The sequence below is a fragment of the Corythoichthys intestinalis genome, chromosome 13 (assembly GCF_030265065.1).
Source record: "Corythoichthys intestinalis isolate RoL2023-P3 chromosome 13, ASM3026506v1, whole genome shotgun sequence".
Classification (NCBI taxonomy): Eukaryota; Metazoa; Chordata; class Actinopteri; order Syngnathiformes; family Syngnathidae; genus Corythoichthys; species Corythoichthys intestinalis.
In genome coordinates this window covers 45,200,416-45,691,616 of record NC_080407.1, presented here as the reverse complement: position 1 = coordinate 45,691,616, position 491,201 = coordinate 45,200,416, and the positions used below count along the sequence as shown (strand labels likewise).

At 42.4% G+C, this 491,201-nt stretch overlaps 28 protein-coding genes across 44 annotated transcripts; 17 read left to right on the top strand and 11 right to left on the bottom strand.

Moving 5' to 3' along the window:
* Positions 1-3,604: 3,604 nt before the first annotated feature.
* gba2 (glucosidase, beta (bile acid) 2) lies at positions 3,605-19,144 on the bottom strand. 2 transcript variants are annotated; one of them, XM_057856194.1, is made up of 18 exons: positions 18,877-19,143; positions 18,251-18,669; positions 17,712-17,803; positions 17,532-17,647; positions 12,770-12,988; positions 12,466-12,705; positions 12,295-12,397; positions 12,071-12,224; positions 10,469-10,594; positions 7,135-7,319; positions 6,961-7,065; positions 6,778-6,885; positions 6,569-6,720; positions 6,394-6,500; positions 6,185-6,327; positions 6,017-6,132; positions 5,751-5,942; positions 3,605-4,129 (listed from the first exon to the last, which is right to left on the bottom strand). In XM_057856194.1, exons 2-18 carry the CDS (start codon positions 18,502-18,504, stop codon positions 3,926-3,928), a joined length of 2,616 nt encoding a protein of 871 aa, XP_057712177.1. In that variant the 5' UTR covers positions 18,505-18,669; positions 18,877-19,143; the 3' UTR covers positions 3,605-3,925. The 2 variants fall into 2 exon arrangements, with proteins under 2 accessions (XP_057712177.1, XP_057712176.1); XM_057856193.1 differs by having other exon boundaries at positions 6,961-7,319; positions 18,877-19,144.
* A 1,651-nt stretch (positions 19,145-20,795) lies between these two features.
* tesk1b (testis associated actin remodelling kinase 1b) lies at positions 20,796-30,795 on the bottom strand. Of its 7 annotated transcripts, XM_057855562.1 has the most exons (11): positions 26,803-26,966; positions 26,039-26,286; positions 25,464-25,585; positions 25,355-25,403; positions 23,563-23,709; positions 23,413-23,495; positions 22,677-22,767; positions 22,524-22,607; positions 22,362-22,448; positions 22,079-22,292; positions 20,796-21,871 (listed from the first exon to the last, which is right to left on the bottom strand). In XM_057855562.1, the coding sequence occupies exons 2-11, from the start codon at positions 26,219-26,221 to the stop codon at positions 21,546-21,548; spliced, it is 1,386 nt and encodes a 461-aa protein (XP_057711545.1). In that variant the 5' UTR covers positions 26,222-26,286; positions 26,803-26,966; the 3' UTR covers positions 20,796-21,545. The 7 variants fall into 7 exon arrangements, with proteins under 7 accessions (XP_057711545.1, XP_057711544.1, XP_057711542.1 ...); XM_057855561.1 differs by lacking the exon at positions 26,803-26,966 and adding an exon at positions 30,733-30,795 and having other exon boundaries at positions 20,796-22,292; XM_057855559.1 differs by lacking the exon at positions 26,803-26,966 and adding an exon at positions 27,608-27,655 and having other exon boundaries at positions 20,796-22,292.
* faah2b (fatty acid amide hydrolase 2b) lies at positions 29,746-39,575 on the top strand. Its single transcript, XM_057855555.1, has 11 exons — positions 29,746-31,471; positions 31,590-31,672; positions 34,276-34,412; positions 34,545-34,754; positions 34,818-34,937; positions 35,007-35,142; positions 36,759-36,876; positions 38,594-38,713; positions 38,773-38,884; positions 38,947-39,135; positions 39,195-39,575. Exons 1-11 carry the CDS (start codon positions 31,277-31,279, stop codon positions 39,368-39,370), a joined length of 1,596 nt encoding a protein of 531 aa, XP_057711538.1. The 5' UTR covers positions 29,746-31,276; the 3' UTR covers positions 39,371-39,575.
* Positions 37,943-51,812, bottom strand: nelfa (negative elongation factor complex member A). Of its 2 annotated transcripts, XM_057855553.1 has the most exons (12): positions 51,177-51,812; positions 45,712-45,921; positions 44,699-44,870; positions 44,474-44,635; positions 42,794-42,883; positions 42,598-42,725; positions 42,449-42,518; positions 42,275-42,363; positions 40,661-40,769; positions 40,259-40,584; positions 40,085-40,184; positions 37,944-40,019 (listed from the first exon to the last, which is right to left on the bottom strand). In XM_057855553.1, the coding sequence occupies exons 2-12, from the start codon at positions 45,919-45,921 to the stop codon at positions 39,835-39,837; spliced, it is 1,641 nt and encodes a 546-aa protein (XP_057711536.1). In that variant the 5' UTR covers positions 51,177-51,812; the 3' UTR covers positions 37,944-39,834. The 2 variants fall into 2 exon arrangements, with proteins under 2 accessions (XP_057711537.1, XP_057711536.1); XM_057855554.1 differs by lacking the exon at positions 51,177-51,812 and having other exon boundaries at positions 37,943-40,019; positions 45,712-46,593.
* nicol1 (NELL2 interacting cell ontogeny regulator 1) lies at positions 51,174-52,523 on the top strand. The gene is made up of 4 exons (XM_057855563.1): positions 51,174-51,430; positions 51,503-51,630; positions 51,687-51,775; positions 51,854-52,523. The coding sequence occupies exons 2-4, from the start codon at positions 51,510-51,512 to the stop codon at positions 51,920-51,922; spliced, it is 279 nt and encodes a 92-aa protein (XP_057711546.1). The 5' UTR covers positions 51,174-51,430; positions 51,503-51,509; the 3' UTR covers positions 51,923-52,523.
* A 3,274-nt stretch (positions 52,524-55,797) lies between these two features.
* On the top strand, positions 55,798-81,518 carry nat8l (N-acetyltransferase 8-like). Its single transcript, XM_057855867.1, has 3 exons — positions 55,798-56,246; positions 61,168-61,332; positions 67,458-81,518. The coding sequence occupies exons 1-3, from the start codon at positions 55,961-55,963 to the stop codon at positions 67,823-67,825; spliced, it is 819 nt and encodes a 272-aa protein (XP_057711850.1). The 5' UTR covers positions 55,798-55,960; the 3' UTR covers positions 67,826-81,518.
* Positions 81,519-100,284: 18,766 nt separating this feature from the next.
* haus3 (HAUS augmin-like complex, subunit 3) lies at positions 100,285-108,524 on the bottom strand. 2 transcript variants are annotated; one of them, XM_057856404.1, is made up of 6 exons: positions 107,868-108,524; positions 104,602-105,442; positions 104,306-104,515; positions 104,004-104,236; positions 100,728-101,013; positions 100,285-100,640 (listed from the first exon to the last, which is right to left on the bottom strand). In XM_057856404.1, exons 2-6 carry the CDS (start codon positions 105,409-105,411, stop codon positions 100,413-100,415), a joined length of 1,767 nt encoding a protein of 588 aa, XP_057712387.1. In that variant the 5' UTR covers positions 105,412-105,442; positions 107,868-108,524; the 3' UTR covers positions 100,285-100,412. The 2 variants fall into 2 exon arrangements, with proteins under 2 accessions (XP_057712387.1, XP_057712386.1); XM_057856403.1 differs by having other exon boundaries at positions 104,602-105,445; positions 107,868-108,521.
* Positions 108,286-113,679, top strand: LOC130929302 (prostaglandin reductase 1-like). The gene is made up of 9 exons (XM_057856405.1): positions 108,286-108,377; positions 109,991-110,117; positions 110,201-110,246; positions 110,377-110,436; positions 110,610-110,777; positions 110,843-111,116; positions 111,182-111,287; positions 113,229-113,347; positions 113,425-113,679. Exons 2-9 carry the CDS (start codon positions 110,012-110,014, stop codon positions 113,533-113,535), a joined length of 990 nt encoding a protein of 329 aa, XP_057712388.1. The 5' UTR covers positions 108,286-108,377; positions 109,991-110,011; the 3' UTR covers positions 113,536-113,679.
* A 2,486-nt stretch (positions 113,680-116,165) lies between these two features.
* txnb (thioredoxin b) lies at positions 116,166-121,107 on the top strand. Its single transcript, XM_057854000.1, has 5 exons — positions 116,166-116,329; positions 120,384-120,488; positions 120,565-120,624; positions 120,752-120,817; positions 120,888-121,107. The coding sequence occupies exons 1-5, from the start codon at positions 116,306-116,308 to the stop codon at positions 120,951-120,953; spliced, it is 321 nt and encodes a 106-aa protein (XP_057709983.1). The 5' UTR covers positions 116,166-116,305; the 3' UTR covers positions 120,954-121,107.
* On the bottom strand, positions 120,737-272,509 carry svep1 (sushi, von Willebrand factor type A, EGF and pentraxin domain containing 1). The gene is made up of 51 exons (XM_057853998.1): positions 272,364-272,509; positions 215,087-215,598; positions 214,391-214,956; positions 206,141-206,396; positions 202,504-202,680; positions 191,128-191,286; positions 190,870-191,049; positions 187,758-187,937; positions 187,449-187,643; positions 187,270-187,388; positions 187,055-187,184; positions 184,416-184,523; positions 177,806-177,937; positions 172,969-173,160; positions 172,769-172,890; positions 172,594-172,699; positions 172,347-172,523; positions 171,989-172,222; positions 171,756-171,917; positions 171,508-171,669; positions 169,744-169,905; positions 169,553-169,641; positions 169,384-169,480; positions 169,194-169,307; positions 168,913-169,026; positions 157,944-158,145; positions 152,761-152,918; positions 152,476-152,674; positions 151,354-151,529; positions 151,142-151,266; positions 150,950-151,079; positions 148,642-148,812; positions 145,925-146,098; positions 145,723-145,842; positions 145,425-145,601; positions 145,180-145,264; positions 142,570-142,761; positions 142,333-142,500; positions 141,012-141,684; positions 138,235-140,927; positions 137,922-138,156; positions 137,682-137,837; positions 131,763-131,826; positions 131,514-131,687; positions 131,263-131,439; positions 129,209-129,382; positions 128,708-128,878; positions 128,338-128,433; positions 128,184-128,279; positions 128,020-128,113; positions 120,737-121,368 (listed from the first exon to the last, which is right to left on the bottom strand). The coding sequence occupies exons 3-51, from the start codon at positions 214,889-214,891 to the stop codon at positions 121,338-121,340; spliced, it is 10,779 nt and encodes a 3,592-aa protein (XP_057709981.1). The 5' UTR covers positions 214,892-214,956; positions 215,087-215,598; positions 272,364-272,509; the 3' UTR covers positions 120,737-121,337.
* slc7a8a (solute carrier family 7 member 8a) lies at positions 237,177-270,038 on the top strand. Its single transcript, XM_057853999.1, has 11 exons — positions 237,177-237,569; positions 251,276-251,480; positions 257,849-258,000; positions 264,989-265,114; positions 265,573-265,726; positions 265,794-265,917; positions 265,991-266,094; positions 266,166-266,262; positions 266,338-266,487; positions 266,545-266,722; positions 269,875-270,038. Exons 1-11 carry the CDS (start codon positions 237,437-237,439, stop codon positions 270,021-270,023), a joined length of 1,572 nt encoding a protein of 523 aa, XP_057709982.1. The 5' UTR covers positions 237,177-237,436; the 3' UTR covers positions 270,024-270,038.
* Positions 272,510-272,639: 130 nt separating the features above from the next.
* gmpr2 (guanosine monophosphate reductase 2) lies at positions 272,640-276,196 on the top strand. The gene is made up of 10 exons (XM_057855463.1): positions 272,640-272,790; positions 273,038-273,140; positions 273,210-273,329; positions 273,391-273,474; positions 273,544-273,717; positions 273,791-273,872; positions 273,941-274,047; positions 275,207-275,249; positions 275,323-275,482; positions 275,557-276,196. The coding sequence occupies exons 2-10, from the start codon at positions 273,054-273,056 to the stop codon at positions 275,744-275,746; spliced, it is 1,047 nt and encodes a 348-aa protein (XP_057711446.1). The 5' UTR covers positions 272,640-272,790; positions 273,038-273,053; the 3' UTR covers positions 275,747-276,196.
* On the bottom strand, positions 275,844-279,428 carry cideb (cell death inducing DFFA like effector b). Its single transcript, XM_057855464.1, has 5 exons — positions 279,319-279,428; positions 279,126-279,240; positions 278,904-279,053; positions 276,446-276,636; positions 275,844-276,383 (listed from the first exon to the last, which is right to left on the bottom strand). Exons 1-5 carry the CDS (start codon positions 279,426-279,428, stop codon positions 276,254-276,256), a joined length of 696 nt encoding a protein of 231 aa, XP_057711447.1. The 3' UTR covers positions 275,844-276,253.
* A 1,496-nt stretch (positions 279,429-280,924) lies between these two features.
* tinf2 (TERF1 (TRF1)-interacting nuclear factor 2) lies at positions 280,925-286,980 on the top strand. Its single transcript, XM_057854420.1, has 10 exons — positions 280,925-281,171; positions 284,503-284,705; positions 284,764-284,874; positions 284,937-285,032; positions 285,101-285,211; positions 285,285-285,408; positions 285,473-285,842; positions 286,038-286,102; positions 286,660-286,733; positions 286,794-286,980. The coding sequence occupies exons 1-10, from the start codon at positions 281,138-281,140 to the stop codon at positions 286,899-286,901; spliced, it is 1,296 nt and encodes a 431-aa protein (XP_057710403.1). The 5' UTR covers positions 280,925-281,137; the 3' UTR covers positions 286,902-286,980.
* A 1,584-nt stretch (positions 286,981-288,564) lies between these two features.
* Positions 288,565-290,603, bottom strand: dhrs4 (dehydrogenase/reductase (SDR family) member 4). The gene is made up of 9 exons (XM_057854421.1): positions 290,379-290,603; positions 289,869-289,984; positions 289,617-289,794; positions 289,454-289,555; positions 289,315-289,385; positions 289,182-289,233; positions 288,980-289,114; positions 288,846-288,901; positions 288,565-288,735 (listed from the first exon to the last, which is right to left on the bottom strand). The coding sequence occupies exons 2-9, from the start codon at positions 289,979-289,981 to the stop codon at positions 288,621-288,623; spliced, it is 822 nt and encodes a 273-aa protein (XP_057710404.1). The 5' UTR covers positions 289,982-289,984; positions 290,379-290,603; the 3' UTR covers positions 288,565-288,620.
* Positions 290,604-290,734: 131 nt separating this feature from the next.
* efs (embryonal Fyn-associated substrate) lies at positions 290,735-305,935 on the top strand. Its single transcript, XM_057854418.1, has 8 exons — positions 290,735-290,897; positions 291,247-291,377; positions 293,569-294,756; positions 296,446-296,562; positions 297,093-298,019; positions 301,556-301,612; positions 302,006-302,263; positions 302,326-305,935. The coding sequence occupies exons 2-8, from the start codon at positions 291,366-291,368 to the stop codon at positions 302,509-302,511; spliced, it is 2,745 nt and encodes a 914-aa protein (XP_057710401.1). The 5' UTR covers positions 290,735-290,897; positions 291,247-291,365; the 3' UTR covers positions 302,512-305,935.
* A 1,679-nt stretch (positions 305,936-307,614) lies between these two features.
* acin1b (apoptotic chromatin condensation inducer 1b) lies at positions 307,615-341,420 on the top strand. Of its 2 annotated transcripts, XM_057854417.1 has the most exons (17): positions 307,615-307,782; positions 310,917-310,982; positions 311,061-311,172; positions 311,331-311,407; positions 315,350-316,327; positions 318,102-318,175; positions 323,612-323,726; positions 329,134-329,179; positions 329,250-329,392; positions 333,477-333,623; positions 333,705-333,852; positions 333,916-334,061; positions 334,133-334,240; positions 334,304-334,411; positions 334,482-334,839; positions 338,390-338,487; positions 338,558-341,413. In XM_057854417.1, the coding sequence occupies exons 1-17, from the start codon at positions 307,648-307,650 to the stop codon at positions 338,798-338,800; spliced, it is 3,102 nt and encodes a 1,033-aa protein (XP_057710400.1). In that variant the 5' UTR covers positions 307,615-307,647; the 3' UTR covers positions 338,801-341,413. The 2 variants fall into 2 exon arrangements, with proteins under 2 accessions (XP_057710400.1, XP_057710399.1); XM_057854416.1 differs by having other exon boundaries at positions 333,705-334,061; positions 338,558-341,420.
* Positions 338,982-350,516, bottom strand: ajuba (ajuba LIM protein). The gene is made up of 8 exons (XM_057854419.1): positions 348,599-350,516; positions 343,723-343,824; positions 343,588-343,655; positions 343,459-343,521; positions 340,147-340,277; positions 340,026-340,077; positions 339,895-339,963; positions 338,982-339,826 (listed from the first exon to the last, which is right to left on the bottom strand). The coding sequence occupies exons 1-8, from the start codon at positions 349,872-349,874 to the stop codon at positions 339,716-339,718; spliced, it is 1,872 nt and encodes a 623-aa protein (XP_057710402.1). The 5' UTR covers positions 349,875-350,516; the 3' UTR covers positions 338,982-339,715.
* Positions 350,517-351,293: 777 nt separating this feature from the next.
* mrpl52 (mitochondrial ribosomal protein L52) lies at positions 351,294-356,500 on the top strand. Its single transcript, XM_057855857.1, has 5 exons — positions 351,294-351,446; positions 351,667-351,736; positions 355,685-355,752; positions 355,832-355,896; positions 355,981-356,500. The coding sequence occupies exons 1-5, from the start codon at positions 351,413-351,415 to the stop codon at positions 356,134-356,136; spliced, it is 393 nt and encodes a 130-aa protein (XP_057711840.1). The 5' UTR covers positions 351,294-351,412; the 3' UTR covers positions 356,137-356,500.
* A 4,315-nt stretch (positions 356,501-360,815) lies between these two features.
* On the bottom strand, positions 360,816-377,631 carry mmp14a (matrix metallopeptidase 14a (membrane-inserted)). Its single transcript, XM_057855856.1, has 10 exons — positions 377,329-377,631; positions 367,149-367,297; positions 366,953-367,075; positions 366,567-366,874; positions 366,331-366,492; positions 366,134-366,273; positions 364,234-364,372; positions 363,996-364,146; positions 363,815-363,930; positions 360,816-363,743 (listed from the first exon to the last, which is right to left on the bottom strand). Exons 1-10 carry the CDS (start codon positions 377,404-377,406, stop codon positions 363,427-363,429), a joined length of 1,683 nt encoding a protein of 560 aa, XP_057711839.1. The 5' UTR covers positions 377,407-377,631; the 3' UTR covers positions 360,816-363,426.
* Positions 377,632-382,717: 5,086 nt separating this feature from the next.
* Positions 382,718-396,540, top strand: lrp10 (low density lipoprotein receptor-related protein 10). The gene is made up of 10 exons (XM_057856289.1): positions 382,718-382,851; positions 385,043-385,177; positions 385,252-385,284; positions 385,394-385,538; positions 385,604-385,797; positions 389,696-390,183; positions 390,256-390,692; positions 390,773-390,967; positions 392,750-392,879; positions 395,352-396,540. The coding sequence occupies exons 2-10, from the start codon at positions 385,123-385,125 to the stop codon at positions 395,961-395,963; spliced, it is 2,289 nt and encodes a 762-aa protein (XP_057712272.1). The 5' UTR covers positions 382,718-382,851; positions 385,043-385,122; the 3' UTR covers positions 395,964-396,540.
* Positions 396,541-396,658: 118 nt separating this feature from the next.
* LOC130929242 (ciliated left-right organizer metallopeptidase) lies at positions 396,659-402,391 on the top strand. The gene is made up of 12 exons (XM_057856290.1): positions 396,659-397,074; positions 399,248-399,299; positions 399,365-399,514; positions 399,579-399,686; positions 399,750-399,986; positions 400,050-400,233; positions 400,306-400,375; positions 400,436-400,532; positions 400,598-400,705; positions 400,796-400,924; positions 401,015-401,112; positions 401,194-402,391. Exons 1-12 carry the CDS (start codon positions 396,665-396,667, stop codon positions 401,357-401,359), a joined length of 1,809 nt encoding a protein of 602 aa, XP_057712273.1. The 5' UTR covers positions 396,659-396,664; the 3' UTR covers positions 401,360-402,391.
* Positions 402,392-403,146: 755 nt separating this feature from the next.
* rtn3 (reticulon 3) lies at positions 403,147-426,860 on the top strand. Of its 3 annotated transcripts, XM_057855894.1 has the most exons (8): positions 403,147-403,388; positions 404,615-404,659; positions 414,968-415,175; positions 415,410-415,548; positions 421,277-421,346; positions 421,673-421,719; positions 421,954-422,012; positions 426,074-426,860. In XM_057855894.1, the coding sequence occupies exons 1-8, from the start codon at positions 403,355-403,357 to the stop codon at positions 426,120-426,122; spliced, it is 651 nt and encodes a 216-aa protein (XP_057711877.1). In that variant the 5' UTR covers positions 403,147-403,354; the 3' UTR covers positions 426,123-426,860. The 3 variants fall into 3 exon arrangements, with proteins under 3 accessions (XP_057711877.1, XP_057711879.1, XP_057711880.1); XM_057855896.1 differs by lacking the exon at positions 404,615-404,659 and having other exon boundaries at positions 403,152-403,388; XM_057855897.1 differs by lacking the exons at positions 403,147-403,388; positions 404,615-404,659 and adding an exon at positions 410,014-412,627.
* A 2,491-nt stretch (positions 426,861-429,351) lies between these two features.
* zfta (zinc finger translocation associated) lies at positions 429,352-436,682 on the bottom strand. The gene is made up of 5 exons (XM_057853758.1): positions 436,100-436,682; positions 434,012-434,518; positions 433,453-433,770; positions 431,226-431,585; positions 429,352-430,053 (listed from the first exon to the last, which is right to left on the bottom strand). The coding sequence occupies exons 1-5, from the start codon at positions 436,212-436,214 to the stop codon at positions 429,617-429,619; spliced, it is 1,737 nt and encodes a 578-aa protein (XP_057709741.1). The 5' UTR covers positions 436,215-436,682; the 3' UTR covers positions 429,352-429,616.
* A 1,226-nt stretch (positions 436,683-437,908) lies between these two features.
* si:dkey-28a3.2 (uncharacterized) lies at positions 437,909-446,917 on the top strand. 3 transcript variants are annotated; one of them, XM_057853785.1, is made up of 6 exons: positions 437,909-438,177; positions 439,273-441,196; positions 441,264-441,704; positions 446,116-446,156; positions 446,227-446,276; positions 446,406-446,916. In XM_057853785.1, the coding sequence occupies exons 2-6, from the start codon at positions 439,313-439,315 to the stop codon at positions 446,672-446,674; spliced, it is 2,685 nt and encodes an 894-aa protein (XP_057709768.1). In that variant the 5' UTR covers positions 437,909-438,177; positions 439,273-439,312; the 3' UTR covers positions 446,675-446,916. The 3 variants fall into 3 exon arrangements, with proteins under 3 accessions (XP_057709768.1, XP_057709766.1, XP_057709767.1); XM_057853783.1 differs by having other exon boundaries at positions 441,261-441,704; positions 446,406-446,913; XM_057853784.1 differs by lacking the exon at positions 437,909-438,177 and adding an exon at positions 438,186-438,294 and having other exon boundaries at positions 441,261-441,704; positions 446,406-446,917.
* ecsit (ECSIT signaling integrator) lies at positions 446,786-450,898 on the bottom strand. Its single transcript, XM_057853789.1, has 6 exons — positions 450,800-450,898; positions 448,072-448,532; positions 447,786-448,009; positions 447,500-447,706; positions 447,305-447,410; positions 446,786-447,239 (listed from the first exon to the last, which is right to left on the bottom strand). The coding sequence occupies exons 2-6, from the start codon at positions 448,523-448,525 to the stop codon at positions 447,019-447,021; spliced, it is 1,212 nt and encodes a 403-aa protein (XP_057709772.1). The 5' UTR covers positions 448,526-448,532; positions 450,800-450,898; the 3' UTR covers positions 446,786-447,018.
* Positions 450,899-452,706: 1,808 nt separating this feature from the next.
* Positions 452,707-455,090, top strand: LOC130927780 (actin-related protein 2-like). Its single transcript, XM_057853790.1, has 9 exons — positions 452,707-453,044; positions 453,466-453,576; positions 453,633-453,791; positions 453,850-453,979; positions 454,039-454,175; positions 454,231-454,380; positions 454,446-454,591; positions 454,652-454,784; positions 454,850-455,090. The coding sequence occupies exons 1-9, from the start codon at positions 452,997-452,999 to the stop codon at positions 455,018-455,020; spliced, it is 1,185 nt and encodes a 394-aa protein (XP_057709773.1). The 5' UTR covers positions 452,707-452,996; the 3' UTR covers positions 455,021-455,090.
* A 2,046-nt stretch (positions 455,091-457,136) lies between these two features.
* Positions 457,137-490,071, top strand: sf1 (splicing factor 1). 3 transcript variants are annotated; one of them, XM_057853786.1, is made up of 14 exons: positions 457,152-457,407; positions 460,942-461,369; positions 465,677-465,925; positions 467,893-468,024; positions 471,939-472,014; positions 480,628-480,780; positions 480,856-480,945; positions 483,995-484,178; positions 484,250-484,365; positions 484,446-484,553; positions 484,628-484,820; positions 484,895-485,102; positions 488,958-489,122; positions 489,185-490,071. In XM_057853786.1, the coding sequence occupies exons 2-14, from the start codon at positions 460,964-460,966 to the stop codon at positions 489,505-489,507; spliced, it is 2,403 nt and encodes an 800-aa protein (XP_057709769.1). In that variant the 5' UTR covers positions 457,152-457,407; positions 460,942-460,963; the 3' UTR covers positions 489,508-490,071. The 3 variants fall into 3 exon arrangements, 2 of the variants coding, with proteins under 2 accessions (XP_057709770.1, XP_057709769.1); XR_009066519.1 differs by lacking the exons at positions 471,939-472,014; positions 483,995-484,178; positions 484,250-484,365; ... (3 more) ...; positions 488,958-489,122; positions 489,185-490,071 and having other exon boundaries at positions 457,146-457,407; XM_057853787.1 differs by lacking the exons at positions 465,677-465,925; positions 467,893-468,024; positions 471,939-472,014; ... (7 more) ...; positions 488,958-489,122; positions 489,185-490,071 and adding an exon at positions 462,275-465,665 and having other exon boundaries at positions 457,137-457,407.
* Positions 490,072-491,201: the final 1,130 nt, after the last annotated feature.

The window sequence follows — 491,201 nt, the reverse complement described above, 5'->3', positions numbered from 1 at the left end:
TCAGTCAACCATTGTCTTTGTTGATACTAGGGCTGCAGCGATGGATTATTTTAGTTGTCGATTAATCGATGAAATAGTTAATTAGTTAGTACATAGTAAAAGTCCGCTAGCTTAAATGCTATAAAACGCTAACGTTTTTTAATTTATTTATTCATTTTTACAAAGCTCTTAACAAATGGTTCAGACACATATTCCCTCCCAAAAAAAAAAACCAAAAAAAGCAGCTAAATATCCCAATAATCTAAATTACGAATGTATTACAAAAAACATTAGCTCAAACAAAAACTTTGCTTATGTTGGTCTTAACACGGAGCAGCTGGATTCAGCCATGTGAAATGAGGCAGAAAAGAGGGCAGTGTATCCACCCAAATCAATAAAACTAAAAGCAAACATTTTCAAAATAAACCATTACAACACCACTTTAATTAAACAAATACTCGAAGCAGCAAAATTTAATTTGAATCTTTTTTTTCCTAATCGAATACTCGAGTTAATCGATTAATCGTTGGAGCACTAGAGTGGACGCATAAGCGGATTTTAAGAGGGGGCCAGGGGGGGCCTGGCATGTAATTGACTTTCCTATACATATTAAAGTTGTAAAGCAATAAAACTAGGGCTGTCAAACGATTAAAATTTTCAATCGAGTTAATCACAGCTTAAAAATGAATTAATCGCAATTAATCGCTATTCAAACCATCTATAAAATATGCCATATTTTCCTGTAAATTATTGTTGGAATGGAAAGATAAGACACAAGATGGATATATACATTCAACATACGGCCCATAAGTACTGTACAGTGCCCTCCATAATTATTGGCACCCCTGAAAAAGATGTGTTTTTTTAGCTTCTAATATATATATATTTTTTTTTCAAATAATATGGGACCCTAATGGGGAAAAAAAGAGAAAAATCCAACCTTCAATACAAGTACATTCATTCAGTGGGGAAAAAATCCCACATAAAGAAAAAATTATTTGACATCAAATAATGTGTGTCACGATTATTAGCCCCCCTGGTGTTAACACTTTGTACAACCCCCTTTTGCCAACAAAACAAGGTCTGGGGACTGAGATGGCCAAGGGAGGAGCTTGATTTTGTGTCTGGGTGAACAATTTCTGTGTAGATTTGACCATATGTTTAGGGTCATTGTCTTACTGAAAGACCCAGTGATGACCCATCTTCAGCTTTCGGGCAGAGGGCAACAGATTTTGACTTAAAATGTCCTGGTATTTCAAAGCATTCATGATGCCATGCACCCTAACAAGGTTCCCAGGGCCTTTGGAAGCAAAACAGCCCCACAGCATCATTGACCCACCCCCATACTTCACAGTGGGTATGAGGTGCTTTTCAGCATGCGCATCTTTCGTTGCACGCCAGACCCACTTAGAGTGTTTGCTGCCAAAAAGCTCAATCTTAGTCTCATCTGACCAAAGCACACGGTCCCAGTTGAAGCCTGGGAAAGTGTGTATTTTTGTGTGAGACCAAGATTGTGGGGCACACTAGAAACTATCTGGTGCGCAGCAGATAGAATGTGGGGCACACTAGAAACTATCTGGTGCGCACCAAATTGTTTTATTTCTTTCGATGTGGTGCGCACCAGCCATTGATTATTAAGGAGCCCCGAAAAGGCCATCGACAAAAATAAAATAAATTTAAACAATCTGGTGCGCACCAGATAGTATGTGGTGCCCACTAGAAATTATTTGGTGCACATTATCTATCTGGTGTGCACCAGCCATTGATTATCACTTAGCCCCGAGAAAGACATCGACGAAAATAAATTTAAACAATATGGTGCGCACCAGATTGTATGTGGTGCGCAGCATGAGCTATGTGGTGCGCACCAGATAGTATGTGGTGCACGAGAAACTATCTTGTGTATACTATGTGGTGCACACTAGAAAGTATTTGGTGCGCACCAGATAGTATGCTGTGCGCACCAGACAGAATGTGGTGCACATTAGAAACTATCTGGTGCACAGCAGATAGAATGTGGGGCACACTAGAAACTATCTGGTGCGCACCAAATTGTTTTATTTCTGTCGGTAGTGCACACCATCCATTGATTATTAAGGAGCCCCCGAGAAGGCCATCGACAAAAATAAATTTAAACAATCTGGTGCGCACCAGATAGTATGTGGTGCGCACTAGAAACTGTCTGGTGCGCATCACATAGTATGCGGTGCACACTAAAAACTATATGGTGCTCACTAGAAACCACATACTATCTGGTATGCACCAGATAGTATGTGGTGCGCACTAGGAGCTATATGGTGCACATCAGACAGTATATGGTGCGCATCAGATAGTATGCTGTGCACACTAGAAACTATCTGGTGCACATCAAATAGTATGTGGTGCGCACAACATACTATCTGGTGCGCATCAGATAGTATGCTGTGCACACTAGAAACTATCTGGTGCACACCAGATAGTATGTGGTGCGCACAACATACTATCTGGTGCGCATCACATAGTATGCGGTGCACACTAAAAGCTATGTGATGCTCACTAGAAACCACATACTATCTGGCACCAGATAGTATGTGGTGCGCACTAGGAGCTATGTGGTGCACATCATAGTATGTGGTGCGCATTAGATAGTATGCTGTGCACACTAGAAACTATCTGGTGCACATTATCTATCTGGTTTGCACCAGCCATTGATTATCACGGAGCCCCTAGAGAGACATCAACAGAAATAAATTTAAACAATCTGGTGCGCACAAGATTGTATGTGGTGCGCACAAGAAACTGTCTGGTGAGTATCAGTATGCTGTGCGCACCAGAAAGTATCTGGTGTGCACCAGATAGTATGTGGTGCACATTAGATACTATCTGGTGCGCACCGGGAATTGGTTATTTCGCAGCTCCTAGAGGGACGATGACAGAAAGAAAAAAAACAATCTGGTGCACACCAGATAGTATGTGGTGCGCACTAGAAACTGGCTGATGTGTATCAGATAGCATGCAGTGCACACTAGAAACTATCTGGTGCGCATCAGATAGTATGCGGTGCGCACTATAAACTCAGGTGCGCACCAGTTAATATGTGATGCACACTATATATGGTGTGCACCAAATAGTGGGTGGTGCGCAGTAGGAGCTATGTGGTGCACACCAGATGGTATGTGGTGCGCACTGGGAGCTATGTGGTGCACATCAGATAGTATGTGGTGCACAATAGAAACTGTCTGGTGCGCACCAACCATTGATTATTACAGAGCCGCTAGAGCCACATCGACAGAAATAAAAAAATTTAACAATCTGGTGCGCACCAGATAGTATGTGGTGGGCACCAGATAGAATGTGGTACGCACTAGAAAGGTGGTGCGCATTAGAAACTATCTTGTGCACATCAGATAGTATGTGGGGCACACTAGAAACTATCTGGTGCGCACCAAATTGTTTTATTTCTGTCGATGTCCCTTGAAGGACCCCGTAGAATTTTCTGTGACAACATATACCGGTAAATGGTTTTCCACTAGGTGGCAGAAGCTTCAAAATTGAGTCGGAAAATTTCTTAAGAAAATATCAGCGTTTGGCGCCCTCTGCTGGACGTCGGTTCATGTTACCAAAGATAAAAATATACAAAACTGTAGTCTCTTCAGTGATTTATTCAGGATTGTCATTCAATTTAGGAGGTGGAAAACATTTAGGAGTGCTACATTAGATGGGCCAACACACCCCAAAAAAATTACGGACGTCTTTTACTCATTATAACAACAGATTATTTGAATGGTCCATCCACAAGCACCTGCAATAACGAACAGTACTCACGTAACGTGTGCTGACAGTGTTGTCGGAACATGATTTTGCAGGAAAAAAGGACAAAGAGAATTCAAGTAACGCTATTGTCCGTACGTTGCGGACAAACCTAACGGATAAAAAATTGGGTTTTCGAAAGGGACCGTGACGGAGCTCAAGAAGCAGAAACTTGAGGACCGAGACGCGAGCGGTCCAGAGCAAGCTGCATGGCCCAGATGCTGAGTGGTCTCATGTACGCCAGCGAACGGTAGATGGACTTTTCACAGTACGCTTCTGGCGTCTGAAAGGCCATGCCCAGCCGCTCCCACGCCGTGCGGTAGCATCCTTCAGCCGTGCGCATACCTTCCGCTAACATGCCCTGAGGGAGAACGTGAAAATACAGTGGGGCAGTAAGTATTTAGTCAACCACCAATTGTGCAAGTTCTCCTCCTTGAAAAGATTAGAGAGGCCTGTAATTGTCAACATCCATAAGAGAAAGAATGTGGAAAAAAAACCCAGAAAATCACATTGTTTGAGTTTTAAAGAATTTATTTCCAAATGAGAGTGGAAAACAAGCAAGATTTCTGGCTGTCAAAGAGATAGAACTTCTTCTAACGAGGCTCCACTCGTTACCTGTATTAATGGCACCTGTTTTAACTCATTATCGGTATAAAAGACACTTGTCCACAACCTCAGTCAGTCACACTCCAAACTCCACTATGGCCAAGACCAAAGTGCTGTCGAAGGACACCAGAGACAAAATTGTAGACCTGCACCAGGCTGGGAAGACTGAATCTGCATTAGGTAAAACGCTTGGTGTAAAGAAATCAACTGTGGGAGCAATTATTAGAAAATGGAAGACATACGAGACCACTGATAATCTCCCTCAATCTGGGGCTCCATGAAAGATCTCACCCCGTGGCGTCAAAATGATAAGAACGGTGAACAAAAATCCCAGAACCACACGGGGGGACCTAGTGAATGACCTACAGAGAGCTGGGACCACAGTAACAAAGGCTACTATCAGTAACACAATGCGCCGCCAGAGACTCAAATCCTGCACTGCCAGACGTACCCCCCTGCTGAAGAAAGTACACATCCAGGCCCGGCTGCGGTTCCCTAGAGAGCATTTGGATGATCCAGAAGAGGACTGGAAGAATGTGTTATGGCCAGATGAAACCAAAATAGAACTTTTTGGAAGAAACACAGGTACTCGTGTTTGGAGGAGAAAGAATACTCAATTGTATCCGAAGAACACCATACCCCCTGTGAAGCATGGGGGTGGAAACATCATGCTTTGGGGCCGTTTTTTCTGCAAAGGGACCAGGATGACTGATTTCTGTAAAGGAAAGAATGAATGGGGCCATGTATCGAGAGATTTTGAGTGAAAATCTCCTTCCATCAGCAAGGGCATTGAAGATGAGACGTGGCTGGGTCTTTCAGCATTAAAAATAATCTCAAACACACAGCCAGGGCAACAAAGGAGTGGCTTCGTAAGAAGGATTTCAAGGTCCTGGAGTGGCCTAGCCAGTCTCCAGATCACAACCCCATAGAAAATCTGTGGAGGGAGTTGAAAGTCCGTGTTGCCCAACGACAGCCCCAAAACATCACTGCTCTGGAGGAGATCTGCATGGAGGAATGGGCCAAAATACCAGCAACAGTATGTGAAAAGCTTGTGAAGAGTAACAGAAAACGTTTGGCCTCCGGTATTGCCAACAAAGGGTACATAACAAAGTATTGAGATGAACTTTTGCTATTGACCAAATACTTATTTTCCACCATGATTTGCAAATAAATTCTTTAAAAATCAAACAATGTGATTTTCATTTTTTTTTTTCCCACATTATGTCTCTCATGGTTGAAGTTTACCCATGTTACAAGCCTCTCTAATATTTTCAAGTGGGAGAACTTGCACAATTTGTGGTTGACTAAATACTTATTTGCCCCACTGTATCTGTATTTTGGCCCTCAGGGCAGAAGTTCGGACAAATGTTACCAACCTCGTGGATCATGGTGGCAGCCAGTCCATACACCACACCGATCCAAACCTCGTCGGACTGGACGCTGGAGCGGTCGGCCACACCCTCGGGCCGCATGCCGTTCACAGCCCCCATCTGACCGCCGCCGAAGCTCATCACGTTCAAGTCGAAGACCGATCGGAGAGCGGCCTTGATGTTTTCCTTGGGAAAGGCCTAGGAGATGGACTCCTCTGAATGGACGCTACCGATGTTATTTCTGGGAACTGTTGTGAAAAAAAGTGAGCTACCTGGTAGTCTCCATCGCCAAGCCCAGATGCTCTCAGGAACCACTGGCCGGCACACTGGTCTGACATGACGCTGTTGGAAAACTCTCTCCCGCTGCTATCGTAGTTGTAGTACTTGCCTGTTGAAATCCGGATAAATCGAAGAAATTTGAGGGAAACTTGGCGTCTTACCATTCCAAAGCAGTTTATCAAAAGCCACGCGGCCTCGGTCCAACAGGTCTCTGTAGCGTCGTTGCGCCGCCTCGTCATCGACCAGGCTGGCTATTTTGCACATGACGCACAGAGACGCTAGCCACAGCCCGCCGCAGTAAGCACTGCAACACAGAACAGAGACGTTGAAGGTCCAGGCAAAGCGTGGCGTCCCGCGAGTCTCCTCCGACCTTGGTCCCGTTACCGTCCAGCCATCGTAAGTCTGGTCGGCGAAACCAGAGTTCTCGATCAAGCCGTCTCCGTCCAGGTCAAACTTCAACTCTGACTCCATCACCGCCTGGAGGAAAACCGGCCAAAACGGGAGTCTAACAAGTTTTCAAAAAAGGACAAGAACATCAGCGCTACCTGGCAGATGGGCCACATGTCCGTAAGGTACTGCATGTCCTGGGTGAGATGATAGTCCCGGTAGACTTGCAGGACAAACTTGAGGTTCAAGTCCTTCCAATAGGCGGTGTCGTGTATCAGATAAGCGTTCACCCTTTGCCATGGCTCGTCGTCTACAAAAAAGTCCGACTAAGTTTGATTTTTCTGCTTTTGAAGATACGAGCATGTACCTGGATCTCCGATGTCGTGAGGCACCACGTTTTTGGCTTTGACCGCGGCGCAGCGTCCGCTCATCAGGTGCAATCTCTCAGTTAAATCCTGCTGAACCACGCTGCCGGCTAGGTAGAGATTCCCGTCAGAGAACACAGCCAAACCTCACCCCCCCCGTATGAAAACAAGACTAAAAACCCTACCGATATCGTACTGCACACTCAAAGCAAGTTTGGGCCACAGCATGATAAGTGCAAAAGACGCGTAAAAGTGCACGTCGTAAGTGTTGTACATTCTGTACTCCTGACCTGACGTGAAAAAGCATGTGACGTTTGAGCAAAGTTCCAACCGCTCGGGAGGAAGCGCACTCTGTTCACCTTCCAGGTAGGCAAAGCGACCGTACTCTTGGACAACAGGCGGCTGGGCCGGTAGCCCGCCGTCCCGGCTACGTACACCTCCGCTGACGTCCGCGTCCTCTTGCAATTCCGTCCACACCGTCCCCCCGTCGGCCACGAAGTACAGCTCGTTGAATAAGGCCGACTTGTACCAGGAGGGCAGCGAACTAAACATCCCATACCCAAAGTAAGACCTTGCCTCGCAGTTCAGAAGGTACAATCATGTGAAAAATTAGGACAGCCCATTAAATATTCAGTTCTTAATTAAGAAATTGCAGGAAAACAACAAAAATTAACATTGTTTTACTCATTAAATGCAAATTCTAACTTAGGAAAAATTTAGGACACCCTACAACGTACTAGCTAGTGTTACCCGCTTTGGTTGAAATAACTTCAGAGAGACACGTTTTGGAGCCATCTACCAGTGCTTGACATCGGTCTGAAGAACTGTCAGGGAAATTCAACTTTGAACTCCAAGAAAAGTGTCAACTCGATAGCTCAAATGAGAAATGAATCAACACAGCCAAGGATTGCCTGCTTCGAAGACTTTATAGAACATGAGGTATATATCCAGGGTACAATACCGTAGTGTGCTCCAGCCAGATGCTGTGAACACGCAGGAGTACAAAGGTTTACAAGGGTTTACATATGCTTGTTAAAAGGGAGTTGCTTACTATGAAAACGATACCTACTATGAAAGCAAAAACGAAACTTATTACAGCCCACCTCTAGTGATTTTCAGCTGAAAAACATGGTGAGTTACGACCTTGGAAAACTAGCGCTAGCTGGTCCAAGGGGGAGTAAAATCAGATAAGACAGTCCACAGAAACCCTTTGTATTATGTTCAAAGAAATAGGTAAAGCACACGAACATGGATACAGTCACAGCACAAATGAATATAGTATCACAGCAGTTATGTGTTTTATAAGCATGAATAAAATATTCTTTCACAAGAACATTTGCCCCACTCAACTAAGAAATACCTTCAACAGTGACTGACTGTTGAAGTGAGAGAAAACCCCATGGTGAGATCAACGAAGCTGTCTGAAGCCTTCAGAAAGAAGATTGGAGACGCTTATGAGTCTGTCAAGGGATTTCAAAAGATCTCGAATATAAAATCAGCCATTCCACTGTCCGGAAAATAGTCTACAAGTGGAGGACATTCAAAACAACTACCAACATGCCCAGGTCTGGCCATCCAAGCAAGTTCGCCCTGAGAATAGACCGCCTAGATGCTAAAAGAAGTCTCCAAAAACCCTCAAATGTAATCACGGGACCTACAGCAGGCTCTTGCTACTGTTGATGTGAAAGTGCATGCCTCTACAATCAGAGACTTCACAGGTTTAACCTTCATGTGAGGTGTGCAATCGGGGTGTGCCATCTTAGGCACCCCATGATTCGATTTTTGAACGATGATCACCGTATTGACGATGATCGCGGTTATCACGATTATCGATGAATCGTATATTACTGATTAATAAAGTAGCCAAACAAATTTATGTCCATTATTTATTTATAATATCCCTATGACTCAACAGGAACTATGGAAATATGCCCATTAAACAAAAAGCTGCCCTTACACTGGTGGAATGAATTCCACATTTTCTGGACACAAAGTGTCTTTAGAAATAAGACCTATTTTAAGCAATATACTTTGTTTCCACAGTGTTACCTCCCTTGTGTAACTTGGGAGTGACAGGTGGAAATCACAACTGCTCTTGATCACTTTTAACTTGTGGCGTTTATTGACGAGCACATAAAAAATAAAAAAAACAACACCGCCACACACACACTCATTACAGTGCGTGCACTTTCTTCTCTCCCTGCCCGCCCACGCGCACACACGCCTGTCAGCTCCCAGGCAGCACTTGCAACAATAGATTTCTGTACTATTTCACATGTTTGGAGTGTTACCGCTGTACTTAATCATGGTTTTACACGTTCTGCATATGAAATACACGTTAGCGAATTAGCTTGGAGCTAACTATAAACATCTCAAAAACAACAACAATAAAGGCTAAACAATACAAGAGGGTTCTTGTACTCACCTCTTATAGACGCACACAGGTCTTAGCAACACACTCAGGACATTTTTCAATTGAAATGCCTTAAAACTACTGCTGGACATCTGAAAGACAAGGAGCAACGAACTATCTCTCTTACCTTCTTGCTCTAAAAAATAACTTGCGCACAAAAGCGCAACCTCCGGATGTGCCTGCCTGTCTCATACACAAATTTATTTTCCAGTCTTTTAAAAAGGAGTAAATATCTCTCCCAGTAACCGGGAGCATCCATCATAACATTTTGCGTGTGTCCTAACGTTGTCCGGGCGTCAGACGTGTCTTGAATTTCGTTCCGCTACGAGTGGCTGTCATAAAGTTATGAGTGAAAATCATCTTTTTTTAACCTTTATGAATTGTAATCAAGTGTCGAATCGCGATGCATGTAATAATCGATTTTTTGGAACTCCTCTAGTCTGCAAGGAGGAAACTTTTGTTCTCCAAGAAGAACATACAGAGGCCAGACTGAAGTTAGCCAAAGTGAATGTAGACAAAGACCAGGACTTCTGGAATAATATTCTTTGGACATCAGAACATGTTTGGCGTAAACCTGATACAGCATTCCAGGAAAAGAACTTCATACCACTTGTGAAGCATGGAGGTGGAACTGTCATAGTTTGGGGATGCTTTGCTACAGCTGGACCTGGCCAGCTCACCATCATAGGTACTACCTTGGATTCTATCGTGTCTCAGAGGGTGCTGAAGAAACATGCGAGATCATCTGTGAAAAAATTCAGGCCGAAGCGAAACTGGACCCTGCAACTTGACAATGACCTAAAACATACCAGTAAATCCACAAAGGACTGGCTGTAAAGGAAGAAATGAGTCCTGGAATGGCCGAGTCAAAGCTCAGATCTTAATCCCATTTAGATGCTGTGGGGTGCTGTAGATGCAAGGAACCCTTATACATCTCACAGCTGAAAGTATTCTGCGTCGAGGACTGGGGGCAAACTTTCTTTAGACCGATGTCAAAGACTGGTAGATGGCTACAAAAAGCGTTAAAATTCATTAAAATTGGCCAAAGGGGGTAACACTAGCTATTAGGTGGTAGGGTGTCCTAACTTTTTCCTCAGTTAGAATATGCATTTAATGAGCAAAATATTGCAAATTTTTGCTGTTTACCTGCTATTAAATCACTTTCTTTTCCAGAGATAAAGAAAAACAAGATCAGACACTGATATGTGAACATTTCTTAATAAGTAACTGAATATTTAACGGCGTGTCCTAATTTTTTCACATCACTATAAATTTGTTACCTGTCCTGCAGTACCGGCGCTTGCCACTCCTCGATCTTCTTCTCCCACAGTTTGTAGTGCGTCAGGGCGTAGTGACTGAGCGAAGGGGATGCGTCTCCTTTGCTCCCAAAGTAACGGGTGTACCGCCTGGAAATGTGCACCCGTAAGAATGTCAGACACCTCCTTTCCAGGGGTCAGAAACCAGCCGCTTTGACCATCTCTCACCAAAACCATAAGACAAGTAGCCACAAAAGCTCTTAGACCAGGGCTGGGCAAGCTATTCCACAAAGGACCGCGGTGGGTGCGGGTTTCCGTTCCAACCCATCAAGAGGAAACCTTTTCACCAATCAGGTGTCTTGCAGTTGATCGCAGTCAGGTGCTTATGGTTTCAGCAGAAACCTCATGGGTTGAATTGTCTGTGCTCGATCGGTATGAACAAAAACCAAGACCCACAGCGGCCCTAGAGGAGGGGGTTCGGCGATTAATCAATTGAAACCGAGGTGTTTACAATTTGTTACCAAATTTTATATGTTTTAGAACAGTTGTCTACAAATTGAGAGAATTTGGCACTGTTGCTTCTCTCCCAAAAAATGACGCCAAAAGCTCAGCGCAGAATACTCAGAGGTAAAAAAGAATCCTAGAGTGTCTGCTAAAGACTTACAGAAATCACTGGCATAGTCCAATATCTATGTGAACACATCAACTATATGTAAAACTATGGCCAAGAATGGTGTTCATGGGAGGACTCCATGGAAGAAGCCACTGCTGTCTAAAAAAAAACATTGTTGTTCGTTTAATGTTCGCGAAAAGGCACTTGGACACATCACAGAAGTTTTGGCAAAATATTTTGTGGACTGATGAAACCAAAGTTGAATTGTTTGGGAGTAACACACAAAGTCATGTTTGGAGGAAAAATTGAACAGCTCACCAAAATTAACACCTCATCCCTAGCGTGAAGCATTTTGGCAGCATGATTTGGGGCTGTTTTGCTACCTAAGGGCCTGGACAACTTGCAATCATTAATGGAAGAATAAATTCAAAAGTTTATCAGGATGTTTTGCAGGAAAACCTGAGGCTGTCCTTCAGACAGTTGAAGCTAAAAAGACGATGGATGCTGCAACAAGACAATGATCCAAATCACAGAAGTAAATCAACTTCAGGATGGTTTCAGAAGAACAAAATACACCTTCTGGAGTTGCCAAGTCAAAGTCCAGACTTGAACCCCATTGAGATGCTGTGGCATGACCTAAAGACAGCGATTCATGCCAGACATCCCAGGCATCCGATTGAACTACAGCAGTTTTGTAGAGAAGAATGGGCCAAGATGAGTCCTGATCTTTGTGCCAGACTGATCTGCAGCTACAGGAAGCGTCTGGTTGACGTTCCTGCTGCCAAAGGTGGGGCACAAAATCTCAAATGTGATGGTTCACTTATTTACCCCCCCCCTTCTGTTATTGTATGCATACTACCCTCGTTAAAATATGAAAACCTATAAATGCTTATGTGTTTTTTGTGATTTTGACAAAGATCAGATCACATTTCATTGTGATTTTAAGCAGAAATTTTGAGAAATTCCAAAAGGTTCAGATACTTTTTCATAGCACTGTAGCACGGTCAAACTACCTGTGATGCTGCCTCTCGCGAGCACCGAAGCTGATCACGGGCATGTCCCACGCCAGACAGAACTCCAGGGTGTTCCGGGACTGAGGTAGCACCGGGCAACCGACAGCCAATGCCGCCGCCACCTTCTCCCCCTTGGGCGTCGGCGGACTGGAGCCTAAGCGGGCACACAGACAGAACCACCAGTCTGTGCGGGTTTCGCAACAAGCTATTGTCTAGACTCTGACCTGTGGGAGAATCCAGGCGTCCGTCAGTGATGAGGTCAGTCCATAGACCTCCGCAGGTTCCCTTTGGACTGAACGCGGTCTGATGGCTGACTTCCCTGTTCGGCTGAGAGGCAGTCGGAAAAATAAGAGACTTAACTTGGAACTGGGACATATCGTATACAAAAACCTAACCTGCTCTCGAGCCGCGATGCATAAAGTGTAAGGGTTGACTATTGCGGAATGATGCAGCAATACTCCAGACACGGCCTCCCCCTCCTTTTCAAGGTGAAACGGTTCATTCCAGTGCCCCCCGCCTTTATCGTCCTTGTGCCCGGACCCGTTGAGCATCGTGAACATGATGGTGACATCTAGAGCAAAGTCATTCTTGTTCTCCACGTCCCAAATGAACAGCGCCACCGGTAAAGAAGAGTCCTACCGCCAAGGAGACGCTAATTCTACCAACTAGCTTACATCCAGATGTACGTACGGCCCTTACCTGGTAGTCGTGAGGAATGACGGGGGAAACCTGTCTGCACGTCAGCGTCACGTTTTGCCCCGGGAGGTGGTACACGGTCCAGGCGCGGGGGTATAAGGCGTGATAGAAGGCATATTCGCCGCAGTAGCCCCAGTTCCAGCCTTGCAGGGTCGGGGGGCGCTCCACAGAGAGCACTTGTTGGTAAACCGTTTGCCCCTCGCGCCGCAAACACACGGTAAACTGAGAGAGACAAACAGCACTGAGTGGCGATGGGAATCGGTGAAGTTTGTCTAACAAAAGTACACTACTGGCCAAAGGTATTGGCACCCTCAGCCTAACACTTCGTAGCACAACCTTTAGACAAAATAACTGCGAACAACCGCTTCTGGTATCCATCAACAACTTTCTTACAATGTTCTGCTGGAATTTTAGACCATTCTTCTTTGGCTAACTGCTCCAAGTCTTTGAGATTTGAAGGGTGCCATCTCCAAACTGTCATTTTCAGATCTCTCCACAGGTGTTCTATGGGATTCAGGTCTGTACTCATTGCTAGAAGTCTCCAGTGCTTTCTCTCAAACCATTTTCTAGAGCTTTTTGATGTGTTTTGGGTCATTGTCTTGCCGGAAGACCCATGACCTCCAAAGGAGACCCAGCTTTCTCACACTCGGCCCTAAATTATGCTGCAAAATTTGTTGGTAGTCTTCAGTCTTCATAATGCCATGCACACGGTCAAGCAGTCCAGTGCCAGAGGTAGCAAAACAACCCAAAACATCAGGGAACCTCCGCCATGTGTCGGGGAAGTTCACTTTTGAACACCCAGACAAGTATCAATATAGGAGAAAAGAATCAGACTCAGCCAAGGATTGCCTGCTTCGAAGACTTTATAAACAAGATGTATATCAAGGTTACAAAATGATGTGATCCAGACAAGTGCTGTGACCACGCAGAAGTACAAGGTGATCATAAAAATTAAGCCTCTATATGAATAAAGGGTGAGGTACGATTAATCGATTAACTCGAGTATTTGATTGGAAAAAAATATTTGAATTTTGCTGCTTCGAGTATTCGTTTAGTTAAAGTGGCGTTGTAATGGTTTGTTTTGAAAGTGTTTGCATTGAGTTTTATGGATTTGGGTGGATCCATTGCCCTGTAGTCTGCCTCATTTCACTTGGCTGAATCCAGCTGCTCCCTGTTATGACTAATATAAGCCAAGTTTTTGTTTGAGCTTGTTTGTTTTTTTAATGCATTTGTGATTTAGTTTATAAGTATATTTAGCCATTTTATTGTGGGAATATGTGTCTGAACCATTTGTTAGGAGCATTCTTAAAAAAATAAAAAATAAAAAAAATAAAAACATTAGCATTTTATAGCATTTAAGCTAGTGGACTTTTGCTAAGTAAGTTAGCTAATTGTTCTTATATTGTACATAGATCCTCATTTATATATATATTTTATACCATTTGAGGCTCAGCTCGGGTATTATAATTTTTTATGTTCCTTATCCGATTATTCGAACTAAGTTATCGATTAATCGACTACTAAAATAATCGATAGCTGCAGCCCTACTTACTATGAAACGATACTTACAATGAAAACGAAAGTAAACCTATTACAGCCCAACTTTGGTGATTTTCCACAGAAAAACATCCAGAGTTATGACCTTGAGCACTGGCTTTAGCTGGGACAAAAGGGAGTAAAATCAGATAAGGCAGTCAACAGATACTCATTGAAGAATGTTCAAAGGAGCACAAGAACATGGATGGATACAGTCTCACAAATGAATATAGTTTCACAGCAGTTATGTGTTTTATAAGCATGAATAAAAAGATTCTTTCGCACCATGTTTGACTGTGGGGACCGTGTTCTTTTCTTTGAAGGCCTCATTTCTTTCCCTGTAAACCCTATGTTGAAGCCGTTTCCCAAAAAACTCTACTTTTGTCTCATCTGACCAGAGAACATTCTTCCAAAACGTTTTTGGCTTTCTTAGTTAAGTTTTGGCAAATTTCAGCCTGGCTTTTTTATGTCTCTGGGTCAGAAAGTGGGGTCATGCTGGGTATGCTACCATAGAGTCCCTTTTCATTCAGACACCGACAGATAGTACGTGTTGACGCTGTTGTACCCTTGGACTGCGGGACAGCTTGAACTTTTTGGGATGTTAGTGGAGGTTCTTTATCCACCATCCGCACAATCGGTCGTTGAATTTTTCTTTTCCGTCCACATCTAGGGAGGTTAGCCACAGTGCCATGGGCTTTACACTTATTTATGACACTGCGCACGGTAGACAAAGGAACATTCAGGTGTTTGGAGATGAACTTGTAGCCTCGATATTGCCCATGCTTCCTCACAATTTTGCTTCTCAAGTCCTGAGACAGTTATTTGGTCTTCTTTCTTCTCTCCATGCTCAATGTGGTACACGCAAAGACACAGGACAGAGGTTGAGTCAACTTTAATCCATTTTAACTGGCTGCAAGTGTGATTTAGTTATTGCCACCACCTGTTATGCGCCACAGGTAAGTAACAGGTGCTGTTAATTACACAAATTAGAGAAGCATCACATAATTTTTCAAAGGGTGCCAATACCTTTGTCCGGCCCATTTCTGGACTTTTGTGTAAAATGATAAAGATTTCATTTTTTCCCATTCTCTTTCGTGTTTTTTCGTTGCAAGCCAAATCAATGAAGATATTACCGTAATTTTCGCTCTATAAGGCCCACCTGACTATAAGCCGCCACCCACCAAAATTGACGCGAAAGCGGCATTTGTTCATAGATAAGCCGCAGCTGTCCTCCCTTTAGTATAAGTCTGTCATAAGACCAAATGAATCACCATGAAGCTTTGAACCAATTGGTGTCATTGCTTCAAGAAGATTCTTTTGGCCACCACTCCTCCTTTGGGGGACACAGTCAACCACTGATGCCACCTGCTGTCAACACTGTTGTTGTCCAACATGCCTCCTAGCATGCAATGCAGCACTACAGATGTAAACAACAATCAAAATTCATGTTCCGTTCTATTTATTTCATCAGTTGCTGTTCTAGTTGTTTCATTAATTGCTAGTTATGTTATTTGGTAACACTTTATTTGACGGTGGCGCCATAAGACTGTCATTAAACAATCATAATTATGAAATGACACTGTCATGAGCATAAATTAATGCTTATAACAGATGTCATTTAGTTTTATCCGGCAAATTATCTCACTTTTGAATGGATGTAAAAGATCCAAACTGGACATAAATGGACATAAAAAAGTTAGTGGCATAATCTGCCAGATGACACATAATGACATATGTCATAGGCATTCAGTAATGCCCATGACAGTGTCATGTCATAATTATGAAGGTCTTATGACAGTCTTATGACACCACTTTCAAATAAAGTGTTACCTATTAACCCATATAAATCAACAGATAAGCCGCACTGGACTATAAGCCGCAGGATTCAAAAACAGAGGGAAAAGTAGTGGCTTATAGTCAGAAAATTACTTGCAAAAGTACTTGCATTTTATTCATTTTCTGTTTTATTCCCATTTCTGATTTCAATTATTATCAGTTTTTTTATAACTCTATTTGTGATTTATATGTATAATTTCATTTCCTGTTTCAATTGTCTTTGTTTTTCGCACTGGACTAGAAGCCGCAGCTGTCCCCACTGTACTATGGGATATTTACAACAAAAAATATTAACCGGTAACACTCGATTTGACAGCGGCATCATATGATATAATACGACCAAAAGAACCCTCATGAAGCTTTGAACCAATTTGCTGCAAAGTTTCATTGCTTCAAGAAGCTTCATTTGGCCATCACTGCTCCCTTGGAGGAGACCGTCAACCTCTGCTACCACCTGCTGTCAACACTATTGTCGTCCAACATGCCTCCGAGTATCCATTTCAGTGCTACAGATGTAAATCACAATCTAAAATCATGTTCTTTGCTAATTATTTCTTCAGTTACTGTCCCAGTTGTTTCATGAATTGCCAGTTATGGTATTTGGTAACATTTTATTTGACAGTGGTGCCATAAGACTGTCATAAGACCATCTTAAGTATGACATGACAATGTCATTAGCAATAATGAATATGAATGCTTATGACAGATGTCATTTTGTGTCATCCAGCAAATGATCTCACTTGTGAATGGATGTAAAATATCCGAGCAAAAACTCAAAATCCTATCAGTACTTGCAGTTTAGACTAACTTAAAAACTCAAAACTTAACTAGAACTTAAAAATAGCTTGACACAAATGGAAATTCAATGGAAACACATGGAGAAAAACGCATAGCTTTCAAGTGATGTGTGTTATCAAGTGTTATTACATTTTTGGGTTGCGAAATTTGTTTTTTTATAAGATCTAGAAGTTTTTTGAGTTAAAGCAGTGATTTTTTTGGTCAAATCTGAGATACAACTGTACAACTGTTTTCAACAATATACATCGGAAATAAAGACAATAATTGACTGAAAATGGTTCACTTTTGGATTAAATGTCTTTTTTTTCTCATGTATATTAATAATTGCTCTTTACCTAAAAAAAAAAATGTTTTATCCGATTACTCGATTACTAAAATATTCGATAGCTGCAGTCCTACAATAAAATGTGACCTATTAACCCAAATAAATCAACAAATAAGCCGCAGGTTTTAAAACGAGGGGAAAAAGTAGAGGCTTATAGTCCGAAAATTACAGTGCTACCAAAGCATTTGTAATTGCAATCTTTTTCTGGGAGAAATTGAGAATTATCTGACAGAATTGCAGGGGTGCCAATACTTTTGCTTAGCACTGTACCTGATTAGCTGTCACGGTCTTGTAATGGTACATCCCAGGAGTGAGCTGCCACCGGCAGAACTCTCCCCTCCAGCCCCTGGTTATCGTACCTCCTCCGATACCTCCCAATGGCGCACCTGTCGAATGAGCCGGTTACTTCACCTGGAATAGCGACTGACAGTCAAGACGGCATCAACCCACCGTATATCTGCCGTAAAGGCTGCGCACGAAACATGTCGATGAACGGCGCCTTCCTTTCCACCTGAGTCTTCTTGTACCACCACCTGAGATACCTAGACGGGTAAAGAATAGGAACAAGGATACAGCTGTGATTCGAAATTTTCAACCAGACTTCCAATTAGGACTCAATTCCACCCGTCAATACAATCACACAATTAGGGCCCACCCGCACTCAACGGAACAGTTGGAACATGAGCGGTTACGGGGCTCGTTATTCCGCAGGGTCGACCGGGGACAGTGACGATGATTGTCATCCCGGTGCGGATCTGGGACGGCGATCCGCAAGCCGTGACCTGAATCCAACCCTCCTAAACGCTCTCTCTTCGAGCAGCCATCTGAAAACAAACCTCGCCGGCAGAATCGGCGGTCGCTCCAGTGTTTATGAGCGCGTTTTACAGAACTGTGCGTGTCGTTTAAACAGTTTTCAATCATTAACAACTGAGGAGATGGGTGTGTCCTGGAGATTTCATCGTGCAATGCGGTTAGGAAATGAGAATCACCTGATTCCAAGGCCGATGTGCTCCACGATGTTAGCCAGGGACACATCCTTCGCTTGAAAAGGCTTCCTCTTCTCCTTGAACTCGTGGGCTAAACAGATGCGCCACCCAGCCATGGGTACCCCGTACCCAGTCTCCTTGGCCAGGTACCTGCTCATGAGCTCCGCCGTGGATCTCTCCCCCCAATCTTCACCCATATCGGGGTCTCGTTTGTTGTCAGATTTACACAAGCTTTCACTCAACACTTTGTTTATCATGGAATTCCTCTGCCACGCGAGCAGGTTTACCCTCGTTTCTGGGTCAGAGGCGAGAAACTGATAAAGGTGTTTTTAAGTTGGAGGCCCAGGCGCCATTTTGCAGTTATTAAAATTCACATTTATGTCGTTCGCAGGATGGATGACCTCGTTCACAAACGGTGGCACCTGAAATGAGACGCAGAACTCAGTTAAAACGCTTTTGTCATGTCTTCATGGGTCAGAACTATGAACTAAAATCGAAGCTCCTCGAGTTAAAGGAGCAGCAACTTATTAGCTCGTAAGAATAGAAACCCGGCAAGTTTTTTTTTGTTTTAACTAACCCTTAAAAGATTAGCATTCTCTTTATTCAATGTAAATCACACTGTAGCTTACCTTCAAGCGGTACAGGAAGCCTTCAACCCCGGATAGCAGCCAGGAAGTCACAACAGTGTCTGACAACAAGCGAGAAACCGAGACCACCACTCAGGGCAAAACCATTTTTAGTCCAACAAAGGGGATGAAGCGTTTTAGCAACGCTCTTATTACCGCTTTTTTAAAATAACACCGACATTGCTAACAATGTTGACGAAAACCTTATATAACGTGTAGGTCACCAATGAGGTTTGAATAAGTTTCAAATAGCTCGAGGCTAAAAGTCAACACATGAAGTAATGAGCAACACCCCCGTGAAGTTACCATAGTAACATGCCGCTGATTAGCATGGGTGACACGGAAATGGAGACGAGCGCGCCCACTTGGCGGCCATATTGGCAGGGGCAACGGTTTCTCTTTGCTAATGCTGCACACGTACACGTATGCCATCGCTACAAAAGACGAAATATGTAATGTGTATGAAAATATTTTGACATGTCAAACAGAATAAAGCAATAGCAGTTTTTCCAGCTTCCGCCGCCTTGTGGTCAACCCGCCAAACAGCGAAACCGCGTCATCACCACCATATTGGATGTGGCGATACATACATGATTTACAGTGACATGCGAAACCAGGGGTCAGCAACCCGCGGCTCTAGAGCCACAAGCGGCTCTTTATGCACTGCTCTATTGGCTCCCTGGAGCCTTTTCAAAAATATTTGAAAATATTGGGGAGTGAAATATATTTTTTGTTTTAATATGGTTTCTGTAAAAGGACAAACATACAACAGAAATTAAATTTAAGCAATCTGGTGCGCACCAGAAACTTATCTGGTAAACATTAGCATTATATAGCATTTAAGCTAGCAGAATTTTGCTATGCAAGTCAGCCATTTGTTGTAAACATTGGCATTATATAGCATTTAATTTAGCAGACTTTTGCAATGCAAGTTTGCCAATTGTTGTACACATTAGCATTATATAGCATTTAAGCAAGCATACTTTTACTGTTGTTTCCAGTGCGCACCAGAAACTATCTGGTAAACATTAGGATTATATAGCATTTAAGCAAGCAGACTTTTGCTATGCAAGTTAGCCAATTGTTGTAAACATTAGCATTATATAGCATTTAAGCAAGCAGACTTTTGCTATGCAAGTTAGCCAACTGTTGTAAATATTAGCATTACATAGCATTTAAGCTAGCAGACTTTTGCTTTGCAAGTTAACCATTGTAAACATTAGCATTACAGTTTATAGCATTTAAGCTAGCGGATTTTTTTGACAAGTTAGCAAATCGTTGTACTCATTAGCATTATATAGCATTTAAGCTAGTGGATTTTCACGATGCAAGTTTGCTAATTGCAACAATTCAACAATTGGCTAACTTGCATAGCAAAAGTCCGCTAACTTAAATGCTATATAATGCTAACATTTATCAGATTGTTTGTAGTGCGTAGCAGAATCTGGTAAACTTTAGGATTATATAGCATTTAAGCTAGCAGACGTTAGCAATGCAAATTAGCCAATTGTTGTAAACATTAACATTATATAGCATTTAAGATAGCGGACTTTTGCTATGCAAGTTAGCCAACTGTTGTAAACATTAGCATTCCAGTATATAGCATTTAAGCTAGCGGACGTTTGCAATGCCAGTTAGTCAATTGTTATAAACATTAGCATTATATTGCATTTAAGCTAGCGGACATTTGCGACGCAAGTTAGCGAATTGTTGTCCACATTAGCATTATAAAGCATTTAAGCTAGCAAATTTTTGCTATTGTTTCTAGTGCCCACCAGAAACTATCTGCTAAAAATTAGAATTATTTCACATTTAAGCTAGCAGACTTTCACTGTGCAAGTTAGCCAATTGCAACAGTTTTGCCGACCCCTTGTGCTAAACGAACCGTGAACATTTTCAAATAAATAAAGTTTTATTATTCAATTCAACTTTTATTTCAATATTAAATAACAAGAATACGAACAGATAACAGCAGGAATTCAGTCGAAGTGCTTAAAGTGTCGATACAGACTGCGGGGCAACACAAAAAAAAAATTTGCCTAAAACTGTAGGCACGCGCAATCTTCACACACACAACTTTTTAAGACTTAACAGCACCAAACATTCCCAATAACACGGTCATTGCAACAAGAGTAGTAAGCTTAACATTCTTCGTCGTTCGCCGCCATCCCTCCCGCTTCAAATGAATTGGACGTCAAGTCGAAGGGAAATTTGTTCTTCCTCTGGCCAAGATGCACCCACACACAAATGAGTTTATCTCTAGTAAACGTCCGATCCATTTGAAGTGGGAGGGACGGTAGCAAATAAACGCCATCTCCAAATGGATCGGACGTCTAGCCAGGAGTTAAACATCGATCTGTGGCCATTTTTTTTTGGTCTGCTTCACTTGAATTCTCAAAATGGATGATGTAAAACTGAAAATGAAATGCAAGGCAAATACTATGAAATGAAAAAAAAATTGGTTATGATCCACAAAAACAAAGTGGATTTCGTTTTGAACTGTATTCACTCCCGATATATTGCTGCAATGAAAACTGTGCAAATTCTAAAGGTGGCGTTCACCCAGGCGTGCTTTACATGGGCTCCAGGTGGGCGGCACCCAGCGTGGGCGAGGGTGGCAAACTCTTCGGAGACAGCAGCCCACGTGAAGCGGCGCAGCCCCCGTCGAGGTTCTAGTAGGCGGTCCCGTGTGGCGTCCTGAAACACACGGAAGGGAAGCAGCCCGGACATGAGAGGACCTCCTCCTCCTCTGGGGACTTGGCGTCGGGTTCGCCGGACGGTGAGTGGCAACCGTTGTTGTTGATTCCCGTCGGGGCGGCGCCACGGCCCCCGGGTCCGCTCAGGAACACTTCACCGTTGTCTAGGTGAGACCAGCCTCGCTCTATGGGGGTGGAGATGTGCATCGGAAATGGGGAGAGTTTGGAGAAGGAAGACGAAGAGGAGCTGTCCAGCGTGTCCGGCGAGCAGGCGCAATCCATGGGGACGCTCTCGCTCTTTTCTTGGTCGAGAGAGAGACGTTCTAGAGACCGTGGAAGTCCCGAGTCCCCCGCCCCGCGCATCTCGCAGTCGCAAAAGCGCCGCGACAAACAGGGGGGCGGCGTGGACGGCAGCGAGCGGCAGCGCCGGAGACTCCCGGGCGACGCCTCGCCCCGGCGGGAATCCGGGGGCGGGGGTAGCGCAAAAGTCATGGAGATGACGGACTTACTCGGGGTGTCGTACAGCTTGATTTTGCCGCCTTTCAAGTCGTCGCGTCGCGAGAAGGGGTTGAACCGCGTCGGCGGTGTGGCGGGTTCCGCCGGCGGGCCCAGGGAGTGCCGCCGCGGGGGCCGCTGGGTGGACGGCGGGTCCTCTTCCGGGTGTCCCCTGCGCTCCAGATCAGAGGCGATCCGGGAGAACGACGGGCGTGACTCAGCGCTCATCTGGCGGGATGGAGAAAAGCAGAGTCAGGATGGGCCGGCTCTGGCGCGCCCCCGTCTCGTTTGACATACGTTACAGCAGGTGACTGCCAGGTTCAGGAAATCTGCGGGGCAGTCGCCCACCATCTGCGTGAAAGCTTCCACATGCAGACCAAAGTCCTTGGCGCAGGGGAAAAACAAGATACTCAACGGTAGAAGCAACGCATGAATTCAATTCTTCAACTGGTACCATACCTCAGTGCGTGGTAAGAAGTCGGGGTCCGCCTGGATCCTCGCGATAACTTCGCACAGGATAATCCCGTATGCAAAAACATCTACCTGCAAAACAAACAAAGGTTCTTCCCCTGGCCGAGATCCACATCAGAACCATCAGATTTCCCGACAGACCTTCTCGTTGTACAGCTCGCCGCGGAGCACCTCAGGAGCCATCCAGTAGGGTGAGCCCACCACGGCCAACGGCTCCAGGTTCGCGTTTTCGCTGCGCCCCAAAAGAAAGCAAGTCAGAAGACCAATTCGGAAACCAAATTGTTTTTGTTTTGAGAGTTGCGCAACTGCGATCCGAAGAAAAGGGAAGGAAGTCACTCAAGGGCGAGTAAGGACAAGCACGTGCCTTGACTGAATTTCACTTTTTTACCTGCAGACATCAGTATATTCCATATCCTTTACAGCTACAGCTCATTTTACTGCAGATTTTTTTATTGCCCTACGCAAAACACGTTCGAGCCACGCTAATACTACAATTGGATACCTCAAAACATTGTCCCATGGGCCTCAATTAGCCCCTGATCCACAAGTTTGAGACATGTCCTGTACAGTTGCAATAAAGAAAATCATAAATCATATGAAAGGGTTGCTATCCCATGTAAGGTTTTGCTGTCAAATGATGAGCTCAGACTGCAACCCTGCACAACCATTTATAGTGCCAATAAAATATGGCATCTACTATAAATGCCAGCGCAATAAAGAAGGACCAAACTTGAAACAATGGCCGCTGACTTCCCTATTTACACAAGGCTTCCACAAAAGACTGCTCAGCAGCATGACTGAGCCTCACCTTTGGCGCGATATGGACAGAGTCCAGATAAGAAGGAAGTGAAGGAATGCGCCAAGTAAACAAACGCACCTGTAATCGGGTATTTTCTCTGCCAAGCCAAAGTCTCCAACCACGGCGGAACACGTCCCGCTTTCCCAGCGAACTAGGCAGTTCTGCGCCAAAAGAAACCCGCAAAAATGAATGTCTAGCGCCGTCTCGGGACGGGTTAGTCGCGGACACCTTGGAGGTGAGGTCGCGGTGGAAGATGCCCTTGGCGTGCAGGTAACACAAGCCGCGGGCGATGTCCAGCGCTAGGTCCAGCCGCGTGCTCCACGACAGGTATACTTCGCTGTCCAACAGCTGCTCCAGGTTGCCGCCGTTGATGTACTGAAAACGAGGACTAACATCAACACGCCGGAACCAAATTGTTGGATGTCCCCAACACGGTAGTTCTAACTATCAAGACTGATCTCTGTCTGGAGACAAGCATCTTGGGCTGAACTCTCAAAAGTCTTAGTCTTGTTTTGATCACTGAGCGTTCTGGTTTATGGCAGTTCTTGGTCTCAGGACCATTGTCTCAACTCTCAAAAGTCTTGATGTTGTTTGATCTCTGAGAGTGGTAGTTTCAAGCAAGTTTAGGTCTTTTCTGGATTCCTTATGAGCTTTGGCTTCTGGCAATTCTTGGTCTCAGGATGCAGGATGGTCTCAACTCCCAGAAGTCTTGATGTTGTTTTGATCTCGGTGAGTGGTAGTTTCTGGCAAGTTATGGTCTTGTCTGGATCTCGTAAGAGCTCTGGCTTCTGGCAATTCTTGGTCTCAGGACACACCATGGTCTCAACTCCCAAAAGTCTTGATGTTGTTTTGATCTCTGCAAGTGGTAGTTTCTGGAAAGTTTTGGTCTTGTCTGGTTCTCGTAAGAGCTCTGGCTTCTGGCAATTCTTGGTCTCAACTCCCAAAAGTCTTGATGTTGTTTTGATCCCTGCGAGTGGTAGTTTCTGGCAAGTTTTGGTCTTGTCTGGATCTCGTAAGAGCTCTGGCTTCTGGCAATTCTTGGTCTCAGGACACACCATGGTCTCAACTCCCAAAAGTCTTGATGTTGTTTTGATCTCTGCAAGTGGTAGTTTCTGGAAAGTTTTGGTCTTGTCTGGTTCTCGTAAGAGCTCTGGCTTCTGGCATTTCTTGGTCTCAAGATGGACCATGGTCTCAACTCCAAAATGTCTTGATGTTGCGTTTATCTCTGCGAGTGCTGGTCTTGAACCCCACATTTTTAGAGTCTTGTTCTTGATATCAGAGTTTTGGTCTCTGGCAAGTCTTGTTTGAGGACCCACGTGTTTTGCTGTCTTGGTCATTGCGAGTGCTAGTTTCTTGCGAGTTTGGTCTTGTCTAGATCTTGTAAGAGCTCTGGCTTATGGCAATTCTTGGTCTCAGGATTATAGTCTCAACTCCCAAAAGTCTTGATGTTGTTTTGATCTCTGCAAGTGGTAGTTTCTTGCAATGTTTGATCTTGTCTGGATCTTGTAAGAGCTCTGGCAACTCTGCGAGTGGTGGTCTTGGAAACACATTTCTAGGGTCTTGTTCTGAGAGTTTCGGTCTCTGACAAGTCTTGTTCTAGGTACCACGTTTTTGGTGTCTTGGTCTTGTCTTGATTATTGCGCATTCTGGTTACTAGCAAGATTTGACCTTGTCTGGATCCCCAGGAGTTTTGGTCTGTGACAAGTCTTGTTCTTGGGACCACATTTTTTGGGTCTTGGTCTCCTCTACTTCTACATGAGTTCTGGTTTCGGGCAAGATTTGGCCTAGTCTGGATCTCTGGGAGTTTTGGTTTCTGGCAAGTCTTGCTCTCGGGACCACATTTTAAGGGTCTTGGTCTCCTGTTGATCTTCATGAGTTCTGGTTTGGCAAGATTTGGCCTTGTCTGGATCTTTGAGAGGTTTGGTTTGGGGTTCTTTGCAAGTCTTAGTCACTAATAGCATGTTCTTGAACACAACACTAAGACATCAGATCTACAACCGACACAGAGCAAGCATCCTACCTCAGTGAGGGCGTGGAGTTGCCCCTCGTGGACACACACGCCAATAAACCTGGAACACACGGATCTGCGTTAAAAAACGAACGGCTCACTCACAATTCGTCGGACTCACCTGAGAATGTTGGGGTGCGAGAGTCTGTTCATAAGCTGGACCTCCCTGAGCATGTTGGCCCGGTTGCTGGCCAGGATGTTCATCTTGAGCGCCATCACCTGGCCCGACACGCGATGCTGCACCTGGACAGCGTTTAAGAAAGCTGTTTGACAGCACCGCTACAGCGTTTGTTTACCTTCGGGCGAGGGAGCGGCCTCGCCGGAGACCCGGCCTACGTGTTGCCGCTCGTTTGCGTCAACCTTCCCGAAAGCACCACGCCAATTGACATTTACGTTTCAAAACCGGGTAACGCTCCAGGGAGCGGGAATCGGTAACGAAGTCTATCTTTAAAAGGAACCCGAGCTATGATGACTACGCCATTGTTGTTGACGTTGCAATGCACTCTGGTTGATGACGGATTATAGTTGCGGGCACTGCCGGGCTTCTGGAGTGTGACCATTTAGCGACATAAACATGTCATCTGTTTAGCTATTTCAATTTAAATATCATTGAGCAGGATTATTTATACCCGTGAATCCCTTTAAAGGGCAATTGCAGATCAATTCATCCATCCGTGCTTCCGGAGAGAAGTTCACCTTAAAGACTTCCGAGAAGAAACCGGCGCCGATCTTCTCGCAGCTGAAGTCGTCCAGGCGGGCCAGGCTGGACACAGCGCTGCGTAGTGCCCGGTAGGAGGACGGCCGGGTCCGGTTGTTGCCGTGCACGCTGTGCATCGGCGGCTCCCCCTCGCAGTCCTCTTCGGTTTCCGCTCTCTCCATCTCGGGACGGACGCGGTCACCCCATGTCAACCCGACACCCTCCACGGTTCCGGTCCAGATGAGAGCTGCGTGAGATTGACATTTCAATACAACTGACGAGAATAGACGTCACTTCCAGCCCCTCCCAGTTACAATGGATTGGACGTCTATTGCCGTCAGTGATAGCCAATGAGTCTTCAGTCGTAAAACAGCCAGATCGCGTGGCTTAACTTTTCGCACCTTCTGCTTTCACAGACAGAATCCGCATGAGATGTCATCGTCATCATCGTGACATTTGCATGCAGCGGTTATTGTTGGCGTTATCTGCTCTCAACAGATTGTTAGCGGTTGCACTTTGCACGCATACAAACGCTTTAAAATGGATCCGATTCCGTTCTAAACGCAGGGTGAAAAGCAAGAAGGGGCCGATTGGATCGATTTGCCTCCCAGGGAGCCCGACCGCAGGCAGTCCCTCGCCGCATACGGCGAAGGGAAATTGGCCTCAAGTCAGAAAGGCGACGCGAGCGTGCAGAAAACGTCACTCACCCGCAAAATCAATCGATTAGAAAAAACAAAAGCAGAAACCGGCGACGTCAGAGTACCGATGGAGCCTTAACGCGGCGTCCCTCGCTGTCGTCCATGCAAAGGACCCCGCGAGTCGGAACGGCCCCACTCGGCGTCGTCCTTTGCACACGAGGAGGGGAAGCGCCGGTTTTTATCAAAGGGGGGCGGGGCTGCTGCTCACGTGACTACACAACGTTTTCCCGTACGTGCTCGCTAAGCATCTTTAACGGCGAAAATGCGACAAAATATGACATTTTTACCTCCGCCGAGACGCTTGTGCTTTCATCTGAAGTCGTACGTTTGCTAGTGTTGCCACTTCCGGATAGGGCTGGTTCTCACGTGATCACCTTCAGGGTAAAACGCGAACTATTTATTTTTCTTTTTTTTTTTTTTGTTTAAATTTTTACTTCACCAGCAATGTTGGAAAGAATCCCTTGCAAAGAAGCGACAAATAAGAGTGAATTATTTTATTAATCTTACCGTGGCATGGTGACGCTTGTTTATGACGACATAAATAGGTCACTTTGAAAAAAGATGTTAGTACGATATTTGTCGCCTCTCGAATTAGCCGTTAAGCTACTTATATTTTCAAATCATTGTAGCATTCGGTTATTTTCATGTAAATTACTTTAAATAAAACGTGTTGTCACACGACGGCGTTTCCTCGACGGTTTGTTTTGGCGCCACTTCCGGGTAGAGCGTTTACGCAGTGAAGACTTCGTCATTTATGAATGTTACCGTTATTTATTATTGTATTTAATTACATTTATGGTCGGTCGAATCATTTAAAAACGAGTTGTTTTTGTTGTTGTTGTAAAAGCTGAAGGGGAAAATATACCGTACCCAGAGGCGCCGTCTGGTTGATAGACGCTTTTATATGACGTCATAAAGCAGCTTTTTTTTTTTTTTTTTTTTTAACTGAACCATATTCACACAAAACAAAGCACTTAACTATCAACATCAAACATTATAAATTGAGCAAAATCAAGCAACCAATTGTAATGACAACAACAACAAACACAAAAGAAAACAAAAGAAATCAACATTTTTTTTTTTTCTTTTGAGAGAGGACTTGCTAAACCAGCTTAAATTGTTTGAATAAAGAAAACAAATAAAGGGCCTTCCCATTGATCAAATTCAAGGCTTTGCAATAGATGGAGAAATCATTTCTCCAGTGAGCCATACATGGTTTGGTGTTAATAAAAAAACCTACACTTGTGAATAATAAACTTCTCCATAAGCAATATTACATTTAAACATTCTTCGTAGGGAATTTGTGGGAACTTTCCTTTGCCCGTTTCTTAATGTTTCTACAGCCTCTAAATGCACATTTCGCCATGTCACCGGCCATCAGTTAACTCAGCAGACTGATGCTGCATTCAAGGAAGGTGGGAAATAAGTTTCCAACATCTGATCTGGAAAAACATCATTATTTGATCGCTTATGAGAAGTCAGGTTTGCTGGAGGTCTAAATGGCTTTTGAAGGCCAAAATAAAAAACAACTTATGCCGAGCAGCCATCTTTGCTGTTTACGTTTGCTTGGAATGCTTTAAGTTCGCAACTGGTACCCTCCGAGCGGGAAAAGTCCGACTTCCCACCTTCCACGAATGCAGCGTGAGAACGAGTGACCGAAGCACTCCTCTTATTACACATCTAAAAAAAAAATAGTCCTGCAGAATGAAATGAATTACGGCAGTTTGGTGTGACAATGTTATGGCCGCATGGGTGTTTTGAAACATTGATCTGTGTTTTGAATTTATTTGACTATGTTGGATCAGTTGGTAGATCTGTTTCGTTTTTTTACTGGCATGCTATAATGGTGCCATTGACTCGCGCTAGCTTAGCCACTCCGGAGCCCTTAAACAAATAACTTGCAAACGAAACAGAATTTGTTGAAATCAAATCCGTCTACGAACTAAACCCCTGCTAACGCGAAGGTTAAGCCTAATGTCGAAAATCCTGAACTTCCGCTTTAAATACTCGAGTACTCTTTACTTAAATACTCATTACTTTACTACTCGAGTACCTTTAACTCATTACTTTACTACTCAAGTACTTGTTACTTAAATACTCAAGTACTCATGACTTGAATACTCAAGTACTTTAATACTTGAGTACTTAAAGTATTCGAGTACTCATGAATTAATACTCGAGTACCCATTAATTTAATACTTGAATACTTAAGTACTCAAGTAAGTATTCAAGTACTCATAACTTGAATACTTGAGTACTCATTACTTTTATACTCGAGTATTTGCTACTTAAGCACTTGTTACTTAAGTACTCAAGTACTCAAAACTTAAATACTTGCGTACTCACTACTTGTACTCAGTACTTGTTACCTAAGTACTCAAGTACTTAAAGTATTCAAGTACTCGTGTCATACTCAAGTACTCATTACTTTAATACTCAAGTACTTTAAGTATTCAAGTACTCATGACTTAATACTCAAGTACTCATTACTTTAATACTCAAGTACTTGAATACTTAATTACTCGAGTACTTGAAGTATTCAAGTACTAACTTAAATACTCGAGTACTCATCACTTATATTTGAGTACTTGAGTATTTGTTACTTAAGTACTTAAGTACTTGTTACTTAAGTACTCAAGTACTCATTGCTTAAATACTCGAGTACTCATTACTTGAATACACAAGTACTTGTGACCTAAGTACTCGAGTACTTTAAGTATTCATTCAAGTACTCATGACTTACATACTCAAGTACTCATAACTTTAATACTCCAGTACTTGAGTATTTCCTACTCAAGTACTTGAGTACTTGTTTCCTAACTACTCAAGTACTTTACGTATTCAAGTACTCACTACTTTAGTACTCAAGTACTTGTTACCTAAGTTCTCGAGTACTTTAAGTATTCAAGTACTCTTAACTTAAATACTCGAGCACTCATCACTTTTATATTTGAGTACTTGAGTATTTGTTACCTAAGTACTTGAGTACTTATTACTTAAGTAACAAGTACACAAGTAAAAAATACTCACCCACTCACTCACGGACTACCTTTCATTGTGTCAAAGTGTCATTTTGTCAGTGTTGTCCCATGAAAAGATATACTTAGATATCTGCAGAAATGCGAAGGGTGTACTCACTTTTGTGGTACACTGTAATAATCCCCAAGTATTTTACTTTCTTTTTTATCTCAACGTTGCATACAGATGGTAACTGATTATCATGTAAAGACAAAATCTCACATTTTTCAAGTTAAGTTAATCAATAGTCTGAGCAAGTGGGATTTGCATTTGATTAGCATTCTTAACAAATAAAGTTGCATCATCTGCTAATTGACTTATCACAATGTTTTCATCCAATACTTCCAGCCCCTCAATTTTACTGGTTTTGATTAAAATAGATAACATTTCAGCCACCATTATAAACAGTAACGTGGTCTTCAAAACCCTGTCGAATTCCTCTCTTGATACCAAACCGAGGGGAAGTACCTTGACCTAAGGCTACTGGACTATTCATCCCTTTATAAAGCATTCCAATCATATCTATAAACTTTTCCCCAAAAACCAAAGTGTGTTAAAAGTTTCTATAATAAAGGGGTGACGGCTAAATTGTACTGTACCCAGAAGCGCCGTCTGTACGTTTGTATGACGTCATAAAGCCGCATCATTATTTTTTTAAAGAAATTTGTCTCATTATCAGTTGATTAAAATGGATATCATTGTGAATAATACAATAAATAGCAATAGTTCATCAAATTTATTTGCATGATATAAAAAATTAACATAAAAATAACTCCTTTTAAACTTATCATTGAAAAAAGGAGTTTTTGTTGTTCTTATTGTCAACTCATTTTAGCATGTACATTAACTCGTTCACCACCATTGACAGTAAGTTTGCATTTAATGATTATGTTTCGCTGCAATGAGTTAGAAAATCTGTTTTATTAAGACTATATTTTAGCTTATCAGCTATTATATTCGGTGCTGCTTTCATTTACCTCGGATTTTAAAGTGGTGGCACTCTCTTCATGTAGACGTCGAGTGTCTGCATGATTCATCTGAGCTTCTGTGGGACGGAAAAAAACAAAAAACGCTTTCGTCACAGTATTGTTCCAGAAAATATTCAACATTTATTATTTACAGAAGCGTTTTAATTATTCATTAAAACAGAACGTCGGATAGATTGGCATCTAGTTCGTTATGCTTAACTCATTGACTGCCACTGTATGTGTCGTATTCAGGAAATAAGATTCAACATGGATTGGACGTCTATCACCGTCAATGGCAGGCGGTTGATGTTTCACCAACAGGTTATTTCTGCATATTATAGAATCTGTTGGAGGCCAGAATAATTAGCAGGGATGGTTCATTCAAGGTTAAACTGGTTAAATATTTCCAGAAATTAGCATATTCATTCTGTAAATTATTGTGGAAAGCCAGTTTCCGGTTTTTTTTTACACGAAACGCAAGGCGTATATAAAGGACTGATGTACTCCATGCAAAGTCGCGTTGCGGAGCTGCTTGGACTTAACTTCCGTCAACATGGCTCATCGGTCTCTGAGCGTCACCGAACAGCTCCAGAAATGGATCTATGACGCCTTCGTAGCGCTCGGTTTCGTCTTGTATCGCTTCGTGTATGCACGAGACACAGAGAATAAGGGGAAGCTCCCGCCCATCGGCAACCCGCTCCTGACGGTGTCAGCGACGCAACTCGCCGGGAGGATCCGAAGACGAGAGGTGAACGTCGGCCTACGTCTCGGATCAGCAAAAATCGCGTCAATCATACCAAACAATCCGGCTTTGGTGTTCATATATACTTCCGGTATTTCTTTTGATCCTGTCATCGTGTGTGCAGGTGTCTAGTGTGGAGGTGGTGCAGGCATACATTGACCGGATCCAGCAAGTCAACCCCTTAGTGAACGCTGTGGTCAAAGACAGGCACGTTTCTTCATGATTTGCTCCCTCATTAACTGCCTTTGACAGCAATAGACGTCCAATCCATTTAAAGTGGGAGGGGTTGGCAGGGCTCCAGAGTGGCTGCCACCCTCCCACTTCAAATGGATTTAAGGTCAACTTAGGATAAACTCATTTACCGTAATTTTCGGACTATGAATCGCTACTTTTTCCAACTTGTTTTGAATCCTGCGGCTTATTTGTTGATTTATTTTGGTTAACAGGTAACACTTTGACAGCGGCATCATGAAACATTGCATTGCTACGGATGTAAATAACAATCAAAATGAATGTTCTGTGCTAATGATGTCTTCGGTTACTGTTCCAGTTGTTTCATTAATTGCTAGTTATGTTATTTAGTAACACTTTATTTGACAGTGGTGCCATAAGACTGCCAAGCATCATCATAATTAACCCTATATTGCCAAATGTATCACATTTGTTACACTTAAAATGTCATGATTTTGAGATTAAGTCCGAATTTTGACATTTCTTTTTGAAGAAAAAAATGATGGATGCAAGTCAACACATGCATCTGCAGGTTCCATGAAAAAAAAAAAAAAACAGGATTCAGCAAGTTATAGATATCTGAGCGCTTATTACACATATTCATTTTGACTTTTCTTTTAACAAATTTGAAAAAAAGGTTTCATTAGGACCTTATTTTTCAAATTTTGGGATTCTCTGATAATTGCTTCATATTGCTGGCATTAAAGGGTTAAGATATGACACTGTCATATGCATGAATGAATGCTTATAACAGATGTCACTGTCATTTGGCAAATAATGTCAATAACTCCATTTATGTCCAGCGCGGATCATTGACATCCATTCAAAAGTGAGATAATTTGCCAGATGGCACAAAATGACATCTGTCATAAGCATTCATTAATGCTCATGGCAATGTCATAAATATGATGGTCTTATGACAGTCTTATTGCACCACTGTCGAAGTGTTACCAAATAACATAACTAGCAATTAATGAAACAACTGGAACAGTAACTGGAGACATAATTAGCACTGAACATGAATTTTGATTGATATTTACATCTGTAGCGCCGCAATGCATGCTAGGAGGCATGTTGAACGGCAAAAGTGTTGACAGCAGTTGGCAGCACAGGTTGACTGCATGCTTGGAGGCATGTTAGACTACAACAGTGTTGACAGCAGGTGGCAGCAGAGGTTGACTGTCTCCCCCAAGGGAGCAGTGGTGGCCAAATGAAGCTTTTTGAAGCAATGAAGCTTTGCAGCCAATTGGTTCAAAGCTTCATTGTGGTTCATTTGGTCTTATGAGTCTTATGGCACCACTGTCAAATAAAGTGTTACCAAATAACAACTATCAATTAATGAAACAACTGGAACAGGAACTGAAGGCATAATTAGGACAGAACATGTATTTTGATTGTTATCTACATCTCTGGCGCTGCAATGCATGCTAAGGAGGCATGTTGGACGACAACAGTGTTGACAGCAGGTGGCAGCAGAGGTTGACTGTCTCCCCCAAGGGAGCAGTGGTGGCTAAATGAAGCTTTTTGAAGCCATGAATGGCGGTTCATTTGGTCTTATTGCACCACTGTCGAATAAAGTGTGACCAAATAACATAACTAGCAATGAATGAAACAACTGGAACAGTAACTGAAGACATAATTAGCACGGAACATTAATTTTGATTGTAATTTACATCTGTAGTGCTGAAATACATGCTAGGAGGCATGTTGGATGACAACAGTGTTGACAGCAGGTGGCAGCAGAGGTTGACTGTCTCCCCCAAGGGAGCAGTGGTGGCTAAATGAAGCTTTTTGAAGCCATGATTGGTGGTTCATTTGGTCTTATTGCACCACTGTCGAATAAAGCGTGACCAAATAACATAACTAGCAATTAATGTAACAACTGGAACAGTAACCAAAGACATAATAAGCACAGAACATGAATTTTGATTATTATTTACATCCGTAGTGCTGCAATGCATGCTAGGAGGCATGTTGGACGACAACAGTGATGACAGCAGGTGGCAGCAGAAGTTAATAGTCTCCCCCAAGGGAGCAGTGATGGCCAAATAAAGCTTTTTGAAGCAATGGAGCTTTGCAACCAATTGGTTCAAAGCTTCATATTGGTTCATTTGGTCTTATGACAGTCTTATGGCACCACTGTCAAACAAAGTGTTACCAGATAACATATCTAGCAATTAATGAAAGAACTGGAACAGTAACTGAAGACGTAATTAGCACAGAATATGTCATTTGATATTTACATCTGTATTGCTGCAATGCATGCTAGGAGGCATGTTGGACAGCAGGTGGTAGCAGAGGTTGACTGTCTCCCCCAAGGGAGCAGTGGTGGCCAAATGAAGCTTTTTGAAGCAATGAAGCTTTACACCAATTGACTGCAAAGCTTCATGATGGTTCACTTAGTCTGATGACAGTCTTATGATGCCGCTGTCAAAGTGTTACCAGTTAACACTAATAATACAGTGAGGACAGCTGCGGCTTATCTATGAACAAATGCTGTTTTCATGTCAAATTTCGTGGGTGATGGCTTGATAGTCCGAAAATTACGGTATTTAAGTGTTTTAACTACCACTTTCCAGGTTCTCCGCCGCCCTCCAAGAAGCGGCGCAGGTCGATAAACTAATTGAGGAGGAACCAGGAGGCGAGGAAGTACTGGCGGATCGGCTGCCTTTACTAGGCGTGCCCCTCTCGGTCAAAGAGTCCTTTGGCCTTCAGGGTAACAAAACAGTCATACCAGCACCCCAAAACATTGTGTTCTTGGAATGCTGAACATTAAACAACTCAGTTACCCATTCTGAGTCATTAATTATTGACTTCTTCCCCAACCTTTGCCACTTACTGCTTCAAGGCATGCCCAACACCACTGGTATAGTGTCCAGACGAGGGGTGGTGGCCACGGCCGACGCGCCTCCCGTTGGCCTGCTGAAAAGGGCGGGGGCCATCCCGCTGGGCGTCACCAACACCAGTGAGGGCTGCATGTGGGCGGAGTCGCACAACCACCTGTACGGAATCACCTGCAATCCATATGATCTGGAGAGGATCCCTGGAGGGAGCTCGGGTTAGTCATCTGAAATCGCCACTGTAGTTTTGACCCACGTCACGCTAATTGCGCACCCGACAGGCGGGGAGGGTAGCTTGCTGGGCGCGGCCGGCGCCGTTATAGGCGTGGGCTCGGACATCGGCGGGAGCATCCGCATGCCGTGCTTTTTCAACGGAGTGTTCGGCCATAAAACCACCCCAGGTAGGAAACCGGAACTGAACCTATTCGGATCTCGCGTATGAACAGATTTTCATTTTCTGATGTTTGCAGGCGTGGTTTCCAATGAAAACCAGTTCCCCCCGTTCACCGGCAGACACGAGGAGTACGCCAGCGCGGGTCCAATGTGCCGCTATGCCGAGGACCTGCTTCCCATGTTGAAAATCATGGCGGGACCAAACGCGTCTATGTGAGTCTCCAGGTACAGTGGTATGAAAAAGTATCTGAACCTTTTGGAATTTCTCACATTTCTGCATGAAAGCACCATCAAATGTGATCCGATCTTTGTCAAAATCACACAGATGAACAGACAGTGTCTGCTTTAACTAAAACCATCCTAACATTTATAGGTTTTCATATTTTAAGAAGGATAGCAAGCAAACAATGACAAAAGGGGGAAAACAAGTGAACTCTCTGCCTAAGGAGACTTAAAGAAGAACTGAAACTACAAGTCAGGTGTGTGCCTAATTACTGATGAGTGGTTTAAAGCTGCCCTGCTCACTTTAAAACACACACCTGGTAAGAAATGTCTTGATGAGAAGCATTGTCTGATGTGCATCACGACTCAGTCAAAAGAGCTTTCTGAAGACCCGCGATCAAGGATTGTTGATTTGTATGAAGTTGGGAAAAGATACAAAACCATCTCAAAAAGTCTGGATGTTCATCAATCGACAGTCAGAGTCGTTGTCTACAAATGGAGAGAGTTTGGCACAGTTGCTTCTCTCCCAAGGAGGAGCCGTCCACTAAAGGTCACACAAAGAGTTCAGCGCAGAATACTCAGATGTAAAAAAAGAACCCTAGAGTGTCTGCTAAAGACTCACAGAAATTACTGGCACAGTCCAATATCTCTGTGCACACATCAACTATACGTAGAACTATGGCCAAGAATAGTGTTAATAGGAGGACTACATGGAGGAAGCCACTGCTGCAACATCAACGCATCATCCCCACCGTGAAGCATGGTGGAGGGACCATCATGATTTGGGGCTGGTTTGTTGCCTCAGGGCCTGGACAAATTGCAATTAACAGAAGAATGAATTCAAAAGTATCAGGATGTTTTGCAGGAAAACCTGAGACCGTCTGTCAGACAGTTAAAGTTAAACGGCAGTAATGATCCAAAACACAGAAGTAAATTAACTTCAGAATGGTTTCAGAAGAACAAAATACATTTTCTGGAGTGGCCAAGTCTAGAGTCGCCGCGGTGAACCCGCTAGGCCCCGACACCCTCCTTAACCGGCCCGTCTTCACAAGCAGGCGCCGCAACAGAGGCGCCGGATTGCGGGACCGGAGGGGGTCGCGGCGGAGCAATTTGTCTGGTTGATTCAAAGTCCAGACTTGAACCCCATTGAGATGCTGTGGCATGACCTCAAGACAGCAATTCCTGTCACACATCCCAGGAATCTGAACTGGACGACAGCAGTTTTGTAGAGAAGAATAGGCCAAGATTAGTCCTGATCGATGTGCCAGACTTATTTGCAGCTACATGAAGCGTCTGGTTGAAGTTATTGCTGCCAAAGGGGGCGGGGGGGCAAAATATTAACGGTGTATTTTCACTTATTTTCCCCCCTTCTGTCATTGTTTGCATACTACATCCTCATTAAAATATGAAAACCTATAAATGTTGGGGTGGCTTTAGTTAAAGCAGACTTTTTTTTCATCAGTGCGATTTTGACAAAAATCACATCACATTTGATGGTGATGTTATGTACTAATGTGAGTAATTCCAAAAAGTTCAGATACTTTTTCATTCCACTGTAGTATCTGTCTCTGCTGGGTCTGGTCGGTATTCATTTAGTTTTTGCGCAGGTTGCGCCTCAATGACGAGGTGGAGCTCAAGAAGCTGCGGTTCTTCACTGTACCAGACGACGGCGGATCTCCTCTGACGTCCCCTGTTAGTGAGGAGCTCAGACAAATCCAGAGGAAGGTGAGTCATGTGACATATCATAGTTGATAACAAGCCATGGCCAGCCAAAGAGCCAAGAGAACTGACTTTGTGGGGAAAAAAAACATTCTCAGTTTTATGGACCTCAAGATCATGGGGTGTTTCGGGCTATCACTCCAGACCCAAATTTCCTTTAGGCAGTTCTTAATTTGTAAATCAAAAGGTGCCAGAACGCAAAGTACATATGACAGTGCAGGGATGACGAGACGGGCACAGGTCCCAGAACATACGCAGATATGGTGTTGAAAACAACACTCAAATGCCTACTTGCCATGCTGTAGGACTTACAAGCCTCAATTTCAGATAAAATCCATGGACGAAAGACATTACAGAAAGACATTTTGGCATGTTGAAATACCGTTTGATCCTGATTGCTTGCTCCCTAAATGCCGCAAATTTCCATTTTTTTTTTTTTTTTTTTTTTTTATGTCAGGGGTGTGATTCGTTGGGCAAGCTTTTTTGTGCATCAACAAATCTCCGACTCTTTCAAATGACGTTTTGTTAATGAACTGTAAATTTGTTCTGGAAATGAATTCCGATCACGTCGTTTTCAAAGTATCGGAATTGGCAAAAAAGATATCGGACATGCCTTTTTTTAATATATATATTGTTTTAATTAAATCGTTTTCTAATTGTATTTAACGTTACAGACATAAAATGTTACACTCATCCAGAGTCTTTAGGCTTAAGGTAGGGTTATCAAATTTATCCCGATAACGGCGGTAATTAATTTTTTAAAAAATGTATCCCGTTAAAATATTTAACGTAATTAATGCATGCGCTGCACGACCCACTCACGCATTGTCGCGCTCAATCTGTAATGGCGCCGTGTTACCTATATATAGAGCTAAAAGGCAGCGTAAAATGAGTAGAGTGAATTTTGGCAGCCTTTGGAGGCTTTTTTTAATTGGCTAAAGCCTTATAATCCCTCTCCCTACGATTAGAAATAATGTGGGAAGCAATGTGGGGAAGCAAGGTAGTAATTTATCTTTTTCTTAACACCCTATGTTATTTCCCAACGCAGAGAAGATATATCAATTGGTAGCACTACGCACAGTCATAGTTGCACTTCCCATCATGCATTTGGGCATGGCTACAGTATCATTTACTGAAAGCTCAACAAATACACTAGATGGCAATATTTAGTCACAATATACAAAGTCACATTTATCCTTTAAGAATTACAAGTCTATCTATCCGTGGATCCCTCTCACAGAAAGAATGTTAATAATGTAAATGCCATCTTGAGGATTGTCATAATAAACAAATACAGTACTTATGTACTGTATGTTGAATGTATATATTCGTCCGAGTTTTATTCATTTTTTTCTTAATGCATTGCCAAAATGTATATGATCGGGAAAAATTATCGGGAATGATTGGAATTGAATCGGGAGCAAAAAAAAGCAATCGGATCGGGAAATATCGGGATCGGCAGATACTCAAACTAAAACGATCGGGAGCAAAAAAACATGATCGGAACAACCCTAATGGATATCAATTTTTTTATACATTTTTAAAAAACGTTTTTATATTATTGTTTTCTATACACAAGAGGTGCCGGATCTGCCCAAATGAGTCCCGGAACACAGGGAGGCCAACATCAAGAAGTGCCGGATCCTGTTGAACCCCTGCTGTTAGCGCAAAACAAGTACCGCACAGAACTTTAAACTGCTTTTCAACTCTTGTTCCTATTCAGGTTGTGGAGCGACTCCAAGCGGATCTAGGGGTGTCGGTCCAAGAGGTGCGCTTCCCCGAGTTCCGGTATGGCTTCCGAATCTGGGACGCCTACATGAGTCTTCCGGACAAAGAGGGCAAGGTGCGAGGAGATGTAGAACCGTACCCTGGCCGATTCAACGATTAACTCTCCACTTGCAGCCTCCGGTTCCGTTCGCCGTGGAGTTGGGAAAGCCGGGCCGGCCGGTGTGGCCCTTGTGGGAGGCGTTGAAAAGCATGCTGGGAAAATCCGACCATACCGTCGCCGCCATCAGTGAGCGCAGATCAATGTCTAAACAGAATCGTCTTCATGGTTTGACTCTACTTTGTTTGAAGGTCTAGCCATCATGGAGATGAAGTCGGCTTCCGGTCATTCCAGCTTCCTCATCAAGATGAAGGAAAAACTCCAGAAGGATGTGGACGATCTGCTGGGTACCGACGGGGTGCTTTTTTACCCGTCGCATCCTAGGGTAGCCCCCAAGCACCACCACCTGCTTTTTAGACCCCTGGACTTCGCCTACACTGGTATGCTAGAGAACCGTTGGTGGTCTTGTGTCGATATATAAATAGTTTTCTTTCCCTAGGGATCTTGAACGTTCTGGGTTTGCCGGTCACCCAGTGTCCTTTGGGGCTAAACAAGGACGGTCTTCCCATGGGGGTGCAGGTGGTGAGCGGGAAGCTTCAGGACCGGTTGCCCCTCGCCGTGGCGCTGTACTTGGAGAAGGCTTTCGGAGGCTGGAGGGAACCTCACGCCAGCTGATGTTTCTTTGAGTCGGAATGAGCATCACTAGTTGGATTGGACGTCTAGCGCAGTTGATGGTAGCCAAAAGAGTATGACACTGAATGTAACTGACTAAAATTTTAAATGATGGCGTAGTGCTATTCAAATCTGGGAACTTCTTAGGTGATCAGCTTTCGAATTAACGTCCTATTTAATTCAAATAAAGAGATTTTTTTTCTCAAGACTCCTAGTCATGCTTTGAATTCACTCCCAGTCGTACAAAAGTGTTAACAGTCTGCGGTCACTTTATTTTGTTTTGTTTGGAAAAAAGGGGAGGAAGCGCTCGACGCCGGAACAGAACGAAGGGGTGAACGAAAATAAGATTCCGCGTGAACTCGCGCGGAGGAAGGACCTTCTCTCCTTTAGTTTGGTCCCCGGGCGCTCGGTTGGGTTCCGACTCTTGAATGTGACGGTGATTGAGTGAAGTCCGCCTGTCGCAGCTCTCAGGATGTGTTGGTGATGGGCTTGTACTTTTTCAGGCGGGTCCACTGACCCGTGGAGTAGTTCATTTCGAAGACCGTGTCCACCAGCATGGTGGTGCTGCCGGTGCCGTCCGCTTTGGGTAGCACCTCCGTGTGCTCGCTCAGCTTGATCTGGATGATTTCGCCTTGCTCCGGGCATGGGTTCTCTGCCGGACAACGATTTAGTGCCACGAAAATCCGTTGACATTCGTGAAGAAACTAGCGTACGTACCTCTGGATCCTGCCATGAACCCCAAAATGAGGGCCTTCTCTGGTCTGGTGACCTTGTTGGCGGTCTTGAACATCTCCTGAGCTGCGTACATCTGGTCCCTCTGAGATGTGTGGAAAATGGACATGATTCACGGTTTGAGCGTTAATGAAAGCTAGCGCGCGAGCGACGCCGTACCGTTAGCGAGAGATTCTTCTTGGGCTGAGGTTGAGGCGGCGTAGGAGCGGGCGTGGGCGTCTGGGGCGTGCTGGGCGGCTGAGCCGGCGTCTCCGGTTGACCTGCGGTGGCGGCGGCTGGTGGCCCGTTACTGGCCGGCGTGGAGGCAGGCGTGCTGGGGGACGTCGGTGTTGCCGGGTTGGCGGCGGTGCTCGCGTTGTACATCGGCGTCCTCTGCTTGTACTGGCCCGAGAGGGAAGCGGCGGGGGCGCCTGCGCCCGCCGTCGCCGACTCCTCCGATTGGCGAGTTGACTGCAACGTATCCCAGCCTGAACCGCCCGCGTTTGCTTTAGGGGAGACCACACCATTACCGGCTTTGCAAAAGGGCTTCCCGTAATTGTCCAACATTCAAATTTGGCAGACCTGGTTGCGCCTCGGAGCTGGGAATGTACGAGGAGGAAGGAACCATGCTGGGCGTGGCCGGCAGGTAGCTGGTTGACGGTAGCGGGTTCTCATTAAGCGCCCCGAGTTTCTGCAACACAAAGGGACCTTCAGAGCTCCTTTCAAGATAGTCTTTACATTTCGTTGGCCAACCAAAATGACGTGTACATCACATATCTACGTACAGTACCTGACAAAAGTCTTGTCGCTTGTATACACATGGAGCTGAAGTGTCCCTCTAATATATTTGTAATCCATATTTTCTTACAAGAAATGGATAATTGTAATCCCATCAGGTTTTAGAAAAACATTTCGGTGCCAAACGAAACTGTTGAAAAGTGTTCTGATGTTTACAGCTTGGCAAAGCCCATTGAGATGCACACATTAGATTAGAGCTTCACCTGTTACCAATAATGGATCAATTAACTCTCAGGTGTGTATACAAAGAACCCCAGTGCACAAGACTGCCACATCAACCGCAACCTGACCTCTGACAAGATGCCTACGATTCCTCCCGAGACCCAAGTGTTAATTATCAAGAGGCTGAAGATCAGATCCACTGCAGATGTGGCAGACACTTTCAATGTGTCTCAGCGTCAGGTACAGAGGATATAAAAAAAGATATGAACAGACTGGAGACGTTTTTGACAAGCCCAGGTAAGGGAGACCCCGCAAGACAACAGCTCAGGAGGACCGGTTGTTGGCTGGAAAATCCAAAGCCAGTCCTTTTTCCACTGCAGCAGAGCTCCACGAGACCTGGTCACCTGAAGTCCCTGTGTCAACCAGAACAGTCTGGCGAATTCTGTCTAGAAATGGCCTCCATGGTCGAAACAGTGCCCAGAAACCAGCATTAAACAAAAGACAATTAAAAAACCGTGTGGAATTTGCCAAGGCCCACACCCTGTCAAAAGGATGGATGCTGGAAAAGTAGCAAAAGGTGGATTTTTCAGATGAATCTTCCATTGAATTACACCACAGTCACCGCAAATATTGCAGGAGACCTACTGGAGCCCGCATGGATCCGAGATTCACTCAGAAAACAGTCAAGTTTGGTGGTGGCAAAATCATGGTCTGGAGTTAGATCCAGTATGGGGGTGTGCGAGAGATCTGCAGGGTGGAAGGCAACATAAATGGTCTGAAATATCAACAAATCTTAGCTGCCTCTAACATTCCTAACCATAAAAAGTGACAAATTCTGCAGCAGGATGGTGCTCCATCGCATACTTCAATCAAGATTCTCCAGGACTGGCCAGCCCAGTCACCAGACATGAACATCACTGAGCATGTCTGGGGTAGGATGAAAGAGGAAGCATTGAAGACGAAACCCAAGAATCTTGATGAACTCTGGGAGGCATGCAAGACTGCTTCCTTTGATGTTCCTGATGAGTTCATCAATAAATTGTATGAATCCTTGCCGAACTGCATGGATCCAGTCCTTCAAACCCATGTAAGTCAAACAAAATATTAAATTTGGATCTCACAGTATCACTACTTAGAGTCAGGTTATTAGCAATGGTTTCAAAAAAATGGATACGCGACAAGACTTTTGTCAGGGACTGTATGTAAACCAGGTCTTCGGAGTCGAGAATCAAGCACCTGCGCAGAGACGAGGCCTGCCGCATAATCCGGTGTGGTGTTTTCCACAACTGCTTCTTCTTTGGCTGCTTTCTCGTCCGCTTCCGTGTCTAGAAAAGATTATGACATCCAAATTCAGATCTCTATACTTGACAGTCAAGTCCGCAAGCACGGTCTGAAGGAAAATGTAGTTACCCAAAGTCTTTCTCCGCCTTTTTGCCTCTCTTCCAGCTCCGACCATGTTCAGCTCCTTGATATCCAACAGCTAAAGAAGGAAAAACCACGATGAAAATTCCCAAATTAATGACACTGAATCTGGTTTTCGTTGAAAAACGAAACACGACCTTGACCCCCCGCTCCTTGCGAAGGGGTGTGCGCGCTGGGGCGATGGGGGTACGGTTGCTGGGGGGGCTGAACATACTCGGGGCTGTCGGGCTGCGAAATGGAGCCTTGGGGATCCCTTTGAGAGGCGCTAAAAAATTGGACAACAGATCTTAGTAATCAATCCGAAATCCGGAACTTTTCATCGCACTGACTCACTGGTGGTGTCAATCTTTTTGACTAAACCTCTCCCTTTGGCGTGAAAAGGCACTCCGGCAGTCTTCTTCAACTGCTGCGCAGTCTCTGTGGCTGGAATGGAAAACATTTAGCATTGAGCGCTACGTACAGTGGGGGCAAATAAGTATTTAGTCAACCTCTAATTGTGCAAGTTCTCCCAGTTGAAAATATTAGAGAGGCCTGTAATTGTCAACATGGGTAAACCTCAACCATGAGAGACAGAATGTGGAAAAAAAAAACTGAAAATCACATTGTTTGATTTTTAAAGAATTCATTTGCAAATCATGGTGGAAAATAAGTATTTGGTCAATACCAAAAGTTCATCTCAATACTTAGTTATGTCCCCTTTGTTGGCCCATTCCTCCATGCAGATCCCCTCGAGAGAAGTGATGTTTTGGGGCTGTCGTTGGGCAACACGGACTTTCAATTCCCTCCACAGATTTTCCATGGGGTTGAAATCTGGAGACTGGCTAGGCCACTCTAGGACCTTGAAATGCTTATTGCGAAGCCACTCCTTTGTTGCCCTGGCTGGCTGTGTGTTTGGGATCATTGTCATGCTGAAAGATCCAGCCACCTCTAACCTTTAATGCCCCTGCTAATGGAAGGAGATTTTCACTCAATATCTCTCGATACATGGCCCCATTCATTCTTTCCTTTACACAGATCAGTCATCCTGGTCCCTTTGCAGGAAAACAGCCCCAAAGCATGATGTTTCCACCCCCATGCTTCACAGTGGGTATGGTGTTCTTCGGAGGGAATTCAGTATTCTTTCTCCTCCAAACACGAGAACCTGTGTTTCTACCAAAAATTTCTATTTTGGTTTCATCTGACCATAACACATTCTCCCAGTCCTCTTCTGGATCATCCAAATGCTCTCTAGCGAACCGCAGACGGGCCTGGACATGTACTTTCTTCAGCAGCGGGACACGTCTGGCAGTGCAGGATTTGAGTCCCTGGCGGCGCATTGTGTTACTGATAGTAGCCTTTGTTACTGTGGTCCCAGCTGTCTGTAGGTCATTCACTAGGTCCCCCCGTGTGGTTCTGGGATTTTTGCTCACCGTTCTTGTTATCATTTTGATGCCACGGGGTGAGATCTTGCATGGAGCCCCAGCTCGATGGAGATTATCAGTGGTCTACTATGTCTTCCATTTTCTAATAATTGCTCCCACAGTTGATTTCTTTACACCAAGCGTTTTACCAATTGCAGATTCAGTCTTCCCAGCCTGGTGCAGGTCTACAATTTTGTCTCTGGTGTCCTTCGACAGCTCTTTGGTCTTGGCCATCGTGGAGTTTGTGGAGTGTGACTGACTGAGCTTGTGGACAGGTGTCTTTTATACCAATAAATGAGTTAAAACAGGTGCCATTAATACAGGTAACCAGTGGAGCCTCGTTAGAAGAAGTTAGACCTCTTTGACAGCCAGAAATCTTGCTTGACCAAATACTTTTTTCCACTCTAATTTGGATTAAATTCTTTAAAAATCAAACAATGTGATTTTCTGTTTTTTTTCCCCACATTCTGTCACTCATGGTTGAGGTCTACCCATGTTGACAATTACAGGCCTCTCTAATATTTTCAAGTGGAAGAACTTGCACAATTAGTGGTTGACTAAATACTTATTTGCCCCACTGTATAGTCCCCAAAATTTCTTTGAAAAGTTATACATTTCTGCAACAGCTCCGCTCTGAGGGTGGCGCTCTTGGGCTTCCTCTTCAGCTGGAAATGTTTAACCGGGGGCGTCAGGGGTCCCACCAGGGTGGTCAAGGCGCTCTTGTTTAGGTACTGGCACTCCAGAGGAAGCATGGCCGACGTCTCGCACTCCCCCACTGCCAAGAAAGATTGAACGGTGATAAATGGCTTCTCGCGCCCGCTTGGAAAAACGGCGTTACCTTTCTCCCTGAGCTCGCCGAGGATGTCCTGCACGTTTGGATTCTGCTCCTCCAGATCCAGGTTGAGGGAGCCCGTCTCCGGGAAGGATTTCAGGATGTCCGCCACCATCAGGACCCAAGGTTCCGAGTCCACCGTCGCGAGCTGGATGATTTCCGAGAGAGCTTCCTTCATCTAGAGGCAGCCAATGAGTTAGAAGTTTTTCTTCTCCTGGCCAAGATGCACATTACTTTATCACTAGAAAGGTTAGGGTTACGACCAGGGGCGTAGGTTTGCATTGGGGCTGTAAGGAAATAACACTACCAACTTTTCAGGATGTCACAATGTTTTTTATTCATTTCTTTTAGTGTTTCTGAATGCTAAAGAGTTGCGCTTTTGAAGTAATTCATTATTTTTTTTAAGCTTTTTATATGAGTTTGTTCTGCATGATAAAATGTCTGAGTGAGTGCTCGTCAGAGACTGGTGATTCCATACTTTTTGCTCGGGGTTGTATAAGGCACATCGGATTATAAGCCGCATTGTCGGGCAGGTGCGCCTTATAGTGCGGAAAATACGGTAAACATGAAGGCTCATTATGTATTTGCTGTGAACTTAGTCATTTTCATAGTAGGCTAATATAGCTAATATAGATACCTATAGTATGTGTTGCCTTATTTATAAGGCATATATAAGGGTTTTCAATTTTTTGTGGCTAGACATTTTTTTTTTATTATGACGTTATTAACTTTTAAATTATTATTATTATTATTATTTTTATATATTGTTTTGTCATGTCTCGTGTAATTCAGACTTTTGGACACAATATTTGATAATATGTGGGTCCCTCAGATTGGAAATGACGGTCCCGCCCCCTTGGTTTAGCTAGCGTGCTAATGCTAACCTAGCACACGGCTGTTTTGCATTGCGGTCCGACACTTTCGCGTCTAAACGAAGTGAGCAAAGTTGTTCCGGCGTCAAGGCAACCTTCTCGGGAGTGAGGTGAAGACATTCAAGTGTTAACAGGGATGGCGCTCACCTCGTCCACGGTCCGCCGGGGAAGATGCAGCATCCCCAGGAGCAACTTGAGCTTGACGGGCGGCGACAAGCTGGAAAAGCACAAGCGAATGTTGTCGATGACGGAGACGGTGAGCAGCGACGCGATGCTCGGCGGCGTCCACAGTTCGTCCGTGGAGCCCAGTTTGTTGTGAAGCCACAGGCCAGTGTCGCTGTCCTTCATCGACGCCATCTTGGAAAAAAGAAGTGTTTTAGTTCGGGCATTTTAATGGACTACTAAAACGGCAGTTAGGACCCCGCCCTCATCTTCGTGGAGGCCTTTGACGTTGACGCTCAAGTCATATTTCAGAACATTAGAAACCCGGGAAGCTTTACTGTATTTTATATTGTGCTAAAAAAAATAAATGATAAATGGGGACATTGTTTTTATGAGGTGATTCGCAAAACCAATGAGATGTATTGTTTTTGTTGTTTGTTTTTTTTGCTGTAACTTTATTGACCATGACAGCGAAACAACGTCAGGAACAGACAAGCCCGTCCGCGGGGGTGGGGTGCGGTGGGGGGAGGTGGGGGGAGAGGTGCGCAACCGGGTCTCAGGACCATAGAGGCCCCTGAATGACCCTTAATTTATTTTACTTTACGTTCACATTTTTTTTATATACTCATTGTCTGATTAAATATTATGTTCCACTCGATACATACTTAAAAACTTTAACATATTTGCTATTTAAAATATATATTTTTAGGGCTGTCAAAATGATCGCGTTAACGGGCGGTAATTAATTTTTTAAATTAATCACGTTAAAATATTTGACGCAATTAACGCACATGCCCCGCTCAAACAGATTAAAATGACAGCACAGTGCAAATGTCTACTTGTTACTTGTGTTTTCTGGAGTTTTCTCGCCCTCTGCTGGCGCTTGGGTGCGACTGATTTTATGGGATTCAGCACCCATGAGCATTGTGTAATTATTTACATCAACAATGGCGGGCTACTAGTTTTTTTTTTTATTGAAAATTTTACAAATTTTATTAAAATGAAAACATTAAGAGGGGTTTTAATACAACATTTCTATAGCTTGTACTAACATTTATCTTTTAAGAACTACAAGTCTTTCTATCCATGGATCGCTTTAACAGAATTAATAATGTTAATGCCATCTTGTTGATTTATTGTTATAATAAACAAATACAGTACTTATGTACCATATGTTGAATGTATATATCCATTTTGTGTCTTATCTTTCCATTCCAACAATAATTTATAGAAAAATATGGCATATTTTATAGATGGTTTGAAATGCGATTAATTAATTTTTAAGCTGTAATTAACTTGATTTAAAATTTTAATCGTTTGACAGCCCTAATATTTCTTCCTTTTTTTGCACAACGCCCCCCGTCCCCCATCCCTCTGTTTTAGCAGAGAATGGTTTGACCCCGCTGTGGCGCACTCAAGGCTACACAACGTACGCATACGCCCCTGAATGAATTATTTTACTTTACATTTACATATTTATTTAAATCATTGTCTGATTAAATATTATGTTCTACTCGATACATACTTAAAAACCTTAACTTATCAAATATTTCCAATGTATATATACTTTCCTTTTTTTGCACAACGCCCCCTCCCCCGTCCGTCTATCAGAGAATGGTTTGACCCCGTTCTGGCGCACTCAAGGCTACACAACGTACGCATATGAGGAGTTCAAGAGGGGGGCAGCTGTGTCATTGCACGTAATTGACTTTCCTATGTATGATTTTAAATTCAAGAGTTTCCCGGTAAAATATTGTCTATTAAAGTTGTAAACCAATAAACAAACAATGAATGAAGTGAACAAAAAAAGACATTTTTAGAATGGGTCAAAATTGTTTTTCGAACAGATCATGTGATTAGACCCTTAGACGGTCATTTGCTTGCTTAGCCAAAACCAACCGAGGACCGAAGAGGCAAGATGGATAAACAGATATACTTAACTAATGTACGTAATATGTAGCAAGAACCAAGGATTGAAAATGCGGACAATGAAACCCTAGAGAGCACCTTCAAAACGGTGAGGAGAGTTTCAATTTGCCCCACTAAAAACGCTAATTGTACAACAAAGCCACCACCAGTGTCTTGCCATTGTAGTTAGCCCCGTCAAAAATTGTATCCCATAGCCGCATAAATATCTTTTTCTACATTCAGCAGTACGTAGGTTACGTTATACGACAGACAAAAATAAGTTTTTTTTTTTTTATGGATCGGCCATGTTTTAAAACCTCATAAAATCAGTGCAGCGCAGTGGCTCCGCCCAGGGGATGCAATTTTTGACGGGGGTAAGTTGGCACGGCACCGGCGGCCGTACCATATTCAATGGATGAGTATAGCGGTCCTAAGCAGCCTGATTTAGAATTCCCCTCAAGAATGATGGGAAACAAAAAACTCTTATTATTAAAAATATTCTTGTAGTTCTGCAACGATTAATCGATTAACACGAGTATTCGATTAGAAAAAAAAAATTCGAATTAAATTTTGCTGCTTCGAGTATTCGTTTAATTAAAGTGGCATTGTAATGGTTTATTTTAAAAGTGTTTGCATTTATTTTTATTGATTTGGGTGGATACACTGCCTTTTATTCTGCCTCATTTCACTTGGCTGAATCCAGCTGCTCCATGTTAAGACCAACATAAACTAAGTTTTTGTTTGACCTAATGTTTTTTTTAGGGCTGTCAAACGATTAAAATTTTTAATCGAGTTAATTACAGCTTAAAAATTAATTAATCGTAATTAATCGAATTCAAACCATCTATAAAATATGCCATATTTTTCTGTAAATTATTGTTGGAATGGAAAGATAAGGCACAAGATGGATATATACATTCAACATACGGTACATAAGTACTGTATTTGTTTATTATGACAATAAGTCAACAAGATGGCGTTAACATTATTAACATTCTGTTAAAGCAATCCATGGATTGAAAGACTTGTAGTTCTTAAGAGATAAATGTTAGTACAAGTTATAGAAATTTTATATTAAAACCCCTCTTAATGTTTTCGTTTTAATAAAATTTGTAAAATTTTCAATCAAAAAATAAACTAGTAGCCCACCATTGTTGATGTCAATAATTACACAATGCTCATGGGTGCTGAAGCCCATAAAATCAGTCGCACCCAAGCGCCAGCAGAGGGCGAAAAAACTCCAGAAAACACAAGTTGGTTTTAATTTCAAAATAGTAATTATGAAGGAACTCTTCACTATTCAAACTAGGAACTATTTTCTCCACCAGAGGGCAGTCATGCTCTTTGGATGAATAATGCTTCATTTATGTAATTTTTTTTCTCTGTCGGAATTCAATGATTAAAACAATATTAATAAATTATTTGGCTTAATGTAATGGGTTATTGTACAGTATCATTATTACAACAGTCCATATAGATAATTTTGTGGTCAGTGAAAAAAAAAAAATCAAACATTGTAAGCAGTCACTCACAATGTTATCAATGACTTGATTATTCTTTTCTTACTTGTACTTGAAAACATTTTTTGACGACTACTTTTACTTTTAGTAACTTGAGTAATATTTTGAAGTAACACTACTCTAATTAGAGTAAATATTTTGGCTACTCTACCAAGCTCTGGTCAGGAATCCTTAACGTTGAGCCATTGACTTTATAATATAGGTATAATATATAGAATATAGGTTTTGAAGTCTATAGTTGAGCCTTTCTTTACTCACTTTGATCAGATAATAATGTATTTTGAAAATTATTTAGTGCTGACGGCGAGCGTTCCCTCCTAGTCCAAGCAGATTGGACGTCTATCTAAGTCAATGGCACTGAATTATTATCATTCAGTGCCAGCCATTCAAGTTAAAATGCATTTGACGTCAATGACAGCCATTCATTTGGCCACGTACGTCAATTCATTTTTTAAAAAATTGTATTTATTCTAAAAATATGAAATACACATGTAATGTTCATGTTTCAGTTCGTTTTTTAATTTAATTATTTAATTTGAAGTTTTAATCACGTTTCAATGCCACTGACGCAGTGGCGCCACCAGGGGGTGGCCACGGCCACCCGTATAAATTGGTTGGCCACCCCACTGTCCACCCTGCTTGCCAGTATATCGTTAGATTGTTGTAGCATCAGTTATGCATTTCATCCCAAATGAATGCATTTATTTTGTGTTGTTAAATGTAGGGCTGTCAAATTTATTGCATTACCGCGCGGTAATTAATTTTTCAAAATTAATCACGTGAAAATATTTATCACAATTAACGCATTCGCAGTACGACTCATTCACGCATTGCCGTAAACAGCCTACAATGGCGCTGTTTTAATTCTATACAGAGATAAGAGTCAGTCTCAAGTGAGTGGAATAGTTAAAAGCATTCATTGGGGCCGTGCTTTTAATTGGCAAAAGCTTGGTCATCTCTTCCACAGCAACTATAAATATTGTGGGAAGCGACGTGGGGAAGAATGACTGGAGTTGATCTTTTTTTTAACACCCTGTAGTGTACCCAACACAGAGAAGATAGAGCATTTGCAGCCACCACACACAGTCATGGTTGCACCACTTCCCATCATGCATTTGGGCAGAACAGTTTAGTCGGTACAGTATAATTTACTGAAAGCTCAACAAATACACTCGATGGCAATATTTAGTCACAATATACAAACTCACATTTATCCTTTAAGAATTACAAGTCTTTCTATCCGTGGATCCCTTTCAGAGAATGAATGTTAATAATGTTAATGCCATCTTGACGATTTATTGTTATAATAAACAAATACAGTGCTAATGTACAGTATGTTGAATGTATATATGTCCTGTGTCTTATCTTTCCATTACAACAATAATTTACAGAAAAATATGGCATAGAGATGGTTTGAATTGCGATTTATTACGGTTAATTAATTTTAAAGCTGTGATTAACGCGATTCAAACATTTTAAACGTTTGACAGCCCTAGTTAAATGTACACGGTATGCCTAATATATACATAACACAATAAAACAGATTTGTTGTGGAACTCAAAATGTTAACTGGACAGTTACGGACTATGCACATTAAATCATTAGTAACATCAAATATTACACAATACACCAAAGTATATCAGTAGCCGTGTCCTTAAGTCTTTCTGATAGTTTACCCCTGACCTTTTTACTGCAATAATATTGAAAACCTGAAATTATGGCTTTTAGTTTTGGGCACCCCAAGATTTTAAGTGGCCCCATCTGGCCACCACTATGAAAAATTTCTGGAGGCGCCACTGCAATGACGGCAATAGACGTCCAATCCATTTCGTGTTTCGTTTAAAATTTTTAAATTTTTGTTGGATTTCGATACCAATTTCACAGTATTTTGAAAAGGCAACCTATCATTTCACCGTTTTTTTGCGATTACAATTACAAAACATCCGATCGATGCATTTATAGGCTCAATTTTCATCGCAATATATGCCAATATTTGACGCGTCATTAACCGTCATCACATACCAGTGGCGTCGCAGAGCGTCTTTACTTTGCATCGCATAATTCCTCCGTCTTTTCTTATTGATTTTTCCTACACTCGAATAGCTACACTACACATGCAAATGATCATCCCTTTTAGTCCGACTAAATCTTTATGACATCATTTGGAAGACACTTCCTTTGAATCAATTGCGGGCCTTCGTGCGCATGCGCGAGCATCCCATCAAAAACATCTCCTCGCCTTGATCCGTTTCGAATACGACCAATTCCGACTATAGGTAAGCAAATCGCGCCTTTTTAATACTGTGAGGATGATAATGGGGTCAAAATAAATAAATAAACATGCGCAGGTATCGGATGATGACATCCGGAGGTATGATGCAGGCTGCGACGCTCTTGCTGGCGGCCCAGCTCGTCTTGTGCCACGGTGTTGCCGCCGATGCAGACCGGGAAAGCGGGACTGTCATCCCCGCAGAAAGTAGGTCCCCGAATTCCAAGCGATTTTGCTCAAATGACGCAATATTATCTCTTTAGGTCGCCCGTGCGTCGACTGCCACGCGTTCGAGTTCATGCAGAGGGCCCTGCAGGACCTGAAGAAGACCGCTTTCAATCTAGACGCCAGGGTACGAAAGTCCATTTTGCTCGGTTTTGTCTGGATTTGTATGAAAATGCTTTTTTTTTTTTTTTTGCGTGTGCGACAGACGGAGACGCTGGTGCTGAGGGCGGAGAGAAGAGCTCTTTGCGACTGCGCGCCCAGTTTGCTCCGCTGAAGACTCCACTAATGTATTGAGGTTTTCAGCGCCATTGATTGGACGTCCATCGCCGTCAATGGCACTGAAACACTACGATTCACTGGGCTTTCCTTAGCACAGCACTGTAGCATGAATTCACAGCACCTTTTTGTAAACGTAGAGTGCATGTATAGATTTTCAAGTGACGTCAGTATCGATATGTGGCGTTTTAAATATAATAGTGTGAAGAATATGTATGGGAGGGGCAAAAATAAAATGTGGATTTACTGTTTTTCCTCGATTGTTCTGTGTTTATGTAACAATGTCGTCGTAAATTTATCTGTATAAATTCCATTTAAAACGAGAAATACATTCGGTATTTGGATTTTTAAATTTGTGTTACAAAAAAAAACTTAACATTCTTATTAAAAAGTATTCTATTTGAAAATAGCCAAAAACAAAAAGGATAAAGCGGCATTCTTTACGTTTTCATATTAATATCAGGGCCGGGCCCAGCCTATACACAGACTATGCAGCTGCTTAGGGCCCCTGACCACCAGGAGGCCCCTAATCTGGCAATTGTTTAATTTGTGTTCTATTTTGTTTACTACGGTTTGCTTTATTTGACTTTTTTGAGTTTTGAGACTTGATTACAAGCTTTAAAAAAAAAAAAAAAGTTCATCCTTAACTTCTTTCTTTCCTCTTTTAGAAAAAGGTTTGGCGCTATCTACCGTAAGTTCTGACAATCATTTGGGGTGAGAAGTTTGAAGTATGCAGTGCAACAAAATCTGATTAATATACAAAATATGGACGTAAGGGTTGGATTGCATGTATGGGTTTCACAGTACACTGTGACAAAATGATGGGCCAAAAATATGGGCCCCTTTGCATTTTTTTGCTTAGGGCCCCCAAATGGCCTGGGCCGGCCCTGAGTACACCCCTCACATTTCTGCAGATATTTAAGTAGATCTTTTCATGGGACAACACTGACAAAATGACACTTTGACACAATGAAAAGTAGTCTGTGTGCAGCTTATATAATAGTTAATTTATTTTCCCCTCAAAATATAACCATTAATATATAAACCCCTGGCAACAAAAGTACACCCCTGAGAAACTACGTCCCCAAATGTCCAAATTGAGTACTACTAGTCATTTTCCCTCCAAAATGTCATGTGACTCGTTAGTGTTACTAGGTCCAAGTGTGCATAGGGAGCAGGTGTGCTCAAATTTGTAGTGCAGCTCTCACACTCTCTAATATTGGTCACTGAAAGTTCCAACATGGCACCACATGGCAAAGAACTCCCTGAGCATTTTAAAAGACGTACAGTGGGGGGAAACAAATATTTAGTCAACCACCAATTGTGCAAGTTCTCCAACTTGAAAATATTAGAGAGGCTTGTAATTGTCAACATGTGTAAACCTCAACCATGAGATACTGAATGAAGAACAAAAAACAACAGAAAATCCCATTGTTTGATTTTTAAAGATTTCCAAATTAGAGTGGAAAATAAGTATTTGGTCAGCTACAAACAAGCAAGGTTTCTGGCTGTCAAAGAGGTCTAACTTCTTCTAACAAGGTCTAACGAGGCTTCACTCGTTACCTGTATTAATGTCACCTGTTTTAACTCATAATCGGTATAAAAGACACCTGTCCACAATGTCAGTCAGTCACTCCGAACTCCACTATGGCCAAGACCAAAGAGCTGTCGTAGGACACCAGAGACAAAATTGGAGACCTGCACCAGGCTGGGAAGACTGAATCTGCATTAGGTAAAACGCCGCTTGGTGTAAAGAAAGCAACTGTGGGAGCAATTATTAGAAAATGGAAGACATACAAGACCACTGATAATCTCCCTCGATCTGGGGCTCCTTGCAAGATCTCACCCCGTGGCGTCAAAATGATAACAAGAACGGTGAGCAAAAATCCCAGAACCACACGGGGGGACCTAATGAATGACCTACAGAGAGCTGGGACCATAGTAACAAACTAATGAATGACCTACAGAGAGCTGGGACCATAGTAACAAAGCTACTATCAGTAACACAATGCACCGCCAGTGACTCAAGTCCTGCACTGCCAGATGTGTTCCCCTGCTGAAGCTAGTACACGTCGAGGCCCATCTGCGGTTTGCTAGAGAGCATTTGGATGATCCAGAAGAGGACTGGGAGAATGTGTTATGGTCAGATGAAACCAAAATAGAAGTTTTTGGTAGAAACACAGGTTCTCGTGTTTGGAGGACAAAGAATACTGAATTGCATCTGAAAAACACCATACCCACTGTGAAGCATGGGGGTGGAAACATCATGCTTTGGAGCTGTTTTTCTGCAAAGGGACCAGGACGACTAATCTGTGTAAAGGAAAGAATCAATGGGGCCATTTATCGAGAGATTTTGAGTGAAAATCTCCTTCCATCAACAAGGGCATTGAAGATGAGACGTGGCTGGGTCTTTCAGCAAGACAATGATCCCAAACACACAGCTAGGGCAACAAAGGAGTGGCTTCGTAAGAAGCATTTCAAGGTCCTGGAGTGGCCTAGCCAGTCCCCAGATCTCAACCCCATAGAAAATCTGTGGAGGGAGTTGAAAGTCGGTGTTGCCCAACTACAGCCCCAAAACATCACTGCTCTAGAGGAGATTTGCATGGAGGAATGGGCCAAAATACCAGCAACAGTGTGTGAAAAGCTTGTGAAGAGTTACAGAAAATGTTTGGCCTCCGTTATTGCCAACAAAGGTTACATAACAAAGTATTGTGATGAACTTTTGGTATTGACCAAATACTTATTTTCCACCATGATTTGCAAATAAAATATTTAAAAATCAAACAACGTGATTTTCTGTCTCTCGTGGTTGAGGTTTACCCATATTGACAATTACAGGCCTCTCGAATGTTTTTAAGTGGGAGAACTTGCCCAATTAGTGGTTGACTAAATGCTTATTTGCCCCACTATATGGTAATATTGACAACTTTCACTAAGGGGTGTACTCATCATCCTCAGAAAAGGGCTTAGCACCGCTGTCTCACCAAAAAGATGCATGGGAGCTCTTCATCATTGATGATCAAATACAAGAAAAGATAAAGTTTATTGCTGTTCTGTTTTGTTGTTGTTTTCAAAACTTTTTAAATGAATCATAAAAATATTACAAGCATGAAATCATTCTTGTGTGGCCCTAAATGTAATACTAATTAATATACAAGTGATTATTCTTCACCAAATTGGCATAAAAACACATTGGTTCTAATATGGGTCATTTTTGACCCACTTATGGAAGAGTGTAGGTCCAGTAACTTGTGCATTTTAGGGATAATAGCGACTTTACCGATACACATGATCCGCAATGCCTCAAAACCACCACAGGACGGCGCTATTGGAGAAGACAGGGATGCGCTCTGTCGCAGCGATGCGCCAGTCACCGCCGTCAATGGCAGCCAATGACTTATGAAGATGCGCCATCATTTCACTGTACTAACAGCATTTAGCCACTAGGCCGCAGTGCTGCAACTTTAGTTTGAAAGTGAACTAAAACCATGATGGACGTCAGCCTCTAACTTCAATTTGGAGTCAGTTGCAGCCAATTTAATTGCACTGCGATAGGTGATGATATTAGCTTCCGTGGAAGGGGGCGTGGCTGTTTGTAACTGCGTAAAAAGCGCTTTTCGCGCATTGACTGCAGTGCAGCAGTCGACGGAGGCTTCTGCAAGGGAACCACCTGAGGGCAAAGAAAGCGGCTTTTTCACGCTTCAAGGTGCGCAGGAAGCAAAAGTTGCGTTTGACGCAGAGCAGAAACACCCCTCCCTTCATATCGACCCAAATGGAAAAGAGCGGACGACACCCTCCTCCGCCATCAGCATCTCGCGGCTTCCACCAATCGACGCGCGGACCTCCCTGCCTCGCCACGCCTATAAATAGAGCTGGTGGCGAACCGGCGAGTCTCGGTCGCCAGAATCTCAGCAGAGCCTCCCCACCCCACACCCCTTTCGTCTCCACTCTCCTCCCCATCCATCATCTCTTCTTTTCACTTTCATCCAATTTCTTTGGAAATTACTTGGAGGGGGTCTACTCGGCGGCCACTTGCATGCATTGTTCGTCTCCCAAAATGGTTTGCGAGACTAAAATAGTTGCGGACGAACACGATGCTATACCCGGGAGCATAAAGGAGCCCATGATGTGGAGCGCCGGCGAGGCTAAGGACTCATCGGCCAGCAGGCGCGACGCGGTGTTGATCCGCGAGTTCGAGCGCGGAGACCAGGAGGAGGTGCGCCGCATCTTTTACGAGGGCATCATGGAAAGGATCCCCAACACGGCGTTTCGGGGGCTGGCGCAGCAGCCCCGAACGCAGTTTTTCTACGCTTTTCTCACAGGTAAGAGGAATCGTTCCCCCCTTAATCGTTCCACAGGTGTTTGACGCACCCAGTCCGAATTTGTTGCAACAAAAGACACGGGCGGACGCACTGCGCACGCGCGCTAACGGCGCCCAGGCCTGGAATGAATGAGCCAATTGGAACGGGAATCGAACGAACCACAGTTGCTTTTAAAACCAAGAAAATAATAAAAGCTGTTTTTACCTTAACCACGCATACTTTGTCAAATTACAACACTCAATCCAAGAACATTTTCACTGCTTTAACGTTTTTCATATATGAACTCATTGACCATTGACGGCGACCATAAGCGGGGTTTAAGGGGGGGCCAGGCTCCCCTTGGTGGCCAAAAAGTGTCATTGCATGTACAGTCCCTGACAAAAGTCTTGTCGCGTATCCATTTTGTAGAAACAATTGCTCATAACCTGACTTTTAATTATTAAATTGGTTTCAGAGATGCCTCATATGAAAGCTAAGACCCTCCCAAATAATGTTGAATGTACAAAAATTAGGGCTGTCAAACGATTAAAATTTTTAATCGAGTTAAATACAGCTTAAAAATTAATTAATCGTGATTAATCGCAATTCAAACTTTTTTTTCTGTAACTTATTGTTGGAATGGAAAGATATATACATTCAACATGCGGTACATAAGGACTGTATTTGTTTATTATAACAATAAATCAACAAGATGGCATTAACATTATTATCATTCTGTTAAAGCGATCCATGGATAGAAAGACTTGTAGTTCCTAAAAGATATGTTAGTACAAGTTATAGAATTTTTATATTAAAACCTCTCAATGTTTTCGTTTTAATAACATTTGTAAAATTTTCAATCTAAAAATAAACTTGTAGGCCGCCATTGTTGATGTCAATAATTACTTACACAATGCTCATGGGTGCTGAAGCCTATAAAATCAGTCGTACCCAAGCGCCAGCAGAGGGCAGCAAAACTCCATAAAACACAATTAACAAGCGGGCATTTCACTGTACTGACATTTAAATCTATCTTGAGCGAAGAATGTGCGTTAATTGCGTCAAATATTTTAACGTGATTAATTTTAAAAATTAATTACCGCCCGTTAACGCAATAATATTGACAGCCCTAACAAAAATATATTTGTTCCACTGAAAAAGATTTATCATTTAATCATCATCATTTAAGACACAAAGGTCAAATTTTGGCAAGACATAAGTTTTGTCGCCTACAGAAAGTAGTGTGAAAATTGATCAAAAAATGTACTTCAAATATAAAAATCTGTTACATAACAGGCGAATTAAGTAGTGGTGCTGTGAGATGCAAATTTAATATTTTGTATGACTTCCATGGGCTTCGGCAAGGATTCAAACAATTTATTAAGTCATCAGGAACATCAAAAAAAGCAGTCTTGCATGCCTCCCAGAGTTCATCAACATTCTTGGGTTTCGTCTTCCATGCTTCCTCTTTCATCCTACCCCAGACATGCTCAATGATGTTCATGTCTGGTGACTGGGCTGGCCAGTCCTTGAGGATCTTGATCTTCTTTGCCTTGAGGAACTTTGAGGTAGAGATTGAAGTATGCGATGGGGCACCATCCTGCTGCAGAATTTGTCCCTTTTTTTGGTTAGGAATGTAAGAGGCAGCTAAGATTTGTTGATATTTCAGACTATGTTGCCTTCCACCCTGCAGATCTCTCGCACACCCCCATACTGGATGTAACCCCAGACCATGATTTTGCCACCACCAAACTTCACTGTTTTGTGGCAAAAGGTGGATTTTTCAGATGAATCTTCCATTGAATTACACCACACTCGCCGCAAATATTGCAGGAGACCTACTGGATCCCGCATGGATCTGAGATTCACTCAGAAAACAGTGAAGTTTGGTGGTGGCAAAATCATGGTCTGGGGTTACATTCAGTATGGGGGTGTGTGAGATCTGCAGGGTGGGAGGCAACATAAATAGTCTGAAATATCAACAAATCTTAGCTGCCTCTTACATTCAATAAAAAGGGACAAATTATGCATACTTCAATCTTTACCTCAAAATTCCTGAAGGCAAAGAAGATCAAAATCCTCCAGGACTGGCCAGCCCAGTCACCAGACATGAACAGGATGAAAGAGGAAGCATGGAAGACGAAACCCAAGAATGTTGATGAACTCTGGGAGGCATGCAAGACTGTATGAATCCTTGCCGAACCGCATGGATGCAGTCCTTCAAGCCCATGGAAGTCATACAAAATATTAAATTTGGATCCCACAGCACCACTAGTTAATTCGCTTATGTTATATAACATATTTTTGTATTTGAAGTACATTTTTTCTTCAATTTTCACACCACTTTCTGTGGGCGACAAAACTTTTGTCTTACCAAAATTGGACCTTTATGTCTTCATTAAATGATAAATCTTTTTTCAGTGAAACAAATATATTTTTGTATATTCAACATCATTTGGGAGGGTCTTAGCTTTCATATGAGCCATTTCTGAAACCAATTCAATAATTAAAAGTCAGGTTCTGTGCATTTGTTTGTACAAAATGGATAAGCGACAAAACTTTTGTCAGGGATATATATGGCGGAAAACACTCAGGTGACTAATTCTGCTCTGAGACCCCCAATTTGGCCAGATTTCAAAATTGTCTTACATGCATGTTTGATACATTGTTGGAAAGCTTAAAATTATTTTCTGGGGGAAGAAAATTTTTGAATAGGAAAGCATTTTTAAAGAAAAAAAAATGTTACACCCTAACTTGAGGTGAGAGCATAATTAAAGACACCATGATTTTAACGAAATATTATCGCATAAAACTCAGTGGAGCATGTTTCACCAAGTGTCAAGACACAGCTTTTTGGGGATTTTATGGGTGAAACACAGTAATATAACAAGGGTCGCGATGCAGAAATCGCAGACATTAAGGAGTGGTCAAGATTTTCTTTTTCAAATATTTATCCTTTTAAACTTTGTTTTTTAAATTTTTCTTTGTTTGGATTGATTATTTGTCATCTAAAATATCGGGGGGGAAATGCGACAGTAACAAAAAAATACAATTAAGTGATAGTTATGAGGTAGATATCCGTGACCTATTTACAACCACTATTTTTTTTCATTTTGACATAATTTGTTTGAAAGTTTAAAATATACTAGTGAATAATTTTTTCAAGTCGTTTTTTTTAAGTAAATATTAGACATCAAAAAAAGATTCTAACATTTATTTGAATTTATTTGGGTTGATACACTGACCTCTAGTGGCAACAGTGAAAATAATATAACCCATTTCACAAGGGCTGGAGCTACCGATTATTTGAGTCATTTAATCGATCAACTACTTCGAATAATTGAGTAATCGGATCAGGAACATAAAAAAATAAAATACCTAAGCTGAAACTCAAATGGTATAAAAAAAACAACTAAATGAGGATCCAAGCTCAAAAAAAGAACAATTGGCTAGCTTAAATGCTATAAAATGCTAACTTGTTTTTGTTTTTTTAAACAATGCTCTTAATTGTTCAAACACATATTCCCACAAAAAATGTCTAAATAAACCTATAAACTAAATTACAAATGTATTAAAGAAACATTAGCTCAGACAAAAACTTATGTTGGTCTTAACAGGGAGCATCTGGATTCAGCTATGTGAAATGAGTTATGTCATATTCACTGTTGACACGAAAGTGGAGCATGTCCACGCAAATCAATAAAACTGAATGCAAACACTTTCAAAACAAACCGTTATGTCACTTTTAACGAATACTCGAAGCAGCAAAATTTAGTCTTTTTTTTCTCTAATCAAACTACTCGAGTTAATCGGTTAATTGTTGCAGCACTGGTGGATACACCACCCTCTAGTGGAAACAGTGAATACAACTCATTTCACATGGCAAAATCCAGCTGCTCCCTGTTAAGACCAACATAAGCTAATTTGTTTTTTTATGCAGTCGTAATTTAATTTATATGTATATTTGGCCGTTTTTGTTTTTTTAAGGCACATGTGTTTGGAAGAAGCAAAAAATAGCATTTTATAGCATTTAAGCTAGCGGACTTTTGCCATGTAGGTTAGCCAATTGTTCTTTTGTTGTACTGAGATCCTTATTTATTATTTTTTTTGTACCGTTTGAGGCTCAGCTCAGGTATTTTAATTTTTTATGTTCCTTATCAGATTACTTGATTATGCGAACTAGCTAGTTCAATGATTAATCGATTACTAGTCAATTTATCAAAATAGCTCAGAATCAAATTTTGCTACATCGAGTATTCGTTTAGTTAAGAGTGGCGTTATAATGGTTTTGAAAGTGTTTGCAATTAGTTTAATTGGGTGGATACACTGCCCTCTAGTTGCAACAGTGAATATGACATACCTCATTTAACATGGCTGAATCCAGCTGCTCCCTGTTAAGAGCAACATAAGCCAATGGTTTTTTTATGCATTTGTAATTTAATTCGTAGGTATATTTGGCCGTTTTTTTATTTTGTGGGAACGTTTGAAGAAAAAGTTAGCATTTTATAGCATTTAAGCTAGCTTACTTTGCTATACAAGTTAGCCAATTGTTCTTTTGTTGTACTTAGATCATTTTTTTTCTAATACTGTTTGAGGCAAAATTAGGTATTTTAATGTATTTTTAAATGTTAAATGCTCTTTTGAGAGTGCGATGTTAGTAAGCCCATATTTTCTCTCCTAAATTGATTCCGAAACACATTTAATGTTCGTAATCCGATGACTCGATTATTCGAACTAACGAGTTCATAGATTAATTTATGATATTATTAATCAACTGATTCCTAGCAATAAACATCAAATTATTTTAAGGATCTAAAACAGGTTTTGTTAACAAATTTTTAATTCAAATAGTGAAACAAAACAATCACTTGAGTTTGTGAGTCAAATAATTTTTTTTTTGTTTTTGTACAACTAACAAATGCTTTTCTGACAATTTTTGCAGTGATGTGCTTTTACGTGACCAAATCCTTGGCGCTCACCTGCTGCGCGCCGCTAGCGCTCATGGGCGCGCGCTACTACTACAGCGGGAAAGTCATCCACAGTTACCTGGATCACGCCTTGCACACGGACATGGCAGACATCGAGGCTTATTACATGAAACCCGCTGGTAAGGCTCGCGCGAGCAGTTGTGAGGGGTACGTAGCCCCTCCTCCCGGCATTTTTTCCTTTTACCTTCCCCCCACACTTCAAGGTCTGAGTGGAGGATGGTGGGAAGGGTCACCATTGATCCCGGCTCAGTGTTCAGGCATCAGCGCTCTGAGACAATGCAAAAAGAACTAGTGGGGACACAGCACTTGAACATCACTTTGGCAAAATTGGACTTTGAAAATGAAAAAACACCACCCTGATCAATAATTGCCACGATTAATTGACTAACCAACAACTATTTTGATCGTTTTAAGACATTTTTGACCTAAGAACTGTAAGAAATAATGAATAGCATACCCGATTCTGTGCATCCCCTCAGTAAAATAAAGTTTGTAACGCTACTTACAGTGGTATGAAAAAGTATCTGAACCTTTTGGAATTTCTCACATTTCTGCGTAAAATCACCATCAAATGTGATCTGATATTTGTCAAAATCACACAGATGAAAAAAACTGCTTTGACTAAAACCACCCAAACATTGATAGGTTTTCCTATTTTAATGAAGATAGGATGAAAACAATGACAGAAAGGGAAAATTAAGTTAGTGAACCAATCCATTTAATATTTTGTGGCTCCTCTTTGGCAGCAATAACTTCAACCAGATGCTTCGTGTACCTGCAGATCACTCCGGCATATCGATCAGGACTAATCTTGGCCCATTCTTCTCTACAAAACACAAAACTGCTGTAGTTCAGTCAGATTCCTGGGATGTCTGGCATGAATCGCTGTCTTTAGGTTATGCCACAGCATCTTCATGAGGTTCAAGTCTGGACTTTGACTTGGCCACTCCAGAATGTGTATATTTTTCTTCTGAAACCATTCTGAAGTTGATTTACTTCTGTGTTTTGGATCATTGTCTTGTTGCAGCTTTTTAGCTTCAACTGTCTGACAGACGGCATCAGGTTTTCCTGCAAAACTTTTGAATTCATTCTTCCATTAATGATTGCAAGTCATCCAGGCCCCGAGGCAACAAAACAGCCCCAAATCATGATGCGCCGTCCACCATGCTACACAGTGGGGATTAGGCGTTGATGTTGGTGAGCTGTTCAATTTTTCCTCCACACATGACATTTTGTGTTTCTCCCAAACAATTTGGTTTCATCAGTCCACAAAATATCTTGCCAAAACTTCTGTGGCGTGTCCAAGTGGCTTTTTACGAACATTAAACGGGCAACAATGTTTTTTTTAGACAGCACTGGCTTCCTCCGTGGAGTCCTCCCATGAACACCATTCTTGGCCATAATTTTACATATAGTTGATGTGAGCACAGAAATATTGGACTCTGGCAGTGATTTCTGTAAGTTTTTATCAGACACTCTAGGGTTCTTTTTAACCTCTCTGAGTATTCTGCGCTGAAATCTTGGCATCATCTTTGGTGCACAGCCACTTTTTGGGAGAAAAGCAACAGTGTCAAACATTCTCTATTTGTAGACAACATCTCTGACTGTCGATTGATGAATATCCAGACTTTTAGAGACCGTTTTGTATCCTTTCCCAGCTTTATACAAATCAACAATCCTTAATCGCAGGTCTTCAGACAGCCGTTTTCACCCAGTTATGATGCACATCAGACAATGCTTCTAATCAAGACAATTATTACCAGGTGTGAGTTTCATAGTGGACAGGGCACATTTAAACTACTCATCAGTGCACACACCTAACTTAAATTGTTCGGTAAAAATTGGTTTTAATCAATCTCTCTATCTATCTATCTATCTATCTATCTATCTATCTATCTATCTATATACAGTATATGTCTCCTTAGGCAAAGGGTTCACTTACTTATTTCCCCGTCCTGTCATTGTTTGCATGCTATCCTCATTAAAATATGAAAACCTATGAATGTTTGAGTGTTTTAGTTAAAACAAACTGTATTTTCATCTGTGTGATTTTGACAAAGATCAGATCACATTTGATGGTGATTTTATGCAGAAATATGAGAAATTCCAAAAGGTTCAAATACTTTTTCATACCACTGTAAAAAACAGTATAAACAAATAGCACACTGAGTGAGCCTGTGTTGGCTCTGATTTTAATGCGCCATTAAAATAATTGACTTTGTTCATTAGTGAGTTAACTAACCCAGACTTGGAAATAACATTACATTAAATCTGCTTGATCACACATTCATTTCCTACTATGTGAAAACAGCTAATTCTTAAGTCAGCATTTGTTGCCTATCTTTCAGTTCCTTTGACCATTCCTGATACGTTTCGTTTCAATAGTTTTGACAACCGTCGCGATCAATAAATGTCAATGGAGCCATGATTGAAAGCCTGGTTGTAACACACCGCGGTCACATTTTGCATCTGGCCGTAAGAAGCCCTTTGAACGCTCTGAGCAAGCGTTTAAAATGCTCCGGCACCCTCTAACTTTTGGAAGGATGTGAACTGGTTTTGAGTACTTCTTGTGCCTGTTCACACTACAAAAAAAGACATCCGGTTTTAATCTGGATGGGCTAAAAATCCGATTTTAGCTGCCAGTTTGAACAAGGCCGTACGGGAGGTAGTTTTATATCAGATTTGGACAAGGTGTGGCCCGGATCTGATTTGGACACTTAGAGTGTGAACAGTCAATCAGATTTTAGGAGGAATCCAATTGGAATCAAGTATGCCTCCAGTCTAAACACAGCCTTACAATGGAATAGTACTCACGACATTCACTACTCTTTCCTTGCCCCTCTTTGAGCAGCTACCAGGTTGTCTTTCTAGCTTTAATAACATTATTTTTGCTCTGGTTTCCACATGCCCACTAAACTCTTGTGCGTTCAATATCTTCTCCGAGTAGTGATCCTCTCATTTAACAGTTCATAAACACAAATGAAAGCGACAGTAGACCTAAAATATAATAAAAAGTGAAAATAAAGTACAAATATGATGTCAGTGAACCCATAGCAGATTACCATTAGCATTTGGAACATGCTGTTTAATCAAGTACAGTAATTTTCAGACTATAAGCCGCCACCCACTAAATTTGACACGAAAACGGCATTTGTTTGTAGCTAAGACGCACTGGACTATAAGTCGCAGCTCTATTATGGATATTTACACCAAAATATATTATCCGGTAACACTTCATTTGACAGTTACATCCTAAGACTTATGAGATCAAATGAACCACCATGAAGCTTTGAACGAAGCTTCATTTGGCCATCATTGCTCCCTTGGGGGAGACGGTCTACCTCTGCTGCCAACAATGTTGTCGTCCAGCATGCCTCCTAGCATGCATTGCAGCGCCACGGATGTAAATAACAATCCAAATTCATGTTCTGTGTTAATTATTTCTTCAGTTACTGTTCCACTTGTTTCATTAGTTGCTAGTTATATTATTTGGAACACTTTATTTGACAGTAGCGCCATAAGACTGTCATAAGACCATAACAATTGTCCGATTGGTATCAGATATTGCTGCAGTCTGAACGCAGCCCATAGACTTCATAATGTATTGACATGACACAGGGCGCGGGGCTGATAAATAGGCGTCAAAGCTGACCGAGTGGAATCACAGACAAAGAGCTTTTCCGGTGATAATTCGTGTGAATAAATGCTTAAATCCCCAAATTCTTTATAGATAATGACGTAAAACAGTCTTGATTCTTGGTTAAAAGCAATAAATAAATAAATAAAAACGTGCAATTCGCATTTATTTTTATGTAAGCATGTCGAAGTACGATGCTAGTCTGTCAGTCAATGTGGCGGCCGCCATATGTAAAGAGAGCTTTTCCAGTGAAAATTCTTGTGAATAAATGCTTAAATCCCTGAATTCTTTATAGATATGGACGTAAAACAGTCTTGATTCTTGGTTAAAAGCAAACAAAAAAAACGTGCAGTTAGCATTTATTTTACGTAAATATGTCGAAGTACATTGCTAATATGTTAGTGAATGTATCTAGCGGCCGCAGGATGTAAACAGAGCTTTTCCGGTGAAAATTCTTGTGAATAAATGCTTAAATCTCCGACTTCTTTTCGATATGGACGTAAAACGGTCTCGATTCTTGGTTAAAAGCTAAAAAAAAACGTGCAGTTAACATTTAATTTCCGTAAATATGTCGAAGTACAATGCTAGTCTGTTAGTGAATGTAGCTAGCGGCCACCTGATGTAAACACAGCTTTTCCTGTGAAAATTCTTTTGAATAAATGCTTAAATCCCCGAATTCTTCATAGACATGGACGTAAAACACTCTCGATTCTTGGTTAAAAGCAGTGTTGTTTTCGTCATTGATGACTATCAAGAAAATATTTCGTCAACGAACATTTTTTTCATGACGGTGATGAGACTATAACGAGCTAAAAACGTGTTTTGGGAGATGAAAACATAACGAAACTGATGCCAGTTTTCGTCTGACGAGACGACAACGAAACGAAAATGCACCACAGTTTCTTTGACAGGTTCACAACGTCGGACATTTTACGTGTAGTTAGCTTGCATCGTAGCAGTATTTGGTTTTGTCATTTATGTGACGTGCTGCTGGGCTTGCCCACACGGTAAGATTTGTTTTCTTATTTTGTCAGAGAATATGCAATGTTGCTTTAGCCTTGAAAGGTCTGTGCTGAGTGATCATCACACACTAAATGCAAGTCGTAGCGTTATCATAGCATTCGCATTAGGCTAACGATAATGGTAAGTGTCCTCTTTAACGCCCGGACAACTTTTGTTTTTTTTGTTTTTTACATAAACACATCGGTATAATTAATTGAAATAATGTACTGTTTTCCTGCCCAGTGTGTATTATCACCAAATTGGTATTGTCCTTGTAGACGCCACAATATGTACTCATCTGTCAATGTTCATTTCAAATAGTTTGAATCCTTTATTTTTTGGAGTAATTATTTGTTTTACAGACGAAAACATTTCGAGAAAAGTCGAATAATACTAATTTACGCTCGGGTTTTCGTCAACAAAAACTACACGAAGACAAACACTTTTTGAGAGGACTAAAATATAACTAAGACTCATAAGTATAATCGTCCAAAAGACTAAGACTAATATGAAAATTAAAAGGGCTGCCAAAAACAACACTGGTGAAAAGCAAAGGGAGTTACCATTTATTTTAGGTAAATACCGTATTGGCCCGAATATCAGACGGCCCTGATTATAAGACGAACCCCTCTTTTTCAAGACTCAAGTTTGAAAAAAAGACTTTTTCAACACCAAATACATTTTTATACAGAAAATTATTACAGTACATCCGAAACAAATGATTATAACAATATATTTGAGAGAAAAAGCATGTTATTTTGCCTCATTCAAATCTTAATATCTGAACATTTAAATATGTAAACTAAAGTGCAATCGCATTCTTAAATGAATGGCTTCTGGTTTTTGAAATGTAAATAAACCAATCTATTGTGATAAAACAACAAAATTGCAATAACTGCATTAATCATCAAAGTGAGGTCTAACTAACTGTAGTCTTGAAACAAATCTGAATAAGGAAAAACATTGCAATAAAATAATGCAAACTGGTTAAACTTGAGAGTAGCTGAGATCTGTCATGATGGAACATTACTCCTCAAATTCAGCATTCGCTTCAATGATATCTGGCGCCATCTAGTGTCGTGAATGGGTATAATGTCTAGACCCCGAATATAAGATGACTCCCACTTTTTCAGTCTTATTTCAATGCAAAAAACACCGTCTTATATTCGGGGCAATACAGTATGTCTAAGTACGATGCTAGTCTGTTAGGTATTGTAGCTAGCGGCCGCCTAAAGTAAACAGCTTTTCCTGTGAACATTCTTGTGAATAAATGCTTAAATCCCAGAATTTTTTAATAGATATTGTCGTAAAACAGTCTCGATTCTCGGTTGAAAGCAAAAAATGCAGTAGCGGCTAATTTCTCCCATTAATTTTTTTCACGTTTCAAAATGCATGCGTGGTACGAAAAATAGAATTCCCACCTTGAATCCTCAAACAAATCACTCCTGAGACAGTCCTTCCTGTTTGTATGCGGTACAGCTTTTGTACTTTTTCAATAGAAATCCGGCATTAGATCGGCCCCCTACTTGAATGCGAGGCACAGTGCATTACCGATCTGACCAGTCAATACATTATGAAGTCAATTCGCAGCCTTTGTCATTTCAGGCTCGTGTTTCTGGGTGGCAGTACTGGACGGTCGTGTGGTGGGCATCGTGGCTGCGCAAGGCCACGAGGACGACAACGCGGTGGAGCTACGGCGAATGTCGGTGGATTCTCGCTACCGCGGGAAAGGCATCGCCAAGGCCCTGGGTCGCCGCGTTCTGGAGTTCGCCGTGCGCAACAACTACGCGGCAGTGGTCCTGGGCACCACGGCTGTCAAGATGGCCGCACACAAGCTGTACGAGTCGCTGGGCTTCCGCCGGACGGGCCGCAACGAGGACTACCGGCTCCCGGGGACGAGCCGTTCGGCGCCCGAGAGGCTCTTCTTCCAGATCCGGTACAGCCGCTACCGCCTGCAGCTCCGCGAGGAGTGAGACGGAAAAAGCCGGTTGACCCTCCTCTCCTCTGACATTTTCTATTTATTTTATTTAACATCATCGCTTCCTTTTTCAAGTCACTAACCATGACTAAAATACTTTGCGTTGTTGTCGCTTTTCGTGTTATCTTTTGGACATTTCGCCATTTTCTCTCCATTTTGATGCAGTAGCACAGCGAGCGAGAAAGACTCCATACCGCCAACACTCGTTCGGTCTTATTAATCTGGAGGTGTCGGCAGACCTCGATTTCCCTGACCGTCCCCGTCCTCCATTTTTGCTTGAACCGTGAACTCAGCAATAGGTCGAGGTACCAGAAAGGGCGGAGTCTCACCGACACAAACATCGCATCGGCGCGACGAGAACACAAGGCACACGTAGAGGGGTATATCTTTTGTACATTTTATACCGGTGGTAGCGGTTAGCATGATCGGGGAGAATTTAGGACGTATCGATGAATCGGAGCGCGAGGAACGGTCGCATCTATCTCCGATCTAATATCGCACGGACTAGTGTAAATCCCTGTCGGTTCAAGACGCGACAACGAGCAATATTTACCATTTTCAGCACAAGATTTCCTTCGTTTTACATAGCAAAACCAGCGATGTTTATGACAAAAAAATATGTCATCGTATCTTTTTTAAGTCAACTAAGTCAACCGAAACCTCATGATGTGACCTAACTCGTCTTCCTGCCTCTCCCTACCTCATGTTTATCTCATTCACTGCCAATGACGGTGATAGATGTCGAATCGCTTGGCTATTAAAAGCTAAATAAGAACTGTTTAAGTGAGTTCCAGGAGTAGACACCCAATCAAATGGAACGAACGTCTATCGCCGTCACTGTTAGCCAATGAGTTAAGGCTGATTTACGTTTCTGCGTATCGGTCACAGCATTAACACCAACAAATTTTAACCCTACGCCCATAGGCGGAGTTTGGCTTTTGGGGCAGGGGGGCACAACATATTGATGATCTCGAAACGCAGTGTCAGCAATAAAATTAACTTACAAGAATATTTATAATAATAAGTTGACAATGAACTTTTTTTGTTTCCCATCATTTTTTAGAGGAATTCTAAATCAGGCTGCTTAGGCAATACCTTTCGCCAAGATAGTCAACCATTGAATATGGTACGCCCGCCGGTGTCGTGCCAATGTAGTTACCCCAGTCAAAAACGGTACCCCCTGGGCGGAGCCATATGGTGGTAGATTTGTGCCTTTATATTTCAATGCAAAAAAAGTTGCTTCAATCAAAATATATATTTTCCATCAAAAAAAATAAAAGTCGCTCCAATAAAAAAAAAAAAAAATGTTTTTGGCTGCAAAAAATGAATTTAAAATTTTTTTTCTTTGATTGGATTTTTTATTTTGGATTGAAGCAACTTTTTTGATTGAAAAATGTTGATTTGTGTTTGGGCCCCATTTTGGCTAGGATGTTTATGTCTTTATTATTCAATCAAAAAATAAGTTGCTTCAAAAAATATGTATTTTCAAAAAGAAAAATCACTTCCATAAAAAAAAAAAAAAAAGAAAAGAAAAAAGAAAAATTTCAATCGTAGAAAACATTTTTGAATGCGAAAAATATTTGAGATTGAAAAATTACATTTGAACACTTCATTTTTCATTGAAAAAGTTTTAGTTGATTGAAGCAATCCTTTTTGCATATTATGGGTAGGACATTTGTGTCTGAATAAATCAATCCCCAAAAAAGTTGCTTCAATTAAAAAAAAAAATATATATATATATATATACTTTCAGAGAAAAGAAAAACATTTGAAAAGTAGAATTGCCCTCCCCTATTTTTTTTTTTTATTATATGCAAAGTAAATGACCGTCTAAGGTGTTAGTTACATGATCTGTTCGAAAAATTATTTGGACCCATTATAAAAATATATTTTATTGTTCATTTCATTCATTTTTGTTGCAGTTTTATTGCTTTACAACTTATATATAACAGTATATAGGAAAGTCAATTTCATGCAATGACACTTTTCGGCCACCAGGAGGGGGGTCTTGCCCCCCTTGCCCTCCTTAAAATCCGCTTATGCCTACGCCGTAGCCTGACTAAAAAATCCTGACCACACTCGACGTCAACAGACTGTGATTGGTCTGTTCAGACCGTTGTTTCCGGTTCAGCACGACAACACCGCCATTCTCGAGCTAGAAAACTATTCGACAAGAGTCTCCCAAAACAGTACAAAGAAAAAGCCACGCCCCTTTAACGGCTTGGCGGTATATTACAGTTGACACAAAACTTCGAATGCTTAATGACGACGTATGGTCTACGCCATCGCTGCAATGCAGAAGCGTAAATCAGCCTCAAACCTTAAGTCTTAGACCCTTCCCCCGAAAACCTTTGACCTTCCCACTCCCTGGCCTTAGCCCTTTCCCACCCTTTCTGCATGAGCCCCTTTTGCCTGGCCACGCCGCTTTAATGACAACATTTTCGAAACCCCCCAACTCAGAAACCGAACCCTCTTCCGCACAGACTCACGCGATGCAACACTGCCCCAGATGAGATCTCGTCTGCCAGCCGACCAAAACGCTGAATGCAAAGAGCAATGCAACGCGGCATGCCTATGTACCCGGTGTGCCCTTGGCAGAAAATAAACATACAAAAAAAAAAAATGGTAGAAAAACTTATATACGTATATTCATATATGGGCCGTATGTGCAAATTGCTGTCTCCCTTACATTTTACACACTTATACAAACAAACAAACCCTAGCAAAAAGTATGGAATCACCAGTCTCGGACGCACACTCACTCAGACATTTCATTATTTAGAACAAACTCAGATAAAAAGCTTGAAAAAAAATGAATTAGTTCAAAAGTGCAACTCCTTGGCATTCAGAAACACTAAAAGAAACTGGAAACTGCAATTTCTGAATAAGTTACTCTGGGTCTTTGCTGTGTGGCGATACAGATCTTAGCCCCGCCCAGGTTGGTTTGGGGACATTGCGGGGACAATATCAGGTCGCTCCCTGTTGATTTGGGGACATTTGAGAGACACATCCTGGTCATATTAGGTAATTTGGGGACATTTGGGGGCGTGTCCTGGTCATATTAGGTAATTTGGGGACATTTGGGGGCATGTCCTGGTCATACCAGGTCATTTGGGGACATTTTGGGGGCCGTGTTCTGGTTATATCAGGTCAATTGGGGACATTTGGGGGCGTGGCCTGGTCATATTAGGTCATTTGGGGACATTTTTTCTGGTCATATCAGGTCATTTTGGGACATTTGGGGGGCGTGTCCTGGTCATAACAGGTCATTTGGGGATATTTGGGGGCGTGTCCTGGTCATAACCGGTCATTTGGGGATATTTCGGGGTGCATGTCCTTGTCATATCAGGTCATTTAGGGACAATTGGGGGGCGTGTCCTAGTCATATCAGGTCATTTGGGGACATTTGGGGGGCGTGTCCTGGTCATATCAGGTCATTTGGGGACATTTAGGGGGCGTGTCGTCATATCAGGTCATTTGGGGACATTTAGGGGGCGTGTCCTGGTCATACCAGGCCATTTGGGGACATTTGGGGGCGTGTCCTGGTCATACTAGGTAATTTGGGGACATTTTGGGGGCTGTGTCCTGGTCATATCAGGTCATTTGGGGACATTTAGGGGGCGTGTCCTTGTCATATCAGGTCATTTGGGGACATTTGGGGGGCTTGTCCTAGTCCTGGTAATTTCCTGTTCATCTGGGGACATTTGGTTTTTGCCATTGAAAATGAATGGGAAAATTGGATGTCCATGTTCGTCAATAGAATCGACTTCCATATGAGTCAGTGGAACCTGGGACATTTGGGGGACACGTCCTATTGATATCTGGCCATTTCCTGTCGATTTGGGGACATTCATTTTTTGCCATTGAAAATGAATGGGAAATTTGGACGTGCATGGCATCGATTTACATATATGTCAATGGAATCCAAGTACAGTGGCATCAATAGATTCGACAGACATGGCCGTCAATGGCATCAATGCACTGTAAATTCCATTGGAAGTGAACGGGAAATTTGAACTAACGTTGCATCCCATTAAAAATGAATGGGAAAGTTTTTGGCAAATTTCCGGGGAGCCGTAATTTTTTCCCAAATTCTGTATAGAACTTTAATGCCCCTCACCATCCCGGAATTTTTGATGTCCAAATGATGTGATTTGGTCAAAAATTGTAGGACTAGATACATTTTGAAAAAAATTTTTTTTTCGAAAAATATGTCAAAAATCTGCTTTCACGGGAGAACGGAAAATTTTTCGGGGTTGTTCGAAAAATTACCTGCGTTACACTTACACAATGAATAAAACATTGTGGTGGTCAGTAAATGTTACCTTTATAGAGCAAGTGCAGGAGAAATATAGAATAACTCCATTCGGAATCGCTCCATTTTTAGTAGAAAATACAGACACACCCAGTCAATTTCCTTTCCCTGCCTCAGATTAGATCTGCTCGACAGTCAGCAGTTAAAAACAGTGCAGTTATCACACCTTGGAGGGCTGCTGGACCAAGTGGATTCAGAAGAATCATGGCTCCAACATGAAAGATGTCTCTTGAGACCAAGGAGAGAATTATCAAACAAAGGAAACGATCATTGACCCTTAATCAGAAAAGAACAAGACTGCAATGGGCTAAGGAGAGGCAATCATGGACCGTGAATGACTGGATGAATGTTATTTTCAGTGATGAGTGAAGAATCTGCATTGGACAAGGTAATGATGCTGGAACTTTTGTTTGGTGCCGTTCCAGTGAGATTTACAAAGATGACTGCCTGAAGAAAACATCAAAATTCCCTCAGTCCTTGATGATATGGGGCTGCATGTCGGGCAAAGGCACTGGGGAGATGGCTGTGGTTAAATCTTCAATAAATGCTCAAGTTTACATTGAAATTTTAGAACCTTTCTTATCCATTCAATTGAAAATATGTTTGGGGATAATGAAATCATTTTCCAAGATGACAATGCATCATGTCACAGAGCTAAAACTGTTAAAGCCTTCCTTTGTGGAAAGACTCATCCAGTCAATGTCATGACCTGCAAATAGCCCAAATCTCAACCCTATTGAAAACCTGTGGTGGAAATTGAAAAAAAATGGTCCACAGCAAAGCTCCGACCTGCAAGGATTATCTGGCAACTGCAATCAAAGAGAGTTGGCACCAAATTGATGAAGAATTCTCATCAAGTCCATGCCTCAGAGACTGCAAGCTGTCATAAAAGCCAGAGGTGGTGTAACTAAATACTAGAGATGTGTTTTGATTTTTATTTCTTTGTTTGTTTCTAATGATTCCATATTTTCTTCCTTAGAATGGAGTGATTCCATATATATTTCCCTGCACTTGCTCTATAAAAGTAACATTCACTGACCACCACAATGTTTTTTATTCATTTCTTTTAGTGTTTCTGAATGCTAAAAAGTTGCATTTATGAACTAATTCATTATTTTTTCAACCTTTTTATCGGAGTTTGTTCTACATAATAAAAATGTCTGAGTGAGTGCTCGTCCGACACTGGTGATTCCATATTTTTTGCTAGAGGTTGTAGTACAACTGTTGTCACAATATAGCCATTGACAATGATATACGTCCAATTATGTGGCTCATAAAAATTAAAAGGTTATATAAGTTCATCCATTTGAAGTGAGAGGGTTGGTAATCCCTCCCACTTCAAATGGATTTGGACGTCAACTGCCGTCAATGGCAGCCAAGGAAAATGCAAAATTATACTCCATTACTATCAAAAGTAGTGCAAAATCAAATTTGACGACAGATTTCTCATTCAAAAACATACAAATAAATGAGTACATAGACTTCACAATGATATTGACGGGACACGGGGCCGATTAATATGGGGCCTGCATTGTTGGTGTGGCTGTCAAAACTGAGTGGAATCACAAAGAGCTTTTTCCGTTGAAAATTATTGTGAATAAATGCTTAAATCCCTGAATTCTTTACAGATATGGACGCAAGACAGTCTTAATTCTTGGTTAAACACCCCCCCCCCAAAAAACGTGCAGTTATCATTTATTTTACGTAAATATGTCGAAGTGCAATGCTAGTCTGTCAGTCAATGAGGCGGCCGCCATATGTAAACAGAGCTTTTCCGGTGAAAATTCTAGTGAATAAATGCTTAAATCCCTGAGTTCTTTATAGATAGGGACGGAAAATAGTCTCGGTTCTTGGTTAAAAGCAAAAAAATTAAATTAAATTAAAAAATAATAATTACCTTGAATCCTTGAACAAATCACTCCTGATACAATTTTACCTGTTTGTATGCGGTACAGCTTTTGTACTTTTTCAACACAAACCCGGCGTTAGATCGCTGCATGTGTCACTGCGGGTTGGCCCCCTACTTGAAGATGTGGTGCAGTAAAGGTGGGATATGACCCGTCAATATCACTATGAAGTCTATGATGAGTATCGATACTTTTGCAATCAAATATCGTGTATGTATCGATACATTTCTGTATTTTTAAAATCTCGTAAAGGTGCAGTCAAATCGTTATTTTCATGTTTACCTACATAATTCCTAGCATAACGTAAACATGCTAAATTTGACCCGCAAAATATGAGGTCATCACTCCGCTGTTTCCAATCATAACATATCTTAGTAAATATTGTTTCATCAAATACATTTTTTTTAGTGCTGCAACGATTAATCAATTAACTCAAGTAATTCATTTAGAAAGAAGATTCGAATTATATTTTGCTGCTTCGAGTATTGAAGTGGCATTGTAATGGTTTGTTTTGAAAAAGTTTGCGTTGAGTTTAATTGATTTGGGTGGATACACTGACCTCTAGTGGCTATAGTGAATATAACTTATTTCACATGGCTGAATCCAGCTGCTCCCTGTTAGGACAAACATAAGCTAAGCTTTTCTTTGAGGTATATCTGGTGTTTTTCTTTTGTGGGAATATGTGTTTGAACCATTTGTTCGGAGTATTGTGAGAAAAAAAAAGTTGGGCATTTTATGGCATTTAAGATAGCGGACTTTTGCTATGCAAGTTAGCCAATTGTTCCTTTGTTGTACTTAGATCCTCATTCATTTTTTATGCTGTTTGAGGCTCAGCTCAGGTATTTTGAGCTAATTCCTAGCATAACCTAAACATGCTAAACGTGGTCCGCAAGATACAGTATAAGGTCATCCCTCAGCTGCTTATAATCATAACATATGTTAGTAAATATTGAATTCCTGTTTTATTAAATACATTTTTTTATTGTTGCTGCAGCCATTGATTATTTTAGTAGTCAATTAATCTATCAACTAGTTAGTTCGAATAATCGAGTGATCGGATTAGGAATATATAATTTGTTGCAGAATACATTTTAGAAGATGGAAAACAAAGGCTTGCTAAGATTGTATTTTCAAAAGAGCATTAAATGTGAATACAAAATAAAATTCCCAAGTGTTTCTTCAAAACTATGCAGTGTTGCACTTTCATTTAAAACTAAATTAAAATATCAGCCTAAAATAGTATTAAAAATATAAATAAATGAGGATCGCAGTGCAACAAAAGAACAATTGGCTAACTTGAATAGCAAAAGTCTGCTAGCTAAAATGCTATAAAACCCTAACATTTTTTTTTTTTTACAATGCTCTTAACAAATCCTTCAAACGCATATTCCCATGAAAACAGCTAAGTACACCTATAAACTAAATTACGAATCCCTAAAAAACATTACCTCAAACAAAAACCTACCTTATGTTGGTCTTAACAGTGAGCAGCTGGATTCAACCACGTTTAATGGGAATACAAAATTAAATTTGAGTGTTTCTTCAAACTATGCAGAGTTGCATTTTCATTTAAAAATAAATTAAAATATTGAGCTTGGCCTTAAATAGTATTAAAACAAATAAATGAGGATCGCAGTACAACAGGCTAACTTGAATAGCAAAAGTCCGCTAGCTTTAATGCTATAAAACGCTACATTTTTTTACAATGTCCTTAACAAATCCTTCATACACATATTCCCACAAAAAATAGCTAAATACACCTATAAACTAAATTACGAATGCCTAAAAAAACATTACCTCAAACAAAAACTTACCTTATGTTGGTCTTAACAGGGAGCAGCTGGATTCAACCACCCTAGATGGGAATACAAAATGAAATTCCAGTGTTTCTTCAAACTATGCAGAGTTGCACTTTCATTTCAAACTAAATTAAAACATCTGTTCTTAGCTTTAAATAGTATTCAAACAAATAAATAAAAGAGGATCGCAGTACAACATAAAAACAATTGGCTAACTTGCATAGCAAAAGTACGCTAGTTTAAATGCTATAAAACGCTAACAATGTTTTTTACAGTGCTCTTAACAAATCGTTCAAACACATATTCCCACAAAAAAAAAAAAAAAAGCTAAATACACCTATAAACTAAATTACGAATGCCTAAAAAAATATTACCTCAAACAAAAACTTACCTTATGTTGGTCTTAACAGGGAGCAGCTGGATTCAGCCACGTTAGATCAGTTATGTCATAATCACTATTTCCATTAGAGGGCAGTGAATCCACCCAAATCAATAAAACCAAATGCAAACAAAGCATTACAACGCCAATAACCCAACGAACCCAAGAAAAATTTGATTTGAAGCTTTTTTTCCTATTCGAATTACTCGAGTTAATCGATTAAACGTTGAAGCGCTATTGGACAGCAATTTGCACCAATTGGGTCGAATGGCCAATATATGTATGTACTGTATTTTCCGGATTATAAGAAGATTCATCCTCAAATGCTATTTTTAGGACTGACTGTTCACACTATTTTTTAGCTCGTGTCCAAATCTGACTTTGGCCTGTTCAAAAATATTGACACGCCTGAAAGGTTGCTGTGGCAACAAAGGCATCATCCAACATAATGACAAAACACATTTGCGTTTTGTCCATATCTGAGATGAAACTACCTCCCGTATGTGGTTTCAAATCAGATTTCTGTGCTTTGTGACTGTTTCGACTTCAAAAGCGTAATCCAGTTTCAAACTGGATGGGCTAAAAATCAGATTTTGCTGGACCTGAGTAGAAGTCCAGCCAAACTATGAAAAAAAGTGCGACTTATACTCCGGAAAATATGCTATATATGCCTGCTATATATAATTATATAGAGAGATATATATGAAGAGGAAAATGTATGCTACTTTTTTAAGATCATAACAGAATGTGAAATGCATGCAAAGGGGATTTACTCAAAGCACATCATTTTGAACCCGTTCCAAAATGCTAGTGTTAAAAAAGGAGAGTTGCACGGCATGTTTCAGCCAAACAACAAAGCGTCCTTTATCGTACGGGAATACCTGCAAAACTTACACGCTCGTGCGATGTGCTCTACCGAGACTCTTGGACGGGGGTGCCAAGTGTTGGTCGACTTGTAGAAATATTGAATGAGGACATCCTAGTCTAAATGGATAAAATGGCAGGAAATTACAGCTGCTAGCTGATTAGCATATGAATCGTTATTTGAAAATTGTCTCTAAATGACTTGATTTTAATGGCTTTATGTATATGCTCTGTTATAATATTCGACTATCTTTGACCTATGGAAACTTTGCATCAATTTGATCAACGTGGTTTACTTTGGCGGACCGCACAAAACAATGCGGCGGGCCAGATCTGGCCCCCGACCCACCAGTTTGACACCTCTGCCATATTAAGTTCAAATAAGTGAAAAGTAGCTTAAAAGGTGATCTGGAATTGTAAAGTGCACTATTTTTGTTTTTTATTTTCTTCAAAATGTCTGTTTACTTTTCCAATTAATTCATTGAAGAATGCCGAAAAAGTATATGCAACTTCTCTCAAGAGCGTGCGACGATTCTCTGCTGGTGTACAATCTCACCTTACGTGGGTTTTCTCGGATGAGAAGGTATGCTGCATCCAAACCCCTCCCGCTGGAGGGGCTGTGTTTACTTGAGCGCAAACACGGCGTGGGCCGGTGTCCGATTCTGACATTGTGGGGACCTTGAGCAAAAAAACAACAACAATGTTGACGTAAATGTATTTTTCTGACCCAAACATGCTAAATTTCACGCTAACTTAATTAACATTTATGTCATTGTATTGATTTTTTTTGTGCCATTGACTGCGCTGGACCCTCCCAGTCAAAATGGATTGGACGTTTCGCGCCGTCAATGGCAACGAATGAACCTATGTGCCTTTTCACAATTCGTTAACTTCAAAGAGATTGAAGCAGAGCTTCTGAGCAGAGGCGGAACTTAAGGGGGTTCAACCGCACCCAGGCCCCAACCTAGCCTGGTTTGTGGGCGTGGTTGGGCGAGGGTCAAACAGAAATGTAGGATTATGCGCGGAGCTGTAATATAGTAATATAGTATACAAACACACCTCCAGTGAGTGCGTAGAAAACAACATGTGTTTATGGGTAATTGTAATTCTGGCCACAGCCTATTGACTAATCCGAGTAGAGATTTGTGAATGTCGTCCACTGGTGAAGGCCGCCATTACCGGGGTGTTTACACACCTCAGTAGCAGCTCAGCGTTAGTCAATGTAAACAGTAACATTAGCTGCTGCTAGGGTTGCCAACTCCCTGAAAATAAAAATAAGGCACACTTCAGCCTCGGTTTGGTGGCCTCAGCATTGCATCTATGTTTCTTGCAGATTATGTGGTGCTGTTGGCTTCATCGAGCCATGACCTCCAACTCTCACTGGAGCGGTTCGCAGCCGAGTGTGATTCGGTTGGGATGACGATCAGCACATTCAAATCCGAGACCATTGTCCTCAGTTGGAAAAGGGTGGTGTGCCCTCTCCAGCTCTGGATTGGCAGACCGGGATGGTTGTCCCCCTGACACACCTCAGCCTCCCTGGTAAAGTCTATTCAGTTGTGCTGGAGAGGAGGGTCCGTCCGGAAGTGGAATCTCGGATTCAGGAGAAGCAGTGTGGTTTTCGTCATGGCCGTGGAACTGTGGACCAGCTCTACACCCTCGGCAGGGTCCTCGAGGGTGCATGGAGGACGGTGGAGAGTGTTGGAGAAGGCATTCAACTGTTTTTCTCGGGAAGTCCTGTCGGGGGTGCTTCAGGGGTATGGGGTACCGAGCCCCTTAGTAAGCCTGTACGACCGATGTCAGAGTTTGGTCCGCATTGCCGGCAGTAAGTCGAATTTGTTCCCAGTAAAGGTTAGATTCCATCAAGGTGACCCTTTGTCACCGATTGTGTGCATAATTGTTATGGACAGAATTTCTAGACGCAGCCGCAGCATTGAAGGGGTCCGGTTTGGTGGCCTCAGCATTGCATCTCTGCTGTTCGTTTCATCAAGCCGTAACCCCCAACTCTCACTGGAGTGTTTCGCAGCCGAGTGTGAAGCGGTTGGGATGAAGATCAGCACCTCCAAATCCAAGACCATGGTCCTCAGTCGGGGAAGAGATCTTGTTTCAAGTTGAGAAGATCAAGTATCTTGGGGTCTTGTTCCCGAGTGACGGTAGGAGGGAGCGGGAGATCGACAGGTGGATCGGTGCAGAGTCTGCGGTGATGCGGACTCTGCACCGGTCCGTAGTGGTGAAGAAGAAGCTGAGACGAAAGGCAAACCTCTTGATTTACCAGTCGAGCTACGTTCCTGCTCTAACCTAAGGTCACGAGCTGTGGGTCGTGACCGAAAGAACAAGATCGGCTGAAACCTTCCTCTGCAGGGTGTCCTGAGTCTCCCTTAGAGATAGGGTGAGAAGCTTGGTCATCCGAGAGGGACTCTGTGTCGAGCCGCTACTTCTCCGTGATGAGAGGAGCCAGTTGAGGTAGCCCGGGCATCTGGTACGGATGCCTCCTGAGGTTTTCCGGGCATGTCCGACTGGCGGGAGGCCCTGAGGACAGGCTGGAGAGACTGTCTCTCGGTTGGCCTGGGAACGCCTTGGGATTCTGCCAGAGGAGCTGGTTGAAGTGGTTGAGGAGAGGGAAGTGAGGGTAGGAGTGAGCGGGAGATTGACAGGCGGATCGGTGAAGCATCTGCAGTGATGCAGACTGCACTAGTCTGTAGTGGTGAAGAAGGAGCTGAGACGAAAGGTGAAGCTCTCGATTTACCAGTCGATTTACGTTCCTACCGTCACCTATGGTCACGAGCTGTGGGTCATGACCGATAGAACAAGATCCTGGATACAAGCATCTGCAATGAGTTTCCTCCGCAGGGTGTCCTGGGTCTCACTTAGAGATCGGTTGAGAAGCTCGGCCATCCGGGAGGGACTCTGTGTCGAGCCGCTACTCCTCCGCGTTGAGAGGAGCCACTTGTGGTGGGTTGGGCATTTGGATTGGATGCCTCCCAGGAGAGGTGTTCCGGGCATGTCCCACCGGCGGGAGGCCCCGGGAACAACCCAGGACATGCTAGAGAGACGATGTCTCTCAGCTGGCCTGGGAATGCCTTGGGATCCCTGCCGGAGGAGCTGGTTGAAGTGGCTGGGGAGAGGGAAGTCTGGGCTTCCCCGCTAAAGCTGCTACCCCCCGCGGACCGACCCCGGATTAAGCGGCAGATGATGGATGGGCACACCTCATTGGTTGAGCCGGCTGCATATGGCAGAGCGCATCCCCTGTTAGCTTAATATGGGACACGTACTTCGTTTCTGAAAACGGGACAACACTGTTTTTCAATGGACGGTAAGCAACCAGCTAGCCACACCTCAGCAATGGCGGATGGGGTACTTCTGTTCGTTTACTCGGATTAGTCAACAGGGGGAGAGCCACACATGGACATAAACACTAACACACCTTCAGGTCCCCACTTGGCTAAACTTTAAAAAACTTCACCAGAGTATGTTTAGCATGATTTAAAGCATGACCAACAGGGGACCTAAAAAATGTCCTCTGTTGGCAAAGCGGTCCACACTTGGATAGGCACACAAATGCATCAGACGATCGTCTGCGAAAGTATGAAGGTGCCAGCAAATAATTGTCCACTAGCCCAGTCGGACAGTCCGCTCGGGGGGGCCGTTTATACTCATTGCACCCAGGCCCAGTTCATATTTGTTCCGCTACTGCTTCCGAGCAAACTAAAAAAAACTAGTGTCACAAAACTTTTTTTCAAACATCGGAATCCCTTAAAACCGGTAATCGGCCCACGCCAAATCGGTATTTTGTCATTGGCGATGGAAAACAGCACAAATGTACAAATGCTGAGTGTTTTTACTCTGATGATGTCAAGGGGTTAGCGCCCGCAGGCGTGAATGTAAAATGCTGACATTCAGTTTTCTCCCCCGCCCCGTTTGCCGCAAGAAGTTGTAAATATGGCCGCCATTTTGGAAAGCGCGCTGGACTGAGGCCGCAGGTGCCAAGAACACTTCAGCAATCGTAGCACAACCTTGTCACGTATTACAAGACGACAATATTGCTATTTTTGTTCAATTCCAGACCGTCATCAGCATTTACTCCCGATGTCGTTGCATGGTGTAATATTCAAACGGATCGGTTATTTTTTGTTTTTAAGAAGCGATCCCATGCCAAATGTGACAGTGAATGCTGCATTTTGTGGAAAAAAAGTCCTACTCACGTGCCATGGAACGGAGCAATAAACACAAGTAGGCGATTCTACCACGTATTTCCACACAAATTTTGTCTTAATGCTGCAATGTTTGATTGTACAAAGTGTTTTTCTTGGACTTTTGGCCAGCGGCGACGATCACCGTCGATGGTAGTTAAGAATGGGATTCCTTGCATTATGATCAACGTGGCTGTACATATATTGTATCAATTAAAAAATTGCTTTCGGCTTCAACATGTTAAATTTGTTTTTCTTCCAGTTCGGTTTATTACTTGTAGACTAAATGCTAAATATGGCTGCTATGCTAGCACGCCGCTAGCCGAGTTGATTGGATCAGTGTTTATGCAAGCTAAATTGAAACTCTTTCAGTGAGTTTATCACGAGTAGACAAAATTGCAGTGACGGATGCTGGCCTTTCAATGAGGGGCTGTTCGGTAGAGAAAGAAACTAGAGTGCCAGAAGTCAAGTCATCCAAACACAAGAAGCTACATTAGAAAAAAGATCGATTTTTCGTCAGTTGTTTTTAACAAAGCAAGTGTTGCTATGCATAGACTTCAAAACTCTATTGACCTAACATTCCGTCATTCTTTGCGTCACGCCTTATCATAGGAGGCTGAGCTTCATTTAGGAATAATCATTAGAAGACAGCACATGCTCATGTCCAAGCCGGATTTAAGCTTGGATTTTTGAAGAAGTACGAAAGCTGTACCGCATACAAACAGGAAGGATTGTGTCAGAAGTGATTTGTTCGAGGATTCAAGGTAATTATTATATTTTTGGTACCATACATGCATTTTTAAACGTGAAAAATATCAATGGGAGAAATCAGCCGCTACTGCATTGACATCATAGTTCGCCCTATTTACGTAAAATAAACGCAAAAAACACAGTTTTATTGCTTTGAACCAAGAATTGAGACGGTTTTACGTCCGTATCTATGAAGAATTCGGGGGATTTAAGCATTTATTCACCCGAATTTTCACTGGAAAAGCTGTTTATATCAGGCTGCCGCTAGCCTCAGTCGCTAACAGAGTAGCATCGTACTTCGACATATTTATGTAACGCTAAATGCAGTTTTTTGTTTTTTGTTTTTGCTTTTAACCAAGAATCGTGACTGTTTTACATCCATATCTATGAAGAATTCGGCGATTTAAGCATTTATTCACAAGAATTTTCGCCAGAAAAGCTCTGTTTACATCAGGCAGCAGTTAGCCTCATTCGTTAACAGAGTAGCATTGTATTTCGACATATTTACATAAAATAAATGCTAACTTCGCGGTTTCTTTCCTTTTAAACCAAGAATAGAGACTGTTTTACATCCATATCTATAAAGAATTCTGGGATTTAAGCATTTATTCACAACAATTTTCACAATAAAAGTTGTTTACATCAGGTAGCTGCTAGCGTCATTCACTACAACTAAATAACTATACAACTGTATAATGACAATAAAGGGCTAATCTATTCTCTAATAAATTCTATATGCAATCAAAACTTATTAAGAATCTGTTTATAAATGATTCTGCATGTCTTCCTGAAGTATTAAGTTTCTGATGTGAAAATTGAGTGTTTTATTAGCTGTTGAAAAAAATAAGTTGCTATTTTGGGCAAAAACTTACATATGTTAAATATTGCCTGAAAATATAGGTGATTATCTCTGGATTTGGTGATTTTTGTATATCTAGTGCAAAATCTGAGAATTTTATAGTCATTTTAAGTTTTGTTATGCCAATATAAAAAATAATCAGGATTTTATAAGGGAACGACTTTGAATTTTTTTATGCCGCTGCTCATGGAGACTCATAAACGGCTAAGGTAGGTGCCTGTTTTGGTTTTAGGTCGGCAGCATCTTTGGTTTTGAAAATATTTGAAGTTTTTGAAAATAGGCGCCGTACGGATCGGCCCTGCGCCCCGTGTCATGTCAATATATTATGAAGTCTATGCGCTATGATTAGGAAAGTCTCCAGTTCAACTCCAAACAGGATGAAATTAGAGAAATGCCTCCTGCAGATGTTAATACGCCAATATTTTGCTGTCAACCCAAAAAGGGATTCGGCCTCAGACAGATCATCCAATCAGCATTTGGAGAACCAGAGCGTCACTGCTCATCGGCTCCCACAGACGCAAAGCATCCGATGGGCGGGATAAACCCAGCCTTGAGCCAATGACTCGTCTTGTTGTAATTAAACAATACATTGATCATTTACGGTCATGTGAAAAAATTAGGACACCCCATTAAATAATCAGTTATTAAGAAATGTTCACATATCAATGTCTGATCTTGTTTTTCTTTATCTCTGGAAAAAAAAGTTTGATTTCAGGTAAACAACAAAAATGAACATTGTTTACTCATTAAACCAAATTTATCAACAAAAATGCATATTCGAACTGAGGAAAAAGTTAAGACACCCTACCACCTATTAGCTAGCCTTTGGCTGAAATAACTTTAGTGAAAAGCTTTTTGTAGCCATCTACCAGTCTTTGACATCGGTCTGAAGAAAGTTTGCCCCACCCCTCAACGCAGAATACTTTCAAATGTGACTGACTGTTGAAGTGAGTGAAAACACCATGGTGAGATCAAAGGAGCTGTCTGAGGCCTTCAGAAAGAAGATTGTAGACGCTCATGAGTCTGGTAAGGGATTTTAAGTCTAGTGTCAAGTGAAGACATTCAAAACAACTGCCAACTTGCCCAGGTCTGGCTGTCCAAGCAAGTTCACCCCGAGAGCAGACCGCAAAATGCTCAAAGTCTCCAAAAACCCTAAAATGTCATCACAGGACCGACAGCAGTCTCTTGCTACTGTTGATGTGAAAGTGCATGCCTCTACAATCAGAGACTTCACAAGTTTAACCTTCATGGGAGGTGTGCAAGGAGGAAACCTTTGGACTTTGTTCTTTGGACAGATGTATCTAAAATTGAATTATATGAACACCAGAACAGAGGACATGTTTGGCGTAAACCCAATACAGCATTCCAGGAAAAGAACCTCATACCTGTGGAGCATGGAGGTGGAAGTGTCATGGTTTGGGGGTGCTTTGCTACAGCAGGACATGGCCAGGTCACCATCATAGAATCCACCATGAATTCTATGATGTTTTAGAGGGTGCTTGAGGAAAATGTGAGATCATCTGTGAAAAAAATAAAATCTGAAGCAAAACTGGACCCTGGAAAATGACAATGACCCAAAACCAGGGGTTAATTTGTGGCGGATCCTGCTGGAACAAGATCTCTTGATTTTGGCTTTCCTGTGTTCCGGGACTTATTTGGGCAGATCCTGCACCTCTCGTGTAAAGAAAATAATAATAATAATATAAAAACTTTTTTTTTTTTAAAAATCACGCCCCTGATATGAAACATCTTTTGAAAAAACTTTGGAAATTTGTGGCATCTGGGGCGCAAGCGGCCAGGATCAAACGGTATTTCAACATGCCAAAAAGACAAGACAAAAAACATGCATTTTTTTCAAAAAGAAGGAAAATGGTTCAAAACGAGTCAGAAAAGCAACAACCGGCAATGAGGGCAGCTGTAGCGATCATGCTAACAGGCAGGACCGGGTGCAGCAGCAGGCTAGCGCCGCAGCAGCTAGCCAGGTTCACGGACAGCCAGCCAAGCAGGGGCAGGAGACTGAGTGCCGTGGAATCAGCTGGTCAGGTTCAGCGCCACCTGGAGTGGGGGCCAGCAGTCAGCCAGGTGGACCGCCAACAGCCGGAGCACCATGCCAGTACCCTTATGGGAAATTCGGGTTTGGGCTGCACAAGACTGGAACAGGGGGTGAAACTTGCAAAAGAATGGGTTTGTGTTGTTTATTGTAATCTCTGATTTTTGTTTTACAAGTTAGAACTGTTCAGAAACAAATTGCTGACTGTGTACTCCAAGTCCCACCTGTAGTTATGTGGGTAATTACCTGTGCTGTGCAGAGTATAGTCTAAATAATTGTAAATTGTTGTCATAACATTTATACCATGGATATTACCTGAAATTGAGGCTTGTAAGTCTCACAGCATGGCAAGTGGGCATTTGCGTGTTGTTTTCAGCACCATTTTCTGCGTATGTTCCGGGACCTGTGCCCGTCTCGTCATCCCTGCGCTGTCATTTGTACTTTGCGTTCCGGCACCTCTTGAATTACAAATTGAGCACTGCCCAAAACATACCAGTAAATCTACCAAGGATTGGATGAAAAGGACGAAATGAGTCCTGGAATGCCCGAGTCAAAGCCCAGATCTTAATCCCATTGAGATGCTGTGGAGTGACTTGAGAAGGGCTGTGAATGCAAGAAACCCCTCATCTCACAGCTGAAAGTATTCTGCGTTGAGGAGTGGGGCAAACTTTCTTCAGAGCGATGTCAAAGACTGGTTGATGGCTACAAAAAGCGTCTCACCGAAGTTATTTCAGCCAAAGGGGGTAACACTAGCTAACTTTTTTTCCCTCAGAATATTCATTTTTGTCGATAAATTTGGTTTACTGAGTAAAACAATGTTATTTTTTGTTGTTTACCTGCTATTAAATCACTTTCTCTTCATTAAATGTGTTCTTCTCTGGCCATGAAGCAACCTCACACCAAAATTGAGTGATTTTGTTCTACCTGTCTGACTTGAGATGTTCCATGTCGACAAAAAATGTAGAGAACCCTCAAGAATGTGCACATGCTGGTCTCACGCTCCCCTTCGCGGGGTTGGGGGTCGGTACGGGGGCGTCCACTCTTAAGCCAACAGAACAAAGAAGGGCTAGACGGCCAGATTTCCATAACACTGTTGGACAGAGAGAAAGAAGTCACTCGAAATAATTGCGCCTTTTAATTTGCATTTGAGCCGCTGTAGACAATGTTGTAGGAATTCAGAAAACTTGGAAACAATGAGTGAAACGTGTACGAGTATTTACGGAATGCGGGGCTTGAATCAAGACAAAAGGGGCTCCGATTAAGTGAAGGGGGAGGAAAAAAAAAAAATACTCGACTTGCATGACTCAATAAATTAGCGTACTAGCAATTGCTTAGACAAGCTGAACCAAAAAAATCAAGTGGTACTGTAAATAAGTCATTTGAGCATTTGATAAGCTTGAAAGGAAGAACTGGTGCAATCCAGTCTGCGCCTCCCGCCGTTGCCCACGGATACGAGCGCTGGGAGCAGCTGCCGGGTTTCCATGGAGACGTGGATGCTGGACAAATGAGGCGAGACGCGAGGAACCGAGCGATGACGAAACCACGCCAGCGACCGGTCCGTGGTGTGGGAGAAGCTCACGCTCACTTTTGATGAGCGAACAATTTTGAACTCATTATCACTACTACGTAAAAACGATTTTTTAAAAAAAAAAAGAACTCTGTCAGTGCCATTGACGATGATAGACGTCCAATGTGGCGTCCGGTCATCTTTCTGCTGTGAACTGAAATGGAGAGACGGCGAGAACCAAAATGGGTATTTGCCATGTGGCAAAATCCATTTTGCCACGTAACAAAATGGATTTTGCCACGTGACATTTATTTTTTGCCATGAGGCAAAATCGATTTTACCATGTGCCATTTTTTTTTGCCATGAGGCAAAATCGATTTTGCCATGTGCCATTTTTTGCCATGTGGCAAAATCGATTTTGCCATGTGCCATTTTTTTTGCCATGTGGCAAAATCGATTTTGCCATGTGCCATTTTTTTTGCCATGTGGCAAAATCAATTTTACCATGTGCCATTTTTTTTGCCATGTGGCAAAATCGATTTTACCATGTGCCATTTTTTTTTGCTATGTGGCAAAAATCGATTTTGCCATGTGGCGTTTTTTTTTGCCACGTGGCAAAATGGATTTTGGATTAAAATTAATGGAAAATTTGGACGTGCAAAGCCGTCAATGGCATAGCCTTACTTGGGTGCCAGTTGAGTGTCAATGCGCTGTAAGGATAAGTGTATGGTCAAAAATCTCAGCCACACGTTTTTCTGCCATTTAATATGAATGAAAAATTTGGACGTGGCCTGCAAAAATTCCAAAATAATAAAAAATAAATAAATAAGAAATGCCGCAAACCAAAATCCATTTTGCCACGTGGCAAAAAAAAAAAAAAAAGCCACATGGCAGAACCCATTTTGTCACATGACATAGCAAAAGTATGCTAGCTTGAATGCTATAAAATGCTTTTTTTTTTTTTTTTTTTTAAATTTTTTTTTTTTTTTTTTTTTACAATGCTCTTAGATGGTTCAAACACATATTCCCCCGAAAAACGGCCAAATATACCTATAAACTAAATTACGAATGCATTAAAAAACATTAGCTAAAAAAACAAACTTATATCGGTCTTTGCAGGGAGCAGCTGGATTCAGCCATGTGAAATTGTTGTATTGTATGAGTATTGTATAGTATTGTTGCTGTGTAAGAGCTGTATTCACTGTTGCCACAAGAAGGCAGTGTATCCCACCAAATCAATAAAACTAAATGCAAACACTTTCAAAACAAACCATTACAACGCCGCTCTAATTATACGAATATTTGAAGCGGCAAAATGTAAGTCAAATCTTTTTTCCCCATCAAATTACTTGAGTTAATCGATTAATCTTTGCCGCACTAATTCAATCCATCTGAGGGCGACTGAGTGATCAGGATTTTACAACATTGTGCGCTGGTCCTTACGCGGAACGCAGTCTTCCTTAAGGCAAAACTTGCTGAAAAGTTATCTTGTGTTGCTGTAAGAAAACAAAACACCAGGCACAAAATCAATTCAATTCCATGACGGCAATTTTCTGCAAGTGCAAAAAAAAAAAAGTTACAATATCGATACTTTTGCAATTCGACATCGCATCCCAATACAACGTTTCAGTCTTAATACTTTTCGCTACTTTTGACAACCCTAGCATGTATGCGTCAATTTGTGTACACACGGCATTCCAATCGCTTGGACAATGGACACGGCTTTCCAACTAAATCCCTTACTGTGAGTAAAGTCAACTGTGCGTGGAACCTGAATGGCGAATTACGGGGCAAATACGTAGGAAGTGAGCTCACGAGCGAACACAAAACCCCTCTGCTGACCCGGTCGCGACCTTTGCACCGGGGCCCCCGATGGCACACTTTGAAATGTCGCTTCCATTCTACCGGAATGCGCTTGCTGACGCTACGTTATGTACGGGCGTGCGTGTGCGGGAACATGAGGGATTTCCAGATTCTCACGCAGGGGAGACAAAAAGAATGATTCATTGAAAGGCTGCCATTGACAGCAATGGAAGTCCAATCTACCAAAATTTTCAGACTACAAGCTGCTAATTTTTCCCCCTCATTTTGAATCCTGCGGCTAATAGTGAAGCTAATTTGTGGATTTATTTAGGTTAATAGGTAACACTTTATTTGACTGCAGCGTCATAAGACTGCTATGAGACTGTCACAATTGTGACTTGACACTATCAGGGACATTAATGAATGCTTATGACTGATGATATTAAGCATCATCTGACAAATTATGTCACTAACTCCATTTATGACCAGTTTAGATCTTTAATTCAAAAGTGAGATAATTTGCCGGATGATCTGTCAAAAGCATTCATTAATGCTCATGGCAGTGTCCTGTCATTATTATGATGGTCTTATGACAGTTTTATGGTGCCACTGTCAAATAAAGTGTTACGAAATAGCAGTGCTAGCAATTGATGAAAAAACTGGAACAGTAACTGAAGAAATAGCACATGTGTAGCATTGCAATGCATGCTAGGAGGCATGTTGGACAACAGTGTTGACAGCAGAGGGTGACTGTCTCCCCCAAGGCAGCAATGATGGCCAAATGAAGCTTCTTGAAGCAATGAAGCTTTGCAGCATATTGGTTCAAAGCTTCATGGTGGTTCATTTGGTCAAAGACAGTCTTATGACACCACTGTCAAATAAAGTATTACCAAATAACTAGCAGTTAATGAAACAACTGCAACAGTAACTGAAGACCTAATTCGTACAGAACATGAATTTTGATTGTTATTTACATCTGTAGCGCTGCAATGCATGCTAGGAGGCATGTTGGATAACAACAGCGTTGACAGCAGGTGGCGCCAGAGGTTGACTGTCTACCCCAAGGGAGCAGTGATGGCCAAATGAAGCTTCTTGAAGAAAAGAAGCTTTGCAGCCAATTGGTTCAAAGCTTCACGGTGGTTCATTTGGTCTTATGACAGTCGTATGATGCCGCTGTCAAAGTGTTACTGGTTAATATCTTTTGGTTTAAATATTCCATAATACAGATAAATGCTTTTCTGGATAAATTACCATAGTAACTTTGCTGTGATGGTTGGTTTGTCAGGTCACATCCTGGTCACTAGGGGTGGGAACCTCACAATACGATTTGCGATACAAGCTATACGATATGGCGATACAATAATTATCGATACATGGTTCAGAAAATCATTCTACAATACACAATATATTGATTTTTGGTCACTTCCTGCTGATTTAGGGGCATTTATGGGTCACTCCTGTTGATTTGGGGATCACTTTCTATGGATTTTGGGTTACTGAACAGAAATGCCCCCAAAAACAGGAAGACTGGCTGTGAATGCCCTGGTTCAGGGCCCTTGACGGCGCTCGACGTCCAGTCAAAATAGAGTGGACGCCTATGTCATTAATGGCAGCCAATGAGCAAACGCAGACACTAGCAACCTGTTGGTTACCGTAGTTTTTCGGACTAAGGCGCACCCGACTATAAACCCCCACCTACCAAATTTGACACCTAAACGGCATTTGTTCATAGATAAGCCGCACTGGAATATAAGCCACAGCCGTCCTCACTGCATCAAGGGTTATTCACAGCAAAAGATATTAACCGGTAACACTTTGACAGCGGCATCATAATACTGTCATAAAACCAAACGAACCTCATGAAGTGTCATTGCTTCAAGAAGCTTCATTTGACCATCACTGCTCCCTTGGGGGAGACAATCAACTTCTGCTGCCACCTGCTGTAAACACTGTTGTCGTCCAACATGCCTCCAAGCATGCATTGCAGCGCTACAGATGTAAATAACAATCAAAATTCATGTTCTGTGCTAAGTATGTCTACAGTTACTGTTCTAGTTTCATTAATTGCTAGTTATGTTATTTCGTAACACTTCATTGGACAGTGGTGATATAAGACTGTCATAAGACAAAATAAGTCACCATGAAGCTTTGTTTCAAAAAAGCTTCATTGCTTCAAGAAGCTTCATTTGGCCATCACTGCTCCCTTGGGGGAGACAGTCAACCTCTGCTGCCACCTGCTGTCAACACTGTTGTCATCCAACATGCCTCCTAGCATGTTTGCACCGCTACAGATTCCTGTTCTCTAATTATTTCTTCAGTTACTGTTCTAGTTGCTCCATTAATTGCTAGTGATATTATTTGGTAACACTTTATTTGACAGTGGCGTCATAAGATCATCGTAACAATGACATTACACTGCCATGAGCTTATGACATGAGACTGGTTGTAAAAGATCAAAGCTGGTCAAGTTTTTGTGCCATTGAAATTAATGAGTATGTTCAAATTTTGGCCAAACCGTAGGTTTTTCAGCAAAAACCTTTGTGCCTCCTGAATTCCTGATTTTTCTATTTGTAAATTATGTGATTTGGACAAAAAAATGTAGTATTTTGAAATGTCACTTTTTGTTAAAAAAACCTGCGTTTTTGGGCGAATTATAATTTTTTTGCGTGTCAAACGAAAGAGTTAGCATCGCACGAGAATTCCGGTCGTGTTGGCATGTAAACGGTGTCGATGGGTTAAACGGTTTTGGCTTGAAGAAACGCCATTGAACAGAAAACATCGTAAAGATTGAAGCTTTTGTATTGCATGCAAAGCTACCATCAATGACTGTTCATTTGCTAACCCAGGAGTCAATTAATCTTGGCAGCGGCGAAGGAGTTAAATCACGTCGGTGCGTCCGTGTCTAAAGCGCAGCTCCGCCCCTCCTCCCTGGCCTGATTATTGTCCTGCAGAGAATGCTTCATCTTAGTATTCCGTCTCCACAGCAACACATCCCTCCACAAGGAGCTGTCTGTCTATGCTGATCAGGAGCTCGCGCCGTTTAGCTTCTAATTTCCGTCCTGTAGAAAAACCCGTGCCAGACTTCCCACTTGAAATGGATGGGATTTCTAGAGCCACGAATAAAATTTGTTCTTCCTCTGGCTAAGATGCACCCTCCCTCCCACCAATGAGTATATCTCATAAACACGCCCAATCCATTTGAATTGAGAGGGTGGCGTTGAATGAATGTTCGTTCTAGCTCCGGCAAATGCTAATGAGTAAAATGTGCACAAGAGCACCAAAACTGTTCCGTTAAGACCTTCCTGAATGATTGGTGCATCTCATTGGACCCAATTTCAGTTCATGTTCATCTAGTCTATGTTCCAATTTCATCATTTCAAAACGAACATTTAATCAAACCCCGTTAACTTTAACTTCTCACTCGTTTACTAGTAAATTTGATATCCTGGTCCGCTCGAATAAAATACTTTATTTTCAAGTATCGGCAATGTTTTCGTGGGCACAGAGATGGCACGCCTGCTCAAAAGTGTTGGTAACGCACAGTAACAGATGCAGACAATAATGAGTTTGGAAGCATCTGACAGGGTGGGATGACGCCTCTACAACGTGGCGTTTCTGGAGAGCTGACGGTGCGCTGCCAACGCTCATCAGTGTACCAATGTCAATGTTGGTTGCCTGAAGTGAAGCAATCTCTTACTGGATGATACTTTCACATGAGCCATTTTAAAGGTGTTGAGATATTCATCCTTTATATTTGTTCATTTTACTTGGTATATTGATCCTATGTTGTCTTCTTTCTATTTGGATAAGCGTGCAGCACTGACCTGAAAGGCGAAGCTCTCCATTTAACGGCCAATATACGTTCCTACCGTAAGAACAAGATCCCCGATACAAAGGGCCGAAATTAGATCCTCCGTAGGGTGTCCAGGCTTTATTAAAAGATGTAACTCCACCCACAATAAAAGACTACTCTTAAACCTCATAAAATTGGGCTCTGAATAACAAAGAGAAAGCAAATAACCTATCATTAGATGCAGAAAAAGCATTTGGTTAACTGGATCTTTCAAGATACTGAGAAAATTTGGCTTCGGAGAACCATTTATCAGCTGGGTAACAACGTTTTACAATGCAACCAAACAGGGTTACCCACTCTCACCCTTATTATTTGCATTACTTTTCGAACCGTTGCCAGTTGAAATAATACAAAATGCGAAGATTAAAAGGGATCTTCTCGCAAATATTAGAACAAAGAAAAAACTTTTTTTTCCTCCTTCAAAGGTCAGGGATTTCACTTCATTCAGATTTTTACTGCCATCTGCTGGAAGAGCAATTACAAACGCGCCTAGAGCACTAAAACTCCCAAGAATACTAGAACGGAAACGTTTTTGATGATGATTATAACAGGCTGAAGGGCTGTCAAGTCGCCACTCATGATGTTGTTGGTGTGTACACGATCTTTTGGAGGTATTTCTCTGCTATTCATGGACGAAAGATAATGAAATTGTTTCAGGAATGTATACGCGTCGATCCTCGGAGCCTATATCACGTTTATAGTGCTGCAACGATTAATCGATTAACTCAATTATTCAATTAGAAAAAAACATTTGAGTATTCGTTTAATTAAAGTGGCGTTGTAATAGTTTATTTTGAAAGTGTTTTCATTTAGTTTTATTGATTAGGGTGGATACACTGCCCTCTGGTCTGCCTCTTTTCACATGGCTGAATCCAACTGCTCCCTGTTAAGACCAACGTAAGCTAAGTTTTTGTTTGAGCTAAAAAAAAATTCTAATGCATTCGTAATTTAGTTTATAGGTATATTTAGCAGTTTATTGTCTGAACCATTTGTTGAGAGGATTGTTAATAATAATAATTTAAAAAAAAGAATTTTATAGCATCTAAGCTACTGGACTTTTTCTATGCAAGTTAGCCAATTGTTCTTCTGTTGTACATAGATCCTCATATTTTTTTTTTTTTTAATTCATAGCGTTTGAGGCTCAGCTCAGGTATTTTAAATTTTCATGTTCCTTGTCCGATTACTCGATTATTCGAACTAACTAGTCTATCGATTAATCGACTACCAAAATATTGGATAGCTGCAGCACTACTTTTAACCAAGAATCGAGACTGTTTTACGTCCATATCTATGAATTCGGGGATCTAAGCATTAATTCACAAGAATTTTTGCATTCATAATTTAGTTTATAGGTATATTTAGTTAGGTATAATTTAGTTTGTTGTGGGAATATGTGTCTGAACCAGTTGTTAAGAACATTGTTTAAAAAAAAACTAGCATTTTATAGCATTTAAACTTTTTTGATGTAAGTTAGCAAATTGTTCTTTTGCTGTACATAGCTCCACATTAAAAAAAAAGTGTATATATATATATATATATATATATATATACACACACACACACACACACACACACACACACACACACACACACACACACACACACACCGTTTGAGGCTCAGCCCAGGTATTTTAATTTTTCATGTTCCTTATCAGATTACTCGAACTAACTAGTCCATCCATTAATCGACTATTAAAATATTCGATAGTTGCAGCCCTACACGTTTACAACTGGTAAACTAAATGGTGGGAGAGTACACAACTTTATCGCTTCTACATAACCGTATATGCTAAGTACACAAAGTTAGCAAGCATTAGTTTGAACACTGATTCCTTAGCAGGGAGGAACAGGGGAGGGCGCCAAGAAAGAACTGATGACGAGCAGCTTTCGACGGAGAGCCGAGGTGCTGATGCTAGCGCCTATGAATCACTACGCAGAGTAAAAGCTCTGTCAATGTGGTCTGGCAGTGTCAACAGATGGAGGACACGCCAAGGATGCTAAATTGCGCTACAATTCACCATCCGACAATTAAACAGTGAAACGATATTTCAGTCTGCGCAATCAGCAGTGTACAACGTAAAACAACAACAGATACCCGTTAATCCGAGACTTTCTGACAGGTCTTTAAATAGCGCTATCGGCGATCGAATCGTTAGCCCGGGTTGCAGTAATCTGAGAAAATGCTGCACATCCGCGCAATTTCCTGGGCAGCTTTTTTCTTGCAAAGCAAGCTAAACAGGAAAGTGATAAGTCACAGTGCACAGTCTGATGTGACAAGAGGGACTCAGCATTTCCAATTCATCGGCCCAGCTGAAAATGCCATTTTTGGAGAAATCGTGCGGGAATGCTTACATGTCAGTACTGTTGAGTGCGAGCGAGTTCGGTTGATTTTGGGGTATGTAATGGTGTTTCCGAATATTTTGGGTCACTGATTGATTTTGAGGCAATTCTGGGTTACTCCTGTTGAATATTTGGTGAAAAATAATGACCAACAATAGAGTTTTGGGGCAGTTCTGGGTATTTTATTGTTGATTTTGATGCGTTTATGGGTCACTTACCGATAGGGATTTTTTCTAGGACCACAAAGGAACTTATTTTTGGATTCACCAATTGACATTTTTGTTCTTGGGCACTCCCATTGATTTCTGGGTTGCTTACCAACAATATGAGATGATTTTGTGGGCCCACTAAAGATTTTTTAAGTGGGTCCAACTTAAAATGTGTTAGGTCCAGAGGGGGGTAGTAACGCGTTACAATTACATGAGTAACTTTTTGAGAAAAATACTTCTGAAAGTAGTTCTAATAAACCATACTTTTTACTTGACTAGATTTGTTACTTGAGTAGATTTTTGACAGAAACACCAACAGTGGCGCTACCAGTTCCACTAATGAGACGTTGCAACAATAACCACATGACTCCATTATACCAATCAGACTCAAGCTTGCCGTTATATGATCCGGCCTGTTCAATCACGTGGCGTCTTTAAAGCACTGTAATAAAATAAGTATTTGACGTAGAGCGTTGCCGTCAATATGATTCAAAAGCGTGGATTTTAACCTCTCTTCCAGCGTTTATTTGGCACCGATTGATCACAGAAAACTGGAGATATGATCCTTGAAAGGAATAGTATATTTTCTAGTATAAAATAAATAACACTTATACCATAGTACAAGGAAAACAAACAGAATATATTTGCCATAGGGCATAAGAGATACATGACACCTGCTTATCACGGACACCCAAATAGTGCGTCATGCAACCAACTGAGCAAGATTGACACCGACGAGGCAAGACATCTACAAGCCCACGTCTGCACCACCAACTCCCGCAATCAGTTCTCCCGGACAGTCCAGAAAAAAATGGCAGGACGTCCTGTCCCAACACAAGGAACATTGGAGAATGCCTGATATCCAACTGATAACGCGACTGATAAGACACCAAGAGCCTCTTTGACGCTGAGGTGGCAAAATCCACAACCCTCGTTGCCCTGACAACACTAACTCCCGAATCCTCTTGTCCAATCCACAAACAGACAATAATTCTCAAATAACGTCCAAGCACACCCTTCTGCCCACAGCCCGCCCTGCGACAGCTTTCAGACAATGTTTAATAGTTGACATTTTTCTCGGGAACCTTTTGTTGACTTGTCATATGGTGACCTTTGAACGAGTCTGCCTCCTCGCCTTTCCGTTTGATCGCTGTCGACCTGAATAAATGAAAACCTGAATAAACTTGTGCTTCGAAGTAGTTTTCCAGCTTTCAAAATGGAGTCAGTACAATGGGTTAAGACTAACATGAACGCGCGGAGTTTGGCCTTTTGGCCAGTTGTCGGGTTTTCGCCGGCCCGGGTCGTTGGAACTGCGCCAGCACGGGTCCGGCGGTTTGGCTGGCATGATTTCGGCAGTCTGGCTAAAAGGTGGGATTCCTTCATCCTTGTAGTTTCATGAAAGAAAATGTCTCCACTACAGGGCACTCATGCTCTTTTGACAAATTATGCTTCATTTGAGTATTTTTTTCTCTCGCCGGAATTCAGTGATTTTTTGGGGGTATTTATTTGGCTTAATGTGGCTTTGAAATGGGTTGTAGTCTTCTTCAAAGTATAATAAAAGTTCATATAGATAAAAAAAAATGTTTAAAAAAATCTAACATAAGCAGTCACTCACAAAGTAACCAATGACTTGAGTATTCTTTTCATCACTTTTTTACTTGTACTTGAGTACATTTTTTGGATGACTACTTTTACTAGAGAATTATTATTTTCAAGTAACAGTACTCTTACTTGAGTAATATTTTTGGCTACTTTACCCACCTCAAAAGTGTCAGTGGAGATGAATGTGGCTATTTTTTTGTTGAAAAACTTTCATTTTGAAGCGTTTAAAAGTCAAACTGCACGTAGCATCATTTTTTTTTTTTTTTTACATTTTGGAGTTGGATTGTTGTAAATTGGTTTGAAAATGCAAGAGGAGATAGTTCAAGCGATAAAATAAGCAATTTTTTGCCAAAGCATTCCCGCAATAATCCCCGAGCATCCATCGCTGAATAAGTGAAAGGGACGCACCTACGTCGCTCCCTTTTACCCTTCAAGTCATCGGGAAAAGGAGGAATACTGCTTCCACGCCTCATTTATTATTCAGCAGAGACAGGGAGGGAGAGACAGAGGCAAGGGTCGGTGAGGAAGGACTCCAGATGCAGGGTGTGGACGCATCACAACAACGCAAAAAAAGTACTGTACTTGTGGTTAAAAGAAGAAGCAATGCGAACCCTGCCTCTGAAAATTGAACCCTTTCACGAATGAAGAACATAAAATGCATTTGTATTCACTTGGCGTCGCCATCCTGAAGGCTAAAGCTCCATCTGCGCTGCATTGGCAGTAAGATTGGTGCTGACCTAGCAATAACAAACAGTCGGGTGGGAGCTAGTGAGCACCGTGACTCAGTTCCACTGACTTTGAGATCTAAAAACAGATCAAGCGGGTGGACGGCAGGGAGTGAGGAATCTTTAGACGGCCGGTTTAGATTAGAGCAGAGGTGTTCAAACTTTCTCCGAGGGCCGATTTAAGAAAAATCACTAGTCATTGGGTTTTTAAAATGTATAAGTAATACCTCATTGTGAAACCATCATTCAATACCAAGTTTCCCCTGGTGAAATGGATATGAGGTCTAGAACTGTGAGTTCAGGACTACAAGCAACTACCGTAATTTTTGCACCTGTGAATAAGCCACCACCCACCAAATTTGACACGAAAACTGCATTTGTTCATAGATAAGCTGCACTTGGACTATAAGCCAAAGCTGTCCTCACTGTATGTGATATTTACACCAAAACATTAACCGGTAACACTTTGACAGCAGCATCATATGACTGTCATAAGACCAAATGAACCACCATGAAGCAAGTGGCTGCAAAGCTTCTTTGCTTCAAGAGGCTTCATTTGGCCATCACTGCTCCCTTGGCGGAGACAGTCAACTTTTGCTGCCAACAATGTCATCTAACATGCCTCCTAGCATTCATTGCAACGATACAGATGTAAATAACAATCAAAATTCATGTTCTGTTCTAAGTATGTCTTCAGTTACTGTTACAGTTGTTTCATTAATTGCTAGTTATGGTATTTGGTAACACTTTATTTGACAGTGGCACCATAAGACTGTCATAAGATCAAATGAACCACCATGAAGCTTTGAACCAATTCGCTGCAAAGCTTCATTGCTTCAGGAATCTTCATTTGGCCATCAATCGTCCCTTGGAGGAGACAGTAAACCTCTGCTGTCAACAATGTCATCCAACATGCTTCCTAGCATGCATTGTAGCGATACAGGTGTAAATAATAAAAAATCATGTTCTGTTCTAGGTATGTCTTCAGTTATTGTTCCAGTTTCATTAATTGCTAGTTCTGTTATTTGGTAACACTTTATTTGACAGAGGTGCCATAAGAATGTCATAAGACCAAATGAATCACCATGAAGCTTTGCAGCAAATCGGTTCAAAAAGCTTCATTTGGCCACCACTGCTCCCTTGGGGGAGAAAAGTCTCTGCTACCACCTGCTGTCAAAACGGTTGTCCTCCAACATGCATTGCAGCACTACAGATGGAAATAATCAAATTTCATGTTCTGTGCTAATTATGTCTTCAGTTACTGTTCCAGTTGTTTCATTAATTGCTAGTTATGGTATTTGGTAACACTTTATTTGACAGTGGCAATCATAATTAGACACGACACTGTCCTGATCATTAATGAATGCTCCTAACACGTTATTTAGTGTTATCTGGGAAAAAAAATCTCACTTTTGAATGGATGTAAAAGATCCAACCTGGAGATTAATGGAATTAGTGACATAATTTGCCCAGATGACACTTAATGACATCTGTCATAAGCATTCAGTAATGCCCATGATAGTGGCATGTCATAATTATGACAGTCTTATGACACCGCTGTCAAATAAAGTTAAATTTTAACCCAAATAAATCAACAAATAAACCGCACTGGACTATAAAATGCAGGATTCAAAAGAAGGAAAAAAGCAGTTTATAGTCCAAAAATTATGGTACTAATCCAGAGCTATAAGAATATTGTGAAATATATATTGATTTATATTTATACTACTGAAACAAAATCACAACCAAGATAGCTCAATTTATCACATTTATCTTTCTAAGCAGTTGATGCAAAACAAAATACAGAAATTGTACAATTTCCTACATTGATTTCAGTGTTGTTTTTGGCATCCATTTTAATTTTCGTCTTAGTCTTTTGGTTGATATACTTGTTAGTTTTAGTCATTTTAAAACGTGTTTGTCTTCCTTTAGTTTGACTCAGCTTTTACTCAATATTTTCGTCTGTGAAATTTGAAATTTCCAGAAAGAAATAATAGGTTTCCACTATTTCGAATGCACATTGACAGACGATCACATTTTGTAGAATCTACAAATCTATTACGTGATAATACACTCAGCAGGAAAACAGTACATTATTTTCAATTAATTATACCCATTGAGACTGTACGTATAAAAGAAAAGAAAAAAAAAAGTCTGAGGGTTTAAAAGGACGCTCGCCGTTAGCAATAGCCTAATGCCAACGTGAATGCTATGCTAATGTTACGAGTTATATTTGGAAGACAAATCTTACCTTGCGTCTCAAAACAAGCAATGGGGAGACTGGAGACACTGATGAGCGAGTTTGGGTGCAGCACACCACATGAGTGACACAACCAGACACTTCTACAATGCAGGCTAACTACACATAAAAAATGCACAAACAATGTGAACGTGACGCAAACTATGGCACATTTTCATTTCTTCAGACTAAAACAATGACGCGAATGCTGGTTTTCGTCTCCCAAGACACGTTTTTAGCTCGTTATCGTCGCGTCATTGTCATGAAAAAAAAAAAGTTAGACGAAATATTTTCGTTTAAGTCATTGTTGACAAAACACTAATTTCAATAGGTTTTTCCCACTAAGCTAATGGAATGGCAGTTTGTCACTAGCTCTATCTAGTGTTAAGGCTGAGAAGTGCAAGAGAACGTAGGCTGAATTTAAGCTTCTCGTGCAGACCCCATATTTAATCAAATCGTCATAATTTGCTCTAGGCCAGGAAAACTGGGCATAGATTAATCGAAAATCGTCAATATATAGCGTGGGCGTTAAGATAGGACGTGGCTGGTGGTTGAAATTTGAGGCAAATTTCTTATCATCTCCAACGTGTTCATTTTCTCACCCCAGAGCAAGCTCCAGACTGCCACATCAATATTAAATTAGAACCCTCCAGTAATAGAATAAGCAGCCTTCGCAGCGTGATATGACCTTGACGGCTCGGATACAAACGCGTCCGAGTCAGCACATTGGCCAAACTAGACGGCAACTCTCCACATGTCATCCACGCGCCAGATTTTCATCTCGTTTGTTGCACATCATTGAATGGCAACACCCGTGACGTAACTTCTCTTACCGCAAGCAGTTCTGTCATCTCAGAACAACTCCGTCCAACGTGGACTCCGCACCTGAAATGATATAAACATGCATGACACGTTGACAAAAGCAGAACGATGCGAAACACTTGAAAAGCTGCTTACATTAGCAGGTTAGAAGTTTGATGGTATGCAGGTTGTCTTTAAAGGTTTCCTGCCAAGAACTAGAAATTAGGAGCATGTGCATATTACAGTTCATTAAATAACCCATCAGTTGCGAACACAGAACGAGATCTTTATTAGTTAGAAGACATTTTTTAAATCAAGAACAATCACATTCAAACAAGGATAATTTTTCTGTTTAATAGAACTAGCAACTCGAGCTAAATCCATCCAACGGCGTTACGGTTTCCCTCTTGTCAGCTTCTGTTTGCGCTCCAGATCCTCCACAACTTTCTGTAAGACTGCAATATTCGAGTGGAAGTAGGCGTACACTTCCCTCTCAAACACGAGGTGTGGATCTCGCGCCAACTGCGAGCGCTTGGCGTTGATGTCGCCCGAAATATCTTGAATGGACTTCAGCAAACGCTGCAGCTGTGAATCGGCTTCTGAGAGTTTTTCCTTCAATTCCTGTCAACAGAGAATGGCGATTCCGCAACGGCGGTCGATACGTTAGCGAGAAAGTGACCCAAAAATGAATAGAAGTAACCAAGCCACCTTTGCATTGGGGCAGAGCAGCTCCTGGCCAGCAATGGCTTTAAGACACAGCTGCGGTCCTAAGACCAGTTGCTGCAACTCTGTGGTCAACGCCTCGTCGAGGGCCTCGCCGTGGTCTTGAAGTTCTGCCACGGCGGCGCCACGCTCTTGGCCGGCCGCCGCTAGCGCTTCGCGGGCCGCCTGGAGGTTGCTCGACAGGTCGCCGGCAGCCTGCTCCACTGCCTCGTAGGTCCAAAAAGGCTCCAACCTCCCACTGGAAGACTCACGGTCGAGGATCTCTGCGAGTCTGGGGAGAAGAACGCAGCTGGTTGTGCCACCAAACAGTGACATTGGCGAACACGGACCAACAGCTGAGCGCCAAATATGAAATTTGGAGCTGCCCGGTGGAATCTTGCTATTGAGGTCCTATTTGAAACTAAAGCCTACAGCAATTTGAATACGGCCCACAGACATACGGAGATATTAAGGGGGTCCAGTAACCCCCCGTTGGCCGAAATGTCATTCTATGTAATTGACATTGCTATACATGAATTTAAAATTAGGACTTTGCTGGTAAAATGTTGTTCATAAAACAACAAAAATGAATGAAATGAACAAAAAATTATTTTTCGAACAGATCATGTGACGAGCACCTTAGTGTCATTTGCCTTGCTGAGCCAAAACCACCTGAGGACAGAAGATGCAAGATGGATACATCTAATTTTTATAAACCTAAGCCATAGATTTCATCATGTATTGACGGCTCGGATCGGTCATGCACTGCACCTCGCATTCAAGTAGGGGGCCGCCGAGTTTGCAATACTTACGTAAAATAAACGCTAACTGCATGTTTGTTTGTTTTTTGCTTTTAACCAAGAACCGAGACTGTTTTAAGTCCATAACTATAAAGAATTCGGGGATTTAAGCATTTATTCACAAGAATTTTCACCGGAAAAGCTGTTTACATCAGGCAGCCGCTAGCTACATTTACTAACAGACTAGCATTGTACTTCGACATCTTTACTTAAAATAAATGCTAACTGCACTTTTTTTTTGCTTTTAACTAAGAATAGAGACTGGTTTACGTCCACATCTATGAAGAATTTGGAGATTTATGCATTTATTCACAATAATTTTCACAGGAAAAGCTGTTTACGTCGGGCGGCCGCGAGCTACATCCATTAACAGAATAGCATTGTATTTCGACATATTAACGTAAAATAAACGCTAACTGCACTTTTTTTTTTTTTTTGCTTTTAACCAAGAATTGAGACAGTTTTACGTCCATATCTATAAAGAATTCAGGAATTTAAGCATTTATTCACAAGAATTTTCACCGGAAAAGCTGTTTACACCAGGCGGTCGCTAGCTACATCCACGAACAGACTAGCATTGTTCTTCAACATATTTACTTAAAATAAATGCTAACTGCACGTTTTGCTTTTAACTACGAATCGAGACTTTTACGTCCATATCTAGAAAGAATTTGGGTATTTAAGCATTTATTTACAAGAATTTTGTCTGTGATTCCACTCTGTCAGCTTTGATGGCCTCGCCAACAATGCAGGCCCCCTATTCATCGGCCCCGCATCCTGTCAATACATTATGAAGTCTATCCATTAGCTTTCAAAAATGAAAACAACTACTGACTGAGAAACCAAAGATTGAAGATATGGACCATGAAACACTAAGGAACACCATCAAAATGGTGAGCTGAGTTTCAGTTTGCTCCACTATAGACGTTAATTGTACAACTGAGCCACCATCGGGAGTACTATATTCAATGAACGACCATCTTGGCCAAAAGCATACACTGAAAAAAATAACTGGTGGATTTACTTGATAAAATCATTGTAACAATTTGCACTTACTTCTATTAACTAAATTTTACTGCTTGTAAAATTTGACATATAGTCTAATGTAGCTAATATAGATACATACAGCGCGTGTTGCCTTCATTATAAGGCTTATAATTTTTTGTGGCTCCAGACATTTGTTTTTTGGTCCAATACGGCTCTTTGGAGAGACAGCGAGAACAAACAGTGGTATTTGGTATGTGGCAAAATTGATTGTGGCATGTGGCATTTTTTTTTTTTGGTATGTGGGAAAAGGGATTTTGGAATGTGGCATATTTTTTTTGCCATGTGGCAAAATGCATGTGTCATTTTTTTGGTAGGTTTCAAAATGGATTTTGGTATGTGCCATTTTTTTGGTATGTGACAAAATGTGGCATTTTTGTGTGTATGTGGCCAAATGGATTTTGGTGTGTGGCATTTTGTTTTTGGTATGTGGCTTTTTTTTTTTTTTTTAATATGGCATTTTTGCAGGCCATGCACGTCCATGCTATTGACGGCTATGCACGTCCAAATGTTCCATTCGTAATAAATGGCAGAAAAACCTGTGTGGCTGTGATTTTTAACCATACACTTACTATTAATAACTATTAAGCGCAATTACATTCCACTGGCACCCAAGTCAGGCAATGCCATTGACGGCTATGAACGTCCAAATTGTCCATTCATTTTCAATGGCAGAAAACCGTGTGTGGCCATTAAAAAAAAAGTCATTTTCAATGGCAGAAAAGTGTGTCGCCCAAAAAAATGTCACATACCAAAATCTATTTTGCCACATACCAAAAAAAAAATGCCACGTGCCAAAATCCATTTTACTGCTTGTAAAATTTACTTAATAGAACTGCAAATTGTTACAATGATTTTATCAAGTAAACCCACCGGTTTTTTTCCTTAGTGTAGCTGTTCTAAGCACCCTGATTTAGAATTCCCTTTAAAAAGTAAAAAAGGAAAAAGAAACGCTCATGTTCAACGTATGATTGTAAATATTCCTGGCTGGAAAATTCATTTAAAAAGGATGTGGCGTCTCAGCTGGGATATACGAGCATGGGCTAAGCTACTATCCAAGGATATATCTTGTAAGCTAATTTTATAGCTGACACTGCGTTTCGGGGTCATCAACATGCCCCCCCGCCACAAAGGTCAAACTGCGCCTATGCCCACAAAAGCAGTTCAAATTCAATCTACATTCTGTTGCACTTCTCAACCTTAACACTAGATAGAGTTAGTCATCATTTCCAATGTATGACAACTACAATTTCAGGATTTTTGTTTTACAGCAATATATGTATATTAAAAAATGATCCACTGTGATTTGAGCATCTTTTCTAAAGAAAAAAAAAAGTGCTCTACTGCCATCTAGTGGCTAAATGCAAACATCTAAAGCGCTTTACTAAATTCCTTCTTCTCGCGTCAGCATTTTTGATATAAGTGCCACAATTTGTACCTCTTAAACGTGGCGTCCCTGCTGCCGACGATGGGACTGGGCGTCACGTTTAACGCTAGATCATGATGTTTTAGGGCTTCCAATCTAAGGGACGCATCTTCACTTTCTTTGACCAGCCTGCTGTTCACGTCGCCGAGATGCTTCAGGAACTCTCTCCACTTCCTAAACACCACCTGCTGGTTCAAGTGAAGGATGTCGAAAGCTGCCTTCTGGTGGAGTAGTTTGTCACGTAGCTGGGAGGACAAATGTCAGAGGCTTATTAGTGGAAAAGTCATCGCAAAAGCGCCGCGTCGTCGACAAACCTGATTCTTTCGCAATGTTGAGTAGTCCTGCCTGGCCAGGTGCATGGCTTGGTCTGCCTTCACCAATGGCACAGTGAACAGCTTGGCGGACTTCCGAAGGGCGATAGGCAGCGGTCCGTGGCGCAGAGCCTCGATCTCCGCCTCCACCGCTCGCAATTCCTTCTCGAAGTCAGTCTTGTACATTTCAAGGGATGACGAGTTGTCAGTGCACTGGTTGGTTGAAAAGGTTAGAAAAAATACAAAGTGGTCAAGCCGACGCCACCTGAAATACTCTTGTGGGGTCTCTGCGAGAGTACCTGGATTTTCATCGACTTGTTAGTAAGCCAGTCGAGCCCGGCCTCCAAACTTTTCTCCTCCGCGGCGGCTTCAATCAGCTGATGCAGCGCCACAATGTGCAACTGCTCAAGTTTAGCCAAGATGGTTCTCACTTCCTCCACTTTTTTTTCTTTATCTTCACTAGAGCCGAATTCCTGCACCTGTTCAACAACGTCCCCAAAAAAGTGCTTTCTGACTAAAGCCGAGAGTGTTTTAGTGAAGTGCTCATCTATAAGATCGCGCGTAAGAAGGCACGACGTTAGCTCGCCAGTCTCGTCCGCCATGCTTTTCAGCCCGGCGTTAGTACTGGCGTTTTCTGCTCCGAGGAAAGCTTTGGCTTCCTTCAGTCGGGACGAAACGCCATCTAGTTTTGAGGAGAGACTGGCTTCGACGTCCGCGCGAGAAGCGACCGCGGCCTCCAGCTTCTCCAAACGTTTCTGCTTCTGCTTTTTCTCCTTGCGCAGGGCCTTCAGCTCCGCTTCTAAATCTTCTACAATCTTTCCGTCCACGGCCGGGTGATTGGCTTCCGAAGCGCTGACGTTTTTGAGGAGCTTATCCAAGTTTTCTTGATCCAGAATGGGCTTGCCAGACTTTTGGAGCTCATCGAAAGCCTGCACCTCCTCAGGGGTCAAAACATTGCGTTGGCTCAGTCCCTGACAGATAAAGTCCAAGAAGAGACGGTTTTCCGGCAGACCGGTGAAGAGCCAGTCAAATTCTGAGGCCTCCAGTGCGGATGCACCAGGATAGCCCAGGCGAGCCATGGCCTCCACAAAATCTTTACCACTTGACATGGCGAATTAGTAGTTGCAGGTGGGTGGGAGGCTGCTAAAATATCACAAATCGCTCAAATTATGATACCATACTTGTCACGTTCATCGCATTTTTTTTTTTTTTTAATAAAAAATAAACATTTAATAACGAAGGATTATTATGTATTTGTAACCAACTTTGTCATTTTGATCGTAGGCTAATGTAGCTAATATAGATACATACAGCATGTGTTGACTTCTTTATTAGGCTTTTACTTTTTTGTGGCTCCAGACATATTTGCTTTTTTGGTCCAATATGGCTCTTTCAACATTTTGGGCTGCTGACCCCTGGGGTAGACTGACCGAGACTCCGTTTCAGCGCCGTTGACGACACTAGAAGTCCAATCAATCTTTGCCCCTCCCAGTAAAAATAGATTGGACGTCTAGCGCCGTCAATGACAGCCAGTGAGTTAACACGGACACCTGATTTTAGAGAGACAGCGAGAACGAAAAGTGGTATTTGGTATGTGGCAGAATTGCTTGTGGCATTTTTTTTGGGTTTGTAGCAAAATGGATTTTGGGATGAGTTTTTTTTTGCCATGTGACAAAATGAATTTTGGCATGTAGCATTTTTTTTAGCCATGTAGCATTTTTTTTTGGTGTGTTGCAAAATGGACTTTGGTATGTGGCATTTTTGTAGGCCATACACATCCATGCCATTGACTGCTATGCACGTCCAAATTTTCCATTCATATAAAATTGCAGAAAAATGTGTAGCTGTTATTTTTGACCAGACACTTACCATTACAGCACACTGACATTCAACTGGCATCCAAGTCAGGCTATGCCATTGACGGCTATGAACGTCCGAATTTCCCATTCATTTTCAATGGCAGAATGGTGTGTGGCCAAAAAAATGCCACATACCAAAAAAAAAAGCCACATACCTAAATCCATTTTGCCGCATACCAAAAAAATACCACACACCAAAATCCATTTTGCCACAAATAAAAAAAAATGCCACATGGCAAAAAACGCCACATGGCAAAATCAATTTTGCAATGTAGCAAAAAAGACACACCCCAAAACACATTTTGCACTCACCAAAAAAATGCCCAAAAAAAGCCACATGGCAAAATCAATTTTGCCACATACCGTAAAAATGCCATACACCAAAATCCATTTTGCCACATACCAAAAAAAATGCCATACACCAAAATCCATTTTGCCACATACCAAAAAAATGCCATAAACCAAAATCCATTTTGCCACATACCAAAAAAATGCCATAAACCAAAATCCATTTTGCCACATACCAAAAAAATGCCATAAACCAAAATCCATTTTGCCACATACCAAAAAAATGCCATAAACCAAAATCCATTTTGCCACATGGCAAAAAAATAAAATGCCACATGGCAAAATTTTGCCACACGCCAAAACCCATTTTGTCACATACCAAAAAATTGCCACACGCCAAAATCCATTTTGTCACATACCAAAAAATTGCCACACGCCAAAATCCATTTTGTCACATACCAAAAAATTGCCACGCGCCAAAATCCATTTTGTCACATACCAAAAAATTGCCACGCGCCAAAATCCATTTTGTCACATACCAAAAAAATTGCCACACACCAGTATCCATTTTGTCGCATTCCAAAAAATTGCCACACACCAAAATCCATTTTGTCGCAAACCAAAAAATTGCCACACACCAAAATCCCTTTTGTCGCATACCAAAAAATTGCCACTCACCAAAATCCATTTCGCCACATACCGAAAATATTGCCACACGCCAAAATGCAATTTGCCAAATTCCCAAAAATTGCCACACCAAAATGCAATTTGCCACATTCCAAAAAATGCCACACAGCAAAAAAAATAAAAATAAATGCCACATGCCAAAATCCATTTTGCCACATACAAAAAAAATGCCACACGCCAAAGTCCATTTTGTCACATACCAAAACATTGCCACACGTCAAAGTCCATTTTGTCACATACCAAAACATTGCCACAAACCAAAATCCATTTTGCCACATACCAAAAAACGCCATACACCAAAATCCAATTTGCCACATACCAAAAAATGCCATACACCAAAATCCAATTTGCCACATACCAAAAAATGCCACATGGCAAAAACATAAGATGCCATATGCCAAAATCCATTTTGTCACATATCAAAAAACGCCATACACCAAAATCCAATTTGCCACATACCAAAAAATGCCATACACCAAAATCTATTTCGCCACATACCGAAAATATTGCCACATGGCAAAATCAATTTTGCCACACACCAATTACCAGTTTTCGTTCTCGGCCCTACAGATTGGTTCCTTTGTTATTTTTTCCGTGTTTCAAACATAATCTTTTGGGATACAAAGTGTCACCATACATCACTATTTTGATATACAGTATTGTCAAGCCCTTACGGACAATAATTCATCAAAAAATATTCCAGTCGTTAGAACAGTAGTAAGCTTTCTTACCTGTTAATTTCGGTGTAAGAACTGCATTTATCTCTTCAAATGCTATTCTTGAACCCTATTCTTATTTTAATGTTAAACTTAAAGTCGTTTACATGAGACACAGGCACCGAATTCTAAGAAAGCTTCCGTAAACAATACAAAAAAACTCACAACTAGAAAACATTACTTCAAGAGTTAAGGTCAAATTGACGCCGTTTCTGCCCATGACAGTTCGAATTTATGTTAAACTAAGGAAACAATAAACGCTCATCATCCAAATCCGGTCACAAACTCTTGATAGCTTTAGCAAGGCGCTTTAGCTTTAGCACTTCGAAGTTCGCGCTAAATTTATAACAACGTCATCAAGCAAGGACGGCGTTAGAGTGATGATGCACGTATGCTTTCAACCAATCGCGTGCTTTCTGAACATTTCGTTAACGCCCATTTTCCCCTCTTTTCCATTGCCTCGAATCAAAATCGCCACTTTGTTTTAGAAGTCCGTCGTACTCACGCCACTTTCGACAATTACTGGTAAGGAAAAAATAGTCGTAATTTAATATTAATGCTTCATTTTTGTGAAAGTTTTTGGGAATGACTTTGACGCATTCTTTATTGCTTTCAAGCGGCCGCTAAAAATATCACAGTTGTTATTAGATAAGAATTTAACTCGATTGAAAAGTACTTCCAGACTTCCAGTTTTCAGAAAATTTGCGAAAGTGCTGCATGGAGTAAATATCATGTATTAACCCAGGGATAGGCAGTACTACGTGTTTTTTTAAATATACATTATAAATGTTTTGATGGTGATAATCCATGCACATTTATGAATGCATTTCAATTATCTTCAAAAAAAATATTTTTTTTCTTCTTCCCGCCAATGAGTTTATCACTACTAGACGTCCAATCCATTTTAACTGGGCATTCATTCATTGCCATCCCTCCCACTTCAAATGGTTTGGACGTCTATCACCGTCATAATTTGATGAGAAAAAAAGATTTGAATTAAATTTTGCAGCTTTGAGTATTCGTTTAATTAAAGTGACGTTGTAATGGTTTGTTTTGAAAGTATTTGCATTTATTTTTACTGATTTGGGTGGATACACTGCCCTCTAGTGGCAACAGTGAATATGATCCCACTCATTTCACATGGCTGAATCCAGCTGCTCCCTGTTAAGACCAACATTAGCTCAAACAAAAAATTAGCTTATGTTTATTTATTGCATTCGTGATTTAGTTTATAGGTACATTTGTATGAATATGTGTTTGAACCATTTGTTAAGAGCATTGAAAAAAAAGTTAGCATTTTATAGCATTTAAGCTAGCGGACTTTTGCTATGTAAGTTAGCCAATTGTTCTTTGTTGGACTTAGATCCTCATTTATTTATGTATTAACCCTGGGATAGGCAGTACTACGTGTTTTTTTTAAAATATACATTAAAAATGTTTGTATTGTAATAATCCATGCAAATTTTTGAATGCATTTCAATTTATCTTCAAAAAATTAATTTGTTCTTCTTTCCACCAATGAGTTTATCACTACTAGACGTCCAATCCATATGAACTGGGCCTTCATTCGCTCGCACTTCAAATGGATTGGACGTCTATCGCAGTCATAATTCGATTAGAAAAAGGATTTGAATCAAATTTTGCTGCTTCCGAGTATTTAAAGTCGCGTTTTAATGGTTTGTTTTGAAAGTGTTTGCATTTAGTTTTACTGATTTAGGTGGATACACTGCCTTCTAGTGGCAACGGTGAATTTGACATAACTCATTTAACATAGATGAATCCAGCTGCTGCCTGATAAGAACAACATTAGCTCAAACAAAAACTTAGCTTGTTTTTTTTAATGAATCCGTAGTTTAGTTAAAGGTATATTTAGCCGTTTTTGTGGGAATATGTGTTTGAACCATTTGTTAAGAGCATTGGATAAGAAAAGTCAGCAAAAAGTCTGCTAGCTTAAATGCTATAAAATGCTATGTAAGTTAGCCAATGGTTCTTTTGTTGTACTTAGATCCTCATTTAGTTATTTTTTTTATACCGTTTGAGGCTCAGCTTAGGTATTTTAATTTTTATGTTCCTCATCAATTAATCGACTACTAAAATAATCGATAGCTGCAGCCCTAGTTCTATCTGTTCCTCTCCAGAAAACTCCCATCGGTGGAACCATGGTCCAAGCTAAGACGTGGATCCTGACCAAACACTTTGACGGCTTCCCCAAGGAAAGCGACTTCCAACTCAAAGTGGAGGAGCTCCCCGAGCCCAAAGACGGACGTACGACCATTTTTTTTTAACCTTTAAAGCTTGGTTCTCCATCTCTTAATTGAGTTTGTTGGTTTCCGTTGGCTTTCTTTCAGAGGTGCTTTTGGAAGCGTTGTTTCTCAGTGTTGACCCTTACATGAGGTGGGTGAAACGTCTCTGTTTGATATCCTCCTGGCGTTGTCTTGTCCAACCTGAAGTCCAGACTCTGCACCCGTTGTTCGTAGAGCTGTGATCGAACGGAAGGTACTAAAGTGACTTCTTGTTTCTTCAGGCCCTTCAGCCGAGTTCGCATGAAAGAAGGAGACGTGATGATCGGAAGTCAAGTGGCCAAGTGAGGAACGCAAATCTTTAGAGGAGAGCACATCTTGCACATGTGGTTTTGTTTACAACAGGCGCAGAGAAACAAACAGGCTGAGTCACCCTGGTTGGAATGTGAATGTTTTGGATGACTCACTCGGTTTTTCCAGAGACCTTCAAAGATAACTTCGCATTGATGTGCCGCAGGGTGATCCAGAGCAAAAACAAAGCCTTTCCAGTCGGGACCCACGTGGTAGGGCGTGGCGGATGGAGAACGCACACCATCTCGGACGGGTCTGACCTGGTGCCCATCATGGCTGACTGGCCTAAGGACGTCTCGCTGTCCTTGGCTCTGGGCACTGTGGGCATGCCTGGGTAATGAAGGTGTGATGTCCTTCCTGGGGATGACCTTACTTACAGCGTGTCCTCCGTGTCTAAAGGCTGACGGCTCTGTACGGAATCGAAGAAGTCCTGGCGCTGAAGTCCGGCGAAACCTTGCTTGTCAATGCAGCGGCAGGGGCGGTGGGCTCGGTGGTGGGGCAGATCGCCAAAATCAAGGGCTGCAAAGTAGTGGGTTCGGCGGGGTCCGACGCCAAAGTGGCCTTCCTCAAAGAGCTGGGCTTTGACCAGGCTTTCAACTACAAAACCGTACCGTCCCTGGACGAAGCCCTCAGGAAAGCTGCTCCTGAAGGATACGACTGTTTTTTTGAAAACGTGAGCGAATCCCCGCGAGGTCCTTCCCAACTGTTTCTGTATTCATTTATTTGGTTCTTCTTCAGGTGGGAGGTGCGTTCTCCAGCGTCGCCCTGTCACAGATGAAAGATTTCGGAAGAATAGCCGTGTGTGGAAGTATATCCACGTATAATGACATAGAATCTCAGACAGGTCTGTACTCCATTGCTTGTGTTTTCACTCGGTCGGTTAAAATTGTACCGGAGTCAGTTGTACCTGCAAGACAGGGTCCCTGGTAGCTGGTCAGTGTTTTCGCTAGCGGAAGCAAGCATTGTCAACACATACATGAATACGTAGACGCCTCGTTGACAGGGGCGTGGTTGAGGTTGGAGTTAGGTATAGGGTTAGTTATATACCACATCCTAGTGACGTCCCCATTTTGCAGGTCCCGGACAAACCCTTTTAGTCAGTTTGCATGCGGAACCTTTCCGGTTTCTGTGGACAGAGGGCGCCATTGTCCTCGTGATTTACAGTGGGGCAAATAAGTATTTAGTCAACCACTACCTGTGCAAGTTCTCCCACGTGAAAATATTACAGAAGCCTGGAATTGTCAACATGGGTAAACCTCAACCTTGAGAGACAGAATGTGGAAGAAAAACAGAAAATCACATTGTTTTATTTTTAAAGGATTTATTTGCAAATCATGGTGGAAAGAGGGTATTTGGTCAATACTAAAAGTTCATCTCAATACTTATGTACCCTTTGTTGGCAATAACAGAGGCCAAACGTTTTCTGTAGCTTTTCACACACTGTTGCTGGTATTTTGGCCCATTCCTCCATGCAGATCTCCTCTAGAGCAGTGATGTTTTGGGGCTGTCATTGGGCAACACGGACTTTCAACTCCCTCCACAGATTTTCTATGGGGTTGAGATCTGGAGACTGGCTAGGCCACTCCAGGACCTTGAAATGCTTCTTACGAAACCACTCCTTTGTTGGCCTGGCTGTGTGTTTGGGATCATTGTCTTGCTGAAAGACCCAGCCACGTCTCATCTTCAATGCCCTTGCTGATGGAAGGAGAGTTTCACTCAAAATCTCTCGATACATGGCCCCATTCATTCTTTCCTTTACACAGATCAGTCGTCCTGGTCCGTTTGCAGAAAAACAGCCCCAGAGCATGATGTTTCCACCCCCATGCTTCACAGTGGGTATGGTGTTCTTCAGATGCAACTAAGTATTCTTTCTCCTCCAAACACGAGAACCTGTGTTTCTACCAAAAAAGTTCTGTTTTTGGTTCATCTGACCATAACACATTCTCCCAGTCCTCTTCTGGATCGTCCAAATGCTCTCTAGCGAACCGCAGACGGGCCTGGACGTGTACTGGCTTCAGCAGGGGGACACATCTGGCTAGTGCAGGATTTGAGTTCCTGGCGGCGCATTGTGTTACTGATAGTAGTCTTTGTTACTGTGGTCCCAGCTCTCTGTAGGTCATTCACTAGGTCCCCCCGCTTGGTTCTGGGATTTTTGCTCACCGTTCTTGTAATCATTTTGACGCCACGGGGTGAGATCTTGCATGGAGCCCCAGATCGAGGGAGATTATCAGTGGTCTTGTATGTCTTCCATTTTCTAATAATTGCTCCCACAGTTGATTTCTTTACACCAAGCGTTTTACCGATTGCAGATTCAGTCTTCCCAGCCTGGTGCAGGTCTACAATTTTGTCTCTGGTGTCTTTCAATAGCTCTTTGGTCTTGGCCATAGTGGAGTTTGGAGTGTGACTGACTGAGGTTGTGGACAGGTGTCTTTTATACCGATAATGAGTTAAAACAGGTGCCATTAATACAATTAGACCTCGTTAGAACAAGTTAGACCTCTTTGACAGCCAGAAATCTTGCTTGTTTGTAGGTGACCAAATACTTATTTTCCACTCTAATTTGGAAATAAAATCTTTAAAAATCAAACAATGTGATTTTCTGTTTTTTTTTTTTTTTTTTCACATTCTGTCTCTCATGGTTGAGGTTCATCCATGTTGACAATTACGGACCTCTCGAATCTTTTTAAGTCGGAGAACTTGCACAATTGGTGGTTGACTAAATACTTATTTGCCCCACTGTACTGGAAAGCAGCAGTTTGGCTTGATAGTCTTTATCTTCTGACAGGTCCATATCCTCAAATGACCATGATCTTCAAGCAGCTGAAGATGGAGGGGTTCATGCAAAGCAGATGGCAGGCAAAGCACCCAGAGTCCTTGAAGAGACTCATGGGTTGGTTGAAAGAGGTTTGTCGCAGAAAACCGCACAAAGGTTTCGATTTCACAGCCTCAGTGATAACCGTTTTTTTGTTACCCTGTCGCAGGGTAAAGTGCAGAGTCGCGAGCACGTCACCAAGGGCTTTGAAAACATGCCGGCGGCTTTCATGGGAATGCTGCGAGGTGAAAACACCGGCAAGGCCATAGTGGCAGTCTGATGTCGACAGAATGTCGAAACAAAATGTCTTCACAGTGCTTCTTTTTGTTGAGCCACCTGTAACGGCGGCAATTATAGCTTTGTGTCTTTTTGAACATCACGAGGTTGACACACCCATAGTTGAAATAAAGTTTACACACCTAAACTGTTGTTCAAACGTCGTATTTTTGTGATAAGGAAGGTTGAGTCCAAGAAATTAGATTTGTTGTTCCTCCCACCAGTGAGTTTATCACTAGCTAGCGCTATCAATGGCTGCTAATGAGTTCAAAAAGTCCTATAAAGAAATATAATCTGTCCAATTTAAATGAGAAAAAATTGCCCGATAGCAATATTCAAGCAACTGCAAGAGGGTGGGATGGCAAGAATTTTAAAAAAGTGTAGCTGGAGGTTGAAAATGAAGCACAAAGCAAGCCATAGGTGGCAGCATTGCAACATAAAGGATGTCAATTACTGTTGAAACCATATAAAAACCTAGATATCTGCTCCATGTTGTAAGCCAACGGGACGGGCATCGTTTCCCGTCAGCCATTTTGCGTCAGTGCCATTCGCTATATATATGTGTACTTTGCTAAATTGCTATAAATTTTCGACCAATTGTCAGAAAGCTTGGTTCATTGCACAACTTACGCAGTAATTTTACTGCATGTTTAACTCATTCACTCCCAGCCATTTTCACCGGCGCAACCTCCTTCGCTCCCAGCCGTTTTACTGGATTTTGACTGATTTTGCAAGGCTCACAGAAAATTCTGTTCTATTGCCATATAAACGTGGAACCCACCAAAAGAAATATTAGATTCCCTTCTTTCAGCAGGAAAAAAAAAGTTGAAACCATTTTCCATTCTTTAGAAATCAGCATTAGAAAATAGCTTAGTTCGAGCAATTTCCCAATTTCTGATGAAGAATAAACAGAGAAATTGAGCTTTTTGTAAAAGCATACATTTCAAACATAACTTTGGCTTTAACACAGCTATTTTTTGCTTTTGTGACATCCGAAAAATCTGAATAATGTTTTCCTTCTCCAAAATAACATTAACAACAAGACAAATAGCGCTTTTGATAGCAAAGTAACAATTTATTTACACATAACTAAACTATTGAACTGAAAGATGACGCTGTTGTGGCTGCTGCGGTATCGGCAGACGAGGTAAATTTTTCCCTCATCATCGCCTGTCTCATCAAGATAGATTTTTTTTTTTATCTTTCTTTTGTCGTGACCACTACCTCATCACAGAATTCATCTCGGGAACTTGTGTGGGGCATGTGCCTTTTTCTCACGCTTCTTACTTCTTCCAACTTCCATTTCCTATTTCTCTTCATTCATTTCCTTTCATGGTCCGATATGAGTTCTTACCAAATGCGCTACTGCCCTTCAGTGGCCAGTTTTACTGCTTTAAAATTGATTTTGAGTGTTGTGTTTCGGAGCAAAGTTGCATCAGAACCGAGAGATGTCTCCTGAAAAAAACGTAAAAGACGTATAAATATGTTTCTGGGACACTGAAACAATTAAAAATAGAACGTATTTATACGTTTTTGGGAGCAAATGAGTTAAGAACAGGGGTGAAAGTGGGCCAGAACGGTCAGGAACGCAGTGCCGGTGTAAGATTCAGGGCCAGAACGCAGTTCCGGTATAAGATTCAGGGCCGAAACGCTGTTCCGGTATAAGATTCAGGGCCGGAATGCTGTTCCGGTACACGGTTCTTTAGAAAAGTCAATGTTTGCACCATCTTCAAAATATATTCCATTTAACTCTGCATAATATAAGTCATTTGTACGTATTTTTCTGAATGTATGTTACTTATATCTTAATTTAAAAAAAAAAAAAAATGTTTACATTAACTTCAATTTTAATATACATCCTGTTTTCTTAAGTAGTTAAAATTAAGATTTTGCATTAAGTATGAGAGGAAATGAGGGAAAATAAAAATTAGGAGATGGAAGTTGGGGTTATTGCTGTTTTTGTTCACTTTTATTTTGCAAATCATTGAAAAAAAATACAATTTTGAATGAAAATCAGTTTTTGTATGTGTTATTAAAATATCTGTGCTAAAACAGTTTTCTTTGCATTTCAATAGTTTAAGAGGTTTGACCCCACCGCCCATTAAAAAAATGAAAGAAAATAAATAAATAAATGCAATTTCTGGCTGCGTGGCGACCTTCACGTCTGGGAGTTTCGGCAAGAAATTCTAGCCACTTTCACCCCTGGTTAAGAATATTTATAAATTTTATTAAAACCAATATCATAATAAATCATGTCCGTATTAAATACGGCTTGTTTTAACCAAAATTAACGAAAATTCACCGAGTTAATATTTTAGTTGCGAAAAACACTCGCTTTAGAGAAGTACTCTGACGCAAGATGGCCGCCAGTTAGTTGTAACTCACCCAATATTTCTGCTGGATTCGAGAAAGGGTTGGAAGTCGGATTTTTCCCACCCGGATGCTCCCAGTCGCGACCTCAAGATTATTTAAGATAGTTCACTGTATGGGATAAAACACGGCGTCTCAAAGAACATTATTTTAGCGCCATTTTGTCGAGTGACGTCAGATTACAGCAACCGTTCCAGTGATATTTTTCCCTGTAAGAATACTGGAGTACTCCGACTTCCCATCTTCCGCGAATGCAGCATTCATGTGGGCGTGTTCACGATGACGCAATGAGAAGGAGTTTCAAAACCGCCGTGACTACGCATATTCGAAGCCACACCAGCCTGCTTGCCGCCTTCGAATTATTGACCCAAGCACGCTGTATTCCCTTCTACTAAACCGTCAACATGGTTAAACAGGTCCAGAGCCTTGTAAGTTGCTTTTTCTTCAATATATTTCATTTGTAAAAATCCTCACTTTCCCCGTTAGCGTACTTTTATTTTCCGACGCGCTTTTTCCCCCCACCAATAGCTTTGGAACATGGGTGGACTGTACTACTGTTATCGCTAAGGGGTGGAATTTTCCAAGAACGTATTTACATAACGTAATTAGTACATTTTTTAGAAGAAAAGCGCAAAAGTATGTCGTAAATGTCGCCACCTAAAAAGTAGAGGCAGTTCAGTAGACTTTGACGCTGATACGGATTCAGGACTGGGAGGGGGGGGTGCTAAATGCTAACGCAGATGCTAATAAACCATCAAATGGCTAACATCCGAATCTTCGAAAAAAATTCAATTGATAAGTTAGAAAACGGTTTAAAATGATTGACTGAGAGTCCAAATAGTCTTTAATTTTTTTTTCACGGTTTTTAAGTTCAGCTAGTAAGTATAAGTGGTTTGCATTGGCGTTCCTAGCCTACATGGTGCAGTGGGCGACAAGACGCTTTGCCCCCCACCTCCCCAAAAAAATTACATTCATATACAATAAGAAACCTCAACTGGTGGTTAGGGGCTGCAGCTATTTATTATATTAGTAGTCGATTAATCCATCCACTAATTAGTTCGAGTAATTGAGTCATCGGATTCAGAACATTAATAAATTTAGGAATAAATTGTAGGAGATGTAAAAGATTGTGCACTTTCAAAATAAAATTCCCAAGTGTTTCTTTAAACTATGCAGAATTGCACTTATTAAAATAGCTGATCTTAGCCTCAAATGGTATTTAAAAAAAAAAAAAAAAATCAGGATCTACGTACAATAAAAGGAACAATTGGCTAGCTTGCATAGGAAAAATCTGCTAGCTTAAATGCTATAAAATGCTTTTTTTTTTTTTTTTTTTTTTTTTTTTTTTTTAAATGCTCTAAACTAAATTTTAAAGACATATTCCCACCAAAAACGGCTACATATACCAAAAAACAAAATTACAAATGCTTAAAAAAAATTAGCTCAAACAAAAACTTACCTTATGTTGGTCTTAACAGGGAGCAGCTGGATTCAGCCACGTTAGATGAGAATACAAAATAAAATTCCTGAGTGTTTCTTCAAACTATGCAGAGTTGCACTTTCATTTCTAAACTAATTAAAATATTGGAGCCTTCAATAGTATTTAAAAAACAAATAAATGAGGATCGAAGTGCTACTACCAAACAATTGGCTAACTCGCAAATCAAAAGTCTGCTAGCTTAAATACTATTAAAAAATATATATACATTTTTTTACAATGCTCTTAACAAATCCATCTAACACACATTCCCTCAAAACAGCTAAATATACCTATAAACTTATTTACGAATGCGTGAAAAAACATTAGCTCAAACAAAAACTTACCTTATCTTGGTCTTAACAGGGAGTAGCTGTTTTCAGCTATCTTGGCACGTTATACAAAAAAAAAAAACTAAATGAGGATCCAAGTACAACAAAAGAACAATTGGCTAACTTACATAGCAAAAATCCGCTAGCTTAATTGCTATAAAATGCAAACTTTTTTTTTTTACAATGCTCTTAACAAATAATTCAAACACATATTCCCACAAAAAACGGCAAAATTAACCTATAAACTTAATTACGAATGCGTAAAAAACCATTAGCTCAAACAAAAACTTAACTTATGTTAGTCTTAACAGGGAGCAGCCGTTTTCAGTGATCTTGGCACGTTATTAAAAAAACTAAATGAGGATCCAAGTACAACAAAAGAACAATTGGCTAACTTGCATAGCAAAAATCCTCTAGCTTAAATGCCATAAAATGCTAACTTTTTTTTTTACAATGCTCTAAACAAATAATTCAAATACATATTCCCACAAAAAACGGCAAAATTAACCTATAAACTAAATTACGAATGCGTAAAAAACATGAGCTCAAACAAAAACTTACATTATGTTGGTCTTAACAGGGACCAGCTGTTTTCAGCTATCTTGGCATGTTATGAAAAAAAAAAAAAAAAACTAAATGAGGATCCAAGTACAACAAAAGAACAATTGGCTAACTTACATAGCAAAAATCCGCTAGCTTAAATGCTATAAAATGCTAACTTTTTTTTTTTTTACAATGCTCTTAACAAATAGTTCAAACACATATTCCCACAAAAAACGGTTAATTTAACCTATAAACTAAATTAAGAATGCTTAAAAAACCAGCTCAAACCAAAACTTACCATATGTTGGTCTTAACAGGGAGCAGCTGTATTCAGCGATGTTGAATGATATACATCATATTCACTGTTGCCACTAGAAGGCAGTGTACCCACCCAAACAACAATTACTAGAAGCCGCAAAATTTGATTTTAAGCTTTTTTGTAATCAAATTAATCGAGTTAATCTATTAATCGTTGCAGCACTAGATAGAACATATCAATTTTAACTTCTTGGCTGTCAGTGATGGGGATAGATGTCCAATCCATTGGAAGTGGGATGGATAGCAGCAAATGAAAACCCAGTTCTTTAGGAACATTTAATGCGTTGCTTGAATGCTATAAAAAAACATTTTTTTTTACAATATTATTAAGAAATCGTTCAAACATATATACCCACAAAAAAACAGCTAAATATACCTATAAACTAAATTACAATTGCGTAAAAAAAACAGCTAAAAAATACATGACCTTATGTTGGTCTTAACAGGGAGCGAATGGATTCAGTGATGTTAAATCAGTTATGTCATATTCACCGTTCCCACTAGAGGGCAGTGTATCCACTAGTGCTGCAAGGATTAATCGATTAACTCGATTAGAAAAAAATATGAATTTTGCTACTTCAAGTATTCGTTTAATTAAAAGTGACGTTGCTTTATTGATTTGGGTGGATACACTGCCCTCTAGTGGCAACAGTGAGTATGATATAACTCATTTCACATGGCTGAATCCAGCTGCTCCCTGTTAAGACCAACATAAGCTAAGATTGTTTTAGTTTTTTTTTTTTTTTTAATGCATTCGTAATTTAGTTTATCGTTTTATTTAGCCGGTTTTTGTGGAAATATGTGTTTGAACCATTTGTTAAGGGCATTGTTTTAAAAAAAATGCTATGTAAGTTAGCCAATTGTTCTTTAGTTGTACTTTTTTTTAATACCATATGAGGCTTAGCTTAGGTATTTTAATTTTTTATGCATTCTTAATTTAGTTTATCGGTATATGTAGCAGTTTTTTTTGTTGGAATATGTTTTTGAACCAAACACATTTTATAGCACATAAGCTAGCGGTGGTTTGTTTTGAAAGTGTTTGCGTATAGTTTTGTTGATTTGGGTGGATACACTGCGCTCTAGTAGCGACAGTGAATATGACATACCTCATTACACATGGCTGAATCCAGCTGCTCCCTGGTAAGACCAACATAAGCTAAGATTTTGTTTTAGCTCATGTTTTTAAAATGCATTCGTAATTTAGTTTATGGGTTAATTTAGCCGTTTTTTGTGGGAATATGTGTTTGACCTTGTAGAAAAATAAAAACGTTAGCATTTTATAGCATTTAAGCTAGCGGACTTTTGCTGTGTAAGTTAGCCAATTGTTCTTTTGTTGTACTTGGATCCTCATTTATTTATTTTTTTATAACGTGCCAAGATAGCTGAACACAGCTACTCCCTGTTAAGACTAACATAAGGTAAGTTTTTGTTTGAGCTAATGGTTTTTTAAATGCATTCGTAATTTAGTTCATGGGTTAATTTAGCCGTTTTTTGTGGGAATATGTGTTTGACCTTGTTAAAAAAATAAAAACGTTAGCATTTTATAGCATTTAAGCTAGCGGACTTTTGCTATGTTAGTTTAGCCACTTGTTTTTTTGTTGTACTCGGATCCTAATTTTGTTTTTTTTTTAATACCGTTTGAGGCTTAACTTAGGGATTTTAATTTTTTATGTTCCTTATCCAATTAGTCGATTAATCGACTACTGAAATAATTGATAGCTGCAGGCTGCAGCCCTACTCGAGTTAATCGATTAATTGTTGCAGCACTACTAGTGGTTTGGGTCATAGTTTCTGGTTTCTTGTTGTTTTCAGGAAGAGTTTGAGGAAATCCTGAAAACAAGTGGAGATAAGTTGGTTGTGGTGGACTTCACCGCCACATGGTGTGGACCATGCAGGATGATCAGCCCCAAGTTTGAGGCGAGTTGGTCGGAGTTACTCGATGCCTGATCAACTTGAAACCCTCCTCAAAGCTCACGCCTCGATTCTTTTGCAGGAATTCTCACATACGTACACAAACGTGGTTTTCATCAAGGTCGACGTGGATGAATGTGATGTATGTCGGCTGCTTTTTTACCTCAGAGCAAAATTGACCAAAGAAATGAAAAGGGTTTTAAGATCTGAGGGTCAATCAGTGGTGAAACTCAGTCATATCTCAATTGAAATCCTTTCGTGTTTTCCAGGACGTGGCTCAGAAGCATGGAATCAGCGCCATGCCCACGTTCCTGTTTTTCAAAAACGGAAAAAAGGTAAGCGTTACGTTTATTTTGCTGTTTCGCAAGCGTTTTTAACATGTTTTTCCCCCTCGTTTTTTCACAGGTAGATGATTTCACAGGGGCCAACGCAGACAAACTACTTGAAAGGATTCAGAAATACTTAAATTGACAATAAAAGCTTTATTCCAACCAGAATCATCCTGTTAATTCAGTGCGCGTCTTGAGTCGGTTCAATGAAACGTTGGCTTGACTTGCTCAGAAATGACTTTCTGTGTGTGTTGTTGCCTGCAACGTTAATTTAATAAAGAATTTGGGACCCTTCATTCCTTGTTTTGTTTTGAATGCTTCACGCACAAATTACATGGCCATTTAAGCTTTAATTAAAAAAAAAATAAAGTTGACACATACACTGGACAAACACATCCATCATTTTTACAAGTATATAGCAGCATATGTTCAATACTGTTGTTTTTTTTATATGAAAAAATACAGCTTTATTTTACAAAACGGTTCTTGCTTTGTGCTGGAACTCCCGTCCGCACGGCCGCAACCTTTAGAAGTGATAGTACCCAGACCTCCTTTTCCTTGGACGACAAAGAGAAACGTTTTAGGATCTCGGCCATTTTCATCAATGAATCAAACACATTTTTTACTGAAATTTTCCGACGACAAGCTGCTACTTTTTTTCCCTCATTTTTTAATCCTGCGGCTTATTTGTTGATTTATTTGGGTTAATAGGTTACACTTTGACAGCGGCATCGTAAGACTGTCACAATTATGACACGATCCTTGACGTTAATGAATGCTAATGACAGTTGTACTTTAGTTTACTTTAGCGGCATATAACTCAATTTATGTCCAGCTCAGATCTTTACCATCCATTCAAAAGTAAGATAATTTGGTAGATGACACAAAAAACATTTGTCATAAGCATTCATTAATGCTCATGGCAGTGTCATGTCATAGTTTCGATAGTCTAAGGGTACCACAATCAATTAATGAAACAACTAGAACAGTAACTGAAGAAATTATTGACAGCGGCGTCATAAGACTGCCATAAGACAATCCCAATTATGACATGGCACTATCATAGGCATTAATGAATGCTTATGACAGATGTCATTAAGTGTCATCCGGTAAATTATGTCACTAACTCCATTTATGTCCACCTTGGATCTTTTACATCCATTAAAAAGTGAAATAATTCGCTGAATTACACAAAATAACATCTGTGTGTCATTTCATAATTATGATGGTCTTATGACAGTCTTATGGCGCTACTGTCAAATAAAGTGTCATCAAATACCATAACTAGCAATGAATGAAACAACTAGAACAGTAACTGAAGAAATAATTAGCACAGAACATGAGTTTTGATTGTTATTTACATCTGTAGCGCTGCAATGCATGCTAGGTGTCATGTTGGGCGACAACATTGTTAGCAGCAGAAGTTGACTGTCTCCCCCAAGGGAGCAGTGATAGCCAAATGAAGCTTCTTGAAACAATGAATGGTGGTTCATTTGGTTTTATGACAGTCTTATGGCGCTATTGTCAAATAAAGTGTCAGCAAATACCATAACTAGCAATTAATGAAACAACTTGAACGGTAACTGAAGAAATAATTGGCACAGAGCATGAATTTTTATTGTTATTCACATCTGTAGTGCTGCAATGCATGCTAGGAGGCATGTTGGACAGCAGCATTGTCAGCAGCAGAGGTCGACTGTTTCCCCCAAGGGAGCATTGACAGCCAAACGAAGCTTCTTGAAGCAATGAATAGTGGTTCATTTGGTTTTATGACAGTCTTATGGCGCTATTGTCAAATAAAGTGTCAGCAAATACCATAACTAGCAATTAATGAAACAACTAGAACAGTAACTGAAGAAATAATTGGCACAGAACATGAGTTTTGATTGTTATTTACATCTGTAGCGCTGCAATGCATGCTAGGAGTCATGTTGGGCGACAACATTGTTAGCAAAAGAAGTTGACTGTCTCCCCCAAGGGAGCATTGATAGCCAAATGAAGCTTCTTGAAGCAATGAATGGTGGTTCATTTGGGCTTATAACAGTCTTATGGCGTTATTGTCAAATAAAGTGTCATCAAATACCATAACTAGCAATTAATGAAACAACTAGGACAGTAACTGAAGAAATAATTGGCACAGAACATGCATTTTGATTGTAATTTACATCAGTTTCGTTGCAATGCATGCTAGGATGCATGTTGGACGACAACATTGTTAGCAGCAGAGGTTGACTGTCTCTCACAAGAGAGCAGTGATAGCCAAATGAAGCTTCTCCAAGCAATGAATGATTGTTCATTTGGTCTTATGACAGTCTTATGGCGCTGCTGTCAAATTAAGTGTCGCCAAAAACCATAACTAGAAATTAATTAAATAATTAGAACAGTAACTGAATAAATAATTAGCACAGAACATGAATTTTGATTGTTATTTACATCTGTAACGCTGCAATGCATGCTAGGAGCCATGTTGGATGAAAACATTGTGAGCAACAGAGGTTGACTGTCTCCCCAACGGCGCAGTGGTGGCCAAATAAAGCAATGAAGCTTTGCAGCCTATTGGTTCAACGCTTCATGGTGGTTCATTTGGTCTTATGACAGTTGTTATGATGCCACTGTCAATTAAAGTGCTACCGGATAATATCTTTTGGTGTAAATATCCCATAATACAGTGAGGACAGATGCAGCTTATCTATGAACAAATGCCATTTTCGTGTCAAATTTAGTGGGTGGCGGCTTATAGTCAGGTGCGCCTGCTTGTCCGAAAATTACGGTGATAAGTCTCTTTTCAAAAAACTACTATGGCCTTATGACAGTCCTATGACGCTACTGTCAAATTAAGTGTTACCAAATACCATAACTAGCAATTAATGAAACAACTGGAACAGTAACTGAAGAAATAATTAGCACAGAACATGAATTTTGATTGTTATTTACATCTGTAGCGATGTAATGCATGCTGGACGACAACAGTGTTAACTGCAGGTGGTAGCAGAGGTTGACCGTGAAGCAACGAACCAATTGACTGCAAAGCTTCATGGGGGTTCATTTGGTCTTATGACAGTCTTATGATGCCACTGTCAAAGTGTTACCAGATAATATCTTTTGCTGTAAATATCCCATAATACAGTGAGGACAGCTGCAGCTTATAACAGTGCGGCTTATTTGTTGATTTATTTGGGTTTATAGGGAACACTTTATTTGACAGCAGCATCATGAAACTGCCATAACACTGTCATAATCATGACACTATCATTGGCATTAATGAATGCATATGAAAGATGTCATTAAGTGTTATCTGGTAAATTATGTCACTAACTCCATTCATGTCCAGCTCGGATCTTTTACATCCATTTCAAAAGTGAGCTAATTTGCCGAATGACACAAAATGACATCTGTCATAAGCATTCATCAATGCTAATGGCAGTGTCATTTCATAATTATGACGGCCTTATGACAGTCTTATGATGCTACTGTCAAATAAAGTGTTACCAAATACCATGACTAGTAATTAATGAAACAACTAGAACAGTAACTGAAGAATTAGCACAGAACATGAATTGTGATTGTCATTTCCATCTGTAGCGCTGCAATGCATGCAAGGAGGCATGTTGGACGACAACAGTGTTGACAGCAGATTTTGACGGTCTCTCCAAAGGGAGCAGTGATAGCCAAATGAAGCTTCTTGAAGCAATGAATGGTAGTTAATTTGGTCTGTTGACAGTCTTATGATGCCGCTGTCAAATAACGTGTTACCAGATAATATCTTTTGGTGTAAATTTCCCATAATACAGTGCGGACAGCTGCAGCTCATCTATGGAGAAATGCCAGTTCTGTGTGTGGCGGCTTATGGGTGCACCTTTTTAGTCCAAAAATTACTGTACTTGACCCCAAGTAGACTAAAAAGCATGTCCAAAATGCTAATAATAATCTGCTATGGGTTCACTTGTCAGTCTTTGTACTTTATTTTCACTATATATTATCATATTTTGTGTGTTCTTTGTTTTCTTTTTTGTTTACGAACTGTTAAACGAGGGGATTACTACTCGGAGAAGCTATTGAACGCAAAACAGTTTAGTGCGTATGTGAAAACCAGAGCAAAAGTCATGTTTCTAAAGCTTGAAAGACAACCTAGTAGCTGCTCAAAAGGGTGCAAGGAAAGAGTAGTGAATGTCATGAGTGATATTCCATTCTAAGGCTGCGTTTTGACTGGAGGCATACAGTTGTGGTCAAAGGTTTACATACACTTGTGGAGAACATAATGTCATGGCTCTCTTGAGTTTCCAGTTATTTCTACAACTCTGATTTTTCTCCGATAGTGATTGGAACAGATATTTCTTTGTCACAAAAAAAAATTCATGAAGTTTGGTTCTTTTATGACTTTATTATGGGCTAACAGAAAAAGTGATCAAATCTGCTGGGTCAAAAATATACATACATGAAAAAAAAAAAGCGAATCATTGACTTGAACAAGTCAGGAAAGTCACTTGGAGCCATTTCAAAGCAGCTGCAGGTCCCAAGAGCAACAGTGCAAACAATTGTTTGTAAGTATAAAGTGCATGGCACTGTTTTGTCACTGCCAAGATCAGGAAGAAAACGCAAGCTATCACCTGCTGCTGAGAGAAAACTGGTCAGGAGGGTGAAGATTCAACTGAGAATCACCAAAAAGCAGACCTGCCAAGAATTAGAAGCTGCTGGAACACAGGTGTCAGTGTCCACAGTCAAGCGTGTTTTGCATCTCCATGGACTGAGAGGCTGCCGTGCAAGAAGGAAGACTTGCTCCAAAAGCGGCACCTTAAGGCTCGACTGAAGTTTGCAGCTGATCACATGGACAAAGATAAGACCTTCTGGAGGAAAGTTCTGTGGTAAAAATCGAGCTGTTTGGCCACAATGCCCAGCAATATGTTTGGAGGAGAAAAGGTGAGGCCTTTAACCCCAAGTACACCATGGCTACCGTCAAGCACGGTGGTGTTAATATTATGCTGTGGGGCTGTTTTGCTGCCAATGGAACTGGTGCTTTACAGAGAGTAAATGGGATAATCGAGAAGGAGGATTACCTTCAAATTCTTCAAGATAACCTAACGTCATCAGCCCGAAGATTGGGTCTTGGGCGCAGTTGGGTGTTCCAACAGGACAATGACCCCAACACACATCAAAAGTGGTAATGGAATGGCTAAATCAGGCTAGAATTAAGGTTTTCGAATGGCCTTCCCAAAGTCCTGACTTAAACCCCATTGAGAACTTGTGGACAATGCTGAAGAAACAAGTCCATGTCAGAAAGCCATCAAATTTAACTGAACTGCACCAATTCTGTCAAGAGGAGTGGTCAAAGATTCAACCAGAAGCTTGCCAGAAGCTTGTGGATGGCTACCAAAAGCGCCTAATTGAAGTGAAAATGGCCAAGGGACATGTTACCAAATATTAGCGCTGCTGTATGTATATTTTTGACCCAGCAGATTTTGTTGCCAGGGGTTTAGATATTAACTGCTATATTTTGAGTTTTTTTTTAGGGGAAAATAAATGAACTCTATTATATAAGCTGCACACAGACTACTTTTCATTGTGTCAAAGTATCATTTCGTCAGTGTTGTCCCATGAAAAGACATATTTAAATATCTGCAGAAATGCGAGGGGTTTACTCACTTTTGTGATACACTGTAAGTGCTAACTAATGGCCAACACATCCAAGTGTACACTACCGATCCGGACCTGTTCAGACTGGGTCACATCTTGTCCAAATCTGATTCGAAACTACCTCCTATATGTGGTTTTCGTATCGCAAAAATCTATGGGGCGCCGTTTGTAAAGCAGCACATGCTGAAAATTACGACAACATTTTCTCACATTTAGCGCCGCATCAGTGTTTAAAATGTGGTGTGAAAATTTTAGAGTCACTTTTTTTACACATTTACGACGTTATTTAGCAATTTAAATATTTATTTTTAAATAACAAGTATTAGGCTTAAATATTTAACTCCAGAACTAATTCAAATATTTAATCTAAATCTTAAATGTAAATCTTACATATAAGTCTTAAATCTAAATGTTAAATATAAATCCTTAATCTAAATGTTAAATCTAAAATGTTAAATCTAATCCTGAATCTAAATGTTAAATCTAAATGTTAAATCTAAATCCTTAATCTAAATCCTTAATCTAAATCTTAAATATAAATCTTAAATATAAGTCTTAAATATAAATCTAAATGTTAAATCTAAATCCTGAATCTAAATGTTAAATCTAAATTCTTAATCTAAATGTTACATCTAAATCTTAAATATAAATCTTAAATCTAAATGTTAAATATAAATCCTTATTCTAAATGTTAAATCTAAAATGTTAAATCTAATCCTGAATCTAAATGTTAAATCTAAATCCTTAATCTAAATGTCAAATCTAAATCTTAAATGTAAGTCTTAAATATAAATCTAAATGTTGAGTCTAAATCCTGAATCTAAATGTTAAATCTAAATTCTTAATCTAAATGTTACATCTAAATCTTAAATATAAATCTTAAATCTAAATCTTAAATATAAATTTTAAATATAAGTCTTAAATCTAAATCTAAACGTTAAATCTAAATCCTGAATCTAAATGTTAAATCTAAATTCTTAATCTAAATGTTACATCTAAATCTTAAATCTAAATCTTAAATATAAGTCTTAAATACAAATCTTAAATCTAAATCTTAAATCCACATTTTAAATATGTCTTAAATCTACATCTTAACTATATATCCTAAATGTAAATCTTAAATTGTAAATGTTAAATGTAAATCCTAAATCTTGAAACGGGTGGAACTAAATATTTATGTAACGTGTAAATTCATATGACTGGTGACCGGAAGTAAAAAAAAAAAAAAAAGTTGGAGCAGCTCAGACTGTGTTTGCATATTAGCTAAATATTTAGTTTCACCCGTTTCAAGATTTAGATTGAAGATTTACATTTAAGATATATATTTAAGATTTACATTTTAATTATAAGACTTATATTTAAGAGATATTCAGGATTTAGATTTAAATATATTAAGAGATATTCAGGATTTAGATTTAACGTTTACATTAAGGATTTAGATTTAAGATTTAGATTTAAGATTTAGATTTAAGATTTAGATTTAAGATTTAGATTTAGATTTAAGATTTAGATTTAAGATTTAGCTTTTTATGGTTGCGGTGCTTTGGTGAACATTTTGGTACTCTAACGACCTGTACCTGGAGCAGTCGTGTCCGCTCCAACCTGGACTACAGTGACACCTGTTCGGCCTGATGCACCTGCCTCCGTTCAGGCACGGCGATGCGCAAACAGCTAGAAACAAAAAAACAAAAGTCAATAAGTTGCGTAAAAAGCTTGCGTCACGTTGCTCACTCTGACTCACCGCTGTGGCAACGGGTGCCTGTCCAACCTTTTGGACAGTCGCACTGGTAAGGAGCCACGCAACGGCCTCCGTTCAAGCACGGCAAGATGCAAATAGCTGTTGAACAAGAGCTGCTTTAACTGGGGAATGTTGCTTTTCCAGGATGATTACTCACGTTCCTCGCAGAGTCGGCCCATCCATCCTTCAGGGCAGGCGCAGGTATTAGGCCGCTGACAAACCCCTCCGTTCTGACAGGGCAGCCAACACACGGCTGAAAAACAAATAGACATTTTGCGTGGTTAGGAATGCAAAGTGTTTGCATTCTCGAAGTGGACGAGCCTGCTACGAGATGACGATGAAAATGTGCTTTTGTTTGGAAATTCTTGCGACACAAAAACCTCAAGGTGTGTCAAAAGATTATCAGGCTGACTTCCTGAATGGTCTTACTCTTACTATAAAGTGCAATGAACCCCGCGGTTAATAATTCGTAACATCTTTGAGTTAGTGGGAAGGTGCATCTTGGCTAGAGGTGAGGAGATCTCTACCTCTGCACGTGGGAGGCGGCGTCCAGCTGCCGTTCTCCAAACACCGGCTCCGTCCGACGCCCTCCATGGCGTAGCCGGCAAAACACGAGTACGCGGCCACGTCCCCGAACTGGAACACCGCCCCCCGCACCACCCCGTGGGCCACGTGGAGGGGGGGCCCACAGGAAACCCCTGTACAACAGCCCAGATGGAACGACCTAGCGGTTACTCAGTAAGATGTATGCAATTTGTTTTTCACATCGTGCATCATCTCTTTAGAAAAGATGAGACGGCGCACGCATCGGGAGGAATACAAACTAGCTGGCCGCACTTGAGCTAGGCTGCGGACAAAGGTTGCTATAGAAGCAGATAATTGGAGTGGCAGGCTCAATTGCTTCAGATCAAAGCGTCGCGAGGGAACATGAAGGATAAGCGCCAGATTTGATGTCCGTACACATTTAGAATGGCTCGAGCTATTGTGAGCCCTAAACTTATATCTCAGAGAAAACCCGTCGTACGTACTCTCGCATACGGAGCTGAGGGGGCTCCAGGTCTGATCCGGTCTGCACGTGATGCTGCCGCCCCCTCTCGCTTGCTGGCCTTTGGGGCAGCCGACCCGCACCGACTGACCCACGTAAAACCTTCGGGCCTCGGTCCCGCCATCCTTCCAGCCCGGAGGAGCGGGGCACATTTTGGCTGCGAGAGGGTGAACAAATCAGAGGTCAAAGGTGCGAGTGCTACACAAATCAGTCCACAAAACAGACAGAAAAGGTTTAAAAATTAAACTAGATGCTAATTGAGGCGGTGTGGCTTCGTTGTAGAGCAGTTGTTTCCCAAAATACAGGTTGTGGGTTCAATTCTCTGCTCTGGTGACCTCATCTAAGTATCCTTGAGCAAGATACTGAACCACATGTTGCTCCTGGTAGGTAATGAAGGGAACAGCATCTTTTCTCGCATTTACTGTTTGACTGTTTGTATTCCTCTAACACACCCAATATAAAATAAATAGCAGTTATATCATAGTTTAAGAAAAACAAGCAGAGTATATTCGATATTATGAACAGTTGGACTTGAAATGATTAGAATTTGCAGCGCCAAGACAACGAACAGATAAGGGCAAAACAGACACAGGACGCCTTCTGACCACGGAAGCCCAACGCGCGGATTTTGCCCTGTGGCATTTTTTTGCCACGTGTCATTTTTTTGCCACGGCGCAAAATGGATTTTGCCAGGTGGCTTTTTTTTTGCCATGTGGCAAAATGGATTTTGCCAGGTGGCATTTTTTTGCTATGTGGCAAAATAGATTTTACCAAAAAATAAATGCCACAAGTAAAAATGCCACATGGCATAATCAATTTTGCCACATGGCAAAAAAGCCACATGATAAAATCAATTTTGCTACATGGCAAAAAAAAGCCACATGGCAAAATCCATTTTGCCACATGTCAAAAAAATGCCACATGGCAAAATAAATTTAGCCATATAGCAAAAAAAATGCCACATGGCAAAAAAAAAAATGCCATACCGCAAAATCCATTTTGCCACATGTCATATAAAATGGCAAAATGGCAAAAAATTTTAAATTACACATGGCCCGAAAAAAATCCACATGGCAAAATCAATTTTGCTACATGCAGCAAAAAAAAAAAAGCCACATGGCAAAATCAATTTTGCCACATGGCAGAAAAAATGCCGCATAACAAAAAAAAAAAAAAGAAGCCACATGGCAAAATCCATTTTGCCACACAGCAAAAAAAATGCTACATGGCAAATTTCATTTTGCCACGTCAAAAAAATGCCACATGGCCAGCAAAATCAATTATGCCACATGGCAAAAAAGCCACATGTCAAAAAAATGCCACATGGCCCAAAAAATCCCACATGGCAAATTACATTTTGCCACATTGAAAAAAAATGCCACATGGCAAAAAAGAAAAGTCACACGGCAAAATCCATTTTGCGACATGGCAAAAAAATTCCACATGTCAATTCCACATGGCAAAAAATGACACATGGCCAAAAAAAATCCACATGGCAAAATCAATTTTGCTACATGGCAAAAGAAATGCCACATGGCAAAAAAATGCCACAATGCCATAAAAATGACACATGGCAAAATCAATTTTGCCACATGGCAAAAAAAAATGCCACATGTCAATTCCACATGGCAAAAAAATGACACATGGCCAAAAAAAATCCACATGGCAAATTCAATTTTGCTACATGGCAAAAAAAATGCCACACGGCCATAAAAATGCCACATGGCAAAAAAAATGCCACACGGCGAAAAAAAAACACATAACAAAAAAAAAGCTACATGGCAAAATCCATTTTGCCACATGGCAAAAAAGCCACATGTAAAAAAAAATGCCACAGGGCAAAAAAATGCCGAATAACAAAAAAAAAGCCACATGGCAAAATCCATTTTGCCACACAGCAAAAAAAATGCCACATGGCAAAATCCATTTTGCCACATGGCAAATACCACTTTTGGTTCACTGCCCTGCTGCAGATTTGTGCAGCCATTTTCAATTTTTTTTGATCACCAACTTCTCACAGTCACCCGGCATTCTCACGTTGACACGTAGGAAAGGCGGAGCTCCAAGTGTCGCCTCCTAAACACATCACCAGGGCGTCTCCCACCAGATTGTAGCCTTTCTCGCAGCTGAAAGCAACAGCACGCCCGGTGGCCAGATTGTGTTCTTGAACTTTTCCGTGCAGCATTTGCTTGGGGCTTTCACAGCCTTGAGAAACTTGACGATAAGATCATGGAATGAGTTTTTTTCAATGGATTTTCAATGGACTCGTGTCAGGTTTTGGCACTTACCTTCACAGTAAGGCACGGGCAGACTCCACGTGCCGTTGGCCAGACAAACTAGCGTAACGGGGCCGACCAATCGCATGCCGGCATTGCAAGAGTAGCTGGCATTGCGCGGGTACGTTCCCCCCGTTTCCTGCACCGTGGCGTTCTTCACTATCGGGGGAGACCCGCAGGACTGTGCTAGGGAGATGACGCACGCCCGAATGAACAAAGCGTTGGGGGACATCGCTTTGTCTTCTGGCTGGACAAACTTACCAAGACACAACGGCTGAGTGCCGCTCCATGTTCTGTCCGCCTGGCAGGTCTGGACAGAGTCCCCCTGTGGTAAAGACAGACCTTTAACACTGGAAGTCCTGTTTTTTTGGCTATAAAGAAATACCAGAAAGGCGTCAATGACCCTGATTCCGTACTGACTACTGGGCTTTGTCAAACAATAGACCACTCAAAGGCCACCCCCTCGACACACTCCTGTGGAGTCACTCACTGCCTAGTTGTGATCTGGGGTTTCACTCTGGATAGCTGCTATTACCATTTTGAATATCAGAGAGACAGGTGGACTTCCTGGTGGGTCTTGTAAAGGAATTGGCTAACTCTCATGTGGGCGCAAAGAAGGTGCAGAAGGAAAAATTGCTTCGGCAACAACCTCCAACACCTAGCCCCAGGAAAAAGTCGAAGTGTCAAATGTCACCACATAAAAAATGTTTTGATTTTTTATTACACCGTCCCTTGTACAGTCGGCAAACTGCAGCTTTTGGAAGATGTAAAAGGGTTGTCCACCCGATTGCCTGCCTGAGCAGTCCACTGTCCGACAAGCAACAACTGTTTTGTCCAACTGGACAAGCCAATTCGGAAGGGGGAGAGAAAATCACCTCTGAAAGTGTTCATTACCTCAGACAACAATCCATTGGCACCTTTCTGTCTCCATACAGTGAAAGTTATTTGTATCAACTGATCAACCCTTGGTAGTTCTAGTGTTAAAAGTCTTGGACCGTCAATGTTAGCCAGTGAGTTAACTAGCGTCATTTTCTCACGATTCCAGTCAAGACCTGCTTGTTTTCTGCCACAGTACCTTTAAAAAAACTGACAAAACTTGGACTTCTTCCTGTTAGTTGTGATGAAATAGCATTTTATGTTCATGGAACGGTCATAAATTACATTTATGACTTTACACGTTTATTTCCTGCTGCAAAATCTGTTTCTTCAGTGGATCAATATTTCAAAATAGCCTTGTGTTGTTGTCAAGGATGTAGCTTATCAGATCTCTCTGGTCTGTATCTTGATGGCAGTTGAAGGGAAATCATGTGACTTTGTGTAATGTGATTCTTGGCCTGTGGCCATGAGGAGGGGTGTTCAAAAGTGAAAGTGCGCAGGCATTAAAGCTGTTGAAGACTGCAAAATGAAAGAAACGGCTAAAGACCGACTAGTGGGAGTGAGATAGTACAAATTACAGTGGGGCAAATAAGTATTTAGTCAACCACCGATTGTGCAAGTTCTCCTACTTGAAAAGATTAGAGAGGCCTGTAATTGTTAACATGGGTACACCTCAACCATGAGAAAAAACTGAAAATCACATTGTTTGAGTTTTAAAGAATTTATTTCCAAATTAGAGTGGAAAATAGGTATTTGGTCACCTACAAACAAGATTTCTGGCTGTCAAAGGGCCCAAGTACACCAGATGCATGATCGTTGCGGTTCCGGGCCGGTTCACTGTTGACTGCGTGCCACGCAGTACGTCAAAAACAGGCAAATCATACCGGCCTCGCACGGCTGCGGTCCGCCAACTCCGGTCCGTCGTGAGCACTCGCGTGATCGCGCGCTATAATGTGCCATTTAAAACAACGAAAAACACACAGAGTCTATATTCATCAGAGAAGCAGAGAGAGAGCACATTTTTTCTTTGCATATTGATATTTTAGTTATGTCTGTCTCTTAATTCCGGATTGACTGCATCATGTTGAGATCAGGGGTTCGTGTGTGAGGGGAAGGGGGCGGGGCCCTATTATGCCTTTGGTTGTGTCGGTGGGCTTATATCTTTGTGCATTTTTAAAATTTATGGCACATACAGTGCCTTGCAAAAGTATTCGGCCCCCTTGAGCCTTGCAACCTTTCGCCACATTTCAGGCTTCAAACATAAAGATATAAAATTTTAATTTTTTGTCAAGAATCAACAACAAGTGGGACACAATCGTGAAGTGGAACAAAATTTATTGGATAATTTAAACTTTTTTAACAAATAAAAAACTGAAAAGTGGGGCGTGCAATATTATTCAGCCCCCTTGCGTTAATACTTTGTAATGCCATCTTTTGCTCCAATTTCAGCTGCAAGTCGCTTGGGGTATGTTTCTATCAGTTTTGCACATCGAGAGACTGACATTCTTGCCCATTCTTCCTTGCAAAACAGCTCGAGCTCAGTGAGGTTGGATGGAGAGTGTTTGTGAACAGCAGTCTTCAGCTCTTTCCACAGATTCTCGATTGGATTCAGGTCTGGACTTTGACTTGGCCATTCTAACACCTGGATATGTTTATTTTTGAACCATTCCATTGTAGATTTGGCTTTATGTTTTGGATCATTGTCCTGTTGGAAGATAAATCTCCGTCCCAGTCTCAGGTCTTGTGCAGATACCAACAGGTTTTCTTCCAGAATGTTCCTGTATTTGGCTGCATCCATCTCCCCGTCAATTTTAACCATCTTCCCTGTCCCTGCTGAAGAAAAGCAGGCCCAAACCATGATGCTGCCACCACCATGTTTGACAGTGGGGATGGTGTGTTCAGGGTGATGAGCTGTGTTGCTTTTACGCCAAACATATCGTTTAGCATTGTGGCCAAAAAGTTCAATTTTGGTTTCATCTGACCAGAGCACCTTCTTCCACATGTTTGGTGTGTCTCCCAGGTGGCTTGTGGCAAACTTTAAACGAGACTTTTTATGGATATCTTTGAGAAATGGCTTTCTTCTTGCCACTCTTCCATAAAGGCCAGATTTGTGCAGTGTACGACTGATTGTTGTCCTATGGACAGACTCTCCCACCTCAGCTGTAGATCTCTGCAGTTCATCCAGAGTGATCATGGGCCTCTTGGCTGCACCTCTGATCAGTTTTCTCCTTGTTTGAGAAGAAAGTTTGGAAGGACGGCCGGGTCTTGGTAGATTTGCAGTGGTCTGATGCTCCTTCCATTTCAATATGATGGCTTGCACAGTGCTCCTTGAGATGTTTAAAGCTTGGGAAATCTTTTTGTATCCAAATCCGGCTTTAAACTTCTCCACAACAGTATCTCGGACCTGTCTGGTGTGTTCCTTGGTTTTCATAATGCTCTCTGCACTTTAAACAGAACCCTGAGACTATCACAGAGCAGGTGCATTTATACGGAGACTTGATTACACACAGGTGGATTCTATTTATCATCATCGGTCATTTAGGACAACATTGGATCATTCAGAGATCCTCACTGAACTTCTGGAGTGAGTTTGCTGCACTGAAAGTAAAGGGGCCGAATAATATTGCACGCCCCACTTTTCAGTTTTTTATTTGTTAAAAAAGTTTAAATTATCCAATAAATGTTGTTCCACTTCATGATTGTGTCCCACTTGTTGTTGATTCTTGACAAAAAAATTAAATTTCATATCTTTATGTTTGAAGCCTGAAATGTGGCGAAAGGTTGCAAGATTCAAGGGGGCCGAATACTTTTGCAAGGCACTGTAACATCTCATAGAGCTGTTATAAACAACTGTTAACTAATCTGCAATATTTATAAAATGGATAGCGAATTATATACTGCACAAGCTAAAAAACAGCGGACTTGGAATTGGTGTCTCAACACTGCTGTGCCCAGCGCAAACTGTTGGTTTTTCTACGAAAAGTCAAGTAAAATGTAGGAAAGGAAGAGAAACGTCTCGAATAGACCACCAGGTTAAAACTTGTGGGTGTCTCTATTCTCTTTCGTACTTTTCCCCCTCGACTCTGTATACAAACCGACATTGTGTGTGCGCCGGGCACGAGAATTTCTGCGGTGGAACCACTTCCAGACACGCTGCTTTTTTTTTTTTTCCGCTCAAAGTTGTCAGCACGTCGTGTGTTTGATATCATTGCCAGAAAAACACACATAATAGGACACCTTGCAGCTTCGCTTTTAATGCTGTCCTTATAATAACGATCTGCTGCATCGTATATCACTTTGTGACTTTCCACCTCCATGATGAAACGTTCTTCGTCCATGTTCGCTGGTGTTTAAACCGTGAATAAGCAACTGGGCTGTTACGTCCAGGCCCAGCTCCGCCCATTATGTCGGATGCGTGTCCGGCAAAAATAGAAAATAGCCTATATCATCCAGCGGGCATGCGGCCCGCTGGATGGTATAAGATGGATGGTATAAGATGGTTCGCAGTCAATCCGGAGCACTGATGCGGCCAGTATACGTTGAACAATAGGATATAATGGGAACGGATTGGCTCCGGCGCTATTTTTTACCGGAGTCGGACCGGAACCACAACGATCATGCATCTGGTGGACTTGGGCCCAAAGAAGTCTAATTTCTAATGAGGTCTAACGAGGCTCCACTCGTTACCTGTATTAATGCCACCAGTTTTTACTCATTATCGGTATGAAAGACACCTGTCCACAATCTCAGTCAGTCACACTCCAAACTCCACTATGGCCAAGACCAAAGATCTGTCGAAGGACACCAGAGACAAAATTGTAGACCTGAACCAGGCTGGGAAGACTGAATCTGCAATAGGTAAAACACTTGGTGTAAAGAAATCAACTGTGGGAGCAATTATTAGAAAATGGAAGACATACAAGACCACTGATAATCTCCCTCGATCTGGGGCTCCATGCAAGTTCTCACTCTGTTGCGTCAAAATGATGATAAGAACGGTAAGCAAAAATCCTAGTGAATGACCTACAGAGAGCTGGGACCACAGTAACAAAGGCTACTATCAGTAACACAATGCGCCGCCAGGGATCCTGCACTGCCAGACGTGTCCTCCTGCCGAAGCCAGTACACGTCCAGGCCCGTCTTCGGTTCGCTAGAGAGCATTTGGATGATCAAGAACAGGACTGGGAGAATGTGTTATGGTCAGATGAAACCAAAATAGAACTTTTTGGTAGAAACACAGGTTCTCGTGTTTGGAGGAGAAAGAATACTGAATTGCATCCGAAGAACACCATACCCACTGTGAAGCATAGGGGTGGAAACATCATGCTTTGGGGCCATCCCTCCTCCCGCAGCCCAGCAAAGGAGCCATCATCCCCCCCCCCCCGGGACCCAGGGTGGTCCCCCGGGCCACCCGCGCACCCATCAACCGGCCCTCAGGGATGGCAGGAGGGGACCCATCACCAACCCCACGCCTACACCCACCCCCGCCCGCCCACCCGGGCCACGAGCCACAGCTGCAGCCCCCCAACCGGCACGGCACGCCACGGGACCCCCAGCGGCCCACCAAGCCCCAGGCAAGGCATGGTTCCCCGCCGGCGCAGGCGACACCCCGCTGATACACCGGCGCCCAGCCAGCAACCCGCGACGGAGCGCAGGGCGGATGCGCAGCCAGAGAAGAGAGGGGAAAGCGGAGGCAGGAGAACGCCCAGGAACTGCCACGGGGCGATGCAAGATCGGAGACCCGACCCCCCAACCTACTCCCGCGGCCGGCAGCCAAGGCAGAGGGGAGGCCACACCCCAGGAGCCACGCCATATAGAAAAAGTGTGGGACCCACCTACCACCCTATTACTGTGGCTGCCAGGTTCCCGACTGGCAGCCATCACCCAGCACCGTGATGGGGGTGTGAGGGGAGGGGAGTGCAATGTATGCATTAAAATAGGAGAGCTTGGCTTGGGGTAGTGGGACCGCAGCAGGGAGTTTCTGCACAGCCGCCCGTCCCACCGCCCTTTGCCGGAGCTCTCCTGTGGAGTATGATGTGTGGTGCATTTAAAAAAGGTGCAGGGATGGCGGGGCCTGTGGTGAGGAGGCAGCCGTGAGGTACCCCCACCCCCAACAGGTCCCAACCATCCCACAACCTTGATGTGTTACAGGCCTCTCTAATATTTTCAAGTGTGAGAACTTGCACAATTAGTGGTTGACTAAATACTTATTTGCCCCACTGTGTATGCAACAAACATTAGGCTTTAGAAAGTGTTTTGGCTGGTGGTACTTAACCCCACAAGAAACATGCAGTGAGAACAAACCTTAATCTCAAAGCCAGGCAGGCAGGAATATATTACAAAGTCTCCATAGTTGTAGCTATCCCCCTCACGGATGCCGTTTAAAAGAGGAGGGGGGTTTTCACAAACCACTGGTTCACATGAAACTGACGCAAAACTGGGAGCCCATTTTCCACCGGGCTAGTAGCAAAACAGAAGAAAACACAAGAGTTTTTAGTCTTTCATTCAGGCAAGTTCATACTTGAAAGTTAAGAGTTTTTATACCTGGCATTCAGCCAGCGCTGAGCCTTGCAGGTAGAATCCGGTGGGACAGGAGAGGGCGACCGTGCTCCCGACAGGGGTCAGCCCTGTTCCGGTGATGGACAGGTGAGGGATGGAATGATTAACAGGGAGAGTGCAAGGGACGGGGCGACAACGGATGCTGTGCTTGGACCAAAAGCCGTCACTGAGGCAGGAGAGAGTGGCCGTTTGTGTTGCTAGCTCGAAGCCGTCATCACATCTGGAAGAAGTGTTAGTTTATACAAGAGTTAACTTCCATAGTCTAGGACATTTCAACTCATCATTGGCAGCAATTTACCTGTATGAAACCTGGTTTGGGAAGGTATAGGATTCTCCTTCAACACGAGAATTGGCAAAAGCAGGGGGTTTTCCGCAGCTCACCGGCTCACAGCTGATCCTCGGCTCACCCCATTTCCCATCTCTCCCGCAGGAGAGTTGCGGGTACCCCCTCAGCCGGTAGCCAGGCCTGCACCGGTACACGACGGTGTCCGGGAAAGCGGCACTGCCACCCTGAAGTACAGTATTTGGGACGGCAGGCGGGGCGACGGAGCACCTCCCCCGGCCACACACCGGCACCCCGGGGCTCCACACCCCTCCTTTTTCGCACACTGCCTGAGACGGTCCGAGGAGTTTGTACCCATCGTCGCACTGGAAGTGAACTTGGTCGCCACAGGCGCGGTTGCGTCCAAGAACCACGCCGAATTTCAAAATTGGGAGGGCGCAGACGCAGGGTCGACACTGGGGCACGGCACCGATCCAGATTCCTTGAGCTGAGCAGCGGAGGACAGGGTCCCCGACTATGACATAACCTTCGAAGCAGACGTACTCCACTATGTCATCGTAGTTGAAACTGGAGCCGTTGAGAAAGCCGTGGCTGATGTCCTCAGGAGGATCGCAGCTGATAACGTCGCAACGTGGCGCCGGTTCATCCCAGCGTCCGTCAGACTGACAACGACGTGTCGGATTGCCGTTTATGGCGTAGCCTTCCTCACATTCATACTTCACCTTGCTGTCGAAGCCAAACTCTGAGCCTAATATTCGCCCGTGAGGTATCGGAGAGGGTTTCTCACATTGAGCGGGTATGCAGGTAACAGATTCGTGACTCCAGGTTCCATCAGCCTGACAGACGCTGAGAGACTTCCCTTTGATGAGGAAACCTGGCTTACAACTGAGTTCAATTTCCTGGTTGTAGACAAAGTCTTTGCCTCTGAATGTGATATCATTGGGGAGTTTGGGAGGACCACATGACACTAAGTCACACCAAGGTTTCTGTCCGTTCCATTTCCCATCAGCCTGACAAGTAATACTGTCACCACCCTTCAGGACAAACCCCGGATTACACTTATAGGTAAGGACTTCAGGGTACACAAAGGCACCTCCATGAGCTGTGGCATTAGCTACAGGCCCTGGGTCTCCACAGGAAACAGGGCGACATATTGGTGCCTCGTCGGTCCAGAGTTGACCCGATAAGCACTGCCTCACTGCTTCCCCCTCCAGCTCGTATCCTTCCTCACAGGTGTACGTGACCATGCTGCCAAGGGATGTGTCCGTGACGTTTACTCGGCCGTGCTCGGGGGTCGGAGGCGTCACGCACTCAGCCGGGACGCAGGAAGGGGCCGTCCCGTTCCAGCTTCCGTCTTCCTGACACCCCAACTTCGTTGGGCTTGTCAGGTCGTAACCTTTGTGACACCGGTACTCGATCGTCGTCCCGTGGAGGAAACTCAGATCTCTCGAGGAGCCTCCCCCCAGGTCTGTCGCCCTGACGTAGTCCCCGAAGTCAATATGAGGCGGGAGGCCACAATCGGAGGGTACGCAGACAGGAACAGCACTTGACCAACCAAACTCCTCGCACGTGAGGTGGTCCTGGCCAACAAGCTGAAAGCCAGGGATACAGCTGTAAAAGATGGTGACGCCGAAACCGTGATCTTGTCCCTCTACGAAACCATTTTCAATTGCCTGGGGAGGGGTGCAAGATATTTCAACGCAAACAGACGGTTCGTCACTCCATTCCCCATTTGCTAGACACTTGAGAGTCTCTGGACCTTGAAGGCGGTAACCACGGCGGCAGGAGTAGGTGGCACTGTGACCAAACTGCAGTTTTGTGAAGGTTACTTTTCCATTCGCAATCTGTTTTGGAGGCGAGCATTCAATGGGGCGGCAAGAGGGCACCCCTCCGATCCAAAGTCCTTTTTCGCCGCACAGGACAGTAGCATTCCCCACTAAATGAAATCCGGTCTTACAGCTGTATAGCGCTTTGCTGAGGTACATCAGACCTTGAACATCAACGATACCATTGGAAATCTCCACAGGCTGTGGACATTCAACGGGAATGCACTCTGGGTACGGACTACTCCACTTGCCGCTGGATAGACAGGTCACAGAAGCTTCTTTTCGTAACGTGAAGCCATCCATGCATTTGTAGGGTACCACGGAGTTGAATGAAAATCTGGGAGAAGATATGGAAGGTCCACCAAATGCAACATCAGGCAAAGACCCGCATTGCACTTGCTTGCACACCGGAAAGGTGCCATTCCACTCCCGGGAAGGCAAACAACGTAGAATATGCGGCCCCTCGAGGACGTACCCGTCCTCGCAGGACAATTCCACAGTTCCTGATTCAGAGTCCAAGCCTTTCAGGACAAGGTGATTCTCCTCCAGCTGTGGCTCCGGACACTGCACGGGTGAGCAGCGGGGACGCCTGGACATGTCCCAGCGTCCGTATTTGAGACAGGTCCAGACGGTGTCTCCGATCAGCTCGTAGCCATCGTCGCAGAAGTATTCCACTTTCCGACCCACCTGGAAGTCCGAGCCCCTGTATCGCCCGTGCGCAATGTCGGGAGGCGGGTCGCAGGTCAAAAGGACGCAGGCGGGTGCCTCGTTGTCAGACCACTGGCGGTTGGCCTGGCAAACTCGCTCTGGACGACCCACCAATCTGTAGCCGGCATTACAGGCGTAGATCACCTTGCTGTTAAACGTGTTACGACTCCGGACCTTTTGAGAATAAATCAAAAAGTATTGACTCTTTGGCAACCTTGGCGGAAATAGACGTCCAGCCCATTTGTGAAGTGTGCTTACCTTGATGTATCCATTTTTGAGCTGTGGAGCCACAGGGCAGGAAACAGGAACGCAAGTGGGCAAAACTCCGCCCCACTCGCCGTCGGCTTTGCAAGTCCGCCTCTTTTCCCCTCGTATCACGAACCCCTTATCGCAGCTGTACGCCACGACGGCACCAAAGCTGTAGTCGCTTCCGCTCACGTAGCCCCGATCGACAGATTCCGGCTTGGAGCACCTCAAGGGCACGCAGTTGATAACTTGCGGCTTTGGCTCCCACTCCCCACCCACTAGGCACCGCAGCGTCGCCGTGGCATTAAGCACAAAGCCCTCATCGCATTTGTAGCTGACTTCCGTGCCGCTCGAGTATTTGGGTTTGCTCGCGGTGTCTAAAATGGCGTGAGGGAGTTGCTGCGGGCGCAGGCAGAAGTCGGCGGTGCAGCGAGGGGCCTCCGTTCCATCGGGGGGCGCCCAAACACCCTGCGCATTGCAGACCATTTTGGTGTTGTTGCCGGCCGTGTAGCCGTCGGTGCAGTAATAATCGGCGGTGTCGCCGAAAAGCTGGTGGTTGACGAAGGGTTCCGCGTGGTCAATAGCAGGCGGGGGTCCGCAGGAATGGGGCACGCACTGGGCAGAGCTGTCACTCCATTGGCCACTTGGCAGACACTCCCGGATCTCCGAGCCAATCATAGTGTAGCTGTCAATGAGACGTAGAGGGGAAAATAGGAATTTTATTCATGCTTAGAACACAACCATTATACATCATATTTTGTATGCTGTTGTTATGTTTGCATGAGAACATTGTAGCATAGAGCATCATTGTTATATTAACCTGTTTGAGTGTGCCTTCTCATAGCCTTGACTATTGTAGACTGTATCACACTATGCCCAAATATGGACTGTTATGTTCCTGCGTTTTCCAATGAATACAATGGGCGACTGTGGCTTATCAGAATGAGCTCATCATCATTTTAGCCAGTGCCAGTGTTCAAGGTCAGAACTTGAGGTGTTTTTCCCCGATTAGAGATGTTTTTTTGTAACTTGAGATGTTTTTACCAGGATATGCTATAGTAAGTTTCGGTTTTGTTTCTATGATGTCAACCCATAAATAGAGGCATGCCCTGCATTTCTCTTTTGTCCACATGCCGAGAGGACGCTTTGTGCGTGGCTCCGCATCTGTACCCGAGAGTTCTTGCTCATAAAGCCTTCGAAGCAAAGCGATCCATGGTTGGGGTCTGATTCATTTCTCGTCGAGCTATCGAGTTGACACTTGTCTTGGAGTTCAAAATTGAATTTCACTGACACTAGCCAAGCCTAATTTTTGGAGCAAAACAGTATCATTTACCCTTCTTTGCAGACATAGTGCACTTTATTCCCCAGTTCATAGTTCTCTCCTAGGATCACTGCGTCTCTGAGAGCTGGGGGGTCACCGCATATGATGTTGACACAGCGAGGATAGGGCCGGCTCCACTCCCCTGTTTCTTCACAAACCACTTCCACGGGGCCCTGTGGTCTTTGCAAAAACAAACCACTTGCAATGACATTACTCACATACTAAACTATACCTTGAGTTTATTCATACCTGTACCCTTCTCCACAGGAGTACGAGACTTTGGACAGGTACGTGCTTGTGGTTAGAGTGTAGTAGGCATTCCGTACAATCGGGGGTCCCCCGCATGACACGGGATGGCAAACAGGTGGCGTCCCGCTCCACCTCAGACTAGAAAGACACTGGAACTCGTAGGGGATTTGAGGAAGGAAACCTTTCACACAGCTGCAAGCAGAGTAGAGATATGCCTGTCAACGTGACATCACGTACATATACCACGCGTGTTGCATATCAGTTGTAGCGAAATACTCAAAATGTTTTCGTCTCTAAAATTCTAAAGTTTTAGTCCAAAAACAAATATAGGTTTCTAACTATTTCGAATGAACATAGACAGGCGAGCACATGTTGCAGCGTCCACAAGGACAACGCCATCTTCTTGGTGATAATACACTCTAAGAAGCAAAACCCTTACCCAGTACATTATTTTTACTGGCCTAATGCTAACACGAATACAATGCTAACGCTACGAGTTACATTTAATGTGTGATGCTAACTCAGCTTAGACCGTTAGAGGCTAAAACAACATTGAATAGTCTCTCTTGTCAAGATAGGAAAACTGGAGATGAGAGGACACTGGTAAGTTGGGGTGGAGGGTGCATCACGTCACAAGTCACACAACCAGACACTGCTACGATGCAGGCTAACTACACATAAAATTTCACACATTGTGAACATGTGACGGAAGTTCTGGCGCATTTTCATCTCGTTCTCGTCTCGTCAGATGAAAACTGACATGTTTCGTTATGTTTTAGTCTCCCAAGACATGTTTTTAGCTTGTTATCATCTTGTCATTGCCATGAAAAAATTGTTCATCGACGAAATCCGTTGACGAAAACAACACTGGTCAAAATTGTTTGACAATGGCGTAATACGAATGTCATAAGACAAAAAAAACCACCATGCTTCAAAAGCTTCCTTTGGCCATCAATCATCCCTTGGGGGAGACAGTCAACCTCTGCTACCACCTGCTGTCAAAACTGTTGTCGTCCAACATGCCTCCTAGCATGCATTGCTGTGCTACAGATGTAAATAACAATCAAAATTCATGTTCTGTGCTAATTACATCTTCAGTTACTGTTCTAGTTGTTTCATTAAACGCTAGTTATGTTATTTGGTAACACTTTATTTGATAGTGACGCCATAAGATTGTCATTAAAAAATCATAATTATGATATGACACTGTCATGAGCATTAATGAATGCTTATGACAGATGTCATTTTGTGTCAAATTATCTCAATTTTGAATGGATGTAAAAGTTCCGATCTGGACATTAATGGAGTTAGTGACATAATTTACCAGGGCTACTGTCAAAGTGTTACTAAAAATCATAACTAGCAATTAATGAAACAACTGGAACAGTAACTGAAGAAATAATTTAAATGACATGTCATAAGCTCATGGCAGTGTCATGTTACGATGTTACATGTTACGATGGTCTTATGGTACCAATGTCAAATAAAGTGTTACCAAATACCATAAATAGCAATTAATGAAACAACTGGAACAGTAACTGAAGAAACAATTAGCATAGAACACGAATTTTGATTGTTATTTATATCTGTAGCTCTGCAATGCATGCTAGGAGGCATGTTAGACGACAACAGTTTTGACAGCAGGTAGATGCAGAGGTTGACTGTCTCCCCAAGGAAGCAATGATAGCCAAATGAAGCTTTTTGAAGCTTCATGTTGGTTCATTTGGTCTAATGACAGTCTTATGATGCAGCTGCCAGATAAAGTGTTATGACTAGGGCTGTCAAACAATTAAAATTTTTAATCGAGTTAGTTACAGCTTAAAAATTAATTGATCGTAATTAATCGCAATTAATCGCAATTCAAACCATCTATAAAATATGCCATATTTTTCTGTAAATTACATATATATTCTGTAAAATAAATTGTTGGAATGGAAAGATAAGACACAAGATGGATATATACATTCAATATACGGTACATAAGGACTGTATTTGTTTATTATAACATTAAATCAACAAGATGGCATTAACATTATTAACATTCTGTTAAAGCGATCCATGGATAGAAAGACTTGTAGTTCTTAAAAGATAAATGTTAGTACAAGTTATAGAAATTTTATATTAAAACCCCTCTTAATGTTTTCGTTTTAATAACATTTGTAAAATTTTCAATCAAAAAATAAACTAGTAGCCTGCCATTGTTGATGTCAATAATTACTGACACAATGCTCATGGGTGCTGAAGCCTATAAAATCAGTCGCACCCAAGCACCAGCAGAGGGCGGCAAAACTCCGTAAAACACAATTAACAAATGGGCATTTCACTCTACTGACATTTAAATCTGTCTGAGCGGGACATGTGCGTTAATTGCGTCAAATATTTTAACGTGATTAATTTAAAAAATTAATTACCGCCCGTTAACGCGATAATTTTGACAGCCCTAGTTATGACATAATATCTTTGGGCGGAAATATCCCCTCATACAGCTGCGGCTTACAGTCCAGCGCGGCTTATCTATGAACAAATGCCATTTTTGTGTCAAATTTAGTGGGTGGTGGCTTATAGTCCGAAAATTATGGTACTTGAAACTGACATGGTGTTCATGGGTACCTGAAAGTCACCTTGCTTCCGTGGGTGAAGTTGCTTCCTTTCATGATGGAGTTCTCTGGAACAGATGGCGCTGCGCAAGAGAGAGCTGTTGCGCACACAAAGGAAAGCTTAGAAAACAGACATGTGTCACTGTGTCTGCCATATTTAATGTGGCAGATCTGTAAACTGATGCAAAATAATTGACTGATTGACTTATTTATGTTTTATTTATTGTGTTAGTGTGTCTTCAAAGTGATGCTAATCACCTTTGCAGTACGGAACGGCGTTGTCCCAGCTTCCGGTCTCCAGGCACTGCAGTTGAGTGGCTCCGATTAACTCGTAGCCATTCTCGCAGTGGAAAATGACTTTACTCCCCATTAGGAAGTTGCTGCCGTCACGGTGGCCGAAGTCAGGCTCTCCGGGGTTGTCACACTTCACCGGCTCTGCTCAGACAAATGCTGTAGTTTTTAGACGTCCAAATCATTTAAATTGGGAAAACTGGCCGTGAATGAAGAAGTCGAAATGGATTGGACGTTTAGTATCATCGATGAGTTCCGCAATTACCTGTGCAATTCTTGCCGTCTCCACTATACGGGTGTATACACGTGCACGTATAAGAGCCGTCGGTGTTTTGACAACTTGCGTGAGCGTCGCAGTCCGATCCCAGGGAGCACTCGTCCACATCTCGAAACACACACACAGAAAAATTATGTAAGTTGACGGCGATTCCGTCTACGCCGACTTAATGTACGTTGACGTGAAGTACCGAGACAAGCCGGTGGATTTCCTCCCCACTTGCCGCTGTTGGAGCAGTGCACCTTGGCGTCTCCTAGCAGGTAAAAGCCAGGGTTGCATTGGTAGGACACCGAGCCGCCGGCGTGGAAGTCGTCAACATGAAACACGCCGTTATCCAGTGGTTGAGGAGGCCCGCATGACACTCCTGTTCAACAAAACAGTCAGGAAATCAATTGGTAACATAATGTCAATGTGGATGATTAATAGTCAAGGGTTGACAAAAGTATCAAAAACTAGAAACTGCAATTTCTGGAGAAATTCCACCTGGGTCTTTCCTGTGTGGAGATACGGATCTTCGCCCCACTCAGGTCTATCAATAGAATGGACAATAATGCCATTTTGTTTTTTCCCCATTGAAAATGAATGGGAAAAATTTTGGACGTCCATGGACGTCAATGGCATCGACATCCATATAGTCAATTGAATCCAAGTACATTGGCATCAACAGATTCGACATGCATGGCCGTCAATGGCATCAATGCAATGTAAATTCCATTGGAAATCCCATTGGAAGTGAATGGGAAATTCTCCCATTAGAAATGAATGGGAAAGTTTTTGGCAAATTTCCGGACAACCGTAAATTTTTTCCATCCTGGAATTTTTGATGCCCAAATTATGTGATTTAGTGAAAAATTGTAGGACTAGATACATTTTGAAACTTTTTTTTTTCTTTCAGAAAATTGCCGTTTACGGGCGAACGGAAAATTTTTTGGGGCCGTTTGAAAAAACGAAAAAACGCGGAGAATAAGATGAAAACCGAAGAAGAAATAAGTACGCTAAAGTTGCAGAACAACATTACCTTGGCTTTCCCTTTGGGAAAGACCAGGGAAATATATATATAATTGTATCTATCTATATACAGTGAGGCAAATAAGTATTTAATCAATCACTAAGTGTGCAAGTTCTCCCACTTGAAAATATTACAGAGGCCTGTAATTGTCAACATGGGTAAACCTCAACCATGAGAGACAGAATGTGGGGAAAAAAAACTGATAATCACATTGTTTGATTTTTAAAGAATTTATTTGCAAATCATGGTGGAAAATAAGTATTGGTCAATTACAAAAGTTCATCTCAATACTTTGTTATGTACCCTTTGTTGGCAATAACGTTTTCTGTAACTCTTCAAAAACTTTTCTTTCTTTCCACTTTTTCTTTCCACTGTTGCTGTTATTTTGGCCCATTCCTCCATGTAGATCTCCTCTAGAGCAGTGATGTTTTGGGGCTGTCGTTGGGGAACACGGACTTTCAATTCCCTCCACAGATTTTCTATGGGGTTGAGATCTGGAGACTGGCTAGGCCACTCCAGGACCTTGAAATGCTTCTTACGAAGCCACTCCTCTGTTGCCCTGGCTGTGTGTTTGGCATCATTGTCATGCTGAAAGACCCAGCCACGTCTCATCTACAATGCCCTTGCTGATGGAAGGAGATTTTCACTCAAAATCTCTCGATACATGGGCCCACTCATTCTTGCCTTTACACAGATCAGTCGTCCTGGTCCCTTTGCAGAAAAACAGCCCCAAAGCATGATGTTTCCACCCCCATGCTTCACAGTGGGCATGGTGTTCTTCGAATGCAAGTCAGTATTCTTTTTCCTCCAAACACGAGATTCAGTCTTCCCAGCTTGGTGCAGGTCTATAATTTTGTCTCTGGTGTCCTTCGACAGCTCTTTGGTCTTGGCCATAGTGGAGTTTGGAGTGTGACTGACTGAGTTTGTGGAAAGGTGTCTTTTATACCGATAATGAGTTAAAACAGGTGACATTAATTCAGGTAACGAGTGAAGCCTCGTTAGACCTCGTTAGAAGTTAGACCTCTTTGACAGCCAAAAATCTTGCTTGTTTGTAGGCAGAGGTTGCACTAGAATTTTTCGTTGTGTCATTTTGACTGACAGGGTCATAAAAATCCGGTCATAATCTATTTTTACCCGTCACTTAAATCTTTAAAATGATAATAATGACATATTCAATAGTATTTAGTTTTCATTCATTTTTAATTAATATTCTGTCCGAACAAGCTTAACAGGGAATCCACACCGTGCCATCACACATCAAGCAGATGAATATGTAACTTTTTCTCCGCAGTGACAAAAACAGCTGACTGTGGCCCCAGTAGGTAGGCTACATATGGAACAATGAAATTAACAGTTCACCTGCTGTGGCCCGAACGCAGTCTCACACCTTCCTCCTTGTGCGCATGGACTTGAATTGCGTACCCACTTGTGCAGTCCCTCTTTTTTCACCTCTTTTATCAACACCATTGTCGTTTTGGGGCTTTTTGAAGAAACTTCGGACACTCAGTTGCCTTGACAATTTTCCGAGTAAGGCCAACGACGTCATGCATCAAGAGAAAATAGCTAATATATATGCTCACTCGCCACCCTGTGGTCTGGGGTGTGAATTGCAACCTGTCAAAATGACAGATGGACTTCAGACGGAAAATATTCTGTTAACGCGACCCCTGTTTGTCGGTGACCAAATACTTATTTTCCACTCTAATTGGAAAATAAATTCTTTAAAAATCAAACAATGTGATTTTCTGTTTTTTTTCCACATTCGGTCTCTTATGGTTGAAGTTTACCCATGTTGACAATTACAGGCCTCTCTAATTTTTTCAAGGAGGAGAACTTGCACAATTGATGGTTGACTAAATACTTATTTGCCCCACTGTATGTATCAATTCTTTATTTACTTTCACAGCTGGGAAGAGGGTGACTCCATTCTCCTTGATTTTGGCACTGGAGAACTGGCTCCCCCACCAGGTAAAAGCCAGGATCACACGACAGCTGAACTTGAGCGCCAGGACTCACCTCCACATTTGAGGCATGAAGATGAGGCACAGCGTTGTCCAGCTGTGGGCAGTCTGAGAACAAACACATTCACTTGGATTGCAATTGACCGACGCTGTTTAGCATGTAAACTAACATGCAGTGTATCACAAAAGTGAGTACACCCCTCGCATTTCTGCAGATATTTAAGTATATCTTTCCATGGGACAACACTGACAAAATGACACTTTGACACAATGAAAAGTAGTCTGTGTGCAGCTTATATCAGAGAGTTCATTTATTTTCCCCTCAAAATAACTCAAAATATAGCCATTAATATTTAAACCCGGGGCAACAAAAGTGAGTACACCCCTTAGAAACTACATCCCTAAATGTCCAAATTAAATACTGCTTGTCATTTTCCCTCCAAAATGTCATGTGACTCGTTCGTGCTACTAGGTCCAGTTGTGCATAGGAGCAGGTGTGTTCAAATTTGTAGTGCAGCTCTCACACGCTCTCATACTGGCCACTGAAAGTTGGCCAACATGGCACCACCATTCCCATCACCATGCTTGTGAGAGAATTTTATTCATGGTTAAACACAACCATTATACATCATATTTTGTATGCTTTTTGTTATTGTTGCATGAGAACGTTATAGCATTAATCTGTTGAGTGTGCCTTCTCATGGCCTTGATTGGATCACCATATGCCCAAATATGGACTGTTATGTTCCTGTTTTTCAATAAGAATACAAGGGAGGACTCCGTTTTCTTTTCTTCGTTCCAGCCGGGACCGGTGCTCAAGGTCTCAGCTCAAAGATGTTTTTGTATGTAAAAATACCCAGGCTTGTGAGATGATGAGTTTCGTTTCTTGGTAAAGTTTCATTTCATGGCCCTTTTCAACAGTATAAATGTCCAGCTTCTATTGTACAGCTTTGTACTTTCTAGGTGATCACAGCTTCTGGCTGGGTCACACCATTTTGTACCCAAGAGCTCTTGTTTCTAAAGTCTTCGAAGAAAATCAATCCATGGTTGGGGTCGTATTTATTTTTCTAATCGAACTATCGAGGTAACACTTGGAGTTCAAACTTGAGCGTCCCTGACAATGCTTGACTGTAAGGATGACACACTTATCTTTGTACTCCTCACCTGGTCGCCGCCACACATGCTTGAGACCATCGGAACCAAACAAATTAATCTTTGTCTCATCAGACCATAGGGCATGGTTCCAGTAATCCATGTGCTTTGTTGACATGTCTTCAGCAAAGAGGCTTCCTCCTGGGGTGACAGCCAAGCACACCAATTTGATGTAGAGTGCGGCATATGGTCTGAGCACTACCAAGCTGACCCACCACCTCTTCTTCAACCTCTCCAGCAATGCTGAAAGCACTCCTGTAACGAGTCACATGACATTTTGGAGGGAAAATGACAAGCAGTACTCAATTTGGACATCTAGGGATGTAGTTTCTAAGGGGTGTAATGTAAGATAAGCTTGTTTTTATATGCCAAATATATTATGCCAGTTTGCTCTCCCACAGCTTTTATAAGAATACAGTTTTAGCCCATAATCATGTGCTTACCGGCAATTCCTCACATTCTGCTGATAAATAGATACACACACATATGTTGATTTATCAAACAACGTCTCAGTACTTTTCCACCAAGCTACAGTACTTTGAGTGCAAATGTGTGTTCAAAACAAAGATATCTTGCCTGCTCAAGAGTGTGACTGTTAATTCAATCAAGAGTGTGACTGTTCAATCAATGACTAGAATAAGGAACTTGCCGGACCGAACCTGCCACGTTGGACAACAGTGTTGTAACTGTATTCCGCCCAGCAACAAGCCCTCAATAAAAGTTAGCGGCGCGGGGGAGTTCAGAGAGAGACTCTAATGAGACAGCATTGATCGCGGAACTGATTCTGGCTCTCCCAACCTGCAGGTTGAAAAACGTCAACTCTCTGACTCTGTCTCACTTTATGCCCTGCCTTTTGTCAGCTTGCCTCGGGTAAATAAGTTAAAGAACGAGTTTTAGACCCAACATGTACTCACTTTTGTTGCCAGGGGTTTGGATATTAATGGCTATATTTTGAGGGGAAAATAAATTAACTATTATATAAGCTGCACACAGACTACTTTTCATTGTGTCAAAGTGTCATCCCATGAAAAGATATACTTAAATATCTGCAGAAATGCGAGGGGTGTACTCACTTTTAACCACCTCCTCTTACCTGCGCAGAAAACGCTGCTAAAATTGACTTTAACTCGGCCGAGACCTCCATTGAGAAAATCTGGCCAGGCGAGAACGTTTCCTCTGTGAGTGACGTGGGAGGCGGGGCAACTACTTGCGAGGACCTTGATCTACAAAATTGCACGTTTGTATTAAAGCGGTATTACGTTGAAATACGAGTTTCTGTAATTACCTGTTGAGGCGTGAGGACACGATCCCAGATGTTGAGCTGGCTGATGGAGCCGACGAAGGATTCCACAGGGTTGAAGCCCTCCCCTCTTTGGTCCTGGTCCTGACCCAATACCAGCGCCCCTCCGCCTACGGGACACGAATCAGGACTCGGCCGTTAACAACCATAGCAAATAGAGACATTCTGCTATGATCGGTCAGAGGATAGCACTACACCTGGGATACTGGTGCCGACTGACAGGCCTTTGCCTCCGTCTGACGGCTTCCCGTTGATGTAGATCCTCCAGTCCCCGTCCCAGCTCCTCCAAGACACTCCGATGTGGTACCAGCTTCCGGTATTCACGGCCGGGCAGTCAGTAATTCGCTCTTTGCCGTTTACGTACAGCACCCACCTGTGTGGAGAGTCGGATGAATGTACAGTAGTATGGAAAGTATCGGAACCTTTTGGAATTTCTCACAATTCCGCATAAAAACACCATCAAATATGATCTTCGTCAAAATCTCACAGATGAAAAAACAGTGTCTGCTTTAGCTAAAACCACCTAAACATTTACAGGTTTTCATAGTATGCAAACAATGACAGAAGTGAACCATCACATTTAACTCATTCACTCCCAGCCATTTTCACCAGTGCAACCCCCTTCGTTCCTGGCTGTTTTACTGGATTTTGACTGATTTTGCAAAGCTCAGGGAAAATTCTGTTCTATTGCTATATAAACATGGAACCAACAAAAAGAAAGATTAGACTCTTTTCTTCCAGCAGGGAAAAAATAAGTTGGTTCATATCTTTTTTTCATTTTTAAGAAATCAGAATTAGAAAAAAAAAGCGCATTCTCGACAGCCGAGGGAGAACCGTAGGTGAGAGCGGTCGTCGTGACGATCCCAAGCCGAAAATGGCACTTCTCGGGGCGGACATGTGAGAACCGGAGAAGTCATATCTCTTGTCTGTGTGCACTCTTACTTAGTTCAAAAATACTGCGCGCACTCTGAAAATGAGAGCGCCACTGCCACCCACTGAGTGGAAGTGCAAGTACACTTTATTCTAGTACGGCGAAAAAATGTTCCCCGAGGTCACATGCGCCACCCCTGGCATCGCCCCACTATTTAAGAAGTACTGCCTTAGGCAGAGTGTTCACTTACCTATTTTTCTCCCTTCTGTCATTGTTTGCATGCTATCCTCATTAAAATATGAAAACCTATCAATTTTTGGATGGTTTTAGATAAAGTAGAAACTGTATTTTCATCTGTGTGATTTTGACACGGCGAAGATCACATGTGATGGTGATTTTATGCAGAAATGTGAGAAATTACTTTTTAATATCACTGTATTTTGTTTACCCGTTGTAGTCTATCAGAAGAAAAGCGTTATCGCTGCCCTCCACAGCATAGGAGATGGGTGTGCCGTAATTGGTGGTGTCTGAGGACCTCATCCAGAAGGTGCAAGTGATCTCCGTAAGCGCCGGCATGACTCCGTCCATCAACACGTAACCGTGGATACCTGATACCTCGAAATCCAGGTTGAAAGCGGAGGACATTTCTGTCAAAAGGGAAAAACTTTTTATCTATGATCAAGTATCTCAAAGGTATTCTTACTAGTAAAGGCATCATCTTGTCCTATAGTACCTGTCTCACACCTGGTTCCGTTGAACCCAGGGAGGCAGCGGCAAGCGTAGGACCCGAGACCGTCCAGGCAGCTTGCTCCGTTCACGCATGGGTTAGGGTCACACTCGTCTACATCCACCTCACAAAGCGGGCCCCTGTAGCCCACTGCGCACTCGCACCTGCCAGACAAGTAGAGATGGTTTTAACTGAATTTTTAAGAGCCACATGATTGGACGTCAATTATGACAGTCAATAGTCAGTGTTATTGACTAGAATTGACCACACTGGACTATAAGCCGCAGGTGTCCTCACTGTATAATGGGATATTTACACCAAAAGATATTAACCGGTAACACTTTATTTGACAGTGGCATCATACAACTGTCATGAGACCAAATGAACCACTATGAAGCTTCACTGCTTCAAGAAGCTTCATTTGGCCATCACTGCTCCCTTGGGGGAGACAGTCAAGCTCTGCGACACCCTGCTGTGAAAACTGTTGTCGTCCAAGATGCCTCCTAGCATGCATTGCAGCGCAACAGATGTTTAGAACAATCAAAATTCATGTTCTGTGCTAATTGTGTCTTCAGTTACTCTCCTAGTTGTTTCATTAATTGCTAGTTATGATATTTGTAGGGCTGTCAAACGATTAAAATTTTTAATCGAGTTAATCACAGCATAAATATTAATTAATCGCAATTAATCGCAATCCAAACCATCTCTAAAATATGCCATATTTTTCTGTAAATTATTGTTGGAATGGAAAGATAAGACAAGACGGATATATACATTCAACATACTGTACATAAGTACTGTATTTGTTTATTATAACAATAAATCCACAAGACGGCATTAACATTAACATTCTTTCTAAAGGGATCCACGGATAGAAAGACTTGTAATTCTTAAAGGATAAATGTGAGTTTGTATATTGTGACTAAATATTGCCATCTAGTGTATTTGTTGAGCTTTCAGTAAATGATGCTGTAGTGACTTAACTGTTCTGCCCAAATGCATGATGGGAAGTGGTGCAACCATGACTGTGTGTGGTGGCTGCAAATGCTATTTGTTCTCTGCGTTGAGTACAGGGTGTTAAGAAAAAGATCGACTCCTGTCATTCTTCCCCACGTCGCTTCCCACAATATTTATCGTTACTGTGGGAGAGATGACGAAGCTTTTGCCAATTCTTAAAATTCGTAATTCTAAAATTCTTTAATTCTTAAAAGATAAATGTGAGTACAAGTTATAGTAATTTTGATAGTTTGTATATTGTGACAAAATATTGCCATCTAGTGTATTTGTTGAGCTGAACGTAATGTTTGAATAGAGTATTATTTTGCATAGCTATTTTGATTGGGAATGCCAGATCTCTTTGCATTGAGCGCTTTCTTTTTGTGAACATTATTTTGTTTTTGAGAGATATATATTATTATAATATTTAATCTAATTATAATATTTAATATTTATGATATTTAATTATAATATTATAAATATTATTTTTGTTGTGCTTTCACTAAATGATACTGTAGCGACTTAAATGTTCTTAACTACCCAAATGCATGATGGGAATTTGAGCAACCATGAGTCACAGTGGTTGCTGCAAATGGTATATCTTCTCTGCGTTGAGTACAATACATGGTGTTAAGAAAAAGATCATCTCCAGTAAATCTTTCCCATGTCGCTTGCCACAATAGTTATAACAGTTGTGGAACAAATGCCACTGCTTATTCCCTTAAATAGCGCGGCTCCAATAAATGTCGGCGTGACCAATTCGCCCTTCTTGGTAATTGGCGGTGCTATGGACCGGCGTTTCATGTTGGCTCGTTGTCAACGGTAGGCTCGGTTCGTCCAATTTCCTCCTGAGGAAGACGGCGGCTAACATATAAACACCGAGAGGAGTTGGATGGCTTCTTGTGGGTACTTTTATGAACAAAACAAAAGCATGTGGGGGACGCAGCACTTGAGCCTGCGCTAACTGCGCACTTTCTCTACTCTCCCTCTCTCGCTCAATCACTTTCTTCCTCACTGCTCAATCTGACAATGACGGTCACATTGAAAATAACAGCGGCCCCTTTGGCGGGTGCCGGCGTCCACTCCAATTGCTTGTGTCTGACCTTAGCTCTCAATATACTTCAAATGGCGCCATTGTAGTGTGTTCGCGGCAATGCTTGAGTGGGTTGTTCCGCGCATGCGTTAATTGCGTTAAATATTTTAACGTGATTGATTTAAAAAATTAATTCCCACCCGTTAACGCATTAATTTTGACAGCCCTAGATATTTGGTAACACTTTATTCTACAGTAGCCCCATACGAAAGACCATCATAATTATGAAACGACACTGGCATAAGCAATAATAAATGCTTATGACAGATGTGATTTTGTGTCATCTGGCAAATGATTTCACTTTAGAATGGATGTAAAAGTTTTCATCTGGACATAAATGGAGTTAGTGAGATAAATTACCAGATGACACTAAATGACATCTGTCATCAGCATTCATTAATGCTCATGACAGTGTCATATCATAATTATGACCGTCTAATGACAATGTTATAGCATCACTATCAAATTAAGTGTTAGCAAATAACATAACTATCAATTAATGAAACAATTGGAACAGTAACTGAAGACATAATTAGCACAGAACATGAATTTTGATTGTTATTAATTGCTAGTTATGTTATTTGTAGGGCTGTCAAACGATTTAAAATTTTTAATCGAGTTAATTACAGCTTAAAAATTAATTAATCGTAACTAATATTTTTCTGTAAATTATTGTTGATATGGAAAGATAAGACACAAGACGGATATATACATTGAACATACGGTACATAAGTACTGTTTTTGTTTATCATAACAAGAAATCAACAAGATGGCATTAACATTATTAACATTCTCTTAAAGCGATCCATGGATAGAAAGACTTGTAGTTCTTAAAAGATAAATGTTAGTACAAGTTATAGAAAATGTATATTAAAACCCCTCTTAATGTTTTCGTTTTATTAAAATTTGTAAAATTTTCAATCAAAAAACTAATAGCTCGCCATTGTTGATGTCAATAATTAAACCATGCTCACTCATGGTACTAACCCATAAATTCAGTTGGACCCAAGTGCCAGCAGAGGGAGCCAAACACCAAAAAACAAGTAACAAGTGTACATTACACTGTACTGTCATTTTAGTCTGTTTGAGCGGGGCATGTGCGTTAATTGCGTCAAATATTTTAACGTGATTAATTTAAAAAATTAATTACCGCCCGTTAACGCGATAATTTTGACAGCCCTAGTTATTTGGTAACTTGGTTATTTGTTTTTTTGGGTATTTTATTCGATAGTGGCGCCATAATACTGTCATTAGATAATCATAATCACGATATGACACTGTCATGAGTATTAATGATTGCTAATAACAGATGTCATTAAGTGTCATCCGGTAAATTATGTCACTGACTCCATTTATGTTCAGATCGGCACTTTTACATCCATTCAAAAGTGAGATAATTTGCCGAGTGACGCAAAATGACATCTGTCATTAGCATTCATTAATGCTCATGGCAGTGTCATTTCATTATTATGATGGTCTTATGGGGCTACGGTCTGAGAAAGTGTTACCAAACATCATAACTAGCAATTAATGAAACAACTGGAACAGTAACTGAAGAAATAATTAGCAAAGCCGCACTGGACTAAAGCCGCCGCTGTCCTCACTGTATTATGGGATATTTACACCAAAAGATATTATCCCGTAACACTTTATTTGACAGCGGCATCATAAGACTGTCATAAATCCAAATGAACCACCATGAAGCTTTGAACCAATTGGCTACAAAGCTTTAAGAAGCTTCATTTGGAATTTCGATTGTTATTTACATCCGTCAGGCTGCATTGCATGCTAGGAGGCATGTTGTACAACAGCAGTGTTGACAGCAGGTGGCAGCAGAGGTTGACTGTCTCCCCCAATGGAGCAGTGATGGCCAAATGGAGCTTCTTGAAGCAATGAAGCTTTGCAGCCAATTGGTTAAAAGCTTCATGGTGGTTCATTTGGATTTATGACAGTCTTATTGCACCACTGTCAAATATAATGTTCCAAATACCATAACTAGCAATTAATGAAACAACTGGAACAGTAACTGAAGTAATAATTAGCACAGAACATGAATTTCAATTGTTATTTCCATCTGTAATGCTGCAATGCATGCTAGGAGGCATGTTGGACAACAGCAGTGTTGACAGCAGGTACCAGCAGAGGTTGACTGTCTCCCCCAATGGAGCAGTGATGGCCAAATGAAGCTTCTTGAAGCAGTGAAGCTTTGCAGCCAATTGGTTCAAAGCTTCATGGTGGTTCATTTGGTTCTCTGACAGTCTTATGGCGCTACTGTCAAATAAAATGTTCCAAATACCATAACGAGCAAGTAATGAAACAACTAGAACAGTAACTGAAGAAATAATTAGCACGAAACATTAATATAGTAGTTATTTACATCTGGAGCACTGCAATGCATGCTAAGAGGCATGTTGGACGACAACAGTGTTGACAGCAGGTGGCAGCAGAGGTTGACTGTCTCCGCATGGGGGAAAAGTAATAGCCAAAAGAAGCTTCTTGAAGCAATGAAGCTTTGCAGCCAATTGGTTCTAAGCTTCACAGTGGTTAATTTGGATTTATGACTGTCAAATAAAGTGGTACGGCACAATATCTTTTGGTGTAAATATCCCATAATACAGTGAGGACAGCAGCGGCTTATAGTCCAATGCGGCTTTGCTAATTATTTCTTCAGTTACTGTTCCAGTTGTTTCATTAATTGCTAGTTATGTTATTTGGTAACACTTTATTTCATAGTGGTGCTGTCATTAGACAATCATAATTATGATATGACACTGTCATGAGTATTTATGAATGCTTATAACAGACGTCATTTATTGTTATCTGGCAAATTATCTCACTTTTGAATGGATGTAAAAGATCCAAGCTGAATATAAGTGGAGTTACTGACATAATTTGCTGGATGGCACTGAATGACATCTGTCATAAGCATTCAGTAATGCCCATGACAGTGTCATGTCATAATTATGACCGACCTATGACAGTCTTATGACGCCGCCGTCAAATGAAGTGTTACCTATTAACCCAAATAAATCAACAAATCAGCCGCAGGATTCAAAATAAAGTAAACAAGGAGCGTCTTATAGTCTGAAAATTACGGTACCTGAAATTGTTAACTCCGTCCAGACAGGAGGCGCCGTTAAGACAGGGGGCGCTGGCGCATTCATCTACGTCGACCTCGCATCGGTCCCCCGAGAAGCCCGTCACACAGTTGCAAGCGTAAGACCCCGTCAAGTCCTCGCAGACCCCGCCGTTCTGGCAGGGGTCGGACATGCACTCGTTGATTTCCAGTTCGCAGCGAGATCCTGAGGAAACAAACAGAAATAGAACTCCTTTTAAAAAAATTAAAAATTTGAATCGAGTTAATCACAGCTTAAAAATTAATCAATCGTTATGAATCGCAATTCAAACCATCTCTAAAATATTCCATATTTTTCTGCAAATTATTGTTGGAATGGAAGGATAAGGAAACTAGTGATTGAAAATACACCACAAGGTGTCAATTGAGTAAGTTTTATGTGTATTTTGCATAGCTATTTTGATTGGGAATGCCAGTTTTCTTTGCATGGAGTGCTTTTTTTAATGTGAACATTATTTTTTTGAGAGATAATAATTAGGGCCCGAGCACTAGGCGTGCGAAGGCCCTATTGTAATGCAAAGGATTATTATTATTAGGGCCCGAGCACTAGACGTGCGAAGGCCCTATTGTAATGCAAAGGATTATTAGGGCCCGAGCACTAGGCGTGCGAAGGCCCTATTGTAATGCAAAGGATTATTATTATTATTCTTCTTTTTTCATGGCAAATGAAAATGGCCAATTTGGAGGCCTGAACATGCACGAAAAGTCACCAAAATTTGCACATACGTGCAGATTCGCGTAAAATTTGATAATCTTGCGTCGTTTTGAAAAAATTTCAAAAAATGGCTCAGTGGCGCCCCCTTTACCCTTAAAATTTTCAAAAAGGCCTCTCCTCTCAGGTTTTCAACGTAGAGCGATGAAATTTGGGGAGTAGATACCTTATGCCTAACTGTTCAAAAAAGCCTCTTGCACCCATATTCCAAATTCGACAGGAAATCGGGTATTTTGGATCGAATGTGAAATTTTTTCGGTTCACAGTTGGAGTTTACGTTTGGAGGCTTGAACATGCACGAAAACTCACCAAAATTTGCACATACATTCAACTTTGCGTAAATTTTGATAATCTACAAAAAAATTTAACAAAATGGCTCAGTGGCGCCCCCTTGAAATTTTCAAAAAGGCCTCTCCTATTAGGTTTTTTCAACGTAGAACAATGAAATTTAGTGAGTCGATACATTGTACAAAACTGCTCCAAAAAGTCTCTTGCACCCATATTCCAAACCCAACAGGAAGCCGGAAATTTTGGGTCAAATGCGAAATTTTATCGATTTACATTTGAGACCTTGTCGCTGAAGGATGAAGTTGGATCGTCTTCAAAATTGGTCAGACTATTCAGGAGACCTATGAGATCTTAAGTTTTCAAAATGGTGAGTTTTCACTCAAGGGTCTGACCTGGGCGTGGTCCCAAAGTCGGCCATTTTTGGGCAAAATACCAAATTCAGAAAATGATTAAAAACTCCGTGATACAACGTTCAATCTTTTTCATTTCTAGCATGTATATGAGATATCCCAGCCTGAACACGACTGCATTGAAATATTACCCATTAGGCCTGGCGCCCCCTAGTGGGAACAGGAAATGGCCTTCTTTACGAGACAGGCTCCTCCTCCAAGGGAAAAAAATCTATTGACCTCAAACCTGTTTCAGGGGAGCCTCAAGACATGTGTTCAGGTCCCTGATGAAAAATATTGAGGTTTCGTTGAAGCGGAGAGGTCCAAACTGGAAGTGAAAATGACCGTCAACAATTTGTCTCGCCAAAAATTTTGAACAGTCATAACTCGGCAGATATGCAACATATGTGCGCCAAACTTTCCGTGTTTGTTGAGAGTCATACCCTGAAGGTTCTTGTAGGGGTCATTTGCATCAACTCTACAGTGCCAACTAGTGGCGACAGAAAGAAGTTTTAAAAAAGGCCTTTCCTATTGGGTTTTTTCAACATAGAGCAAGGAAATTTGGGGAGTAGATACCTTATGCAAAACTGCTCCAAAAAGTCTCTTGCACACATATTCCAAATCCAACAGGAAATCGGGTATTTTGGATCGAATGTGAAATTTTCATGGGTTCACAGTAAGAGTTTACATTTGGAGGCTTGACTATGCATAAAAACTCACCAAAATTTGCACATACATGCGGCTTTGGATAACGTTCGATAATCTTGCAACGTTACGAAACAATTTAACAAAATGGCTCAGTGGCGCCCCCTTGAAATTTTCAAAAAGGCCTCTCCATTTAGGTTTTTCTAACATAGAGTGATGAAATTTGGAGAGTCAAAACTTTGTGCAAAACTGCTCCAAAAAGTCTCTTGCACACACATTCCAAATCCTACAGGAAATCGGGTATTTTGGATTGAATGTGAACTTTTTATCGATTTACAGTGTGCACATTTTACACCTTGGCACCTAGGGAATTAGTTTGATCATTCTCAAAATTGGTGAGACTGTTCATGAGGCATATGAAATCTTAAGTTATAAAAATGGTGTGTTTTCATTCACGGGCCTGACCTGGGCGGGGCGCCAAATTCTTCCATTTTTTCGCCAAAACACCGAATTCGGAAAATGACTGATAACTCCCTCATACAACGTTCAATCTATTTTAAATATGACATGTGTGTGAGGTATACCAGCCTGAGCAGGACTGGATTGAAAATTTACCATTTGTGCCTGGCGCCTCCTAGTGGGAACAGGAAATGCCCTTTTTTACGGGACACACTCCTCCTCTAAAGGGAAAAAATCAATCTACCTCAAACCTGCATAAGGGAAACCTTAAGACCTGTCTTCAGGTGCCTGATGAAAAATATTGAAGTTTCGTTGAAGCGGAGGGGTCCAAACAGGAAAGTGAAAATGACTGTCAACAATTTTTCTCTCCAAAAACTTTGAACAGTCATTACTCGGCAGATATACAAGATATCTGCGCCAAACTTCCCGTGCTTGTTGAGAGTCATACCCTGAAGGGCCTTGTAGGGGTCATTTGCATCAACCCTACAGCGCCAACTAGTGGCGATAGAAAGTCACTCGTTTTTCCAAAACATGTCCAGTTCTTTTCATGTTGGTCATTGTAGTTTCAAGACCTATTAAAATACTTTTTTACGGCCCATGTCCACGTGTCTCTGTCTGTTGCCGTGACGACCCTTTGTTCGCCATTTAAAGGAAATATTTTTTTTCAGAGACTCAGGGAGCTTATAGAGCCACAATAGTTGGCACACTTGGTCGAATTGGCCCAGTTAGAAGATTAATTTTGGTTTTGAATAAGGGCTTGGCTGCACAGCTCAGTAGTGGCTCCTTTTTTGTAGTACTCTCTCCAATAGGGGTTTTTATCTCTTGGGTGTGGGAATGTAAATAGGCGACTTTCGAGCATGTTAGGTTCTAATGAGATGATTAGAGAGGAGGATCTGCCACCACCCTGACCTGCACACAGTCCGAGTTGCGTGACGTTCGAGTTGCGCTAGATTGCGAGGGCCCGTTCAGTCCTGCTTGCAGGCCTAGTTATTATTATTCTTCTTTTTTCATGGCAAATGAAAATGGCCAATTTGGAGGCCTGAACATGCACGAAAAGTCACCAAAATTTGCACATACGTGCAGATTCGCGTAAATTTCGATAATCTTGCGTCGTTTTGAAAAAATGTCAAAAAATGGCTCAGTGGCGCCCCCTTGACCCTTAAAATTTTCAAAAAGGCCTCTCCTCTCAGGTTTTCAACGTAGAGCAATGAAATTTGGGGAGTAGATACCTTATGCCTAACTGCTCAAAAAAGCCTCTTGCACCCATATTCCAAATCCAACAGGAAATCGGTTATTTTGGATCGAATCTGAAATTTTTTCGGTTCACAGTTGGAGTTCACATTTGGAGGCTTGAACATGCACGAAAACTCACCAAAATGTGCACATATGTTCAACTTTGCGTAAATTTTGATAATCTTTGAAAAAAATTAACAAAAAGGCTCAGTGGCGCACCCTTGAAATTTTCAAAAAGGCCTTTCCTATTTGGTTTTTTCAACGTAGAATGATGAAATTTGGTGAGTCGATACATTGTGTAAAACTGCTCCAAAAAGTCTCTTGCACCTATATTCCAAATCCAACAGGAAGTCGGAAATTTTGGATCAAATGTGAAATTTTATCGATTTACATTTGAGACCTTGTCGCTGAAGAAAATAGTTGGATCGTCTTCAAAATTGGTCAGACTATTCAGGAGACATATGAGATCTTAAGTTTTCAAAATGGTGAGTTTTCATCCAAGGGTCTGGCCTGGGCGTAGTCCCAAAGTTGGCCATTTTTAGGCAAAATACCAAATTCAGAAAATGATTAAAAACTCCGTGATACAACGTTCAATCTTTTTCATTTCTAGCATGTATATGAGATATCCCAGCCTGAACACGACTGCATTGAAATATTACTCATTAGGCCTGGCGCCCCCTAGTGGGAACAGGAAATGGCATTCTTTACAAGAGAGGATCCTCCTCCAAGGGAAAAAAATCTATTGACCTCAAACCTGTTTCAGGGGAGCCTCAAGACATGTGTTCAGGTGCCTGATGAAAAATATTGAGGTTTCGTTGAAGCGGAGAGGTCCAAACTGGAAGTGAAAATGACCGTCAACAATTTGTCTCGCCAAAAACTTTGAACAGTCATAACTCGGCAGATATGCAACATATCTGCGCCAAACTTTCCGTGTTTGTTGAAAGTCATACCCTGAAGGTTCTTGTAGGGGTCATTTGCATCAACTTTACAGTGCCAACTAGTGGCGACAGAAAGAAGTTTTAAAAAAGGCCTTTCCTATTGGGTTTTTTCAACATAGAGCGAGGAAATTTGGGGAGTAGATACCTTATGCAAAACTGCTCCAAAAAGTCTCTTGCACCCGTATTCCAAATCCAACAGGAAATCGGGTATTTTGGATCGAATGTGAAATTTTCATGGGTTCACAGTAAGAGTTTACATTTGGAGGCTTGAATATGCATAAAAACTCACCAAAATTTGCACATACATGCGGCTTTGGATAACGTTCGATAATCTTGCAACGTTACGAAAACATGTAACAAAATGGCTCAGTGGCGCCCCCTTGAAATTTTCAAAAAGGCCTCTCCATTTAGGTTTTTTCAACGTAGAGTGATGAAATTTGGAGAGTCGATACTTTGTGCAAAACTGCTCCAAAAAGTCTCTTGCACACACATTCCAAATCCTACAGGAAATCGGGTATTTTGGATTGAATGTGAACTTTTTATCGATTTACAGTGTGCACATTTTACACCTTGGCACCTAGGGAATTAGTTTGATCATTCTCAAAATTGGTGAGACTGTTCATGAGGCATATGAAATCTTAAGTTATAAAAATGGTGTGTTTTCATTCACGGGCCTGACCTGGGCGGGGCGCCAAATTCTTCCATTTTTTCGCCAAAACACCAAATTCGGAAAATGACTGATAACTCCCTCATACAACGTTCAATCTATTTTAAATCTGGCATGTGTGTGAGGTATACCAGCCTGAGCAGGACTGGATTGAAAATTTACCATTTGTGCCTGGCGCCTCCTAGTGGGAACAGGAAATGCCCTTTTTTACGGGACACACTCCTCCTCTAAAGGGAAAAAATCAATCTACCTCAAACCTGCATAAGGGAAACCTTAAGACCTGTCTTCAGGTGCCTGATGAAAAATATTGAAGTTTCGTTGAAGCGGAGGGGTCCAAACAGGAAAGTGAAAATGACTGTCAACAATTTTTCTCTCCAAAAACTTTGAACAGTCATAACTCGGCAGATATACAAGATATCTGCGCCAAACTTCCCGTGCTTGTTGAGAGTCATACCCTGAAGGGCCTTGTAGGGGTCATTTGCATCAACCCTACAGCGCCAACTAGTGGCGATAGAAAGTCACTCGTTTTTCCAAAACATGTCCAGTTCTTTTCATGTTGGTCATTGTAGTTTCAAGACCTATTAAAATACTTTTTTACGGCCCATGTCCACGTGTCTCTGTCTGTTGCCGTGACGACCCTTTGTTCGCCATTTAAAGGAAATATTTTTTTTCAGAGACTCAGGGAGCTTATAGAGCCACAATAGTTGGCACACTTGGTCGAATTGGCCCAGTTAGAAGATTAATTTTGGTTTTGAATAAGAGCTTGGCTGCACAGCTCAGTAGTGGCTCCTTTTTTGTAGTACTCTCTCCAATAGGGGTTTTTATCTCTTGGGTGTGGGAATGTAAATAGGCGACTTTCGAGCATGTTAGGTTCTAATGAGATGATTAGAGAGGAGGATCTGCCACCACCCTGACCTGCACACAGTCCGAGTTGCGTGACGTCCGAGTTGCGCTACATTGCGAGGGCCCGTTCAGTCCTGCTTGCAGGCCTAGTTATTATTATTATTATTCTTCTTTCTTCATGGCAAATGAAAATGGCCAATTTGGAGGCCTGAACATGCACGAAAAGTCACCAAAATTTGCACATACGTGCAGATTCGCGTAAAATTTGATAATCTAGCGTCGTTTTGAAAAAATTTCAAAAAATGGCTCAGTGGCGCCCCCTTGACCCTTAAAATTTTCAAAAAGGCCTTTCCTCTCAGGTTTTCAACGTAGAGCGATGAAATTTGGGGAGTAGATACCTTATGCCTAACTGTTCAAAAAAGCCTCTTGCACCCATATTCCAAATCTGACAGGAAATCGGATATTTTGGATCAAATGTGAAATTTTTTCGGTTCACAGTTGGAGTTTACGTTTGGAGGCCTGAACATGCACGAAAACTCACCAAAATTTGCACATACATGCAACTTTGCGTAAATTTTGATAATCTACAAAAAAATTTAACAAAATCGCTCAGTGGCGCCCCCTTGAAATTTTCAAAAAGGCCTGTCCTATTAGGTTTTTTCAACGTAGAATGATGAAATTTGGTGAGTCGATACATTGTGTAAAACTGCTCCAAAAAGTCTCTTGCACCAATATTCCAAACCCAACAGGAAGCCGGAAATTTTGGATCAAATGTGAAATTTTATCGATTTACATTTGAGACCTTGTCGCTGAAGAAAATAGTTGGATCGTCTTCAAAATTGGTCAGACTATTCAGGAGACATATGAGATCTTAAGTTTTCAAAATGGTGAGTTTTCACTCAAGGGTCTGACCTGGGCGTGGTCCCAAAGTCGGCCATTTTTGGGCAAAATACCAAATTCAGAATATGATTAAAAACTCGGTGATACAACGTTCAATCTTTTTCATTTCTAGCATGTATATGAGATATCCCAGCCTGAACACGACTGCATTGAAATATTACCCATTAGGCCTGGCGCCCCCTAGTGGAAACAGGAAATGGCCTTCTTTACGAGACAGGCTCCTCCTCCAAGGGAAAAAAATCTATTGACCTCAAACCTGTTTCAGGGGAGCCTCAAGACATGTGTTCAGGTCCCTGATGAAAAATATTGAGGTTTCGTTGAAGCGGAGAGGTCCAAACTGGAAGTGAAAATGACCGTCAACAATTTGTCTCGCCAAAAACTTTGAACAGTCATAACTCGGCAGATATGCAACATATCTGCGCCAAACTTTCCGTGTTTGTTGAGAGTCATACCCTGAAGGTTCTTGTAGGGGTCATTTGCATCAACTCTACAGTGCCAACTAGTGGCGACAGAAAGAAGTTTTAAAAAAGGCCTTTCCTATTGGGTTTTTTCAACATAGAGCAAGGAAATTTGGGGAGTAGATACCTTATGCAAAACTGCTCCAAAAAGTCTCTTGCACCCATATTCCAAATCCAACAGGAAATCGGGTATTTTGGGTCGAATGTGAAATTTTCATGGGTTCACAGTAAGAGTTTACATTTGGAGGCTTGAATATGCATAAAAACTCACCAAAATTTGCACATACATGCGGCTTTGGATAACGTTCGATAACCTTGCAACGTTACGAAAAAATTTAACAAAATGGCTCAGTGGCGCCCCCTTGAAATTTTCAAAAAGGCCTCTCCATTTAGGTTTTTCTAACATAGAGTGATGAAATTTGGAGAGTCAAAACTTTGTGCAAAACTGCTCCAAAAAGTCTCTTGCACACACATTCCAAATCCTACAGGAAATCGGGTATTTTGGATTGAATGTGAACTTTTTATCGATTTACAGTGTGCACATTTTACACCTTGGCACTTAGGGAATTAGTTTGATCATTCTCAAAATTAGCGAGACTGTTCATGAGGCATATGAAATCTTAAGTTATAAAAATGGTGTGTTTTCATTCACGGGCCTGACCTGGGCGGGGCGCCAAATTCTTCCATTTTTTCGCCAAAACACCGAATTCGGAAAATGACTGATAACACCCTCATACAACGTTAAATCTATTTTAAATCTGGCATGTGTGTGAGGTATACCAGCCTGAGCAGGACTGGATTGAAAATTTACCATTTGTCCTGGCGCCTCCTAGTGGGAACAGGAAATGCCCTTTTTACAGGACACACTCCTCCTCTAAAGGGAAAAAATCAATCTACCTCAAACCTGCATAAGGGAAACCTTAAGACCTGTCTTCAGGTGCCTGATGAAAAATATTGAAGTTTCGTTGAAGCGGAGGGGTCCAAACAGGAAAGTGAAAATGACTGTCAACAATTTTTCTCTCCAAAAACTTTGAACAGTCATAACTCGGCAGATATACAAGATATCTGCGCCAAACTTCCCGTGCTTGTTTAGAGTCATACTCTGAAGGGCCTTGTAGGGGTCATTTGCATCAACCCTACAGCGCCAACTAATGGCGATAGAAAGTCACTCGTTTTTCCAAAACATGTCCAGTTCTTTTCATGTTGGTCATTGTAGTTTCAAGACCTATTAAAATACTTTTTTACGGCCCATGTCCACGTGTCTCTGTCTGTTGCCGTGACGACCCTTTGTTCGCCATTTAAAGGAAATATTTTTTTTCAGAGACTCAGGGAGCTTATAGAGCCACAATATTTGGCACACTTGGTCGAATTGGCCCAGTTAGAATATTAATTTTGGTTTTTAATAAGGGCTTGGCTGCACAGCTCAGTAGTACCTCCTTTTTTGTAGTACTCTCTCCAATCGGGGTTTTTATCTCTTGGGTGTGGGAATGTAAATAGGCGACTTTCGAGCATGTTAGGTTCTAATGAGATGATTAGAGAGGAGGATCTGCCACCACCCTGACCTGCACACAGTCCGAGTTGCGTGACGTCCGAGTTGCGCTAGATTGCGAGGGCCCGTTCAGTCCTGCTTGCAGGCCTAGTATTATTTTTGTTGTGCTTTCACTAAATGAAACTGTAGCGACTTAACTGTTCTGCCCAAATGCATGCTGGGAGGTTGGGCAACCATGACTGTCAGTAGTGGCTGCAAATGGTATACAGCAGGGGTCCCAAATGTGGTCCGGCCCCCAGAACATTTTTTTATTTTTATTTTCTTTTTTACTTGTGTTACTTATTTTCTGGCTTTTTCTGTGAAGAACCCAGAGAGGGTTATTTGGTTATTATCTATTTGATTAATAGTGTTATAATATAATATAATATAATATAATATAATATAATATAATATAATATAATATAATATAATATAATATAATATAATATAATATAATATAATATAATTTTAATATATATTATAATTATTATATAATATACATAATACATATAATATATATAATATATATTGTATATTATAATATAATATAATAATTCTATTATATATTATTATATTATATATTATATTATAATTATATAATTATATTATAATATAATATAATTATAATATAATATATATTATAATATAATATAATAATTATATTCAACGATATCAAATGATTAAAATTTTTAATCAAGTTAATCGCAGCTTAAAAATAATCATAATTAATGGCTATTCAAACCATCTATAAAATATGCCATATTTTAGATACTGAACCCCACGTTGCTCCTGGTGCTGCGTCACCAGTAGGTGGATGGCGAGATAGTGTAAAGCGCTTTGAGCGCCTTGAAAGGTGGAAAAGCGCTATATAACACCATAACACCATATTTTTCTGTAAATTATTGTTGAAATGGAAAGATAAGACACAAGACGTATATATACATTCCACATACTGAACATAAGTACTGTATCTCTTTATTATAAAATGAATCAACAAGATCGCATTAACATTATTAACATTCTGTTAAAGCGATCCATGGATAGAAAGACTTGTAGTTCTTAGAAGATAAAAGTTAGTACAAGTTATAGAAATTTTATATTAAAACCCCTCTTAATGTTTTTTGTTTTAATAAAATTTGTAAAATTTTCAAACAAAAAAATAAACTAGTAGCTCCCAATTTTTGATGTCAATAATTACACAATGCTCATGGTGCTGAAACCCATAAAATCAGTCGCACCCAAGCACCAGAAGAGGGCGACAAAACACCAAAAAACACAAGTAACAAATGGACATGACACTGTGCTGTCATTTTAATCTGTTTGAGCGGGGCATGTGCGTTAAATGCGTCAAATATTTTAACGTGATTAATTAAAAAATTAATTACCGCCCGTTAACGCGATAATTTTGACAGCCCTAGTTATATTATATTGTATTATTATATTATATTTTATTTGTTATTATTTTTATTTTATTTACTTTTGTTCCGTGAAGAATCCAGCAAGGGTTATTTGATTGTGGCTTTCTGAAAAACAATAAACTTTTACATTTAGGCACTCCAGCAATCGTCACACTTTTTTTTTGTTAAAAACTGACCCCGGCCCCTCATCAGAGAAGGGAAAAGTTATGTGGCCCTCACAGGAAAAAGTTTGGGGACCCCTGGTATACAGTATGTTCTGCGTTGTGTTCAATTAAGCGCGTTAAGAAAAAGATCGTCTCCTGCTTCGCCCAAATGCAGGCTGGGAAGTTGGGCAACCATGACTGCCAGAAGTGGCTGCAAATGGTATACAATATGCCTGTGTCCACTCGCATTTCTATGCCTTTTCGCTGCCAATGTGCAGCCCTAAAAATATATATATATAGTTCTGGTCTAACCCGTGAATCCTCCGGCACAACTGCAGGTGAATCCGTCCACTTCATCCACGCACACGCCCTCGTTGAGGCAGGGGGACGAGAGACATTCATTCACCTCCACCTCGCACAAGGAGCCTGAGACAAAAGGGAAAGAAATGGTCTAAAGCAGGGGTGTCGAACTGGTGAGTCCAGATCTGAATGGTCCTTTGACCTCTCTCGGTCAAAACGGATTGGACATCAATGAGTTCAATATTTGGTAAGTTAGTTGGTTCATTTGAAGGAACGTTCAAAGAATTCCTGACCTAAATATCCCGACTTGCACTGACACTGGAACTCTCCCATGCCGTCCTTACACAGACCCCCATTCTGGCATGGATCCGAGTCACATTCATCTACATCCACCTCACATTTGGCCCCTGATTGGAATGAAGCAAAGGTACTAGTGACTTCACCTAGATCTGTGCTCGCGGTTCAGTCCCAGTGTCTGTTCACCTGTGAATCCCGGCATGCAGGTGCAGACGTAGCCAGCGCCGACCTCTTCACAGGTTCCCTTATTCTGACAGGGATTCAGGAAACACTCGTGGAAAACCTGCCGAAACGAATCAGGATCAAAAACAAAGCCCGGCACGGTTAGATCGAGAGGAAAAACCGCGGGGCGAACCTGGCTGCTAGCTTGGTAGTCCTCGATGACCTCAACCTCTGGAGCGGCGGTCACACTCTCTTCTTTGGGAAGAAAGCTGGAGCCGAAACCTGAGAGCAACAAGCCAAAAACAAGAGAATTAGCTTCTGTAGAAGATAATGCCAAGCTGAAATGACGCGGGAATCATTTCAGAGCTTAAATTGAACTCTTACTGGAGCAATGCTGGATGGTGGTCGCCCCGGTAACTGTGGTGGTTCCGTAGAAAGGGCAGGACAAGCAATAGGAGCGTCCGTGGTCGGGCTGGTAGTAATCTCTGGGGCAAGCGTAGCACGGAACCAGGCCGGTTCGTGAGAAATGACCTGACGAACACGGAACTGCGGGGGAGATTCAGGAATTTCATAAGCTGATCAGTGCCAATATACAGTGGGGCAAATAAGTATTTAGTCAACCACTAATTGTGCAAGTTCTCCCACTTGAAGATATTAGAGAGGCCTGGAATTGTCAACATGGGTAAACCTCAACCATGAGAGACAGAATGTGGAATAAAAAAAAAAACAGAAAATCAAATTGTTTGATTTTTAAAGAATTTATTTCCAAATTAGAGTGGAAAATAAGTATTTGGTCACCTACAAACAAGCAAGATTTCTGGCTGTCAAAGAGGTCTAACTTCTTCTAACGAGGTCTAATAAGGCTCCACTCATTACCTGTTTTAATTGCACCTGTTTTAACTCATTATCGGTCTAAAAGACACCTGTCCACAACCTCAGTCAGTCACGCTCCAAACTCCACTATGGCCAAGACCAAAGAGCTGTCAAAGGACACCAGAGACAAAATTGTAGACCTGCACCAGGCTGGGAAGACTGAATCTGCAATAGGTAAAACGCTTGGTGTAAAGAAATCAACTGTGGGAGCAATTATTAGAAAATGGAAGACATACAACACCACTGATAATCTCCCTCGATCTGGTGCTCCATGCAAGATCTCACCCCGTGGCGTCAAAATGATAACCAGAACAGTGAGAAAAAATCCCAGAACTACACGGCGGGACCTAGTGAATGACCTACAGAGAGCTGGGACCACAGCAACAAAGGCTACTATCAGTTACACAATGCGCCGCCAGGGACTCAAATCCTGCACTGCCAGACGTGTCCCCCTCCTGAAGCCAGTACACGTCCAGGCCCGTCTGCGATTCGCTAGAGAGCATTTGGATGATCCAGAAGAGGACTGGGAGAATGTGTTATGGTCAGATGAAACCAAAATAGAACTTTTTGGTAGAAACACAGGTTCTCGTGTTTGGAGGAGAAAGAATACTGAATTGCATCCGAAGAACACCATACCCACTGTGAAGCATGGGGGTGAAAATGTCATGGTTTGGGGCTGTTTTTCTGCAAAGGGACCAGAACAACTGATCTGTGTAAAGGAAAGAATGAATGGGGCCATGTATCGAGAGATCTTGAGTGAAAATCTCCTTCCGTCAGCAAGGGCATTGAAGATGAGACGTGGCTGGGTCGAAAGTCCATGTTGCCCAACCTAAGCCCCAAAACATCACTGCTCTAGAGGAGATCTGCATGGAGGAATGGGCCAAAATACCAGCAACAGTGTATGAAAAGCTTGTGAAGAGTTACAGAAAACGTTTGGCCTCCATTATTGCCAACAAAGGGTACATAACAAAGTATTGAGATGAACTTTTGGTATTGACCAAATACTTATTTTCCACTCTAATTTGAAAATAAATTCTTCAAAAATCAAACAATGTGATTTTCTGTTTTTTTTTCCACATTCTGTCTCTTATGGTTGAGGTTTACCCATGTTGACAATTACAGGCCTCTCTAATATTTTCAAGTGGGAGAACTTGCACAATTAGTAGTTGACTAAATACTTATTTGCCCCACTGTATGGAGGATACACATTGTTGGAGTAAAATCAGCACTTCTACTCCGAGAAAACTCCTGTGATTTTTACTGGCAGGACTTCACCTCCACACTCCAGCTGGTCCACCGCCCCTCGGGTGACGGTGGACGTCTCGTCAGGACACTCCAGACACTCCCTGGCTCCGTAACCGGGTTGGAAGTGACCCAGCGGGCACGACTCGCAAATTTCCAAGCCGTTCATAGAATGACTGCCAGGTTTACACTGTCCTGAAAACACATTTTCACACAGAAAAGTTCAACAAGACTGATTGGTCTGAAGAAACTAGTGATACTGGATTTCAAAGCTGGACAACCTTTGCACTCGGCCATATTGCGAGAATGTAGGTAGGCGGTGGATGTCCCTTCAGGGCAGGATTTGCACTCCAGCTGACCCTCCAGGTCCTGGTAGGAGCCCAGCCCACAGCTCTCACATTCATTATACTCCAGGGAGAAATACGTGCCCACCGGACATTGGACTGTAAACAGTGCACGCGATCAGCGCTGAAGCAGAACACATAGACTGAAGGAGTTCTTCCGGCCCACTTACCGCACATCCTTCCTTTGAGCACCGAGCCGGGTCGGCAGAAGAGCGAAGCCTTCCTGCTCTCCAGTGACTTGGCGTCTGCTACGATCATCTCCGAGGACAAATGGAAACTGGAGAGAGGCTGCCTGGCCAGAGTTCGCTTCAAGCGATTGGTGAGCAGCTCTAGGGTTCGCAGGAGTCGCCTCTGATTGGCCACCTCCACGGAATCGTTCCTCGACACCGGGAGAGGGACGCTTGCTGGGAAGAAAGTTCAGAAGCAACTTCAAGATTTAGAGCTATTCCTTGAACTTCTTCCAGATCCGAACGAGATGCAGATCATGGTATCGTATTAAATTCTCTTGGGAACGTAGCCTAATTGTACCTGTGATGTTGAAAAAGATCTGGATCTTCTGGTCCCGAGTAGGGCCCCTAATCCTTCTGTGCCTTTTGCTACGATGGCGACCTTGCTGCCTCGCGACAGGCTGGCGGGCACCTGTGGCAAAGCCCGACTCAAAGTAGGCGTAGTCTTGACCACTCTGAGGACCCCAACCTCCTGGTCCTAACATGTACAAAGACAATATAAAAGCTAAGCGGGGCCGAGATTCCAACTGGGAGCTCGCGAAATATACCAATGGCGAAACCGTTCTCGTAGTCGTAGTTGTACTCCAGACAATTGCCTTGTGGCATCACCTCCACTTTGCAAGTGACCTCGTCGCCGCTGCAAAGGTTCGGAAGCTGCAAAGAGCAGAAACTCGTGAAAAGAACTTCTTTGCCGCCCAAGGAAAAACCTGGAAATTTCCTCACCATGCTTCCCAATTTAGACTCCAACTCCCCCGTGAATGTCACAACCAAGTCCACGTCATCACAGCGCGAGGCTTTAAACAGCATCTCAAACGGCTTCAGTCCGTTGTTAGCCACTCTGTTCACTGGTTTGACAAAAAACATCCAAAATGCTGACGTTTCGAGGCATCCTGCGACTAAAGTTGTTAAGTTGTGACGCTAACCGGAACAGTCGGGTCTGTCTGGGGAGTACGGCGGCTCCCACAAGCCATTGTTGGCACAGAAGTAACTGTGCACAGCATCCTGAGTGAAACTGTAGCCCTGCTTACAGCGTAGGGTGCAGTTAACACCGTTCGCTTCGTCCGAGCAGATGAATTCTCCGTTTATTGGGATGTACGGTTGATCGCAAGTCGTGCCTGGACACAGATACACCCTCCTACTAGTACAGTCCCTGACAAAAGTCTTGTCGCTTATCCATTTTGTAGAAACAATTGCTAATAACCTGACAATAAATATTCTGAATCTGAAACTAGTGGTGCTGTGAGATCCAGATTTAATATTTCGTATGACTTCCATGGGGTTGAAGGACTGCGTCCATGCGGTTCGGCAAGATTTCATACAATTTATTGATGAAATCATCAGGAACATCAAAGAAAGCAGTCTTGCATGCCTCTCAGAGTTCATCAACATTCTTGGGTTTCGTCTTCCATGCTTCGTCTTTCATCCTGTTCATGTCTGGTGACTGGGATGGCTAGTCCTGGAGGATCTTGATCTTCTTTGCCTTGAGGAACTTTGAGGTAGAGATTGAAGTATGCAGTGGAGCACCATCCTGCTGCAGAATTTGTCCCTTTTTATAGTTAGGAATGTAAAAGGTAGCTAAGATTTGTTGATATTTCAGACTATTTATGCTGCCTTCCATCCTGCAGATCTCTCGCACACCCCCATACTGGATGTAACCCCAGACCCAGAGGCGTAGCAAGGGTCCCCGGGGGCCCCAGGCAACAAGCAACCTGGGGCCCTTCGAGTGTGTGCAAGTGAGGGGGACACTTGGAGCAATAGCATATTTAATAGAGCTGAAACGAATACTCGAGTAACTCGAGTTTAAAAACTGATCCGAGTAATTTTATTCACCTCGAGTAATCGTTTATTTTGACAGCTCGAAGCATCACGTTTTGCTCGGACTAATTTTAATGCGGGACAACGCGCTGATGTCACGTGCGGAAAGGAAGAAGGAAAAACAAAACAAAACAAAAAAACTTACTGCAGCCGACAGCCGCTACAAACGACGCCGATGTTGCTAAATATGAGCCCGCACGATGCTACGTTGGTAGCAGGTAGCGTCTGATGCGTCTCATAGAGACCACATGTATGTTGAATTAGATGCGATATGACAGACTCGGCCGCGTCTGGGCAGCGTTAGTAAACAGCCGCCATCTTAAAGCAGTAGAGTGCTAAGCGCTAATAAAGAGCGCTAAGCGCTAATAAATAAGTTTAACGTTACTGTCACTACTAGCTCACGTAACGTTAGACCAGCAGAGGGCTAGGTTTCTATTAATTATAACCACTGTTGATGCGTGGCTAATGTGTCTTACATACAGGCTTTAACATAACATAGCATTGTGGAGTGATGAGGGTGTAAAATAAAAACTTAATCATGCTAACTCTCAATTTTAGCTCAGTAGTCATTGCTGGATAAAACACCCAAGTAGCACTGGTCCCTAATGTGCTCCAATACCTCCTGCATCATACATTTATTTTGAACACTGCAAAAACCCAAAATCCTATCAGGACTTACAGTTTAGACTAATTTAAAACTTAACTAGAACTTAAAAATGGCTTGACACAAATAGAAATTCACTTGAAACACGTGGGGAAAAATCCTAACTTTTAAGTGATGTGTGTTATCAAGCGTAACGGCATTTTTGGGTATATATATATATATATATATATATATATATATATATATATATATATATATATATATATATATATATATACAGTATATATAGATACATTTTTTTTAAATAATATCTAAACGTTTTTTGAGTGAAAGCAGTGAATTAGTCTTTTTTTTTTTATTCTAGTTACATCTGAGATGCAATTGATGGCTGTTTTCAACAATATACATCGAAAATAAAGACATTGATTGACTGAAAGTGGTTCAAGATTAGATGAAATGTCTTGTTTTCTCATGTATATTTATAATTGCTCTTCACCTAAAAATGTATTTGTTTTATCCGATTACTCGATTAATCGATAGAATTTTCAGTCGATTACTCGATTACTAAAATATTCGATAGCTGCAGCCCTAATATTTAATAAAAGTACAATAACGCCTCGGTCTCATAGAGCGCTTTTTAGGACACTCAAAGTGCCCGGCTTCTACTACATTAGGACATAAAAATACAATAACATAGTACACTCACCGCTGTCTTGCTTCCTTTTCACCTCTTTTGCTTTTTTTTCTTTCTTTTGTCGCTTCAAAAGGATAATTTTGGATATACGGCAATTAAAAAAAAGCCAAATTTTTGCTCACTGTCACTCTGAGTCACGTGGGGGGGCCGGGGGGGGGGGCTTCAGGGAACTCAGACACAAGGCTTTCACTGGCACTGTCGCACTTGTCACTGCAGCTGAATGTGCTAAATCTGTTGGCCCTCTGGGGGCCCCTGCTGGCTGGGGGCCCGAGGCAATTGCCTGGTTTGCCTAATGGGACGTGACACCTCTGCCCAGACCATGATTTTGCCACCACCAAACTTCACTGTTTTGTGGCAAAAGGTGGATTTTTCAGATGAATCTTCCATTGAATTACACCACAGTCACCGCAAATATTGCAGGAGACCTACTGGAGTCCGCAATGATCCGAGAGTTTGGTGGTGGCAAAATCATGGTCTGGGGTTACATCCAGTATGAGGGTGTGCAAGACATCTGCTGGGTGGAAGGCAACATAAATAATCCGAAATTAGGGTTGTGCCGATCATGTTTTTTTGCTCCCGATCCGATCCCGATCGTTTTATTTTGAGTATCTGCCGTTCCTGAAATTTCCCGATCCAATTGTTTTTTTGTTTTTTTTTTGCTCCCGATTCAATTCCAATCATTCCCGATAATTTTTCCCGATCATATACATTTTGGCAATGCATTAAGAAAAAAATGAATAAAACTCAGACGAATATATACATTCAAAACACAGTACATTAGTACTGTATTTGTTGATTATGACAATAAATCCTCAAGATGGCATTTACATTATTCACATTCGTTCTGTGAGAGGGATCCACGGATAGAAAGACTTGTAATTCTTAAAGGATAAATGTGACTTTGTATATTGTGACTAAATATTGCCATCTAGTGTATTTGTTGAGCTTTCAGTAAATGATACTATAGCCATTTAACTTCTGCCCAAATGCATGATGGGAAGTGCAACCATGACTGTGTATATCTTCTCTGCGTTGGGAAATAACATAGGGTGTTAAGAAAAAGATCAACTACTACCTTGCTTCCCCACATTGCTTCCCACGATATTACTAATTGTGGAGAGAGGGATTGTAAGGCTTTAGCCAATTCAAAAATGGCTTCAAAGGCTGCCAAAATTCTCTCTACTCATTTTACGTTGACTTTTAAATCTATGGATACATGAAACGGTGGCATTATAGATTGAAGGCGACAATGTGTGAGTGGGTAGTGCAGCGCATGCGTTAATTGCGTTAAATATTTAAACGTTATTACCACCGTTAACGCGATAAATTTGATAGCCCTACTTTAAGCCAAAACTAAAGACTCCGGATGAGTGTAAGACATTTTGTCTGTAACGTTAAATACAATTAGAAAACGATTTAATTAAAAAATATACAGTATATATTTAAAAAAAAGGCATGTCCGATATTTTTTTGCCGATTCCGATACTTTGAAAATGACGTGATTGGACCCGATCGATCGGGATGCTGATCGATCGGGACATCTCTATCTGAAATATTAACAAATCTTCGCTGTCTTTTACATTCCTAACCGTAAAAAGGGACAAATTCTGCATACTTCAATCTCTACCTCAAAGTTCCTCAAGGCAAAGAAGATGAAGATCATCCAGGACTGGCCAGCCCCATCACCAGACATGAACAGAATGAAAGAGGAAGCATGGAAGACGAAACCCAAGAATGTTGATGAACTCTGGCAGGCATGCAAGACTTCTTTCTTTGATGTTCCTGATGACTTCATGAATAAATTGTATGAATCCTTGCCGAACCGCATGAATGCAGTCCATCAAGCCCATGGAAACTTTCATATGAGCCATTTCTGAAACCAATTGAATAATTAAAAGTCAGGTTATTAGTAGGGCTGTCAAACAATTAAAATTTTTAATCGAGTTTATTACAGCTTAAAAATTAATTAATCGTAATTAATCGCAATTCAAACCATCTATAAAATATGCCATATTTTTCTGCAAATTATTGTCTGAATGGAAAGATAAGACATAATATGGATATATACATTCAACATACGGTAAATAAGGACCGTATTTGTTTATTATAACAATAAATCCAGAAGATGGCAATAACATCATTAACATTCTGTTAAAGCGATCCATGGATAGAAAGACTTGTAGTTCTTAAAAGCTAAATGTTAGTACAAGTTATAGAAATTTTATATTAAAACCCCTCTTAATGTTTTCGTTTTAATAAAATTTATAAAATTTTCAATCAAAAAATAAACTAGTACCCATCCATTGTTGATGTCAATAATTACACAATGCTCATGGGTGCTTAAGCCCATAAAATTAGTCGCACACAAGTGCCAGCAGAGGGCGACTGATCCAAAAAACACAAGTAACAAGTTGCCATTGTTGGCTGTCATTTTGATCTGTTTGAGCAGGGCATGTGCGTTAATTGCGTCAAATATTTCAACGTGATTAATTTAAAAAATTAATTACCGCCCGTTAACGCGATAATTTTGACAGCCCTAGTTATTAGCAATTGTTTCTACAAAATGGATAAGCGACAAGACTTTTTGTCAGGGACTGTAGATGTCAAAGCATCTAAAGAAAACCTTCCCAGTAATTCCCAGACTTACCTCGCACAGTGACGGTTAGGTTGCAAGTGCGGCTGTTTCCCGCCGCATCACTCGCGGTGTACTGGACCAACGTCTCTCCAACTGGAAAGAGCGAACCTGGGGAGTGGCTGCTGGTCACCGACAGACGGCCGCCTTAGAGAAGCACACAAACAAATTAAGTTGATTCTGGGTATCCTGCAGGGGGCAGTCAAGTCTCAGTAGATTTGTTTTCGACGGACTGAAAGGCTCCTGAATGAAGTTGTTGACAGTCCCTTGGAGAGGAATAGAGACGGGGCAGCCCTCTTTGACGCATACACACCGTATGTCAAAGAAAACAAGTTTGTGAGTAGCGGCTAAATTTAAATCTGACCTCAGGGCGCGGGCCCGGCAAAACAAAACACTGAAACGGAGCCGGGTTGACGTCCCTGAGGGACGCCAGCGCAGCCTGTTATTACGTATGGGCGGAGGGGTTGGGGCGCACTGCAGACAGGTGGTCGCCAAAGCGTCTGTTGCGTCACGTGAGAAGAAGTTTACTTCAGTGCTTTTGCAAGCTCCAGAGGGTGCAACCGGCCACTCAGAAATCCAGTTTGTCATTTTTTCTGCACCGCAATGGCTTAAAGTGCGAACGAAAGGATAAAAAAAGTCTTAAATAGCATTATTATGTGAATTAGAATCATATTTTGAGACGATTCGACTATATACAAAAATTTGGCAAAGCAGATGACGAGAAATTCGTCTTTTAATCCGCCGTTTAGCCACGCCTACCATTATAGGGCTCTAGCGTCACCAACAGGAGGATGACGTCGGCAGGGTCAAGGTTTCATCTGATTTAGTCAGCCAAATGATACTGTCACACCTCTCGAACGATATTTTTTGCCACCGTAATTAGTCAGGCTTTTGTCATTTCCCTGCCCCAGTGTTTTCCGAAATTTCCAGGTTCGTGGTGAATCAGTAACAGGCACACTTTTGCTCAATGGACAATGTTAATTGATTAGAAAATGCAGAATAAATTAGATTTATTGATTACAATCCCACAAGAGCAAGCAACCAGCATCAAAAACAAGGGTAACGATGAGCTAGATTTGAGTTTGTCAATCCCAGGATTCCCGCGCTGCGTTACAGCACAACCAGGTGTTCCTTGGCAATGAAAATCGCTTACCGTGAAGTCCGCCAGCGGGTTACGTACGGATCGCCTGGCTTTGTTCCTTCGTGTTTTGGCTCCCCGCTCATTTGTCACGGTAAGCGATTTTCATTGCTAAGGGACATTTCGTTTTGCTGTAACGGTAACGCAGGGATTCTGGAATTGACATTTCTTGATACTTGTTTGCTTGCTCTTGTGGGATTGTGATCAATAAATATCATTTATTCTGCATTTTCTAATCAATAAACATTGTCTATTTTGCAAAAGTGTGTCTATTACTGATTCACCGCGAACCTGGAAATTTCAGAAAACACCCAGCTTCGGAGAATGTTAACAAACCAAGAGGGGTGACAGCTAGCCGACATGCTAGCCCGAACTAAGTAAAATCTCAAAGTCTTATTTTCGCTTTTTGAAGTGAAAAAATCATACAAAACTAGCCCGGATCATTTCACACGGCGGCAGGGTTGTCAATTGTCTTCGCTGATCGGCAAAAAAAAAAAAAAAAAACTGTTTGACTGCAAAAATAAATTAGAAACTCAAAAAAATGCATGCGAAAGCTATTTTTCTTTGATTTTTTATTTATTTTATTTTTTTGATTGAAGTAATGTTGATTTGTGTTTGGGCCACATTTTGGCTAGGACATTTTATGTCATTATTCAATCAAAAAATAAGTTGCTTCAAAAAAAAAAAAAAAAATTCAAAAAGAAAATCACTTCAAAAAAAGAAAAATTTCAATGATGGTGAAAGTTTTTGAATGCGAAAAAATATTTGAGATTGAAAAGTTTGCGTTTGAACACTTAATTCGTCATCGAAAAAATTTTGATTGAAGCAATCCTTTTTGTGTTTGGGCCGAATTATGGGTAGGACATTTTTGTCTAAATCATTCAATCCCAAAAAATCTTCAATCAAAAAAAAAAAAATATATAGATATATATATTATTTTTTGTTGAAATTTATATGCAAAGCAAATGACCGTCTAAGTTGCTACTCACATGATCTGTTCGAAAAATAATTTTGAGCCATTACAAAAATATTTTTTTTGTTCATTTCATTCATTTTTGTAGCAATTTTATTGATTTACAACTTTTATATACTCAATAGGAAAGTCAATTAAATGCAATGACACTTTTCGGCCACCGGGGGGCCTGGCCTACATTACTACACTATGCAGAAGGACTGCTAATTCAACTGATTTTGCAGATTAAATTGTTTATTTTTTGTGTCACGCCAGCCCAACGTGCTGCAGGCTTTTGTTGCTACACCAGGGAGAGTGTTGTTAGGCTTTTTGGATTTCTGAAAGGATGCTGTTCACCGCGAAGAATGGGCAAACAAGAACATTGGACGGATGGCGAAGTGAGTAAGCTCTGTGTTTTATGTTATTTCAGATACTGGGATCATGACAAACGTTTTAATAAGGAGGTGGCTTGTATTTTGTGGGTGACAATGCTCTCTGTCCACCGAGAAGGCAACTCGGCTGACGACTGGCAGCTTGTCGCACACTATGGTCGCTGGCCGATAAAGGCGTGCCAGCCTATAGAGCGCTATCCTTGGCTTGGGCTTGGGCAGCCACGTGCTCTAACGTCGGCCGGTTTGTCCAACGAGAATGCGCCGTTTTCAGCGTTCTTTCCCTCTGCTTCCCAGGCGACAAGCACTGTCTGCATGCCAGGGCAGCAGAACGACCTGCTCGCCACCAGGGCTGGCCGATCGGTGAAGGCTAGCACCCCCACTGCCGTGTGTAACAGCAGTCTGGGTAGTTTTTTAATTTTTCCTTTGTAGAGGTGAGGACGAGACTTGGAAGAGCCGATCGGTTCGGGTTAGCAGGTCGCCTAGCTGAGAAGTCTTCAGTTTTGACCATTGTGCGGTAATTTAGCCCTGTCGTACTGAATAAATGCATTTTTCATGTTTCAAATTCCATTTAGCACAAAACAGTTATTTGCCATGACCATACAATTTATTTAGCAATTTGGGAAAAAATACTGAGATAAAAATAATCCTGTAAAAATATTGGAGTACAGAGATAAAAAACAATGATGACATTTTCCTGCTCTCTGTCGCGTTTTCCTCGTTCTGAATCTTCCTCCTCCACTGGGCTGAAATGGTTACTCTGCCGTCGTCATCATCCAGATGGCGGCGCCAGAGCGCCATAATGACAGGAGTTGCTAAACGGCTGATTGAAAGCCTGATTTCTTGTCATCTAAACTTTGCCAAATTGTTGTATATAGTCGAATTGTCTCAAAACATGATTTTAATTCACATAATAATGCTATTTAAGATTTTTTTTTACACTGTCAAAGGCACTTTAAATGTGCTATGAAATGCTACAACATGTCACTTTAAAATTATAGTAGACCATATCGTCATGTCTCAACTAAAAACGGGCATTTAATTCATTGTTTTAGGTGGAATAACTATCACATGTTAAAACAAAGCTAAATTTTTGCAGTCATTTTCATTTTTGGACATGGTCACCATTTTTTAGGACCTTTAAGAAGCTCCGCGACAGTCAGTCAAAGCGGTGGCGGGACCTCGACGCGTTCCTTTCCCGGACAGGAAGCGGAGGGTGCAAATTAAAGCCTCCGCAGGCCGCACTGGATGAACATCACAGATGAATGTTTGTGACCTCCGCGAATGTGAAGCCGAGCTAATTTAACATACAGTGGGATGAAAAAGTATCTGAATCTTTTGGAATTTCTCACATTTCTGCCTAAAATCACCATCTTTGTCAAAATCACACAGATGAAAATACAGTACAAAACCATCCCAAACATTTATGGTTTTCATATTTTAATGAGGATAGCATGCAAACAATGACAGAACGGGGAACAATAAGTAAGTGAACCCTCTGCCTAAGGAGACTTTAAGAGCAATTGAAACCGATTTTTACCAAACATTTTAAGTCAGGTGTGTGCCCATTGCCCAAACATTGATGAGTGGTTTAAAGCTGCCCTGCCCACAATAAAAAACACACCTGGTAAGAAATGAAGAGTTCTTGATGAGAACCATTGCATCATGGCTCGGTCAAAAGAGCTGTCTGAAGACCTGCCCTCAAGGATTTTTGATCCGTGTAAAGCTGGGAAAGGATACAAAACCATCTCTACAAGTCTGGATGTTCATCAATCGACAGTCAGAGAAGTTGTCTATAAATGAAGATAGTTTGGCGCTGTTCCTTCTCTCCCAAGGAGTGGCCGTTCACCATAGATGACGTCAAGAATTCAGGGCAGAATACTCAGAGAGGTAAAAAAGAACCCTAGAGTGTCTGTTAAAGACTTACAGAAATCACTGGCACAGTCCGATATCTCTGTGCACACATCAACTATATGTAAAACTATGACCAAGAATGGTGTTCATGGGAGGACTCCACAGAGGAAGCCACTGCTGTCTAAAAAAAACATTGTTGCCCGTTTACTGTTCGCAAAAAGGCACTTGGATACTCCACAGAAGTTTGGGAAAAATATTTTGTGGACTGATGATACCAAAGTTGAACTGTTTGGGACTAACACACAAAGTCATGTGTGGATGAAAAATGGAACAGTAACCAACATCAACACCTCATCCCACTGTGAAGCATAGTGGAAGGGGCATCATATTTTGGGGCTGTTTTGCTGCCTCGGGGCCTGGAAAACGTGTTTACAAAAAGGCACTCGGACACTCCACAGACGTTTTGGCAAAATATTTTGTGGACTGATGAAACCAAAGTTGAACTGTTTGGGAGTAACACACAACGTCATGTGTGGAGAGAAAATGGAACAGATATCCAACATCAACACCTCATCCCCACTGTGAAGCATAGTGGAAGGGGCATCATGATTTGGGGCTGTTTTGCTGCCTCAGGACCTGGAAAACTTGTTTACAAAAAGGCACTCGGACACTCCACAGACGTTTTGGTAAAATATTTTGTGGACTGATGAAACCAAAGTTGAATTGTTTGGGAGTAACACACAATGTCATGATTTGGGGCTGTTTTGCTACCTCAGGGCCTGGAAAACTTGCAATCATTCAAAAGTTTATCAGGATGTTTTGCAGGAAAACCTGAAGCCGTCTGTCAGACAGTTAAAGCTAAAAAGAGGATGGATGCTACAACAAGACAATGATCCAAAACACAGAAGTAAATCAACTTAAGAATGGTTTGTGGCCAAGTCAAAGTTCAGACTTGAACCCCATTGAGATGTTGTAGCATGACTGTAAGACAGCGATTCATGCTAGACATCCCAGGAATCTGACTGACTTTCAGCAGTTTTGTAGAGAAGAATGGGCCAAGATTAGTCTGTCTAGTTGAAGTTATTGCTGACAAAGGGAGTGCCACAAAATATTAACTCATTTGCTCCCAAAAACGTATAAATATGTTCCATTTTTAATTGTTAAAGTGTCCCAAAGACGTATCTATGTGTCTTTTACGTTTTTTTTTTTCACAAGAGACATCTCTGGGTTCTGATTCAACTTAGCTCCAAAGCACAATGCTGAAAATCCATTTTAAAGCAATAAAACTGGCCACTGGAGGGCAGTAGCGCATTTGGTAAGACCCGCAACCCGATTCAATGGAAGGAACAGCCGGGCCGCGTGGCCGGGGCGCTGGCGGAAGATGACCGAATGGACGTCCAGGATGCCAGGCGCTGGACAACCGAGCAGAACGACCCGGACCACCAGTGCAGCGGACGATGCCTTTGAGTCTGATCTCTCAGTTATTTATGTGTAAATAAATTGTTACTTTGCTCTCAAAAGCTCTATTTGTCTGGTTGTTTGTTATTTTGTAAAAGGAAAACATTAATCAGATGTTTGGGATTTAAATAAAGCAAAAAATAGCTGTGTTAAAGTCAAAGTTATGTTTGCAATGTATGTTTTCACAAAAAGCTCAATCAGAAATTGGAAAATTGCTCAAACTAAGCTATTTTCTAATGCTGATTTCTAAAGAATGGAAAAAGACATGAACTTTTTTTCCTACTGAAAGAAGAGAGTCTAATCTTTGTTTTGGTGGGTTCCATGTTTATTTAGCAAAAGATCAGAATTTTTTGTGGGCCTTGCAAAATCAGTCAAAATCCAGCAAAACGACCGTTGGTTAAATGTGATGGTTCACTGACTTTTTCCCCCTTTCTGTCATTGTTTGCATACTATATCCTTATCAAAATATGAAAACCTATAAATGTTTGGGTGGTTTTAGTTAAAGCAGACACTTTTTTTCATCAGTGTGATTTTGACAAAAATCACATTTGATGGTGATTTCATGCAGAAATGTGACAAATTCCAAAAGGTTCAGATACTTTTCATACCACTGTAAATTCCTCTCAAATCATTGTCTGTTTTTAGCACCGGGGGTGACAAATTCTCTTTAACAGCATTTCTTTTCTCTTTCAATCAATCCAAGGTCTGTAAAAGGAAACATGCAAAGCAGTGGCCGTTTTTTCCAGACTCTCAGTGGAAAAGATCTTGTTTATCCATCATGAAAGAGGGAGCGGGGAGGGGAGGCAACCACGGGAGAGCGCTCACCAGACATACCTGAGTTATCGGAAAACTGGGGCTCCTCCCAGACGACCGCGGTCTCCGCGTCCGTGGCCTGGAGCGTAGGCGGGGACCTGCACCTGTCGATCACCGGGGACTCCGTATCTGGCGCACAAAAAATGAAAACGCATCGTCAAAGTGCGCTGGTTAACTCGTTGACGGTGCTAGACGTCCAATTTTTTAGAACTGGGACGGATGAACGCTCGTTCATTCACTGCCACCCTTTCAGTTCAAATGGATTGGACGTCTACTCGTGATAAACTCATTTAAATCGTCATAGTTTAGTTTTTAAAAGCCACATAATCAGACGTCTAACACCGTCAATGGCAGCCAATGAGCTAAACACATGTTTCCCATGAAGAAAAACTAAGCCCCACCCCCGTACTAGTAACATATGGAAATGCTCATAAAGCCCCTCCCCCTTGCTACTGGGATTACAGCCTTGTTTTTGTGCTTTTTTTTTTGCACCTGCTGAGATGAATGAGCTGCCTGAGTGACTAAGATTGGACGACATTTCCTGTAAATGTCAGCCTACAATTACGCTTCCTGGCAGTCACGCGCAAAACCAACTCAGAGGTGGCGGTCAGCAGCCAATCGGAACACACGCGGAAACAAATAATCATAAGTGAGAAAAATTTTCAGTCGGTAAATTTTTCACAATTCCCCTTGAAATTGAATGATATATTAGAAGCTTGAAAAGACCCTTCCCATCAAAGTCCATGCAATGTTGCTGATGCAGAATAAACGGTAAGGGTGCTGAGATTGACCCCTGGGGAATGCCACAGCTCATAACCCATTCCCTTTTAAAATAGACTGGACGTCTACAAGTGATGAACTCATTGAAATTAACAGCGGAATGATGATTGGGTGTCTAACATTGTCAATGGCCCTGAAAAAGTTCACTGCCATAGTCACGAAGAGCCACAGCAAAAGAATAAAAGAGCCACATGCGGCTCTGGAGCTATTAAGACATTCATTAGACACTCATAATTATGACATGACACTGTCATGAGTGTGAATGACCGTGTGACTCGGGGAGTACTGTGCGGGGTGCTCCGGGAGTACGGGTTACTGAGCCAAGTCGAATTCGTTCCCAGTGAGGGTTGGACTACACCAAGGCTGCCCTTTGTCACTAATTCTCTTCATAATTTTTATGGACAGAATTTCTAGTCGCAGCCGAAGAATTGGAGGGGTCCAATTTGGTGACCTCGGATTTGCATCTCTGCTTTTTGCAGACGATGTGGTGCTGTTGGCTTCATCAAGCGGTGACCTCCAACTCTCACTGGAGCGGTTCGCATCAGAGTGTGATCAGCACCTCCAAATACGAAACCATGGTCCTCAGTTAGAAAAGGGTGGAGTGCCCTCTCCGGGATGGGGATGAGATCTTGCCCCAAGTAGAGGAGTTCAAATATCTTGGGGTCTTGATCACGACTGAGGGTAGGAGGGAGCGGGAGATTGACAGGCGGATCGGTGCAGTGTCTACAATAATGCGGACTCTGCTCGGGTCCATTGTGGTAAAGAAGGAGCTGAGCCAAAAAGCTTAACTCTCGATTTACCAGTTGAGCTACGTTCCTACCCTCACCTATGGTCACGAGCTGTGGGTCGTCACCGAAAGAACAAGATCCCGGATACAAGCGTCCGAAATGAGTTTCCTCTGTAGGGTGTCCTGGGTCTCCCTTGGAGATAGGGAGAGAAGCTCTGTCATCCGGGAGGGATTTGGCGTCGAGGTGCTTCTCCTCCAGGTTAAGAGGAGCAAACTGAGGTGGCTCGGGCATCTGATTTGGATGCCTCTTGGACGCTTCCCCAGAGAAGTGTTCCGGGCATGTCCCACCGACGGGAGGCCCCGGGGACGACCCAGGACATTCTGGAGAGACTATCTCTCTTGGCTGGCCTGGGAACGCCTTGGGGTCCTGGCGGAGGAGCTGTTTGAAGTGGCTAGGGAGAGGGAAGTCTGGGCTTCCCTGTTAAAGCTGCTGCCCCCGCGACCTGATTCTTGAGCAAACGGAAGATGATGGCTGGATGGATGGATGGATGGATGGATGGATGGATGGATGGATGGATGGATGGTATGACATCTGTAGCGCTGCAATGCATGCTAGGAAGCATGTTGGACAAGAACAGTGTTGGCAGCAGAGGTTGACTGTCTCCCCCAAAGGAGCAGGTATGGCCAAATGAAGCTTCTTGAAGCAATGAAGTTACGCAGCAAATTGGTTCTAAGCTCCATGGTGGTTCAGTTGGGCTTATGACAGTTGTATGATGCCGCTGTCAAAGTGTTAATGGTTAATATCTTTTGGTGTAAATATCCCATAATACAGTGAGGACAGCTGCGGCTTATAGTCCAGTACGGCTTATCTATGAACAAAAGCCGTTGTCATGTCAAATTTGTTGGGTGGCGGCTATACAGTATGTACTTGAAGTTCAAATCAGCGTAGTACTTGTAGTACAATTGCATGTAAGTACACGTACTGGTAGCACTAAATATAGATAATAACATATACATGTTGGACCGCAAATATTGTCTGATATGTGCCCTACAGAAATTTGACATAAATTTGATACTTTTTTTGAAAATCGAAGTCGACGCACATGATTTCGGTTCGCAGGTAGGCTAGACAGATCATGTGAGAGACACTTACCGATGACGGTGACTGTGAAAGAACAGTTGGCCTGGTTCCCGGAGCGGTCGACCGCGAGGTAGGTTATAGTCTCGGTTCCGATGGGGAGCAGTTGCGGTGGAGCGTACACCGGTTTCACTTGTACTGACACCTAAAAGAGGAGCGCAAGATTTAAAATTAAAATAAATCAATAAATAAATAAAACTTTCTTGCGACATTTTTGCAAGTGACAGAACCTCGTCTTTGGAGTTGTCGGTTGCATTCGGGGCGCTCCACGTCACGTGAGCTGTACTACGCCGGTCGTCCGTCACCGCCACGATATTCTCCGGGCACTGGATCCCAGGTGGCTCGATATCTGAAGACGCACTGGTCTGGTCAACGCCCACGCGAGGACACAGCGCACACGATCGAATACCTTTGCAGACCGCCTTGTGGACATTTGCGGTCCAGTTCCCAGAGCCGAGACACACCGCTCTTCTGTGTCCTTGAAGAACGTAACCTTGGCGACAGGTGAGTATGCAGGCAGAGCCGGGGGACGCCGCCCTTTTTGTACAGGCAGGGGGCGACACTAGGATGTTCTCCAGGGGGGCGATTGGAGAACAGCGCGCCTCTTAGATGTCGGAGAGATAAAGAGAAAGATAGGTAGAGAGATCGATCTGACGGAGGTTGCAGATCAGGACAAAAATGCTGCATTGGCTTGACAACCTGAAGAAGAAAGGCTTACCCACACACCGAGGTAGAGGTCCACTCCACTGGGAATTGGCCAGGCAGGTGATCTTGGGGTCCCCCTCCACTTTGTGGCCTCGGTTGCAGTCCACCTGGCACTCCGCCCTGTAGGAAGCGCCACCGTCGCTGCACTTCAGGGTACCGTGCGGGGGTTTGGGGAGAGGTGGGCAGGAGCGCGCTGCGAGGAGAGTTCCACGGATATCAAATTAAAAGGCGAGATGAACTAATTTGTGGAGAACCGTTCCCAGACGACCTAAGATGCTTCGTATCGATATGTAAACCAGCATTTTATGATCTATCATGTGACTCGCTAGAAGCCAATGGAATGATGTCACGACCGATGTAACATGGTCCAATGTTCTTCAATTTGTATGCGGTTTTCCTGATTGATTTTTTGTTAAGATCTTTAAATACTTTAAGGACTCCGAGGTGGGCTCTCCGATATCTGGGGTTGAAGTCACTGAGGCGGTTGGACAGCTCCTCGGTGGCAAGGCCCCGGGTGAATATGAGAACCGCCCGGAGTTCCTAAAGGCTTTGGATGTTGTGGGGCTGTCGTGGCTGACACGCCTCTAAAACATCGCGTGGACATCAGGGACAGTGCCTCTGGATTGGCAGACCAGAGTGTGTGTTCCAATTACAGAGGGATCACACTCCTCAGCCTCCCTGGTAAAGTCTATTCAGGGATGCTGGAGAGGAGAGTCCGAGAAGTTGAATCTCGGGTTCAGGATGAGCAGTGTGGTTTTCGTCCCGGCCATGGAACAGTGGGCCAGTTCTACACCCTCGGCAGGGTCCCCGAGGGTGCATGGGAGTTCGCCCAACCAGTCTACATGTGTTTTGTGGATCTGGAGAAGGCATTCGACCGTGTGCCTCGGGAAGTCCTGTCGGAGGTGCTCCGGGAGTACGGGGTACCGAGCCCCTTGGTAAGAGCTGTTCGGTCCCTGTACGACCGGTGTCAGAGTTTGGGCCACATTGCCGGCAGTAAGTCGAATTCGTTCTCAGTGAGGGTTGAACTCCGCCATGGCTGCCCTTTGTCACTGATTCTGTTCTTAATTTTTATGGACAGTATTTCTAGGCACAGCCGAAGCGTTGAGGGGGTCCGGTTTGGTGACCTCAGCTTTGAATCTCTGCTTTTTGCAGATGATGTGGTGCTGTTGACTTCATCAAGCCGTGACCTCCAACTCTCACTGCAGCAGTTCACAGCAGAGTGTGAAGCGGTTGGGATGAAGATCAGCACCTCCAAATCCGAGACCATGGTCCTCAGTCGGAAAAGGGTAGAGTGCCCTCTCCGGGTCGGGGATGAGATCCTGCCCCAAGTGGAGGAGTTCAAGTATCTTGGGGTCTTGTTCACGAGTGACGGTAGGAGGGAGCGAGAGATCAGCAGGCGGATCGCGGCAGCGTCTGCAGTTACACGGACTCTGCGCTGGTCCGTAATGGTGAAGAAGGAGCTGAGCAGAAAGGCAAAGCTCTCGATTTACCAGTCGATCAACGTTCCTACCCTCACCTATGGTCACGAGCTGTGGGTCGTGACTGAAAGAACAAGATCCCGGATACAAGCGGCCGAAATGAGTTTCCTCCGCAGGGTGTCTGGGCTCTCCCTTAGAGATAGGGTGAGAAGCTCAGTCATCTGGGAGAGACTCCGCTACTCCTCCTCTGCTGAGGTGGCTCAGGCATCTGGTTCCCTCTTGGACGCCTACCCGGAGAGGTGTTCCGGGCATGTCCCACCGGCGGGAGGCCCCGGGGACGACCCAGGACACGCTGGAGAGACTATGTCTCTTGGCTGGCCTGGGAACGCCTTGGGATCCCGCCGGCGGAGCTGGTTGAAGTGGCTAGGGAGAGGGATGTCTGGGCTTCCCTGTTAAAGATGCTGCCACCACGACCCGACCACAGAACAAGCGGAAGATGATGGATGGATGGATGGATGGATGGATGGATGGATGGATGGATGGATGGATGGATGGATGGATGGATGGATGGATGGATGGATGGATGGACCTTTAAATACGTCAAAGTACAAAGTACTGTTTGTACGCTACATCATCTCTCGAAGTTGAGTCTGATAGCGTGGAGGGATGGACCCTGCGTTTTCTGCTCCACAGATGTTCCGGAGGGAAGAAAAGGTAGGCAGGGTCCAATTAAAGAGGGGGTTCAGGAAGCAGGAAGGACGCACCAACAAGAAGGAATGTTATAGGGGCGGAGAAGCTCGTACAGATGAGCGTCGGGGAGTTCAACCAGGAAAGGAAGTAAGGAGATGTTGGGGAGCGTTTACGCTTGCTGTTTTTTATAGGACCTCCCGGCTTTTTAGGCCCCAGGGAGGGTCTCTCCGTGGAAGTGCCTGGCTGCTAGTGAAATTGACAGATAACACATGACAAAACATGACCCACATACAGTGTATCACAAAAGTGAGTACACCCCTCGCATTTCTGCAGATATTTAAGTAGATCTTTTCATGGGACAACACTGACAAAATAAGACTGACACAATGAAAAGTAGTCTGTGTGTATCTTATATAATAATGTTAATTCATTTTCTCCACAAAATAACTCAAAATATAGCCATTAATATCCAAACATCTGGCAACAAAAGTGAGTACACCCCATAGAAACTACGTATATCCCTAAAGGTCCAAATTGAGTACTGCTTGTCATTTTCCCTTCAAAATGTCATGTTACTCAAAACAGGAGTGCTGTCAGCATTGCTGCAGAGATTGAAGAGGTGGGGGGCTCAGCCTGTTAGTGCTCAGACCATACCCCGCACTCTACATCAAATTGGTGTGCATGGCTATCACCCCAGGAGGAAGCCTCTTCTGAAGACGGCACACAAGAAAGCCCGCCCGTCTCATCAGACCATAGGACATGGTTCCAGTAATCTATGTGCGTTGTTGACATTTCTTCAGCAAACTGTTTGCGAGCTTTGAGGGAAAATGACAAGCAGTACTCAGTTTGGACATTTAGGGATGTACGTAGTTTCTATGCGATGTACTCACTTTTGTTGCCAGGGGTTTCGATATTAATGGCTATATTTTGAGTTATTTTGAGGGGAAAATAACGAACATTCATTCCCCAAGTCCAAATGGATAGGACATCTCGCGCCAAAAGGGAATTTTCACTTACGTTTACAGGAAGCCGGCGAGCCTGACCAGGTACCGTCGGCCTGACACAGCCGAATGCCCGTCCCGTGGAGGTCGAACCCCGGCTGGCATTTGACACCGCAGGCCGCATCGTAGTGGTTGTTGCATACGTTCTGAATGAAGAAGCCGTTTTGCGGAGAGGACAGCGGAGGGCAGTGAACCACTGGGGTGCAATCGTTCAAAAAGAATGATTAGGATTAGGACGATATAACTTGACCGCGAAACCGATCCTTGCAATTACCCTGGCAGGTCGAGCCCACTTGCTGGTAGCCCGGTTTGCAGACGCAGTCGCCGAGTGAGGTGCTACCAGGCCTGGAGGTGTGCTGTTGGTCAGGGCATGCTAGACACGTGCTGGACCCGCCGGGGGTTGCCTCTGGTTTGTACGTACCGGCCGGGCAAGCTGAAAAAAACAAAAACAAAGATAGACTAATGCATGGGTGTAAAAGTCATTTTTGATGCTGGCCACGTGTAGCTATAGTTAGATAGTCAAATTAATTTTTTGGGGAATGGTTTTTCTTCCCCATTCAACTGGGGCCCATGTAAGTCAATGCCGCTGACAGCCATGTACATCCAAATTTCCCATTCATTTTTAATGGCAGAAAAACCTTGAAGTGGTTGTATTTTTTCACCTAAAACTTACCATGACCAACCATTACCTTTAAAATATCAAAATTGCCGGAATTTTCGCACGATGCAAAGAAGTTTGACCCCCCCCCCCCCAAAATTTTCATTCCCCCTTAAACTGAGGGTCTAAAAAAAAAATCCAAAATGTATCTAGTCCTACAATTTTTGACCAAATCCCATAATTTACACATAAAAATTCCAGGACGGTAAGGGGCATAAAAGTTGTAAACAGAATTTGCCAAAAACCTACGGCTCTCCAAAAAAGTTGCCAAAAACTGTCCCATTCATTTCAATGCGATGCCATTGACAGCCATGTACGTCCAAATTTCTCATTCATTTTCAATGGAAGGAAAACATGGGTTTATATGATTTTTGACCATTTATTAGAACAGCCCGTTGACATTCAACTGGCGCCCATGTAAGTCGATTCCATTGACAGCCATGCACGTCCATGCCATTGTCGGCCATGTACGTCCAAATTTTCCACTCATTTTTAATACCAGGAAAACATAGGTCCTTGTGATTTTTGACTATTTACCATAACAGCCCATTGACATTTAAATGGCGCCCAAGTAAGTCGATGCCCTGACAGCCATGCACGTCCATGCCATTGACGGCCATGTACATCAAAATTTCCCATTCATTTTCAGTCGAAGGAAAGCATAGGTCCTTTTGATTTTTCGACCATTTACCATAAAAGCCCATTGACATTTAACTGGCAGCCAAGTAAGCCGATGCCCTGACAGCCATGCACGTCCATGCCATTGACGGCCATGTACGTCGAAATTTCCCATTCATTTTCAATGGAAGGAAAACATAGGGTTTGTGAATTTTGACCATTTATTATATCAGCCCATTGATATTCAACTGCCGCCCAAGTAAGTCAATCCCATTGACAGCCATGCACTTCCATGCCATTGACGGCCATGTACGTCCAAATTTCCCATTCATTTTCAATGGAAGGAAAACATAGGTTTATATGATTTTTGATCATTTACCGTTACAGCCCATTGACATTCAAATGGCGTCCAAGGAAGCAAATGCCATTGACAGCCACGCACATACGTGCCATTGACGGCCATGTATGTCCAAATTTCCCCTTCATTTTCAATGACAGAAAAACCTGCGTGGTTGTGATTTTTGACCAAAAACTTACCATTAAAGCCAATTGTCATTCAATTGGCGCCCAAGTAAGTCGATGCCATTGACAGCCATGCAATAGGACGTGTACCCAAATCAACAGAAAGTGACCTGATATCAACTGGACGTGTCCCCGAAATGTCCCGAAATCAACAAGAAGTGACCTGATAGATCTACATCTACCACAGCAAAGTTCCAGTGTATGACAATGACATGACAGTCTTATGACGCCACTGCCAAATAAAGTGTTCTCAAATACCATAACTCGCAACTGGAACAGTAACTGAAGAAATAATTACCACAGAACTTCAATTTTTATTGTTATTTACATCTGTAACGCTGCAATGCATGCTCGGAGGCATGTTGGACGACAATGTTAGAATGTTACTGGTTAATATCTTTTGGTGAAAATTACAGTATATTATTGCCATTAATTTAAAAATCTATAACATTTCGTACATGTTGTGACCTACGGTGGGCACCACGTTTTACGCGCGCAATGCATGCTGGGGGTGATGACGCGGCTAGGCTGGACTGGGAAAATAATTGTGCTAGCTAGCAAGTGAAGCTTTTATGACGACTGGCATGATTTTGTCACATTCTGCTGCTGGTCAGATTGTTTTGTTACTGTGTGATGAGTTCCTAACGTTGTACCCGCAGTGTCTTTAAACCGATCCTAGGCGGCTTGCCGAGATATTGACTTGCTGCCATTTGACAGTTCGTATACTTTGTTGCTAGTTGCATCATTGCCTTGATATTTTCGTTTGGTTAACAACAATGGCGACTTACTAGTTAAACTTTTTTTTTTTTTTTTTTTTTTTAAAACCTGTCCTGTTCAGCTGAGAATGGAAGTCTAAGTGCCCGGATAGTCTGAACAGTTTTAATGTTTCACATTGAGAGTCTGACATACTCCCTTTGTGATCATTCAACATACCTCATTTATTATGACAAAACAGCGAACAGGAAGAGGTTATAGGGGAACAGAAGAAACACAAGAGAAGAAAGAGAAGAAACAAACAACAACAAGAAATACATTGAACGCCTAACTACACTAACTACTAATATGTTGGTGCTATCGTTAGCTAAATGTATTTCCGGTTGATACCTTGTGGGGGGCCTGATGACCAGGGAAAGAGGGGGAAGAAGGTTGGGGAGTCTATAAGCTAAGTGATAGAAAGGGGTAAAGTGTACACAAATCATCTCTGTGATCTAGAACCCAGTAATCGTGTGAATCCCTTGTGAGTGTAAGCCCGTTGGCGACCGACCATACGCCGCCCCATCGCCAATCCCGGCACCGGGACCCCCCGCCCAAGCGCGCCCAATAACATCAAGCCGCACGCGAGCCCTGCCGGGCACGCAGCAGCCACGCAGATGAGCGGAGACACCACGCGGGCGCCGACACAGGGCCACGGCCCCCACCCAGCCAGCCGGGGAAGGGATGCAGCCCATCCCTTCTCCCGCAGCCCAGCAAAGGAGCCCTCGTCCCCCCCCCCGGAATCCAGCGTGGTCCCCCGGGCCACCCGCGCGCCCATCTACCGGCCCTCGGGGATGGCAAGAGGGGACGCACCACCAACCCCACGCCAGTCCCCAACCCCGTCCGCCCACCCAGGCCACGAGCTGCCACGGCAGCCCCCCAGCCGACACGGCACGCCACGGTGCCCCCAGCGGCCCACAAAGCCCAGGGCAGGGCAGGGTCCCCCGCCGTAGCAGGCAACATCCAGCCGATACACCGCCATCCAGCCAGCAATCCGCGACGGAGCAGAGGGCGGGAGAAGCTCCAGGGCCCCGATCAACCTCCGCCCCAGACCATCTACGGCGCCCGAGCACCCACCCCGCATCCTGAGCAGGCACTACGCCAAACGCTGGAGACCAGGGGATGTCCACCTCACCAGCAAGGAACAGCAAGCCCCACCTAGGGCCCCGCAGGCCCCACGAGGCCCCGCCGACGACCCACGGCCCAGGGAGGCGGACAGGGCCGGAGACAGACGAAGGTGACGGAGGCGCAAACCCCCCCAGCCTACCCCCGGGCCAGGAGGGATGCGCGGATGACACCTGGGGGCACCTCCCCGGTATCCGGTACAAGGAGATGCGACTCTGGCCGGGCCGTCCCGGGAGGGAACTCTGGCCACCGCACACACCAACCAGACCCCCGGCCCACTCCACCCCACCCTGGCCGGCCGGGGAAGGGCCGCGACTTACTAGTTAAACTAATTCGTCAAATTTTATAAAAAACATTAAGAGGACCATCAAATTATTATAAATGAGACTAACATTTATCTTTTAAGAACTTCAAGTCTTTCTGTCCGCGGTTCCCTTTAAGGGATGATTTGTGGACGACAGATTTGACACCCCTGATCTAAAAACGAGATTCAATCTTTTGCTGCTTGGCGATCCGTTGACGCCCGACTTCTTCTTTGGTGTCAACTCATTTCAAAAGGAAGGTCATTCTTTGGTCGTTCATCACTTCCTGCTCATCCCTCCCTTCTTGGCCCCGTTCCTGGCGGAACGAGCCAGAAAGTCTGCTCTTCCGACTTCCTGTTCAATTTCAGGCATGGCTGAGATTCACGCAAGGCTTTTTTTGTCTTGCCTTCCACAAAACAAGCTTGTCTACTGAGAATTTCAAATGTGTTGGAAGGGAAACACTTGATGTCTTATTGCGTACAAATCCCACCCAATATCCCCCGTGGAGTTTTTCCCATCTCTTGAGCATGTTTAAATATGTGCGTGGGAGTTACATTTTTATTCTGAAAGAGCTCTTCAGGCTTCAACGGGACAAATCACACGAGAACGTTTCGATAAAAAAAGACCGGGACGGACAAGAAAGGTTTACCCTTGGGGGACCGCAGTGACCGATGTAGAGAGGTCGGTTTCATCTCTCAAGGTCATATTCGGCGGTCCCGCAAAATCCACGAAAACACGCACTCCGATCCGCACGGCGCAATTACAAAGGCCGCTCCCGGCCTCTTATCTTCGGCACAAATTATTTAATTGCAAGGCAGCAAATCTCGCAATTTCACGTTGCCGACAGAAATATGTCTGCACATCTGGTCCGAGTCATCATCTGGTTTATTTTATTCTGTGACCGGAGCCGGCCGATTCCAGATGGGTGATCCAAATCCCGGAGCGTATGCTGCTAATGTGAGATCTTCCCTGTTGATTTTGAGTCACTTTCTGATCATTTTGGGTCATTCCTGGGTCTTTTCTTGTCCATGCTGGATCATTTCCTTTAGATTTGAGGACATTTCCAGTTCACTTCTTGTTCACCGGGAACTTCCTGTTGATTTTGGGGCATTTCTGGATCTTTTTCTGTTGATTTTGGGTCACTTCGGGCACTCACGGGTCACTCGCCCTTAATTTTGGATCACTTTCTAATGTACATGTTTTTACCTATGGAGGGCGCCATGTTTTACGCGCGCAATGCACTGACGCGATTGGCCTGGACTGGGATAATAGCTGTGCTAGCTAGCAAGCGAAGCTAGCATGACGACTGGCATGATTTTGTCATATTCTGCTGCTATTCATATTGTTTTGTTACAGAAATGTAGGATGAGTTCCCAATGTCGTACCTTCATCCAATAATGTCTTTCAACCGATCCTAGGCGGCTTGCCAAGATATTAACTTACTGCTATTTAACAGTTTGTATAGCCTTTCGTTGTAGTAACATAGTTCTGTGGTCTACGCGGTCGTCTGTTGCGGGAAACGCGGGTTCGAATCCCATTTATCAATAAGTGCTGTCCTACTCATGACCGTTCAAATTGAAAGGGCAGAACGGACGACATGTTTGTTTAGCTAACGAGTGACATTGAGGAAGTACGGCAGCACTGCCCAATGACGCCACCGCCTAGAGTGCATTGCGTCGTCAACAACAATGGCGACCTACTAGTTGACTTAATTTTTCAAATTTTTAAAAAAAACGAAATTATTAAGAAGGGTTTGAAAATCAAATTATTATAATTCATACTAACATTTATCTTTTAAGAACTACAAGTCTTTCTGTCCGTGGTTCCCTTTGAAAAAAAAAAAAAATTGCCAAATTTTCGCACTATAAGGCGCACCTGACTATTAGCCGCCACCCACCAAATTTGACATAAGAACGGCATTTGTTCATAAATAAGCCACACTGGACTACAAGCCGCAGCTTGCCTCACTGTATTATTGGATATTTTCCCCTAAAAGATATTAACCTGAAACACTTTATCTAGCAGCGACATCATAAGACTGTGATAAGACCAAATGAACCACTATGAAGCTTCATTGATTCAAGAAGCTTCATTTGGCTATCACTGCTCCCAATGTGGGAGACATTCAACCTCTGCTGCCACCTGCTGTCAACACTGTTGTCCTCCAACATGCCTCCTAGCATGCATTGCAGGGTTACATATGTAAACAATCAACATTCATGTTCTGTGTTAATTATTTCTTCAGTTACTGTTCCAGTTGTCTCATGAGTTGCTAGTTATGGTATTTAGTAACACTTTATTTGACAGTAGCGCCATTAGACTGTCGAAAAACCAAATGAACCACCATGATTCATTGCTTCAAGAAGTGTAATTTGGCCATCACTGCTCCCTTGGGGGAGACAGTCAACCTCTGCTGCTCACAATGTTGTTGTCCAACATGCCTCCTAGAATGCATTGCAGCGCTACAGATGTAAATAACAATCAAAATTCATGTTTTGTGCTAATTATTTCTTCAGTTACTGTTCTAGTTGTTTCATTAATTGCTATTTATGTTATTTGCAGACACTTTATTTGACAATAGCGCCATAAGACTGTCATAAGACCATCATAATTATGAAATGACACTGCCATGAACATTCATGAATGCTTATGACAGATGTCATTTTGTGTCATCATGCCAATTATCTCACTTTTTAATGGACGTAAAAGATCCAAGATGGACATAAATGGAGTTAGTGACAGAATTTACCGGATGACACTGATCTAGAATCCATTAATCGTGTAAATCCCTTGTGAGTGTAAGCCCGTTGGCAACCGAACCTAGCTGCACTTAGCTGCACTATTAACGTCATTTTCGTACTATAAGGTGCACCTGACTGTATTCCACCACCAACCAAATATGACACGAAAACGGCATTTGTTCATAGATAAGCCGCAGCTGTCATGGGATATTTACGCCAAACGATTTTATACGGTAACACTTTAGTTGACAGCGCCTTAGTAAGACTGTCCCAAGACCAAATGAACCACCATGAACCACCATTGCTTCAAGAAGCTTCATTTGGCCATCACTGCTCCCTTGGGAGAGACAGTCAACCTCTGCTGCTCACAATGTTGTCGTTCAACATGCCTCCTAGCATGCATTGCAGCGATACAGATGTAAATAACAGCCATTCATTGCTTCAAGAAATTTCATTTGGTCATCACTGCTGCCTTGGGGGAGACTGTCAACTTCTGCTGCCACCTACTGTCAACACTGTTGTCGTCCAACATGCCTCCTAGCATGCATTGCAGCGCTCCAGATGTAAATAACAATCAAAATTCATGTTCTGTGCTAATTAGGTCTTCAGTTAATGTTCCAGTTGTCTCATTAGTTGCGTGTTATGGTATTTGGTAAGACTTTAATTGACAGTAGCGCCATAAGACTGTCATAAGACCAAATGAACCACCATGAACCTTTGAACCAATTGGCTGCAAAGCTTCGTTGCTACAAGAAGCTTCATTTGGCCATCTCTGCTCCCTTGGGGGAAGACAGTCAACCTCTGCTGCCACCAGCTGTCAACACTGTTGTCGTCCAACATGCCTCCTACCATACATTGCAGCGCTACAGATGTAAATAACAATCAAAATGTTCTGTGCTAATTATTTCTTCATTTACTGTTCTAGTTGTTTCAATAATTGCTCGTTACGTTATTTGGTAACATTTTATTTGATAGTGGCACCATAAGATTGTCATAAGACCATCATAATGATAAAATGACACTGCCATGAGCATTAATAGATGCTTATGACAGATGTCATTTTGCGTCATCCGTCAGATAATCTCACTTTTAAATGGATGTAACAACTGGATCCCGTCTACAGCCGCCCAGGATCCAGCCCCCATTGCGTCGTTACCTAGCGCAGACTCCCAAGGACAAAAAGCAGATCCCTCAGGCTTATTACAGACTACAGGAAAGACCGGTCTTCGGGGAGAGCGAGGCCGACCGCTAAACAACTGTACAAACACGGGCAGCTCTCCAGTCTGGTCGGCCTGATTATAGACGGGCAGCAATATGCTGGGAAACAAGTGACAGTGAAAAAGCAGCTCGATAAACGCCACCAATCTCCCGAGAGTGTTTGCGCAGCGTTGAATTCCCGATTTGTGCCCGCCGCACCTGGTGACACGTTTAAAACCTGCTGGCTCTTTCACGCCTGCTTGTTTTTTGTGCTTCATTTTTATTACCCTGACCCAGAAACGAGACGAAACAGCAGCAGTAGTCATCCGTTCAAGCCTCGTTTCACTCTTTCAGTGCCTTTGAGGAACTGATTTAAGTCTTGGGTAAATAACTAACTTTGCTCGAGCTAGCTTTAGCGAGCTGTGTGCGGCTGTGGCTTCAGGTAGGTTCAATGTACAGACGCTGGAAAGCTTGCCCTCTTCCAAAAACATACAAGAACATCAACCCTGTCTGTGGGTCTGCTATTATTATTATTGACTTGAGCAATTTAGCTGGAAACCCTACCCAAATCCCTTCTGTGTACAACACTATTGTTTATGGACACATCCCAGCCAAGAAAAACAGTCTCTCCCAGCAGATAAAGACCCTCTTGCCTCATTGTCTGCTATTAACCCCGCGAGTTCTACTACTAAATCTACTAAGGATAAACTGAAAATGTCCAAAATCAGGTCTCGCCCTGAACTACGCGAAGTACACGACTGCCAGCAGACGGATGAAAGTGCCCTTCTATTTTCAGTCATTTACAGTCAGAAGCCGTAATAAGTCATGTCTACCTAAGGGGTGGACCTGTTACATAAACAGTAAGGAGTCTCTGTTAGCGCTGGCCTGTGTAAACCTTCAATTCCCCCCACAGCATCAAGAAGTATAAACCGTCTGGACAGCGTGCCTGTCTCCTAACTGCTTCCAAGCGTATCGGGAGCCAAAATGAAAGGTTAGCACATCATGGCAGTCTAGAACTGCTGATGATGTCTCGCCAGAGTCCCATATATCCATGAACTACCGCTTAATCTGGGGTCGGGTCGCGGAGGCAGCGGCTTTAGCAGGGAAGCCAAGACTTCCCTCTCCCGACAACCAACTCCTACGGCAGGATACCAAGGCGTTCCCAGGCCGGCCGAGCGACACCTATCCGCAACCTCAGTCAGTCACACTCCAAACTCCATTATGGCCAAAACCAAAGAGCTGCCGAAGAACACCAGAGACAAAATTGTCGACCTGCGCCAGGCTGGGAAGACTGAATCTGCAATAGGTAAAACGCTTGGTGTAAAGAAATCAACTGTGGGCGCAATTATGAGAAAATGGAAGACATATAAGACCACTGATAATCTCCCTCGATCTGGGGCTCCATGCAAGATCTCACCCCGTGGCGTCAAAATGATAACAAGAACGGTGAGCAAAAATCCTAGAACCACACGGGGGGACCAAGTGAATGACCTACAGAGAGCTGGGACCACAGTAACAAAGGCTACTATCAGTAACACAATGCACCACCAGGACTCAAATCCTGCTCTGGCAGACATGTCCCCCTGCTGAAGCCAGTACACGTCCAGGCCCGTCTGCGGTTCGCTAGAGAGCATTTGGATGATCCAGAAGAGGACTGGGAGAATGTGTTATGGTCAGATGAAGCCAAAATAGAACTTTTTGATAGAAACACAGGTTCTCGTGTTTGGAGGACAAAGAATACTGAATTGCATCCAAAGAATACCATATCCACTGTGAAGCATGGGGGTGGAAACATCATGCTTTATGGTTATTTTTCTGCAAAGGGGCCAGGACGACTGATCTGTGTAAAGGAAAGAATGAATGGGGCCATGAATTGAGAGATTTTGAGTGAAAATCTCCTTCCATCAGCAAGGGCATTGAAGATGAGACGTGGCTGGGTCTTTCAGCATGACAATGATCCCGAACACAAAGCCAGGGCAACAAAGGAGTGGCTTCAAGGAAAGATTTTTGTTATGCAGGTTAGGCAATTTCAGCAATGCAACAATTGGCTAACCTACACAGCAAAAGTCCACTAGTTTAAATGCTGCACAAGAAACTATCTGGTAAACATTAGCATTGTATAGCATTGAAGCTAGTGGACTTTTTCTATGCAAGTTAGCCAATTGTTGTGAACATTCGCATTATATAGCATTTAAGCTAGCAGATTTTTGCTATGCAGGTTAGCCAATTTCAACAATGCAACAATTGGCTAACCTACACAGCAAAAGTCCACTAGCTTAAATGCTGCACAAGAAACTATCTGGTAAACATTAGCATTATATAGCATTGAAGCTAGTGGACTTTTTCTAAGCAAGTTAGGCAATTGTTGTCAACATTAGCATTATATAGCATTTAAGCTAGCAGATTTTTGTTATGCAGGTTAGCCAATTTCAACGATGAAACAATTGGCTAACCTAAATAGCAAAAGTCCGCTAGCTTAAATGCTGCACCAGAAACTATCTGGTAAACATTAGCATTATATAGCATTGAAGCTAGTGGACTTTTTCTAAGCAAGTTAGGCAATTGTTGTCAACATTAGCATTATATAGCATTTAAGCTAGCAGATTTTTGTTATGCAGGTTAGCCAATTTCAACGATGAAACAATTGGCTAACCTAAATAGCAAAAGTCCGCTAGCTTAAATGCTGCACCAGAAACTATCTGGTAAACATTAGCATTATATAGCATTGAAGCTAGCGGACTTTTTCTATGCAAATTAGCCAATTGTTGTCAACATTAGCATTGTATAGCATTTAAGCTAGCAGATTTTTGTTATGCAGGTTAGCCAATTTCAACGATGCAACAATTGGCTAACCTAAATAGCAAAAGTCCACTAGCTTAAATGCTGCACCAGAAACTATCTAGTAAATATTAGCATTGTATAGCATTTAAGCGAGCAGACTATTGCAATGCAAGTTAGCCAATTGTTAAAAACATTAGCAGGTTAGCAAATTTCAACAATGCAACAATTGGCTAACCTACATAGCAAAAGTCTGCTCACTTAAATGCTGCACCAGAACCTATCTGGTACACATTAGCATTATACAGCATTGAAGCTAGTGGACTTTTTCTATGCAAGTTAGCCAATTGTTGTCAACATTAGCATTATATAGCATTTAAGCGAGGGGACTGTTGCTTTGCAAGTTAGCTAATTGTTGTATAGAATAGCATTATATAGCATTTAAGCTAATGGAATTTTGCAGTGCAGGCTAGTTAATTGCTGCATTGTTGCATTGTTAACCAATTGAATTGTTAGCAGCATTGCTGTATTGTTAGCCAATAGTCAAGAGTCAAGAATCGGCACTGGACAAGGTGATAATGCTGGAACTTGTTTCGTGCTGTTCCAGTGAGATTTACAAAGATGACTGCCTGAAGAAAACATGAAAAATGTCAGGCAAAGGCACTGGTGAGATGGCAGTGGTTAAATCTTCAATAAATGCTCAAGTTTACATTGAAATTTTAGACAGCTTTCTTATCCCTTCAATTGAAAATATGTTTGTCATTTTCCAAGATGACAATGCATTCAACTGCTGAAGCATTCCTTGGAGAAAGACTCATTCAGTCAATGTCATGGCCTGCAAATAGCCCAGATCTCAACCCTATTGAAAATCTGTAGTGGAAATTGGAAAAAAATCGACCTCTCCAGGGAGGCATTCGTACTAGATACCCCGCCACAGAATAAACTGAGGTACCTACCGGCACATTCGTGCTGCAGCCCCTTCCCGTAGTAGCCCTTCTCGCAGATGCAATCGTAGCGTCCGGTGTGCGTGCCGCACTTGCAGCTAGCCATCACGTCGCAGCAGTCCCGCCCGGCTTCGCACAAGGACGAGCATCGGGAAAGATCTTCATGGATGTAGCTGCCCGTAGGGAGATCTAGGGAAAGAGCCGCATCAAATGCAGTTGAAATATCGATTAGAGTCAGGGGCGGAGCTTAGAGGGGTGCGGTGGCACCTGATTTGCGGGGGTAAAGAGGGCGTACTTGGACAAGTTGAGGGTCAAACAGAACGGTAATATGATGCGCGGAGCTGTAATATAGTGTTTAATATAGTGTTTAACTGTTAAAATATACACATACGACCCCGCCGCCCTGTGGCTTCTAGGGAACCTGGTTTGCAAATGTAAAGGGGCGTGGTTTGGCAAGGGGTGGGTCAAACATAAAGGTAAAATGGAGCTGGAATACAGGGTTTCATTGTTAAAATACCTTTAATTACCTTCCACTTCATTGGTTGACTGGAGGGGCATGCAGAAAATTTTCCACTAGGACCCTCACCTGTCGAATTTTCACCCCTGCCACTGATTATAACTGTTCGATAAGGACTTTAGAACCAATAATATATAACCCAATGTTGTCCAACTCCATAAATCCGACACCAATATCAAACCGATACCGATATATGCGGTTGTGGACTTAACATATTATAGCGATAGCCTACAGGGTGCCTTAATCATGATAAATGTAACAACTTCGATGTTTTCCAAATACACTTATTGTGAAAAATAATAAAATAACTTTAACTCGAGTTATGGAAAAAGTGCTAATATTGCACCACTATATTTATTATTCAACTCAAAATCCGTTTTTTCTGGCAAGTGAAAAATGTCAATATAGGCAGGCAAGTTTAAAACTGACAATGTCAACACAAGATGCATTTTGCTGAGCTTTTGCATAGATTTTTAATCAGAAAATAGAAACTGAAATTTCTAGAGAAATTACTATAGGGTGGTACAGTAGTACATACAGATCTATCAGTTCAATTCCTATTGATTTGGGGACAATTCGAGGACAGTCCTGTTGCATGGCTGTCAATGGCATGGACTTACATGGGTGCCAGTTGAATGTCACTGGGTTGTAATGGTAAGTTTTTGGTCAAAAATCACAACCGCTCAGGTTTTTCTGCCATTGAAAATGAATGGGAAATTTGGACGTTCATGGCCGTCAATGGCATGGACGTGCATGGCTGTAAATGGCATCAACTTACTTGGGCACTAGTTAAATGTCAATGGGTTGTTATGGTAAATGGTCAAAAATCACAAGGACCTGTTTACTTTCTATTGAAAATGAATGGGAAATTTGGACGTACATGGCCGTCAATGGCATGGACGTGCATGGCTGTCAATGGGATCGACTTACTTGGGCGCCAGTTGAATGTCAATGGGCTGTAATGGTAAGTTTTTGGTCAAAAATCAGAACCGCACAGGTTTTTCTGCCATTGAAAATGAATGGGAAAAAATTTGGAAGTTCATGGCCGTCAATGGCATGGACGTGCTTTGCTGTCAATGGGATCGACTTACTCGGGCACCAGTTGATGAATATCAATGGGCTGTTGTAATAAATGGTCAAAAATCACAAAAACCTGTTTTCCTTCTATTGAAAATGAATGGGAAATTTGGACGTACATGGCCGTCAATGGCATGGACGTGCATGGCTGTCAATGGAATCGACTTACTTGGGCGCCAGTTGAATGTCAACGGGTTGTTCTGATAAATGGTCAAAAATCACAAAAACCTATGTTTTCCTTCCATTGAAAATGAATGGGAAATTTGGACGTATATGGCCGTCAATGGCATGGACATGCATTGCTGTCAGGGCATCGGCTTACTTGGGTGCCAGTTAAATGTCAATGGGCTGTTATGGTAAATGGTCAAAAATCACAAGGACCTATGTTTTCGTTCTACTAAAAATGAATGGGAAATTTGGACGTACATGGCTGTCAATGGCATGGATGTGCATGGCTGTCAATGGCATCGACTTACTTGTGCGTCAGTTGAATATCGGTGGGCTGTTATGGTAATTGGTCAAAAAATCACAAGGACCTACTGTATGTTTTCCTTCTACTAAAAATGAATGGGAAATTTGGACGTACATGGCTGTCAATGGCATGGATGTGCATGGCTGTCAATGGCATCGACTTACTTGTGCGTCAGTTGAATATCGATGTGCTGTTATGGTAATTGGTCAAAAAAATCACAAGGACCTATGTTTTCCTTCGACTGAAAATGAATGGGAAAATTGGACGTAAATGGCCGTCAATGGCATGGACGTACATGGCTGTCAATGGCATGGACGTGCATGGCTGTCAATGGCATCGACTTACTTCTGCGTCACTTGAATATCAATGGGCTGTTATGGTAAATGGTCAAAAAAACACAAGGACCTATGTTTTCCTTCTACTAAAAATGAATGGGAAATTTGGACGTAAATGGCCGTCAATGGCATGGACGTGCATGGCTGTCAATGGCATCGACTTACTTGGGCGCCAGTTGAATGTCAATGGGCTGTTCTAATAAATGGTAAAAAATCACAAAAACCTGTTTTCCTTCCAATGAAAATGAAAGGGAAATTTGGACGTAAATGGCCGTCAATGGCATCCCATTAGAAATGAATAGGACAGTTTTTGGCAACTTTTGAGGGAGCCATAGGTTTTTGGCAAATTCTGGATACAACTTTTATGCCCGTTACCGTCCTGGAATTTTTTCTGTGTAAATTATGTGATTTGGTCATAAATTGTAGGACTAGATACATTTTGGAAAAAAAAAGTAAAAATAAAAAAACCTCGTTTAGGGGCGAACAAAAATTTTTTGGGGGGGGTCATTCGAAAAATTCCCTGCATCGTGTCAAGATTCCGGTCATTTTGATATGCAATTGTTACCTGAGGTCCATCCAATTATGTGTTTTATTACTTTTTTTAGTGACTATTTCTTTCTGGTAACGCAGTATTTATATGTGGTGAGTTTATAATTCCTTATTTGGCTTTTATTTGGATATGCGATTGTTGGTCAAACAGTTTTATTATCTGAGGCCCATCTAATTACGTGTTTTATTACTTTTCTTAGTGACTATTTCTTTCTGGTAACGCAGTAGTTATATGTGGTGAGTTTATAATTCCTTATTTGTCTTTTTTTTTTTATATGCGATTGTCGGTCAAACAGTTTTATTATCTGAGGCCCATCTAATTATGTGCTTTATTACTTTTCTTAGTGACTATTTCTTTCTGGTAACGCAGTAGTTATATGTGGTGAGTTTATAATTCCTTATTTGTCTTTTTTTTTTATATGCGATTGTCGGTCAAACAGTTTTATTATCTGAGGCCCATCTAATTATGTGTTTTAATACTTTTCTTAGTGACTATTTCTTTCTGGTAACGCAGTAGTTATATGTGGTGAGTTTATAATTCCTTATTTGTCATTTTATTTGTGTACCTTGAGTGATTAGGGTCTTTCCCTCAATTGACAAATACCAAACATTGTAGTTTGGAGACATCTAGAGGTCATTCTAAGCATAGCTACTGTGCTAAGCTATGCTAAAAGTCTGGAAAACTGTCCCATTGCTCACCTTCGTGCAGCGCTCGGCGAGCCAGAGCTTCGAACTCGGCAAAGTTGTGCAGCAGGTAGCAATGCTGGTCCTTGGGGTGCGAGGCCATGTCGTGCAGCTCTCGAATGTTTCCCTGCCAGATGCCCAGCGTGAAAATTTCCACGCCGCGCTCCCTCAGCGCCGCCGCCACGGGCCGAGGATCCCCGCCGTTGGAGTAGCCGTCGGTAATCAGGAAGATCACCTTGCTAGCATTCGCGCGGGAATGACGCAGGATTTGCTGTTGGAAGGAAATAAAATACATGCTAGTCCACCTTTGAAACGACAGTAAAAGTGAACGGGCAGTTTTTTTTGTCTGGCCGGCGACCCTAATGAGGACAAAAGGGGCGGGTAGCGCCTACGCAAACTGCAGGTTTTATAATCACACGGCCCCGGCTTTTGCGATACGGGCAGCGCTGGAAGAACGTCACACATGACCACTAAAAGCAACCCTGGATTGATGGTTTCTTCAATTTCTGACCTCAGAGGGAGCGAGGGGTGAGAGAAAATGAAGGAACGGCCTAAAACTGCCACGATTTCTCCGACAGGCAAGCCAGCTGCTCGCCAGTGGTCGAAAGCCGCCCAAAAAACACCGGATCCGGTTCCCGAACTAACTTTAGCCCCGCGTTTACGATCCGCCACATACAATTAGAAGGGACTCGGCGGAGCGTTTATTTTCAGGGGTCCGAGAAACCCGAGAAAACCCGAGAAACTTCTGCTCTTTCAGTGCCGCTGACATTGATAGACGTCCAATGATCAGCTCTTTAAATACGAATTCCTCCTGCTTGACTGGCAGTCATCAGGAATTCCGGGCATAGCTCAAGTATCTGCCTTTAAAGCTTCCAGACTTCTCATCTCCACACCTTGTATTTATCAGCGTCTATTTCAAGCCCGGGTGGCTGGTGATTGTGCAAAAGTGGGCTAGGTGCAACAGCTCGGCTAAGTGTTGTCTGAAACGTGTCGCTAGGAACGAGGCTATCATCGTCTCGTCAGAATTCACCAGATTGAAGCACGTGGACAGTCAAGCCTTCAGTAGAAGCATGTTTCAGCACCATTGATGGTATTGGACGTCCAATCCAATTGGACTGGGAGGAGCGAATGACACCACTGACGTCTTGCGCCGTCAATGGCAGCCAGTGAGTTAAATGACTGCCCTGTAAAGATGATAAATTGATAAAAATGTAGGATGAAGATTTAAAACTAGGGCTGTCAAACGATTAAAATTTTTAATCGAGTTAATTACTGCTTAAAAATTAATTAATCGTAATTAATCGCAATTAATCGCAATTCAAACCATCTATAAAATATGCCATATTTTTTCTGTAAATTATTGTTAAAATGGAAACAAGATGGATATATACATTCAACATACGGTACATAGGGACTGTATTTGTTTATTATAACAATAAATCAACAAGATGGTATTAACATTATTAACATTCTGTTAAAGCAATCCATGGATAGAAAGACTTGTAGTTCTTAAAAGATAAATGTTAGTACAAGTTATAGAAATTTTATATTAAAACCCCTCTTAATGTTTTCGTTTTAATAACATTTGTAAAAACTGCAATCAAAAAATACACGAGTAGCCCGCCATTGTTGATGTCAATAATTACTTACACAATGTTCATGGGTGCTGAAGCCTATAAAATCAGTCGCACCCAAGCGCCAGCAGAGGGCGGCAAAACTCCATAAAACACAATTAACATGTGGGCATTTCACTGTACTGTCATTTAAATCTGTCTGAGCGGGGCATGTGCGTTAATTGCGTCAAATATTTTAACGTGATTAATTAAAAAAATTAATTACCGCCTGTTAACGCGATAATTTTGACAGCCCTATGGTAAATGGTATTATACTTGTATAGCGCTTTTCCACCTTTTTTCAAGGCACTCAAAGCGCTTCACACTACATCGCCATCTACCTACTGGTGACGCAGCACCAGGAGCAATGTGGGGTTCAGTATCTTGCTCAAGGATACTTAGGCGAGTTCATCAGGGGAGAGAATCGAACCCACAACCTCTGGGTTGGGGTACAACTACTCTACCACTGAGCCACGCCATCCCATTATGGCTACCCTATTACCCTATTAAAAAACAGAAAACAAGAAATCGGCAATTTATGCGTTTTATTACTTTTTTTAGTGACTATTTCTTTCTGGTAATTCAGTAAATTCATTATTTTTCATTTTATTTGTGTACCATGAGCGATTAGGGTCTTATATACAGTATAAATTATTAAGATTAGCTTATTAAGATTAAAAGCAGAAAACCATAAATCAGCAATTTGGTGACTTTAATTATAAATTATTTAATATTTATTATATATTATTATATACTGTACACAAACAGTATATAGAAGTACAGTGGGGCAAATAAGTATTTAGTCAACCACCAATTGTGCAAGTTTTCCTACTTGAAAAGATTAGAGAGGCCTGTAATTGTCAACATGGGTAAACCTCAACCATGAGAGACAGAATGTGGGAAAAAAACTGAAAATCAAATTGTTTGATTTTTAAAGAATTTATTTCCAAATTAGAGTGGAAAATAAGTATTTGGTCACCTACAAACAAGCAAGATTTCTGGCTGTCAAAGAGGTCTAACTTCTTCTAACGAGGCTCCACTCGTTACCTGTTTTAACTTATTATCGGTATAAAAGACACCTGTCCACAACTTCAGTCAGTCACACTCCAATCTCCACTATGGCCAAGACCAAAGAGCTGTCGAAGGACACCAGAGACAAAATTGTAGACCTGCACCAGGCTGGGGAGACTGAATCTGCAATAGGTAAAACGCTTGGTGTAAAGAAATCAACTGTGGGAGCAATTATTAGAAAATGGAAGACATACAAGACCACCGATAATCTCCCTCGATCTGGGGCTCCATGCAAGATCTCACTCTGTGGTGTCAAAATGATAACAAGAACGGTGTGGGGGGACCTAGTGGAGGACCTAAAGAGAGCTAGGACCACAGTAACAAAGCCTACTATCAGTAACACAATGCGCCGCCAGGGACTCAAATCCTGCACTGCCAGACGTGTCCCCCTGCTGAAGCCAGTACACTTCCAGGCCCGTCTCCAGTTCGCTAGAGAGCATTTGGATGATCCAGAAGAGGACTGGGAGAATGTGTTATGGTCAGATGAAGCCAAAGTAGAACTTTTTGATAGAAACGCAGGTTCTCGTGTTTGGAGGAGAAATAATACTGAATTGCATCCGAAGAACACCATACCCACTGTGAAGCATGGGAGTGGAAACATCATGCTTTGGGGCTGTTTTTCTGCAAAGGGACCAGGACGACTGATTCGTGTAAAGGAAAGAATGAATGGGGCCATGTATGGGGCCTCAAATATTTTCAAGTGGAAGAACTTTTAACACAATTAGTGGTTGACTAAATACTTATTTGCCCCACTGTATATAGAAGATTTTTATATACTAATTCCCCATAACGTTAACTATTTGAACAATTTTGTTCCTGAACGTTTCCAAATTTTGAAAGAAAACCATTGAATTTTGCCATTGCGACTTCAAGTCTAGCCACGTCCTACCTGACCGTCCGTCAACGCACCGTAGGGAATTCAAAGCGCTTCGGGTCGATCCCAGGGAAAAGTAGTTTGACTTTTGCTCTGGAATCGAAGCAGGTTTCCAGGAAATATATGCATGGCGATGTAATGTCTGAAATGATGGAAACTATCCGCGCGGTCACGATTGAGGCGGCCTCGGGGTCCTTTCTTTGGAGACGCTCCGAGGCTGGAAAGTAAGCCCCGATTTCTGGAAAATATTCCGCATCCATTTCAGACAAGGCGGAACGGTGACTCCCGTCAAGTCACATTGACTTTCATTTTCAATGTTTGTTTTTGTGTCAAATACTTCAACGTAAGTGCACTTTTGCCACCTGCGCGGGCTGAAATATTATGAGCGGGGCTCCCATTTAACCTCGCAGACAGCGTTTGAAGAGGTTTGGAAAACAGAAAAACGGCGGAGACGTTGTGCCGACTCATTGGAATGAGAGTCACGTTATTTGTTTGGCCTGCTGTGGCTTGGCGAGGCCCGCGACGGCCATTTATATTTTTAGCGCCGGTTACTGAAGCCATTACATGACACAGACGCGCCGGGTGTCTGTTTTACGGCTTGTAACCGTGTTAACGTGTTGGCACTTGATTAAAGGATTAACAAAATTCAATAAATCAGGACAGAATAAAAAGTGTCTTTAAAATGTCCACGTCCATCAATCAATATTTATTTACAGATATATTTACGTATATTACATGGCCATCAATGGAATGGACGTGAAAGGCTGTCAATGGGATCGACTTATTTGGGTGTCAGTTAAATGTCACTGGGCTGTAATGGTAGGTTTTTGGCCAAAATCACCAACACACAGGTTTTTCTCCCATTGAAAATGAATTGGAAATTTGGACGTTCATGGCTGTCAATGGCTTCGGCTTAGTTGGGCACCAGCTGAATGTCAGTTGGCTGTAATAGTTAGTTTTTGGTCAAAAATCACCACCACACAGGTTTTCCTGCCATTAAAAATGAATGGGAAATTTGGACGTTCATGGCCGTCAATGGCATGGACGGACATTGCCGTCAATGGCATCGACTTACTTGGACGCCAGTTGAAGGTGAATGGGCTGTAATGGTAAGTTTTTGCTAAAAAATGACCACCACACAAGTTTTCCTGCCATCGAAAATGAATGGGAAATTTGGAAGTACATGGCCGTCAATAACATAGACTTACTTGGACGCCAGTTGAATGTCAATGGGCTGTAATGGTAAGTTTTTGGTAAAAAATCACCACCACACAAGTTTTCCTGCCATTGAAAATGAATGGGAAATTTGGACATATATGGCCGTCAATGGCATTGTCTTACTTAGACGCCTGTTGTAGGTGAATGGGCTGTAATGGTAAGTTTTTGGTCAAAAATCACCACCACACAAGTTTTCCTGCCATTGAAAATGAATGGGAAATTTGGACGTTCATGGCCGTCAATGGCATGGACGTGCATAGTTGTCAATGGCATCAACTTACTTGGACGCCAGTTGAAGGTGAATGGGCTGTAATGGTAAGTTTTTGCTCAAAAATGACCACCACACAAGTTTTCCTGCCATCGAAAATGAATGGGAAATTTGGAAGTACATTGCCGTCAGTGGCATGGACTTACTTAGACGCCTGTTGAAGGTGAATGGGCTGTAATGGTAAGTTTTTGGTCAAAAATCACCACCACACGGGTTTTTCTGCCATTGAAAATGAACGGGAAATTTGGACGTTCATGGCCGTAAATGGCATCAACTTACTTGGGCACCAGTTGAATGTCAATGGGCTTTAATGGTAAGTTTTTGGTCAAAAATCACCACCACACAGGTTTTTCTGCTATTGAAAATGAACGAGAAATTTGGACGTTCACGGCCGTCAATGGCATCGACTTACTTGGGGGCCAGTTGAATGTCACTGGGCTGTATTGGTAAGTTTTTGGTAAAAAATCACCACCACACAAGTTTTTCTGCCATTGAAAATGAATGGGAAATTTGGACGTTCATGGCCGTCAATGGCATCGACTTACTTGGGGGGCCACAAGAACCTATGTTTTCCTGCCATTGAAAATGAATGGGAAATTTGGACCTACATGGCTGTCAACGGCATCCCATTAGAAATGAATTGGCAAGTTTTTGCCAAATTGCCTAAAACTTTTATTCCCCCTACCGTCCTGGAATTTTTGTTGTGTAAATTTTGTGATTTTGGTTGGTTTTAGGCCAATATTAATGTTGCCTCAAAAGTGAATGTAGTAGCCTTCTCCTTTGTACAAGGGCTGGTCAAAGCTTAGCCAGCAGTTAGGCAAATTGACCATTAGATGTCTCCAAACTAAAATGCTTGGGAATGTGAGCAGACCATTTGCATTCAATGTGGGTTTTTTTTTTTAGGTTAACAGGAAATGCTTTATTTTGACAGTGGCGTCATAAGACCGTCATAATTATGACATGACACTATCATGGGCATGACTGAATGCTTATGACCGATGTCGTGAAGTGTCATCCGACAATTTAGACAGATGCCATTGATGGCCGTGTAAGTCAATTCTATTGATGCCAGTGTGCTTGGATTCCATTGACGCATATGGATGTCGATGCCATTGACGGTCATGGACGTCCAAATTTCCCTTTCATTTTCTATGGCATTTACTTTGTTTACTACCATTGATGGCCATGTTTGTCGTTTCTACTGATGCCAACGTACATGGATTCCATTGACGCAAATGTAAGTTGATGCCATTGACGGCCATGGACGTCCAAATTTCCTATTCATTTTCAATGGCAAAAAATAAATGTCCTCAATCAATAGGAAATGACCAGATATTTTAGGACGTGTCCCACAAAATGACCTAATATGACCAGGCCACACCCCCCCAACGTCCCCAAATGACCTGATATGGCTAGGCCACGCCCCCCAAATGTCCCCAAATGACCTGATATGACCAGGCCACGGCCCCCAAATGTCCCCAAAAGACATGATATGACCAGGTCAACTGATGCCAATGCACATGGATTCCATTGACGCAAATTGAAGTCGATGCCATTGACAGCCATGGACGTCCAAATTTCCTATTCATTTTCAATGGCAAAAAACAAATGTCCTCAAATCAACAGGAAACGACCAGATATTTTAGGACGTGTCCCACAAAATTACCTAATATGACCAGGCACAGCCCCTCAAATGTCCCCAAGTTAAGAGGAATTTCCTATTAATTTTCAAAGGCAAAACATAAATGTCCTCAAATCAACAGGAAACGACTAGATATTTTAGGACATGTCCCACAAAATGACCTAATATGACCAGGCCACGCCCCCCCAACGTCCCCAAATGACCTGATATGGCTAGGCCACGCCCCCCAAATGTTGCCCAAATGACCTGATATGACCAGGCCACGGCCCCCATATGTCCTCAAAAGACGTAATATGACATGGCCACGCCCCTCAAATGTCCCCAAATTAACAGGAATTTCCTATTCATTTTCAATGGCAAAAAATAAATGTCCTCAAATCAACAGGAAATGACCAGATATTTTAGGACGTGTCCCACAAAATGACCTAATATGACCAGGCCACGCCCCCCAAACGTCCCCAAATGACCTGATATGACCAGGCCACGCCCCCCAAACGTCCCCAAATGACCTGATATGACTAGACCACGCCCCCAAATGACCAGATAATGACCAGGCCACGCCCCCAAAATGTCCCCGAAAGACGTGATATGACCAGGCCACGCCCCTCAAATGTCCCCAAATTAACAGGAATTTCCTATTCATTTTCAATGGCAAAAAATAAATGTCCTCAAATCAACAGGAAATGACCAGATATTTTAGGACGTGTCCCACAAAATGACCTAATATGACCAGGCCACGCCCCCCAAATGTCCTGATATGACCAGGCCACGCCCCTCCAATGTCCCCAAATTAACAGATATTGACCTGATATTGTCCCCTAAATGTCACCAAACCAACCTGGGTGTGGCTAAGATCTATATCTCCACACAGCAAAGACCCAAAGTAATTTCTCCAGAAATTGCAGTTTCTAGTTCTTGCTTCAAAAACTTCACTAATTTTTAGCTGATTTTCATTATTGTAATAGCGGTATTGACAAAAAATCAATCAGGAAGCTGCAGCTCGAAATCATTCCGCTGACTTTCTTGTGAGTCAAAGGGTAGACTATAAAATCTTACTACCGGTCTAAAAAACGCTAAAGGCCTCGGAACAAAGTACACACTTGAGTCGTTTGAACCCTACGATACGTCTAGACCCCTCAGGTCGTCTGGAACTGGTTTGCTGCGTGTTTTGAGAACAAGAATCAGGCAGGGTGTAAGGGTAAGCTCCTTTAAATCAAGGCTAAGAACACTATTGTTGACTTTAGCATGCCCCTAATTGCCTTTACTGTTTAACTTTTCACGTGATCTTGAATCGTGCGATCCAAATCTATCTGCCTCACTTTGCCTATTGTTGTGGTTTTTTAGAAGCTGGGAGCAGGCCAGGAGTCTCCTTATCAGCATTTAGCTTAGTGAGATTGAGTTGAAAAGCTGTCCTGAGGGCCAGTCTGTTAGACGAGCGATTCGGTCCAAGGCTAATCTCTGGAAACACGAAGGAGGGCGGGGGGACCGGCGGAAACCCGGCGAGCTTACGCAACGGAACTAATTGCCTGTTTTTGGATGAATTTGAGAAACAAAACCATTTTCAGACGGTAAGACTCACCGCAGCCCGCTGGAAGGCTCCCTTGGTGTACGTCCCGCCCCCTCGATAAGTGATGGACGGGATCTCCTTGTTGAAGAGCGAGCACTTGTGGTGGTGCGGCTCAGGCGCAGTGATGTGGTCCACCCGCGTCACCACGTGGGTCTTGGACGAGAAGGTGACGAGAGCCACCCGCGTGTTCTCCGCCGCCACGGGGAAGTCGGAGAGCATCTTGCGCACGAAGCGCAGCTCGCTTCCGAAGTTGCCGGCGCCCACGCTGGACGACTCGTCCACCAAGAAGACCAGGTCCATGCAGGCGCTCTTGTCGCGCAGCTGCCGAACGTTACGCTTGAAGGTCACGCCCAGCCGCGCCACTTTCCTTTCCGCACTCTCCGAAAGATTGCCGGCCCGCGACCGGGTCGCCATTTGACGCTGGGGGCGGGGCTGCGCTTGACCCGCCGTCCGTCCGTCCAGGACGCACAAGAAAAGGAAGCAACAAGTCCACTGCAACGTGGACCTTTGCATGGTGAAAGAGAAGCTCTGAAGAAGGTCTTTGCAGAAGTCCAGAAGGTTTCAGGAGCGATGCGGTCCTGCGCATATGACAAAATTCACAAATTCGACGTCACAGATATCTGACCTAATCATCCAACATCTCCAAACTACTTCTTACATTCCGCAAATTCCCCAAATGTTCAAGACGACAAAATCCAGACGTTTTACCTAGTCCTTCCACATTTCCCCAGCGATCCAAAGTGTCCTCGTTCCTTAAAAGCATCGCTTCCTTGGTGTCTCCCCCGCAGATGGAAAGCTCATCTGTTCTTGAGAAATCTAAACAAAGCGATCCCCAAAGCCCATCCTTTTCGCCACCCGGCCGGACGCTTCCCTTCAGTCCCTGTGCGTGGTGGACCTTCTGCGTGACACTCCCGTCTCCGAATCCTCCTTCCACGATCATTTAGGAGGAGGGAGGAATAAAAAGTTGGGAGACAGAGAGAGGCTGAAGGGGAAAAAGGGGGCCGTCCAGCCGTGGCGGTGAAGTCATTTTTCTCTCTCTCTCTCTCTCTCTCTCGCTTTCTCACCTCCCCCCTTCCATCGTCTTCCCTCTCCATGTGTGCGGACTGTCAACATTCCCCAAGAGAACGGCGGGGCCAGCACCGCCGGACACCAGAATGGGATGATGCTGAGGTTCCAGTCATGCCTCCTCTCGTCTGTTTTTCTCCTGCTGAGATTTTTATCTGCAACCAAAACAAAGACAGAGACAGGACTCAAATTAATGAGAGAGTCTGATTTTCCCATTTCGGGCTATTCACTGGAACATATTTTCTTCTGCACATTCAGCCCAGTCAGCAAAACAATTGCACTTTCCCCACATTTCCACATTAGACGAGAAAATAAACGAGGTCTATCCATTCCGACTATGCAACCGTCCCAAATCTCGGAAAGTCTGCCCCCGCATTTTCCAGTATTCCACGTTTTCCGACGCAAAATTCCCGGGCCGATACGGAAATCGTTTTTATTTCGTCATCTTTTTCCGCTGTCCGAGATAAATCTTTGACGCTAGGCTGAAATCATTGGCCAACTTTGACGGCGCTAGACGCTAATCCGCTTCAAAAGATCGTGTTTCAGTGAACTCAGAGAATGATGGTCAAATTTTCGGACTACAAGCCAGGTTTGGGTTAATAGTCAAACGATTAAAATTTTAATCGAGTTAATCACAGCTTAAAAATTAATTAATCGCAATTAATCGCAATTCAGACCATCTATAAAATATGACATATTTTTCTGGAAATTATTGTTGGAATGGAAAGATAAGAAACAAGACGGATACAGTGCCTTGCAAAAGTATTCGGCCCCCTTGAACCTTGCAACCTTTCGCCACATTTCAGGCTTCAAACATAAAGATATAAAATTTTAATTTTTTGTCAAGAATCAACAACAAGTGGGACACAATCGTGAAGTGGAACAACATTTATTGGATAATTTAAACTTTTTTAACAAATAAAAAACTGAAAAGTGGGGCGTGCAATATTATTCGGCCCCCTTGTGTTAATACTTTGTAGCGCCACCTTTTGCTCCAATTTCAGCTGCAAGTCGCTTGGGGTATGTTTCTATCAGTTTTGCACATCGGGAGACTGACATTCTTGCCCATTCTTCCTTGCAAAACAGCTCGAGCTCAGTGAGGTTGGATGGAGAGTGTTTGTGAACAGCAGTCTTCAGCTCTTTCCACAGATTCTCGATTGGATTCAGGTCTGGACTTTGACTTGGCCATTCTAACACCTGGATATGTTTATTTTTGAACCATTCCATTGTAGATTTGGCTTTATGTTTTGGATCATTGTCCTGTTGGAAGATAAATCTCCGTCCCAGTCTCAGGTCTTGTGCAGATACCAACAGGTTTTCTTCCAGAATGTTCCTGTATTTGGCTGCAACCATCTTCCCGTTAATTTTAACCATCTTCCCTGTCCCTGCTGAAGAAAAGCAGGCCCAAACCATGATGCTGCCACCACCATGTTTGACAGTGGGGATGGTGTGTTCAGGGTGATGAGCTGTGTTGCTTTTACGCCAAACATATCGTTTTGCATTGTGGCCAAAAAGTTCAATTTTGGTTTCATCTGACCAGAGCACCTTCTTCCACATGTTTGGTGTGTCTCCCAGGTGGCTTGTGGCAAACTTTAAACGATACTTTTTATGGATATCTTTGAGAAATGGCTTTCTTCTTGCCACTCTTCCATAAAGGCCAGATTTGTGCAGTGTATGCCTGATTGTTGTCCTATGGACAGACTCTCCCACCTCAGCTGTAGATCTATGCAATTCATCCAGAGTGATCATGGGCCTCTTGGCTGCATCTCTGATCAGTTTTCTCCTTGTTTGAGAAGAAAGTTTGGAAGGACGGCCGGGTCTTGGTAGATTTGCAGTGGTCTGATGCTCCTTCCATTTCAATATGATGGCTTGCACAGTGCTCCTTGAGATGTTTAAAGCTTGGGAAATCTTTTTGTATCCAAATCCGGCTTTAAACTTCTCCACAACAGTATCTCGGACCTGCCTGGTGTGTTCCTTGGTTTTCATAATGCTCTCTGCACTTTAAACAGAATCCTGAGACTATCACAGAGCAGGTGCATTTATACGGAGACTTGATTACACACAGGTGGATTCTATTTATCATCATCGGTCATTTAGGACAACATTGGATCATTCAGAGATCCACACTGAACTTCTGGAGTGAGCTTGCTGCACTGAAAGTAAAGGGGCCGAATAATATTGCACACCCCACTTTTCAGTTTTTTATTTGTTAAAAAAGTTTAAATTATCCAATAAATGTTGTTCCACTTCACGATTGTGTCCCACTTGTTGTTGATTCTTGACAAAAAAATTAAATTTCATATCTTTATGTTTGAAGCCTGAAATGTGGCGAAAGGTTGCAAGATTCAAGGGGGCCGAATACTTTTGCAAAGCACTGTATATACATTCAACATACAGTTGTACAACTCTGATTTTTCTCTGATAGAGTGATTGAAACAGATACTTCTTTGTCACAAAAAACATTCATGAAGTTTGGTTCTTTTATGACTTTATTATGGGTTAACAGAAAAAGTGATCAAATCTGCTGGGTCAAAAATATACATACAGCAACACGAATTAGCAATTTCTTGTGAGTGATTATTGACTTGAACAATCATTGATTTGAACAAGTCAGGAAAGTCACTTGGAGCCATTTCAAAGCAGCTGCAGGTCCCAAGAGCAACAGTGCAAACAATTGTTTGGAAGTATAAAGTGCATGGCACTGTTTTGTCACTGCCACAATCAGGAATATAATGCAAGCTATCACCTGCTGCTGAGAGAAAATTGGTCAGGAGGGTGAAGATTCAACCGAGAATCACCAAAAAGCAGATCTGCCAAGAATTAGAAGCTGCTGGAACACAGGTGTCAGTGTCCACAGTCAAGCGTGTTTTGCATCTCCATGGACTGAGAGGCTGCCGTGCAAGAAGGAAGCCCTTGCTCCAAAAGCGGCACCTTAAGGCTCGACTGAAGTTTGCTGCTGATCACATGGACAAAGATAAGACCTTCTGGAGGAAAGTTCTGTGGTCAGACGAAACAAAAATCGAGCTGTTTGGCCACAATGCCCAGCAATATGTTTGGAGGAGAAAAGGTGAGGCCTTTAACCCCAAGTACACTATGCCTACCGTCAAGCACGGTGGTGGTAGTACTATGCTGTGGGGCTGTTTTGCTGCCAATGGAACTGGTGCTTTACAGAGAGTAAATGGGACCAAGAAGAAGGAGGATTACCTTCAAATTCTTCAATATAACCTAAAGTCATCAGCCCGAAGATTAGGTCTTGGGCGCAGTTGGGTTTTCCAACAGGACAATGACCCCAAACACACATCAAAAGTGGTAATGGAATAGCTAAATCAGGCTAGATTTAAGGTTTTCGAATGGCCTTCCCAAAGTCCTGACTTAAACCCTATTGAGAACTTGTGGACAATGCTGAAGAAACAGGTCTATGTCAGAAAGCCATCAAACTTAACTGAACTGCTCCAATTCTGTCAAGAGGAGTGGTCAAAGATTCAACCAGAGGCTTGCCAGAAGCTTGTGGATGAGCGCCTAATTGAAGTAAAAATGGCCAAGGGACATGTTACCAAATATTAGCGCTGCTGTATGTATATTTTTGAGATTTGATCACTTTTTTCTGTTCACCCATAATAAAGTCATAAAAGAACCAAACTTCATGAATGTTTTTATGACAAAGAAGTATCTGTTCCAATCCAATCTGTATCCAAATCATCGATTTGTTGCAAAATTATTCCTCTAATTAATCTACCATAACCTCATACTTGACCAAAGATCATGTGTCAGTCCCCTTGACGGCATGAGAACTCATAGATCAATCGCAGATTTTGATTAATTGCAAAACTTGCTGACAGATTCGGCGCAAAAATATTGGTTTACTAATCTACCGATACCTCATTCGTGACCAAAGATCATGTTTCAGTGCCATTGACGCCATGAGAATTCATAGATTAATCGCAGAATTTCATGAATCCCAAAATTAATCGCAAAAGTTGCTGAAAGATTCAGGTGTCCAAATCATCAATTCTCTGCAAAAAATATTCCGTTTATTAACCTACAACAACCTCATTCGCGACCAAAAATCATGTATCAGTGCCATTGACGCCATTAGAATTCAAATATTAATCGCAAAATTTGATTAATCCCAAAAAGTCGCTGATAATTAAGGCATCCAAATCATAGATTATCTGCAAAAAGATTCAGTTTATTAATTTACCACAACCTCATTCACGACCAAAGATCATATTCCAATACCATCGGAGGCATAAGAATTCATAGATTAATCGCAAAATTGAAATAATCCCAAAGTTCCTGACAGATCAAGGTATCCAAATCATCGATTTGTCACAAAATTAGTTTGCTAATCGACAACTACCTCATTGGCGAGCAAAGATCATGTTTCAGTGCCATTAACAGCATGTGAATTTATAGATTAATCGCTAAATTTAATAAATCCCCAAAGTTCCCAGCAGATCAAAGTATCCAAATCATCGATTTGTTGCAAAATTGGTCAGTTAATTAATCTACCATTACCTTATTCCCAACCAAAGTTCATGTTTCAGTGCCATCGACGGCATGAGAACTCATAGATCAATCGCAAATCTAGATTAATTGCAAAAATTTTAACTTCTAACAGTTTAAGGTAACCAAATCATTGATTCGGCACAAAAATATTTTGGTTAATTACGTACCATGACCTCATTCGTGACCACATATGTTTCTGTGCCGTCAACAGAATGAGAATTCATAGATCAATCATAAATTTAATCGCAAAATTTGACGACAGTTTAAGGTATCATAATCATCGATTCATCGCAAAATTATTCTGTTTATTAATATACCGTCACGTATTTCAGGACCAAATATTGTGTTTCAGTGCCATCGACGGCATGAGAACTCATAGATCAATCACAAATTTAAGATTAATCGCAAAACTTGCAGACAGATTAAGGTATCCAAATCACCCATTCAGCACAAAAATATTCCACTTAATTATGTTCCATGACCTCATTTGTGATTAAATTCAAGTTTCTGTGCCATTGACGACATGAGAATTCATAGATTAATCGCAAAATTAGATTGATAAATTAGAAAACTTGACAACAGTTTAACGTATCCAAATCATCGATTCATCACGAATTATTCAGTTTATTCATCGACAGTCAGCTAATTCAGGACCAAATATTATGTTTCACTGCCATCGACCGCATGAGAATTCGTAGATTAATCGCAAAATTTGATTAGTTGCAAAATTTGATTAGTTGCAAAATTTGCTAACAGATTACAGTATCAAAATCGTTGATTCGTCCCAAAAACATCCCGCTTATTCGTCTACCATCACCTCATTCGTGACCAAAGATCACCTCAAAGTGACATCGACGGCATGAGAATTGATAGATTAATCTAAAAAAATTCAATCAATCAATCGCAAAATTAGATTAAAATTAGACTAATGGCAAAATTTGATCATATAACCATTCACGAATGACCCCAAATCATCGGGGAGTTATCCAAAAATGCCACAAAATCAACAGGTAGTAACCCAAAATCGAATGACGTGAACCCAAAACGATCACCAAATGATAACGCCCGTCCAGATTGGCTCACGGTGCGAATTTCGAATCTAGTTTTACATACCTGGAATGTCTAATGGTACTAATATACAAGCAAAAAAATGATGACAAAAACTGTTCATGAAAATCAAACAAGACAGGGAGTCAAACTTCAACTACATCCAAAATAAAAATAATTTCCTGAATCAGTTTGAAGATTAACTTTACGTTTAAAAAGCTTTCCAATGTTGAGCACACTGAACAGTTGTATTACACTGCCCTCCTTTGAAAGATGAACGCAATTACAACTGCATGTTGCAAGTCAGTTTGCCTAATTACAGATGGCAGTATAGGCCTTGCTTTTGATTCCTGGATAAAATAGTTGGTGATTCAATCAAATTTAACATGGAATCTGAATGTGAATCGCTGCCACCGTTTCCACGTCAGATGGATTGGACGGCCAGCGCCGTCGATGTCAAAATACAAGCTCAATGACAGAGACGAACAGTCTCGATATTGTTACAGTGCAGGGTGTGCCACATAAGCAAAAAAAACTTGCCAAAAAGGAGAAGTAAGCACATGAGCTCATTCATTTCTTCATGAGGTTTTTAACTTCTGCCAAGCAAAGAAAAAGCCAACTAAGCTTCTATTTTGTGTGTGCTTTTTTGAACTGCCAAAGACATGCAGTCCTTTTGAACTGGGAGAAGTGGCAGGGAATGTTCATGTTTCAGTGCAAATGATGCCGAAAATCCATTGGAAATGACGTGAAATGACACACCTCTACAACATTGCGTGGAGTGCCTCTGGATTGGCAGACCAGGGCGGTGGTCCCCCTGACCAGAGGGTGTGTTCCAAATATAGAGGTTTTATAAGCCTCCCCGGTAAAGTCTATTCAGGGGTGCAGGGGATGAGGGTCCGTCGGGAAGTCAAATCTTGTAATCAAGAAGAGCAACATGGTTTTCGACCCGGTCAAGGACCAACTCTACACCCTCGGCAGGGTCCTCGACGTTGCATGGGAGTTGGAGAAGGCGTTCGACCCTGTCCTGTAAGGGGGTGCTTCAGGAGTACGGGGTACCGAGCCTCTTAGTAAGGGCTGTTCGGTCCCTGTCCGACCGGTGTCATGGTCCGCATTTCCGGTACTAAGTCGAATTTTTTTCCCCAGTGAGGATTAGACTCAGCCAAGGTTACTCTTTGTCACAGATTCTGTGCATAATTTTTTGGGACATAATTTCTAGGTGCAGCCGAAGTGTTGAGGGGGTCGGTTTGGTGGCCTCAGCATTGCATCTCTGCTGTTGGCCTCATCAAGTCGTGACCTCCAACTCTCACTTGAGAGTTTGAAGCAGAGTGTGAAGCAGTTGAGATTAAGATCAGCACCAAACCCGGGACTGTGGTCCTGGGTGGCGTGCCCTCTCCTGGTCAGGGATGAGATCCTGCCCCAAGTGAAGGAGTTCAAGTATCTTGGGGTCTTGTTCACGGGTGAGGGTAGGAGGGAGCGGGAGATCGACAGGCAGATCGGTGCAGTATCTCTGCAAGGGTCCTTAGTGGTGAAGAAGCTGAGCCAAAAGGTGAAGCTCTCTATTCACCAGTCAATATGGGTTCCTACCCTCGCCAATGGTCACGAACTGTGGGTCGTGACCAAAAGGACAAGATCCCGGATACAAGAAAAATGAGTTTACTCCCCAGGCTGTCGGGTCTCTCCCTTAGAGATAGGGTGAGAAGCTCGGTCATCCGGGAGGGACTTGGTGTCCAGCCGCTACTGCTCTGCATTGAGAGGAGCCAGTTGAGGTGGATCGGGCATCTGGTTCGGATGCCTCCTGAGGTGTCCCGGGCATGTCCCACCAGAGGAAGGCCATGGGGAAGACCCAAGACACCCTAGAGAGAGTCTCTCGGCTGACCTGGGAACACCTTGGCATCCCGCTAGAGGAGCTGGTTGAAGTGGCTCGGGAGAGAGAAGTCTGAGCTTTTAAGAAAGGATGGTGAAATGCCCCAATTGTTTTTGTTTTGAATGATGCTACAGAAATCAATTTGCCTTGCTCGTTACCTGCCATTGACAACCATAGGTATCCAATTCAGACTGTTTACAGAACGCAGAGCAGTTTGTATTAGATCAGATAGTTCCTGCAAACTGGTAAGTCAATATTCAACTGATTAGAATGCGGGTGCAGCACCGCTTTGGCCCCGGAAACTCCAGCTTTGATGCGGGAGGCTATATATAACCCTCACGCTACGCTCGTGTAAATATTTCATTGCTTCAAAGCAGTCTGGAAGAGAGCGACGCATGCTTGCAAGAAATGAACGGAGCATTGTGCCTGTACTGTTCAGCGGCTTAGACACTGAGAATAGGAATTTGAGTGTCTTTATGGTCTGAACGGTTTGAATGTTTGACATACTCCCATTGTGGTTGTTCATTATGTTTTATACATGAGGAAAAAACAGTGAACGGGAAGGAGCTATAAGGGGACACAAGAACAGCAGAAGAACAAACAAACAACAACATGGAATACATTATTCCAACCCTATGCTACCTAAAGTATGAAGATAGTGGTGCTATAATTAGCTAAATATATTTACTCGTGGACACCATGTGGGTGGCTTGATAACCAAGGGGTCGAAAGGAGACGTGATTCAGCAGGTTGGAGCGTACACAATTCAGTGATTTGAGGTGGAAAACCAAGTATTCCAAAAATCACCTGTAAGTGTGGATATATTGACATTCTATTCTATGCTACCTTATCACTATTCCTGGCACTGACAAGCTCTTTCTTTACCTGATTGTGTCTAATTGCACCCAGTCATGCATGAACCCACTCAGACGTGTGATAGTCCTGCAGAAAAGTGGAAATGCTGCACGGGGGCCGCCCAAAGGGCCTGGTATTGCCCTAGCCAATTGCAACTGCAGCTCCGGCAAAGGGGACACCTCCATCCCGCCAGGATCCAGGACAGTCCCCGGACCGTTCACGCGGCTATTATCCTGCCATCAGGTAAAGGATGAGGGGACGTACCACTGCCCACCCGTCCGGACCCCTAGCCACCACTACAACCCCCCAACTGACGCGGCGCGCCAACGGGACCCCACGTCCCATGAGACCCGGGGTAGGAAAGGATTCCAACCTGGCGCGGACAACATCCTGCCGGCACCAAACCACTCTGGGGCCCAGGGAGGATGTCTGGGTGGAAAACATAGAGGAAGACGGAAGCAGGGAGGTGCGGGACTGGAGCCCTGACCACCCCCTACCCCGCAACCAACAGCCAAAGAGGAGGCCTTGACACTTAATGACGTGTCATGTCATAATTATGACAGTCTTACGAACCTAGTTCCATCCATCCATCCATCTCCAACCGGTTAGCCGTCGTGGTGGCAGTAGTTTCAGCAGGGAGGCCCAAACTAGCTCTGACTGGGGGATTCCGCGGCGCTCCTGAGCCAGTGTTGAGATATAATCCCTCCACTTGGTCCTGGGCCTGCCTCGAGGTCTCCTCCCTCTGGACAAGTCAGGAACACCGCCCTAGGGAGGCGCCCTGTTCGCATCCTTACTAGATGCCCAAACCACCTCATTCTGACTTTAACGTGAAGGAGCAGCGACTCGACTCTGAACCGCTCGCTAATAGCAGCGTTTCTCAACCTTTCTCGACCGTTTATACTTGTTCTTTCAGTCATGACTAAATAAAGTTACCAACAAAAATTATTTCCACATTTACAATGGTAAAGTGTTACCCCCATTAACTTATTGGCTGCAGTTGCATTCCCTTTCAACTGGGAGGGGGCTCCCCAATCAAAACGGATTGGACGCTTAGTGCCGTCAATGGCACCTAGTGAGTGCCCAAACATGAGTTAATCTAAACTCCAAAAACATCTAAAACTGAAAAGTCATGTTTTCCCCTTGGGGGGGGCAACTTCCTGTCACGAGAAAGTCTCATTCAAAATGTGCGCGTAAACACTCATAGACAAGGCGAGGGGGAGAAAAAAAAGGGGATAAAAGGAGATTTCACAAGGGGAAAAAAAGGCAAGACGAGGCGGGTCTATCTCGGGGCAGCGAGAACTGGATTCAACCAGACGACGGTGAAAACAGACTCGTCGTCAAATACTCGAGGAGGGCCGACAGCCAAGGGGGAGGAAATTAATACGAGAGCTACAATACGTCCGAGCGAGCTGTCGTCTCTGGTTACGTTGTTTTTCAATCTCGGCTCTGGTTTTCCGGGTTCTTTTGTCTTGAGAAACAAACAAGGAGGCCAATAAAACAGAGACGGGTTCTGACATGACGCTGCGTTAGAAATCTGATCCGCTTTCAACCGATGTCCAGGCTAGGGGACAGCGCTAGACATCCAATTCATTGCAAGTTAGCCAATTGTTTTAAACATTAGCATTATATAGCATTTAAACTAGCAGACTTTTGTAATGCAAGAAACTATCTGGTAAACATTAGCGTTATATAGCATTCAAGCAAGCGGACTTTTGGTACGCAAGTTAGCCAATTGTTGTAAACATTAGCATTACATAGCATTTAAGCAAGTTGACTTTTGCTATGCAAGTTAGCTAACTGTTGTAAACAATAGATAGCAGACTTTTGCAATGCAAGTTAGCCAATTACAACAATGCAACAATTGGCAAAAGCTAGTGGACTTTTGCTATCCAGGTTAGCCAATTGTTTTTGTAATTGGCTAACTTTCATAACAAAAGTCTGCTAGCTTAAATGCTGCACCAGAAACTATCTGGTTGACATTAGTATTATATAGCATTTAAGCAGGCAGACTTTTGCTATGCAAGTTAGCCAATTGTTGTAAACATGAGCATTATATAGTATTTAAGCTAGCAGACTTTTGTGCAAGTTAGCCAATTATTAAAAACATTAGCATGATATAGCGTTTAGGCTAGCAGACTTTCCTATGCAAGTTTGCCAAATGCAACAATGCAACAATTGGCTAACTTGCATAGCAAAGGTCCGCTAGCTTAAATGCTGCACCAGAAACTATCTGGTAAACATTAGCATTATATTGCATTTAAGCAAGTGGACTTTTGCTATGCAAGTTAGCCAATTGTTGTAAAAATCAGCATTATATTGCATTTAAGCTAGGGGACGTTTGCTATGCAGGTTAGCCAATTGTTGCATTGTTAGCCAATTGAATTGTTAGCAGCATTGTTGCATTGTTAGCCAATTGCAACAACGCAGCAATTGGCTAACCTGAGTAGCAAAAGTCCGCTAGCTTAAATGCTGCACCAGAGACTATCTGGTAAACATTAGCATTTAAGCTAGCAGACTTTTGGTATGCAAGTAAGCCAATTGTTGTAAACATTAGATTATGTATCATTTAAGATAGCAGACATTTGCTAATAAAGTTAGTCATTTGCAGTGTTGTTAATCTTACTGAAAAAAAGTAATTAATTATAGTTACAAATTACTTCTCCCAAAAAGTAATTGCGTTAGTAACTCAATTACCTGAATGTAAGAGTAATTAGTTACTTGGCAAAGTAATTGGTGATAATTACTTTTTTTTTTCCCTCAAAAAAAAAAAAAAAAACATTGGCCACACTATGTGAAGTTTTTTGTGAAGGTTTTTGGTACAATTGGCCCGAGCCCAATTCTTTACCCTAATTTACCCTTTACCCTGAATCAACTGTTAAAAGTTGTTAAAATTGCTCCCATTATTGCATTTGTTCCCTTCTCTCTACTTTCGACATATGAAAGTTTTAAAACTGTTTCATCATTTAAAGATAGATTCAAGTCAAGATTTTGCCGATTTAGAAGTATTTTAGATAAAAAGTTACTTAGGTTCGCTAGGAAGGTTCTTTACAACAGAGCCGTCCTAAAAAGTCTACTGCTTTAAGATGGCGGCTGTCTACTAACGCATTTAGTGCCATGCAGTGTTGTTAATTTTACTTTAAAAAGGTAATTAATTACAGTTACAAATTACTTCTCCCAAAAAGTAATTGCGTTAGTAACTCAGTTACCTGAATGTAAGAGTAATTAGTTACTTGGCAAAGTAACTAGTGATATTTTTTTTTTTTTCTCAAAAAAAACAAACAACAACAACAAAAACAAAAAAACAGGTCACACAATGTGAAGTTTAAAGGATTTGGGGGACAATTGGCCCTAGCCCAATTCTTTACCCTCCACTTAACTAGACACAAGGGTATTGCGATAACTAGCTAGTAACCTTTGCTATGTGTGGAAGTCATTTAAAGTTGTGAATCAATCATTAAAGTTGTTAAAATTTCTCCCGTTATTGCATTAGTTCCCTTCTGTCTACTTTAAACATGTGTAAGCTTTAAAACTGTTTCATCATTTAAAGATAGATTTAAGTTAAGATTTTGCCGATTTAGGAGCATTTTAGATGAAAAAAAAATTACTTAGGTTCGCTAGGAAGGATCTCTACATCAGGGCCTTCCTGAGAGGTCTACTGCTTTAAGATGGCGGCTGTTTACAAACGCATGTAGTCCTTAAAACATGTTGGCAATGCAGCAGTGTCTGTCATTTGCATCTAGTTCTATAATATGATATCTACCGTGTCATGTGGGTGTAGTTTGTCGGCTATGGCTGCAGTCAGGTATTATTGGAGCCACCTAGCATCGCAGTTGCAACGGCGTCTTCCCCACTCCTGCTCTGCTCTCGTCCCCGTGAGTCCGTTTCTCTCAGACTTTTTTTAATTCAACCAACTTAGTAACGCATAGTAACGCACGCCTTTCCCGCCTCAGTAACGGTAACGGCGTTGCCAAGATGAGAAAAGTAATTAATTAGATTACTCATTACTGAAAAAAATAACGCCGTTAGTAACGCCGTTATATTGTAACGCCGTTATTAACAACACTGGTCATTTGCAACAATGAAACAATTAACTTGCATAGCAAAAGTCCACTAGCCTAAATGCTGCAGGAGAAACTGTCTGGTAAAGCATTATATAGCATTTCAGCTAGTGAGTTTGCCAATTGCAACAAGTCCGCTAGCTTAAATGCTGTCGATAGCACTGAGCATTCAAAGCCAATTTACAGGTCACTTCCTGTTCATTTGAGGGCATTTGCGGGTTACTTCCTGTTGATTTTGTGTCACTTCCCATTCATTTTGGGACATTCTCGAGTCACTTCCCATTTAGTCACCCAAAATCAACAGAAAAGGACCTGAAATACCCCAAAATTAACTCACCGCCTAGCATTGGCTGCCACTGATGGCCAATTCGTTTGAGGTGAGAAGGATGGCAGTGCTCATTTGCTGCCTTCCCTTCCACTTCAAACGGATTGGACGGCTAGTACCATCAGTGGCACTGAAACCAGAGTATTCAGACAAAGTCTTCCAGGTTTGGTGGGTCCACACACAAAAAAGATTGCAGTACCGGATATCGACCACTAGGTGTAAATCAACTACTGTGACTGAATGGCAAGATGTCCCCATGTAAACAACTTTTGAAGATTTGATCATGTGAAGAATTAAACCCACAACTCAAGCTAGCTTGCTGCTAACAAGCTTGCTACTCACTAGCTAGCATGTAGTTTCAGGAGAAAAGCAATCCAAACTTGACTTTTCTTCCTGCGCCCGTGCGCTAAGGCGGTGTAATATTGCGCCACGGCCGCATTTAGCGCCGAGCCGCTGCCAAAATATTAGCCGCGGTTCCCTGAGGTATGACGCTGCGCACGTTTCTGGTGGTCGCATTCAAAGCGGACGGTGAAGTCGGCACGTGTTTTTGGAACACATTGTCCTCAGGCGGGAACTCATATGTTTCTGGGCGCACAGTAAACACAAGTCTCCGATTACCGCCCCCTTTGCTTCTCCTCCTCCAAGCACTTCTGCCCCCCCTTCTTAAACGTTCCCTTCACTTCACTGTAAATTCACACATTCCTCTTCTTTCTTGGAAAGATGACGCATTTACAAACAGTCTCTCGGTTCTCCTGAAAATCTTGTATACGGGTCTAGTCGGCATCTCCATGGCGCCTGTGTCACCGGTCCAATTTTCCATCCTCAGCGCAGCAAACAAGACGAAACGGAAGGTGGATTACTGATTAACAGCCTTATCTAGAGAACCTCCCTGCCTTTCATTGGCTGATCTGTCACTTACTAGCGTATGAACGCATGTATGTACGGTCCAGATAACCACATCAGCACCCCAGTAGTGAAAACATCATAAACTTTGCAGGTTTCGGGATGTGGAATCTGAATCCTGAACTTGTGAGGGTGCTCTAAATGGTCCCTCTGTAGAACGTGACCATGATGGGTGGTGGGGCACTAGCAAGCTTCAGGTTCCTTAGGAAGTACAGGTGCTGCTGTGCTTTCTTGGCTAGTGACCTGGTGTTAGTGGTCCAAGAGAGGTCCTCATTTATGTACTCTCCAAGGTATTTTGTGGTGGTTACTCGCTCCAAAGCAGCACCATCAATGATCAGTGGCAGGGGGAACCACCCTGGATCCCGGGGGGGGGGGGGGGGGGGGGGGGGGGGGGGGGGGGACGATGGCTCCTTTGCTGGGCTGGGGGAGGAGGAATGGGCTGCGCTGACCGCCCTCTCTCCCGGGCTAGCTGGGTGGGGGCCGCGGCCCTGGGTTGGCGCCCGCGGGGCGTCTCCGATTGTCTGTGTGGCTGTCGCATGCTTGGTGGGGCTCACGTGCAACTGGATGTGATAGGGCGCGCTCGGATGGGGGTCCCGGTGCCGGGATAGGGGCGGCGTATAATCGGTCGCCAACGTGCTTACACTCACAAGGGATTCACACGATTACTGGGTTCTAGATCACAGAGCTAATTTGTGTACACTCTACCCCTTTCAATCATTTAGTTTATACACTCGCCCACTCCTGTCCCCATCTCTCCCCGGTTAACAGGCCCCCCTTATGGTGTCAACAGGAAATACATCTAGCTGACGATAGCACCAACATATTAGTAGTTTATGTCCCCCCATAACCCCTTCCTGTTCGTTGCTTTGTCATGATAAACGAGGTATGTTGAATGATCACAATGGGAGTATGTCATACTCTCAATGTGAAACATTAAAACTGTTCAGACCAACCGGGCACTTAGACTTCCATTCTCCGTGTCAAACAGCTGAACAGGAGAGGTTTAAAAAAGATCAGTGGCAGGCGTTGCAGGAGGTGGTTGTCTCTGCACCACCGAGGCCCACCAGAGTGGTGTCATCCATATACTTTACGAAGTGGTTGGTACTGTAGGTTGTTTTACAGTCATGTGTAAGAACATGGGGCTTAGAACATAGCCCTGTGGAGCTCCTGTACATAGCACGATGGTGCTCGAGGTGTTGTTGCCGACACGTATTGCTTGTGGTCTCTTCCTGAGGAAGTCCAGCAACCATTGATCAAATGGTGTGTGTACATTGATTAAATATGCGGTACAGCGCGCTCAAGTTTTGTTCAGAATTACCATTTTATCACTGGTTACGATGCGGTTTAGCTTTTCATTCATTCGCACAGCTTCGCAGTCCTTTAAACAGTGAGGATGCGAGTGCGTCACAAGAGTTGAGAATGCATTGTTCCATGAAAGCGAAACGAGACGAAGGCTGGGTTTATGGTGGCTCAGATGGATATCTGGATGAGGATGATTGATGATGATGATGATTTGATTGACAGGGAAATAAGTGAATCTGTAATATTGTCGCATTAATACGGACCCCCTAAAGGGACATCAACAAGAATAAAATAAAATTAAGCAATCTGGTGCGCACCAGAAACCATATGGTAAACATTAGCATTATACACTAGCATTATACTGTATAGTATTTAAGCTAGTGGATCTTTGATATTTAAGTTACCCAATTGTTGCAAACATTAGCATTGCATAGCATTTAAGCAGGCGAACATTTGCTATGCAAGTTAGCCAATGGCTAACTTGCATAGCAAAAGTCAGCTAGCTTAAATGCTGCACGAGAAACTATCTGGTAAAAAAATAGCATTGTATAGCATATAAGCTAGTGGACCTTTGCTATGTAAGTTACCCAATTGTTGCAAACATTAGCATTGTATAGCATTTAAGCTAGCAGACTTTTGTGATGCAAATTACCCAATTGTTGTAAACATTAGCATTATATAGCATTTAAGCAAGCGGACTTTTGCTATGCAAGTTAGCCAATTGCAACAATGCTATACAATGCTATTTTTTTACCAGATAGTTTGTCGTGCAGCATTTAAGCTAGTGGACCTTTGCTAAGTAAGTTACCCAATTGTTGCAAACACTAGCATTGTATAGCATTTAGGCTAGGAGACTTTTGCGATGCAAATTAGCCAATTGTTGTAAACATTAGCATTATATAGCATTTAAGCTAGCGGACTTTTGCTATGCAAGTTACCCAATTGTTGTAAACATTAGCATTATATAGCATTTAAGCAGGCACACTTTTTTGCTATGCAAGTTAGCTAATTGCAACAATTGGCTAACTTGCATAGCAAAAGCCCACTGGCTTAAATGCTGCACCAGAAACTATCTGGTAAATATTAGCATTATATAGCATTCAAGCTAGCGGATTTTTGCGATGCAAGTTAGCCAATTGTTGTAAACATTGGCATTATAAAGCATTTAAGCAAGCAGACTTTTGCTATGCAAGTTAGCCACTTGTTGTAGACGTTAGCATTATATAGCATTTAAGCTAGCAGACTTTTGCTATGCAGGTTAGCCAATTGTTGTAAACAGAAGCATTATATAGCATCTAAGCTAGCAGACTTTTACTATGCAAGTTAGCTAATTGTTTCATTGATTCAATTGGCTAACTTTCAAAGCAAAAGTCCGTGATCTAAAATGCTATTTTATGCTAATGTTTACTAGATTGTTTCTGGTGCGCACGAGAAACAATGTAGTTTCTTACATGTATTTTATTTCTGTCGATGTCCCTTTAGGGGCTCCGAATATTAACATCCACGGGACATATTTTTCAATTTTCGTCCCATTGTTCAGAGTTGAACAGTAGACTTTCATCATCCATCCTAGCGGCACTTACAAAAATCAAGCTAATTTCTGGTGTTTTTTTCTATTATAGCTGCTTATGTTTGGAGACTTGACTTCTGGCACTCTAATTTCCATTCCCGACCGAGCAACTCCTCCAAAGTCACGAACCACTCACACTTTGAGCTTCCCTTCATTGAATGACCAGCATCTCAGCTGCTTTCTACAGCCTGGCGATTATTTTTGCCTGATTGCTTTGCTGAAATGATCCACCTGATCAAACAGTGACACACGGAGTGGGCCTTCAGGGAGCTGAGCAAATATAAAAAAAGCCTCCCTGAGGACATCAAGTCAAAAAACAAACGCAATCAAGTTTGCTGACGACATCCTCTGAAGACTACAGCTTATCCGATCGAGGTTACGACAACAAATCACATTTGAAAGCTGTCGATCGCGTCATGCTAATGGTGATAAGATTAAGTCTTTTTTGACAAACTATTACACGGCTAACACTCACAACTACTGTATTACAATCAGAACCAGGTTCGTACAAGCACTAACTCAGGAGCAGGGTTGTCTGTCCATTACTTTCAACTAATTACCTCGAACTGGACGCCATAGACAGCAGGCTGAAGCTAATGCTAACGTGAATGTGAATGCTATAGTAACACTACGAGTTTTATTGAATGTGTGATGATCACTCGACCTTTAAAAGCTAAAGCAACATTGGTGAGTGTGTGAAGCACGTCACATGGGTGACACAACCAAATACAGCTATGATTCAGGCTAACTATACATACGATCAGAAAAACTATCAGAAAACCGGCAATTGTCCCCTTATGTTCTAGTCTTACAAGAAATATTTTTAGCTTATTATTGCCTTTATTTAACAGAAAACACCAGAACATCCACTACTCTTAGTCACGGTTCCCACAACTACCCATTAACCATTGCAGAGTAACACCTAATAAATAACAGTATTAATATCCAGCTCAAATGAATCCTTTGTCTCACACAAAGTTCAATTTCTATATAAATTTGAATTAGATCATGCCTGAATGACAAATGATCATTCAGCGACAGTTGGTTGAATCATTAGGGAGGGATCGCGACACCCAAACTTGACTAACAAGCGTGATTGTGTCATACTTCCGTTTGTAGGGAGAATCAAACAATTTTCATTTTTAATTCAAAGTAAAACGATGAGCAACTGCTTTCATCAGGTTGACCGTTGAGTCACTTCCCAATGCTACGTGTCCTTATTTGGGAAAAATATCATGATTCACTCACCTAGATATAGTTGTAACTCAAAAATAAGCATTTTTAAATAATTCAACTACAAAATAAAAGAATGATGAGCCAATGAGCCAATTACAGTAATTTTCGGACTATAAGCCGCTAGTTTTTTCCTTCATTTTGAATCCTGCGGCTTTTAGTCCAGTGCAGCTTATTTGTTGATTCATTTGCATTAACAGGTAACACTTTATTTGAAAGCTGCGTCATAAGACTGTCATAAGACAGTCGTAATTATGACATGACACTATCATGGGCATTACTGATTGCTTATGGCATTAAGTGTCATCCGGAAAATTATTTCACTAACTCCATATATGTCCAGCTCAGATTTTACATCCAATCAAAAGTGAGATAATTTGCCGGATAACACGAAATGACATCTGTTATAAGCATTCATTAATGCACATGACAGTGTCATGTCACAATTATGATTGTCTAATGACAGTCTTTTGGCGCCACTGTCAAAAAGTGTTACCAAATATCATAACTAGCAATGAATGAAACAACTGGAACAGTAACTGAAGAAAAAAGTAGCACAGAACATGAATTTTGATTGTTATTTACATCTGTAGTGCTGCAATGCATGCTAGGAGGCATGTCGGACAACAACAGTGTTGACAGCAGGTGGCAGCAGAGGTTGACTGTCTCCCTCAAGGGAGCAGTGATGGCCAAATGAAGCTTCTTGATGCGATGAAGTGGTGGTTCATTTGGTCTTATTTGGTCTTATGACAGTCGTATGAAGCCGTTGCCAAATAAAATTTCAACGGTCAATATCTTTTGGTGTAAATATCCCATAAAATACAGTGAGGACAGCTGCGGCTTATAGTCCAGTGCGCCTTATCTATGAACAAATGTTGTTTTCGTGCCAAATTTGGCAGATGGCGGCTTATAGTCAGGTCCACCTTATAGTGCGAAAATTACAGTACTTCATTCAAAATATTAAGTACTATCAATTTCATAACAATATGATATGATATCTATTCTTTGGATAACGATACTATAATAAAACTTTACAAAAATTTAAGTTTTATTAAATACGTTTTTTAAAATGACGAGAAATTAGTCTTTTAATCTGCCGTTTAGCCACGCCTATTATAATACAGCTCTAGCGTCCCCAACAGGTGGATGACGTCAGTGGGAGAATGGGCTCATCGGTTTTACTACTCAGCCCATTGAGGGGGAATTATTCAGAACGAGGAAAATGCGATGAAGAGAGCTGCAAAATGTCATTGTTTCAGTCTCTCTACTCCATTTTTACAGGATATTCTTTTTATCGAAGTATTTTTCCCCCAATTGATAACTAAATGGTATGGTCATGGCATATAACAGTCATTTAGTGATTCAGTTATTTAGTACGACATGACAAAATTACTTTATTATGGTCAAAATTGTCGAATTCACTTGTCGCACCACCTGAACGATATTTTATGCCACCGCAGTTAGTCCGGCTTTTGTCATTTCCCTGCCCTGGCTTGCTAACCCGAACCGAGTGACGTCTCAAAGTTTTATTTTCGCTTTTCGAAGCAAAAAAATCACACAAAACCAGCACGGATCATGCCACACGGCGGCGGGGTTGTCGATTGTCTTCGCCGATCGGCAACCCGCCCGGCGGCGAGCAAGTTACAGCTCGTTTGCTGGACAAACCGGCCGACGTCAGAAGGACCGCGTAGCTGCCACATGGTCAACACGCATATATCATAAAATAATGATTTACTACACGTTGAAGACGTAAACAATGAGAGAGCGGCGTGCAGTTGCTGTGCAGCTAATATGGCAGGACGTGTCTGAAGAGAACTTTTCGACAAACGTAAGTAAATAGTCCTTTATTTAAAGAAAGTTTATAGTGTATAGTAATACAACTTATATTTATATAAGTTTATAGCCACCATCGTATTAAAACGTGTGCCATGATCCCAGTATTTGACATAGTGGGGCAAATCAGTATTTAGTCAACCACTAAATGTGCAGGTTCTCCCACTTGAAAATATTAGAGAGGCCTGTAATTGTCAACATGGGTAAACCTCAACCATGAGAGACAGAATGTGGGGGAAAAAAACAGAAAATCACATTGTTTGATTTTTAAAGAATTTATTTGCAAATCATGGTGGAAAATAAGTATTTGGTCAATACCAAAAGTTCATCTCAATACTTTGTTATGTACCCTTTGTTGGCAATAACGTTTTCTGTAACTCTTCACAAGCTTTTCACACACTGTTGCTGGTATTTTGGCCCATTCCTCCATGCAGATCTCCTCTAGAGCAGTGATGTTTTGGGGCTGTCGTTGGGCAACACGGACTTTCAACTCCCTCCATAGATTTTCAATGGGGTTGAGATCTGGAGACTGGCTAGGCCACTCCAGGACCTTGAAATGCTTCTTACGAAGCCACTCTTTTGTTGCCCTGGCTGTGTGTTTGGGATCATTGTCATGCTGAAAGACCCAGCCACGTCTCATCTTCAATGCCCTTGCTGATGCAAGGAGATTTTCACTCAAAATCTCTCGATACACGGCCCCATTCATTCTTTCCTTTACACAGATCAGTCGTCCTGGTCCCTTTGCAGAAAAACAGCCTCAAAGCATGACGTTTCCACCCCCAAGCTTCACAGTGGGTATGGTGTTCTTCGGATGCAATTCAGTATTCTTTCTCCTTCAAACACGAGAACCTGTGTTTCTACCAAAAAGTTCTATTTTGGTTTCATCTGACCATAACACACTCTCCCAGTCCTCTTCTGGATCATCCAAATGCTGTCTGGCGAACCGCAGACGGGCCTGGACGTGTACTGGCTTCAGCAGGGGGACACGTCTGGCAGTGCAGGATTTGAGGCCCTGGCGGCGCATTGTGTTACTGATAGTAGTTTTTGTTACTGTGGTCCCAGCTCTCTGTAGGTCATTCACTAGGTCCCCCCGTGTGGTTCTGGGATTTTTGTTCACCGTTCTTGTTATCATTTTGACGCCACGGGGTGAGATCTTGCATGGATCCCCAGATCGAGGGAGATTATCAGTGGTCTCGTATGTCTTCCATTTTCTAATAATTGCTCCCACAGTTGATTTCTTTATACCAAGCGTTTTACCTGTTGCAGATTCAGTCTCCCCAGCCTGGTGCAGGTCTACAATTTTGTCTCTGGTGTCATTCGACAGCTCTTTGGTCTTGGCCATAGTGGAGTTTGGAGTGTGACTGACTGAAGTTGTGGACAGATGTCTTTTATTTATTACATTAATACAGGTAACGAGTGGAGCCTTGTTAGACCTCGTTAGAAGAAGTTAGACCTATTTGACAGCCAGAAATCTTGCTCGTTTGTAGGTGACCAAATACTTTTTTTCCACTCTAATTTGAAAAAAAATTCTTTAAAAATCAAACAATGTGATTTTCTGGGTTTTTTTCCCCACATTTTGTCTCTCATGGTTGAGGTTTACCCATGTTGGCAATTACAGGCTTTTCAAGTAGGAGAACTTGCACAATTGGTGGTTGACCAAATACTTAATTGCCAAACTGTATATAAAAAATAATGAATCGGGATTTCATAAGGGAACGACTTTGAACTTTTTTGATGCCGCTGCTCATGGAGACTCATATATGGCTAAGGTAGTGCCTATTTTGGTTTTAGGTTGGTAGCAGCTTTGGTTTTGAAAATATTTGAACTTTAGTTTTTCAAAGTAGGGCCCTCATGTCAATATATTATGAAGTCTATGCCTGAGGAAAAAAATACACCATGATTTACAGAAGAAAAAAATCAAACATTGTAAGCAGTTACTCACAATGTTACTCATTATTTGAGTATTCTTTGCAACGAACACTTTTTCACTTGAACTTGGTACATTTTTGGATGACTACTTTTACTTTTACTTGAGTAATATTATTTAGAAGTAAGGATACTCTTACTTGAGTACATTTTTTTGGCTTCTCTATCCACCTCTGGTTATTTGATGAGATTTTGAGAGAGCAAATCAAGCATGCAATATGACATCTCCACAAAATGGGAGCGGCGTCAACGCGGAATGGGCGCGGCTTCACCCAGACGCTTATTTAAAGCGCTCGGTGCAATAACGCTAAGGCGGATGTTTACGACGCGCAAAAGACTCAACATGCTCCCCTCGTCCCTCGGAATCAAATACTAGACTTGATATAGTGACCGACTCGTTGGTGGTGGTGGGGCGGTGACATTTGGAATATGCGCTTTTGGCACCACGGGCGGACTTGACGCGCGTTTTTTGCGGGATTTCGGGGGCGCTCGTTTTGGCGCACGCGCAAATACACGGGGAGAGACGCAACTTTAGAGGACACTAAACGGGCACGCCGCCTTTTTCGACATGTCGGACGGTCCTAGACAGCGAGGCGCTGCTTCCAAGGATGCTGCCGGTGAGGAGTCCGAAGGAGGAGGAGGCGGAGGAGTTGCGCTCAAGAAGGAAATCGGCCTCGTGAGCGCCTGCGGTATTATAGTAGGTGAGTTGCATACGAGAGGAAGTGTTAAAAAACAACCTGTTACTCCATTTTGAATGAATCTATTTTTCATTATGTCATTTTATTAAGCCAATTAAAATCCTTAATTTCCCCCTAAAATTTACAGTTCGATTATAATGCTCACTTTCTCCCAGAAAATGATTGCAATTACAAATGCTTTGGTAGTAATATCTTCATTTATTTCGCTTGCAATGAAAAAACACAAAAGAGAATTGGAAAAAAAAAATGAAAATCATTAACATTTGACACAAAACTCCAAAAATGGGCCAGACAAAAGTATTGGCACCCTTTGACAAATCATGTCATGCTTCTCTAATTTGTGTAATTAACAGCAACTGTTACTTTAGTTGGTGGCAAAAACTAAATCCCACTTGCAGCCAGTTAAAATGGATTAAAGTTGACTCAACCTGTGTCCTTGTGTGTACCACATTGAGCATGGACGAAAGAAAGAACACAAAAAAACTGTTTGAGGACTTGAGAAGAAAAATTCTGAGGAAGCATATGTAATCTCAATGGTACAAGTCCATCTCCAAAAACCTGAATGTTCCTCTGTCTACCACGCGTAGTGTCATTATCTGGTCTTTGCCTTTTTGGCAAAGCCAGATAATGTTATTCTGCGACTTTATTATTATTATTATTTATTAATCAACTTATTCTCCGTGTTTTTTCGGCGCGCCGCACAGCCCGTACCGCTGCACCGATCGGCACCGTTCAGGTATCGACACGTCTGGAACTTTCATGTGACTGTGGCTTTTTGCCAAACGGTTTTCACGTAAACGCCGATTTTCCGATTTTAAAAAAAAATTTCAAAACGCAACTTGTCCTACAATTTTTGACCAAATCACATTATTTGGATTTGGACATCAAAAATTCAGGGACGGTGAGGGGCATAAAGATTGTATACAGAATTTGGAAAAAAAATTTACGGTTCCCCGGGAATTTGCCGAAAACTTTCCCATTCATTTTTAATGGGAAATATCCCATTCACTTTCAATGGGATTTCCAATAGAATCTACATTGCATTGTTGCCATTGACGGCCATGTATGTCAAATCTATTGATGCTAATGGACTTGAATTCTATCAACGCCTATGTAACTCAATGCCATTGACGGCCATGGACGTCCAAAATTTTTCCCATTCATTTTCAATGGGAAAAACAAAAAAAAAATCCCCAAATCAACAGGAAATGACCAGATATCAATAGAATGTGTCCCCCAAACTTCCCCGATTCCATTGACGCTTTTGAAGGGTCCTGCCATTGACGGCCATAGACGTCCAAATTTCCCATTCATTTCTAATGGCATTAACTTTGTTTAATGCCCTAGACGGGCATGTTAGTCCATTTTATTGATAGCCCTGGGCGGGGTTAACATCTGTATCTCCACATGGCAAAGACCAGAAGTAATTTCTCCTGAAATTGCAGTTTCTAGTTAATAAGTGTAAAGCCCATAGCACTGTGGCTAACCTACCTAGAAGTGGACGAAAAAGAAAAAATTATGAGAGATTTCAACGAAAGATTGTGCGGATTAGGGCTGCAGCTGTTGATTATTTTAGTAGTCGATTAATCGGTGAACTAGTTAGTTCGAATAATCGAGTAATCGGATGAGGAACAGGAAAAATTAAAATACCTGAGCTGATCCACAAACGGTATGAAAAATAAATAAATAAGGATCTATGTACAACAAAGGAACAATTGCCTAACTTACATGGTAAAAGTCCGCTAGCTTAAATGCTACAAAACGCTATTTTTATTTATTTATTTATTTATTTATTTTTATAATGTGCTTAACAAATGGTTCAGACACATATTCTCACAAAAAACGGCTAAATATACCTATAAACTAAATTTGCACTCGAAAAAACATGAGTGCAAACAAAAACTTGGCTTATGTTGGTCTTAACATAGAACAGCTGGATTCAGCCATGTGAATTTAGGCAGACTAGAGGGCAGAGTATCCACCTAAATCAATAAAACTGAATGCAAACACTTTCCAAATAAACCTTGACAACACCACTTTAATTAAACGAATACTCAAAGCAGCAAAATTTAATTCGAATCTTTTTTTCTAATCGAATACTCGAGTTAATCGATTAATCGTTGCAGCACTAGTGCGGCTAGTGGATAAAGAATCTTGACTAACATCCAAACAAGTTCAAGCTGTCCCGGAGTCCGAGGGTATAACAGTGTCAACACGTACTATCCGTCGGCGTCTGAATGAAAAGGGACTCTATGGTAGGATACCCAGGAAGACCACAATTCTGACCCAGAGACATAAAAAAGCCAGGCTGGAGTTTGCCAAAACTTACCTGAGAAAGCCAAAAACGTTTTGGAACAATGTTCTCTGGTTAGATGAGACAAAAGTATACCTTTTTGGGCTTTTTTGGGTTTTTACCCACCATCCACACAATCTTTCGTTGAAATCTCTCGCGAATTTTTATTTTCTGTCCACATCTAGGGAGGTTAGCCACAGTGCCGTGGGATTTACACTTATTGTTGACACTGCGCACGGTAGATACAGGAACTTTCCAGTCTTTGGAGATGGAAATGTAGCCTTGAGATTGCCCAGGCTTCCTCACAATTTTTGCTTCTCAAGTCCTCAAACAGTTCTTTGGTCTTCTTTCTTTTCTCCATGTTCAATGTGGTACACACAAGGACACTGGACAGAGGTTGAGTCAACTTTAATCCATTTTAACTGGCTGAAAGTGTGATTTAGTTATTGCCACCACCTGTTATGTGCCACAGGTAAGTAACAAGTGGTGTTAATTACACAAATTTGAGAAGCATAACATGATTTTTCAAAGGGTGCCAATACTTTTGTCCAGCCCATTTGTGGAGTTTTGTGTAAAATGAAAATTATTTAATTTTTTTCACATTCTCTTTTGTTTTTTCATTGCATATTACTACCAAAGCATTTGCAATTGCAATCATTTCCTGGGAGAAATTGAGCATTGCCAATTCTTTTGGCCAACATTAAATATAGCATTTAAGTTAGCGGACCTTTGCTATTAAAGTTAGCCAATGGCAATAATGAAATAATTAGCTAACTTGCATAGCAAAAGTACACTAGCTTTAATGCTGCACCAGAAACTATCTGGTAAATATTAGCATTATGTAGCATTCAAGCTAGCTGATTTTTGCGATGCAAATTAGCCGATTGTTGTAAACATTGGTATTACAAAGCATTTAAGCAAGCAGACTTTTGCTAGGCAAGTTAGCCAATTGTTGTAGACGTTAGCATTATATAGCATTTAAGCTAGCAGACTTTTGCTATGCAAGTTAGCCAATTGTTGTAAACATTAGCATTATATAGCATTTAAGTAGCCAATTGTTGTAAACATTAGCATTAAATAGCATTTAAGCTAGCGGGTTTTTGCGATGCAAGTTAGCCAATTGTTGTAAACATTAGCATTATATAGCATTTAAGCTAGAGGACTTTTGTGATGCAAGTTAGTCAATTGTTGTAAACATTAGCATTATATAGCATTTAAACTAGCAGACTTTTGCTATGCAGGTTAGCCAATTGTTGTAAACATTAGCATTATATAGCATTTAAGCTAGGGGACTTTTGCGATGCAAGTTAGCAAATTGTTGTAGACGTTAGCATTATATAGCATTTAAGTTAGCAGACTTTTGCTATGCAGGTTAGCCAGTTGTTGTAAACAGAAGCATTATAAAGCATTTAAGCTAGCAGACTTTTTCTATGCAAGTTAGCAAATTGTTTCATTGATTCAATTGGCTAACTTTCAAAGCAAAAGTCCGCTATCTTAAATGCTATATTATGCTAATGTTTACTAGATTGTTTCTGGTGCGCACGGGAAAAAATGTAGTTTCTTACATGTATTTTATTTCTGTCGATGTCCCTTTAGGGGCTCCGAATGACAGAATAGCATGGGTGCCAATTCTTTTGGCCAGTACTGTAATTTAGGGAATTTGTATTAAACCTTTATCGGTGATTGGATGTCTAGAGCCGTCCATTGCAGCTAGGGAGTTAACCTATACCCATTTTTACGCATCCTTTCTCTCGTTTCCGTGGAAACGCACCACTGAACGAGTCAAGCGGACAAGGTCAAAGGATTGTCGAGGGAACGCATGATAGTACCACTCGCTGTCGGGCTTCCCAGTTCAAATGGATTCGACGTTTAACGCCGTTAGTTTTAAAAAAAAATTAAATTATTGTTCCTCTGGGCTATCACTGACATCTATTGGCATCCTAGTCCTATAAAAAGCCATTCAAAGACGAGGTAACACTTTATTTGACAGTGGGTTCATAAATAAGACCGTCATAATTCATGAGCAGGGGCGTCACGAGGTTTTTAGAACAGTGGGGGGCTTGTGAACGTAGCGTACTAGCACAAAACTTCACAAACAGCTAACAAAGACTGATAATTTATCTATTAATGCCATGACCTTTGCTCACAACACAGTAATTGTCTGTCACACAGATTATATTTTGGGCACATATGGAACAAAAAAACCCTGCAAAACATTACTAATTTCTTGAATTTAAGTAATATTTGGGTCAGGCTAATTTTTCTAACACACGCATGCACACAAACAAATATCCAAACATTATTCATACATACATACAGTGGTATGAAAAAGTATCTGAACCTTTTGAAATTTCTCACACTTCTGCATAAAATCACCATCAAATGTGATCTAATCTTCAAAATCACACAGATGGAAAAAACAGCTTCTTCTCTAACGAAAACCACCCAAATATTTGTAATTTTTCATATTTTAATGAGGATAGAATGCAAATAATGACAGAAGGTGAATAAATAAGAAAGGAATTTCTCTCATTTCTGCATAAAATCCCCATCAAATGTGCTCTGATCTTTTTCAAAATCATACCAATGAAAAAAAAAATCTTCAACTAAAAGCACCCAAACATTTATAGGTTTTCATATTTTAATGAGGGTAGTATGCAAACAATGACAGAAGTGGGAAAAACTAGTAAGTGAACCATCACATTTAATATTTTGTGCCTCCCCCTTTGGCAGCAACAACTTCAACCGGACCCTTCCTGTCGCTGCAGATCAGTTTGGCACATCGATCATGACTAATCTTGGCCCAGATTTCTCTACAAAACTAGTGTAGTTCAGTCAGATTCCTGGGATGTCTGGCATGAATCGCTGTCTTTAGTTCATGCCACAGCATCTCAACGGGGTTCAAGTCTGGACTTTGACTTGGCCACTCCAGAACGGGGATTTTGTTCTTCTGAAACCATTCTGAAGCTGATTTACTTCTGTGTTTTGGATCATTGTCTTGTTGCAGCTTTTTAGCTTCGACTGTCTGACAGACGGCCTCAGTTTTCCTGCCAAACTTTTGAATTTATTCTTCCATTAATGATTGCAAGTTGTCCAGGCCCTGAGGCAGCAAAACAGCCCCAAATCATGATGCTTCCTCCACCATGCTTCCCGGTGGGGATGAGGTGTTGATATTGGTGAGCTGTTCCATTTTTCCTCAAACACATGACGTTGTGTGTTACTCCCAAACAATTCAACTTTGGTTTCATCAATCCACAAAATATTTTGCCAAAACTTCTGTGAAGTCCAAGTGCCTTTTTGCGGACATTAAACGAGCAACAATGTTTTTTTTAGACACAGTGACTTCAGAGAGTGATATTGGACTGCGCCAGTGATTTCTGTAAGTCTTTATCAGACAATCGAGGATTCTTTTTAACCTCTCTGAGTATTCTGCGCTGAACTTTTGCCGTCATCTTTGGTGGACGGCCACTACTTGAGAGAGAAGCAACAGTGCCAAACTCTCTCCATTTGTAAACAACTTCTCTGACTGTCGATTGATGAACATCCAGACTTTTAGAGATGGTTTTGTATCCTTTCCCAGTTTTATACAAATCAACAATCGCAGGTCTTCAGACAGCTCTTTTGTCCGAGCCATGATGCACATCAGACAATGCTTCTCATTAAGACATTTCTGACCAGGTGTGTGTTTTATAGTGGGCAGGGTAGCTTTAAACCACTCATCAGTGATAGGGCACACACCTGACTGAAAATGTTTGGTAAAAATTGGTTTCAATTGCTCTTTAATTGTCCTGAGGCAGACTGTTCACTTTCTTATTTTTCCACCTTCTGTCATTGTTTGCATTTTATCCTCATTCATCCTTGAATACCTGCAACATGAAGCAATTTTCAGAGAATCCCAAAATTTGAAAATTCAAATTTGTTAAAAGAAAAGTCAAAATGAATATGTGTAATAAGCGCTCTGATATCTAAAGCCCTTGTTAAATCCTGTTTTTTTTCTCATGGAACTTGCAGATGCATGTGTTGACTTGCATCCATAATTGTTTTTCCCCAAAAAGAAATGTCAAAATTCTGAATTAGTCTATAAATTCCATGAAATTTTAGGTGTATCAAATGTGTTACATTTGACAATATAGGGTTAAAACTATGAAAACATATAAATGTTTGGGTGGTTTTCGTTAAAGCAGACACTGTTTTTATATCTGTGTGATTTTGACAAAGATCAGATCACGTTTGTGATTTTATGCCGAAATGTGAGAAATTCCAAAAGGTTCAGCTTATAGATGTCCCGATCCGATATTTGGATTGGATCGGACGCCGATATGGGCAAAAAAATGCGCATCGGTATCGGATCGGCCAACACGGAAAAATTCCGATCCAGACTTCCGATCCAGTTTTTTTAAAGGTGATAATAGATATCATATGTATATAGAACTAAATGCAAAATGACACTCGACGTTGTTAGCAACAGCCGCCATCTTAAAGCAGGAGACTTCCCTAGTAGGCTGTTGTGAACCTTCCAAGCGAACCGAATTAACTTTTTCTCTAAAATACTCCTAAATCAGCAAAATCATGACTTGAATCTATCTTCAAAACAGTTTTAAAACTTTAACATGTCGAAAATAGACAGAAGGGAAATTATGGAATAACGGGAGCAATTTTAACAATTTTAACAGTTGATTCGCAAAATTAAATGAATTGAATGTAGTTTAAAGCTGCTGATACAGAATGGGGACTTGAGTATTTTATTTACTGTTTTAAAATGTTACCTTGATACTGAAATAGTCATTTATTTAAACTAGGGCTGTCAAAATGATCGCGTTAACGGGCGGTAATTATTCTATTTAATTAATCACGTTAAAATATTTGACGCAATTAACGCACAAATGCCCCGCTCAAACAGATTAAAATGACTGCACAGTGAAATGTGTACTTGTTGTGTTTTTGGCGCCCTCTGCTGGCGCTTGAGTGGACTGATTTTATAGGCTTCAGCACCCATGAGCATTGTGTAAGTAATTATTGACATCAACAATGGCAGGCTACTAGTTTATTTTTTGATTGAAAATTTTACAAATTTTATGAAAACGAAAACATGAAGAAGGGTGTTAATATAAAATTTCTATAACTACTAGTACTAACATTTATCTTTTAAGAACTAGAAGTCTTTCTATCCATGGATCGTTTTAAGAGAATGTTAATAATGTTAATGCCATCTTGTTGATTTATTGTTATAATCAACAAATACAGTACTTATGTACCGTATGTTGAATGTATATATCCATCTTGTGTCTTATCTTTCCATTCCAACAATAATTTACAGAAAAATATGGCATATTTTAAAGATTGTTTTAGTTGCGATTAATTGCGATGAGTTACGATTAATTCATTTTTAAGCTGTAATTAACTCGATTAAAATTTTTAAACGTTTGACACCCCTAATTTAAACCTGAGAGGCTTTTTATACAATTTTTGTAACTAATGCACGAAAAATTAAAAGCATCTAATAGCTTGGGGGGGGGGGGATTTTCCACTGAGGTTGTTTGTGTGTTTTGCTTTTTTAAGACAGTTTACAATATTATTTGCACGTTATACTGACTGACTATACCATTTCTGTTTGTTATTTATAATGTTTTGTGTTTGTCACTGAATAAACAGGTCAGTTTCTTGTTACCAACCGTTGTGTGTTATTCAAAGTCACCTAATTCAGCTGGCTAGTTGTTATCAAGAGTACTAAAACCTTTTTTGACATGAGTCTGACAACTAAGTAAGGAGGCTAAATAACTTTAAACTTTAACACATGCTCAGATAGGCCGGTATCGGTATCGGCCAGTATCGGATCGGAAGTGCAAAACAATATCGGTATCGCATCGGAAGTGCAAAAACCTGGATCGGGGCATCCCTAGTTTAGATATTTTTACAAACCACTGTAAAATGCCACATGCCCAAATGCAGAAATGCCCAAAAATCAACAGGAGGTGATCTACTGATTTTGGGTCACTTCCTGCTTGAAGGGGACTTTTCTCCCCCTCAAAAAAGACAAAGTATCTAGTACGGGAGTACTTTGGCTACCGATAACGTTACGTTATAGTATTCGTCACCCAAAATCAATAGTCACTTCAAATTGATTTTGGTTTACTGAACAGGAAGTGACCCAGAAATGCCTTCATATCAACAGGCGCACTTATTCTTCAGCCCGTCATAGCAACTGTTTGCCTCTTTAACAAACAATGGGTTAAAGCAAAATGTACAAATGGGAATGTACCGAACCTATCGGGACGGTCCCTAATTCATTCTTACGTTGCGCTTTTTACGTCATAGAGGTTTTTGCGGGAAGACACGTTGCGGAAAAAGACAAACGGTACAGGAAAAATAACAGGGTCGCGTGAGACGTGAGCGACAGATGTGTGCGAGGTGTGGGGGAGGGTTGCTTGTCGCAGCGATACCGCGACCCAGTCATCAGGCCAAGTGGGAAGTGGCAATCTGCTGATGTAGCAAATAGATTAGGACAAGTAGGGGGGCTGCAGGATACAAGGATGCGTGGCTCATAAAAGGGTGCCGATGTCAAAGGTCGCTTTCAATCACTACCGCACCGCATGATAGGCAGTACAGTGCAAAAGTCCAAGGTAGTCGCAACCTTTACGCCCAATGTATAACGCTACTACGAAAGTTGTCGTTTCATAAAGGAAGAGGTTAGCTTTCAGATCTGCTCGGCGAGCAGATTTTTCTTCCTGTCCGATTTGGACCGAAGCCCACTTTTTTTTTTTTTTCCAAAATGAATAAAAAGAGGCCTGGTTTTACCGCATTACAGCAAGACTTTAGCTGAGCATGCTAATGAGAGTCGAGTTATCAAGGGCGGGGACTTTCTTGCAAAGAGTTCGCTCATAATCCTGCTTACAAGTGGGCAAATGGCGGTCCAGAGGAGTCACGTCGGGCACACGTGATGTGAAAGTCCGGACTCTGGAAAAGCCATAAAACCCTGTGATTGCCCCCTCGAACAGTGACAACGGAAGCCAGGAAGGTGTAATCGTCAAACGCACCTTGAACGCCATTTTCATCTGTAATCTTTGCTAACACATTGGGATGGTAGGGACATCACAAGACTAACTTTTTAGGATGCTCAAATTGTCCCCACCCACTTTTAAGGAACCTTATATGCATGAAATAATGAGTTCTGTCATATAGGTAATTCAGATTGTCTTCCAATATGTTTTAAGGATAGAATTGACCCTTCTATTATAAAGTAAATTATTTCATTATGTTCAAACTTAGATTTTTCCCTTTTTACAGTGGGGCAAATAAGTATTTAGTCAACTACTAATTGTGCAAGTTCTCCCACTTGGAAATATGAGAGAGGCCTGTAATTGTCAACATGGGTAAACCTCAACCATGAGAGACAGAATGTGGGAAAAAAAAACATAAAATCACATTGTTTGATTTTTTTAAGAATTTATTTGCATATCATGGTTGAAAATAAGTATTTGGTCAATACCAAAAGTTCATCTCAATACGTTGTTATGTACCCTTTGTTGGCAATAACGGAGGCCAAACGTTTTCTGTAAGTCTTCACAAGCTTTTCACACACTGTTGCTGGTATTTTGGCCCATTCCTCCATGCAGATCTCCTCTAGAGCAGTCATGTTTTGGGGCAGTCATTGGGCAACACGGACTTTCAACTCCATCCTCATCCGGTGGCGTCAAAATGATAAGAAGAAGGTTGAGGAAAAATCCCAGAACCACACGGGGGGACCTAGTAAATGACCCTCAGAGAGCTGGGACCACAGTAACAAAGGCTACTATCAGTAACACAATGCGCCGCCAGGGACTCAAATCCTGCACTGCCAGACGTGTCCCCCTGCTGAAGAAAGTACACGTCCAGGCCCGTCTGCGGTTCGCTAGAGAGCATTTGGATGATCCAAAAGAGGACTGGGAGAATGTGTTATGGTCAGATGAAACCAAAATAGAACTTTTTGGTAGAAAGACAGGTTCTCTTGTTTGGAGGAGAAAGAATACTGAATTGCATCCGAAGAACACCATACCCACTGTGAAGCATGGGGGTGGAAACATCATGCTTTGGGGCTTTTTTTCTGCAAAGGGACCAGGACGACTGATCTGTGTAAAGTAAAGAATGAATGGGGCCCATGTATCGAGAGATTTTGAGTGAAAATCTCCTTCCATCAGCAAGGGCATTGAAGACGAGACATGGCTGGGTCTTTCAGCATGACAATGATCCCAAGCACACAACCAGGGCAACAAAGGAGTAGCCTTGTACTCCAGACTCATGGCTGTTCCAGGTGTTGAGTCTGGCCACCCTTCAGCGGATAAAATTTCCAGGGCGGAGCAAGCCACAGCAAACAGACAGCGGAGTGGACCAATCAGCGACGGGCAGGACGAGGGACTTGCGCACTGAAGTAAACATACGAGGAGAGCAGGGTTTATTCAACATGGCTAGCGCGAGACAGACTGTTGTCAATGACTTGTGTCGATGTGTTTTTGGTCATTTAAAACTGATTTTACAGTGGATTGGAACATATTCTTGGCTCTCCTGTTCGCCATCTGTGTTGTTGCTCGTTAAGAACACGTCACGCAAATAATGATTTGTCGATTGATTTTGTACTTGCTCGAAACGAGAGGCCGTTAATGGGCTGGGTCCCAGACTATACTCTGAGTTTTTGGAAAAACACAGGGAGAACAGTCTGGCCGTGCCAGGCAAACAAAGGAGTGGCTTCGTAAGAAGCATTTCAAGGTACCGAAGTGGCCTCGCCAGTCTCCAGATCTCAACCCTATAGATAATCTGCGGAGGGAGTTGAAAGTCCGTGTTGCCCAGCGACAGCCCCAAAACATCACTGCTCTAGAGGAGATCTGCATGGAAGAATGGGCCAAAATACCAGCAACAGTGTGTGACAAGCTTGTGAAGTGTTACAGAAAACATTTGGCCTCCGTTATTGCCAACAAAGGGTACATAACAAAGTACTGAGATGAACTTTTGGTCTTGACCAAATAGTTATTTTCCACCATGATTTCCAAATAAATTCTTTTAAAGTCAAACAATGTGATTTTCAGGTTTTTTTTCCACATTTTGTCTCTCATGGTTGAGGTTTACCCATGTTGACAATTACAGGCCTCTCTATTATTTTCAAGTGGGAGAACTGGCACAATTAGCGGTTGACTAAATACTTATTTGCCAAACTGTATTTGCTGAATGTGCCCGTCCATTTTTCCCCCTCAAACACACATTTGATTGGCTGATGACTTGAACCACCCCTGACACACATACACGCACGCTCACACTCACACAGCCCCGACAGAAATATATGCCGAGAACATCCCACCCCTTTTGCCCCCTTCGAAAAGGAGGGTCTGAGGGATATTAAAAGTTGTTTTTTTTCCAGCAGCAGCCACTATAAGTAATTTAAGAAGACGCCAGTGTTGGAAAACACACATCTAAATTTGCTACTGAAAGTAACATTAAACTGTGTAGATTTGCTAAACTGCAAAACAAGAGTAGGACGCTGTTTAGAGAGAATAATATCATATAAAAATAATATAAAATATTTCTTTTTTTTTTTTACCAAATATTAGACATCAATTAATGATTCTAAGCTAAAAATGACAAACATTTCGAATAATAAATACTAGGGTTGTTCCGATCATGCTTGTTTGCTCCCGATCCGATCCTTATCGTTTTAGTTTGAGTATCTGCCGATCCCGATATTTCCCGATCCGATTGCTTTTTTCCCCCTCCCGATTCAATTCCAATCATTCCCGTAGTATTTCCCGATCATATACATTTTGGCAATGCATTAAGAAAAAAATGAATAAAACTTGGACGAATATATACATTCAACATACAGTACATAAGTACTGTATTTGTTTATTGTGACAATAAATTCTCAAAATGGCATTTACATTATTAACATTCTTTCTGTGAGAGGGATCCAGGGATAGAAAGACTTGTAATTCTTAAAGGATAAATGTGACTTTGTATATTGTGACTAAATATTACCATCTAGTGTATTTGTTGAGCTTTCAGTAAATGATACTGCAGCCATTTAACTTCTGCCCAAATGCATGATGGGAAGTGCAACCATGACTGTGCGTAGGGGCACCAATTGATATATCTTCTCTGCGTTGGGAAATAACACAGGGTGTTAAGAAAATGATCAATTCCTACCTTTCTTCCCGACATTGCCTCCCACGTTATTTAAATTGCAGAGAGAGGTATTGCAAGGCTTTAGCCACATAAAAAATGGCTCCAAAGGCTGTCAAAATTCTCTCTACTCATTATACGCTGCCTTTTAGCGCTATCTATAGGTAAAACGGCGTCCAGATAGATTGAACGCGACAATGCGTGAGTGGGTCGTGCTGCGCATGCGTTAATTACTTAACGTGATAAATAAAAAAATATTAATTATCGCCGTTAACGCAATAAATTTGATTGCCCTACTTTAAGCCAAAACTACTCTGGATGAATGAAAGACATTTTGTCTGCAAGGTAACATACAATTAGAAAACGATTTAAGTAAAAAATATGCGTATATATATTAAAAAAAGGCATTTCCGATATTTTTTTGCCGATTTCGATACTTTGAAAATGACGTGATCGGACCCGATCGATCTGCATATCGATCTGGACATCTTTACTCTGTAGTGTACTCAACGCAGAGAAGAAATAGCATTTGCAGCCACCACACACAGGCATGGTTGCACCACTTCCCATCATGCATTTGAGCAGAACAGTCAAGTCGCTACAGTATCATTTACTGAAAGCTCAACAAATACACATAGAAAACGATCTAAATAAAAAATATACAGTATATATATTAAAAAAAGGCATGTCTGATATTTTTTTGCCGATTCCGATACTTTGAAAATGACGTGATCGGACCCGATCGATCGATCGGGACATCTTTAATATATACGATTACTTACCTTCTTTTTATAGCTTGGTTGAAACAAAAGGGGTTGACGTCTGTAAACAGGGGTTTCCAAGGTAAAACGGACATATTAAAAATAGTTATTACGCCATTAATCTGCTATGGCAGCATATACTAGTAGACATATTGTTCTATCAAACACAACAGTTCTTTTGGTTTAAAATACAGCAGTTTATTTTAAATAGGGGTGCAAGACCAGAAACTGCTTTTTCAGCCTTGTCTTTGTTTTCCGCCATATATTAATAATACTGTGATACTGCCATATTGAGAGATAATCCTTATCATATTGTGAGGTACCCAGAGGTCCCTACCCCTGTTTTTTTTTCAGAACAGGCAAACAAAAAGTGCTCCTCCAAATGTCACTTGCTGACTCATCCAATTCTTCAAATAAGAGTTACTCCCATTTTGTAAACAGACCCTTGGAAAGGGCAATTCATAGATGTGACATTTTGTCTAGTCCTAATGATCTGTCTTCTGTGTGCCTAGGTAACATTATCGGCTCGGGAATTTTCGTCAGTCCGAAGGGCGTGATGGAGAACGCCAGCTCCGTAGGCATGGCCCTCGTCGTGTGGATCATCACCGGCGTCATCACCGCGATCGGCGCGCTTTGCTACGCCGAGCTGGGCGTCACCATCCCCAAGTCCGGGGGAGACTATTCCTACGTCAAGGACATTTTCGGAGGCTTGGCCGGGTGAGCGAACGCCCGACGAGTCCAATTGAGAGAGCTCTCAAGTTTAATAAAGTATAATCTTTCAGATGTCCGACCTTGTTTACCCTATGAAAATTAATAAGAGTGGGATTTCGGTCTGAATGAGCAGGCTGTAGGTGGGAGGTTACGTAAGAACCCGTAGGGGGTTCTCAATAGGTAAGCTTCCCGAGCACTACGGCTTTTTTGTTGACGGGGGTTTGGAGTGTTTTGGCCTTCCGCCGATTCATTCAAGGTGATTCTTCCGAGTCAGTTCTCGGGAATTGTACCACAAGTTCCCAGAAAAGACGAGAAACACACTGTACTTTTGTCCGGACTATAAACACAGATGAGAGCATTGTATGAGGGGGTTATCACAAGGGTTCTTGCAATTCTGGGAGAGGAATTCAAGCAGTCAAGGATTGTTTTTTCATCAATGTACAGAAACGACCTTTAGTTCCCGAAACAACTCGGACTTGAGACCTCCGTCTGAGCTAAATAGAGCATGTTTGTTTGTGTCCACCTGGGTTCTTTTGTACTCCGACTCCGTCAAAACACAACTTAAACAAAGGCTGCTCGAAACCTGCGAGGGGGCGCCTATTCATGCGATAACTGCGTACTTGACGAGCCGCCGTACTCGATTTTGACGGTATGATGACCTTAAAGTGCCTATGACAGCATAATGTGTGTGGAAGCGATTGATTTATTTAGTGCTGCAACGATTACTCGATTAACTAGAGTATTCGATTAGAAAAAAATCTTCGAATTTTGTTGCTTCGAGTATTCGTTTAATTAAAGTGGCGTTGTAATGGTTTATTTTTAAAGTGTTGGCATTTAGTAAAGATGTCCCGATGCCGATCGATCGGGTCCGATCACGTCATTTTCAAAGTATCGGAATCGGCAAAGTATATCGGACATGCTTTTAAAAAAAAATTTTTTTTTTTTTTTTAATTAAATCGTTTTCTAATTGTATTCAACGTTACAGACAAAATGTCTTACACTCATCCAGAGTCTTTAGTTTTGGCTTAAAGTAGGGCTATCAAATTTATCGCGTTAACGGCGGTAATTAATTTTTTTTTTTTTTTTTTATTAATCACGTTAAAATATTTAACGCAATGAACGCATGCGCTGCACAACCTACTCACGCATTGTTGCGTTCAATCTATATATAGAGCTAAAAGGCAGGTGTATTTAGTAAAAGGTGTATTTAGTCACAATATACAAAGTCACATTTATCCTTTAAGAATTACAAGTCTTTCTATACGTGGGTCCCTCTCACAGAAAAAATGTTAATAATGTAAAGCCATCTTGAGGATTTATTTTCATAATAAACAAATACAGTACTTATGTACTGTATGTTGAATGTATATATTCGTCCGAGTTTTATTTATTTTTTTCTTAATGCATTGACAAAATGTATATGATCGGGAAAAATTATGGGGAATGATTGGAATTGAATCGGGAGCAAAAAAAAAAAAAAAAAAAGCAATCGGATCGGGAAATATCGGGATCGGCAGATACTCAAACTAAAACAATCGGGATCGGATCGGGAGCAAAAAAACATGATCGGAACAACCCTAGCATTTAGTGTTATTGATTAGAGTGGATACACTGCCCTCTGGTCTGCCTCTTTTCACATGGCTTAATCCAACTGCTCCCTGTTAAGACCAACGTAAGTTTTTATTTGAGATCATGTTTTTTAATGCATTCATAATTTAGTTTATAGGTATATTAAGTCGTTTTTTTGTGGGAATGTGTCACAACCATTTGTTAGGAGCATTGTAAAAAAAAAAAAAAAAATTTAGCATTTTATAGCATTTAAGCTAGCTGACTTTTAGCCAATTGTTCTTTTATTGTACATAGATCGTCATTTTTAAAAAGAAATTTGTACCGTTTGAGGCTCAGCTCAGGTATTTTAATTTTTCATGTTCTTTATACGATTACTCGATTTTTCGAATTTACTAGTCCATCCATTAATCCACTACTGAAATATTCGATAGCTGCAGCCCTCGACCACTATTTTTCAGCTTGGGCTCGGGCAGCCGACGTCGGCCAGTTTGTCCACCGAGAACGTGCTATTTTCGGCGTTAATTCCCTTCTCAGCCTGCCCGCCACAGCCGCAGCAGAACAACGAGTCGTAACATGCTCGCCGGCGGGGGGTGGCCGATCGGTGAAGACAATCAACCCCGCCACTATGGGCTAGTTTTATGTGATTTTTTGTTTTCAAAAGGCGAGAATAAGACTTGGAAAAGCTTCAAGCATAGCTCCTGTTTTGTTTACGCTCTTTCCTCCATCTCCGACGCGGGGGCAGGGAAATGCAAAAGCCGGACTAACTCCAGTGGCATAAAATACCGTTCGGGAGAGGAAGAAGTCGGCAGTTTTGACCATTATGCAGTAATTTTGCCCTGTCATATTGAATAAATGCATTTTTAATATTTCAGGTTCCATTGAGCACAAGACTGTTATTTGTCATGACCAGGGGTCAGCAACCCGTGGCTCTAGAGCCGCAAGAGGCACTTTAGCACTGCCCTAGTAGCTCCCCGGAGCTTTTTCAAAAATGTTTGAAAATGGCAACATATGGGCGGAGAGAAATATATTTTTAGTTTTAATATTTCTGTGGGAGGACAAACATGACACAAATATTCTTCTAATTCATTAATGTTGTTATGAAGTTAAACTTGAGGCAGCATCGTACAACAGAGCAATCACGTGGTGCGTCATTCTCTGTATGATACCCTGTAGGGAAAAATACATTTACAGCATTTTTAATAATTTACGCATCGGAGTATAAGTTGCAGCTTCAATGAATGGCCTATTTTAAAACCGTTTCATGTATTGGCCGCACTGCATTATAAGGTGCAGTCGTAGTAGTAGTAGTAGTAGTAGTAGTAGTAGTAGTAGTGGTTGGCATAGCGTTATGCATCCACAAGATGGAGCTGAGCTAAACTGAATGTCATGCCATGATTAACCAATATTGATCCATGAAAAAGGCACATCGGATTATAAGGCGCACTGTGAGAAAATTGAAGGCTTTCGGGCGCACCTTATAGTGCTGAAAATACGATAATCATGGACGCTCATTATGTATTTGTAGCCAACTTAGTCACTTTGATAGTAGGCTAATATACAGTAGCTAATATAGATATATACAGCATGTGTTGCCTTCATTATAAGGCATATTCAATGTTTTAAATTTGTTGTGGCTCCAGACATATTTGTTTTCTGTTTTTTTGCTCCAATATGGCTCTTTCAATATTTTGGTTTGCCGAATCCTGGTCATGACCATACCATTTATTTAGCAATTGGGGTTAAATACATAGATAAAAAGAATATCCTTTAAAAATATTGGAGTAGAGAGATTGAAACAATTGTGACATTTTGCTCCTCTGTGTCGCATTTTCCTCGTTCTGAATCTTCCCCCTCAATGGGCTGAATTCGTTACCCTGCTGACATCATCATCCAGCTGGGGACGCGAGAGCGCTATAATGACAGGCGGGGCTAAACGGCAGATTAAAAGACTAATTTCTAGTCATTTGCGCTTTGCCAAATTGTTGTATATCGTCGAATTTGTCTCCAAATATGATTCTAATTCACATAATAATGCTATTTAAGATTTGTTTTATGCTGTCACAGGCACTTTAAAATACCGCGGTTTCACTGTATCACAGTATTGCATTTATAGCTCTAAAATGTGTTATTTTGAGATGTATAGGTTTAAAAAAAAAAGAGGAAGAGACAGAGGGCGTGTGTATGACTTGTATCATTATTTACACATTACACCCACCCTCTCTCAGCATAGAAAGTCGCCAGAGAGAAAAAACACCAAAGGCTGTATTATGAAAATTTTGAAAAGATATTTACAATGACAGAAGACTTTACTAAAGTAGGCTAATGGTAGAGAGGAAACTAGTTAGCCGTCTTGGTATGCTAACTAGCCACGTTACCTGCCTCGCTAACAAGCTTATCGTTATCATATTTGTTTGACCATCGCTAGACACACTAAACACGCTGGAGTGAACTGTCGGAGCTGTTGGGAAATGTTTATGACAGCGTTTACTTATCTTTAATTTTGTGTAAAGTGACGGATGATGGTCATGTAAATGAGAAATCATGTTGGAAGTCCTGCTGTCCTTCCTCCTCTAAGCCACGGCCGTCTGTTTCTTTTCGGTACTCCCATACTAGCGACCTTGTCTTTTTTTGAGGGGGGAAAAAGCTCAGGTGTTGTGTCACCAACAGACACAGGACTAGCCATGTGCTGGTATGAGATTTTGACCGTATGATAACCTTAAGCAAAAATACCGCGGTTTCACGGTATCACATTATTGCAATTATAGCTCTAAAATGTGTTATTTTGAGATGTATGGGTAGAGAGTAAGAGACAGAGCGCGTGTGTATGACTTGTATCATTATTTACACATTCTACACACTAGGTCTGTCAAACGATTATAATTTTTAATCGAGTTAATTACAGCTTAAAAATTAATTAATCGTAATTAATCGCAATTCAAACCAGCTATAAAATATGCCATATTTTTCGGTAAATTATTGTTGGAATGGAAAGATAACATACAAGATGGATATATACATTAAACATACGGTACATAAGTACTGTATTTGTTTATTATAACAATAAATCAACAAGATGGCATTAACATTATTAACATTCTGGTAAAGCGATCCATGGATAGAAAGACTTGTAGTTCTTAAAAGACAAATGTTAGTACAAGTTATAGAAATTTTATATTAAAACCCCTCCTAATTTTTTCGTTTTAATAAAATTTGTAAAATTTTCAGTCAAAAAATAAACTAATAGCCTCCATTGTTGATGTCAGTAATTACACAATGCTCATGGGTGCTTAAGCCCATAAAATCAGTCGCACCCAAGCGCCAGCAGAGGGCGACAAAACTCCAAAAAACACAAGTAACAAGTTGGCATTGCACTGTGCTGTCATTTTAATCTGTTTGGGCAGGGCATGTCCGTTAATTGCGTCAAATATTTTAACTAGGGCTGTCAAACGATTAAAATTTTTAATCGAGTTAATTACAGCTTAAAAATTAATTAATCGTAATTAATCGCAATTCAAACCAGCTATAAAATATGCCATGTTTTTCCGTAAATTATTGTTGGAATGGAAAGATAAGGCACAACATGGATATATACATTCAACATACGGTACATAAGGACTATTTGTTTATTATAACAATAAATCAACAAGATGGCATTAACATTAATAACATTCTGTCAAAGCGATCCATGGATAGAAAGACTTGTAGTTCTTAACAGAAAAATGTTGTACAAGTTAGAGAAATTTTATATGAAAACCCCTCTTAATGTTTTCGTTTTAATAAAATTTGTAAAATTTTCAATCAAAAAATAAACTAGTAGCCCGCCATTGTTGATGTCAATAATTACTTACACAATGCTCATGGATGCCTATAAAATCAGTCGCACCCAAGCGCCAGCAGAGGGCGGCAAAACTCCATAAAACACAACAAGTGAGCGTTTCAATGTGTACTGTCATTTAAAACTCTCTGAGCGGGGCATCTGCGTTAATTGCGTCAAATATTTTAACGTGATTAATTTAAAAAATTAATGAACGCCCGTTAACGCGATAATTTTGACAGCCTTAATTTTGACGTGATTAATTTAAAAAATTAATTACCGCCCGTTAACGCGATAATTTTGACAGCCCTAATACACACACAGCCACCCTCTTTCAGCACGTAAAGTCGCCAGAGAGAAAAAAAACACTACAGGCTGTATTATGAAAATTTTATTTTGAAAAGATGTTTACAATGGCTGAAGACTTAACTAAAGTAGGTTAATGGTAAAGAAGAAATGCTAACTAGCCACGTTACCTGCCTTGTTAACAAGCTTACGTTATAGTATCTTTAATTTTGTGTAAAGTGACGGATGATGGTCACGTAAATGAGAAATCATGTTGGAAGTCCTGCTGTCCTTCCTTCTCTAAGCCGCGTCCGTCTGTTTCTTTTTGGTAGCCGAAGTACTACCATACTAGCGACATTGTCTTTTTTGAGGGGGGGAAAAAGTTCAGGTGCAGTGTCACTGACAGATATAGGACAGAGGAAAAATAATAATACTCTACTAAGATATGACGGAAAATTTTAGTGGTTTTGAAACCGTGATGTTTTAATACCACAGTAAGCCTTGAAACCGTTAACCGGCACATGCCTAGTCTCGCCGAAATCATTTTTTTTCGCGTCATAACGCACACATTCCTGCGGGATGATCCTTGGTAAGCCTCTGTTAAACCCCTGTCCGAACAAAGGGTGTTATTTGACCGGGCGCAAAAATTCCAAGAAGTCATCCGTGTCCTAATCCCGGACCGCCTCCTCCCTGTCTTTGGTTCCAGGTTCCTGCGGCTGTGGATCGCCGTGCTGGTGATTTACCCCACCAACCAAGCGGTGATTGCGCTGACGTTCTCCAACTATGTCCTGCAGCCCCTTTTCCCTACCTGTCTCCCGCCAGACTCCGGCCTGCGCCTGCTGGCTGCCGTTTGCCTCTGTAAGTCCAGAGTGTTTGCCAGTTGATCCGCATCCATCTACAAACTTAACACGCGCTGGGCAAATACTGCACGCATCAGACAGACAGCGAGACGCGGCGGCACGACTCAGAGCTCGGTTGTGCGCTGTTTGCTTAAACTAAGCTTCCTAAGAAGTTGAAGTTTTGTGCGAAAGGACGACAGCTCCTCGAAAGTTCTGCCAAAAGAAAAATGCTAAGGGCTGAAAGGTGAGGAGGGAATACTTTCCCGCTCCAGCAAATTCACGTGCGAGCACCTAAAATTACCTCGACGGCAGTATGATTGAATGTAGCCTGACTTAAATTAGGGACGTAACCAGGTCCGGTTACCAAAACGTAAATGAAGGACCCTCGATTTAAGAGCCTAACGTTTGATTTCGCGTACTCATCTTACCGACAGCTGAGCTGCCCCCTAAAGAGCGTTGCAGTCTGAAGATGTTGACCCCGAAGCCGCATTTACAGGCGAAACCACTCGCACTCTGCAACCTCAAGCGCTAATTCAACTCATCTACTCAAGTCAACATAGACCTTGTTGTCGGTATACAGTATGTCTCAAAGTACAGTAAAGTATTTCGGATGTTATCGCTGCTGAAAGCTGCTCTGGGATCTAATCCAGGGGCGGACTGGTAATCTGTGGGTTCTGGAGGATCACAGAACGGCCGGTGCCCTGGACGGCCGGCGGCCGCCATTCATTATACATCACTGTTATTGTCCCCCCTTGCCTCTGATTATCTACAGTTCGCATCCAATCCAACAGGTGGCAGCAATGTGCCTGGCTGTTCATCGCCAGTCTGATAGAAGAACGAAAGAAGCACAAAGTTGCCTTCATTGGTTCCTTGTGGAAGCAAAATGGCGACGAGCGTTAATGCACAATATGGATGGTGGTGGCAAAAAAAGAAAAGAGAAGGGTGGCGCGAAGAAGGTTAGGAAGAAAAAAATTAAAGAAACTGGAGAGCGAAGCATCAAAATGTCATAAGTTGACAAATATTTTCGCAAGCAGCAGTCTGGCTGCAACGGCCACGTCGGGTAACAGCAGCCCACTCCCGGCGTGAGAGGGGGAGCGGCAGCCGCTCTGACGCGCAGCCGGTTCAGGGAGAGAGAAAAAAAGAGGGAGGGGGTAATGATAAACTGGTGGAAGTTCGAGAGGGAAGTTCCCCAGACAAGCGCAGAGCAAGTAAAAATGGATGAAGAGGGTCACTTGTTCGGTATACTGGCAATTGTTATCCACCAGGTAGGTACATTTTAAATGAAATAAATGACAATTAAAGGGTTAGTGCCAGCTAGTCGATGTACCCGTTGGCAATCGTGTCAAGTTACAATATGCTAGTCCTACTATCACTCTCCTAAGAAAAAATATTTTAGCTGTAAAACAACGTATGCACACGCAGCAGCAATATTAATTCAGAAGAAATATAACAAAATATTAATAAAATGAATGGTTTTACTTTACAGTTTAGGTAGTTAAATTGATATATATTTTTAATCATTTATATATCGTTTTGTTTTCTGGTTAATACTTTCCAATGAAGGTTATGTATACAGGATTTGTCTTGAAATGTTTATTGTATTTTCATTGAAATTTATTATTTGTATGGCAAGATTAATTATGGCAGGGGTCTCCAAACCGGTCCTCAAGGGCCACTGTGGGGCCTGGTTTTTCTTTCAACCGATCGAGTACCGACAGTTTAACCAATGAAGTTTCTGCTAAAACAAGCAGCACCTGACTGCAATCAACTGATTACACTTGTAAGACACCAGATTGGTGCATAGGTGTTGTCTTGTTTTGTTGGAATGAAATCCTGTGCCCGCTGCGGCCCTATGTGGAATAGTTTGGAGACCACTGAATTATGGCATAAACAATGAAATTGTTTTATAGACAGAGATATATAGAGATATATTATAATCAATCGGATACATGAATGAATGAATTTATTGTCATTGTCATCATCATCATAATCATTGACAGTTTCAGAATGTGGAATTTGCCCGAATACTTAAAACTTGCTTTGAAAAATACATTCTTTCATTTGTTTATTTAGGTCTATCATAGAGCTAGTACAGAAAATGAACCCAACTCCAGTTCAGCCTTGCAGTACTTTGAGCGCCCCAAGTCAGACAGTGACATTCATTTTCCATGCCGCTTTTCCTCACGAGGGTCACGGAGGTGCTGGAGCCTATCCCAGCCAACTTTGGGCAGTAGGCAGGGGACACCCTGAACTGGTTGCCAGCCAATCACAGGGCACAAGGAGACATACAACCATTCACGCACACACTCATACCTACGGACAATTTAGAGTGTTCAATCAGCCTACCATGCATGTTTTTGGGATGTGGGAGGAAACCGGAGTTCCCGGAGGAAACCCACGCAGGCACGGGGAGAACATGCAAACTCCACACAGGAAGGCCGAAGCCCGGGATTGAACCCTTGATCTCAGAACTGTGAGGCAGATGTGCTAACCACTAAGCCACCGTGCCACCCAGACAGTGAGAGTCTAGACATATTTTCTTCATTTTCTCTTAAAGTGCAAGAAATTGATGCATTTTACAATAAAATGTAAAAAAAAAAAAAAAAAAAAAAAATTCTCCCCGGGGTTGGGGGGTTGGGCGGTATGCCCCCGGACACCCCTAGGGGGTCTGTTTCCCTTCGTAAAGCGATTCTTGTGGGCTGGGCTGAGTCAAAGTCCAGGGCTGCTTTTTAGTCCCAGTCCGCCCCTGATCTAATCTGAAAGGGAAAAAAATCTATATCCCTGCCAAATGTCGAGTCAAAGAGGTCATTTTTAATGGCACCCTATTGGCCTGAACCCTTTGGCCTGTCAAGATGGCTCGATTGTGCAAGGCGGCGTAGAGGTTCAGTATGCGAAGCGCGTCAAAGATCCACGTGCAGCCTGTCCAATCTCCTATGCAGTCACATGACAACTTGAAGTCCCCCCTATGGATTCCCAGCTGAGAAAAGTCACAGAGACCATTTGTAGCCCGCTGCCCAGCTTTTATTGGCCTGCAGCAAATTATGATAATAATACACCCCCGTTGAATACATTTGAGTTCAACCTAGGTTCTACTGTACTTCTCAGCTTCCACAGTAGATGGAGCTAGTCTCATTACCAGTGCCTCCCTATTAGCTAATGGGTCAAAACTAGAGATGTGACCGGAAATTCAGTGCCAATAACTTTTGGCCAAAATTAGCTAAAATTGCTACCGGTTTACCGCCGAATTGTGTGAAGAACCGTAGTCCTCTTGTGATGACGTCACTGCTGACTCACAGCCAACATTTTTATTTTTAAGTTATTTTTAGGTGTCAAAGAAATATAGAAATGATTAAATGAAGGAAATTAAAATAAACTAGAAACTGCAATTTCTGGAGAAATTACTCTGGATCTTTGCTGTGTGGAGATCTTAGCCCCGCCCAGGTTGGTTTGGGGACATTTCTTGGACCAATAGAATCGACAAACATGACCGTCAATGGCATTAAACAAGGTAAATGCCAATAAAAATGATTAGAAAATTTGGACGTCCATGGCCGTCAATAGCATCGACATGGAATGCAAGTACATTGGCATCAATACAATCGACAAAAATGGCCGTCATTGGCATTAAACAAAGTAAATGCCATTGAAAATCAATGGGAAATTTGGACGTCCATGGGCGTCAATGCCATCGACATCCATATACGTCAATAGAATGCACGTACATTGGCATCATTAAAATTGACATACATGGCCGTCAATGACATCCGTCTAAATTGGCATCAATGCAATGTTAATGCCATTGGAAGTGAATGAGAAATTTGGACATCCATGGCCGGCAATGGCATCGACATCCATATGCGTGAATGGAATGCAAGTACATTGGCATCAATAGAATTGGCAGATATGGCCGTCAATGGCATTAAACGAAGTAAATGCCATTGAAAATGTATGGGAAATTTGGACGTCCAGTGCCGTCAATGGCATTGACATCCATATGCGTCAATGGAATGCAAGTACATTGGCATCAATAGAATTGACATATATGGCCGTCAATGGCATCTGTCTAAGTTGGCCTCAATGCAATGTTAATGCCATCGGAAATGAATGGCAAATTTGGACGCCCATGGCTGTCAATGGCATTGACATCCATATGCGTGAATGGAATTCAAGTACATTGGCATCAATACAATCGACAAAAATGGCTGTCAATGGCATTAAACAAAGTAAATGCCATTGAAAATGAATGGGAAATTTGGACGTCCGTGGCCGTCAATGCCATCGACATCGATATGCGTCAATAGAATGCAAGTACATTGGCATCAATAGAATTTACATACATGGCCGTCAATGGCATCTGTCTAAATTGGCCTAAATGCAATGTTAATGCCATTGGAAATGAATGGAAAATTTGGACGTCCATGGCTGTCAATGGCATCGACATCCATATGCGTCAATAGAATGCAAGTACATTGGCATCAATGGAATCGACAAAAATGGCTGTCAATGGCATTAAACAAAGTAAATGCCATTGAAAATGAATGGGAAATTTGGACGTCCATGGGCGTCAATGGCACCGATTTCCATATGCGTCAATGGAATCTGGGACATTTGGGGGACACGTCCTATTGATATCTGGTCATTTCCTGTTGATTTGGGGACATTATTTTTTTTCCCATTAAAAATGAATGGGAAATTTGGACGTTCATGGCCGTCAATGGCATCGACTTACATATGTGTCAATGGAATCTAAGTATATTGGCATCAATAGATTCGAGATACATGGCCATCAATGGCATCAATACACTTTAAATACAATTGGAAATTCCATTGGAAGTGAATGGGAAATTTCAACCAACGTTGCATCCCATTAAAAATAAATGGGAAAGTTTTTGGCAAATTTCCGGGGAACCATATATATATATTTTTTTATGCCCCTCACTGTCCCGGAATTTTTGATTTCCAAATTATGTGATTTGGTCATAAATTGTAGGACTAAATACATTTTGAAAATGTTTATTTTTTCTCGAAAAATCTATGAAAAATCGGCATTTACGGGCGAACGGAAAATTTTTCGGGGATGTTCGAAAAATTCCCTGCGTTGCGTTAATATTCCAGTTGTTTCGATATTCGAACGATGCTGATCGGTCAAACGGTTCGGGCTGTGTGAAGCGCCGAAAAAATCCCATTCAATAAAAAAAAAAAAAAAAAAAAAAGAATAACACTATCTGGGTCTAAAGACCCAGATAATTTGCTTCATCGCCGCTACCTAGCGCAATTCCAATGACTCGGGCTGGCGCAACACAACAACCCGGCCAAAAGGCCAAACCCGCGCGTTCACCATAGTTTTAACCCCTTGTACTGACTACATTTTAAAAGCTGGAAGAAGGCTTCGAAACGCAAGTTGACTATTCCAAGTCGACAGCAATCAGACAGCAAGGCAAAAATAGAAAACAGACCAAGATGAAGAGGAAGGGTGGATCCAGGGTAACCGTATCACAGGTCAACAAAAGAATCCCGAAAAAAGACAGCGCTGGCTAGAGAATTAAGTCTTTCGAAGGCTTTTGTGCGGCGGACTGTGGGCTAGAAGAAGTTTGTTTGGGCATTGTTAAGGGTTATTTTCGTTTGTGGATTGGGCAGGAGGGTTCGGGCGGTACTGTTGTCAGGGCAACGAGAGTAGAGGATTTTGCCAGCCTCAGCGCCACGTGAGTGCTGAGTGTCAACTTCTCAGTCGCGGGTTCCTCTGTTATCAGACAAGATTTGTTGATCCGCCATTTGTTCTGGACTGTCCATTGTTGGTTACCAGCAGAGCTGGGATTTAGTGGTCCAGACGTGGGCTTTTAGATGTCTTGGCCATTACCTGCTTGTCTTGCTCCGTCAGCGTCAATCTCACTCATTCAGCTGCATGATGGGTGCGTTGGGCTTCCGTAGTCAGCAGGCATCCGGGAGCGACTTCACTCGGTTTGGTCGCAGCTAGAACTCAGCCCACTCGCTTAGCTCTCAATCGATTCCACTTGTTGCACAAGAAAACACGGAGTCTTATTTAATGAATGGGGGAGATTGTAATAGCCCTGTGATGAGCTTTACTAGTTTCGGTAAGTACTGAATAGTTTTTCGTTGTTGTTGTTGTTGTTTCATTGTTGTTGTGAACTACAGTTCCACATAAATGGGCATCGTACGTACGGGGCGGCTTGGCTGCCTAACCCCTAACCATAACCATGGCTTAGTAGTCGTACCCCAACACAGAGGTTGTGGGTTTGATCCTCCGCCCTGAAGAACTTCTCTCAGTGTCCTTCAGCAAGATACTGAACCCCATGTTGCTCCTAGTGCTACATCTCCAGAAGGTAGATGATGATGTTGTGCAGGGGTGGCCAACCCTGGTCCTCGAGAGCCGCAATCCAGCTTGTTTTCCATGTCTCCCTCCTCCAACACACCTGAATCAAATTATCAGGATTTTTATCAGGCAACTGCTGAGCTTGCTGATTGAGCTGATCATTTGATTCAGGTATGTTAAAGGAGGGAAACATGGAAAACAAGCTGGATTGCAGCTCTCGTGGACCAGGGTTGGCCACCCATGATGTAATGTCAAAGTAATTTGAGTGCCTTAAAAGGTGAAAAGGCGCTAAACAAGTGTAGCACCATTTACCATTGAGATCTCATTTAGCTTAGCAATTGGAGGCTTGAGAACCGAGTGTCCCAAACTTCTAAGAAACTGCATTTATCAAAGTTTCATCAGCCGTGACGTGTGTGTGTCTTTGTCCACTGAACAGAATGCTATGACGACACGTTCAGAGTCTCAAAACGATCACTGCTGCCAGGAACGCACCTAATAACTCATTCGTTTCCATGAGCATTTATAGACATCAAATCCATTTCAGCTAGGAAGTTGAGTGATCACGTTTAACTGCCATTGAGTTTATACCTCGAAATCTTTGTTTTTTATTTTTCTGGAAGTGGCCCTTGGATAAAAATGTTTGAACACCACTAATCAAACGCTTTTGTGTGTCCAGTGCTGTTGACGTGGGTGAACTGCTACAGCGTGAGGTGGGCAACCAGGGTGCAAGACATCTTCACGGCAGGGAAGCTGCTCGCCCTGGCCCTCATTATCATCATGGGCATCGTGCAGATCTGCAAGGGTTAGTATTTCTCTGAAGGACAGCGGGAACATACCTCCCCCGCGCATCGGGAAAATCGTTGGGGTTAGCGGGTTCCGAAGTCTTCATATCGGTAGGCTTTTCTGGCTTTAGCAGTCACAACATGGCTGAGCGCCAGTTATTTCGGGGCCTCGCGGGCCTCTGAGATGTGACGGGAACGTTTGAAGTCAAAGAATTTGGTGGCTTATATCAGCCGTCCCCTGAGTATGGCACATTCCTTACTCTTAGATCAACTAGAAAAGATTTTATTGATCAACAAAGTTAGGAACGCCTGTAAAAAGACATCTTTAGTGAGCTTCTTCAGAGGTCAAATGATAGAGAAAAATTCCATCAAGCGCTTTGGGATTGCCGGCTTATCCCATAAGGCAACTGTTTGGGAACATGCGTTCGCTGATAATGCGTTAATCTGCGAGTGAAAAGACTTTGTCTTGTACATGCAGGGGAGTACTACTGGTTAGAGCCGGCCAATGCCTTTGAGCCATTCCAAGACTATGACGTGGGATTGCTAGCGTTAGCCTTCCTTCAAGGCTCCTTCGCCTACGGTGGATGGAACTTCCTCAACTATGTCACAGAAGAGCTGGTGGATCCTTACGTGTAAGACTTGAAGTCCTCGTACTCTGGCGCCAACCCAAAGATAACATTATTTCAACTCACCGTGCAGGAACCTCCCACGAGCAATCTACATCTCCATCCCGGTGGTGACTTTCGTTTACGTGTTTGCTAACATTGCTTACGTCACGGCAATGAGCCCACAGGAGCTGCTGGCATCCAAGGCTGTCGCCGTGGTGAGTGGCTCTGACGGCAAGATTTTCAGGTTTCTGGACTTTGTTTCCTGAGAGTGTTTGTTGTCTGACACAGACGTTTGGCGAGAAGCTGCTGGGTGTTATGGCGTGGATCATGCCCATCTCGGTGGCCCTGTCAACCTTCGGGGGAGTCAACGGTTCCCTCTTCACGTCGTCGAGGTGACGCGGCGCTCTGACAATGAAAGCGTTTCCTTCTGGTAGGTTTCTCATTTCTGACGTGTACCACGCAGATTGTTCTTTGCTGGTGCCAGAGAGGGACACCTCCCGAGTCTGCTAGCAATGATTCACGTGAAACGCTGCACTCCAATCCCGGCTCTGCTTTTTACCGTGAGTTCTCCCGCGCTACTCTCGAAGCCGGTCCGGTTTCAAGCGCAAGATCCAGGAACCCTTTTGTTTCTACAGTGCCTGTCCACCTTGCTCATGCTGTGCACAAGTGACATGTACACCCTCATCAACTACGTAGGATTCATCAACTACCTCTTCTACGGCGTCACCGTCGCCGGGCAGATTGTACTGCGGATCAAGCAGCCGAACATGCACAGGCCAATCAAGGTGCGTCGGATGTAGATCTTTGATTTACCGGAGCGTGGCTAAAATCCTTGCTTCCAGATCAACCTGATTTGGCCGGTGATTTACCTCCTCTTCTGGGCCTTCCTGCTCATCTTCTCGCTGTACTCGGAGCCCGTGGTGTGCGGCATCGGCCTGGCCATCATGCTCACCGGCGTGCCCGTCTATTTTCTGGGCGTCTACTGGGACAACAAGCCAAAATGCTTTGATGCCTTTGTCGGTAGGTTAACTGCCAAATGGCGATCACTCCTCCAACTAGGCATGTGCCGGTTACCTGTTTCAAGGTTTACCTTGGTATGAAAATGTCACAGTTTCAAAAACCATTAAAATTTTCCTTCATACCATCTCCTGTGTCTGTCGGTGGCACTACACCTGAGCTTTTTCCCCCCTCAAAAAAGACAAAGTCGCTAGTATGGGAGTACTTTGGCTACCAGAAAGAAACAGATGGCCGCGGCTTAGAGGAGGAAAGGACAGCAGGACTTCCAACATTATTTCACATTGACATGACCATCAGCCGTAACTTTACACAAAATTAAAGACAAGTACAGTAATTTTCGTACTAAGCTGCCACCCATCAAATTCGACACGAAAACGACATGCGTCCATAGATAAGCCGCACTGGACTATAAGCCGCAGTTGTCCTCACTGTATTATGGGACATCTACAACCAAAGATTTACCGGTAACACTTTATTTGACAGCTGCATCATAGGACTGTCATAAGACCAAATGAACCACCATGAAGCTTTGCAGACAATTGGTTCAAGCTTCATTGCTTCAAGAAGCTTCATTTGGCCATCACTGCTCCTTTGGGGGAGACAGTCAACCTCTGCTGCCACCTGCTGTCAACACTGTTGTAATCCAATATGCCTCCTAGTAGAGGTGTGCATCGGCACTGCCCTCACGATTCGATTCGATTACGATTCGGAGGGCCACGATTCGATTCGATTCAGAGAGTCACGATTCGATTCGGTAATGCATCGCAATCCATTAAAGCCTGGGATGCATTAAAATTCTAAATCAAAGCATATTTTTCGTGAATCATGAGGCAACACAAGCAGTCAGACATTGAACAACTTTTTATTGGCTCTTGTGTCACTCCTGGTTGAAGTCAAATGAAAATACTTTCAGATATATATATATATAAAAAAAAACAGATCACAGCATTTAATTAGTGCTTTGAATCGACACCGCCCGCTGGTATTTAAGCCCGACCCGGCCCGAGCCCGATCAATTAACTAGATTTGCAGGCCCAGCCCGAAAAAACGGATTTTGTTTTTTTTTAAATTTGTTTGAGTGACGCGAAAAAAAAACGCAGCAGCAATTTATTTTCATTTCTTCGAGTTCGCAGAAAAAACTTAAGTTATCTTAATGTTTAAATAGTCTACATATTTTTATGATAATTATAAAAGCATTTACACAACGAAATAATGCTGGGAAAGTTTAATATTAAAAAAAGAAAAAAAAAACAGTTTTGCAGACACACAGAGGAGAAGATTCAAAAGGATCACATTTCTGTTGCCTTTGTGTGCATAAATAAAAGTGTCCTTCGTAACAAATTCTCAGTTGGCAGAAAAAAAACGCAAGTTGTCTCAATGTTTAAATAGTCTACATATTTTTATGATCATTATAAAAGCATTTACGCAACGAAATAACGCTGGGAAAGTTTAATATAAAAAAAAAAAAAACATGCGGTTTTGCAGACACACAGAGGAGAAGATTCAAAAGGATCACATTTGTGTTGCCTTTGTGTGGATAAATAAAAGTCTTTCGTAACGAATCTCAAGCGCTACAGCGGAAGAAGAACAAGAAAAAGCGGGCGGCGCCACTGCGTTCATGTGCGCGCACAAGCAAATGCACAATACAGAGAGCCTGCTCTCGGTCTTATCCCATCTTTTTTTTAAATAATTTATTAGTCCGGTGCGGCGACCTGACCAGACCTGAACGTGAATGCTGAACATTTTGGGCCCGACCCGTTCGAGTTCGGGCACAAGATCTAACCTCTAAGAGATAGGACATAACATAACAATGGCTGAAGCAGAGAAAGAGGGAGCGAGAAAGATTATTGATGCACATAAGACATTGAAAGCAGACATCTGGAGACATTTTGGCTTCTACGAGGTTGGTGGGAAACTTGACCAGAGTTATGCGGTGTGTAAAAAATGAAACATGAGAATAATAATACAAATGGGGAAACCAAATCCGTTGCATCACCGGAATTGCGCCGGGAATATTTTTGAACGTACTTATATATTTTAAAATGCGCTGAATCGATTCGGCTTGTTGCCCGCATCGAATCGAATCGTCCATGCCCCGCATCGGGATGCATCACCGCATCAATTAGTGTTGACACCACTACCTCCTAGCATGCATTGCGGAGTTACAGATGTAAATAACAATCCAAGTTCAAGTTCTGTGCTAATTATTTCTTCAGTTACTGTTCCAATTGTTTCATGAATTGCTAGTTATAGTATTTGGTAACACTTTATTTGACAGTGGTGCCATAAGACCATCATAATTATGACATGACACTGTCATGAGCATTAATGAATGCCTATAACAGATGTCATTTAGTGTTATCCGGCAAATTATCTCACTTTTGAATGGATGTAAACGATCCGAGCAGAACATAAACAGAGTTAGTGACATGATTCATAATGTCATTCATGCCCCTGATAGTGTCATGTCATAATTATGGCAGGCTTTAAGTTATGAACCCATGTCAAAGCACGTGTAATCAAATAAATCAACCAATAAGCCGCACTGAACTATAAGCTGCAGGATCCAAACTAAGGGTTAAAAAGTAGAGGCTTATAGTCCGAAAATTACGGTTAATACTGTCATAAACATTTAACATTCACTACAAGAGTTCACTCCAGTGTGTTTAGTGTGTCTAGCGATGGTGTGTCGAGCAATTGTAAAAAAAAAAAAAAAACAATGTAAGCTTGTTAACAAGGCTGATAACGTGGCTAGTTAGCATGCCAAGACGGCTAACTAGTTTCTTCTCTACCATTGGCCTACTTTAGTAAAGATTTCTGCCATTGTAAAGATCTTTTCAAAATAACATTTTCATAATACAACTTGTTTTTTCTCTTAGGCGACTTTTCATGCTGAGAGAGTATGGGTGTGTTTAATGCGTAAATAATGATACAAGTCATACACACCCGCGCTGTCTCTTACTTTTTTTTTAACCCATACATCTCAAAATAACATTTTTTAGCTATAATTGCAATACTGTGATAGCGTGAAACCGCGGTATTTTTGCTTACGGTTATCATACCGTCAAAATCTCATACCAGCACATGCCTACATCCAATTTTGTCAAAAATTGATCTTTGCTAGAACTGACAACGCATTGTTTCTTTTCCTTCAGACAAGATGACATATTTGGGTCAGAAGTTTTGCGTGGTGGTTTATCCGGCTCAGAAGTCGGACGACAGAGACGAGGGTGAGGAAATGAAGGAGGCCTTGTCCCCTCTGTCCAAAGAGGACGGCGAACACCAAAGATCGGCGGACTGCTGAACCCGAAAAATCTGTGCTGCAGTTCCATTTTATTTACTGATCAACATGTGTACCGTAACTCTTACTGTATATCTGTAGTTGAATTTTTTTTTTTTTTTTTATCACTGTGCCAAATACGCTCTAACGGTCTTTTTTTAAGCGAAATATCATTTTTGTATGTTCAACAAAAGACTGGTTAGCTCAACATCTTAACACTCCAGTAAGAGAATCATTTTAGAATGTCTTATATTTTCAGCGAGTTCATGCTGAGGAATTGTGATTTTTTTTCTGCTTTATTCGAAAATGTTTGCTTTTTTTGTTCCTACACATATTCACAACACCAAATGGATTCTCCAGAACTGAAAGCTTTCTTGTGGTGAAGTACATGAAGATTCCAGATTGCTTTTCTTGTATCGTAATTTTTTGTACGTCAATTTTTTTGGACTACAATTTTGGATGTTATGTGTTTGATTTTCGTTTCCAGCGTTCATATACATCTGCAGATGGTAGTTTTTATATTTTCAGAGATTTGTCGTTGTTAGCAGCCCAAACACATTATTGTTTTTCTGCCCTTCACTACATTTGAATCGTTCAGGCAATCAATCCTGACGCCGATACGTGAACTCCTGTGCGGATAACACTGAAAGGAGAAGAAAAGGCATTGATTGCCTTGTCAAAAAATATTTTTGTAGCCAAATATTTAGTTGATTAAGGCATATAGCATAGAGTTATATATATACATAAATATATATTGCACATTTGTGGTGAGCTGGCTGCTCATGAGAAGTTTTTGTTGTTTTTAATTAGTACACTAGTAACTACAAACTGCAATCCCTGGAGAAATAACAATGAGGCTTTGCTGTGGTAGATACAGATCTTAGCCCAGCCCAGGTTGATTTGGGGACATTTCTAAGACATGTCCTGGTTATATCAGGTCAATGCAATGTAAATGCCATTGAAAATGAATGGGAAATTTGGACGTACATGGCCGTCAATGGCATCGACTTGTATATGCGTCAATAGAATTGACATACAAGGCCGTCAATGGCATCTGTGTACATGGACGTGAATGCAACGTAAATGCGTTTGGAAATGAATGGGAAATTTGGACGTACATGGCTGTCAATGGCATTGACTTACATATGCGTCAATCGAATCCAGGTACATTGGCATCAACAGAATTGACATACAAGGCCGTTAATTGCATCTGTGTACATGGACGTCAATGCAATGCAAATGCCATTAAAAATGAATGGGAAATTTGGATGGACATGGCTGTCAATGGCATTGATTTACATATGCGTCAATCGAATCCAAGTACACTGGCATCAACAGAATTAACATTAATGGCCGTTAATTGCATCTGTGTACATGGAAGTCAATGCAATGCAAATGCCATTGAAAATGAATGGGAAATATGGACGTACATGGCTGTCAATGGCATTGATTTACATATGCGTCAATCGAATCCAAGTACACTGGCATCAACAGAATTAACATTAATGGCCGTTAATTGCATCTGTGTACATGGAAGTCAATGCAATGCAAATGCCATTGAAAATGAATGGGAAATTTGGACGGACATGGCTGTCAATGGCATGGACTTACATATGCGTCAATCGAATCCAAGTACATTGGCATCAACAGAATTAACATTAATGGCAGTTAATTGCGTCGGTGTACATGGACGTCAATGCAATGCAAATGCCATTGAAAATGAATGGGAAATTTGGACGTACATGGCTGTCAATGGCATTGATTTACATATGCTTCAATCGAATCCAAGTACATTGGCATCGACAGAATTAACATTAATGGCAGTTAATTGCCTTTGTGTACATGGACGTCAATGCAATGTAAATGCCATTGAAAATGAATGGGAAATTTCGACGTACATGGCCGTCAATGACATTTACGTGCATAGACCTCGTTGGCAACTGTGTACATCGGCGTCACTGCAATACGCACCTTTGAATTTAATTCATTTAATATGTTTCAAACCATATTTCCAAAAAATGCTGACCATCATACAGTTGTACACAACGTTTCAAGCCTGCAATAATTATCTTGGTTTCTCAGGGCCAACAATCCTAATTAAATACGCTGCCTACCCCAAAAGAAACAGCTTTACAGGTGCTACTTTGAATTTTTTCCCCTCTCAGGAAACCCACTGCCCCCGCAACAAACAACTACGTGAAGTATAAATTATGTTGGGCCAGTTTTGTGTCTGTTTTTTTCTTGTTTAAACTGTCTTTACAGTTCCAATGCTGTGATTATGTGCCTGTTGTTATTGTGGTTGATTGACACCTGGCAAATAAAACACACTGACGTATTTTGGAAGCTGGAATATAAGTTTCTTACCATCACTGGTCTTCAGTTCTACTTAAAAAAATCACGGTGTTGAAGAAGGCTTCCGTTTCTTTCCGTAAGCTCACGGAAATGTGAACTTTTGTCCAATTTCTTAAGAAAACACCGCATTGTCGCTAACTTGAAGACTCACACAATATGGCGACTGCTTTGACGTATCAGAGGCGGAAATCTGTTGTTATTAAAAAAAAAAAAAAAAAAAAAGGGCTGCCGTTTCCGCTTCTCCTTTCTATTTACGACTTGCCGTAAAAAGGCTTTCATGTAGTTCTGGATTGTACTCAGTACGCTTTTTTCGTTTAGAAAAATACTACAAGTCGGCTTACTCGCCTCCCGCGCACTTTGTGTAGTTTTACTTTACGACAGGAAGCGCATGCTACACACGTTTAAGGTTGCGGTATTAACTTTTTAATATATTAAACAGGTAAGTGAGCAATTTTGTTGATAAAAGTGTTTGTCAAGCGTTGGAATTGTAGTTAGTAAGCTAGTTAGCTTGCTAACGTAGTAACAATCCGTTTTTGCAACTGTCGTAAAAGCTAAAAGTCGCCACATGTTTTAATTCGTAAAACTGATTTAAAAAAACTCATTTTAATCCTGTCAGTAAATCTCTGCGATTCCGTAAAATTCCACAAATACAAAGCAGATGTTTGAAAAGTTGTTATTCTGGTTAGTATTGCAGTTTTTACAATGCCCCGCATTGAGAATGACATTAAGCTGGATTTCAAGGATGTGCTCCTCCGACCTAAACGCAGCACTCTCAAATCAAGGAGTGAGGTATGTTGACTTTGCAGCTAGCACTTAACATTAGCGCCATTGGATGATGATGTCGTGATTCTGTCTCAGGTGGACCTGCTGAGGAGCTTCACCTTCAGGAACTCCAAGGGCAGCTACACAGGCATCCCTATCATTGCAGCCAACATGGACACCGTGGGCACCTTCGAGATGGCTCGGGCTTTGAATAACGTATGCCAAAGCGGAAAAACGTCGCACGACCAGTACTTACTACGTCTGTCTCTTCCACCAGTTCACGGTTTTCACTGCGGTCCATAAGCATTACTCTGTGGACGACTGGCGAGAGTTCGCGAACAAGTACCCGGAATGCCTGGAGGTACTCATATTTCTTAGAAGGTGAGGGTTTTCTAACCTTCTTACGACACTCCACCTCTGTTACCCGCAGAACGTCGCAGTCAGCACGGGCACCGGCGAGGCCGACTTTCAGAAGATGTCCGACATCTTGGCAGCCGTGCCCCAGCTGCGCTACATCTGCGTGGACGTGGCTAACGGCTACTCGGAGCATTTTGTCCACTTTGTCAAGGACGTGCGGCAAAAGTTCCATTCACACACCATAATGGTCAGCAGATGTCTTCTGCCTTGAGGGAAACGTCGATGGATTTAAACAGTTGTTCATTGTTTTGGCGGTTCAGGCAGGAAACGTGGTCACGGGAGAGATGGTGGAGGAGTTGATCCTGGCTGGTGCGGACATCATCAAAGTGGGCATTGGACCAGGTGACTGCATCAAATGTTCTATCAGTGTTCCAAGGAGAGTGCGGTACTATGTTAGGTGTCTCTTGCAGGTTCCGTGTGCACCACTCGCAAGAAAACCGGCGTGGGGTACCCTCAGCTCAGCGCGGTCATCGAGTGCGCGGATGCAGCCCATGGACTGAGTGGCCACATCATCTCTGTAAGATTTATGGCGTATTTTGAAAAAAAGGAATGATTCTGTGGACCTCTGATTTACAGCTACTGAGATAAATTTTGTCATATATACGGGAATCCGAGACCATGGTCCTCAGTCGGAAAAGGGTGGCGTGCCCTCTCTGGGTCAGGGATGAGATCCTACCCCAAGTGGAGGAGTTCAAGTATCTTGGGGACTTGTTTACGAGTGAGGGTAAGAGAAAATGGGAAATTGACTGGCGGATCGGTGCAGAGTCTGCAGTGATGCGGATTCTGCACTGGTCCATAGTGGTTTACCAGTCGATCTACGTTCCCACCCTCACCTATAGTCACGAGCTGTGGGTTATGACTGAAAGAACAAGATCCCAGATACAAGCGACTGAAATGAGTTCCACCGCAGGGTGTCCGGGCTCTCCCTTAGAGATAGGGTGAGATGCTAGGTCATCCGGGAGGGACTCTGTGTCGAGCTGCTACTCCTCCGTGTTGAGAGGAGCCAGTTGAGGTGGCTCGGGCATCTTGTTCAGATGCCTCCTGAACGCCTCCGTGACTGAAAGAACAAGATCCCGGATACAAGCGGCCGAAATTAGTTTCCTCCGCAGGTTGTCTGGGCTCTCCCTTAGAGATAGGGTGAGATGCTAGGTCATCCGGGAGGGACTCTGTGTCGAGCTGCTACTCTCCGGGTTGAGAGGAGCCAGCTGAGGTGGCTTGGGCATCTGGTTTGGATGCCTCCTGGACGCCTCTGTGACTTTAAGAACAAGATCTCGTATACAAGCGGCCAAAATGAGTTTGCTCCGCAGGGTGTCTGGGCTCTTCCTTGGAGATAGATTGAGATGCTAGGTCACCCAGGAGGGACTGTGTGTTGAGGCACTACTCTCCGCGTTGAGAGGAGCCAGATGAGGTGGCTCGGGCATCTGAATCGGGCACCTCCCGGGAGAGGTGTTCCCGGCATGTCCCACCGGCGGGAGGCCCCAGGGACAACCCAGAACACTTTGGAGAGACTGTCTCTCGGCTGGCCTGGGAACCCCTTGGGATCCCACCGGAGGAACTGGTTGAAGTGCCTGGGGGACAGGGAAGTCTGAGCTTCCCCGCTAAAGCTGCTGCCCCTGCAACCCAAACCTGGATTGAAGAGTAGATGATGGATGAATGGAATTTTCTCTCTCGCGCAGGACGGCGGTTGCACTTGCCCGGGAGATGTCGCGAAGGCTTTCGGTGCGTGAATAAATGGACGCCATCCAAAGAAGAGCTGTTTTTTGGGGTTGATTTCCAACGCGATGTCTCTCAGGTGCCGGAGCGGACTTTGTGATGCTAGGCGGCATGCTGGCGGGCCACTCGGAGAGCGGCGGAGAGACCATCGAGAAGCAGGGTAAGAAGTACAAGCTGTTCTACGGCATGAGCTCCGAAGTCGCCATGAAGAAGCACGCCGGTGTCCTGGCCGAATACAGGTCAGTCGCAAGTAGAGACCCGAGCAATGCGTCAAGATCCAACTCCCTCATCGCTTTCTTTCGCCGATCTCTAGAGCCTCTGAAGGCAAGACCGTGGAGGTGCCGTTCAAAGGCCCGGTGGAGGCAACCATGCGGGATATTCTAGGCGGGGTCCGTTCCACGTGTACCTATGTGGGGGCGTCGAAGCTGAAGGAGCTGAGCCGCAGAACCACTTTTATCAGGGTCACCCAGCAACTCAACACCGTCTTCGGTAACGACGGCTGAAACCTCAAGCATTCTCACCGCTGCTAGTACACAGTCACACTGCCGTTCCTACTGTTACTTGGATCCGACTCAAATGTGAAGAAATCCGCCTCCTCATCTTGTTAAATTTTAACATCTTGTTTATTAGAATGTGATTTCCCAACCTTGAAAAGGCACATATTTTACACTTAGCAATGTCAACAAAGTGAGCTAGCACTTGTTTAGTGATGCTACTAGCTTGCAAGAAGCACTTGTTAACATGCCACAAGGTGGCAGCAAAGCACTGTTAACGTTCCAGGTTGTAAGGGTCCAAAATTAGCTTAGATTTGTTGTTTTTAAACTGACCAAGCCATGTTCACTTTTAGGTTATGTTATTAATCATTGTTGCCTTTAAATAAGTGTTCCTTCTGTATCACTTCATTTCCAGTATACTGTATATTGCATTGGTGTACAATACAGCTGTTCCAAATCTTTTCTTGTCAAAGTCTTTCCTCAAAAGCCCCCCAGATAATACTTTTTCACATGGGCTTAGAGATGCCCCTTTTGCGGCGACTGCCAAAGCTCCACGCCCTCGATAACGCGGCGGATCACAGAGGCGGAGGTGATGAGGAGGTGTCCGGCGGCGTTGAGGAGGGCGGAGGCGACGCGGAGGGCCTCCCTGCAAACCAATAAACAACAACAAACAGGAGGGAGTGATAGGACGGATCTGATTGCGTTTACCTGAGGACTTTCTTGGGCCCCAGACACTGGAAGTCTGCGCTCACTGAGTACAGGCCCTGAAAAGTGGCCTTCACGCTCAGAGAACCGAACAAATCCTTGGGGCTCATTTTGTAAAGGTCCAAGGTGACGCTAGCGATGTCTTTTCCCTCTTTGGACTTGAGCTTCTCCTGACGTAGGGCCACGGATGTATTCTGAGATGATTGGAAACTAGGGTTGCCAACAGTCCCGGATTGAGCAGGACATCCTGGAATTTAAGAAGTTCGTATACCAATGCGAACTTCCTAAATTCCGGGTTGTTCTGCCCTGTTGGCAACCCTATTGGAGACCGAGTTGGGGAACAAAAGCACTAGAAACGGAAAATTACAGCACTTTTCGCACTATAAGGTGCACCTGACCACGGCCGGCCCAGGCCATTTGGGGGCCCTAAGCAAAATAATGCAAAGGGGCCCGTATTTTTGGCCCACCATTTCGTCACAGTATACTGTGAAACGCATACATGCAATCCAACCCATACGTCCATATTTTGTATATTAATCAGATTTTGTTGCACTGTATGCTTAAAACTTCTCACCCCAAATGATTGTCAGTACTTACAGTAGATAGCACCAAACCTTTTTCTAAAAGAGGAAAGGAAGAAGTTAAGGAAGAACTTTTATTTTTAAGCTTTTAATCAAGTATCAAAACTCACAAAAGTCAAATAAGGCAAACTATAGTAAAAAAAAAAAAAAGCCAGATTGGGGGCCCCAATGTGGTCAGGGGCCCTAAGCAGCTGCATAGTCTGCGTATAGGCTGGGCCGGCCCTGCACCTGTCTATAAGCTGCCACCCACCAAATGTGACACGAAAACGGCATTTGTTCATAGATAAGCGGCAGCTGTATTATGGGATATCTACATTTAAGTATATCTTTTCATGGAACAACACTGACAAAATGACACTTTGACACAATGAAAAGTCGTCTGTGTGCAGCTTATATGATATAGTTCATTTATTTTCTCCTCAAAATAAACTCAAAATACAGGCATTAATATCGAAACACCTGGCAACAAAAGTGAGTACACCCCCTAGAAACTACATCCCTAAATGTCCAAATTGAGTACTGCTTGTCATTTTCCCTCCAAAATGTCATGTGACTCGTTACAGGAGTGCTGTCAGCATTGCTGAAGAGGTGGGGGGGTCATTCCCACCACCTTCCTTGACTGTAGGCATGACACACCTATCTTTGTACTCCTCACCTGGTCGCCGCCACACATGCTTGAGACCATCGTAACCAAACAAATTAATCTTCGTCTCATCAGACCATAGATCATGGTTCCAGTAATCCATGTGCTTTGTTGACATGTCTTCAGCAAACTTTGTGGGCTTTCATGTGTACCGCCTTCAGAAGAGGCTTCCTCCTTGGGTGACGGCCATGCACACCAATTTGATGTAGAGTACGGCGTATGGTTTGAGCACTAACAGGCTGACCCCCCACCTCTCCTATCTCTGCAGCAATGCTGACGGCACTCCTGTAATGAGTCGCATGACATTTTGGAGGGAACATGACAAGCAGTACTCAATTTGTACATTTAGGGATGTAGTTTCTAAGGGGTGTATTCACTTTTTTTTTCCAAGGGTTTAGATGTTAATGGCTATATTTTGAGTTATTTTAAGGGGAAAATAAATGAACTATATTATATATAAGCTGCACACAGACTACTTTTCATTGCGTCAAAGTGTCATTTAGTCAGTGTTGTCCCATGAAATCATATACTTAAATATCTGCAGAAATGCGAGGGGTGTACTCACTTTTGTGATACACTGTACACCAAAGATATTAAACGATAACACATTAATGAATGCTTAAAACAAATGTCATTTAGTGTTATATGAAATTATCTAACTTTTGAATAGATGTAAAAAATCCGAGCTGGACATAAATGGAGTTAGTGACATATTTTGCCAGATGACACTTCATGCTTATAACAGATATCATTGAGTAATGCCCATGATAGTGTCATGTCAAATTTTGACGGTGTTATGACAGTCTTGTGACGCCGCTGTCAAATAAAGTGTCACCAAATACCAAAACTAGCAATTAATGAAACAACTAGAACAGTAACTGAAGAAATAATTGGCACCAAACATGAATTTTGATTGTTATTAACATCTGTAGGGCTGCAATGCAACAGTGTTGACAGCAGGCGGCAGCAGAGGTTGCCTGTCTCCCCCAAGGGAGCAGTGATTGCCAAATGAAGCTTTTTGAAGCAATAAAGCTTTGCAGCCAATTGGTTCAAAACTTCATGGTGGTTCATTTGGTTTTATGACAGTCGTATGATGCCGCTATCACATAAAGTGTCACCGGTTAATGTTATTTACATCTGTAGCGCTGCAATGCATGCTAGGAGGCATGGGTTACCTATTTAACAAAAAAACTGCTCTGTTGTGGCTTATAGTCCGAAAATTACTGTAGCTTTGTACCGATGAGGGTCGCCACGTCTGTCCGGGCCTCAGAGCCACGATGGCAGCGTTGTCCGGCAGAGTGGCCAGGAAGTCATCAGAGTCCACCTCCGTCCCGTCCTCCTCACAAACAAGGGACACCGGCGACACTAGCAATAAGGCCCGACAGACCTGGACCCAAACACAGAGTACCGTTAGGAAGAGCTAAACATAGTCGCGTTGGAAAACCACTGAGAAAATCACCCTGTCTTTCAATTCCTCCAAGGTCGAGGCCGTGACGCCTTTTTTGGCCTCGCTGTTGTGACTGCGCACCCTGAATGGACGCTGGGACGGAGACCACACGCGCTTGGTCACAGACCTGACGATAAAAAACAAGGAGACCTCACAACTTTCAACTCACAAGTACAATTCCCAGGATTTTCCAACCCGTACTTACTTCAACAATGACGACGTCGAGTCCATTCTGCTTCGGTTTGACGTACGACTAACAATAACAATGTCAGCTTTCCTTTGCAGTCTGGACTTTGCTCCTGCAGTGGTGATCATCTAGATAGAGGAACACCAAGGGCAAAGTTCATCCAGAGTAAAAATGTTATCAAACTCTCCCTTTAACTCATTGACGGCAATAGACGTCCAATACATTTGAAGTAGGAGGGGCGGCAGGAAATGAACGCGGAAATAGACAAATGTTCACTCGCTGCCGAAGTAAGTTAATGATGATTGACAGACATTTAGGTTTGATCTTGTCAGAGATGCTTGAGAGCCGCAACCTCAAAGCGCTACATGCGTCAATCATTGTTTAACTTTTTAAACAGTTGCTGTGGCAACTCATTGTGTGTAAGCGAAGAGATGGAGCGGAGTTGAGTGGACTCACTCAATGTAGCATTTAATAAAGACAAGCATTTTTATACTTTATTCTTGTTTTAAAATAATTCAGTGGGGCAGTAACATGTTTAAAACTTATAATTATTACATTTAAAGTGCTTAAAAACCATTTATATCTGCTCGTCTGGGTGGCTGTCGCGTATTTGGTGGGGCTCACGTGCAGCTGAATATGAGTGGGCGCTCCCGGCTGGGGGGGCGGCGTAGGGTCGGTTGCCAACGGGCTTACACTCACAAGGGATTCACACGTTTACTGGGTTCTAGATCACAGAGTTGATTTGTGTACACTCTACCCCTCCCAGTCACTTAGCTTTGAGACTTCCCCACCCCCGTCCCCTTCTTTTCCTGGTCAACAGGCCTCACACATGGTTTCAACTAGAAATACATCTAGCTGACGATAGCACCAACATATTAATTGTTTGTGTAGGCGTTCAATGTATATCTTGTTGTTTGTGTTTCTTTTCCTCTGTTCCCCCATAACACTTTCCTGTTCGCTGCCTTGTCATAATAAACGAGGTATGTTGAATGATCACAATGGGAGTATGTCACTCTCAATGTGAAACATTAAAACTGTTCAGACCAACCGGACACTTAGACTTCTATTCTCTGTCAAACAGCTGAACAGGACAGTTTTTTTTTTTTTTTTTTTTTAATTAAAATAAAAAATTAAAATATACATATACATTCAGTTTTTTAAAAATTATATTTTAGGGAAAAAAGTGAAGAAAAAAACATGTCTTATATGTATCTATCTGAATAAATACATAGAACACACACAAAGGCAAAAACAAATCATTTTTGGGGGGCAGGGGGCGCTACTTCGCGGTTTTTCACTTATCGCGGCAGATTCTTGTCCCCATTAACCGCGAAAAACGAGGGATAACTGTACTTTCGAAACCTTATTTTGCGTTTTTTTTTCTTTTCTTTTTATGTTTATTTTATTATTTATTATTTATCTGAACAATCACAAACATACAATAGTACAAAAATATAAACACTGCATTGCAGTTCAAGAAACTTTACGACTTTACGAACGTGGGCCGAGTAGGAAACGCGTTTACGACTACGTGATATCCGGAAAAGCTTTGGGCGCACTTGTTTAAGTAACTGGAATCTCCCGAAAGGGCGGAGCTTGTCCCGCGAACGTCTTTATTTCCTTTTAAGCACCCTCCGCGCCATACAAACACTATAAAACAGATTACACTTAACAAAGGCGGGAGGACAAGCAAAAAACTCTACAAACTGACGTTTTGTTGCGAATTCAAACATAATTACCGTTCTAGTTTTTTTACGAACCCAAGTAAGTGCGGTTTTTTGAACAGTTGAGTCAAGGAGTGACATCGGTAGCGAGCTACCTAGTTTGTCAACTTTGAATGATGGCGTCAAGAAACTCGAACGTTTACGGTGGTGAGTAACCTAGCTTTAATTAACTGATGGACAGGGTTAACTTGAACCAGGGTTGCTTTAAGACTTTGCCGTTTTTATATTCAGCATAATAACTTTGGTATACTATACTTTGGTATACAAGACCCAAAGTACGGAAATGCCTCAACATCCCTCCAACTATAGGCTAGCCTATGTATTCATGACAAAAAAAGATCTTTTTCACCCATTACCGATTATACAAAGGCAGGTGATGAGTTGATTCATTTCCTGTCATTGAAAACGATGTCTAATTCATCCAAACTAGGACGGGGGTCGGGAACCCACGGCTCTAGAGCCGCATGTGGCTCTGGCGCTTTTTGGCTATAAACACTCTAAGTGGGTCTGGCGTGCCACGAAAGATAAGCATACTGAAAAGCACCTCATACCCACTGTGAAGTATGGGGGTGGGATCAGTGATGCTGTGGGGCTGTTTCGCTTCCAAAGGCCCTGGGAACCTTGCGAGGGTGCATGGCATCATGAATGCTTTGAAATACCAGGACATTTTAAATCAAAATTTGTTGCCCTCTGCCCGAAAGCTGAAGATGGGTCGTCACTGGGTCTTTCAGCAAGACAATGACCCTAAACATATGGCCAAATCTACACAGAAATGGTTCACCAGACACAAAATCAAGCTCCTCCCATGGCCATCTCAGTCCCCAGACCTTGTTTTGTTGGCAAAAGGGGGTTGTACAAAGTATTAACACCAGGGGTGCTAATAATTGTGACACACAATAGTTGATGTCAAATAATTATTTCTTTATGTGGGATTTTTCCCCACTGAATGAATGCACTTGTATTGAAGGTTGGATTTTTCTCTTTTTTTTTTTTTTTTTTTTTCCCATAAGGTCCCATATTATTTGAATTAAAAAAATATATATTAGAAGCTAAAAAACACATCTTTTTCAGCGGTGCCAATAATTATGGAGGGCACTGTACATCCCTAAATGTCCAAATTGAGTACTGCTTGAAATTTTCCCTCCAAAATGTCATGTGACTTGTGACAGGAGTGCTGTCAGCATTGCTTCAGAGATTGAAGAGGTAGGGGGTCAACAAAGCACATGGATTACTGGAACCATGTCGTATGGTCTGATGAGACGGGCGGGCTTAATGTGTACCGTCTTCAGAGGAGGCTTCCTCCTGGGGTGACAGCCATGCACACCAATTCAATGTAGAGTACGGGGTATGGTCTGAGCACTAACAGGCTGACCCCCCACCTCTTCTCTGCAGCAATGCTGACAGCACTCCTGTAACGAGTCATATGACATTTTGGAGGGAAAATGACAAGCAGTACTCATTTTGGACATTTAGGGATGTACAGTGCCCTCCATAATTATTGGCACCGCTGAAAAAGATGTGTTTTTTAGCTTCTAATATTTTTTTAAAAAATTCAAATAATATGGGACCTTATGGAAAAAAAAGAGAAAAATCCAACCTTCAATACAAGTGCATTCATTCAGTGGGGAGAAAATCCCACATAAAGAAAAAATTATTTGACATCAAATAATGTGTGTCACAATTATGAAAAGATATACCCAAATATCTGCAGAAATGTAAGGGGTGTGCTCACTTTTGTGATATACTGTATTAGGGCTGCAGCTATCGATTATTTTAGTAGTCGATTAATCGATGAACTAGTTAGTTCGAATAATCGAGTAATCGGATAAGGAACATGAAAAATTAAAATTCCTGAGCTGAGCCTCAAATGGTACAAAAAAAAAAAAAAAGAGGCTCTATGTACAACAAAAGAACAATTGGCTAACTTACATAGCAAAAGTCCGCTAGCTTAAATGCTATAAAATTATGTATATATGTGTATATATATATATATATATATATATATTTTACAATGCTTTTAAGAAAAGGTTCAAACACATTTCCCACAAAAACGTCTAAATATTAGGGCTGGGTTAGCGTTAACGGGCAGTAATTAATTTTTTAAATTAATCATGTTAAAATATTTGACGCAATCAACGCACATGCCCCGCTCAAATTAAAATGACAGCAGTGTAATGTCTGCTTGTTACTTGTTGTTTGGCGCCCTCTGCTGGCGCTTGGGTCCAAATGATTTTATGGGTTTGGGGAGTGAGCATGGTGTAATGATATCGACAATGGCGAGTTACTAGTTTATTTGTTGATGGAAAAATTTGACAAATTTTAATGAGACGAAAACATTAAGAGGGGTTTTAATATAAAATTTCTATAATTTGTACTAACATTTATCTTTTAAGAACTACACGTTTTTCTATCCATGGATCGCTTTAAGAGAATGTTAATAATGTTAATGCCATCTTGTTGATTTATTGTTATAATGAACAAATACAGTACATATGTGCCATATGTTGAATGTATATATCCGTCTTGTCTTATATTTTCGTTCCAACAATAATTTACAGAAAAATATGGCATATTTTATAGATGGTTTGAATTGCGATTAATTACGATTAATTAATTTTTAACCTGTAATTAACTCGATTAAAATTTGTAATCGTTTGACAGCCCTACTAAATAAACCTATAAAAGAAATTACGAATGCATTAAAAAAAACATTAGCTCAAACAAAAACTTAGCTTATGTTGGGCTTAACAGGGAGCAGTTAGATTCAGCCATGTGAAATGAGGCAGACCAGAGGGCAGTGTATCTATCCTAATCAATTAAACTAAATGCAAACACTTTCAAAATAAACTATTACAACGCCACTTTAATTAAACGAATACTTGAAGCAATAAAATTTAATTCGAATATTTTTTCCTAATCGAATACTCGAGTTAATCGATTAATCATTTCAGCACTACACTGTATTGTATGGCTCTCACGGAATTGCATTTAAAAATATGTGGCGTTCATGGCTTTCTCAGCCAAAAAGGTTCCCGACCACTGGACTAGATGGAGCTGAGCTAAACGGAATGTTGCGCCATGATTAACTAATATTGATCCATATATAAGGTGCACTGTTGGCTTTTGAGAAAATTGAAGGCTTTCAGGTGCACCTTACAGTGCGGAATATACGGTAATCATGAAGGCTTTATTTGTACCCGATTTAGTCATTTTCATAGTAGGCAAATATAGATCCATACAGCATGTGTTGCCTTCGTTATAAGGCTTTTAATTTTTTGCAGCTCCAGACATACTTGTTTTTTTGCTCCAATTTGGCTCTTTCAACATTTTGGGTTGCAGACCCCTGAACTAGGAGGACTGGCTGCGTAACGCTCATCCATTTTTGACTGGGGAAGGCGAATTAACATAAAATGGATTGGACCTGTGGCGCTGTCAACGAATGTGCATCTGTTGATCATTTGTCCTCCACCTTATCCAGATGTTACCCTCCCCTTCGCCGCTTTGCGACAGCTGGCTCCGCCCGTGCGCTTGGTGTCCGCAGCCCTCTGGAAGGTGATGAAACAGCGGGACGTGGCAAGGTACGGGGTCCTGGCGGACTTTGTGGCGTCTACTTGCGAGACCGTGACGGGTTTGCTCACCTTGAGGCATCAGGCTAAGCTCCAGTTGGGGTTGAGATCCCGGGTGAGTATATTTTTCAAGACCGTCAGAATTTAAATGTAATAACTGCAAACTTCTTTAGCTAATCATGGAGCTCCTGCGCGACCCCCAACCTGATGCTAGCGCCATTAAGACCCACCTAAAGAGGATTACGGTTCCCACCACCCCGTCGACTTCATCGTCCAACACTGTGGTGGGTCCACTCATCTCAACGCCCCTGTCTGATGTTAGCTTAACCATATTTCATCCTGGTAGAAAACTGATGTCAAAGTGAGAAAATCTGTGGAGAGTTTTCACTTGATGGTCCACGAGATGCTCGCTGACCCAGTTGCCAGACTGAACTATTTTCAAGTGGGTTCTACCCGACTGGTCGGCTTGAGTTCAGTTTGCGCTAACCAAATTGTGTTTCTTATCAACAGGAGGATTTTCAGGAGGACTACGGTCCTTTGTATGACCAGACGATAGAGAAGCGGCTGTGGGAGTTTCTGATTCGACTGGATCAATTGCTCCCGGTGCCCAGCCTCTCTCAGGTAGGTAGAGCAACTCCAAAAAGAAGACGCTACGGTTGAATGTATCAAAATTCTTGTTTGGTCTGGTGTGTAGACTGTATCCTGGCTCGGTGAAACCCCAGCCGTTTTAGAAGAATGCGCCCAAGCGGCTTCTCAACCACAGCTCTTGAAGATTTTGCTGGACCATCAAACCTCCCTCGGGCATCCTGAGGCCATGTGTAAGTTGACGTTAGCGCCTGCCCGACTTAGCTACGAATCCATTGGTTTTCTTTCGTCCCACAGCGTTCCTCCCTTCGGACGGAGGAGACTCCATCTTGACGTCCCAATCTTTACCTCTATCGGGAAGAGCGCGGTCAAATCCCGCGGAAGACTCTTCCGAAGACGGGAACCTTACCGAACTGCCGGCAAACGACAAGTCCAAAGAATGCGGCGACAAGTTGGCGGGAGTAAAGCGCAGGAGACCGGCCGATGATGAGGAAACGGTTATGTCACCTGAACGTCACGCCCTCATAAACACTTGCCTGAGCCGGCAAGCCAAAGTCGTCATCCCAAGGCTGTCCAGCTCCGAGCTAGGTCGAGGAACTGCGTTTTTCTACGGCCGCCGCCCTAAAACGCTTGCCATGGTGGAAGTCCGCAACTGTGATGGGAAAGAGTAAGCGACCGAGTAAATCCACGTGAAGTTTTTTTTTTTTTCTTTTTGTAAGGGATCAAACATGGTGAAATAAAGTGTTTTGGGATCTTCTCGAAGTTTGTGGTCAATTTATTTTTGTTTTTTTTAACACTCGTGTTCATTTTTGATTACCAAATTTGGGTATGTGAGAGTTCATCTTGAATATGGTTGTTTCAGAAATCAACTCACGGGACCAGCCAAAGTCGCCGTCCTGTCTCCTTTTCGCCACCTCAACAGCCCAGGTACCAAATGCTACTTTTGTGTATGCTAGTACAGGCTACAAGCGACTTACTAACCTGTAACTAGGGTTGCCAACAGTCCCGGATTGCGCTGGACAACCTGGAATATAGGAAGTTCTGATTGGAACTAATCAGAACTTCCTATGTTCCAGGACATCCCGCGCAATCCAGAACTGTTGGCAACACTACCCGTAACCTACAGGCACCAATAATTCCATGCCCTGTATTGGCAAATCCATAACCTACAGAAGGCTACCTTTACCGGCCAACTCTTAATTATAATTCTGCAATTAAATAATCAGCCTTTATTTATTTATTTATTTTTTAAAAACACATTAGGCTCCAAGGTTTGATAGATACTAGCCCGTGCTACTTAGCTATTAAGTTTCAAGGAAATCAGTTCATGAATAACGACCGAGTGGAACTTCACAGTCAGTGTACACAAGAACAACAACATGAGTGGCAACTTGACAGACCTTCAACCTGGCATTAACATATTTTTATATTAATTCAACGGCGCCTCCCAATTCCTCGACTCAAATGAAAACTGATGTGTTTAGGGTCACTGGTAGCAGCTAGCGACGATTACGTCCCCGATTCGGAGGACGAAAGCACCAAGAAGTTCAAGGAGAGGGTAAGTTAAGACTGTCCGCCGTCCCTGCCACTTTAACGTCCCCTCTGTTGTCGTCCCCAGCTGTTTAACAAGCGTTACTACAGAACCAAACATGGCAGTTATGTACCCACTCTGCGAGAGTTCTGGAAGCGAACGCACCGCACCTCCTTGCTTGAACGTAGACGATAGACAAGCATTTTTGAAATATTGCATGTAGGATCATGATATTTAAACTCTTGGCAGAAATGGAATCTTGAATAAAGGTGTTTTCTTGGTAGTTTGTCTTCGCAGCACTTGATAAAACCATCCAAAAACACATCATCTACCACTTAATCTGGGGTCGGGTCACGGGGGTAGCAGCTTTAGCAGGGAAGCCCAGACTTCTTTATCCCAAGCCACTTCAACCAGCTCCTCCGGCGGGATCCCAAAGAGTTCCCAGACCAGCCGAGAGACATTGTTTCCCCAGTGTGTCCTGGGTCGTCCCCTGGGCCTCCCACCGGTGGAACATGCCTGGAACACCTCTCCAGGGAGGTGTCCAAGAGGCATCCGAAGTGGCTCCTCTCTACGCGGAGGAGTGGCGGCTCAACATGGAATTCCTCTCTGATGACCGAACTTCTCACCTTATCTCTAAGAGAGAGCCCGGCCACCTTGCGGGGGTAACTCATTTCGATCGCTTGTATTCGTGTTCTTTCAGTCATGACCCGCAGCTGGTGACCATAGGTAGGAACGTAGATCCACTGGTAAATCGAGAGCCTCGCCTTGCGGCTCAGCTCCTCCTTTACCACTATAGACCAGTGCAGAGTTCGCATCACTGCAGACACTGCACCGATCCGCCTGTTGATCTCCCACTCCCTCCTACCCTCACTCTTGAACAAGAAAACTTGAACTCCTCAACTTGGGGCAGAGTCTCATCCCCGACCCGGAGAGGGCACGCCACCTTTTTCCAACTGAAGACCACAGTCTCAGATTTGGAAGTTCTGATCTTCATCCCAACCGCTTCACACTCTGCTTCAAACCTCTCCAGTGAGAGTTGGAGGTCACAGCTTGATGAAGCCAACAGCAGAGATGCAATGCTGAGGCCACAAAACCGAACCCCCTCAAACCTTCAGCTGCGCCTAGAAATTCTGTCCATAAAAATTATGCACAGAATCGGTGACAAAGGGTAACCTTGGTGGAGTCTAACCCACACTGGGATTCGATTTACTGCTGGCAAGCCCTTACTAGGGGGCTCGGTACCCTGTACTCCTGAAGCACCCCCTACAGGACTCCCCGGGGGACACAGTTGAACACCTTCTCCAAGTCCCATGCACCCTCCAGGACTCTGCCCAGGGTGTAGAACTTGTCTACTGTTCCACGGCCATGACGAAAACCACACTGCTCCTCCTGAATCTGAGATTCGACTTCCCGACAGACCCTACTCTCAAGCACCCCTGAATAGACTTTACCAGGGAGGCTGAGGAGTGAGATGCCTTGATAATTGGAACACACTCCGGTTAGGGGGACCACCATCACGTTCTGCCAATCCTAAGCCGGAGAGGGCATGCCACCCTTTTCCGACTGAGGACCATGGTCTCAGATTTGGAGGTGCTGATCTTCGCGTGTTACCGGGGCCCCCCTTTAGAGCCAGGCCTGGATGTGGGTCTCCAAGGCGGATGTCTGGTGGCTGGGCTTGTACCCATGGGGCCCGGCCGAGCACAGCCCGAAAAGGCAACGTGGGTCCCCCTTCCCATGGGCTCACCGCCTGTGGGAGGGTCCAAACGGGTCAGGTGCGTAAGGAGTTAGGCTGCCGCGGGGGCCTTGGCGGTCTGACCCCCAGCTACAGAAGCTAACTTGATAAAACCGTACGGCGAAGTAGTTGAATAACACAAAATCAAGTTTTATTCATTGACAGAATAGATCACACAAAGATCACAGTCGACAGCCGATTCCGCCCGTAACCGCGACGGTTTCTCCCGTAATGTACGATGCCTCGTCCGAGCACAGGAATGCGACCGTTCCACCGATTTCATCCGCCTCGCCAACTCTGTAGAGGAAAGAATATTGACGTTCACGCTTCAAATACCACATCCTACAGACTATAAGTCGCACCCTTGCCACTTATAGTCCAAAGAATACAATCAAGGTGAACCGTACCTTTTAATACACATCTGATTTTTGAAGGTGTCCATGATGTCGTCATTTTGCCACAACTGCAAGGTGTTGCGGAATCATCGATTAACGGCACCTTGACTCAGGACTATCAGAAAAAGACTGGGGGGACAACTCACCGGGGCGCTGAAGTGGGTTTTAATGATGCCAGGGGCTACGCAGTTCACCCTGATGTTGCTCTGAGCCAGCTCTGGGGCCAGCGCCCGGGTTAAGCTCACCAAGGCGGTCTTGCTCACGCTGTACGCACCCAAACCCTGGAGAAACAGCGCCCCCGATTTAGTTATAAAACCCTCTTGCAAAGGTTAACGGCCAAGGTCTAACCTGCATTGGTTGGTAGGCAGCCACGGACGACACGAAAACAACATTCCCGCCCCTGAAAAGAATCTCGCACGCTCAAAACAATGAATTCTAATCCTTCAGCAGTGATTCACAAGTGGCTGCTCGTAAAACTCACCCCCTTTTTACCATGTGAGGCACCACCAGTTTGGTCAAGAGGAAGGCCGCTTTCACATTCACGGACATAATCTGAAAACAATGGCTGTTTATTTGCCATATTTTTTTTCCTGAATAAAATAGTCCGATCTGGAACAAACCTTGTCCCAAACCTCTTCAGTTGTGTCCATGAGGTTTCCGAAAAAAGGGTTCACTGCTGCATTGGACACCAGGATGTCGACGCCTCCATACTGATCCAGAGTCTGCGTGAATAAACCGTAAGATTACCAATGTGCGTGCAAAAAATTGCTCGTGTTTTCCAACCGTCTGAAGTAGTCGTTCCCGGTCGCCTTCATTCCCGACGTTGCAGGTGGTGCCGGTGACCTGGATGTTCTGGCTCTGCAGCAGGGCAACTGCCTTTTCGACACCGGCTTGGCGCCTGCTGCTCACCACCACGTGCGCCCCCCTCTTGCCCAAGGCTTTGGCCGCGGCCAGGCCGATACTGGGGTCGCAGGAGACTGCTTATGACCTCTGACCTCTTGGAATAGTGTCCGTAAGGCGTAATGAGATTCTTACCCGGCCGTCGAGGCTGTGACAATGGCTACTTTCCCTGCAAGGCTGCTCTGTGACATACTTCTTAGTCCTGATACAGGTGTGTTCCAAAGGTTCCTAAAGGTGACCTTCAACATCACCTGCGGGGTCACAAACCGGACACAGACATGAAATCAGCAAAATTCCGCTCTATTATTGCCAGTAGATGGCAGAAAAGCACAATATTTTGTCCAAGTGACACTCGAATCACTAACGTAGTTATATGATAAAATCCCACACTAATATCACGAATACAGTCCAGTCTTACTTGGGTTAACATTAAATCGACATAGCAACACAGAGGCTGAAATCTGATTGGACAAAAAAAATAAGCAGTAAGCTATGTGCTTGTGTTTGTCGTGAAACAACTACACGCTCCAAGCTATCGCAATAGTTAGCATTTGCGTTATTTTGCCACAATTCAACATAAACCAGAAAAATAGTCATTTATTTAAGGATAAAACAGTTATTAGGATGTTAAAAACAAGTCAAGACCTTTACTCCTCGAACTCCTTGAACTGGAACTGCAGTTTTTCTTCCGGGTTAAAAAACAAACCCGTCACAATAAAAAAGCTTAAAGTAGCAGTTGATTTGCTATTGAATATAAACACATTTTGTACTCATTTCGTCTTGTTTATCCCGTTTTGCACCCGGCGAATTGAATTTACGGCTTCAGGTCTTCTGTTTTACAGCTTTTCTCCTTTCTTTTTTTTATAAAGCGCCTTAAACGCATCTCGGGGCAAGGAGCCAATCAGCTAGCGAGCGTGTGGCAGCGTTACGCGATCTAACAAACAACTGGATTGCGCTGAGGGAGTGTTGCTAACGACTCCGATTTTTTGTAGATCGACGAAATACGTCAGCGTCGGAGAAGGCGGAGATCATTTTGTTGTCATCGGCCGAAAATGATTGAACGCCAATGGCCACTGGGTTTTTTACGCTTGAGAAGAAGCGCTTAACCCACATCTCGCACTGAACGCCGATGTGGAAGTTTATCGAAGATTACGCTAAAAGGAGGTAATGTACGAGTTTATTTTTGATATTTTCCATACACCACCGCGATGAAACGTTTTGACCTCCTTTGTGTTGGAAATTCTGAACACAGCCAACGTTTTAGTCCAACAATGTTACCGAACTAGGCCGCGGTAGTGAATTACGTTCCGATGAAGACGACATTTAACATTTGACAACATAAGCGAACGATAAAATCGTGATTCATTTCAACACAGATTTAGATGCTAAGCTAATGTTAGCTTCTAACGTTACCGGGGCGTGGAATGACTAGACAGGTGGTGCCCATTCGCCTTCAAGTCGGTGTTATTTCGACAAGTATGTGCTTCAAGTAACGGTTCCGAACGACCCACAGGCTTAGTGGTTGTATTTCTCAATGTGGAGACGATGTGAGCTGAAAGGACCTCGTTGATTGACCGGAATCTTCCAGTTGGACCTTCTCCGAGACCCAAATAACCTTAGAACTTCACAACCATGTCGGTTTCTGTAAGTATCAGTGTCCATGGTATTACGTTAAGTTGTAATGCAGTTGTGCTGTACTGAATGTTTTGGCTGGGGGGGGGGGGGTCCCAGTCCCAGTCCCAGTCCCACATGGTAGTGGTCCCCATGGGGGTTGGCTTAAAAAAAAAAAAAAGAAAGGCAGGGGGCGGGTGGGTTGGCAATTAAACCCTAAACAGCAAGGGACAGATGTGGCTGTAAACTCCCATCCCCCCTACTGCTCTGATCCCGCTCATTACCATTAAGCCGCTCTGTCCATTTGACCATTGATCCTTTTTGGCCCTCCGTGATCACTGTATGTTTTAATACAACCCCTAGCAAAAAGTATGGAATCACCACTCTCGGACGAGCACTCACTCAGACATTTTATCATGTAGAAGGAAGAAGCAAGCTGTCTTAAATTTCAATGTAAACTTGTGCATTTATTGAAGATTTAACCACAGCCATCTCCCCAGTGGCGTTGCCTGACATGCAGCCCCGTATCATCAAGGAGTGAGGGAATTTTGATATTTTCTTCAGGCAGTCATCTTTGTAAATCTCACTGGAACAGCACCAAACAAAAGTTCCAGCATCGTCACCTTGTCCAATGCAGATTCTTGACAGCGCCTTTGCCTGACATGCAGCCCAATATCATCAAAGACTGAGGGAATTTAGATGTTTTCTCCAGGTAGTCATCTTTGTAAATCTCACTGGAACAGCACCAAACAAAAGTTCCAGCATCATCAACTTGTCAAGAATCTGCATCTGCTATCTCACTGGAACAGCACCAAACAAAAGTTCCAGCATCTTCAACTTGTCAAGAGTCAGGAATCTGCATTTGAACAGCACCAAACCAAAGTTCCAGCATCAACAACTTGTCAAGAGTCAAGAATCTGCATCTGCAATCTCACTGGAACAGCACCAAACAAAAGTTCCAGCATCATCACCTTGTCCAATGCAGAGTATTGACTCTTGAAAAGTTGATGATGCTGGAACTTTGGTTTGGTGCTGTTCCAGTGAGATTTACAAAGATGACTGCTTGGGAAAAAAAAAAACATCAAAATTCCCTCAGTCCTTGATATGGGGCTGCATGTAAAGAGTCAAGAATCTGCATTGGACAAGTTGATGATGCTGGAACTTTTGTTTGGTGCTGTTCCAGTGAGATTGCAGATTCTTGACTCTTGACAAGTTGTTGATGCTGGAACTTTGGTTTGGTGCTGTTCCAGTGAGATTTACAAAGATGACTGCTTGAAGAAAACATCCAAATTCCCTCAGTCCTTGATGATATGGGGCTGCATGTCAAGAGTCAAGAATCTGCATTGGACAAGGTGATGATGCTGGAACTTTTGTTTGGTGCTGTTCCAGTGAGATTGCAGATGCAGATTCTTGACTCTTAACAAGTTGTTGATGCTTGAACTTTGGTTTGGTGCTGTTCCAGTGAGATTTACAAAGATGACTGCCTGAAGAAAACATCAAAATTCTCTCAGTCCTTGATGATATGGGGCTGCATGTCAGGCAAAGTCACTGGGGAGATGGCTGTGGTTAAATCTTCAATAAATGCACATGTTTTAATTGAAATTTTAGACGGCTTTCTTATTCCTTCAATTGAAGATATGTTTGTCATTTTACCAAGATGACAATACATCATGCCACAGAGCTTAAAACTGTTAAGCCATGCATTGGAGAAAGACTCATCCAGTCAATGTCATGGCCCGCAAATCGCCCAGATCTCAACCCTATTGAGAACCTGTGGTGGAAATTTGAAAAAAAAAAAAAAAAAAAAAAGGTCCACAGCAAGTTTTTTTTCCTCAGAATGGAGTGATTCCATATGTATTTACCTGCATTTACATTTACTGACCACCACAGTTTTTATTCATTTCTTTTCGTGTTTCTGAATGCTAAAGAGTTGCACTTTTGAACTAATTCATGATTTTTTTCAAGCTTTTTATCTGAGTTTGTTCTACATGATAAAATGTCTGAGTGAGTGCTCGTCCGAGACTGGTGATTCCATACTTTTTGCTAGGGGTTGTATTTGAACTCGAGTGAAGCTTTTGTATGCTTTTCAACCCCTGAAACAACAGAGCTGTTTAGCATTGCCATCAATGTACTTTTTGTTTGTGACGCACAAATGTGAGTTTGTCTCGTGTGTCCGAAGTAAGACTATTAAAAAACATTTTAATGAGTGTTTCATCCTATTTAGACGGTGTTGGCGAAGGCGCTGTTTGATAACACGGCCGAAAGCCCAGAAGAGCTGGCTTTCAGGAAGGGGGATATCCTGATGGTTTTGGAGCAGGAGCAGAGCGGTGGACCCGGATGGTGGCTTTGCTCCCTGCACGGTCGACAGGGCATCGCCCCGGCTAATCGTCTGCGTCTCCTCCAGACCGCCCCGACCCCTGGTCCGGACTCGGTTTACTTGTCACCAGGCCCGCCGTTGGTTCGCGGTAGCGTGGACGACGCGGAGGCAGTGTACCGCTCCCCGCCCGCTGCGGGTGAAACCCGAGGAGCCGGTGCATCCTCGAGACCCGGCGAGCTCCGCAAGGCAGATGGTGGACGGCCGCGTTCGCACTCTAGTTCCGGGTCCAGACCCAGGCCCGACTGGGATATAGGAGTCGGTGGTCGCCCGCGGTCCCCTTCCCTTAGAGGACGGGGCACAGACGTGACCGCAGCGCTTTATCATACACCCGTAAGCCCTTCCCCGTCATCTGCTCGGCAGCCAGGAGGTCAGATAACCCACGAGTCTGTGTACCTATCCCCCGGCGGAGTCGCGAGAATGGGCGATGAATCTGAGGACACCACTTATCTCGTCCCTCGAGAAACACTAACCACAGGACACTCTGATGACTGTTACTTGGTGCCTAAAGGGACACCGCTCGCCAGTGAGGATGTTTACCAGTCCCCAACTGGAGGAGTTGTCACAAACGGCCCCTCCTCAGTCAGTGGAACTCCCCAGTCTAAAGTGAGTCAGGACATGTACCAAACCCCATCTTCTATGGCAGTAACTCTTCAAAGGACTTCATCTACCCCTGCCCAAGCACCTCCCAGGCCCCTCGTCAAGGGTCCGTCTCCCAACCCTGCTGTGGCCAGAGGGAAACCCGGTCTCGCCTGCCACCGGGGGTCCCCTTTACTAGTCCGAGCGGGCCATCCCCGAGTTCCCGGATCTCCAAATTTTGCTCGAAAGCCCCCTCCACCCGCACCCCCGGTTAGGGGAGTCACACGGAAAGATGCCCAGCAGTCCACACTTGTGTCAGGTGATTGCGGCGTGGCCCCCAACCCCGGTTCTCAAGGGCAGGAGGCAGACAGACAGACAAATCAGGACCTAGAGAAAAGCAACAACGTGCATAACGGCAAAGGTGAAAGTCAAGATTACGCCGACCCTGTGGATGACCAGGTTTGTAACGGGGAAAAAAAATATGAGCAATAAAATTGGAAATACAGTGGGGCAAATAAGTATTTTGTCAACCACGAATTGTGCAAGTTCTCCCACTTGAAAATATTAGAGAGGCCTGTAATTGTCAACATGGGTAAACCTCAACGACGAGAGACAGAATTTGGAAAAAAAACCCTGAAAATCTCATTGTTTAATTTTTAAAGAATTTATTTCCAAATTAGAGTGGAAAGTAAGTATTTGGTCAATACCAAAAGTTCATCTCAGTACTTTGTTATGTACCCTTTGTTGGCAATAACGGAGGCCAAACATTTTCTGTAACTCTTCACAAGCTTTTCACACACTGTTGCTGGTATTTTGACAGATTCCTCCATGCAGATCTCCTCCAGAGCAGTGATGTTTTGGAGCTGTCGTTGGGCAACACGGACTTTCAACTCCCTCCACAGATTTTCTATGGGGTTGAGATCTGGAGACTGGCTAGGCCACTCCAGGACCTTGAAATGCTTCTTACGAAGCCACTCCTTTGTTGCTCTGGCTGTGTTTGGGATCATTGTCATGCTGAAAGACCCAGCCACGTCTCATCTTCAATGCCCTTGCTGATGGAAGGAGATTTTCACTCAAAATCTCTCAATACATGGCCCCATTCATTCTTTCCTTTACACAGATCAGTCGTCCTGGTCCCTTTGCAGAAAAACAGCCCCAAAGCATGATGTTTCCACCCCCATGCTTCACAGTGGGTATGGTGTTCTTCGGATGCAATTCAGTATTCTTTCAAACACGAGAATCTGTGTTTGTACCAAAAAGTTCTATTTTGGTTTCATCTGACCATGACACATTCTCCCAGTCCTCTTCTGGATCATCCAAATGCTCTCTAGCGATCCGCAGATGGGCCTGGACGTGTACTGGCTTCAGGAGGGGGACACGTCTGGCAGTGCAGGATTTGAGTCCCTGGCGGCGCATTGTGTTACTGATAGTAGCCTTTGTTACTGTGGTCCCAGCTCTCTGTAGGTCATTCACTAGGTCCTCCGTGTGGTGTTGGGATTTTTGCTCACCGTTCTTGTTATCATTTTGACGCCACGGGGTGAGATCTTGCATGAAGCCCCAGATCGAGGGAGATTATCAGTGGTCTTGTATGTCTTACATTTTCTAATAATTGCTCCCACAGTTGATTTCTTTACACCAAGCGTTTTACCTAGTGCAGATTCAGTCTTCCTAGCCTGGTGCAGGTCTACAAATTTGTCTCTGGTGTACTTCGACAGCTCTTTTGTCTTGGCCATAGTGGAGTTTGGAGTGTGACTGACTGAGGTTGTGGGCAGGTGTCTTTTATACCGATAATGAGTTAAAACAGGTGCCATTAATACAGGTAACGAGTGGAGCCTCATTAGACCTCGTTAGAAGAAGTTAGAAGTCTTGCTTGTTTGTAGGTGACCAAATACTTATTTTCCACTCTAATTTGGAAATAAGTTCTTTAAAAATCAAACAATGTGATTTTCTGTTTTTTTTTCCACATTCTGTCTCTCATGGCTGAGATCTACCCATGTTGACAATTACAGGCCTCTCTAATCTTTTCAAGTAGGAGAACTTGCACAATTGGTGGTTGACTAAGTACTTATTTGCCCCACTGTCGCGTCACCTTGACTTGAACCGTTTTTATCATTTCATGCGATGTATACACTTTGTTGTTGTTCCTAGGTATATGACACCCCGCCCAGCGGCAGGTGGCAGCGTGCCGTTCCAGCAGGCAATGACGATGACGGCATCTATGACACCCCGCGCACCGTCCCGCCACATGTGGACTCTGAGACAGAGGTGATGACATCTTTTCCATTTGACGGTTTCTGTTAAGGTCGATTGCTTTAACTGTGCACCTTAGACTGCATTCCAAAATACCATTCCCTAAGTCCCTCACCCCCTACTGAAGGCCAGGCCACACCTGTCTCTCTCTTGCTGTGGTGGCCCGTCTCTTCGGTAGATCCAAGTGCTGTTGCTATTTTTTCCCTGGTCGGCCACACCCATTTGTCTGTAGAGGCCAGGCCAAGGCCACAGCACCAGTGGTCTCTCTGTATTGCTCCTTAAATGTGCGGACCAGCTGTTGGATTGTTTTTCCTCCACTTAGTGCATCCGCTTTGACTGAGGGATGTTCAAGAGAATAAATATAGTTGCTGGTTAAAGACTCTTTGATGCATCTGTGTGTTAGTTGCCAGAGGTTCTTCAATAAATGCTTATGTGTGCATTCAAAAGTCTGACCAACTCCCTACCTCACATAATGTGACAGTCTTGGGTAGTTGCCAATACCTACTTCAAAATGTCACGTCCTGTCCTGTCATCTCCAATTGCAGGTGTATGACATTCCAACCATAACGCTGAATGGCTGCGCCTCCGAAGTCCAAGCAAGCGCCACTTTGCCGGACGACGTCTACAGTGTGCCAAGTCTTCCGGGTGTTCCTTTGGCTCCCGGGGAGTCCGCGGAGGACCTGAGCCAGAACGGTCACGCTAACTGCGTCCCGGCCTCTGAGAAGCGAGCGAGCACAGGAGATCAGCGGCGGGACTCTCCGGATTGCGGGATCTACGATATGCCCGCCCTGACTGCTGAAGTCCTCCCCCACTCGTCGTCGTCTTCCTCCACCTCCACCCGTCGACTCTCCGTGTCCAGTAACGGATCCGGGGACGTTCAATGGAGGGCCTCGCTCTCCAGCTTGGTCCACGCCGTGCTGAGCGCTGCTTCCTGCTCAACCGCCGCTCTGTCCTCCCGAGATCTGGCCACGTCGCTGGCCGAAATCCTGTCTACGTGGAAAGCCAGCTACTCCGGGGACCCTCCGCCGCCCCTTCAGCAAGCTTGGGCCCGCTTGTCCGACCTTCTCCCCGCTTTATCGGCAATTGGCAATGCTCCTCCGTCGGAAGGACTCCTATCACTGGTCCAGCGCTCCCTGGAGGAAAGCGCTCTCCTCCTGCAGGCTCAGGGTCGCCCGCGATTACCCTCCCAGGACTCTTTGTCCCGGAGGCCGCTGCCCGCTCTCCCGGTATCGGACGGGAAGTCAGCCGGAGGCGGCATGGGCTCCCGTAAGAGTAGCTGGATTCAGGAAAGGCCTTTGCCTCCGACTCCGCAGCCGGCCTTCCCGATGCCTCCCACTCAAGCCACGGTGACCCTCTCAGCGGGTCACGGCAATGGAGATGAAGACCCCGGCAACGAGTATGCTGGAATTGGCCTGACTCCCGTCCCAGCTCCGGTCCCTAATGGAGACAGTGTTGGATATGTCAAGCTGCAGGTTAGTTGTTTCGTCTTATGAAAAAGTGTCTGAACCTTTTTGGAATTTCTAAAATTTCTGCATAAAATCACCATCAAACAGTGTCTGCTTTCACTAAAATCACCCAAACATTTACAGGTTTTCATGTTTTAATGAGGATAGCATGCAAACAATGACAGAAGTGCGAAAAATAAGTGAACTCTCTGCCTAAGGAGACTTAAAGAGCAATTGAAACCAGTTTTTACCAAACAATTTAAGTCAGAATGGTGCCCAATCACTTGATGAGTGGTTTGTAGCTGCCCTGCCCACTATAAAATACAGACCTGGTAAGAATTGTCTTGTTGAGAAGCATTGTCTGAAGTCCATCACGGCTCGGTCAAAAGAGCTGTCTGAAGACCTGCGATTAAGGATTGTTGATTTGTATAAATCTGGGAAAGGATACAAAACCATCTCTCAAAGTAAGATGTTTACCGATCGACAGTCAGAGAAGTTGTCTACAAATAGAGAGAGTTTGGCACTGTTGCTTCTCTCCCAAGGAGTAGCCGTCCACCAAAGATGACGCCAAGAGTTCAGCGCAGAATACTCAGAGAGGTAAAAAAAATAACCCGAGAGTGTTTGACTTACAGAAATCACTGGTACAATCCAACATCTCTCTCTGAAGCCACTGCTGTCTAAAAAAACATTGTTGCTCGTTTAATGTTCGTAAAAAGACACTTGGACACTCCACATGTTTTGGCAAAATATTTTGTGGACTGATGAAACCAAAGTTGAATGGTTTGGGAGTAGCACACATCGTCATGTGTGGAGAGAAAATGCAACAGCTCGCCAACATCAACACCTCATCTCCACCGTGAAGCATGGTGGAGGGAACATCATGATTTGGGTTGTTTTGCTACCTCAGGGCCTGGACAACTTGGAATCATTAATGGAAGGATGAATTCGAAAGTTTATCAGGATGTTTTGCTGGAAAAACTGAGGCTGTCTGTCAGACAGTTGAAGCTAAAAAGAGGATGGATGCTGCAACAAGACAAAGATCCAAAACACTGAAGTAAATCAACTTCAGTATGGTTTCAGAAGAACAAAATACATGTTCTGGAGTCATCATCATCACGGCTCTTGCGTTGGGTCTGGCGCTGACCAGGTGAGCTAGGCCCCTCCAGTACTGGCGGTTTTGAGCTAGCAAATTTGCATACTTCAAGGTAACTCCGTGTTGTTGGAGGTCGTCCACGATGGTGTCAAGCCATCGAGTGCGGGGCTTTCCTTGTGGTCGTCTCCAGCCTTTGGGTCAAACTCCAGGATGGCTCTTGTCGGGTGGTCAGAAGGAAGACCGAGAACATGGCCAAGACAGCGGATGCGGCGCTATGCGGCCAGGCGGGAGGCTCTGAGGTGATTTGTCTGGACTTGCAGGATTTCCCTGGAGATTTGCTGGGGCCACCTGATGTTCTTGATGGTCCTGAGAGCCCTGCTGCCAAAGTGTCTTGCTTAAGCGCCATGTTTCAGAGCCATACAGGAGAATAGAGAGTATGGCGGTGTTGTAAATTTGGAGTTTCATCTTCCGCGAGATGGCTTGGTGTCCCCAGAGAGACTGCAGGGCAGAGGCTGCCAGGGCTCTCCAGCAGAGACCCTCTGATTTAAGATCCCCGTTATCGGTCACCGTGGACCCTTGTTCTGTAGTGGCCAAGTCAAACTCCAGACTTGAAACCCATTGAGATGCTGTTGCATGAGCTAAAGACAGCGATTCATGCCAGACATCTCAGGAATCTGACGGAACGACAGCAGTTTTGTCGAGAAGAATGGGCCAAGATTAGTCCTGATGGATGTGCCAGACTGATCTCCAGCTACAGGAAGCGTTTGGTTGAAGTTATTGCCGCCAAAAGGGGGCCACAAAATATTAAATGTGATGGTTCAATTTAGAGCTGAAACGAGTACTCGAGCAACTCGAGTAACTCGGGTTTAAAAACTGATCCGAGTAATTTTTTTCACCTCGAGTAATTGTTTATTTTGACAGCTCTAAGCATCACGTTTTGCTCAGACTACTTTTAATGCGTGATAATGCACTGTCAAGTACGGAGAGGAAAAAGGAAAAAAAAAAACTTACTGCAGCCGACAGCCGCCACAAACGACGCCGACGTTGCTAAATACTAGCCCGCACGATGCTACGTTGGTACAGGTAGCGTCTGATGCGTCTCATAGAGATCACATGTATGTTGAACTAGATGCGAAATGACAGACTCGGCCGCGTCTGGGCAGCGTTAGTACACAGCCGCTATCTTAAAGCAGTACAGCGCTAAGCGCTAATAAAGAGCGCTAAGCGCTAATAAATAAGATTAACGTTACTGTCGCTACTAGCTCACGTAACGTTAGCCCTGCGGAGGGCTACGTTTCAATTAATTATGACCACTGTCGATGCGTGGCTAACGTGTCTTACATACAGGCTTTAACATAACATAGCATTGTGGAGTGATGAGGGTGTCAAATAAAAACTTAATAATGCTAACTATCAATTTTAGCTCAGTAGTCATTGCTGGATAAAACACCAAGTAGCACTGGTCCCTAATGTGCTCCAATACAGCCTGTATCATACATTTATTTTGAACACTGCAAAAACTCAAAATCCTATCAGGACTTACAGTTTTGACTAACTTAAAACTTAACTAGAACTTCAAAATGGCTTGACACAAAGAGAAATTCAATTGAAACACGTTCAATTCATTGAAACTTTTAAGTGATGTGTGTTATCAAGCGTAACGGCATTTTTAGGTAAGATATGTATATATATATATATATATATATATATATTTTTTTTTTTTTAATATCTAAAAGTTTTTTGAGTGAAAGCAGTGAATTAGTCTTTTTTTTTTTTTTAATTCTAGTTACATTTGAGATGCAATTGTTGGCTGTTTTCAACAATATACATCGAAAATAAAGACATTGATTGACTGAAAATGGTTCAAGATTAGATGAAATTTCTTGTTTTCTCATGTATATTTATAATTGCTCTTCACCTAAAAATATATTTGTTTTATCCGATTACTCGATTAATCGATAGAATTTTCAGTCGATTACTATAATATTCGATAGCTGCAGCCCTAGTTCAATTACTTGTCGGTCACTGTGGACCCCTGTTCTGGAGTGGCCAAGTCAAACTCCAGACTTGAAACCCATCGAGATGCTGTTGCATGACCTAAAGACTGCGATTTATGCCAGACAGCTCAGGAATCTGATGGAACGACAGCCGTTTTGTAGAGAAGAATGGGCCAAGATTAGTCCTGATGGATGTGCCAGACTGATCTGCAGCTGCAGGAAGCGTTTGGTTGGTTATTGCTGCCAAAAGCTGCCAAAATATTAAATGTGATGGTTCAATTACTTATTTTCCCTCCTTCCGTTGTTTGTATATTATCCTCATTAAAATATGAAAACCTATAAATCTTTGGGTGGTTTTAGTTCGAGCAGACAGTTTTTTAATCTGTGTGATTTTGACAAAGATCACTTTTCTATTCTTTGTTGTTCTTCTGTAGTTTTCTGACTGTCTGTCCCACGTTCTTATGTCCATTTAGGGAAAACCAGAGCTTCCCCTTGCTCAGAATGGACAAACAATCACTTCAGAGCCCAGAGTAAGTTGCCTCCACTGTCCGAATGATGCGGATGTAGTCAAATCCCGTTATCCCGACCCTTTTTTGAGCTGAATCACTGGTCGTAACTGATGAGTCATGAGTTGAGTCTGTTTACCAATGAGACATGTGACTCAGGAATCCAGCTCATTGGCTCAAGTCCTAGCTTGCGCCCCAACAAGAGGTCACTTGTTTCTGTTAACAATCTAGCCTCACATAGGATCGAAGTCTGCGGAACAACAAGCTCCGGACAAGGAGTCTTTCAAGAGACGTTCACTGACGTACTGTATCGAATTGTGTTTGGGTGTCCCATTTGAGTACATTTGTTGGGGGCATTATTTAACGGATAAAATCGCAAGTTACGTGTCATCGCAAGTTTCCGTACGTTGTTTTCAGCTTACTCCGTCCCCTCCCTTGCCGGTGTCCCTATCTCTGGAGGATTCGGAGCTGCTGTCCTTCTACTCGTCCCAGAGCCTCGCTCACCTCTCCTGCTTGGCCGACGCCATCGACGTGCTCTTCGCAAGCGTACGTGGCAACCAACCGCCGCGTGTCTTCGTGGCGCGCGGGAAAAGCCTCATCGTAACGGCGCACAAGCTGGTGTTCATCGGCGACACGCTCTCCCGTCTTCTAGCTTCTGCAGACCTCCGGGCAAAGGTGCGTTAAGAAGAACAAGGTCTTTAAGCTTTTCGTCCTTCATTTCGTGCTCTTGTTTCCAGATCACCACTTCCGGGGGTCGCCTCTGCCAGGCTTTGAAAGCGGTGGTGGTGGCGACCAAGGGCGCCGCCCAGAACTACCCGTCAGTTTCGGCCTCTCAGGAGATGGTGGATCGGGTCGCCGAGCTCTCCCAACAGGCCGCCGGTTTCTCCACTCTGCTCCAGCGCCTGGCTGAGATTTCCTCGTGATTTTTCCCACAAAACCTTGTCGACACTATCCACCTTTTCTCTCTTGGAAAATGCCTTATTTTCTTATCACGTTGATTCTCGCTGTCTTCCTATGTTGTGTGTCTTGCTTCTGTTCTTCCCCCCTCTTGTGTGTGTTAACTTATTGAGGGTTGCGCTTTCCGATCATGACCTTTTTTAGACTCGTTCGCAAAAGACCGACTTTTTACCGCAGGACACGTCTTCTGTTTACATTTGAATTTTTAAGCTTGCGTGCCATTTGTTGTGTTTGGGGCAATACTTCATAATGTATTGACGGGGCGCGGGGCCGATAAATAGGGGGCCTGCATTGATGGCGAGGCAGTCAAAGCTGACAGAGTGGAATTGCAGACAGAGCTTTTTTCGTTGAAAACTCTTGCGAGTAAATCTCCGAATTCTTTATAGATATGGATGTAAAACAGTCTCGATTCTTGGTTAAAAGCAATAAAAAAAAAAAAAAAGAGCCGTTAGCGTTTATTTTACGTAAATATGTTGAAGTACAATGCTAGTCTATTAGTGAAGGAAGCTAGCAGTCGCCTGTTGTAAGCAAGAGCTTTTTCATTGAAAATTCTTGTGAATAAATGCTTAAATCCCCAAATTCTTAATAGATATGGATGTAAAACAGTCTCGATTCTTGGTTAAAAGCAAAAAAAAAAAACGTGCAGTTAGCGTTTATTTTACGTAAATATGTCGAAGTACAATGCTAAACTGTTAGCGAATGAGGCTAGCAGCCGCCCGAAGTAAACGAAGCTTTTCTGGTGAAAATACTTGTGAATAAATGCTTAAATCTGCAAATTCTTTATAGATATGGAAGTAAAACAGTCTCGATTCTTGGTTAAAAGCAAAAAAAAACCTGTACAGTTAGCGTTTATTTTACGTAAATATGTTGAAGTACAATGCTAGTCTGTTAATGAAAGTAGCTAGCAGCTGCCTGATGTAAACAGAGCTTTTCCGGTGAAAATTCTTTGGAATAAATGCTTAAATCCCTGAATTCTTTATAGATCTGGTCGTAAAACAGTCTCGATACGAGGTTAAAAGCAAAAAAAAAAAAAAAAAACAGCAGTTAGCGTTTATTTTACGTAAATATGTCAAAATACAATGCTAGTCTGTTAATAAATGTAGTTAGCAACTGCCTGATGTAAACAGAGCTTTTCCGGTGAAAATTCTTGTGAATAAATGCTTAAATCCCCGAATTCTTTGTAGATATGGGCGTGAAGCTGTCTCGATTCTTGGTTAAAAGTAAAAAACCGTGCAGTTAGCGTTTATTTTATGTAAATATGTTGAAAAACAATGCTAGTCTGTTAATGAATGTAGCTAGCAGCTGCCTGACGTAAACAGAGCTTTTCCCGGAAAGAATTATTGCGAATAAATGCTAAAATCCATGAATTCTTTATAGATATGGACGTAAAACAGTCTCGATTCTTGGTTAAAAGCAAAAAAAAAAAAAACGTGCAGTTCGCGTTTATTTTACGTAAATATGTCGAAGTATAATGCTAGCCTGTTTGTGAACGTAGCTAGCAGCCGCCTGATGTAAACGGGGCTTTTCCGGTGAAAATTCTTGTAATTAAATGATTAAAACCCTGAATTATTTATAGGTATGGACGTAAAACATCTTTATTATTGGTTAAATGCAAAAAAAAAACTAGTTAGCATTTATTTTACGTAAGTATTGCGAACTATGATGCTAATGCAGTAGCGGCTAATTTCTCCCATTGATTTTTTTCGTTTCAAAATGCATGCATGGTACGAAAAATATAATTACCTCGAATCCTCGAACAAATCACTCCTGAGACAATCCTTCCTGTTTGTCTGCGGCACAGCTTTCGTACTTTTTCAACCTAAATCCGGCGTTAGATTGCTGCGTGCGTGTTTGGGAATAGCTCCTCTTGATGTGGGCGGCCCCCTACTTGAATGCGAAGCGCAGTGCACGACTGATCTGAGCCGTCAATCCATTATGAAGTCTATGTTTGGGGTTTTCTTTGTGTTTCTGTCTCGGGCCAAACCATCGACCAAGTTTACCCATCGCCACGAGTTGTGACGTGCATGTCGCCTTCACTTTTTTTTTTTGACATTTTGTGACACGGGTGGACTTTGCCCATGTTTCATCTCTGTCCTACAACGCTGGAGTATCATTAAGCTGTTCACGGAGGCTACTAATCACGATTTAAGAACATATTGACGTCATCCTGCCAAGCATGTTTTTGTTCTCTACTCTAGTGTCACCTTGTGGATGTTTGAAGTATTAATACCAACTACACTATTACAAGTTTGAAGAGAGGCAAGTAACCTTTATATTTATTTATGGTCATTTATATGGAGTTTTTTTCTGATACATAGCTTTACGACGGTTGACTTTTTACATGTGATTTGGTTCATTGTCACTAGAGGCGGTGCTTTTGTAAACTAACATCCTCTAGTGGCAGCCACGTTAGTGTCTAGTGCATGTCTATCCGACAAGTCATGGATATTTATTTTGGAATATTGAAATTGGCATATGTTCTAAAATTTTTGTTCAAAGCATCCTCCCAACTTTGTTTTTACCGTTATTTGTCCGACGCAGTTTTTCTACACTTCGTGAACTCATTCCTGTATGCTGAGTTCTTGCAATATCGACATCTTCACTTTTGAACACTATGTTACACCTGCCTTGTATTCCAGTCCAGAATAAACACATTTTTGAGATGAATGAATGGCGGATTACAAGCAACTATCAGGTGAAGTGGTATGAAAAAGTATCTGAACCTTTTGGAATTCCTCGCAGAAATCATCAAATGTGAGCTGATCTTTGTCAAAATCACACAGAGGAAAAAACAGTGTCTGCCTGAACTAAAACCACCCCAACATTTATATGTTTTCAAATTTTAATGAGGATAGTATGCAAACAACGACAGAAGGGAGGGGGGATAAGTAAGTGAGGCATCCCATTTAATATTTTGTGGTCCCCTTTTGGCAGCAATAAATTCAACCAGACGCTTCGTGTAGCTGCAGACCAGTCTGGCATATCCATCAGGACTAATCTTGGCCCATTCTTCGGTACAAAACTCCTGTAGTTCAGTCAGATTTCTGGGATGTCTGGCATGAATTGCTGTATTAAGGTAGTAATGCTAATAGATTATATTTTTGCAGTTTCCCAACTAAAAAAAGGAAAAAAAATAATCATTTAGTGTCCAAAATGATATCAGGTTTCAGTTTTTTAATATCAGCAATTTAAATTTGTGTTTCTAACAAGATGCTAGTTTAACAACTTTATCGTGACAAACAATACGGTACACTTGAAATTTTCCGGAAATTGCCGGACGGTGATTGAAGCGTCACTTGGCCCGTGCCGAAGTTTTCCGGAAATCTCCAAATAATGACGGCGAGTGGCAGACCAATCGACGCTTGTCGGGAATTTGAACTATTCTTGCTAGTAACGCTAATAGATGATATTTTTTGCCGTTTCCCAACTGAAAAAGAAAAAATATTTATATCAAGTTTCAGTTCTTAGATAACGGCAGTTTAAATTTCAGTTTACAACAATCTGCGAGATTAACAGTTCGAATTTAAAATGAATGTATAGTGACAAACAGGACAGTACGCTGGAAATTTTCCGGAAATTGCCGGACGGTGACCGAAGCGTCACTCGGGCCATGCCGAAGTTTTACGGATATCTCCGAATTATGACGCCGAGCGGCAGATCAAGCGTCGCTTGTCAGGAATTTGAACTACTCTTGCTAGTAATGCTAATAGATGATTGATTTAGTGTCGAAAATTATATCAAGTTTCAGTTCTTTAATAACAGTAATTTAAATGTCAGTTTATAACTATCTGCGAGATTAACAGCTCCAATTTAAAATGAATTTATCGTGACAAACAATACCGTGCCGAAGTTTTCCGGAAATCTCCGAACTATGATGCCGAGCGGCAGACCAAACGACGCTTGACGGGAATTTGAACTACTCTTGCTAGTAATGCTAATAGATAATATTTTTGTAGTTTCCCGACAAAAAATGAAAAAAATATATAGATATCAAGTTTCAGTTTTTCGATAACAGCAATTTAAATTTCAGTTTATAACTATGACAAACGAAGCTTGACTCGGGATGTGTCGAGGTTTTCCGGAACTATCCGAATTATGACGTCGAGAGGCAGACCAAACAAAGCTTGTAGGGAATTTGAACTACTCTTGCTAGTCATGCTAATAGATAATATTTTTGCAGTTTCCCGACTAAAAATTAAAAAAATATATAGATATCAAGTTTCAGTTAACAACAATTTAAATTTCAGTTTATAACTAGTTGCTAGCTTAACAGTTCGAAATTAAAATGAATGTATCGTAATGAACAGTACAGTACGCTTGAAATTTTCCGGAAATTGCCGGATGGCGACCGAAGCTTGACTCGGGCCGTGCCGAAGTTTTCCGGAAATCTCCGAATAATGACGCCGAGTGGCAGACCAATCGACGCTTGTCAGGAATTTGAACTACTCTTGCTGGTAATGCTAATAGATTATATGTTTTGCGGTTTCCCCAAATAAAAAAAAAAAATAATATTTAGTGTTGGAAATGATATCAAGTTCCAATTCTTTAATAACAGCAATTTAAATTTGCGTTTCTAACTATCTGCTAGCTTAACAGTTCGAATTTAAAATCAATGTATCTTGACAAACAGTACAGCTATTTACGCTTGAAATTTTCCGGAAATTGCCGGATAGTGACCGAAGCGTCACTCGGGCCGTGCCGAAGTTTTCCGGAAATCTCCGAGTAATGACGCCGAGCGGCAGACCAAGCGTAGCTTGTCAGGAATTTGAACTATTCTTGCTAGTAATGCTAATAGATGATATTTTTGCAGTTTCCCAACTAAAACATAAAAAAATAATAATGTAGTGTCGAAAATTATATCATGTTTTAGTTCTTTAATTACAGCCATTTAAATTTCAGTTTATAACTCGCTGCTAGTTTAACAGTTCGAATTTAAAAATAAATTTATCGTGACAAACAGTCCAGTATGCTTAAAATTTTCCGGAAAATACCGGACAGTGACCGAAGCGTTCCTCGGGCCGTGTCGAAGTTTTCCGGAAATCTCCGAATTATGACGCCGAGCGGCAGACCAAACGACGCTTGTCGGGAGTACTTTCGACAAGATGGCGGACGAGGATATTACGCTTGATGGACAGCCTTTACAATCCCTCCGAGTCGCGGATTTGAAAGCTGCGCTGGAGCAGAGAAACCTGTCCAAAAGCGGGGCGAAGAACAAACTCATCCAGCGACTGAAGGGAGTGAGTTGGGGGACTATTTTGCGGGGCGCCTGCTGTTAACTGTGGACAAGTTTACTAGCAGACAGGCAGAGGAGGGAAGGGGCAGGGGTGGAGGGTCTTAACGGTATGTGGAAGCTCCGAAGCGGGAACGAATAATCTCGTCGCTACGGTGCCGAATAGTACACGGAAACACTTGGAACGGCGTCCCGTAATGGTGGACGTCGCTAAAACGGCTAAGCTAGCTCCAGCTTCGTTTCGCGGTTGAATTGGTAAATAGTTGTGGGGCACCGTGTTGCACACAGTTGCCGTGTGCACCTGTCAAATCGAGGCCTAAGCCGGGCGGAAGCGAGTGAACAAAAAAAAAGGCACCGTTTCCTAAATAAACAATCACTCGTGTCATGCGGGTTTTGTTATTATTTCTATCGTAAAAGCCTGCGGTGCTGTCAAGGCCGGGGACTCAAATTACCGCCAGCAAACCGTGCACTTGATTGGGTACACATGGCATGAGGTTGCCTCGCTTTACAACGGACTCCTTTGTACGTAACTCGGACGTTTTAACACTTTGGCTGCCATTGACTGCAATAGACGTCTGATTCATTTGGATTATCAATTTTAAAAATGACCACAACATGTTCTGTTCATCCAAGTTCATGGCTGTGGACGTCTACTAGTAGGAATTATTGTGAAGATGCCATAGACTTCATAATATATTGACATGACACGGGGTGCAGGGCCGATCCGTAGGGGGCCTATTTTCAAAAACTTCCAAGTATTTTCCAAAACTTCAAATTCAAATATTTTCAAAACCAAAGCTGCTACCGACCTAAAACCAAAACAGGAACCTATCTTAGCAATATATTAGTCTCCATGAGCAGCGACATAAAAAAAATTCAAGGTCGTTCCCTTATAAAATCCCGATTCATTATTTTTTATAGAGGTACAAGAAAACTTAAAATGGCTATAAAATTATCAGATTTTACACTAGATACACAAAAAACACCAAATGCATAGAAAATCATCAATATTTTCAGGATCAATAGCAATATTTATCATATGTTTTTGCACAAAATAACAATTTAATTTTTTTTCAACAGCTAATAAATCAATTTTCACATCAGAAACATGCCGAATCAATTATAAATAATTTATAAATAGATTATTAATTAATTCTATATGGAATCACAATTTACGATAGAATATAATTTACAGTAACTATACAGTTTTATAGTTAGTGATATAGTTGTAGTGAATGAGGCTAGCGGCCACCTGACGTAAACAGAGCTTTTCTGGGAAAAATTCTTGTAAATGCTTAAATGGCTGAATTTTTTTTTTTTTATAGATATGGACGTAAAACAGTCTTGAATCTTGGATAAAAACACACACACAAAAAAACGTGCAGTTAGCGTTTACGTAAATATATCGAAGTACAATGCTAATCTGTTAGTGAATGAGGCTAGCGGCCGCCTGATGTAAACAGTGCTTTTCTGTTGAAAATTCTTGTAAATATATGCTTAAATCCCCGAATTCTTCATAGATATGGACGTAAAACAGTCTCGATTCTTGGTTAATAGCAAAAAAAACGTGTTGTTAGCATTTATTTTACGGAAATTTGTCGTAGTAGAATGCAAATCTGTTAGTGAATGAGGCTAGCGGCCGCCTGACATGAACAGAGCTTTTCTGGGGAAAATTCTTGTGAATAAATGCTTAAAGCCGAATTCGTCATAGAAATGGACGTAAAACGGTCTCGATTATTGGTTAAAAGCAAAGAAATCATGCAGTTAGCGTTTATTTTACGTAAATACAGTATGTCGAAGTACAGTGCTACTCTGTTAGCGACTGAGGCTAGCGGCCGCTTGACATAAACAGACAAACAAAACTTAAAATGGCTAAAAAATTCCCAGATTTTACACGAGATGCACAAAAATCACCAAATGTGGAGATAATGTCCTATACTTTCAGGATCAATAGCAATATTTAACATATCATATACGTTTTTGCCCAAGATAGCAACTTAATTTTTTAAAAAGTTTTGAACAGCTAATAATTCACTCAATTTTCACATCAGAAACTTATTACTTGACAGAAGTTTTCATAGATATGGACATAAAACAGTCTCGGTTCTTGGTTAAAAGGGAAAATAAATGTGCAGTTAGCGTTTATTTTACGTAAATATGTTGAAGTACAATGCTAATCTGTAAGTTAATGAGGCTAGCGGCCACCTGACGTAAATAGACCTTTTCCGGTGAAAATTATTGTGGATAAATGCTTGAATCGCTGAATTTTTTTATAGATATGGACGTAAAACAGTCTCAAATCTTGGTTAAAAGCAAAAAACCCATGCAGTTAGCGTTTATTTATTTTACGGAAATATGAAGTACAATGCTAATCTGTTAGTGAATGAGGCTAGCGGCCGACTGACGTAAACAGAGCTTTTCTGGGAAAAATTCTTGTAAATAAATGCTTAAATCACTGAATTCTTCTTAGATACGGAAGTAAAACAGTGTCGAATCTTGGTTAAAAGCAAAAAAACCCTGTGCAGTTAGCGTTTATTTTACGTAAATATGTTGAAGTACAATGCTAATCTGTTAGTGAGTGAGGCTAGCGGCCGTCTGATGTAAACCGAGCTTTTCTGGGGAAAATTCCTGTGAATAAATGCTTAAATAACTTAATTCTTCATAGATATAGAAGTAAAATGGTCTCGATTCTTGGTTTAAAAGCAAAAAAAAAATGAGCAGTTAGCGTTTATTTTACGTAAATATGTCAAAGTACAATGCTAATCTGTTTGTGAATGAGGCTAGCGGCCGCCAGATGTAAACAGAGCTTTTCTGGGGAAAATTCTTGTGAATAAATGGTAAAATCCCTGAATTCTTCATAGATTTGGGCGTAAAACAGTCTGGATTCTTGGTTAAAAGCAAAAAAATTGTGCAGTTACCGTTTATTTTACGTAAATATGTCGAAATACAATGCTAATCTGTTAGTGAATGAGGCTAGCGGCCGCCTGACGTAAACAGGGCTTTTCTGGTGAAAATACTGGTGAATAAATGCTTTAAACACTGAATTCTTGTAAAACAGTGCACAAAAATGTGCAGTTAGTTAATTATGAAGTCTATGAACATGCATACAGAACCAAAGACATTAATCGTTAATCCTTATAGGCGCTGATGCTGGAAAACCTGCAAAAGTCTTCCACCACTCACGGCGGACTGCAGCCCAACTCGCAGGTAGCGGGGATTTCATCGCAAAAACGTTCATTCCTCTACTGTACTACCACAGATTTTTTTTTTTTTTTTGGGTCGCAGATCGGGGAGGAGATGAGCCAGAATAGCTTCATCCAACAGTATCTCGCCAAGCAGCAGGAACTCCTCAGTCACCGACCTGAGAGAGACGCACAGCTCGACGAGGATGCTGATGGTAATGCCAGTCCAAATAATATGGTGTAGAAGTAGCTACGGTAAACCTAGAGTCAAAGCTGTAACGCTAGCATGGTTACAGTATTTGTTGTGGAGTTGCTAAGGTTCGCCGCTTCAAGCGCAGAGCAAGAACAATTCTTCCTTTTCCCCTTCTGACAGAAAGCTCAACAATGCAGGAAGACGACGACGACGACGACCAGTCGGACAACGACAGCTCATCCGACGTCTCTGACAAGGTCGGTTGTGACGCCTTTTCAAAGTTTTTACAATAAGTACCAGGTTAAAAAATGAGCTACATGTTCTTATTTAGATCTTACTAGGGCTGTAGCTATCAATATTTTTGCAGTCGATTAATCAATGAACTAGTTAGTCAGAATAATCGCGTAATCGGATAAGAAACATAAAAAATTAAAATACCTGAGCTGAGCCTCAAACGGGATAATAAATAAATAAATGAGGAACTAAATGCAACAAAATAACACTTGGCTAACTTACATAGCAAAAGTCCGCTAGCTTAAATGCTATAAAATGCTAACTTTTTTTTTTTAACAGTGCTCCTAACAAATGGTTCAAACTCATATTCCCACAGAAAAGGGTGAAATATACCTATGAACAACATTAAAAATGCATTAAAAAAACATTAGCTCAAACAAAACTTGGCTTATGTTGGTCTTAACAGGGAGCAGCTGGATTCAGCCATGTTGAAAGAGTTATGTAATATTCACTGTTGCCACTAGAATGCAGTGAGGATCTAAGTACAACAAAAGAACAATTAGCAAACTTGCATAGGAAAAGTCTGCTAGCTCAAATGCTATAAAATGCTAATGTTTTTTTTTTTTACAGTGCTCTTAACAAATGGTTCAAACACATATTCCCTCAAAAAATGGCTAAATATACCGATAAACATTACAAATGCATTAAAAAAAACATGAGCTCAAACAAAACCTTTGCTTATGTTGGGATTAACAGGGTTCAGCTGGATTCAGCCATGTTGAATGAGTTATGTAATATTCACTGTTGCCACTAGAAGGCAGTGAGGAACTAAGTACAACAAAAGAACAATTGGCTAACTTACGTAGCAAAATTCCGCTCGCTTAAATGCTAGAGAATGCGGCTAAATATACCTATAAACAACATTACAAATGCATTAAAAAAACATTAGCGCAAACAAAAACTTAGCTTATGTTGTTCTTAACAGGGAGCAGCTGGATTCAGCCATGTGAAATAAAGTATGTCATATTCACTGTTGCCACTAGAAGGCTAAATACAACTAGACTAAATGCAAAGACTTTCAAAACAAACCATTACAACGCAGCTTTAATAAAGCGAATACTCTAATTGAATTACTCGAGTTATTCGATTAATCGTTGCAGCACTAGATCGTATTATTGTGATTTGAGGTCGACAGATATGGATTATTCAAATACCAATATCCCAAAAATTTTTTCGCTGATTGCTGATACCCTCAGCCGATTTTGTCAGCCGATATTAGAGGCCGATATGATTATAAATACTCAGCAAGAACAGTACAGCTTTTTAAACAAACCCACCGAGATGTCATGACGAGAGTTTAAGAGGATGCTCACCATGCTAAAGCTAATGCTAACGCGAATGCTACGTTAATGCAACAAGTTAGAGGAGTGCTGCAACGATTAATGGATTAAATCGAGAAGGGAAAAGATTCCAATTAAATCTTGCTGTTTCGAAGTATTCGTTTAATTAAATTGGCGTTGTAAAGGTTTGTTTTGAAAGTGTTTGCATTTATTTTTATTGATTTGGGTGCATACAGTGAATATTTAACATGGCTGAATCCAGCTGCTCCCTGTTAAGACCAACATAAGCTAAGTTTTTGTGCTAGCTATTGTTTTTTAATGCATTCCTAATTTAGTTTATGGGTAAATTTAGCCTTTTTTGTAGGGATATGTGTTTGAACCATTTGTCAAGAGCGTTGTAAAAAACAAAAACAAAAAAAAAAAGTTAGCATTTTATAGCATTTAGGCTAGCAGACATTTGCTATGTAAGTTAGCCAATTGTTCTTTTGTTGTACTTGGATATTTAGTTTTTTTTTATAACATGCCAACATAGCTGAAAACAGCTGCTCGCTGTTAAGACCAACATAAGGTAAGTTTTTGTGCTAGCTATTGTTTTTAATGCATTCCTAATTTAGTTTATGGGTAAATTTAGCCCTTTTTGTAGGGATATGTGTTTGAATCATTTGTCAAGAGCATTGTTTAAAAAAAAAAAAAAAGTTAGCATTTTATAGCATTTAAGCTACCAGACATTTGCTATGTAAGTTAGCCAATTGTTCTTTTGTTGTACTTAGATCCTTATTTATTTAGTTTTTTATATACAGTTTCATTTTCGATGTTATCGGATTACTAGATTATTCTAACTAGTTCATCGATTATTCGACTACTAAAATCAACGATAGCTGCAGCCCTAATTTAGAGTGAAAGGATCATTCAGTAAACACTTTAAAAGACTAAAGCAACATTGCATATTTTCTCATGCAAGATAAAAAAAATCTTACGATATTTATCAACCTAAAGCTGCCTTCAAGCTGTTAAGGGGTCCTTCTGGGGTCCAACCATCATCAAAATAGTTTCTTTAATCGGCTTATTTTTTTTGTTGTTGTAGGAAAAAAGTCAGTGTATTAGCCGGCCAATATATCGGTCGATTTTCTAATTGTAATGTCAAAACCTAGCAAGAAAATCTATCTGTAATATTTTTGTTCATTCTAAGTAGGGCTGTCAAATTTATTGCGTTAACGGGCGGCAATTCTTTAAAATTAATCACGTTAAAATATTTGACGCAATTAACTCATGCACGGAATGACCCGTTCATGCTTTGCTTCAAACAGTTTACAATGACGCCGTTTTAGCACATTAAGAGCGAAAAGGCAGAAAAATGCGAGTGGACACAGGCGTTCATTGGACCGCCCCTTTTATTGGATTAAGCTTTGGCAGCCACTACTAACGGTCATGGTTGCCCGACTTCCCATCATGCATTTGGGCAGAGCAAGAGACAGTCTTTTTCTTAACATGCTTAAATGAACACAACGCAGAACTTATTGTATACCATTTGCAGCCACTACTGACAGTCATGGTTGCCCAACTTCCCACCATGCATTTGGGCGGAGCAGGAGACGATCATTTTCTTAACACGCCTAATTGAACACAATGCATAACATACTGTATACCATTTGCAGCTACCACTGACAGTTATGGTTGCCCAACTTCCCAACATGCATTTGGGCGGAGCAGGAGATGTTCTTTTTCTTAACACGCCGAATTGAACACAACGCAGAACATACTGTATACCATCTGCAGCCACCACTGACAGTCATGGTTGCCCAACTTCCCATCATGCATTTGGGCGGAACAATTAAGTAGCTACAGAATCATTTAGAGAAAGCGTAACAAAAATAATATTCCTATGTCTCAAAGAAATAATGTTCACAAAAAGAAAAGCGTTCAATGCAAAGAGAACTGCCATTCCCAATCAAAATAGCTATGCAAAATACACATAAAACTTAGTCAGACTTTGCCTTGGCTCGACCGCTAATTAAATTAAAGCTCGCAATTGACACCTTGTGGTGTATTTCAATCACTACCTTACAAAGTTAAAGACACTGTGGAAGAACGGTAGCGAGCCCGATGTGACGTCACCGCTCGGCAACGTCAACAATGGCGAGCTATTAGTTTATTTTTTTGATTGAAAATTTAATTAATTTTATTAAAACGAAAACATTAAGAGGGGTTTTAATATAAAATTACTATAACTTGTACTCAAATTTATCTTTTAAGAACTACAAGTCTTTGTTGTGGATCCCTTTAACAGAAAGAATGTTAATAATGTTAATGCCATCATGTGGATTTATTGTTATAATAAACATACAGTACTTATGTACAGTATGTTGAATGTTTATATCCGTCTTGTCTTATATGACCTTTCCAACAATAATTTACAGAAAAAATGGCATATTTTAGAGATGGTTGAATTGAGATTAATTACGATTAATTCATTTTTAAGCTGTGATTAACTCGATTGAAAATTTTAATCGTTTGACAGCCCTAATTCTAAGATGTATGATTGCCTTTTTTTAAATGATAATTTTCCAGCAAAATTAATTGACTGGTATATAAGTTTGTCTGATGTGTAAAATTTTTGCACAGCAGAATCACCCTGTGGCAGACAGGACTGAATTTCTGACACGTAGGCCAGAGGGCGCCTCTGCTAACCAGGAAGCAAAGGTGCAGAGGGCCACCTGTCCTCAGGGACACAAAGAGCCACCGGCCCCTTCCCCTCCCCGCGCGGTGGCCTCCCTGTCAGTGCGCGTCCTAGGCCAACCGGACCGCCAGGGACTGCCCCCGGCCTTATGCAGAGCCCAAGAGAAAGAAGGCGTCGCGCCCAGCGAAACCGGATCGTCCCACTCGGTCCTCCACCTCAGCAGATCGGCCGGCGGTCGGGCTCAAGAGGACAGCGACGAAGATGAGGACGACGACAACGATAGCGGGGACGACGAGGATTGGGGACCCGGACCCGGCGCAGCTAGAAAAGGCAACCGGGCACCTCCGCAGATGCCCGCCAGTGCGGCGAGATCCAAGCGGAAGCTTCAAGCGCCGCAACACATCCCGCCGCCGCAGCAGCCACACCAGAACCTAATGCAACTGCGCCACCCGACGCCCCCTCCCTCGCCACCCCCTGACCTGTTCCCCCTCCCCGAAACGCCCAAGCAGAGCCCGCCGGACACCGACGACAAAGAAGGGGAAAGCTCCGGAGCGGCGCCGCCGCGTCCCGTCCAGAGGCGAGACTCGGAGTCAAGATCCCGCTCCAGTAGCCCGGAGCCGCCCCCGAAGCGTAGACCCGGCCCACTTTCTCTGCTGGTGCACAAGATGGAGTCAGAGGAGGCGCAGAGTAGCGCGGTTCCCGACGAGTCTCCGGAGAGCCGGAAGACAGAAAAATCCACAAGTGACGGAAAGGAAGAAGAGGTTAAAGTACCAGATGAAGAAGAACCCGGCGAGAAAAAGCAAACTGCAGACGCTCCGGACTCTGGTTCCTCGTCGGATTCGGACTCGCGGTCAGACTCCTCGTCCAAATCGTCATCCTCGTCATCCAACAGAGTACTGTCACGCCGAAACGCAATAAAGCCAAAGGTCAGTGATTGAGTTGAAAGGACATGTACAGTGGAGCAAATAAGTATTTAGTCAACCACTAATTGTGCAAGTTCTCCCACTTGAAAATATTAGAGTGGCCTGCAATTGTCAACATGGGTAAACCTCAACAATGAGAGACAGAATGTGGAAAATAAACCCAGAAAATCAGTTTGATTTTTAAAGAATTTGTTTGCAAATCATGGTGGAAAATAAGTATTTGGTCAATACCAAAAGTTCATCTCAATACTTTCTTATGTACCCTTTGTTGGCAATAATGGAGGCCAAACGTTTTCTGTAACTCTTCACAAGCTTTTCACACAATGTTGCTGGTATTTTGGCCTATTCCTCCATGCAGATCTCCTCTAGAGCAGTGATGTTTTGGGGCTGTCGTTGGGCAACACGGACTTTCAACTCCCTCCACATATTTTCTATTGGGTTGAGATCTGGAGACTGGCTAGGCCACTCCTGGACCTTGAAATGCTTCTTACGAAGCCACTCCTTTGTTGCTCTGGCTGTGTCTTTGGGATCATTGTCATGCTGAAAGACCCAGCCACGTCTCATCTTCAATGCCCTTGCTGATGGAAGGAGATTTTCTCTCAAAATCTTTCGATACATGGCCCCATTCATTCTTTCCTTATCACAGATCAGTCGTCCTGGTCCCTTTGCCGAAAAACAACCCCAAAGCATGATGTTTCCACCCCCTTGCTTCACAGTGGGTATGGTGTTCTTCGGATGCAATTCAGTATTCTTTCTCCTCCAAACACGAGAACCTGTGTTTCTACCAAAAAGCTCTGTTTTGGTTTCATCTGACCATAACACATGCTCCCAGTCCTCTTCTGGATCATCCAAATGCGCTCTAGTGAACCTCAGACGTGTACTTTCTACAGCAGGGGGACACGTCTGGCAGTGCAGGATTTGAGTCCCTGGCGGCTCATTGTGTTACTGATAGTAGCCTTTGTTACTGTGGTCCCAGCTCTCTGTAGGTCATTCACTAGGTCCCCCCCCGTGTGGTTCTGGGATTTTTGCTCACCGGTCTTGGTTAGCATTTTGACGCCACGGGGTGAGATCTTGCATGGAGCCCCAGATCGAGGGAGATTATCAGTGGTCTTGTTGGCTTCCATTTTCTAATAATTGCTCCCACAGTTGATTTCTTTACACCAAGCGTTTTACCTATTGCAAATTCAGTCTTCCCAGCCTGGTGCAGGTCTACAATTTTGTCTCTGGTGTCCTTCGACAGCTCTTTGGTCTTGGCCATAGTGGAGTTTGGATTGTGACTGACTGAGGTTGTGGACAGGTGTCTTTTATACCGATAATGAGTTAAAACAGGTGCCATTAATACAGGTAACAAGTGGAGCCTCGTTAGAAATTAGACCTCTTTGACAGCCAGAAATCTTGCTTGTTTGTAGGTGACCAAATACCTATTTTCCACTCTAATTTGGAAATAAATTCTTTAAAAATCAAACAATATGATTTTCTGTTTTTTTTTCACATTCTGTCCCTCATGGTTGAGGTTTACCCATGTTGACAATTACAGGCCTCTCTAATATTTTCAAGTGGGAGAACTTGCACAATTAGTGGTTGACTAAATACTTATTTGCCCCACTGTATAGAAGAGTATTTCAATTTTTTGCCTGTTAAAATGTCACTAGCACTGATAGAAGATAATTAGTCCATGAATTATGAATTATTTAAGTGAAATTGGATCACAGCACTATTGTTGACACTCACCGCCGTAATATTTGCATTTGAATGTGTGCGTCTTATCGTCTCACAGAGAGCCGAGCTAGGACGAGACGCAGATAATGAGACAAAGGCGAAGGGGACAGAGAACGGACACCTGCTGAAAAGGTCTGTAACACTTTAGTAGAATGAGCCCACGTCACTGAAATAGCAGCAGCAATTTTTTTATTTTTACAACAGACAAATGGGACATGTCGTTTGGGGACCAGTTAAAATAAAAACATTATAACTAGTTATTTTTAATTAAGAAGAAAGACTTCATAATTGTATTGCCAGTTCACATCCGTCAGCCACTGTGTAACGTCTTCCAAGTAGGGGGCCACTACAGTCCGCTTCAGTTTTCGCAGTCGGTCGCAGTTCGTCTACACATGCAGGGATCCAACGCCGGATTTCGGTTGTACGAAAGCTGTACTGCATACAAACAAGAAGGATCGTCTCAGGAGTGAATTGTTAGAGGATTCAAGGTAATGATTATATTTTTCGGACCATGCATGCATTTTGAAACGTTGTGAAAAAAAAAATCAACGGGAGAAATTGGACGCTACAGCATTGGCATTATACTTCGCAATATTTATGTACGATAACGGCTAAGTTTTTTTGCTTTTAACCAAGAGTTGAGATCGTTTTACGTCCATATCTGTAAAGAATTCGGGGATGTAAGCATTTATTTACAAGAATTTTCAACGGAAAAAGCTCTGCATAGACTTCATAATACTTCACATGACACTGGAAACGTGGCAGAGCCGTAGGGGACCTATTTTTAAAAACTTCAAATATTTTCAAAACCAAAGCTGCTACCGACCTAAAACCAAAACAGGCACCTACCTTAGCCATATACGACTCTCCATGAGCAGCAGCATCAAAATATTCAAAGTCGTTCCCTTATAAAATCCCAATTAATTATTTTTTATGTAGGTATAACACAACTTAAAATGGCTATAAAAGTCTCAGATTTTACACTAGATGCACAATAATCACCAAATGCAGAGATAATCGCCTATATTTTCAGGATCAATAGCAAAATTTAACAAAATTTTGGCCAAAATGGCAAGTTAATTTTTTTTTTTTTTTACTGCAAGTTTTCAACAGCTAATAAATCACTCAATTTAACATCAAACTTAATACTTGAGGAAAACATGCAGAATCAATTATAAATAATATGTAAATAGATTATTAATAAATTCTATATATCATGGTTCCGAAGACAGAATGTCGGAAAAAAAAACAGAAAATCAAATTGTTTGATTTTTAAAGAATTTATTTGCAAATCATGGTGAAAAATAAGTATTTGGTCAATACCAAAAGTTCATCTCAATACTTTGTTATGTACCCTTTGTTGGCAATAACGGAGGCCAAACGTTTTCTGTAATTCTTCACAAGCTTTTCACACACTGTTGCTGGTATTTTGGCCCATTCCTCCAAGCAGATCTCCTCTAGAGCATTGATGTTTTGGGGCTGTCATTGGGCAACACGGACTTTCAACTCCCTCCGCAGATTTTCTATCGGGTTGAGACCTGGAGACTGGCTAGGCCACTCCAGAACCTTGAAATGCTTCTTACGAAGCCACTGCTTTGTATGGGATTATTGTCATTCTTGTCATCATTTTGACGCCACAGGGTGAGGAGGGAGTTGAAAGTCCGTGTTGCCCAACGACAGCCCCAAAATATCGTTGCTCTAGAAGAGATCTGCATGGAGGAATGGGCCAAAATACCAGCAACAGTGTTTGAAAAGCTTGTGAAGACAAGAAAACGTTTGGCCGCCGTTATTTCCAACAAAGGGTACATGACAAACTATTGAGATGAACTTTTGGTATTGGCCAAATACTTATTTTCCACCATGATTTGCAAATAAATTCTTTAAAAATCAAACAATGTGATTTTCTGTTGTTTTTTTTTTCACATTCTGTCTCATGGTTGAGGTTTACCCATGTTGACAATTACAGGCCTCTCTAATATTTTCATGTGGGAGAACGTGCACAATTAGTGGTTGACTAAATACTTATTTGCCCGCCTGTATAATAAAAAAATATATACGTATATTTCTTTCCTAAAAATACCATTACGCTTGATAATACACTTCACTTTAAAGTTAGGTGTTTTTCCCACGTGTTTCAATTGAATTTGTATTCGTGTCAAGCCTTCATCTAAACTGTAAGTCCTGATAGGATTTTGAGTGTTTGCAGTGGGATATTTGCATGCGTTCCTGAATGCACCGCGTGACGTGCGGAGGTGAAGGGGGTGCGGGAGAGCGAGAGACTTGCCTTCCTGTTGTTGTTGTCGTTCTGGCAGGTGCGTTTGCGTCGGCTGCGGCAGACAGCAGTCGTGTGTTGGTTGGTCCACAAGTTCCCAAAAATTACGTCATTGCAACCTAACGAAGCGGGTGACTCTTTGTCAACGTTACAGTATGATCCCTGTTGTATTGGAGCACATTAGGGACCAGTGCGACCTGGTGTTTTATCCAGCAATGACTACTGAGCTAAAATTGACAGTTTGCAATATTGTTTTTATTTTACACCCTCATCACTCTACAGCACTGTTTTCACAGATTAAATGAAGCCTGTATGCAAGACACGTTTGCCACGCATCGACATTGGTCATAATTAATAGAAACCTAGCCCTCTGCAGGGCTAACGTTACGTGAGCGAGTGACAGTAACGTTAATCTTATTTATTAGCGCTGAGAAGTCTACTGCTTTAAGATGGCGGGTGTTTATGAACGCCGCTGACTGTCATTTCGCATCTAGTTCAACATACATGTGATCTCTGAGACGCATCAGACGTTACCTGCTACCACCGTAGCATCATGCGGGCTAGGTTTTAGCGACGTCGCCGTAGTTTGTCGCGGCTGTCGGCTGCAGTGAGGTTTTTTTTTAATTTTTATTGCTTCTTCCTCTACCCACGTGATATCAGCGCGTTGTCCCGCATTAAAAGTAGTCCAGGGAAAACGTGGTGCTTAGAGCTGGCAAAATTAAAAGATTCCTTGAGGTGAAAAAAACTACTCGGAACAGTTTTTAAACTGGAGTTGCTCGAGTATTCGTTTCAGCTCTAGTTGGCACCAAATTGATGAAGAATGCTCATCAAGTCCATGCTTCAGAGACTGCAAGCTGTCATAAATGCCAGAGGTGGTGCTACTAAATACTCGATGTGTTTTGATTGTTATTTCTTTGTTTGTTTCTCATGATTCCATATTTTTTCCTCAGAATGGAGTGATTCCATATACATTACCCTGCACTTGCTCTATAAAAGTAACATTTACTGACCACCACAATGTTTTTATTCATTTCTTTTAGTGTTTCTGAATGCTAAGAAGTTGCACTTTTGAACTAATTCATTATTTCGTCAAGCTTTTTATCTGAGTATGTTCTACATGATAAAATGTCTGAGTGAGTGCTCCTCCGAGACTGGTGATTCCATACTTTTTGCTTGGGGTTGTAATAAGTTCATAATTCTTCCCCAAAGTCAGTCGTCAGTTATAGTAATGTGCTATTCACATGCTAATTAACAGTGAGCAGAATCTAAAATGGACTGACGGATGGCTTTTAGTTGTGCCTGACTATAACTATTCGATTGAATAATTGTTGTTTTTTTTGGGGTTTTTTCTTTAAACAAAAATCTTCCTTTCCACACGCGTGCATTTTTTTCTTCAAGTAACTCTACAAACAAAAGCTAAAGTACACCTACTTAAAACGTCGCGAGTTAATATTGTTCGTCATGTTTTCGGTCAGGCATGTCAAGGGACGCCCTACCGCTGGATTGGCTGTTGCCTTTTTTCCCCCCTTCCCTAATTGGGTCCTCGTCCTCCTTCTGTTGCTTCTTGGCGTGATTTCCGCTTCTAGCTAACCGCGGCACCCGGCCTTTTAATTCATTACAAGTCGTTTTAGTGAAATTGTCCTATGAGTCGATAAAGGTCTAAGAAATATTCGCGTAACTTTTATTTCGCGAGAAGAAACTGAATATAACCGTGGTTTAGTTTTTGCTGTGTTTTTATTATTTTATTTTTTTTCGTGACACTGCTTTCGCTAGCCAACATGGCTAGCATGCCCACATTGCATCCTTGAGAGCGTCGCAGTCATCCGCCGATTTGTAGTCGAAGCTCCTCCGACGCCAGTCGTCTTTTTTTCGGAGGGCAAAACCCTCCGCTGACCGTCGCTTTCCGTCACCGGGCGTCCTTTCCTCGAGATCGGCGAGAATGCTATCCGAAGCTAACAAAAACGGGTAATAATGGGCGACACTGGGCCGATGCATTGGGAGCATGTGGGAATGACGCTGGGTATCTTTGTTAGGTGTGAAGTGGGGTGGCCTTTGGTCGTTACGTTTTTCCACTCTGCCATTGACTGCTATAGACGTCCAATTTATTCGAAGCGGGAGGACTTGCCGCGAATGAACAAACTTTCTTCTCGTGATTAACTCATTGGTGGGAGGTGCATCTTAGTCAGTGGAAGAAAAATATTTGTATTTCATATTTGATAACCAAGGGCGTAGGTTTGGTCTCAGCATTACCGTATCGCACATAATGCAAACAATGATCCAAGTAAGGGATGACTAGCTTGACTTCGTTGTTCCTTGTGGAGGCTGACCTGCCCGCTGTAGTTTTGACGGTTAGCAAGCTTAATGTTATGCTAACTCAGATGCAGGTCGAACTTTCAGAAGCAAAATTAGTGGTGTTTCCCCCTCTTCCACAACATTGTGTTTTTACATGACTTAGAGTGGCTGCTGCTGGCCGAAAAAGAAACTTTTAATATCTCCTCCTCTCAGAAGGGGGCGAGGAGGCGGCATGTTGTCGACATGGAGTTGTGTGAGTATGTATTTGTGGCGGGACGGGAAGCTTCAAGTCATCAGCCAACCAAATGTTCGTTTGAGGTGGAAGTGAAAAAGGATAAGTCTTAACATCATGAAAACGTAATCATGGTAGGGTCTATTCTACCCTTACAACATATGGTAAGACAATCGAAAATACCGTAATTTTCGGACTATAAGCCGCTACTTTTTCCCCTCATTGTGCGGCTTATTTGTTGATTTATTTGGGTTAATAGGTAACACTTTATTTGACGGCGGCGTCATAAGACTGCCATGAAACCGTCCTAATTATGACATGACATTATCATGGGCATTAATAAATGCTGATGACAGATGTCATTACTCATTAAGTGTTATTTGGCTAATAATGTCACTAACTCCATTTATGTCCAGCTCAGATCTTTTACAACCATTCAAAAGGGAGATAATTTGCCAGATGATACAAAATGACATATGTCATAAGCATAATTTAATGCTCATGGCAGTGTCATGTCATAATTATGATGGTCTTATCACAGTCTGATGGCTTCACCTTCAATTAAAGTGTTAATAAATTCCATAACTTGCAATTAATGAAACAACTAGAACAGTAACTGAAGAAATAGTCGTCCCTTATTTGGATCATTGTTTGCATTATGTGCAATACGATAATATTGTCCAATCAATTTGAAGTGGAAGGGTTTGCAGCTGCTAGAGTTTTTGGTTTTGAATGTGGATTTCTAAATCTGATTTGTTCCTTCCGTTTTCAGAGAAGTGTCCGAACCTAGCGAGGCGTCCGTTTCCGAAGTGGAGCCTCACTCCGAGAGTGCCGAGGCCCGGCAGCCGGACGCGGTGCCCGCGGACGGCGACAACCGCCTGGAAGAGGTAAGTCGGGCCGAGAAGGGCCTGGCTCATTACACGTTGGCCAATGAGCATGACTAGGTCGACGCCGCGGTGGTACCTCGACGTACGTGAGTCATTGGTTGACTTGTATTTGGTGGTCTTTAAAGCAACCCTAGAAAACTTTTCAGCCTTTATAAAATGTTTTCATAACATTTGTGATATGTCAACTGACAACTAGTTGAATGCAGGGTTTCCCATAGGATTTTTTTAAGCTGCGGTGGTGGGCTGCATCGGAGTCTGACCGCCTCACCATGTCGTGCCACGGCAAAATTGTGTCGTCATATGACAAATTAATTTTTTTATTCACATTTTCTTTCCCAAGAAAAACCATAACAGATCTATTTGAAATATTTCATTAGCCATGCTAATGTCGCAGCTCTCAGCTACGGCACATGTACGTAAAATCCGTAGCCGATTACAGCTACATTACCCTACGTTATAATATGACTTTTTTTTTTTTTTTCTGTCAGCAATAGTACGACTTACATCTCATAGTCCTGTTTCCTTTTATTTGGCCCTATTATGTACTACATTAACACAACAATAGTCCTTCTGTTAATGTACGAATGGCGTAGGTTTGCATAGGGACGTTAGGAACATAACACCAGGAACTTTTCAGGATGCCCAAATTGTCCCCACCAACTTTTAAGCAACCTTATTTGTATTATTTAATGAGTTCAGTTGTAGAGGTCATTTAGATTGTCATTACATATTTTGTAAGGATAGAATTGACCCTACCATTATTCAGTGAATTACATGCATTGTGTTCAGACTTACACTGACACAATTTTTACCCCTCAAACGCACGTTTGATTGGCTGATGACTAGTTAAATTCCCCTGTTTTCAGTGTAAATCTACTAGAAATAAGTGAAATTATCTGCCAGTGCTTCAAGTAAATTTCGCTCAGATATCTTGAAATAAGAAAAATAGCTATCTGAAAATAATCTTAACACACTTATTTCAAGCACAAAGTGAGTATAATCCTAAAAAAAACAAATGTTCATATTTCAAGAAGTGATATTGTTCAAAACATTATTTGAAAGCATCTTTCCCTTTGATTTTGGTGAAAAATGACCAACCTTTAGATGTATGGTCATAATAAAAACATGATAATATTTACCTAAAGTAAATTGAATAATCTGACCCATAGGTGAACGGGGGTCAGGGCTACATTTCTCACCAAATTGGACCTAATTAATTGATAGGGTCAATGATCAATGCAAAAATAAATCTGTATTGACTAGTTTTGTTGTTGTTTTTCGTGAACTACATTTCCACACAAACGCACATCGAGGTACCAATTAGCTCAGCAAGGAGAAGTCAAATTTCGAGTGTCCATGAGCTCGCGAAACTTGGATAAAAAAAAAGCGAATTTGTCAAGGTTTCGTCAGCCGTAATTGCGTATATCCGTCTGTCGAAACAGCCTGATAGCACAGATATAAGTACGCCAGCCTCTCTGCTTATGAATGCGATGTTGACATTAGCGCGGCGGCGTTCTGCCCGCCTCTCGTCGCAATTTTATTCAATCTTCCGTTCCGTCCAAGACGCCCATCCACCGCTCACTTTCTCTGAAAAGTCTGATCCGAAATACTGTAATGCCCCGAATAGGGGAAGAAGGAGAGGAGTCTGTATTGGCTTACCCACTTTATTGTGGCAACAATAACAAAATAACAGCGGGCTTACGCGACATGCAACAGCTAAGTTGGCCGTTCTTTCTCCCTTCCCTCTACGTCCCAGCTCCCTGTCCGATCGTCTCTTAAGGGGGCCTCGCGTAGTTACGGACACTACAATACACAATGAATATGTTGCAGCTGAACCCTTCACACAAGGCTGCCGGTAGTTTGAAACGGCCTTAAAAAAAACATCTCTTTTGCATCCCTTGGCGGCTTTTATTTTGGTGTGGCGGTGCGCCACAATATTTAATATGTAGGGGAAACCCTGTAAAGCGGAACTAAAACACAGTCCGCGCGGTCTTCGGAATGCAATGAGGAACAAACCGAGAGTAAACATCATGCTTAACTCATGCTGCTAGAAAAAAAAAAACAATAATACGTGACTGCAGCCGACAGCCACTACAAACTATGCCCACATAATGCTACAGTAGGTGTCTTATGTGTATAGAACTAGATTTTGAAGTGACAGGCTCGCTGGCGTTAGTAAACAGCCGCCATCTTAAAGCAGTAGACTTCTCTGGAAAGCTGTTGTAGGGAACCTTTGGAGCAAACCTAATTCACTTTTTATCTAAAATACTGTTAAATTGGCAAAATCATGACTTGAATCAATCGTTAAATGATGAAACTGTTTTAAAACTTTCCCATGTTGAAAGTAGAAGAGAAATTACGGAGTAACGGGAGCAATTTTAAACAACTTTAACTGTTGATTCACAACATTAAATGAATTGAATGTAGTTTAAAGCTGGTGTATTTTACTGTTTTGAACTGTTAACTTGATACTGAAATAGTAGTTTATTTAGGCCCGAGAGGATTTTTGTACAATTTTTGTAACTAATGTATGAAACATTAAAAGCAGATAATAGCTGGGAGGTGCATCAATAATTGATTTAGAATTGAATCGTAGCCTCTGAATTGTTATCGTAATCGAATTGTTAGGTGCCCAAATCACCTAACTGAGCTGTAACTTGCTTGCCGCCAGGGGGTTGCCGATAGGTGAAGACAATTGACAACCCCACCGCCGTGTGTGATGATCCGGGTTGTTTTGTGTGATTTTTCGTTTTCGATTGGCGAGAATAAGAACGCCGCTCGATTCGGGTTAATATGTTGGCTAGCTATCACGCTTCCTGGTTTCTTTACGCTCTCTGAAGCCGGAGCAGGGAATTGACAAAAGCCGGACTAACTCCGGCGGCATAAAATATCGTTCGGGAGGTGCAAGAATTTGACAGATTTGACCAATATGGAGTAATTTTGCCATTTCGTACTGAATAAAATGCATTTTTAATATTTCGTATTCCATTTAGCACAAGACTGTTATTTGTCATGACCATACTATTTATTTAGCAATTGAGGAAAATACATAGATAAAAAAAATTCCTGTAAAAAAGTACTGGAGAATAGAGATTGAAACAATGACATTTTGCTGCTCTCTTCGTGGCATTTTCCTCGTTCTGAATCTTCCTCCTCAATGGGCTCAATTCTAAATCGGATGAAATCGTGACCCTGCCGACGTCATCCTCCAGCTGGGGACGCTAGAGCACCGTACTGACAGGCGGGGCTAAACGGCAGATTAAAAGACTTAATTTCTCGTCCTCTGCTTTGCCAAATTATTGTCTATAGTCGAAACGTAAGAAAATATGATTCTAATTCACATATTAATGCTGTTTAAGGTTTTTTTTATGCTGTCATAGGCACTTTAAAGCAAAGCACTACCGCTTTTGTCCACCTGTGTCGCTAAAATTAACTGAAACTGAAAAGTTAGCTAGTGTTGCTTTAAGTGGGAGGGTGAACGTTCGTCTTCAAATGGATCGAACGTCTCGCATCGATTCAACTCATAAGTCAAGGTACCATCGTATTGATTCTTTCCACCAAGCGTGTCGTTGGTTGCCATGGCAATTGATTAGCGTCTTAGCTCAAATAATGACTCCTTAACGGCTCAAAAGTGACGCGGTTCGCTTCGTTCGTCCTGCCCGAACTGCATGTCCCGTATTGAAAGGCTCGTTTTTCACGTCGCCACGTTTTTGCTAAAAGTCCAGTCATACCAGGAGTTAATTATCTGTGGCATTTTTTTTTCTTTTAATCGAGCGATGGGGTGTGTCGTGATGCATTATGGTTTATCTCCTGCCTCTTTTCTTCCTCTGTCCTTCTTTAGCCTCTCGTATCCCCTCACGAACGCTTCTCTCTTCAATATTTTGATGGTGTGATTGTTGTTTAAAACCACATTGATTGCTTTGTTATGAAGGTGCCCATGCCTCTTCCATTGCCCCTAATGGTACAAGCTGCGTACTACTACCAACACCACCTACAACAACTACAACACCTGATCCGTTCCTCCTTCAACTCCTGTCCCGATACGCCTGAGTGCGTCGCCGCTACCCGAATTAAGCCCAGGGTCTACAAGTGAATTTTGAGCCGACAGAAAGAACTTGAACTCATGTCATTGTCAAGCCACGGTAAAGGCAAACTCCGGTTACTTTGCCTCGGGAGACGGAAGCCGCTCTGCTCACTGAACTGGAGTTTTGCGGTGACGATTTATGACTTTTGACTGCTGCCCAGGTGTCCTTTTGTCTCAGGATACTGGGATGAACTTCAAAGTCAGATCTGGACACTTTTCACCGCTTTCAAAATGGAATGGAGATATGTCTGTCACCAAACTGTTCTTCACAGACTTCTTGAGTAGATGAAAAGACGTGGAATTTTTATTTTTTGGGATTTTCGTGGCTGGACATTTCAGTTTGTTGCCACTTTCTGACTTTTACGCTTCCCGGATTTACAATCACCACAATCACAATCACCGACATATTTTTCGGAGCAAGAAAAGAACACTTGGTATTGTTCATCTCAGAGACTTTGGACTTTCAAGGACTTAAAAGCCAACCCCGCTCTGACCCGACGTCCCTCTCAATTGTGACTTTGTGAACAGCCGCTGATGAACAAACGCAGCAAACCCTCCCTTCAGAGACTAAAAAAGCACCCCAGTGATCACTCAAATCGAGGCGTGCCCTCACTCCTCCGCCTTCCCCGATTGGATCCTTGTTGCCTAGATACAGTGCACAGGGTGGTGCAGTTGGGCCCTAGTCGAGCCAGTAAGGAATCAGGTGTCAAATGGTACCAGGCAATCACTTTTCACCATTTCAAATGTTTCATTGATTGAATACTGATTTGTGATAGTCTGACTCAAGTGGTAGTGTTAAAGCAACAACTGTTAAATATCCCAAAAAAAGAAAAATCTCCAGGGCTCAGTTTTCCACCTCTGCGACATAGAACACTTGCAGATTTTTTTTAAATGAGCGTCGACGATGGTCGGCGTCCAATCATCCGAGACGGACTTCAAAAATAACCCTCACACCAATGAGTTTGTCACGAGTAGATGTCCAATCTGTTGGTTCTGTCATTGGCAGCCATTGATTTAAGTTAACCGAGTGTAGACATCAAATCCATCTGAAGTAGATTCAAATGGATTCAACGTCTATTGCTGTCAGTGGCAGCCAATGAGTTACCTCGATACTGCATCTGTACCTTACCGCGTCTGTGTTCTTGCGCAGAGGTGGAACCCAGATGCTCTAGCCTCAGACATTTTTTTTTTTAAACTCCCCAGAAACTCTTCCTCGCCCCATTTTCCTGTTCGACTTCCTGTTACCCGTTTTGAGTTCCCGTCTCACCCCTCGCACCCTTTCGGGTTTCTGTATGTTTTTTCTCTCTCTCCCTCTCTTTCCAGAGCACCACTCCCAAGGCTTTTGCCGCCCGCAAGATCTCCCTGAGCAGTAAGCAGACCGCGACCGGATTAGCCGCCGGTGTTCGAGTCGTCCGATTTGACTCGGGCTTTGTTCGCAGGCAACAAGACGCCAAGCGAAGCCGACGGCGGAGCGGGAGACGCCGATTCCGGGGCCGCGGCGGGGAGGAAGAGGCGCTGGGGGTCCAGCACTGCGGTTACTGCAAAGAAGCCGTCGATTAGCATTACCACTGACTCTCTTAAGGTATTGGGGTATTGACTAGCAGATTTGTCTTGGTTATACGCTCACTGTTCAAACTACAGCCAGTCCCCGGGTTACGACGTACTCGACTTTGATTTCGACTTTACGACACTGGAGTCTCGTCCGCCATTTGGTCTCCATTGTTATTACAGTGGGGCAAATAAGTATTTAGTCAACCACTAATTGTGCAAGTTCTCCCACTTGAAAACGTTAGAGAGGCCTGTAATTGACAACATGGGTAAATCTCAACCATGAGGGACAAAATGCGGAAAAAAATCCCAGAAAATCACAGTTTGATTTTTAAAGAATTTATTTGCAAATCATGGTGGAAAGTAAGTATTTGGTCAATACCAAAAGTTCATCTTTAGGGCTGCAGCTATCAAATATTTTAGTAATCGACTGAAAATTCTATCGATTAATCGAGTAATCGGATAAAACAAATATATTTTTAGGTGAAGAGCAATTATAAATATACATGAGAAAACAAGACATCTAATCTTGAACCATTTTCAGTCAATCAATGTCTTTATTTTCGATGTATATTGTTGAAAACAGCCAACAATTGCATCTCAGATGTAACTAAAATAAAAAAAAAAGACTAATTCACTGCTTTCACTCAAAAAACCTTTAGATCTTATTTAAAAAAAAACAAAAAAACAAAACAAAATGTGTATATATATACAGTGGGCAGAACAAGTATTTGATACACTGCCAATGGGAAAACCCATTGGGAAAACCCATTGGCAGTGTATCAAATACTTGTTCTCCCCACTGTGTGTGTATGTATTAGGGCTGTCAAACGATTAAAATTTTTAATTGAGTTAATTACAGCTTAAAAATTAATTAATCGCAATTCAAACCATCTATAAAATATGCCATATTTTTCTGTAAATTATATATATATTCTGTAAAATAAATTGTTGGAATGGAAAGATAAGACACAAGATGGATATATACATTCAACATACGGTACATAAGGACTGTAGTGGGCATTTCACTCTCCTGTCATTTAAATCTGTCTATGCTGTCCTCACTCCGAAGCGTCTACTTTTTCCAAAGCTAGACAGCTAGTGAATGACGCCTTAATAATCAAGACTTTTTCCTTTTTCATCTGATTTATTAATAAAATGACCTCAAACCATTGTCCTCTTTAGACCGTCGTATAACTGCAAAAAAAAAGTACACAAGCATTGCATTAGCAACAACGTTAGCTTAGCACGCTATACAGGTTCACTAAACATAAACAAAAACCGTCTCATACAAAAAATATAACATTTCGCTTACTAACATAATATGTACATTCTTTACAACAACCATACTTACGGACAAATCTTGTCCAAGGATCATAGAAGCACAACATTACAACGTAGGCGTCAGCCCGAGACGTCGTGCAGCCATATTGAACTGGCAAGAAAATAAATCATGTCGCAAAGCGACCACAAGAGTTCGCTGTTAGACAGAACAAAAAGCCTTGCTGTAAAACTTACCAAAAGGCACAATACTGTCTGAGCAGGACATGTGCGTTAATTGCGTCAAATATTTTAACGTGATTAATTGAAAAAATTAATTACCGCGCGTTAACGCGATAACTTTGACAGCCTTAATATATATATATATATATATATATATATACACACACACACACACACACACACACACACACACCTAAAAATGTTGTTACGCTTGATAACACACATCACTTAAGTTAGGATTTTTTTCCCACGTGTTTCCATTGAATTTCTATTCGTGACAAGCCATTTTTAAGTTCTAGTTAAGTTTTAAGTTAGTTTAAACTGTAAGTCCTGATAGGATTTTGAGTTTTTGCAGTGTTCAAAATAAATGTATGATACAGGCTATATTGGAGCACATTAGGGACCAGTGCTACTTGGTGTTTTATCCAGCAATGACTACTGAGCTAAAATTGATAGTTAGCATTATTGAGTTTTTATTTTACACCCTCATCACTCCACATCGCTATGTCATGTTAAAGCCTAAATGTAAGACACGCTAGCCAAGCATCGACAGTGGTCATAATTAATAGAAACCTAGCCCTCCGCAAGGCTAACATTAAGTTAATCTTATTTATTAGCGCTTAGCGCTCTTTATTAGCGCTTAGCGCTGTACTGCTTTAAGATGGCGGCTGTTTACTAACGCTGCCCAGACGTGGCCGAGTCTGTCATTTTGCTTCTAGTTCAACATACATGTGATCTCTATGAGACTCATCAGACACTACCTGCTACCAACTAGCATCGTGCGGGCTAGTATTTAGCAACGTCGGCGTCGTTTGTAGCAGCTGTCGGCTGCAGTAAGTTTTTTTTCCTCTTCTTCTTCCTCTACGTACGTGACGTCAGCGCGTCCCGCATTAAAAGTAAAAGTAGTCCGAGCAAAACGTGATGCTTAGAGCTGTCAAAATGAACGATTACTGGAGGTGAGTAAAACTACTCGGATCAGTTTTTAAACTCGAGTTGCTCGAGTATTCGTTTCAGTTCTAATCTTAATACTTTGTTATGTACCCTTTGTTGGCAATAACGGAGGCCAAAGGTTTTTCTGTAACTCTTCACAAGCTTTTCCACAAACTGTTGCTGGTATTTTGGCCCATTCCTCCATGCAGATCTCCTCTAGAGCAGTGATGTTTTTGGGCTGTCGTTGGGCAACACAGACTTTCAAATCCCTCCACAGATTTTCTATAGGGTTGACAGATTTTCTATGTGGTTGAGATCTGGAGATTGGCTAGGCCACTCCAGGACCTTGAAATGCTTCTTACGAAGCCATGGCTGTGTGATTGGGATCATTGTCATGCTGAAAGACCCAGCCACGTCTCATCTTCATTGCCCTTGCTGATGGAAGGAGAGTTTCACTCAAAATCTCTCGATACAGGGCCCCATTCATTCTTTCCTTTACACAGGTGAGTCGTGCTGGTCCCTTTGCAGAAAAACAGCCCCGAATTTGCATCGGTGAATACGGGCGTCAGTGCAATGTAAATGCCATTGGAAATGAATGGGAAATTTGGACGTACATGGCTGTCATTGGCATTGACCTAATTGGGCGCCAGTTGAATTTCAATGAGCTGTCATGGTCAATCGTCAAAAGTCACAAGGACCTATGTTTTGCTGCCATTGAAAATGAATGGGGAAATTTAGACGAACATGGTTGTCATTGGCATCCAATTAGAAATGAATGGGAAAGTTTTTGGTAAATTTTGGGGCAACGCTACGTTTTTGACAAATTCTTTCTACAACTTATATGCCCCTTACCTTCCTTGAATTCTTGATGCGTAAATTATGTGATTCTATCAAAAATTGTACGACTAGATGCATTTAGAAAAACATTTTTAAACCTGACCGATCAGCACCGTTCAAGTATCTGAATGATCGGAATTTTCGCACGATGCTGGGAATTTTTCAAATGACCCCCAAAATTTTCCGTTAGCCCGTAAACGTTTTTTTTTTTTTTTTTTTTTTAATTCCAATTCAAAATGCTACTTTTCCTACAATTTTTGACCAAATTCATAAAATTTACACATCAAAAATTCCAGTACAGTAAGGGGCATAAAAGTTGTATACAGAATTTGGCAACAACCTAAACTTCTCTCATAATTCGCCAAAAATGTGCCCATTTATTTCTAATGGAATGCAATTGACGTCCAAATTTCCCATTTTCAATGGCAGGAAAACATTGGTTCATGTGATTAAAAAAAAAATTTTTTTTTTTTTTTGGACCACGCACCATGACAGCCAACTGTCGTCAAAGTAAGTCGATGCCTTTATCAGCCATGTATGTACATGCCATTGACGGCCATGTACGTCCAAATTTGTCAGGAAAAACCTGCGTGGTTGTGATTTTTGACCATAAACTTAACATTACATCCCATTGATATTCAATTGGCGCCCAAGTAAGTCCATGCCATTGACAGCCACGCAACAAGACGTGTCCCTGAAATGTCCACAAATTAACAGGAGGCGACTCATTCGTAACCCGGGGAATACCTGTACGGCCTGCTACTTAAAAACTAAAACATTCTGATTTTGATGAGCAAAAAGGGCATCGGCCCTCGGAGACGATGCCTTACCGTGCACGTTTTTCGCAGTCTTTAATCCCAGATATAAAAGTGGCCCAGGAGGCAGTGGTGGACCTGCACCCAGAGGAGCTGCAGCTGTCCGGGGATGAGGACACCCAGGACAACGGCCAGGGCGACGAGGACGACGGCCTCAAGATCCGACGCACGGTGACCCAGGCAAGGCGGCCGTCCGAACAGAGGCGTCTATCATTTTTTTGTTCCGAATTGTGAACGTTTCTATTTGCACTTCCTTTCCAGGTGGTGCCCGGGGTCAGCCAGGAGAACGGGGAGACCGACGAAAAGGAGCCCACGGTGACCGTGGAGCGCGAAACCCCGCCCCTGCCCCCCGTGGAGCAGACAAAGCAAAGTCCGCCCGAGAAGACGCCGGACGTAGATGTGAAAAAGGGTGAGCTCTTGGAACTCGAGCGTTCATATTTGAGCTTTTTGTTGACACTTGTGCGTCCTCAAGCTTCCCCCAAAGAAGCCGTGGTGCGTCGCTCCATCAGTCAGCAGTGGTCCGGAGTGTCCATCACCATCGACGACCCCATCCGGTCTACGCGGCAACCATCGCCGCCACGCGGCAAACTCTCAAACATTGTCCATGTGACCAACCTGGTGGGTGTTCAACAGGTATCAAGTTTTGCGAACGATTCAACTGGAATTTGTGGATTTTTACACGTCTGCAGGTGCGACCGTTCACCTTGGGACAGCTCAAAGAACTTCTGAAGCAGACGGGCAGCGTGGTGGAGGAGGGCTTCTGGATCGACAAGATCAAGTCGCACTGCTACGTCACGGTGAGCAGCGGGTAATTATTCTCTGTTGAGGCGCTAATAATCCTCTGCCCACTCCGTCTTTAGTATGCTACCAAAGAGGAGGCGGCGGCGACCAGAGAGGCTCTTCACGGGGTCAAATGGCCTCACAGCAATCCAAAAGTGCTCAGTGTGGACTTCAGCGAACAGGACGAGGTAAAGGACGAGCTTTCAAAATTGTTCTTGCATCTCCTTCCCGAATTGTGAACGGTCTTCTTTTGCCCAGCTGGACTTTCACAAAGGCATACTGAAGCCAACCCGCGAGGAGCCGCAAGTCCCCCAACCGGTCCCGCCGCAGATTCGACTGCCCCCGCTCATGCCCGAGCGGGACAAGGAGCGAGAGCGGGACAGGGAGCGTGAGCGCGGCGCCCCGGTCGTGCGGGACCTTTGGGCCGAGCGGCAGCGGCAGATGGAGCGCCGCGAGCGGGCTCGCGGAGAGCGCGAGTGGGACCGCGACAAGATTCGCGAGTTCGCCAGACCGGGGGCGGAGAAACGGGAGCGGCGCTCCAGGTCCCGAGACAGAGACCGAGAGCGACGGAGGCGGGAAAGGCCCAAGAGTAAGGAGAGGAAGAGTGACAAAAAAGGTGGGTTGTGTTAGCTTGCGCCGGCAATGGAAGTGTCATGTGCTGCAAATTCCACTAGATGGCAGGAATGTCTAAGTAATGAAGGTTGACACAAATATATCTTTGCCAAAGCCTATTTCAACAAAACTTGATACAACAAACGTTATACTCTAAACCAGTGGTTCTTAACCTGGGATCGAAGTCTAAGGGGTTCGGTGAAGTTAAAGAAACGGATTAAATCTAGGTTTTTTTGCTGGTTTGCTGCTCATTTACAGCCTTATCGTAATTTTTGCTCTGTAAGGCGCACCTGACTAAAAGCCGCCACTCACCAAATTTGACACGAAAATGGCATTTGGTCATAGATAAGCCGCACCGGGCAAGAAGCCGCAGCTGTCCTCACTGTATTATGGGATATTTACACCAAAAGATATGAATCGGTAACAATATTTTTGACAGCGGCATCGTAAGACTGTCATAAGACCAAATGAACCACCATGAAGCTTTAAAAGAGCTGCAAAGCTTTATTGCTTCAAGAAGCTGGCCATCAATGCTCCTCTGGGGGAGACGGTCAACCTCTGCTGCCACCTACTTTCAACACTGTTGTCGTCCAACATGCCTCCTAGCATGCATTGCAGCGCTACAGATTTACCGTATTGGCCCGAATATAAGACGGCCCTGATTATAAGACGACCCCCTCTTTTTCAAGACTCAAGTTTGAAAAAAAGACTTCTCGAACACCAAATTAATTTTTATACAGAAAATAATTGCAGTACATCGGAAACAAATTATAACAATATAGTTGAGAGAAAAGCGTGTTATTTTGCCTCATTCAAATCTTAATATCTAAACATTTAAATATGTAAACTAAAGTGTAGTCACATTCGCTTCTGGTTTTTGAAATGTAAATAAACCAAACTATTGTGATAAAACAACAAAATTGCAATAACTGCATTAACCATCAAAGTGAAGTCTAACTGTAACTAGTCATGAAACAAATGTGAATAAGGAAAAACATTGCAATAAAATAATGCAAACTGGTTAAACTTGAGAGTAGCTGAGATCTGTCATGACAGAACATCGCTTCAATGATATCCGGCGCCATCTAGCGTCGTGAATGGGTATAATGTCTAGACCGCGAATATAAGATGACCCCCTCTTTTTCAGTTTTATTTCAATGCAAAAAAAACACGGTCTTTTATTCGGGGCAATACAGTAAATAACAAAATTCATGTTCTTCGCTTATTATTTCTTCAGTTACTGTTCCAGTTTCATTCATTGTAAGTTGTTATTTGGTAACACTTTCTTTGATAGTGGCAAAATAAGACTGTCATTAGACAATCATAATTATGATATGACACTGTCATGAGCATTAATGAACGCCTTTAACAGTTGTCATTTATTGTTGTGGGCAAATAATCTTACCTTTAAATGAATGTAAAAGATCCAAGCTGGACATAAATGGTTACTGACATAATTTGCCGGATGACACCGGGCACACGAAGAGGGCCATAAGCAGAGTATGGGGGGGGGTGCGACAAGCCGCCGGTCGTCGGCCAAGTGGCATTTTCGGTGGACAATCAGCCACAAAATGCGAGCCACCTCCGTATTAAAACGTGTGCCATGATCCCAGTATTTGATATAATACAAAATACAATGTTTACTCACTTCCTCTTAAGTCCAATGGTCCCACAGCAGTCGGGTTTGTTTTGGCCAATATCAGCGGTCAATGGGAACCTTTTGAAACCCAAAAAGGCTCACACGCCTCTCCCTGGTACAGCAACATTTTTCTGCAGCACATTTGGCTGGCATGATGCGAAAAATAAAACGAATAATTCGCTAAATCGGCTGAATTCGCAGTCCATCTGCATGCAGGAGTCAAAAAAAATTGAAGAAAAAAAGCGATGGCTTCCACACACATCCAAGCGGTCCATTTCATTCAGGAGCATAAAATACCACGTGAAATATGAAATAAACATGCTTTTTACTGTCAAAGGCACTTTAACACTAGAACTACCAAGGGTTGATCAGTTGATACAAATCACTTTTGTAACCAGAGAAGGATCATGTGACCCTAATCGGCATATCATTTTTGAGAATTATAGTCCTCATTAGTCATTCCCATTCACTTGCAAAACCACAGGGTTGGATTGCGTCAATTAGCATCTTGATTGTTTGCTGGGCAGGGGTGCCTTGGCTGATTGGGGAATGGTAAACTGGCATTATTCTAGCTGGCCTGTTGTCACTTTCAAGCCCAGAAGACAGGATGTGACTTTTCTTTTTAAGTGTTTACTTGTCCCTTTAACTCTTCCAGTTTTATCCTCTGTGTAAACCAAATGGAACATAGTAGTCAGGTTTTATTAATTTATTCATTTTAAACTTCATGCATGGGACCATACTGTGGTCAGACTTACAGTATGTCTGACATATACTGGGATGGTTGTTTAAGACAATGAGCACCTTTAGAAGGTCAGTTTCTCTCCTTCTGAATAGGCTCGTCCAGTTGGACGAAACAGTTGTTGCTTGTCGGACAGTAGACCGCTCAGGAAGGCAATCGGGCGGACAACCTTTTTACTTCTTCCAAAATCTACAGTTTGCTTACAGGACCGCAATAAAAAAAAACATTTTTTTTATGTGATGACATATCACACTTCGCCCTTTTTCCAAGGGCTAGGTGTTGGAGGTAGTTGCCGAAGCAATTTTTCCTTTTGCGCCTTCTTTGCGCCCGCATGAGAGTGAGCCAATTCCTTTGCAAGACCCACCAAGAAGTCCACCAGTCTCTTAGGGGTATTTTCTATGGCGACTGCGACACGAAAACGCAATGACTGTGTTGCGGAGTGGCCTTGCGTTCGTATGGTATCGGCAAAAATGCAAACCTTGGAATCCTGCCTCCAAAGTGGAAGAATTCGATTGCGGGGGCTTGAGGGGGCTTGCTCCGCATGGATATCAAAAGCTCCCGCGGCGTACACGTCACATTGGGCGTGCACAGCGGTGCTACTAAACATTAAAAACAGGAAATATGGCGGAACGTCAGCTTTAATTTACTGTTTTTGTAATATTTTTAATTATGTTGAATGTTTCCATTTTTGTACCTTTTTGAACAAAAGAAAATGCCATTGCTTGGAGTGGGCGGGCATGTTGACTTCCGGACTGAGGAGGTCAAAGTGCATCATTCGCTGTCGCCTTAGGGCATGAATACTACATCGTTTTCATGCAGAATTGCGACATTGTTCAAATGGAGAGAGAGCAATATAAATGCAAACATGACATTTTTCGTTTTCTCCAAGAGTCGCCATGTAAACAGCCCCTTATATTTAAAGATGCTAATTGCAGCTATCCAGAGTGAAACCCCCGCGCCCCCCTTCACACCTAGGCAGCGACTCCACTGAAGAGTGTGTTGGGGTGTGGCCTGCGTAATTGCTTCTTTGAGTGGTCAATTGTTTGACAAAGCCCAGTAGTCACTTTGGTATCGGGGTCATTTGATGCTCTCTGGTATTCATAGCCCAAAAAAAAAACAACGAATTCGATTGTTAAGAACCACTGCTCTAAACCAAAGCTTTTTTGACTTGATCAGAGAAAACAGATGAGCCCCCCGCCAAGCTTCTGGATGACTTGTTCCTCAAGACCAAAGCAGCTCCATGTATATACTGGCTTCCCCTCACTGAAGAACAGGTTGGTTTCCTCGCCAAGATACTCGATGTATCCAAGTTTTTGTTGGAATTCTAACCACCCCCACGATCAGGCGACCCAGAGAACGCTGGAGCGCTCCGAGCGGCAAAAGGAACGAGAGCGGCGCCAGAAAGAGCAGCAAGACGAGCAAGAAAAAATGCGGAAGGAGCGTCTGAAGGCACGGGAGAAAGGCGGCGGCGACGCCGACCGGGATAAGGAGCGAAGCCGGAACAAAGACGGTGAGCACCGACCCGGGCGGCCACCGCTGGGATGGCGCTCCCGCAGCGGCAGCGACACCCGAGACAGGCGCCGCTGAAGGGAGGGAGGGCGGACTTCCTTGGGATGTGGCCGCCGTTCAGAGGGCGCAACGTTGTCCTCCTGAGGTTTGGGAGGCATTTTTTTCCCCCTTCAACTTCTGTGGTTCTACAGTTTATTCCTTCCAAAGCCCTATAATAAAGTCCAAAATAGATACCCTCTCCTTCAAAACTGTTCTGAGCAATTTTAGTGTTTCCACAGGTTTTACAGACCAGTGAGGATTCTGTGTTTTTTATTTTAACGTTCATTTTGGAACATTTGCCCGCTCTAAAATCTACTTTATGAAATTTCAGCGTCAACCTGCACCTGGAAACTTTTTTGTTTGAATGTGTTTCAGTACATTTCTGCAAAATTCCCCAAATTTAGAGAACATCAAATTTGGTTTGTCTTTTAACAGCAGTTTTGACTGTTATTGTTCAGATGATTTTTGTTGTTGTTTGCTGAATGTATCTCAAATCATTACAAATAAGAAAATAAACTTACAAACGCTAGTGACTTGGGAAAAGGTTGGCCTTTGGATCTCTCTCTGCCGGAGAAGACAAATCAGAGGCAAACAAACCGGGAAGTTTTCCAATTCTTTTATACCATCTCTGAAATGTACAACCGCAAAGAAGTCTTATTTCGACTCTAGTCGGAACGCAAACATGTTATTACAGCATCCGGAAGTGACGGTAATTGTCCTGAAACTCGCCGGGTTTACTTGAAGAAAATCTCTTTCGTAGCGTTGAGATTGAAGTGCAAAACGTTTGCTAACGAAACAAAAAAAAATATGTACACTTTAGCAGGGTCCCTTGTTCTTCTACAGCAATCGAGCAGTAGTTCCTGTTCCCTTACAGTAATAATCAAACAGCAGGTATCGTGTAATCAAGAGGAACGGTGGGAATGTCTGGTATCAGCAGTTACATGGAGGGCTTCCTCAGTTGCCGCCGCCGCAAACCCGGCTCACGTGACACGGGTGGCAGAGCAGATGAGAGTCCAGCGGGAAGCACTGCGAGCCGGGCTTATCTGAGAGCTGCTTGCCGCACTCCTGCGAAGACCAGATAAGGTCGGAGTGACGTCAATCCGCGCAAACAAAAGAACGTGACGCTGACTCACCTCGCAGTGGTAGCACTCGAAATGATAGTCCTTATTCATGGACACCACCCTGAGGATCTCCTCGCTGCCCTGAAAAATAAGTCCGGAAGATCAACCATCACTGTAGAAATTTGGGAGTTGGCGATGCTTACCTCGGTGGGCAAAATGGGCTGCAAGCAGGCAGCACATTTGGGGGCGAAAGTCCTGCGGAACAGAAGACACGACTGTTCAGCAAAAAAAAATCACGTGCGGGGTTTTACGAGGTTCTGATACTTGTTGTAGTCGGCCACGCAGTAGATGTTGCTGTGCTGGTCCACGGTGAAGGGCACGCCGTCCAAGGCCTTGGAGCACACCACGCAACGGAAGCAGCCGGGATGGTACGAGTTCCCCAGCGCCTGCAGGATCTGGAAGCCATAACATCCATTTTAGGAGTCAGATGTGAAGGTTTTTGTGGGAATGTCAAGAACCCTGAGCTGAAATCGGACAAAGAATCTCGTCGACCGCACAAGGCAGCTTCTGGACTTTCTCATCTATTCAGAGCTGTGGTCAGTTTGTTCACCACTGGCTTTATTTATGCAAAATGTCAAGGGAACGAGACTACGGGTCCAAAAGGATTAATTCAGTCTAATGCTACCAAACCCAACGAACACATCTTTGATTATACACACACGGCAAGAACAGCACATTATTTTCAAATAATTAAACCCACCAGGACATCACGACGAGATGTCAACAAGTGAGTTTAAGAGGATGCTCGCAGTGCTAATGCTAACGCTAGGTTACGTTTAGAGTGAAATGATGACTCAGGAAACACCTTGAAAGGCTAAAGCAACTTTGCATATTCTCTCATGCAAGATAAAATAAAAATCTTACAATATTTTCAAGCTGCTACGGGGTCCTTCAGGGGTCCTACTTTGTCAGCAGTTGTTCACACAGATGCTTGATCAAATTTTTTTCGTTAATTGGCCGATGTTGGGGGGGAAAAAAGTCCATATATTGATCTGATGAATCTATCCGAAACGCAATTGTTCTCAGCTGGGGGTGTCCAAACTATGAAAAGTATGAAAATATCACTGCAAATGGCTACTACAAGCTTAAATTCAGCCTACACTTTGTTGCACTTCTCAGCTTCAACACTAGATGGGGCTTGTCAATTATGCGCAGCATCTACATGAGCAGCACTTCGATCGCTGCCATCCGCCACAGTCAAAATAGATAGAATGTCTCTAAATGAAAAAAATTACAAAATAGCTAAATGAAATGTTGTGATACTTTGTATCCCAAAAGGTTATCAATATGCTCCCGCCAAGAATAAAAACAAAAACAAAAAAAACAAGTTGCTACGGAGCTCATAAAGGGACATCGACAGAAATTAAAGCAATCTGGTGCGCACCAGAAACTATCTGGTAAACATTAGCGTTATATAACATTTAGGCTAGCGGGCTTTTGCTATGCAAGTTAGCCAATTGTTTTAAATATTAGCATTATATCGTATTTAAGCTAATTGACTTTTGATATGCAAGTTAGCTAATTGTAGTCAACATTAGCATTATATAGCATTTAAGCTAACAGTGGACTTTTGTTGTGCAAGTTAGCCAGTTGCAACAATGGCACAATTGGCTAACTTGCATAGCAAAGGTCCGCTAGCTTAAGTAATGCATGTCATTACCCGATCGTGAATGACAATGCACCAAAAATGATCTCATAATCATTAGCATTGTATAGCATTTAAGCTAGCGGACTTTTGCTATGCAAGAATTGGCTGACTTGCATTGGTAAAGTCCACTATCTTAAATGCTATATAATGTTAATGTTGACCATATCTGGTACCAGATAACCAAATTAACTTGTTGACGTTCAATATGTTTCCATGTTTACCATATCTGGTACCAGTTATGGTAAACATTAGCATTTAAGCGAGCGGACTTTAGCTATGCAAGTAAGTCAATTGTTGTAAATATTAAATAGCATTAAAGCTAGCGGATGTTTGCTATGCAAGTTAGCCCATTGTTGTAAACATTGGCATTATATAGCTTTTAAGCGAGCGGACGTTTGTGATGCAATTCAGCCAATTTTTGTAAACATTAGCATTTAAGCTAACGCACGTTTGCAATGCAATTTAGCCAGTTGTTGTAAACATTAGCATTGTATAGCATCTAAGCTAGTGGACTGTTGATATGCAAGTTAGCCAATTTTAGTCAACATTAGCAATATATAGCATTTAAGCTAGTGGACTTTTGCTATGCAAGTTAGCCAATTGTCAACATTAGCATTATATAGTATTTAAGCTAGCGGACTTTTGCTATGCTAGTAAGCCATTTGTTGTAAACATTAGCATTACATAGGATTTAAGATGGCTAACTTTAGCTAGGCATGTTAGAAATTCTTGTAAACATTACCATTATATAGCATTTAAGCTAGCGGACTTCTGCTATGCTAGTAAGCCAATTGTTGTAAACATTAGCATTACATAGGATTTAAGCTGGCTGACTTTAGCTAGGCAGGTTAGAAATTCTTGTAAACATTACCATTGTATAGCATTTAAGCTAGTGGACTGTTGATATGCAAGTTAGCCAAATGTTGTAAACATTAGCATTATATAGCTTTTAAACGAGCAGACGTTTGTCATGCAATTTAGCCAATTTTTGTCAACATTAGCATTGTATAGCATTTAAGCTAGCGCACGTTTGCTATGCAATTTAGCCAGTTGTTGTAAACATTAACATTGGATATCATCTAAGCTAGTGGACTGTTGATATGCAAGTTAGCCAATTGTCGTCAACATTAGCATTGTATAGCATTTAAGCTAGCGGACTTTTGCTATGCTAGTAAGCCATTTCTTGTAAACATGAGCATTACAAAGGATTTAAGCTGGCTGTCTTTAGATAGGCAGGTTAGAAATTCTTGTAAACATTACCATTGTATAGCATTTAAGCTAGTGGACTGTTGATATGCAAGTTAGCCAATTGTAGTCAACATTAGCATTACATAGCGTTTAAGCTAGCGGATGTCTGCTATGCAAGTTAACCAATTGTTGTAAACACTAGCATTATAGAGCATTTATGTGAATGGACTTTTGGGATGCAAGTTAGTCAATTGCAACAATGCCACAATTGGCTAGCTTAAATGCTGCACCAGAAACAACATTATAGCATTTAAGCTAGCGGACTGTTGCTATGCAAGTTAGCCAATTGTTGTAAACATTAGCATTATATAGCAGTTACATTGGTGGACTTAAGCTATGTAAGTTAGCCAGTTGCAACAATGCCTCAATTGGCTAACTTACATCCCAAAGGTCCATTAGCTTAAATCCAATATAATGCTAATGTGTACCAGATAGTTTCTGGTGCGCACCAATCCATATAGATCTGAAGGGACGAATGAATGTTTGTTCAGTCGAAACCAGAGCATTCGCAGGTCACTTCCTATTCATTTGGGGAGATTCCCGGGTCACTTCCTAGTTTTGTAACCCAAAATCAACAGGAACTGACTGAAAATCAACAGCAAATGACCTGAAACGCCCCAAAATCAAACCCATTGGTTATCATTGACCACCCGGGACAGCAGTTAAGAGTGTACACGCACCTGTTCCAGAATGAGATGTCCACACACGCTGCACTTCTCGGCGGCAGCCTGAAATCCCGAAAACTGCCAGCAGAAAAGCCGTGAGGAGTCTTCCGCAAAAAAATAAAAACGCCAAACAAAAAGCCTTACCATATAATCTTCTTTGCAGTAAACCGAGCCGTTGACGTTGTAAAAGTCCTTATTCCTCAAAGCGCGTCCTGCCAAAATAAAGCTCCGAATCATATTCCCGCGCGTTTTGTCAGGATATTTTGACGTTCCACTCACCGCAGGACACGCAGGTGAAGCATCGCGTGTGATAAAGGCTATCCAGAGCCTGGCAGGCGTTGTCTGCGCCGTACACACCTTTGCCACATTTGATGCAGGTACCTAGAAAGAAAAATGCTGTTGAATTTGTATCGACGCTTGTAAAAGCACTGCCGCGTGGGGTGAGGGGTTCACACCCAGACGCCGACATTAAAGGGAAATTCCAACACTTCCTGTAAAACCCCCTCCACTACACAAATGTGTACTCAAACTCATTTGCAAACAGCCGGAATGCGTCAGGATCATTTTGAATCAAGGACTTAAAATTATTACAGTCAGCTCAGTTTCCGCGCACTCCAAATTGAAGGAAACGCGCTCGGGCGGTCCAAGCGGTGCGGTTGTCCCCTGTTCTCTGTGATCTATTCCAGGATTTGCCCACATTTTTTTCCTAATGTGGCTGAGGGAGTGCCACGCAAACAGAGCATTCCTGCACTCCGCCAGAAATTGGCACTGCCCGAACACTCCTAATGACTTGGGAAGAAGTCCAAGACTAGGGGTGTGACAATATATCAAAACGCTGATATATTGCGATACTTTATCCCAAAAGGTTACCGATATGCTATCTCCAAGAATCAATATATAGCTTAAAAAAACATTTTCGAATAGAATGGTGTCTATGTTAACCCACTGACTGCCATTGATGGCGCTAGACTCCCAATCCATCTTGACGGGGAGTCCGAGGCGAAATGGATTGGCGGGAAAACCTTAGTGTTTGACTCCAGTCTTCCCAGTTTTGGGGGCTTTTACAGGTCAGTAGCCCAAAATCAATATGAAGTGACCTCAAAATGACCTGAATGCCCCTAAATTAAAGCAACACTTGTTAACCTTTCAGTTTTGGTCAATTTTACCGACGCCGGTGGACAAAAGCGGGAGTGTTTTTTCTTGAGGAAGACTGTTTCCCATGAGGACCAGGGCGTACCCGCACAGTGTCCTAAAATCATCAATCAAAAACAATCACCAGGTCGCCTGCACATGGATTAAACAACTTTCCAGCGGCTGTGTGAAGGATGAATAGTAATAAGGTAAGAAATCCAGTTGTGGCGAAACAATAGCATATGACGGTTAGCAACCGTGTGGCTAAATCCCCAATCCACCCTGAACTCGTCAGCGCTCAAGGTGGGAATCTTGGGGCACCTAACGATTCGATTAATTCTACTTTCAACATTTAAAGATTGATTCAGGTCAAGATTTTGCCGATTTCGGAGTAATTTTAGATAAAAAGTTAATTAGGTTCGCTACAACAGCCTTCCAGAGAAGATGGCGGCTGTTTACAAACGCCGGCGAGTCTGTCATTACACATCTAGTTCTCTATATGTTCTAACGCTGCCGAGTTTGTCATTTCACATCTAGTTCTATATACACGTGATATCTTCCATAGTTTGTTCCAAGTGAGCGTTGCTTGTAGCGGCTGTCGGCCGCAGTCTGGTATTATGAGTACCAGCGCACACCCGCACAGTGTTGTAAAATCATCAATCAATCTCCCGGTCGCCTAAAGATGGATTAAACAACATTTCTGTTTCCAGCGGCTGTCTGAATAATGAAAAGTAATGAGGTAATGAATCCAATTGTAGCTAAGCAATAGCATATGACGGTTAGCAACCATGTGGGGCTAGCCCCCCACCCCACCCGAACTCGTCGACCACTGGCAAAGCTCTGATTTCTCAATAAGTTAAGTGTTAAATCGAGTATTCTGTCAGCCAAGTCAAAATGGACTAGACGTCTAGTGACAATGACAGTGATTGTTCCAAGCAAAATTATGATATTGTTCAATATATACCGTAATTTTTGCACTATAAGCCGCCAACCACCAAATTTGACACAAAAACGGCATTTGTGCATAGATAAGCTCCACTGGGCTATAAGCTGCAGCTATCCTCGCTGTATTATAAATGTCTGTCATAATACCAAATGAACCACCATGAAGCTTTGCAGCCAATTGGTTCAAAGCAGTGGTGGCCAAATAATGCTTCTTGAAGCAATGAAGCTTTGCAGCCAATTGGTTCAAAGCAGTGGTGGCCAAATGAAGCTTCTTGAAGCAATGAAGCTTTGCAGCCAATTGGTTCAAAGCAGCGGTGGCCAAATGAAGCTTCTTGAAGCAATGAAGCTTTGCAGCCAGTTGGTTCAATTTTCTTGAAGCAATGAAGCTTTGCAGCCAATTTGAATCAATTGACTGCAAAGCTTCATTGCTTCAAGAAATTTGAAGAAGCTTCATTTGGACACCACTGCTTTGAACCAATTGGCTGTAAAGCTTCATGGTGGTTCATTTGGTATTGTGACACATTTATAATACGTGTTGGGCAATAACAGTGTTGACAGCATGTGGCAGCAGAGGTTAACAGTCTCCCGTGAGGGAGCAGTGGTGGCCATATGAAGCTTCTTGAAGCAATGAAGCTTTCCAGCTAATTGGTTCGAATTTCTTGAAGCTTTGCAGCCAATTTGAACCAATTGACTGAAAAGCTTCATTGCTTCAAGAAATTTGAAGCTTCATTTGGCCACCACTGCTCCCTCGGGGGAGCCGGTTAACCTCTGCTGCCACCTGCTGTCAACACTGTTGTCGTCCAACATGCCACTTAGCATGCATTGCAGCACTACAGATGTAAATAGTAATCAAAATTCATGTTTTGTGCCAATTATTTCTTCAGTTACTGTTCTAGTTGTTTCATTAATGGCAAATTATGGTATTTTGGAACATTTTATTTGACAGTGGCGCCATAAGACTGCCATTAGACAACCATAATTATGACATTGTCATGAGCATTAATGAATGCTTATAACAGATGTCATGTAGTGTCATCCAGGAAATTATCTCACTTTTGAATGGATGTAAAAGATCCAAGCTGGACATAAATGGAGTTAGTAACATAATTTGCCAGATGACGCTGAATAACATCAGTCATAAGCATTCAGTAATGCCCATGATAGTGTCATGTCATAATTATGACTGTCCTATGACAGTCTTATGGCACCACTGTCAAATAAAGTGTGACCAAATACCCTAACTTGCCATTAATGAAACAACTAGAACAGTAACTGAGGAAATAATTAGCACAGAACGTGAAATTTGATTGTTAGACCATCATAATTACTGATAATCTGGCAAATGATGTTACCAACTCCGTTTACGTCCAGCTTGGATCTTTTACACCCATTGAAAAGTGAGATTATTTGCCGGATAACACTAAATGACATCTATCATGAGCATTCAGTAATGCTCATGATAGCGTCATGTCATAATTATGAAGGTCTTATGGCGCCACTGTCAAGGTGTTACGAAATACCATAACTTGCCATTAATGAAACAACTAGAACAGTAACTGAAGAAATATTTAGCACAGAACATGAATTCTGATTGTTATTCCCATCTGTAGCACTGCAATGCATTCTAGGAGGCATGTTGGACAACAACAGTGTTGACAACAGGTGGCAGCAGAGATTGACTCCACCCCCCACCCCCCACCCCAAGAGAGCAGTGGTGGCTAAATAAAGCTTCTTGAAGCAACGCCACTGTCAAATAAAGTGTCACGTACTAACCCAAGTAAATCAACAAATAAGATGCAGGATTTAAAATGAAGGGAAAATGTAGAGGCTAATAGTCCGAAAATTACGGTACTTGGACGTCAACCGGTATATGGACTTTTCTTCCAACATCGACCATTGGCAGATTAACACAAAACAAAATAAGCTGACTAAAAAAGGATTTTGATCAGGCATCTGTGTGGGCAACTGTGGACCCCGAAAGGACCCTGGAGCAGCAACTCTATACTTTCCTGCATTGATTTCAACATGTCAGGTTTTAACTTCTGAGCTAATATAGTCGCCATTTAAGCGACTAGCTCCATCTAGTGTTAAGGCGGAGAAGCGCAAAATAATATAAGCTGAACTCAAGCTTCTTGTGTTGCATTTTCATCCTTGGCTGGACCCTCCCCGGTTTAAACGCTACTCCGTTGCACATCCCCTGAGGGAACGCATACCTGAGGAGAAAAACAGGCTGCAGCACACCGCCCCTGCATCCGCGCACGCACACATTACTGTGGCCTGAAGTCACCAGAGGAAAACACACCCTACCACAAAGAAATGGCACACACACTCGCACATTCATCAAGCCACCGTAACACACATAAACGCACACTGGGCCCTACGCAACCTTGTGTGACTCACGCTAGCTGGCGTTTATACCCAACCGTACAATTTTCTCCAAGAGTGCCATTTTGCACAGTGGATGCCCTTCATGCCCAGCCCCGGGTAGCGAGTAAAACTAAACAACGTCATAGTACTCACGATAAAGGGCCTGTCTCTAACTTGCCCAGATTGGCTTGCACGTCCCGGCGGGTTTGATGCGGTCGAATGAAAAATGCGGTCCCGTACGACTTCGGGCCGGGTTCTCTGAGGGCGGTGGGGTTGACAGAGGACCTGGAGCTGTGGTTTAGCCTGTTTTCTCGTGAGCCCTTGACCCGGTTTTCTCGACCTAACCTCTGTCGCTTGACTTCATTTGCGCTGGTCACCATTTGCTTCTGTTTTTGTTATGGGGTTCAGTTTTTTGTCAATATATGACCGTGGTATCAAAACTGCAACCCATGAGCTATCACTCAATGTCCAATGCATTGGATCCATGGGAGAACATCCCAAGTCCAATGGAGTGGTAAACTCAAGTTTTGTCCCTTACAGTTGAACCTGAACGGTAAAAATGGTCTTACCAAAGAATTCCTGATAATTCTCCGTGGTATCAAAACCACAACCCATGAGCTATCACCCAACGTCCAGTCCATTGGATGTGGGAGAACATCCCACGTCCAATGGAGTGGTAAACTCAAGTTTTGTCCCTTACTGTTGGTCTTACCAAAGAATTCCTGACGGTTCTCCGTAGCTTCACGTCCGGCGGCCGCCCCGAGATCCTCCTGGGCTTTGATCTGCGGCACCCCGGCGGGTGATGGTACTGGTGCCGCGCCAGGTTTGGATAGAGCCGTTGGTGTTGCCGACTGTTCTTTCAGCATCAGGCCCTCCAGGAGACCCCCACCCTCGAGAGCCGCGTCCCTCAGAAGAAGTCTAGTCAGCTCTTCTTGATAGCGCATCCCGGGCAGGTCCGAGTGGCGGCTCTTCTCGCCTAGCGCGATGCCCCCTTCTTTGCCTCTGGACCTCTGCTCGTCCCACCACTCCGGTCCTGCTGGGTAACACGCGGCGGCCGGGCTCCCCACGGCAGGCGGGTAGGAGTGCCGGGTATCGTAGGCGCACTGACGCGTGTCCAGGTATTGAGTCCAAGCCTCCACGGGGGTTCTTCCGTAAACGGGCCCCGTCTGCGAGGACGGGGACTGCCGTTGGGGCGGGTTGGAGTAACGGGAGTCGTAGCCCAGGCTGATTCCGCTGGTTCGGTTGCTGCTGCAGCGGCTGCCCATGGGGCTCCCGCCCCCTCCGCCTCCGCTGGCTGTGCTGGAGGCGAAGCTGGACCGGGGGCTGACCAACACGGACTCCTGGAGGCTGAAGGACGAGCACGGGCTCAGGGCGGGCCCCGGCGGGTAGAAGAAAGCATCGGCCGGGCGTTGCGGCGGATGAGACAGGGACGCAGGTCGCGGGCTCTCCCACATTTCGCTCCCCGTGCTCAGGCGTTTGTAGAACAAAGCTTCCTGGAGCGACAGACGTTTGTGTCTCTCCGGTTCCGAGAGGTATCCCGTCTCAGCTGCGCCTCTGGGGCCCGAACCGTAACTGACGTTAACTGGGTACGGCGGCGGTTGGGATAGGAGCTGCTGCCTGCGGACCAGCTGCTGAAGCTCCAGGGAGTATCGGCGCCGGTTCAAAGACTCGTCGTGTCCCGCAGAATCGCACTCCGGGCCCGCCTCCCGCCTCAGGTGAGAATCCAGGCCTTCTCCCAGGTAACACGAGGCCCTCTGCTGGGGCGATCGACGCCTCAGCGGCGCCAAAGCGGAAGCATGAGCCGCCGCTTGCTCCTCCGGCTGGACTGAGGACTGCTGAGGAACCTGAGTTGCCAAACCTCCGCTGTTCCCGTTGCTGTTGTTGATGTTTCCAGCCGGATCGTGCTTTTTCTTGGGGCTGTTGAGCTTCACGCTTCCAGAGTCTGTAAGCTTCAGCTTCTCCAGCAACTTGCTTATCGGTCGATCCATGACGAAAAGCCTGCTTTCTTCTTCTCAAACTCAAAAATAACTACTCTGAAATGACTTACAGCGGACAATAAATAGCAAGATAAATAAGATCAGGGGGGCATGCCATGCCTTAAATCCTGACTACTTCGCCATCATGCGGAGAACCTCCAGGTCAAACCCATTTGGACAAGTCAGAAGAAGCACACATCCAGGAAACTTCTCGCGGTGCAGGGCCTCCTTTATGGCCCCTCCACATCTGCATCGTCCCCAAGTCGTCTTTAGATTCTTTTAACTCAGTATGCTGGGAAATACTACTTCCTATCATTTGCTTGCAAGAAAAAGATACTTAAGACAACAGATTTCCCTGTGCACGACTCACCCGACTCCTGCCATTCATCCCAGGAGTAAAAAAACAAAACCGATAAAGTCCGCAGCAAGCGTACGCGTTGCCCGATTCCGTCCGGGAGCGGAGAAGTTGGGAAAGACAAGGAAAAGTCTGTTCTCGCGACTCGTTTCCGTCCCAAAAAAAGCCACTGGGTATAAATAAATCCCTCCCAGCGTTCATTGCACGGTCGACAACTTACTTTCTTTCTTGCTTTCTTTCTTTCTTCCCCTAAATAATGACTCCCCCCTCCTTTTTTTCTAACAATCACGCGTGCTCTGAAGGACTTAGTTAATTCCGGTTTGAGATTTTCAAATTAAAACAACCTTTACTCGCGCTGTATTGCGTCGAACTGACTTTCGGCGCTTTTTGTTTTATTTTGAAGGCAAAAAAACAACCGGAAAGGTCGTTTTATCGCTGTTAGCTTAGACTCTTTCCTCGTTTCCTTTATCAGTCAACGGCGGCGGCTTGTTGCCCCCTCTTCGCCCCCCCCCCCTTTTCACCTTTGTTAAAAGACTTCTTCACATTATTTAATATGTAATTTTCTGTTCTTGCATCATGGTCACAGTAGTACTATTTTTATTTGACGTAAAAAAGGCTGCAAATTGGCGAAAACGCGGTTTTTTGAGTGGTACTAGTTGATTGTACCAGCAGACTGTGGAATGCGCGGAAGGACACGACGGAGTGAGGCGGTCTCCGGGGAGAGATGGAGCCTTTCACCCCGGAGTCCCCCCCGCGCTGTCGGCCTGCCGGAACGCACTCGCCCCGTTTGCCTAGCCACCGCGCCTGGGCTTACGAGTGGCAACTTGTCTGAAAAGCTAACAGAGGAATTCTTTTGGCTTTCAGTGTCGCAGCCAAGCAATGAAATACAGTAAACACTGAAGAATTACCACTGAAAATCGAGTTCCCGCCAATATAATTGTTTTTCCCCTCATTTTGAAACATGGAGAGAAAATAAATAAAACATTAATCTAAATTGGATTTTTTTCCCCTTGCCATGTTAAATTGAAATTCATGGCACAAATACATGTGAAGAATCTAAAAAAAATGTAGCTTCAGGTTTAAACGAAATATTTTGACTTTGGAAATACTTTAAAATCGTTTTGAAGTTAGTTGAATTTCCTGCACTTGTGCGTTTGGCGTCGCTTAGCGGTCATTTGGCGCCACTACAAGAAACATGGCGGCCCCCGTGAGGATGCTGTGCTTCTCCGGTAAGACATTTAATACTTTAACGTACTTGTTGACATGTATATACATTTCCAGTCAGTTTTTAATAACCGTCGTGCAACGTTTTTAGCCGGTTGCTTCTTGTAATCCCCGGCAAAGACGTTGCCGTAGTGTAGCTAACAGCTAATGCTAACAGTGACATGTCTATTCGTTAGTTTATGACTCCGTTTTGGGATTTCATTTCTATTTGTTTGTTTGTTGCAGCGTTAAAACACTCAAGTCGGTTGTTGAGCACCACGCGAGGAGTTCAAGCTGGGGAAAAATGGAGACTAGAGTAAGTTAAATGTTCGGAAGAGGTCAAACCTAAGGATAGGACAGTGAACCCCCGCTCATTCGCGATGAACAGAGGTGGGCAGAGTAAAGTTTTACTCGTCTAAGAATAGCGTAACTTCAAAATAATATTACAAAGGTAAACGTAGTTATCCCCCCCAAAATTTACTCAAGTACAAGTAATGAGTAACATTGTGAGTAGTCCTGAATCCAGCTGCTCCCTGTTAAGACTAACATAAGGTAGGTTTTTGTTTGTAGCAAATTATTTTTAATGAAATCATAATTTATTTTATAGGCATATTTAACTGTTTTTTTGTGGGAATATGTGTTTGAACGATTTGTTGAGAGCATTGTTAAAAATGTTAGCATTTTATAGCATTTAAGCTAGCGGACATTTCCGATCCAAGTTAGCCAATTGGTCTTTTGTTGTAATTAGATTCTTAGTTATTTATTTATTTCAACCATTTGAGGCAAATCTAAGGTATTTTGATTCATTTTTAAATGAAAGTGCAATTTTGCAGTTTGATATTTTGAAAGTGCAATCTTAGCAAGCATTTGTTTTACATCCCTAAAAATTTATTCTGCAGCACATTAAATGTTCCTAATCCGATTACTCAATTATTTGATCTAACTAGTTAATAGATTAATAGTCTACGAAAATAATCGATAGCTGCAACCCCAATTGTGAGTAAATGCTTACGATGTTTGATTTTTTTTTTAAACAATAATATTTTTTTTCTCAGCTCAAAGTTATCGATCTGAACTGTTATTATTATTCCATACTATAACCTAAATATTAAGTAATTAGTGAACGTTTGTTTACATTCGTTTATTTTTGTTCATTCGCCCTTCACAGTCAAAACGGATTGGACGTCTAGTGCCGTTAATGGCACTGACAGATGAGCATTCACAGCCAATGGCAGGCAATGATGTAATTTTGCGTCACTTGCTTGTAATTTCAAGATACTTACTGGTCACCTCTTGTAATTTTTTTGGGAAAAGACTTGCTAAGATTGCACTCTCAAAAAGCGTTAAACACAAACACAAAATAAAATTCTAGAGTGTTTCTTCATACAATGCAGAATTGCACTTTCATTTAAGAATAATATACCTGAGCTTTACCCTAAATGGTATTAAAAATAAATAAATAAATAAATAAAAGATAAGAAATGAGGATCTAAATACAACAAAAGAACAGTTGGCTAACTTGCATAGCAAAAGTCTTAGCTTAAAGCTTAATTGCTATAAAATGCTAACTTTTTATTTTTACGATGCTCATAACAAATCGTTCAAACACATATTCCCCCCCAAAAAAGCTTAATGTAACATTAAACCAAATTACGAATGCATAAAATAGCATATTAGCGCAAACAAAAACTTGCCTTATGTTGGTCTTAACAGGGAGCAGCTGGACTCAGCCATGTTAAATGAGTTGTGTCATAGTCACCGTTGCCACTAGAGGACAGTGTATCCACCTAAATTAAGGGATGTAAAAAAAAGGCTTGCTAAGATTGCACTTTCAAAATAAACTTCACGTGTGTTTCTTCAAACTATGCAAAATTGTGCTTTCATTGAAAAATAAGTTAAAATACATTAGCTTAGGCTCAAATGGTATTAAAAAAATAAATGATGATCTTAGTACAACTATAGAACAATTGGCTAACTCGCATTGCAAAAGTCACCTAGCTTAAATGCTATAAAATGCTAACATTTTTAAAAATGCTCTCATTGAAGTGGTTCAAACACATATTCCCACACAAAATGGCTATATATAAAACGGCTATATATACACCAATAAACTAAAGTATGAATGCATTAAAAATATCAGCTCAAACCAAAACTTACCTTATGTTGGTCTTAACAGGGAGCAGCTGGATTCAGCCATGTTAAATTATTTGTGTCCTATTCACTGTTGCCGTGAGAGGGCAGTTTCGCCACCCAAATATAGGGAGGTAAGACAAAGACTTGCTAAGATTGCCCTTTCAAAATAAAATTCCCGAGTGTTTCTTCAAACCATGCAAAATTGCGCTTTCATTGAAAAATAAATTAAAATACCTTAGCTTAGCCTCAAATGGTATCAAAAAGGATCTAAGTACAACTAAAGAACAATTGGCTAACTTGCATAGCAAAAGTCCGCTAGCTTAAATGCTATAAAATGCTAACATTTTTAAAAATGCTCTAGTTGAAATGGTTCAAACACATATTCCCACACAAAATGGCTATATATACACTTATAAACTAAATTATGAATGCATTAAAAAGAAAATCATCTCAAACCAAAACTTACCTTATGTTGGTCTTAACAGGGAGCAGCAGGATTCAGCCATGTAAATTAATTGTGTCATCTTCACTGTTGCCACTAGAGGGCAGTTTATCCACCCACACGCAAATCCACCCAAATATAGGGATGTAAAACAATGGCTTGCTAAGATTGCCCTTTCAAAATAAAATTCCCAAGTGTTTCTTCAAACCATGCAAAGTTGCACTTTTATTGAAAAATAAATTACCTTACCCTCAAATGGTAAAAAAAAAAAAAAAAAAAAAATGAGGTTCTAAGTACAACAAAAGAACATTTGGCCAACTCATAGCAAAAGTCCGCTAGCTTAAATGCTATAAAATGCTAACATTTTTAAAAATGCTCTAGTTGAAATGGTTCAAACACATACTCACACAAAATGGCTATATATACACCTAAAAACTAAATTATGAATGCATTAAAGATATTAGCTCGAACCAAGACTTACCTTATGTTGGTCTTTACAGGGAGCAGCTGGATTCAGCCATGTTAAATGAGTTGTGTCATATTCACTGTTGCCACTAGAGGGCAGTGTATCCACCCACACGGAAATCCACCCAAATATAGGGATGTAAATGGCTTGCTAAGATTGCACTTTCAAAATAAAATTCCCAAGTGTTTCTTCAAACCATGCAAAGTTGCACTTTTATTGAAAAATAAATTACCTTACCCTCAAATGGTAAAAAAAAAAAAAAAAAAAAAATGAGGTTCTAAGTACAACAAAAGAACATTTGGCCAACTCATAGCAAAAGTCCGCTAGCTTAAATGCTATAAAATGCTAACATTTTTAAAAATGCCCTAGTTGAAATGGTTCAAACACATATTCTCATACAAGATGGCTATAAATACACCTAAAAACTAAATTATGAATGCATTAAAAATATTAGGTCAAACCAAAACTTACCTTATGTTGGTCCTAACAGGGAGGGGCTGGATTCAGCCATGTTAAATTAGTTGTGTCATATTCACTGTTGCCACTAGAGGGCGATGTATCCACCCACACGCAAATATAGGGATGTAAACAATTGGTTGCTAAGATTGCCCTTTCAAAATAAAATTCCCAAGTGTTTCTTCAAACCATGCAAAATAGCACTTTTATTGAAAAATAAAATACCTTAGCCTCAAATCGTAGAAAAAAATGAGAATCTAAGTACAACAAAAGAACATTTGGCCAACTCATAGCAAAAGTCCGCTAGCTTAAATGCTATAAAATGCTAACATTTTTAACAATGCTCTCAACAAATCGTAAATCGCCAAATATACCAATAAACTAAATTACAAATGCATTAAAAAAAAAATTAGCTCAAACCAAAACTTACCTTATGTTGGTCTTAACAGGGAGCAGCTGGATTCAGCCAAGTTGAACGAGTTATGTTTTGTTGACTGTTGCCACTAGAAGGCAGTGTATACATCCAAAACAATGAAAATTGCAAACAATTTCAAAACAAACCATTACAAAGGCACTCAAACGAATAATCGAAGCAGCAAAATTTTATTCGAAGCTTTTTTCTAATAGAAACGACTCTTAGAAGTACATTTTTCTCGAAAAGTAAATGTAACACGTTACCTCCCACCTCTGCTAAAGAAAAACTACCGATACTTGTGTAAAGAAGTAAGGACGACTACTTCGTAAATCGAGATTTATATGTCATTCAGGCATGCGCTTGCACGCAGCGGCACCGAATACGGACCTCTGACAGACCTGCCCGATTGGTCTTTTGCAGGTACACATTGGCTAAACATGATTATTTTCACGTTTTCATTTACGCCTGGTTTTCACATCAGTTGTTATTGCTTTTGCAGATGGCAGACCAGCACCTCCGACGAAAGGCATGTTGAGAAGACGGATGGAGAGGGAAAAATTAGCTGTAAATAGCCTTCTTTTTAAGTACTGGAATGTTTTTATTGTACCAGAACAATGTGAAGTTGACTTTGTAACGTCTCTTGCGCAGAGGCGCATCGTTCTGCTGGACGCCGAGGTCGACAAGGGCCTCGAGTCGTGGCGGGAAACAGGAGAAGAAGCCCGGAGAATTGAGGAACACAGAAAATCTTTGCTGCTGAAACCTAAAGGAAAGTTTATCAAAAAGAAGCAGCAGCCTGGGAAATAATATTTTCTCAATAGTTGTTCTTTAAATGTCTAATTATGTGTCGAGTTTTCATTAAATAAATCATTCATACTTGTTTTGAACCGTGTTTCTTCTGTAGTTTTCCCCAGTGTCCGCAAGAGGGCAGCATTGGACAGTAAAGGTGAATTGAAGGCTCAAAACGCCATTTTGTGTGATCTTAATGTTAAAAAGAAGCTGTTTCAGCATGTGTGGAGGTGGGTTCCACTGTATTACCGTAATTTAAGCACTATTACCCGCTTATTTTTTCCCTTATTTTGAATTTGGCGTTTTATAGTTCAGTGGAGCTTATTGATTAATTTGGGTTAATAGGTAACACTTTATTTGACGGCGTCATAAAACTTCCATAACATTGTCATAAATATGATACGACACTATCATGAGCATTAGTGAATGCATTAGTGAATGCTTATCATCCGGAAAATTATGTCACTACATTCAGTGCTTAATTTGTATATCATAAGGTGCCGGAATGCAAAGTACATTAGACAGTACAGAGATGATGAGACAGGCACAAGTCCCGGAGCATACGCAGAAAATGAGCTGAAAACATCACACAAATGCCCACTGGCTAAACCTGACCAGCTGCTGCCACGGTAGCAGCCTCCTGCCCCAGCTTGGCTGGGTGTCCGTGAACCTGGCTAGCTACTTCGGCGCTAGCCTCCTACAGCTGCCCTTATCGGCGGTTGTAGCTTTTCTGACTCGTTTTGAACCATCTTTCTTCTTTTTGAAAATGATGAAATACCATTTGATCCGGGCTGCTTGCTCCCCAGATGCCAAAAATTGCCAGTATTTTTTTTTTTTTTTTAATGTGTTGCTCCAGCTTTTCAGTGCATCAACAAATCTCCGACTCTTTCAAATGACGTTAAACATTTATAATCAAGTTGAAATTCTTGGGATTTTTCCTGTAAATGAATTCATGCATAAAAACGTTTTTATATTGTATTGTCCGTAACTAAGCGCGGTCCCTTTAAGAGATGCAGGGACTGGAGAGCTGTTACGTAGAAGGAAGCAAGGGGGGAGAACGGACGAGACAGTGAAAGTTAGCGGTAGCATGTTGCTGCATCCGCTGTTATTTTGTTATTTTATTATTGCCGTGAAAAAGTGGGGAAAGCCATCATTGACTCCTCTCCTTCTTCCGTCATCCAGGGCTATTACATAATTATTATTATTTTCTATACATGAGAAGTGCCGGATCTGCCCAAATTAGTCCCGGAACACAAGGAGGCCAAAATCAAGATCAGAATCAAGCACAAATTAACCACTGACTACATTTAAGTCCAGCTCGGATCTTTTACGTCTATTCAAAAGTGAGATAATTTGCTGGATGACACAAAATGACATAAGCATTCATTAATGCTCATGGCAGTGTCATGTCATATTTATGATGGTGTTATGACTGTTTTGTAGCGCCAAGTCAAATACCATAGCTAGCAATTAATGAAACAATTGGAACAGTAACTGAAGAAATAATTAGTACAGAACATGAGTTTTGATTTTCATTTACATCTGTAGCGCTGCAATGCATGCAAGGAGGCATGTTGGATGATAACATTAGCCGCTTTCGGACTGTAGGAAACTGAGTACCTAGTTCATATAAGTATAGATCTCTCCTGTAGTTAGTGGACCTATCCTTCACCAAGGAATCGTGTTTGCGCCTAATATGAACTGCTGTGACGTAGTCTGCACCATTGACGCATTATTTACTTTTGAAGAGAACGGTATCTTTTCTCATATTTACTGTTTGACTGTTTGTACTATTACTCTGACACACCTAATATAAAATAAATAGCATTTATATCATAGTTTGAGGAAAAACAAGCAGAATATATTCGATATTATGACCAGCTGGAATTGAAATGATTACATTTTGCAGTGCCAAGACAACGGGCAGATAAGTGCAGAACAGATACAGGACGGCTTCTGACCACGGAAGCCCAACACACGCGTCATGCAGCTGACTGAGCAAAATTGACGCTGACAAGCAGAGGATAGGCAAGACATCTACAAGCCCACTGGGCTTTTGGACAGTCCAGAACAAATGGCGGGACATCTCATGTTGCCGCAAGGAACGCCTGACATTAAGAAGAACCTGCGACTGAGCAGTGAATACTCAGCACTCGTGGCGCTGAGGATGGCAAAATTCTTAACTCTTGTTGCCCTGACAACTAACGCCCGAATTCTCCTGTCCAACAGACAATAATCTTGAACAACGCCCAAAACGCAACCTTCTTCCTGACCACAGCTCGCCTCACCAGAGCCTTTAAAAGACTGAATGTTTAACTAATCGTTGTCATTTTTCTCGGGAATCTTTTGTTGACTTGTGATATGGTGACCCCGGATCCAGTTTGCCTCCTCGCCTGGGTCCCTCTGTGCTGTATGATTGCTAGACTTGGAATAAAGTGTCAACTTGTGTTTTGAAGCCTTTTCCCAATTTCCATTTTTTGATATGGAGACAGTACAAGGGGTTAAGACTAAGGGGAATGCGCAAGGTTTGGACTTTTGGCTGGGTTTTCGGTGTTCCGCCAGCCCAGGTCGTTGGAATTGTGCTAACGCTGTTCCGGCGGTTCGGCTAGCGCGATTCCGGCGAAAGCTGTTAGTGTTGACAGCAGGTGGCAGCAGAGGTTGAATGTCTTCCCCAAGGGAACAAATGAAGCAATGAAGCTTTGCAGCCAATTGGTTCAAAGCTTCATGGTGGTTCATTTGGTCGAAGACAGTCTTATGAGGCCACTGTCAAATAAATTGTTACCGGTTATTATCTTTTGGTGTAAGTATCCCATAATACAGTGCGGCTTATCTATGAACAAATGCCATTCTCATGTCAAATTTGGTGGGTGGCGGCTTATAGTCTGAAAATGACGGTACTTAACCTGCCATTGACGGTGATAGACGTCCAACCATGTGGCTCTTAAACAGTGAATTAATCAAGTTTATTTTAAGAAGACGTTCAATTCATTTGAAATGTGAGGCTAGCGGAGCTCCCACTTCAAATGGATTGGACATCTAGTGCCGTCAATGAGTACCATTTACCATTTAATATGTCTTTAAAATGCTGACTTGCCGAGAACGTTCCACGTGAGACCTTGATGTAACTATTTTTTTTCTTCTTCCAACCTCCCCCACTGGCCTTGTTTTGCTTTTGAGGAAATGAGAAGCAGATGTTGGCTATTGTGAGGCGGGGGAAGGGGCTGAGGTCTGTTTGAGCCATGACGGATCAGCTGACTGCAAAGGAAGTCAAAAATACTGCCATCAAAGTAAGTATTGGAGTTGTCTAAAGTTTCAAAATATAATTACTGAAATGTATCACAATTAAAGTGTGCCATGCCAGCGATTAGAGCAAGAGAGAGAGAGAGTTCCCTGCTACACTCAGGTTGAAGTGTCGAGAATTAGATTGTCTTAAGTGTTGTTAGATCCAGTGTGCCTTCATCACAGGTGAGTAAATGAAGCCAATTTTTATTGTTTGTATTCGGAAAAAGTTGGAACTACCATTCATGCAAATGCCTAAAAAAATGAAGTTTAAAAACAAACTAGAAACTGCAATTTCTGTTGAAACTAGAAACTGCAATTTCGGAAGAAATTACTTCTGGTCTTTGCCATGTGGAGATACAGATCTTAGCCCCAGCCTAGGTTGGTTTAGGGACAATTCGGGGACAATATCAGGTCACTTCCTGTCTATTTGGGGACATTTATGGGGCCTGGGATAATGATATCAGGTCATTTGGGAACATTTGGGAGGCGTGGCCTATTCATATCAGGTTATTTAGGAGCATTTGGGGGCGTGGCCTAGTCATATCAGGTCATTTATGAACATCTAGGGGGCGTGGCTGGATCATATCAGGTCATTTGGGAACATTTAGGGGGCGTCGCCTGGTCATATAAGGTCATTTGGCAATATTTGGGGGCCGTGGCCTGATCATATCAAGACATTTGGGGGCATGGCCTACTGATATCTGGGTATTTACTGTTGATTTGGGAACATTGTTTTTTTTGCTATTGAATATGAATGGGAAAAAATTTGGACGTTCATAGCCGTCAATGGCATCCAAGTACATTGGCATCTATAGAATGGAAAAATATGCCCGTCAATGGCATTAAACAGAGGAAATGCCATTAGAAAATGAATGGAAAATTTGGACGTCCATGTCCGTCAATGGCAGCACCCTCTATGAGCGTCAATGGAAGCGGGGAAGTTTGGGGGACACGTCCTGTTGATATCAGGTCATTTTCTGTTGATTTGGGGAAATTTTGTTTTTTGCCTATTGAAAATGAATGGGAAAAATTTAGGACATCCATGGTTGTCAATGGCATTGACTTACATAGGCGTCAATGGCATCGACGTACTTGGACGCCAGTTGGCTGTCATGGTAACTGGTCAAAAATCACATTAACCTATATTTTCCTGTCATTGAAAATGAATGGAAAATTTGGACGTACATGGCTGTCAATGGCATAGACGTGCATAGCTGTCAATGGCATTGACTTACTTGGATGCCAGTTGGCTGTCATGGTAACTGGTCAAAAATCACATGAAACTATATTTTCCCGCCATTGAAAATGAATGGGATATTTGGACGTACATGGCCGTCAATGGCATAGACGTGCATGGCTGTCAATGGCATCGACTTACTTGGACGCCAGTTGGCTGTCATGGTAACTGGTCAAAAATCACATGAACCTATGTTTTCCTGCCATTAAAAATGAATGGGAAATTTGGACATACATGGCTGTCAATGGCATCCCATTAGAAATGAAATGGCAAGATTTTGGCAAATTATGAGGGAATCGTAGGTTTTTCCCAAAGCCCCATCTAAAAAAAAAAATGAAAGCACAACAACAATCATTGGCTTTTATTGATACGCTCATAAATATAATGATCCTCCAATTCACTTTGATATGTTTTGTTTGAAGAAACCAAGCACCGTGTGTTCATAAATAGCATCGATTATCACATGCTAATGTCGGCTAACGTTTCAAATGAATCGCCTGATTGCTCGTTAAGACCATTGCCGCGCTGCGCCTCTGTCCAGCAGGACTCTCGACAATGTGCGGGGTGCAAAAGAAGGAACCGAAACACTAGGAGGCGACATACTTAAAATAATACGATAATTTACTTAAAAAATTGCACCGTATTGTCGGGAATTTCTCCGCGAGTTTCCCTTTCCGACCGAACGAGAATGTTTCTGTACCACGTGGACTATCTATGCAATGTTTTTCGCAAAATTGACAAACAAAAACTAAAATAAAACACACAAGAACAACAAAAAAATGCAGAAACGTTGTATCCCTGTCGTCGGTGTTAGCATTTAAAACGCGATATGTTTGGAATGTCGGATTACATGTTTTGCAATCTAACAGCAGTTCGAAAAAAGTCGGGCTTAAAAATGTTGTCACTCTTTCACTGCCATTGACAATAATAGACGTCCATTAATGTGGGTCTTAAAAAGCTAATCCAAACTCTGAGTTTATCATGAGTAGATGGCCAAAATGTGGCTAATATAAGCTAATTCATAGTCTGAGTTTATCATGGGTAGACGTCCAATTATATGGCTCTTAAAAGCCAATTCAAACTTTGAGTTTATTATGAGTAGATGTCCAATAATGTGATTCGGAAAAGCTAATTCAAATTCTTGAGTTTATCATTAGTACATGTCCAATAATGTGGTTCTTTAAAGCCAATTCAAACTCTGAGTTTATCATGAGCAGATTTCCAATAATGTAACTCCGAAAAGCTAATTCAAACCTTGAGTTTATCATGAGTAGATGTCCAATTATGTGGCTCTGAAAAGCTAATTAAAACTCTGAGTTTATGATGAATCAATGTCCAATAATGTGGTTCTAAAAAGCTAATTCAAACTCTGAGTTTGTCCAAGAGATGTCCAATAATGTAGCTAACAAAAACTAATTCAGACTGAGTTTATTAAGAGTAGATTCCAATAATGTGGCTCTTAAAAGCTAAAACAAACACTAAGTTTATCATGACTAGAAGTCCAATAATGTGGCTCTTAAAAGCTTATTTAAACTCTGAGTTTATCATGAGCCGATTTCCAATAATGTAACTCCGAAAAGCTAATTCAAACCTTGAGTTTATCATGAGTAGATTTCCAATTATGTGGCTCTGAAAATCTAATCATAACTCTGAGTTTATGATGAATCGATATCCAATAATGTGGCTCTTAAAACCTAATTCAAACTCTGAATTTACCATGAGTAGTTGTCCAATAATGTGGCTCTAGAAAGCTAATTCAAACTCTGAGTTTATTATAAGATGTCCAATAATGTGACTCTTAAAACCTCATCCAAACTCTGAGTTTATCATGAGTAGATATCTAATAAGGTGACTCTTAAAAGTGAATTCAAACTCAGGATTGAATTAACTTTTATTGATTAATCATTTACTTTATTTATTAATAAACTATGAGTTTACCATGTGGAAATGTCCAATAATGTGGCTAATAAAAACCAATTCAAACTCCGAGCTTATTAAGAGTAGATGTCCAGTAATGTCACTCTTAAAAGCTAATTCAAACTCTTGAGTTTATCATGAGTAGATGTCTTGTAATGTGGCTCTTAAAATCTAATTCAAACTATTTAAGTGATTCATGAGTAGATGTCCAATAATGCGGCTCTTAAAAGCAAATTCAAACTCTTAGTTTATGATGAATCGATGTCCAATAATGTAGCTCTTAAAAGCTAATTCAAACTCCGAGTTTATCATGAGTAGATGTCCATTTATGTGGCTCTGAAAATTTAACTCAAACTCTGAGTTTATCATGAGTAGATGTCATCTAGAGTCGTCAATGGCAGCTAACGAGTTCAAAGGCTTAAATTTCACTTGATGGAACCTGTAGGAGGGGCCTTAAGTTTGACATCATTGACTTTGAGTGGCGCTTCTTCTCCCGAGCTGTTGCGACCTGCTCATGACTTTAAAATCAGTGGCATCATTAGCAGGTTGCAACATAAAGACAGGAAGAGCAACAAAAAGGTTAGGCTGCAATGGCATTTTATGTTGATGGTCACTTCCACCCCCAAAACTTTGGAGCATGGAAGCAGTCTTTTTTTTCCCTTTTGGTTTTGATATCCCTTCTGAAGTCGAGCTTGCAGGTACAGTACATGTAAATAGTTAGGATTCTGGTTTCTACGTATTCTGTAGAAACCAGCCAAACTTTTGGACATCCCGATCGTCCGTGCTAGTGCCGTCCCGTCTCCCATTTTGCATCTTCATCTGGCCCTCGCTGACTCATTTTTGGGTCCTTAACGTCCATAAAGTACCGGTACCTAAACCTTGTCCAGAAGTGATCTCTGGCAGTAAAGGAGGCGCCGAGGCGTGCCGTACTTTCTGAAGAAGAGTAGCGCCCCCAGGGTGATCACCACAAGAATTAAAAGGAGGAGCGGGATCACTACGGCAACCGGTCCGATGCCGCCCTCGGCTTCGTCCACCTCTAGGATGATCACCTCTTCGCGACCCTTCTTGGGCTCGTCGCCCTCGCAGCCCATCCAGTCACTCAGCACGGATTTGGGGTATCCGGACTCCACCTTCATGTACTGGTTGTTGAACTTCCAATACTTGTTGGCTTTGTAGAAGTACGTGTAAGCTGAAGGAAAGAGTACTTGGTCACTTGGGCTTGGGAGAAGAACTCCAATTTGGCTCGTTTTGTTTACTCACATCCATCCTCGCTCATGATGGCGGCTTTGATGTTGTCTGGCGCGCCGCTCCACGTGCTGATCGGCTTGGGATAACCAGTATCAACCGTGCGAGTCCTTTCGTTGAAGCGGTAGTACCTGCATGGAACGAATGATGGTTTCCAAATTGATTCGCTCAAGAAGATGACAAGTGCCAAACTTACTTAGTGCCTCTGAAGAAGTATGTTTGTCCCGTGGGGGTGTAGAAGAGAGCTGCATCCATTTTGTCTTTAGGCAGACCGGTCCCGATGTCTTTGAGGTTCTTCGGTGAATCCTTCTCCATGGTGGCTTCGCTGAACACCCAGTACTTGTCACCTGTCGATTATAGATCATTACAGAAACCAAGATCTAAGGAAACAAAACAGAAATTACGCATTTCTATTGATTTTCCATGGAGCTTACCCTTAAAGAAGATGAATTTCCCGTCGTCTCGCTCGTACGCGGCATTGATGTTGGAAGGAAGACCTTTCCAGAAGTGGCTAATGGCCATGGGGTAGCCCGGAAGCACTTTGTTGTTGCGTACACGCCAAAACCAGTTGTCCTAGAAGGACATTCAGCATGAGAAGTTCATCTGGTCCATCAATCCATCCATCCATCCATCCATCCATCCATCCATCCATCCATCCATCCATCCATCCATCCATCCATCCATCCATCCATCCATCCATCATCTTTCGCTTGTTCCAGGGTCGGGTTGCAGGGGCAGCAGCTTTAACAGGGAAGCCCAGACTTCCCTCTCCCTAGCCACTTCAACCAGCTCCTCCGGCGAGATCCCAAGGCGTTCCCAGGCCAGCCGAGAGACGTAGTCTCTCCAGCGTGTCCTGGGTCGTCCCCGAGGCCTCCCGCCGGTGGGACATGCCAGAACACCTCTCCGGGGAGGCGTCCAGGAGGCATGCAAACCAGATGCCCGAGCCACCTCAGCTGGCTCCTCTCTACGCGGAGGAGTAGCGGCTCGACGCCGAGTCCCTCTCGGTTGACCAAGCTTCTCACTCTATCTCTAAGGGAGAGCCCGGACACCCTGCGGAGGAAACTCATTTCGGCCGCTTGTATCCATGATCTTGCCCTTTCGGTCACGACCCACAGCTCGTGACCATAGGTGAGGGTAGGAACGTAGATCGACTGATAAATCGAGAGCTTTGCCTTTTGGCTCAGCTCCTTCTTCACCACTACGGACCGGTGCAGAGTCCGCATTACTGCAGACGCTGCAACGTGCCGCCTGTCGATCTCCCACTCCCTCCTACCCTCACTCGTGAAAAAGTCCCCAAGACACTTGAACTCCTCCACTTGGGGCAGGATCTCATCCCCGACCCGGAGGAGACATTCCACCCTTTTCAGACTGAGGACCATGGTCTCGGATTTGGAGGTGCTGATCTTCATCCAGACCACTCCACTGAGAGTTGGAGGTCACGGCTTGATGAAACCAACAGCACCACATCATCTGCAAAAACCAGAGATTCAATGCTGAGGTCACCAAAACGGACCCCCTCAACACTTTGGCTGCGCATAGAAATTCTATCCATAAAAATTATGAACGGAATCGGTGACAAAGGGCAGCCTTGGCAGAGTCCAAACCTCACTGGGAATGAATTCGACTTACTGCCGGCAATGCGGACCAAACTCTGACACCGGTTGTACAGGGACCGAACAGCCCTCACCAAGGGGCTGGGTACCCCGTACTCCCGGAGCACCCCCCACAGGACTCCCCGAGGCACACGGTTGAACGCCTTCTCCAGATCCACAAAACACATGTAGATTGGTTGGGCAAACTCCCATACACCCTCGAGGACCCTGCTGAGGGTGTAGAGCTGGTCCACTGTTCCACGACCGGGACGAAAACACAGGACTCCCCGAGGCACACGGTTGAACGCCTTCTCCAGATCCACAAAACACATGTAGATTGGTTGGGCAAACTCCCATACACCCTCGAGGACCCTGCTGAGGGTGTAGAGCTGGTCCACTGTTCCACAACCGGGACGAAAACCACACTCCTCCCCCTGAATCAGAGATTCGACTTCTCGACGGACTCTCCTCTCCAGCACCCCTGAATAGATTTTACCAGGGAGGCTGAGGAATGTGATCCCTCTATAATTGGAACACACCCTCCGGTCCCCCTTCTGAAAAAGGGGGACCACCACCCCGGTCTGCCAATCCAGAGGCACTCTCCCTGGTGTCCACGCGATGTTATAGAGGCGTGTCAGCCACGACAGCCCTACAACATCCAGAGCCTTTAGGAACCCCGGGCCGATCTCATCTACGCCCGGGATGCCATCATCTGGTCCACACGTTTCAAAGATGACAATACCTTAAAGACGAATTTCTCTCCTCTGAGAATGGCGATTGTGTCAAAATGTCCCTCGCAGATATCTGGGCCGTTTTCTGGTCTATTGGGACGGGAGGACTTGGTAGGTCTAGGTGGAGGTGGAGGAGCTCCAGTCTTGGTACCTGTTGGAGAATTGTTTAAAATTCAAATGATACCATGACATTTCTGCAGTTTTCTACCGTAAATGGCTTGGATTCCTCTGCGGTCATCGTCCGGAAGCTGGAAGTTTTCCGTGTCCATCCACTGGTAGAAGGGGGCCATGATGGCAGACGGGTTGTTGGAGTGCTCCAAACCCAAAGCGTGACCCAACTCGTGGACTGCTACCAGGAAAACATCGTTCCCTTTGTAAGAAAGAACAGTGTGTCGTTCAATTTCTGGGGAAACGAATCCATTAAGAGAACAGTCTTTGTCTTACCACCCTGGTCCACGTTCCCGCTGGTCCAAGGCTCGGCGAGGTCAAAGTGCGTGTCTCCCCCGATCCCCTGACCGGGGAAGTAGGCGTGAGCCAGGAAGCCGCCCTCGCCATCAAATGGCGTACTGTCACCGTGGAAGCCCTCAGCGAAGGACAGCATGATGTCCGCGTACTTGTCCACCTTGCCCCGGATGTGACTGTACGGGATCTCTCTGAAGGTAATAGGGATGGCACTCTCCCACACTTTGAATGCCTTGCGGATGGCTTCATAGGTCGCGTGTTCACCAACTTTTGGCGTGTAGTTCTGAATACTACCGCCAGAGAAAACGATTTAGAAACAAATCGAAAAAAGATGTCCAAAAAAAAATCACAGTTTGTGTGATCCTGACCTGTAAGTCACCTCAGATTTGTCCCACTTCAATCCCTGCACCGCATAGCGCTTCCTCCTCAGGTTGCTTTTGAGCGCCGGTCCAAATTTGTCTGGAACGCCGCACCGCGGACGGCTCATCGCCCTGTCGACGGTCAAAACAAAGCATTGTGAGTCGGATCTCTGAAGGGTTTTTCAGACCTCTTCCGGAGACTCACTGTAACGTGTCGGCGTCTATCGAGCCCGTGACGGTCAAACCGTAGAAACGCTGCATTGCCGCAATAGCCGTCTCGACAGACTGCGGCGAACGCAGAGCCTGTGCTCTGACGTCACCGGGAGGTAGGTAGCCATATTGCTGGAGCCACGCCTTTGAGACAAAATAGGGAACAGAGATAACTCCTTGTTAGGTTCAATTGTTTTTAGGAGTCTCTTTTCAAACAAATTTTTCCTGCGGGTGTTCCGTTATGTCTGCGTCCCGACGCTTCTCGGGTCAGACCACACAGATTGCCCCGCGCCAAATCCAAACATCATCATCTGAGAAAACTTTAGTCACCGCGACCCACAAGTCTGTCTGGACTCCCGCAGCCAAAGACAACTCACAGTGTTGGAAAAGTAATGGAGTCCGTCCTCTCACTGTTACTGGGTCAAACAAATCCACCGTTTATTTTTACACATGAGAGGCGCACCCTTTTTTACGCTTCTAGCGCACTCGTTTCGAAACGATGATAGATGTTGAATCGTGTGGCTCGAAATTTAACGTGAAAAACATCCAATTCAGTTGGCAGGGGATAAATGAACATTAGCACGGTTAGTGGCAGCCAATTAGTTAAGATGCTAAATCTTGAGTCATGGGACATTAAATGTCTATGGCGGAAAACAAGGTTGAAAAAGCAGTTTCTGCTCTTGCACCCAAAAGAGCCAAAAGAACTGTTGTGGTTGATCGGACAATATGTCTCCAGTGGTATGAAAAAGTATCTGAACCTTTTGGAATTTCTCATATTTCTGCATAAAATCACCATCAAACGTGATCTGATCTTTGTTAAAAACAGTGTGTGCTTTAACTAAAACCACCCAAACATTTATAGGTTTTCATATTTTAATAAGGACAATATGCAAACAATGACATCAGGGGTAGGTAAAAAAAAGTAAGTGGAGCCTCTGCCAAAGGATGCTTAAAGAGCAATCGAAACCAATTTTTACCAAACAATTTAAGTCAGGTGTGTTCCCAATCATTGATGAGTGGTGTAAAGCTGCCCTGCCCACTATAAAATACATGCCTGGTAAGACTTGTCTGATGTGCATCATGGTTCAGTCAAAAGAGCTGTCTGAAAACCTGCAGTGCAGGATTTGAGTCCCTGGCGGCGCATGGCGCATTGTGTTACTAATAGTACTCAGGTCTCTGTAGGTCACTCGCTAGGTGCCCCCCGTGTGGTTCTGGGATATTTGCTCACCGTTCTTGTTATCATTTTGATGCCACGGGGTGAGATCTTGCATGGAGCCCCAGATCGAGGAAGATTATCAGTGGTCTTGTATGTCTTCCATTTTCTAATAATTGCTCCACAGTTGATTTCTTTACACCAAGTGTTTTACCTATTGTAGATTCAGTCTTCCCAGCCTGGTGCAGGTCTACAATTTTGTCTCAGGTGTTCTTCGACAGCTCTTTGGTCTTGGCCATAGTGGAGTTTGGAATGTGACTGACTGAGGTTGTGGACAGGTGTCTTTTATACAGATAATGGGTTAAAACAGGTGCCATTAATTCAGGTAACGAGTGGAGCCTCGTTAGACCTCGTTAGAAGAAGTTAGACCTCTTTGGCAGCCAGAAATCTTGTTTGTTTGTAGGTGACCAAATACTTATTTTCCACTCTAATTTGGAAATAAATTCTTTAAAAATCAAACAATGTGATTTTCTGTTTTTTTCCCCATATTCTGTCTCTCATGGTTGAGGTTTACCCATGTTGACAATTACAGGACTCTAATCTTTTCAAGTAGGAGAATTGGTGGTTGACTAAATACTTCTTCCCCACTTTGCTTAAATATCTGCAGAAATGTGAGGGGTGTACTCACTTTTGTGATACACTGTAGCATTGCTATGTACTCTTACTAGGAAAACCTAGTAATGCAGGTTTTCTTCTCAAGTCTGCAGCAGTTTTATACTGGAAATAGGGGAGGGATAGAGTGAACCGGGACACACACGGCTACCTGTTGGTGGTGTGGTAACACCGAACAAGGTCCGCTTATGTCGACAGATTTCCCGCAGATTCTCCTTAAAATTATCGTTGGCTTAATTAAATCATTTAAAAGATGATGCATTTTAGGGACTTTTGTTCTGAGGGACTTGAACATATGATTCATCCTCTTCACGGCTTCCTGACTGCCGCCACTGTTAAACCCCCGACGCCAATGGAGCAGGCGCCATCAAAGCTTCTATTTATCGAGACGCGAACATGGCTGCTATTGTTGGCCTCGTGTGGCCGGTGGGCTGGCAGCCCTCGCTTTGGGTAAACACACACCTGAGAGTGGGCAGTGTGTCTGCGGATGCGTATTCGCAGTAAAACATGAGTCGTGTCATGTCGAGTAGCGGGAGAGTGTTTTGAGGGGACTTTTGCGGCACGTCTTAGAGCATTTGTTCAAGGTGCTACTAGCATGACGCGTTGTCAATGTGGTTGTCCGACTTTTGTTATCACTAGGTCGAGTTTTCATGACTTGAGTCTTGGTCTTGGACTGACATTACCTTGGCATTCCACTTCCATAGAAGCTACTTTTTTTCCTCATTTTGAATCCTGCGGCTTCTAGTCTAGTGCGGTTTATTTGTTGATTTATTGGGTTAATAGGTAACACTTTATTTGACAGCGGCGTCATAAGACTGCCATTAGACCATCATAATTATGACACTATTGTGGGCATTAATGAATGCATACTGTATGGTAGATGTCATTAAGTGTCATCCGGCAAATTATGTCACTAGCTCCTTTTATGTCCAGTTCGGATCTTTTACATCCATTCAAAATTGAGGTAATTTGCCAGATGATACAAAATAACAACTGTCAAAAGCATTCATTGATGCGCATGGCAGTGTCATGTCATAAGTATGGTGGTCTAATAACAGTTTTATGGCGCTACTGTCAAATATAGTGTTAACAAACACCGTAGCTAGCAGTTAATGAAACAATTGGAACAGTAACTGAAGAAATAATTAGCACAGAACATGAGTTTTGATTGTCATTTACATCTGTAGTGTTGCAATGCATGCTAGGAGGCATGTTGGACGACAACAGTGTTGACAGCAGGTGGCAGCAGAGGTTGACTGTCTCCCCAAAGGGAGCAGTGGTGGCCAAGTGAAGCTTCTTGAAGCAATGAAGCTTTGCAGCCAATGAGTTCAAAGCTTCATGGTGGTTCATTTGGTCTTATGACAGTTTTTTGGCGCCACTGTCAAAAAAGTGTTAGCAAATACCAAGGGCGTAGATTTGCATACTTGATTTGCAACTTTTCAGGATGCTCAAATTGTTTTATGGCGCTACTGTCAAATATAGTGTTAACAAATACCGTAGCTAGCAGTCAATGAAACAATTGGAACAGTAACTGAAGAAATAATTAGCACAGAACTTGAGTTTTGATTGTCATTTACATTTGTAGCGCTACAATTTATGCTAGGAGGCATGTTGGATGACAACAGTCTTGACAGCAGGTGGCAGGAGAGGTTGACTGTATCCCCAAAGTGAGCAGTGGTGGCCAAATGAAGCTACTTGAATCAATGAATGGTGGTTCATTTGGTCTTATGACCGTCTTATGGCACCACTGTCAAATAAAGTGTTCCTAACTTCCTGTACCACCAAATTTTAAGCAGTAATAATGATATAATAATAATGAATTCAGTTAGATTGTCTTCCCATATGTTGTAAGGATAGAATATATAGACTAAACCCTCCCAATTTTAAGTGAATTGTTTGCATGATGTTCAGACTTACATGTCACCCACTTCAAAGAGAAAGGACATTTGAAGTTTTTTTCGGCCAGCAGTAGCCACTGTAAGTAATGTAAAAAGACGTCAATGTGGTGGAGGTGGGGAACACGCCACTAATTTTGCTACTGAAAGTCCGACTTGCATCAGAGTTAGCGTTACATTAAATTGTGTGAACTTGCTAACCAGTAAATCTTGAGTAGAAAGCTGCTTCGAGGGAAGCGTCATCCTGTATGTGTTGATTACTGTTAACGTTAATTATACTGTGCATTTATTAATTAAAATGTATTTTCTACATTATATATCTAAAAAATATTTTTATTTGCATCTTATGCATACATTTTACCCCCCAATAAAAAACAACCACTGTAAATTTCCTTTTTAGTGTCGCTACCAATGTTGAGACCAAACCTACGCCCTTGCCCAATACCATAGCTAGCAATTAATGAAACAATCGGAACAGTAACTGAATAAATAATTCGCACAGAACATGAATTTGGATTGCAATTTACATCTGTAGCGCTGCAATGCATGCTAGGAAGCATGTTGGATGACAACAGTGTTGACAGCAGGTGGCAGCAGAGGTTGACTGTCTCCCGTAAGGGAGCAGTGAGGCCAAATAAAGCTTCTTGAAGCAATGAAGCTCTGCAGCAAACTTGCAGGCATCTTAAGACTGTCATAAGACTAAATGAACCACCATGAAGCTTTGAATGACAGCCTTAAGACGAAATGACTGCCATAAGACTAAATGAACCTTCATGAAGCTTAGAACCAATTGTCAGCAAAGCTTCATGAAGGTTCATTTAGTCTTATGACAGTCATTTAGTCTTACCAATTGCAACCAATTGATTCAAAGCTTCATGGTGGTTCATTTAGTCTTATGACAGTCTTAAGATTAGATGACTGTCATGAGACTAAGTGAACCACCATGAAGCTCATTTAGTCTTGTGAGTCTTATGACAGTCCCTTAGTCTTAAGACTGTTATTCAAAGCTTCAAGGTGGTTCATTTAGTCTTTTGACAGTCTTAAGACTAAATGACTGTCATAAGACTAAATGAACCACCATGAAGCTTAGAACCAATTGGCAGCAAAGCTTCATGGTGGTTCATTTAGTCCTATGACAGTCATTTAAGACTAAATGACTGTCATAAGACTAAATGAACCTTCATGAAGCTTAGAACCAATTGTCAGCAAAGCTTCATGGTGGTTCATTTAGTCCTATGACAGTCATTTAAGACTAAATGACTGTCATAAGACTAAATGAACCTTCATGAAGCTTAGAACCAATTGTCAGCAAAGCTTCATGGTGGTTCATTTAGTCTTATGACAGTCATTTAGTCTTAAGACTGTCATAAAACTAAATGAACCAATTGCAACCAATTGATTCAAAGCTTCATGGTGGTTCATTTAGTCTTATGACAGTCTTAAGATTAGATGACTCATAAGAGTAAATGAACCACCATGAAGCTTCATGGTGGTTCATTAAGTCTTATGACAGTCATCCAGTCTTAAGACTGTCATCAGACTAAAGCCACCATGAAGCTTCATGGTGGTTCATTTACTCTTATGACAGTCATCTAATCTTAAAACTGTCATAAGACTAAATGAACCACCATGAAGCTTTGAATCAATTGGCTGCAAAGCTTCATGGTGGTTCATTTGGTCGAACACATTCTTATGATGCCGCTGTCAAATAAAGTGTTACCGGTTGATAGCTTTTGGTGTAAATCTCCCATACTCCAGTGAGGACATCTGCGGCTTATAGTCCAGTGCGGCTTATCTATGAACAAATGCCATTTTCGTGTCAAATTTGGTGGGTGGCGGGCTTATAGTCCAAAAATTACGGCATGTCCTTGAAATGTGACTCTCTTTTTGAACCGAACAAGGGGTTAAGGAGAAAAAGCAGGTGTCCTATTTCATGAGGCAAGGTCAAGATATTAGACTTGGTGGCGGTAGGAAAGTATACGGGACTTGGAAGTGTTACTGAATCTCAATTTGAGCAGAGTCAGTTGTTCCTCTGTCCATGCCAGCGGAAAAAAAGAAGTCACGTGTCTGCGGAATCTGACATTACTTTTATTTCCGCGCCTGGGTGACCCAGTTAATGCCAGAACTGCCTTATTTAAACTTTGTCTTCATCTTCAGACTCGGTCGCTGGAGGTCTTGACGGCCCGACCAGGCGTTGTCTTTGATGCTAACGTACAATTGAACCCAGATGGTTCTGAACCGCTGGGATCATCACTTTTACACCCGTTTGTTTTCATTGCTACCCACTTCCTTCACGTACAGGGTCGAGCTAAGCACTTTTATTAGACAAATAGCTGTGGTTGTAAGTAACCCAGTAGAAATACTTCATTACTGTACCTATGTGGACTCTGGACTAGAACTATCCCATGGTAAGTTTTAGTGGATAAGCATTTATTTCGTACATAGTCAGTACTTTTAGTAAAACCCGAGGCTGAAATCTGATCTCAGAGGGAATCTGGAAATGTGTTTCTCATCGCATTTCTTAGAAGGTTGAGCAATTGCAGGAATTGCCTCAATGTGACTTCTTTATGTGGCTTAGCAGTTCGCTCACTATCACGGCCCCATCGTTTAATCACATGCTTTCGCATGCAGGTGATGCAACGTCGTGGCACTATTTTCGACGATGCCATGAACAGATATGACTCTTTAACCGCAAGTGGGTTTCTCGTGGTGAGTGACTAAGAACATCCTTTGGTGCTGCATCCTGCCGTCAAGCAAAAATATGTGATTCACTTCCTCTCATGGTTGCTTATGGACTAACAGCACATATAAGTACATCTTTTAAACATATTTAGGTTTTGTGAGGCATTTTCAAAAGATTAACTACCATAAATTTTGGACTATAAGCCCGCCACCCACCAACTTTGACACGGAAACGGCATTTGTTTATACTAGATAAGCCGCACTGGACTATAAACCGCTGCTGTCCTTACTGTATTATGGGATATTTACACCAAAAGATATTAACCGGTAACACTTCATTTGTCAAATGAACCACCATGAAGCTTTGAACCAATTGGCCGCAAAGCTTCATTGCTTCAAGAAGCTTCATTTGGCCATCACTGCTCCCTTTGGGGAGACAGTCAACCTCTGCCAACGCTGTTGCCGTTCAACATGCCTCCTAGCATGCATTGCAGCGCTACAGATGTAAATAACGACCAAAAATCATGTTCTTTGCTAATTATTTCTTCCAGTTGTTTCATTAATTGCTAATTATGGTATTTGGTAACACTTTATCTGTCAGTGGTGCCATGAGACTGTCATAAGACCATGATAATTGACACTGCCATGAGCTTGAATGAATGCTTATGACACATGTAATTTAGTGTCATCCGTAAAATTATCTCACTTTTCGAGCTGGACATAAATGACACAATTTGCCAGATGACACTTCAAGACATCTGTCATAAGCATTCATTAATGCCCATGATAGTGTCATGTCATCATTATGATGGTCTAATGGCAGTCTCAAGGCGCCACAGACAGTCAACCTCTGCTGCCACCTGTTGACATTATTGTTGTCATCCAACATGCTTCCTAGCATGCATTGCAGCGCTGCAGATGTAAATAACAATCACAATTCATGTTCTGTGCTAATTATATCTTCAGTTACTGTACTAGTTGTTTCATGAAGTGCTAGTTATGGTATTTACTAACACTTTATTTGACACTGGCACCATAGGACTGTCATAGGATCAAATGAACCACCATAAAGCTTTGAACCCATCGCCTGTAAAGCTTCATTGTTTCATGAAGCTTCATTTAGCCATAACTTGTCCCTTGGGGGAGACAGAAACCTCTGCTGCCACCTGTTGTCAACACTGCTGTCGTCCAACATGCCTTCTAGCATGCATTGCAGTGCTAATGATGTAAATAACAATCAAAATTCATGTTCTGTGCGAATTATTTCTTCAGTTACTGTTCTAGTTGTTTCATGAATTGCTAGTTGCGGTATTTGTCAACATTTTATTTGACAGTGGTATCATAAGACTGTCTTCGAACAGATGAACCACCATGAAGCTTTGAACCAATTGGCTGCAAAGCTTAATTGCTTCAAGAAGCTTCATTTGGCCATCACTACTCCCTTAGGGTGGACAGTCAACCTCTGCTGCCACCTGCTGTCAACACTGTTGTCATCCAACATGCCTCCTAGCATGCATTGCAACTCTACAGATGTAAAGGACAGTCAAAATTCATGTTCTTTACTGATTATTTCTTCAGTTGCTGTTCTAGTTGTTTCGTTAATTGCCAGTTATGGTATTTGGTGACACAAATTTTTTTTACAGAAAGTAAGTCGCAAGCATCTCAAAAAGACATGGAAGTGACACAAAATGCACTTGTTGCCTGCCATTAACAATGATAAACGTCCAATTCAGTTATACAACGACTGGATTCACTTACCGTAACTTTCGCACGATAAGGCGCACCTGACTATAAGCCGCCACCCACCAAATTTGGCATGAAAACGGCATTTGTTCAGAGATAAGCCGCACTGGACTATCAGATGCGGCTGTCTTAACTGTGTTATGGGATCTTTACACCAAAAGAGATTAACCGCTAACACTTAATTTGAATGCGGCATCATAGGGCTGTCATAAGAACCATCATGAATTCATTGCTTCAAGAAGCTTCATTTGGCCCTCACTGCTCCCTCGGGGCAGACAATAAACCTCTGTTGCCATCTGCTGTCAACACTGTTGTCATCTAACATGCCTCCTAGCTTGCATTGCAGCACTACAGATGTAAATTGCAATCCAAATTCGTGATCTGTGCGAATTATTTCTTCAGTTACTGGTCCAGTTGTTTAATGAATGGCTAGTTATGCTGTTTGGTAACACTTTATTTCACAGTTGTGCCATAAGAGTGTCATAAGACCAAATGAACTACCATAAAGCTTTGAACCAATTGGCTGCAAAGCTTAATTGCTTCAAGAAGCTTCATTTGGCCATCACTACTCCTTTAGGGTAGACAGTCAACCTCTCCTGCCACCTGTTGTCAACACTGTTGTCGTCCAACATGCCTCCTAGCATGCATTGCAGCGCTTCAGAATGGCGAGATAGTGTAAAGCGCTTTGAGCGCCTTGAAAGGTGGAAAAGCGCCAAATAAGTATAACACCATTTACCATTCAGATGTAAATAGCAATCAAAATTCATGTTCTATGTGAATTATTTCTTCAGTTACTGTTCTAGTTGTTTAATGAATTGCTAGTTACGGTATTTGTCAACATTTTATTTGACAGTGGTATCATAAGACTGTCTTCGACCAAATGAACCACCATGAAGCTTTCAACCAATTGACTAAAAAGCTTCATTGCTTCAAAAAGCTTCATTTGGCCACCACTACTCCCTTGGGGGAGACAGTCAACCTCTCCTGCCACCTGTTTTTAACACTGTTGTCGTCCAACATGCCTCCTAGCATGCAATGCAGCACTACAGATCTATATAACAATCAAAAATCTTCCTCTGTGCTAATTATTTCTTCAGTTGCTGTTCCAGTTGTTTCACAAATTGCTAGTTATGGCATTTGGAAACACTTTATTTGACAATAGCGCAATAAGACTGTTATAAGACCATCATAATTATGACATGACACTGCCATGAGCATTAATGAATGCTTATGACAGATGTCATTTTGTGTCAACCTGTAAATTATCTCACTTTTCAAGGGATGTAAAAGAGCCGAACAGTACATAAATAGAGTGACTTAGTGAATTTGTTGAATGACACTTGATGACATCTGTCATAAGCATTCATTAATAGTGCCATAATTGTGACGGTCTTATGGCAGTCTTATGACGCCACTGTCAAATAAAGTGTGACCTATGAACCCAAATAAATAAACAAATAAGCCAGAGGATTCAAAATGAGCGAAAAAATTACTGTAATATAATGCCTAAGGTACCAAAAAGCTGGTTTAACAACTGTGGTGCCAACTCCCCTGACTTGAACCCTATTGAAAACCCATGAATTTAATTCCGCTATTCAATCCCACATAAATTCCCTGAACCGAATACCCTTATTTTATATAATTTGTACGAAATTCTACTTCGAAGTCAACGAATCACATCGGTCTCGTATATTCACGCTAATTGTCTACACAGGCAGATGAAAAGCATTGAACTCCCTCCCCCGGTGGAAAAAAAGACAAAACTACTCCCTTATGTCGCTACTAGAGAAAGCAGAACAAGCTACGATAAACATGTCGCAACAAGAAAATACATCATCGTGATTAGCATTCCAAGAAGTTTCTAAAATAGCCTTCATTGGAATCGGCTTTTTCCATACACTGGAGCATCCGTTTGCATAGTGGCATGGCTATGGAAAAATTCCGATCGGACGGGCGGGGGTGATTTCTTGAGCTCTCGACCAGATTAAAAATTTAGTAAACTATTATAATATGATGTGACCGTGACTTACCTCTGCCCTTAACACATCCGCGGTCACCGAAAAGCAGCAGATGGCGCAGGCTAAGACGATAAGTGAGAGCGGCACCATTTTTTTTTCTCCTCCTGGCTGAACAATACACAAGTCTTCCCGGATAATCCTTAGAAAAACTAACTCGTGCGACTCTTGAAAGCAACGCCGGAGTCAAATCTGAACTGAGAACTCCAGACAAAGCGATGAAATCATCCCATCTGTTGTTTCTAAACTTCTCCCCCTCTTTCCTGGATTGTCTTAGAGCGTGTGTGGACGTGGTCAGAGCGATGGATAAGCCTTAGGGTCCTCCTCCAGATGTGTGTGTGGATTTTTTTAACTCCCTCTCTCCCTCCCTGCACAGATACGTATGCTCAGATAACGTCACAGGCACGATTTTGGATGTATTTTCATGTTTCTCATCACATTAACAGTGTTAGGCAGAGAGTTGTTCCGATCATGTTTTTTTGCTCCCGATACGATCGTTTTAATTTGAGTATCTGCCGATCCCGATATTTCCCGATCCGATTGCTTTTTTTTTTTGTGCTCCCGATTCAATTCCAATCATTCCCGATCATATACATTTTGGCATTGCATGAAGAAAAAAATGAATAAAACTCGGACGAATATATACATTCACCATACAGTACATAAGTACTTTATTTGGTCATTATGACATTAAATCCTCAAGGTGGCATTTACATTATTAACATTCTTTCTGTGAGAGGGATCCACGGATAGAAAGACTTGTAATTCTTAAAGGATAAATGTGACTTTGTATATTGTGACTAAATATTGCCATCTAGTGTATTTGTTGAGCTTTCAGTAAATGACACTGTAGCCATTTAACTCTTCTGCCCAAATGCATGATGGGAAGTGCAACCATGACTGTGCGTCGTGGTACCAATTGATATATCTTCTCTGCATTGGGAAATAACATAGGGTGTTTAGAAAAACATCAACTATTACCTTTCTTCCCCACATTGCTTCCCACGGTTATTCTAATCGTTAGGAGAGGGACTGTAAGGCTTTAGCCATTTAAAAAAAGGCTCCAAAGCTTGCCAAAATTCACTCTACTCATTTTACGCTGCCTTTTAGCTCTATATACTGTATGGGTAAAACGTCGCCATTATATATTGAATGCGACAATGCGTGAGTGGGTCGTGCAGCGCATGCGTTAATTGCGTTAAATATTGTAACGTGATGAATGTAAAAAATATTCATTCTCGCCGTTAACGCGATAAATTTGATAACCCTACCTTAAGCTTAAACTAAAGACTCTGGAAGAGTGTAACACATTATGTCTGTAACGTTAAATACAATTAGAAAACGATTTAATTAAAAAAAAATATATATATATATATATATATATATATATATATATATATAAAAGGCATGTCCGATATTTTTTTGCCGATTCCGATACTTTGAAAATGACGTGATCGGGCCCGATCGATCGGCATCCCGATCGATCGGGACATCTTTAACAAATACTGTTTTAAAATAGGCCATTCATTGAAGGTGCGCCTTATACTCCGATGTGCCTGACATATGGATCATTAGTAGTTAATCATGGCACAACATTTCGTTTAGCTCAGCTCCATCTTGTGGATGCATTACGCAACGCCAACTACTACCACTACGACTACTATTACTGCGCCTTATAATGCAGTGCGCCTTATACATGAAAACAGTTTTAAAAATAAGCCACTCATTGAAGGTGTGCCTTATACTCCGATATGTATTATATATGGATCAATATTAGTTAATCATGGCACAACATTTCGTTTAGCTTTGCTCCATTTTGTGGATGCATGACGCAACGCCAACTACTACCACTACGACTACTATTACTGTGCCTTATAATGCAGTGCGCCTTATACATGAAAACAGTTTTAAAATAAGCCATTCATTGAAGGTGTGCCTTATACTCCGATGTGTATTATATATGGATCAATATTAGTTAATCATGGCACAACATTTCGTTGAGGTCAGCTCCATCTTGTGGATGTATTACGCAACGCCAACTACTACCACTACGACTACTGCGCCTTGTAATGCAGTGCGCCTTATACATGAAAACAGTTTTAAAATAAGCCACTCATTGAAGGTGTGCCTTATACTCCGATGTGTATTATATATGGATCAATATTAGTTAATCATGGCACAACATTTCGTTGAGCTCAGCTCCATCTTGTGAATGTATTACGCAACGCCAACTACTACCACTACGACTACTACTACTGCGCCTTATAATGCAGTGCGCCCTATGCATGAAAACGGATTTAAATAATCCCATTCATTGAAGGTGCGCCTTATACTCCGATGTGCCTCATATATGGATTAATATTGGTTAATCATAGCACGACATTCCATTTAGCTACTACTACTGCGCCTTATAATGCAAAGTGCCCTATGCATGAAAACGGATTTAAAATATCCCATTCATTGAAGGTGCGCCTTATACTCCGATGTACCTCATATATGGCTCAATATTAGTTAATCATGGCATGACATTCCTTTTAGCTACTACTACTGCTCCTTATAATGCAGTGTGCCTTATACATGAAAACGGTTTTAAAATTAGCCACTCATTGAAGGTGTGACTTATACTCCGATGTGCCTTGTATCAGAATCACTATTAGTTGATCATGGCAAGACGTTCCGTTTCGCTCAGCTCCATCTTGTGGATGCATAACGCAACGCCAACTACTATTACTACTACAAGTAATACTACTGTGCCTTATACATGAAAACGGTTTTAAAGTAGGCCACTCATTGAAGGTGCGCCTTATACTCCGATGTGTCTTATATGTGGATCAATATTAGGTAATCATAGTAGACATTCCGTTAAGCTCAGCTCCATCAGGTGGATGCATAACGCAATACCAACCACTACTACGACTACTACTACTACTGCCCCTTATAATGCAGTGTGTCATATACATGAAAATGGAATTAAAATTGGCCATTCATTGAAAGTGGGCTTTATACTCCAATACCCCTTGTATCAGGATCAATATTAGTTAATCATGGCACAACATTCCGTTTAGCTCAGCTCCATCTTGTGGATGCATAACACAACGCCAACAACAACTACTATGACTAATACTACTGCGCCTTGTAAAACAGTGCGTGTTATACATGAAAACGGTTTTAAAGTAGGCCACTCATTGAAAGTGCGCTTTATACTCCGGTGTTTCTTATGTATGGATCAATATTAGTTCATCAAAGCATGACATTCCGTTTAGCTCAGCTCCATCTGGTGGATGCATAACGCAACTCCAACCACGACTACGACTACTGCTGTGCCTTATAATGCAGTGCGCCTTATACATGAAAACGGTTGAAAATAGGCCACCGATTGAATGTGCGCCTTATACTCCAATGTGCCTTATAGAGCAGGAAATACAGCAAATGTTTATTTTCTCTGCAGTGAAACCTATCGAGAATGACTCACCACGTAACTACTCTGTTGTACAATGCTGCCTGAAATTTAACTTTATTACAATATTACAATATTATTGAATTAGAAGAATGTTTGTGTCATGTTTTTACTCCTACAGAAACCATATTAAATCTAAAAATATATTTCCAGCGAGCCACTAAGGCAGGCCTCAAGAGCCGCAGGTTCCTGACCCACGGTTTAGGTGTACTTTGTACAGTTTTCTTCAATCCGTTTTCATGTAAAGGGTGCACTGCATTATAAGGTGCAGTAGTAGTAGTAGTAGTTGTTGTAGTCGGTGTTGCGGAATGCATCCACAAGATGGAGCAGAGCTAAACGGAAAGTTGTGCCATGATTACTTAATATTGATCCATATATAAGGCACATTGGAGTATAAGGCGCACCTTCAATGAATGGCCTATTTTAAATCCCTTTTCATGTATACGGCGCACTGCATTATAAGGCGCTGTAGGAGTAGCTAACTGGAATATCGTGCCATGATTAACTAATATTGATCCATATATAAGGCACAAAGGAGTATAAGCCACACTTTCAATGAATGGCCTATTTGAATTCCTTTTTCATATATAAGGCGCATTGCATTATAAGGCGTAGTAGTAGTAGTAGTATTCATGGATGGAGTTGTGTGATGCATCCACTAGATGGAGCAGAGCTAAACGGAATGTCATGCCATAATTAATTAATATTGATCAATTTATAAGACACATCGGAGTATAAGGAGCACCTTCAATGAATATCCTATTTTAAATCTGTTTTCATGTATAGGGCGCACTGCATTATAAGGTGCAGTAGTAGTAGTAGTAGTAGTAGTAGTAGTGGTTGGCATTGCGTTATGCATCCACCAGATGGAGCTGAACTAAACGGAATGTCATGTCACGATTAATATTGACCCCTATATAATGCACATCGGAGTATAAGGCGCACCTTCAATGAATGGCCTATTTTAAATCTGTTTTCATGTATAGGGCGCACTGCATTATAAGGTGCAGTAGTAGTAGTAGTGGTTGGCATTGCGTTATGCATCCACCAGATGGAGCTGAACTAAACGGAATGTCATGTCAAAACTAATATTGACCCCTATATAAGGCGCACCTTCAATGAATTGCCCATTAGAAACCATTTTCCTGTAAAGAGTGCACTGCATTATAAGGCGTAGTAGTAGTAGTAGTAGTAGTAGTAGTCGTGGTTGGCATTGCGTTATGCATCCACAAGATAGAGCTGAACTAAACGGAATGTTGTGCCATGATTATTCATTCATTCATTCATTTTCCATGCCGCTTTTCCTCACGAGGATAACTCATATTGATTCCTATATAAGGCACATCGGATTATAAGGCGCCCTGTTGGCTTTTGAGGAAATTGAAGGCTTTCCGGTGCACCTTATATTGCGGAAAATACGGTAATCATGAAGGTGTAGCGGATGGCGTTAGATGTAGTCTTGTTGCCGTGCTCGGCCGCTCATCTGTCTCTAGTGGCTCGCTAGGTACTTTCTGAACTCAGCCGGAGTGCACAAGTGTCTCTGTCACGTGACTGTGACGTAGCCGGGAACGCGCTTGGCCAAATGTACACACAAGTTCCGTGGGTGAATTATGTCACACAATAAAGCGTCACCACACAGTCTGTATTTGTAGCCAATTTAGTCATTTTGGATACATACACCATGTGTTGCCTTCAGTTTTTTGCAGCTCCAGACATATTTGTTTTTTAGCTCCAGTTTGGCTCTTTCAACATTTTGGGTTGCCGACCCCTGGTCAAGGAGCTTCTATAGTGTTTTACTTCTTTGAGCTGGACTGTCTTTGAGGCAACAAGCTTCTTTCAGGACTAATTTGACTGAGGTGCCACATCAAGCATGGCGGAGGAGCTGCGACATGATAGCTCCCGGCATTTAATTAGAGCAACAGTGCCATCTATTGCTTGGGAAGGGAACGTACATATGGAGTTTTAATACAACAAAATCACGTGACAGGAAAGCCCCAGCCCTCATGCGTCATCCTGCGAGAAATATATTTATATATGTACGGAAGTAGCTTCGAACTTATCAACTAGAACCAAAAGACAAGGTAAGGGAGACATGTATTCGGTATTTGTTCACGTTTTGACTAATCTTCCAGTTGTTGACAGTAATATGTGACAGAGTTAGCCGTCGCTTAAATGCGACTTGAGAAGGAAGTGAGGACGTTAGCTTGTAGCTACACAGGAAGCTAAAGGCTAATAAAGCTCTTTTGGTTTTCGTGTGGAATCTCAAGCGCTTTACATAATTTTGGGTGCACTTATAGGTAAACGGAAGAGTAAAATGCACAATAATACGAGCTATATAGGAGATTATATGCTAGCTATGTTAGCTTTTGGACAACTTCATGGCTAAAGTCCACATCCAAAAATAAACGTCTTTTGAATGTATAGTTTTCGCTTTATTTAGACGATGACCTTATTATGAGTACATGTTAATAACACTATATCGTCAAATCTGTTGAAATTGGAGTGTGTTGGTCGAAAATGATATTAGGATTAAATTGGCTGCTTCGAGGATTCGTTTAATTAAAGTGGCGTTGTAATGGTTTGTTTTGAAAGTGTTTGCATTCAGTTTTATTGATTTGGGTGGATACACTGCCTTCCAGCAGCGACAGTGAATATGAACATTTCACATGGCTGAATCCAGCCGCTCCCTGTTTAGACCAACATAAGCTAAGTTTTTGTTTGAGGTAATGTTTTTTAAATGAATTTGTAATTTAGTTTATTGGTATATTTAGCTGTTCTTTGTGGGAATATGTGTTTGAATCATTTGTTAGGAGCATTGTAAAAACAAAAACAAAAAAAAACGCATTTTATAGCATTTTAGCTAGCGGACTTTTGCTATGTAAGTTAGCCAATTGTTGTTTGGTTCTACTTAGATCCTCATTTATTTATACACTGCCCTCTAGTGGCGACAGTGAATACGACATAACTCATTTCACATGGCTGAATCTAGCCGCTCCCTGTTAAGACCAACATAAGCTAAGTTTTTGTTTGAGCTGTTTTTTTGTGGGAATATGTGTTTGAACCATTTGTTAAGAGCATTGTAAAAAAAAAAAATAATGTAAGCATTTTATTGCATTTAAGCTAGCAGACTTCAGTTATGTAAGTTGGCCAATTGTTCTTTTGTTGTACTTAGATCCTCATTTATTTATACACTGCCCTCTAGTGGCGACAGTGAATAAGACATAACTCATTTCACATGGCATGGCTGAATCCAGCTGCTCCCTGTTAAGACCGACATAAGCTATGTTTTTGTTTGAACAAATGTTTGTGTGTAATGTGTAAAGCATTTGTAATTTAGTTAATTGGTATTTTTAGCCACTTTTGTGGGAATATGTGTTTGAACCATTTGTGAAGAGCATTGTAGAAAATTAAAAAAAAAATGAATGAAATTAAAAAAGTTAGCATTTTATAGCATTTAAGCTAGCGGGCATTTGTTCTGTAAGTTAGCTAATTGTTCTTTTATTATACTTAGATCCTCATTTATTTATACACTGCCCTCTAGTGGCGACAGTGAATATGACATTACTCATTTCACATGGCTGAATCCGGCTGCTCCCTGTTCAGACCACCATAAGGTTTTGTTTGAGCCATTTTTTGTGGGAATATGTGTTTGAACCATTTGATAATAGCATTGTTAAAAAAAAAAAAAAAGTTAGCATTTTATAGCATTTAAGCTAGCGGACTTTTGCTATGTAAGTTGCCAGTTGTTCTTTTGTTGTACTTAGATCCTCATTTATTTATACACTGCTCTCTAGTGGCGACAGTGAATATGACATAACTCATTTCACATGGCTGAATCCGGCTTCTCCCTGTTAAGACCAACATAAGCTAAGTTTTTGTTTGAGCTAATGTTTTTTTAATGCATTCGTAATTTAGTTTTTGGGTATATTTAGCTGTTTTTTTGTGGGAATATGTGTTTGAACCATTTGTTAATAGCTTTGTAAAAAAAAAAAAAAAAAAAAAAAAAAAGTTAGCATTTTATTGCATTGAGCTAGCGGACTTTTGTTATGTAAGTTTGTCAATTGTTCTTTTATTATACTTTTATCCTCATTTATTTATTTATTGTTTTTATACCGTTTGAGGCTCAGCTCAGGTATTTTAATTTTCTATGTTCCTTATCCGAGTTCGATTAATCGACCACTAAAATAATCAATAACTGCAACCCTAGTTTGGTAATACTTGCTCCATTTTATTTCATGCAATTTGACAAAAATATCTCTCTTCATTCTGTAGGTGACGTCTTCCAGAACAGCTTCCAAAAATGGCACTTTTCTGACTTTCTTTTTTACGTTTAAAAAACAAAAAAACATTTGATGGTCATCGCCGCAATGGTGCACATCCACAGCACCATCCTTTTTTTCTTTGCTGGTGGGTCAATGGCAATTCACTCAGGTGTTAAGAGTATATCAGAGTGTAACAGTCTTGTTTCTGCTTGTTTACAGCATGCTGCCGGTTGCGTTTGGCGTTTTGTTTGGGTAAGAACTGTCTTTGTATTCGGGAGCAAAGCTAAAACATGCCTGTTGTTTGATAGGTCGTGTTTAGTTGAAGAGAACTGTCTGCAATTTTTGACCCTGATTCCCTCAGACCACTGCGGACATTCGCTTCAAGTGTTGGACAGCGACGTGGGCGAGATCAGGAGTTCCACTTACCACACTTACTCCTACCGTTTCGGTTCCACGTACGACTGCTGGCTCATTAAAGGTTCCGTGGGAGAACCGGTCGTCCTCAGGTACATACACGCGCATGAAATAAACTACTGAAACTGGCGGTTTACTTTTTTTTTGCTTCTTTCAGCTTCTCGCAGTTTTCGGCTCGGTGTAGGAAGGAGTGGCTGTCCATCAAATCGTCGGCCAGCGACACGCCGCTCGTTCTTTGTGGTTCAAAATTGCCGCCGCCGATGGAATTCCCGTGGGGAAATATCACAGTGGTGCATCACTTCTTGCCGCATATATACCCAGTGTCGTCATTTCGCTTGAGTTACGCCAGAGGTGTGTTTTGCTCGGGTTCTAATTGTTGTCAAGGGGCTTCCAAAGAGGGTTGGGGTTTGGTAAATTTCGGGAAATCTTGGCGCGAATCCCAAATTTGACATTTTTGGACTGTGACTTGAGGTATACTGTAATTTTGGGACTAATAGGCACCGCCACCCACCAAATTTGATACGAAAGTGGCATTTGTTTATAGATAAGCCACACTGGACTATAAGACGCAGCTGGATATTTACCATAATTTTCGGACTATAAGCCGCTACTTTTTTCCCTCATTTTGAATCCTGTGGCTTATAGTCCAGTGCATCTTATAAATTGATTTATTTGGGTTAATCAGTGCTAATTATTTCTTCAGTTACTGTTCTAGTTGTTTCGTTAATTGCAAGTTATGGAATTTGGTAACACTTTATTTGACAGCGGCGTCATAAGACTGCCATAAGACCGTCATAATTGTGACATGACCTTATCATGGGCTTTAATGAGTGCTAATGACAGATATAATTAAGTGTCATCCGGCAAATGATGTCACTAACTCCATTTATGTCCAGCAATGGGAGATAATTTGCCGGATGACACAAAATGACATCTGTCTTAAGCGTTCATTAATGCTCATGGCAGTGTCATGCCATAATTATGATGGTCTTACGACAATCTCATGGCACCACTGTCAAATAAATTGTTACCAAATAAGATAACTAGCAATTACTGAAACAACAGGAACAGTAACTGAAGAAATAATTTGCATAGAACATGAATTTTCGTTGTTTTTTATATCTGTATCGCTGCAATGCATGCTAGGAGGCATGCTGGACAACAACAATGTTGACAACAGTTGTGGCAGCAGTGGTTGACTGTCTCACCCAAGAGAATAGTGATGGCCAAATTGAAGCTTCTTCTAGCAATGAAGCTTTGCAGCCAATTGGTTCAAAGCTTCATGGTGGTTCATTTGGTTTGATGACAGTATTATGATGCCGCTGTCAAATAAAGTGTTATTGGTTGATATCTGATGTCCAAATTGAAGCTTCATGAAGCTTTGCAGCCAATTGGTTCAAAGCTTCATGGTGGTTCATTTCGTCTTATGACAGTCTTATGGCACCACTGTCAAATAAAGTGTTACCAAATAACATAACTCGCAATTAATGAGACAACTAGGAGAGTAACTGAAGAAATAATTAGCACGGAACATGAATTTTCATAGTTATTTATATCTGTATCACTGCAATTCATGCTAGGAGGCATGCTGGACAACAATGTTGACAACAGTGGTGGCAGCAGAGGTTGATTGTCTCCCCCAAGTGAACAGTGATGGCCAAATTGAAGCTTCTTGAAGCAAGGAAGCTTTGCAGCCAATTGATTCAAAGCTTCATGGTGGTTTATTTGGTCTGATGACAGTATTATGATGCCGCTGTCAAAGTGTTACGGGTTGATATCTGATGTCCAAATTGAAGCTTCATGAAGCTTCATGGTGGTTCATATGATCTTATGACAGTCTTATGGCCCACTGTCAAATAAAGTGTTACCAAATAACATAACTACCAATTAATGAAACAACTAGAACAGTAACCGAAGAAATAATTAGCACAGAAAATGAATTTTGATTGTTATTTACATATGTAGTGTTACAATGCATGCTAGGAGGCATGTTGGACGACATCAGTGTTGGCAGCAGAGGTTGACTGTCTCCCCCAAGAGAACAGTGATGGCCAAATTGAAGCTTTTTAAAGCAATGAAGCTTTGCAGCCAATTGGTTCAAAGCTTCATGGTGGTTCATTTGGTCTTATGACAGTCTTCAGATGTCGCTATCGAATAAAGTGTTACCATATACCAGAGCGAGCTAAATGAATCAACTGGAAGAGTAACTGAAAAAATACTTAGCTCAGAACATAATTTTGAGTTGTTATTTACATCTGTAGCGCTGCAATGCATGCTAGGAGTCATGTTAGACAATAACAATGTTGACAACAGTGGTGGCAGCAGTGGTTGACTGTCTCATCCAAGAGAACAGTGATGGCCAAATTGAAGCTTTTTGAAGCAATGAAGCTTTGCAGCCAATTGGTTCAAAGCTTCATGGTGGTTCATTTGGTCTTATGACAGTCTTCAGATGTCGCTATCGAATAAAGTGTTACCATATACCAGAGCGAGCTAAATGAATCAACTGGAAGAGTAACTGAAGAAATAAATAGCACAGAAAATGAATTTTGATTGTTATTTACATATGTAGTACTGCAATGCTAGGAGGCATGTTGGACAACAACAATGTTGACAGCAGGTGGCAGCAGAGGTTGACTGTCTCCCCCAAGAGAACAGTGATGGCCAAATTGAAGCTTTTTGAAGCAATGAAGCTTTGCAGCCAGTTGGTTCAAAGCTTCATGGTGGTTCATTTGTTCTGATGACAGTCTTATGGCACCACTGTCAAATAAAGTGTTACCAAATAACTAGCCATTCGTGAAACAAGTAGAACAGTAACTGGAGAGATAAATGGCACAGAAAATGAATTTTGATTGTTATATACATATGTAGTGCTGGAATGCATGCTAGGAGGCATGTTGGATGACAACAGTATTGACAGCAGGTGGCAGTAGAGGTCGAATGTCTCCCCCAAGAGAACAGTGATGGCCAAATCGAAGCTTCTGGTGGTTCATTTGGTCTTATGACACCACTATCAAATAAAGTGTTACCAAATAACTAGCAATGAATGAAACAACTAGAACAGTAACTGAAGAAATAATTAGCACAGAAAATGAATTTTGATTGTTTTTTTACATATGTAGTGTTACAGTGCATGCTAGGAGGCATCTTGGACGACAACAATGTTGAAAGCAGGTGGCAGCAGAGGTCGACTGTCTCCCCCAAGGGAGCAGTGATGGCCAAATGAAGCTTCTTGAAGCAATGAAGCTTTGCAGCCGATAAGTTCCAAGCTTCATGGTGGTTCATTTGGTCTTATGGCGCCACTGTCAAATAAAGTGTTACCAAATAACATAACTAGCAATTAATGAAACAGCTAGAGCAGTAACTGAAGAAATAATTAGCACAGAACATGAATTGAAGCTTCTTGAAGCAATGGTTCATGGTGGTTCATTTGGTCTTATGACAGTATTATGATGCCACTGTAAAATAAAGTGTTACTGGTTGACATCTTTTGGTGTAAATAATGTTTTCGTGTCAAATTTGGTGGGTGGCGGCTTATAGCCAGGTGCATCTTATACTGCGAAAATTATGGTACACCAAAAGATATTAAATTATAGCACTTTATTTGAGAGCGGCATCTTAAGACCAAATAAACCACCATGAAGATTTGAACCAATTGGCTGAAAAAGCTTCATTTGGCCATCCTGCTGTCAATACTGTTGTCGTCCTAGCATGCATTGCAGCATGACAGATGTACATAACAATAAAAAAATCATGCTCTGTGGTAATTATTTCTTCAGTTGCTGTTCCATTTGTTTCATTAATGGCCAGTTATGGTATTTGGTAACACTTTTTTTTGACAGTGGCGCCATGAGACTGTCATACGACCATCATAATTGACATGACCATGAATGAACGCTTATGACAGATGTATTTTAGTGTAATCCGGCAAATTATCTCACTTTTGAATGGATGTAAAAGATCCGAGCTGGACATAAATGACAAAATTTTCCTAATGACACTTAAGACATTTGTCATAAGCATTCATTAATGCCCATGATAGTGTTATGTCATAATTATGATGGTCTTAATGACAGTTGCATGGCGCTACTGTCAATTAAAGTGTTACCAAATACCATAATTAGCAATTAATGAAACAACTAGAACAGTAACTGAAGAAATGATTAGCACGATAGCCGCACGATTCAAAATGAGGGGGAAAAATGAGCGTCTTTTAGTTCGAAAATTACGGTTTTCCTTGTATTCTCGACAGATGGCTACTCTGGCGAATGCCCACTGACGTCGTTCGAATGCCTGAGTGGTCGTTGCCTCCCCCTAGCGTGGCGTTGCAACGGGCAGGTGGAGTGTCTGGGGGAAGGGGACGGACTCGGCACGGACGAGGAGGACTGTGGTGCTGAAGCGATCCCGACCGGAACCGCGGAGAGGAACGGTGTCGGGGACTTTGAGGATGAAAGTTCCTTTTTGAAAAGCCTGGAGGTTCACAAGTCCCAGGCGCAGGATAGGAAAGAACCTGTCGTAACGCCCACTCCCATCGAGTGGGCGTGCGGAGGACTTCTTCAGACCTTCTACGGGACTTTCTCTCCTCCTGCTCCTCGGGGCATTCCTTTACTCTGCATTTGGACTCTGGACCCGGAAGACCCCCGTCCCTTGAGGCTGGACCTGCAGCAGCTGGTGCTAGGACGTGGGGACACGCTCACGGTCCGGAACAGAGCGCAAGGAAATGGAGACGTCATTAAAATTGTAAGTTCCTACTATCCTATCAATATTTTCACTCAAAAGGGTGGTTGAAGCTAAAAAATTGACTCCTAACAGATCACGAGCGCCTCCAATTATAAATCGGTGCAAGTGGAGTCCCGCACCGGTCTGCTGTCTCTGACGTACGTGACGCTTCCCGGCTCGGAGGGAAGCGGATTCAACGCGACCTTCCGTGTGGGGGGCTACTGCCCGCCCTGGGAAGGTCGCTGCGGCGGCTCCTCGGGGGGCTGCTTCACACGGGAGCAACGCTGCGACGGTAAATGGGATTGCCCCGAGACCGGCAAGGACGAGGAGGGTTGCCGGGGCTGCGGCAGGGACCGCTTCGCCTGTGGGATCCCGGGCCAGAGGCCGGCGACGTCCGGACGCTTCGCCGGACGACCCGTGTGTTACAACGCCAGCGAGCGCTGCAACTACCAGTTATATTGTCCCGACGGTGGCGACGAGAGGGACTGCACGGTGTGCCAGCCCGGAACATTCCACTGTGACAGCGACAGGTCTGCCGGAACACCACGGTTTTAAGGATAGTATATTTCTAGTTCCTCTGTTAACGAATGTGATTGTCGGTTTGTCGCAGGTGCGTGTTTGAGAGCTGGCGATGCGACGGCCAGGTGGATTGCAAGGATGGCACGGACGAACTGAACTGCACCATTACCCTGCCTCGCAAGGTCATCACCGCGGCGACGGTGGGCAGCCTGATTTGCGGGCTGCTGTTGGTCATCGCTATGGGCTGCACCTGTAAGCTGTACTCGCTGCGGACCAGAGAGTACAGGTAACAGCTCTGACATCGGAGAAAATGCGATTCTCCGTGAGTCCTAACCAGTGTTGCCAGTAACACGTTACTGGATAATGTATGTAGAGTAAAGAATACTGTAGTCTTGGACGAAGAGAGAAAATTTTGCTCTTGATTTTGGGATCGACATCCATCACGTTTTCTTGTCAAGAAAAAAACTAAACGGGTCACGTGTATTACCATGCTGTGTGAGTGCCCTCTGCGCTGCTGCGGCGGCTACAACATAGCCCTAGCTACCTCGTCAGGACGCAATGAAAGAGGCAGAGATACCACAAACAGCTGCATTTGCTCACTGGAAATACAGCCATTACTTCAAATTTCTGTCCAGTCAAGATGACAAAAATACCTCCGCGCTTTCCAAACTTTGCGCTGGCTCAAAAAGACTGTCGACCGCTAAAAACTCTACATCCAATTCATGAAACCACTTGGAATTATACAGCACAGCGCGACACAACTCGAAACAAAGCGTACAGGTGACGTGACAGTCCGCACTTATACAGTTTATAACCTACCTTTAAGAACATTTTATAGTTACTTTGTAACCCTAGTGTAAACATTATTCCATAATATTTGTTCATTTTACTTGGTAAATTGATGACTATTGTTTGTCGGTTGATCTACGTTCAAACCGAAAGAACAAGATCCCGGATACAAGCGACTGAAATTAGTTTCCTCAGTTGGGTGTCTTGATTGAAGGATGTAACTCTGCCCACAAGATAAGACTACTCTTAAACCTCATAAAATTGGGGTCTGAATAACAAAGAGTATGCAATTATCCTGTCCTTAGTAAAAGTAAAGTTAACTGGATACTGAGAAAATTTGGCTTCAGAGAACCATTTATCCACTGAGTAACAACGTTTTACAATGCCCCTAAAGCTAGTCAACACTATCGGGATTACAGGTACTCCCCAGTTTACAGACAAGTTCTGTTCCTGCGCTGGCAATGTCGGATTTTCATGTAAGTTGTAATTAACCCTTTAAATACCTCAAAACACCCTCTAAATAAGTTTACAAAGCTATCCAAAAACATGTATTATACGTCATTGTACTGTCCTCCCCAAGACGTTGGAGCTAAGTCCTAGCTGGACAGTGAGCTAAGCTCCGAAATGACGATTTCAGATGTCTGTAGGGTCTCTTTATTCAAGGATGCAACTCTAGCCACAATATAAGACTACTCTTAAACCTCATAAAATTGGGCCCTGAAAAACAAAGAGAAAGCAATTATCCTATCCTTAGACGCAGAAAAAGCATTTGGTTAAGTTAACTGGATACTGAGAAAATTTGGCTTCAGAGAACCATTTATCCGCTGAGTAACAACGTTTTACAATGCCCCTAAAGCCACTGTCAACACTATCGGGATTACAGGTAGTCCCCAGTTTACGGACAAGTTCTGTTCTTCCTCTGGCGATGTAAGGTGGATTTCCGTGTAAGTCGTAATTAACCCTTTAAATACCTCAAAACACCCTCTAAATAAATTTTTAAAAACTATCCAAAAACACATATTACACGTCATTGTATTATCCTCGCCAAGACGTTGGATCTAAGTCCTAGCTAGACAGTGAGCTCAACTCCGAAATGACGATTTCAGATGTCTGTTTGGTTTGCTGACTTCATTTAGCCATAGACTTCTTAATGATCTTGACGGGGCGCGGAGCCGATTAATAGAGGGCCTATCTCTGTCAAAGCTGACCGAGTGGAAAACCTGACAAAGAGCTTTTTACGTTGAAAATTCACTGGACCTAACGAGTCTTCTGCACGCAGCATGTTTGCGCCGTTCAACCGACATGAGGCGGAGCTGATTCAGCAGCAAGCACCGCCCTCTTACGGTCAGCTGATTGCACAAGGCATTATACCCCCAGTAGAGGACTTCCCTACAGAGAGCCCCAATGAGGTGAGAGATGCTTTTTTTGATCCGGTAATCAAAAGGATAAGAGAAGATCCAGTGGGCAAATACAGTGGGGAGAACAAGTATTTGATCCACTGACAATGGGTTTTCCCATTGGCAGTGTATCAAATACTTGTTCTCCCCGCTGTAAGTATTTAGTCAACCACTAATTGTGCAAGTTCTCCCATCTGAAAATATGAGAGAGGCCTGGAATTGTTTTTTATAGAATGAATTTATTTGCAAATCATGGTGAAAAATATTAAAAAGTATTTGGTCAATACCAAAAGTTCATCTCAATACTTTGTTATGTACCCTTTGTTGGCAATAACGGAGGCCAAACGTTTTCTGTAACTCTTCACAAGCTTTTCTCACACTGTTGCTGGTATCTTGGCCCATTCCTCCTTGCAGATCTCCTCTAGAGCAGTGATGTTTTGGGGCTGTCGTTGGGCAACACGGACTTTCAACTCCCTCCACAGATTTTCTATGGGGTTGATATGTGGAGACTGGCTAGGCCACTCCAGGACCTTGAAATGCTTCTTACGAAGCCACTCCTTTGTTGCCCTGGCTGTGTCTTTGGGATCATTGTCATGCTGAAAGACCCAGCCACGTCTCATCTTCAATGCCCTTGCTGATGGAAGGAGATTTTCACTCAAAATCGACACTCGATACATGGCCCTATTCATTCTTTCCTTTACACAGATCAGTCTTCCTGATCCCTTGACAGAAAAACAGCCCGAAAGCATGTTTCCACCCCCATGCTTCACAGTGGGTATGGTGTTCTTCGGATGCAATTCAGTATTCTTTCACCTTGTTACACGAAATTTCCGGTTTCGCGGTGAGTCAGTAACAGGCACACTTTTGCAAAATAGACAATGTTTATTAATGATTATCGCAGAGTTCAAAAGGTTAATTGAGTACAATCCCACAAAAGCAAGCAGAATCAGCATAACATATAAAAACAATAATGCTAGATATAGATTGTCACTTCTAAAATCCCCACGCTATCGTCTAAGCACAAATATTCCCCTAACAATGAAAAGAGCTCTTACCGTGACAAAAGGGCGGAGAGCCAACGCCCCGATTAGAGTCAGAAGAGGAACAAAACCGAGCGATCTGTACGTTATCCTTCGGCGGACTCTGACGGGGTGGCGAATGCTCCTGGCTTTATAACAGTACATCTCGTGGCCAGCCTCTAAGCTCAGAAGATGAACCATTTTGCCCATATTCCCTCCCCGCTATGGTATGAGATTCCCTCCCAGTTGAGGTTTGTTGTGTTACAGGGGCGCCAGTATGTCGTGAGTGCAAAACACGTTATCTCGTGAGATTCCCTCCCAACTGTGGAACCCAGACGCCAGGATGGTGTGAAGTAAACAGGGAGAAGTTGTTACAATCAAGGTCAAGAGGCAATCATACATCACAAAGGCATAATGTGCAAATGTTAAGTCATAATGTGCTAATTCACTTCGGGTCACATAATATTTTCCCCCATCACTCCTCCAAACACGAGAACCTGTGTTTCTACCAAAAAGTTTTATTTTGGTTTCATCTGACCATAACACATTCTCCCAGTCCTCTTCTGGATCATCCAAATGCTCTCTAGCGAACCGCAGACGGGCCTGGACGTGTACTGGCTTCAGCAGGGGGACACGTCTGGCAACGCAGGATTTGAGTTCCTGGCGGCGCATTGTGTTACTGATAGAAACCTTTGTTACTGTGGTCCTAGCTCTCTGTAGGTCATTCACTAGGTCACCCCGTGTGGTTCTGGGATTTTTGCTCACCGTTCTTGTTATCATTATGACGCCACGGGGTGAGATCTTGCATGGAGCCCCAGATCGAGGGAGATTATCAGTGGTCTTGTATGTCTTCCATTTTCTAATAATTGCTCCCACAGTTGATTTCTTTACACCAAGTGTTTTACCTATTGTAGATTCAGTCTTCCCAGCCTGGTGCAGGTCTACAATTTTGTCTCTGGTGTCCTTCGACAAATCTTTGGTCTTGGCCATAGTGGAGTTTGGAGTGTGACTGGCTGAGGTTGTGGACAGGTGTCTTATACTGACACTGAGTTAAAACAGTTGCCATTAATACAGCTAACGAGTGAAGCCTCGTTAGACCTCGTTAGAAGAAGTTAGACCTCTTTGACAGCCAGAAATCTTGCTTGTTTGTGGGTGACCAAATACTTATTTTTCATTCTAATTTGGAAATCTTTAAAAATGAAACAATGTGATTTTCTGTTTTTTTTTTTTTTTTTCCCCCACATTCTGTCTCTCATGATTGAGGTTTACCCATGTTGACAATTACAGGCCTCTCTAATCTTTTCAAGTAGGAGAACTTGCACATTTGGTAGTTGGCTAAATACTTATTTGCCCCACTGTAGGTCAGATAGGGGTGTGACAGGGCAGGATGAGTGCAAAAACAATGTCTTTAGACTGTAGACTTCGAGGAATTCAATGTGTTGAGGATGTTGTTTTGTGTCCTTAGACTTCACCCTTATCCCTGAGGGGAATACTCCAGCTCCTTCGCCAGGACGCAGTCACGTCCCCGCACCGGAGACGCCGGCCCCGCTTCATCCGCCGCGCCGTCCGCCGCATGAGGAGGTGGGGTCTGATTCCCAGGCAGCCGTCACGACCCTCTCAGGAGCCCGACGCAGGGCAGCGGCCGCCCGACGGGGCTCCTCCATACCGGGAGCCGTCTCGCGTCGCTCCCGCCGGCTCCTCGTCTTCCGCAGAATCCGCCGACCGACCTGCGTCTCGGAAATTGGGCCTGTCGCCTCAGGCTCCGCCTCCATCGTCGGTTTCCCCGCCTCCGCCTCCGTACGCGCCGCCCGCCCCGCCACTGGTGACGCCGCGAGCGACCGCCCCGCCGAACGTTCCCTCTCTGGCCTCCATCTTCCACACGCTGAGCCTGAGCCTACCCTTGTTCAGACCGTCGCCCTCATCCTCGCCCGGCAATTCCGTGCCTCTCTCGGCCTCCCCTTCCTTCTCCTCGTCTTCTTCCTCGGACGACGACGTGCTGCTCATCCCGCTCGCCGACGCCGCCTCAGACACCACCTCGGACACCACCTCGGACGATGACGTGCCCATGCTCACTTGAAACTAGTGCCTTTTTTCTGTTGTTTAATTGCTTTCGGAATTTGAAATCAAGTATTTTACCATTTAGAAGAGCAACTTGAAGACGATTTAGAGCAGTGTTTCCCAGATATTTATCCAAAACGTCGCAGAAAGATCAAGATTTTGACACAAGTCCGGAGACGGTCTTCAGAAAATGTGTACCACTTTCCCTATTTAAGTGCCTTTTTTAAATCCCACCCCCTCACAGATGGTTCCCCGACCTCCACGCTGCACAGAACACGCACTGTCTCGCTGGCAATAACCCTTCAGATGCGGGTTTTAGTGCTGTTTTCCCTCAACCCTTCACAAGACTGTATGCAAATGTGTCCCTTTGATGGTGGTTTTTAGGATGTGTGTGAGAGAGATTGAGACCGCAACCCCCTCCCCGGTTCATTTTGACACTCGTGCCATTTGGATAATTACTCGTCGCTTTTTGTGGAATGTATCGAATAGCTCGGAGATTTTTAACTTTGCAATTCATCGAGATGAGAAGTTTATTAGGGTCAATTTCACTGTATATAAGTCAAAAATGTGGCTGCGATTAAACGATTTGCACTTTTTGGAAGGGTCTTTGTTTGCTCCTCACCTCACAAAGCTTTGTATTCGTAAAAGGTCTTGTGGAATTTGACACTAGCTGCTGTACAGTTCTTCTTAAGGAAGACTGGAAGAGTCAGTCCTTGACCAATGGCTGCAGGTCTCTGGTTGTGTCTGCTTCTGCTATGTGCCAAGATTCAGGTTTCCCTTTACCGGTGCGTTCACGACCAGGTTCAGTCCCGGGTACGGGTGGTCCGCGCAATTCCGGATCGAAACCTGGGAGAGGTCGCTCCGATGAGGATCGGGTTCTGGCTATCTGGGGAAAGCGACCACCTGTCAGAGCAGGAGGAGGCACGAGTGAAGGCCACCGTGGAGCAGGCTGGGAGAACTGTGTCTTCGTTACTGTCGGGTAAGGCGAGAACACATTCCTACTTGACAGAGAAAGCCTATCATTCTGGTTTTATAGTGAAGAGAACCTCAAACCCTTTGCTGCTCAGACGGGACGTCGACAAATACTGCAAGTTTCTATGGAAGAATCCAAACTCCATCAACTATAACAGGTTTGGACAAAAATAACAGCAATAGATCCAATCCAAGGGCGTAGGTTTGCATAGGAACGGTAGGGATATAACACTACCATTTAGTGGTCCAGTTCAGTTGTATAGGTAATTTAGATTGTCTTCTCATATGTTGTAAGGATAAAATTTACCATTATTAAGTGAATTATACTCATTATGTTCAGAGACTTGCCCCTTTTCACTTGCTGAAAGTGCTGGTCCGTTTTTCCCCTCAAACACAAGTTGGATTGGCTGATGGCTTGACCGCCCCACCACCACGCACACTCACACAGCCCCGACAGAATTACATGTCGACGACATGCCGCCTCCAAACAAGTGGGATTAGGAAGGTTTTTTTCAGCCAGCAGCAGCAGCCACTGTCAGTAATGTATAAAAAAAATGTTGTGGAGGCGGGGAACACACCACTAATTTTGCTACTGAAAGTAAGACCTGCATCAGAGTTAAAGTGTTTAAGAATAAACTGTGTGAATTTGCTAATCTGCGAGTAGAAAGCTGCTTAGAGACAGGTGTCCTCCTCTATGTGTTTTATACTGTTAATGTTCATTAAACTGAGAAATGTAGTGAACTCTCCTGGAAAGTATAGAACCAGAAGAATATGATTTAAGTTATGGTTAAATATTTCAATTTGCTAATAAAATTAAGACATTTAATCTGGAAGTTTTCAAAAAATTTTCTTCAGTAGTTTTCAAAAACAAAGGTTTCAATCGAACAGTGTATCACCTGAACCAATACACACGAAAGTGTAAGTCAATACAGATTTATTTTGCATTGATCATTTAGCCTGTCATTGCCCATGTGAGCGTTGAAGTCCCCCAGCAGAATGAGGGCGTCCCCAGAGGGAGCGCTCACCAGCACACCCTCCAAGGAGTCCAAAAAGGGTGGGTACTCTGAGTTGCTGTTTGGTGTGTAAGCTCAAACAACAGTCCGGACCCGTCCCCGCACCCGAAGGCAGAGGGAGGCTACCCTGTCGTCTACTGGGGTAAACCTCAGCGTACAGGTACCAGAAACTATGTGTGGAGGCGATTCCAACTATATCTAGTCTGCCTCACACACCAGCTCGTGTTTCTTCCCCGCCAGAGGGCTGACATTTCTTGTCCCAAGAGTTAGCTTCTTTAGCCGGGGGTCGGACTGCCAAGGCTGCCGCCCAAATCACTACGCGCCCGACCCCTTTGGCCCTTCCTACAGGTTGTGAGCCCATGGGAAGGTGGACCCACGTTGCGTTTTCGGGTTGTACCCGGCCGGGCCCCATGGGTACAGGCCAGGCTACCAGACACATGCTTTCGAGCACCACCCCCAGGCCTGGCTCCAGAGGCGGGCCCTACTAACCCACGTCCGGGCAAGGGAACCCTGAGTCCATTAATCTTATTCATCATAAGGGATCATTTTGGCCATGCTTTTTCTGACCCCTCACCTAGGACCTATTTGCCATGGGTGACCCTGCCAGGGGCTTAAAGCCCCAGACAACATAGCTCCTCGGACAAGGGTGGGGAAACTATTCCACAAAGGGCCGCAGTGGGTGCGGGTTTCTGTTCCAACCCATCCTTTTTACCTATCTGGTGTCTTGCAAGTGCAATCAGTTGATCGCAGCCAGATGCTTCTTGTTTCAGCAGAAACCTCATTGGTTAAACTCCTTGCTGAATCAGTTTGAGCAAAGACCAGGACCCACTACGGCCCTTGAGGACCGGTTTGCCCACCCCTGTCCTAGGATCACTGGGACACGCAAACCCCTCCACCACGATCAGGTGATGACTCAAGGAGGGGGATTCGGGAGGGACTCGGTGTTGAGCTGCTAGTCCTCTGCGTTGAGTGGAGCCAGTTGAGGTTGCACGGGCATCTGGTTCGGATGCGTCCTGGATGCCTCCCTGGAGAGGTGTTCCAGGCATATCCCATCGGAGGGAGGCCCCAGGGACGACTTAGGACACGCTGGAGAGACCATGTCTCTCGGCTGGCCTGGGAACGCCTTGGGATCCCGCTTGAGGATCTGGTTGAAGTGGCTGGGGAGAGGGAAGTCTGGGTCTTATTAATGTACCGTCACCAGCAAAAAGTGTACATGCAGGTTATGCTGTTACATCATCCCTACCAATGTTGAGACCAAACCTACGTCCTTGATCCTACCTTATGTCTTTCCAAGGAATTGATCAAATGATGCTTGTAGGTGTGGCCGAGCCAACAAAAACTACATACATGAGACGTGTCTGGATGTAAAGGTGATGGTTAAATAGCTAGCCCTGCGAGGTGAATTTAGATCTAAATTATTTGGGGGTGGTTTCAGATCCCAGATGAACACCTTGCTGGTGTCAAAGTCCACCCGCAAGCCAACTCTACCCATCGGCTTGTTCTCAGGCATCCAGGCGCCGGAGCGCCCAACGTCGACTTCCTGCTGTATGTCCACGTCCGGGCGACGGACAAGTGCAGGGCACAGGTAGTACTGTTTTCCTGTGTGAAGGCGTGTTGTCGCAAGGTTCATTTTGAATTGTTTACACCAGCCTAGCCTGTTGGCGTACGCCGCCCACTGCCAGACGGACAGCAGAGGTAGACCTTTAGCAGGTGTTGTGGCCATCTGCAGGGAAAGACTGACAAGACTGACTGTACAGGTCTGTACATAGGTGACATACATACCAAATAGGGGGCTTCAAAGTCCTCGCCTTCTCTTTCAGACTGTGGTTCATGAGCTACTCCATGTCCTGGGCTTCTCCAAAGATCTCTTCCCCACTTGGAGAGACTGCTCTTTTGAGCGAGGTTTTTCAGCCAGTGTCGCCTGTTCCCCTCGGGGCAAAGTGACTCACTCCGACGGACAGGGCCAGACCAGGATCTACACACCATCTGTTATCTCGACCCTGCAAAGGCACCTGGCAGCCTTCGACCCCGAGCTGGGAGGGCCGCTCGAGAACTCTGTACGCAATTGTCGTTGAGCGAGTTTTCAGAGCAGCCCTCTCACGACTCGTTTTTCTGTCCAGGACGCGACCCCAGGGGGTGTGTCCTCCCACTGGGAGTCGCGATTTCTGCAGAGCTCCATCATGTTAGCGGCGGCTAGCCAGGATATTGTGGCGCGGATTGACCCGCTCACCTTGGCCGCGTTTCAGGACACGGGCTGGTACGCTGTCAACACCCACCGAGCCCAGAACCTTGTTTGGGGAGACGGTACAGGATCTTTAGTCGATCTCTCCCCAGCTGTTCAGTATACACGTGATTCTTGAGTTTGCTTGTTTTTAGGTGAAGGAGCTTTGTTCGGTTCCACGCTGACCTGTCAAGACAACTCGTCATCCTTCTTCTGTACTGGCAGGTAGAGCTGACGGTCAACTACTTCAGTGGTCTTTCACTCCAATTTTTTTCATCCCTGTAGTGGACTCGGGTGCCATCATTTACATCTCCAGAAAGGGGAATGCCAGACGGATCCCTTCCTGGACGGATGTCGCATCTACAAAGCTTTTGAGAATGGAGTACGTCCCTCTGATTCGGCCGGACGGTCAACTGCATTTTGTTTGAATTCATGCTTTTGCTTCAGAGCGAGTGCTGGAAGAAAGAAAACGAGAAGAAGTCGAGTGAAGAGCGCCTTAGCGGGGAGGTCTTTGGCTCAGATAGCCGCTGTTTCTTCTCTGATCTAACCACACTTGTATGTGCATGTTGTAGATGACACCTTCAGGTACCAGATTGTTTGGCGGTCATACCAAAGATTCACAATCGACTGCGTTCTTTTGAACAGAATCTGAGTCTGTTCAACCGCATTGTCACGGGACGCTGTTACAGACGCAAGTGCACAGGAACAAACCGCTATCAAGTCCAGGTTCGGGGCTCCGATTGGGTGGACTGTCCAGCAGGTGGCAGCATTCAGGTAAGCTTGCGCAAGGTATAGAAGACTTGTCCTCCCTCGCATAGGTTCCAAGAGACTTGTTTGCACCCCTTCCCCTACTGTTGCGCTTAGATAAGAGGATACCAGGGTTCTGTTTTCTGCCCCAACAAAAGATTGTGTGTGGATTCTGACGTCACTCCCTCCATAGAGGCTGACATTTTCAACACGGAGTGAGTGTAGTGTTTTTCTTCATACAACTATGAATTGACAGTAAATTGCAATAATGATTTCTTTTATGGGTATTGATCTAGGCAACCAGAGACGACTTGGTCTGAACACAGACTCACTGCAAACCTTCTACCGACCATTGTACTATGTGTTTTGGCCGGGCTGGGTTTTTTGGTGGTCCTCGGTCTGGCGAGCTCCAAATGTTCTGTCTGGAAGGTCCGAATCCATGCAGCATCAGCGGATGTGTAATTGCATTGTGGATCACATTGACAGCGCTACATGTCCAATCAGACCACGTCCATACTCATTTGACTTCAATTAAATTTTAAAAGCCACGTGATTGGACGTCTATTATTGTCAGTTGCCAGAGGTGGGTAGTTACACATTACATTTACGCTGACTTTTTGAGGAAAATGTACTTGTTAGAGTAGTTTTCTCAAGCAATACTTTTTTACTTTTGAGTAGATTTATGAAAAAGCACTACTCTTACTCCGCTACTTCGGCTGACACTAGATTCAATACGTTTTTCTTTTTATTCTACATATATTGACTTTATTTTTGCCAGAGATGCCGATCATGGCTGTCTCAGTTTCACCAAGGAGCCATAGCAACAATAACCACATGGACTCCATTATAGCAATTAGAGCAACAATGTTTTTTCTCCACAAGAGGGCACTCATGCTCTTTGGACAGGTGATGTTTCATCATGTAGTGTTGTTCTGGTCTAAATTCAATTATTTTTGTGCCATGGTTTTGGCCTAATACGGTCACGTAATAGGTTATAGTATTAACAGTGACAGTTTAATAATAACAATTCAAAAAGATGAAGATGTGCTGAGAATAAAAAAATCTACCATAACCGGGCCAAATCAGACATTGTAATCAGTTCCTAACAATGTTACTCCTGACTTGAGTACAGTGATCCCTCGCTACTTTGTGCTCTCAGTCCATCGCAGATTTTTTTTCTCAAAAAAAAAAAAATACAAATGAGCTGTCCCTAGCCGGTCGCTTCGTCTCTTTCCCTGCTCTTTGTTCGTCAGAGAGTGAACCGGAGTTGCTTGTTAAAGTAAACAATGATTGACAGAAGGTGAAGCTTTGATCTTGCCGAAGACTCGACCTTCAAAGTGATGCATGCGTCAGTCATCGTTACAACTTGTTAAACAGTTGCTGTGGCAACTCATTTTGTGTAAGTGAGCAGACTCAAGGAAGCATTTAATAAAGACAAACATTAAAAAAAATAATAATAATATGGATTGGGTGTCTACTTTATTTCTTGTTTAAATATAATTCAGTGGGGCGGTAACATGTTTAAAACGTATCTAAATTTTTACATTTATAGTGCTTAAAAAACATGTATATAAATATTTTAATGAATAAGTTTTTTTTTTTTAATTATAGTTTGGGGAAGAGGGTGAAAAATGTCTTATAACTATCTTTTCCCAAAAATAAATCTGAATAAGTACATTGAAAAAAAATATAAAAAATTGGGGGAGGCGTTACGTTGCGGTTTTTCATTTATCGCGGCGGGTTCTAGCCCCCTTTAACCGCGAAAAACGAGGATTCAATTCTTTCTCTCTTGTACATGCTTGGATGACTTACTTTTACTTGAGTATTATTTAGTAGTAACGCTACTCTTGCAGCATCTCTGACGTGTACGGCAAACCAATCCGTTTAAAAATCGGTCAAAAAACAATGTAGTTGCTCAATTGTAACGTTGTTTATCGAATGGCACCGACGCAACATGGCGGACGCGCGACGACGCCAGTTTCCGTTGGCTCACAGCGCGTACAGACATCAAGCTTAATACATATGTTAGCAATAGGGGCGCCTGCACAATGTGGTCTGCGCATGCGTAACAGGTCAGCTTTGTTTCTCCGCCATTACGGCAGCTATAATGGAACAAAACGTTACTTCATGATAAACATAATGTACAAATTTACCGATAATATTAATATATATTTTATATTTCGTGTTTGTTGATATTATCTCACTCTATTGTGAGTGTCCTCCATCTAAAATGGCCAAGCTGTTGCGCATGCGCAGACGGTAGGACTGAAAACGGACGTCCACCCCTCCTGCATTACATCGCCTCGTTTCATTGCATCGGTAGCTCCGCGAACGCAACGCATAGGTCTACGCCAGCAAAGCTTAAAAGAAGAATAACAACAAACGACGACATTCGAGAGCAATTTGACCCAAACGAGACATTTTCCTCCCCTTTTATTTTGTTGTCGACCACGCAGAATGGATTCCACGCCGAAAGAACAGAAGCCGTCCGGTAAGAAGCCACTTTACACGTTCACGTACATAAGCAGCGGTTAGTAAAGGAGAGAAAAATACAGCATTTCCCAGCAATTTTGCCGAAACAATACATTTTCTACCCTTTTGTCTCTTTATCCAGCACGCGTTACGGATTCTGCATCGAAAGAACCGAATAGGACACGCAACAATTTGCAGCTGTCTACTCTCTTAAAATGTGTTTTCGTCATTTTTTAATCGTAATTCGAGTGACGAGCGTCCGTTGCCGCCCAATCGCCATTTTTTGTCTACCCTCGATGACTATTGTATTGACTAATGACGAGATGCACCTGTATCGATGCCAAAAAATGGCGCCCAGTTGATTTTGACTGGTCATTGTTGCTAAATTCGTTCTTATTATCAAGCTGTTTAACAAATTTAACGATTTATTTTTGTGAAAATTATCGGTGTTCTGCACTGCGGGGGAATGAGAGGCAATTGTCATTAAACGCAGCATCTCTTAAAGGCGCAGTACTCCTCCCACCTCGCCTTTTAACGATAACGAAAGGCTTATCAAGTCAAATCAAATTTAATTTAGCATATTCTCGCCAAATAATTATGTGTCAGGGTTGTCAACATTGCCGCATATTGTATTTTTTTAATGAGAAGGAGTGGCACATTTCACTCCCACCATGCTTTCCCTGCTATTGGACGTCCATCGCCGTCAATGGCACCCAACCAGTTTAGCGCATTATGATGGCGGTCGCAGAGGAAGTGGCATACTTAAAAATGAGGACCTCGTTGCATCAGAGGAAATCTGTCCGCTGAGTATTGCGGCCTAAATTTGCCCTTATTAAGTCTTACAGCGCCATTGACGATAATAGATGTCCAACTCACTACTAGACGTCCAATACAGTTATTTGAATGTACATGAAGTTGAAGCTCCACCAGGGCGACCCAGAACTGGAAGGTGTGGCGTCTGAGGGCAAACGTGAGCCTGGAGATGGAATGCCACTCCACAAGGGCGCACCAACCCCGACCTGCAAAGCCTGTACCGCGTCCACGCGACACACCCCTTTACTATCAGGGCGTCGGTGCGAAATAGATGAAGTGTAGTAGTCGGAAATCGCCGCCAACAAGAATGCAGTACAGCCCAGCCATCAACGGGAGCGGATAGTCAGCATGACGTAGCAAAAGAGTTGATGAATTGCTTCTGTACTCAAAAGTGGACAACATTTCATTGTTCTACGCCTTGATTTGTTTCAGATTCCTTTCTTTCCTCACCTGTATCTCTCATTCAGTCGTCACAAGGCAAGTGTACGCCTCTGTTGATGCTGCTCGCCTGCTTCGCCATCCCTCTTTCTAGTGCCTATAAGTCCATACTTAGGTCATGCTTGTAGAACCCTTGTAGATTTTAGGAATTAAGTGTTTTAATGTTGTTTTTGCCGGAAAGCTAATCGAGCAAGCAGTTACTCAATATATTATTCCATGTGGGGTTTCTTTGTGTCGTAGTTAGCAAAAATAGGGGAGATTAGAAATGAAATATACCGTAATTTTCAGACTACAGGCTGGTTTATAGTCCAGTACGGCGTATTTGTTGGCTTATTTAGGTTAATAGGTAACACTTTATTTGACAGCGGTGTCATAAGACTGTAATATTACAGTAATAATTATGATATGACACTATCATTGGCATTACTGAATGCTTATGGCTGATGTCATGAAGTGTCATCCGGCAAATAATGTCACTAACTCCTTTTATGTCCAGCTCGGATCTTTTACATCCATTCAAAAGTGAGATAATTTGCCAGATAACACTTAATAACATCTGTCATAAGCATTCATGAATGCTCATGACAGTGTCATGTTATAATTAGGATTGTCTAATGACTTATGGCGCCACTTTCAAATAAAATGTTACCAAATACCATAACTAGCAATTAATGAAACAATTGGAACAGTAACTGAGGAAACAATTAACACAGAACATGAAATTTGATTGTTATTTACATCTGTGGCGCTGCAATGCATGCTAGGAGGCATGTTGGATGACAACAGTGTTGACAGCAGGTGGCTGCAGAGGTTGACTGTCTCCCCCAAGGGAGTAGTGATGACCAAATGAAGCTTCGCAGCCAGCTTGCTAGCATCTTAAGACAGTCATAAGACTAAATGAACCACTGTGAAGCTTTGCAGCCAATTGTTTCAAAGCTTCATGGTAGTTCATTTAGTCTTATCATGGTAATTCATTTAGTCTTAGGATGGCTGCAAAGCATCATGGTGGTTCATTTAGTCTGATGACAGTAATTTAGACTTAAGACTGTCATCAGACTAAATGAACCATCAACGCCACTATCAACGCTTTGCAGCCAATTGGTTCAAAGCTTCATGATGGTTCATTTAGTCTGATGACAGTAATTTAGACTTAAGACTGTCATCAGACTAAATGAACCATCATGAAGCTTTGAACCAATTGGCTGCAAAGCGTTGATAGTGGCGTTGATGGTTCATTTAGTCTGATGACAGTAATTTAGACTTAAGACTGTCATCAGACTAAATGAACCATCATGAAGCTTTGAACCAATTGGCTGCAAAGCGTTGATAGTGGCATCTTAAAACTAAATAAACCACCATGAAGCTTTGCAGCCAATTGGTTCAAAGCTTCATGGTGGTTTATGGTGGTCCATGAAGCTTTGCAGCCAATAGGTTCAAGGCTTCATTGTGGTTCATTTAGTCTAATGACAGTCATTTAGTCTTCAGACTGTCATAAGACTCAATGAACCGCCATGAAGCTTCATGGTGTTTTTAGTTGTAAGATGCCGCTATCAAAGCTTTGCAGCCAATCGGTTCAAAGTTCATGGGGGTTCATTTAGTCTTATGACAGTCATTTAGTCTTAAGATTGGTTCAAAGTTCATGGGGGTTCATTAAGTCTTAGGACAGTCATTTAGTCTTAAGACTGTCAGAAGAATAAATGAACCACCATGAAGCTTTGAACCAATTGGCTGCAAAGCTTTGATTTAGTCTTATGATTTAATCTTTCATTTAGTCTTACGACAGCCAATTGGTTCAAAGCTTCATGGTGGTTCATGGTGGTCCATGAAGCTTTGCAGCCAATTGGTTCAAGGCTTCATTGTGGTTCATTTAGTCTAATGACAGTCATTTAGTCTTAAGACTGTCATAAGACTCAATGAACCGCCTTGAAGCTTCGTCGTGTTTTATTTAGTTTTAAGATGCCGCTATCAAAGCTGTCATAAGAATAAATGAACCACCATGAACTTTTAACCAATTGGCTGCAAAGCTTTGATAGTGGCATCTTAAAACTAAGCTTCATGGTGGTTCATTTCGTCTTATGACAGTCATTTAGTCTTAAGACTGTCATAAGACGAAATTAGTCTTAAGCTTTGCAGCCAATTGGTTCAAAGCTTCATGGTGGTTCATTTAGTCTTATGACAGTCATTTAGTCTTAAGACTGTCATAAGACTCAATGAACCGCCTTGAAGCTTCATCGTGTTTTATTTAGTTTTAAGATGCCGCAATCAAAGCTTTGCGGCAAATTGGTTCAAAGCTTCATGGGAGTTCATTTTGTCTTATGACAGTCTTAATGATAAATGACTGTCATAAGACTAAATGAACCACTATGAAGCTTTGCAACCATCATAAGACTAAATAGACCACCATGAAGCTTCGAACCAATTGGCTGCAAAGTTTCACAGTGGTTCATTTAGTCTTATGACTGTCTTAAAATGCTTGCAAGTTGGCTGCGAAGCTTCATTGCTTCAAGATGCTTAATTTGGTCTTCACTGCTCCCTTGGGGGAGACAGTCAACCTCTGCTGCCACCTGCTGTCAACACTGTTGTCATCCAGCATGCCTCCTAGCATGCATTGCAGCGTCACAGATGTCAGTCATTTCGTCTTAAGACTGTCATAAGACTAAATTAACCACCATGAAGCTTTGAACCAATTGGCTGGAAAGCTTCATGGTGGTTTATTTCGTTTTAAGATGCCTCTATCAAATAAAATGTGACCGGTTAATATCCTTTGGTGTAAATATCCCATAATACAGTGAGGGCGGTTTATAGTCCAGTGCGGCTTACCGTCTGGTGCGCCTTATAGTCCGAATTTTACGGTATTAGGAATTTCCATTGTGTTGGACAACAACAGTGTTGGCAGCTTATTTCAAATTTGGTGGGTGGCGGCTTATAGTCCGAAAATTACGGAATTTATAATTTGGTCTGTTCAGCTGCTTAGAAAAAGATGTTGAAAACAGTTTTTGTACTTGGCGTATTTTCTGCACTATAAAGCGCATCGGAGTATAAGGCGCACCTTCAATGAATGGCCTGTTTTAAAGTTGTTATTATATATAGGGCGCACTGCATTATAAGGCGCAGTTGTCGTAGTAGTTGGGGTTGCGTTATGCATCCACTAGAGGGAGCTGCGCTAAAGGGACTGTCATGCTATGATTAACCAAAATACAGATTCCCCGGGTTACAATGGACTCGTCCGCCATTTTGTCTCACTATCTTTATTACTTTGACGTGTTCTATTCAATTGCATTTTTTTTTTTTTTTTTTTTTTTACTTTTTACTTCCTTTTGACAATTTGTAAAGCTGTAACATACTTATGTTCAAAACGACACGCATTTTAACAATGAAACTAGACGTAAAACATTTGGTGTTCAAACGTTCATCTCGTCTGATCAAAATGTAAATTTAGTAGTTAAAATTAGCCTAATTTGCTTAGCAAAAGTCCGTTAGCTTAAATGCTATGAATGCTAACGTATTTACGATTTTCATAGCAAATCGCTCACGTAATTCCTCAAACTGTTGCTCTAATTTTTAATTTCAAATTCATACACAAATATATGTTAGCTGAAAAAACTTACAGCCTTATGTTGGTCAAACGAGAGGACAGCTGTCTTATATCCATGTCGGACGAGTCTCCTACTCATAGAAGTCAAGGTGACAGTTCAGCCACATCTAACCCTACCACCAGAGGGTAGTGTATCCTCCATTAAAAAAACAACAGCTTTTGCACTTTTTGCTGTTATTTTTTTTGTTTTTTTACAGGGTTATTCCCAGGGCTGCAGCTATCGATTATTTTAGTAATCAATTTACTAGTTAGTTCGAATAATCGAGTAATCTGATAAGCAACATAAAAAATTACCTGAGCTGAACCTCAAATAAATGAGGATTTTAGTACAACAAAACAACAAATGGCTAACTTATGTAGCAAAAGTCTAGCTTAAATGCTATAAAATGCTATTTATTTTTAATTTTTATTTTTTTACAATGCTCATAACAAATAATTCAAACATATTCCCAACAAAAAAAGGCTAAATATAACTGTAAAGTTGATGACAAATGAATTAAAAAAACACTAGCTCAAACAAAAACTTTGCTTATGTTGGTCTTAACAGGGAGCAGCTGGATTCAGCCATGTGAAATGAGTATCATATTCACTGTTGCCACAAGAGGGCAGTTTATAAACCCAAACAAATCAAACCGAATTTAAACACTTTCAAAACAAAACATTACAACTCCACTTTAATTAAACGAATACTCGAAGCAGCAAAATTCAAATCTTTTTTTCTAATTAAATTACTCGAGTTAATCGATTAATCGTTGAAGCACGAGTTAATTCCGACTTACGTGGAATTTCGGGTGACGTTGCTAGCGTAGGAACGGAACTCGTTAGTAACCCGGGGACTACCTGTATAAGGCGCATCGGATTATGAACTGTTGGCGTTTGAGAAAATTGAAAGCTTTTAGGTGCGCTTTATAGTGCAAAAAATGCGGTGCTTTTATAATTAGGGCTGCAGCTATCGATTATTTTAGTAGTCGATTTATCGATGAACTAGTTTGTTCGAATAATCGAGTAATCGGATTAGGAACATAAACAATTAAAATACCTGAGTTGAGCCTCAAACGGTATAAAAAATTGATAAATAAGGATCTAAGTACAACAAAAGAACAATTGGCTAACTTACATAGCAAAAGTCTGCTAGCTGAAATGCTATAAAATGCTAACTTTTTTTTTTTATAATGCTCTTAAGGAATGGTTCAGGCAATATACCTATAAACTAAATTACAAATGCATTAAAAAAACATTAGCTCAAACAAAAACGTAGCTTACGTTGGTCTTAACAGGGAGCAGCTGGATTCAGCCATGTGAAATGAGGCAGCCCAGAGGGCAGTGTATCCACCCTATACAATAAAACGAAATGCAAAGACTTTCAAAATAAACCATTACAATGCCAGTTTAATGAAACGAATACTCGACGCAATAACGTTGAATTTGTATATTTTTTTGTACTCGGATACTCGAGTTAATCGATTAATCGTTGCAGCACTAGTTTTTTTAGTAGTAGTAAAAATACTCTTTATTTTTTTTAAATTTCATATTTAACTCATTGACGACAATACACCTTCAATTCATATAAACTGGGTTTGACTGCTTATATTTCGGTGCCATTGACGGTTCTGGATGTCCAATCCACTTTGACCGGGAGAGTCAAAATAGATTGGACGTCTAGTGCCGTCAATGGCAGCCAATGAGTGCCCTATTAAGGGGTAAACTTGTGAAAAAGACAAGTCCTAAAATTTATCTAGGATTCATCGCCCAGCCCTTACCTAGCAGTGCAATTCTCCCCTAAGTCACAAGTCTCATCGAAAAAAAATTCTTCATCACGTGAATTGGCATCTTGTTGCCAGTTTTTGGCTAACAAGACACTGGCCTCCGCAGCTGCCGCTCTCTTTAGTTCTTTATTGCCTGCTAGTGAACATCGAGGTCAGCAGGACCAACTGCAGGTTTGAGATAATCCCCAGATTGCCACCCTTATTTTAAGACGGCAGGAGAAGTTAAGGTCGGTGTAGGAACCTAAAAATGGATCGGGTTCCTCTCCCGAGGGGCGGCGGGTCCAAGCGGCCTCCTCGGGCGGTATCCAATCCCCCTCCCCCATCGGTGAAGAGGCCCTAGGGTAGGGAGGGTGGCACTGAAGAGATCACCCATGGCCCCCACTCGTGATCCGCTTGTGGCTTTGCTAACGTCACGCGTCTCTGCTTGGGCTTTTTAAGAGTTAGATTTTTCTCTTTCGTAGCGTAGATGCTAGCTAGAATACATGACAATAGTGGAGTATTGGGTTATCTGTGCCGGAATATTGTCAAGTTTTTCAAAATAGCTTCTATCTGTCATGTCATCATTAAGATTTGGATCTCACATTTTCATCATACAACGCATGAATGCTTGGGCTGCAGTAGCAGTAAGGCGTTAGTCAAGAATATCAAAATTAGATGTGATCTGTATGATCTCCCCTACTTTTTCTTCTCCCTTGCTGTTGTCCTCCGTGCGTGGCGATGCAGACAAAAAGCGGGCGCTGGGTTCCGGCAAGCCGAGCGAAGGGGTGGCGACGTCCCTTCGCTTTTCTTCTCAGCCGAGCTCTTTTTGGCCCGATCATTACGGAGGCGAGGCACAGCCCGATTCTCCGGTTAAGATGTCGCCGGTTTCCGAGCGCATCAAGGCTTTGGAGGCTCTTGCTGCTAAAAAGGAGAGCAGTTTTCGAAGTGACTCTTTCTCATACCGCCACCGCGACAAAACTCCCTCGGATGGGGCGAAGAAGGTTCTAACCAAAAGCTCTCCTGATCAGGATTCACCCGAATCACCCTTTGAGGTGCTCGGAGAGTTGAGACAAATGAATGAATTTGAAGAAACGGAAACCTGGATGAAGGCTCATCTGCCGCCAGTGCCGGACTTTTGCAGTGTAGACTTAGTTTCTTCCGACTGTAAACTGACCGATGAAAGTTCTGGTCTTGTTAGTGTCTCAAATGCTTTCGCTGAGCCTTCCTGCGATGCTCCAAAACAGGAGGAACCACAGACAGGAGTTAGTGTTGAGAAGGCAGACTTTGACCTCAACTTTCTACCAACAGCCCATGTGTGGGTTCAGCCGGACAAGTCATGTGCACAATCTTCATCGCAGCTAGACTCCAGCTTGGAGTCTCCTTCTGGCTCCCCTCCGGATGACAAAACCACCACTTGGACTAGGGATCCGGAGCCTGCAGAAGTTAAGGAACCGGATAGTTCGGGGGAGTCTGATGAAACCGTGATTGAAGATACCTTAGCTCATGTTGTCCCCGCTGCAAATTCGGATTCTCCTCCATCCTCTCCAGAGACCTCTTCCCCTGACGCGGAAAGGGTGGCGCCTCCAGTTAGGTCAGAAAGAAAGTTAATGCAGGTTCCTACCATCAATGTCATTGAAACCGAAGAGCCAAACTGCAGCGACGATGAGTTTGAAATGGAATATGAGGAAGAAGACCACGAGGCTGTTGACGAGGGAGCAAAAACTGTTGAAACAGCACCAGGGGATAGCCTTGAAACCGCTAAGAGAAGGCCCTTAGAAACTGAATTCATGGAAGGCTACTCTCCTCCTTCCTCTCCTGTTGAATCTGACGAGGAACATGCTCCTCAAGAAACGATCATCAATCCTCCACCAGATGCAGTCTTGGAGAAATCAACAGATCAAGACTCTACATTCGATTTGTCCCTAGCTCAACCTGCTAATCCAGAGACTGCAACAGATTTTTTGATCAGCGCAGACAAAGAAATGGATTCTCCTGGAAATGATGATGTTGAATGGTCAGATGAAGCGCAACAAAAATTGTTTGGAGAAGACCAAGTCGATATAACCGCCTGCAACGACAAGGACAACCCTTTCTTTTCTAGAAACAGTTTTATGCGAGAGGATACTTATGAGGGGCAGTCGTTTGAGTATGAACCATCATCTTTCTTTGAGAAAGATGCTAGAGACGACTTTATTTTGGACTCTGTCGATACAAAACCTCATGACGCGATCACATCCGATACAAGTTCTTCGCCTCACAACCCACGTGATATTGCACACACGACCGGGTCCGATAGCGACTCTGACTCTCGGCCCATTGATAGTTTTGTGGAATTTATGAGAGAGTGTCTCAAAACGAGGGAGGGTGAAGAACCAGATGACTCTCAAAGTCCGCAGTCCCTTGCAAATGTGCCAATGGTTCCGGAAGAGGAACAGGTTAGTATCTGTGCTCTTAAAGAGTTGGACAACAGTCAAGCGGCGAAGGAGGAAACGCTAGCCCCTCAATCTGAGACATTGGAAAACTCGAGCGCTGCATGTCTTCAGCAAGAGTCACGCGAGAACACGCCTGGGACATATTCTGAAGAGGTAGATGCTGTGGACGTATGGGTAGCGGAGGCCTATCATCTTGCGGCGCATGTCTTGATGTCCGTACTAACCCACGATTCAGGTAATCTTATTCTTTTGAGTAGCTAACTGGGTAGCTTTCATTCACCAGCATCGAGTTGCAGTGGGATTTACTGTAACAGGTTATTTAAGAAGGCGCCGTTTTGTCGGAATGTCCGGCGACAACGCGCGACTCCAATGTACCGAGCTGGGGAAAGTCCTCGTCGAGGAAGTCCTGGGCTCGTGAGCGAGAATGGACCATATTTCTTAACTTGTCTTGTTCTGAGTTTGACGTTGCTCTGTGTAAACAGAGCTCCTAGGAAGGGACTGTCAGACAAGCCGATCCGGCTACGGCTGCCTCTCGGCAGTCTGAGAGCGCAGTCGCGTGGCTAATAAAACGAGCCCTGAAGAATTTCTACCTATTCCCAATTTGACCCGTTTTCCAGGCGATGATGCAGGAAAACTTCTCCCTAAGTGGTCTGGTATGCAGTATTGACACAATCTCACTGTTGGCTTAAAGCGCTCGGAGTCAGGAACAATAGAGCCCTCTTTGTTTTTCTTTGAGGCCTTCAACAGTGTTGCTGCTGCTGAACACGTAATCTCTTTTGCATGATCTGAATTATTAAAAGGGTCACCTTTTTTAAAAAATTTCCTAGTTGTAATCTCGCGATGTTCCGCTAAATGTGCGGTTCTCCCTGCTCGACAGGCAGACTCCTCGAGGCGGCGAGTCACGTATCGTCTCTGCTGCTTTACATGACTTTTAGAATGTGCATCCACACCTTGATTTCCCACCGGCAGTTCAAGAGTGCCGGCGTTATGTAACTCTTGTACAGAGGCAATCAATTCTGCTTGCGCGACTCTAAACAAACATGAAAGGGGTCTCCGATGTGGCTCAAGCATTAAAAATCTTTGTGTTTTATTGAGTACCGTAATTTTCTGGCTATAAGCTGCTAAATTAGTCCTGCGGTTTATAGTCCAGTGCGGCTTACGGGTTGGTTTATCGGGTAAATAGGTAACTTTTTTCTTTTTTTGACAGCTGCATCATAAGACGACCAAAAGACTGTCATATGACAGTTTAATGGCGCCACTGTCAAGTAGTGTTACCAAATACCAGAGCTAACAATTAATGAAACCACTAGAGTAACTGAAGAAATAATTAGCACAGAACAATTGTTATTTAGACCTTTAGTGCTGCAATGCATGCTAGGAGGCATGTTGGACGACAAGTGTTGACAGCAGGTGGCAGCGAGGTTGATTGTCTACTCCAAAGGAGCATTGATGGCCAAATGAAGCTTCTTGAAGCAATGAACCAATTGGCTTTAAAGCTTCATGGTGGTTCATTTAGTCTTAAATAAAGTGTTAACGAATACCAGAGCTAGCAATAAATGAAACTAGAAGAGATATTGATGAAATAATTAGCTCAGAACAATAATTTTGATTCTTATTAAGATCTGTAGCGCTGCAATGCATGCTAGGAGGCATGGTGGACGACAACAGTGTCGACAGCAGGTGGCTTAGAGGTTGACTGTCTACACCCAGAGAGCAGTGATGACCAAATGAAGCTTCTGGAAGCAATGAAGCTATGCAGCCAATTGGTTCAAAGCTTCATGGTGGTTCATTTAGTTTTATGGCGCCACCATCAAATGGAGCGTTACCGAATACCAAAGCTAGCAATTAATGAAACTGGAGGAGTAACTGAAGAATTAATTAACACAGAACAAGAATTTTCATTATTGTTTAGATCTGGAGCGCTGCAATGCATGCTAGGAGGCATGTTGGACAACAAGTGTTGACAGCAGGTGGCAGTAGAGGTTGACTGTCTACCCCAAGGGAGCAGTGATGGCCAAATGAAGCTTCTTGAAGCAATGACGCTTCGCAGCCAACTTGCAGGCATCTTAACACGAAATGAACCACTATGAAGCTTTGCAGCCAATTGGTTCAAAGCTTCATAGAGCTTTGGATAAAACTAATTGAACCACTATGAAGCTTTGCAGCCAATTGGTTCAAAGCTTCATGGAGCTTCGAATCAATTGGCTGCAAAGCTTCATGGTGGTTCATTCAGTCTTATGACAGTCATTTAGTCTTAAGACTGTCATAAGACTAAATGAACCACCACAAAGCTTTGAACCATCGGCCGCAAAGCTTCATGGTGGTTCATTTAGTTTTATGACAGTTTATGACTGCTCACAAATAAAATGTTACTGGTTAATATCCTTTGGTGTAAATAACCCATAATACAGTGAGGGTAACTGCAGCTTATAGTCCAGTGCACAAACGCTGTTTTCATGTCAAATTATGGGTGCGGCTTCTAGTCAGGTGCGCCTCATAGTCCGACAATTACGGTAATAGGAATTTCCGCCGTGATTTTTCTTGATTTCACTGTCCGAACTCCGTTTGTTCGCAGTCAAGGATCTGATTTATTGGCGGGACCCCAAGAAATCCGGCGTGGTGTTCGGCTTGTCCATGCTGGTGCTCCTGTCCTTGGCCGCCTTCAGCGTCATCAGCGTGGTGTCCTACCTGCTCCTGGCGTTGCTCTGCGTCACCATCACCTTCCGCATCTACAAATCGGTGGTCCAGGCGGTGAAGAAGTCCAGCGATGGACACCCCTTCAAGTAAGAAGCTAGGCCTGATTCCTAATTGTTTTTCGTTTTGTGGACTTTTAAACAAACTTCAGAAAAAATCCGAGCTTCTATTTTTAGCCCACATCCCCCAGCCCTACTAAAGCAGCTGTCAACCTTTTTCACGACTAAAAATAGCGTGGGTGCCCGGGGACCACCGACCTAAAGAGCTTTTTATCTCAGACGCCGAAACCTCATTTTTAGCTTCATCTCCTCTTTCCCCTGCAGACCGCTGCTGGAGAAGGATGTCAGCATTTCCGCCGAGACCTTCCGCAAGCACGTGGACACGAGTCTGACCTACATTAATCGAGGCCTGAAGCAGATGAGCCGCCTCTTTTTGGTGGAGGACCTGGTGGACTCGCTAAAGGTGAGGCCAATTTACAGGGGTCTATGAATCCCAATGGTAGCTAACTGTCATAGGCTAGTCCAGGGGTCCTCACACTTTTCCACATTAGGACGCAGTAGGTGCTGGATTGCATTCCAACTAAACAGGATGACACCTTTTCACAATCTGCTGTTTTACAAGTGAAATCAGTTCATTGCAGTCAGGGTTTGTTTGTTTTAGCAGAAACCTCATTGGTTAAATCAGGGGTCGGCAACCCAAAATGTTGAAAGAGCCAAATGGCAGCAAAAAAACATGTTTGGGGCCGCAAAAAATTGAAACTAAAGATGTCCCGATCACGTCATTTTCAAAGTATCGGAATTGGCAAAAAAAAATATAATATATATATAATATAATATTATACCGATATATAACAGGAATAAATAGAGGAGGCATAGAACATAAAGTTTCATTGTACGCTGACGACTTACTCCTTTACATATCTAACTCACAAAGTTCGATTCCACCTGCTCTTGACCTGCTACAACGATTCGGCAGATTCTCAGGTTACAAGCTCAATCTCCATAAGAGTGAATTGATGCCTTTAGATGTTCACAAATTTGAAATTGGTGATGTCAGCCTGCCTTTTAAAGTGAATATTAGTAGTTTTAATTACTTGGGAATATCGGTAACCAAGCAATATAAGGGACTCCGTGAGCATAATTTTGACAGGCTTTTGGTCAGGACTAAGACTGACCTGGCTAATTGGTCACTGCTGCATACCTCACTAGCAGCACGTGTTAACGCTGTCAAGATGACGGTATTGCCCAGATATTTATACTTGTTTCAATGTTTGCCTATTTTCATTCCTGCTTCATATTTTAAAGAATTGGATTCAATTATTTCTTCTTATATATGGAATAATAAACAGCCACGTTTACGTAAAGAATTCCTGCAAGGGGCTAAAAGTGACGGCGGTTTGGCTCTTCCTAATTTTCAGTTGTATTACTGGGCCGCTAATCTAAATTGTATGGCATATTGGTTATATTACCATCTTAAGGAGAATGGTCCCACTTGGGTGCAGATGGAAGCATGTGCATGTCTCCCAAATTCATTAGCCGCCTTGTGTGGTGCGCCACTGCCCTTGAAAGTTGGGGTATCAGGAAATAACCAAGTATTATCTCACTCCCTTCGGATACTATCTCAATTTAGGAAAAAAAATGGTGTAGTTGGTACTTGCCTTTTTAGCCCAGTGGCATCGAATCATTTTTTGGTCCCCTCAACAGTCGATAAAGCCTTTCATTTGTGGTCCAGCCTGGGTCTTACACGTTTAAATGACCTTTTTGTGGATGATATCTTTGCCTCTTTCGCACAGCTAGTCCAAAGATTTAATATTCCTAACTCTCATCATTTTAGATATCTGCAACTTAGAAGCTTCGTTAAGAGTATCATATCGCTTTTCCCAAATAAACCTCCTACAACAGTTTTAGATGATGTTATGTCTTTAGATCCGACAGAGAAAGGGGGAATTAAGCGCATTTTTAATCTAATTTCTAATAATAATAATACCTGTGGGCACGGGATCTTCAAATACCAATCGGAGAGGGACTGTGGTCTAAGGTTTTGGGTAGGGTACATAATTCATCTATGTGCGCTCATCATGTTCTGATTCAATTTAAGGTAGTACACCGGGTACACTATTCTAAGGTAAGATTGTCCAGAATCTTTCCAGAAATCAGCCCTTTGTGTGATAGGTGCAAGCTGGCGGATGCAACACTGATCCATATGTTTTGGTTATGTCCCAGCTTAGAAATATTTTGGAAGGGTATTTTTGAAGCCCTCTCCCTCGTGTTAGGGGTCGGAATCACTCCTGATCCTTTAATATCAATATTTGGAGTTTTACCGGAGGGTCTGTGGCTGCCTACTTGGGGGTGTAGGGTTATTGCTTTTACCACCCTTTTGGCGCGACGTTTGGTTCTTTTGAGGTGGAAGGAGGCTGCCCCACCCACAACTTCGCATTGGATAAGGGATGTGCTGATGAATCTTAGGCTCGAGAAAATCAGATATATTCTTCGCGGTTCTGAAAAGAAATTTTATAGTACATGGGGACCTTTTCTTTCATTCTTTGACAACACCACTACACAAGTGCAAGAATGACATATGCACTGTTATTTGCTAATTTAGCCATGGGGGATGGTCGACGGTACGGTCGCTTTCCATGCTGCTCCTATTTGGTGGGACATTTGAATGTATTGCACTGTATTTTTATTCTGTAACCATTATGTATCGAAGTGATGGCACGGAAGAACTTTCTATGACTCTCTGGACATTTACGATTAGACTTCATGGTTGTTTGTGTTGGATAACTCTGAGTGAAACATTTTATTTATTATTTTTTTAAATTTATTTATTTATTTTTTTTATTATTATTATTATTTTGTTTAGTTTGGGAGGGGTGTTCTGTATTTTTGTAACACCAATAAAAAGAAATTTGAAAAAAAAATATCGGACATGCCTTTTTTTTATATATATATATATATATTTTTTTTTAATTAAATCGTTTTCTAATTGTATTTAACGTTACAGACAAAATGTTTTGCATTCATCCAGTCTTTAGTTTTGGCTTAAAGTAGGACTATCAAATTTATCGCGTAAACGGCGGTAATAAATTTTTAAAAAATTAATCACGTTAAAATATTTAATGCAATTTAGTGCTGCAACGATTAATCGATTAACTCGAGTATTCGTTTAGAAAAAAAAGTTTTTGAATTAAATTTTGCTGCTCCGAGTATTCGTTTAATTATTGTGGTGTTGTCATGGTTTATTTTGAAAGTGTTTGCAATCAGTTTTATTGATTTGAGTAGATACACTGCCTTCTAGTTTGCCTCATTTCACATGGCTGAATCCAGCTGGTCCATGTTAAGACCAACATAAGATAAGTCTTTGTTTGTGCTAATGTTTTTTTAATGTATTCGTAATTTAGTTCATGGGTATCTTTAGCCGTTTTTTGTTGGAATATGTGTCTGAACCATTTGTTAAGAGCATTGTACAAAAAAAAAATGCTTGCGGGCTTTTGCTATTTAAGTTAGCCAATTTTTCTTTTGTTGTAGATAGATTCTTATCAAAAATTTTTATACCGTTTGAGGCTCAGCTCGGGTATTTAAAAATTTGTCATGTTACTTATCTCGATTATTCGACAAACTAGTTCATCGATTAATCGACTACTAAAATAATCGATAGCTGCAGCCCTAATGCAATTAACGCATGTGCTGCACGACCCACTCACGCATTGTCGCGTTCAATCTATAATGGCGCTGTTTTACCTATATATAGAGCTAACAGGCACTGTAAAATGAGTAGAGAGAATTTTGGCAGTCTTTGGAGCCTCTTTTTAATTGGCTAAAGCCTTAAAATCCCTCTCTCAACAATTAGAAATAACATGGGATGCAATGTGGGAAAGAACGGTAGTGGTTGATCTTTTCCTTAACACCCTATGTTACTTCCCAGCGCAGAGAAGATATATCAGTTGGTGCCACTACGCACAGTCATGGTTGCACTTCCCATCATGAATTTGGGCAGAACAGTTAAATGGCTACAGTATCATTTACTGAAAGCTCAACAAATACACTAGATGACAATATTTAGTCACAATATACAAAGTCACATTTATCCTTTAAGAATTACAAGTCTTTCTATCCGTGGATCCCTCTCAAAGAAAGAATGTTATTAATGTAAATGCCATCTTGAGGATTTGTCATAATAAACAAATACAGTAATTATGTACTGTATGTTGAATGTATATATTCGTCAGAGTTTTATTCATTTTTATCTGAATGCATTGCCAAAATGTATATTATCTGGAATGATTGGAATTGAATCGGGAGCAAAAAAAAGCAATCGGATCGGGAAATATGGGTATCGACAGATACTCAAACTAAAACGATCGAGATCGGATTGGGAGCAAAAAAACATGATCGGAACAACCCTAATTGAAACCCTCATAAAGAAGGCAACAAATGCCCACTACTACTACTACTACTACTACTACTACTACTGTGCCTTATAATGCAGTGTGCCCGAGACATGAAAACAGATTTAAAATGGGCCATTCATTGAAGGTGCGCCTTATACTCAGATGTACCTTTATATTGCGATCAATATTAGTTGATTTGGGTGTTGTTTCAACGCCAGCAGTGTTAAGATCGCTTTTGGCTCTGTGCCAATTAAGTGAGTTGAACACAGACACCCTTGAAAGAGTTAAATGTATTAGCAGAGTTAATCAGCCACACCTAGTTTGAGAGCATGTGTCAGAAAATAAAGCAGGTGGGGCAGCGCACCATGTAGGACGTGTGTCGCAGGCATTCCGTGGGAATGCGTTATTTTATGCTGTTGTTCAAACTAATTACACTCTGGCATGATATTGTTTAGCTACTACTACTGCGCCTTATAACGCAGTGCGACTTATACATGAAAACAGATTTAAATTAGGCCATTCATTGAAGGTGCACCTTATAATCCAATGTGCCTTATATATGGATCAATATTAGTTAATCATGACATGACATTCCGTTTAGCTACTACTACTGCACCTTATAATGCAGTGTGCCCTGTACATGAAAACAGTTTTAAAATTGGCCATTCATTATAGGTGCGCCTTCTCCAATATGCCTTATATATGGATCAATATTAGTTAATCATGGCACAACATTTCGTTTAGCTCAGCTACAGTGGGGAGAACAAGTATTTGATACACAGTCAATGTGAAAACCCATTGACAGTGTATCAAATACTTGTTCTCCCCACTCTACATCTTGTGGATCCATAACGAAAGGCCAACCACCACTACTACTACTACTACTGCGCCTTATAATGCAGTGCACCCTATAGATTAAAACAGATTTAAAATAGGCCATTCATTGAAGGGTGTGCCTGATATAGGGATGAATATTAGTTAATCAAGGGATGACATTCCATTTAGCTACTACTACTGCGCCTTATAATGCAGTGCGCCTTATGCATGAATTTTTTTTTTAAAAATACGCCATTCATTAAAAGTGCGCCTTATACTCTGATGGTCCTTATATATGGATCAATATTCGTTAATCATGGCACAACATTCTGTTGAGATCAGCTCCATCTTGTGGATGCATAACGCAACGCCAACCACGATTATTACTACTACTACTACTACTACTACTACTACTACTACTACTACTACTACTACTACTGCGCCTTATAACGCAGTGCAGCTTATACATAAAAACAGTTTTAAAATAGGTTATTCATTGAAGGTGTGCCTTATGCGCTGATGCTTCTATAGTGTGGAAAAGACGGTCAATGTTTATTTTCTCTGCAGTAAATCCTATAGAGAATGACGCACCACGTGACTACTCTGTTGTACAATGCCGCCTCAAATTTTACCTTATTGCTATATTCATGAATTAGAAGAATGTTTCATGTTTTTCCCCTCTGACAGAAACCATATTAAAACTAAAAATATATTTCTAGGAAGCCACTAGGGCAGTCCTAAAGCGGCTCTAGAGCCGCGGGTTGCTGAACTGTGCGCTAAACTCTTATCTGTGATCGGTAGGAACAAAAACCAGGACCCTTATTGAGTCCTCTACTGCTCTACAACAAGGAAAATAGCCTCCACATTAGCGTAGCACTATCCGTTAGCTCCTGCTTAACATAAATCCAGTTAAAGTATATTTATCAGTCTGATCTTTCATCCTTGGCTCTTGATGATCTGATTTTGTGCTTCTTTTTTACCCAGTTGGCTGTGGTCATGTGGCTCCTGACCTACGTGGGCGCCATCTTCAACGGCATCACCATACTCATCCTCGGTAAGAGTTTAGGTCACGACTGGACTTAACTTGGTGTTGACTGGAAATAATGCGTCGGCTGTTGAGTTAATAATTTGATCGAAATGTCAACATCATGCGCCGATGGCCCGACTCATTAAATTTCCTTAAAGTAATGAAAATCAGTCCGATCAGTTTTGACTGGGAGCAACAGAGTTCCTGAAACTCAGGAAATTGATTAACGACATTCCTACCACAAGTTCAGCTTTGTATTTCTTTAAGTTGATTGCGACTGAAACCGAATCATCTGTTAGCTCATTTGTTTGGAAGGCAAATTTTCCGACCTGATTTATTTGTCCTTTCTACAGCGGACATCCTGCTTTTCGCCGTACCGCCCATCTACGAGAAGAACAAGGTGAGCCCCTTCCGCTAATGCTAAATGCTAACATTTAGCTTCGTTCATCGGGAGTTGCTATCCGAATTTAGGTCAAAGATTCTACCGAGAGAACAAATAGGCTGAGAAATTAGGGTTTGACTCGCCTATTTACGTCGAGGCGCGCTGTCATGCAGTGAGCTCACCCCAGGCTTTCTGTTAGCATCTTTTGTTGTTGACGCGCACAATAAAAGGGGCCGCTTGTTCTGTCTGCAGACGCAGATCGACCAGTACGTGGACCTGGCCCGTACCCGGATCAACGCCACTGTTGCCAAGTAAGCGCCGCACTCCGGGAAGACTTGGTACTCATGTTTCAGTGCCGTGCTACAACCCATTGCAAAAGTATGGAATCACCAGTCGTGGACGGGCACTCACTCAGACATTTTTAACTCTTTAGCATTCAGAAACACTAAAAGAAATTATTTAAAAAAAACATTGTGGTGGTCAGTAAATGGTACTTTTATTGAGCAAGTGCAGGGAAATAAATATAGAATCACTGCATTCTGAGGAAAACTATATCTAATCATGAGAAACAAACAAATAACAATCAAAACACATCTCTAGTATTAAGTTGCACCACCTCTGGCTTTTATGACAGCTTGCAGTCTCTGAGGCATGGACTTGTTGAGTATTTTTCATCAATTTGTTTTTTAACAACATTATAAAAATCAATACGAATCAATACGACGACTGTGTATAAGACGACTTTGTAACACAAATGACTTACAGTTTGAACAAAACACTTCAAACAGACAACTTATTGCTAATGGCTGCTCTGACATAATTACTCAACACGTGTTTACTTCAAGATTTCAGGTTTTTTTTCCCCCAGAGAATTTTTTAATACATGCACGCACACATGCACCCCCCCACCCACATTAAAGCTATATTGCTCTTTTGCCGATGAAACATTTAAGATTTTATCATGGCAGTAATGACACAAAATGAAGCAAGCACATACAGCAAAATAGCTGTGACCATTAAACGGTCATATTATAGGCTTTACTGTTGCATTATAATTTATGCTGAATGCTTTACTCTCATAAAAGATATCAAAGAAATCACACACACAGATACGAAATAACACAACTTACTAATTGCTAGATGTAGTCTGTGCCAAATCCACTCATTAAGTTGAACCGTTTTGACAAGGTTAGAGCCGCTATCCGACTCCCATCACGTTCATTTTATAGCGTTAGCCGCTAGTGTTAGCCTGTGGCCTGGCCACCAATAGAAAGCACCTTCTCCGGAAATCGTGAGAACCAGAGAGGAAAGCTGGTGAAAGCCCGTTTGGAGGCCACCAAGAGTCTACTTAATGTCGGGTGAAAGTTTGACGAAGCTCCCTTAAGCCAGACTCCATTACGTTTGCTTGTAGCGATAGCTGTTAGCGTTAGCCGCTAGCCTTAGCCTACCGGGCGCCTGTTTGTTTGAGTTCCTGATAACCACGTGACTTCATACGTGAAGAATTTCCGGAACGGTAACTTTTCGGTCCACTGCCTGACGACAGTGGACCATTTTATTCCATTTTTAATAAGGTTGAGAAATCTAAGCTTGTTGCAGGGCATGACATTAACTGGACAAGTCTATCTCCAAAGAATGCTTTAACAGTTTTAGCTCTGTGGCATGATGTATTGTCATCTTGGAAAATGAGAAACATACAGTGCCCTCCATAATTATTTGCACCCCTGGTTAAGATGTGTTTTTTAGCTTCTTATATATTTTTTTAATTCAAATAATATGGGACCTTAATGGAAAAAAAAGAGAAAAATCCAACCTTCAATACAAGTGCATTTATTCAGTGGGGAAAAAATCCCACATAAAGAAATAATTATTTGACATCAAATAATGTGTGTCACAATTATTAGCACCCCTGGTGTTAATACTTTGTACAACCCCCTTTTGCCAACAAAACAGCACCTAATCTTCACCTATAATGTTTCACAAGCTTGATTTTGTGTCTGGTGAACCATTTCTGTGTAGATTTGGCCATGTGTTTAGGGTCATTGTCTTGCTGAAAGACGACCCATCTTCAGCTTTCGGGCAGAGGGCAACAGATTTTGATTTAAAATGTCCTGCTATTTCAAAGCATTCATGATGCCATGCACCCTAACAACAGGGTACCCGCGGGTTATTGAAAGTATTAAATTAGCTGTTGTAAGTCTGGTATTTTTTTCACCGTGGTTTTAATTTTCAAGAACATCTCAGTGCAACCTAAATTATATCCGTCACGAAGTTGTTTTTTTTTTGTCAATCTATAATGAAGATGACGCGTAGAATTTTTACGATGCACTGCACTACAAATCATAATGCACCTCGTGCGTGCGCGCTGTTAGCATCATTAGCATCAACGTCACAACAGCAGGCAATCGCACAGTACTGTGTGCTAACGTAAGGAACTGCTTAGTCGTTATGTTCGACGAAAGCCTCAACAAGACAACCAAGTCCAAACAGTTGGACCAGCATGTGAGGTATTGGATATGCGACCAAGTCGCATCCAGATACTTTGGGTCGCAGTTTATGGGTCATGCGAAGGCAGTGGACCTGCTTAACATTCAAAGTAAGTTGCCAATTTCTCCAATTAAAATGTGTTCGATGCAATAATGTATTTCTGCACGGTTTGCCTTTTGAATGAATGTGAATTTCGTAGTTTTAACTCAAGAGTTAGCCATGTTCAATCGGGTATTGGCAGGTGCACTAGCCTTAGCATGGATAAACCGGAGTCAAAGATAACAACTGTTGTGCCAAAAAATAGCCCCCCCTGACCGGAACGCTTATTTATAACACTTTATTGAGCGCTTATTTTATTTTATTTGCTTATTAATTTTATTATTGAGCGCCCACACGTCACTTGTACAAACAGCTTTTTCTTACCAAACGACGGACATGGAAATGATTTTCTTGTACCGTGAATGTTATTTTACTCTGCTTCAACTAATAAATGTCATACCTTTAAGATTGTCATTGGGATATGGTCGTGAAAACCTGTAGACTAATACATTTCTGTTCAAAGATGGTTATGTGGCCCAGTCCACGATTTGTTTCTAAAATACAGTACTACTTTGTGTAATTTATTTATTTAAAACTGATTTTACAGTCGTAAATCCATTCCTGTAATGCGTCCATGAAAACATTTGTTTTCACCTCAATAAAGCGTTATAAATAAGCGTTCCCGTCGGGGGGACATTTCATGCGGGGGGGCATTTTTCGGCACAACAGCACCATCACCCTCAGATACACAACACGGCTGACACTATTATTGGAACGAGTGCGGGGTAACATTGATCTGAATAACATGGCATGGTGATAGGCAAATTATAATGTAGGTGATAGTAAAACACCTCCTGGTATATTTAAATGTTTTTCTTGATTGAATAAGAGTATGGATTCTCTCTATCTGATTAAAAGAAATGTCTTCAATACCTAACAAAGGATTAACATGTGTTTTGTATACTTGTAATGTGATTACCAAGGGAAATGGTCATGTGTAGCTTTGTTATTTTGTGGTAATTAATGGTAAACTACTGCAATTTAGCGGCTGTTTTTTAAACTTTCACTGCCAATTGCAAGATTTTCCCAATCACTTTACTTACTGTTAAGGTGACCAACTTGAAAATCACCAACCTACCACCTTGACGAGGTCCTCTTAAAAGGGAAACCTGTTGTATTGCAAATGTAATTTCTGAAGTTGCTTGACAAAAATAGTGTAAAATCCATTTTATCCTGGGGGAAAAAAATCTGAAAGACCTTATATTTAAATTGTATCTTCAGTAAATGTGCATTCTTTTGTCAAACACACTTAGTAATTGAGGTTAAATTTGATGTTCAGTGCTCTATTTTTTTTAATATGATTTAATATTATCTAAATAATGGGTGCGAGAAAAGTATTAATTTTCAGTTGAAATGGCTTTAAAAAAGGTCTTAAAAGTCTTGAATTTAGATTTATTAATTCTGGGGGGACCCTGAACAAGGTTCCCAGAGCCTTTGGAAGCGAAAAAAGCCCCACAGCATCACTGACCCACCCCTATTGGGTATGAGGTGCTTTTCAGCATGCGCATCTTTCGTGCCACACCAGACCCACTTAGTGTTTGTTGCCAAAAAGCTCAATCTTGGTCTCATCTGCCCAAAGCACACAGTTCCAATTGAAGCCTGGGACCGTGTGCTTTGGTGAACTAATTCATTATTTTTTTTTCAAGCTTTTTTATTGGAGTTTGTTCTCCATAATAAAATGTCTGAGTGAGTGCTTGTCCGAGACTGGTGATTCCATACTTTTTGCTAGGGGTTGTAGCTGCGCAAGAACACAATTTTCTCACGAAAGGGTTATTTTTCACCCTGACAGGTTGCAGGAGAAACTGCCCGGAGCGGTGAAGCGCAGCAAAACCGAATGATTCATTTCTTTTAAAAAAGAGAAGAAAAAAAACCAGACGAATCTTCCGATCCATGGACACCCCAAGCACCACCCATCTACACTGAAGCTCCTAGGTAGAAAAAAAAAAATCTCTTATTTAATATCAAAACTACTGCGCTAGGCTAACGGCGCGTCAACTACACTGAATCTCTGGCCTGCTCCGCTTAGATTAGGGTCTTCCCTTTTTTTGCCGTTTTTTCACGTGTGCCCGCACTGATCTTTCGTCTCTTTCCGTCAATCTGCATGTATATACACCGATGACTAATACGGTCGTTTTACGACGACGTCGAAAGACGCGCTCGTAGCTTTTCGGACCGGCGTAGTTTTCAGTTTTCTTCTTTTTCGCGTCAAACCCACGAGAGAACGAGACTAGTGTTTCCGTCGGTCCCGTTGAGTGAATTTTACCGGTCCGACGTTCCCCCGCCGCGGAAGGCTCGCCGGCGCAGGATCGCCTCCTCCCCCACGCTACGTTTCGGCTCGATACGGAGGCTCGGCGGTTTTTCTTTTCTCGCGCAAAACGGGCTGATCCGGATGGGGATTAACGCTGCACTTGGTGTGTTCTGTATAGCTTCTAAGGCTCTCCTTTTTATTGTTATGTTTGGATTTATTGGGTGACTGATGTTCCAGGAGAGGAAAAACTAAATAGGAGACATTTTGTGCTTACTGTACTGTATTATACATGTTCAAGTTAATTGAATAAAAATGTTTAAGGACTGTCGGGTTTGGCTGGGGGTTGTTCGGTTTCATATTTTCTTACTGTGTACAAAAATCACGTTTTTGTGTATTTGGCTCACTTTTGTGTCCGTAGTTATATCGGTTCATTCGCTCTTTCCCAGTCAAAATGGAGTGGACGCGCCAATGAGTTGACACGGAAGTGACCCAAAAAATTTACAGAAAATTTTGCCACATGGCAAAAAAATGCCACATTGCAAAAAAAAAATCCTAATGGCAAAATCCATTTTGCCACGTGGCAAAAAAAAAATGTCACGTGGCTGCATCAATTTTACCACATGGCAAAAAAATGCCACATGGCAAAATCCATTTTGCCACGTGGCAAAAAAAAAAATGTCACGTGGCTGCATCAATTTTACCACATGGCAAAAAAATGCCACATGGCAAAATCCATTTTGCCACGTGGAAAAAAAGATGCCACATGGCAAAATCAATTTTGCCACATGGTAAATACCAATTTTCGTTCTCGGCCCTGCTGCAAAAAATGCCCCAAAACCAACAGGAAATTGACTGGGGGTTGTTCGATTTTCTTTTCTTATTGTGCATACAAAAATCACGTTTTTGTGTATTTGGCTCATTTTTCTGTCCGTAGTTATATTGGTCCATTTGCTCTTTCCCTGTCAAAATGGATTGGACGTGCCAATGAGTTGACACGGAAGTGACCCAAATAATGTACCAAAATTTACAGAAAATTTTGCCACATGGCAAAAAAATATCACATTGCAAAAAAAAAAAAGCCAAATGGCAAAATCCATTTTGCCACATGGCAAAAACAAATGTCACATGGCAAAATCCATTTTGCCACATGGCAAATACCAATTTTCGTTCTCTGCCCTGCTGAAAAAAAATGCCCCAAAACCAACAGGAAATCATCCAAAATTTACAGGAAGTTGGCTGTGTGCATCTTGAATTGACATGGATTTGACACAAAATGAACGTATTTCGTTTAGCACCGTCAATGGCGGCCAATGAGTTAACATGGAAATGAACCCAAAAAAATGCACCAAAATTTAGAGAAACGTGGCATTTTTTGCCAAGTGGCAAAAAAATGCCACATTGCAAAAAAAATGCCAAATGGCAAAATCCATTTTGCCACATGGCAAAAAAAATGTCACATGGTGAAATCAATTTTACCACATGGCAAAATCCATTTTGCCACGTGGAAAAAAAATGCCACATGGCAAAATGCATTTTGCCACATGGCAAATACCAGTTTTCGTTGTCGGCCCTGCTGCAAAAAAATGCCCCAAAACCAAGTTAGCTGTAAGTATCTTGAATTGACATGGAAGTGACCCAAAATGAGCGTATTTCGTTGAGGACCATCAATGGCGGCCAATGAGTTAACATGGAAATGACGCCAAAAAAATGCACCAAAATTTACAGAAACGTGGCATTTTTGTCAAGTGGCAAAAAAATGCTACATGGCAAAAAATGCCACATTGCAAAAAAAAAAAAAAAAGCCAAATGGCAAAATCCATTTTACCACATGGCAAAAAAAAAAATCACATGGCGAAATCAATTTTACCACATGGCAAAAAATGCCACATGGCAAAATCCATTCTGCCTCGTGGAAAAAAAAAATGCTACATGGCAAATACCAATTTTCCTTCTCGGCCCTGCTGCAAAAAAATGTCCCAAAACCAACAGGAAATCATCCAAAATTTACAGGAAGTTAGCTGTAAGTATCTGGAATGACACGGAAGTGACACAAAATGAACGTATTTCGTGTAGCATTGTCTGTGGCGGCCAATGAGTTAACATGGAAATGAACCCCAAAAAATGCACATAAATTTACAGAAAGTGAGTCTTTCATGTTTCAAAAAGACTTGGAAGTGACACAAAATGTACTTGTTGCCTTCCATTGACAACGATAGACGTCCAATTCACGTATCGTAATCTTTGCACTGTAAGGCGCACCGGACTATAAGCCGCCACCCACCAAATTTGGCGTGAAAATGGCATTTGTTCCGCAATAAGCCGCACTGGACTATCAGCTGCGGCTGTCCTCACTGTATTATGGGATATTTATACCAAAAGATATTAACCACTCACACTTTATTTGACAGCGGCATCATACGGCTGTCATAAGACCAAATGAACCACCATGAAGCTTCATTTGCTGCTCCCTTTGGGGGGGACGGTCAACCTCTGCTGTCAACACTGTTATCCAAAATGCCTCCTAGCATGCATTGCAGTGCTACAGCTGTAAATAATCAAAATTCATGTTCTGTGCTAATTATTTGTTCAGTTACTGTTCCATTTGTTTCATTAATTGCTAGTTACGGTATTTAGTGACCCAGAAAAATGCACCAAAATTTACAGAAAGTGAGTCAGAAGCATTTCAAAAAGACGAAGTGACACAAAAGGCACTTTTTGCCTGCCGTTGACAACGATAGACGTCCAATTCACTTATACTGAAAAAACAGCAGAGTTGCTGTGCCCATAATGTTGACGTCACAAAGAACACAAAGTCGATTTGAAACTTTATTTTGACACACAAAAGGTGGTATCGAAGGAAAAACGGGTAACCAATACATTCAATTAAATTAAGTTTCTCATACATGTAAGTGCCACTGTTGGGAAAACATGATGTTTAAATGTTACCTTTTTGTGACATAGCAGTTTTGCCGGGTCATCCATTGAAACAAATGCACAATCCCTGAGATTTTCCGGGTTGAGAAGTGTAAATGGAACGCATGCGTTTAGTCAAAACCGGGTTGCAAGTGCTCAGCTATCCACGGATCAAAACCCCGCAGCGTCAGTCCGCGCGTGATCTTGCAAGAGGAAGCAGTCGTCGGCGTGGACGAATTGTTTGGCGTTGCGCTCATAGGCGAGCGCTGCACGCCGCCTGTCTTCGGGCCCGTAGCGCAGCGAGTGCGCGTGCACCTGCTGGATGTGGCGCTTGATGGTGCTGACCTTCAGCGTGGCCAGCGCCGCGCCGCACACCATGCAGATGAGCCCGTGCCGCCGGCAGTCGTAGTCCATGAGGAAGTCGGTGCGCCAGCGCACCTGGTAGTTCCGTCGCTGGTCCTTCCCCGGGTAATGGCTGTGACGCGGGGTGGCGTCCTTCACCCCGACTTCATCTTCGTCCTCTTCTTTCACTGACGATTGGACGTCGAGGGAGATGTCCTCATTCGGGTTGGTGGTATTTAGGACATCGGCGTCAATGGTGCTCATTTCTGCAGGAAAAAAAGTTGAGTTTAAGATGCATAACCTTAGGTGTTACCTTTTTGTTTTCTTTTTAAAACCTGTCCTGTTCAGCTGTTTGACACAGAGAATGAAAGTCTAAATATCCGGATGGTCTGAACAGTTTAAATGTTTCAGATTGGGAGTATGTTCAATGGGTTATGGGGGAACAGAAGAAACTAACTATGAATATGTTGGTGCAATCGTCAGCTCGATGTATTTCCGGTTGACACCATGTGGGGGGCCTGTTAACCAGGGAAAGAGGGGGTGGGGTCAAGAAGATTGCGATTGGGAGGGGTGGAGTGTACACAAATCAGCCCTGTGACCGAGAACCCAGTAATCGTGTGAATCCCTTCTGAGTATAAGCTTGTCGGCAAACGACCCTATGCGGCCCCATCGCCAATCCAGGCACCGGGACCTCCCACCCGAGCACGCCCAATCACATCAAGCCGCGCGCGAGCCCCACCAAACATGCGACAGCCACGCAGACAAGCGGAGACGCCGCGTAGGCACGCACCCATGGCCACGGCCCCCCACCCAAAAAGCCCAGGGAGGGCGGGTGGTGGGGCAGCGCAGCCCATACCTCCTCCCACAGTCCAGCAAAGCAGCCATCGCCTCCCCCGGGATCAAGGGTGGTCCCCCGGGCCACCCGTACCTCCATCAACCAGCCTTCAGGGATGGGAAAAGGGGACGCACCACCACCCCCGTCCGACCACCCGGCCCCATGACACACACCCGCAGCCCCCCAACCGCCACAGAATGCCACGGGGCCCCATCCAGGGCAGGGCAGGATCCCCCGCCGGAGCAGGTGACACCCAGCCGATACACTGGCGTCCAGCCAGGGACCCGCACAGGGCGGATACCCCGGCAGAGAAGAGAGGGGAAGGCGGAAGCAGGAGGTGTTAGCTTAGGTCAGGGGTCTCAAGACCAGTCCTCAAGAGCCACTGTGGGTCCTGGTTTTTGTTCCAACCAATCGAGCACAGACAGTTTAATCAATGTGGTTTCTGCTAAAACAGGCCGCACCTGACTGCAATCAGCTGATTACACTTGTAAGACACCAGATTGGTACAAAGGTGTTGTCCTATTTTGTTGGAGTGAAGTCCTGCACCCACTGCAGCCCTATGTGGAATAGTTTTGGAGACCACTGCCTTACGTGTTACCTTACCGTTGGGTGCCAGAGCTCCATCTGCGCCGAAGTCCCCAGTCCAGGCCGCCGCCACAGCTTCCCGTTGTTCCCGGCTGAAGGACGCCGTCTCCGGGTGGCACTCCCGCACGTGTCGTCGGAAGCTCCGGACGCGGCTCCCGCGCACCACTCGGGAGCACACCATGCAGTAGTAGCCGCCGCCTCGGGGCCCCAACGCCACCAAGTAGTCGAGGCGCAGACGCCACGCGTTGGCGCCCGACTTGGGCGGCCGCCCCCTTCGCGCGGGACCGGGCCGAGGCGCCTCTGTGCCGCCGTCTTCGCCGATCAGACGCACGTCCCAGCCGGCGTCAGTTTCCGATTGCGCAGAGTTCTCTGGCTCTTCTACGATAGACTCATGTCAAAATTCACTGCGCACGATATACAACCCCTAGCAAAAAGTATGGAATCACCAGTCTCGGACAAGCACTCACTCAGACATTTTATAACAGTATGTAGAAAAAACTAGATAATCACTCCATTTTGAGTCGAAAATACAGGCACGCCCAGTCAGTTTCCTTTCCTTAATTGGGCCCCTGCCTCAGATTAGATCTGCTCGTTAGTCAGCAGTTAAAAACAGTGCAGTTATCACACCTTGGAGGGCTGCTGGACCAAGTGGAGTCACAAGAATCATGGATCCAACAAGAAAGATGTCTCTTGAGACCAAGGAGAGCATTATCAAACTTCTTGAAGAAGGTAACGCTACACGTATGGTTGCCAAAGATGTGGGCTGTTCACAGCTGTATAAAAAATGTGGACCAAGTACAAACAGCATGGCAAGGTTGTTAAAGTTAAGCGTACTGGTAGACATCCAGACATCGTGACAAACAAATGAATGTCATATGTCTTGAATACAGAAGATGTACAACATGACGAATGAAGAAATGGGAGGAAGGTGGAGTCAAGGTATGTGACAGAACTGTGCAAAATCGCCTAAAGGAAATGGGATTTTCATACATGAAAGCTAAAAAGAAACAATCATTGACACTTAAGCAGAAAAAAACAAGACCGCAATGGGCTAAGGAGGGGCAATCATGGACTGTGAATGACTGGTTATTTTCAGTGATGAGTCAAGAATCTGCATTGGACAAGGTGATGATGCTGGAAGTTTTGTTTGGTGCCGTTCCGGTGAGATTTACAAAGATGACTGCCTGAAGAAAACATCTTAAGATCTCAGAAGTCCCATGAACAGTCTCAACAATTTTATGGAGGATCCAACTAATGTGCACCCTGTAAATCGATAAAAATTTCACATTCGAACCAAAATACACGATTTCCTGTTGGGTTTGGAATATGGGTGCAAGAGACTGCTCCAAAAAGTTTTACACAAGGTATCGAATCCCCAAATTTCATCGCTCTACATTGTATAAACCTAATAGGAAAGGCCTTTTCCTTTTTTCCTGTCTGTTGCCACTAGTTGGCGCTGTAGGGTTGATGCAAATGACCCCTACAGGAACCTTCGGGGTATGACTCTCAACAAGCGCGGGAAGTTTTGGCACAGATATGTTGTATATCTGCCAAATTATGACTGTTCAGAATTTGTGGCGAGACGAAATGGTGACAGTCATTTTCACTTTCCTGTTTGGACCCCTCCGTGTCAACGAAACCTCAATATTTTTCATCAGGCACTGAACACATGAACACATGTCTCAAGGCTCCCCTGACGCAGGTTTGAGTTTAATTGTTTTTTTGCTTTTGGAGGAGGGGCCTGTCTTGTAAAAAAATGGTGTAAACCAAAATTCCAGCATCATCACCTTGTCAAGAGTCAAGATTCTGCATTGGATAAGATATCAAGAGTCAATAATCCGCATTGGACAAGGTGTCAAGAATCTGCATTGAAAGGTGATGATGCTGGAACTTTTGTTTGGTGCCGTTCCAGTGAGATTTACAAAGATGACCGCCTGAAGAAAACATCAAAATTCCCTCAATCCTTGATGATATGGGGCTGCATGTCAGGCAAAGGGACTGGGGAAATGGCTGTGGTTAAATCTTCAATAAATCATATCACAGAGCTAAAACTGTTAAAGCATTCCTTGGAGAAAGACTCATCCGGTCATTGTCATGGCCTGCTAATAGCCCAGACCTCAACCCTATTGAAAACCTGTGGTGGAAATTGAAAAAAATGTCTGATTGAGTGCTCGTCCGAGACTGGTGACTCCCATTATTTTTGCTAGGGGTTGTAAATTACTCTAACGTCACGCGTGTAGCTAACCGTGCGTTTGAGCCCAGGCCTGTAGGACGCAGTGCTTCTGGTGGGAGGTGTAGAGCAGCGAGTCGGGGTGGTGCTCCAGCACGTGGTTCTTGATGTGCTCCAAGTGCAGCGTGGGCGGCCGCCCACCGCAAACCATGCAAAGCAGCCGGCCCGCCTCCGCCTCGTACTCCATCAGGAACTCCTGTCGGAACCAGGCGTGCAGCGACGCGTTCAGGTAGCGTTCTAGCATGCGCGCCGAAGGACCCGCCTCCTCCTCGCCCGCCTTGGACCCCGGAGAGTTGCTCGGGTCATCCGGTGGCGGATTAGGCGTCACGGGTTCTGGAGGACACGGAGGTTAGTTGGTGAGCAAGACTGAACAATGACTGCGGACTCGCCGTGCTCTGTCACATCCTTATCTGACCTCTCTTTTCCCTACTCTCCAACTACGATCCTACGATCCAATTATGTTTTCGTATCATATCTACATTCTCTGTTCTTTCTTAACCTTCGAACAAAAATGTGTTTCTAGAATACAAAATAATAAAGAAGCATTTTAGTACAAATTGTCAAACCGGCTCACCGGCAGATGCGCAAGAGTCCGAGAGCGGCAACGGGTCGTCTTCCTTAGGCGAGGCTTCAGCAGGCGCGACGCCGTATGACCCGCCGCCTCCAAGGCTCAGGTGACTCTCCCAACCGGACCGGATCACGTCCTTGTCGGCGGCGCTCCACAGCAGCGAGTCGGGGTGTTTCTGGCGGATGTGGCGCTTGATGGTGCTCAGCTTGAGGGTCGCCAGGGAGCTGCCGCAAACCATGCAGATCATGCCATGCCGCGGTGGGTCAAAGTCCATCAGGTACTCGCTGCGCCAGTACTCGTGGTAGTACCGCCGGTGATCGCGACCCGGGATCCGACTCAAGCCCGGACGCGAGGCTCTACGCTTCCGAGGCTCGCGTCCAGAAGGTCCGGGCGCCGGGGAGAGGAGCGGGGGGCGGTCCGGACCCTCGCTGACGCTCCAGTAGCTGGTGCCCGGGGATTGGGCCGAGTCGGAGGCGGGCTCGGCTTCCACGTGACCGTTGGCGAGGGCGTCCTCTGTTGAAGATGCAGAACACAACTCATTCAGCAAAGGCTGGCGTGGTCCACCCACGACTTGTCGCCATTCAAGCTGCTTGTTTGTCCAAATGTGACAGGCCAGTGACCAGTTCAGGGTCTACTTTGCATGCCATTTTTGGGGGCCTTCATGCTAAGCTAACCACTTAAACTACCAACCACTAAACAAACAACTAACCACTAAACAACCACTACCGGGTGCCCGCTGGGAGAGCGCTATACTTGGCTTATTGCCCTCTTCGTGTGCCCGGTGTTCTGTCAAATTTTCCACCCTATCAGAAATGGTTTGTGTTGAAAATGGTCGCAGATACACCACTTACAAAGTAAACACTACAAACTTTCTTTAAATAAAGGACTATTTACTTAAGTTTGATCATAGACGGACATGTAGAAAAGTTCTCCTTAGAGACGTCCTACCATGTTAGCTGCACAATAACTGCACGCCGCTCTCTCACTGTTTACGTATTTAAGCATAAATTTACGCCATATTAGTGTTGACCATGTGGCAGCTACATGCTCCTCCGATGTCGGCCGGTTTTTCCGGCGGTCATTCTCCAGCTGCTTTCCCGGCAAACTAGCTCTCTTGCCCTCAACAGGGGAGTGACGAGCTGTAACTTGCTCGCCACCGGGAGGGTTGCCGATCGGCAAAGACAATCAACTACCTAGCCACCGTTTGATATGATCCGGGGTAGTTTTGTGTAATTTTTGTCTTCCAAAAGCGAGAATAAGTCTTTGAAATATCACTCTGTTCAGGTTAGCATGTCGGCTAGCTGTCACGCCTCCTGGTTTGTTTACGCTCTCCAAAGCTGGTGCAGGGAAATGACAAAAGCCGGCCTAACTCTGGTGGCATAAAATGTGCAAGAAGTGGACAGTTTTGACCATTATGGAGCAAATTTGTCACGTCGTACTGAATAAACGCATTTTTAATATTTCCTATTCTATTTAGCACAAGACTTATTTGTCATGACCATACCATTTATTTAGCAATTGGGGAAAAGTACTTCGATAAAAAGAATATCCTGTGAAAATATTGGCGTAGAGAGACTGAAACAACAGCATTTTGCTGCTCTCTTTGTCGCATTTTACTCGTTCTGAATAATTCCCCCTCAATTGGCTGAATTCAAAATGAGATGAAACCATGACCCTGCCGACGTCATCCTACTGTTGGGGACGCTAGAGTGCTATAATGACAGGCAGGGGCAAAACGGCAGATTAAAAGACTAATTTCTCCTCATCTGCGCTTTGCCAAATTGTTGTATATAGTCGAATCGTCTCAAAATATGATTATAATTCACATAATAATGCTTTTTCAGACTTTTTTTTTCATCCTGTCATAGGCACTTTAAGCTAGGGTGTTTTTCTATAATTGTAATACCTCCACACGCCACACGATGGCGACCCCGCTCAGCCTTCAGTGCCGTTCAGCCTTTGTTTACAGGAGCCCACACAGACAGGGGCCAAGCCGTAATGGTATTGGTATTGTCCCAGTGACAATAGCCGTTAATTTGACAGCCACGCACACGCGAAACGCACTGATCTTTCCATTTTCAAACGTCAGCTTACCTCCCGAGTCACTATGTCCGCGGGCCGCCTCGTCCTCGTGCCCGCGGACGGTTAATGAGAGCGGCTCCGGTTCCGGCTCAGCCCGCCGGAGCTCCGCGGCGGCGGCGTCGTCCATCCCGCGCTCGCTCCGGTTCCGGGACGTGTCACGCGCACACGAGCACGTCGGCGACACGCATCTGGCATCGCACGGAAGCGCCGACGACGACGCGTGCGTGCGCGCGCGAGAGAGAGAGCCCCCCCCCCCCAATGCAAACGGCCCTCTTGACAAGTTAACTTTTCATAGATTCTCACGTGGAAAACGTCCGGCAAACGCGTGATGTTGGACTTGAGTCGCGTATTTTGGAGACTCTTGCTTGTCTTCAGGGTGGGGAGCCGGACAAGGGGCCCCTGGGGCTCCTTAAGGGGCTCCTGGGTAAATTTAAAGAGACAGTACCCGCGTCGAGCAGAGCCCAGGACCACTCTTGCGTCATGACACATGCGTGAGGTCGCGTGTGTGGTTCGTATTCACAGGGGAAAAAAAACAGAACAGACACGTCTAAACGTCCAATTCATTTAAAATGGCAGTGCTGTCAACCCTCCCACTTCAAATGGATTGGACTTCTAGCCCAGTCAGTGGTAGCCAATGATTTTCTGTTTTACAAAAGGCGTGCTGGGATACAAAGAATATTAAAAGTTATGATTTAATACCATGATATGAAACACAGTTAAAAAAATATATTATTTTCCTTTTTTTCTTGACAAAACATTTTTATATTAAAAAAAAAAAAAAAACATGGCTAATTTACGCAATCACAGTAGGGCCAACATCCGGGTTCTTCCTCGCGTTGTCAAGGTACCCACAGTGGATAGCCAGTTGACGGCTAGCTAGTAGCGGAAACAAACCCAGACACAGTTTAAAAAATATTTATTATTTAACCCCCCCCCCCATTATTATTATTATTATTATTATTATTTTCAAACAATTTGGCTAATTTACAAGTAGCAAGTAGGGCCAACATCCGGGTTCTTCCTCACGTTGTCAAGGTAGCTAGTCGCAAAAAAAAAAAAAAAAAAAAAAATAGCGGAACACAAAATCAAACACAGTTGAAAAAATATATGATTTATTTTACTTTTTTTCCTTCCTCATCTAAAACATTTTGATTTATTTTAAACAATTTGGCTAATTTACGGAATCCCACGTAGCAAGTAGGGCCAACATCCGGGTTCTTCCACGCGTTGTGAAGGTAGCTCATCACGAAAAAAGTAGCGGAACACGAATAAAAAATATTTAAAAAAATAAAAAATATATGTATTATTTATTTTCACCCCCTCCCATCATCTAAAACATTTTTAATTATTTTTGAACAATCTGGGTAATTTACGCAATACACACGCATTAGTGTGTAAACTAGTAGGGCTAACATCCGGGTTCTTCCACACGTTGTCAAGGTAGCCAGTTGTCGGCTAGCCAGTTTAAAAATATATAGATATAATAAAAATAATAATAATATTAGTAATAGCGGAACCCAAACACAATTATACACAAATATATTATTTATTTTCAACCCCCCCCCCCCCCCCCCCCCACATCTAAAACATTTTACTCATTTTCAACAAGTTGGCTAATGGCCAACATCCGGGTTCTTCTTCGCGTTGTCAAACTAGCCAAGAGAACTAGCCAGTTGACGGCTAGCAAGTCGCTGAATACAAACACAAACACAGTTTTAAAATATATATGATTTATTTTCCTTGTTTCTCTCCCACCATCTAAACCATTTTTATCAATTTTAAACAATTTGGCTACTTTACGCAATCACACGTAGCAAGTAGGGCCAACATCCGGGTTCTTCCTCGCGTTGTCAAGGTAGCCAGTTGACGGCTGGCTAGTGGCGGAAGCTAACCGCGGAGTCTGGTTACAGCTGTCCTTAATTTTAACCGCCGAAAAAGCAAACAAAAAAAAGACCAAAATTACTAAATCACAAGATAAACGAGCGTGCATGCTTTCACTTCGCTTTCTCCTTTACACCGTTGGTCGCTCTCGAGCTCCACAAACGGGCGTGGACAAAACGACGAGGACAAGATGTCCACTGTGAGACACGGTCAGTATCTCGACGACTGGTCCCGCACCACTTTCACTTTTCGGAACTGCTCGGTTTGGTTTAGTTGCTATTTTTCGCGCGGCGCAGTTAAATGGACGAAAACGCTTACGGAATAAGGTAACTGTGACTGTCGGAGGTTGGAATTGACTTGTTTCATAATATAGAAGGAGACATTTAAGGGGATAGTGTCACCATGACGAAATATTTAAAGGGGCAGTTGTTTTGCAAGCAATGGCAGTGTAAATTTTCCAATTATTTGAGATGGACATTTAATTTAACATACCGTAATGTGATGTGACACAATACAAACAAACAATTTCCATCTATTGTCCCATGTAGGCTACAATACAATACAACTGAGAGTGCTATGCCTGCCTGCTGATCAACAAAACAGTATAACTAAACGTCCTGTGCCTGCCCCCTCCACATCCCTGGGGTTATCAAGCCCTCCGACAGTGATGCACCTAGATTTTTTGACAGCAAAGTCATTTATAACATCAGTGAAATCCAGTTTTTGAGCAAGCTCACGCTCAATGGAAAGCATGGCTAGGTTGTTCAGCCTGCCCTGTGATATGATGGAGCGTAGGTAGTTTTGTTGGTCACGGTGATCGCGAATGTAAACGTTTAGCGTTAGCAGGTGTTGCTCACTTACCGACATCATCGTACACGGCCAACTCTAGCTCTAATTTATGATGACTCGCCATGTTTAGAGTTTATAAGAATGACAAATTTTAATTTCCAGCTTCAGGGCACGTACGTAGTGTAGCCTTGAGTGCGCCAGAGTGGGGTCAAACCATTCTCTGCTAAGACAGAGGGGGGGTGTAGTGCAAAAAAATGAAAAACTTTTTTTGAAATATTGAATACGTTAAAGTTTTTAAGTATATATCGAGTAGAACGTAATATTTAATCAGACAATGATTTAAATAAAAGAGAAATATGTGATTGTAAATTACAATAAATTAAGGGTCATTCAGAGGCCCCTATGGTCCTGAGGCCCGGGGCAACATACCCAATGGCCCCCCCCTGTCAACGGGCTTGTCCACAAGTGATGAACTTGACTCGATGTCTCATGTTTGATCTTACTCACTGGTACAGGTCCACACGGCGGAAGGGATGAAGGAATCGACGGGAGTAGATGTTGCAGGCTAGCGGTAGCATGGCAACGGTGAAGAACGAAGACAGCCCAACCTCAGCGTTGGGTGACGCAAACCCGGAGATTTCCACTTCGTCCGGTCCCTTGGCGAGAACCACGAGGACTGTCGGGACGATGACCAACGGAGGCCAGGTGAGTGCCCTCGAGTCGGAAGATCTCGTGGCCCGCCGGCGGGAACGCTGGAGACTGAAAAAACGAGAGCAGCGTGCCAGGTTGGCGGCGAGACTAGCCAAAACCCGAGAGAAAGTCACACCGTTGATCACCGCTCCTGCTCATTTTCTCATTTGTGACGCCAACCAACAAGGTGGCCGGATGCAGACTGTGCACAAAACTACAAAAATGGTCAGAAGGCCTCTGAATTACGCACCTCTGTCCAACGGACCTAAGTGCAGGACACCTCGGCAGAGATTTCTTGAAGCTCAAAGACATTTGAAAGTCAAATCCGTGTCCTCAAAGTTGAATATCATAAGCGTGGACAGCAGGGACACACTGGAACAGATCGTGGCCAAACAAAGGGAATATTGGCGGCTTAAAAAGCGGGAACAGCGAGCCAAGCTGTCGATGGAGGCCAAGGCCCGACTCCAGGAGAAGGATTCCCTGATGCGACGAGGGCGACGCTACCGGAAAATCCTAGAGGAGATTAGGCGACTCAGAGCGTTGGAGGGTGGCGCAGAGACCATCGGGGGCTTCATCAAAGAGGACGGAACGCTGTCTGCGAATGTTCCGCAGACGCGGTCCTTAAATGTGATCAAAACGCCCACCTCTAACGTAAAAACACCCGTTCAATCTTTTAGTCACCTCACAGTCACCAGTACTCAGAGGCCACGCAAGTCCGGCTTTCCTGAAGCAGCCAACCGGGTCGGGCGGACTGGCTGCGTCACGAAAATGGTTATTTCAGATAAAACTTTGACCAAGGAAGACTGCCTGGCGAAAAAGCGCGAGTACTGGAGAGTGATGAAGCGGCAACAGCGGGCGGCGCGTGCAGCCCGGATGAGGCAAGGGGTCACCAAAGCCAAACCTGGCTTGAACAGTGCCCCTCTCTTGAACGAGTGCAAGCAGACTAACGGTATCAAAGAGGAGCAAGAGCAGGATCCTTACCCTGAACGAGCCGTTTGTTCCGACCAGAAAGTGCCGCCTCTGGTGTCGATGTCCAAGTGCGAGCTGACTAACGGTATCAAAGAGGAGCAAGACCTAGATCCCTACCCTGAAGGAGCCGTTTGTCCTGACCCGAAAGCTGCACCTCTGGTCCCTATGTCCGAGCACGAGCTGACTAACGGTATCAAAGAGGAGCAAGACCTGGATCCCCACCCGAAAGCGCCACCTGTGGTGCCTGAACCCAAGCGCAAGCCGACTAACAGTATCAAACAGGAGCAAGACCAGGATCCCTACCCTGAACGAGCAGTTTGCCCAGACCCGATCGCACAACCTCTGGTGCCTAAGTCCGAGCCAACTAACGGTATCAAAGAGGAGCAAGACCCAGATCCCTACCCTGAAATAGCTGTTTACCCTGACCCGAAAGCTCTGCCCCTGGTGCCTAAGTCCGAGCCCGACCCTCCTGCGGTGTTGGACTTCCAGGCGACTACTCTGTTGGCCGTCACGTCTATGAAGAAGCTTCTGGAGGAATCTCTAAGCACGGTTAGCCGGGAGTCTGACGTTGATATGAAGGTGAAAGAAGAGCCCGTCGTGACAGAGGTTGCCCCTGTCGCCCCAGCTCCGGACCTCGACGCGACTTCCTCGCGTCGTCCTAATGTTGCGACCAGCCTGCAAATGAAGCGGGAGTACTGGAAGCTGATGAAGAGGCAGCAGAGGGCCCGGCAGAAAGAGAGGCGGGGCAAGGGTGGAGGTGTTCCACCCGGGAGCAGTCAGGTAACTTCAAATGTTGGGCACGCGGTGACTTTTCATGTCATCTATGTGTGTTCTTTTTGTCTAGCAGGCACCAGGTCTCGACATGGACTCCACAAACGTAGGGAAGACTCTGGTGAAGCTCCTTCCTAAGCCTTCCTTGTCTTTAGAAACTGCTGTTTTGCCCCCATCGCCTGAGACTCCCACTGTTCTCGGAAATCCGGGTCTTAACAGATGCACTGACTTGGACACGGCTCTCCCTACATTGAAGCCCCCGGAAAACCCGCTTTCAAGCATAAACCTGCACCCTATTGAACCTCTGGTTAGAACCGTGCATTCGGTTCCCTCAGAACTGTACTGGCCGTCCCCTCCGCGCCCTCCCAAGCGCCGCCCTGGGGAGTCCGAGGAGGACTTTCTGAAGCGGAAGCGGGAGTACTGGAGGATCAAAAAGAAGGAGCAGAGAGCCAGGAAAGCTGGACGTGAGAAGGGGAGCGCCCCTAGCATGAATCCTACTCCGATCCTGCACGTTCAGGTATGAAATATGGGTGGAGAGAAAACCGGTTACTCTAACTACAAGTCGGGAATGTAGGCCATCTGGGGTCACCATAGCAACCGCAGACTTTAATCTCCTTAAGCCAGACGTGGAGTACAATCATTATGTACAGTGTATCACAAAAGTGAGTACACCCCTCGCATTTCTGCAGATATTTAAGTATCTTTTCATGGGACAACACTGACAGAATGACACTTTTACACAATGAAGAGTAGTCTGTGTGCAGCTTATGTAATAGAGTTAATTTATTTTCCCCTCAAAATATAGCCATTAATATCTAAACCCCTGGCAACAAAAGTGAGTACACCCCTTAGTGAAAGTTTTCAATATTAACATACAACATGTCAACTGTCAATATTTTTTGTGGCCACCACTATTATCCAGAACTGCCTTTACTCTCCTGGGCATGGAGTTGACCAGAGCTTCACAAGTTTCCACTGGAATGCTCTTCCACTCCTCCATGACGACGTTGCCGGATATTTTAGACTTTGCGCATCTCTACCTTCCGCTTGAGGACCTCCCAAAGATTTTCTATTGGGTTCAAGTCTGGAGACATGCTTGGCCAGTCCATCACCTTTACCCTCAGCCTCTTCAGTAAAGCAGTGGTCATCTTGGAGGTGTGGTTGGGGTCATTGTCATGCTGGAACACTGCCCTGCGACCCAGTTTCTGGAGGGGGAGGATCATGCTCTGCTGCAATATTTCACAGTACATGTTGGAGTTCATGTTTCCCCTCAATGAAATGTATCTCTCCAACACCTGCAGTCCTCATGCAGCCCCAGACCATGACATTCCCACCACCATGCTTGACTGTAGGCATGACACACTTTGTACTCCTCACCTGGTTGCCGCCACACATGCTTGAGATGGTCTCATCAGACCATAGGACATAGTTCCAGTAATCCATGTGCTTTGTTGACATGTCTTCAGCAAACTGTCTGCGGGCTTTCTTGTGTACCGTGTTCAGAAGAGGCTTCTGAGGCAATTTGACGTAGAGTGCGGCGTATGGTCTGAGCACTAACAGGCTGACCCCCCACCTCTTCAATCTCTGCAGCAATGCTGACAGCACTCCTGCGACGATCTTTCAAAGAAAGCATTTGGATGTGACACTCTGCACGTGCGCTCAGCTTCTTTGGACGACCAACTCAAGGCCTGTTCTGAGTGGACCCTGCTGTTTTAAAACGCTGGATGATCTTAGCCACTGTGCTGCAGCTCAGTTTCAGTGTGTTGGTAATCTTCTTGTAGCATTGGCCATCTTCATGTAGCGCAACAATACGTCTTTTAAGATCCTCAGAGAGTTCTTTGCCATGTGGTGCCAAGTTGGAACTTTCAGTGACCAGTATGAGAGAGTGTGAGAGCTGCAACACAAATTTGAACAAACCTGCTCCCTATGCACACCTGGACCTAGTAACACTAACGAGTTACTTGACATTTTGGAGGGAAAATGACAAGCAGTACTCAATTTGGACATTTAGGGATGTAGTTTCTAAGGGGTGTACTCACTTTTGTTGCCAGGGGTTTAGATATTAACTCGTTCATTCCCAGCCATTTTCACCGGAGCAATCCCCTTGGCTCCTGGCTGTTTTACTGGATTTTGACTGATTTTGCAAGGCCCACAGAAAATTCTGTTCTATTGCTATATAAACATGGAACCCACCAAATGAAAGATTAGACTCTCTTCTTTCAGCAGGAAAAAAAGTTAGTTCATATCTTTTTCCATTCTTTAGAAGTCCGCACTAGAAAATAGCTTAGTTTGAGCAATTTTCTAATTTCTGATGAAAAAACAGAGAAATTGAGCTTTTTGTAAAAGCATACATTTCAAACATGACTTTGACTTGAACACAGCTATTTTTTGCTTTTGTGACATCCCAAACAACTGAATGTTTTCTTTCTACAAAGTAACGCAAAACAAATAGAGCTTTTGATGGCAAAGTAACAATTTATTTACACATAACTAAACTATCGAACTGAGAGATGATGCTGTTGTGGCCGCGACAGACGGGTAAAGTTTTCCCTCATCGCCGCCTGACTCATCAAGATGGATATTTTTGAGTCTCTTTTGTGGTGACCACTGCCTCGTGTCAGAATTCGCCTGGGGAACTTTTGTTGGACATGTTATGTTCCTGGGGGGGGCTGGTTTGACTGTACGCGTTTCCGGCTGAGTAGCAGGGGACGTGAGCAGCCGAGCACGGCGGCGCGGGCTCTGCTCGGCGAGCAACACGGACTCAATGGCATTGTCCGCTGCACTGGTGATCCCGGTAGTTCTGCTCGGTCGTCCAGCGCCTGGCATTCTGGATGACCTCCTGGTCATCGCACTTGGTCGTCTTCGCTGGCTGTTCGTTCCGTTGAATCGGGTTGCGAATCTTAACAAATGCGCTACTGCCCTCCAGTGGCCAGTTTTATTGCTTTAAAATGGATTATCAGCATTGTGCTTTGTAGCCAAGTTGCATCAGAACCTAGAGATGTCTTTTGTGAAAAAAATGTAAAAGACGTATACGTCTTTGGGACACTGAAACAATTAAAAATACAACGTATTTATACGTTTTTGGGAGCAAATGAGTTAATGGCTATATTTTGAGTTATTTTGAGGGGAAAATAAATTATTATATAAGCTGCACGGACTACTTTTCATTGTGTCAAAGTGTCAGTGTTGTCCCATGAAAAGATATACTTAAATACAGTGCCTTGCAAAAGTATTCGGCCCCCTTGAACCTTGCAACCTTTCGCCACATTTCAGGCTTCAAACATAAAGATATAAAATTTTAATTTTTTGTCAAAAATTAACAAGTGGGACACAATCGTGAAGTGGAACAAAATGTATTGGATAATTTAAACTTTTTTAATAAATATAAACTGAAAAGTGGGGCGTGCAATATTATTCGGCCCCCTTGCGTTAATACTTTGTAGCGCCACCTTTTGCTCCAATTACAGCTGCAAGTCGCTTGGGGTATGTTTCTATCAGTTTTGCACATCGAGAGACTGAAATTCTTGCCCATTCTTCCTTGCAAAACAGCTCGAGCTCAGTGAGGTTGGATGGAGAGTGTTTTTGAACAGCAGTCTTCAGCTCTTTCCACAGATTCTCGATTGGATTCAGGTCTGGACTTTGACTTGGCCATTCTAACACCTGGATACGTTTGTTTTTGAACCATTCCATTGTAGATTTGGCTTTGTTTTGGATCATTGTCCTGTTGGAAGATAAATCTCCGTCCCAGTCTCAGGTCTTGTGCAGATACCAACAGGTTTTCTTCCAGAATGTTCCTGTATTTGGCTGCATCCATCCTCCCGTCAATTTTAACCATCTTCCCTGTCCCTGCTGAAGAAAAGCAGGCCCAAACCATGATGCTGCCACCACCATGTTTGACAGTGGGGATGGTGTGTTCAGGGTGATGAGCTGTGTTGCTTTTACGCCAAACATATCGTTTTGCATTGTGGCCAAAAAGTTCAATTTTGGTTTCATCTGACCAGAGCACCTTCTTCCATATGTTTGGTGTGTCTCCCAGGTGGCTTGTGGCAAACTTTAAACGAGACTTTTTATGGATATCTTTGAAAAATGGTTTTCTTCTTGCCACTCTTCCATAAAGGCCAGATTTGTGCAGTGTACGACTGATAGTTGTCCTGTGGACACTCTCCCACCTCAGCTGTAGATCTTTGTAGTTCATCCAGAGTGATCATGGGTCTCTTGGCTATATCTCTGATCAGTTTTCTCCTTGTTTGAGAAGAAAGTTTGGAAGGACGGCCGGGTCTTGGTAGATTTGCAGTGGTCTGATGCTCCTTCCATTTCAATATGATGGCTTGCACAGTGCTCCTTGAGATGTTTAAAGCTTGGGAAATCTCTTTGTATCCAAATCCGGCTTTAAACTTCTCCACAACAGTATCTCGGACCTGCCTGGTGTGTTCCTTGGTTTTCATAATGCTCTCTGCACTTTAAACAGAACCCTGAGACTATCACAGAGCAGGTGCATTTATACGGAGACTTGATTACACACAGGTGGATTCTATTTATCATCATCGGTCATTTAGGACAACATTGGATCATTCAGAGATCCTCACTGAACTTCTGGAGTGAGTTTGCTGCACTGAAAGTAAAGGGGCCGAATAAAATCGCACGCCCCACTTTTCAAATTATCCAATAAATGTTGTTCCAGTTTACGATTGTGTCCCACTTGTTGTTGATTCTTGACAAAAAAATTAAATTTCATATCTTTATGTTTGAAGCCTGAAATGTGGCGAAAGGTTGCAAGATTCAAGGGGGCCGAATACTTTTGCAAGGCACTGTATCTGCAGAAATGCTTGGGGTGAACTCACTTTTGTGATACACTGTACTTCTATGACTGTGGCAAACACTGACTTGTGCTACATGGCAGAATTAACTGTTTTTCAATCACCACACAGGACTTCTGTCAGCCTTTGAGTGACACCCTTGAACATATCAGGTAGAAAACCAGATTTTTTCCAGTACCCTTGTCAGTTGTTATCACATTTTAACCTTGTGCTGTTCCACAGCAATTCAGTGGACACTGGAGTCGACTCCCACTACTTCGCACCGCTACAAGGTAACATTTCCGCAGATGACTGTGCGAGATGTCCAATCCACTTAAAGTGGGAGTCCACCCTGCCGCTTCAGGTGGATTGGACGTATGCCAGTGATAAAAAGCGGAATTTTATTATCATCTATAACCCAGGCGAGGAAGGCACAGTGTCGGAAGCCACATGGAGGAACTTCTACCTCATGGACTACGACCCTCTTAACCAGCTGCTGGTGTGCATGGCTTGTGGCGAGCAGCAGTACTCGCACAGCCCGGAAGCCGCTCTGGCGCACATAGACGAGGCCCACCCGCACACCCGCGCCCTGGAGCCCGCCGAGCGTCGATGCATCCTTGAAGCCTGGGACGAGCAGGTGTCTCGTCGCGAACGCTTCTTCACCAGGCAGCTCCAGCAGGGCGGCGGTTAGGGACCGCGGATTGACGTAGTCGCGTTACGAATAACTCCCAAGTGCTTCTTTTTTGCAGAAACGTCCGGGAACTGAACCATTTGGAAGGAGAATAATTTTAAGTTTTATCATCATGAAAAAATGTTTTTAATTTACTGGTTAAGCAGGAAGATCATCAATTGCCTTTTATTCTGCAATTAAATCTTTTTGTACGGTTTTGGGAAACAAAATGTCCAAGTAATGAAGTCATTTCATGAAGTTCTGGGTTCCGCACTTGTGTTTTTAGACCACCTAGTGGTCTACAGTCCTCCTGCATTCTGAAATGAGTCCAGGGTCTACTCCCTGTAAGTCAAGGATTCTGGAAGTCAGTTCCTTCCCCTTGCCGCCTCCTCTTCTTCTTCTTCAGGGGGCCTCTCCTCTTTCGGGGTCTCCGCCTGGAGCTCTCTGGGGCCGGCTTGCAGCCGGAACAGGGTAGGGATGTGCCCCAGGATGGGGTTGCTCTCCTGCAGACCAGAGATCCATCGGTTGAGGGTGGCCTGGTCTCCTTGGTTGGTCATGCACATGGCAAAAACCGGACCTTCATCCACTGAGGGGAAGAACGCATCAAGTTAGGAAAGTTTTTATTTCGGATCCAAAATACGATTATCTTACAGTCTTCCACATCGAAGGTCTCAAGGTCCCCAAAATCCCGATCTAAGTCGAGGTCCAGCTGCAGAGGGTAGTAGAAACTTCGCTCTGGATCATAGGGCTCCTCCACCTGAAAAAATTAATACGACTTAAAGATTTCTTTCTGTGATGAGTCAACAAGTGTTTTATTGTTTTGTTACCAGGTCTAGGCTCACCTACCTTCTCATCAGGTGGCTCAGGTTCAGCCCGAAGGATGTAGTAATGTACACACGTCTTCCTCAGCCACAGTGGAAAGGGTCCCTCCACAAAAACGGGCCTGCTCGGGTTGTGCTTTCTGAGGAGCGCCATTTGTGCAGGGCTCTGAATTCCTACCACGTGGGGGAGGGTTATCTGCTCCCCGGTCTCTGTCACGTCTGTTCCCGGCATCTAGTCGGTAGATTAGGTAAAAAGGCTTCAACAACTTCCAGGAAAAACTAAAAATCTCTAGCCGGTTCGACAAAAGCACCTGGAAAACGGTGACTCTAGCGTCCAGGTCGGCAGCTATCCGCTTAAGACTAAAGTCGGCCAGCTCCACCGGGTCTTGGGGTAGCTGATGCGGAACGGGGAAAGGGTTGGCGTGTTTGAATTTTGGAAACCAGTACATGATGCGCTGGTACTTCCTCACAGGGTGGCCCTTCTCACCAAAAATCCGCACAAGCAGGACTTTGGTTTCCACGTTGGGCGTGACACCTGGACACACAAAAAAAAAAAATCAGTTTGAGACACGACGCGGACACGACTTAGACACGCACCGTAGTTCTCCATTTGTTCCAGTAGTTGCACTGCGCACTCCTGCTGCCGTGGGTAGTGGTTGAACATCCTCTGGATGAAGTTCCTAGGTACGAAGACCTCCTTGGGAAACACGTCCAGCAGGCGGTTGTAGACAACCAAGTCCCGCTCCACGCCGAACTCGGGCATCTTACTGAGCGCGGCGTAGATGAACTCCACGTGGCCCCGTCGCCTTACGTCGCCTTTGATGAAGACCTCCAGCGCCTCCACGAAAGAAGCCTTGGTTTTGTGCTCCGTGGCAAAGGTGTCACGCTGGACCACTGAACTCCTGTCGCTGAGAAACTCCACGGGTACGTGTCCTCCTTTCTTATCTCGGATATGTCTCGCCGTCTGTATCTGGTTGTGCTGCAGATTCTGTAGCAAGCTAGGATGGGCGGAGCGGCCCAGCAGCCGGAGAAGACACCTTGTGGACTTCATGATGTTACTGCAGTAGGAAGGGAAGAAAGCACATGTAAATTACATTCCACTTCAATACATTTATGTTTACCAAAGCAATTTAACAGAGAAGTTAGCATATGTAGTCCTGCAGCAACGATTAATCAATTAACTCGATTAGAAAAGATGAATAAATTTTGCTGCGAGTACTCGTTTAATTAATGTGGCGTAATGGTTTGTTTTGATTGATTTGGCTGGAAACATTGCCCTCTTGTGGCGACAATGAATATGACATAACATTTCACATGGCTGAATCCAGCTGCTCTGTTCAGACCAACATAAGCTAAGTTTTTGCTTGAGCTAATGTTTTTTTATGTATTCATAATTTAGTTTATCGGTATATTTAGCCGTTTTTTGTGGGAACGTGTCAACCATTTGTTAAGAGCATTGTAAAACAAAAAAGTTAGCATTTTGTAGCATTTAAGCTAGCGGACTTTTGGTATGTAAGTTAGCCAATTGTTCTCCTGTTGTACTAAGATAATTTATTCATTTTTTTAAATACCATTTGACGCTGAAAATGAATGGCTCGCTAGTAGTGCTGCAACGATTAATCGATTAACTCAATTCGATTAGAAAGAAAGCTTCGAATCTAATTTTGCTGCTTCGACTATTCGATTAAAGTTGCGTAATGGTTTGTGTTGATTAATTTGGCTGGAAACACTGCTCTCTTGTGGCGACAGTGAATATGAAATAACATTTCACATGGCTAAATCCAGCTGCTCTGTTAAGACCAACATAAGCTAAATTTTTGCTTGAGCTAATGTTTTTTTATGTATTCATAATTTAGTTTATCGGTATATTTAGCCGTTTTTTGTGGGAACATGTGTCTGAACCATTTGTTCAGTCATTGTATTAAAAAAAAAAAAAAAGTTAGCATTTTATAGCATTTAAGCTAGCGGACTATTGCTATGTAAGTTAGCCAATTGTTCTCTTGTTGTACTAAGACCATTGATTAATTTTTTATTTTTTTTTTATACCATTTGAGGCTGAAAATGAATGGTGTTTTAGTAGTGCCGCAACGATTAATCGATTAAGTCAAGTAATTCGATTAGGAAAAAAGCTTCAAATCTAATTTTGCTGCTTCGAGTATTCGTTTAAAGTAATGTAATGCTTTGTTTTGATTGATTTGGGTGGATACACTGCCCTCTAGTGGCAATAGTGAATATGACATAACTCATTTCACATGGCTAAATCCAGCTGCTCCCTGTTAAGACCAACATAAGGTAAGTTTTAGTTTGCGTTAATGTTTTTTTATGTATTCATAATTTAGTTTATACGTATGTTTAGCCGTTTTTTGTTGGAATATGCGTTTGAATGATTTTTAAAGAGCATTGTTAAAAAAAAGAAATTTAAAAAAAAGCATTTTATAGCATTTAAGCAAGTGGGCTTTTCCTTTGCAAGTTAACCAATTATTCTTTTGTTGTACTTGGATCTTCATTTATTTATTTTTTATACTGTTTGAGGCTGAAAATGAATGGCTCTTTAGTAGTGCGACAACGATTAATCGATTAACTCAAGTAATTCGATTAGAAAGAAAGCTTCGAATCCAATTTGGCTGCTTCGAGGATTCGTTTAATTCGAGTGTAATGGTTGGTTTTGAAAGTGTTTGCATTGAGTTTTATTGATTTGGGTGTATAAACTGAACTCTTGTGGCAACAGTGAATATGACAACTCATTTCACGTGGCTGAATCCAGCTGCTCCCTGTTAAGACCAACATAAGGTAAGTTTTAGTTTGCGCTAATGTTTTTTTATGTATTCGTAATTTATGTATAGGTATGATTAGCCAGTTTTTGTTGGAATATGTGTTTGATTTGTTAAGAGCATTGCAAAACGTTAGCATTTTATAACATTTAAGCTAACAGACTTTTGCTCTGTAATTGTTCTTTTGTTGAACTTGGATCCTTTTTTTTTTTTTTTTTTTTTTAAAATACTATTCAATGCTCAGCTCAGGTATTTTTTATGTTCCTTATCCGATTACTCGATTATTCGAACTAACTAGTTCATTGATCAATTGACCACTAAAATAATCGGTAGCTGCAGCCCTAATATGTAGCGAAGTGTTCAATCTGCTCTATTTTCCCCCCAGAGTCTTGCACGATATTGAAAAATAAGCACTTTAATCCAATGTCATCAAATAGCATATCGTGATTTATCCTTGGAATTAAAGTTAAACACTTGGCACACTCTATTACGTTTATTCGTGTTTGATTTCTTTCAAAAATAAAATTAGAAAACAGAAAAATTGAATAACTCACCGTCTCCTTCAGATTACTCATGAGTGTCACCGAGTAGAAGACCGGCAGACTTCCGGGTTGTTCCTCCGAAAATGTTTCCGGTCTGAAAAAGAGGAACATCCAAAGGTTCCGGTCTTATTTCCCACTCGAATATTTTGACAGGTATGTTCAAATTTCGCCAATTTGAGAGGCAGTTTTACATCAATTTAGCCTGGGCAAAGCATCATTACCATTTTAAATTTTTTCATCATTTGTGGGAGGGTCAATCTTGACAAGAGAAGGACCGAATTTTATTTTATTTTTTTCAACACATTGGCTGCCCAAACTGCAGTTTCAAAAATACCCACACGGTGGCAGAAATATCCCAAAATGAATACAAACATGCATTTGATTACCAAATTGAAATTAAAGTTCAAATACCGTAATTTTCGGACTATAAAACAACTTTTTCCGTTCATTTTGAATCTTGCGGCTCGGTGCGGCTTATTTATTGATTTATGTGGGATAATAGGTAACACTTTATTTGAAAGTGGCGTCATAAGACCGTCAAAATTATGACATGACACTATCATGGCCATTACTGAATGCTCATGTCATTAAATGTAAGTGTCATGTGGCGAATTATGTCACTAACTCCATTTATGTCCAGCTGGGATCTTTCACATCCATTCAAAAGTAAGATAATTTGCCGGAGAACACTAAATGACATCTATTAAAAGCATTCATAGTAAGTCCTCATGACAGTGTAATGTCACAATTAGGGTTGTTTTATGACAGTTTTATGGCGCCAGTGTCAATTAAAGTGTTCCCAAATACCATTGCTAGCAATTAATGAAACAACTGGAACAGTAACTGAAGCAATAATTGGCACAGAACATGAATTTTGTTATTTAGATCTGTGGTGCTGCAATGCATGCTAGGAGGCATGTTGGACAACAACAGTGGTCGCAGAGGTTGACTGTCTCCCCCGAGGGAGCAGTGATGGCGAAATGAAGCTTCTTGAAGCAATGAAACTTTGGAGCCAATTGGTTCAAAGCTTCATGGTGGTTCATTTAGTTTTATGATGGTCTTCAGATGCCACTATCGCATAAAGTGTTACCGAATACCATAGCTAGCAATTAATGAAACAACTGGAACAGTAACTGAAGCAATAATTAGCACAGATCATGAATTTTGATTATTATTTACATCTGTGGCACTGCAATGCATGCAAGAAAGCATGTTGGACAACAGCAGTGTTAGCAGAGGTTGACTGTCTCCTCCAAGGGAGCAGTGATGGCCAAATGAAGCTTCTTGAAGCAATGAAGCTTTGCAACCAAGTGGTTCAAATCTTCATGGTGGTTCATTTAGTTTTATGATGGTCTTCAGATGCCACTATCGCATAAAGTGTTACCGAATACCATAGCTAGCAATTAATGAAACAACTGGAACAGTAACTGAAGCAATAATTAGCACAGATCATGAATTTTGATTAATATTTACATCTGTGGGGTTGCAGTGCATGCTAGGAGGCATATTGGACAACAACAGTGGTAGCAGAGGTTGACTGTCTCCCCCAAGTGAGTAGTGATGGCCAAATGAAGCTTCTTGAAGCAATGAAGCCTTGGAGCTAATTGGTTCAAAGCTTCATGGTGGTTCATTTAGTTTTTTGACAGTCTTCAGATGCCGCTATCGAATAAAGTGTTACCAAATACCATAGATAGCAATAAATGAAACAACTGGAAAAGTAACTGGAGAAATAATTAGCACAGACCATGAATGTTGATTGGTTTTTACATCTGTAGTGCTGCAATGCATGCTAGGAGGCATTTTGGATGACAACAGTGTTGACAGTAGAGGTTGACTGTGTCCGTCAGGGGAGCACTGATGGCCAGATGAAGCTATTTGAAGCAATGAAGCTTTGCAACCAAGTGGTTCAAAGCTTCATGGTGGTTCATTTGGTCTTATGACAGTCATTTGATGTTTGGTGTTAATTTCTAATAATACAGTGAGGACAGCTGTGGCTTATAGTCGGGTGCGCCTTATAGTGCGAAAATGATGGTAGTATTTTAAAAGGAGTGTTCATTGTAAAAAGTTGGAGGACGACCCATGGACAAAATTGAGGAGGCGTCGGCGACGAGGTTGCTGTCCCACCTGAGGCTACCTGTGAAAGGGGCGGGACTACAGGGCTTGCTCAGGTGTGGAGGCTGCACAGACGAGGACAGCAGAAGACACCAAGATGGACAGCGAGGGCAGGAAAGTGGTGGTCTGCGACAACGGGACGGGGGTAGGTAGAACTTTCCACGTGTTATCACTACTTTTTGTGTGTGTTATTACCTGACGGAATGACGGTCTGCAAAAACAACTGCCTGTCTGGACTTGTCGCTCCCTGGGGCCGCCATACAAGGCCATGAAGTGCTCAGCTGCACTGTTATTGGCTTAGAGACGAGTATTGACATTGCAGGAGTGGCTGCCGGCTCGCTTCTGTCATCCAATTTTGCTCAAAATGTTCTGGAATGTAGTGTTTTGGAAGCCAAATTTAATGTTTGTGAGATGTTTCTGTGGAATGTACTCCCAAAGTTTCAAGGGTAGGATATGAGTGGGTGTCTGGGACTCTTGGAAATCCTCAGCTCACTCCAAAAAACTCTTTGTTTCTATATTCAACCGAATGCAATGGGGACATAAATATTGAGAACCTTCTTCTCCAGTTTGTCAAGTGTGGCTTTGCGGGCTCCAACTTCCCGGACCACATCTTCCCCGCCATGGTGGGTCGCCCGGTCATCCGGTCAACCACCAAAGTGGGCGACATCGAGATCAAGGTAAGGAACGACTTAAAGGAGAGGATGTTCCGGATCGATCTTGTGTCGCCTCTCAGGATCTGATGGTGGGCGACGAAGCCAGCGAGTGCCGCTCCATGCTGGAGGTGTCGTACCCCATGGAGAATGGAATGGTTCGCTGCTGGGACGACATGCTTCACCTGTGGGACCACACCTTTGGAACAGAGAGGCTGGACATCGAGCCTTCTCAGTGCAAGGTACTGAAGGTCCTAACCGTTAAGTCGGACTTCCCGTCTAAGCTCTCGTTACACGCAGATCCTGCTGACGGAACCGCCGATGAATCCCACGAAGAACCGTGAGATGATCACTGAGGTCATGTTCGAGAAGTACGGCTTCCACGGGATATACGTGGCCATTCAAGCTGTGCTAACGCTGTACGCTCAGGGTAAAGGAACCGCCGCACAGCCTTCGGGTTCTATGGCTTCCTCCGTTACTTTGCAACAGGTTTGCTGACCGGGGTGGTTGTCGATTCGGGCGACGGCGTCACTCACATTTGTCCGGTGTACGAGGGCTTCTCCTTGCCGCACCTGACGCGCAGGCTGGACATCGCCGGGCGTGATATTACGCGTTATCTCATCAAGGTAAAGTTAAAAACCATACGCCGTGTCAAATGTTAGACCCGGTATGTTTCCTCAGCTGCTGCTCCTGCGCGGCTACGCCTTCAACCACTCGGCCGACTTCGAGACGGTTCGCATGCTGAAGGAGAAGCTGTGCTACGTCGCGTACAACATCGACCAGGAGCAGCGTCTCGCTACGGAGACTACATACCTAGTGGAGTCCTACACGGTAGGGTGCACCCGGGTAGACGCTCCTCGGTAGTCCCGCTTTCATTTTCGATGCCTCCACCGCAGCTACCCGACGGCCGGCAGGTCATGGTCGGGGGCGAGAGGTTCGGCGCCCCGGAAGCCCTCTTCCAGCCTCACCTGATCAACGTGGAGGGGGCGGGCGTGGCCGAACTGCTCTTCAACACCATCCAAGCGGCCGACATTGATCTCAGGTGAAAGAGGTCGAGTCTACCAATAGTCCGGCTTTACCTGAACTTTGTGGGCATTTGCAGGGCGGACTTCTATAAGCATATTGTCCTCTCCGGTGGGAGCACCATGTACCCTGGACTCCCATCCAGACTGGAGCGAGAGATCAAGCAGCTTTACTTGGAGAGGGTCCTGGACGGAGACACGCAAAAATTGGCTGTAAGAGTCGACGTGGTTGTTTTTTTGTGTGTGGCGCGATTCCAGATTTTACTCAACCTCCGCAGAAGTTCAAGATCCGGATCGAGGACCCGCCTCGCCGCAAACACATGGTGTTCCTGGGCGGCGCAGTGCTAGCCAACATCATGAAGGACAAGGAATCCTTCTGGCTGAGCAAAGCCGAGTACCAGGAGAGCGGCCTCGGCGTGCTACAGAAACTTGGAGGTGGTGTTAGATGAAAACGCTGTCTCAAATGTTTATTTCAAAATAAAAGCTGAGAGAGATCTGAGTCAATATTCAAAGAAAGAACCAGAAAATTCATTAGAGAATGGTAAAAAACAAGCTTAAGAAGGTCCAAAACTCCAAAATTTAGCTTGATGGCGGATTGCAAGCAACTACCAGGTGCATACCACCACCTACTGAACAAGAGTGTGGTGGTTTTTATTGGTTAATATCTTGTTCACCTGCCTAATCTTGCGTGTACTCATGTTGCTGCCTCTAGTGCTCAGTTACGGTATAGTTGCTTATCAATTGCGCTGGAGCAAGGGTGTAGGTTTGCATAGGGACGGTAGGGACATAATACTAACTTTTCAGGATGCTCAAATTGTCCCGAACAACTTTTTAGCAACCTTGTTTGCATCATATAACGAGTCCATTTATATATTTAATTTAGATTGTCTTCCCATATGTTGTAAGTATAATATAAACCCTTTCATTTTAATTATGTTCAGACTTACATTTACCCCTTTTCACTTGCTGAATGTGCCGATCCATTTTTCGCCCCTAAACGCACGTTTTGATTGGCGGATGACTTGCCCCGCCCCCCCAAACACACACACATGCACATTCACACAGCCTCGACAGATTCATGCCAACAACATGCCGCCTCCTCCAGCCCCTTTGAAGGGGAAGAATATCAGAAGTTTTTTTTCGGCCAGCAGCAGCCACTGCAAGTAATGTAAAAAGACATCAATGTTGTGAAGGTGTGGGGAAACACCACTAATTTTGCTACTGAATGTCCGACCTGCATCTAAGTTAGCAGAGGTCAAAGTCAAAAGTACCACTTCATATGTGTACCAAAGTAAAGTACATGTACAGAAAAATGTACCGTAATTTTCGGACTATGTTCAGAGCTAAGCCGCACTGGACTATAAGCCGTAGCTGTCTTCACTGTATGATGGGATATTTACACCAAAAGATATTAATCGGTCACACTTATTTTGACAGTGGCGTCATAAGACTTGGACGAAATGAACCACCATGAAGCTTTGAACCAATTTGCTGCAAAGCTTCATTGCTTCAAGTAGCTTCATTTGGCCTCACTGCTTCCTTGGAGGAGACAGTCAACCTCTGCTACCACTGTTGTTGTCCAACACACCTCCTAGCATGCATTTCAGCGCTATTTTTTTAAATAATTTCTTCAGTTACTGTTCCAGTTGTTTCATTAATTGCTAGTTATGGTACTGGTAACACTTTATTTGACAGAGGCACCATAAGACTGTCATTAGACAATCATAATTAAGACAGTCAACCTCTGCTACCACTGTTGTTGTCCCACATGCTTCCTAGCATGCATTGTAGCGCCACAGATGTAAATATCAATCAAAATTTATGTTCTGTGCTAATTATTGCTTCAGTTACTGTTCCACTTGTTTCATTAATTGCTAGCTATGGTATTTGGTAACACTTTATTTGACAGTGGCGCCATAAACTATCATAAGACCATCATACTTATGACATGACACTGCCATGAGCATTAATGAATGCTTATGACAGATGTCATTTTGTATCATCCCGCAAATTATCTCACTTTTGAATGGATGTAAAATATCCCAGCTGGACATCGAGTTAGTGACGTAATTTGCTGGATGATACTTAATGACATCTGTCATAAGCATTCACGCATACTTATGAAAGTGTCATGTCATAATTAAGACGGTCTTATGACAGTTTTATGGTGCCACTATGAAATAAAGTGTTACCAAATACCATAGCTAGCAATTAATGAAACTGGAACAGTAACTGAAGAAATAATGATTACAGAACATGAGTTTTGATCGTCATTTACATCTGTAGCACTGCAATGCTGGCTAGGTGTGGACAGCAGGTGGCAGCAGAGGTTGACTGATGATTGCCAAATGAAGCTTCTTGAAGCAATGAACCAATTGGCTTCAAAGCTTCATGGTGCTTCACTTAGTCTTATGACCGTCTTATGGCACCAATATCAAATAAGTGTTACTAAATACCATAACTCGCAATTCATGAAACAACTGGAACAGACAGAACATAATGACGGGTTGTGTTTTACCGCGAAGAACTACATCTCCCATGATGCTTATCGGCGAAACTGCAACGATTCCAGTCGTCAGTCTGTTAATTTTTTGGGCCATTATATCCAAATGTAGAGTGATTTGTATCGGTGGAAGATCTTTTCTTGAACGAGACGTTGACATTTGTTTTTTTGTTTTTGTTTTTTTTTAATGAACGAGGCGAATTTTACGTTGTGATAGTGCTGGAAATTATTTTTCCGATCTGGCAACCTTCTTGGCCCAAGCCCTAGCATTAGCAGCAGTCGGCCGCCATTTTCCCTCCTGACGACTGTGAACGCTGGACGCATCTTGTAAAGGTAGGGCGTCGATAAAACTTGTTCTAAACAACCATTAAAACCGGCAAATTAATATATTAGGAATCTAAAAATCTCCATCCGGGTTTCGCGGCTACATCCGTCAAGGTGATGTCAAATTGTGGCTAGTTAATAGAGCACGATGCTGCTTTACACGTGTGATACAGACGTCCACTAGCTCTATTTTGTCGTTGAAACTCTTAAATATGTTTTTTAAATTGTCTAATAGTTTAATAGTCATTCTATAACCGTACAAATGTGAGTTTTGGTAGCGGCACTGTTTAATGGAAGTTAGGCCACGACTTGCTATTGCTGCGTAAGCTAACCACGCTAGCTAGAACCGTCTTTTAATATTCGTTTTGTAACACAAAACTCGCTATGGCATCATTTCCGTAGTTTTTTCAAACTTTTTTTCTTCAGTTAATCATAAAATCATTTTTGATGCGACTATTTTTTTTTAACCAGGCCTACCGGAGCATCGACGTCATTTAGCAAAGCTAAGCTATTGTGTTGTGCACAATAGGATTCGTGAATATTGCGCCAGAAATCCAAACTGTGCGTTTTTTTTGCACGGGAATATTCATTTTCTCGCAAATTTGAATCTTGATAGAAAAAAATGATTTAAAGGCGTAATTCTTGTTGCAGGTTATGTGAATAAAATGGAGTATAGTAGTAGAGGCGTGATAGTGTTATCAAATCTCGCGAGATTTTGTATCGTAATAGTTCAGCGATATGCGCTCGCAAACTGTTTTCTCGAGAATTGTTTAAAATTATGAGCTGTCATTGACGGCAATAGACGTCCAATTTATTCTCAATGGACGACTATTGTTGTGTATGGGGAAATAGTTTGTTTCTATCTTTGATAGGTGTATCGTAAAATACTGTAGATTTATTTCCTGAGCCGTAGACTTCACAATACAACCCCTAATAAAAAGTATGAAATCACCAGTCTTGGACGAGCACTCAGACATTTTATCATGTAGAAAAAAATTCAGATAAAAAGCTGAAAAAATAATGAATTAGTTCAAAAGTGCAACTCTTTAGCATTCAGAAATACTGAAAAGAAATGAATAAAAAACACTGTGGTGGTCAGTAAATGTTCATTTTATAGATCAAGAGCAAGGAAGCAAATTTCGAATCACTCCATTCTGAGGAAAAATATATGGAATCATGAGAAACAAACAAAGAAAGAACAATCAAAACACATCTCTAGTGTTAAGTTGCACCACCTTTGGCTTTTATGACTGATTGCAGTCTCCTATTCTTCATCAATTTGGTGCCAACTCTCTTTGATTGCAGTTGCCAGATCATCCTTGCAGGATGGAGCCTTTCTGTGGACCATTTTTTTCAATTTCCACCACAGGTTTTCAATCGGGTTGAGATCTGGGCTATTTACAGGCCATGACATTGACTGGATGAGTCTTTCTCCAAGGAATGCTTTAACAGTTTTAGCTCTGTGGCATGATGCATTGACATCTTGGAAAATCATATCAAGGACTGAGGGAATTTTGATGTCTTCTTCAGGCAGTTATCTTTGTAAATCTCACTGGAACGGCACCAAACAAAATTTCCAGCATCATCACCTTGTCAAGAGTCAAGAATCTGCACTGGACAAGGTGTCAAGAATCTGCATTGGACAAGGTGATGATGCTGGAACTTTTGTTTGGTGCTGTTCCAGTGAGATTTACAAAGATGACTGCTTGAAGAAGACATCAAAATTCCCTCAGTCCTTGATGATATGCAGCTGCATGTCCGGCAAAGGCACTGGGGAGATGGCTGTGGTTAAATCTTCAGTAAATGCACAAGTTTACATTGAAATTTTAGGCGGCTGACTGTCATGGCCTGCAAATAGCCCAGATCTCAACCCTATTGATAACCTGTGGTGGAAATTGGAAAAAAAAATAGTCCACAGCAAGGATGACTCAAGTTTTGCCCAAAATAGCAACTTTTTTTTTCAACAGCTAATCATTCAATTTTCACATCAGAAACTTAATACTTGAGGAAAACATGCAGAATACATTATAAATCGTAAATAGATTATTAAAAGATTCTATATACAATCACAACTTATTATAGAATAGAATAGCCTTTTATTGTCATTATACAGTTGTATAGTTGTAGTGAATGAGGCTAGCGGCTGCCTGACTTAAACAGAGCTTTTCTGATGAAAATTCTTGTGAATAAATGCTTAAATCCACAAATTCTTCATCGATATGGACGTAAAACAGTCTCGATTCTTGGTTAAAAGCAAAGAAACCGTACAGTTAGCGCTTATTTTACGTAAATATGTCCAAGTACAATGCTACTCTGTTAGCGACTGAGGCGCTGACGTAAACAGAGCTTTTCTGGTGAAAATTCTTGTGAATAAATGCTTAAATCCCTGAATTCTTCATTGATACGGACGTAAAACAGTTCCGATTCTTCGTTAAAAGCAAAGATAATGTGCAGTTAGCGTTTATTTTATGTAGATATGTCAAAGCACAATGCTACTCTGTTAGCGACTGAGGCGAGCGACAGCCTGACGTATACAAGAGCTTTTCTGGTGAAAATTCTTGTGAATAAATGCTTAAATCCCTGAATTCTTGATGGATATGGACGTAAAAGTCTCGATTCTTGGTTACAAGCAAAGAAACCATGCAGTTTACGTTTTTTTCACGTAAATATGTCGAAGTCCAGTGCTACCCTGTCAGCGAATGAGGCTAGTGGCTGCCTGATGTAAACGGAGGTTTTCTTGTGAAAATTTGTGTGAATAAATGCTTAACTCCCTGAATTCTTCATAGATATGGACTTAAAACAGTCTCAATTCTTGGTTAAAAGCAAAAAAAAAACTGCAGTAAGCGTTAATTTTGCCTAAATATGTCGAAGTACAATGCTACTCTGTTAGCGAATGACGCTAGCGGCCGCCTGACGTAAACAGAGGTTTTCTGCTGAAAATTCTTGTGAACAAATGCTTAAATCCCCGAATTCTTCATAGATATGAATGTAAAACCGTCTCCATTCTTGGTTAAAAGCAAAAACAACGTGCAGGTAGCATTTATTTTACGTAAATATGTGGAAGTACAATGCTACTCTGTTAGCGAATGAGGCTAGTGGCCGTCTGATGTAAATAGGTTTTCTGGTGAAAGTTCTTGTGAATAAATGCTTACATCCCCAAATCCATCATATATATGGACGTAAAACAGTCTCGATTCTTGGTTAAAAGAAAAAAGTGTGTATTTAGCATTTATTTTACGTAAATATGTCGAAGTACAATGCTACTCTGTTAGCGAATGAGGCTAGCGGCCGCCTGACGTAAACAGAGCTTTTCTGGCAAAAATTCTTGTGAATAAAAGGTTAAATCCCTGAATTCTTCATAGATATGGAAGTCAAACAGTCTGGATTCTTGGTTAAAGGCAAAGAAACCGTGCATTTAACGTTTATTTTATGTAATTATGATAACTGTCGCCTTGTATCGTTTCAAGAGGTTGGCAAAGGTTCCCACACTTAACCCAAAAGATGATTTTAATCTGGTAAATTTTGATCTGTCTGCCCCGTCAGGAAGAAAGTTTAAAAAGTCAAAATGGTGAAAATATTCGTGGGGAACCTGTCGCCCGAGACCACCTCGGACGAACTGCGGTCGCTCTTCTCCCAATACGGCAAGATCGCCGAGTGCTCCATTCTGAAGAGCTTCGGATTCGTGCACATGGACAGCAAGGCCGAGGCGGAGGAGGCCATCCGCAACCTCCATCAGTACCAGCTGAACGGCCAGGCCATGAACGTGGAGCTGAGCCGAGGCAAGACCAAGGGCTCCACCAAGCTCCACGTGGGCAACATCGCCTGCACCAACCAGGAGCTGCGAGCCAAATTCGAAGAGTACGGCTCTGTGGTGGAGTGCGACATAGTTAAAAACTATGCCTTTGTTCACATGGAACGCATGGAGGATGCCATGGAGGCCATTCATCAGTTAGACAACACGGCTTTTAAAGGTGACCTCTCGGGCTGGGCTAATCGGGGAGTGTATTTCAACTGTTTTGTCGTTTGAAACATCAATTGTCACAGGTTGAACGGAGGTCAGCGGAAACGTAGGGCTGGGCGATTGTTTCCGATCAATTCCGTTGGGTTTTTCTTGTAAGAATCGAACCAAAATCGTCCAGCCCTACGGAAAAACTATTGTTATAAAGCTGGTATCCGTAGTCGGTTATTAACTAAACTCCTGAGACTGAAATGTGTGCGTGACGAGCCTTGTTACATTTCGCTACGGTACGCGCGGTCCCCGAGCTAGCGTTAGCGAACGTATTTCGGGTTTCGGAACGGGTTTCCTGTCAACTAGCGGACGCGCGCGGGGTTCCGCGGCTAGTTTTTTTCCGCGGCCAAGCGTCGGTTTGTCGTATTGCTGCGATTAGGCAATTTGGACGGCCAAATAGCTTTTAAAAATGGTTTCCGGACCCGTGAAGCCGATTTTCATGTATTTTTTTTTTCACTTGAATACGGCTATTTTGACTGCAATACCGTATTTTAGCGTAAATATGAGGCTAACAGATGCCCTTTTTTTCTTCTCCGTCGGTGTTATATCGTCATAGCAACAAGCGCAATCGGCTTTTTCCGTGACGGCGGCGGTTGCGTATCGTTCCAATGTAATTTGTGGCGTCCGAAAACATTTCCCGACGCGAGACGGTCGTCGGCTTAACGTCGCGAAATTTACGGATTTCAGCTTTAATAACGTGTTGATGTGTTGTGATGTTCAGATCTCGTGTTTTTTTGTTTGTTTTTGTTTTGGAATTTATTTGAGGTTAGTTCTGGGGGTGGCTAAGCAAAGATGTACATTTTTTTTTTTTCTTTCCCGCCCTCGAATGATTGCAAACAAGTCCTTATTGAGTGTTTCTTTTCCAAGGGAAACTGATGAGCGTGAAGCTTTCGACTAGCCGCCTCCGTACTGCGCCGGGAATGGGAGACCGATCGGGTTGTTATCGTTGCGGGCAAGAAGGCCACTGGTCCAAAGAATGCCCGCTAGATCAAAACGGCTTCCACAGAAACGGCTCAGAGCCAAACTCTGATGGATTCGATGCCACCAGATTTGATCAGAACCGGGCGTTTCAAGCGGGCTTCAGCGGCGCGGAAACGGAGTTCGCCGCCGCCGCCGCCGCCGGCTATGCTCCCGTGCCGGGCGTTTCCCGCGGCGCCGCTCACAGCAGCAATACGCCGGCGTTCAGAGCGGGTCCGGGCTTCGAGAATGCAGCGAGGTACGCGGCGCATCCAGGTTACGGCGTGTCCGGCACCGCGGCCGCTTACCAGAGCGACGGCACGTACTATGGCGCGGTCCCGGGCTTCCCGGTGCGGCGGTCGCCTTACGAGGAGCGAGATCCGTACGGAGTTGTGGACTACTACGGGAAGTACAGGGCCAATATGTACGGCGCCGCCGGTTATTACGAGGAACAACGCGCCGCGACTACGCCTGCTCCAACGGCGGCCTCCACTACGCCTGTTCGCGCGGCGGCGTCTAGCGTGGAGGCCTATCAGTGCCCCCAGGTTCCTGCTGCACCGGTCACCGTCCAACCGTACCACGCACGCGACCGGAGTCCGATTCGGAGGGTCCCCGCCGAGGGCGAAGGATACACGTATCCGGGTTCGCAGATCCCCACGGTTGGCCGCTTCCAATAAGTACTTAACGATCCGCGGGAGCCGGCGACGTTTCTCTTCTCTCATTCTCACATACACACAACTGATAATTAGGGCTTGTCAGCCATTAGAATTAGCCAATAGTCAGTCATGTTTGGCGGCAACACAAAATCACAACCACGTTCAACAAGTGTTTCATTTTGCTAGCAAAGAAAATACTCCTTTTTGACAGTATGACAAGTTTTGGGTGCAGTCAGCGTATTAGCATTTAGTGCATGTGTTTTGTTTTCCTTTCCAAGCGAGGCATGTTCTGTGGTTTTTTTTTTGCGTAGTCGTGAGAACTTAACAGTGTAGCCACGTATATGAGGCAATGGTGTAACATGTAAATACTGCTTAGATTGCCTACATTGTACTTGAGGTTTAGATGTCACGTCCAAATGGGACGGTTTGTTTATTCTAGGAGGAATGCCGCTATTTTGTTTTTGCAGTATATCTAGTTGGTTTATAGTTAAAAAAAAAAAAAAAAAAGTGATATTGCATTGCTGTAAACAGCCAATTATTTTTTCCTCAAATTTTGATTTCCTTATATGGGCTCTTTGATGTCTGTCGCCTCCTAATAATAATAATAAAATGATTAAAGTCAACCTATGGGTGTGTTTTAATTGCGTGTTTTTGAGTTGTTGAAACTCTTGCCATCTTTAGCTGGATCTTATCAAAACCTGAATGCCCCTGATACTATATATATATTTTTTTAATTGCTAAGGAAACCAGTTTTTTTTTTTTTTTTTTTTTAAACTCAGGATCTACCTCAAGTACAGATAATTTGATTTTGTAGTAAACACTTGGTCAAATTCGAGGCATACTCCCTTTCGATTTCTCAAACATAACGCGAATGTTTTTTTGTTTTTGCAACGCGAGAGGAAAAATACACGAGATCTGAACCATCAACATTAAAGTAATGACAACTCGAGTAATTCGATTACAAAAAAGACGAATCAAATCTCACTGCTTTGAGTATTCGTGTAATTAAAGTGGCGTTGCAATGGTTTGTTTTGAAAGTGTTTGCATTTAGTTTGATTTGGGCGGATACACTGCCCTCTAGTGGTAATAGTGAATATGACATCTCGTTTCACATGGCTGAATCCAGCTTCATCCTGTTAAGACCAACATAAGCTAAGTTTTTGTTTGAGCTAATGTTTTTTTTAATGCATTCATAATTGTTTATAGGTATATTTAGCATTTTTTGTGGAAATATGTGTTTGAACCATTTGTGAAGAGCATTGTAAAAAAAAAAACAAAAAAAACATTTTATAGCATTTAAGCTACCCGACATTTGCTAAGTTGGCCAATTGTTCTTAGATCATTTATTTATACACTGCCCTCTAGGGGCGACAATTAATATAATAGAATTTCACATGGTTGAATCCAGCTGCTCCCTGTTAAGACCAACATAAGTTTTTGTTTGAGCTAATGTTTTTTTAATGCATTGGAAATTTTTTAGAGGTATATTTAGCTGTTTTTTTTTGTGGGAATATGTGTTTGAAGAATTTAAGAGCATTGTTAAAAAAAAAAAAAAAAAAAAGTTTGCATTTTATAGCATTTAAGCTAGCGGACATTTGCTAAGTTGGCCAATTGTTCTTTTGTTGTACTAAGGTCATTTATTTATACACTGCCCTCCAGTGGCGACAGTGAATATAATAGAATTTCACATGGCTGAATCCAGCTGCTCCCTGTTAAGACCAACATAAGCTAAGTTTTTCTATGAGCTAATGTTTTTTTAATTAATTTGCAATTTTTTAGAGGTATATTTTGCTATTTTTGTGGGAATATATGTTTGAACAATTTGTTAAGAGCACTATAAAAAAGCATTTTATAGCATTTAAGCTAGCGGACTTTTGTTATGTAAGTTAGCCAATCGTTATTTTGTCGTAGATCCTCATTTATTACACCTTTTGAGGCTCAACTCAGGAATTTTAATTTTTTTGTTTCTTACCTGATTACTTGATTATTCGAACTACTTCATCGATTAATCGACAACGACTAAAATAATCAATAGCTGCAGCCCTCGACAACACCGCGATGCCACTATACAACTTATTGGCTGCCATTGTGTTGTATACTTCCAATTCATTCCCAGTCGATATCGATTTGACTTTTATTGCTGTCAATGGCAGCCAATGACTTTTTACCTGATAACAAAAGTTACAACAGTCGGACGAATATCGATCTGCTTTCTTATTTTTAGTATTGTAAGTGGTAATATATCAAAAGTATTGTGTGGTCAATAGAAAAAACTATTCATTTTTCTAGTTATGGTACGTATCGCCCTTAATGGGGTACAACCAGTGATATTGCAAGTTTTTAGAATTCTTAAGTTGAATTTAAAGCATTAAAATGTTGAATATTCGCGTTCTAAATAGAGCTAAATTTCAAGCTATTCAAATGTGCGGCTTGTCTCCGTTTGCTACAACATGGTGTCATCTCGGGAGGCGCGGTTTATGAACGACCAATAGGAGCGCTTCTTATTGCCGCGTTCCTTCCCTCAGCCTTTGTGGTCTTTGCGAGAGGCGCCATTTTGTTTACTCGCTGGCGAGAGGATTCCAAAACTACTAGCGCGGGGCGTTTTGCTGTTTTTGTTCCAACTCGGGGCCTCATTGCCAAACATTTTCTTCCACAGCGGGTCCCAAAATGGCAACGGGCGCGAACGCAACTCCTCTGGGCAAGTTGCACCCCAGCATTGGGGCTAAAAGAGGCTTCGACGCAGGGCCGGGCGCCGGCAACGGCATGATGCCGACCGCGGCGCCTCCGGCGTCCTTTCCGCCCGTACAAGTGTTCCAACCCCCGATCGCCACCCAGGCTTTTGCGCAGACGCACCAATTCACCCCGCCGAGTGGGTTTTCACCCCAACAACCGCCCTGCGGTCAAGGTAAGCTATGGCGACCAACTGGCGTAAGCTAGTCGGGGTAACGTGGCTAGCTCGCATCATGGCGCCGATTAAACTTGGCTAAATCGGGCGAAGAATGCTATTTGCAGCATTTAAATTGTGCCTTTCAATAGATTAAAAGTATGCCATGTTGTATTATATTAGACAAAATGATTTTACAAGTATGTGAATAATATTCTAGTCTTACTATTACTGTTGTCAATTCAGCGTAGGGGTGGGTAAGTCACGAAGCGATTTTCGATACAAGACTCACGATAATTATCGATACATTGGTCAAGAAATTCTACAAAACGACGCAAAAACAAAAAAACAAGTTATTTCCATCCTAGTGCTGTGAATTGGAATGAGTGCCAGTAATTTTGGGACATCTCACATCATTTCCTGGTAAATGCCCACAAAATTGGCTGTGAATGATCTGGTTTGGGTACCATTGGCGGCGCTAGACGTCCACTCAAGTCTAAATGAATTGGACGTCCAAGCTCCGTCAATGGGAGCCATTGAGCTAACTAAACACTATTCTAAATCAAGATTTTGGTAGCAACCTATTGGTTTTTATTTTAAACGGTGACACATTTTTAAAACTATATAACAGCTATTAAATATATGCAACTATTAATCAGTTATTCAGTTATGAAAAAAGCTTCAAATCAAATTTTGCTGCATTGAGGATTTGTTTAATGAGAGTGTAACTGTTTGTTTCGAAAATGTTCGCATCTAATTTTATTGATTTTGGGTGAATACATTGCCCTCTACTGGCAACAATGAACATGTCATAACTCATTTAACATGGCTGAATCCAGCCGCTCCCTGTTAAGACCAACATAATGTTTTTGGTTTTTATTTAGTTTTGAAGTCTATTTCGCAGTTTTTTTTTTTGTTTGTGGGGATATGTGTTTGAACAATTTGTAGATTTTTTTTATTTTTTTTATAGCAAATAGGCTAGCGGGCTTTTGCTATGCAATTTAGCCAATTGTTCTTTTGTTGTTCATAGCTCCTCATTTGTATTTTGTATATTGTTTTATTGATTTTGGTGGATACACTGCCCTCAAGTGGCAACAGTGAATATGACATTACTCATTTCAAATGGCTGAATCCAGCTTCTCCCTGTTAAGACCAACATAAGCTAAGTTTTTTATTTTTATTTATTTTTATTTTATTTTATTTTTTTTATGCATTTGTAATTGGGTTTATAGATATTTAGCAGTTTTTGTAGGAATATGTGCTTGAACAATTAAGAGCGTTGTTAAAAAAAAGTTAGCATTTTACAACATTTAAGCTAGGGGACTTTTGCTATAATTTTCTATGTTCCTTATTCGATTACTCGATTATTTGAACTAAGTAGTTCATCGATTAATCGACTAAAATAATCGCTTGCTGCAGCACTAGTTTATATAAATTTCGGTGGATACACTAACCTCTAGTGGCAACAGTGAATATGACATACTCATTTCAAATGGCTGAATCCAGCTGCTCCCTGTTAAGACCAACATAAGCAGTTTTTTTTTTTTTTTTTTTTTTAAAGCTAATATGGTTTTTTTATGCATTCGTAATTTAGTTTATAGGTATATTTAGAGGTTTTTCTGGGAATGTGCTTGAACCATTTGTTTAGAGAGTTAATTTTTTTTTTTAGCATTTAAGCTTGCGGACTTTTGCTATCATTTTCTATGTTCCTTATTCAATTACTCGATTATTCGAACTGACTATCAATTAACTGACAACTAAAATAATTGATAGCTGCAGCACTAGTTTCTATACATTTGGGTGGATACACTGTCCTCTAGTGGCAACAGTGAATATGACATTACTCATTAAATGGCTGAATCCAGCTGCTAAGACCAACATAAGCTGTTTTTTATAGCTTATGTTTTTTATGCATTTGTAATTTCATTTATAGGTATATTTAGCTGTTTTATTTTTTTACAGTTTGATGAACCATGTTTCGTTTCTAGATTTCAACCAGAAGAAACAAAGAAAAAAGAGCCGTTGGAGTAGTGAAACACCCGACCAAAAGACTGTCATCCCGGGTATGCCCACCGTCATCCCGGCCGGGCTGACCCGCGACCAAGAAAGAGCCTACATAGGTAATTTTCTCCCACAATTATTTCCATCTCATATCAGTGAAAAGTACAGTCTTAAGCACTTGTTTTATTTATTTCTAAAGTGACTTATTTCCCAATTCAATTTTTCTTATTTCATCCCGACACGATGCATAAAGATGACTTTTATGTTGTTGCTTCAGTTCTTACGAAAGCACCTGAAGCGAACGGTTAACTCTGGTCATCTTCTGAGTGATTTTTTAAAAAGTCATGTGGAAGTTACCCGACGCCGCAGTTTGCATACCATCGGGCACCCACCGGCAAGTTGTAGTACCTGCCGAACGATTAATTAAACGCCACCGCTTGCTGATATTTGTCCATAAACCGCAGGTCACAGCTCACCGTCTTGCCTGCCCCCTCACTCCAACAACACATCAATGTTCTTGTGCATGGAAGCTCATAATGTCCTTAACATGCTAAAGTTCTGCTTTGTGTCTTACTTTTTGGTGGAGCGGGGGTTCGAGTGTAAGCAATGCTGCTTCAATGGCAAACCAATTTCAAAAATGAAGAATTTCCAATCCGCACCGATCATTTCAGCAGCAGTGTAACACCCACAGACCGAGCCCTGAACTGACATTATTGTCGATGTCCAGTCATTGGTTGTTCGTAGCTGGTATGCGAACGTTCATTTTTGCCCACTTTTTCATTGTTGTCACACTTGGCTGTTTCTTTTGCCCATTCACTAATACGACACACTCCCGAACGTCGCTAGCCGCTTTGTTTTCGAAGAATTTTGTCGCAGGTATCATTGGGACCGAGCACATATGAAGCTAAATTTCTCATTGATTTGGCCATAAAAAAAGTGTCAATTGTAGGCGGTTGCAATGATACTTGGGGGGAAAAAAACAAGTGGAAAGTGACTTTTGGGACGCCTTCATGGAATCATGTGATATGTGATATTGGTGAGCCTGTGGCAGACACTAGGAAGCTGCTCTCTACTTTTATCATTTCCATGAACCCAGCGCAGTTTGTAAAAGAGGGAAATAAATAGCTATCGAAAACAGTTTTTGAAGGGAATAGATCACGTGATTGGAAATTGGGACATTTTTCAGAAGATCGGATTTGGGTGAGAAGGATCAGGCATGGCCGGCCCAGGCCATTTGGGGGCCCTAAGCAAAATAATGCAAAGGGGCCCATATTTTTGGCCCACCATTCGGTCACAGTGTACTGTGAAACCCATACGTGCGATCCAACCCATACGTCCATATTTTGTATATTAATCAGATTTTGTTGCACTGCATACTTCAAACTTCTTCAAACTGCCCCAAATGATTGTCAGTACTTACAGTAGATAGTCCCAAACCTTTTTCTAAAGAGGACAGAAAGAAGTTAAGGAAGAATTTTTATTTTTTTTAAAGCTTATAATCAAGTCTCAAAACTCACAAAAGTCAAATAAGCAAACTGTAGTAAACAAAATAGAACACAAATTAAACAATTGCCAGATTGGGGGGCCCCCAGGCGGTCAGGGGCCCTAAGCAGCTGCATAGTCTGCATATAGGCTAGGATCAGGTTTTTCATTTATGCTATAAAAAGTTAAATACAGATACAATTTTCTTGGTCAGGCAGTGCTTATTAAAGTTAACGATGATTGACAGAGACGCTTGTAAGCCGACACTTCAATGCGCCGCGTGCATCGTTTAACTTGTTAAACAGTTGCCGTGGCAACTCATTGTGTGTAATTGAGCAGCTTGAGCGGATTTGAGCGGACTCACTCAAGAAGCATTTAATAAAGACAATGATTTTTCTTTATTTTTGTTGGAAAATGATTCGGTGGGACAGTAACATGTTTAATACTGATCGTAATTCGTACATTTGGAGTGCTGAAAAACCGTTTATTGAAATATATATGGGGGAAAACACTCAGGTGACTTGAAGTTCCACTCTTAAACCCACAATTTGGCGAAATTTCAAATTGTCCTATTTGCATCATTGGAAAGCTTAAAATCTATCTGGGGGAAGAAAAATTTTGAACAGGGCATTTAATAAAAATCTTTTTTTTTGTAACTCCTAAACCTTAACCACCATGATTTCAATGAGATATTTTCGCATACTTACCTTGTTTCGATCCAAAAACTCCGTGTAGCATGTATCACCGAGTTTCAAGACACAGCTGTGAATGGCCACGGATGGACTTTTTGGGGATTTTAAGGGTGAAACACGGTAATATAACAAGGGTCGCAATGCAGAAATCGCAGACATCAAGGAGTGATCAAGATTTTTTTTCTTTCCCCAAAATATATACCCTTTTAAATATTTTTTTTCCCCCAAAGTTTTCTTTGTTTGGATTGATTATTTATCATCTAAAATATCGGAGAAAATTCGACAGTAACAAAAACAAAAATACGATTAAACAATAGTAATGAGGTAGATATCCGTGAACCATTTAGACACTATTTTTTTCATTGTGACGTAATAAGTTTAAAATATGTGAGTATTTTTTTTTTTTTAAACGAATAAAATAAGTTTTTCAAAGTAAATATTAGATATCAGTTAATGATTCTAAGATAAAAATGATTGACATTTCAAATAATTCTTTTTATGGCTGGGTTGAAACAAAAGCGGTGTCTGTAAACAGGGCTCTCCAGGGTAAAACGAACAAATTAAAAAGTCTGGGGGCTTAATGCGCCACGAAACTGCTGTGGTAGCATATGGATATATTGTTCCATCAAACACAACAGTTCTTTTGGATTAAAATGCATCAGTTTATTTTATGGGGGGGTGCAAGAGCAGACACTGCTTTTTCAGCCTTGTCTTTGTTTTCCGCCATATATATATATTGTTTTTTTAAGTTATACTATGGCGGAAAAAATCGAAAAAACATGTCTTAAATGTATCTCTTTCCAATGATAAATCTGAATGAATACATTGAACACAAACAAGAACAAGTTTTTTTGGGGGGTGGGACTTAATTGTTTTCACTTGTTGCAGGGGGTTCTGGTCCCCAATAACCGTGAAAAACGGATCACTGTGTAATTTAAGTAAAAAAAAAAAAAAATTGTGCTGGCTAGAGTCGCCAGTGTTTAAAGCCAGTTAACATTTTACATTGTTACAGCCACCTTGTGGTCACAGTAATTCACTGCATCCATCGTGTGACACAGTTTGGAACACATGCTCGTTCACTTTTACACTACAGAGCCTGTTGGTCGCATTGACACTGTTGAGTGCTTTTACGTTGGTCTTTTGCACCCGATTCCGATACTTTGGAAAATGGCCGGATTTCCGTTCTAGGAGCTGCGGATAGTTTATCCAGCCTGAAAGCGGCGATAGTCTGTTCTCCCCCACCCCATTCATTAAAAAGAAATTTAAATATAAAATTTTGCTTATTTTTATTATTAAGAATTGTTTGAAAAATTCCCTTTTACTCATTATTATTTACTGTTTCAATTGAACGAATTCATTGAAATTTCATTTAACATTTTTAATAATTTATTCATTGCCCATTCCAATATATGTGCGCGTTTACTTCAATTGGATATTAAATGAAGGCAGCAAAATACTGTTGCGTGGGCTGCAACTTTGAGACGGCTGTCCTGTATAAATGTCATAAAAACATTTAAGAAAAAAATGTGCTTTGATGAGGTAATATTAGTAGGGGGTTCGGATTTTGACCTAAATGTGAATGTTGATGCGATCATATGTTTTGAAATGAGTTCTTGATTGTGAAATGTTGAATCTGTTCATCCCGCTAATGTTAATAACATGGAAATGTTGTAGCTTAACAACCGTGTTGTCTGACATGAATTTGATATTTTTTTTTTGGTTTGTTTGTTTTGCCGCGAAAATGAGCGACGAGACGGTGCTCCCCTTGCGCGGGCGGAGCCTTGTCTCGTTTTGATGGTGTTGTGATAACCACATTTCTCCCCATCCTTGTTTTTCTTTCCTAACCTGAATTCTTCCAGTCCAACTGCAGATCGAAGACCTGACACGTAAACTGCGTACAGGAGACCTGGGAATCCCTGTTAACCCTGAGGACAGGTCGGAAAAAGATTAAACCCATCAACAGTAACAATTTCTCTACCTTATTGCCTTTTTTTTTTTGTACGGGGAAGGAAAACATTGTGTTGTTAGAGTGAGAATGACGTGTGTTAGTTTTTAAAATGGTAGTCTCAGAGGAGAATTAATTCAAATTATGAAACAAGAAAATCTTGTCTTGAATCCTCTTTTGCCAAATTAGCTTCATATTTCCTTCCCCCTTTTGTTTGTGAGCAGTTGCTTTCTTGTGACAATAGATGCAAATACATCACTTTTTTTTCAAACAGGTTTGGGTGCGTAACTTTTCAACAGCTTTTAAAGCCTTAAAGCAACACTTGGCAACTTTCAACCTTCATAAAATCTTTTCATATTTGTAAAATGTCGACATCTGATAAAATGAGAACACAGGCAGGATGATCACGAACGTGGATAGCGGTTTTACGTGACAAAAATAAAGTAAGCCGTCATTGGACGTCTTAGTAGAGGCAAACTATCAACATTTTTGGGTAATGCAAAAACTAATCAAACTGCTGTGTTTGACTGTGTCCCCTAATGATATGTAGAGCACACAACAGATCTGGATGCTAACTATTTCCATAATACAACCCCTAGAAAAAAAAAGGGAATCACCAGCCTCGGACGAGCACTCCCTCAGACATTTTATTATGTGGAACAAACTCAGATAAAAAGCTTAAAAAATAATGAATTAGTTCAAAAGTGCAACTCTTTAGCATTCAAAAACACTAAAAGAAATGAATAAAAAAACATTGTGGTGGTCAGTAAATGTTACTTTTTGGGAATTTTGATGTTTTCTTCAGGCAGTCATCTTTGTAAATCTCACTGGAACAGCACCAAACCAAAGTTCCAGCATCATTACCTTGTCAAGAGTCAAGAATCTGCATTGGACAAGGTGTCAAGAGTCAAGAATCTGCATTGGACAAAGTGATGATGCTGGAACTTTTGTTTGGTGCTGGTGCTGGAATGCTTTTAAGTTTTAACTCTGTGGCATGATGCATTGTCATCTTGGAAAATGACATATTTTCAATTGAAGGGATACAAAACCTGTCTAAAATCTCAATGTAAACTTGTGCATTTTTTGAAGATTCAACCACAGCCATCTCCCCAGTGCCTTTGCCTGACATGCAACCCTGTATCATCAAGGACTGAGGGAATTTTGATGTTTTCTTCAGGCAGTCATCTTTGTAAATCTCACTGGAACGGCACTAAACCAAAGTTCCAGCATCATTACCTTGTCCAGAGTCAAGAATCTGCATTGGACAAGGTGTCAATAGTCAAGAATCTGCACTGGACAAAGTGATGATGCTGGAACCTTTGTTTGGTGCTGGAATGCTTTAACAGTTTTAGCACTGTGGCATGAGCATTGTCATCTTGGAAAATGACATATTTCCAGTTGAAGGGATACAAAAGCTGTCTAAAATCTCAATGTAAACTTGTGCATTTATTGAAGATTCAACCACAGCCATCTCCCCAATGCCTTTGCCTGACATGCAACCCTATATCATCAAGGACTGAGGGTATTTTGATGTTTTCTTCAGGCAGTCATGTTTGTAAATCTCACTGGAACGGCACTAAACAAAAGTTCCAGCATCATTACCTTGTTCAATGCAGATTCTTGACAATGACGAAGAAAACGTCAAAATTCCCTCGGTCCTTGATGATACCGGGTTCAAATTGTAAGGTGAGAACCAACATGTTCATGTAGGTAAAGAGTGACACTGTGGAGGTTTGGCAGAGTGTCCAGTTGACGTCAACAACAATGGCGACCTACCCGTTAATTCTTTGTTTTAAAATTAAAAATTTTATTAAAATGAAAACATTAAGAGTGGTTTTATTATGAAATTATTATAACCCGTACTAACATATCTTTTAAGAATTACATGTCCTTCTATCTGTGGATTCTTTTAAGGCAAAACACCAGTGTTTTTGTCCACCGGCGTCGCTAAAATCGACTAAAACTGAAAAGTTCCCAAGTGTTGCTTTTAAGAGTTGGTTTTTCCTAAAAGTATGTCTTTTTTGTTGATCCTCTCTTAGCCTGCTTTGAGACCACAGGCGAATCTGATTCCAATCTGATTCCTCCTCAAATCTGATTTTTAGGGCTGACTGTCCACACTGAACCTTGTTCAGACTTGCAACCAAAAGTGTAGACAAAATGAACTCAATTCAACGATTAAGTTGAAGTTGTTTTAGGCATTTTGTATGTAACAATGAAGACATAATGGATGACTATTTAAAAATATTTGATTAGTTTCATAATATTAGTGATTCAGCAACCCAACCTGAGTGTAGCAGTGAACTCTCTCTCCTACTTTCATATCATATTACACACACCAACCCACACACAAGGACCCAAACGGGACTGTTCACGGCTGCTGGGGAAAAATCATTCATCAACTTAGTTGGCAACTAATTTGATTTTAATCGATTAGTTGTTGCAGCTTTACAGAAGTCACAAAGCACAGAAATCCGTTTTTTGTGAGATGGATTGAAACCACATACCATAATTTTCGCACTAAATGGCACACCCGACTAAAAGCCGCACCCTTCAAATTTGGCACAAAAATGGCATTTGTTCAGAGATAAGCCACACTATAAGCCACAGCTCTCCTCTGTGTATTATGGGATATACACCAAAAGATATTAATCGTTAACACTTTGTTTTATTGCGGCATCATATGACTGTCATAGGACCAACTGAACCACCAATATGCTGCAAAGCTTCATTGCTTCAAGAAGCTTCATTTGGCCATCACTTGGAGACAGTCAACCTTTGCTGTTGTCCAACATGCCTCCTAGCATGCATTGCAGCGCTACAGATACAAATTACGATCAAAATTTATGTTCTGTGCCAATTTCTTCAGTTACTGTTCTATTTGTTTCATTAATTGCTAGTTATAGTATTTGGTAACACTTTATTTTAATCTATTAGTTGTTGCAACTTGCAAGTGCATAGTAGTTTCATATCCAATACTGACAAGATGCTTCTCAGTCTGAACAGCTCACACGGGTTTTGACCTTCCGTGAGGTCATTCTATGCTGGATAATGCCCTCAATACCGCAGAACCCTGTCGGGCGTGTCCATAATGTGATAGGCCCAGATCTGATTTGGACACTGGCTAAAAAATAAACAGTCAGCCTTAAAATCATATTTGTGGTGGAAATCTGATTGGAATCTGAAATGCCTGCAGTCTGAACGCAGCCATAGCAATGAACAAGAACACGATTGGACGTCTTTGACAAATTGAACAGAGGTCCTAATTTTGCATTTTCAGCGTAGGAATAACTTCTTGGTTACCAATCATTGAGATTATGCTCATTTTTACAGCATTATTTTGCATATACATTATGGTTGAACCGGTGTTGTTTTTGGCAGCCCTTTTAAATTTTCGTCTTAGTTTTTGGGACGAAAATACTGATTAGTATTGTTCATATTTTAGTCATTTGAAAATTTCTAGTTTTAGTCGACATTTGCTCAAAATGTTTTCATTTATAAACTTAAACAGATTTAGTTTATGAATAAATAAAAGGTTTCCAACAATTTCGAATGACCATTGACAGACGAGGACATAATTGTAGAGTCTACAAGGACATCACCATCTTCGTGATGATAATGAACACTTAGCAGGAAAATATGACATCATTTTTAATAAATTAAATTCACCCGGATGCCACGAGGTGGTTTTATGGGTGTTTGCGATTCATGTTGCGATATTAAAACTAGAAGAATTTTCACCAGATGACTTGAATAGCTTTGTTTGGGAAGACTTTGGCTGACTCACCATGACCACATTATATTCATATTATCCCGTTTTATTCAGGTTAAGGGCGTTGATCTGTGAATGATGATGATGATGATGATGATTTATAAAAATGGATCCAGGAGGCACAAAATAGATGATTTGTATAACAGTTTATTTCAAAAATATTAAATGTATTTGAAACCTAAAAATAAAAGAACAGGTGTTGCTCACAGCCTGATACGCACCTAACCACACTTTAAGTTTTCACATAGTCATGTGTAAATCTGGAAACCCCATGAAATATTCAATTCTTTATTAAGAAATGTTCATATATCAATGTCTGATCTTTTTTTCTTTATCTCTGGAAAAGGTGATTTAATTGCAGATAAACAACATTTCACATTGTTTTACTTATTAAACCAAATATATCAACAAAAATGCATATTCAAACTGAGGAAAAAGTTTGGACACCCTACCACCTCATAGCTAGTGTTACCCCCATTGGCTGAAATAACTAAAGTGAGATGCTTTTTGTAGCCATCTAACAGTCTTTGACATCGGTCTGAAGAAAGTTTGTCCTACTCCTCAACGCGGAATACTTTCAGCTGTGATATATTTGAGCGGTTTCTTGCATGCACAGCCCGTTTCAAGTCACCCCACAGCATCTCAATAGGATGAAAGATCTGGGCTTTGACTCGGCCATTCCAGGACTCTCCATTTTTTCCTTTTAAGCCAGTCCTTGGTGGATTTACTGGTATGATTTGGGTCATTCTCATGTTGCAGGGTCAGCTTTAATATTTTCATAGATGATCTCACATGTTCCTCAAGCACCCTCTGATACACGATAGAATTCATGGTGGATTATATGATGGTGAGCTGGCCAGGTCCTATTGTAGCAACGCATCCCCAAGCCATGACACTTTCACCTCCATGCTTCACAGTTGGTACGAGGTTCTTTTCCTGGAATGTTGTATTGGGTTTACGCCAAACATGTCCTCTGTTCTGGTGTCAGAATAATTCATTTTTAGATTCACCTGTCCAAAGAACATTAAGTCCTGTTCTTTGTCTACATTCGCTCTGGCAAAGTTCAGCTTGGAGAGCAAAGTTTTCCTCCCATGAAGGTCAAACTTTTGAAGTCTCTGACCATCAACAGTAGCAAGAGCCTGCTATAGGTCCCGTGATGACATTGTAGGGTTTTTGGAGACTTCTTTTAGCATCTTGTGGTCTGCTCTCTGGGTGAACTTGGCTTGGACGGTGAATGGGGTAGTTACCTGTCTCGCAGACACCCTATAACTGTTTACATTAGTTTAACAAATTTATTATAGTAAATAGGGCTGCAGCTATCGAATATTTTAGTAATCGATTAATCGACTGAAAATTCTATCGATTAATCGAGTAATCGGATAAAACAAATATATTTTTAGGTGAAGAGCAATTATAAATATACATGAGAAAACAAGACATTTCATCTAATTTTGAACCATTTTCAGTCAATGTCTTTATTTTCGATGTATATTGTTGAAAACAGCCAACAATTGCATCTCAGATGTAACTAGAATAAAAAAAAAAAAAAGACTAATTCACTGCTTTCACTCAAAAAACTTTTAGATCTTATTAAAAAATATATATATATATCTTACTTAAAAATGCCGTTACGCTTGATAACACAAATCACTTATAAGTTAGGATTTTTTCCCACGTCTTTCAATTGAATTTCTCTCTGTGTCAAGCCATTTTTAAGTTCTAGTTAAGTTTTAAGTTAGTCTAAACTGCAAGTCCTGATAGGATTTTGAGTTTTTGCAGTGTTCAAAATAAATGTATGATACAGGCTGTATTGGAGCACATTAGGGACCAGTGCTACTTGGTGTTTTATCCAGCAATGACTACTGAGCTAAAATTGAGAGTTAGCATGATTAAGTTTTTATTTTACACCCTCATCACTCCACAAGGCTATGTTACGTTAAAGCCTGTATGTAAGACACGTTAGCCACGCATCGACAGTGGTCATAATTAATTGAAACCTCGCCCTCCGCAGGGCTAACGTTACGTGAGCTAGTAGCGACAGTAACGTTAATCTTATTTATTAGCGCTTAGCGCTCTTTATTAGCGCTTAGCGCTCTACTGCTTTAAGATGGCGGCTGTTTACTAAAGCTGCCCAGACGCGGCCGAGTCTGTCATTTAGCATCTAGTTCAACATATATGTGATCTCTATGAGACGCATGAGACGCTACCTGTACCAACGTAGCATCGTGCGGGCTAGTATTTAGCAACGTCGGCGTCGTTTGTGGCGGCTGTCGGCTGCAGTAATTTTTTTTTTTTTTTTTCTTCCTCTCCGCACGTGACAGCGCGTTGTCCCGCATTAAAAGAAAAGTAGTCCGAGCAAAACGTGATGCTTAGAGTTGTCAAAATAAACGATTACTCGAGGTGAATAAAATTACTCGGATCAGTTTTTAAACTCGAGTTACTCGAGTTGCTCGAGTACTCGTTTCAGCTCTAATAGTAAAGCATTAAGGAGACGTTACGCCATGCCATTTGATACAGTAAAGTTGACCAGCTTCTCTGCCCTTGCCTGATAAGCGAAGGAAAGGACGTCAGCATCTCTTCAGTGGGGTCAGAACACCCTTGCCCTACGAAGGACACAACTTGATAGCTCGGCAACTTAGACGTCAAGACATGCCTCAGTTGCCGTGGCAACCACAACCCAGCCACGAAAGATGACACACGAACTTGACCGCCCAAACCTGCCACAGAAGGATCCCTCGGATCCCACTTCCGCCCGGCCCACTCCACCGCAGCTTTCAAAAGACTGAACGTTTAGCTAACAACTGTCGCTTCTCGGGTACATTTAGATGTATCCACTGTTTTGCTGACCCTGGATCCAGCATTTCCTCTCCATTGTCTGTTTTTGCCTTGCTATTTGATCACTGTCGACGAATAAATTTTCAACCTGTTCTTGGTGAGCTTTCTTTTTGGCCTTTCTGGCCGACTTGCTGTGGCTGCGCCAGCGGGACGCCTACTGGTTCTCGGCTGTTGCGGTTCCAGCGGCTTGGCCGGGAGGCCGAATTCCTTCCAGACCTGGGCATGTTGGCAGTTGTTTGGAATGCCCTCCACTTGTAGACTATTTTCTGGACAGTGGAATGGCTTTTAAGATCTTTTGAAATCCCTTACCAGACTCATAAGCGTCTACAATCTTCTTTCTGAAGTCCTCCGACAGCTCCTTTGATCTCACCATGGTGTTTTCTCTCACTTCAACAGTCAGGGGCAGACCAAACTAAATGTGAGGTTTAAATAAGGCAATCCTCCCTTCAAAACACTGGGTAATGATGTTCTAATCATGTGCACCTGATGTGATACCCCTGGATTGAATGTGGGGGTGTCCTCATGTATTCCTCAACAGAAATTGCATCGATTTAAAATAAAATCTTGTAGTTCTGTTCTTGAATGTAAAATAATCTAAAATATCCATATGACCAAATTTGTTAGAACACACACAGGCTTCTTTAGGCTGTCCTATTTTTTTCTTATGACGACCTTAATCCTTAAAAAAAAAAAAAAAGTCCCACATCCTGTTGTGCATATTGTGACATATTGTGTAGGCCTAATACCAACTAATATATTTGTATGACCCTAAACCGTTTATCTTAAACTCTGAGTGCACACAGATCCACCGCGGGTCAAAATCCGTCCTTTAGACTGAGCCTTGCAGGTCTGTCCTCCGTACTGATCACATCACGAAGGAATGGGACTCCAAATCCCAACTGCTAATCTTTTCAACGACGACCCAAAACTGATAGCACGTCACATGAGTGACACGGCCGAACACTGCTGAATGTGTTCTAACTACACACTAAGAAAATATTGTGAATTTATGACGGAAAATATGGCGAATTTTCATCTCGTTCTCGTGTCAGACGACAACTGGCATCCATCTCGTTATGTTTTAGTCTCCCAAGAAACAGTTTCAGTGCGTCAGCGTGACGTCATCGTCATGACAAAAATTGTTCGTTGACGAAAACGACACTGACGAGGTGTCATTAACCCCGGCCGGCTGGGTAGCCCGGCTCGGTGAGAGCCCCCGGGCCGGGGAATCCGCTTAAATCAATCTTTCAGGGATATCTGTTCACCGAGGATCCACTGATGACGAGGAGTCGTAAATTCTCCGTTGTCAGTATGTGTGTCCCCGTCCACTGGAGTTTTTCAGCTTCGAAACAGCAACCCAAAGGTTGATTCTTGCAGCCGAAACTCTTTTTAATCTCTCGGGACGACCGAGCGGAGGTGCTTGACGTCGTCACCGCTGGAGTTACTCTTGACTTGATTTTGTCTCCCTTCATGTGCTCCACGTCACATGCTTAATAAATGTCTCTCTCTGCTGGGAGAGCGTAGGAAAAGGTGGATATCTAATCCTAATTCCTTTCCTCTAACCCAAATTACCCCCCGTTCCGTCAATTCTAACCCTTTTTCAAGCACAGAGCCTCCCTAACGCAGCAACGCAGGTTTTTCAGCATCCGAAGGGGAGGCGCGGACACCGAGCAACTCTCAGCGCCTCTGCTTAGGATTTCACTTTCCTCCCGACTGTTCTCTCTTTTAGGCCAACAATCCTGTATGCAGGTGTTACTATGGCCACGCGTTTCAGTATTGGAACATCACACGGCTCTGGTTACGCCAGGGTCGTATTCCTCAAGTCATAGGCTAAACAATCGATATTTTATGCCAGGACATTATATCATGACCAAAAAGAAAGGGGGAAAAAATTCTTGAGTTTAGCCGTAGGGAGATTTTGCGACTGCGCGTTGCCGATCGGCTCGGTTTTCGAGAATTAAAACCAACGATTTCTTCCTTGTCTCCCGTATGACTCCAGGTCTCCCTCGCCGGAGCCCATTTACAACAGCGAGGGCAAAAGGCTGAACACTCGCGAGTATCGCACGCGCAAGAAGATCGAAGAGGAGCGGCACGCCCTCATCACAGAAATGGTCGGACTCAACCCGGATTTCAAGCCACCTGCCGATTACAAGTATGTGGGGGGAAAAAACTTTGACAATGGAGAAATGGCGTTTTCATTTTTTTTCACTTTAACTTCCCCATGTAGACCTCCAGCCACCAGAGTGAACGACAAAGTGATGATTCCGCAAGACGAATATCCCGAGATCAACTTTGTCGGTCTTCTGATCGGACCGCGGTGAGTCGGAAGCTCCGGGTGGAAGTCGTTAGGGTTGGGCATCGTTTGAATTTGAACGGTTCCGACTCCACGTTTCGATTCCGGTTCCTAACGATTCTCGATTTAGATTCTTTTAAAAGGCAGAGTCAGAAAAATGCATGGTTTATACTAGGGGTGTGACAATTTATCGAAATAGTGATATATCGCGATACTTCGTATCCCAAAAGGTTATCGATATGCTCCTGCCACGAATCGAGATATCATTTTAAAAAGCAGTCACTGTAAAAAAAAAATAAATAAATAAATAAAAACCAACAAGTTGCTACCAAAATCTTCCACCATAATCGTGTCTTAGTTAACCATAAGGCTGCATTGATGGGGCCCGACGTCCAATCATTTAGACTGGGAACGTTCATTCGAAACGAGCATTTACAGTTATTCTGTCTGATTTTCAGGGCATTTACAGGTTACTTGCTGTTCATTTTGGGGCATTTCCAGGTCATTTCCTGTTGAGTTTGAGTCACTGCCTATTGATTCGGGTGATTCCCATGTCACTTCCTGTTCTATAACTCGAAATAAACAGGAAGTGATCCATAAAATACCCCAAAATCAACAGGAAGTAACCGAAAATCAACTGGTAAATGACATTAAATGGCCCAAAATTACCTCATTGCCTGGCATTGGCTGCCATTGACGGCCATAGACGTTAAATCCGTTTGAAGTGGGAGGGATGGCAGCGAATGATTCGCTGCCACCCTGCCACTTAAAATGGATTGGACGTTTACAAGTGATAAACTCATTCCAATTCACAACAGAAGCTTGTTTTTCTGTTTATTAGTTGTTTGTGGAATATCCTAGAATGATTTCCTGACCAATGTATCGATAATCCTTGTATCGCCATATCGTCAGATCATTGTTATCGTGAGCTTTGTATCGCAAATCGTATCCTATCGTGAGGTACCAAGAGGTTCCCACTCCTAGTTTATACAGTGGGGCAAGTAAGTATTTAGTCAACCACCAATTGTGCAAGTTCGCCTACTTGAAAAGAATAGAGAGGCCTGTAATTGTCAACATGGGTAAACTTCAACCATGAGAGACAGAATGTGGAAAAAAAAACAAAATCACATTGTTTGATTTTTAAATAATTTCCAAATCAGAGTGGAAAATAAGTATTTGGTCACATACAAAAAAATAAGATTTCTGGCTGTTAAAGAGGTCTAAATTCTAACGAGGCTCCACTCGTTACCTGTATTAATGGCACCTGTTTTAACTCTTTATCGGTATAAAAGACAGCTGTCCACAATCTCAGTCAGTCACACTCGAACCTCCACTATGGCCAAGACCAAAGAGCTGTCGAAGGACACCAGAGACAAAATTGTAGACCTGCACCAGGCTGGGAAGACTGAATCTGCAATAGGGAAAACGCTTGGTGTAAAGAAATCAACTGTGGGAGCAATTATTAGAAAATGGAAGACCTACTAGACCACTGATAATCTCCCTCGATCTGGGGCTCCATGCAAGATCTCACCCCGTGGCGTCAAAATGATAACAAGAACGGTGAGCAAAAATCCCAGAACCACACGGGGGGACCTACTGAATGACCTACAGAGAGCTGGGACCACGGTAACAAAGGTTACTATCAGTAACACAATGCGCTGCCAGGGACTCAAATCCTGCACTGCCAGACGTGTCCCCCTGCTAAAGAAAGTACACGTCGCTAGAGAGCATTTGGATGATCCAGAAGAGGACTGGGAGAATGTGTTATGGTCAGATGAAACCAAAGTAGATCTTTTTGGTAGAAACACAGGTTCTCTTGTTTGGAGGAAATGAATACTGAATTGCACCATACCCACTGTGAAGCATGGGGGTGGAAACGTCATGCTTTGGGGCTGTTTTTCAGCAACGGGACCAGGACGACTGATCTGTGTAAAGGAAAGAATGAATGGGGCCTTGTATCGAGAGATTTTGAGTGAAAATCTCCTTTCATCAGCAAGGGCTTTGAAGATGAGACGTAGCTGGGTCTTTCAGGGTGACCGTGATCTCAAACACACAGCCAGGGCAACAAAGGAGTGGCTTCGTAAGAAGCATTTCAAGGTCCTGGAGTGGCCTAGCCAGTCTCCAGATCTCAACCCATTAAAACATCTGTGAAGGGAGTTGAAAGTCCGTGTTGCCCAACGACAGCCCCAAAACATCACTGCTCTCGAGGAGATCTGCATGGAGGAATGGGCCAAAATACCAGCAACAGTGTGTGAAAAGCTTGTGAAGAGTTACAGAAAACGTTTGGCCTCCGTTATTGCAAAGGGTATATAACAAAGTATTGAGATGAACTTTTGGTATTGACCAAATACTTATTTTCCACCATAATTTGCAAATAAATTCTTTAAAAATCAAACAATGTGATTTTCAGTCCCCCCCCCCAACATTCTGTCTCTCATGGTTGAAGTTTACCCATGTTGACACTTACAGGCCTCTCTAATATTTTTCAAGTGGGAGAACTTGCACAACTAGTAGCTGACTACTTATTTGCCCCACTGTATTCTTTTGCCTATGCTTTAGAGTGTCTTATGCTGCAGGCATTTTTAGTACAGAATATCAAACAAACAACTTGCAAAACGCAGTCCAGATTAGCCGCATGCACAGTATAAAATCAGAAACAGATTTTGTTGAGGAAAATGATCATATCTGCCTTCTCAGGCAGTAAGTGTCAGCGTTCCAGACAGTGTCTCCTGCAGCGGAGAACACACGTTCACTGGGTGTAGATGAACCTTGAACGCATCAATTTGAGGAAGGGAAATCTGACAGCAAAGGATGTTTTTGTTCCACCACCATGCAGTAGGGTCCTCAGACAAAACTGCTGTTGGCTGGTGCTCACAGCAGAACAGTATTACTGGAGTGAAGTATGGGGAAAAAAATGGCAGCTATTTTATGCAGTCAGGACATCGAAACTTTGAATCGAAATAAAATTTGGTTCCGGGAGAATTTGCGTTAGTCCCGGATCCCATCGATGCGCAACGCTAGAAGTCGTGCGGGCTTTCTCCCGTTCTCATTGGCGCGAACGTTTCCTCTTCAGCGGGAACACCTTGAAGAACATCGAGAAAGAATGCTGCGCCAAAATCATGATCCGCGGCAAAGGTTCGGTGAAGGAGGGCAAAGTGGGCAGGAAGGACGGACAGATGCTGCCCGGCGAAGACGAACCTCTCCACGCTTTGGTCACGGCAAACACCATGGAGAACGTCAAGAAAGCAGTGGAGCAGGTATGGTTTTCGCCGTCCCCGCCCGCGGTTTACCTTTCGGCATGTTTTGGTAAACGCAAGGTCCTCCTCAGATTCGTAACATCCTGAAGCAAGGTATCGAGACTCCCGAGGACCAGAACGATCTGCGCAAGATGCAGCTAAGAGAGCTCGCCAGGCTTAATGGAACGTTGCGGGAAGATGACAACAGGTAGGTTGGAGATTTACCTTGAACCCCGAAGCCTCTGTTGAGCAAGAATTTAAAAAATTTGAATCATCTGGTCTCCGTAGGATCCTTCGTCCTTGGCAGAACACCGAGCCCCGCAGCATCACCAACACCACCCTGTGTACTAAGTGCGGCGGAGCGGGCCACATCTCCTCTGACTGCAAGTATACCAGGTAACCATCCGTTCCTTCCTCTGGATTTGTTCTTGATGTTAAAATGTCAATCTTTTCCTCTTTCTGTCGCCTAGTACTTTTGCCGCCCAAAGAGCAGCGGGCGGCGAGCCCCCACAGTCAGCGCAGGACAAGGCTCGAATGGACAAGGAGTACCTGTCGCTCATGGCCGAGCTGGGTGAAGCCCCGATTCCGGGACCGGGCGCGCCACACTCCGGCGCGCCGGGAGGACCCCCTCGGCCTTCTGCGCCGAGCAACCAAGTGCCGCCGGTTCGTTTCCCCCGCAGAAATACTCCTGTTGCCATTTTAGATTGTTTCTGACTATGATTTTTATTGGGACTCAGAACCGGCCTCCCTGGATGGCCTCAGGCGCCAACGACAACAGGAACTTCCACGCCATGCACGCAGGCGCCCCTCACAACTTCCCACCTCCGATGCCCGGTATGGGTGGGCCTCCTATGCCCCCGAACCCCAATGGCATGCCTCCACCGTGGATGCAGCCGCCGCCTCCCCCGATGGGTCAGGGTCCAGGACCTCATGGTCACCCCATGGGTACGCTATCAAACTACTTGCAATTACAAATGTGTTTCTCAATCGCACATTCTCTGCGGGTTGCAGACCCAGATCGTCGTCCTTCTTTTTCCTTTTATTTGGCCCTACGTACTACATTTCCACAACAATAGTGGTCCTTCTGTTAACGGACCCATTTCAAGGAGTAGGGGGAAATTCTTAATAGCCGTGTAAAGAGTTTTACTAATTTCGGCGAGAAGGTGAATAGTTTTTTTTGTTGTTGTTCGTGAACTACATTTCCACACAAACGCACACCGAGGTACCATTACCTGAGCAAGGAGAGGTATGAAAGTCATTTTTCAAGTGTCCCAGAGCTTCCGAAACTTGGGCAAAAAAAAGCACATTTATCAAAGTTTCATCAGCCTTGATTGTGTGTATCCGTCCGCCGAAAAAGCCTGATAGCACAGATATACAGTATAAGTACACCTTCCCCTTGCTGACGTTAGCGCGAAACTTCTATTTTGGGCCCCGCCTTTCAGCTCAAATTCATTCAAACTTGGCCTTCCGTCCAAGACGGCCATCCACCGCCAAAAAGTCTGATCCAAACTACTGTAATGCTCCGGATATGGGGAAGAAGGAGAGGAGTCCGTACTGGCTTACCCACTTTATTGTGTTAACAATAATAAAGAGAACCAACAAAATAACACCGAGCTGCCGTGACATGGGACCGCTATCTCTCGCTATTTCACCTGTTCTCCCGTTCTTCCTACTCGCTTACCCCTGCGTCACAGCTTCCCAATCCGATCATCTCATAAGGGGGCCGTGCATAGTTACGGACATTATTATACACATGAATTGATTAATGCTGAACCTTCACACTCAGCTGCCGCGAGTTTGAAACGGCCTTAAAAAAAATTCGTATACAATCTCTAATACAGTAGTGGCCAAAGGTATCTGCACCCTTGCAATTCTGTCAGATAATGCTCAATTTCTCCCTGAAAATGATTGCAATTACTAATGCTTATGTAGTAATATCTTCCATTTATTTTGCTTGCAATGAAAAAAACAAAAGAGAATGGGGGAAAATGTAATAATCATTTTACATAAAACTCTGGACCAGACAACAGTATTGGTGGTAGCACAACCTTTAGACAAAATAAATTCGAACAACCGCGTCCGGTATCCATCAGAGTTTCTTACGATGCTTTGCTGGAATTTTAGACCGTTCTTCTTTAGCCAAATGCTCCAGGTCTCTGAAATTTGAAGGGTGCTTTCAGCTTTCTCTCACTGGTTCCTACATTATGCTGCAAAATTTGTTGGTCGTCTTCAGGCTTCATAATGGCATGCACACGAACGATCGAGCAGTCCAGTGCCAGAGGCCGCAAAGCAACCCAAAACGTCAGAAAAACCTCTGCCTTGTTTGACTGTTGTTTCCCCTGTAAAGTCTATGTTGATGCCTTTCCCCCAAAAAGCTTTACTTCTGTCTCATCTGACCATAGAACATTCTTCTAAAACGTTTTTGGCTTTCTCAGGTAAGTTTTGGTAAACTAGCCTGGCTTTTTTATGGCACTGGGTTAGAAGTGGGGTCTTCCTGGGTATCCTACCATAAAGTCCCTTTTCATTCAGATGCCAACGGATAGTACGGGTTGACACTGTTGTACCTTCGGACTGCAGGACAGCTTGAACTTGTTTGGATGTTAGTCGAGGTTCTTTGTCTACCATTCGCACAAGCTTTCGTTGAAATCTCTCGTAAACTTTTCTTTTGCGTCCACATCTAGGGAGGTTAGCCACAGTGCCATGGGCTTTACATCTATTGACGAACTGCACACGATAGACACAGGAACATTCAGGTCTTTGGAGATGGACTTGTAGCCTTGAGATTGCCCTTGCTTCCTCACAATTTTGCCTCTCAAGTCCTCAGACATTTTTTGGTCTTCATTTCTCTATGCTCAATGTGGTACACAAAGGACACAGGACAGAGGTTTAGTCAACTTTAATCCATTTTAACTGGCTGCAAGTGTGATTTAGTCATTGCCACCACCTGTTATGTGCCACAGGTAAGTAACAGGTGCTATTAATTACACAAATTAGAGAAGCATCATGTGGTTTTCAACGGGCGCCAATACTTTTGTACGGCCCGTTTTTGGAGTTTTGTGTAAAATGTAGTGTTGCAACGATTAATCGATTAACTCGAGTAATTTGATTAGAAAAAAAATATTCAAATTTTGCTACTTCGAGTATTCGTTTTATTATGTGGCATTGTAATGGTTTGTTTTGAAAGTGTTTGCATTTCATTTAATTGATTAGGGTGTATACACTGCCCTTTCGTCGCGACAGCGACTATGACATAATTAATTTCACATGGCTTAATCCAGCCGCTCACTGTTCAGACCAACAACATAAGCTAATTTTTTGTTTGAGCTTGTTTTTTTTTTTTTTTTAACACATTCGTAATTTAGTTTATTGGTATATTTAGCGTTTTTTCTGTGGCAATATGTGTTTGAACCATTTTGTGTTGAGCATTGTAAAATTAAAACGTGAGCATTTTACAGCATTTAAGCTAGCACTTTTGCTATGTAAGTTAGCCAATTGTTGTTTTGTTGCACTTAGATCATTTTTTTTTTTTTATTAGGCTCGAGCGTTTACGTCACAGCAGCACGGGATCGTGCGAGATTTGCGACAACACAGCCATTGCGGAAGCACGTCTGCATCACGGGACATTTAAACTTAACGGCAAATACAATTCAACTACGAGTGCCAAAGATGGAAAAATGTAGGGAAAACTTGCCAGTTCGAAACAGAGACAAACTTGTTACCACGGCGAAGGACAGATATGTGAGCAATTTTAAGGATGTGAACAATGTTGACCCTCACGAGCAAGCCGAACACAAATGGAATAAAGATGTCGACAAGCTTCCACCACTACGCGAAATGGACATCATGCTGTATTTAGTGTTTGGTATATGTTACAACACTCATCAGCAATTCCGAAACTACAAATCGCTACAAAGCTACGAACAGTTTTGCTGCGGATGGGTGCAGGATCTTCACTTTATGACCATAGCAAACGGCAACACCATCTTTCTAGCAAAGGTAGGCAATGTGTGTTTACATTAGTCTGTGACCACGGATGTACAAATCTTTTGCTGCATAAAATGTAGCCTGTGTACAAATTCTTTGCCACTCTCTCATGTCAAAATATTACAGCTTTTTCATTTAGCAACGATAGGAATTATGTCTTATGAAGACAATGCACATGTATGCATGCTAGTTGTTTAGCTGTAGCAATAGCTAACAACAGGCCGACTTAGTTACTGAAATTTGCGTAAACAAATGAAATTAACTTACCGGAGTGGAAGTGCATAGAGCAAACTCAGTGTGTAACTGGAGAATCAAACGTTATGCCCTTCTGATAGAGGCCACCCATGCCATTCTTCGACGTTTGGTAAGTTCAGATATGAGCTTTTCCTCGCCTTTTCTCCATGTAGGGATCCGGAAGAAACTCAATGGTGTTCCGTCGAGCTGTACATTCTCCTTTCTATTCGATCGGTTGTTGCAATTCTTTACCGCACAATAATTTCCAACCATTTTTAAAGAGCGACCTGTGTTGAAATGCCTCAGTTTGTTTCTCGCTTCCACAATGGCGATAGCGGCGGAAACCTCGCGAGTGTCACGTCATACGCTCGAGCCTAATACCATTGAGGCTCAGTTCAGGTGTTTTAATTTTCTATGTTCTTTACACGATTACTCGATTATTCAAACTAACTTGTTCATCGATTAATCGACCACTGGGAAAAAAAAAAAAAATTCTTTTGAGGTTTTTCCATTGCAAGCAAAAAAAAATTGAAGATATTACGACCAAAAAAACCTGATTCACGAACCATTTTTCCTCTCTAGGAATGATGCCACCCCCGATGGGCATGATGCCACCTCCGCCGCCACCTCCCAACAGTCAGCCGCCTCCGCCCCCTTCGGGTCCCCTGCCGCCATGGCAACAGCCGGCACCGCCTCCTCCTCCGACGAGCAGCATGGCGACGAGCACGCCGCTGCCCTGGCAACAAAGTAAGGACGTTTCGGTTGTGCTCATTCGTTGAATCAATGCTAACCGCCCCCCTTTACCGCAGATACCCCCACCACATCCAGCCCGGGGACCGGAAGTCTCCCTCCGTGGCAACAGCAGCCCGCGGTATCGGCGCCCCAACCCCCACCGCCCATGGGCGCCCCGTCCATGGTCCCGCCTCCCCCTGGAGTCCAGCCGCCGCTGCCACCAGGAGCTCCTCCTCCTCCCCCGCCGCCGCCCCCCGGCTCAGCCAACATGATGTACGCCCCTCCGCCGCCCCCGCCGCCGATGGACCCTTCCAACTATGTCATGATGGGGATGGGGGTGCCCGGCATGCCGCCATTTGGCATGCCCCCAGCACCCCCGCCCCCTCCGCCCCAGAATTAACTCTCGGACATCCGAGCCACTTCAAAATTCACAGCAGAAGGATGTTCTGTTCTGTTCAGAATCAGTTTTGTGCTCCACCTGATGATACTTTTGAATTTTTTGGGGGTGCGGGCGGGCACGTCACTGTCACATCAGAGTTCACTTTCTGTAAATTAGTTCCTTTCAAAGTTCGTATCCATGAAAAGCATCCATCTGTATGCGTGTCGTGGTTACGTGGAAGCTAACGCTCTCAGGCATCGGTTCTGCAGCGCTATGCAGTTTTTTTTGTTTGTCTACTGAATAAAAAACCTCAAAGGTTGAGTTTGATGACTCGCACGGTCCATTTCAACAGCCGATTGTTTTCCGGGCGATGCCCAGTGATGGGTTTCAGTTAACTCAGAGTAATATTTTTGTAATAAAAGATGGCGCGTTTTAGTTTTGGAAGATTTGATTGCATGTTTGAATCATTTTCCGGCCCCTTTACACTAGCAAATGTTGGTTTTAGTCATTTATCCTGTTGATACGTCGTTTGAATGCCTGATAAGAAATAAACGGATTCATTGAGTGACGTCTCTTTGCGGTGTTGTTGGTATCCCAATAGGTTGCTGTAAATATAAACACTTTAAATTAGTTTATCGCTAGTAGACGTCCAATTCATTTGAAGTGGGAGGGTGGCAGCGAATGAACGAACGTTCATTCGCTGTCACCCTTCCACCTCAAATGGATTGGACGTATACCACTCTCCAATGGCAGACAATTACCAAGCCATTATAGCAGCTGTATCACATTCGAGTACACGGTAATTTAGTATTCAAAGAGGCGTAACTTTTTAGTTTTGGTTGATTTTAGCGACACCATTGGACAAAGGTATGTTTTGCCGTATGGAAGACTGTTTCCCATGAGGACCAGCTGTGCACACCCGCACAGTGTCGTAAAATCAAAAATCAATCTCCCGGTCACCTGCAGATGGATTTAACAAAATTGGTTTCCAAAGGCTGTGTGAAGGATGAATAGTAATAAGGTAATGAATCCAGATGTAGCTAAACAATAGCAACCATGTGGCTAACCGACTAGCTGTCAGTCAACATATCACAAATGTACGTTTGCGTCAATAGTATCCAAGTACATTGGCATCAATAGAATTGACGTACATGGCTGTCAATGGCATGTGTGTACATGGGCGTCAATGCAAGGTAAATGCCATTGAAAATGAATGGGAAATTTGGACGTAAATGGCCGTCAATGGCATCGACTTAAATATGCGTCAATAGAATTGACATCCATGGCATCTGTTTACATGGGTGTCAATGCAATGTAAATGCCATTGGAAATGAATGGGAAATTTGGACGTAAATGGCCGTCAATGGCATCGACTTACATATGCGTCAATAGAATTGACACCCATGGCATCTATTTACATGGGTGTCAATGCAATGTAAATGCCATTGGAAATGAATGGGAAATTTGGACGTACATTGGCATCAATAGAATTGACTTACATGGCCGTCAATGGCATCTGTGTACATGGGCATCAATGCAATGTAAACGCCATTGATAATAAGTGGGAAATTAGGACGTACATGGCCGTCAATGGCATCAACTTACACATGTGTTCATGGAGTCCAAGTACATTGACGTCAATATAACTGAGATACATGGCTGTCAATGGCATCTGTGTACATTGGCGTCAATGCAATTTAAATGCCATTGAAAAT

Bases quoted from the DNA above. Each gene is read 5' to 3' on its own strand.
- mrpl52 (XM_057855857.1), top strand. From the start codon at position 351,413: ATGGCGGCCCCCGTGAGGATGCTGTGCTTCTCCG. The intron at 355,753-355,831 runs GTACACATTGGC...TTGCTTTTGCAG, and splicing joins GCCCGATTGGTCTTTTGCAG to ATGGCAGACCAGCACCTCCG. The intron at 355,897-355,980 runs GTAAATAGCCTT...TCTCTTGCGCAG, and splicing joins TGGAGAGGGAAAAATTAGCT to AGGCGCATCGTTCTGCTGGA.
- lrp10 (XM_057856289.1), top strand. From the start codon at position 385,123: ATGGTCATCGCCGCAATGGTGCACATCCACAGCACCATCCTTTTTTTC. The intron at 390,968-392,749 runs GTAACAGCTCTG...TTCTGCACGCAG, and splicing joins CTGCGGACCAGAGAGTACAG to CATGTTTGCGCCGTTCAACC. The intron at 392,880-395,351 runs GTGAGAGATGCT...TTGTGTCCTTAG, and splicing joins CTACAGAGAGCCCCAATGAG to ACTTCACCCTTATCCCTGAG.
- svep1 (XM_057853998.1), bottom strand. From the start codon at position 214,891: ATGCAAAGGTCCACGTTGCAGTGGACTTGTTGCTTCCTTTTCTTGTGC. The intron at 187,389-187,448 runs GTATTCGATCGT...GTGCGTCTTCAG, and splicing joins CCACAAGGCGGTCTGCAAAG to ATATCGAGCCACCTGGGATC. The intron at 137,838-137,921 runs GTATAAAAACTC...TTTTGCTACTAG, and splicing joins CAGCGCTGGCTGAATGCCAG to CCCGGTGGAAAATGGGCTCC.
- acin1b (XM_057854416.1), top strand. From the start codon at position 307,648: ATGGCGGACGAGGATATTACGCTTGATGGACAGCCTTTACAATCCCTC. The intron at 318,176-323,611 runs GTCTGTAACACT...TTCCGTTTTCAG, and splicing joins AACGGACACCTGCTGAAAAG to AGAAGTGTCCGAACCTAGCG. The intron at 329,180-329,249 runs GTAAGCAGACCG...CTTTGTTCGCAG, and splicing joins CCGCAAGATCTCCCTGAGCA to GCAACAAGACGCCAAGCGAA.
- haus3 (XM_057856404.1), bottom strand. From the start codon at position 105,411: ATGTCAAGTGGTAAAGATTTTGTGGAGGCCATGGCTCGCCTGGGCTAT. The intron at 104,516-104,601 runs GTACTCTCGCAG...TCAACCAACCAG, and splicing joins ACAAGTCGATGAAAATCCAG to TGCACTGACAACTCGTCATC. The intron at 104,237-104,305 runs GTTTGTCGACGA...TTGTCCTCCCAG, and splicing joins CAACATTGCGAAAGAATCAG to CTACGTGACAAACTACTCCA.
- txnb (XM_057854000.1), top strand. From the start codon at position 116,306: ATGGTTAAACAGGTCCAGAGCCTT. The intron at 120,489-120,564 runs GCGAGTTGGTCG...ATTCTTTTGCAG, and splicing joins TGATCAGCCCCAAGTTTGAG to GAATTCTCACATACGTACAC. The intron at 120,625-120,751 runs GTATGTCGGCTG...CGTGTTTTCCAG, and splicing joins TCGACGTGGATGAATGTGAT to GACGTGGCTCAGAAGCATGG.
- gba2 (XM_057856193.1), bottom strand. From the start codon at position 18,504: ATGATAAACAAAGTGTTGAGTGAAAGCTTGTGTAAATCTGACAACAAA. The intron at 12,989-17,531 runs GTACAGTGCTAA...TGTCTCTCTCAG, and splicing joins AGACCGTGACAGCTAATCAG to TTTACCGTGTGTTTGCGGCG. The intron at 7,320-10,468 runs GTAACAAATTTA...TGGGATGTTTAG, and splicing joins GCGCCGGTACTGCAGGACAG to TTCGCTGCCCTCCTGGTACA.
- dhrs4 (XM_057854421.1), bottom strand. From the start codon at position 289,981: ATGTTGAAGGTCACCTTTAGGAACCTTTGGAACACACCTGTATCAGGA. The intron at 289,115-289,181 runs GTTAGACCTTGG...CTGTTTCTCCAG, and splicing joins CTGCCTACCAACCAATGCAG to GGTTTGGGTGCGTACAGCGT. The intron at 288,902-288,979 runs GTGAGTTGTCCC...AACACCTTGCAG, and splicing joins AAACCCACTTCAGCGCCCCG to TTGTGGCAAAATGACGACAT.
- LOC130929302 (XM_057856405.1), top strand. From the start codon at position 110,012: ATGGTCCAAGCTAAGACGTGGATCCTGACCAAACACTTTGACGGCTTC. The intron at 110,118-110,200 runs GTACGACCATTT...GCTTTCTTTCAG, and splicing joins CCCCGAGCCCAAAGACGGAC to AGGTGCTTTTGGAAGCGTTG. The intron at 110,437-110,609 runs GTGAGGAACGCA...GATGTGCCGCAG, and splicing joins ATCGGAAGTCAAGTGGCCAA to GGTGATCCAGAGCAAAAACA.
- ajuba (XM_057854419.1), bottom strand. From the start codon at position 349,874: ATGGATCGACCGATAAGCAAGTTGCTGGAGAAGCTGAAGCTTACAGAC. The intron at 343,825-348,598 runs GTAAGACCAACA...TTTTCTTTCTAG, and splicing joins GAACCGTCAGGAATTCTTTG to GTACCTGCATCAAATGTGGC. The intron at 339,964-340,025 runs GTAAGCATCGCC...CTTATTTTTCAG, and splicing joins AGCCCATTTTGCCCACCGAG to GGCAGCGAGGAGATCCTCAG.
- faah2b (XM_057855555.1), top strand. From the start codon at position 31,277: ATGGCTCATCGGTCTCTGAGCGTCACCGAACAGCTCCAGAAATGGATC. The intron at 34,755-34,817 runs GTTAGTCATCTG...CGCACCCGACAG, and splicing joins GATCCCTGGAGGGAGCTCGG to GCGGGGAGGGTAGCTTGCTG. The intron at 35,143-36,758 runs GTGAGTCTCCAG...GTTTTTGCGCAG, and splicing joins GCGGGACCAAACGCGTCTAT to GTTGCGCCTCAATGACGAGG.
- rtn3 (XM_057855897.1), top strand. From the start codon at position 410,647: ATGATCTCCCCTACTTTTTCTTCTCCCTTGCTGTTGTCCTCCGTGCGT. The intron at 415,176-415,409 runs GTAAGAAGCTAG...TTTCCCCTGCAG, and splicing joins AGCGATGGACACCCCTTCAA to ACCGCTGCTGGAGAAGGATG. The intron at 415,549-421,276 runs GTGAGGCCAATT...TTTTTTACCCAG, and splicing joins ACCTGGTGGACTCGCTAAAG to TTGGCTGTGGTCATGTGGCT.
- nat8l (XM_057855867.1), top strand. From the start codon at position 55,961: ATGCATTGTTCGTCTCCCAAAATGGTTTGCGAGACTAAAATAGTTGCG. The intron at 56,247-61,167 runs GTAAGAGGAATC...CAATTTTTGCAG, and splicing joins TTTCTACGCTTTTCTCACAG to TGATGTGCTTTTACGTGACC. The intron at 61,333-67,457 runs GTAAGGCTCGCG...TTGTCATTTCAG, and splicing joins TTATTACATGAAACCCGCTG to GCTCGTGTTTCTGGGTGGCA.
- zfta (XM_057853758.1), bottom strand. From the start codon at position 436,214: ATGGACGACGCCGCCGCCGCGGAGCTCCGGCGGGCTGAGCCGGAACCG. The intron at 431,586-433,452 runs GTTAGCTACACG...AGTCTATCGTAG, and splicing joins GGCCTGGGCTCAAACGCACG to AAGAGCCAGAGAACTCTGCG. The intron at 430,054-431,225 runs GTAAGGTAACAC...TTTTTCCTGCAG, and splicing joins TGGAGCTCTGGCACCCAACG to AAATGAGCACCATTGACGCC.
- ecsit (XM_057853789.1), bottom strand. From the start codon at position 448,525: ATGAAGTCCACAAGGTGTCTTCTCCGGCTGCTGGGCCGCTCCGCCCAT. The intron at 447,411-447,499 runs GTAGGTGAGCCT...TAATTTTTTCAG, and splicing joins CTGAGCCACCTGATGAGAAG to GTGGAGGAGCCCTATGATCC. The intron at 447,240-447,304 runs GTAAGATAATCG...TCTTCCCCTCAG, and splicing joins GACCTTCGATGTGGAAGACT to TGGATGAAGGTCCGGTTTTT.
- mmp14a (XM_057855856.1), bottom strand. From the start codon at position 377,406: ATGGTGCCGCTCTCACTTATCGTCTTAGCCTGCGCCATCTGCTGCTTT. The intron at 366,875-366,952 runs GTCAGGATCACA...CTCTGGCGGTAG, and splicing joins AAATCTGAGGTGACTTACAG to TATTCAGAACTACACGCCAA. The intron at 363,744-363,814 runs GTGAGTAAACAA...TCTTTCCTTCAG, and splicing joins CATCATGAGCGAGGATGGAT to CTTACACGTACTTCTACAAA.
- LOC130927780 (XM_057853790.1), top strand. From the start codon at position 452,997: ATGGACAGCGAGGGCAGGAAAGTGGTGGTCTGCGACAACGGGACGGGG. The intron at 453,045-453,465 runs GTAGGTAGAACT...CTTCTTCTCCAG, and splicing joins TCTGCGACAACGGGACGGGG to TTTGTCAAGTGTGGCTTTGC. The intron at 453,980-454,038 runs GTAAAGGAACCG...ACTTTGCAACAG, and splicing joins GCTAACGCTGTACGCTCAGG to GTTTGCTGACCGGGGTGGTT.
- tinf2 (XM_057854420.1), top strand. From the start codon at position 281,138: ATGATGGCGTCAAGAAACTCGAACGTTTACGGTG. The intron at 284,875-284,936 runs GTGGGTCCACTC...TCATCCTGGTAG, and splicing joins CTTCATCGTCCAACACTGTG to AAAACTGATGTCAAAGTGAG. The intron at 285,409-285,472 runs GTAAGTTGACGT...TTCGTCCCACAG, and splicing joins CGGGCATCCTGAGGCCATGT to CGTTCCTCCCTTCGGACGGA.
- cideb (XM_057855464.1), bottom strand. From the start codon at position 279,428: ATGATCACCACTGCAGGAGCAAAGTCCAGACTGCAAAGGAAAGCTGAC. The intron at 276,637-278,903 runs GTACAAAGCTAC...CAATCATCTCAG, and splicing joins AGACGTGGCGACCCTCATCG to AATACATCCGTGGCCCTACG. The intron at 276,384-276,445 runs GTAAACGCAATC...ATTGGTTTGCAG, and splicing joins GGGCCCAAGAAAGTCCTCAG to GGAGGCCCTCCGCGTCGCCT.
- sf1 (XM_057853786.1), top strand. From the start codon at position 460,964: ATGGTGAAAATATTCGTGGGGAACCTGTCGCCCGAGACCACCTCGGAC. The intron at 468,025-471,938 runs GTAATTTTCTCC...GAATTCTTCCAG, and splicing joins CCAAGAAAGAGCCTACATAG to TCCAACTGCAGATCGAAGAC. The intron at 485,103-488,957 runs GTACGCTATCAA...TTTCCTCTCTAG, and splicing joins ACCTCATGGTCACCCCATGG to GAATGATGCCACCCCCGATG.
- si:dkey-28a3.2 (XM_057853784.1), top strand. From the start codon at position 439,313: ATGTTGCAGGCTAGCGGTAGCATGGCAACGGTGAAGAACGAAGACAGC. The intron at 441,705-446,115 runs GTATGAAATATG...ATCACCACACAG, and splicing joins CTCCGATCCTGCACGTTCAG to GACTTCTGTCAGCCTTTGAG. The intron at 446,277-446,405 runs GTAACATTTCCG...TCTATAACCCAG, and splicing joins CTACTTCGCACCGCTACAAG to GCGAGGAAGGCACAGTGTCG.
- slc7a8a (XM_057853999.1), top strand. From the start codon at position 237,437: ATGTCGGACGGTCCTAGACAGCGAGGCGCTGCTTCCAAGGATGCTGCC. The intron at 237,570-251,275 runs GTGAGTTGCATA...CTGTGTGCCTAG, and splicing joins CGCCTGCGGTATTATAGTAG to GTAACATTATCGGCTCGGGA. The intron at 266,263-266,337 runs GTGAGTTCTCCC...TTGTTTCTACAG, and splicing joins TCCCGGCTCTGCTTTTTACC to TGCCTGTCCACCTTGCTCAT.
- LOC130929242 (XM_057856290.1), top strand. From the start codon at position 396,665: ATGGCTGCAGGTCTCTGGTTGTGTCTGCTTCTGCTATGTGCCAAGATT. The intron at 399,515-399,578 runs GTAGTACTGTTT...TGTTTACACCAG, and splicing joins CGGACAAGTGCAGGGCACAG to CCTAGCCTGTTGGCGTACGC. The intron at 400,533-400,597 runs GTACGTCCCTCT...CTTTTGCTTCAG, and splicing joins ACAAAGCTTTTGAGAATGGA to AGCGAGTGCTGGAAGAAAGA.
- nelfa (XM_057855553.1), bottom strand. From the start codon at position 45,921: ATGGCGTCGATGAAGGACAGCGACACTGGCCTGTGGCTTCACAACAAA. The intron at 42,726-42,793 runs GTGAGTCAGTGC...CCAATTTTTTAG, and splicing joins CAAAAAGATTGACACCACCA to CGCCTCTCAAAGGGATCCCC. The intron at 40,020-40,084 runs GTACGTACGCTA...GTTGTCCGGCAG, and splicing joins GTTCATGGCAGGATCCAGAG to AGAACCCATGCCCGGAGCAA.
- gmpr2 (XM_057855463.1), top strand. From the start codon at position 273,054: ATGCCCCGCATTGAGAATGACATTAAGCTGGATTTCAAGGATGTGCTC. The intron at 273,873-273,940 runs GTGACTGCATCA...TGTCTCTTGCAG, and splicing joins CAAAGTGGGCATTGGACCAG to GTTCCGTGTGCACCACTCGC. The intron at 275,483-275,556 runs GTCAGTCGCAAG...GCCGATCTCTAG, and splicing joins GGTGTCCTGGCCGAATACAG to AGCCTCTGAAGGCAAGACCG.
- tesk1b (XM_057855561.1), bottom strand. From the start codon at position 26,221: ATGGAGAGAGCGGAAACCGAAGAGGACTGCGAGGGGGAGCCGCCGATG. The intron at 25,586-26,038 runs GTGAACTTCTCT...AACGCTGTCCAG, and splicing joins TCTTCTCGGAAGTCTTTAAG to GTGCAGCATCGCGTGTCGGG. The intron at 22,608-22,676 runs GTCTGTCGGGAA...TTTGTTTTGCAG, and splicing joins GCGAGCTGTACAACGAGAAG to GTAGATGTTTTTGCATACGG.
- nicol1 (XM_057855563.1), top strand. From the start codon at position 51,510: ATGATGACATCCGGAGGTATGATGCAGGCTGCGACGCTCTTGCTGGCG. The intron at 51,631-51,686 runs GTAGGTCCCCGA...TTATCTCTTTAG, and splicing joins GACTGTCATCCCCGCAGAAA to GTCGCCCGTGCGTCGACTGC. The intron at 51,776-51,853 runs GTACGAAAGTCC...CGTGTGCGACAG, and splicing joins CTTTCAATCTAGACGCCAGG to ACGGAGACGCTGGTGCTGAG.
- efs (XM_057854418.1), top strand. The intron at 296,563-297,092 runs GTGATGACATCT...CTCCAATTGCAG, and splicing joins ATGTGGACTCTGAGACAGAG to GTGTATGACATTCCAACCAT. The intron at 302,264-302,325 runs GTGCGTTAAGAA...TCTTGTTTCCAG, and splicing joins CTGCAGACCTCCGGGCAAAG to ATCACCACTTCCGGGGGTCG.